This window comes from Hirundo rustica, chromosome 11, assembly GCF_015227805.2.
Source record: "Hirundo rustica isolate bHirRus1 chromosome 11, bHirRus1.pri.v3, whole genome shotgun sequence".
In the NCBI taxonomy this organism is placed as follows: Eukaryota; Metazoa; Chordata; class Aves; order Passeriformes; family Hirundinidae; genus Hirundo; species Hirundo rustica.
The window spans coordinates 3657208-4233923 of record NC_053460.1 but is presented as its reverse complement, the minus strand read 5'-3'; the positions used below and the strand labels follow the sequence as shown (position 1 = coordinate 4233923).

At 41.2% G+C, this 576716-nt stretch overlaps 1 protein-coding gene across 5 annotated transcripts; it reads left to right on the top strand.

The window, feature by feature from the left end:
• The first annotated feature begins 92804 nt into the window (after positions 1-92804).
• On the top strand, positions 92805-544104 carry CDH13 (cadherin 13). Of its 5 annotated transcripts, none has more exons than XM_040075801.2 (14): positions 92805-92864; positions 181444-181555; positions 248396-248604; positions 286653-286769; positions 312928-313080; positions 356790-356934; positions 407769-407947; positions 461557-461697; positions 491519-491701; positions 492714-492967; positions 514269-514411; positions 522845-523078; positions 524331-524546; positions 538877-544104. In XM_040075801.2, exons 3-14 carry the CDS (start codon positions 248554-248556, stop codon positions 538882-538884), a joined length of 1824 nt encoding a protein of 607 aa, XP_039931735.1. In that variant the 5' UTR covers positions 92805-92864; positions 181444-181555; positions 248396-248553; the 3' UTR covers positions 538885-544104. The 5 variants fall into 5 exon arrangements, 4 of the variants coding, with proteins under 4 accessions (XP_039931735.1, XP_039931734.1, XP_039931733.1 ...); XM_040075800.2 differs by lacking the exon at positions 92805-92864 and adding an exon at positions 94923-95162; XM_040075799.2 differs by lacking the exons at positions 92805-92864; positions 538877-544104 and adding an exon at positions 94999-95162 and having other exon boundaries at positions 524331-524584.
• The last annotated feature ends 32612 nt before the right edge of the window (positions 544105-576716 follow it).

The window sequence follows — 576716 nt, the reverse complement described above, 5'->3', positions numbered from 1 at the left end:
ATGCAAGATGTAAGATATTCATTAAAGACCCGGTAGAAGACCATTAATTTACCTTTTAAAACATATTAGGAGACAAATAAGGCAATGAATTCATTAGTATGCGTGCACTGCCTCAGCTGATCAGGTCAGACAAGCTCAGCTGTGCCTCCTAATGCCTGCACTGCAAAACACTGCTGATAGTCTTAACATTTTAATAGTAATTGTAGTCATATTTACTGATAGGCAAAGGCAGGATGTGATTTACTCTAGCAGAAATCTTGGATGGGTTTTCTATCTAGCTTGTTCACAGGTTCACACCACCTCTATGAATAATGCACTTAACTCCTATTGCTGACCGTGGCCGGCAGCAAAACACGTAAAACAACAACAACAACCTCTTTAAAAAACAGCCTGAAAACATCCTAAAAACAACCCAGGGAGCCTGAACAAGTCAATACTGCAAACATCCTGCGCTAACTGGGAGAGCAGCTGAGTAGAGGTGGATAAAAAAAGGAGACAGACTCTTCTGTTGGTACACACAACAAGAAAATAAACTCTATTCCACCCCAGATAAAAATGGGTACACTTGCTGTCATTTCTATTTTGCAGCAACCCTCCCCTAAAGCTTCAGTTCCTTCAGCTGAGGTTCCCCTTGGGACCCTTCCCTTGGCCACAGAGTTGCTGTGTGAGTGAGAAATCACTGCTTTGAAAACTGAATTACTCTGATTTGGGGTCTCCAAACACGGGTGAGATCCTCCTTCACCTGCTGGCTCAATGCAGTGTTAGTGCAAAAGCAAAAACAACTCTTGAGCACTCTTTGATCTGGGTCTTGTCACGCCAGAGCTGGGTCCCATGTCAGAAAATCTGCTGTGGGAAGGGCTGGGTAGTAATTGCCTGAAGTTACTTTCAAGTGAAGTTGCCTGCAGAGATTAAGCAAGAAAATGCAACAATATCTCCATATATTTATTCTGAAAAGCATAATCAGGGAAGGCGAGGAGTTTAAGGAGTGTGATCCCAGTCCACTGAGCCTGAGCACACGGAATGTGAGCTCTCAAAGAAGCTACTTCAAAGGCAAAATGAGAAGGTAGAGACATCAGTGTGCGCCAGATAATACAGGGGAAGCAGGGCTCAGCAGCTAATTCATTAAGTGCATTTTTGCCCTTATTTCTGATGTAGCAGCTCACAACAACACGGGGCAGCCCCTGCAAGGCAGAGGATGGGGTTATCTCCGTGGCTGGCTGCTCCCAGCCTCTCCCTGATCCAGCAGCCACTCTTACACATCATTAAGAGACAAGCTCCCCACGGGGACCACCACTGGCCTCATCAGCATGGAAAGCAGCCCTCTTGCTCTGCATCACTGAAGGCTGGAATATTCCCACACTGCCTCCATCCGAAACACCACAGCTTTTTTAAGGCAGCTCTGGGATTTTCATGAGCGAAATAATACATCCAGAGGGGGTCACCTGAAGGATTTCTGATGTTGAGAGCAGCCTGGGAGCCAAGTGAAAGCACAGCCCGGCCCATCCAGGGTTGGTTCATCGGGGATTTATCATAAATGTTTGTAGGGTGCTCAGAGGGAGCCCGGAAGATAGGAGTTTTAATTGAAAAGGGATTGCAGGGGATATAAACCAACCTAAATGTCAGGGCACTGTTGCTTCCCCTAAAGGTCAGAATGAGCAAACTGAAACCACAAGTGTGAAAATGATACCTCTGACAGTGCTGTTCCAGCCATCCGTGGGTACGGAGCAACACTCATCTATTCCAGCTTGGAAACTGGCAGGGAAGGATGGGAAAATGGCCTCACAGAGGGCTGGGAACTGGGCAGAGCTTTTTGGATGCAGCTGCAATAAAAGAGTCTTCTGATGCCTTCCAAAGGCACAGCCCAAGTTATTGCAAACCCATTAATTTACCATTAGGGCTCGCCGGAATCAGAGGGGAAGATCTTGATTTTCGAAAATGGAGTCAAAGGAAGGAAGGCAAGAGTAAAAAAAAAAAAAAAAAATACATTCAGTCCTTTTAAGGCCTGACCTAAAAAACCTTGCAGTGTAAAATATGCACTAAAAAATTTATGTTGGGTTTCTATGGTTATACCTGTGTAGGGGTGTGATACAGAGCAAGCTCAGCCTTGCTCCTGCCGGCCTTACACGCCATGGAACTCAAAGAGCTCTTCCCAGTGGAAGAGCAAAGCCTGACTGGAGTCAGCAGGGGCAGCTGTGTTGGTTGTGGGGATGAGCTGAACAGCCACAGGTGGCTGCCCTCTGCCCCAGCAAGGCTTTGCTGGCATGGAGGAGGGAGCTCAGGGCGTCTCTCCTGCTCCCCAGCACCTCTGGGGATGGGGGCGTTCCCTGCATTCCCTTCTCCTACAACAGCTCCTGTTCCTGGGGGTCTGTGCTGACCTCGTGAACCTGGTGGTACAGGCTTAACTCCAAAAGGGATTGAGAAACCTCTCAAGTCCCTGTTCCCGACAAAGGCAATCCCATGGACATCCACGAGCAGCTCCTGCCCACAGCAGGTCGAAGTGGAGCAGCATCCCTGTGAAAAGGATGGATTTGTGGGGTGGAGCTCAAACAGAGGCAAGAAACTTTCTTTGCTTTATGCCAGGAGAAAATACCAGCCCCCCACTCCAAGATAAAGGATTCAACTCTCCAGAACAACAAAAAGCTGGTTAAAAATGGAAACAAATGGTCTAATTCAGCTCCCACCCGTGGAAAGAAAAGCCCCAAAACCAACCAGATTGAAGCCCCAATGTTAATGAGTGGATTCACGTATCCAGCAGCGTAACGCAGGAGCCTCGCTCCGAGTGCTCCTCTTGGTTTCTAAGGAGCCAGCTGTTATTTATGCAGCCTGTTTACATGTTCTCTTGGCTCTTCATGCGGAGGAATTATTTTATAGTGTAAGCTCCCTCTCTTTATTTTCCCCTTAACAAGTGCATGCACAACAGAAAGAGAAGGTAGGACAAAGATGTTTGAAAGAACCACATGAAGGTATGTTTTAAAGACAGAAGATATTTCAGGTTGTCAGTATGAAATTGTCAGAGAACATAAATTACTACTGTCTGTGCTTTTCTCCTTCCTAAGAGGATTGTGCTAATTAAACAAGAGATTATCAAACTTTGTCTACAGCTGATAAAATCCAACAAATTAAAATGCATGTTAAAGCTAATCCATCACAAACTGAAAAATTAAGCTAGTGCATTTGTAATGTTTTCAGCATCTTTTGTCCTTCAGACAGTGCCCAAATACTAAAATTCAGTTGAGTTTAATGCTTTGCACTTATATAGAGATTTAGAATTCTACATTCCATGCAGTTCTCTAAATACTCATCTTCTTCGCATGTTTAAGTTTGTGTCAGTAATTTGCATTCCCTTTTACAAATGGAAAAGTAAAAGAGAAGGGAAAATGTAAGCAACTGGATTAAAATAAACTTCAGCCTCCTTCCAGTGCCAATAAGTTTGAAAAAGTTTCCTCTTGTTGTTACATACCTCTGATGAGTCACAGCAGCAGAAATGCCAAAATGCCACCAAAGAAAGGCTTTCCCCTTTTTGTTATTGGAACAAGCAAGAACAAAAAGTTCTAGGAATACAGAGGGAGACACATTCTCCTGGGTCCCAGCCTTGCTGGCATGTATGGGTCTGAGTCACTGTGGCTGTGATTAACCACATCGAAATGAGGGAGTTGGTCCACAGTGGCACACCCAGCACTGCTGAAATTAGAATTTAAACCTTGAGGGTACTAAATCAAAGCACCCAATCTCCAGATACCCATCTGATCCTTGATAACTAAAGGGCATTTTCCTCCTGGATTAAGTCCACTGCAGTCCAGAACAGTGAGTGTGACAACAGCTAAAGGGTGAAGGAATAGATCTGAATAGAAAAGATGACCAAGAGGCTGTAGAGGCTGGAAGAAAAATTACAGCTCTCAGCCACAGGACCTGAGGCCAGTTCCTTGGTTTGCTGCCTGCTGGGACAAGTCATGTTGTGTTTTTCCTTCTAGTTTTTCTCTTGGTCTGATCATTTGACATTTCAGACCCCTTTTGAGAAGGGGCTTTGTTCCACTCAAGTTTGGTGATAACACTTAATGTAGAAGTGACCTTTAGGACTTCTGGAGATCGAAGTGATAACTGTAGAGTGAATAAAAAGAAAAAGATATGTGGTGCCTTTCATCATAACAATCTTGTACCTTTTAAAGTAAATTTAAATTTCTTACTCATTGCTAAGGTATTTATTATGTCAATTTTTTTCTGGATTTGATGGATATCATGACTCTGACAGAGTCAAGATTCTGAAAAGCACAGGCTCCTCCTCCTAAGCAGAACACACACAAAGCAAACTCCCTGCAAAACCCAGCCTTGAGAGAAAAATAGGAGAATGTACGTGAAATCCTTCTGCCCATAAGTCGCCCTATTTATTTTCCAGATAACATTTGAGCACTGCTTTTATATTTGCTCTCCTCTCATCTGCTTGACTGGACATGCACACTGTGGTCAAATCCAGGTGGGAAACCAGCCTGAGAGGTGTCTTCATCCTGCAGCTCCCCTCACCTCTGTCCCCAAGGCCTCAGACACTCCTACAGCTTCCTAAACCACCAGCAGATCCATCCACCCACCAAACCTGCCCGTGCCCTGAGAGCTGGGTCTGCTTTCTCCCGTGCTTACACAGGATCCTTTCTGCACCCCCACTGTCCATCCCACGTCCCAGGGACTGCCTGGATCCCCCTGCAGAGGCAGCCAGCCCCTCCAGCCTCTCCGTGCTGGTTCTGTGCCCTCATGGACCCGTGGTGGCCCAGCACAGCCAAAATATGGAATAGCCCTGGCTGGAGGATGTCTTATCTCAAAAACTCCTCTCTTCTGGTCAGTCGTTGGTTAAGACCTGCTCCAGCCTCTCGTGCCACGTCCCTCCAGGCAGAAATTGAGATCCTGCTTGTCAGGGAGGAGAATCATTGCAGGTCTCTGGCCTTGCTCTAGTTTAAAGTGGAGTTAATTCCTCCTAGTTCAAGGCAATGGAATAACAAATTCCACGTGTCCCTGCAATTGCTTTGGCTTTGCGCTGTGATTTCTGCCGGGGTAAGGTCCACTTCGACTAGAAAACACAAGGGTAGTATTTATTTAACTGATTATGCTGCATCCTTGTCTTATGAATCACCCTCCACAGATGGTACTTATGCCATGTCCTACTTTCTGGTTTGACAAACAACTGCTCTAAGACTCCCTTATATTGGCTCTTGCTCGAATGTAACTGCATTGAATGCAACGGATTTATTTTTTATTTATATTGGTGTCAACAAAGCTGGACACGGGGCCTTTAAAAGTAAAGAAGTGCCCCAAATACCTGTAAAATTCAATATGGCACATTCATTATTTATAAAATGACTGTTTCTGTTGCAGAACATTATTGATATTGTTATTTTGTGAGCTTTCTACGGGTACAACTGATACGTACAACTGTACTTAGTCAATACTGCTTGAGACTAATAAGGCTGGTAGAAGGTTTTTCAATCAATATTTTCACTCCAAAGAATATGCAACTGGGTGTATGGGGAAATTGATTCTGTTTGCATAGAGATGTAAATAAAAACAATTCTTAGAAGCAAAAGGAATTGTGAAAGTGGGAAATGAGAAGGCCATTTGTGATGTAAAGATTAACATACATTTTAAATATGACTTTGTGGCACTTTGGAGACCATTTGGGATTACAGTAATTTTATATTCAGTAAAAAGCAGCTTTCAAATATAGAGCCACAAATTACTTCTAGTGAGGGAAAAAAGGCAAAAAAGCTCTTTTTTTTTCACCCCCCTCCCTATTGCTAAAGGGTTTGTCAGCTTACTCTTGCCAATCCTTACTAAAGAGAGTCTGGTTGCATGAATAGTACCGCCAGAAGTAGAAATCAGCAAGAATGAGCTGTCTAAAGGCTCACGTATGAAAACCAGCCTACGAAGTTCAAGGAATAATTCCTTATTGCAGGAGCCTTTCTATTCTCTGAGGGAGAAAAAAAAGGGAGCAACCACCCTGCAACCCAGGGAGAGATGAGAAGGGCTTTGACCCTTCTGTGGGTTACCCTTGCAGGCTCTGTATGATGAAAGGAGAGTGAATATCTGAGATCTGGTACCTTCCTTCCTTTTTTATATATTTCTTTTTCCTTCCTCGCCTTGGTGATTTGCTTTTCTCATCCTGCTCCTGTTACAGTTCATGGCTTCAGGACTGGCTCTTTGACTAAAGCAAGATCCCCTAACTAAGCCCCAAACAGCTGCTGAGTTCCTCTGTCCCAGCACAGAGGCAAACACGGGCACTGCCTGTGAGGCACTTTTAAAAATTACTACCACTCACCTCTCTCACCTAATCCACCCAGGGAACCTGTTTCCACCCCAGGGGACAGGAGTGGGTTCAAACCCCACACGTGTTCCATGGTTTTAAGGACGTCCTGGCCCCCTCCCTGCAGTCACAGTGTTTTGGGCAGCTTTTGCAAGCAAATAGGTTTGGCTTTATACAGCTTGGAAAAAGGAAGGTATTAAGCAAAACAGAAAGTATTGCTGAGGAATCAAGTTGATTGCACTTGTCCTTGGATGGAGAATGATCCGTGCTGGGGGAGGTGCCATCTCTGGAGGCTCTGTGAGATACTTGTACGGGACACTGAAAGGAATCGACAAGCTCATGACATTTCTGGTTATTATTGCTGTCCTGGCCAAACCACAATTTGGGTAATTCTATCCTGCTCACCTCTGCTGCTGTTATACTTTCAGTCAGATGTAACATTCTTCATATCCTGTCCAAAACTACTGTGTGCTGCAAAAATAGCTACCTCATTTTTGCACAGAAGTGACTGGTTTTCTGCTGTGGTTAGGATTCCTCCAGATGTAAAAAGTAAATAAACAGGTCTTTTGGAGAGAAAAATCCAGTGCAGGCTGTATTCTCTTTTCACATCCACTGTAATGCCTGATCTTCACGCATTAACCCCAGACCTTTTCCGCTGTTTTCTACCCAGTGCACAGAGATGCAGAATCACTCAGGACCTTTCCTGCTTGGCACCGTGTGAATCTGCATTGACAGTCCCAGCTGGGAAGAATTTGCAGCCTGAATACCTAAGACAATTCAGATAAAACATAAGCCCAGCAAAAAGCAGAGAGACTTGGCCAAGGTCACCCACACCTCTGTGGGGACCTCTCCTGCTGGTCAGGTTCCTGATATAACTGAACAAAGTCTCCCTTCAGGGTCTCTTCTGTCCTCTCTCCTTCCCGGTCAGTTTTCTAAGCTGAACTGGGTTTTGCTTTTTAGTGATTTTTAATTCACTCTTTCCTTCCTCAGACAGAAGCATGAAGTCACTGAAGTGCATTTTTTTACCTATTGGATGCATTTTTAGAGCACACATGGCTCGAGTTGGGTGCGCGGAGCAGCTGCTTTTACAGCGCTGCTCTTTAGAGTTGGCTTGCTCCAAATCCTCTCTCTGTCTACAACGAGCCCCTTTGCTAGGGGTTAAGGCTGCAGCTTGTGTAGCAACAACCCAAAAAGCCTTGGAAATCCCTCTGGGGGTGGGATGCCATCTGGAATTTGCGCTGCTCCTTGCTGCGAGCGTGCCTGCTGGGATGGACTCGGGAGGGAGACCAGAGCCCCTGCCCAAGGCGCCTTCAACACAAGGAAACATCACAAACCGGAGGCAGAACGTTCCAAGGTTCCCAGAGCTGATGTGATAGATCTGTCTGCCTTGTCTCCTTTCCTTTTTCTCTCTTTTCCCCCCGCAGTCTGAAGAGGTGGCTTAAAGCTTCCGAGCTTCCCAGCAGCAGAGTGATCCGGCAGGGGTTGTCAGGACGGGGTGGATGGAGAAGGCGCCGAGGTGGTGAGAAGGAAAGGAAAGGAAAATCCTTATAAACAAGAGCCTGAAGATTTGATAAAGCTTCTGCAGAGCTCAGGGAGAGCTTTGTCTGACCCAAGGCTAAACAAGAAACTCAACACCTGGCTCGTTAAGAGTGGTGAACTGTTCAGATTGAGCTTTGGACTCCAATAGTCTTTTGCTCTATGCCTCAGACACCAGCATTCAGCCAAGGATTGGATGGGACAGTGCAGCATGAGCTTCACTTTTAGGGCTGAAAGCTTATGATTATTACTATCAACATCACCATCATCATCACCATCTCATTATTATTATTATTATCATTGTTATAGCTGCTGTTATTATATTTCAGTGGAAATTGTCACAGCTGAATTAATATATATGCTAATGTCTTGCTGAATCAGGACCTGTGAAAACAAAGAAGAGAAACCTGATGGACAGTCAGGGTGAACAATTTACCACTGAACTGGTCCCAGTTAGCAAATGGGAGAGCACAGTTTGCTGTAACTGTTCCAGACAGGAGCAATACTGGGCTGGAGGGAAGGCATCACAGGCCTGAGGATCTCCCCCAGAAACTGTTCTGAGACCATTTTCTGATACAGATGCATTGCAAAAAAACCTGCAGACAACCCCTAGGCAAGCAGACAGGCAAAATTGCCACTCTAAAACCTGCTGGCTGCAGCACAGCCATAGAGCAACCCTAACTCTGCTATAACCATCCTGCAATGACTGGTGTTCAAAATAAATTGTCATCTCCTTTCTCCAGACACTCTTACTATTTCTGGGCATGAAAAGGAAATGGATGTTTTATTTCATGTGCTACTCATGGAAGTGAAATGCTCTTATATGTGCCATACTCCCTGCCTGAAGAGTAATGGTAAAATACAACTTGCATTCTTAAACTTGGTCTATATTTGAATTTTTGCTAGCCCAGCTCTGACATGTAGGAATGTGAAAAAAAAATTAAAAAAAAGAAAATCACACCCTCTAGCTAACACAACAGCAATGTACAAAAATCCTCATCTATCTTTTGCTAAAATCGCTTTGAAATCTGGTTTAATTTATCAGTAAAGATTTTTTTTTTTTTTTTAATTACAATCTATTTCTTGCCAGGGTAGATCACTAGATCAGTGCTGGCTCCATAAATATGGATCTGAACACAAATTTTGAAATAGTCAGTTGCTCTTAGAGCTCTTGGACCCATCACCTGCTAAACGCCAGGCTGTTTTTCACCAGAGGAGCAGAGGGATTGGCTCCTACTTGACCAAAGCAGGTGGGGTGAAGAGGATCCTGTGTGGTCAAACACACCCCTGGATGCTTCTAGTTTTTCTCCTTTTTTCCTCTAGTTTTCATCATTTTGCTGTTGGTCATTGCAGGATCCACATTCCTGGCTTTGCTGCCTCCTCCTTGCTATTGCTTCCTCCAAAATCTCAACTTTCCTGCCCCAGCTGCAGAACCCCAAATGGTGGTTTGCACCTTTCATATCTGGACTTCTGAATACAACCAGAGCCGAGCACACACGGATGGAGGTGCTGTGGCCTGGGTTTTCCCTGCACTGCTGCTGTGGTTTGCTGGGAAAAAAACCCTCAAGTTTCTCCCTCTGGGCTGTGCTGAGAGAAGCATCTTGTCACCCTCTGTCACAGCCCCTGGAGCAGCCTCGTGCCAGTCCCTGGCACCGCTGCTGGGGGAATGCTGGCAAGCACCGAGTCAAAAAACACAATGTAATTGGAAAAATTAGCATGATCACCAGACAGGAGAACATCCCCATATGCTTTCTTCAGAGCGCTCACAGTTTCTTTAGCGCCATGCACGGTCTGCAAGCAGAAAGGAGCTGCTCGCTGCTGCCTGGCTCCAGCTGCAGAGGCTTTGGATGAGCGCAGGGGTTCAGCAGGGACACGTTTGTCTGCGCTCTCCGTGAGAAGGGCTTTCCAAAGCACACAGTCAGCTCGCTGGTGCACCGCTGTGCTGCTGAAAGTTTGTGCTTTCCGGGTAAAACTTCCAAAAATAGCCTCCTCTTTAATATTGAGCTCAGGGCATGGATATTGCTTTTGGCATTTTGTTCGCTGCTGGAGGAGGTCTACCAAGGAAAAGTTTCCCACGGTCTGTTCTTTCAATTCTCTTTACGCGGAACACAACAGTGACACCAGAACAGTCTAAAACAAGAGACAGGAAAACATTTCAATTCTGCAGCTCTTTATTTTTTATTTTTTTTTCTTTCCCCCATTGGTTCTACTGGGCTGAGATACTACACTTCACATGGTGCTGCACGTGAGACAGACCCTTGTTAGAGAGGATGATAACAGCTGCAATGTCTACAGGAAGGAGAAGGGGAAGGTTGCAGTGAAAGGTGCTTCCAGCTGTACTTTAGAGACAGAAGCTAAGTGTTGGAGCTACAAGTAGGTTTTGTCTTGAGTTCTCATCTCAGGCTGGACTGTGTCTAGTGGATATCAATGCCAGACAGTCTCAGATGCAGAAATAACACTTCAAGTAGGACAGCCCAGAAAAAACCTGAAAGAAGCTGCCCTTATTTAAAAAAAAATTCAGCTGTCCAAGGCTTCACCACCTGAAACTTGGATACAACTGGTCATATCCAGCAGGAGCCACCAGTGATGGATGAACCTTATGTGAAGGATGCAGTTGTCCTTCCATATGAGAAGTGAAGCAAACACTCTGAGCCATTCATTTATTGCTGCTGTGATCAAACGGAGCAGGAGGGGGCCATGGATCTGATCTACTCTTGTAGTTTAACCATCCCCAGCCACCCACTGCAGACACTCCACCCCAGAGGAGGAGGCTGCAGTGCAGCAGTTGGATTTTCAAAGGAAGGGTCACAGAGCAGCAAGGCTGGAGGGGACAAGAATTGGTGCCCTCCTCTACTTCACATAGAAGAAAAACAGAAAGAAGCTCACTCCTTTCCATATTTTCACTAAAGTTCAATTTTCTAGGGGGGAAATCTCCTGATCTTTCTTTGTCTCTGGACCAATTATCTTAACAAATAAATTCTCTGGCACAGGTTCATAAAATAGATAAAACAATTTGTTTAGCGAATAGATAAAATCACAAAGTAAGGAAACAACAAAAAGCAAGCCATGCAATAGCAACACAAACATTATCAGGGAGAAAATGATCAAACAAGGTTCCCAAGGGATTTTAAAGGCCATGTTCTGCTTTGAATGCACACTCTTTACCGGCAAAATGTTAACACTTTCCATTTTCACAGCATGAAGAAGCCAAAGGTCTGGTCAAATTTCTACTGAAATATGAATTTTAAAGATAAAGACCTACCCCTGTTAAATACTCACATCAACACACTCACATGCATGCAGACACTGAGGAGTCTCCAGCCTTTCTAGAGTTTTCTATTATTTTTAGAGTAACAAAACACTAATTGAAAACCTGACTCATAACTAGACTCTGATGGGTTTTGGTCCCCTCACCAATAAAATGGTGACATCATATCAGAAGAATTTGTCTCTGCAAATAGTTTCTAGTTCATTATGTAAAAAGGTTGAGCTTATTCAAGCTACTGTCTTTCTCAATGCATTTTATTTAAAGATGTTTTTAAGATCTTGAGAAATTTTCATTCTTGTGGCTGGGGGAATAATTCTTCTGGGGTTGTTGCCTTTTATTTTTATTTTTTTTTTATTTGAGTTGAAGTGATTTAACTTTTCTGCTCACAAAGCAAAACAAATATTAAAATTTTGCTTGGCCTATTTAAGAATACACAACTGCCAGAAAATCGATATGAAATGGGTTCCTGTATTATTAAAAGTGTGTGATTTTTAAGATCACTTGCAGCAAGGTACTAGATATTCCTCCTTGCCAAATTTCCTTTCTACTTTTTCCCTCCAGCATGCATATATAGAAATTAGCTTTTCCCAGTGCTCTGATGAATTATTCCTCTGTCCTACCCAGTGTGTGATCCCATACAGGATGGCACCAGGAAGGACTTTGATTTTGCAGATGTCAGGTTTGTTATTGTTAGCGGCGTTTGCAGGTAGACTGTGATGCACAACACAAAATTACCTTCAAGAGGAAGAGCACAGAGGCAAAACTCGAGCTCTATAACACCCAGGTTTCAGTGTAGTCAACAATAAAATTAAATTTTCCACTTTGGCAAACCCCCTTAGTCCTGCCTTATTTACTGGAAATGTTCTGGGTGGTGATGTGATGTCGCAGGCCCCAGAGGTGCCACAGACGTCGCTGCCATCTCCTCACCCAGAGAGGGGTTTTGGGACCTGGGAAACAGGAAGGACCGGGGTACGAAGACAGTATAAACCCCAGCCAGCCAGGATTTCATTTCTGTATTAAATATTTTCAAATCCAAGGCACTGCACAAGGAACTCGCCGAGGACTGATTCACCACACCTTGCCGCAGGACAGGGCAATGCCACAACTTTCTCTGGAGCGTCTTCTGCTAGCCTGGCTTGGGCCAACCCCTAAACCAGCGACATTGTTCAGTGCTGTTTCCTTCTGCTCATTTTTACATCTGGTCATCCATTTCAAATGAATCAAAATCAAGGCAATTGTATCTTTCCTTGGCTCCAGGTCTGCCAGGCTGTGAGTGTGAGCCCAGGAACCTCATGAAGAATTTCTTGGTGAGGAAAACATCCCCTCCCCTGCTGCCTGGCATTTCCTTGAGGAGAGAGCTGTGGAGCTGAAGGCAGAGGGAGCCTTTGCTACAACAATTAATTAAGGTTTAGTGATTCTCCATTTTTTTTTTTTTTTTAATTTTGGTGTCAAAAATGACTGAACCTCTTGTCTGTCATGGCCTTACAGACTGCTGTGAGTCACACCAAGAAAGTGAGGTAACCTTGGGCATCTGCACACTTGGCTCTGCACAGCTTGGTTGTCTTAAAACCAAGCAAGGGGCTTTAGGAGAAGTGGGATAGACAGAGGAATAGCATCCTCCACCGTGAAACCATCAGTGCTGCTGAAGTGACACCGCATGCACAGGTTGGAGAGGGTCTGTTTGCTTTCATGCATGCTGGAAGACAGCAGTCCTGCAGTGCTGACCCTGCCTGCTTATCCAGAACAGGCCTTAAGAATACACAACTGCCCGAAAATCGATATGAAATGGGTTCCTGTATTATTAAAGATGTGTGATTTTAAGATCACTTGCAGCAAGGTACTAGATATTCCTCCCTGCCAAGTTTCCTTTCTGCCTTTTCCCTCCAGCATGCATATAAAGAAATTAGCTTTTCCCAGTGCTGTGATGAATTATTCCTCTGTGCTGCCTGTTGTGTGATCCCATACAGGATCCCTTGTGAGTGCCTTGATTTGAGTAGTCAGCATTCAGCGGGAATGGATTTGTTGGCTTGGAAAATTAAAAAAAAAAAAAAAAATCAACTGAAAAGTTTTGTAAGAGCATTGCTGGAGGTTCAAAGGTGTGTCCCAAATCCGAGCACATGGAGAAGGTAGGAAACGTTCCTCTGCTGACAGCTGGGAGGTCTGGCCCTGCCTGCAGGGTGACAAGGGACACTTCTGGTGGGGACTGGGCCAGGTTACCCCTGCCTAGAAGCTTCTCTGGAAACCACCACTCATCCTCACCTTCATCCACAGGTTGGAGCAGCTGAAGGGGTGAGGAGAGAAGAGCAGAAAAAAACTGCTGAATGCCAGCTCCTGGTGCCAGTGAGTGTGGGTGGTACCACTCCACACCTCTCCAGCTGCTCAGCTCCCATCCCAGCTCATTCCTGTGTGTGCTTTTGGCTCGGGTTAAGGGTTTACCCAGTCCAGCACACACCCATTGCAGACCCTTCATTTCCAATGCATTTAAGCACTTGGGTTGTCTTTAGTTATAATTTACAGGACACTCATTTCATGGACATTGATGGCAAAGTCCTGCCTGTGTTTTAAAGCCAGCCCAAGTGCTCGGAACAACTTTTTCCCATGGTAAAATACTTGCTCAGTTGGTAATCCATGAGTGTACATCCAATGCAGCAACCACTTAAAAATAATAAAACTGAAAAATAACTCTATCTAAAAAAAGCCACAGCCCTTTAAAAGTATTTTCAATGACACTTATTAAAAATGAAAGGATGTTTCTAATTATATCTGCCTTTATACTTTCTTGGAGATCATAAATAGCAAACCCAGACAAAGCCTAAACAAATAAAACAATTTTTGCTTTCAGATGAGTGAAAAACTCTATGTTCTCCAAAATGATTTTGATCAATCTTTTTGATGGAAAAATGTATATATTTTTCTTATGTAGCATGAACTCTCCTTCCACAGTTTTAGTCTCTTTCCCATTTTCCAGGTGAACCCACACATCAAAATAAGTGAAAAAAAAAAAAAAATAAAATCAATTCTCCAATTTTTTACACTTCTCTAACAAGGACCAGTCTCACCTGATGAAATACCTACAAAGCATAACTGTAAATTTTATTGTCTACCACACACCCTTGGTCGATTGAGTAACAGCCACGAGCCCTCAGAAATCAATCTATATTTATCACATAACCAAACCTTGGTGAAACAGAAAGCGGCACAGGTTTTCCAGGCATTGTACGATCCGGGATTTGAGTGTGTGAGTGTGTGAGTGTGTGTGTGTGTGTGTTGGAGAAGATTTTGACCACAAACTGAGCTGATTATCGATATAATTATGCTGCAATCACACCAGAGGAGAGTATCCAGTAAATCAAATCCAACTGTCCGCCCACTCGCAGAGAGGAGAGACTAAAACCTGTCAAATCAGGGAAGGAGGAACAGGTGGCCTCATTTGCAAAAAAAGAGGCTGCTCCTCGCATGGCCAAGTGCTGAACATCCGTACTCACACACACACACACGTCTATTAAATGCAGAGTGTTTAATAAGCTTTCTGTGCAGCGCATTAAATGTGCTTCTGGTGCCTGCACCGATATAAAATGTGACACGCAGGTCTCCTTGCACACCGAGCAAAATAACCTGGGACTTGCTAAGTGCTGCCATAAGTTTTCACCTTTTTAATGTTTTTAATGGCTGCTGACAGCGGCGTGCAGCCTCTGTGGCAGCTGTGCACAGCCTTCCAGGGGCAGCAGCTCTGTCAGCAGCTCAGAGGAGGCTCCTGCTATGCTGATGTGGGACATCCTCTCTTCCCAACATGGGGAATGACTCCTGTTTTTGGAGACTGCTGCCTAGCTGGGTCTCAGGATATCCTTGGTGTCCTGCACAAGTGGTGATTGCTGTCTCTCCAGATTTTAGAAATCACTTTAAACTGAAGGAGGGCAGGGTTAGATTGGATATTGGGAAGAAATTCTTCAGTGGGAGGATGATGAGGCACAGGTTGCCTGTGGCTGCCCTGTTCCTGGAAGTGTTCAAGGCTATGTTGGACAGGGCTTGGAGCACCCTGGGATAGTGGAAAATGTCCCAGCCATGGCAGGAGGTTGGACAGGTGAGCTTTAAGTTCATTTCCAAACCAAACCATTCCACGATTCCATGAAATTTTGAATTTCCTTCATCTTGACCTTCTGACACGCTGGGCACCAGTGGCCAGACCGAGAGACCCCAAGGCCCTGAGAAAACTCAAATCTCATGAGTGTTACCATATATAATTTCCTCCTGTTGGAAGGTGCAGGCATATAGGGCACATGTCAGTCAATCTATTTTGGCAGGGAGTGGCAGCAGGTACAGGAGGAGCCTGCCGTGCTTTGGGATGTTTTTGGAACGGCTGCCTGCCCCTGCTCACACAAGACTGATCTCTGAGCTGTGGATGTGGTAATGAGCGGGCTATGAATCTTCAAACTCAAGGTTAATTCCTGTTTTCAGTAATGGATGGGATAAGCTGAAAATCCATCAAAACCACAAACAGGAGGAAAATACCTCTGAAAACAAACGCCCTGAGAAAGTGCTCGCTGTGAAATGCAACGCAGGTACAGCAGACTCAGGATTCTGGAGTGCCCTCTTTCCAGAGGTTCCTGGAAGGAAGAGATGAAAAGCAGCTGGATGTTTTAGAAGGAAGGTTGGGGCTGCTGCCCTCTAACAAGAGATACTCAAAGGCTCCAGTCTTTGGGGTGCCTCTATCACATATTATCTAAAGGGAGAAAAAATACAGGATTTAAATGTATGTAAAATACAAGGTTATGTGGGATAAACTGAAATTCCAGTCATGAGCCCAAGTACTAAATAATAAGGCAGGATGATGATCTGTGGAGTCATTAAGTCCTTATTTTCCTAGCTGCAGATGATGTTGCCTCACAACTCCTTTTCCAAGCATAAACCAGCTGTGTTCAAGTCTTGGTTCTGAGATTGCAACCCCAGAGATCCTCTTCTGCATTGTAAGCACATCCTTTATTCCCAGGGCTAAAAGAATACATCTGCAGGTGGAAAACTCAGGAGAAGATGCTCTACAAAGAAGTTTAAGGGCCCATTTGAAGAGGAAAGCAAGCATTTACTTTAACAATGATTAATTTTTAATTGTTTTGTGCGATTTCAATGGACATGAGCTGATGTAGGAGAGAGACCATTTGCAAAGATCTCTTGTAGCAGTGCACGCTCTATGATTTAATCTGTAAACTCCTTCTCATAATACCCTGGAATGGTTTTCTGCTCTCAGTAGCACAGTGAGCAGTTGCCCACGTAAATCCCCCACGGGACTGGTGACCCCACACACAGCAGAGGAGAGAGATTCTGCTCCATCCATAAAAACAATCATTCTTCCCCAATAGTCCACAAATTGCAGCCACCATAAAACCCACCCTGACCATATTCAGCAGGCAGGGGTGTGATTCTGAGCTTGAAGGTTAAAGACCTGCACAGGCCCATCCCCATGGCTGGGCTGCGAGGAGAAGTCAGTAATTCACACACACTACCAGCAAATGGCACTGAGAAACAGGAATCCCCAACAGAGGAGCCAAGGAGCTCCTGGGAGCTGCAGAGTTCTGTGCCACTGGGCTGTGCAGCACTGGGAGATGTTGATGGACTTTGTAGCCAATACACCCGGGAGTAGTAGTGGGAACATTTTCTTTCCACAATAGGCACCAAGGTCTTTAACACAGAATATCATCTTTTCAACCAACTCAATGCCTTGCCACCCTCCTCTCCAAGGCAAGCCACAGTGATGACATCTTCCTTATCATCAATAAAAATGATGTACAGCAGGCTGCGGAGTTATTCAACAAGCAATTTCCAAAGATCACCTTTACTACAGCGTATAAAACAGATCTAGGACTCCCTTTTCAGGATGTCAGAATTTTATGAAGCATCAAGTCTCCACTTGCAGCTCCCCTTTATGAAAAGAACAGCTCTGCACGTCAATATGCAGTGTTTTGCTTGCCTCAGCACATCCCTGTGACCGTGCAAAAAAGGTTGCTTGTGATGACTATCATTACTAAAAGCATCACTGAGGTGATGCAAGAGAAGAAAAACCATTTGCAAAACACACCTAAAAAGAGCTGAGCAGGTGTTGCTGTCTTCCAGCTCATCTTGCCTGAGCCTGTGGACCACCCTCGATGGGGATGGTCCCACCAAGCATCATGAACACAAGAGGAGCTCTGTTATTAATGAAGTTTTTCCTAATTAATGTTGCTGGAGCTGAAGATGTGGCCCCAGGAATCCATTATGCAAATCCCTCGGATGGATGGAAGCTTTTCCCAACAAAACTGAGCATCACAGATGATTATTTCTGCCACCCTGCAGCAGTGAGGGCAAGCTAAGAGCTGAGCACATGCTCAGAGCTAAGCACAGACTGTTACAGGAATTTCTGAGTCAAGGACTCAATCTCTTCTTGAGAATGCAGTGTTGATTCCTGACTGTAGAGATGAGTCATGAGGAGTCAAAAGACAGAGCAGAAACACATCTGTTACTCTGCTGATCTGATGAAGAAATATTTTCTCCACCTCGGTTTTTCACACCCATCCTCACTTTTTCTTACCAGCACCTCCTCTCCCATAGCTGTGTTTTCAAACCCAGGGACATCACCATTATTCAGCAATAGGCCCTCTAGCAAAGATGAAATGAAAGCAATTATTACCAGCTCAGCAGTGACCAAAGAAGTTAAATCCTCCTCTACCAGGACCAAACAATGGTCTTTCAGTGATTTCTGTGTCCTGAGATTTGCATCGTGTTTGGACACAGAAAATAAAAGTAAATTAGACAAAAAGAGTCAATATTAGATTAAAAAGTAAGGTACTGTAACAGTGATCTTCTGCATTTCGGAGTGCAGGTAGTAGAATTTACTGCATGGAAGAAAAGGTGAATGGATTTGCATTTAAGTTTCATCACTTTTAAGGTCCCCAGTAGCCAAGACTCCCCTTAAAAGAGCCCTAGTGGACAATAAACTCTTTTAGAAAATGTACTGCAAAGCAGCAGTGCCCAATAGACATAAAATTAGAGTGCTGTAATATTTCAGTTGTTCACTTCCTTTGATAGAGGCAGCTGGCAGCAAGACACTTGAAAAGATGGGAGAACAAGTATCTTCTAATGGATAAATATATATATTTTTCCATACCATATGTGTTTTAAATATACATAATCGCACACACTCACACATGTGTACTAATAGGATAAATTTACAGGGCAAACAGAAGTGAACAGTCACCAGTATAGATACTCAGCTACCATTAAGCATTTAAAATAATTACAGCTTTTAAACCATGGAAACAAGAACTTTAAAAGAACATTCTTGGTGCATTTTCCTCTAGAGTGAAAATTTCTCAGGCATTTCCTCCTGAGTGAAATCAGAAATCACCAGTGCCATTATATTTTAAAAGCAAAAGCTTTCGGCAGAGGATTTGTCACTAAGATGTCCCCAGATTAACCCCCAAGGAACGGGCAAAGAAAAAGTTCTTTAATAATATTCCAGTACACAATTAGATTTTTAATTTCTTGTTAATTGTAATTAATTATCAGTTATGTGGACGCCTTTGCACAGGTTACTTTCATGTGAAGCCATGGAAAATGTTCTCCTGCAGGAGGAGGGGAAGCAGCTGCTCCCTCTCTGCACCCTCCACTCCTCGTGCAGATCTGTTCTTCCCGGCCTGTTCCCAAAACCTTCCCTCTCTTCAAAGGGAACCCACTGGATGTACAGCTCTTCACAACGACCTCCTCGGCGAGACACACGGGAATCAAAGGACATCCATTCTCCTGGAAAGGCAGTTTCCATTGTAAGCCTTTCACTCAGCAGACCGAGCTGACCTGTCTTTATGCAAAACCGTGCTCAACCTGCAAATTGCTGAAGAATTAAAACACGAAAAAAACCCACAAAAAACCAAAAAAACCCCCCCAAAAAAAACCAAAACAAAAAACCCCTCAAGCATAAAATATATTGAAAAAGAAATCATTGACTTATTTGCATCAAAAGGACCCCCAAGGATTCACCATAAGAATCTGAGAAGCCGTCATGTTTTCTTCCGATCTTCAGCCTCGCTTTCCTCCTCCTCTTCCTCCTCCTCCTCCTCCCTCCAGCCCCGGTGAGCTGCTCAAGAGCCCAAAGTCTGTGCAGCCTGGACCAGCCCATCCCCATCCCCAACATCACTGGGAGCTGAGGATGGGAGAGTTTTTGGGTGGTCTCTGGGAGCCCATCTCCTCTGGGCTTTCCTGCAGAGGCAGAGGAAGGGTTTTTTTCATCTGCTAATCAGCTCTGACGTGCTCTGCTTTCCTTCTGGGCGTTTTGTGTTTGTCTTCGTGAGTGTTTGCAGCACCTTTCCACTTTGCAGCAAGAGGCTTTGTGTGCCAGGCAGAAAAGGCAGTGTTATCAGATACCATATGTGTCAGTCCTTATCTGTAGCTGGCTGCAAACCCATCCCAGAACAACCCAAACAGATAATCTTTCCTAGAAGGAAAAACCCCCAACATTATCTATATTTGGCTTGAAGACACCATTAAATGGTTTTGTGGTTCTTTTTTGCACCTGGATATACAAAATAGGAAAACCCCCTGCTTTCTCACAGCTATGATTTCCTTTCCCCTCTCAAACACTGAATATATTTTAATCTGATTTATGCCTTAAAGGTACAAGTCCTTGAGGTCTTTTCTCTTTTACAGCATGTGTTCAGCTCTTATTTTCACATTTGTGTAATGAAAATTAAAATAAGGAGACAATACGTATTTTCATCTTTGATATAAACAAGTGTATATCCATCAGGAAGGGAAGGCACTGATCAGGTGCTGCTCTCCTGCTGCAAGAAGGGTTTATTCTGATACTTTGATTAACAATCCCTGCCTGGACACTGCCCCTTCCATGGAGATGCTGTGAGGCTGGAAAGGACCCCAGAGGCTTCGAGCAATGGTGATTATTGAGTGAACTGGTCCTGGTTAACAGCTCTGTAACACAATATTGAAATTCCAGGCTGAATTTCCTCATTCTAAGATGATGTTTGCCTCAGTAGCCTTTAATGGTAGGGCAAAGCTAAGGCATGGATGGAATGCACACAAGCACACAAAATGTCTGCAACCCAAGCTATGGTAACGAAAAACCACAAAAGCAACCAGATTACAAAAACAAATGTTCCACAAAAGCCTTTAAATCTTTGCCCACAGATTTTTATATGGAAAGCTATTTCCCTTGCAGTGTTCAGGATCCCGTAGCTTTGTGTCGCAGGGGCTGTGGCTCAGGAGGGCAAAACAGTGAGGGGACCACTCTGCCTTGGAGGAGATCAGCACCTCTGTGGGGCCTCAGGGTGATCTGAGAGAGCAGGAGCAACACAGGGGTGGGAGAGGGCCTGGAGTGACCCCAGCTCCACGGAGAGATCTGGCAGTTCTGGCTTTTTCTTTTCTCCTTGCCAAGGTCAGGATTAATAATACAAGGGAAACATAGGTTTCGAGTTCGGACTTGGATGTTTGCTATTTCTTACCTATTTAGAGACTCATGAGCTCTGAGCTCTAACTAGCAAATTAGAGAAACGAGGTAAAATGGAGAGCTTCTGACTCTTTCCAAGGTTATTTAAGCACTAATCCCCCAATAACGAGGTGACACCTCTATTATTTATACTTTTGACCCAATAATGACCATCCAAGACCCACATTGCAGACCTTTTTCACCCAGTTACAGAAAACCGCCCAAACCCGTGAAGAAGAAGGTAAAGAAGAAGGACTTAGACAACACCCAAAGCCCTCCATCTTGGCTCACGTGTATTGCTATATGCTAAAATCCCCAAATCCAAGTTTCCAGAGTTCCAGCAGAGAGGAGGCTCGAGGACCTTGCAGGTGGAGCTGGGACAGAGCCAGGAGCCCGAGGGCTCTTTCTCATGTCTGGAAAATGTGCAGGGCAGCATTGCTGACTCCTGCAAGCAGCAATGTACATCCCTCACGTGCTGCTGTAATTATTACTGCTCTCTTAATCACGTTATGCAAATGAGCTGAGCGGGGAGGAGGGAGAGGAGGCAGACAGAATAACCGAGGAGGAAAGGGTGATACTTTTGGGTGGTTACAACTTTGCTCCCTGATTAAAATTCCTGGAATTCTCAATTGCTTCTTATCAAAAGGCTTAAAAAGGAGGATTTTTCTTTTAATGAAAATAAACGAAGAAAAATGGATCTCTCATTTCCAAGGGATACAATGGAGATCACCTTGTAGTCTGGCAGCAGAATTGATATGATTTGCATTACCAAGGATGACTAAATGGAGTGTTAAATTATCTCAAAAAAAAAAAAAAAAAAAGAAAGATGTAAATTGATATTCATGACATCAACAAGGTTAGAAAGGAAAAAAAAAAAAAAGATAGTGAGTCTTTACATGTCTTCTTGTACTATACAAGTGTTAATCTTATATTCCATGGGCACTACACTACTCCAAAGACATCTTCTGCTTTTGTGTGACACCTCTAGGAAATGATTTGCAATTATACAAACCAGCACTGGAATGTGATGCTGCAGCAATCAGCACTGGCTATAAAAACACTAATTATTTCTGATAAATTCATTCTGTGGGAGCATTCTGAACACACACAAAAAGTTTAGCGAGCTGCAAATTTGATTTTGGAATAAATGCATTGCATTCTAAAGTTTTCTGTTGGGAAAGAGGTGGGGGGGGAGGGAAAACTGCCTCGTTCATCAGCTTTGGAATCTCTCAAAAATATTTTTGAGCAATATTTAAGCTGTTTCATTGCTTTTAAAATGTTTCATTCTTTGTATGGATTCCATCACTGTTCACATATTTATCTATACACATATGCGCATACATGGGAAATACATTGGAATATGCAAGGAATATACAAGATATGTGCAATTCCATAAATAAGAATCCATATTTGTTCCCCACATGGGTATTATTAACTGGAGCTAATGTTATCTTCTTGCTTGGGGTCATCCTGGCTCATGGCAAACAGAAGTTGTGATCCCACTGCTCCCAAATTCACTTGGAATCACACTTTGAAGGACTTGCTGTTCTAGCCAAAATTTAAAAATTGTTACCTATAACTAGTATTGCCTTGCTTTGCTCAGCTTTTGGAACTTTAGTTTGAGCCTTGCCATAGCTGAAACTTTTCTGTGAAGTCTTGGAGTCGTGGGAGTACAGCTTAATCTTGCTCACTTAGGGTCTTATAACTACAGTGATGTTTAGCAGGTCAGAGAAAACTGTTTAGAGCTAAATTAATTTTAAAATATTAGGTTTAGCTAGTTTCCAAATGCTTAGGATGTTTGATAAAGCATAATTTTTACACGTACAAGTCAGTGTTAAACACTCATCAAATGCTGCAAAGAACCAAATTATGGTATTTAGACACCGATTCGTAGCAAAATAAGAAGTTCTTGCTATAGTGCTGACACAAAATGCCTGTAAAATCATCCTGCATGTGTCATTCACCTCCTAGACCAAGGCACAGCCTTGTCACCACAGCTCCAGTGCCCTGTGGGCTAGGGCAGTAAGGATTTCACCTGGAGAGCATCAACCCCTTTCCAACAGCCCCAATTGTCCCTGTGACAATTATATCCACGGCCCGTGCTCTGCTCCTTCTCTGTCTTTCAGGGTTTTTCAAGCATTTTTTCCTGGTTGAAATTTTCACATTTCCCTATCTGTTCTCAATTTTATCAGCTGTCTGGCAAGAGCACATATCTGACAATTTTTCAGCTGTTTTCTTCTTCACTGTCCAATACTGAGAATAATTCCTTCAGAATGAGGGAAGGATATTGGCATTTGGTTAATACCACAGGAAGGTGAGAAGCAGAGTGAAATGTAACCCTGAAGTGACAAAACCTATTAGTCAAATAACATCGTCTACTTCTTTTTATCCTTTACCAAAAGAGAAGTTGCAGATATTTTCTTGAGCTTTAGATCAGAATCTCAGAGTGCTCAAGGATGACAATCCTGACTCATAGTCAGAAGCCTCCTTCCTCATACCCAAACTTCCTGCATCTCCATTGAAATGCATCAAGCCCTTCAAATCTGTTGCTCATCTCACTGCCAAGACATTGAATTATATGAGCTGATTGAACTTTTTTTTTTTTTTTTAAAATTCAGAATAGCAGTGGAAAGATTTATTTCACCTCTTTATCCTCCAATATTTCTGTATAGGTGTTTATTATAATACTTTATGTGGATACTAACTTTAGATTTGCAGATATGTATTTATGAATAAAATACTGTAGATGAGATCATAGATTAAGGCTAACAAATGCAGTAGAAATTTTTTCATTTGTAGTAACACAATGACCTCTTTTGCATTGCAGATTTCACTCTGTTTGGGTTGGGGTGAGGACATGAAATATGTAATATCAAATAAGGTTCTATAATAAACCAAAAGTAGATATCTGAGGACCAAGACGTCTGAAATTCTCCTTGACTTGGACTGAACAGTTTTTGATGTTTCAGTTCATTCTACCCTGGCTTGGTTCTCAGTGAACCCCAGAATTTACTCTCTGCTGTCTTTAAATCACTTCTGCATTAAGGGTGGGATGGAAGCGCTTCCTGACACGGTTTTACGCCCTTTATCTCATATCGGGAAGAGCATAATTTTCTCCAGAGCCCTTTCATGCTGGTGGACATTAGTGCCAATCAGCCCTGAAAAGTTCCCAGCAGCTCAGGGTGGTTTGCAGTGAGATGTAAAATGCTCTGTTTAACAACGTGTCCATTAGTGGGCCCCAGATGAAAGCTAAATTAAACACCTAGATTCAGCTGTTTCTAAACAATGCTTCCTGCTGTACTGACAAATCATACCTAGCTATTTTCCATGAAGGGTATTATATCTTTAGGGAAATCTGTCAGGGAGAGATCAGATTCTCCATGAGCCATAATAGAGTTATACAAAGCCAGTGCTCTTTGCAGGCTTGGGATTGTCTTTGCACATTCCTGTCCCCAAATGTCACCACTTCACAAAAGAAACTGAGCCTCAGATGTCCTCTAAAACCCTATCACTAGAGGATAACAGGAGAGGTTTTGAGAAGTGCAAACACCCTGAAAGAGACAAGGAAAAATAAAATTACTGCTTTGCATCCGGGATGAGAAGTGTTTGCTGTCAACAAAAATGCATTCTTATTTCTGTCCACAAATATCTATCCAATTAATTGCTATGGCATAACTGAAACCAGGAGAGAAAGAGTGCCCTTAGTGCTACACTCTAATTTCATGTGCTCTGTTCACCGTGTTTTAAAACCTAGCACTTCCTTTTGATGAACAGTCCTTGGCTGCCCTTCATCCTGGCAAAAGGACTTTGCATTTCAACCTTTAATTCTCGTGGTGTTTTTTCACTCCAGATGTTCTCCCTTTGGACATTCCTGATCCACATTTAGCACCTCAGTTTTGGGTGCTGCCCGCAGATAACCGGTGCTAAGGCCATTATCTTGCCAAACATCCGTGCAGCCAACATGTAGTCAATTATTTTAATATTGTCTTTTAAATGAATGGCTCTAATCACCCTGGCTGCCTACCTCTGAGGCCAAATTAACTTGTCAGCCTCTTTTGTGTTCTAAGGGTCAATTTTAGAGAGGTCTCAGCAATGGCCCAAATCTGCTCTCGTTGAAATCAATGGCAAAACTCCCGGGATCCTCACTGGAAGCAGGTTTTGGCAAGCACGGAGAATTTGTCAAAATTCCAGCCTTCAGGACAAAATGTCCTCAATATTTCAAAGGTGCCCTGCTCTGTGGCATTAAAGGGACATCTCCCCATGACACACGCACAGAGCATTAACCCAGGGTGCCCACATTATTCTCATTTCTCTTTCCACACCTGTCTGAAGTCATTGCTGCTTCCTAAACCCCTTTTCCCTCCCCAACTGGTTTCCTACCTCCTAGATTTCTTCTTGTTTTGACTGCACATTTCAACAACCTGAATTTTACCAGTGTTAAACCAGGAAGTTTCTTGTTTCTCCCCTTTTTATTTTTCTTCATTCGTGCCGTTTTTCAAACTGATACAACACTTCATAATTGAAAAATGTTGCATTTATCTGGTGTTTACTCCATCTTTCAGTCTTTATTTCATTAAACAAAACAAGGGGCAATCAATACCCAAAGTACCCCTAATGATCATTTCTCTCCAGGTGGATACACCCCAGTTTGTCCTTCATCCAGGATGGATTCCATGCAATCATGTGCACCACCAGCTTCCTCCACACTTCTTTTCCAAGTAGGACTGTGGAGCTGTTACAAAACGTAGATGGATTATAAGCACTGCCTTTCCTCTAATGCCCGGTTTCATAAATTAATTTTAATAAAGAAACAATAAAGCCAACAGTGGTTTGGCAAATCCCCTCCCTGAGGGATCCAAATTCCAGGCTTGAGTGCCTAAGGCTGGAAGAACAGAACTACACACGGAAAGGAAAGCGCCCATTTCAGCCATCACCTGTTACATATTTCCCAGCAGCGTTAGGATCCCCAAACTGGGATGTTGTACTGTGTTCCAGGACAAAGAAGGGAGATCTTGCCCAATGGTAATTTCGATAAATTGCTTAAAAGTCTAAATTAAATACAGGGATACACAAAACAAAGGCAAGGTCAGGGGTTTTTTTATAAAGGAAAAAGAACTTGGAATGCTTATCACACAATATTGTACAGAAATTCATGTGAAAAGCAGTGCTGGCTTACATGGACAGCAAATTTAGATTTTGGATGGGTGCAAAGTCACAGCAGAAAAACCCTTCTTGAGAAAATCCTCATCTGTGAATGTTCCAAGTTTTGATATCTTTTTTCTAAATTAACTTCTGACTTTCTCAGTTGACTCTGGGAACAGATGAAGTTAAACAAAATGGTGCCCAGAGCAGGACTGGCATGGTTGTCTCTGCTACACGGGGCAAAGGCAGTGGCTGACTCTTCCTTGACCCTGGCAATGGAACAAGGAGCTGCTCCTCCTGCTTCTCCATCAGCTCTCGGTTGTCCTTAAAGCTCTGGAAGGTCTGGTTCTCACCCAGTTAGCACCTTCAGGGTGGTTTTTGATATTCCTGATAAGAAACCACTATTCAACACCTGTGAGCAGCTGCATTCAGCTCCTGGTTGATATCTGAGCCAGGCAATTCCCCTTCCTTTCCTCCAGAGCACGGTGCCTCCTGGTTTCCACTTTCTCCGCGGTGGTTCCATGCATAACTCACCCTCACACTGCTGGAAATTCGAGGAGAACTACGGGGCTGTGCTGCAAAATGCACCTGACAACATTTAAATCAATGTCAAACCAGCCAGGAGCAGTTTGCCTTCACCAAAACCCTGGAACAGCCAGGAAGCTAAGAATAGAAATATCACATCGATTAAAAATAAATAGAAAAAAAAAAATTCCCATAAATGTTAATTTTTGTGATATTTCATGCAGATATGGCAGTCATCCATTTAATACACTTCTCATTACCAAAAGGCCACTCCCTACCTCCACACAGGGAGAAAAGGCAGGCGATTTATTCTTAAACATATTTCTCCTGAACTGACCATGACCTCGCTGGGTGTATATTTCTCTGCACTTGACATTATCACAGAGTGAAAGAGTAGTTTTACCTTGCACGTTAAGACTTAAAAAGAGCCAGTCATTGATCTTGGTTTTCATTTCTGCCACAAAGGAATGCACGGGCATTTTTTTCTTCCACAAATGCGGATTTGGGTAAAAGCCAGCTTTACTTGCCTGGTAATGTACACCACCAGTTTGTGTGTGACTGGCAGCTGATGCTCCTGCCTCTGAAAGAGGAGAGCAGTGGCATTTGTCATGGCATGCCTCTGACATTTTCCACAGCAAGGGCCAGATAATATCAAACTCCTGCTCATCCATTCAACTTCCTGGGGAGAAACAGACTTCAGAATCTAAACCCAAGGAGAAATAGGCTGTTGGACACTTGTCCTAAAGGCTGCAAGAAAAATAAAGTGTTTATAAATGTATCAAACTGCAGGAGCAGGATTTATCTTTGATTTGTCCTTGTTGGTTCTTGTCTGTGCAATTACAGCCCCCCTCTGCCAGGGCAGGGCTTGGCCCCAGGGTCCTGGGGAGCCACAGGAGGTTTGGGTTTACAACAAAACCTGCAACAAAACCCCAAAAAATCTCCATGCTGAGAAGGAGACAGAGTATTTGAGAGCTTAATGCGTCACCTCTTGGTAATGAAAAGAAGCATCAGCAAAAGCAAGGCTGAGCATCGTGTGGGGTCCATCCATTACAGACTCCCCGTGCACCAAATCACCTGGACAAATGGAAGAGCAAGAAGCTTCCCCGTAGCTTTTTCAAACATCCCCAAATCCATGGGGTAGTACGAGTGCCAGCTGTGCTACAGAGACACCTTGCTGGGAGAAGTATCTCAGTTTAATCTGAAGTTTAATTCCTGAAAATACCCCAATTCCCCACAAGGCTGAATGTCTAGTCGGTCTAATACCCCGTATTTGGGACAGTCAGGTGGACAAACATCATTTTGTGTCAAACATTGCAGTGTCAGCCCATTTAACTAAACAGGGGCTGGATTGCAGATTCATCCCAGCTCCTGCTGCTGAGGGAAGAGAGCCAGGGGCCAGGAGTGCCAGTGGCAGTGCTTGTCGTGGCTTGGGTTGAGTCCACCATCACTGCAGGATCTGTCCGGTTCTCTCTTTAGCATCCAAAAATACTCCTTTCCTTTCCAAAAACATGACACTTGACAGGAATTATACAGTACCAATGAGCAATAGAGAAGTTTTTCGTGGCTAAGGCACCATTGTTTTCATTAAATCTCCAACCATTCATCTGCTGATAAAAGTACAGTTTCCTCTGGGTGATTTCCACGAATTTGTGTGCTCACAACATCGCACCAGTTGCAGCCTGAAGCCATAATTCAACCATATAAATCAAAAATGATAAATCCAGAGTCTCTTAATCTTTGCCCTAACACCCTTTGAGTTCAGGATGTGGTTTTTTATTCTCTCATTGTGATCACATCCTTCTTTTATTTAGTGCATTTATGAACACATAAATGTTTATACCACCCATGTTGGAAGATGAAGCCTAAGGTGTACAAAACTAAACTTGTGTGTAGCCTTAGTTTGTAAATTCACTGGCACAGAAGTTAATTTCCTGTGTATTTGGACACTGTGTTGTATAAATTGCTGTTGATGGCTATGAGCAGGTCTTTAAACTGCAAATATACAATTATCAAATAATAATAATCCCACATAATCCATGTGTGTGTGAGGCACGTTCACTGTAGACTATGCAGCACGTGTAATTTAGTTGCAGTTTCTAAAGTGGAGAATCCAAGATTTAAACAGGAAGCTAACAGTACAGATAGGAAGGAAGATGTAGAAAATGACCCTGAGCTGAACCTCGCTGACCTCCCACCCATCAACATAAGTATGAGAAGACTCAATGCCAGAATTTCTGCATAACAAGCACAAGAAAATGCCACAATAATAGGAAAACAGAGTGCTAACCCGAGGTAAATCGAACTAAGCCTTCCCCACTGGAATGTTTTTGCATGGGTGTGTGTTTTGCAGGGAGATACTTCACTTAGCATTACAAATGTAAGTTAGACTATGGTGCATATAAGCACATCCATATTTCATGAGCCTCTATGTAGCTCCATGGTATTATCATATAAGTGGTATAGATTCCTTTCCTGGCTGTAATGGCAGAGTGTTTTCATTTTAATCATCCTTGTTATTATGCAGACTAAAGGAATTCACAAGATCATCCGTACTTAGAAATTTCCAGAGTGTGGTTTGGTTTTTTTTCCCTCGCTGGATGTTCTGTGTGGTGTTGCCTCGATTTTTCACCTGGGGCCACATTCCCCAGCTAAACTCTCACTGAGATAAGGGCCAGCTCCTGTCCCCTTTGTGTGGAGGGATTTGGGTGTGTGTGTGTGTGGGGTGGCCTGGGGTAGAGCACTGGGTTTGGGCCAAGTTATAGCGGGTGGCCTTCAGAGTGAGAGGGGTTTTATTTACCCCACCTGCCTCTCAGACATCTGAACCTTCTGAGGGAGAATAAAAGGAGCCTTGGCTGAATGTAAATGATGTTTTCATATGGTAATATATTACGTGGCTTGGACTGAGCCGTGCAGTGGCACGGAGTGCATTGGGGACATAAAGGAAAACAAAAATCCTTGCGCTGAAGAATTTATAGCCTAAAAGAACGAGCCCTGGATTCTCTCCAAGGTAAAAAAAAAAAAAAAAAAAAATCTCTTGGGAATATATCCCAAAATATATTTGAGAGAAAGACTTTCAGGATATTATGGCTCATAACACTAACATCTAGGAAAATCTCAGGCTCCCATCACATCGGATGTAGGGGGATGCTGCTCCTGGTGCTCACCTTGTGACAGCCCTGCAGATCTGTGTGGGTCAGATCGTGTAGGGGGAAATACACGGCTTTCTGTAAAACACTGCTGAAACTCAGAGTGTTGTACATGGAAGCCAGTGCTGAACGTTTTGGGCTTTCTTATCTACATCATCTGAGTGGGAGATGGGTCAGAGACAGGGAACCTGAAATGTGCCACACATTGGGTCACACTCATTAATCAGTATGGATGCTTAAAGTGCTCCAGAAGGGGAAAAAAAAATCCCACAAACCAACCCAAGCCCCCCAATTTCCTTTATTTCCAGGTCTTCTAAATCAATGCAGCATCTTACTTTTTTACTGTAGTCTCCTGGGTGTAAAACCGGATCTGTTTTTCTGAAGGAATTCATGCTGGGCGTTGGCTTTTCACAAATGCAAAAAGCTTGGAGCTTTTACCATGCTCCAATTTCTCGTGTGGCAGTGCTGGGTGCCTTCAGCAGGGTGGCTGCTACAGGGGTCACACACCTGGGCACGGCCTCGTCTCCATCACCCACCTCTACCTATGGGATCCAGCTGAGTTTGAATATTGGAACCAGGGAAGAAACTGGGACACAATATCTACAGCACGGTGTACAACCTGCATGGAACACTAATCCAGCTCAGTGGAGCATGCATGATTAGCTAATGGCTTATTACATCCCATCCATTGGCTTTTAGCATCTTTTAAGACCACCTGATTAGGCCAAACTCACAGTTTAGGGCGGGATTTACAGAAATGTTCAGCCTGATGCCTCCCCACAAGCAAAATCCCAACCTGCAGGGTTTCAGTGGAAACAGCATTACACAAACATAAGGATTGCTGAAGAGGACAAGCTGTTGAGAGGATGCCCTCTTTATTACCTGCACGTTGAGCGTGTGCTGTCAGGGTTTTATATGTGACTGTATTGGTTTAAACAAACAAGCATGTGGTGTAGAGCAAAAAAGCTGGCAAGAAGAATGATTTAAGATGAATCATCCCTTCAGCAGCCACTTAAGGGCTGGAGGCAGGCAAAGCCTGGGTAATGGGATGGCAGACTCCACCCTGAGGGACCCTGCGGAGCAGCAGGAGTAGCTGTGACCAAGCTCACAGGTGGGGAATTCAAAGACAAAAAAATATCAGCGATAGATCGGTGGCCCTGATGCTAGATGAGCTGGATCTGAACACAAGCGACTTGTCTGAGACACGGAGAAGGTTTTAGGTGAGATGGATCTGTGCAGGCTGTGGGGTGGTTTAAAAGCACTCTAAGCTTTGTTAGAGCTGCAGACTATAGGTGACTCTTTGTTAGGGTTTGATTGCACATCAGCAGTGCCCCATTGAGCTGCCCCTCTCTATCCCCAAGGATGCAAAGGCTGCGATGAGCCAGCCCTGGAATGGTGTGCTCCAGGGGTGTGCACTGTGCTCCCAGCACTAATGAACATTCAGCCAACACGATCAGATTAGAGCCATCCATGAGTAAAATCCCTTAAAATTACTTGTGTCCCCAGCAGTAACTGCAGTTCTGCTCTGCAAACCTGCGCCGTTTCCCAGTGTAAACAAGGAAATTGTTATTATTGTTGCCTTACTATTGTTGCAAGAATCCCTCTGGTATGTCACAGCTGTCCCCAAAATGGGCTTCTCAAGGGAAGGGGCCCACTTGGCCAGCCCCAGGCAGACACAGACACAGGACTGGTGCGTTCAGAGTAGTACAGCCTTAAACAGAGGGGAATGATCAGAGAGGAGACACAAATGTCACCTCTTTAATCCTCTTAGGTGTAGTTCACCCAACAACAGAATTACCCCTGCTTACCTTCCTTCTAAAAAATTCCCTCCCACAAAACCCAGCTCTGTTCAGCAGTGATGGAAACCTCATGGTGGACTCAGCCGTAGCTGCCGGGAGGTTACAAAGCCCTGTGAAGCCCAGGATCTTTTCAGCAGCCTGAAGTTATGTGTCTCCACGCTGACAGTTCCTCGGATTTCACAGTGAGCACGCCCTTCCCAGAGAAACGAACGCATTGTTTGGTCAGCAGTGAAATTGTTTAGTGGAAAGAAACCAGCTCCGATGAACGCCGCCAGCTCTGCCTGCCCTGCAGCACAGAAGCCAAAATAGGTGAAATAATAAAATGTGACTGTATATATCCTGTGAGCATAAGAATGCTGAGAAGGAGGAATGCATAAATAGCAACAAATTATTCTCACTCACTTACTGGTAAGTCTGTTTATTAGATTAAATTACTATTAATGCTGCATTAACTGACTCCGCTATCCAGCATGAACACTCAGGGGAGCATCTCGAAAACAGAAGTAAAATTTCTCTTGAATACCTTGCAGGATATTTTTTCTTGAGTAAAGCTCTCTTAATTAAGCAGTTTAATAAGCAGTTTAATGCCTTTTAATAATAAACCAGAGCCAAAGATGTAGCATTACAGGTGTAGTAGAAACGAAACTCCACTATTGGATACAAGAAGACTCTTAAGAACACCAATAGTTTCTTGATTTGAACTAACATTTTCAGCCACCACCTCCAAATAATAATAATAATAATAAAAATAAACAAAAAAAAGGAGAAAAAAGGAAGAAAAAACCAAACAACTTTTATCTCTATTCATTTTCATCTCCCCTTTATTCTGCTAAGAGCTGAGGCATTAAAAGAGGAATCACTGAGCTGCTCAGGCACCAGGAGTTGACTCCTGCAGGGGCAGGAGCCCAGTGCCCACCTCTGGGACACCTTTCACACCCTATCACAGCCACCTGAGCCCAAAGCAGCACCTGGACCTGTGTCCCAATCCTCTGTAAAGCTTCCCCAAAGCCGCCAGTCATCGGAAGGAGCAACAAATATCAGATGATAAAGCTGCTCACGACACACATACACAGCCCAGTTTAACACAGCACCAGGAAGGTGATATTTGAAGTTTACAGAAGGCAAATTCAAGTAAGCTCTAAGTCAATCAAAAGTGACTGAAAACTACTTTGGTCCAAATATGTGTTCAAAAAGGTCACAGCTGGTGTAATTATCCTTGCTAGGCTTAGCACGTGTTCAGTTTAAGACTGCCAAGAACTGAAGAACACTCCGGAAGCCTAAGTAACTGTCACCTCATTAAAATAAAAAAAATAACTAAAATAATTATAATTCAGTGTTACTGCAAGCTAGCACACAGCAAATAATTTCTTTGGGAAAATACTTGGAAGACTTTTCAAAACCAAACTCTCTCCTTTCTCCACAGGATCTCCTTTCTGCAGCAACAATCCCAGTCAGAAATACAAACCAAGGTTCTCATCGAATGGGATCACATGTGAGTGGCAATATGATGGAAAGGGATTGAGAGACAAAGCCTCAAAAATGTTAATTGTATCGCAAAGGGAGAGTAAAATCAATAAACGCTATTTCTAAAACAACATAGTATCCATCAGCTAAGATAGCTGATATAAATCAGTAAAAGCAGTGTTATGAGAATAGTAATTTTTCCTAGTTATGGGAAAGGCTTCCTCTTATTTATTGCCTCCAGCACGGCCATCTTCACCCATCTCTTTGCAAATAATGCACATTTTGGCGGTGTCCCCCAGCCCCACCCTGTGCCAAGGACAGGCAGCCCCAGCAAAGAGTGCAGGACTCCAAAGGCAAAACCATAAAGGTTTTACTGGCGACCTGCAGCACTCCTAAAGCAGGCAGTAATGAACTCGGAATCTATAGGGGTAGAGATTACTTTGGACAGAGTAAAAGGCAAGGGGAGAGGTTGGCCTGAAATGTCAGAAATATTAGCTACAGAGAAATACAGTAGAGTGAATCAATGAGAACAGAGCTACTGGGTAAAAGGATTAAATGGCTAATAGAAGGGAGACTCCACTGACCTCCAACATGGGAAGGAGTTGATAATGAGATAAGTAAAGCTTACGAAGATAATAACAGTGTAATTATGGCTGAGTTCAAACTACTAAGTGTATATTAGGAAACCCCTGAGATATATATAGATATAAAATTCTGGATAACTAGTAGTAAATGATTACCTTTTAGTCTGAAGTGTAAGAGGCTCAAAAAATGTCTGGATTTGAGTTTAACCTATAACCCAACAGTGGGACTACATAAAACATTTTACACCTCATTTTTAAGGAACACACGAAGAGGCACAGCAATTATGGAGTGATTTACCCACCACAATTTCTGTTGCCACTAGGCTGCACCCAGGTGGGAACTATAAAGGCACAGTGATATCCTTGGCCTGAGGAACACGTGCTCCAAAGACCCAAACACACTGAGGAAGGCAGGGGAATGAGGCAGGGTGAGTTTCTTGCCCAGTTCTTGTCCCAGCACTCATGAACTCGCTCTCATAATTGATATTTACTGTAAGGGAACAGTGTGTAAGAGGCTGTGAAATTACCCCTTTGCTTCTTGCAAACATCTTCTCTGCATCCCCACTGCTTTATGTTTTGTTTCCCCATTTTTTTTAATTTAATTTTTTCGAAGAACATGAAGCAAGGGATACCACCCACTGCTGAAGATGTCAAATCAGACAGATTAGCCAACAATGCGTGACAAATGCTGCCTTTATTGGAAAAGCACAAGTAAGCCTGAAGGATCACATTTTTAGGGGGACTTGCTTCATATCTCAGTCTCCTGCCTCAATCCTGCAATCAACTGACAGTGCGAATAGCAGGATTTGATTTCTTATCATCTAATTTGTGGGTGCAAACAGCAGCGTTACACTGAGAAACTGAGCACTTACAGTTCCCATCGGCTTCGTTTATCCTCGCTATTTGTGCTTACAAATCAGGGCGATGCTTGATCTTTAAGTTCCATAATTTCCTCCTGCAATTTCTTGTACTCACAAAATTGCACCTGCGGTTGATTGCCAGAGCAGATTTAGGGGCTGGTTCTGAAGATGCAGCCCATGATTTTTGAAAAGCTAATGTTGGAAGAAGGCGACAAAACCAGCTCCCACAAACACGGGAATCGGGTTTTAGCTAAAACGACAGGTACATTATTCAGTTTAATAAAAGTGACAGGCATCAGAAGGTCTTAATAGATGCAGTGTACACTCCTTCCTGGAGAATACAAACATAGCTCAGGGAAACACTTTCCTAAATAGCTGTCAATCCGGAAATGGCAATAAAAAAACTAAATAAAAGTGGCTCTCAAACATCTCAACTCTATTTGTCCTACACAGGTCAGAGACAACTTTGTATGACACCACACGTCTGCCACTGTGAATGCTGTGAATGTGTGTACAAATGACTGCTGAAGTGCATAAGTTGTAGTTGTGTCATTTGTGTGCAGTCACCACCATTCCATGATCAAATCAAGGGTATCACCAAGTGCCTGATCCTGCATTTATCCTGCTAAAATATGTCTACCTTTCCATCCTTTGCTGTGGCTGGAAAGCACTGGGACATGCTAGCAAAGGTTAAGAAAGATTTTTTTTTTTTTTTTTTTTTTTTAAATTTTTATTTTTTTTTTCCCCCCCCAGAGGACTTCTTAGGTCACAAAAAAATACAGAAAAAGAGACAGGTAGTAGGAAAATGACTATACAAATGTGAAGTAATTTATTAATACAGTACAAGTGTGTGCTCTAAAAGGGACAGGTGAGACATTACTGGGAACACAGGGCAGTGAATTATTTAAGTCAAGAGCCTTTTAGGGCCATGAAAACAGCAGCTGAAAAAAGGCTATTAGGCCACTTTGTCCATACTCTGCATCTAAGACTTAAAAACCCCTTACTGCTGAGCCAGATAATGAATTTTTAATACCTTATTCACTGTTCTTAGATATTCCAAATGACGGAGCTTTTCCCACTTTGGGAAACAACTTTACTCTCTAATGAAAAACCAAAACAGATATAAATCGCCAACAGAAGGATTTTGAACCAAAATTCTCCTGGCAGCATCCCATGGCTGCTCTTCTATTCCCTTTCAAGTGTCACACTGCAGAGATACTTTCAAAGGGGCAGGGTGAAGAACTACATCAAACTGTAAGAAATCCTTATGTCTAAGAACAATCCTTCAGCTTATCTTCCATGTAACTTACTTTTTCCTAGGTAGTGGCAAATAGATGAGAAATGAAGCCTTGAAGGGAAAAACCTTCAGGGAAGGTGAACTTCAACTTAGTGCAAAACATGAAGGTAGAAGTGACACGCAGGAAACCAACATTAATTCTCTGAAAGCTCAAAAAAGGATGTGTCCCATTTCCAGCTCAAAAGCATCTTTGCCTGACAGATCTGCAGGCTCTACTTTGGATCTGAAGCTCGCATTAATTTTCTCCCATTTTCTCATCTTCCACATTTAGGCACAAATAGTGAAAGAATTTTAAGTCAATTTGGGCTCCCAAATCACCAGTTCACCATTTTTTAGTGCGCTCATTTTAACTCATTTGAGCTTGTGTGTGTCAGTGTGGGCATGCACCTAAAACTGAGGTCCAACATTTGTCCTCTACTTGTGCCTGGTTTCCATCACTGATTGAGCAACAAAGGAAAGAAAACACATTTCCTTGCTGACACTGGAGAACAGAGCCCAGAGCACAAAGAGAGCCTGACCTTTTGCCAAGAGTTTGACTTTTCAGAGGAAGACTGTGACTTAAAGTATCATTAAGAAAAACAAAAATCACCATAAAATGGACTTTAGGGTCAGCAATCAAGAACAGGCTGCACTTCCAAAGGCTTCCTCATGAGAAGCCTTGGGAGATGATGCAGTGGTCCTTTTGTTTTTAGAAATCTAATGAATTGTGTTGGCCCAGATTTTGTCCTCGCGCACCAGACGCTGTCCTATTTCCTCAGTGAGATCCTTTTCCATGGGAATGTGTTTGCCTCTCTCTTCAGATGAATGTGGGACAAATTTTGTAATCTGGGTCCTAACTAAGTTTGGTGAGGAAACTGAGTGCTCTTTTTGGGGAAAAAAAATAAAAAATCTATATCGATCTGTATATCTATATCTATATCTATATCTATATCTATATCTATATCTATATCTATATCTATATCTATATCTATATCTATCTATCTATCTATATCTATATCTATATCTATATCTATATCTATATCTATATATCTCTTTCTCTATCTCTATCTCTATCTCTATCTCTATCTCTATCTCTATATCTATCTTTCTATCTCTCTATCTATCTATTTATCTAATCTATCTATCTATCTATCTATCTATCTATCTATTTATATCTATATCTGTGTAAAAAACAGCTAAACAAAGATGAAAATTATCCCAGAATGTTTTTATATTGGTGATTTTAAGAAATGAACAATTAAAGCTGTCTAGAAGAATTCAGATGGAATCTGTGGGTTAATTTTATTTTCTAAACCAGCTACAATGCTGAGGTAGCTCATCAAAAAACACCAGGGAGAGGAGCTGGGCCAAGACTCTTCTGGGCCTTCCTGCCATTTACACAGCTTACCCTGCTTATTTCAAGAGGGAAGAGAGCCAGAGAGCAAAGCTCTTGACCCTGTGAGCACCAAGCCCCAGGGTTGAGAGCAGAAGGGTCCTTAATCACCTGGTTACCAGCAGCTGGTTCAGTCTGAACTTAGATAGGTTTAAAAACCTATTTTGCTTTATCAATTAACCCCCCACCCCTCCTCCTGAAGTAACAAAACAAAGCAGAGATGTAGATTTTTCATGAGACTTAAAAATGCTGTTCTTAACATCTCCTTATGGGCAGGAAACGAGAAAAAAAGCTCCTCAGCCTTTACTTGCCTCCATACTTTACCTTGCACTTTTGAAGGCTGCACAGCAAATCCCCAGGGCTGAACCTTCTCTGCTCTGCATGATGGATCATCAGACACACAATCTCCATTACTGTTAATGGCAGTTGTGCATCAGATTACTACACGTGGCGTTTGTTAGTCCTCCGAGCTACCTGCTCTCCTCTTGCAGTACAAGCACGTCGGAAATGCACCAGGATATTGCTGCTTTTGGAGGTTGTTGGCTGTGAAAATTTGTCCAATAAAAATTTTGCTGCAAGCTTTCATTATCTTAATAACAACAACAAAAAAAACCTGCACAGAGTTTTCACTTTTTACTGCCGAGCCACCAGTACTTAATACGGTGAAGAAATCTAGAAATAGCCAGGCAACAAAATTTAGTCAATCCATAGGCCATCATCAATGATAATTCTGGAGAACTCTGCTAGGGGTTAACACTAGCATAGGGCACAAACACTATTGAGAAATACTTCATATCATTTTTATCATTTTATTCTAGTCATATCTTCCAAAGACACAGGCTGGACTGAAAGTGCTGAGTAAATGAACAGGGAAGAGTCACAGGGAGGGCAATCACTGTTAGAGGCACCAGTTACCCTTGCCTTTGATGTGGTGGAGACCAAGCGGTCTGTTTGTGTATCGTGAGCAGCAGAGGACAGCTCTTCTCCTCCAGCATCACCTGGAAACGGTGTCTCCAGCAGTGGGACCAGTGCCACCGCCATAGGGAGCACATCCCCGTGCAGGCCACAGGCAGCAGGTGAGGTTTGTTACGAGGCTTTTGGTTACGTCCTTCCCTCTCATTTGAAAAGTGTACAAGAAAATTGCTGTCGGACCCTCGAGATCTCTTTTCCCCCCTTCTTCCTCCACTCTGTACAAAGTTTTAATGCTCTGTGCAATCTCAGTCAATTTACTGACTTACAAAGGAACATTTAAGCAAATGTACGTCTGCTTATAGCCACATTCTGTATTTTGTTTGAAGCATAACCAGGCATGTGTAAGGAAACAGACAGGTTACTGCTCTGAGCTATGAAATATTCATGGGAACACCAGTGTGATGCCTCACCTTTGCTCCTTCAAATAGACAATGGTCTGGCTGCCTCCCCAGAGCCAAGTTTCAGTGTCAGAGAGAGGAGTAAGTAGCTTATTGTGCTGTTAATATATGATTATGTCATCTCTCTTAACACTCTCCCACTAAAGAGGCTGAGACCTCCAGGTCTGCAAATCCCCAACTTGAAATGGAGCTGGGGATTTCTTCCCCTGGCTCTAAAGCAGCTCAGCTCTAATATGAGCTGAATGGAGATTCACAGGGAAAAGGTTCTGTGGCTTTTTTCTTTTCAGGGATCCCATTTTAAAGCCTTCAGAGCAGGAAGTTTTCAGCACATAGTTTAATCTTCATGCAGAAGGATGGAAGAGACCCCATTGACCTGTTGCTGTCCTCTTGGTCTACAGAGGACAGTGGTTTAGACAGAGTTTGTTTCTAAACTTGCTGCTTCCTTCACTGGCAGTTGCACCTGAATGAGCCAGGAAACCTCCCCCACTGCAGCCTCAAAAAGACAAAATTTATGGCCTCTTCCATCTTGAAATGGAGAAGAAACAATCATTTTCCTGTACAACACACTAATTATAAAACCTTTCCAGAATCTGTCTGCTGGTGCCAAGGCAACTCCTGTTACTTCCAAGCCAAATTCTTGGACTACACCAGCTGCAAATCCCCTCCCACCTGGTTGCAGAGCTAGAAATTACAGGTGGTTCTAAGAACCCAGGACAAACCTCAGTGAGCTTTTGAGATCTCTGTGTTGTGAAACAGAACTTGAAAAATCTCCCTGCAGCAATAAGCAGTGGGACACAGAACCTCTGGAGTCTGTAGATCACCCTGGCTTCTGAAGAGGATGCTGACCTCATTGTTCACTGCCCCAAAGTCCTTGGGACTTTATGGGCCTGCATTAAAAATCTAAATCTTGTCATTTGAAGACCTACTTTTCGATGGATGCTGCAAATCAATTTAAAGTAGCACTTTGTCAACCAGAAATCCTGATGAAGATAAATTTAAGAGATGCCTCTTTAAATGCCTCTTCAGTTAATATTTCCATAGTTCCTCCCTGCAACCTGGGGGAAATAAAAGTCAACTGGTGATTATTTTCCTACTTTTCATTGTGTTATGTAGACATTTTATTTTTAATGTTAAGATCCAGGGTAGAAGATATCTGATTTATGAAGCTGGCATATTGATGGCCACTAACCTGAGACCATTTTTCTTTCTTCTTTTACAAAATAGATGTTCTGAAACCTGTCAATTCCTGTTTTAGGAAGAGGCCCAAAAAACCCTTCTAAAAGATTTTTCAGATTTAAGGAACTGTGGATTTGAGGAAGAAAAGAGTGGAGAGGGTTCTATTTCAAAATTTTGGCCTAAAATGGTTCCAACATGAAGCCATCAAGTTTCTGGCTCTCGGGTGCTTCACACAGATTTTTTTTGGATCGATTTTTTTCATAAGAATATCCAACATCAAACTTTATGAAAGCAATGCTGAAATTATTGGCCACTGTTAATCTCCTGTATTTCAGATGAGTCACTTTTGACTTTTATTAGGAGGTGGGAAAATCTCTCTCATCTAATTCCCAGCATCTTCATTCATGCATGACAACTTGTCTCCATTCTCCGCCTCTGCAGTATGTGTGAAACAAGATGTCTCAAAGTCTAATTCTAGAATTCAAGTACTGAACTGAAAAAATTGCTGAAGTTTCTCATATATTTTTGCAGCACAGGCTGGAATTATTAATAGTCATAAAACACAAGGCCCTATGCCCACAGCTGCTCTGCAGGTGGAAAACCAGTGAACTTTACAAGAAATTGGCTTCCAACTATTTTATTTGAAGCACTGGAGGAGAATAAGGGGTCTAATCTTTCAAGGACAGACATAACTTCAGCCTTGTGCCTGCCAGCAGACTTCAATAGGACAAGTTAGGATGATAGATTTAATTGTCTGTTCGGGATGTTGCTGAATCAAGGACTGGACTCCAGGGGCTGATAGATGGTCTAAATCGTGAAACTTCATGGAACTGGCTAAATAGCTCTTCCCAAGTGCAGCTTGACTCCTTTCTGCCTTGTGAGAAGATAATGGCAGTGTCAGTTAACGTCTGTGTGTCCACACAAGGGAATTGGGGAGCGAAAGGAACGCAGGGCTGAGCAGAGAACCAAAGTCACTGAAGTGCAAAGAGGCTGAGGAGATGTTTCCTTGCCAGGAGCATTTCTGATTGCTCAGGTCAACCCAGCACATCTGACTAGGGCTGTCCTTGCAGTCTCCAGGGAGAAAGGGCAGTGCTCAGGGACCAGAGGTGCTTTGGGTGTTGCAGCATGGAGGTCGATCTGTTGCATTCCGTGGTACCTAAATCTGGCTGAGGATTTTTGCTGGAGCACATTTCTGTTCATAAACATTAGTATGCCAGAAAAGAAAATGTGTTTTACTGCAAATTCATCAAAATGATTGTTGGGGAAGGCTTCTAACCTCAAAAATGAAGTATCTTGAGAAAAAGATGCAAACAGCTAATTGGACCATGGTCCTAAAGAGTGGGAAATACACACTCCTGTGATCCTGGAAGCAGGGAGTTGTTCTCCCACATCCCTGAGGCATTTCCCTGCCACTGCCCTGGAGCAGAGCTCCTCCAGTCTCTCTGCTGGGACTATTCCATGTGGAGAGGCAGCTGGGTGAGCACATGGGAGCTCAGCCCAAGCCTGGCTTCAACTCTGATCTCCCACATCCTGGATGAGTGCCCACCGTCACAGAAATGCTCCTTTACAGTCATTTCCTTTCAGCTGTTATTTTGGGGGGAAAGGAATATGCTACAGTAGTTCCATTAACAAATAAAATCCATGAAACCCTTGATGAGCCAGAGAAATTATTTCTCACCATGTCCACTGTGCAAAGAGTATCAGCTGAGCACCTGCCCTTGAACTTATGTTCAACAACTCCTCAGAGGCCATTTTTCCTCTGCAGAGGTCTGCCTGATGCATTCAAATTATGATCTTAAAAGAACTTCCTCTGAGTGCCCGTGCTGCCTGTCTGCCGTGTCACCCTGCTCTTAGTGACCTCCGGCCGCTGCTGGGTCCTCTGTGCTGTCACACCTGCACATGTGCTCAAAAAAAGTGAATATTTGAAAGCTCCTCTTATGGCAGAGAAGGCGAACTGTCACACAGCAAGAGAAAGCCCATCCTCTTTTTTGCTTTCAATTAGTTTTGTTTGAAGATGGACATGCTAAAAGCCTGGCTTAGAGGTGCAGCTGGAAAATGATCAAGCCCAAATTCCTTTTTGTTGTGTCTGATTGCTGGAGCCACACACCAGAAATGAATCTGGTTTCACTTTCTCTCTCTCTCTCTCTCACACACACACACACACACACACACACGTGGTCTTACTGAGAAAATGTGCTTAAGTTCTGGAAAACCTCTGCAGTTTTGGTAAACCCTCAATTTCCCTCCTGAGGGAAGTTTCTGTTGAATGACGTGTCTTTAATCACCTCTGCTAGAGATTCTAAGAATACGATTAATTAGTTTTAGACATCCCACTACCAAGAAGGTTAAGTTCGTCTTCATTAGGAACGACCTCATCTTGTCTCCAATCTCTCACTGCTATCATCTGTAACGACACACCAGAGAGGCATCAGTTGTCCCATGACTGAAAAGGCTGTTGGATGACTTGTTTATGACCAAAGCTTTAATTCATTAAATAATGGGGAAAACAACTTTTTAATGCCAGTTGCTTTACTGCTCTGCAGATTGAGTGCTTGTCTCCGTGCTGCTGTCGCATTTGGGGCTAATTTAATGAATAATTAAATAATTTAGCTTTTAACTAAATTAATCATTTAGTTAATTCATTAATAATTATCCATTGCCCTTCGATGGTGCCTTCCAGGCTAAGATATCAAAGTGTTTCGTGAGCATTATGGAGAAGTTCAGCCTTCCTCCTCCCGCATACAGCCTGAGTAAATGGATTTTATGTGAAAAACCACGTTAGTCAGCTTCAAAGAGAGAAGGAATCCGGCTCTGATTCCGTGGGTGGGGGCAAGGAACGGCTCAAGCCACCAGCTTGCCATTTTCAGCAGACACAGACTCTCTCTCCAAAACACTTTTCCCTGGAGCAGCATGTGACGGGAGGCAGGGTGGCCTAACACTGGGCATGTCATGGTGCAGGTCTCAATCCTTGCTCTGCTAATGACTTTTTGGGTGACCCACAGTCCCCACGTGCCTTGGCTGTCCACCAGCACAATGAGATGGGTGCAAACAGCTCCTCATTTCAGGCAAAAAGCCACCCAAAGCTGTGAAGCTTCGCACCACATTAAAGTAAGCAAGCTGCAAATGTTGCAGCTCAAAGAGGTTAATCATCATCCCCACAAACACAGAATTCTGTGGCTCCTCACCTTGGCACCAGGGAAAACGAGGCAAAGGTCTGCTAAATTGACACAGCAGATTGGTGCGAAGTCCAGCACTTTGTGTGCCCAGCTGATCCATGCTCAACTCACCTTCAAGCCACTTCCCTACTCCAAGACACATTCTGCCTGGGGACTGCTAAATTTACAAGCCACTAGTAATAACCTCCTCATCAATACTCCATAGCTCCTTTTATTTTTCTCCCTTTGGTACCTGAATAGCCGTGAAGGTGGTTTTGATACATGTAATATTATCTTTCCATTTAAAATGATTTTAGTGTCAATCTGGTTCAACAAGGTGCTATTTTAAATACAGAACGGAAATTAATTTTTTGTACGTATGGGAAGAGGCTGATTATGTAGGACATTGTGGCCTCTTGTGCGGGAGCACAATCATGAATCTCTTTACTCATATTTTTATTTATTTTTCAGGCTTAAGCATTGCCAAAAATCCTTAATGACACAACCTAGTGACTACCTATTTAAAGGAAAAAAAAAAAAAAAAAATTAGTATTCAGGAAGAGTAAACTGACAAGAAGCCAAATGGATTTAACTGTAATTTCAAGGAACAGAAATGCTTAAAAGAGCTATCATGTTCTTAAGTGAAGACGTGGTGATGCATTGTTAAATGAGGGAAGAGTGGGGGCTGAGATAATGTGGGAGGGAGGGAAAAATGTGATGCCCTCATAGGCCTTGGGAGAGAGACACAGAACAGACCTATTCCCACTTTGCCGAGCAATGTGATGGTCAAGTACAATATTCGAGATCTCTGAGGGGATCGTGCTGCAGAGCAAAGAAGGACTTTTGCCACCTCCGTGGGAAGAGGGCAAAGGGGTAGAATGCCTCTGAGAAGCAGGCAGTGCTTCTCAGCAGCCACAGAACTTGTGGAGATGAGAGCAGCACAAAACACTTCTGACACCGTGAGAGCAAACTGAGAGCGTTCAAAACCGTCCCAGAGAGGATCTCAGCGACTGCGATTTTCATATGCATGCTGAAAACTCATCTGGGGGTGCTTGAGGGCTGATGGAAGTGCTGTACAGAGAAGTGGAGAAACAAGAAAAATATTCCCAAGTGTCCTGATCATCAGCCTGATTAAGGAGGAAGCAGCTCAGAGGTAGATTGTGCTGATCCAGCAGGAGCCGTCATGTGCTGTGCTGGGACTGGCAAAACTGCTGGTCCTGGAAGCAGGAGCCTTTTTCCTCACATCTGCAAAATCCTCGTGTTCAACTCTAGACCCACATGGGCAGGCACATCTTGGCTGTTTTTCTGAGGAAACCTTGTGGGAAGAACAGGAATGGGAAACATCTTAGGGGGTCTTGAAAAAAGGTTGAAATGGCACCAATCCTGCCTGCAAAGGAAGTGCAGTACAGTTTGTAGCTAAGGAAATATTGGAAAAGAAGAATATTGGCTTGTCTATTTAAAGAGAAGCATCTACTTAATTCAAGCCTTGAAATTTAGGCATTTGCTTAAGTGCTTTGCTGGACAGGAATGTCATTATCCTCGAGGTTTAAGCTGAACATGTGTTGAAGAGATTTTGGTGAGCAGAAGCAGGATTTATAGAAAACTTCAGCCTCAGCAACCGTCCAACCCGCTTACAGAGGAGAAATAAAACATCAGCCCAGGTGTTCCCTGAAGTTAAAGCTGTTGGTCACAGGAGCTCTCTATAAGAAGGGAGATTTTGCAAAGGATGATGATGGAGGTGCACTCACTGCATGCTCAGTCCCTGCAATGGGCAAATCCATTTCTGGTATGAATTTCCATGAGCCAAAGAAATCTATTTCCTGCGCATTCACTTAGAATTCTCACTGCACTCTTGTATTTTTGCTGGCTGTTGCAAATACAGATAATATTTACTAATTTGACAGCTATTGCTATTCAGTGGGTTGAATATTTGACAGCTCCAGTCAGTGGATTGCTCCTTCTTAGATAATAATGCTAGAATAATCAGAAACACAGTGAAAAGAAATTTAAAAGTACCTTTTTGAAGATATGCCACTGCAATGTCTTGTCCAAAAGAAGAGTTTGTCCTTAATTAAGCCAGAGGAAAGAAAAAGCTTCCATGGCATATTAGAATGCTTTTATCACTGCACTCAGAGTAACAAATAATTAACAAAATGAACCTCGTGGAAATATGACTGGTCCTGTGAAACATCCCTTGTTAGTTGTCTCCAACAACGGCCATGAGGGCCTGTCAAATTTGTGTTAATATGTGTATTAATGGATTTTTTAGTAGCACCATTTGCTACTTCAAAGATCTTGTGTGTTGTCTATTTAACCTTGAAAAGCCACTGGCTAAAATATTTGGGAATATCAGGTGGTTTTCTGCCCAATTTGTTCTGTAAGTATCAAATGGAAGACACGTTATAGTAAATTACATTTTCAAATGGCAGTTAGTGTGACTGTCCAGCACAGGACTTTTCTAACAATTTTCTAGACTAATTTATTGTTTAGTTGTCAGCTACCTTATTTGTTGGCCATCCAAACCAGGAATTTAAAATCAATTTAATTCCTTAATTTGAAATACTTTCAGGTTTAATATTACTTCAATAATTTCTGAAACTCTAAGTTTAAAAGGTAAGTGAATGTACAAGCTCATTTAGCTGCTCAATTAATTTTACGCCAGTGTTATCTGAAAAAAAAACCAAACCAAAACCAAAAACTTAACCATGGCCTCCAAATCTTTATGAAAGGCTTGTATTTGCACTATTTACACTTTAATATACATCACTTATTAAATTATTAATCAACTGAAGTTCGTTAGGCTCTTTGAAGATAAAAAACACTCAGAGTGTTAAACACCATTCTTCTCACAATCATGTCTTCCAATTTTCAATGTTTTAGCACACAAAATACGTTTCCCTCAGATCTAGAGGATGCTTAAAATTACCTTGTTTATACATTTTGAGGATGCAGTTAATTTACGTAGGTTAATGATTCCCGTGGCATATTGAGGATGCCGCACAGCGAATAAATAAAAGTTTGCGAGCTGACTCGTGTCAAGGAAATTGAGACTTCAAGGATTCTGTCAGTTCTCAGTGACAGTAAAAAAACTCAGATGAAATGCTGCTCCTGAGGAAAAACTACAGCAAACCTCCCCTGGCATCACGAGCACCAGAATCCCAGCCCTTTCCAGGCTGGACATCCTTGTGTTTCTCGAAGGAACCAGCCCTGCCAAAGCAAAGCTCTCTGACACGGACCCAGGGAGGCAGAGCAATGAGGCCTCCCAACTCCACACCTCCTGTCCCACTCCAACAGGATTAATTGTACCTGGTTAATTACAACTGGATTAATTGCACCTCCCACCCACCCCAGCTTCAGGCTGCTTGGATGAGCTGATGTGAAGAGTGGAGGTGCACAGGGACCCATTTGTTAATTTTTCTGGAGGAGAGAGGGAAAACCAAATCATTGTTAAAAAAAAAGAGTTTACCCTCCTCTTACCCAAAAGTTAAGAGCAAATGGGAAACCCCTCAAAAAAGTGATAAAAAGATACTTGTGGAGACAACAAATTGCCTCAATTCCTGCTGACGGAGAAGAATCAATCCTTGAGCAGATTTATCGGCATCACCACAGATATTCCTATTTGTTCACGCACAAAGGTAAAATCCTCAAGCCTGGAACATGTAAATAAAGATCCTTGAATCAGAGCTCAGTAGAAATATGACCTTTTTGGGTCAGGGCATGGGCAGCCCTGCAGGTGCTGAGAGCAAGGGAGCAGCTGTCCTTTGCCCCAGCCAGCTCAGAGCCTGCTGCTCAGGGAGCTGCCTTTGGAAACATGGGCTGGAACTTCTCCAAGGCTGAGGAAGATACAACAGCGGGTTTTGAATTTCTTTTCTACTGCTCGGGTATTTGGATTACCACCAGCTGGGGTAAATCCATTCTGTTGGTTGGATTTGTAAGGTTGTTGTACATTTGCTGTTATATTTGTGCTAAATAAACAACTCTTTTTCCACATCAGTGAGGTTTTGGTTTAGCTACAGCAGCCCCCACTGCCCAGTTCAGATGCAAATGGATATGAGTGGGGGAAGACTGGTGGGGAAATCTTTCTTTTTTATCAGACCCTTATTTAGATAACTCTGATATGCTGCAGGGTGTTTGATTTTTCACACGTACCATGTTTCTCCTTGAGGCCATAGGAGATAAAATACAGACTTCTCTTTCCCTAGATTTTCACACCTCCACAGTATTTCCTTTAACTTCAGCCATGCATAACGTGCTGACAAACTTAATTAAAAGTACAATTCATTTCCAGTATGCACTCTACACAGCTTAAAATTAAAGCTTGTTTCTCCTTCTCTTTTTGTAGCAACTGAAACCTTTGATTTTCTCACTTTTTTCCCAGCCTTGGCTAACTGAAAGATAAACTTTTGATAACACAACTGTGTGCACATCTGTGATTCCGTACCTTTAAAAGGCACGTTCCTGGCAGCAGGGAAAACAGAACCATGTTGCATGAAGGATGTATGGAGCATTTCAAAAAGTTTTAACCAGCTTAAAGGAAAAAAAAAAAAAAAAGTAGAAATAATCCTTTGAAAGCCATGTTTGGAAAAGAACATGAATACAATTAACCTCTGAAATTCTATGCTTGTTGGTTTGCTTAGTTCAGCGCTTCCCAGGGACCATTTATCTCAACAGAAAAGCATAAATACTGTGTAGCACTGACTTTATCAGTGCAACTTTAACTGACTCTGTCCCCAGAGTCACTTAAGGGTTAATCCTTTGCATCTCATGAAAGGTAATGGATTTTGATTAAAGAGAGCACCTCAGTGGCTTGGGAGCCTGAAGCAGATGCACACATCCCAGCCTTATATTTAATTTAAAACCAGCACCCTCAAAGAGGAGCACAAGCCATTTATACCACCAGCAGCTAAACCAAAAAATGTAATGCAACTGACCTCAGTGAAATGGAAATTACAACCACGGCTTAGCTGTAATAATTATTTGCATAAGGTTTTAGTGCCCAGTGCATTTCAGGGAGTAGTGTACAGATTCTTAATGGAAATGAGCCCAGCTTTTGGGAGAAGAACTCAGGGCACTTTTTCCAGGGGTGTTTCGAGGTGATGGACCCGTCTCAAGAACCAGCAGCTGCTCAGAGTGGTTGGTGCAAGGAGGGGGCAGCCAACCCCCCTTTCCTTGGTGAAGGAGCCACAACCATTTTACTGTCAGCTTTCTCCACAGCTTGGCACTGGGCACTCCAAACTGTAGCCAAATTAGTCTTTACTCAGTAGCTGGTTGGTGGGACAGGTATATTCATTTCCACCACCACATCACAGGAAAGAAATTCAGGTTATTCCCATGCAAGAGCCAGCTCCCAGCACAACACACTGAGACCTCCTGCACCAGCCGTGGTCACTCACAGCTCCACATCAGCCGAAGAGGGATGACCTCGCTGGAACATATCTGCTTTTAGACAGAGCCACAAGCAAGTTCACACTATTTTTCACACCAAGGTGCTCCTGAGGAAATTCATGCGTACAAAATGCTCGCTTATATATGATATCAACTTTTAATGCACTGCTCTGGGGGAAAAAAAAAAAAAAAAGGTGGATTGTCTCGCTGTGGATAGAGAGAATTTCATCCATAGCCCACGTGGCTCCTCCATTTAAATTCTTTCAAGGCTCAGACAAATTTCTGAAGGTTGTCTATTGATGATAGAATCACAGAATCATTAAGGTTGGAAAAGACCTCTAAGATCATGTCTGACCATCATCCCAGCACTGGCAGTTCCACCCATAACCTCTGTTCCTAAGCATCACATCCACTTGTTTTTCGACCACTTCCAGGGACGGCGATTTCACCACTGCCCTGGGCAGCCTGTTCCAATGCCTGACCACCCTTCTAGTGAAGAAATTCTTCCCAATATCCAACCCAAACCCTCCTGATGCAACTCGAGGCCATTTTTTCTCATCCTATCACTTGTTACTGGAAGAAAAGACTGACCACCACATCTCTCCAACCTCCTTTGAGGACATTGTAGAGAGTGACAAGGTCTCCCCTGAGCCTCTTTTCTCCAGCCTAAACAATCCCAGCTCCCTGAGCTTGGGAGTGACACAAAAACTCAAACCCCAACCCCACACTGTCAAGAACAAAAGGAGGAGAAAATATGTGGTCAGCAAGCAAAAGGCCACCCTTGGTTTAGATTTTAATTATGAAAATTTTTCTCTCCTGACATGTGAAATGAATTTAGTCACTCATGCATGGTGTGAAAGTTGAATTGTCTGAAAATTAAATCAAAAATAAAAAATGAAAACTACAACCCAGGCTTTCACTGCTACCAACAAGGGAGCCATCCTTTAGAGGTGACATTTCACAGCAGTCCCCGAGAAATGTGATTGTTCATAGCATTAAGTAAATTATGGTCTCTGAACAGTGTGGAAATAATTGAAAATGTTTGCTGTTTTTAAGTAAATGTTATAAATCCCTGAAGGCTGTTTGAATCTGGAAGTAGAAAAAAATAAAATATTTCAAACAGGAAAGCATATGGGTAAACTGCCTGATGACAGTTGTGAAACTTCACCTCAAATATCCGCTGGAGGAATTTTCCCCTTTCTGCCAGGATCACTTTCAGAAAGTTTTCCTTTCCTCCCTCCTCCCCAGCCAACACAACACTCACACCTGAAATGGCAACACTTAACCAGACGTGTGGCTTTCATAGGAATGGAAATGTCAGTGCCTGAGCCCAAAAGTAACACAAACAAAGGCCGTGCACCCTGGAATGCCAAAATGTGTCTCCCCGGGGCTCCAGGGCCTCTCTCTGTCACTCCAGGAATGGGGACTGGTGAGGTTTCCTGATGATTTGTTTGTAAAGAGCTCACACCTTAGGAAGCAGGATTCTGCTGCTATCCTCAGGCAGCTCTGCTTGTGCACAACCTGCCGCATTTTCTCGCTAATCAGGAGCATCTGATATTCCTCTTGAGATTATTTTTACCCTCATTGTGTTACGTCTGCCATTTCTTCTTCCAAATCCCAGATTGTTGTGAATAAAAAGAATTCGCATTTTTGTTGAAGAGAAGTAAGATTGTTGCCTAGAGTACACTTGTCATTTTGTCTCATCTCAACAGTGTGAGACTCAGCCCCAACACAGATATATTTACTACATCCAGATTGTATTCGTGCAGAGAGGAGTCTCTAACACATCCACCCAGCACTTCTCTCGACACAGCCCTGCACCACCCAGGCTGCCTGGTACAGAACCACCACCCGCTCCCGTCCTGCACTTATCTAATGATCCATCCTTGGAAATCCGGGCTGCAACTCCCGGGTGCCAAGCACAGGTGTGCTCCAGCAGACGTGCAATGCACTTTTGGATTGTTTCCAGGCAGCAGCAAGAGGAGGAGGAGAATTAAGTGGCTTGGCTCGACACCAGCCATGACCCCACCTGCACGGAGCAGCTGCGAGACGCGGCATTAGCTCCTGACAAGTGGATTACTCACAGCAAGGAGACAATTCTATTACTCAGAGGAAGGAACAAAATATGTCACCGAAAGGTTTAAGGACCACGGAGCAAACGTATCAGCATTGTTTAGGAACCTTTTTATGCATAGATGAGCCTAGTGGGATTCACCAAAGCACCTGCATAAGTTAGTCACCTAATTTGTACCAGCCATAAAGGCATTCAGAGCCTAATTGCTTAAGTGGTTTTGAAATTCCTGGTAGGCACAAAAAGACCTTTGTAAATCTGCTCCCCTGTGCAACCCAATTTTTATGGACAGAGACTATAAACACCGACGCACAAATGCCTATTCTTGAAGTCACACGCTTTTGATCAGTAGTTTAAAGATTATTTGCAGTGTTAGGGGTTTATGTGGGTTCAAATGAGTCTGGTCATAAATTTGTTATTAATCTGCATGTAAAATCTGGCTGCACGTTGTAACGATGCACGCACAGTTATGGTTTAAACATAACTTTGCCAGAATACAAATATTCCTCCATCCTTCAACTCCAAACCTGAAGGCATCCACTGAGACAGTGTGACTGCTCCTGTGTACTTGTAGTTGAGTTTTGATTTAAAAAGCAGGCTTTCCCCTTCGCTGGTTACAGCTTTTTATCCCTTACGTGAACTAAATTCCTTTACAAACAACATACATCTTGTACGTGAATCTCTCCTTTTTCATTGCAGAGATTTGTGTGGAGAGCCTGACTCCATTAATTTCAACTGGATTGACTCTACACCATCTGTTTTCTGTGCAGCTGCTTTATTGTGGGAAGAGAGGAAGACAAGAAAGCACCCTTCTAAGCTCTACCGATGACATCCAGAAATAAGAATATAATTGGTGGGAAACCTTCTGAAGTCTGCTGCAATCACAACAGTCAAAGGGATTAGAGTGTGATCTAAAAGAAGAGATGCAGATTAGGTATTTTTCAAAAGGGTTGAAAAACCTCGTCCCTTAGAAGTAAAATAAACATGGCCACTGGCATGAGAAGCAATTAAACTTGAATTTATGCAAACTGGTGTTTCTCACTCTTTTGCAGCATATGGTAGACGGGTAGTAATCCATCAAACAGTGATACCAGTGCAAGGAGCAGCAAGGTTACACACTAACATTTGCCCATGGCAAGCAGAAGGGCAGTGCCTTAATTTTAGAGGAACGATCCTGGTTTTGCGTCATCTTAATCCCAGCTCTTACCCAGTGACGTTGTTGCTATGTCTGCACAGCAGCAAACAGACACAGCTCCATGCAGAACTGAAAGGAAGACAGAACAGAAAGGAATACTCCCAATTTCTAGAGGGTGAATCACTTCTAAGCCAGAGCTGAGAAAACAATCCCCCAAAGTGGCTGCACAACCAAACAAGGGATGTGCTCAACTCATTTCATGCAATATTTCACTACCATGGACACACACCTTGTTTTGGGGTTTTTTTTATACCTGTTTAAATCTGGGGGCACACTGCTTCTGTTAAGCATGCCGAGCACTAATAAAAGGGCCTTGTTCAGGGCTATCCTCAGCATCGCTCATTCCATGATGTACACCCCACTGCATCTTCATCTTAATACTGCCAGTAGCTTCAGTCACATTTGTAAATGTGTTCCTGGTCCCAGGAACAATTCATTTGTGCTTGAAGTCGTTGTGATAAGAGCGCTGCCTTGGCAGGATTAACCAATGCTACCCGTGTATTTATGACTCGGGCAACTTGTTTTTCCAGCTTTAATAAATAATGAAGTCCGGATGGCTTTTTGAGTGGGTTTTCGCCCTCCTGGAGCCACGGCGTGAGCCGGAACAGAGCTCTGATGCCAGTCAGAGGCAGAAGCTCATTCCTCTGCCTAAGTAATTCTCAGCAGAGTGCACCAACCACATAATAGAGTCCTGCTGCTATAAATACAGCCCCAGCCTGGCGAGGAGCGGGGTGGGAGGTGCGGGCGGTGGAGCTCCCAGCACGCCGGGTGTCTCTTGGAAGGCTCCCATCCCCTCTGAAGTGGCGAACTCCCTCTGCTCCTGCCTGCGTCAAACCCTGCTCAGAGGCAAAGTGGGACCCTTGAGGGAAATGGAGCTTGACGTGTAGGTAATACCTTCATAAAGCAGACAGCAGCAATTAGCTGGGGACGCACCCTTCCCATGCAGGGCTGTCGGATCTGCCGCACGCGGCGCAGCTGAGGACGGATTTTGCTGTTGTTAGGGAGCAATGATTGCAATCTTTGTCTACCACACATTCTGAGGGAAGCAGTCCTTTTCTTCCGAGCAGGACGGTCATTGTGGCTTACAGCAACAGATCAATAGAGAGGTGGGAAACATCCTCCAAGAACCTACGTGTTCACAAAGGCTTTTTCCAAAGGTTTTTAATTTTCACTCTTACATTTTCCGTGCTTATTGTCTCCACAACTTTGTGGTCAATAAGCTTACTCCCGTGATGGCCTAACAACCACCCTGCTCCCCCAGGACAGCCATCGGTATGGCGCCGTCGGAGCCCTTTAAACAATTTTGTTTGATTTTCAGCTGCAGAGACTGTTGATGAAAGACTGAAACTCTTTTCTAAGATTTTGTCCCTGAGGTGCACGAAGTCCTGTGTGACCCTGTCGTGCTCCTTCAGCATAAAAGCTCCCTCCTCTCTGCAGACTCCAGCAGCCAGCGATTAGCAGAGCAAAATACACCTCAGCTGACATGGCCCTGCTACCTCCTGTTTCAGGCTTTCACAGTTTCCAGTGCATTTATCTCAACTTCCGTCAGGAATGGAGAAGTTCTCTCGGCTCAGTGGAGGCACACAGAATTAAAGAAGAGTGAAGAATTCAACCTGAGCCTTCCCAAGGCTCTCGCTCACATCACACCCAGACAACGCCCAGTGCAGTGGGGTGGTACAGCACCTGAACTCAGCCCATCTGGGCACGTAAGGCTTCTAGGCAGATTTAAAATGCTGCCTTGGGAGAAGGGAATTTCTACTTCCCTATGTTCATTTATTCAGCCATTTTACACTTAATCTTAATCTACCTGTATAGAAAATAACACATGTTTAGGGGAATGGGACTTCAGCTCTGAGTGCTTTAAAATGCTTATGCCAAAGATATTTACATGTTGTACATGGCAGAGGAATACTATATTTAACTCAAACATCACGAACCCAAAGCGTTTCAGGTACTTAAATATGTGCCCTAAAGCAAGCATTGTAAACACCTCATAAAAGCAAAATTCCCCGGTGCTGGCAAATAAAGAAGCTGCAGGGAGAAAACAAAGAGAGCACAGAGAAGAACCATTGCAAGATAACAGCAAATGAATAAAAACACAGCGGGAATTATACCACAGGAATTCAGTGGCCTCTTTTAATGGGTCGTGTCTTCCTTGCCTGCCTACCCCAGCGGACCAGATTTGGGAACACCTCACAGCTTATAAATGTGGATTAGTGGCATTGAATACTAATAGAAATATTAATATTAATATACACATATACGTGTGTATATAAATATATGCATTTATGTATGTAAACATATACATTAATGCATCATACGCCTATGTAGGCTAATAATTTTTATATATTTTCACTACAGCTTTGATCCAACAGAGCAAACAGGCAGAGAGAGAAAATCACGTAGCCCAGTGTTGTGCGCATTCACATCCTGACAGCGCATTTTAGGCATCTTAAGTTAAAGAAAAACCCCTGCTGCAACATGGAGAGGAACGACACTCCAGAAATGACGTCCCAGGGTCACAAGCTGCCTGTGTCCTATGCAATGCAGCTTTTCCCAGCTCCTGGGAGCTCCTTCAGGAGAGAGGTTTCCATTTGGAATCATCAAAATCTGTTTTATGCCAAACTGACTTGATCCAAAACATTTGCTTGGTAAGTACAACCTTGGTGGCTGTACTGTGCATATTAAAGAGGCCACTTTATTATTACAGTGGCAATAAAAGCAATGAAGAGACTTTATGGGCAAGAAGAAATGCATAAAGGCTAGGTACATCTGGACTTTGAATAATGTATGAAGACCAAATTTTAAGGCCGGCTTGTAAGATAAATGCAGTCCCCAAAAGTAACTGGAACTGTCTGATCATTCAAGGGGTTTAGTGTAAACACTCTGGTCCAAGGCACTGCCTTTCTCCATCAAAGCTGCTCTGAAAGAGTCAACACAGTGAGAATATCACAGGTTACCCAGGCAGCTCTAAATTCTTCCACACAGCTTTCAGAGAGTGAAACACAAGCAGAAGCAAGAAGATACTTTTTGGTCATGCAGCCAAGCGGCAAATCTACGATGCTCTGCCCCTGCTCCAGGCTGCCAGACACCTGTCCCTGCCTCAGAGGTAACTCCTTGTTTCTGCAGATGACACACGAAATGTAGAAATTATTGGGACATATCACCTCCCTTCTCCACCTCGAATCCCGAGAGCCAGTGCGGGAGGAAGATGGATCCCTGTTTTCCAGCAGGATGCTCCAGCTCCAAGTTATTGCTCAGAAAGGAGCAGTTCTGCCTTTCACCCGCTGGTTACTTTTCTAAGGGCAGCAGAGGTCCCTCCTTTTACCCCTTGGCTGTGGGGAGCAGAATGGAGCAATCCTGAGCAAACCATGGCAGAGCTGGAGTCAGGGCTCTGCAAATAGCAGGAGCTTTCTCTTCCTTCACCAGCTGCACTGCTGTGACCACTCTGTTGGGGTTTAAAACCAAATCCTCGCCCTCAGTTCATATCTTTGCGATCTTCGTATTACTGGTGAGTGGCTGGAGGAAGGCAGTGGGGATATGAAGAAGCAAAGAGCTAAATTTCAGTGCTTGGGGTCTCCCCTGCAGCTCCCATTACAAAGGGTGTGATCTGTGCTGGAATTTCACACCGGGCAATGCCAAACCCCCCCAGTCCTGAGCCCTTCCATGCTGCTGCATCTCCTCCGTGTTAGTTTTTGGATCTGTGACTCTACAATTTCCTCACCACCATGCCTGGAGATGATAACAGCAGCGTTTTTCTGGCACGGGTACTAAGGAGCTGCCAAACTTGCATTTTCTGATAGCACTCCTTTGCTGTGGATTGCAGATTTCCTGGGATTAGTCATCCATGCATATCCACTCCTTGGGCTTTCATAAGCCGTGCTCGAAACGCTGAGGTCTACGTCTAGAAATGAAAAATAGCAATTAATGGGAAGAACCTGTAGAACTCTCTTTTGCAGTGCCTAAAGAATAAGGATTATAAATTTACTTTAGAAACAAGTGTTTAACACGGAGACACTTCACAACTGGTAATTGCCGAAAGGAATCTCCTCATCCTCTAACCTGTGCTGCTCACTCAATCAAAGAACTCAGTGATTGCCTCGGTAATGGGCAATCAAGCCACGGTCGGGCACTAAAACCAAACCAGGAATGGACTTTAAACAGTTGGCTGTAAATATAAAAAATCAGAGCCCCGTGGGTTGCCAGGGATGTAAATGGTGTTGATTGTGCTGGAGGGCTTGAACGGCTCCAAGTTTTTGTTTCTGACGAGAGTGCAGGGGGTGTAGTGATGCCGGGCACGTGGGAGACAATGCTGCTTCCCTCCCTTTCTCCAGATGACCTGGATGAAAACAGCCACCATCTCGCCCTCCCTGTCACCAGCTGGAAGGAGAGGGACATCAGAGGGGGTGCAGAGGACCCTCGCAGCGGGGTTTAATTTCTAGGGGTTTCCCAGATGCCATATGTGCTGCCATGGCATCCTCACACGGTGTTTCTAACCGAGGATGCTGACAAGGTGCTGCTCAGCCTGATGCCAACACCTGAATTCTTGGGGAGGAAGAGCTGGAGAGGTGCAGAAGCAGTGAGATTGCTTTATAAATTATTGCCTGGCTTCAGCTGACACATTTCAAGCTTCAAAAGAGGCATAAGCACTACTCGTAGGGTTTAAACTGTAAATCCTTAAAAAAAAAATCCTTGAACACCAAAGAAAGGCAACACCAGGACTAAAACTTCCCTCACTTCATTTATATTTTACAATAGTTCAGCTTGTCAGTAGATATAATTTGTGATTCTTGCTCAGAAGATGCTCAGAACTGCCACAAAACTGCCAAAAGACACCAACTTTTGTTTTATTTTGTCCTTGCCTCTCCATCCCTTTAGAATGGGCCAACAATAAACTATATTTAATGTAAAGTATTAAAAGTGAAGTTCTCCCCAGGCTGATACTCAGTGCATGGACTTTCAGGTCTTCATGGTCATGTTGTAAATCAGCTGTGAATTAAACCTCTGTCAAAACATGGGATAAAACAGCTTTTCTGGTCGCTGCTATTGTTATATATTGTACAACGTAACGTGACCAGTTTCAGAATTGAATTTCCTGCATTGCTAACAAGTGTTTCCCATTTGGGAATGCTGCTCATTAACAGAGATACTTCTTATATAAGAGCTCCCACAAAGAGGTGCTGGGTGTTGAGTTTTCTGTTGTTCAGTTTAATAAATTGACAGATTGCAGGTTCATTAGATCATCGTAGCTGATTTACTCTGTATCACCCATTTAGAGTCACTTTAGAGAATACATTCTTTGTGCTGATGCAAGTGCTCTTTATAAATTTTATGTTCATTACATGTACCAAAAAAGAGAAAAATAAAAAATAAATAAGAAATACGATTGGCTAGGGGCTCAAAAGAAAATATCAGGCCACCATCACAGTTTATCTCTTGCTAAGTGTGAAGATCCTAGACCTTGGGAACACAGTAAGTTGCCAAATGTCTGCACAGACATAAGTCAGATGTGTTTCCTGCCAGCCACTGGTTGCTTAATTTTTTTTTCTGAAATTTCCATTAAAAAAATGCAAAAATCCAAGAGAAAACTTTGAAGAGTGCTGCATGTTGAAAAGAAAATGTCTATTTTAATAACTACTGCTATTTTCTCTCTTCAAACAATATTATCTCTTGCAAGATGGGGATGTAACTTCTATCTAAAAAATATGCATGTGCAGATAAGTACAAACGGATTTGCCTCGACTCAGCCCAGGGCTGTCAGATTTTGGGATCCATGCCTCCTCTGCCAGCCCAGGTTGCTCCCCACAGCCTGGCTGTTCCCTGCTGCCCTGGAACATCAAAAAAACCCCACAGCTTTATGATTTTTCCAAATTAATTTCTCCAGGATTTTCCTTCTGATGAAAATTGTCATATAGTCGTTGGTTTCATTCTGATCTTGAACAGAATTTTTAAAATTACCAGAATGTAAAGAAGAGGATTTTCCAAGCTGACACCAGCTCAGCCTTTGATTTTTAAAATAACTTGTTCACTTCTCTTCCCACTTAGCATGGTCAGTCTTTTGTTTTGCTGTATTGTCATTGTGTGCTTCTCCCCATTGCACCCTGCTTCCAATTATGATTTAAATTGAGCTTAAAACTCTATCCCAAACACAAAGACTCCTCTTGCCCTCCACACTGCTTTCATTTCCCTCCGCCCCCAGGTTTTCTTTTGTTTCTTTAGCTGCAAATAGCCTCACAGATCCAGCCTGCAGCTGAAATTCAATTCTTTTGGATGTGTCTCCTCTTCTGTTCCGGGGACTCTTGGATCCCCTACTTGCCTCTTGCTGCCAGTGTCAAATCTCCAAACTTTTTTTTGCAAGCAGTTATTTCTCATGGAGGGAAAGAAAAGAAAGGCACAGGAACATGTTGTGGAATAGGTAATGACGGCGAAAATAAAAATAAATCTCATAGTTCTGACAGTTACTCATTTTAAAGGGACTGATGCGAGACAGGCATAAAAAACAAAAGCCCAAAAGCAGATTTTGAGCAAGAGGGCAAACAGCCTAGATCTAACAACCTAATAAAGCCTCAGCCAAAACAATTTTAGAGAAGAGGGAGCTCCAGCAGAAGGGAGCATATGTTCGACTCAGCCTGATTAGAAGAAATAAATAGAGGTGCAGCCATCCTGGAAAGGAAAACTTCCTGAGTCAGCAAACACAGACCAACCCAGGGGTGAGACCGTGAAAGATGAGACCAAAACTCTCAGTAACCTTGTAAATGGTGTGTGCTTAATTTGGGCAGTCTTGTTTCAGGGGAAAAAAAAGCAAAAATAAACATAATCCAGAGAAAGACAAAAAACAAACAAACAAAAAAACCAAACAACAACAAAAAAACAAAACACGAAACAAAAAACCAGAAAAACAGAAAAATGAAAATATAAGGGGACCCTCAGTAAAAGGAGGTGATCAAGATTTGTTTGTTTCTTTAAGAGGAGAAGAAAAACAAGAGGGGGTTATGACACCAAATAAAAGATGCTGTAGTGTAGGCTGGTCAGATGATCCTATTCAGCACTGACCACAACCAGATGATACTGAAAATGATGATTCTTTCTCCTCTATGTGCATTAGTCTGTGTAGCATATTGCAACTGGATTTAAGGGGAATTGCACGTTGGGATGGAGGAGCACTGTTACCGGGAGTTACACGCACACACACTGATTTCAATCTTACAAAACGAGCATTTTTTGTACTTTTTCAGGCTTTTTTCCCCCCCTTGTTTTCAAACAAGTCCTGAATGATCATCAGGATATTAATGAATTGCAAAATAAAAGGATTCTTTAGTCCGGAGGCAAGGTTGATAAAATATAACCCCCTGCACATCATCAAACCCAGAGTTTGAAACAGAGCCTCTCAAAGAGCTGAAACGCTGCTGACTGGGGCTGGAGGAAAGATTTCCACTCATGGAGTTTGGATCTGCATTGAGGAGGAAACACAATGGTTGACTGAATGGTGAACACCAACCACCAAGCAGGTGCCAAGTGTGGGAGAGTTTGGGTGAATCTGCCAAGGCCAGTGTGCCCCAGGGCACCCACTCCTCTGCCAGCTGCTCACCACAGCTGGACTTTTCTGCTTTAAAGTGGTGCTTTTGCGTCCATCTCAGGACAAACTGGGGCTGTATCACTGCAAAGATATAAAATATGGATGAGTGGTTTCGCAAAAGAATTTTTTTGTGCGTGTGGGCTTGGGGACACCCACTGATGGCTCTCTGCAGGGTAAAACTGCTTTTCTGCCCCATGAATGTTTTGGGCTCGCCAGCTGTACACACAGAGCAACCCTAATTTCTGCCTTAAATCCATGTAAAACAGAACTGATGGGTGTGAGCGTCAATTTAGACTGATGTAAAATTGATATGAGCAGAAGGGCAGATTATTACTTAACAAATTGGATGGGAGCAGAACTGAAAGATGAGTTCAACACCAGTTCTGTCCCAAGTCTTGTGGAGTTGATCTGAATGGTTTAGATGTGTCTCCAGAGATTATAAAACACATAGATGAACAATTATAAACCATATTCGTCTATTCGTCTCTCATTCTAGAGTGTCAGGGTTTTTTTCTGTTTCTGTTTTTTTTTTATTTATTTTTTTTTTTTTTTTTTTTTTTTGTTTTTTTTTTTTTTTTTGTGTGTGTGTGTGTGTGTGTTGTTTTTTTTTTTTTGCTACTGTTAATTAAAAAGCAATTTTTGGTTGCATATAGCTTTTTCATGTATATATGATATTTTCACAAAGAACAAAAAATCATTCAAAATAAAAATCACCCTAAAAAATATAAAAGGTATATCCCAAGTTTAGAATTTGATAAATAGGGTATCTAAAAACTATAGAAGAACCATTGGCAGCTAATGCACCACCTAAAAATGTAATTCTCTATTCTTTTTAAAGTCAGCTTCAGCTAGCCTTTAAAATTTCTATAAAGCACAATTCAGGGTTTTGCTGAGATGTTAAATTACACATTCAAAATATTTAAGATTCATTTCCTACTAAGTGCCAAACTACGTCTCAGGAAAAAAGATGTAAATTCACAGAGAGTATTTAAGAAATGTATTCTGTGAGAGAAGGACCGAGTGCTACATTTCTTTTATAGTGAGACATTAACCTCCTCATATCTCTATGTTGAAAGGAAAAAAAATCCCTTCACTCAACATGACCAAAAAGCCTTACTTTTGCCCATTACTGTTTGTTTGCATTTTTAAGATTCCTTTAAAGAAGAAAGCTTAATGCATCCGTGGGAGGGGGGATAATTTCCATCCCAGACTTCTGAGGGAAATGGCAAAACAAACTGCAGGTCTGGTAATTCACTGCTCACACCTGGACGAGTCCAGTGGGACTGAAGAAAAAAAAAAGAAAAGAAAAGGAAAAAAAAAAAAAAATTAGGAAAGAGGAGGTGCTTTTATTTAACCCAGGACAGCAAACCATTGGTTGTTCAGTCAGGTTTGGTGTGCAAGGTAATTTGGGTCGCCACCAAGGAGAAAGAATTATGATGCTTATTAAATATGTGTCTTTGTCACAGCAAACCCCGAAGATTCCCCATTACTGGCACAGCCTCTGCGTGAGGTTCTGAGCTAATCAGGGTGGAAAAAAACTATTCTGTTGAGTGGGAAACAGAAAATGCAACTAAGCTTTGCTAAAAATAACCCATGCCAAGCTATCCTGGTATTTTGTTTGAAAACAAATCCCCAAAAGCAATAGATTAAGTAAGGCGAGGAAATGCAGCGGGTCTGATTCATCCCAGTGTCTCTGAAGCAGGAGGGGTAAGGTGTTCCGGGTGCCGGGAAAGTGGGGAGCTTTGAAGTGGTGCTGGTTTGTCTGAATTAAAGCAGACATGAGAGGAGGAGGGAGACTGAAAAATCATGCCTGCCATGGGTCCTGCTGAATTTTCCTATTAATGATACAGACACAAGGAGGGGAAGTGCGTGGATTATATTCCCTAGAGACACACATTGGAAAGTGCTGCCAACACAGAATGTAGGAAGGGGGCTGGAGGACACCAGGGCTGAAGGAGATGGAAAGAAATTCAACCTTCTGCAAGGGCACATACATGGAAATTAATAAAATCTTCAGCTAATAGCTAGAGGCTGCTCTTTTAAGTGCTTCATCCAAAGGCTTTCCCAGACCAGACGAGAGCTTGGTAACGAGAGCACATTTGCCTGCAGCTGCCATGGCCGGCTCCTCTCCACCACCTTCTCCCTCTCGCCCCATGGCCTCTCTCCTCTCATGTGGCCTGAAATAAGTTTTGTTCATGATCAAAGCACAGTTTCCTCTTACCTTTGCACCTGCCGCATTCCTCTCACAGGACAGAGGTGAGTGAAGCACAGAGCTCTGTGTCCTTGCAGACAGCTGGGGCTCCTTGCTTTGCAGCTCTGTGGGGAAGGGATTGTGAGGGTCATTCTGTCTGACACCCCTCACCTGGTGTCCTGTCCCCATCTCCAGCCCCACTGTTATTTGCTGCTCTGTCACTCCAAAAGGAGAAAGGGAAAGTGGTTCCTGAGATTTATGTGTGCCCTTCTGGAAAGGAAAGGATGTGGTTTTGCCTCTCCAAGTCATGAAAGGACCCAGACACGGGTTTTTGCTGCTCTAAAAGTAGACTGTGGTTGCAGCCTCCACTTCCTGCCTCATCTGCCTTCTAACCTTGGCATTAACAGCAAGCAGAAGTCTTTTACTCAAAGTTGACAAATTAATTCTAGAATGGGGTTATGAGCTCTGAATCCCATTTCCACAGCATCTCCTCTCTCATGGATGAGGGTCAGTGCTAAACCGTGGATCTATGGAGGATTTCAAATAGACCCCTCTCTTTAGTATTTCCTAAGGCAGGCTTAAGTGCTCCCTGCCTTACCCACTGCCTGCTTTGAATCTCATTCTGAGGCACTTAATCCTCTCCCTTCACCCCAGAGGGAATTCAGGCATCTCGCTCAACTCTGTGAACTCTGCTCCTGGAACAAAGCCTGCAACCACCAGGCACGCACACTCCAAAATGCTTCTTTCTGTTTATGAGGCCAAGTTCTGGGTTCTAATGGCACCAATCATCTGGGAGGGCATGGCCCAACCACTTGCATGACACAGCTCCAGCATTGTCTTGGAAGCTCGTGTCTGGCTCTTGATGCAAACCTGTGGGGTAAGTACTTTTCTCCACGGAAGCTGCTCATCAAATCATTTAACCCAAGAAATGTTCCTAAAAGGAGCAACATCCTGAGAGGCAGAGGAAGAACAGGAGGGTTTATCTGCGCTAGAAACAGGTTTTATAGCCCTGAAATTATGTGACTTTTTTATTCCCCCCTGATAATTTCAGGTCTGAATACTGTGTAAACAAGGGATGTCTTGTAAATAAATTTAAGGAGTGCGTAGTGATTCTGCAGGTGTCTGGAAGAGAATTGTGCCTAAGCAGGAAAAGGAGGTTATTCCCTGTCACATAATTTGGATCCTAGAATGGTTTCCAAATTCAGGTACTCAAACCACAGCAACATGAAATGCAGCTGGACAGCACAACAATCTTAGCAATACTTAAACTAGTTCCTTCCCCACAGGAAGGCAAGCAGGTACCTTTCAAAGAGTAGAAAATTTAAAGTGGAAACCCATCATCAGCCTTGGATTTGGGTCTCAGATGATCTCACAGCCTCCCCCTGTCCAACTGTACAACACATGTGGATCTCCATAGCCTGAAGGCCACGTTTTCATGTCTGATGTGACCAAGTGCCTGCTGCCCCATCTCCCCCACAGCAGCCTTCCTCTTCACATCCCTTTCACTGCGCTTCTCTTTCCTGAAATTACTCTTTTCTCTTCCGCTATCTTCCGCCTGTCACGAAGGTTTAAGTGCTGAAACTTTTCCAGAGCAGCTGTTCCACAAATGGAGCTTTGCCAAGTGAGAATGGCAGCCCTGCCCTGCCCTGGTGCTCTTCCCACTGCTCTGGCTTTGGGTCTCAGCTGCACACCAGCGGTTTCCTGGCAGTGCACCTGGCTGCATCTGTCATCCCACAAGCCCTAAGAACCATCCCATTTTCCTGGTTTCTGAATGCTGCTGCAATTAGTTCTCCAACTTCCATAATAACACCTTCTTGTCCCTTAGTTAAATGGACTAAATCAAAGTGCCAAGAACCCAGCTGGGTGAATAGAGCAGGGCTGAGACTGAATGGAGAAAATCCTTGGAGTTATCGATCCAGTTGGTTTCCCAATATATTTTACCATAGTCCAGGCTTTTAACACCACCCAGGAACACAAGGCCTGACTAATGGCCACTGAAATTCAGTGCTGGAGTTTCAAAAAGCTTTATTTAAATGAGTTTTCCTTGGCATTTTCTTTACAAGTTATAAAAAGCCTCTTTCTTGCTTCAGTAGTTTTCACTGTGTATATTCTCTTGGACTTTCATACTCATTCTCTCTTTTTTTTGGAAGGCAAACAAATTTATCTCCAGCTTTCATCTACTTCAAAAAGGGTATTTATTTGCTGCTGTTATGTCTGTGATACATATCAAAACCGCACAGGCTTATCAAGTGTTAACAGTGTTTATCTCTAAATTTTGCAGCTGTTTTCAGATACATTGAAATGTGTTTTTCTCATGTTCAGCCATATTTCATTAAGAGAATGTTATGGCTTTTATAATCTTTGAGTGCTAGTTTTAAGATAGATGCATGTGAATATCTGTCACATTTAATTATCTCCTCCATCAAATTCAGTAAGTGGCCTATTAAGAGCGAAATGACTGGTTCATACACTCATTAGAAAAGGGAGATTTCATGGTACAACAAAGAGGAAACAAAATTTTTATTTCTGACTCTACAAGTAAGAAGAGAGAAATCACAATGCTTAGAGAGGAATGGTTAATCTCTTTTATGAGCTAAAAGAATCCAGAAGATTTCCTTTACGCTATTAGTACGAATTACAGATCCTTTTATCACTGTGTGTGGAGAGTGAAAGTTATAATTAAATAAGTAATTGTTGGCCTATATAAATGATTTGTTTTCAGCTTAGTTTTCAATGTACAGGCCAAAAAAATCCACTTGGGCTCACTCCTCACAACACAAACCAGGCATGGTTTTGCACTATGATTACTGATTGGAAACGGCTGAACTCTGTGACAAGGCACCAAAGTAATTTTTCCTTTTGCAGTGTAGTCAAGGACAGCATTATATTCGCTGTCTGGACTTGACCTTGAGCAGCAGGGATGGCTGGCTGGCTTTCTCTCCACTCAGGAGCAGTTCTGTGATGGATTTCTGCCCACCAGAAGCAGCTGACTGATGCCACAGAGGCTCTGGTTATATCACCGTTGATCCTGAAGCCCCTTCTGCTCCCAGATGCTGAACTTTCCTGCCCATGTGGAACTGCCTGCTGGTGGCTGCCCCTGGAGCCCGGGTCAGAGGCTTTGTGGCACCATCCCTTCTTCTCCTCCACCTCTCCTTTCTGGGCTGTTCCTCTGGTTCCACATCTCCTACCTCCTCTGGAATCTAAGGTCTGAACCATGCTGTACTTCAGTGGCTGGATCTTTTTTTTTCCCCCAGCACTTGCTCTGCCTCACCTTGGAATCTGTCCATGATTATGAAAAAAGAGGAGATAATGCCCATTTAATGGATAATGTCCATTTTATAGAAGTCGTAACTGAAGTTATTATTTTCCACTCCAGGTTACCTCAGCTTCATCCCACAGATTCTTATGACTGACCCCAAAGAAGAGCAAGTGGTTTATCACTTTATTATTTTTATAATCTGATATTTTTCCAGGATGCTGAGCTTTCCTATCATTTTCCTGCACTACACTTCCTCTTCTGCTTTCTGTCCCTCTGGCATACAGCAGTTCTGGGTTGGGGGTAGAATAGACAACTTCAGCTTTATTTATGGCAGTGATGCCCCTCCCAAATAGCTTCTTCTTTCCTGTTAAGACCTTGAAAAGTTTAGGTGTAAAACTTCCATTATTATATCCATGCTTTGTGGTTTTGTGAACTACCTGGTGACACCTCCCCCCTATTTATCCCCATGCCATGGGCTGTCACAAAAATACAGCTAAGGATGGCCATTTGCACGCCCATCCTTCTCTCCGACTCCAGTTTTCTTCTCTTCCCCCTCATCTCCGTGGCTCAGTAATCCCCATCTGTCCCTCTGCTCAGTCCCTTGGCATCATCCTGCAGGTTTTTCTGCAGGCAAATAAACTCACTTTACAAATTAGGCATCTGGGCTAACTGGATCAAGCAGCAGTTCTGCTGCTGAAGACAGTGAATACAATTTTTCATCATCATCAACAGCAAAGTGTTTTTTCAAGTACTGGATTTGCTGCTGTGCTTTGGAGTAGTGGATTTATAACCTTAGAAAATCAGGATCTGAGGATGTACATATATTATCTCCAAGGAGAACAGCTATCTGTAGTAATAGGGAGATTTTTCTGCAGATAGCTCTTCATGTGAGACTCATAAAGGTTTCATGTAACAAAGCTTTACATGTAACACAGGGCTTTAAAGCCAGATCTCAATACAATGCCTAATTTGTATTTCACATTTAAATGAATGGCCAGATTTTCAGAAGTGTTAGTGAAAAAGTTTGCTTCTTTCGGGCTCACGGGCCTGGGTCGGAAGTGAGAACTTGAAAGAGCTGCACATTTTCTGGGAAGCAGGGCTTGCTTGCAAGAGCAGAGGGGCTACAACAGGCAAGTACATCCCAACCCCATCCTATCTCCCTTTGCTGCTCCTGAGGATACAAAACCCCCAGTGTTTGGTTGGTGCACAAAAAAACCCCCCAAACCAAAAAACACCAAAACAACAAAACAAAAAAAGCAACAGGTGGAAAGGTTTAAGTTTATTAGAAAACTGTTCTGTCTTTTTTATAATTATTTTTTTAGAAAAACCCCCACCAAACAAAACCAACAAAAAACAAAACAAAAAACCTCATTAAAAAAACCCTACCAAACCCTGTGAAGCTGCCCGACATCTCTATTTTTTTCCCTAAATACAGTTCTGACTGTCCAAAAAAAATCAAACTACTGTGGTTTATATAGAAAATGTACCTGCTGCTTGTCCTGATAAAGCAGTACTTACATGCTTGCAGGTGTTCCAAAATCTGCTTAGAAAATCTGTGAAAGAAGCATCATGTAACATATTTAGCTACTAAGAGGGAGAAATTGCTGCATTATTTCACTTCTTTATCGTTAGATCATTTGATTATTTTGCAAGCCTTTCACCATATGTTGCTAATTGACGTACAACGGATGTGTGCTCTGTTGTCTTCATTAATTTGTAGAAACTAAATATTTTGTTTTTCACTTAAACTCGCTAAGATCCAGTCTGAAAAAATCCATAATTAGGCTCATACTGTTTGTAGAGTGCAGCAAGGGCAACCTGGCACTGTCAGCTGGGGAGGAGGAGGAGAAGGGAGAGAAGAATGAACTGCGTGAGTGAGATCTGGAGGCAAAAGAGATATTGGCACGAGCAATTGCACTTTGCAGCGTCCCTCAGCTGCCTGTGCTTTGGGAAAGGGAAAATCAAATAAACTGTTAATATACCTTTGCTGTAATGGAGATATTGCTGGAGACAAATCAGCCCAGCCTGGAGGAGTGCAAAAAACTGGAGCTTTTGGGAGCGCTGGGATCTGCAGCCTCCATCCCCTTTGGCACTGTCTGGGCCAGGAGGACACACAAAGCTTCACCCCAGCCAGCCAAGCTCTTCTTTCTTCTGTGGGTTAGTTCTGGTGACTGGTGATAATTCCTTCTGTTAGTTCTGGTGGGTGACTGGTGGCAATTTCCAGGGTTAGTTCTGGTGACTGGTGGAAATCCCAGTGTAAGTTTTGGTGACTGTCTGGTGGTAATTCCCAGGGTTAGTTCTGGTCACTGGTGGTAATTCCCAGGGTTAATTCTGATGACTCTCTGGTGGTAATTCCCAGGGTTAGTTCTGGTCACTGGTGGTAATTCCCAGGGTTAATTCTGGTCACTGGTGGAAATCCCAGTGTTAATTCTGGTGGCTGTCCTGCATGGTGCTGCCTGCTCCCCATGTGCTGCAGAGCAGAGATCCTAAACCAGGCAGGACTTCTCAGCCCCTTCAGAAGATGAATTAGGGTGAGGCTGAACAGCCATGGTCTCTCCCCCACTCTTTTCTCCCAGTCCTCAGAGCAGAGGGAGGCTGGAATGCGCAGCATTTTCTTGGAGCCCCAGGGAGCTGCTCTTTTCCTTCCCTTAAATCATGGTCAGGTAATGGCTGGGCTGTCAAACTGTTACCCAAGCTCCACTTTTGCCCTCAGCACTCCGACTTTCTGCCACACATCTCTGGGAATACTGAATCCACCCTCCATAAGAAATCCCATATTGCTATTATGTTACAGGGCCTCGTTAACATGAGTAAAATCCTCTCGTGAAAGGCACCGCAGAGCGACAGAATTTTATCTTTTCACTTTCTAGCAGGGATTACTTTTCCATCCCTGTCATTCAGTGGAATGAGCTTCATATTTATTTAGAACCTGAGAATTTGGATTTACTATGCAAAAAAACTCTGCAGAGTTGGCAGCCCATTTTTTTTTTTTTTTTTTTTTTCTAGGAGACCACCAATGGATGTTTGCAGATTCTCCACCATTTTCTCCAATGCAAGTTCTGGGTCATGTCCAATGTCCTTGTAATTATCAGCATCTTTTAATGCCTTAAAAGCAGGAAGTAATCAGTGGTCTAAAAAAAAAAAAAAAAGGAGAAAATTGACCGCCTATCTCTCTGGCTAGATGTACATCCAGAAAAAGAACTGAACACAGCAAAGCAATAACAGAAGTTGATCAATCTTGTATGCTGTGGCACTCACAGATGTATCCTCCCAAAGATGAATTTTCTGTCACAAGTCCAAACCACTAAAGCATGAGGAATAGCAGTAGCAGATACCGCTGATTGTAAGAAGCAGGAGTCTCTGATAGTTATCTAAATATCTCATAAAAAATGATTATTTTCTGTCTCCAGGCCTGCCTTCCAGGTAGAAATGGAATATTGCCTCTAAATGTTATTAAGGAACAGATGGGTCTGCACTCCAGATCAGCTTTCCCTCCAACAGCAGCAAAGCTCTTCATCATTGAAAGGCTGAACATTTCCTGAAACTCATGAATTGCTACGAAGCAGCTCTGCTCAGGACAGGGCTGTGTCCGTAATCTCCAAGAAATGAAACAAAAAGGACCAAAACAGGCACCCAGACAGACTTTTTGATTTTAGCAGGAAAATACAGTTTGAATTCTGGCTAGTGACTCTAAAGGAGAGTCAAATCAGCCCGAGTTTGTGGCAGCTGAAGGACACTGACTGACCTAGTGGCAACTACATGCAAACAAAAGCAACAACGGTGGTAGCTGGCACTTTTGCAGAAGTTTCAGCTGTGGCTTCGCAGTGTGGCTGGCACGTCTCAGATGTGCTTGTTCTGGCAGAGAAGCCAGAGGCTGGTTTTCCTTGGCATTGCCCACGGCATGGCATGCGGGAGGAGCAGAAGGAAAGGGTTCCTGTTCTCGGGGTCGTGCTGCACGGAGAGCAGTGCTGAGGCTCCCATCAGCTGGGTTACACCATCATCAACCAGCACCAAAATCAGACAAAAGGTGCAGCTTCTCTGAGTCCTCCTCAGTGCTGGTTATGCAAAAAAAAGCCACTTTTGGCTTTGAAAAGAACTAAAGTCTTCACGGTGAAATATGGCAAACAGTGTCCGCTGATAGATGGTTCTGTACCTGTTTTAGAGAGGACTAAACACTCTTAGTTCCTGTTCCAAAGGCTGTGGAGATTAATGGAGAAACTCCAGCTGGAATGAGTAGGGGTCACACCCTTTCCCCAGTGCATGGTACTTCCATTAGCCCCTTCCAAATCTGAAAATTGCGGAATCAGGCTTTTGTCCGTCCACATAACGACTGTAACTCCTCCATCACTAGACATGACTCAGTGCTCACACACTTCTCTCAGAACATGAAGAGAACAGAATTTGGTCTGTTGCAACAATGTGCTGCATCTTTTGATGTTGTCCCCGCCTGCACTGGAATATTTTTTTTTTCCGTTTCATGATAATTTCTGGGGATTTCTTTCCCATTTGCTCCCAATCACCAGGTTTCTTTCTTCTGAGTATTGCATAGTAGAACATATTCAGTTTATGGTTTCTCACTGTCAGCTTTGCACCTCAGTTTTCAGAAGGAAAATGTGTCGTTTGGGGGATGTGTCATTGGAGGGGAGAGCCTTTGGTCTCTCAAGTTATGTATGCACTTAAAAAACCTTCTCTGAAATCAAAAGGGTGCATTGTCCCCCCCATGTCTCCCATTGTCCCCCATGTCTCTGAAATTCAATTTTGAAATCAAAGGGGCGATTGATTTAAACTTCAAATTGGAAGCAAAGTCTTGAAACTGCGCAAAACCCTGGCAGTATGTCACCCCCAGCCACGATGTTTTAAGGGCCTCATTCATCCCATGGACATTTTGTGCTGGACAATCCATTACAATTTTTGCTGTTCTGTTCTGTTCTCCTCATAAAACCATCAGGACTCTCTCCTTCTGTCTGTCTTTAAAAAAAAGGAAAAAGAAAAAAAAAAAATCCAATTTCTCCAGTTAAGTCATTCTTTGGCACTGGGAACACAGGAAGTAATTTCTCACTGTCAGCTGGAAAACCACAAAGTTTGACTGGGTCAAACCTTTACTCCCTCTGCAGCATCACTGGTCACACTGCCAGCATTACAGCGGGGTTGTAGATAGGGACAGGACAGGGGGAATGCTGCTAACACAGCCTTTTCCCCACACAACTGGCCTCAGACACTCTGCTTTCAGCTCTTAGATCCTAGGGCAAGATTAAACCTTTCGGTCCCCAGTACTTGGTATGAAGAGGTTGGGAGAAAAAAAATACCGTTTCCAAGTCCTAAGAGCAAGTGTTATTCACTGAAATACGGTGTCAGGTAAATAAATGAGTTGTGCAGTCTGCAGCATAGACAATTAATGTTGAAAAGCTGTGAAAAAATAAACATTTTGACTTGTAAGGTCCATTTCAGGTCCTGTTATTTCTGTAGTTTCTTCGCCAGTAACTCAGATCCCACCAGCTGAGACTGACAGTGTTTTACACACCACAGATTTTAAATATCAAAATGACAGTTTCTCACATGTTGTTGTCCATCAGAATGAGCCATGATTGCTGTTTGGAGAAGATGTGATTGCCAACCTGTGGCTGGTGTGATTGCTCTTTGCAATCTGCTGTTCCTGAATGATTTTTGGGGGAGTGTGGGGGAGGTAAGCGGCTGGGCTGGAGTGCACTTCCCATATAAATGTTTCTGTCCTCATTCCTCATGGTAGTGCTTATGCAACTACGGCGTGCTCTGATGCATTTTGAGCTATTGCTCTCTTTTAAATATTTTTATCCCCATTCCCTACCCATTGGCTAATCTGATAGCTGTTAAGATCCTGTAAGTTTGCTATAGGTAAACAGGGAGAAGAGATAATTAATATTCCCATTGAGATGAGGGTTACCAGTGGTCAGGAATATTTTCCCTGCGATGTTCAGCTCTTCAGAGAAACAGATATTAAAAACCCTTTTGTACTTGATGAAATAAGTGGTGTTAAAAGGGAATTCATGCAGCAGCTGTGATTTAAGACAGTTACACAGAGCTTCATTGGTTGCACTGTGCACAGACCTATTTGTTTCCAGACATTGTCTTGGATATAGAGTATATATGCAAACTTTGTTCCACCCCTCGACATAACCATATATCTGCAGTGAAAAGCCTGGCTGTAATTGCTGGAAGAACACAGAAGTTATTGGCTCTTTCGTCTGCCTGGTCCAGAGGAAAATGATCCTGGGGAAAATTCCTCTAAACCTTATTAGTGGCAGTTGACTTATGACCTATATCACAGTAATTTTTACTTGATATGAATAAAATCAATTGTGTTTCTCTCTGCAGTGTAACTATCCACTTTCACATTGTTTGCATATCTAATCTAGTTTTGGATTGAATTTAGCTTTTGTCCTCAGCGATATTCCATTTTGGTTAGTGATGCTATGGATCACGTTGTATACTTTCTTTTATTTTGCATCAGCTTTTAATTTGTTGCCTTTCAGGTCAATTGATTGTGACTTCATTAAATGAAATGTCTTCAAATATCAGTAGCAGATGCATTTTTCCTGTCCCCCTGACTTTGTCTCCCTCCGTCCCTTCCGTGGAGTTTCTCCTGCCTCCGTGTTACGTGGTCTGCTCTGTTCCTGTCTCTCCACACTGCTAATCGCTTTTATTGCCACATCTGCACATTGCGTCTTCTCTCAAACAGGGTGGGCCAGTTCATAAAATTGTGCAGGGCAGAGCGGGAAAGGGATGCTGTGGAGCTGACATTAATGGAGAATCTCATAGGCCAGCGGTTCCAATTCAAGCTACAATGTCACAGCTGAAACAATGTCAGGACCCATTTCACAACCTATTACAAAAGAAAAACCACACAACAACAAAAGCTCATAACCCTTTGGATGTTGCCCTGAGACCCATTCACACTGACAGGTTCTGCAGGATATTGGATGTTCTCATCTCACTGAGCAGAAGTCATTTGGTACTCCGCAGGGAGGGTTGGGCTTCTTGGAAGTTGAGCCCCTTTCTGTGCTGTAAAAGCAATTTGAAGAGAAGGTCCCGAGTGTTGAGTAAATGCCAGACAAATAGGATGAAAAAGCAGAAGGAAGTATAAAACTTACTGCATCCAAGAAGTAAATCTGAGCCCATGCCAGGAAAAGAATGTCAATACACGTGTGGAAAGAAATGTAGGATGTGTTTTATAGCATTTTAGAGTAATCCTATAGCAGATGTTTTGGTTTACCACTGAAAAATAATATATATGAATAGCAAAGGCCTTTCTCTTTCAAGAGAGTGGAAAAGAATCCCAACTATATTGAATTTATCACCCTTTTTGTCCATTTGGTGGCAGATCACTTGTCCTAGAAGGTTACAGACAGGGCTGCAGTGCCACCAGTTGCTTTTCTGTGCACATTCACATATTGATTAATGTCCATCTTGATTTATTTTCAGAGGGCATAAGCAATGTCCTGTAACAGACACACACTCGCACTAAGTAACTGCTGATTCGTTTTGGACATATGATCAAAACCATTCAGAGGCTTCAAAGCACTTTCTGTTTCATTTCTACACTTTTTTCCCCCCCCTCTCATTTTGTCCTTGGGGGGAAAAAAAAAAAGCAGCAAAGACATGCAAATGCAATCACACTGGCCTCAGATGATGAATATTAAAACTTCGATAGGTTCAGCTTTCTTCTGCTCAGTGGTGATGCGTGTTTGTTGCCATGGGTATGTGTGGGCAATGTGTAGGTGGCTTTTTAAATGTTTTGCAGCTCATCAGAAAGTTTATTTCTTTGAAGTCAACAATGAGTATTGTGTTTGTCCATGTGATATTTACTCTTATATCTTATGCTCTGCACTAATTAAACTGATGTAAGAGTGAATAAGCTGACACTGTAAAAGTTAATGGCCCACTACTTTAGAAGTCCAGATGGTTTTAGGGTCGTATTTGTAGCATTAATTTTGTATGTCAGACTGTTTGAACCCTGCTGGGTGCACTGTTCAGGCATATATCAAAGCAGCATCTTCCCTGAGAATTTAGTGCTATAATATTTCCCTCTTGCCTACAAAGAAAATCCACCACATAAAGCAGGGTGGGTTAGGACAGAGTTAATTCCTGAGATGCTCCCTATGAGTCTGGTGTCCTGAATTAAAATCAGTATCTGTGCAACGTTAATGCTGCAATTAAATTTCATTAGATTTAAAGCTCAGCCTTTTCATGGTGAGGTAAAGAACATGTGGTTTTACTGATCATTGCAGTAAAAGGCTTGAGAAAGTAGGGCTTGAAGGCAGAGATCCTCAAAAGGATGCTGAGACCCGAAAGGGATTCTGGCAAAATTCAGGTGTTTGAGATCAAGACTGCGTCTCCACACCCTTCTCCCTCCTTATGTGCACAGGGGGAGAGGACACAGAGCTCTTTCTCCCCCTCAGTATGGCCATGACTGTGACCTGGAGTCCCACTCGTGACATCCAATCACACTGACTGCGATCCACCTCCTCAGAAAGAGCCTTGTGTGGCTGGGCTTATGGAATGAGGACCCGGAGTGCCTTTCAGGATCCACCACCAGCTGAGATGCCCAGAAATCCTGGAGCATCAGTGCCAGGATGCACACGGGCCAGCCTGCTCCTGTTCCTGCCAGCCTCTGACCTAACAGAGTGCTGGGTGGATTCCTGAGGGCTCCCCAAAACCCAAAAGGTTTTGTCTTTGTGTTGCAATGCCTGTATCCTGTTGTCTCTCCTGTGCTCAGCTGACCATTTAGTGCCTCACTGAAGCAGGTTTCTGCTGACACCAACTGTCTCACTGGCTATTAGCCTGTCTCTAACCTCTGTGTTTACCGGGAAAATTATTGAGAAAAAGGTAACAAGGCAATCTGGGCATCATCTGACAGGTTCTGATTGCCTCCAGCTCTCTGGGCAAGGCCAGCTCACCCAGGCAGGGAGCAGAGGTGAGGAGCCCGTGCTGATTCAATTATCACCTCTCTGAACTGCCCTCAAAGGCTTGAGGTAGCTTGCAGATCAGAAAGAAAGATGGGCTCGTAACCAGCCAAGTCCAAAGGCTTCCAAAGTCAATAGAAATCTTTTCATGGAATTCACTGGGTTTTGGATCAGGGCCATTAGGAGAGCTCTGACAAAGGGGCAAACAGAGACACTGAAGATTCCCACCCCATCACGTATTTAACAGAGATGGAAGTGGGGAACTTGACACGGAATTATCCCACCTGTGCAGCATGTGCTGTATTTCTACCTAAAGAAACAGGCCTATATTCTGTATATGCTCTTTTGGCCTCATAAACTAAATCCTGCAGCTCTTTGCCATGCACTCTCTAATGGCCTACTGTACTTTGTAGGTGAATTCTCAGAAAAAAAATATTGTACTTGCAATTAATCAATTGTGCTGTGTTGTAATTAAATGACTGTATCAAAGAGGAACAAATTAAAACTGGATCCCTTAAAACAACTACTCAGTGGTATAATTACAGAATACCCTATGAACAAATTAGCTTCTGCCTATGTGATATCTGACAAACTAATAAACACCTTGCTGTGTAAATTGAGACCAGGTATATTTTCAGACTCTTAATCACTGAAGCTTGCCAAAGAGTGAAATGGCAAATCATTATTTGGGTTTTTTTCTCCTTTCTGAGTGAAACACTCCTTCATTGCTAGTCTTAATTCTTCATATATTTTTGGAAAGATTATTCCGGCTATCTTTCTAATGTTGTCTATTCTTTCTTTCTGTCATTATGATATTTGCCATAGAAGGAAATATTTAGTTCATTTATTCAGTGCTTTTTGGTGAGTAGAATGCAGCAACAGAAAAAAGAGCATTTGGGAATGTAACGGCTATGAACCTCCTGGCCCTTAGAATTCCCTTATCATACTGTTTGGAAAAGAAAAGAAAAATATTCTGTGAATGTATGAGAAATCTTGTTGATTAAAAATATGCACAAAGCCAAGAATGTTCAACAGGTAATCTCACAATCTTTTCTTAATATAATCTCAAGGAGCTTAATATACGTGAAACATTCTACTAGAAGAAAAAAAAGTCGATAAAATGATGAAAAGTAATTATGGTAGGAAGTGTAGGCAAAAAGAGAAAATCAGAGTTCAACAGATCATTTTAATTTACTGTCACCAGAGACATAAAGTTAACAAATGAGAAGAAACCCTATTCATGTTGAAGTGTGCAGTAAATATGACAGAGCATCATAAGAAATGTTCTGATATGATTCACTTAAGGCTTGTTCAAATTAATATACTACTTGTTGAAAATGTGTAGGAGCTGTTAAGTTTATTTTAAGGAAATATATTGACTTTAAGGAAGGAACAGTCACTGTGACAGACATTAAAACACTCGAGTGAATTAAAGAACATTATACTGAGTGTATAGCAAATGAAGGCATGATATCTCTGGAAGGGCTTTTACAGTGTGAGAAATCTTTAATGAGGCATTTGAACTGCATGGAAGAACAGCTCTCATAGCCTTTGGAACATGACTACAAAGGAGATATCGATCTGTAGATGTTATCCGATTGTATTCCAGATTAAAGGACGACAAAATCTTCAGGAGGTAACTGAGAAGATTAACCTGTCAAGGAGATACCCCATAATGAGATTATCCCAATGTGAGACTCTTCACAAAGGGGAGGGATTATTAAGAGGGAGAGACAGTGTTTAAAGAGATTTTAGAGTATGCTTGTTTGTGTGTGTGTGCACATGGGTGTGTGCGTTAGGGCTTCAGTCTGACAGCAGGGCAGAAACACACTGAGAGAAAATACTGATCTGTGTTCCAGGACACACAGAGATGAAGCTCTGAGAGCCCTTCTCTTTCTAAGGCTCATTACAAAGCCCACTGTTCACTCTCCCCATGACCCCAGGCTCCACCATCGTTGTATTAAGCAAAATACATTTTACAACCCCAGAGAGCATTTCTGAGAAATAATCAGCTCTGTGCTTCTGTGAGTAGCTGCAGGGGCTACAGGTCAGTAGTCTACAATTACCCCTCGTAGTTGACTACACTTCCAGATTCATAGAAACTACATGGTACTTTTAACACATTCTTAAATATATCTATATAATATATCTATATCCATGCACATGTCAGTCCTTTTCTAGGGGTGACTGGCAAGCCTGTCCCATCGTCTACTGATCTATCAAAATATTTATGTTGTTTGTGGTTTGTATTTACTGCACATGCATATTTTGCAAATTTCTGTGCAGGTGTTTATAGAGATTAACTTTTAGAAATTTTCTGGCTGCTGTTGGAATGGCCTCTACCTTGTTCCAGGCAGGAGCAACTACACCCAGAGAGCTGCATTTTAATGGTTGGCATTAAAATGTTATCAATCACTAAATTCAGACCAAAGGTTGTCTTCTACATAATGGTCTAGCGCCATATCACTTTGTTAATAAAGGCTGATGAACTGATTTAGGTAAGTGCATTTTTCTGGTGTGTTGGAACATTTAGTCATCTTGGACTCACCTCTTTCTGAGCATGAGTTTCTGATGCAAATCCCTCGGCTTTTCTGAGGTCTGTGTGCTGTGGGACCTGTTCAAATGTTTGTTGTTGAAACAGCATGAAGGAGCTAGAGGAAGTCTGTTTTAACAACCAGAGCATGTCAAGGAACTTCCATCAAGGATGAATCAGATCTCTTTGCTGATTTCCTGCACTCTAGTGAAGCAATATAGTGCTGAGTTAACTTTGAAGCTGGAATGATTACAACTCTGTATCTGCCCTCTTGTTCCCCATCATCATTTATACTCTCAAGGCCCAAGTCTATAATTCACACGCTGAATGATCTTGTGCTGCCTGGGGAGTCCTGACTGCTCATAGATGGCAGTGCTTCCAAAGAAACTCCTGCAAAGCTGGACCTGGAGCAAATCCAGGAGACTTTATTAATTGATTCTCTCTTTTAGAAAGATTACTACCTATCTTTGTTCCCCTGTGAAAACTCTCTATTTCTGCTGGAAGAACCTCAGAAGGCCAGACCTGATAGCACCAAAGAATAAAGATGCTCAAGCTTAGTTTTATGGCTGCAAAAAAGGCCTGTCAATCTCAAGAGCTACCTGAGATATTGGATGAGCTCATGAGATATCAGGCCCTTCGAGTGCAGATCTCTTCAGCAGCATGGGAAGGTCAACCTGCTGTGGCACCTTGACAAATGTGCAACGATGAAATTCCTCTCAAATTACCTTTAAAATACTCCATTTGAAAGTCTGCTCAGCTTCGGAGCGCGGTTTGTGTCATGTCTTGTTTTCTTTCATTTAATTCACCGCAGCACTTTTAACCCTCCCGTTCCCTCCCTCTCTGACAGCCAGGGAAAGCAAAACTTACCCTAAATATTTGGCGTTTTTTGGGTTTGCCCTCTCTAGGTGCTGTGCAGGTGGAATTCAGGGCTGCCTCACAGGACAGCCCTGGGGCTGTGCAGCTGGACCCAGCCAGCTCAGCCCCTCTCCCCCCGCGCTCCCGAGAGCGACCCTGCTGAGCACGAGTGCAAATCAGCAGACAGAGATGAAGCAGATGATATAAATTACGGAAATTTAAAAAGCCACACCACGCAGAAGGTTAATCTGCAAAGACAGTGTACCTGGTAAGTGGGGAAAGCTGTTCATTTGGCTCCAGAAAGAGCTGCTGAGTGACGAGGAGTAAGTCACCGGCCGCGTTTCGAAAGCGTGGCTGAGGCAACAGGATTGGACACATCGAGGATGATTTAGCGACTGCTTTTCATATTACATGTGTAAACTTGGCAGCAGGTGTATTTTGAGAAGGGAATGAATTTACTAACGTCAGGGAAGGAGGGCAAGAAATGTGATGGATCAAAGCCAGCAAATTAAAAATAATTTGACAAAATTAATTAGGCTTACGTGCAAGTAAATGGGTGATACACTTTTTAGAAGGAAAGTATGAGGTGATACAGCAGGGGACAGAAAATAATTATAAGGCTGTACTCTTAGGAGACATCAATCATGGTGGGGGCTTAAAGATGATTTTAGATGATAAATAGATACATAAGAGTAGAGAAAGTCCAGCAATAATTTCAAGAGCATATTGACTGAAACACGTGAAATGTAAAAGGTGAAAAGGAAAGTTGGTTGATGCTCATTTATTAATATTGATTTGCATTATAGTAGCAACTTTGTATCCCAGCCAAGATCAGGATCCCATTCTGCTCGGCACTGGATCAACACACAGTAACAGGTATTTTATAATCTAAATAGACTGGAGACAAAAAGAATTATAATCCCAAATGACAGGCAGAGAACTGAGGCAGAGAGATGGTAAAGCTTGAGCTGTTTGGAAAATGTGACCTTTTAATTAAAAATACAGCTGAAAATGAAAAAGATTTAAATTTTGACACAATTCTCCTGGGAAACTTTGAGCTCCAGCTACAAAACTCAGTGTTGTGGGTAACAACAAAAAACAATGAAAATATTCCTGCATGTCTTTTCTTTTTCTGCCCTCGCAAGAAAAGCTTTTTCAAAGGAAGTGGAAGAATGAATTAATTAATATGCACATTAGTTCTCTGCAAACCAAGCTTCCAATTTAAAGAAGCACTAATTTGAAAGGAAATTTTCAACCATTTTATACTGAGAGCTTTGATGTCTACCCACCAGGAGATGCACAGAGTACCTGAACACAACTCTCCTCCACGCTACTATAACCACAAGAAAATCCTGCTTAGAGACAGGGAAGAAGCTGCTTAGGAATACTTCTCTGCTACAGGAGGTAGGAAGCTGTTACGGATTTTTCTCTGCCCTAGTTGCTACTTTCTAAAGCCCTGTGAACATTTAAGTTCACGGTGGCTTACTCCACATTTAATAGTGTAAGAACTCATCCTCTACTCAGTGTGCCCTTAAAATGTCTGTGAGAGGAGTGAGGAGCTGTAAATTCCTCCCTTGCTTTGCTGTGCATTGGTTTCTTGGGGTAGACAAGCCCACAGAACATCACAGTTATTTTAGCATTATGGGGAAATAAGATAGACACCATTAACATTTTATGAACAGTTTTGGTCCTTGAAATAAATGTAAGATAATCAGCAGAGATTGAAGCGGTTAGGGCTGCAGCAACAGCAACAACAAAAAATAAGGGTTCAAAGGTTCATGGGATGTAAGTCAAAAGGAAAGATTAGCTAGTCATAGGGGATTATCTGAGAAAAAGAGGTAGATAAACTCCTGACAAAGGTGACAGATTCATGCCAATAAGTTATCTGTGCTGCTGAATAATTCAGGAGGAAGAGAGCAGGGATTGAAGCTGAGGGAAATGCTCATGCAAAAAGAGTTCCAGAACAGTTTTATATAAAAAACTTCAGCTGCCCAAAGTCATCAGCATGACTGAAAGTTAGAAAAGGATGCTACACAAAGGAAAAAGAGAGATCAAAAATTTTACCTCATAGATTTTATAAGGAATAATTTAAAACCAGCTGAGGATTTCCTCAAAAATCAACTTTCAAATTTTCCTGTTTATATGAGGAAAGGAACCCATAAGTCAGCACTGGGTATTTCAGACAGAACTCAGGCATTACTTCTTCTCTATTGTGTCTTAGGTATTAATTACTGCATATTAATTATTTCATTGCATCCTAATACAATGACCTTTTCCTCCTTGCAAGCTTTTTATCAGCGTGAAAATATTGCAGGAAATATTTTGCTTCCTATTTTCAGATACAGCATTCTATTCTGGAAAAAAATATTCATCAAAAGGATACTTTTTTTATGAGGGGATATATCAAAAAGCAAAATCAGTGGAACTGTTGGCTGAATTATTCCTTGGCCTTTCCAAGATGTTTTAGTAACATCTATCAGTGTCTGTCAAATGTTAATAATACTTCAGAGGAAACAACTTTACATTGCAGCTCCCCTTCAATAAACTTTTGACTTTCAGTGGATAGCTTATAGGCCTGAGAACTCAAAATGTAACAGGATTCTATCTCTGGACACAGGGAAATCCTCATTTTTAAGGATTTTGGGTATGACAAGAGAACTATGCCAAGAATAAACTAATTTCTGCTTCTTCATTTTCCCCCCTCCCTCAAATTTAAATTTCTGGTTTTTTAAAAAAATACTTAGCAAAAATGATTTAAAGTTTGAAGAACTAAAGTGAGCTGGAACATAAGTTATTTGAGGACCCTATTTTTGATTGTAGATGTTAACACCATCCATGAATCATCAGAACAGGGCATTGTCCCCTTCCACTCATAAGCACGGTTCGGATTTCCAAGGACATCAATATGCCACTTAAAAATGACAGGAAATGCATTGAGGTCCACAAGTGGAGGGAACAACACTCTCTTGGGAACAGTATCCAGTGCCTGTTTAAATATTTAAGTATCTAAAGATGCAAGCTGAGTCAAGAGGGGATTTTCAAAACTCTTCTAACAGAAAAAAAATAGACAAAAATGGCAGCAGAAGCAGCCACTGCAGCACTGCCTGTGCTGTACTCAGCATGTGAGGAGCAACCATCTGCTGGCTGTGAGTCCCTGTTCCAACATCCCAGCACTAAGGTGACACTGGGAAGGTGTCTAGGAAGAGGCAGGTGTCTTAGGTTGCAGTGCAAGATGTAACCAGCAGTATGTATTCTATTGCCAGCTGTTAAAACCAGTTGGATAAGTGTTTTCTTTATCTCTTCCATGACCCATCCTCCCTCCAGGTGATATCTGCTGTTAATGGGCCATCGAGGCTGATACATGGCTGATACAATTACATCATCCCATTGCTCCACCCAGGGGAGGAGCCAAACATTCCTACCTGGATAAAACCTGAGATTTGGAACAGCAGGACAGCCTGTGTGCACTGGATTCCCAGAGGAAAACCAGACCCATCTCACCAGCACTGGACCCTTCAGAGGAAAACTTCACCCTCCTACAGGATCATTGCTCCAACAGAACCACATCTGCCACTGCAGGAGAACTTGACTGCACTGCTCCCAGCACCCTGACCAACAGGGTGTCAGGTTGTGTTCTGACTCTGTCAGAGTTTTGTTTGTTTGTTTGATTGTTTGTTTTTGTTGTTGTTGTTTTTTTTTTTTTTTTACTACTACATTTTTATTTTAATTTTCCTAGTAAAGAACTGTTATCCCTATTCCTGTATCTTTACCTGAGAGCCCCTTAATTTCAAAACTTTAATAATTTAGAGGGAGGGGGTTTACATTCTCTGTTTCAAGGGAGTCTCCTGTCTTCCTTAGCAGACACCTCTCTTTCCAAACCAAGACAGCAGGAAGTGAGGGGCTGATGCTTTGTATTGGGAGTTGCTGCGCTTTCTCCTCGAATTGTGCTCCTTCTTACAGAGAACTAAATAATGTCCCTTCCCTCCCTGCACACATTCCCGACAGGAAGATGTGGGAAACACTGCAAATCTTCTGTGTCAGACCTCACTCTCAACTTAACAAAGAAATAATACATATTTACACCCACGTACTCATCCCCCTGTGTATTTAACAGAGGGATGTGAGGGATAGCAGCACACATGGGACCAGACAAAAAATGGGAGCCAGAATATATTCCTCTTCTTGTGCCGATGGTTTTGGTGCAATAAATCATCCTGAAATGGCTCTCTGTAGTCAAAATGATGTTTCATGGATCCCAGACAAGAAGTCAAGAACTCACCAGAGGATGACACTATGGAATAAAAACAAAACACTGTCTCCTTGAAGAAATCTCCTGCATCTGCACAAGCACTTTCTGTCTGCTTTTCCCTGGAAAAGAGCGAACAGGCACAGCCCAAAGGATTTGGATGGCTCAAGCCTTTGGAGGATGTAATGATGTGCAAAGCTTCTTTCACACACACACATATCTATCAGCTGTACAGAGTGCACTAAGCCACAGCCAATCTCTGGAATTCCTATTTCACATGGCAAACAACAGAGAAAAATCTCTGCTGCCCCCAAAAATGGAAAAATCAGTAGGAAAGGCCAACAACAAGTGGGGCATTAGGAGTTCCATAGTGTGCTACAGCCAATTTGTGAAACAGCTTGTTTATTTTTATTATCATACCATTAACCTGGCTACAGCTGACAGGCACAATGAGGATTATTAGTTCTTTATTTTGATTTGGAAAGATGTTTGGCATTCAGTCAATAGTTTCTTATCCCATTCTCTGGATATTTCCAATTTCTTTCCTCAATAAAAAAATATGAATATGAATATACATATAGCAGAGGAGCAGATTGTTCCCTCCTCATGAATAGAGAAAACTAATGCATGTTGTATTACAGTCAAAGTCTGAGCTCCAGCTGGCTGCAGGTCATTGCAATACCAGGTACATATATAATAAATCAAAAGGACAATAATTTATTCTTAGCCACTGAAGACAGCTCAAAAGGGTTTCTTCACAGTTTTGAGACATACCTAAATGAAAAATCTGCAGCAAGATTGTCCCTTCATATGCATCCTTCAACAAAACTGAATATTAAAAAGAGCACCTGAAAAGACTGTTTCAAGCCAATGTAAAATCACGTGGTGCTGTCAGTGAAGAATTCATGGCACAGCACCAGACACACGTCCTAGATGACATGAACAGAGTAATGGAAATCTTTTGGGATCCATGTGCTGCACAAAAATGCATTAAGGGTATCATTTAGACCCTTGAGATGTACAATGACCTTGTAATTACTGGCTTCACTCTCCAGTGACTTCTCATCAGGTCTGGGACTGCTGCTTAAATTCCCAAGCCTTCTCCTTTGGCTTTAACTCTGCAGAAAATCTTACTGTGCTCTACTACTCCAGATTTTTTTTTTTTTTTAAGAAAAAACATAAACACAGCTGTAGTCACAGCAAGTTGAACTTTTTCTTCAATATTTCTCCTGCAATTCGTTTCTAAGTGATAACCAACCACACAACCATGTAAGGAAGCTCCTGGACTTTTCCATGCTTCTCCTGTGCTCTTACAGAAACCTTTCAGTCTTTTCTGTTTCGGGGGACAGATTTACCCAAGCATCAGCTTGTTGCCTGGATGTTGTCTCTAGTCACATCACATTCATAGCAGAAAACTGGGCTGGGTGCTTAGAGAATTCAGCTCAGTGATTGGGAGACGCCAGCAAGGAATAAATGAAGCTAAAGAATTTGGGAACTATTAAATCCTTCAAGGACATCTTCCTTGCTGATGTTCAGAAAGAAAATATTTCTGTAATTATTTCACTGGGATTTATGATTGCAGCATTGTCTCCAAGAGAAGCCCCATAACAACATTCCCAGATGAGCCCCTTCCACCCAGAGGTAGCAAATTCATCTGCAGGACACAATCTTCAGCCCGAACAGGTCACAGTGAAAGCAGAAAAATGATCACATTTGAGTAACACAGGTGTCAAATGTTTTGTTATTAAATACTAACCAAGTATGGTTTTCCTGGGGCTTGGGTTGACTTTTGAATATTTTGTTAAATGCTAGAATTTGCTTGACTAGGAATGGAAAATCACACAGTTGTTAGCTAAAACCAGATTTCCCCAAATCCTCTATGAACCATCTCTTTTTGCTGTTACCACTTCACGCAGTATGAAAATTGCACACATATGGAGATGACTGGCTCTATGAATTAAAACGATTTCTTACTGAATCCTTCTCCTTTTTACAAATATTCTTATTTTCCTTTCTTTTTTTAGTGGATCCTGTCTTTGGTAGTTGGGGCAACAGTGAGATTATTGGGAGTCACCAGATGGTGCTATTGTACATTGTCTGTCTGGTTCAGTTCATCTGGCTATCAAGGGAATTTCCTCAAGACATGCAAAGCATCAGGTGTGGTGCAGTCCCTGCCAAAATCTCCAGCAAACCTTGTCTCTTACCTGAACCTCCCTGATGAAGAATTATGTTCATAGGTACGAAATCTTGGGGACCTTTTAGTTTCTGAGGAAAAAGAAACAAAATATCCTGTGAAGGTTTTCTGCATCTGCATTCCTCACGTGAGTAATGGTCAATGCTATGAACTGGCCAGTTATGAATGCTAAACATTCAGTTATGAATTGCCTAAAGAAAATTCAGAGTAAGAGAACTTAACCTGGAGACAAATGCTCCGGTTCTCTGGTGGGGAATAAAAATATTTTTGCCTGCTAGTCCAGGATGGAGATAAAGATGTGATGTTTGGATGTTTTATAATACTTGGATAGTTCTGTCTACTGAACCAGCTGCGCACATATTGTAAAAGGCCTGAAAAATGTATCAGCCTGAATGTGCTTTCGCGCTGCTTGTTTCACGGCAAAGAGGAAGGAACAAGACAACCTGTCGTCTCTCATGGTGTCTTACTTGCTGACTGAGGTTAATGTATTTCTTGGTGTGGAAGAAATGGTTTGGGATAAATTCCCTACAAACTGGGAGAGCAAGGAGCTAAGCTCAACTGAACTTACTGCTGCTAAAACCCCGTGAGACCACATGAACTCAGGTAAAATCCTGCTCAGCCGTGGGTGTTGGGAGAAGCAGAGTCTCGCCAGGCTCTTGTGTAACCACAGAACCGTAAAACAAGAGGTGTGCCAAGGAAGAAAATCTGGCATAAATATGTGACAGCATTGATTCCTTTAATCAATGCCCTCAGGATGTATTAGTGCTCTGCCTCCTTGCTCCTCCGTGATTAATCAATAGAAACGCAGTTTCCAGTTAGGGCAAGTGTCACCAGCAGGCACAGCCGGACCTCCAGGGCTTTTTCCTCAGTGTACAAACCTTTTTTGTCTGTTCTTGTTATGAGGTTTATGGTCTGCAGGGGTTTTGCATAAAGCAGCAGCAGCGGGCAGTGCAAAGCCAGTTTGTGTGTGCTGCAGGATTGGAGGGTGCTGGGGAGGGATGGCAGCAGGAGATGGTGATTTTGGATACTGTCACATCAGCTCACACTGAGCTGGCAGATTACTCTGCCACTCCACCGGAAAATTGATTCCCCAAACCCCAATATTTTAAATCTGTCCAATATTCTGGCAGTATTAGGTCAGAGCTGAAGGCTTTGGTTGAAGGATTACAATATTACGCTTTGCCTCTCTTCTGTTTTTGCATCATCATCCAAGTAATGACACTGTGCAAAGGAGCTCACAGTGAGACAGAGATTTTAGGGAGAAATATGCTTTATTTTCTTAACCAGTTGGAAAAGGAGGTTATGAAAAGCCAGGATTCAGCTCCATTTTCTATTCCATTTCAGCTGAAAGCTACAAAAACCTGGATTAACTCCTATGTTAGCTGGCTGCATAGCTGTACACAGACACCTACCTAAAGTTGCCTCAAAGTTACTGATCAACAGATCCCTCTCCTTTCACCCTCTTTATTAAGCAGAAAATATTACTGATGTTTTCTTTTTCTGTGCTAGTGATCCAGTATCCTGCCGTGGTAGACTAAGGCTCCTAATTTATGTGCTCACATCTTTGAATAAAGTATAAAGCCGAAATGTTGTCTGCAGCTCTTCTTTGCAACTGTTTTTAAATGTTGAAACAGCATTCTGTCTATGCTGGAATTCCATTTCATTATTTTCTTCCTTAACTTGATTTGCAATTAAACCCATCTCTTCTCAGCTTTCCAGGCTTAAAAGCTGTTTCTTGGGAAGTTCTTCAACAAGGATTGTTTTCTACTTTCAGGCTGATGGCTCCCTGGCAATATTATAACTACAAGCTTTGAAATGGTGTTAGATACATAAATAATGACATTTCCCAGAGAACATACAACCTGACTGCTTCCTTCAGAGACCAGCTTTTATCACTTTCTAGCCAACTTACTTATTTAGTAAACTCCATTAAATTTCCCTATAAGTAGATATCCTGAGGACCTTTTTTTCTGCTGAGTTTACTCGCTCCTTTTGCATCTGTTTTGACTGCTTTGACTTGGATCTAATCATAAGTAAATTTTATTTCTTCCTATTGAAGCTTGATTGTATATGATTATCTCTTAAGACTCTTGGCATGTTTAATAACATTTGATTGCTATTACTTTATATCTCTCGCTTTTGGGGCTCAATAGACTGAAAGAGTTAATTATTAATAATTATTATTAATAATTGCTTCTACTGAACCAGCGTTCTTCTCTCAGGTGCATCCCCTACCCACAAAAAATGGTTAACAAAATTGTCTGCACCCTTCATTTTGTTGTGTCTTACTTAAATACTTAAATTTTAGTCTCCAACTGAGGGCAATCAGGGAAACGCTGATTCCAGTAGCTGAGTCAGCATTCCCAAAATCTCCCTTCCTAAAATAAAGCAGTATTTTAGTTTGTGCATTCTGGTCTGAAGTTTAATTTTAATCCTTCTTTACTTAGCGTGAAGAATTACAAAAAAAAAAAAAAAAAAAAAAAAAAAAAAAAAAAAAAAAAAAAAAGATGAAAAAATCTTAAAAAACCCAATTTTTCCTTTGCCACAGACCAAAAAAGTTCACATCTCTCTGGGTGCCAGGCACAGAGCCAATGCCTTGAGCTGATGTTTTATTATGGATTGTCCTTGCAACACCCTGGATGTGCTGGGCTCCAGGGAAGGGTGGCACAGATGGGACAAACAGCTCAGTCCCATTGCTCCCAGAGCAGCTGGACCTCAGGAATGCTGCTCTCACCTGCCACCCACCCAGGTCATTCCAGGATCTGCACTTGAGATGCTTTCACCAGAGCTTTCTAAGAGCTCTTGTTGCCTTGGTGCTATTGAATATCTTTGAAACCTGCTGGAAAGTGGAAAACTGGCACCTCTCATCATCCTATTACCTTTGCTGCAGCCCCAAAGTGTGATGCTTAGATTTCCCTAGGGCTGCAGCTGGCTGGTGTTGCGACACAGGGTGTGGTACGTGGGCTTTAGGAGCTCACTTTGGCCATTTTTTGGAACCAGACATCATTGTGAGGAGCCTGAGAAAACAGGTTTGGCTTCCCCAGCTTTAAACAGCTCTCCGAAGAAAATGTTTCTTTTATTCTCCAAATGAGGACAAAAATAGCTACTTAGAAAACATCTCTATTTCTACAGAATACTTCTACTCCTACGGAATAACGCTTATTTATTTGGATTTTCCTTTTCCTTGCTGAGCTCTGTTCGGTGCCTAACACGAGAACAGCTGCACTGGCTCCATCCATCCCACCTGCATTGCCTGAGCTCAGAGCATCCTGACAGGAACACAGCTTCCCCTTGGCACTGCCCAGTCCCTGCCCTGCAGCTGCACAGAGCCTCTGCTTTCCCCCTGAGCATCACCCACACTGATGGGAGGGACGCTTGTCCCGAGCAAAAAGAAGGAAAAGGGTAAAATGATGGCCACAAGCAGAGTGAGGTGGGTCAGCCCACACACCTGCTGCTCTGCCACCGGGAGGGACTGCTGCTGATCCCTGAGATTCCAACCTTTGCCCCCATCACTGCTCCTGTACAGGCACCAGTACACCAACAGCCCCCCACCTCCCTTCCTTCTGCTCTGCCCCTTTGCCTTCTCGGGAATTCTTTTGTCATCTTTTAGGAATGCATTTACCCCGGTGTCTGAGAGACCCGCAGCAACAGTGGCCATAAACAGATGCCTAAGGAGGAGCAGGAACAAGCCATTCTCATGATCTTTCCCCTGAGTGCTTTTCCAGTTTCCAACTATTTGCAGCTCAGGGGATTTCCTGGTCTGATGTTGTTAACAGTAGTGTGAGGGGAAAAAAAGGTATTGTGGAGCTGACTGTGGCTTCTTTGATCTACTGGCTTGTCAGCGCTGGCTTCAGCTTAAAGCTGAACATGCCCAAAGCTGCTCTAATAAATGTCAGTGGATTGCAGCTCCCAGGGGACCAAAGATCTGCTGCATGGCAGGCACAGGACTATGCAGCACTAGGCTTTTACCAAGGGTGGCCCTATAGGATTTCTTCCATTTACCTTATTGTGACTTAAAGTAGGGAAAAAAAAATTTGGGAATTTAATGTGTGGATGTAGGTCATTCTCACAGCATTCCATCCCTCCTTCATTCCTGATTAAAAGAGAGCAAATTTCCTGACAAGGGACCGCAGAACGAGGGTGAAGTGATGCCTCAGAACCCCAGAGTTACCCACTAGCCACTTTTTTACCAGCAAAAAAGCAGGTAATGTTATGGTCACAACCTGACCAAGGCAAGGTAATACAAGAATATTTTGTTCTAGTGTTAGAAGGTCCAGTTCAATCAATTCAAAATGAACTGTTTGTTTCACGTTGAGGCTAAGCCTAGTAAAACATCCTAGATTGCCTCTTTCTTGGAGTAGTGCACACATTAAAAGCTAAACCCAAGAGAGAGATTACAGATGAGCACGAGGCAAGGTAACCTTCTAGCATCCCGAGGGAGACAGCAAAAGGAACAGGTTTTTTCCTCATATTTACAAAGGCTTAATGAATTTTACATAAGCAAGATACAAAATTGAAGACAAACAATGAAATACAAAGAGATCTCAAGATACACGATGAACCAAGAATTCATGCATAATATACAGTATTTCAAAGGCATGTAAAGAAGCAGTGTAAGAATCAGATGTTTTTTGGTGTATACAGATTGGTTTATTTGAAAAAGGTTCCTCCTTAAGGAGCCAAAACTTGAAGATGCATCAAGCCCAATGCACCTCCTGGATGCAGGAGGGCAGAAAGGAGCCTCTGATGCAGGTTGAGTGCTACGTTTTATCCAATCTGATTATCCTGATTAAAATTCCATGTTATTTTCAGACCTAAAAAAAACCCCAAACAAAACAGCTTTCTGGTTATTACAGGAACATTCAATTTTCAAATGTTAATTTTTCCACCCCTGTATCACAAGCACATTTTTTTTTCTTAAGTTGTATCTAGATCTGCAGAGACAAATTTCCTCTAAGGCTACATAATAGCAGAGAGCTTTGTCATGAATGGTTTGATAGGTGTAGAAAATTCCATGAGAAAGGGACATCCAGAAAAGTCCCCAGTGCAATTCCTACTTTTCAAGACTGAGAAAATTTACCATTGGAGAGAATATCATTGTTTTGAGTCGGCAAATCTACCGATGATAAGGAGATGTCTCCTAAAATCGATTTTTGAAGCCAAAGATGTAAGACTAATCACTTTATTTCCATGCTTAACAGGTGCTGATACCAGAGGGAAAATACTAAATAGCGTATGACACCCTTGAGAAACATGTAAGATATTTATCTGCCTAAAAGCCATGACTGTTGCATAGAGAAAAGGTTGTGAATGTAAATGGGGAAGAAGGAGTTCAAGGATGGAGGGTGAAATCTCGGATTTGAGTTCAGTGGGACGGGGATATCCCTGAGCTCACCCTTAGCCTGGTCCTGTCGCAGAGCTGGGGCTGCCCAGCCTCTTCTCCACAGTCAGGCTGCAAAATCAGGGAATCTTGGGATGGTTTGGGCTGGAGGGGACACCTTCCCCTAGAGCAGGTTGCTCACATGTGCCTTTTCATTTCCTGAGGGAGGTTTTGCTCAGGTCTCTTCCTCCAGCCTCCTGCTCGGGGCAGCCCTCTGGTACCTGACCCAGTTTCTAACCCAAGACCACGCAGCTGTTGCCTTGCCCAGGGCAAATACAATCACGATTCTGATGGAGGAGCTTTGCAAACATATATTTATGATAATGGCATGTGAAGTACAGAGCTGCATTGGCCAGGGCGGAAAAAAAAAGCAGCTGAAAATGACATGAAAGAAAGCAGTGCCCCGCTCTCTTAACACCTCCAGTGCAAGCAGCTATGCCCAAAGTCAGGAGGTTTAACAGCTCTGGGCTGATGTGTCAGCTCAAGTCCTGTGCACAGAGATATTCAAAGACTGACACTTTCTCCCTCTCTCTATCAGCTATTTTATTCCCCCTAAAATATGCTCATGTATCTGCTGTTCCTCTGTGAAAAGATGAAAGATTAAGCTGGCTTGTGCCTGGGTAAGAATGGTGAGACGTTCTACCCGTGAGTAAGCTGTATATTCGTGGTAGAATATTTCAAATGACCCTTATATCATAAGAAGGGATTTTTAAAACAAATCCAGAACTGTGAGATTTAAGAGCATATCTCTCACATTTGAATTTTCCTAGCTGATATTTTGTTGGGCTTTAGAAACTGTCACACAATAAAGCCATTAAAATTCTGCGGTTAATTTATTCCTGCAGTATTAACTTTCCCATTACTCATGATGAATATCTTGAGTTAGATATGTCTTAGAAGAACTTCTGACAGTGATAACTTGCTTTTTCGCCCATTTCCTGTGGAAATGTTATTTTTTAATGTATAAGAGTAACTTTTCTAATAAACTTGCACAGCGAATTTTAAATAATGACTTTGAGTTAGTATAGTTGCTACCAAAATAGGGAATGATAAGGTCTTTTGTGCATTTGTTTGGTTAATTATTCTGATTTGTATTTCTGGGCCGAATTCAATATTACCGAGCCTTGGAAAATACAGACCCCACTGCCAAAACAAATTTTCTCACTCCTATATCCATTCATGCCCTAGACAATAGGTGAGGTCAGAAGGGAAACAAGGAGTCATTCCCGTAATAATGGCAAACAACTAATGAGCTGCCATGCATCATATTCTCCTTGCACGAAGCTGTAATTGCTTCCAGAACACCTGTATTCAGGCCAGATACAATCGTGTGTAGGAGGGAGGGCAAAGGAGCAGGGGTGTTAAAGCGAGGAGGGAGAGGCACACGGCGGGAATGGGAACAGATAGCCCAGCCAAGGAAGAGATGCTGAGCTGAGCTGTGGTTCAGTTTGGGTCCTGCACAATGACAGAGGAAGGTCCCGGGTCACCCAGGAAGGTCACAGGTTCTTTCCTTACACAAAAGATCCAGTGCCTGAGGCTTTTAGAAATTTACAGCTCTGCCTTTGACTACCTTTGTGGTGTTAATTAGGTCGCTTTGTGTGGTGTGCTTCGGTTTTCCTTCTAAAACACTGCAGGAATGTTTCTCTATACCCCTGTGCATTGGAGACCACACCTATGCTGACGGCCTGTGAGATCACAGAATTAACCAGGTTGGAAAAGATCTTCGAGATCAAGTCCAACCTATCGCCTAAAACCACCTTATCAACTAAACAATGGCACAAAGTGCCACATCCAGTCTTGTTTAAAACACCGCCATTGACAGCGACTTCACACGGGCAGCCCATTCCAAAACCTCTGGATTACTGAAAAGAGGGTAAATAAAAATTCAACAGCCTGCCTGTGGGTAGGGGTGTAGGATTACAAGTGGCTGAATTACTGCAGACCGTCACTAAACCATGGTACTTGGGAGGTTTCGCAGCTGGGGCAAGCTCAAAGGACAGGTTCAATGGCTGTGATTGAGCCGAATAACAGACATGGGATAATACCTGCACTGTTCCAGGAAACTCTGAGATGCTGGGAGTCAGCTGACGAGCAAGAGCTTCTTCTACAAAGGGACCCCAGAGTGAGAAAGGAAATAAAACCAAACCTTTTTCCATAAAGAAGATGCCATGGAGAACCCAACCCACTACATACCTAAGGCTCGTCTCACTTCTTCCCTGTTTTGGTTCAGATGAAGGTTCAACTAAAGAACAATTTGCTTCTGGTTCAGCTAAGGATTCGAAAATTAGCTGTTTGCCGTACCGCAAATTGTTACTCTAGAGTGATTTACAATAGCTCAGTTTTCGAAGTACAAGATAAATTTTGTTTATGTTTAAAGGGCTCAGGGATCCAAAAACACACAAAACCCAAACAATAATAGGTTTTATTCCTTTAAGAACTGAAAAACTGGATCCTGTGTTCACAAGAACTGGGATTTCTTTGATGATGATGATGATTACTATTTGTACAGAAAAGGGTGTGATGGTCTCTTAAGGATTTTTCTTAAATGTTAAATTCCTGTCTGACTAACCATTTTTATTCCTGTTCTGACAATGGAACACACCCTATTTCTTTCCACTGAAGTATTGGTTTGTTTTAGGTGCCTGTGACTTGCCTGTTAGTAAGTATGAAAACAAACCCCTTTTACTATCCGAGAACTTGGGCTGGGGTGTAGGGAAACAGTAGACAAAGCATTCAGAAGTCCCACTGGTTTTAAAGAAAGCTGAACTAATGCCAAACTTTCTGTTGCCAGTAAGTCCTTCATGTAAGAAAGGCTTGTAGGAGTTTGGGGTATTATAGAGGCCCTGGGCTGGGTACTTAATGAAAAGATACGGGCTCAAATTCAAACTGCAATCCCCCCTTTTTCTGGTGTTTTTGTGCATCTTTCCCAAAGAAACCTCAGCTGCACTAAGACTGGAAATCCGTACCCAAACCTATTTTGGTAGAACTGCCAGGCAGAAAACCAGAGTACCTGGAAATGCATTCCTCAGCTCTCACTAAATCAGCTCTGTTACAGACTTCCAAACATCCATCCTCCAGAATAAAACATTACTGCAGCCAGTGGCTTCACTTATTCCTGCTGGAGGACCTCTGGCAGGAAGACGGGATTTCACTCCTCTATGAATTCCTGCTCAGTCCAGGTGCATTTACTACCAGTTCTTGTCCCACTGTCACACCCTCACTTGCTGCCCAGGGCTAAAACCTTCTCCAGGCTTAAAGAAAATGCAACATGGTGAAGCAGCCAGGAGTGTAGATTGCCAGTACTATGGCAGGGGAAATTAGTCCCTCTCTTGCACATCCAGGTTTCTCGTGTGACCCACTTTAATGGGAAATTAAACTTCCCTTGTTCTGATAGATTCATAGCAGCTGATCCTCAGCTTTTACGAAATAAGGCAAATCTCCTGAAGGTCAAAAGGCATTTCTGGCAGCATGCAGTCACTCCCTCATCTGCTAATGGGTCTATCTCTGAAAACTCCTTGTGTGTTGCAGGCAATTACTACTGCTCGCATTAGCCTCAGCTCAGCTTTGGCCCCTGTGGCCAGATAATGTCATGGAGAGGGACTGAGCTGACGTGTCAAGTCGCTCCACATTTTCTAGGCGAAAAAGATGGCATTTTGTGTCTAAAGACTACAGACCATATCACACCCATCTGTTAACATGGTTTTGGGTCAGGAAAGGTCTTGGCAGGAGGTTTCTTTGTCACAAACCAAGACGCTCTCAAGTCACTGCTTACTATGCGTTTTGTGTTGGCAGGGGAAAGAAGCACAGCTCACCATAAAAGGGGAGCTCTGGACCTCTCATTAACTGTGCTTTAAACATGAGGCTGTTATTTCTATTGCTGCTGCTCCATGGCTTTATTTCACTTGTGCAACAAAGTTCCCTCAAGCTGAGGTTTAGAGAGAGACCAGGCTCCATCCCCTGCAGCCTTGCTCCCTGTCCAGCTCCTCAGCAAATTTTGTACAGTTTGAACCTCCTCCCATTACCTAAAGATGAGACAGAGGCACCAACTATTAATTTCTAATTAATTGCCTACCAGCTCTTCATTAATGAGCTAATTAGCAGGGAAGACTCTGATCCTAACCCCAGAAAACAGAGCTGGGCTGGGGGCTCACCTGAAGGGGCCAAACCCTTCTCCTGTCCCTCATTGCAGCAGCTGCCCTCCTCTCTGCTGGGGTCCCCAGTTAAGCCCATGGCAGCAGCCAGGGCTGTGGTGTGCTGGGGTTCTCCTCAGGTGAGCAGTGCCAATGGATGCCCAAAGGCCATTCCCCAGTGTGGCCGGGCTCTGGGTGAGCGCTGCCCGTGGGCACAGCCACCCTCACACCGGGGCACCGTGTCGTGCCAGGGCTTGGCAGCGGCCTGTGGAGGGTTAACCTCTCCGGGAATGGTTAATTAGCCAGGAATGGCTAACTACCCCCCGTAGGAGTGGTTATCACCCATCCGCAAATCAATTGTTGCCCTTTTAGGAGATAAGTAGGGGCAGCAGTGAGTAGGAGCCAAAGCAGGAGGGATGGGCAGGAGGAAGGAAGAAGAAGCAGCTCTCTGAAACTGGAGGTAAAAGGTTAGTGAATTGGGTTTTTTTTAAAAATAATTTTCTCTTTAATTGTTACTAGAGCATCTTGGAGGTAGATTTGTGATATGTGGCTTCTCTTGGCCGGCAGAGCCCCTTGGGGAGGCAGGTCCTGTGCCAGGTTGGGGTGCCTGACCCCCCGGGATGTGGAGGGGTGCCATGGCTGCAGGGATGGCCAAGCTCCTGCAGGACCATTGGGAACACCTCAAACTCCTCGTTCTCCCCTCTGCTCCTGTGCTGGGATGGCCCCACAGCCATGTCATGCCTTGTACAGAAAATAACTGCTCGTGTTGGCTCAAACCTCATGTCGCATTATCCCGCAGTGAATCATCTACCCCATGACTTGAGTTCTATTTTTTTTTTTTTTTTTTTTTTTTTTAAATGAGTCCCTTTCCTGTAAGACAGGATGCAGATATGCCTTTGTTTCTTTCAGCCACCACCTACTTCTGGTTGGTCTGGTAACTCACTCAGCTCTTTGGCCCCTGTTGGTGGGGCTGAGAATGTCCAAATCCCAGTGCCCCCATTCAAGGGCTGTGTTCTGTGGGATATGCCCTATAAACCCCCCCCAGCCTGGCTTGTATATTCTTAGGTGCCCCTCTTGAGGCTGGGAATTATATCTGCTGGCAAACTGGCTCCCTGAAAGACGAATGGGAGGTGGTCCGTCATATTTCTAGACATAAAGAGCTCTGAAGTTTTTCTTTTTTACCCTGCTAAGCTGGCTTTCTGCCTCTGAAAAAAAAGGATAAAAAAGAAAGCAACCTACCTACATTATTTTTTTTTTTTTCTCTTTATATCTAAGTAGTGAACCTTTTGCTGTTATTTAGAGTATTATTATTGCTGCTGGTAGTTCCTGCTGGGTTTTGTTTGGATTCTATTCCAACTCGAGAATTAATTTAAACTCATGTGTAATGAAGGTACTGGAACAGAGTTATTGCTGCCTGTGAGGGTTTAGGCTTGGAAGGACAGTGTTTTCCCTCAGTTTTGGTCCAGTGGGTATGTAAAGGAAGTGTTAAGCCCGAGCAGTAGACTAGCAGTGGTTGCATCAAACAACATTATTCACAGCTGGAAGCTCCTGCTGATGCTGGGGAGCTCAAAGTGGCTGGCAGCTCCTTTATCTGCCTACCTGCCTTTCCCTCCCCACGTTCCTTCTCATCTCCAGCAGCACAGCAGCAACCCGTGGTGGGGCAGAGCAGAAAGTGATGGCAGCTGGTTCTGCTGGATGAGTAAGTGAGGGAAAAACATCACTGATGAGAGCTGAGGGGACTTTTGATCCTTCTAAAAATGGGGGAAGGGTACTGCTTAGCTCCTGGTGACTGCCAGGAGACAACTCAAAAAAGAGCTGGAGTGTTGTGATACTGGGGAGTGGCAGGAGAGGTGGAGTTGGAAATGCAGTCAGAGGAATTCATTCCTAATCTTCGGTCCATCTGCCGGTGTTGCTTGCTGGGCTGCAGCATAACCAATCCAGAGAAAGCAGGTCCTTGAGACATCAGGTCCCCTCTTTCAAACAGCAAAACTTTTTCTAATTGAAGGACACTCATCTTTGAAACTCTGTCCTAGATTCTAGTTTGTTGAATTAAAAGCCAATTCTGCCATTACTCAAGCAGTTAATAAAATCTATTGCCTTATGATGCATCTTTTCTGCAGGCTAGAATGGATGTGTCTTCTTCATGATTTGTGAGATTGAGGGGAAAACACAAAACATAACCTATATTTCTACTGCACTGAAAAATTTCACTGTGTTCTCCTTCTAAGGCTTGGAAGTAACCAAAACTGCAGAGGTCATTTTTTTGAATTATTGAAAATAAGTTTACCTTATTATCATTTTAATAAAGAGAATCTCTTTGCAGTGGTGCTCAGAGTTGCTCTTATTTCTCTGTGTGCAATTCCATTCTCTAAAAGGGAAAATACTGTTGAGATCTATAAGGCATGATGTTAGACTGAAACTAAACACAGAAATACACCAAAGCAAAAGGCTTTCTAAAGGTACTGTGTTTGTAGAGGTGCTTGCCCAATATGTGTGATGCAAAATGGGGATGCTTTGTGAAGAAATCATCCTTGTAAAGCCATTGGTTCTGGTCATCAGACTCTATCCAATGCTTTAGTGATGATGCTGCTGATCTATTTGGGAAGTTGGCTGGCTCTCAAGGCAGAGTCTCTTCTCAAAGGCTGTTTCACAGTGAAAATATGCTCAGTGCAGCCGAGTGCATGAATGAAAAAGCCTCTGGTACCTTCTAGTCTGGCAAAATGCAGCACAAAACTCAACTTACTCTGTCTTTTCTGCTGTCCCAGGTAAGAAATATGTGGTTTTTTTCCTTGCTTTCTTTCATCTTTCTGCTTTTGTGCGTTTGGATTTGAAAGTATTTGTAATTCAGCTCTGATTTCTGAGCAATTATACGTCTCGTGAATTACTGTTTAAAGATGCAGGATCTCTGCTCTAAGCCAGTTGCTAGGAATGTAGGAGCTCATAGTTCCCTGATTTACAATTACAGCCAATTTGCCGTGTGATATATAGCATTTTTTTGTTTCCCTTCAGGAAGGGTGGTGGGGGGAATCTTTCGAGTCTCGGTTGCAGCTGCAGCGGCAATATTTTCTGTCGTATCAAATGCTGCAACTTTGATTTGCCTCTTTCCTCTGTGGCTTGTGCTGGATAGTAGGTTTATAGGCTATTACAGGCAGCTCACGTTATTTATTGCTTTTTTTTTTTTTTTTTAATAAAAGAATTGGAGGGGGGAATATGGAGGAAAAATAAAACCAGACCTTGCAAAAGGCTCCCTTCCCGGTGCACTCCCGATAGATGTGTAATACTCCGTTAGTGACTTGCTATGTAGCCTTTCTCCTATTAAATGTAATAGATCCCCCTCTGCCAGAAAGCAGAGGAAAAAACAGCCAGCCTTAAAAAACCACGGAGCTGCCGGAGCCCCGCTGCTGCTGCCTGTCAAAGCACAGGGGCTCGCTGGGCTTTCCCTTCTCAGCACCTCCCGGTGCCTCTCTTTTCCTCCCGCCGCTCTTTCTGGGCTCACTTTTGGGCAGCTCAGATTGGGAATCCTTTGTTGTTGTCCAGCTTTAAGCGCATTCTCCCCCCTTTTTGTCTCGGGAGCGCTGTGAACTTGCATTCGGTGACGGCGGGCTGAGATAGATCCCCTTGCCCTGAGCAGGGATGGAAGTTAATTCCTTTCTGACTCGCGATCCAGAGGTTTTGTTAACCCTTGGAGGGCTGGTGGGGATTAGTGCCGAGCAGTGCTCGGGACGCTGAGCCGGAACCTCCGTGTCGGTGTAACTGCGGTCTCCAGCAGGGATTTGGGTTCTGCGAACCCCGGACAGGGCATTAAAGAGGAAAACGGTGAGGGATCGCCGCCGGGAGAGCTTTGCTGCTGGGAGCAGCTCCCCGGTGTGCGGGGAGGAGGCAGCGGGGTGATGCACACGCTGCCGAGCAAGGTTAGGGCGCTCAGGTCCTGGTTTCAGCCGCTCAGGAGTCGGTGCAGGGACGTGGGAGGCTGGAGCAGCGGGACAGCGGGAGCCTCGGCGGCTGGGGGTGGGCAGTGAGCAAGCACAAAGGCATTTGGGTGGCTTCGGGATTTGGGATTTGGGTGCGTTCCGGGCAATCCTGCCACGGGCAGTGGAGCGAAGGGAAGCGGCTGCCTTGGGCCGTGGCTTTGGTGCCGAGCAGCGTGTGCTGGTGGCACAAGGAGAGCTCCTGGCAGGGTCGCTCTGCCAGCCCGGGCTGGGGCTCCCTGGGACTCACTCAGGACAGCGGCCAAGCTGCTGCTCAGGGAGGGCTGAGCGCTGTCCCGTGGGCTGGCGAGATCCACGGGGCTGCTGGGGACGAGAAGCTGTCACAGGCGGGCTGAGATCCAGGCGGGGCAGGGGGAGAGGGCACAGGCAGTGCCAAGGCAACCTGTGGATGTACTGAACTGCTGCTCTCTCACCTTGCCTTTGAGATCTCCCATCTGCTTTGCTTGGCTTTGTCTCTGTTTTCAGTCTTTTTTTTTTTTTTTTTTTTTTTTTTTTAGCTTCTCTAACGCACCACCGAATTAATCAGCCTGAGTTTGGATTTTCTTTAGCAGTGGTTTGTAGGAAAGCAGTATGTATGAGATCCAAGAGGACAGACTTCTAGGGCCTGTTAAACGTAGCCGGCATTTTTTTAAGGTTAATGACTACTTAAAATCTGACAAGGTGCAGGCGCTTGATTCTGAACACACCTGTGCACTTTATTGATAACTTTCAGTGATACTTCAGAGTTTCTTCCCAGGCTGGGCTGAGATGAGTTCTGCTGTACTGCAGGGCTGAGCTTGTGGTGCTTAAGTGCTCAAATCACTCTCCACCTTCTTTATCAGCATGTACAGCTCTATCTATCTTGCCATGTCTCTCTCCACCATGTGAGCTGATGCATCTCCAAGTGCACTTTCTAGGTCGTGCCTAAGAGCTAATGAATTGGGGGATGAATCAGGCTGTAACATGGAAGTGTATGTGATTATGGTTTCAGTTCTAGGTTGTTGAGTATCGGCAGGTTAAAGTATGAATTGGAGTGGGTGCCGTGCTAGGGGAAGAAATGGGATTTACTGAAATGCTGTTTGGCTTTTCTCTTTGACACCCCACATGCACAGCTTTCATGTGACAGGAAAAGTAAACAGAAGAATGTGAGAAACAACATATTAAACAAATGCAGCCATCTGCTTGTGTAGTGGTTGTAACACTTTTGGGGATCTTTTTCTGCAAGTTTTCTTTTTTTCTCCCTTAGGAGTAGCAAGAGTGTCTCACATAATGCAATGTTAGTGGAAGCAGAAAGGACCAAGTTTGATAGAATTCTTTCTAAGCAGGAGCAATCTAGTAATCTTTCTGTGGAAGCAGAAGATAGTGGTGACTAAGTTTCAAAGTAATGATAGCAAACTTTACAGTGTAGAGAGAAAAAAAGTTTGAAGAAATTCTTTATGTCAATAGGAACATGAATGTAAAAGGTTTATTTTTAATGAAAAACACTATTTCTAAAATTAGTAATTTGGGTTTTGTGTTTTCTTGGTCTGCCTTAAATTCCACTGCATTTTTAAAGTATAAAAAAATCTGCCTTTTGAGACATTAAAAGGATGAAGATGGAGAATCACTTTTGCATATCAAAGCAGCCCATTAAGTATGTATGCAAAAACTGTGGTAAACAGGTGGGAAATAAATTAATTTTTCCATTTGCAAAGATATAATCTGCGCTACTACCAACTGTTGTTTTCACCAAGAGGAAAACTGAGCAGTAGCTGGAATAACTGAGGGAGATGTTTCAAGTAATCCTTTAATTCAGGCTCACATTTAAAACTCCAAAGAATAACTATAATATACAGCTTTATTGATCTGATGCTGACAATAAAAACTAAATGTACTCTGGTAGCTTATGCAGTTCACTACACAGGCTACAGTATGCATTAAATGCATACTCTGGTCTGATAGACTGAAAAATCTGCATCTTTTACATTTCCCCCAAAGGATATTTTCTAAAACCCGTATACAAAATATTTGTTTTAAGACAAAAGTTGTTCACAGGGTCCCTTTTCTATGTCATGTGTTTCATACAGAGATACGATTCAAAATTTGTAAGGTGAGGAAAAAGACCAATATTTTTGATACTTTTAAGAATAACTTATGTTTCACTGGGTTACAACTAAGTAAATTCGAAAAACGTGTAGATTTTACAAGCTTGTCATTAGAGTGAATAGAGAAAATTAGTCCTCAAACTCTTTCCCCTAATGCAGAGCCCACACTGCTGCATTCTTAAGCTTTTATTTGTTCAAATTTCTCCAGAAGAGGGCTCCATGTACAGCTTGAAAGGCAGCACCCAGGTATTGAAAGCAAAAGAAATTTAACAGCTTCAGGAAAACAGACAAGTCTTGCTCACACAAGTGTGTTGATATAACCTCTCAGATTATGCTCAAATTCAGACCAAGTACCTCCCTGTCCTGTCATGTTGCTGTAGGTCTTTTTATTTGAGAGTCCTAGAGAAGTCCTGTGGTTCTTGTGCTATGTCAGAGTTGTAAAAATGCTTTAAAAATGTTAGAGAAACTCAATTGTCAATTACTCTGTACAGTTATTTCCACTGATGAGCATGCTGTGAGCAGGCTGACACTTGCTCCCCACGGTTCCAGGCCATCATTTTTGTCTGTGCAGCCAAAAAACATCTTCCAGTTGCATATCTCATTCACAAGATGCTCTCTCCCCAAACACAGAGCCATTCCAGCAGTTGTGCTGTCCTGTTTCTCCAATATTACCTTGGAGGGAAGGCTGGTGCTCGTGAATTAGGATGGCTTTTGGCTACAGCTCTAACCTCTAAAAATATCCTCACCCAGGACCTGACCACAGTCCTTACTGCTAAGCAAGAGAGGTTTGTTGTAGTAGGCAAGAGAAAACATGAAAATGCTTTTGCAGCTATGGCAATTAAACCCCACTTTGGGTACCTCCTGAGACTCAGTCCTTCAATCTAAGACGTAGCTTAGGTGATATGTTGGGACCTACTTTCTGCTTCTGAGGATCAAAATTTCCAAAAGGTTTTCTTAGCACGTGTAATATTTGTGCTGTGATCCACTGGGAGTTATTGACTTGGCTTTTAGTGGCTTGGCAGCTAAGAAATTGATACTCCTAAAAGCTGTCTCAATGCAACAGAGATTATGAGAACCACGTGGATGGCAACAGTGGTTCCCCTTCAAGGAGTTGTGAAGTTCTGCCTTCCTTTTCTCCCTGTTTGCTGCAAGATAAGCAGGCTCTTCCCATCCTATTGATATGTAAAAGCAAGCCAGATAACAGAGCTCTCAGTGTTCCACTCTTCCTGCATCACTGCTGGAGTTGCATCTCTAATCTTCAGCTGCTGGGTTGCAGCAGGTTTCAGAGTTCCTATGACAGCGTAAACCTTTCTGGAGGACTGGGGTTCCTTTAGGACTTGGAGCACAAAGGTCAGGTTAGCAGGTTTTTACTGTTCCATGGAGAGTTAGAGGTGCAAAAGTCACTGTTTTGATGAGCATCGCTGCTGTTCCAGCCGGCAGGGACAGCCTGGTCCGGGGCATCACGCTCATCTTTGCCAGCTGGGCAAGGGAGGGATTGTCCTGCTCTGCTCTCCACTGGGGTGGCCTCACCTCGAATGCTGCGTTTTGTTCACCACAATATAACAAAGGTATTAAACTATTGGGCAGTGTCCAAAGCAGGGCAGTGAAGATGTTGTAGAGCCTTGAGAGGAGTTGGTGTCGGGGGTGTCTGAGGACACTTGGCTTGGTCAGCCTGGAGAAGAGGAGACTTGAGGGGAGACCTCACTGCAGTCACAACTTCCTCGTGAGGAGAGGCAGACGCTGATCTCTGCTGTGTGACCCCAGGGAATGGCCTGAAGTTGTGTCACAGGAGGTTTAGGTTTATACTAGGAAAAGTTTTTCACCCAGAGGGTGAAATAGGCACCCTAGGGCAGTGGTTGGGCCACTGACCCTGAGAGAGCCCAGGAAATGTAGCATGTTGTAGAATGCTCTGGGGCACGTGGAGTGGCTCTGAAGGATGTTCCTGTGCTGGGCCAGGAGTTGGACTCGATGGTCCTCGCGTGTCCCTTCCAATTCCGCATATTCTGCGATTCTAACTCAAGTTTCATCTGCGCAGGCAGAAAGACAAATCTACAGATGTCCACTGGGGAGGAGAAACGGAATGAGAGGCATTTATCATCCTCAGGAGACTAAGTGGGCTATTGCCTTTCCCAGTTAACTCTGGATGATATTAGAGGGTTCTTGATCATGGCCATATGGTCGCACTGTGCCCTGCCCTAATCACCAGATGGATGGGACCAGCCCAGATGGGAGGCTGTGTTTTTCTGTCACTTCACGTGTCCTGCAGCTAACACGATGTTATTGTACACAAATCAGGAGGATATTAAATGCCAAAGAGGAGAGAAAAATAAGATTTGCTTTATTAGGCGCTGTTTCAATCTTCAGAGGTCTTGGAAATTTGCCCACTACTGCTTTTTAAAAATTTTTTTGTGTGTGATGTGGACTGTATTCTCTGTCAAATGGAAGAATCCAATTCATCAAAAGTCTTACTGTTTCAAATGAAGGGAACCCATTCTGCTCCTATCTTATCCAATATTCTACTATTTTGCACCATTAATTTTCTTGGCTAGAGGAAAAAGAGAAGGGCTTAAGGTTTGGTTCAATGGAGCTGGTTAAACCAGTCTTATGAACAGACTAAAATAAATATGAGGTATTAGGAGTGGGGTGAATCTTTTCAGCACACAGCAGTTTTCAGTATCTCTAACCACTTGGAAAAGCTGATTAAGGTGTTTAAATAACTTCTGATATCTATGAATGTCCATGTATGGATGTCTAATTTGGTATTTTTATGGCCCTTGTTCTCAGGGAACTGAACATCTACCTTCAGGCTTTTAAAATGTCTCAAAATTGGACACCATACACAGCTCCCTGAAATTAAGATTTTATTACCTAGGATTCCTTAAACTCCATTTGATAAAGGTTCTACTCCCAAAACTATCATTTGAATGAATAAAAATACCCCTAGAAAATCTCTAATAAGAGCTATCTATTTCAGTCTAAATTATTTCATTCTCGCTGTGCACAACTAATGCTTAATTCCTTATTAGTAATGGCAATGTATATATTTCTAAAAGTTAATATTTAATTCCCAAGGACTTTGAAGCCTAGTATGTAATGAAGAGCAAATAATTCTTGTGTATATGTTAACAGCACAGACAGCGAGTGGGTTTCTAAAAGTTTGCAGATGTTTTAGGATTTTGGGTAATCATGGCAAATGGAACTTGTGTTTAGCAAGGACTCAAATATGCTACAGACCTCAGGTTTGAGGTCATTAAGATGTCACAGCACCGTTAATGTGGCAAAGAAATATTTATACGTTCAACTGGGATTTAGGATGGGAGATGCTCACTTGCACGTGTGCGTACCTGTAAGCTCAGGTTACCTCGGCTGTTCCTATCTGTGTGCTGAAGCTGCTGTTGGCTATCGCTGTCCCTCTCCCTTTCCCTGGGCTGGGTGTGGGAGCTCCCTTCCTGCTCCCACAGGCTGACAAACCTGGCTGCACGCACAGCTGAGGGAGTCCTGGTTCTCTGCATCGATGGCTGGCTGCCACACGGGCAGGAGCCCAGCCGTGGCACACCTAGAAAGAGCACGGATAACTGCGTATATTCAATCAATCCATGGAAGTGTTGACGCGCTGAGTTTTGTTCAGGCTGCTGTGGAGCAAGAAAAACCCAAACATGTTACAAAGCGCTTATCATGCTGATAATTGGCTCACCTACTTTATAGACACTCAGTCTCTTTCTTTTCATCTTCTTGGCTTAACTAGGAATTGGGCTTCTGTGGAAGTTGTCGGTAAAGAGTCCTGGGAGTCGAATGCAGGGGATTTTGAACCTGTAAACGTAAAACAAAAGCTGGCAGTTGTCCATGAGGTCACTGCATCAAGGGAGAGATCTCAGCTGCCTGAAATAGGACTATGATCCACAGTTTGTAGAGACAGCCTATAAGAATAGAGGCAGGGCACTATCCTGTAAAGTTTCCCCTTCCTTAGCCTGTTATATTGTTCTTGTGTCTAATTACATTTTCAGCAGCTGGTAACTGCTTGGGAGCAGAGAAAACCCCAGAAATGGTGTCCCCAGGATCTCACATTTTCCCACAGACAAACTTTCCTACTTTGAGTTCGTCTGCTGCCAAATAAGGTGTATTTATACACTCCTCTGGAGACAGCCCTGTGCTGTCCCTGAGGAACCACTTTTTATCAGACAACAAACAGCTATAACAAAATGTGAGAACTGAACATAGCGCTGCTCTGGAGTTGACAAAGCAGGAAATCAAGAGCATCTGGTGCTTTGCTCCCTGAGTGAAAGGAGATGGAATTAGGCATTAGAATTGGACGGGCATTTCCTTCCCCATTTAAAGCCATTGTTTCAGGGCTCTGTCAGAGGAAGCTGAGCAACTCCAACTGCGCTCTGCAGCGAGAGTGGATATCTCAGCTGTGGGTTTGAGTCAGTCTGTGCAGTTAAATAACCAGCCAAATGAAAAGGTGTTCAGCTTGACCTTCTGCCAAGGTAACTGGTCTTGCAAGTGCCAGGAAGTCCTGGGTATTATCCAGGTGAAAGGCAAAATGAAATACCTGTGGGTGAAGATAAATGGGAATTATATTAAAGTAGAACAATAAATAAAAATCTGTTTTGATTTCTGGGCATGTGTATTCGCTTGCTACCTGAAGGTGGTATTTTGTGCCAGGCAAAGTGGATTTATTGCTTTCTAAAATATTTGTTTTCATCATTCATGATCAGATTGAACTAACTGGACTCTGCACTCCATAAATCTTGATTTATGGATATTGATATTCCTGTCAATTTACTGATACACAGCTCTGACCTGAAGGCTAAACTAGTCAGGTGCATATTTGATCATTTTTCCTTAATAATGGATCATAAAATGGTTTGCATTAGAAGGGATCTTAAAGATCATCTCATTCCAACCATCCTGCCATGAGCAGGGACACCTTTCACTCGACCAGGTTGGTCCAAGCCCTTTCTAGCCTGGCCTTGAACACTCTCAATCTATTCTCTGTCTTGTGTTTGGGCTTCTGGACCTGATTCTGTGTGGAATGTGGCATTACCATTGCAGGAGTCATCATTTGGTGAAACAAAGCTGTAGGGATGGCCAGGAAAGCCTGGAGTAATGGGAAGCACACCTTCCTGCACCCACATTCCCTGCTTTTTGGGAATGGATAAGCCTCTGATATCTGGTTTTGAAATAATTGTTTTCTCCTAATGTTTTTAAATAACAAACAAGGATGCAATCTCGAGTGTTACACGTCACCAGTAGTTTTCCCTAATTGTTGATCTCTGCAGTTTAGCTATCAATGCAGAAATGTGGTACTTTGTGTGGTCAGGGTATTGATTATTGTAATCTGGAAAAAGAGCAGCTGATAAGTTCACATGCCACATGTTACCAGGAAGTAAGATAAGGATGCTGGGGACAAATCGTGAAATTTTGCCTCTTGTGGAAATTAATTCTGGTCTTGCACTTCTCTCAACTTCAGTTTTGTGTGTTTGCAGTAGCAAAGCACTGCTGACACACCAACACGGGAGCAAGTCTCCAGTGGATGTGGATTGATTGCATTGCCCCTCCTTTTGTTGTCTGGGTGAAGGGTGGCTGGTGTCAGTGCCACGTGCATTCCTACTGTGCGTGTACCGGGGTGCTTACACGGCTTCTATTGCTGTGGTGTCTGAGCACCCTACCAATGGTAATGAATTTATCCTTGCTTCCCTAAAATAACTGCTCAGTTACGACAGGGACATTATTCTGAAATGGGAGACAGCCTCCAACATCTGCCTGTTCCCATGACTTGGGGTCTGTTATCTTAGGGGAGTAATGATGTCGGCTGCTGTCACTGGGGCTGCTGCTGTTGATTCAGTGGTGACACTTCATTGTACTCCAGAAAGATTAATTCTGATTGGGGGGAGCCCAGAATAAATTCAGTCTTTAGGCCCATCAGAAGGTGGTGTTTTCAGTAGTATTTTAATAATGCAGCTCAACTTCCAAGAATGTAACTAGATATGATTTGCCAAGGAACTGCCTGTCTCTATGCAGTAGTTGCTTGCACAGAGAGGAAACAGAGATAAAATATGATCATAAGTTCTTTAGGCATAAGGAAATGGAGAGTGCTTGCTCATAGCTGGTGTTTGTGATGGCTGCTGGCACAATGATCAGGTGAGCAGAGGAGGAGGATGAGGCTGACAGTTCTATTTAAACTCAAGGCATTTCAGACCACAGCAGGGGTAGAAAAGGGGGAACAGATAATGCACAACAAACTCTGCTTGGGTAGGGCAGAGGTTCTGCATCTTTCCACTGCAACAGGAGACACAGTCTGTGGCAGACTATTTCTCCTACCATCTGCTCACTGACAGAGGTTCCTGCCTTCCTTTCTTCCCTCACTTTGGAGGAGGCAGAGCTGCCAAAATCTTGGGCTGCTCTGGCAGGAGGTGAGCTGCTGGTCATGGCTGTTATCCCCCCAGGTTTAGCTTCTGGAAGTGGGATATTGCTGACCTAAAGTGTCACTGTTAGGGAGCTGCACCCAAATGTTTGAATTCCTGATTGGATTAGGACACATGGATGCACCATTTGTTACACGCCCAAAACGTGACGCTCTGTGGATTTGTATGGACTGTTGAAAGCCAAACTCTGATTTTGTGGAACAGTTGTTTCTCCCTGTGTGTTTGTCTCTCTGGAATGAAGATTCAGTCTTGCACTTACTTGCCAATAATAGAACTTTGAAAGCTTTTTTCTCCTTCGGGAGTCAAAGGCACACGAGCACAGAGCCTGTTTCTTGCTGTGCATGGGAGCTAAACATGGATTATGGGGTGGGTGAAGGAGTTTGTGTAAAACAAACTGACTTGCTTGTCTGCAATAACTCATGTTGAACCTGAACAGAATTGTTTCTCCAGCTTGTTCTTGACTTGATTTCTGCATGCTGTGTGTTTGTGGAGTCTAGCTGGGATATGTAGGAATAAAAAGCCATCGTGCACAGCATGAATGGTTCTCTCTGCCTTACCTCCAGACTGACTGGAAGCATCAGCATTCCTGTAATTTCCTTGCTTAAATTACTTTTTTCCTCTTTGTCCCTCCATCTGTTTAAAATAATTCAGATAGTCTGAGTGCTTTTAGTTCTTGTACTCAGACTTTCCTCCAGAACTCCTAGTGTTGGGGAAAGGGTGAATAATTTTTACTACTGTTGTTTAGCTTAGATGGGTTCAACAGGATCTGCTGGAAAGTCCATCCCTGTTCTTGGTGCTTATAGATATTTTCCTTTTGGTGATAGAAGAGGAGAGGATGGAAGTTTTCTTTCACTATGAAGAGAACTAGACACACTTGAGGGGTTGCTTTCCTTTAACATTTCACATGGGTCATATTTTCACTGGGAAATCTGAAGATTTCTCAGAGTTAGTGCAGTGTTAAGTTCTCACCTTTCGCTAGTCTGGTAGGGAGCTGCAAATGTTGTAATGTCAGTGCTTGTTTCTCTGGCCCAGTCCTTGTGCTTTTCCTGGTATGTTCATATCACCCTATTCCTTTCTTCCTCTGTCCCTTAGAGGAGTCTAGTTCTTTCTGCACATGTGGAAATGAGAATTTCATTTATCATCCCCAATAATGGTGTTAGGCTGGTGATCTCCTGGAGTCAGAAGTGCTGGGGTAGTAATTTGTTAATAAACATGCTGAGATAGCTGCTGAATTTCTTCTCCTTTTCACTGGTTGACTGAGGAGTACAAGAAAGAAGAGCAAACCTTAGAGCATTAAAATGGAAGGGAAAGCAAACCCAAGGGAAAAAGAAAAACAAAATGGTATTCAATGTTCTGTCACTTTTTTGCAGCTGCTAGGATTTGGAAAGCCGCCTTTTATATTTGTGATACAGTCAACAGATGTATGCAGGAGCGGAGCACAGTCTGTTGCCTGCTTTCCACATCTTCATTTACAAATCTTCCCTGAGAGCTTAGGCTGACACTCGTATCCAGAGCTCTTGCTCATATCTGGATCTGAGGTTGTTGGCACCAGGAAATGGTGATGCTGTTTTATGCACATTTGCGTGTATCAGCGTGCTGGTTATGAGAGGCAGGAAATTTAATCTGCTGTAAAACTCTTTATCCACTTCCAGCATTTATTAGCTGCCACAGAACTCTCCTCTCTTTTGCATTTTATATTTTGGTGAGGCTTTATTATAATTTGTTCTGTGTCTTGATGGACAACATTTATCCCTACTGCTTTGTTGTTGTATTCATTAAATCCATTCTACTGATTCTTTGGGAACATTTTTATCACACAGATGAAGTAAATGTAGGACATCCCTTCCTCTAACTGACTAATTGGATGGGGAAGGACTGGGAGTGGAGAGGACAGAAGACAACAGGGTATAAACTGTGAGGCCAGAGCAGCCTCCATTGCAGGACAGCGCTTTGCAATTTCTTTTGGACCTGTTTGTATGTCACTTCTTTAACTCTCTGAAGCTTGTTCGTGTGTATCAGGAAGGTGACTTGCCACATGTCCCCTCTGTGCCACCAGCAGGGTTTTAACTGCCTGCTGATGGAAGTGAGTGTGTCTCAAAGAAAATTGAAATGTAGGAAGGGGTCAGAGAACCTCAGAGGGGAAGTGCAACTCTGTTATGGTTTTCTAGCAACGAATACGAAGCAAGGCAGCTCCCAGGAACAGCTGGGTGATGCCTGCTGAAAAGGGGCAACTGTTAGGAAAGAGAAATGCTCCAAAGTTTTGTCAGCTATGATGTGACTTCCCCTCTCCTACCGCTTCTGTTAATATATAATTTCACAGATTTGTCCCTTTTCTCTTATTTTTCTGACAACTCTTGGAGGCTAGCTAAAGAGCAAGAGATTAAAAGGAAGAGAACCTGGCTTCAGGCACATTTGCAAACTGGCTGCTAGTTTTCTGCAGGTCCTTCTGTGCTTCAAACAGAAACAATCCTCCCCTGATAATTCCTGTACAATGGATTTGCTTCTGACATTGTACTTCTGGGGCGTTTGTATGACTCGTGATTCATCTGGCAGTGCTTGAGTTTAAGCACTGATAAAGGCAACACAGCAGAGTGCAAATACATTTGACCTTTCAAAACATTGAATAGAAAACAAAAATAGAAAAACAGTTACTTTGCAGTTTTTCCTTGTACACATGTGACGGCTGCAAGCAGAGCAGCATTCTGATTTCTGGCTTGGGAGCCTGGCTGGCACAGAGGCCTCCAGGTCTGAGCTCCACTCTTGCTCTTCCTGTTCCACTGTGTGTGATTTAGCCTGGTATTGCTAAATAGAGGTACAGGTCAGCTTTGATTTCCCCAGGTCAGGGATTGCCCTGATGTCAGCTGCATCCAAAAATCTTCACTGTTTGGTATGCTGTGCTGGTATAATTGGCACTCTGGTCTTCACTGGCTCGCCTGCTGGGCAGGTGTCTGTATTCCAAGAGTAAAGCTTCCCTGGAAGTGTCACTTGAAATCATAGCACTGACACAGAACTAAGTCTCAGGCACCTGTGGGAAGTTCCTGCCAAAACCCTCAGCCAGCTGCAGCCACGGCTTGGATGCAGCCACCTTGTCTCACTGCTGTGAGCTGCTTTACCAAGGGAGTGACTCCGTGGGGTCAGGACCCTGTTCAGTCAGGGCTGCAGGGCTCAGCCCCTCTGGATCCCACCCAGGAGGGCAGGGGATGGAAATAGAAGTGTGATTGTGGCACATCAGCCCTGTGGCACTGCCACTCCCCACGGCATCCCTGCTGCTGGGGAGGGTGTGCAGTGCTGAATAACGCTCCAAATATGATGGGAACTGAAGATCCGCCTTTCTTTTCCTCATAAAACTGTGGTTGATTTGTGAGCGCATTCCTTTGCTTTACAAGCAGAGGAGGTACATGCAGTCCATCTCTCCCAGCCTGGATCCCAGAGATGTACAGGCTGTGCAGAATTGTGTGCCAGGTCCTGGGTTAGGGGGAGGTTTTTAAATGAGGTGACCAGGTTAAACTCTCATCTTGAACCTCGTTGGGGAAGGGAGGGAAGATTGCAGCAGCTGGGTAGGGCTCTGATCTGGCATTGTTACAGCAAATTTTTAACATTTCTAAAACTACTTTCCAGTAGCTCCAGTGGAATTTAGATTTTTTTTTTTTTAGATTCTTAATTATAAATGATAGTCCATCTGTGGTTTATCCATACTACCCTGCTGCCTGTCATATGCTGGTCAAGTCTTGTGCAAGAGAGAAACATTTTTCCCTCATCCCACTTTCTTATTCCTTGTTTCATTGTGTAGTTACCTCCTGTGGCAGTGTTTATGTGAATTTCACTAACAGCAAATCTTGAAGAATATGCTTAAGTAATAATCAATTTTTCTTTTAAATTGCCACTTATCCATATTTTTGTGTGAATGGATAAACCATCTGATCAGCTTCCTTAGCACCTGTAATGAAAGCTTGCTCTGGTTTTGTTCAGTGCTACTGGCAAGGCGTCAGGCTGAAACAGGGCTGCTGGACTGGGAGGGCAGTAGAATTTGTGAACTTAAAAAGAGGAGTAGAAAAGAAAGGATAAACTGGTATTCTGTCTTATTTAGTAACTCTGTGCTGTAAAATATGTAACTGGTCACTGGATAAGCAGCACTAGTCTATTGAAATTTGTATTTTCCAGACAAAACTCTTAACTGTTCCCTTCAAAGTTGTTCTCCTTTGTGCATACTTTTGGGACTACACTTCTGGCCTTTTGGCCAAAGCATCGTATTTGTGTAACAGCCCAGCTTTGGCTGGGAAAAAGCAGAGCAGCGAGTTTACTCAGAGATGTGGTTTTGCGTGTCCTTAATTTGAAATAGGTTTTGAGCTTTTGTTTTCCCCTTGCCCAGCAAACTCTGTGTGGACTTGGATATTGTTTCTGTGTTTTAGCTTCTCTTTTCAGGCTGTGCAGCTTCACTAAGAACCTGAACTGTAAGGCAGTGCCTTTTCCCGTCACACCAACCATATGCATCAGGCCGACCTCTGGCTCAAATGCCAAGTTTGGTGTCGACCCCGTACCATTAGCAAATATCACATAAACCACAATGACAGGGTTTCCAGGCAGCTGTGGCTGGGGGAGGTTGGCACTGAGCGTGTCTGAATGACAGAAGGATTTCTGATCTCTGTTAGCACTGAAGGGCAGGCACCAACAGGCCCAGGAGAGCAGAGCTGTTCCTTGCTCCATCCCTGTTGGGGGCTCTTTTGCTGGAGTTTAAATTCCTCGGCATTCAGGTAGTTTTAAAGTCTTTTTTGCCCTCTGCAAAGCTCTGAGCCAAATGCAGGAAAGAGACGGAGTCTTCAAGGTTGCATGCTTTGTGTTTATTGTTTCTTATCTTACAATTTTCTCAGTGTCCAGCAAGATGTTTGCTGCGGCTCGGACATCTGGTGACTCCCCCTGTCCCAGGGCTGTCCTTATCTTTTATACTAACTGCTACGTATTCTTTATTTACTATTTCTTACCAATGTCTATCACTATTACTAAAAAGGTCATCTTTACTCTGACCCAATCCTCACTAACTACTTTGTGCCAACGTCACTGCAGAAATGGAGTGAGGGAACAAGAAGGAAGAAGGAGACAACGCCCCAAATTCTCCATCTTGCCCCATTCACTTCAATGCCAAAAATCCCAAACCCACTGTTTTTTCACCCTGTGATGTACTAAACTACTATTTTTACACTCTTGTGGCTTGCAATGCTTCCCGCAGTGCAGGAAGCCTCTCCCATGGACTGAAATCAAATCCAGTGTCGCTCTGGGCTGGGGTCTCTGGTCCTCGAGGGCAACCAAAGGAATGCCCTGGTCTCCAGCACATCCCTTGCCCCGCTCCATGTGGATGTGGATGCCCTCCCCTGAGCTGTGCCTTGCCTTTGCTGTTCTCGGGTCAGAGCCCACCCCTGGCACCAAGGAGTGGCTGCAGGTCCTGGTGGGGATAACTTCACGTGGAGCTCCCAGCACTTGGAGCCACAATTCTCTCTTAACAACCTCATCCTTGTTGAGCATCTTGATTTCAAGTGTCTGTTGAAGCACTGTAAACAGATTTCCTTCGGCTCTGCAGCACTACATGCTGTGTTGCAATACATTCTGTCTGCTTTAGAGCTGTTAGTGATTCATTAGTTTGCTGTTCCAAGAACCAATTCCAAAGGGATCACTCATCTCCCTGGAGCAGTGAGGGTATTTTCAAGCTGGCTATGCAGCGCTGTGGTGGTTTTTTTGAGACTTGCCTGGTTCAAATCATGTGGTAGTGATACTGCCAATTCTATGGAGGATTGCACACAGATTCCATGGGTGGGAACTTGCAATATTATTAGACACAGCTAATAATAGCTCCTCTTAACTCCTGAAATGTCAGAGTGGAGTGGTCCTGTGGGTAGCTGCACTCTGGAAAGCATTAACTTTATTTTTGCCACCAAGAGTAGTCCCGGACCTGCTCCATGCTGCATTTTGCTTGTAACACAGAAAAGTATATTGGAAATGAAGAATCTTTGTCTGTCTGTCTGTGAATTGACCTGTGTCAAGATCTCAGAATTGCAGCATCAGTCTGGGAACCCAGGACTGTCCCCTCTCTGCGCTTTTCTTGTCCTGAGATTCCTAAGATCTAATGAACATTCCTCTGGAAGGGACTTGGAAACATAACAGTGAGAAATCCCTGGTGTACTATAACAAAAAATGTTTTATAGCATAAAGCAGTAACTCAGTTTTCTTTAAAGGGGTCAGTTGCTGCCTGACAGACTGTCCTGCAGTCAGGTCTCCAGGGTTCCTGGAGTTTCTGAGTATATTTTTGCCCTAGAGCTGGCTTTTCTGGCAGGGAAAAATAACTCTGCTTTTCACAGAACTTCCAAAGTTTTCAATTGTTTTATGAACCAAGAGAAAACAAAACAAAAAAACTCTCAGAGTGCTCCGTGGAACTAAGTTAATACTCTTTCTTACATTAGCCATTTATTTCTTTTTGCTGTCTTAGTGCACCCAGCAAGGTACCAGCAGTACATCTCCAGCTGCAGGATTTACTGTAAGATTTTTATGGACTGCTGGAGACCAGGCAGGGATTTTAATATGTTGGCTGCAGAAGGGCAGAAACTGATACATAAAAAACTATGAAGACTAAATTTTTAGTCAAAAGGTGCCAGCATTTATAAGAGGGAGAAGTTAAGCAGTGACCTTTTTTAGGTTGTAACTGAAATCACAGCTCTGAGCAGGTGAGCTGAGTTTTAGGAGATGTTGGACACTTATCTCCAGGGATTTGGATTAACCGGGGCACTTGCCCCTTGTAAGCACAGAGCTGCACGGGAATTGCATGAAACCATGCAGTGGAGGGCAATGCAAATCTGGGGACACACAGATGGCCTGTGTTCCAAGTGACTCTTCTCAGTCGTGTTTTATAGAAGCTTATTGCAGTTACAAACACCTGGATGTGTCTTTCAAGGCAGAATTGCATCACTGGGGGCCATGATTAACGTGATGTAACCAAGGGACCTCGCTTCCTCTATGCTACTATATCTCTGGTATTATTTTCCTGATTTCTCACAGAGGTTAGATGATGATATCACTTAAGAGCAGAAGAAACTCAACTACTGTGACTGGGATACGCAAAGAAATCACATGAGAGGCAAGAAATTTCGCAGGGCAGAGATCTCCTCCGAAAGCTCAGGGCTGTGCCAAGGCTGAGAGCAAGGCTGAGAGCCCCTCTGCCTGTTTATTCCTTTTTATACATTTGTGGATCTGGCTGTGGATTGGCTTCTGGAGTTATCACCCCTTAGCCGAATGGCCAGACCAGTCGTCAGTTACAACTGCTTTCAGGTTAGAAATATGCAAAGAGAATGAAAAACAAAGGATTTGTTTATGTTACATGTGTGAGAAAAAGGTAGAAACTGCTCCTAATACTGTACAGTAGCTAAAAGGTCTGACTCCATTTTTATGAACAATCAAAAGTCTTTAAAAAACTCAGAAAAACCAGGGTGACAAACCATAAATCAAAGAAGGAGCTTGTGAAAAGTCTTGTAGGAAGTCTTTATCAAGTGGGCTTTGCTTGCAGTCACAGCTCAGGATTCGCAAATCACCCGTCAGTACACGCTGACCCTGGCACTGAGAACCCAGAGCAGCGTGGCTTGTGGGGGATCTTGGAAAGAGTCTTGTACTCAATCTGTTTATTTGAACTAATTACTTTAATTATAGTAATTAATTTGTATCTTAATGAGCAATCCATCCCTCCATTTGTGCAGTACTGCCAGAATTTAGACCACATCTTCAAGCTGAGTTGCAGGCTTCTTGTGCCAATGAAGATGTATTTTCAGTGCACTTGGGGGATTGTGGTGAACAAAATGATTTCACCCCAAGGGGAAGCTTGATTGTTGTCATTTTGTTCTTGTTCAGTAATCTGAAATACATCATCAGCATCGATGCTTTACTTGAAGAAAAATAAGATTAGAATCAATGGGTTTTTAAGAATATTATCCTCTTTCCCCAAGGTTTCTTTCTTTTTCTTCCAGAGGTACTCTGTCATTTCCTTTGCTTGGCAACTTAAATTAACTTGCTTGTGAGCATTTAAAGCAAATTGTGTGCTTACAAATCTGAGAAAAAAAGCAGAACATGTTTGTCTCCCAGTAAGTTTTTTATTCCTCTTGCATTTGTTGTACCTCCTCCCCTCTATCCCCTAAATCATGATAATCAGGCACTGAAAAACATATTTTATATGAGGATCCATGCGAGTCCTGGCGGCTGCTCTCTGCCATGGTGGGATAAACCCCATCTTGCAGAGACTCACAGAAGTCATCAGGCTGTCCTTCATTTCAAGCCCATCCTTTGTCATCCCGATAGGCAGAGGCACTTGGGGAATTAAGACGTGAAATTGTTGGTATTCTTAGAGAAGCAATGTCAAACAACCTGCTGGAACATGTGACAGTTGCTGGATCTGTGTTTCTGTCGTGCATTAAACTCGCTGAAAGAATTGGGTTCCCATTCTCTCTGTGTGCTGTCTGCAGTTTGCTGTGATCAAAGGAAGGAGTGGAGGTGGTCTACTAGGAATGCTCCTCTCCTTCTGCTTGAAAGAACAAATTATTACAGTTTTCCCCTTCACTGGAATAATGTGTTCATCTGCCTACTTCAGAGCAGTCAGCAGCTCTTTGTGAAGTATTAGTGCAGGCACGGGGTGCTCCTCAGATGGCTCCAAGTGCCACATTTGTCACTCTTTGCCAGTGTTTGTGGTTTTAACCTGGGCTAGTCCGAGCAGGGAGGCAGTGAGACTGCCCAAACTTCCCCAAGGTGGTGATTTCCTTTCTACATGTAACATCTGTACAGCCCAAAAGCAAGGTGTGACAGTCCTTTGTGTCCCCAGTGAAGTGCTGGCTAGAAGTCCTAGGTAAAACAGCTGGCAGCTGACTGCTGCAAACGGATTTGTTTTTCCTTTGTATCACAATTCAAACTAGACGTTAAACCTAATGGCTAAGAGTTAGTTTTTTGAATAATAATTGATCAAGTTCCTCTATGTGAAACACTTGGAAAGAAAACAATGATAGCCAGTATGAGTGCTAAGATTTCAATTAAAAAATTGCATTGTGGCACCCACGTGTAAATTAGTTCTATCCTAACACTTTTTTCTTAGACTTGTTTTAGGTGTAATACAGCATTTGACTGACAAGATCTTGAAAAGAAATGCTTGTTTTTCAAAGTTTTTCATCATTTTGATATTATACTTGAGAGAGTAATTGTGATGTTGTTTCTAAAGTCAGAGAGGTTTATCTGTCAAGTGTTAATAACAGAATAAACATTTTGTTTGCTTTCTGCATTTAATATATTGTGGTATTAACAGATGATAGAAAATCTGATTTCTTTCTCTGATGAGTCCTTAAATTCAATTACGCTGGGATGCAGTAAACAACACTATGATTTGAAAAAGGATAAACCTCCCTCAGCTATTAGGGAACTTGGATATGTCTGAATGTCCTTGCTATTATCATAACTTCAATCATTGTAAGCTGCAAGCCCATTCAAAGTATTATCTAAGCCTGACAACACCCTCAGTGTTAGTACAATGTATTTAAAAAAAAAGCCTTTTGTGCAATCTGTCTCAAGGACAAGCCACCTAATTAACAGACCAGCCTGAAACACACACTGTGGTGTTTGTCTTTATTAAGACATAATGAATTGCGGAACTCCAAGTTGTTTTTTTGGATCAGAATGATCTGAGGGAAGCATTTCATGGCAGAGAGTGGAGAAATGCGAAGGCATTAAGTACCACAGTGAGGAGAATGTTAAGGGTACGCATATCCGTGTTGTGTGTATCCATACATATGTGAAAATATGCATGGATAGATGTAGGATCATACACAAAATGTAGAGCAGGAAAAAGCCTGTCTTTTGTTGAGCTACAATGGCTTTTTTTAATTCCTAAAGGTAATACTTGGTTTGTAACTTATTTTTTTTAATCTTGTGTTCATGCCTTAAGACTGAAGCTTCTGAACTTATGGGATTCACCTCAAGTTCCTCTAATTGAGTCTGACATATTCTTACAAAATCCAGTCAGAGCTTAGTCTGGACTCTTGCTCTCAGGTTTTGAACTTGTGTGTTTTTTTGATCAAACTCACATCAGTGGTATGAAAACAAGTGATCAAATAAGCTGTTCTGAAGAACAAGGAATGAGCACCTTTACAGCTTTGAAACAACCCGACCCAGCTGTTCTCTAGACTGGTGGGTTAATGCTTTTGCTAAATCCTTACAGTGGGAGCAGTGATAAAGCAACAGCAGCTGCAGACTGGAAATGTGCATGGAGTAGTTTGAAGAACTGGTCTATGAGAAGCACAAATAGCTCGCCAGGTTTGATAGCTTTTGAAATATCTGGTTGTTATCCTCAAGAGCTTCATTCGGGATGATGTGGATCCTTCCTTCCTGTGTGGTTTTGGCAGGCTTGGTCGGATAGTTTTTAAACACAAGTGCTTCCCTGCCTAAACATGCAGCTTCACAGAAGGATTTCTTTGGACAAGCATAATTCATATGAATTATATGCACAAGGACTTGGACCTCCATCAACCCAATAGGAATTGTCACTTTAAGATTCTGGAAATACCTGCTCACAAGAGAGTTCTGATGTGATATTTAAGAAGAGCCTTGAAGCAAAGTGTCAAAATATGAGCAGACCTTAGAGATACATCAGGTATAACTATATGCAGGGCAACTTAGAGCAAACCACAAAATGGTGGTTTTATTTTCCCCTGTGGTGCGATGTTAGAGCAGAGAATGGTGTGTAAAGCAGAAAATGGAATGTGTTTCCTTTTTTTTCCTCCTGCTTTTAAGTACAGTGACATGTCCTAATTTAGACCTAATTTTCATTCCTGTAACATTGCTTGTAATAACGTCTAAAGTCCTCAGAATTAATTTGACTGGAAAAATTCCAGAAGGAGTTTCAATTTTTCTAATTAAAAACATTATAGATGTCTTAATTAGGCACTGTTATTAATGGTAATATTACTCAATTTAGAACTACACGCTTAAGATGTGGTTACCTCTTGTGTGATTAGTCAGAGAAGCTCTGCTACGCAAGGATGCACACTAGAATTCTGAACAGTTAAATATTTAGAGCCAGATGCTCAGCTGTGTAAATTGTGTGGCGACTGTGGCCTTGGTGCAGCTAGACTAGTATACATTGACTGGGGATTTGCTATCTGAAGTTATAAACAATCATTTCTGGCTCATCTCCTTCACTATTTCTCTTTTTCTTTTCCTTTCTAATGTTTACCTTGTTTTTTCTCTCCTTGGTAGAATAAGCTGATGGAGTAACACACGCACATGTTCCTGCTCCAGGATAAGCTGTTTAACCACTAAAACTTAACTAAAGCCACTCTACACTTGTATTTCTCTTCCCCCCTGTTGTCCCAGGGGGGATTTCCCTGACTTAAGTGAACCTGCTCCTGATTTAGAACACAGTTCAAGGACCTTTTCCCTGTGTCTTCCCCTCTAATGGGCTCTGTTACAGGCTTCAGGTTGTGGCAATTTGCTTTGCTTGCTGAGGACCTGCTCCCCTACATGAGAGGGGAAAATTAGGTGGAATGTTTTATTTGCTTGCCTAGACACAGGTTTACACAAACTTTTAAAGTACTCTGTAGACCAGTTAATGTGTGTATTTTCCTGCTGGAAGATTGAAAGGAGCTATTTATGTTTACTGTATTTGTGCCTGGCTCCGTTAGCACAGAAGAACCCATGACAGTGTTCAGGTCTATAATTACTGGGGCTCCTGTTTGATATTACTCATGTTTATTGTGATTGTGGATGGGAAAGGTTGTTGGCTACGTGGGCTATTGCTGCTCTGTGGCTTCAGCTGGGGAGCTTGTACAAAATAACACCTGTACTTTGATTACCATCAGGTAATAAGATTTTGCTAAAATAGCCACCCCCTACACCCCTTAAAATCACACAGCAAATGTTCCAATTTTTTAAGTTCATTTGTGAAGTGAGGTGTAAATTACATTGAATGTGACACACAGAATCTTTGCATGTTCTGTTGCTCAGCAATCCCAGGGTTTATATTCCAAGTGTTTTCTAGGTGTAAATCGTTACCTAGGCTGTGTAAGAGCTCGTTTGTGCGGCAGAAAAAGCTGCTTTTTGTGTGAGCTGTGTGAAACCCAGATCTGTGTCATCCTGCTGGTACTTTGAGCATGAAATGAACAGTCATCACACGTTCAGGTGGGCAGATGTGCACGGGGCTGTTAAAGGCATCTGGATATATAATCGGTGTATGGGATAGTACTGGAACCTCAAAATGCTACAGACATTTGCATCTGTTCACTGATGTATATAACGACGAGTTATTTGGGGTAGTGGGGTGTGAAGCTTAAGAGGAGCTTAATGATTTTTCCTCTAATAAATCATTTAACTACAGCAGTGTCATCTTTTATTAGCTCGCAATTTTGTAAAAGTTTAGATTGAGCATAATGTTGCATATAATTCTAAAACATCTGGTAGCAATATCTAGTAGCAGCTGTTTAGTACCTGAAATATAAACAAAACATGATTTTATCCATAGCTGTTATAGTTAATTTTCCTGGAAGTACTAGCTTTGGAGTAGATGCACTATGCAATAGATCTGTTTGGGACAAAGAATGAGTGAAAATTAAGATATTGTTCAAAACATGAGCAAATATAACAGGCCTGCATAAAACGTAGACGAGGAAAACAGCTGTGTTTCTAAAAAGATTGTTTTCTATTGAAAAAAAAGAAAAAACTTTAGAAGAAATCCTAAAATGACTGATAGTCCTTAACTACACTGTGTCTGGGTAGTGAAGTGCATCCTGTTAAAAGTTTATGATCTGTTATAATTGTGTTCATATTGTTTTGGGTTTTTTTTTTTTTTTTTTTCAATCCCTATTGCTCGGAGGGAAGTTACCCAGTGCTTTGACTGGGGTGTTATACAAGAACTCTATTACTGGTGCTTGAGCGCTAAAAGGAAAATAACCCACAACCCCTCCAACAAAGCAGAGTGAAAAGAGGTGACAGCAGTTCACTGGCTGCCTTTCCTGCCTGGTTCTACCTCGTCATTCTCAGGAAATGTGGGGGCTGCGCTGTCACAGGGAGCAGAGAGCAGAGCAGCAGAGGCGCCTCTGGGCTGCACCTGTGATACCTCCCCGGGGCCCACTCTGCAGTGTCACATTTCAGAATTTCCCTCTCTGTCCCGGGGCATCCATCACATGGATTTGCTCTTTGGGGGTGAGGAGATAATGCAGCATCAGCTGCACCTGCTGATCGTCCCCTCGACCCTGGGAACTCGGCTTGTTTTTCTAACATGCAGCAATACCCATTTCAGGCACACCCAGTGACGGGAATGTGGTTTATGGGAGAACAGAATGTGCACAATCAAGCAGTATTTCCTGTGCTATGTCTCTATAAACTGTTCCTTTTAAATCTTGCCACTGTAAGAGGAGGAGAGGTTTGCCAAGTAATCTGAGTTTAGGGTTGCTTGTAGCAGATTCTGGTCATTCGGGAGTTGGTGGTGGGATTTATGTAGAAGCAGAATAAGATCTCAGAATATTGCAGAGCATCAAAAGCCACAGGTGTCACTATCATCGTTTCCTTCTCTTTTGATGGTCCTTTCCAGGTTCCTCTGGGATGTGAATTCTATTTCGGGCACCAATATTCTAGCAATCCTTTTATCCAGTTGTATGTAAACTACTTGTACAGAATATTATTAATTTAAGGGTGTAAAAATGTTGATATTTGACACTTGAATAATTTTTTTCACTCTGTATGATGAGGATCCCTGAGGAGTGCAAATGGTTAACTGTGATGCTGGATATGTTTTTCCTTTTCACTTCTCATTTAGGATACAAGAGGACCCTTTAAGAATATGAGCCCAATGAAGTCTATTTCTGTCTTGGGGCATTGAGTTTCTTTTGATGTTTACCTACTTCCAGAAGTGATTGAAAGTCACTCATCCAATGTCTTGATCTGTATCTCAGAACAAGTAGACCTTTGACTGTGTAGGCATGATTTTTGATTCATTCTGTGCATGTGTAGCTAGAAAAATTCCCAATTTTTATTACAGTGAAATGACAATTTTACTGGACAATTCACGTTCTTTACCTATAAGTTGATTTTAAACCTATTACGCAGTATGAATGTTCAAGTGTAAATAATTCATAATCATAGCCTTGTGCTGGAGGGTGTTAAATATCAGTAATTTTGTATTATAACTCATTAAGGATGACATTTGGGTTCCCAGGGGGCTGTTTGTATAACTCCCTTGGTCTCAGTAATGTCAGGATCTCACCATAAGTGTTACCTAAAAAATAAAATTATGACATTTCATTTCCTACTAAATCCAATTAATCTTCATTATTTGCATAATAATTTTGAATGTAATCTTATTTGAAAAGCTTGAGGAAGTGCACCAAAACCCATGACCTAGATCCAGCAGTTTTTAGCTTGTTTATGAAATAGAAGGGGTTTTTAATGCCTGCACAGGGTAGCTGTAGTCATTTCTAAGTTACAGGATCTTGGTTTGGTTGTGTGCACAGGGTATTCCCTTGGAACCAGACCTGAGCTGGTGCTGTCTGGAACATGATGCTCTTTCAAGCAGCAAATGCAACAAATTGTCACCAGGTTACAGCTGGAACAGGGGAGTTTTCATTCTGCATCAACAAATTGGAGTCTGAGAATTGTTTGTTGGAAAAACCTTTAAGGTCAAGTCCAAACCTTTACCCAGCACAGTCAAGTCCAGCCCTAGACCCTGTCCTTAAGTGCATCCCCTTTTTACATGAACTGCTTTGCTGTGATCTGTTGGACTCCTTGGTGCTCCTGGTCCTTGTGTGGATGGAGGGTCTTGGCCGCTGATGCTCCCGGCCCTGTGATCCATGGGCTCCTGAAAGCATTCTCATTTTCTGCACAGTTTCCTCTGGTTTGGGACTCCCCTGTGTGCTCTCCTGGAATGTTCCACTGCAGGCTGTGCTGGCACTGGGCCTGCTCGCTGTGGCAAATGAGGTTGTTCTCCTGAGAAAGGGCAAATTGTGGGTTTGTGTCATCTTTGGACAGAGAACGAAGCGGAGTGTGAGTGAACGCTCTTGGCGTTGGACAAGAAAATAAGAGGCTACAAACCCATTACCTTGTCATCATCCTCTGTCACTTGGAAAGATGGATTGCCTGGATGAGAAGGAGTAGGCCAAAATTAAGTATCTCAAATAGAAGGAACTTTATCCTACATCCTCTTGAGGTGACATAAGCTGTTGCCGTACTGCTTCAGACTGCCCTAGCAGTGGCCAGCTATTGTGCTGTATTTATTTTATTAAACTGTCTTCCCCTGCATGCAGGAGGCCTGATAGAAACGGGCTCTGCCATGTGTTAATGCCCAAATGTGCCAGGGTTTTACTGGGAGCTAGCCCATGAACTTTGCATAGAACCAGTATTTGCACACCATGAGGAATTTTTATTTATGCTCTTTGTGTTTAGTGTGCAGTGGTCCCTGCATAGGAAATAGAGACCATGGGCATCTCTGGGGTTCTTGGAGCTGTGACTCTGAAAGGTAATGGGACCTTTTCAGTCCCTTGTAGCCAATAAGATCATAAAAGGCAGCAGGTGCTTTACCTTAGGTTATTTTATCTCAAACTGGTTAAGACAACAAAGATTTATTTGGTGTAGAGCGCGCATGCCAAAGGTAATCACAGCCAGAACTTTTTAATGGCTGCTTTTCTAATCTATTTTAACCAAAGTAAGAAAAACTGTCCTTTGTAAGATTTTAATTCACTTCCTTTGGGAGATCTTTGGTGAAGATATTGCAGGGCCTCTCTTTTAGAGAGAGGAAGATATTTTGTTAGACTTCAGAACTCAACTGGAGGAGGCCCTGAAGGATGTGGTCTGACTCTGAAGTTTTGAGGAGAAAGTTGGATTAATTGACCTCCAGAGTCCTCTTCCAACCTTGAATATTCTGTGAGTCTGTGGTGATCTTGTTATTTGTAATGTCCTTCTTGCCAAATGTTCTGCTTTCTCCTTATGGACATATTTATGTTACAAACTGAATTGGCTTGTGGACTTATTGTACCCTTTAAAAATGAGAAAAATAAAATCTGTGCATTGCAAGGGAAATAACTCCCTGGCACAACCACAAACCAAAAGTTAAGGGTTTGATACCTTATAAACAGGTGGGAAATTTTCTTATCCTGTGAGTATTTCTCCTTGTCTTTCATTCCCTGTCAGCAATTCATTCTGGCTTTTTGATGGCCAGAAAACGTATCCACTGCAACTTCAATAATTTCCCAAGTGCTGTTGGTAGCCTGTGTCACCATGCATGTTGATGGGCTTTGAATGTGGCTTTCTGTAATAGCAAGGTAATACAGGCTTTCTATTCTGCTGCATCTGTGTCCCAGTAAGAGGGCTGCTACTCTGGAGGGCATTCTACTTGATATTTGCTATATTTACTTTCTGGAAAAAAAAAAAAGTTCTTTCAGTGTCCAAGTGTAACAGAGAAGGAGACCATTTTGATCTCACCATTAAAGCAATTCTAAACCTCATGAATTTGGCTGTAGCAAGTGAGTTAGGCTTGGATTGTGCTTGTGTTCTCAAGAGATTTAATGGCTTTGTTAAATGGAAGTTTCAATGTCACTAAGTCAGGTGTGGAGATATTTATAATCCCAGCGTTTGCTTGTTTCCCTGCATTCCAGCAGAATCTGGTCATTACGTATTGGAGACCCAGTATATTGCTTATCTTTTTTAAGCAGTTCTTGTATTTCTTATTTGGGGGAGAGGCAAGATTTTCATGGGGTCTGGACACTTTTATGCCCCTTTACAATACCTCCTCCTATTTACTGAAATGTCAGCTTTCTCTTTTACCTGTGATGAGAACAGTGGTGCAAATTCTTTCTCCTTTGTTGCCACTGACCCAGGAGGAGCTACCCGCAACCATTTGCTAAACCACCTTATTATCCTCATTTAACTATCCTTGAGAATTCCTCTGTATTGTAAGGAATCAGCAACTTCGCTCTGGAGTCGTTGGCAAGCAACACTAATTGGACTAATTGGAACAACCTTCCACTCCTCTCTGAATTATTTGTTGTGTCCTAGGCTGGATGCTTGAGGCGTGAGATTTTTGCTTGTGGACTGGTCCTGACCTGGGGAATGCTTCCACTGGTGTGCAAATAACAAACACTGATGCAAACCCCAGAGAACTTGTCAAGGCATTAGATCGATCTGAGCAAGCTTAGCATGAAACATTCAAGGTATTGACTCTGCACCTGAATCTCCTGAATGTGCTCGTGACACTTGTATGAATTCACAGGCAGATTTCCTAATGGTGTTTCCTGTTTTGCTCCCTTCTGACACTCACCAATTAGTGAATAAAAGGCAAATATGAGAGCAAGATTGGAGAAGGAAATGTATTCATCCCATCCAAATTTAAGAGCCTAAGTTAGATACCTAGGCTTTCCAATGGTAATTCAGCCTTCAGTAGGCAAATGAAAGCATCTAAATTAGGAATCTGCTTCTTTCTTCTGCCAGTATCATGAAGCTGTGTGCCTGATTTTGACAAGTTCTGTAATGTGAATAATCTAAGCTGCTGTCTCATTTATTTTTCAAGCTCTTGTGAGCATCAGATGGGAAGGCTGGGCTGTAATAGACCTCTAAACTCCTTCACTGGGGACTTTAGAGTGTCCCCATCTGCATGCAAGTCGTGAAGGAGGAGGGATTAGTCTGTAGAGAAAGACCCGAGAGGCTGGTGATGTGCTGGATGGGAATGTTAACAGAACTCTCTGCACTCTTTGTTTTGTTTCCCTTTTTGTGAGAACTGGGCAAATACCTCACTGGAAGGTTTCAGTTAATGAATAGAAAAGAAGTAACAGCTTTGCTAATTGGCTTGCAGGCCTCTGAACTGTATGAGGAGAGACCAAGTGAGCATAATTCAACTTTCCTCTCCTTGTAATCATTACACAAGTGCCCTGTGCATTTTAATGATTTTGCTGGGTAAACCTTTGCAATGCAGTGTTTTTTTGACCCTGTGCCACCTCTTACAGCACAGATAAAAAGAAGAGATTTTGAAATAACGTTTTAAATCTGGTGCAAAAATGGGACCTGTGAGGGTGTTTGTTTTTGTGTTTTGTTTTTTTTTTTTTTTGCTATTTGCATGCTCTACCATGGCACTTAGAGGCATGACACTTTATTCTGTATTATGACACAAGATGAGTCTCTGGCTGATATACTGGAGGCCAAGTTGCTTTAATGCTGTCAGCCTGCATTAACTTACAACTTCAATGAATATGGGCCAAGTGGGACATGGGATGAATAACTCAAGTGGCAAAATGATGTAAAATCCCACAGCTTGTCTTCTACAAGCTGCCAGTTATTTATTAACGATTAGATCCAAATATCTTATTCAGAAGCAACAATAATGCTTTGTGAGCAAGGAAAGTGGAGACAACTGGTCTTTGCTCTTTGCTGGAGTGTTTTGCTTACAAATCAGAATAAAGATAATTCTACAGAAACTCCTATGAAATCTTTGAGTGTTCAGATGGTTCTTCCTTGGGAGGAACTGCTGAAATCCACAAGTGAAATGCAAGTTATGGGCGAGCTTGTAGAGATTTGAATTTTTAGTAGCATATTGTTTGTAATTCAGCTTGGGCCATCGGCTTCAGTGTTTTTTATCAGTGCCATCACCAGCAGCTTCTAGCTCTGAGTTACTGGATCTATGCAGAAAGGAGTTTAAAAAAAAAAAAGATCACCACCATCCATAGGGCAGTTATGCCCCCAACATCCTTTCCTCAGTGAAAGAAGGAAAGCAAACACTGTGTTTTAGAACTTCTCTTATAAAAGGGTCTTGTTTTCTCAGAATGTTCTTAATTCCAGCCAATTAAATGTTGATATTCAAACATTTGTTTCACACCATACAAAATGCATGATTTTCCTATTAGGCCAAAAATCTTCCATCTTCATTCTGTGTTGGTCTGTGTTCCTCTAGGGGAATGTCTGTTCTGGCAGCAGAAAGGGGACAAACCCTGGCACCTGGAAAACAATGGGCTGAGTAAAACCAGGGGACCCTTGGGATGGGGTTGTTGGCAGGTGCCGAGCTTTGGTATTGGATTCAAACTCATATCGGAGGATGCATGCAAACAGGGAAAAAAAGGTATTTAAGGAACAGTGCAATGTGTGATAATTCTCAGTTCATTATGGCAGATGCTCTTGGGGAGAGCATTAGGAGGGTCTTAAGTTGATTCAACAGACCTAAAGGAACACTTAGAAGGATTTGGTGATCTCCTTGTTTTCTCTCTGTTAACTGAGATTTTTTTCTTTTTTCCCCACAAAAGAGAAAGGGTGACTCTGTGACTGTTTTGGTGCAGTGGGAATGCAGCACCATTTAGTGCAGGGGTTAAGCAAACATCACAGGCTGCAATGCAATTTGTTCTTGGAGAGGAAGATGATGATGATAAGAGTATTCAGGAGCACAGTAAAGGTGAGACACAGCCACACACAGCACCTGTAGCTAAGCCAACACTAAAGCTGCCAAGTAAAGAGGTGGTTGTGGTCATCCATGCTTTTCCAGTCACTTCATGCTTCTGAAAACAGCTAATTAGGCCACGTGCTCATGATCTGCAGAAACAAATTAACCTGGACTTCAGATTTCAACAGTGATGGTGGTGCCTCTTCTACTGCACAACCAGCTGCTGGATGAAAAATACCGGTGATTATACAACCTGTATACTGATTTATTGAGCCTTTGGAGTGTTCTGCAGTGCTGGCAGAGCTCTCTGTCACAGCCCTGTTACACACAGGTTTAGATACCTGCCTCTTCAAGTACTCAGGGTGTTGCAGTCTTTCATCTATCTCCTCTTGATTATTTTGTTAGAAGAGGTTCTTGAGGAAAGATGCTGTTCAAAACTTGTCCTGCTACAGAGTGCATCCTCTTCCCCTTGCAATTCCTAGCGCCAAGCCAGAGGTACATTTGAACAAAAGTTGTCTGGATGTTCAGGAACTGGTGCGAAAGAGGTTAGAACACAGCAAAGAGGAGTGGGGAGAGGAGGGCATGTGTTCAATAGAAATACCATTTATACAACAAAAAGGGTCTAATGCTTGAAAGAAAAAAGAACCAGAGGCAGCTCTGGGTCAAGGGTTCGTTCCATTTCTTCCTTACAATCCAGAGATGAATGCCATGCCCTCTCTGCTCTTATATCAGAGGTATACCTGGTAGAAGTGGTGACTGCTATTGCCCAGGACAGGCTCAGGGTGCCTGAGGAACTGGGAATTCTTGTGGTGAGTGCAGGGCACACCCTCAGAACAGAGCCTGGGGCTTGCCTGGCTCTCGTGGTAACAGTGAGGCATCTATTAACAAACACTGAGATTGCAAATCCCTTTACCAGCCTTCTTCTGATGCTCACACCAGGAATACTGGGGTCTGCTGTGCTCTCGCCAGCAAGAATTTTAATGGGCTTTATCCCCTGTCCAATGCTCATTTGACAATTTATCTCAATGGCTTCTTGGCATCTTTTCTCAGTTCTCATGCCAAATCAGCTAATACCTGCTAAAAGTTGGCTTTTGACCTTGCTGCCAGAAATTCAGCATCTGTGAATGACTAATTGAAGGCTGTGTACCAGGTCAGTGAGCGTCAGTGCACGCTGCAGTGAGTCCATGGCAGTCAAGCTGGTGTAATTCTGCTTGTCATGGATGGAGAAGTAGGGGGGGGTGTATGGCACTGGGGAGGAATGGGTTGCTGTTTTCTGTGCTGCTTGCTTGGCTGAGATGGAGCAAGGTGTTGCTGATATAAGCATCACCTGGCTTAAAAACTGAAGTCTGAATTTCAAAAAAAAGTTTCAAATCCAGACAGTGAGTACTGCCAGAGTTTTGAGATGTTTAATTAGCAGTTTCACTAAATGGCTGTTAGAAGTTGATGTAACCCATACAGTGTTTGTCCTAGGAGGTAGGAGTGATTGCCTCTGGTGTTTTTCCAGGTTCTGTTACTTCATATTCCCACATATCAAGATGTGGAAAGTGATACCAAGATCTCTTGTAAATCACATTAAGCTTTAGAAAGGCATGGTTGTATCTCTATACAAGAACATGCTGTTTTTGTTTTGTAACCTTAACTGTAAAAACAAAGCATCTGGGCTGCTGCTGTTACTAGCTTGGGTGGCAGGGTAATAGTGGCTCTCAAATTAGTTAACTTTTTACAGGGTTTTATACTAAAAGGTTTCTACAAACGGAGCATCCTGAAAATATCCAGTTATGGCAATTCTAAATTGGAAAAGTACACCTTCATCAGGTTTGTGGCTTGGATATGAGGCGAGTAGAAATTATTCCAGCCCTCCACATGATTCCAAATGCTCCACTTTGAGTCTAGGAACAGTGTAGGAGAATTATCTTAAATATCCGCTACAATTCCTGGTTTTTACATGAATTTTCATATTGGTTTTAACAGATGTGACCAATGGCAGTCTGCAAGTGCAAAATTAGTCCTTGCTTATTAAATTTTGTAAAGCTTGTCACTGTAACAAGCTTAGTTTCTGTTTCTTCACTGTCTCCGTGCGTGTGACTGACCACTTGCTGCATGTTCTCTGTAGCTTTGTCCCTCTGAGACATGTTTTATATAGCTGAGAATTCTTTTAATGAGAGAAGGGGAGACTTAAGGATAGAGAGGTCAGTGGCCATTCTCAGACTGACGTGACTGTTGAAAGCATTGACAGACACAGCCTTTGATCTGGTTATCTGAGAAGTTTTCTTTTTCAGTGCTGAACCAGGAACAGTCAGACTACCATGTTCAAACAGTTTGTAGTCCATTCCATTATCTAAGAACACTCCTTTAACAACTGAATTCTTTGTAGAAATCATAATTCATTTCATCTTATAACTTCATACACCAATTGCCAAACTTTTCAACAACTTAGGAATGTCTGTCAGGTTTTGTTAACTTTCAGTCTCAAATCTGTGCCATTCAATCGAAGACATTTTTAGATTCCTTCTTGCTGCAATCCTGTGCAGTTCTAAGTTGTAAACCTTTCTCTGCGAATCCATAAATACAAGTGTGCTACGTTAAATCTGGAAATGTAAAATTTAAGTCCGTAGGGAGAGGGAGCAGCAAGAGATGTTGAGCTCCTCTGTCTTTGCAGGGAGCTCTTGGTGCCATCTCCCAGTGGTGAGAGCAGGGAACAGAATGTGAGAGGATCTGAGATCCCTTCTCATCTTGGTGCCTGCTCTGGGAAGGTCAAGAGTTTCCTCTTTGCTGGCTTCCCATATCCTCAGAATGAAATATTGGGCAGATTGTCCCTTCCCTGTCCATGGGGATGCTTATGCTGGCAAGAGGAAGATGGGATAAGAGAGGAAATCTCTTGTCTTTCTTGCTGCTTGTAGAGCTGGTCCCAGCAGCTTAAGGAGGTTTATGCTCTTGTAGAACATGAAAGCTTTCTCTGCTGCTTTCTCTTTTTCTATTTTAATCTTCTGTTTTCAGGGAGGATAAACTTGGTTCTGCCCTTTTTTCTTTCCTTGCTTTGTCTCTTGATGCTGCTGTTTTCAGCCTGCTGTGCTCTGTGCAGGTTACCTGGTTGTACAGGGGAAAAAAAGACTTCTCCTTTAGCATGAAAATGAAATTTCAACTTCTACTGTAAAATGCGAGTATTGTTCCTACCTCTGAATATAATATTAGCATAACTGAAGTGAAAAAGCACTACTGCTATGAAATTATAGGAACTTCTTTAGCTACAATTTACTCGAGCTCTTGAATGTAATTAATCAAAGGAAGTTTCCTTGTTACTCCCCCGTAGAGTATCAGCTATGCAGAGTTGAGGTATGATGAGATAACCATACGGCAGTTTAAAATTAGATATTTTAACATCTTTAAAGAGAACAGAAATACTACGGAATGTGGTTCCTCAGAACCACCAGGGAAATATCCAGTATCTTTCACAGCAGGGACTGACAGACCATGTCAGACCTTGCTCTGTGACTCCTCCTGACTGAGCAATGAAATTGCTCAGCACATACACAGAGTGAGTTAATTTGGTAAAGAGTTGATAAAAAGGCCACTGAAATTGCTGGTACTCTCTCTGTTGTCTTCAGTGTGGTGTGCATAATATTCATGGTGGTTATAAAAGAGTTGAGGCTACACTGAACCAAACCAACTGTGACATTTTGCTGCAGCCTCATAAATCATCAATCATTGTGAACTAACTTCTGATTTTGTTATTCAAAGAAAAGTTTCAATAGGAAAACTTGTCATATATTAACTTGGAAATAATTGAAAGTACCAGAGACTATTCAGAAAGGCTTTTCTGCTCATTTAATTAAAGCTCATCTTCCTCCTGGAAGAACTTATTAAAGCCAGATTGATTTAGCTGAGTATAACTCCTTGGTAATACCACTTACAGCTTTGGGAGTGGCATCACTTGTATCTTGTAATAGGCTGGGCAATAAACTTGTATATATATGCCCAAAACCCGCCAGGATCGGTCATTTTAATAATTCCTTATGGCTGAAATAATTGACTGGTTCCTCTGCTGCTGTGTCAGATGCTTGCAATTGGAATGTTTTGTCTTGTAAGGTGTGACAGATTTCACAGTTTGGAGCAATGGTGTTCCAGCTGTGGGCAAGTCCTATGGATGCTGGTCTGAAGCTCCATGAAGATCAGGTAGAGTTGGAATAAATGAATACTGAGTGGACAACAAGATGAGTAAATCTACAGAATGGTTGGGATGCTAGAGTACAACTCACGCAGCTGAACATCGTGCTTACTGTAGTCTGCAAAAAAAAAAAAGTTTGAGAGATTTGTTATGCAAATAAAATGTCATAAGTGCTGGCACTTCAAAGGCCTGTGCGTGCATTTGCCATATAATTGCCTGGAGAGGAAGGCTGTTTGGATGTTGAGCCTTTATTTGCATTTGGGGGATTAGCAGACTGTTTACTTTACTACCCTTAGATTTTAAGTGCTCTTAAGCTGTTTTTCCAAGAGAGCTGAATTTATTCAGTGTAACTTCTTGATTGACAGAGCAAGAGGAGCACATCAACCAAATGTGCAGGACCTTGCAGCCAGCAGCTCCTATCCTTTGCGACCTTGTAACGTGTAATGGAACCAGTGGGTTTAAATTAATAAATAAATACAGATTATTACTAGCATTACAGATTTCCCAAGGAAAAAAAAAATGTACATAGATGAGGATAAAGATTAGAGCTGACAGAACAACGTTTCTTCCCTGTTAACTTTATCATATCTTAAAGATATTCAGTGCATATAATTTATTTTCATTTTCATTATCTCCCCAGCTTAGGTGACATGCTCAGCTTCCAGAGAAGTTAATGGAAATCTCAGTACTGACTTCAGAGGACTTTAGGTCAGGCTCTAAATGACAAAGAATTAGCCCCAAATATTTATGCATATTTATGTATTGAGTGAATATTTGTTAATGAAATGTTCATACATGCTTCATTCCAGGCTGGCTGTGCATTCATCTCAGAAAGCACCGAAGGGTTTTTCTTTTAGTGTTCCGTTAGACGCTGACCAAAAAGTCAATGAGATTTTGCTGGAATGAGGCTTTTGGGATTTGGGCAGTATTCATGTACACAAATCTTTAATATTTATTGCTAAGGATTGATGCTTATATGATGAACAGCTGCTTTCTGCATGAAGAAAGATGTATAACCTACAGCTTGATCCCAGCCGTGCTCTGCATTCACCGTGTCACGCACCCTGACCTGCCATGACTGCTCAACAGGAGCCCCAAGATGTCCCTATTGCTTCCTACCTGCCAATTTCTCCTGTGAAACTTGAGTAAAAAGAGACACTTGACTCTGTCAGTTTAAGAACAGATTGGCTTATTCAGACTAATTCAAAGCTCTTGCATATGGGAAGGAAGCATGTAGCATCTAGTGGGAAAGCTGAATCCTTTTGCTCTAGGAGGCCACGTCTTCCAGGCTGAGCAGCTACTGTCAGGAGATATCAATCATTGTGCCAAAACACCTTGACAGTGCCTTCCTGACTGTCTTTTTCAGAAGCAAAAATTGGATTAGATATGACAAATGGATCTCCTATGGAAAGACTGGCGTCCCTTAGCCTGTGGAAGTGCAGTTCTTTCTTCTGTGTGATATGTACTCTGTTGCCCATGTATTATGAATTTCCCCCCTTCATCTAACATGGAAACAAATGAGCTCTCTCCCACTCTTGTTCTCTAAAGTTACTCACTGAACACTTAATCAAACTACTTATTATTTGCATCTTTCCACTTTTCTGATTTTGAGGCTCTGTTTCAAAATGTGCCTTGGCAGCAAGACTTGATTTGAGCCTCCTCTCTGGTTTTACAGTGAACACTGTAAAAAGGGATGTATCTGTATTTTAGATACACAGGTAAGAAAACATTTTCATACAAAGCATAATTGGGGCTGACTGGCATGGAGAAGGTCACTACTCAGCCTTGCTGTTGCCTGAGGTAGATTATGTCTAAATTATCAACACCTAGCTGTGGAATTCACTATTGCATTAGCAAATTATTTTTAAAAATAGAGATAAGCATTTGCTCTTGGACACAGGAGCACTGTGTGCACACACGTCATCAAACCTGGACCACGTACTGATGCTGTCCTAATGTGGACCCTCTTTAAGTGACAGGAGATGTGACCTGTGCAGTTTTGCTGAGGATTTGACTGCTGTGGAAAGGCGTAGAGTTATTTTGGCTTCACAGCTGGAGATTCACCTGAGAGTTGGTGACTATTAATTCTTCTCTCTTCAATACAAATTTTTATTACATTAACTTAGTTATTTGGTTGTATATCATTCTTTCCCTAGAGACTTCTCTCTGCCAATCTTCAATTAAAAGCAAGATTTGCACTGTTCCTTTCCACAGACCTGAAGGAAAAGCCCCTTGGATTAGGCTTACGAGACAGAATGGTTCTGTTTGAGCAGCCCTTACTGAAATATGGCCAAAATCCTTCCATTCATAACCTCCTCTGGTGTTTCTTGCATGTGAATGCTATTGACTCACACTTGTAGTTTTGTGCTTTCAGCGTAAGGATTGGCAGAACAGATGACTTCTTATTGCCGTAATTTAATGGGTTCCAGATAGATGAAGCAGCTGCTTGTTTATGCATCAATTCTGTACTTTTACCCGTCATTAAGTGTGCAATTAAGAACATGCTTTTGGAAAGGCTGGTGGTGCCTGTGCCCTTGGTACACCCCGAACACCTCAGAACAGATGTCTATAGTCTAACGGGGTGAATGTTTTTTTTCAATATAAACTGAAGGTGTTGCGAGCGAACAGATTTGAGAAATGAAAAAGGTATCTTTCCCTCTCAAACAAGACTTTTGTTCTCTTGTGATCTAGGAGGAAAGAGCTTGTGAGAAGAGGGACGGGTTTTATAACTTGATATCTTCCCATGTGCTTTTGACTCCCCCAATGCAGCTGGTTTTTAGGCCCAGGCAGTTTTGTGTCCACAGTAATTGCTCTATGGATGCAGGATACTGGTGCTTTAGAGGGTCCGGCCTTCTGGAAATGCCACTGCCATCAAACATAGAGATGGCATGCAAAGCCAGAGGGACTCTGCCAAAAGGGGGTAAAGAGCCATTCCTGTGCTGGTTACAGAATAGACAAAATTCTTTTTTTTTCTAGATTTGGGGAATGAAACTTGAGTTGGTTTCTGCTCAAACCATGAGCATTTCACTTGAATTGAAATGCTGGGGTGCAGCAGCAACTGCACCAGCCTTGTCAACAAATTCTAAACGGGATCCACTTCTCCCTGGGACATGATAGAGTATCCTGATTGCTGTTCCCAATGACTGAATGCAATTACTTTCATATTTTCAACAAGTTAGGAATTACTCTCAATCTGGCCCTTGTCACCCTCCATGCTGTGGTTTGGGCACATTATCGAGCTGCGTATTCAGCGATTGTCGTACCTTGGCCAACTGCATGCAGAGTGAAAGGTTTGCTGCTTTGGTGATCTGCTGAGTCTCTTACAGGTGTAGTCATCCTTGGAAGGTTATCCCTGCCACTTCAACGGGGAAAACGGGACACCAGGGCATGTTCTGTGACATGATTAATGGATATGTGAATAGCCCCCTATGACTTATGATATCATCTCCATTGTCTTGCTTGAAAATTACCTTCCGCTGCTGTGGAAGGGCAATGTTTCCCCGTGTAGTTTATAGCACTCATAAACAACTCCTACCAGCATCTTTGCTGTCGTGTCCTGTCTCTCACCTTCTCCTTGTACCTGTTTGTAATTGGGGACACGAAAACTGCTCCTGTAAAGTCTCGGTAAGCTGTGAAATCCCAGGGCTCTGCAGTGAGAGCATCGATCTTCTGCTGAGTCATCTGTGATGACAGATACTGGAGTTTTACAGACACGCAGAGTCACTTTTGCTGACTTATTCATTTTAATTTAGCTGGGTTTCATTTGTTCTGGTGACTGTTATTCAAGGTGTTAATATTTCTTGAAGGGAAGTAAGAGCAAGAGCAGCTCTCCAGGCTTAGCTTCGGTAAAAATAGCGAAGGTGAACTTCAGAGAAATGTCTCTCTGGCTTGCCTGTGCCTGTACTCAGTTTAGAGCAATCAGGATTCTGCATGCTGATGTTGCTCAGTAATTTAAAATGCAATGCAGTGTGTGAACATATCACTGTGATTCTTCTGAAAAATCAAAACATGCATTGACAATCCTTTCTTTTTGGAGTACGAATAGGTTGGAAGTGCTCAGCTGCTTCTTGAGAACTGTGATATAGCACTGCTTTTTCTCTTTGGTAACATTTTCATTGATACTCATGTTTGTAGTTACTCAACTTATTTCAAAGCTTGTCAAACAGTTGAGTCAGAAAAAGGAGTTGAGGTGATACGTGTTGACGTGAAACTTCTGTTTGCTCTCCTTTTTTGTTGTTGTTATCTGCCTTTGTTCTGCTGATGCATTTGGCGTTGAGAAAGGCTTTGAGTTTTCTTGCTGTCACCTCTGGCTCAAGTTTTCTTTCTGTTCTTCACTTCTGGTCTCCTTGCCTTCCGGATTTAGGGAAGACTTGTGCTGATGTAAGGGGAGTTGGAACATGTGCGTTCCAATAGTGCTATGCTATTTACTCCTATGAATTTCTCGTGCATCAGTGCACTTTTTAGACCTCATCTGTGCATTGTGGTTCCTCTTTAGCTGGGCTGCCCGGTTTCCCTTTTCATGGTTGATGGTTTCTCTGTTCTTTGTACTCTTTCAGCAGTCAAGCAAAACCCTCAAGTTTACTGTGACTGGAAGGGCATATTCTGACAATGGAATTCCTTTTTGTTAAATTTATTTGATCATTTGAAGCTGGCAGTGTGTGCCTTGAAAACACATGGAATGAGACAAAAGATGCTCTAAGCTTTAGGGTGAAGGACAGGAGTACAATAGGCTAATTTTACATTATTGTAAATTTCCCTAGAATTGCAACTGCCTAAAGGCTGTAAATACCTGTATTTGACTTCTTTCTCTGAAATCCTAAGAAAAAATGTTTGGTATTTCTTTTTTCCAGTAAAACATTGTCAAACTGTACGTATTTTTTCCTAAAAGAATTTTTGTGTAATATTCTTTGTCACATATTACCATAGATGCTGTTTTGCCTGCTCTCCTTTTGGCAAGGCTTTCTCCAGTACATCTGAATACCAATTCATGGCTTATTTTTTTGAGCTGCCTTTTACAATACAGGTAACCATGTTCATCGCAGAGAGGTTTCTTCCTACACTATTGCACAAATTAATCTGGGGGACAGACAAATCTCATTTTATAGAGCTACAAAAATTGATGACCATTGCTACTCTATGCTAAAAGATGCATCACTGTGTACAGAAGAATTTCGAGTGAGAAATAAATTTAACGAAAAGGATAACAGAGAACTTTTGCAGGCACTTTGTCGTATTTCGAGCCTTTCTCTGTGGTTCTTCCCAGGTAAGGTGTGACCTTAGGGCCAGGACTGGAGTCACCCTGGAGAATAAGGAGGTGATTTTCTGTAGTGCCTGAGGGCTGGTAGGGGCAAGGAGACTCCACAAAAGTGTGGCTGAGGCAGATGAGAGTAGGGCTCCTGAGCTCTCTCAAGATCTGAGGGCTCTCACAGCTCCACCTCTGAGAAGCAAGGCAGGGATTTGTGCCTTGGCTCCTCATTTCACAGTGAACGATTTCTTCTTCCTTGCTCTGCCCCTCTTTTTTCCCTGCCTGGAGCAGGGTTTGCAACTGCAGCACTGCAGAGCTCCTCTTCAGGTTTGTTACTACACCCTTGGGACGCCAAAGTCCAGATCAACTTACACTGCTCTGAAGGTTTGAAGAAGATCTGTGTGGAACAGAGGGAAAGTGAATATTTCATTCCCAGTTTGTCCTGGTGCCATGCACGCAGAGTTTGCTTTGCTCACTAGGGCATAGTTGAACCAGAAAATGTTCCTGCGATCCTTCATTCTGTCCATTGGGAATTGAAACGTTCTTTCACAAGATCTGTTGTGACAATTTAAAAGTATTTAGTTCTAATGGATTATTAACAAAAGGATTGTTGACTGACTACTAGAATTCCAATGTAAAATTCCAGCTTTGGTATCTAAAATATTAATCTGGAGGAGAGGGTTGATTATTCTAAATTGCATTCTGACTGCAAACTTCACTTTTGCTGTATTTCCTGAATTTGTCTTAAAATTTCTGTAGGTGTTCATGCTATACAATCTTAATGCATCATCCATGCTTGATATAGCAATAAACAGAGCTGGCAGTACAACACATTTTGTAAAACCATAAATATTTTTATCTGTCTGGGAATGGGAACACAGTTATAACTAAGACAGCAATGAAAATTTTATTTACTCAACAGAAGTGATATCAGGCTTAAAACGGAGTCCTGATCTTCAAATTCTGTGTTCCTGATATTTAACCTTAAGGTTTAAATGCAACGAGCATATTTTAAGTTTCTCATAATTGCTAGCAGTGGGAAGTGTAACTTCTCACAAGATTCAGTAAAGAGCATTTGATTGTAAATTTTAGAGCTCAGGTCAAGGTACTTTTAACATGAGTTTTCATAGGAAATCATTTTCTCTGGAAAGGGTTTGAGAATTTATTGGTTTTGCTTTGGCATTCTGTTATGATCCCAAGTCCTAGAAGTGTTTTTTTTTTTTTTTTCTTAAGCAATCAATATAGACCCTCTTGAATAGCCAGCAGGAAAAGAAAATTTGGAGAGCTTTAACTGAACTGCTCTAAATTTTGATCTGTTGGCTGCCCAGAAATTCCCGTTTGCACCATCCTAAGAAGCAGAGCTAAGGAATGTTTTTCTGACAAAACCTTAATCAAATCAGCATATTCCCTCAAAAAGGTTGCATTTTAACAGCTGTAGATCATTCAAAAGGAAATAAAAACCTAATAGCAATTCTAATTGCATGGTATATGATAGATGTGAGTGGTTGCTTAGATGAAGATAGCACAGATGGAGCATCCCCATGACCTTCCCTGTGGGCTCATTCAAAGCCTGCAATCCAAAACATTGCTTCCTTTAATTTAGATATCATAGAAAGATGCTAATATTGCTTGGTTGGCTGAGGAATTGGAGCCAATTTGAGCCAAACTGGTCCATCACTTTTCTCCTTGTGAGCCAATCCCTGTGTCAGTAGGAGCCCTAGCATGCTTTTATTCCAGAAGCCCAGCTAATTATCTCCTGTAGAAGGATTAAAATGCTCGTACCCCAGTAGGTACTTTAACCCTTAGGGTGCTGGCTCTCTCTAGATTTTAGTGTTTTATTGAATATGAGTGCATGAAAATATTATGCCAGTAAATGAGAGAATGAAACATTAAAATGTGTCACAGGAATGGATTAAAACCTACCATAAAATATATTCCAATGCTCAGTGTCCAGTTAATATCAGCGTGATTGCATTAGCACATAATACCTGCTATTAATTCAACTTCAATTTTATCCTAGTGCTCTTCCTATGAGCAGTAGGATGAAATTGTTCCTCATAAGAGAGGAACAGAGTGACAGCCTGTAGTGAAAATCAAGGAGAGAATCTGTTTGAAGAGTTCAACTTTTGTCTTTTTTTTTTTTTTTTAACCTCAGCTTCAAATGGAGACAAAAGCTGCAGGATTGCTTCAACCATTACAAAATCTTAGTCCTGATTCAAAAGACATAGAAATTATTATTGTGTCAAAACTAGTCTTGCTGAAGCTTTCATATCAGTGAATAGGAAACTGCTGGAGTGGAATTTGAATCCAGGTGATGAAGGACTCTCACTGTCATGAAGACTCAGGCCACAGCTGAGAGTACACAACAAGTATTCTGATATTTCTAGATTAAGACCTGTTTGAGGTTTATTGTTTTGTTTGTTCTTGTTACTTTTGTCACAAGGGTGCTCAATCTGATTCACTGCCAAGTTCATTATGTGGGAGAGAAATTTGTGAACAGCTCTTTTTTTTCCTGTGAGCCCAACTTAAGTAGCATGTCCAGGAGAGCAAGGGGGAAAGTTCATTAAAAATTTGAGACTCCCTTTCCATGCTTACTATTTTGAAGCTACAGATTGTATTTTTGGCATATACTACATCTAACTTAAAATAACATGAACAAAGACAAATAATGTAGCACCAGTAGTGAACAATCTTGAACAAGAAACGAAAGTATCTCTTTGTTTCCTGACTTATACTTTATGAAACTTTGATTAATGTGGCTCTGTAGCATCTAAGCAAGTTCCCTGTATTTTACAGAAGGGTGAGGGCGGCTGTGGAAACCAAAGCAATCCATTTTATTCGACAGGAGTTGCTCCAGTTGCCCTTCAAACCTGGGTACATCAAAAGGCACAATGCCCCTCAGAGATCTGAGAAGAATCTCCTTGCTCTGTAGTGAGGAAATCCTCACAGCGAATTCTGTGTGTGATTTGAATGAATTAGAGTGTGATGGTGTCCTCTATGCATCTCATGAAAGAGTGACCTTCATCTGCTCCTGCCCGTGGATCCGTGGAGGAATCACAATCTTAACACTCCTTTGATCTCCTGAGCGTGTGCTGGTGGGAGCAGAGCAGCTGATCGCTGCCCTGTGATAGAATCTGCTCTGCGTGCCAGCGCTTTCAAAGGCCTTTCTGTCATCTCTCTTGTAATAAGATGGTTATGAACATTTCAGAACACGAGTGAGATGCAGTGAAAGCATAGAAAAAGGAGTATTAGGCTCTATGCAGCTTATAATTAAAATCCTAGAGAGCAGTAGCTGTGAAGCGAGTAAAGAAAAGCACAATAAAAGCAAGCAAACAAAAAAACCCCTCCACTTGATCCTGGAAAGCACGAAGGGAGGCTGCTTCGTATGCAAGGCTTTCTATTTCAAGTCACCTTATCACCAAGACAGCTTTCAGTTTAGGATGACAAACAAAAAGCCCAAAGGAATCCTTTGCCCGTTCTGAGGGAGAACGTGCCTGCACGTTTGAGCTCTGTCCCACACCGAGCACTTCTACACTTTTATACCTCACTGCTATTTTATGATACTTCCAAGGGATTAACTTGACAGGGTGAAAACCAGCAAGGTGTGTAATTGAATAGAGATTAAAAATACAACACAGAGCATTCTATTCTCCTGTCAACAATCTCAAGGTGAAAAGACCAACAAGGTATTGAGTAATAAAAACCACTTTGCAGAGGTTAGCATAATGCAACCAAGGAAAAGGGAGAGAATGAGGAAAACAGCAAAGCCTCTTTGGTATGCTTCAAGCATTAGAGCTCTTAGCTGTGGTCTGAAGATCAATAAGGCAGAACATTCTTTTTATTATATATTAATGCAGTGTGAGCAGGGAGCATAGCAACTACTAGGGTCATGTGACTGCATATACGTATTTTTCCACTTTGTCACAATGAGTACAGTTAAAACTTCATTTTGTCAGGTCCAGAGTTGAAACTTTGGAGTAGATGAGATGTACAAACCTTCTTTTCATAGCACCTAGAAAAGAATGGAGGGGCTTGTTGTGATATTCTATTGCCCAAGCCAGCAGCTGAAACACTTTCTAAAGTGGACTGGTGGGACACTGATAGTGAGGTGTAAGATGTGTAAGTAAAGGAGTTTCTGAAAGCAATTGCATTGAGACAAAATTCCAAAATTTAATGACCTTGGGAGTTTCATATTTTTGTCATGATATCAACTTATTTGCTTGTTTGGATTTTTTTTTTTTTTTTTTTTTTAAATAAAGAGGTTGAGCCTTCATTTGGAGAACTCAAGGGGTGAGAGAGAATCCCATGTGTCCATACTTGCACCAGCTGACAAAAACTTGAAAACTCATTGGGATCTATTTTCCTTTAGAATTATTTCGCGCTACAAGGTTGAAGTAGACTAGAGTGTGGTGTAAGTTTGCACACTCCTCCCTTTCAGATATGTTTTTTTTCTGCTTAATGTATGAGTTGAAGCTTTACTCTTCCTGCTATCCATTACCACCAACAAAACCAATTAAGATTCTCATTTCTACTGAAAATGTGTAACTTAAAAAAAAAAAAAAAACCATAAAAATTCATGCTTTAGTGCAGATATTCAAAAGTAATTTAGTAATAATACATCAAAAAGAATATTTTCTGTGGGGCTGCTGAAATCCAGTATTGCAAAGGTATTTTTTCCTAGTCTCCTGACAGCAGTTATGATTGCTGTGCTGGTGAAGTGGGTCACATCTCTAACTTAAATCGTGCGGTTTCTCATCACTAATCGTAGTTGTTTGAATTGCACTTCAAGACCTTGTCTACATCTGTCTGCAGCACTGCTTCTGCTACAAAAACTCGTAAAAGGGAAGTTAAATCATTATCAGTTAAACGTCTGACATAGCCTTTTGCAAATTTGTATTAAAATGATTCTGTGTTTGAAAAAAATCATGGGCTTGACAGGTGCATTAAAGCTAAAATATGTTTGCCAAGGTTAAACAGCAAAAAAGTCACATTATTGCTACTCCTGTTAGAGCTATGAAACTAAGAATTCACCACAAAGCTAAGGAGATCTCTTGCTTTAATGGAGTTCGTTTGAAGCCATACAGTTGTGTGGGTGTTTTTTGAAGCAATAATAAAACTCTAAAGCCATTGACCAAAGAATGACAATTTCTATACAGCGTTTTGTAATAAATTTGAGCAAAGCCTGAGGGTGACATTGCACAAAGGATGTGTCACTGCTCTTCCTTTGCAGCTGTGTGAGCCTATAATAAAGGTCCTAGATGTTTGTGTTGCAGCAGAGTTGGGCTGATAATAAATACAGGACGTAGGCTGAAGTGGGGTGATCTTTTAAACAGCATCCTTTAATATGTTGTAACGCCTTGTGGACTGTCCCAAGCTCTTCCACTGCAACAAACTGGGGTAAGGTAGAGTTCCATTAGCAGCTGATGACTTCTCCAGCACGAGTAGTCAGGACTCTTTCATTCTGTTTCCCCTGTCTCTGCCCAAGCCATCTTTTCGTGCCGTGAGCGATCCAAGAACTGATTAATTCATGTTTGCAATGCGCTTGCAAGCTTATCAAAGGGAAAGCGTGACAGAAGAAACAATTTTATTTTTATTCCAGGCTGCTGGCAGAGCTTGTGAGCTATGGCTGTGCCGGAGCTTCGGTGCTGCTTGTTTTGAGTGCAGCACTTCAGTTGTCATCCCGTGTGTGCTCAGCCCACTGCTCTCACACAGCTCTTCCCTGCAAATGAGATTCATCTGTGCTCCCTTGGAGCAGCAGTGACAGCAGCAAACACCTCATGGCAATGCTGATTTGATTCCTTTGTTTTTCTTTTTTCTGTTGCAAACAAACTAAGAAGTTCAATCAACATTTTTATTTTTCAGTCACAGCCTCAAGGTGTTTCCAGGTGACAATGAACTGGCTCAGCTGGTGACTTCTGTGGTGTCTCTGTAGGTCTGAAATGGGAATTTCTGTCTCAGTCTTGTGACTGAAATGCACCTTATCTTTAAATCTATATCCAATGTCTTTCTAAAGACTGCACTGATGGTCTAGCCAATATATATCTTGGAAAGTTGGAAAGCAACTCACTTAAACTGTGATCCTATTTCAAGTCCAGAATTTCTAGCTTGAAATTCTAGCCTGTAGATCTTGTTAAGATTACAGATTAAGGGTTTGCACCTAAACAAAGAGTTCAGGGGAGTGTTTCTATTGAGTTTGACAGCCATAAAACCAGACCTGCTCAGAACATGACAAATCACCCTTGTAAATCTTTGTAGATCAGTATCATTCATTCCTTATCTCTTGTGAATGTCTACTCATTATTTCCATTGTCAAAACTTGAAGCTTTTCATTTTCAGCCCTCTTCTCTCGAGTTGTGCCTTGATAGAACATATGCAATTTCATTAAATCCATGTCATCTTCCTATTTCAGGCAGTGAAAATAAAACCGGAGGGGAACTGAGTGTTTTGCTACATTCAATGTGTAGTGTCAGGATGAAAGATCCCTGTAAACTCTTGTTTTTTGAACGTTGCACTTCTGTTTATAAGCATAGTAAATTCTCAGTGTGATAGATCTCAACACTTCAGGCTTGTGGGATAAAAGATGCATGTGTTCTGAAGAATGATTTATCTTAAACCCCGAAAGCTGTGGATGATCTGTGAGTGCCACTAACGCATTTGAGAGCCACTATTGCACTGATTATATCTAAAGAGGGTTCTTGTTACTCTCCAGTGACATCTGTTACCTGTTTGGAAGCTGTCACGTGGAAGCATGTGAGTACGCTGGGCACACTTCTGGCAGGTGCTGCTTTTTAGGAGGAAGTGAATGCAAGGAACTGGGAGATGCCAGCTCAGTTTCAGAGCGGTGGCTGCTGTCACCATGGGCTGAGCACGTCCTCGTCTCCAGCTCGTGGTGTTGCTCCCTCGTATTTGTGCTTGCTCTGAGTGTGTTAAGCCAAAGTTATCACCTAGAAATAACAAGACTTCCTCAATTTTATGGGCCAATATCACTTTTTATTGTCCCTCTTCACCTCTTTCAAATTCAGACCTGCTGCTTCATTACTAAATAATTTCCTACTCTCTCCTTATCTCTTGGAAGATGAACAGATCAGCCTAGCACCAAAACTGAGCAGAAGCCTGGCCTCTGGGAGGGCTCCTCATTGTCTCTGGATTTCTGGGTGCTTCCTGGCCAGCTTCTGGTGATCTCCAAATTTCCCTGTTTTATCAGATCACAAAATAAAGACAGTGGATAAAATTAAATTAAAATTAAATACATGCTAATGCCACACTGGTCATCATATTAAAAACTATATGGTAATTTTAGTCCTCAACAATTGCATTCATAATCATTGTACTGTCCAGTCAGCCTGAATGAAGGACAAGGTTAAAATTGAGTCAAAAAACCACGAACGCCTGCCTGTCACCTGGCAGCACGAGAGAGCTCCTCTGGTGTACAGGTTCAACTTTGTAGTGCTCCTGCTGTCCTCAACATGTGGATTTAGTCCAATTTAGAAGCAGCAAATGTGTTATTCCCTGCAAAAACCCCAAAGCCCTGCAGAGGCAATTCATGCTGAAGTAAAATGTTTACTTTGCTGGAGTGGCACTTAGGCATTCAGTAGGACAACACTGGCAAAGTTCACACTGGCTTGGAGCATTGGAATGAGAATACAGAATTATACAATAATTCCACAGTGGTATCCAGTTGTGTTCAACCTTTCTGAGGAGAAAAGCAGTCAGTCTCTCACCTGCAGGGTGGAGCCTGGTTAAAAATCTTGTTTTCTCTCTTGTGTGAATTATTTTTAGACTGCTTTCTGCCTGGCTTGGAGTGAAAATAAATCCATCTATTAATGTGCACCTTAAAATACTTATATGAAATTTTGAGGCTTTGTGAGGTGCTCCTACTGGCATTATAACTAGCTTTTAGTTCTGTCTTTTCTTTCATTGCTGGAAATGAATGCATTGAGATGCTGAAGTGATGGGATGTTCATGAACTGATGCAGAAATGGAAAAAAAAAGTAAAAAGGGGGATTCCTATCCAAGTAGCTTTTGAGAAAGTTCTTTCACTTTTTTTTTTTTTTTTTTTGTGTAAGTTTTCCTTTTGAGACTTTCTTCAAATGCTGAAATAATGTGTGTTTTCTTCTTAAAGTCAGGAGGTCCTCAACAGTGTTGATGAAACTGGTAGACATCTGTTGCTGTTTAGCTCAGAGTAGAAGACACCGGAGATCCTTAACCTAAATATTTCAATATTTCATAGGTTGAACTATTCTAGGTTTCTGGCTAAATGAAGAGAAAAAGTTAACTTCTAACAAAATGGCTTTCAAAAAAGGCAACACTGACAGGTCCTAACCACAGATAAGTCACTCAAAATTTGTGATGTCTCTCAAAACCTGTGATCTTTTGCCTTGTTTCACAGTTTACTCCATTAATTCCTACTGATCTAGTGTAGTGGGCTGAGCCAAATAGATTATTTAAAATTTCAAATCTATCTTTATACTTCCTACTTGGCTTGTTAAAAAGAGGATTTAGAATTACTCATACCCTTCTTCACTGCTTGTTAATAACCCCAGATACCTCTGTGAGCTTAATTCCCTTATTTCAAATACGCAGCCCTGCTTAACCTTAGGCTCTGGTCTCAGTGTTGGGTTTACAGCTGGTGTAAGTTGCTTTAGGTGTCCTAGGGATGCTGTAGCTGTGTTTAATTACATCAGCTTTTCGTTCTGCCTCGCAATTTCCAGTGTTTCAGAATAGAGTTGAAACCAGACAAAAAATAAAGCAACTTGAGCAGGCATCCTCTGAGGTAATTTCTTTTTTGAAGTCAATTTTTAGGAACTTATCTGAGAGGCGGGTGTGGATGGTTCTTGGTTTTAAGGACATTTACAAGAGGATGGAGTGGGAGTTTGGAGGTTGGTTTTGGGGATGAAGGAAGGGATCTACTTGAGCTTCCATTACTCCACACATAAAAATGTGTAGCGCATAGACTCTACCTCTTCAGAAATGCAAAACTAATTACATCTTAATTTGCATATCAAAGCAAATTACAACCTAATGAAACATTTGCCTGCCAAACATTTCTTTATCTTAATGAACAGAAAAAGAATACCTATTATAGCCTGATTAAAATGTCTTTGTACTTGTCCAACAGGTTACACTCTGTATACATAAAAATATTGTTCACCATCTTACTGGCAATGTGAACAAAGCAGATTCTAATTTACAGCATGAATTTTATTGTTTGTATCCATAGATGTAAAAACCTGATAGGGAAAATGTTTTGCATTTTCACTGGAAGCAGGAGAGACAAACAGTACAATTTTGAACAGGCATTAATTACTCCATTTGGAGTCCTACATTATAAAATAATGCTCAGAATCTGAGAAATTTGCACTCTTACTTCATACATTACTAAAAGCATATAACCTGATTACTTTTTCCCCTCAGTGATGTTCATCTTGTGAAACTCCCCTCAGTGAAACTTGAGAGAACTCAGGCAGAAAATGATCTAATACTGAAAGCTAATCCCGTTGGGAAAAATTTCTTTAGCCCATGTTACAAGGAATTTATGGAATATACAAAGGTTGTTACGACTTCGCCTGTAGATACAGTGCCATGAATCTGTTGTACTGCGAGTACATATCTTGGGGTGAATATGTTTTATTTGCTTAATTTAAAATCTACATGCTATAGCTGTTTTGGATTGTTCTCAGTACTCTTTAGTAATTAACCAAAAGCTAAAATAAATTTGCTGAACAGAACTGTTCTTAATACAAATGTTAAATCATTTTCCCCCAGTGTAATTGTACCTGAATAGATGCAACTGTAACATGAGCCATAAAAGGAGATAAAGCAGCAACATAATGTACAATTTCTTAGTGCATAATGGTAACTCTGAATAACACATGCTCTGTGAAGAAAAGTAATTTAAACTGTATTACAACAAATGTCATATTTTAAAATGGAAGCTATCCATCATGTATTGAGAGAAAGAGTTGGTGAACTACAATAAGTCTAAGGGATGTACTTAAAAATTCTTTTAGGAGTCCATTAAAAATAAATTGATGGACTTGCTTTTAGGACATTATAATAAATTGTAAGTGACAGATACATGTATGTTCCCTCCTCGTGGTGTGTAAAGCGATAATCACAAACTTGGTGGACAGCAATAGTACAGAATAATCAGAAGTGATTCCTTTTCTATAGTGGATAAAGACTTTGTTTTAAGAAATGATCGGTGCCTTTATAAATCATTGGTAAAAGTGCCTGATATTTAATTTAGGTTTTTATTCCAGTGGGTGTTAGATTTATAGCAGCACAGTAACTTCTGGCAGTGCCAGCCAAAGCATGGAAACTGGCAGTAGAAGACTCGTGTATCCAGGCTTTGTAGTGTTTCTCTAAAAATAGGACATATGCTTATTAAATCCTTTTAAGCTCATAGATAATTCAACAGTGCATGTGTACATTTTATGGCTTTCAACAAAGACTTCCTGAAGAGTAGAAAAACCACATTTTTTGTAGTTCCCTTTTTAATCCAAAAGTGTGAGATTTCACGGAGGAGGGGAGCCCGGCCTCCTGCTGACCTTAGCTTGGACTGATGCACATCATCAGAGGCGGTGGAGGTTTTGGAAATCTGCAGTGTACACTGGGGGAATATCTTGCTGTGGAGGCCTTAAAAACCAAGGAAATAAAAGGTCTGTCCCCGTCTAAATGTTGCTTCTTGGCTGAAGTGGGTTTTTTTGTTTGTTTCCAAAATTTGGAATAGTTGAAAACGTGCAACGAACTCTGCACACTATGGGATTGGGAAGAATTTACAGGGTTTGCTCTCCCTTCCTCTCTAGATATGATTGAATATAAAAAAGGGGGAAATTCTACATATCAGGTGTCTCACGCCCTCCATGATCCGCTGGGATACGGCAAGTGGGTTTTCAGCAAGCTCCCTTTACTCCTTGTCTGGCAGGATATCTAGAATGTAGCCTATAATTTTGAACCAAGATTTGTACATTTAAAAAAGAAACAGTGTTGAGTCAATCTCTTGGTCGGCTCCCACCAACATTTGGTCCTTAACTTCACCAACTTTGAGTTCTGCTGTTTTTCTGGAAACTGTTCTCTATGTTGTGCTGCTTGAGGTACTTTTAATAGGGCTTTCTTAATGCTGCTTAAGAAACACACTTTTGATGCAGCCGGTTTGAATCCATTCAAACACTTGGAAGAAAGAGGGGGAAATGGTTCTGAAAACTGCTAGCATGTGGAAGGGTGTGTAAAAATTAAAGGATTCCTGCTCTTGTACTCTTATTAACAAAGAGTGTTTGTAAAGCCAGCGTGAAGCACTGCAGAACTTTGCTTTGGTCCAGAGAAGAACATAAGGAGAAAGTATTTGACCTTTAAAGTGTCAGCAATGCTTTGGCAGACAGAATGCAGGCTGTAATATTTCAATGGGGTGTGACATATTTCTTTAATCTCCAATCCATGAAAAGAGAGAAATTGAAATCTACTGCCCCCACAAGTGTGCAGCTCAAAAATAAAACTCCAGGGCCCCGACTTCTGTAAATGCAGACTTTGTTCTTGAGGTAGAAGGTGATGGAAGAGGGTTTTGTGTTTGGGTTTTACCTTTGCCAGGAGGAATTTAACGAGTTTCCTGCTCTGCAGCTCATTTTAATAAAAAAGTGGAGAGCGCAGCTACAACCTTCAGAGATACACACCCAACCCTATTATGGGCTGAAACTTCTTGTATCCTTACTTCCCCTTAGCTTTACCCAACTGCAAAGATAATTTGTTGAGATGGCTGTTAGTAACACTAATGAAATATTTCAATCTGCCATGACTCAGTGGGAAAAAACTTGTATTGGAACAAGGCTAAACAAAATCTGAGAAAATCAAGGGAGAGGAAGAAACCACAATTTGTAAGAGATTATTGTAAGGGTGTGGAATCTCTTTTTAAAATTATTTTTCCTGTGGAAAATTTTGAAGAAAAATTTTTGATTAGAATTGAATGCTGGCTGAATATCCCATATTTTTGGCAGATGACTGCCCGAGCCTGAAACTTTGTTCTTCAACTACCTGTGTGCAATACATAAAGAATAAAGATAGAATTATGTCTTACATGAGAACCAGGCTATGTAGCTCAAAAATGATTATTTTAGAATTCATGTCCTGTGTGATACCTTTGCACACGCTTACCTCTCCCTGTGTATTAATTTCTTGCAGAGCGTACAAAAGTGTAACGTGCTGTTTATGTTCATGGGTAGCAAGGAGCCCAAAGTTTCATCCTCCTTTCCTTAATGTGTTGACAATTGGCATTAGTGGATGTGAAACAGCAATTACAGCTTTCACACACCTGACCTCCCAGGCTCAACAATGAGCATCCATTATCCACCCCTGTGCTCCGGCAGGGACGGAGGGTTTGCTGTTGTAATTGCCCTGGTAAGTGGCTTTAATATGATGGGCATGATTTAGGAGAGCTGTAACCGAGTGAGAGGTGAGACTAGAGGCAGTCCTGGTGTCCTCTGTCACAGACTGAAGAGCTTTTTTAGGGAATGGTCCCTTTTGAGGCTATTGAGTTGTCAGCCTGACTTTATTGGGCTGTTACTTGTGGCAGCAGTGAAATGTGTCACAGCTGCTCCAGACTTCCTCTGTCAGTCTCAGCAGGCCACAGAGATCTGTGTCCCTGTTTTCCTTTCTTCGCTCTCTTCTGAACAAAGTGTCAGACCTTCCTCACAGCTTCAGTGAGAATAAATTCATAAACAGAGAAGCCTTCCAGATTCTGCAGGGATTTAGTCTGTGGAAAAAAGCAAGATGTGAATATATGTTTGTTATTTCGGATATTATTAAGCAACACAGTCCAGAGCCAAATGCACAGGTTGGAATTAAGTTTAGAACGTGACTCTCATTTCTTGCCCGACCTGTAGTGAAAATGTATTTCTCTAAACCTTCACTGTGTACTCCCAAGGCTGAGCATCTTTTTATGCTGATAGCTTTTCTCTGTATTTGTCTCTCAGTGTAAACAGGAAGGTTCACTTTTCTCCAAGCAGGAAGGTTTATTTAATGAAAAAGGAACTGTGACTTTATTGAAGATAGGTTGATGTAATCTCCAGGGTGCCTCTGTCCAGTCATACTTTTGTATTTGAGGAAACACACCTCCTCAGCCTCATCATTCAGCACAGATGAATGCAAGATGAGTTGTGAAGAAAAAATTGGGTAGGTTTGGGGAGAAGTTTAGTTTGTCTTTTTTGTTTTTAAGATTAAATCCTGTCTGGCCACTTCTGTTAAACTGTGCAGGAAACTTTTTTGAATTCCAATGTTTCCTATTCCAGGTACAGTATTTCATAGAGCTGATTTCCTGGCCTTTTCAAAGGTGATCTTAGGGGTGCTGTAACTCATCCAGTCTGCACATCACTGGCGTTCTCCAGGCGCTGATCCCAAATCTTCATCTCTTTCTCTGGAGTTGCAAACTTGCAGAAGTGGGAGATCCATCTCTGCTGGTTTAGTCTCAGAATCACTGAGATCCTTCAAAGCAGAGCAAGGCAGAACAGCTTCACTCCTGTGGAATTTCTGAGTGCTGCTCTGTTATTTGATTTTTAGTGTTTGTTATACTTGGAGTGGGTGAAATTTCATAGGACTACAAAGCAACAAAGATGCTTATTTTGACTATCAATGAAGATCTGGCATCCAGGATGTCACCAAGTGATACATGGTAGAGATTTGCTGCTGCTTTTTGTGCCAACTTATTTACATTGCAGCTCCAGCCACGATCCATTGCTGTTTTCCTTGCTTACGTAAGGTCAGAGAAGCTTCTTCAGTACTAAATTCAGGATACAGCTACGGTTTCAAGTGTCAGCAGAAACGGCCTCAAGTACTCTGACTGATTAGGAAGGACTGAAAGCCAGTGCAAAGTGCTTTGTTTATCAGAGGAGTCTTGTTCTGCTCGTATTTGCATGCACACAACTGTAAAATGTCATAATTCAAGTGGCAATTATGGCAACATGTGCAAACTGGGTGATTCTGCATGCAGCTGGCCAGTTGTGCATGCACAATTACCCAAATTACAAATGCAATCACAGATAAAGCCTATAAATGCTCCTCAGCAGTGTAAAAATTGCCTATTTTCTATCACAGGATGATTTCTGGATAACGCTGTGATACATTTGAAATTGTGATTTTTTTTTTTTTTTTTTTAAAGTCTTTGTGAGCAAGTTACTTGTTAGTGAGGGTCTTGTAAAATTGTAAGCTGCTGGCTCCTTGTGTGTTTTTGAACACAAAAGTCCAAGGCACAGTCATAGATCAGAACTTGACTTTTACAGGCCAGTCTATTTCTTCTTATGTGTTATTTTCACATGCATTACTCCAGCAATATTTTAATAAGATGGATAAGGTGAAGTATGTACTAAAAACATGAGTTTTTTACTGAATTCACTGATTCTGGATAGTTTTGCATGTAATTTTATTTAATTCTAAGGAAGGCCAAACTCTGGGAGCATCTTGTGTGCCTGGATTTGCTGCCTCCAAGTGTTTGAGCTTGAGATGAAAAGCTGGACAAGGCTCTGGAACAGGGCTTTAACAATATTAAAAAATTGGATTTTCTAAGTCAACATAGATTTGGATTTTCTAAGTCAACCTTTTTTTCTTGTTGAAGTAAATGCATCCTCAAGTGTTCCAAGTTCACAATAAAATATAAGAAGGATGGGAAAGGGCCTTTGGGAGGTGAGATGCTCTGTAGGAGAAGTCCTGAAAAGCTGGAGACTCTCCAAGGCAGAAAGGTGTGGCCAAGGGGAACCTTGAAGAGCCAGAGTTTGCAGCAAGAATTGGAACTTGGAGCTCAAGGACACTGTCAGAAAGTATTTGGTGTAGAAGCAGTTCCTCGCTTGGCTTTCCAATGAAAAATGATTGAATTGAGGTTTGTAGTATTGGAAGTTATGCTGCTTCTTGGTAATGAACTGGCCACAATTCATCAATATTCAGTTATGTAGATATGAAATTTATATTAAACTTTAATGTTACAAATGACTCATTTCTGTCCCTGGTTCCCTCGTAGGAACAATGGAAAAATACATTGAACAGCAGCACATAAAACTGAGTGAATAAGAACCATTTCTTTATCCTCCATCAAAACTTAATTTCCTGATTGAAATATTTCATGTGGATAAGTAAAACACAAAACAATGAATGAATTCTAAAATTCTCCTGTGTAAGCAGGCAGATCTTGAGCTGAAAAAACAAATCCTTGTGGGCGCAGGATGGCTGCAGGCTGTTGATAGGAGTGGGAAGGAGAGGAGAGTAGCTGCATTGCAGGGGACCAGCCAGGAGAAAATAATTCAGCTGTGGGTGTAGGGATGGGTGACACAATAATGCCATAATGCCCTAAGACTTTTATCAGTGCTACTGGAAGGGGAGGAAACAAACGAATGGAATTTTCTCTTCGGCACAAGGCTTCTCAGAATAAGTAAACCTCTCCTGGGGGGGTAGCACATCCCAAGTCACAGATGCACAAGTTTAGAAATTATCAGCTTGAGCATCTTAGCTGAAATTAATTAGCTGGAATGATCATTGCAATGTGCACTAACAGGGTCCCCTCTGACTTTGAGTGGAGAGGATCACATGCTAATGAAGGCAGAACAGCTCTGCAGTGGGGAGCCAGCAGGGCACATCCTCCTGAGCTGCTCCTGAGTGCCAAATGCAATCTCCAGGATCTGGGACAGGGGCAGGGTGTCCCTCAAGGATGCAGTACTCCTTTCACTGGACACTTTTATATGTAGGCCACCCCAACACTCAGGAACAGGAAATCAAGCCAGCTCAAGATCTGTTTCTTTTTAGAGTTGTTATAATTGATCTGCATTTAGAGATATTCTCCTTCAGCTCTACCTCAGATGTCAGTTTTGATCCTTCTTCGGTGGCTGGACAGCCTAACTGAAGCCTTCTGCTTCAGAACATTTATAATCCAAATAGTCCTGACTGACTTGAGTAGTAGATCTATGTTTAAATAAATGTGGGAGACCAAGGGATGGGAAGATGGGATGTCTTGGCTTACAGTATGTAAATATCTAAATGTTGTCTATCAACACTTCCCTCTCTCAAATTTCCCTGTTTTTTTAGCAGCCCAGCTGCTTGCACAAACTTCTTTTACAAACATTCAAATTTCAGTTGCCCAAGGACTCTTCTATTTATTTTTCAGACATTTTAAAGCAATTTGGAAAAATATAGCATTCACCCAATCTAGGAAAAAAAAATGACAGGATGACAAAAAGCTTTTGGAAAATGTCCTCATGAGAAAGTCAGAAAGATGAACTTAAAAAATGCATCGAATTCCAGGCAGTGGAAAGAAAGTGGAATGAACATAAATGAAAAAAAAATATTATGTCAGTAGAGATTAGTTTATTTATCATGAGGCTGATTTGAGCCCGTCAGCCTGATGTGTACAAGGACAACCTCGGTCCCAGCCACAGTTCCTCGAGCAGGAGTAGCTCAGGAACATTAGACTGATTGCCTCTAAGTGTTATCTACTCTTCATAAAAGGGAAATTGTTCTTTCTCATTCCTTTTGGCACCAGTTTCAACCTTGTTTCGCCTAAAATATGATTCCTTAATGCATGAAATTTTTAAGTGTTTGGACTATCTATGAAGGCTAAAGAAGTATATTGGTGGTAAATGTGATTATAAAAGGTTCTTTAATAGACTCTAAATGACGCTTTGTGCTGAGCCTGTCTGCAGCTCAGCAGTTTGGGGCTGGGACTGTGCAGCCCTTGCTCCTGCCTCTCCTGCAGTGGTGCTGAGCCCTGATTTGGGAGCTCCTGCAGGAGCTCTGCTGCGTCTGATGGATGCAGAACCTGCCCATGCTCATCTCACCCACCCAGTTAATCCCTTCCAGGCTCTTGCAGTGACGGCAGGGCAGGCAGGGGGCTGGATCCTGGTCAGTCAGTTCACTGGAAATAGCTGATAGCAGAGGAGACCTAGGGCTGCTGATAAAGCAGCCAGGCTGGCTCTTGCTGCTGCGGCCGCTACAGCTCTCCTCTGTCCATTTGTCAGATTAAGCAGCCACAGAGATGTTCTCTGTTTATCACCACAACACAGCTGCTGCTTCAGCTTACAGCAAGCTCCTCTACCACCAGCAAACTGATCTTTCTTCTTCAGCAGGTTCTTCACTTTACAGCAATTTAAATGTGGTCTAAAAAACACCATGACTTCATTTCTTTAGCTGGAACTTTTTTGGCCAGGTCTCAGACCTGATCAGCCCTCTCATTAGAACAGTCGTTTTTCTTAAAAACAAAAACATTTATAGCACAATTGTTTGCCAAATTCTCACCTCTCTGGTAAGACACCACTGACTAATTACACTGATCTGGCTTTGTGCACACCGTTTGTCACCATGCTATGTGAAATATTATGGTTCCTGCAGGGCTGGGAACTTCTCCTTGCTCTGCTGTGCCTCCTGATCCAAGCAGAGGCTGATACTTCTGTGGATGCAAATCCCTGAGAGCTTTAATGGCAAGACAACCTTTGCTGTGTGGTGTAGGTATATATGGCCCAGGCAGAGTGTTGGCTTCACATTTGTAGCTACATTATAATGAAAATTATAGTTGCAGCTAAATATGGGTTGGCTCTGTATTTGTAGCATAGTTATAATGAAATAAAAGGGATACTGAGGTTTGTGGGGAGCTGGTTTCTCACTTCCAAGTGAGAGTCCTATACCCTGAATTAATCAGAAGAGAACATCACCTCCCTGTGCCCCTGCAGAAAATCAAGGTTCCCTCCACACTTTCAGGAAAGAAATGATGTCAGTGAGGCTATTATGTCTCTGTGGCTTTAAGTAACTGTCACGAACACAATTTCAAAGATAATTTCAGATGGCTTATTGGATTTGCTTCTGAAGCAAATTGTGTCATTGCAAAGACAAAACAAAAATCCCCACAACATTAGAGCTGCTTTAATTGCCTCTTAATGCGTGGTGTTGCCAAAATTAGAAACATGATTAGAATGGAGCAGGTTTTTGTAAAATATCTTTTTTCATTAGTGTTTATCGTGTTGCCTGGAATGATTCTTGTATTCAGACAAAAATGTAACTGGCTTTTGATGCAATCTTGTTATGAGCCTGTCAGTTCATATTAGAGCATGTTTGTTCGGTTTGTTTTTTTTTCCCCCTCCCCAATTTAGTTGGCTTTTGAAGGGACCTCAAGTCCACTTAGGTTTGAAATTGCCTTCCAGTCTACAAATTGGAGTATTTTGAGCCAGAAGAATGAGAAATACTTTGGTATAAATGTCTAAATAACATTAATTTTATTAATAGCATGCAAATGAGTTTACACAAAAACCACACAGACAGATGGTTTCTTTTTACCTGTGTCACTGAGCAAGGAAATGTGATATGAAAGAATGATTTGAAATGCTCTTTTGACTGCACCAGCTCTGAAAATAGTTTAGGCAAAATCTGCTGCCACAGGTGTTGGAATGTTGGTGGAATTAATGACCAGTGTGGATCCATGGAGAAGGTGCAGGTGCAAAACAACCTGGTCCTGGTTTTATTTGGAGCTTATTTAAATGACAGCTTTTTGTTTAATTTTTTGTTTTCTTAATACAAAGCCACTTAAGCCTTCTGAGCTTTTAGAGACTTGCAGAGAGCATTGAAGGGGAACAGTTCCTGGCTGTGATTCTGTCATTACCCTGCCCTTGCTCCCTTTGCATCCACATTTCATTGCCTGGGAAGAGTTTGGGGGCAGAATTGAACCTTTTATAAGGATCTGTATAAAGAGAAGTCCAAGCTGTAATTCTGCTTGGTGTTAGAATGGCCTTGAATAAAGGCTCTTTCTTAACTAACTACAGGTATTAATTTTATTGGTCTTTAATTAGCCAGAGCAATGCCAAAGTGCTTATGCAATTTCTTATTCCTGGTATTGCTTCAAAAGTATTCCAGTAACATTTTTAATATCTCCTATTTTGATTAAGAATGTAATCAGACTATTATATAGCTGATTCTCATCTTTACTACTGATAATTAATTATTGAAACGCAAAATGTGTATATTCTGCAGTAAATATCGGGATCCTCATTTTGTATTTTTGTATGTCTATATCACTTTGATTTCTTTCATCACTTCTGCAGTACAGCTACTAATGTGTGATTTTCCATCAAGACAACACATGCTTACACACATTGCTCTGTTGATTAGCAGTTTACCTTTTCCTCATAGAAAATGATTAAATTTCCTTACCAGTAAATTAGTGTTAATGCAGAGTCGAAGGAAAGGTTTGATTATTACTTTTCCTAGCAAAGAAGAATACCAGTTTCCAAAACCATCTCTAAACTGGGAGATAAAGTTTTTCCTATCTCCATTTTCATCTGTTTTCTCCTTAGCTCTGTGCTTTTCAATGTCTTCCACTTCCCTTTTTGTACCGGAGTTTGTTTTGGTAGAAGATGTTCTTTTCCTGAGAAAGAGGAATGACGGCTCTTGATTTAAAATAATTATTTAATTACTCTCTGGTTGCGTCTTAATATTTCCCTGAGACCCCATCACGCTAAATGTGATGCTGAGCAATGAGAACACCTCCTCAGAGGGTTTTCCAAGGTAGCTGCTCATAGGCAGCTGCATTGGGAGTTTTCTCCTGGGGTCTTTTGCAGACACCAGGAGAGCAGGATCTCCACTGATTTTGTTGCTGTTTTAGGGATACAGGTATTTTGGAATTGGGATCCAGCATTTACACATTAAAAGGCTCTCTGAGGATGTCTCTGAAAGGAAACCCTACATGGTACTCTACACTTTTTCCCTCTAACAAGCCCAAAAACTTTCCCAGCCCACCAAACTCTTCTCTTCCCCAAAGACAGAGCTCTGCTGCAAGCTCCCTGTGGCTGGAACCTGCTTTTATCTGGAGAAGGCACCTTCCACCAGCAAAATAATTCTCATGCTCCCCATTAAGCTGCTTGCTTCCCCTTCTCCTCCCAGTTCCAGTGCTCCCTTCGGGCTCACCAGGGATACCTGTTCCCATGTTGAACGGGCCATCTGCAGATTGAAATATCCCAGTGATGTCTGAACTTGAACAACAACGGTTCATTTGTACACACTGTGAATGATAAACAAAAATCTGTCTGGAACCAACCTATTATAAAGTCTGATCAGTTCCTATTTCAAGTGACACTCAGCAAGAGCAATTCTAACTCTGTAATACGTGTGACAGCAATTTCCAGAGTTCCTGCTATTGTGTGGCGTGAAATCGTTTGTCGTGTATGCAGCTTTGACAGACAGAAACTTGATCTGGTAATCAGAGCAGTAAAACTGCATCCTGCCAGCTCCTGACCTGGGAGCTGTGATGTTTAAAGTCACAGGTCACGGTGTCACTGGGTGCAGATATCTACCATGAGTGTCTCGAGAAGAACAGCGGCTTTTAGCCTTTGGCTTTACTGAAAGTATGTGCTATTTATTTTAAGCAAGGCTCCATCCTTTTGACATGAGTCACTGGCATTTCTGCCCAGCCCTGGCACGCTGGGAGAATTAGTTGTATTGTTTCAGAGGCAGGGGAAATATTTTCAGATTTAAAGGATAAATGGCTATGTGCAGCAGTAATCAGTTGTTGCAAACATTACTCTAAATCAGGCTGATTAATGATTGCATTATGATGGGCTCCAAATGGACGCAAATCTGGATGTTATGCTTTTGGCAGTGAGCAAAGATCATGTGTTTTGACTGCTTGGGTTGGTCCAGAAATTGATGTTCCCTTTTGATCAGTTCCTGTAAAGATCTGCTTTTCCTTTCCAAATGCCTGGAAAAAAAGATGCAAAACAACATTATTACTTTATATGGCCCAGCCATAAAAATTGACCAAACCTGAGATTTTGATCTATGGGGAGAGTAGGTGTGTTTAGACATACTGACAGTTTTGCAGGAGGTTGTTAATCTTCGAGATGTTTGTGCTCTGTTACCTGAATATCCTTCTCTTGAATGAGATAATCCAGACACCAGTCAAAAAAATGGCTGGGAGAGCTTGTATTTATATGCAGCCTTGACTTTGCAGTGTGGCTCATTTTCCATACTCATGCAATTCAGGCTGAGTCCCCTGAGGGGTGGGAAGTTGATGAAGCAAAAACGAAATGTAAAACAACTTTCTAAACATCTTTACCTCTAAGCAGGAAAGTTTTGTGTCCTTCTGGTTCATGAGTCAGAATGATGCACGTTTATAAAGCCAGCAGAATGAGGTGGGGGTGTTCTGGGTCTGTTGGGTAGATGCTTATAATCTTTTTTTTTGTCCTTCCCTGTTCCAAAGCTGGTGTCATAGAAAAAGGTTGGCTCTTATTTTTTTGTTTTTATTGTTCTCATTTATTTTTATCTGCTTCAATCTTTTCAATGTTATCTCCTGCATTGCAGCTTAGTACCTTTAGCTGCCAGATGTTTGTCAAAATGCTGTCTCGCCCTTTCTTATTTTTCTCCTTTTATTGACCCAATGAGCATCCAAATGTAAGAAACTGCAGATTATTGTGGGAATGGAAGAGAGATATAAAGACAGATTTAAGAGGTGGTTTGGAGCCATAACATCAGCAACTTCTGCAGAGCCTTTCCAGATGGGAAACTTCATTTGTGTGTGTTAGGCTGGAACTTGTGTTCCGCTCTGGGCATTCAAGTTTGTGTGATTCCATGTGATCTCAGGAGCTTCTTTCTACAGCTGGGTGATTGTGTTTATCCTTGGGCTCTGTACATTTTGGGGGTGTGTTGTAACAGTATTGAGCTTGGGCACATGTGTAGATATTAATTTCTTTGGCTGGAAATATTAGTAATGATGAAATTTTGGAGAACTCTAGTAAATCTCCAATTCAGTGTTTGATACACAGCTCTTGAATCAGACTAATCTGTAAAGCAGAGTAATGCACCTGATGTTCACAGCAGGCATTTGGAACACCAATGGAGACAGGGGTAGGATAAATCACTCTGAGCAAGAGTTTAATTAATTGCACTTTGAATTCCTATAAGAGATACTGTCTTTGTGTGGTGAATACCATCTCCTTAATTTCACATTAAGCTTTAAACTGGGTAATAAACAAACCTCCCATTGCCTGCGGATTGACTTTAAAAAGTTTCAGTCTTATTAGAGAGCATTTGATTATAGACTAATTTGCTGTGCATCTCTTAAAGAATTCAGAATGATTCTGAGGAATGCGGGCAACTTTAATTTTTCTTACTCAACCAAAAGAAAGCTGCATCTCCATGGACTTCAGTTATTAATGAACCCTTTCCATCAGCTATCCAGCAGTGGCTCTGTCTTGACTATGTTGATGTTGGAAAGAAAGCATTTTAGCAACTTCTTGAGTTTCATTATGACTGTTTTCAGTAAATAAAGAAGGATAAAAATATATTCCTTTTAAAAGTAGTTGAAGATAGTTTTGTGACTGTAGTCAGAACTAAGGAATTGGATTTCCCTGAATAAGAGAAGGTGGCTTTTATCAATTACAGGAACAGACTATGTATATTCATATATGTAGAGAGAGAACCAGATTCTCATAAGTGCCCCTTCTTTGGGTGCTTCATTACAATACATCCCATCTTATTTCAGGCTTTGGCTCTATCTGACCTCATTTTCTGGCTATTTTAATAGTCAGTGAAGAAGATTAAGCATTGTTTATTTATACACTTGGTCTTTTCTTTATATACAATCTTAAAATAGGCCTGAATATTCAAATTGAAGAAATATTTCCCTTTCCATGGATCAGAAGGCTAGCACTGGGGAGATCACATTTTGGGATGTTAACTTGTGGATGACTGCTGGATCATGGAATGTGAAATAGATGCTTGTGTTAGGTCAGTGCTGAGGCTCCAAACAGCGGTGCTTTGCAGGAAGGACCCACATGGTTTCACTCTGCATCTCTGCAGGGTTTTACCACAAGGGTTTATCTGTACAGTGCAATCCCTTAACCACTGTGCAAGACTGATCTCTGTTTCAGGAACACAGCTTGAATATCAAAGTTATGCCAAACCAAAGACCTTGACGAAGTTCAGGCTGCATTCCCATGAAAACATTCATTTTTGAAGATAGCAGATTATTATTTCTGTGGAGAATTAGCTCTTGGATGCTGCCACTTAAGTCTCTGCCCATTGGGAATAGGATGCTTATAAATCAGACACGATGAGTTTTCACTGGCAGTTTTTCCTATGTTTTTTAGTCAAGAAACAAACCTTTCTTTCAGTCCCATTTGAAGGAAAAAATTAAATAGTGTAAATAAAAATCTGCTTTGGTTTTCACAGGTGACTGCAGACTATTCTTATCTTGGTACAGTTCTTTCTCAATACATTCTTCTTTAGACATATTGCAATGAGGTTAAATTCTCTAATGAACTATTCAGCTGTGCATGAGAGCACAGCTGTTAATCTAGAAATTTTCAGTAATTAATCAGGACAATTTATGTTATATAAAAGTGACTGTAAGGTGCATGCCTTTACAAACGTGATCTTCATCAACTGTGGGCAAAAACATAGATGTAACTTCCACTCACCTTGTACACAGGATAACTTTCACCTTCATAAAAAATCTCTGAATTGTATTTTTAAACATTTTTTTTCCTCAGAAAATTAGATGGTATGGGTTTGAAACAATCTAGCCCTCCATGTAAGTTAGTTATGCCTACCTGCCCTAGCAAAAGTATTTATTTTTTCTTCTCTTTTTTCCTACCCTCTTCTATTTTTTTCAACATATACCATTATCTACCACACCAGGGAGTAAAATAAGTTAAGTAAAAAGAAATCACAGTTAAAATCACAACTCAAAAATTAGCTTTCACTTTGGGGGGGAAATTATTGAGCACAAAGCAAAATACATTTCAGTGAAGGAAATAATGAGAGACTTACTTATGAAAAATACAATCATTTTAGAAAACCTTGTATACAGTGAGTAATAATCAGTCTCCATAATATTAAAGAAGGAGCACTCTAAATTTTTTTTTTTTGACATCCCTAATCATGGAGCCTGGGGAGCTGTACAGAACATTTGCATTAAATTACTCCTCATTTTCCCAGCCCTATCTGCCCCTTCCTTAGGTTTCGCTGCCAGTATTTGTGAATTTGGCAGAAGCTTACAGATTTCATGGCTAATATTGTTGTCCCCTGCCAGGAATATCAGAGCAAGGTGCACTGGATGCTGCATGGCAATTGGGGGCTGAGGGAAATCACGCTGATTTTCATATCTGGCACCCAGCTGCCGTCGCTTGCATCGCATTACTCCGGTGATATTGCAGAAGGTGCTCCCATGCATCACTTCTGGGTGTCCTGGGCATTCCTGTTAGAGCTGTAATTCTGTTATTTCTGCCAGGTGAGCTCTGGTGGGGAGGAGGTGAGCCTGCAACTTCCAGAGTGCTGTGGCAGAGGGATGGAGCAGCTCCGGTGCCTCTGTGAGCTGTGCGTGCCTGCGCTGTGCTGCTTTTTGCGTGGTTACAGCTCTGCCTGGCGTTTCCTGCTGTGGCCTTGCCATTGTCAGGGCTCCCACCTTAGCACTGTTAAGTGGGATTGTTCACAAGCGGTCATTCCTGGCCCAATTCTTCTTTTAAAAAGCGTTTAATGCTTTTTCCCACAACAGAAGTGGTGCCAGCTCAGGTGTATCAGCAGAGCAGCTCTCTCCTGGGGCTGATCCAGCCATGTAGGGATGCACTCTGCAGGTATTGCCCATGAAAACCAGGCTTTTCTGCATCTTTTTAACCCATGTAATCACATTAAGTCAAAACCAGTGCAGTCAGTATTTGGGGAATAAGCTCTAGCTGTAGAAATGTGTTAGCACAAGGGCAGGTAATGACAGGACAAGGGGGAAGAGACTTGAGCTGAAGGAGGGCAGATGAAGATCAGATTTCAGGAGGAAATTCTGCCCTGTGAGGGTGGGCAGGCCCTGGCACAGGTGCCCAGAGAAGCTGTGGCTGCCCCTGGATCCCTGGCCGTGCCCAAGGCCAGGTTGGACGGGACTTGGAGCACCTTGGGATAGTGGAAGATGTTCCTGTCCACGGCAGGCGGTGGAACTGGAAGAACTTTAAGGTCCTTCCAACCCAAACAATATAGAATCAATGATTCTATATAGGTTTATTAGCATTACTCATTTACAGCTGATTATAAAAAGCAATCCCAGTGTCTTCAGAGAAATGGTGTTATCTGCTTTTGAAAATCAGAAATAAACATGCCCAAGCACCGTGTAACAAACACAAGTGTGCACATGTAGGAAGTTCTCCTGTGGGTTTTAACCAAGGTCTGTTCTGCTGGCCAGGATGCTGCAAGCTGAGCGATCTTCCCCCTCTTGCTGAATTAACAGAGGTGTAATGCATGTTCCTTCCCTGGGCTATAATTATAGATAACACCCTTAGGAAAAAGACGAGTCTAGAGCATCTGGGTTGGGGCTTCTGAGGTGGAGTGAAACAAAATTTCAATTAAGTGCAGTGGATTAGCACTGGCTGGGAAGTGGAATTGATATTCTGAAGGAAAGGGAAAACACTTCAAGGAAACATTTGAATATTTCCCCAATATATATAGTAAAAATTATTATAGACCTCAAGTGCCAAAACAAACAAACAACCCACTGGAATTGTCTAAATGCTGTATTTTCTCACTACTGATCCATTGTGTTTTGATATTAAATATTAAATTCTTTGGCATTATGTAACTCAATATTATGAAGATCATAAGATTAATTCTTTTGGCATCACTGAAATCAGGTTTAAACCTGGTTAAAAAGAAATAGATGCCCTTGAACTGTTTTTTTCTTGGTAAAGCTGCCTTTCCTAATAAAAAGCTCCTGTGAAGAAAAGTAAATGGTCAGCTCTGTGTTTCAGCAAAAATTATCCCATTTGTGTATCTCTGGCTCTCTCCCAAACTCTTTCTGCTACCAGAACTCAATTTCTATTTTCTGATCTGTAGAGAGGGTAAAAGTTTTTGGCATGCGTATCTTCATGCATGCTGTGTAAAATAAATAAATATCTATTAAAAGTTCTTCCCATTATTACTTCCTCTGTTGATGTGACTTAATGTGGTATAGATTAAAATGAAGATTATTCTTGTTAAAATACACAATGCGATTCAGTCATCATCAGGACCCCTTTGGAGTTATTGTGGGCCACCTCCTGAGGCCCCACACCAAGGAAAGCCTCTCTGGGCTGAAGCAGGTAAATCTCATTTCTAGGGAGTGGAAAGGTGTTAATGTTTTAGCAGCTGTTGGGAGGTTCAGTACCCTGTGACACGGGCTCTGCTCCATGTTTAGGCTTTCCACCACATGAGAATTCTGACCTAATACTTTTGCATCCCTTGCTGAAGCAAAGTCCCTAAGTAGGTTATTTCAATGAGATGGAGCATCTCTTGTCCTTGGTGCACAGAGCTAAAGTCGTTGAACTCAAAGGAAGAATTACTGAGGGAAAGTATTTGGCATTTGCTATGTAGTAGTTTGGATTGGGGTGATTGGTGTGCTTCTTTGTGACTTTAAAGTCTATGTCACCTCAAGAACTGTAGAATTCCGGGAAGATTTATAATTGTTTCCCTGGAAATTGTCCCAGGGATAGTATCACTATAATGCTACAAGGGAGCCAAAGCGGTCTCAAAGCCACGAGCTTCATCTGTCATGTAGCACTTGAGTCTGTTGAGGAGAACCTCCTGCACAGAGATTTCGGGGGAGGGAAATTAAAAACGCAGTCTGAAACACTCCAGTGATTTACCACAGAGTTTGCAAAAGCAACAGGACTTCTAAGTCGAACTTCTCTCGCTGTGTCTTTCTCATTTATCACAGCCCTTCAAGGAGTTTCTCTTTAGCAGAACCCAATTCCCTGCTTGCTATTATGTCTCCTCCTTGTGATCATGAATCCAGAGTACAGAGGCGCTGTTGGATGGGATTCTCTTCTGAAAGGCTGGGGAAGCTGCCTCAGGAGTAAAGTTATCGGTCTGATGCATTTTTTCATCCACATTTCCTGGCTTCTTTCACTAAAGACTCAATGGGATTGCTCTTGTGGGACCGAGGCAGCTCTTCCCTGTGACACGTGGCTTTTGCTTGGCATGCAGATGGACTTGGTACAGAAAAGGGCAAAGTGGGAAAGGGGAATCTCCTGCTCTCTGCAAGTGGGCAACAGGAGAAATTGTGGATTGGTGAACCAGCCTGGCTAAAGTGTCCTTGGAGCACTTTTTTACAGGAGTGTGAAAAGGATGGAGCTGCTTGGTGGTTGCTATTTGCTGTGCTCATTCCATGTCAGCTCAGTGCGTGTGCTCTGTGTGGAAAAGAAATCTTTGGGCAGCAGGGTATCTTCCTAATGGGATTGCTGTGTCTGTCCAGGAGATGTTTTTAAGGCAGTGAGGAAAGGAGTAAGAAAGTTATCAAATTATATTGATATACAGAGCATTTTTATAAAACAATCTCAGGCGGACGTAGTACAAAGTTGTATTATTTGAGAAGAAAATATTTAGAGCTGAAGTTTGGTGTCTTTTTTTTTTTTTTTAATGAAGTCTTCTAAATGAAAAAGTCTTGGAAATCTGTTCTTTATAGAAGTGAAAAACGCTGCCTGTGGAGCTGCTGGTGGTTCATTATTCAACTGAGTTTTACAGTACCTTGTTTTAAAGACTGTTCTTGCAAATTATTATTCTCCATTTCTGTCACTCTGTCCTCACACTGTGGGACCCTCACTGAGTCAAGTCATTTAAAAATCAAAAACTCAATAAGCACCTTGTGGGTGTTGTTTTTTTGTTGGATTTTTTTTCCCCGACACTGAATATAGTAGCAAACATATATAATACATATGTGATATTCCTTAATTGCTCTAGATTCTTTTTGGATTGATTATTATCATGGAAATAAATAAAAACTTTCTCTCAAATCCCATTTTTAAGGCTATGAGAGGACTGGGACAGCAGAGAGGTTAGGGAACTTTTGAAAAGGAAACTGCTGGATGTAAATATGCTGGGAAGGAGAAGAATTAGGGTTCTTCCCTGTGACTTGATCTGAGGAGAGACTTCCAGTAGCCATTGGATCAAATCAGATATGGTTTGTGTGGCTTTGACATAAGAAACGTGAAAAAGAAGATAATTCCAAGGACTAAGGTGGCCTGGATCACTGACATGTGTCTCCACTGCTCACATACAACCTGGATATAAAAAGATCAATGGGGGATGATCTAGTTCTCTTGCTTTGCACCCTCCCTCCTGTAAAATTGCACCAAAAACATTAAAATCTGTTCCATGACGCAAAAGGTGTTTTGAAATGTCTTCTGTTGATTTAGGGAGTAGGTAAAAAAGACAGAACTGCAAAGAGGAAAAGGAAGGACACAAACCAATGTCAGTCAATGATCTTTTCAAAACCTCAGAGAAAGAACAAAACGGGTTTTTTTTGCTCTGGGCTTTGACTTGCTGATGTGAAACCTAAAATAGCAAGAAATGTTTTCTATAGAAAAGGAATATTCATATGAGCATTATAAAACATACATGTGGTAGTCTTTTCACCATATCATTTATGACTTATATTAAGATACTCTGCGATTTTCTGCAATTTTTTTTGGTCCTACAATATTTTTTCCTTTCTATCCATTTATTCTTTTCTGCTTCTATGCAGGAGATACCATAAATCCTCCCTTTGATTGTGCATTGATGTAAACCTGAACAGCCCCATGTTAATATGAGCTGCTGTCCCCTGGCAAACCTCGGCAGATGTTTGGATACTGATCACTCTCACTTCATGATCTGAGAAATGTGATCTCTTTCTGTTATAAGGAAATATTTTGTTGCTTATCTGATCCCAACCCCATTATGATTTCTGCTCAGATTTTGATTGATTTCTATAAGTTTTGGAGTGTTTCTTAAGACCTTTCGGTTCAAAAGCAGCTTGTGGCAGTGTAGGAAAAGGAAGATCATAGGGACCTTGGCAGCTTTCTCCCTGGGTATCCTCAGAGTGTCTCTCCCTTCCCAGAGTCAAGTCACAGCCTCCTTTGCTGCTCCTGCCTTCCAGAAGTGCTTTCCTATAGCTCTCTGCCTCATTGATTCTCCATCTGTTTTACTCTGAGCATCTTTCTGGTGACCTGTGTTCGCATCTGGTGTAAATATGCTCCCATTCAGAGTGTTTTTACTCTGTCACTTACCATTTCAGGGGATGATTTATTATAGCATGGGCTGTGTGCTCTGTGCTGGAGAAAGGGAGGAAATCCAGGCACGGCCTCCAGGATTCTTTAGGTCTTGCTTGGCTGGGATTGGGAAGCATGAGGTGGTGTGGTGCCGAGAGCCGTGACTGATAATCTGTCTCCCCAAATTATGGGGTAAATGAAGGTGCTGGGGATCAGACAGGCAGAGAAGGCAGCTGTGTTAGACACATTTCCTGGAAGTTGTGGAGGACCTGAGCCAAACCTCATGGATGTCAATCAGAAGACTGCCAGCCACTCTGAAAGACATTTGGAAACAAGTGCTGGAGGTTTGACTCGCTTTTCTGAGTTAGAGGACAGCGCCTTCATTTCAACCCACTCCTCCTCTCCTTTTGCAGTTAGAAAAAACAATATAATTCATATAGATGGAGCACCACATTACTATCTAATGGCAATTTGTAGTCTAAGGCTGTACAGATTTTTCTCTTATTTCAACTCTAGATTAACGGGGGAAAGAATTACAAAAGAATTGCTGTTGGAAAAGGAATTTGAATACAGACCAGGTGGCTAATTTGCTCCCATTAGTTAGTATGTTTAACAAGGGAGGGTGCAGTCTGCATTAAAGTCTCTGGAAGAACATCTCTATTGCTATTTAGCACTGCTGCACATATTTGAATTTTTGCCTGCTTTCCTTTGCGCTGGAGTATTTTCCCCCCCAAAACACTGGGCAAAGAAAATAGCATATGGATGAGAAGTGGCATGTCTGAACAGCTACATGTGTCTATCACATGAATTGGTACAGAAGAAGAGGATGTATCATCATGCTTTGATAACAAGCAAATCAGGAGCAATTACTTTTTTTTTCTTTCAGAGAAAAGAGGATCACTTACAGTACTTCAAAATAAGACTTTATTTTCCCCCTGGAGAATAATAATCATTCTCTCTGTAAGCTAAAGCACTATCATCTCTTTCAGTCTCGCTGAGTGTGAGCCATGCGTGGTGTCTGAATGCATCTCTGCACTTAGGAAATAGATTGGATAGGCTGTGGTGATGTCACCTCTTAAATATTGCTGTCTCCCAATCCACTTGGATCAGATTTTGATCTTTATAACACATCCTCACTTCTGAAGGAGAAAATGAGTAGAACAGATTGTTTTCCATAGGTTTTGGCAACTAGAAAACATTTGTGAAGTGATAGCGTAGTGATTGCTCATGCCTGAGTATGTAGAATGAAATTCTATAAGGGAAACACTTCATTTCCTAGCAGATGTTCGTTGCAAATAGATGTGGCTTATACACCACAAATCACAGGTGGGGAGAGAACCTATGTTGCTATTGGACCATAAACAGCGTGTTCAAATAATGTAGATTGATATTAAGAACCAAAGACAGGTGCAAATATCAATCTGTTAATACTATCCTTTTTTCCATGCCTGGCTTTTTATTTGCATTTAGTTGCTATTTTCCAAAAGTTCAACAGTTTCATGATGAGGCTTATTTCTTTAATACTTGAAGAGGCCATGTGGAAAAAGCCTGTTCCTCTGATTAAAAACACTGGTACATAATTAATGGAATGAAACCAGTTTATTTGTCAGCCAGTGGTGCAACGTGTGACAGGAAAAGCCGAGGCCTGTTTTTTCAGTTGCATCTTTGTGAGTATTTTCTTTTTCTTTTAGCTTTGTTGCATCGCAGCAGGCAAGAAATATGCTGGAATGGCTTCTGAGGCTGAAGTTAATGGGTGCCCCTCTCCATGTATTTTCCCCAGCCAGCTGCCATATCCAGACTGGCTTGGCTGCTCTGGTCCTTGCCCTGCTCGGTGCCCTGGTGTCCCTGCAGGATTGCCCTGGCTCCAGGCAGAGCAGGCACAGCTCTCCTGTGACACTGCAGTTTGAGCTTTGCGTCCTGGAAGCACAAACAGGACAATTTCTACAATTTCTTCAAACCTTCATTCACGGAATCAGCCTCTTTTTCACCTTTTAAGTTGCTCCTGAGCTATTGAAAAGCTGTTTAAGTTTGCCACCTTGCTCAGTACATTTGCCCTCCCTCTGCTGCTATAATGGCAGAGCCATAGAGGGATAGCATTACACTGGCTCCGACTGTGCCCATCAGAATTACAGGAATCAACAAAGCAGCTGTAAACCCTGTGCTAGGAGCAAGCTAACGATGGAAAAAATACTCATAATACCTGTCTTTTGGTGTCAGTTGTTGTCTGCAAGGCACAATAGAACATCTGGAAGCAAGAGCCCTCCTATTCAGGGAGCTGAAATTGCATTAGCTGCTCTGGCATAAAGGACAGGATTAGAATGACAGACCTCCCCACTGAAATATTTGCTTTTGAATAAACTTGTCAAATGCAACAAGGGGTGTCATGGCAAAACTTTCCTGCTTCTGCTGTGAGAAGAGCTTCTGTTTCTGTGATGACAAGAGAGCTGTGTTTAATTGAGCTGCATTTTGCTGCTGTCTGCTGTAGGCAGATACAATGAAAAGGGACAAAGGCCAAGTTCAATTCATTGCTATCAAGCTTCCTTTCTTCTAGGAGCAGGTAACAGCAAAACAATTACTGCAGTCTTAAAGCAGGTGTGTTGTGGCAAGAATGGGGGAAGCAAGAAACTGCTGCAGTGACTTTGCGTTAATTTATGCTCAGGAGACATTCACCATTCTTTATGGCACAACAGGGGACACAAATATAATGGGGAACACAAACTAAGGAAGATAATGGAGAAGGAAAGCATCTTTCAATGCCTTTAGAGTTCATGAGGTATTCCTGTTTGCCAGAATCCACTTTGGTGAGCATTCACTCTGCGTAACGAAAGCGTAGCTTTGTAGAAACTAGGTCAGGTAAATTTGAGGTGCTGTTATAGCTTTATTCATCTTTAAACTATAGATCAAATGGTTCTAATAAAAAAATCCAAAAAGGTAGGTTTCTCAAAACTTCCATGCCATTCAGGACCTTAAAACTAGACAAAGACCACAGGTCTGGCTTGTAACACTTTAGGAAGTTATGTGGGCAGCTTGTTGATAATTGATACACTCCAGAGCATGGTCCTGACTTAGGAATGCTTGTCTTTGCTCTTGAGATTACTGTTTCTCCCCCAATATTTTTTTCTCTGTTTTACATTACTCTGTAAGAAAAACAATACCGGTTTCACACCTTTTTTGGGTGTGGGTGTGGGCATCTCCATGGCTGGGCAGTGGCTTTGTCTGCCTCACTCAGCGAGTTTGATATTAGACGCAAATCTGTTGCATTTGTGCAGCTTTCTTTGTGGGCTGAAGTTTCATTCTCCTTCCTTACAGAGTTGTCCAGCCTGTCTTCACTCATGTTGTGTCTTGCTATTTGTGCCACCTTGGTGTGTCTACAGAACACTGTGCTGAGCTAGCTCAGGGGTTATTCGCCACTATAATGATGACAAACATTGACAAAGTTAACTAGAAACTCATGCTTCAATGAGCCAGTGACAAGGACCCATAGAGGAACCCAGTGTCCTTTCTGATGTCTTCTAGAGAATTTTACCTCTTCTCCTTCATTTAGAAATCATAAATGTATATTTTAGGTTGTGTCATCTCTAGCGAATACACTTCAGTTTGGAAAGATTAAGCAAGAACTCTCTCTTTGGAGTTTAAAAATGATTTGGGGTGAGGCTTGATGGCCTCAAGCCTCATTCACAGAGCCCATTTTGCTGCAGGGCAGGAACTCATCCAGGGGGGCCACTTAGGTGGAGTTCCTGTCACACACAACAAGAGAGACAAAAATTCCTGGCTCCCAGGTCATTATACAGCAGTTGAAATATAACATTCAGCTAACACGAATGAATTCATATAATTTGGCTCTTAAACAAAAAATGAAGCATGCTGATTTGGGAGACTTAACTGCTCATTTTCTTAAAAAAATGGTAAAACAAAGTGATTCAACACTTCCAGGATGTTTTTTTTTTCCCCACACGCTTCTAAATTTACAAAATGTTTTGTTGTTTTTTATGATTCCACAGTCACTTCCATGAAGCAGTTGATATTGCCCAGGGGAGGGGAAAAAAATCACATTTCAATTCTTTCTTAGAATATTGTTTAAAGTTATGCCCAACAGATGACAACAAATACGATTAATATTAACAGAATGGGATGGTTTTGTTTAATTTATTCTTTGTGAAGTCCTATTCTTCTTCTTGCTTTGGATCCCGGGGGAAAAAACAGTTTAATGTGATTTCTGTTCCCCATTTACTGTTTGCTAATCTCAGATGGTCTTCTGGTTTCCCACTGCAGTGCTTTAACAGTGACCTACCTCAAAGATGTGGACTTTGTTTGTTCCGTGAGCTCTTCACAAGCAGAAAGGTGCACATCAATTACTCAGTAGAAATTTTCTTCCTGACAAAACTTTCCCTTGATATCTTAACACAGCCCTACTCCTATACTGACTTCTTGCATCCTTTCAGCTTAGAAGTCAGTGTCTATTAATGAGTTAACCAAGCTCATAATTTCTAGCTTTTAACGTGCTTTGTGGGCTTCAGCAAGAGTTAACATTGTTGTGGAGGTGAAGGTTATAAAGTGTGTTGGACTGGTCTGGAAGCTGCAGTGCAATTTACAGGGGAAACTGGAATTAAATACGACTGTGTGTTCAAGAGTATGAAAAATTCTCTGAAAATATTACCTGGCACACAGACCACTGCATTTTTAGAGCTGGCACCTGGACATTTGGAGTGAGGTGGATGCTCCTGTCTTGTCAAGGCTGTGGAGGGAATTCAGGGACATGAGCCCCTTTCAGCTGTCCCATAATCCTGGGAGCCTCCGGGATGGGGGATAAGGAAGCAGAAAAGAAATCTAGGACAGAGGGGTAGCGGATGACAAAAAGGAATTTGCTAAGTGAAAAGGCAAGGAGATTAAATAAAAATAAATGGGATGGGATTCTGGCTCTGTCACACATGAGACTTTCCTTAGGGGTTAGGATGGATTTTGCCCTTGTTGGTTGATGGAATTCTCCATCTTCTCTAAGCTGAATACAGCAAGCTATGAAAAAAAGGGCAATTATTTCTTCTTTCTTGCCTGCTTTTAGCAGTTTTTGGTAAGCATGGAAACAATATGAACTGTGTTAGTGAAACAAACTGGGTGCCAAGAAACACTGGTGCCCTCACATAGGATAGGAAAGCACACAGCCCGAGAAGTCTGTGAGCTGCTGGGGGCTGAATGCAGAACCACAGAACACTTTCTGTAACAACTCCTGGGAGCTTTCAGAGCAAGCAGCAAAATTTTTCCATGTCCTCCCCCTCATTTCTCCTGCAGGTGCTCTCTGCTATGGTTCTTCCCCCTCAGGCTAATTGATTTTCACTGAGTTTTCCTCTAGTTTTTTATAGTTAATTACAAAAAAATACAAAAAACCCAGAACCAACCTGTAAGTGCTTTCTTTTCTCACAACATGAGAATAAATTATAGCAGCAAACTCTTGCTTTTTAGGAACTTTTCTACCAGTAGATACTTATTACCCCATCTATAGTGTCTACTTTTCTGGATTTCACAGTTTTTTTTAAACAGAAAGTAAAAAATGAGTGCTTTCCCAGACATTTGATCAAATAATTTCTCATTCTCCATCTGCTGCATATAATATTCGCTCCTCTTGCTATTTGGTATTTATTCCTGTGGCCAAAGAATGCAATAAGGGATTATAATTTAATTGCTGGCAGAAGTTAAGATGATCCTCTCATTTGCACTATGGCTTTGCTTTTCAAAATTTCCTTTGTCTCTTATAAGGCAGAGCTCTACTTTGAATTAGAATGGTAAAATTATCTCCTGTGTGGATTTGAAAGCCAGTGTCACAGCATAAACATCTTTCAAGGGCTTTATTCTTCAATCTTGTGTATTAAACCTGACTTTTTGTTAGTTACTAATGAAGCCTTTGCTGTTGTCGAGGCACTAATGAGTGCAAAAAGGAAAAGAAAACATTCTAGGATATGTGAACTTAGAGAATGAGTTTTAATTGGTGGGTTGTAGTTCACTGTTTGGAAAATGTGAGCCTTCTGGAAGCCACGGGTGGTGTGCTTTGTTCACTGTTGCTTCTTCAGTAATAAAGAACTTTCTATCACTTCTGGACATCACAGAACTGAAAGTTTGTTATAATTTTCTATGGTGCTGAAAACCTGTATGTTTGCCCTAAATATATACCTATGAATTCATCTACTTAGCCTTATTAAAAAAGAAAATAATTTCGAGTCTCAACTTTTTAATTCCTACATTTTGTAGATTTTTCTTTCTTCTGTCCTGTAGAGATAGCGTCTCTTTCTTTAAGTTTGATAAATTTACTGAAGCAAACCACAGAGCCTCCCAGCATTATGTTCAATTACGGATGGGGGGACTTGGGGAGGTTAAATGGTTTGCCTGTGGCGTGGACAGAGTTTGTCTCTTGGCGTGGATTAGAGTTGAGGAAGGGAAATCCTTATCACAGTGACTGGGAGCACTGGAAATAACCATCAGGTCTAGGAGTGAAACCTGGAGCCTGCTTATACCCTCTGCACTGAAATGTCACTACAAATGAGTGAAATGTAGGTGAAAACATTCACACATTAAAATGAGGCTCCAAATGACCCAATTTGCTGTGCCTTCTGGTCTGGTTTTGGCTAAGTTCCTAATCCAGTTTCCCACAAGAGAAACTCCTACTGTGAATAGCTGCTTCTTAATAATAGAATATTACTTTACTGATTAATATTTGTTGGACACTTAGTCTAATTACAGTTTCTCACAGCTACTTTAATTACTATAATATGAGGTTTAACTTAAGCAAAATATTCCAGATGAGTTTAGCGATGCTCCGTAACTTAATTCCGTACATGGGAGTGTGGCAGCTGACTATTGAGAGGAGAATACACTCTTTCCTGAGCCCAGGACACGTGTTTTTGAATGATAAGATGTGTCAGTTTTTTTGTTTCTGAATCAAAAGATGTAATACTGAGGCTTTACAGAATCTGAGAGCTCTGAAACCTCAGCCTGGGGAATAGCTGCAGTGAATGTGATTAACTGGATAAAGGGGAGCGCTGCATAGAGCAGTTGAGGATGTCAGTGTTTACTCACTAATTGAAATTGGAGAGGCAGAATTAAAAGCCTGTGATTAGTAAAGCATGCCAATACCTTTGAGGGCGAGCTCCTATCTTTTCAAACGTGCAGAGGAACACGGGATTGTTTTTCTTGGTGAGAAATGATCCTGTTTCTTCTACGTCATTTGCGTTGAAAAGCGAAAGGTGAAATATGGAGATAAGACTTTGGAAGAAGTTAGTCAGAAAGTTTTTCTTTCCAGGATTTCCCATTTTGAACTGGAGGTGTATTCCACATCCGTGTTTGTTGAGTATCTTGGTGGGAAGTATGAAATACTGGGACTGGATTTTTGTAGTGAATTAAGCACCTTGGCAGAGCATTGACAAAGGATACCAGGCACAAAAAAAGTGGAGGATTCACTAGAATTTTGACCTGGCACCGCTCTCAGCTCTCCATTCGTACATCTCCAGAGCCGTTTGCAAATCTCACACCCCAATTTCCTCTCCTTCTATAGAAAAACGCTTAAAAGCAAAGTATGTTCTTTATTATTGAGAATGATATGTTATCAATTAAAACTCAAAACCCAACAGATTTTTGTGCATCAGTACTGTTAAATCAGGATTTAACCTGAATTTTGACGTACTTAATATTTAACATAAACTTTCAGTAGAAGTTCTTGAACTGCATATTCAAGTAGAGGACTTGAATACTTGATTGATAAAATGCATGATAAGACAAATGCTGTGGGAATAAACCCTTCTCATTTTTTCAGGGACTCAGACTTCATAAAAACTTTGTTCTCCTCCTTTGAAATTGTTTATATCAGTTTAGGGAAGTAGCAATATATGTTGCTTCAGAAATGCTCCTGCTTCATAAGATGTAGGAAGGCATGGGAATTTGATTATGGAAAAAGGGTCTCTTAAAATATTTAAAAAAGAAAAATTAGGTTTCTGGTTTTGCATAATGCTGGTTTATTTTGAAGTGTAATGCTTTAGGATTTCACCCTTGCAAACTGATTCTTATTTAGGAGATGAAAGATTGTGCAAATCAGAATATTCTTGTATAATTTAAACTGCCTGATAATGTGCTACAGCCTCCTAGAATTCAGGCCCAAACATTAGGCATTGATTTAAAAAAGGCATTTAAATAATTTTAAATTGTTCAGTGCTGAGCATGATCAGCACCCCAATCATTTTCAAATAAAAGTACCTATAAAAATTGAAGCAGATGAATAATTTTAAAGTGCTTTATACTGTGCAAGCACAGAACCCCAATCACTTTCAGGCTGAAGCACATATCAAAAAAAAAAAAGATTGAAGTGTTCCAGTAAATTTAAATTGCTATATACAAGGAAAGGGCCTTCAAATTACTGGATACTTGATTTTTTTCTTAATTTTTTTAAATTTTATTTTAATGTACAGCCCAAATAGTTTTACTTTGTCAAAATGAGCCAAACAATCTAATTTTATAAACTTGCAAAGTATTACATTAACCTCAGTTCTATGTAGTGATAGTGGGACATGGCACAATCAAATGTCACATATCCTGCTGTAGGAATTCTCAGTACTGTTATTATTAAAGCAGGATCCAGGGCAGAGATTTACATTTTTCACAGCTTTTCATGTGTTTATTGTTTGTTGTTTGTGTCGGCTGCCTGTTGAATGTCACGTGGAACAGCTGATTTGTTTGGTCAATACAGATAATTATAGAGCAATTAAATGTACTGCAAGTGCCATCCTCAAGGTTTAGTGGGGATGCTGCAGTGGCTTCCTGACCACTGCAGGAGCTGGACTTGATTTAAACACGGGATTCCAAAAGCAAATTATAGTTTATTGTAGAGGCTCCACGGTGGAGTTTGTGGGATACAATGTCTGTACTTGTACCTCAGGACTGGCAGCTGTTCCTCCACCTAAGGAAACCATTTGTTCTCCTGGGTACAGATAATTTTCTATGATTATTGTTTCTACAAAAACCAAAAAAAAAATCCCCTTGAGGTTTTTAGCAATTAACATCCAATGTTTCCCAGAAACACCGTTCCTTGATAGCTGAAAAAAAGTTCTGTAAAGAAATAAGAAATAAGTATTTAGCAGGGTGGTACTGAGGCTTTCTCCAACGCTCCTGAGATCTCATTCTCAATGTGTCAGGGTTTTCTTTGACTACCTAATACATGTGAGGTCAAGAGTTGACTCTTTTGCATAAAAGATTTCATTCAGCTTTTAAATTGCAAGCAATTATAAGAGAGAGGGTTATGGACCAGAGTCTTGGTTTCACATTATTTATGTTCTAATTAACTTACCAGACTGATGTTTTCCCCCCCTCTGCTTTGGCTACTAAGTGTTGATCTTTAGTAGTTATCTGTTCCTAGCATTAATGGGTTTTATTTCTTTGGAAAGGTCATTCTTGATGTAATGTCACTGTTAACACAAGGGAGTCTGTAAGTTTTAGATATTTTGCTAGATTGTGACAAGCTCAAAAATATTGAACTACTTGCTGTTTTTCCCCTGGATGTTGTTTTCACTCAGAAGAGTTTAGTACAAGTTCTTTTTAATTTTTGACTGTGTTTTTGCAATTCATTATAAGTACTCCTCAATGAGCAGCTGACATAACTAAAAAGACTTTTTTTTTTTTTTTTTTAAACTTCTATATTTATTTCTAGATGACTTCATGAGCTTGAGAATTACTATTTGCTGTAGGTAAATACATAAGGTCTGGACTTTTATAAAATGAGCAGTGATGCACAAACTTTGGTCAAAATGAATTAAATCCATGTATGGTTACTACTGTACTGCTGCTGAGGTACAGTTACTGCTCTTTAGGAAAAAGAAGAGAAATCACTCAAAAACCAGCACTGAAGAAGATTTCTAAGCTCAGCTCATAGGATTTTTGTAAAAATGAGGAACAGGTGAAAAGACAGAGAATGTGTTGACCCACTAAAAAAGATTAAGGTGATTTACAGCCCTGTCCTTACTAGGAGTTCACCTCGGAGCTTGGTTTTTAAATAGAAACCCATAAGAAGCCAATCTTCACAACCATTTATTTCAATACTGTCATACTACTATTGCTCTGTAGTATTTGCTGTAAAGCAAAAGTAACCATGTGATATGCAGAGACCTTCATGGAAAAGTTCTCTATAGCTTGTTTTACATAATAGATTGTTCTCCTCCTGTTGATGTCAAATAAAAATCTTGTCAAAACTGGTACAGAGGTTTGTGTTGGGCTCCTCATAGAAATTTTATTACGAGTCTTTAGATGTTAGACTTGTTTTTTTTTCTCCAATAACCTTGCTGGAATCAAGGGATTTTACTTGAAAGTATTAATTTTTAAAAAATCTTGCATTTGTAAGTGTTTAGGAGAAGGTCAGAAAACATTCAACAAATCTTTTTTTGAAGTAGAAAACCAGCTATTTTCACTTGTCCGTATACTTTTATGAGTTCTGGGGGTTGGTTTCTGTTTTTGTAATGGTGATAGGAATGCATTTGTTTTTAAATCCAAGTTATACTTTCAAAGATTGTTTTCAGCAAGCTCATTTTCAGTTTTAGCTTAGCAGTGCCGAAGACAGATGTTCAGTGTTACAGTGAGTTCAGTTTGTGCTGCATTGTTGTGTTTGTCGTATTCCGTGGTGGAATATGAAGAAAATAATAGGTTAAAGGTTGTTTTTTCTTTTTGATAACTATCACACTGCTGGGAAATTAAATGTGTATCATGTTCCTTAGAGTTTCCAGCCCTCCTATCCAAAAACCACTATCTGCTCTAAGAAATAGGATTTTAATTTTTTCTCTAACAGCTTTTGCCACATCAGTGTTTTCCTATGTGGATTAATGACTTTGCCCCATGCAACTCCATGTGAAGGGTTTAAAATAAGTTTAAACAATTTTAAATTTATTTCCTTTTTGAGAAAACCAGAGATCCATATTTTCATTCATCTAAATGCTTCATGAAGTCATTACTGCTGAAAAGAGGATCAACCTGTTTATTTCATGAGGCAATAAATAACTAAAATGTTTGGTATGAGCAGGTCTTCAAAAAGGTTATTGTTGTAAGGCAGTTTAGGTTTCAGCAATTCCACACCTTGCAGCACAACCAGCCCAGAACTCTGACTTTCAATGTTTCTTCTTTATGCCTCTTTCCCTGGTACAGGAGTGTTATTGAATGGCTCATTTGCATTATTCTGTACCCTGTAAAATGAATTTATTATGCAGCTTCTCTAAATAGGCTAACCAGTTGTAATCTCATTCCGGTGGTGTATGGGTTTCAGCAAAACATGATTACTTCTTTCATAATGCCTAAAAATAAACAAAAAATAACCTTGGAGCCCAACCCGTCCTTTTGCTCCAGTCTAGTGTGTTAAATGGTGCTATTAATCATGATGGGTAGTTATTTACTTGTTAAATACCTGAGTAATTTAAAATATTACTTACTTTGTGCACAAGTAACAGGTTTTGGTCTCTGTTATTAATCACCAGAACACTTAATGAAGCGGGATGAGAGCCATTCCCCGGATTACAAAAATCTGAACAGTGTTCAGATGTGTCTGCAAAGCTGGAAGGGGAAGCTGATCCTGCACTCTGAGCCATGAGGGTACAAATCACTCTCAGCTGGGAGCTCTGCTGGATCCATGGGCAGATCCTGAACCTCAGCTAGGAATCTGTACAGAGAGGGAAGGCTGGGGTCGGGTTCTGGGCTGGAAGGTCTCTGCTGACCGTGGGCAGAACTGGTTCCCATGTAAACCATCTGGCCAGAAAGGGCATCGATTTAACCACGCATGAAGGCTTGCGTCTGTGTTTCTATCTCATACAGATTAATCCTGGCTCTGTTTGCAGGAGCTGCTTAACGTTGTCGTAGATAATGGCGGTCATGCCTCCACCAAAGTCAAATTTCTCAGGTCTTTGTGTGCTGGTTAATTTTAGAATGATTGTGAGCCACCAGCATGACAAGACTTCAAAGAGAATTTTAGGAAGCATTAGGCAGCATATTTTGGGCTTAAGGAAATATCCAGACCCTGGAGAACATTTATCTGGATTTCTTTATATATTTTGTACGGGTGGAGCTTAAGCAGGCACAAAGAAATGTTACTGAGATGATCACAGGGATGTTATCCAAATAGAAGATGGAAGGAGTTTGGTTTGTACAGCTGAATAAATTGAAGATTTAGAGGGGACAGAGGTTAATTTAGTTAAGAGACAAGACTTGTACAGGAATAAATGGCTAGAAATTGACCGTGAACAAATTTATTCTGGATGATATGAAATGACCATCAGAATAAGAGCCAGGAATTATGAAATGTTGGAATTATTTCTGATCAGGATGAAGAGAACTGGGCCTGCTTGAGGTGGTTCCTGTGTAAGAGTTTCACAGAATCACAGGATTGTTGGGGTTGGAAGGGACTTCTGGAGATCATCCAAATCAACCTTCCAGTCAAGATAGGTTACCTGGTTCAGGTGACACAGAACATGTCTAGATGGGTTTGGAATGTAGCCAGGGCTTCTCTGGAGTTCCGAACTCACGGGATATCTAAGCTAGCTCAAGTTCTGGGACATGGAAAATATGTCAGTAAGAATTAATTAAAAAGCTTATTTTAGGTTGCAGTTTCATGGCAGCTGCCCCAGGTTGGGGTGCAGACTGTGGAGTTCTCACACCAGGGCCTGTTTTTCCAGCTACATCATCCTGTGGGCACAGGGATTCTCACAGAACTTTGTGGTGACTGGGCTCAGGGAGCAGATGGGACTGGGGGTAGAGGATTGTCCCGACTCTGCCTGGAAATGAGGATGGAAGTGCTCCTGTACTTTGCAGGCACTGCCCATATTAACCTTCCTCACCCCGAACAATTTGGGCTCCGTGGTCACTTTGATCTCTGAAAGGACCCTGGGAGCAATAATAAATGAATAAATCATTTCTGGAGAAAATGAAGGTGCCTCTTGCAGAGCTCCTCAATTTCAGAAGGCGAGTGGCTGCTTGAAAGTACCTGTTCTGACACTACCGCTGGCAAATCGCTCCCTGAATAACTTAACGAGATTGCCGTTGCCAAGAAAGATGCACACCTTTTACTGAATATGCAATAAAATTCATATAATAAACATAGGTATGTAAGGGAAGTGCTCATAAAAAGGAAGTTCCTGTGGTAGATAGTCTCACAAAAGAGTTTGTCACATTTTGTTTCCAGTTAATGGATGCCTACCGCCGTCACACAGCTTCAGTGACAGGAGAACTGAATTCATTTAAGCCAATAAAGTTGTTCTAATTTGCATTTTCATAGCCCGCTCTTCAGTACTCCGAGTGTGACTTTCCCTTTTAGGACAGAGCTGTGCAGTAAATGGATAGGTAGGCCCTTTAAAAGGATATTTATCATCTTTGAGGAATCTTAGTGCCAAATTTTAATAGCATTTCTTACAAAAATGACTGGAATTCTCTATCAGATATAGAGGTAGAGTCGTAGAGATTGGGAACAGTCCTTTTTTAAACTTCTTTCCTGATAAAAGAGCAGTTAAAGCCTGAAACAGTGAAAACTTCCTCCCGAAATGGAAACATTGCGCGAAACTACCCCAAATCAAAGCATTCTAAAAATAAAATAATTCAAAAGAACTATGCGTTTAATCAATTTAGTCACATGCAGAGATATATAATTCAACATACCTTTATGTACAGTTGAAATACCTTTGTTAGTTATGTCAGTCAGAGGATAATTTATTCAGGCTTTTGTGGGTTATTTTTTGCTCCAGTTGATATTAAAAAATACAGAAGGCACAGCGAACTTCATGTCCAGTCTGTGTGTGTGATTTGATGAAATAATTGCCTTAGGACCTGCTGACACTCTAACTGGAGCCTGTGTAATGCAGAATCAAAACCTTACTTAGAGCAGCACTCTCTTTATTTTAAGTATCCCTCTGTTAATTTCATTTGAATAACTCCCTCATTTAAATCTAGAGAGAAGACTTCAAATTTCATCATCTCCCTGTGACTGTGTGCTGTTTATCGCTTGTTTCCTTCTCTGATGGCCTCCTCCCTATCCCTTTTTGTGGGTCTGGTGTTCCAGCACCTGAACATGGAAAAGGTTTTTAGATTCAAAAATCCCAATCTGCATGATAAAAATATTTTGTCATGAGCAATTTAATTCAGTGTTGACAGTTCTCATTATTCTGATTACTTTTTTCTCTCCGTTCTCAGCCCCAAGGATCACCGTATTTCTTATGAAAATCTGAAGTTTTCATATGCAAAAAGCAGATTTCTGTTTCTCATGTTTCCACAGAAAAGCTCAGAAGCATAAATTTTCGATACCCACTTCCAAGTAAATGAGTCAAATAAAAAAGAAACCCCAAAATCATACTTTAAAAGATAAAAAAAAAAACCCTAAACCCTACCAGAAACTTCAAACAAAACAACTTCATATCTCAGGAACTGACTCATAATTTTTGAAATCTTGAAATGATTTCTCTTAGTAAAAACAAGCGTGATTTCAATTTTAGCTCCTCCTTTTTGTCTTCAGTGTTGATTTATTTTCATTTCAGATTACTCTCCTGATCTCAAAGGTAAAATGTGGCCCTACAGAATATTTTCCTCTGAAATGAGATTTGTTTACTCTGTGCAGAATCCCTGTCTGGGCAGATGGCTTTCACAGGTGTCTGCACCATTTACATTTCTAATTAAATAAAGCCTTACACAAGGATGAATTTCACACCACAAGAATGTGTGTGAAATGCAATTAATATTTTGCAGCTTGTGTTTCTGTGCTAGGTGATCTCCTAAAGGTAGGGCTAATGAAGATATGAGGGTGTACACAGCAAAAGGTGAGAAAATTCATTTGCGGAGCGAGCATGTGGCCAAACTGAAAGTGTGCAAGCTGAAAAGAACACAAAAATTCTGAAATCTTTAGAAAGACCTCTTGAGATGACTTTCAGTCACCAGAAGAGGAGGTAGAAGGACCCTGTTTTTTTGAGGTGTCGTGACACCCAAATGTATTTTAGCATCAGGGAGTTTATTCATTTCCTCTGCAGTACAGAATTAAATTGCTCTCCTTTTTTGCTTTCCAACCATATTCTATGTAAGCAGCTTTCAGTGAAAATGTTGAGGTCAGTAAAGGTCACCAGCATGTGTGTGCTGGTTTATTAACTAAAAAAAAGGTGTTTCTTAGGCTTGATATCTCACCAGGAGTACAGTTCTAGCACTGTGACCAAACTAGCACAGGAGTTACCTGAACTATGACATTTCCTTACACTAACTGGCAATAAATTCTGAAAGAAAAATTGTCAGAATATGAAAACTGTGTCTTTGCTCTGCACATTTCTGAAAAGCAGGAGATTATGAAAAACTTTGATTTTGGTTGTTGGTAAACACAGGATCTGTAGGTCTGCATAGTCATGACTCTGCTTTGCTTTTCAGACTTTTAGCTTCTAGATTTTGATTACCAAAAAGCTTGCTGCATAACTGTCATTTTTGTTCAAGAATTTGGCTTTTTTCTTGGTAGCAGGTGAAGGATCCTTTTGCCAGCTCCTGACTTGTTGTGTGAACAATATTTGTATATTTGGAGTTCTACATAAGACATTTAAATATTATTTACAGTGTATTTAGATGAAGCCTTTCTTTAGGCAACTATCAGCCCATAAACCCTTTTATTACATCCAAAAATATGAAATCTACATGGTGTTTAAATACAGAATATATTCTGCTTTGAACAAGTCTCTTGGCCTTAAGCATATATCTGACTGGTTGGTATTTTCAAGATATTTTTGAAAATAACTACTGTCCCCACAGTGAAGAACCTCAAAAGAAATTATTTTAATGAGATAGACATTTTGTTCTCATGAAGTTTCTTCATGAGAAAAATAAAGAATAATTTTCCTTTTAAAAGACAATTAATTAAGAACTGTCCATGTGACGACAGATTTAACATTTTGTCTGACATGTTGAAAAGAAGAAAGTGCCTGGAATTGCACAAGTGGAATAAAATGTTCCATTTCACAGCAAGGCCAAGCTTGAGTCTTGTAATTATTTCAAAGGGAGTAAAGGTCATTTTCTATTTGCTGCATCTCTATTATGTGAGGCTTCTGTACCAGGCTTACAGAAGTTAACTCGTGACCCATTTAGATTGCCCAGATTTCAAAGTCAACTTAGGCTGTCACAAATCTGATAAAGTAGACATATTCCCTTCCCTAAGTACTGCCATAGATGATGTCCAAAGAGGCTTTTTATTTATAGCTCTGTAAGACAAGAGTTCCAGTTTTAAGGCTTGAGTAGCTGATAGATCAGAACATGATTTGCCTCTCACTTGCTGTGTTAATCCTTTAGGGGAAGAGCTGTTTGTTGATAAATTTCAGGATATATGGCTTGCACTGTTTTTCTGGTGGGGACTCATTATATAACTTTGCTTGCATCTTGAGATGGGAAGAGGTTTTCTCCCGCTGTGATTGCATTTTTATGCACATTCATCCAGGAACACTGAGTCAGAAAGACAGGTACTTTAAACCTGCACCTGTGCACGCAGAAGAAGTGTGCAGAAGATGCATGTGTGCCTTTCTTCCTGTGCAATATACCCATTGAAATGCATATAAGGCAGGTTTTATAACAATCAGCAATCAAGACGTGTGCACAATTTTTGGGGCAGGCTCTGAATACCTCAGTTCACATTTGCAGATGTCTGCTGCTGGAAGACTGAAGGGGACACATCCAATTCTCAATCCTCAAATCTCCAAAAAAAAAAAAAAATCAATATATCAACATCGTTTAGAGAATGAAGGATTGGGAGCTGTGGTTTTAAATCTTTTTAAGAATGACAAGAATAGTGTGAAGATACTGAAACCAATAATAGTCGAGTGTATTGCACTTTTCTTGGTGTATTTAAATAGTTCCCTTCTTTCTTGGTTAATCCTTCCAAAGCACCAACGTGGAGCAGGTCAGGATGGAAGGCAATGTGTCCATCTGTTGCGTTTGCCTTCCGCCAGATTAATTGCCATGAGATACTCTGGCTGTTTCTCGCAGTCTGCGGGCACTTCTGGCCAAGCTTTTATAGCAACTGTCAGTGACATGAAACAAATGACCCAGCAGCTGGTTCCCAAAAGAACAACTAATGCAGACCAGGTGGGGCATGGCTGCCTTTGGATTTTGGAAATGGGATCACACAAGACTTTAAATGAGTGGGAAATGCAAGAGGGGAGAGAGCAGATCACGTATCGCTGTGATTTAGCAAATGGACTGTGAGTGGTGGGGAATAAGGAAATGTGCAATGTTAAAATATTGCAGGACATCTCTTTAGGATCAGGATCAGCAGACTTGGATGATAGAGGAGTGGAGGTGGGACGGAGGGATGCTGCTGGTACGCTGGGAGAAGTGAGAGTGCTGTTGTCACCTGGGCTGGTGAAGGAGAAAAGAGCCTTCAGCCTCCACTGGTGTGGTACTGGGGGGAAATTGTCTTCACTTTACCCCTGAAGAACTTCGTTTGCAAAACTGTAATTGTGTGTTGAGGATGTCTTGAGTAAATAGACCTGTTGTGCAGGGGCACTTGAATTTAGGAGCAAATGTCATTCAGAACCCGTGTTTGTTTCCCTCTTGGTTGTCACACGTGCCCTCTCTAGCTGGTTGTGCTTGGGCTGCCTGACAAGCAGCAGATTGCCCATAACAATTTTGAGATCACAGTGGTCAGTGCACCACCTGAAAGTCAGGTTCTGTAAAACACCTTTAGATGTTCTAAAGCAGAAAGGGCTCCTGAAAATGCACTTACACCTATATGGGTTGGAAAATATAATTTGGTGTTTCTACTCTTAACCTTGCCTCCTTTTGCCTCTCTCTTTAACCCTTTAAGCTTTTTAGTAATTTCTTCTTGCTTGCTGCTTCTTCCCTGACTGTTCTTACCTCCATGCTCTCATTTAACAGCTGCCAAGAAAAATGGCCCTTCAGGTTGTTTTCTCTATTCAGGAATAAAGTGCTTGAGAGTCTGAGATTAGAATGGTGCCTATCAAGCTATTTTATTTTGCTTTTAAGCTTTTTCCTTTGATGCTCTTGTGGTGACATGGAACTTGGGTGACCATGTCCTAACAGTGGCACAAACTGTATTCAACTGGAACCTTCAGATCCACCTCCACTATGAGGCACACATTTCTTTTTCAGTCCTCCCTTGGTGTAAGCAAGCTTTTGATTATAGGGCAAATGGACAAACTGTGGCTTAGAGGGAAAGAAAATAAAGAGTTTATACTTGTCACTGAAGAATTTCTTTTATAAATGAAACTTCTGTATGTGGGACTTTACCCTTGAATACAGAATTTCTTCTGCAACTTGATGATCAACCTTGAGACAGATTTGCAGCTCTTAATTTATCAGTTACTCAAATCAACTTGCATGTGTTTAATTTCAGCATATATTTAGGTCCAGCTTTATTTATCTGTATTTATCTAGGCCTAAATAAATGTGATTTTTAGGAGCAAAATTACATCCTATGTTTTTATGGACCAGTAACATTCTTTATTGATATTCTGAACTGGAATTCACCTTGAAAACTACTATTTTGTAATTTCAATGCCAACCCATATATATAAAAGCAAAAACCTTACATAAAAAATTGTTTAGCAAGATTTGAAGGGGAAGTGTGATGTGATGGATATTTTTTTTTATGAATATGGACCCCAATGTTTTGTTTTATGAGCACTGAGCCTAAACCCGCTATGGTTCCCAGAAGCCAACATGATGAATGAAGGCGTGGATGTTAAAAGTCTATTTCTGTTTTTTTTTTTTCCTTTTCCCTCAGGTTCTGCTGCTTGCATGTGCAGAAGATTTAGGATGTGTCCCTGGATTCCAGCAGAAGGTTTTTTATATAGAAAAGCCATTTGAATTCACAGAGGACCAGCTGGTTCTGAACCGTATGTAGTTTTCATATATTACTATTGTGCAAAAATCAGAATTGTTTATGTATTAATTTAATTCCTGCAATTTATCAGAAAGCTCTTTTTGTTTTCTACCTAAAATTTTGGATATTGCCATGATTCAGTCTGAGTTTCCCTGCATTAATCCTATGTCTCTACAGACTTTACTCTGTTTCATGTACTAGAAATGGCAAAATACAATATATAATAATTTAGGGCTATGTGAATATTGTGAAAACCTAGAATCAGCCACTTCTTAAAAATAAAACTTACTCTGATTTTTTTTTTTTTTAATAATCTTACCTATGAGCTTGGAAATCAGGCCCTGCCCATCAACATCTCTAGTAAATTATCTCTGCAACTCAGATTTATAAGTTTGCATTTTGAAAGCATTCACAGCTGATACAAGTCTTTACATGAAATTCAGAGGCTGGAAGAAGTTTGGGATCATCAGTGATAGCAGAGTGTCACACAACTGGAATATTCAGTATATTTCCTTTGAGCAGGTGCCACATTATAAAACCCAACCTGGCACAATATACCTAAAGCATTAAACTGAAGGAGATTTAACAGTTTTTCACTTCTGGTTCATTCCAATACTTCAGGGTTTCAAATGGTTCATTCTGTTCTGGGACTTCAGGATTTCAGCACTGTTAATCAAAAGTGGTGCCTTATCCCGTGGTCGATGTCTTTAAAGGTTTAAAAAAGGATTTAAGTGCTGACATTTTCATAACTTTCAAAAACTCCTGCATTTTTACATGTGATATTTGTTGCTAATGATTTCTTTGTTGTGCTTGGCTGCTGTGCTCAACCAAAAGTTCTTCTGGGTGTCCAGCACTGGGCAGTGGTGCTTGGCTCCTATGTACAATATCTGGATCCTATAATGGGATACATCCCGTAGCTTGGTGGAAACAAGAAATGTAAACCAATATTACTCACCAAAAGCACATGCTTCCCATCTCAGTTCTCTCCAGATATCACTGCTACTTAGTGATGTGTTTTCACTTCAGATGAAGGTGTAATCTGTGCACATTCACTTTAAAATAGCACTAACTTCTCACAACGAAATGTCAGAATTAGTTGCCAAAGTCTGTTGAAATAACTGTCTTAAACTTAAGTCATTCAGCCTTTGGAGGTACTAAAATAAACCTCTAGGATAATATTTTTAGTCTCAGCATTTTGAAATGTTGCTTAGTCTGAGCCTCTTTTTCACAGGAACTTTAGATCATGAGTAGTAATACTAGTCAGAGATGTGAGATTGTTGTTCAGCTTAGTAAAGAGATTTGAAACTTCTTGCTTTGGGAAATTTAGTTTTCTCTGGAGTTCTTATTTTGGAGTTGTCAAACACTGTATTCCTACATGGCTAAAAGTTGAAATTCTTAGAATATTACAGCTTTCAGATTTGAAGACCTATTAAAAGAAGCAATATGGATGAACTAGTGTTAAATTGAATAAAAACAACCTTTGTTGAATACTTTTTTCTGCTACAGAACTTTGAGGCTATAATGTGTCTGGTGAGATCTGCTGATTTGGAGAGGATCACCCCAAGGATGGGTTGGTTCAACCAAACTGACGTCACTGCTCTGTGCTGACCCAGCCATTTGCGGTGGCGCAAAATGCGCACAATAATTAAGATGCCATCATTAGTGAGAGGAGGAGGGAAGAGCAGGAAGAGGCTCAGAAATGCCTGGGAACAATATCTGGAATTAAATTTTTTTAATAAGCAGACACTAAATTGGCCTAATGGGCAGTGTTGGACAGAGGCAGACTGAGGATGCGTGATCCTGGTTAATTCAATCACCCACAAACATGGTGTCCTTCATGCAGCACCATTAAACCTCAGCACAGCTCCTCCATTTCAGCTGTCAACAGAATTGATAATTTTAATTGTCTGTTTGAATACACTTTGCATGCTCTTGCATCTTTTTGTGCCCATTACCAAGAGCAGTGTAATTTAGCAGTTGCATGGCAATGCGAGGCTTACCAGGGCTGTGTAAATTAATAGAGCAAATATGTAAACCAGGCCCACGGCAGTGATTGTTTTTGTAGTCCTCAACAAGCCAAGGAGCTCCTTAATTCTTTTCTGAAGTGCAATAATACAATCCTTCTTTCTTTTTCAATTCAAACAAGGACCTACTGTTATGTTTCATTGCTAGCATCTCCCTCGTAATTAAATATAGGTTGTGTAAATATGGGCTTTTATGTATTTATTACTTCTACATATGGCAGTGTTAATTATATTTTACATTTACTGATGGCAAGAATGAAGAGAAGACCATACTGAGGGTACAGAATTTTCTCTTATTTCTTGTTCTGGTTTTATATCTGGTAGTAATTTTTATTAAAACCTACTTATAAGCTGACCATAACAGGTCCAGCTGTGTGTGCATATTCTCCTTCCTATTAGTTTCACTGGTATCCAGTTACTATTAGTTTTTCTGTCATTGTGCTCAGGCTGAACTGGCTTTTAAATTCTTATTTATTTATTTGCTCTTGCATCTCATTTCGTAGCCACCTCCAGACTTTGACCATTTCTTTGTCTCAGTTTGGTCATTATATTTTTTCCCCTCAGACACCTTCAGATCTCCTTAGAACTTGTGTTTTCTATAACCATAAACAAAACAAGGCTCTTTTACTTTTGGTCTGCCCAATTTTTTTTTCTTCTGTGTGCAGAACCAGACATTCCATTGATGTAGTGGGAAAAGATCCATGGAGTCACTTTCTGGAAATAATAATTATGTCCACATAATTAGTATTCCAACAAGCAATTGTGTCACTCTTTTTTTCTTCATTGTAGCCTTTTTTTTTTTTTTTTTTTTTTTTTTTTTAATTTACCCCACCATCTTTGCAATCCTATAGAGACGATCATCAAGATTTCCACCTTCTTGATGAAGTGCTAATTGACAGCATTTAATTACAGGTTTTTACACCTGTCAGAAGCGCTTGTGGCCATGGAATGCCTCCCCATCAGAAAGCCTGTCCCTGCCAAGGCTGGCGGGTCACTGGCAGTGACAGGGCTCTGTCACGCTGGGCTGAGGGAAGGTTCCTAATCAGACTCAACAAACGTGGGAATGTAATTGTGTTACATTAATCACGTTTATACTTAACACACATCGGGCTTGGCTTTTGGGGGTATTTTTAATTGACAATGAATCAAATAGTGCACTTGAATAATGGAGGCAATTAACATAAAGCACAAGGTGATGCATTGTGCATACTAAACTGGGGTAGGCATTGCCAGTGCTTTAAATGTCAAAACAAAGGAAGTTTTGACCCTTACTTGAAAAGCTTTAATTTGGATGTTAATTAATGGCTGACCTCTCGTGTCTCTTGTGATAGATTGCATGTTCAGAGCCTGGGCTGCTTCAAGATCAAGGTTTTGTCTGTCTGCATTTGGGTACATTTTGTTCTGTGGATTTTAACAAAGAGCTTCCTACTCAACCATATAAAAATCATTATTTACTCATATGATGTGAAATATCTTAGTGTACTTATTAATGCTTAAAAGCAGGCTTTCAATTGCCTGGAAAAGCTGTGGCCTCCAACAAGATTTACTTTGTTCAAACCAACTAAAGCCTGTGGAAAGATCAGAGAAGATCACTCCTCCTCCTCCAGCCTGGTGTTCACAGGGATCACGGCCCTGGTCATGCTCACATCCAAACATTTCCTGTTGATTCTGATGCCGTGTGAGAGCCGTGATTTGTTACGTCCACCATCCCCACTGGTTCCCTCCAGTTGACTGCACAGATGGCCTCTTCCCGTGCCACCAAGAGTGGTGCTGTTCCTCTCATCCTCATCCTGGAGCTATCACACCCACTCCCTTCCTCCCCACACCTTACACAGAGCCAGCATGGCAGCCTCACTCAGCCCCCTGTGATTTGCCCAAGCCTCTGCAGGGTCCTGACACGGGGTTTGGATGACAGTGTAAACTCTTCATGCTGGATATTGCAGGGTTCGGGTAATTGGGATGGCGCGTTGTGGTTGTAGCTTGCAAAAGAATGTGTTCAAGTGAGGTAAGATTTTAAGCTTTGCAATTTCTTGCCGGGAAAACTGTCTGGGCTTCTGGGTAATAGCGAGATAACTGTGGATTTTCCACCTATTCAGTGTGTCCTTGCTGAAACTCTGCTGTGGCTTTTCAAAATGAAGGAGTTTTTAATGCATTTTGAGTTCTACAAACATCCTAAATTTTCTTTCCACTCACATAAATGGCTTGCTGTGTTAAGAATGTGCTTCAGAAGGTGTTGAAAAATGACTTGGTTCCCATTCCTCGGCATGAGGGAGCAGGTTCAATGGAAAGGCATCTCAGTTTTCCTACCCAGATAGGGGAATGTTTGTTAAATCCTAAAATACATATCTTAATAGGATCATACGCATGGGTAAAATTTGAATACTAGAGCTTCGTTCTGACACTTGAGTACATGGTTAAGGCACTCTTATTCCATGTGTTCACAAATATTGGTCAGGATTTGAAGCAACACACCTTAAGCACACTATTCCTATTGATCATAAAAGCCAAACTCATGGAAGTAGAATTCCAGGAAATATCTGGAGGTGTGTGCAAAATGGTTTGAAAGTTGTGGAAGTTTTAAAGTGGGAGGTTGGGAACTTTACTACGTGTTTGTGGAGGCAGGGTGAGGAAGATCCTTTTGCACCTAAATACCTGTTTCATTGCCTTTTAATTGAAGTTTGATGCTGAACTCCTACCTAGAGGGAGAAAGTTATCTGGGAATACATATTATGACTAAATAATAGAGAATGTCTCAAGTGTGCCTCTGAATAGATACATGCAGATTGCTGTTGCAGCACAACGGTATCACATCATCTGTTTAACTGCTTTCACACGTGATTGAAGCAAAACAAAATAGCAGAGAATAGTTGTTGAGTGCCAGGTGGTCAGACAATTCCCTCCCAAACAATGAGTGTCAGCTTCCAGGACCCGAGGGGGAAGGAGTCAAGAGCAGACTGTTTGATTTTTATGCATATACATTTAATTAAACTAGTGTTTGCAAAGGTAGGACATTAGACTGAGCAGGGTGAAAGAACTATTTAGTCTCTGAAAAACATCTTCAGGGCTGAATCAAAACCTCTCCACAAGAGCTGACTGCACCCCTGAATAACAGAGGGAAAGGCATATGTGTTGGTGAAACCCGCTCTTGGTATTTTAATTCCAAGGTGGAGGAAATGAGGATCTAAACCCAAAGTTTCTTGTCTGTTTCATTGAGAAAAGCCACACAACCCTGTTTAAAAAACAAACCAAAACAAATAAACCCACAGGAAAAGTGGGTGAGGATCTTTGCAGTGACAGCGAATGCTCTCTTAGCGGCTCGGTCTGGATTTAGGAAGATAAAAGTAGTAGATTACTTGGTTTGAGATTTAATTTGTTTCTGGAGACTTTCCAAGAGCCATAGTGTTTCACAGCTAATACTTTTTTGAAATACGTGTGGGCTTTGGTTGGCTGAAACCTGCCAGCTGTTCCCCTAATAATCTAAATCAATGGCCAACTGCTCGGTATTCGCAGGTTGGGTCTCTTGCTCAGTGCAGTGCAGACCTTGTATTAATAATGTCCCCAGGTGCTTCAGTGGAAGACTTCTCTGCTCATTTCCAGTTGGCAATTTCCGAACAAAAAGGAAATCAAATTAACTAAGCTATTACTCCTGAGCCAATTACCCACGCAGGCCGCGAGGCAGCTCCTTCTCCGCAGGTGCAGAAATACGTCGGAAGGCCCAAATCTTTTCATTTAGGAAAGTGTAGGTGGCTTAGCTTAGGCCAAACTCCTTGAGCAAATAGTGTGAGGCTGGTTGCTTATGGCTGGGGAGGTTTTAGCAGGGTCATTTTCCTGAGGAAGCGAGAGGTAGGGACGTGGTGTTTCTGAGTGTAGGTTAGAGTGGGGTCGCCCTGGAGAGGATCCAGCACCATCCCAGCTCCGTCAGGAGGAAGCTTTGTCCATATCTGCCAAAGAGATGCAAATCACCCCACACTGAGGCATTAATGCATTTCTGTAGAACATTTCTTGGTGTTTTCACAGACTGCCTTTCTGACAAGACTTTTAATTTGAGGATCTTAGGAAAGCACCATTCAAAAGAATCATGGCTAGCTAACCTTTTCCATTACATTTCAAAGTGCAGTGTGGACGTTTAGCGAGAATTAATGGGAGTATGTGAGGTTAAATCTTCCTTTAAACATAGAATCTCATTTAAGTTAATGATATCTTAAAGCATGCAAGTATTCTTGAAAATAATTGCAGATGTAGTTCACAATTAATTCTGAGCTTTTAGGATTTCTCTCTGTTAATCCAAATCAAATTATAACTTTTCTAATATAATTATGATCATGCTTCAACTTGCAGTTTTTCTTTCCCTTTGCTTATTTAAATCAGTCCTTTTCAGACAGAGCAGTCTGTGCTTTAATGGACACATCTCCTTTTCATACAGCTTCCCCGTGCTATGTGATTCTCAGTCTTGCCTTGAGAATAAGTTCCCCTGGCTGTAAATTCAGGAAGTCTCTCAGAAATTTCTTAGACTGGCTGGAGGCTAATACTCTGATTTTGTTTTATGCCTCTCTTCAGCCTATCCACCTGAACCTTTTCCTCTAGAGAAGGGAAAGAAAAAGTAACTTTTAATGGACTTACTCTGAAAATCTTGTTGGTCTGGAATGACTTTGTGCATATTTGTGTACCTGCTGCTTCTGGGGCAGACAAGTGACCCTGTGGATAGGGGAGTAAGTGCGTGTCATATTCTGTGATGTGAATATTAACTAAAAAGTTTGTCTTGTGTTTTTTTTAAATCCCTGAAAAAATATCAGCGTGGGCAAAGGGTAGGATTTGCTCAAATTAGAACTCCTGCCTGTAAGGGATTATCTTTAACAAAGTTTGAAATTCCTTTACCAAGGAATTCTTTTAAAACGAATTAAAATAAAACTAGGAGCCTTGGGAAGACCTAAAGATTCCTGTAGTGACCTGGGATGTCGCTTTTTAGACAAGAATTCCACTAACAATACTCGCTTTGATTTGTTTACTTTCTTTAAAAAAAGAAAAGCAATAAAAAGCCCGGTGCCTTCGTCTCTCAGCTGTGGAGAGAACTGAAGCAGAACTGAGGGGCCTTTAATAAGGCAGCAAAAGGGAGGCAAAGCTGGAACAGCTTTACAGGTAGTCGATAGCAGAAGAGAAATTCCTCCCTGGAGTTGGAGCCAGCACTGGTAAATCTCTGACACTTTTGAAACACTTGCTGGCAAGTACCAGAACCTAAAAGCAGGTTAGACTGAAGCAAGTGATAATCTCCTTGATGCACAGGACCATTCTGCTGCCAGGGAGTCAGGTTTGTTTTACTGGAGAGCAGATTGTGAATCTTTTCCCCCTTATCAGCAGTGTTGTCAATGCTCTGGCTGGATCTGGCTTTGTGTATAAACTGGATTGTCTTGCCTTGGACTTCTTCTAAAATAGTGTAAAGCAAGGTTGTAGAAAATGGGTGCGCTTTTTATTTTGTTAATATTGCGTTCTATAATTGAATATATTTATATTCTCTACTAATTACACTGATAGGAAACATTGTTTATGTAAATGTATTAAGGCACATGGGTTTTGTTTACCTTCATTGTGCAGCAGTGAAACAGAGGAAACACAAAAATGTGCTCTGGTCTGCTAAAAACCCAAATTGCCTGGTTACAAGTAGCACCCCTGCAGACTTTATTTAGCTGGAATTTTAATTACAGTGCCAGCTCTCAACACCTACAATAAAACAGTAGGGAGACAACTGTAATTTGACCTTTATAAAACATTAACACCAACCTATACAAAAACATAACTTCAGCTTAAAAGGATACAGTGGGAGGCAGAATTGAAGAAATTATGAAAACTGTTCTCAGGATACCGTAACTTTTGGAAAAAGCACAGCAATGTGCTCGTGTGGACAGCAAAGTGGGATGTTGGCTTGTTTGGCTCCCTGAACCACCTCGTGACCCTTGTACAGAAATGCTGCACTGTTGGCAGAGGAACCTTCTCACGGCTTTTTTATGTCCTGGGGAAATCGGTGCTGCTGTGAGGCTTGGGGTAAAGGATGCTGCCCAATCCCCACGGGAAATGCTGATGGATAAAAGCCAGCTTGTTCCTTTCCCCAGAAAAGCCAATTCAGGAAACTTCAGTGCCCATCCCTCCCCTCTGATTCTCTTCTTGATGAAGTGTTTGTGACAGTCCCCTGTGGTGAGCTGCACCCTGGGCAGAATGAGGTGGGGAAGAGGAGGAGTGGAGCAGGACAGTCCGTGCTGTGTTGGATGGGAATGTCAGTGCAACAGCTCTGCTGACCTGTGGAAGGGCCCATAGGACTGGCTCCAAGGTGTAGAAGCACCAGAAATGGTCACAAATCCAAATGCATTTTTGGTTAATTCTGGCTGAGATAGTCCCCGAGTTGTGGTGTAACAGCCCCCACAGTATTTTCTAATTCTGTCATCACGCAAAGATGATGAATAGTGTGCTCCAGGTCTTCTCTTGTTGTTAATTTAATATATAATAAGCATAGTTAATGGATGTTGCCCTTTTTTTTTTTTTAATTAAACAGGCTTGAAGCTGTAAACACAAGGATACTTTAAATGCCCTGTAATAAAAGGAAAATCTAAGATGTCTGAATGCCAAGGTTACAGTTTGCCTTCGTGTGACCTGAAACATTTTTCTTTTGCTGTTTGCTTGACAGGTGAAGCATCAACTGCTATAGTCTCTTCTTCCCCAACTTTTGATGTGATGTTTCACACCACGTCACATTTGTGTTCAAAGGTGATGCTGGATGCAAACAAAGATTACGGGGCTTAGGAAGGCAGGAATTCAATATTGTGGTCAAGAGCTTTCCAAGGATTCAGTTTGGCTGAATGAAAAACCATGAGCTCAGCTGCCTAAGATTTGGTGTTTGGCTGTCCAGTTACTATTGCTCTGGTTTTTTTGGATATTTTTGTTGTTTGTTTTTAATCAAGGCTCTCCTAGCTAGGATTTTTATTCAGCCTGGTTTGTATTTATGGAGGAACCACTCAAGTGTGTCATAAAAAAATATAGGAAATAATGATTTTATAATATTTTTCGAGAGCAATGAAAGCAGTATTGTGGAAGTTATATGGGGTAATTTGCAACAAAAGAGCTCATTTCATTTAAATTTTTAAAAGTTGCATTTGTGATGGAGGAAAGAGTCTAAAATTATCTTTAATAACAGAGCTGATGAGTTCACTCTTCCGATTAATAAGAAAATGCAACTCTCCAAATGTTCTTTAAGATTTGGTGTTCATTCTGAGAAATCAGTCAGATCTCATGCAGGTAGGCAGAAGGTTTTTGGCATAATAAAATAGCAGTTCTGTCAATTTCAGTGAAAATCAAAATAGGAAAATTTATTTGAAATTATATTATTACTTCTGGCACTTTGCTTTTATTCTTTGAAACACTGCCTTTAATGGCTTCTCCAATAAAGTTTGAAGAAACTGAAACACAGAAGCTTTAACACTTCCATAATAAATCTATTAATTGTAATGCTTCTGAAAACATTGGGCATTGACTGCTAGCTGCTGTTTTTATAAGTCAGCATCACTTCCCAGAACTGTCTGATTCTAACTCCAGTTAGCATTGGTAATTAATTGAAATGAAATTACTCAAATGATGAATGAGGGCTGGACACGTTTGACTTAACTCTTTCTGGCACTGTAGCTGTGCTTTAGATCCTGATTTAGAAGGCATTTGAGTGGCACCTTAATTTCAGTTCCTGCCCTACTCTGCAGAACTTTGTTTAGTGTATCAGAGGCACAGATGCTCTCAGCTCCAGCTCCAGTTTTTTCTTGCCCAGGACGTCCTTTGGGAAAGGCTCAGGCTGAGCTCTGAGGAGGCTGTTGCCTATGCACCCATGCAAAAGGAAAGGTAGGAGAGCACTTGAGTTTTCTGTGCTGAAACAGATGATTTGGGCTGATTATGATCAGAACTATAAATACAGCAAGGAGTTCAATTTTCATGGGTAAGTGCTGCTCCTGCTGAAATCAGTTTTTTTTCTGCACAAGCCTGTGCCAAAACTCTCATCCTTCCCATCTGCAAAGGCTTCTGGATTTTAGGTAACTGATCAAACAAGCCTAGACCGGGCTTTTTAATGTTCTCTTAATGACCTCTTAAGTACAACAAATCTCTGGAAAGGGCTGAGCTCTGGAAATAGGTGCAGGGGCCGGTGCAGCACCTGCTGCTGGCAGTGTGTGGGTGAGAGCCTCGGGAGGCTGGGATGCTGAGCATGGCTGGGGGGAACAGCTGGCACTGCCCTCAGGAGAGCTGACAGATTGAACAGTTTTATAAAGAGGCAGATATTTGTTAAATTAGGTTAAAGACTGGGTTTGATGCTGCCGGATTGAAAATGATAGGTTATGGGTAAAGTGATAAAATTGTTCTTGGTCGAGTTTATTTTTCATGCAGATCTCTAAAGCCAGGTTTATAAAAAGTCTTCCTGCTAAAGCTTGGGGTTTAGAGAACCCAGAAGCAGCTTCAGCTTTCAGTTTGTCCTCTGGGAAAGATCCTGGTGAGTTTAACAGAACTTTGCCAGCTTAGGAATGGTGGGAGAGTGCAGGCTTCGCTCAAGATGTGGCGTTCCGTATTTCATCCTGAGTGCTTCTTTCCAGAAATGGTGCCTGCAAAGGTCAGTTGAAGAACCTGTTCAGACCAAAAGGTCTCTGGGGGGTTCCCAGGCATTGCACAGTTCATGGATGCTGTGCACAGCAGTTCTGGGGCTGGGAAGGCGTGGGATGTGCCAGGGGCTGGCACACACTGAGCCAGCACCAGACAGGACTGAACTGTGTGGTTGGGTAGTGCTGGGAGGTGAGGATGGGACCTCCTGCCTTTATGGGTTTTTGAAAAAGAAAAAGGAAAAAAAAAAAAAAAAGGAAAAAAAAAAAAAAAAAAAAACCAACAAAAAAAAACAAAAAAAAACCAAAAAAACCACCACCAAAATCAACCAAGCCCCACCAAAAGAGATATAAACACAGAATAGAGCCCTCAAAAAAACATTCAGGCAAATCAGCAACCTCAGCTTCTCTTCCCGTCCTCTCACCTCTCTGTGACAGTCTGTGAGAGTCTTTGTGGCTGTCCCTGAGATTTAATGGATTTCTTGTTCAGTCTTTCCTGAGGAGCAGAGCTTTTACTTGAACCTACACATGCCATATTCCCAGGAGATTGAAATCTTAGCTGTGCACATAAGCTTGTTTTTTTATCCTTCTTCCTTCTGTTGAAAGAGTTTTACTTTAAATGGATTAATTACATGTGCATTAAATCAGTGACTCCACAGCCTGGTAGTTTGCCCATTTTCACGAGTTAAAGTGGTTGTTTAAATCCCTACTCACCTGAGTGTTTATATTTTTTTATGACTTCAGTCAATCAATGAATAGATAAAACCATGAGAAGCACCAGTGATTTCAAAATAACTATTTTTATAGGTATTTTAATAACTATTGATGGAACTGGAACTTGCTTGTGGAGTGTACACGAGAATATTTGGATGTAATGATTTCAAAGTACGTAGAAGTATTTAAACATTTAGCAGGAAGCAGAGGAAAATGTGCATTTTTTCTGGATTTTCAAGTCATGTGCTAGAGTATCTTTTTTTTTTTTCTTGTGTAAAGAAAAATAATAATAAATAATGAGATGCAGCTGAAATGGTTCCAGGAAAAGGGGGCTGGTGTAGGAGTTTTCTGTAAAGCAGAGAGGACAGTGCATGCTCCAGCAGCTTAGAATGAGCAGTGCAGGTGAACTGGAGCCTTCCAGATCTGGTGGGATTCTGGAGCTCCTGGTTACATGAAGGACATCAGGTCTTCCCCCTCCAGTGTATTGCTTTGTAATTCTGCAACCTTATTTATCGTTCCTATATCTGTTAGAAATTCAACGTTTGTTCGTCAAGAGGAATGCTTGCTCTTGCATTGAACAGGTTTTTACTTTGTTTATATTTTGGTAAGAAAAATGATTTTTTTCTTTGAAATTTGATTCTGGTGGAACTCCTCAACACCTTCTGCTTGGCAGCTGAACCAAAAAAGGAAAAAAAAGAATTTGCACAACCCTAATGGTGTCAGTAAATTGATTTCCCTGGAACACGAGACTGTGTTTCCTCTCTGGGATGCCCTTAAGTGATCGTTATTAGTGATAAACGACAATGGGATTTTTACAGAGCAATTAATAACTGGGATGTTGCTCTGGAATGAGAACAGCAATGTGGATGTCCTTGAAGGATGCTGAACACATCTCCCTTCCTTTTCACATCGACTGCTCCTCACTCATTAACAGATTATGGAAAGGTCATAGAATCACAGAATCACTGGGTTGGAAGAGACCTCCAAGATCATCGAGTCCAACCCAGCCCCAACACCTCAACTAAACCATGGCCACATCCAGTCTGTATTTAAACACATCCAGTGATGGCGGCTCCACCACCTCCCTGGGCAGACAATTCCAGTATTTTATCACTCTTTCCGTGAAAAACTTTTTCCTAATATCTAACCTGTATTTCCCTTGGTGTAGCCTGAGACTGTGTCCTCTCCTTCTGTCAGTGCTGCCTGGACAAAGAGACCAACCCCACCTGATCCAGCCACCTTTCAGGGAGTTGTAGAGTGATGAGGTCACCTCTGAGTCTCCTTTTCTCCAGGATAAACAGCCCCAGCTCCCTCAGCCGTTCTTCTTGTGTTCCAAGTCCTTGGAAACCGCGCTGTGGTTGAATTGCCAGCTGGTTTGCTCCAGGAAGAGCAGGGTTAGCCAAGGCAAAGGTGATGTTACCTGGGCCTGCCCTTCTGTGCAGGAGACAGGAATGCTTGGAATTTCACTGGTTTTTCAGAGCAAAGCTTAAGATCTTAGCTCACTGCTGATGGTTGATTTTCGGGAGGCCTCCGTGGATTTAGTGAGCACGTGCTTCTTCAGGTGTAATTGTTTCGGGAAAAAGTAGAAAAACTTTCCCTTGAAAGAAGGGAATGAAACAAGAGTGAATAAACTATCTCTAAAGAAGAATTTTTGATTAGCAGCAGCATCTAATAAATTATCGTGATCTCAAAACTCTTTTTCCACCGTGCTGAAAACAGCGATGGGTTTTTGCCAGTTCTACTGGCAAACCTGAACTCTGCAAAATCTGATGTAATGAATGCAAATGATGTTCGTGTACTTCCTTTCCAGTTCTGTGCTAAAAAAAACCAAAAATACCTGGTTAGAAGGATTACAGGAACTGAAACAAAATGGGGGGAAATATACATTGATTTTCCTCCCAAAATAATAGAAATATTATTGAAAATTTTGATCTGAAAGTTCCAAGGGTTGAAAACAGTGGAGGTGCAGTCATGAAATCTTACAGGAATTATAAAAAGTGCTGAGCACTGATCTGCAAATGCCATTTGTAGCTGACTTCATGCAGTTCTGTTTTACCTCTGGAAAGTAAAATCAATTTCAGATTAGCTTTGACAGGGAGGTGTTGAGGTGTGTGAGTCAGCACTTAGTCTGGTATTTCTGCCAGCCTGTTGGGAAGACAAAGAATTGTGATGGATATTATCAATAACAGCGCTAGCCTGAAAGGAAAATTGGCAAACTAAGTTAAGAAACGCTTTCCTGCCTTGTCCTGGCACACTTTACAAAAAACTAAATTATAAGTTGTGATTAGTGTGCAAAACTAAAATTTATCTTGAGATTTAGGAACTTTTTTTCCCTGTTCTACCCTCTTTTGTAAAAAAAACCCCGGCTGTTATTGCTTTCACTGCTTTTTTTTTTTTCCACTTTGAAATCTGGAACACTTTTTTTTTTTTTTTTTCCCCTGAAACCGTGTGTTTGGTAGAAATCAGTACAGCACGATTGAAACAATGAGGGATTTTGTTCTTTTTATCCACAGTTGTGGAGCTATATTTAATAACCCTTTATAATAATCTTTCCACTATACTGAATTATGTATTGATTCTTCTTTTGCAGTAGCTTCATTACAGAATTCCAGAAGGAAAATGGGCTTTTAGATGTCAACCTGAAACTCTTCACAATTTTGAATACAGTATTACACACAATTCTGTGAGGACCTAATCACACATCGTTTGATTTCAATGAAACAACTCTCATTGACTTCCCCGAGAGCTGGCTGAGACTCAGCTTGAACTATTGCCGTGTTATTGGAAGTGTAATGAACATTTTGATGCATTTTTCCGTCTCTTTCAAGTCTTACGTGTTCGCTTTGCTGTGCATGTGGTCCTGCTGCACAGAGGGGCGGATTGTTGGGTTGGGAAAACCCCCTGAGATCGAGTCCCACCATCACCTCAGCACTAAATCCGTGTCACCTCCAAGGATGGGGACCCAGCCACTGCCCTGGGAATCCTGTTTCAATGTTTAATAACCCTCTCAGTGAAGAACTGTTTTCCTGATAGCCAATCTAAACCTCCCTTCCTACAATTAGGGGCCATTTACTCTTTTCCCAGCACTTGTTAATTTTGAGATTGACCCTACCTGGCTACAAACTCCTTCCAGGGGTTGGAGAAGACAATAAGGTCTCCCCTGAGCCTTCTTTTCTCCAGGTAAAACATCCTCAGCTTCTCCTGCTCACATTTGGGCTCCAGGCCCTTCCCAGCTCTGCTGTCCCTCACCCACACTCAATGTCTGTCTCGTAGCTCTCTCGTTATGCACTGTGAGGATCTTTCAGGAAGACACTCTTAGAGCAGGCTTCGAAAGTATAAAAATATTTACACTTTTTAAAATGACGAATTTTGTTGATGGAGCTCCTGCAGACGCTGTGTGTGGCAGAGGAGTGTGGAAGCCGGGTGTGTGGCTCTGGGTGCGGGGCTGAAATTCCAGGGGTTAACAGCTCCGCAGCACGCGGGGGTCCCTGGTCATTGATTTTTAGTGGTTGCTGTTACAGAGAGTACGAGCGGCATTTAAGAGAGACAAAGCACCGTATTAAAGTTAATGCCTTTGATTTCCTTCGAATCATCTGTAATCCGTGTGGGCCTGTCATAATTTACACCCGGCTCGGCCACAGCAATGAGTCTGAAAATGTCCTGTAATCTGCATCAACACTCGTGCACAAGAGAAACGGCACGTGCTGCTCACTGCAGTTGGTGTCGAGGTATTTATCTCTCCTCACCCAGAAGGCTGCCCTGAGCTTAATTGGTCTTGCTCGTTATTTATATTGGTAGCAAAAAAATGGGATTAAATACCGGGAGAGGAAGATAACGGAGGTTTCGTTGCTTAAGATAAAAAAAAAAAAAACCCAAAATAATTTCTGTTGGTTTCTAAACATGATAAATGTGACCAGGTTTTTTTGGTCTTCCCCACTGCACCCAAAGTCCTGGGGGTCTCCTGAGGATAATCTTAATAGGATGAAGTGGTCTCTGAAAGGCAATTAACAAGATTCCTATAAACTGGGCCATGCATGGGGCCATGCTCAACCTTCTCCTGATTAATGCTCATCTTAATTCCATTTCTTGGGATTTATTTACTCATTTCACGTATAATGTATTTAGTTCCCTTACCTCTCCTCTGTGGTTTGAAAGCATCCTGGTGCCTTTCAGGCCCCTGTCCAGCTGTACCTGTGAGCAGCCAGCAGCCCCAGAAGGACTGGACAGCAGGGGACAGTCAGCTTAGACCACAGTCCATACGAGGTCTGGTCAGTGCCAATAATTGAAATAATTAATGATGCAGTGGTGCTTATGAAAAGGGGATCAGCCAGGAAGACACTGGACTTTTTAGGGTGAAATTCAGTGCCTTGTGTCAGCTCTCCTGATTTTATTTAGAGGAATCATATTTCTTTGGAGGCGTGCAATTCACAGTGTAATAAAGTTCTGGAGAAAGTTCTTCTCTCTTACCATATGCCTTATGTGCTATACCACTAAACCGATTATTTCCTTATTTTTAAAATTCTTTTCTAAGACATAAATTCAGAAGTTTGTCACTTCTTACCCAGTATCCCCCGTGGCTGCATTTGAAGGATTCCAGGACAAGCCAGGATCTCTTTAAATGTCTTCCAGCAGATACTATTACACGTTTAATTAATATTTCACCTTTGCTCTGCAACTTCTCTGTTCAGGAAGACTCTACCTCCAGGAGGCTTTGGAACTCATTTGATGTGCTTCAACACCTTTCGTGAGCTGTGCTTATTTCTTTTATGTTTATTTCTGGCTTTGGCAATTGGTGCAGTGGGAAAGCGAGGTCCCTGCCACCCACCGGCTTCCTTGAGCTCAAACACTCCAGCACCAGCCCACCTAGAGACCAGAAATAAGCAAACAAACAGCTCTGACCAGAAGGTTTCAGCAATCAGCATGTCCCTCTTGGTCTAAAATTAAATGAGATGCAGAACCTGTCTCAAAACAGCCTGTTTGAGGGGTAATGGAGAGGGGAGGTCCATTATTGAAATGGCATCCTATTTACACCACATGCAGCAGCATCCTCTAGCTGGTAGATGTTCTAACTGCCAGAAGTAATATGACCTCTGAGGCAGGGAATATCTTCCTATCTCTATTTTCAGTCAGTGAGAACCTTAGTAGACCATTGCTGGAAATAAGTGGAGATGATAAGTTTTCCTGGTTTTACAGTGCATCGTAAAATGTTGAAAATATTAAAATAATTCAATATGTTCTTGGAAGATAAACACGAATAGGGCACTGGAGGGTTTGGAGTTTTGGGTAATGACATTTCTCAGGGGTGTTTAGGGGCACTTTGTCCTGTGCACAGACTGTTGCTGCCAAGCTGAGGATGTAATGCTGAAGGGACCTTTTCAGCCAGATGGTCACTTTGAGTTGAGGGTCAGATCTGAACTGGCTGGAATCAGCCAGCACCTGCAGCGATCTTTGCAGTGTTTTCTACCTGGAGCTGCTCCTGTTTTGGCTGGGTGCACTGCGTATTGATCTTGAGCTGTCAGCTAATGCACAGGCAGCACTCACCCAGGGCAGTGAGGAAGCAGGAATTCACCAAGTCCTGTCTGTGGTGCTCACCAGGGCTCTGCAGCCACATCTATTGTGCTGCTAAAGGGAGAGTGCCCAGGACTGCTCCATGGCACCTGAGCCAGCGGGCTCTGAGCTGCCCATGCCCAAACCTGTCCATTCTCTCAGAACCACAGTGGCTGCATGCAGACTGCTCCCTGTGCATGACCCCTGACCCCCCGAGGCAGGGCTGGGAGTGCAGTTAGGCTGCCACAAGGAAGCACAAATGGAAAAGAGAAGGAGCTGCACCAAATGGCATTGAGGGTTTGGGTGCAGCTCTTGGCAGAAGTTACCAGATGGAGCAGCTTTTACCTTGAGCATTCAGTAGGGAGGGAGAATTTAAGAGCTGGAAGAAAGTGCTCAGGACTGTTGGAAATGCGTATGATTAAGGAGTTCAGATCCTAAAAAAAACCACTGCTTTTCCTTGGCCCTGCTTGCTGCACAATGTACATAAGTACTTCTCGTTAAGTCACTGAGGCTGCTGGCAAACTTATGCGAGCACTTATGAGGAAAACACATGCTTGTGTGGAATGCTGACTGGAAGTTTAGCTAATGATCTATTCAGCTCTGGGTGCCACACACAGATCATGAAACATTTGCTTCCAATAATTATCTGTTTTGTACTTTGGGGCTTTTTATTTTTTATTCCTTTTTGTTCTTTTTTAATCCTACTCAGGCATATTGACAAACATGGTTTTTTGCTCTGCTCGTGGAGAAGGTTGCAGCTGCAAAGGTCCCTTGAGTTATGCCAATCACTTGCAGATGTTCTTCTGAAAGCAGAAATTAAATAGAATTTCTTGATGCCAATAAATTAAAGAAAAATATTAGATAGGCTGTTATCTCTAAAAATGTGTGCTCCAGTCAGAGTGCATCAAACACTTCTAATAGAGTGATGACCTTTCAAAGGAAAACACATTATGCTGTAGCTGTCTTTGTATTATACCTGTGGAATGCTGGTATGCAAAAGTCAAGCTACGAAACAGTGGGAGAAGTGGAGTGAAAATAATCTATTTTGCTTTTGTCTGCTGCTGCTGTTCTGATAGGCGCATTCTTCTCTTTTATTCTCCTGTATTCAGTCTCGCTCTTCTTGAAACCATAAAACACAGAGACGGATCAAATACACAATAGCATTTGGGAACGTTATATCCTACTGCATTTTGATGAGTAGGATCAAAAATCCCAATGACCAAAAGCTGTTGTTCAACAGCAAAAATGAGCAGAACCGCAGAGGAAGATAAGCAGGGTCCTTGTCTACCCTCATCATGGTCAGAGAGTCTGGAGACCAGGCGTTTGCTCAGAGCTAAGATTTCCATTTACTCCTCAGAAGCTCAGATTTCATGTGAGCAGTTATTTCAGCAAAGATCCCTGAAAGGTGTTAGAATATTTTTGGTGATCTGTACCCAGATATTGACATCTGTCCATCGCAGAGATGTGGAATCAGACTTCCTCTTTCTTTACTAGTGTGTTCTGGGATTGATTAAACTCACATTTGCAAGTTATTAAATACCTGCCAGTGCTGAGTCAATTCCAGTCATATTCCAGATATTTGCTGGAGAAATAGGATTTAATTTCTAGGTCTGTTTCCCCAGAACCTTTTCTACCAGTTTATCCAATTGGAAAATATGGTTTTTATTTTTTTTCTTTTGTCTGCAGAAAAAAAAAGAAGAAACTTCCTTCTCTTTGGCTGTTTCCTGATAGAATGGGCGCAGACAAACAGGTCTAAAACATTTTTGAGCTTTAAGAGGCTCTGTTTAAGACAAGAAGGCTTAGCTTCTCAGCCTGGAGATGACATAACTGTGAGCTGCTTTACTTTGGTGGGAGGGATATACGATTTCACAAGTTTGATACAGCTGTTCTCCAGTTTCGAGGTTTGATCCCAGCAAAAGTCAGAGCCAGGCTGGACTCCGTGGTGGTTACAACAAGGAGCAGGTGCCCAGGCCTTGGCACTTGTGGAGGCTGGCAGGAATTGCTCATTCCTTGGTGTGAGTGCTGGAATGCCCTGTGCAGAGGAGAACTTGCTTCCTGCCGTGCCGTTTGCGAGGGGCTCTGAGGCGGCACAGGGAACGGGGGATGTGTTGTGTTCGCACAGGGAATTAAACAAACATCTCACACTGTTACAATTTTCTGGTTTTCCTGCTGTACAAACAGCTGCTGGTAGCTTGTCAATCAGCTTCTACGTTGGTGTTGCTAATTACACAGGGAAACATTAAAAAGCGACTAAAAAAAGTTTCAAGGCTGATCGCAGAGAAGTCGAAAGGTTCTCAAACATAGTGTTTGTCTCCTCTTGAGATAAAGGTTTTTCAGAAGGCTCTGGACCTGGAGGATCAAAGGCAGCATTTTGTTTGTAATGAGTACCCATCAGTGCATCCTTTAATTACCATTCTTCTTGGTGTCTATTAACAAAAACCCACCAGGCTCCGCAGGAGAAAACATTAATTTATGAGTAACGGACAGCGTTGTGTTATAAATCATTCAGTGTTTGAAGGCTTAGACCAAAGTCATGTTTAGAATATTCCTCCCTCCAGCCGATGCTAATTAACAGCAGTGCTTTGCTACTGTAGTCAGCAGGAGGTGTTGAATCCCTTCCTTTGAAAATGAGCCCCTTTCTTGGGCTGCTCTCTTCCAAAGGCTCCCAGCCTCTCTTCCAGCTTGGTGTGTCTGGAGAAGAACTCATCTGAAATTTGCCCTCCAGAGCCCCTTTCGTATTTACAGCCCTCAAACCTCCCCTAAGTCCCTAGCAAACTTTTACTTTTAGCATTCAAATGAAGCCTCTCAGCGTTGTTTGATCACCTCGGGGCTGTGGCTCTGTGGATTCCGTGGCAGCTGCTGGTGAGACCAAACTGACCACTTTGAATTAGCAACATTTCAGGTCAAAGCTATTGTTTGTGTGCCTGGCAGTGGATTTGAGCACATATGGCAGTGCCAGCACGTGCCAGGCACGATTCTGGCGGGTTTCTCATGTGAGGATCAGCGATATTGACGCTCTGAGCAGTCAGAGCTGCTGGAGATGAGCAAGGCTGTTGGCTAAATAAGGATATTTAACATGTGAGTAGCCTTGGCCAGCTGAACTCTCCTAGGCTGCAGTATGTGCACAGCAGGCCCTGACCCATGTTTTAATAAGTTTAAAAGCTTGTAGCAATTTTTAAAAGCTGATCTGTATTTGTAAGGTTAAGGCTCCTCAGTCTGAACTAGCTGCAGCATGGAACCAGTGTGGTGAACACAGTGAAACACGGTGTAATTCTGGCTCTGTCAGCAGCTGAGTATGCTGACCACACCTGCTTGAGCAGTCATTACAAGTGGACAAAGTTTCAGTGCCAGAGCCTGTTCTGCACTTCTCATAAGTCAATCTTTTTCCTGCAGGATTCCCTATCGTTACTCTCTATAAATCTGGCAGCATCTGAGCTAGTGTTTAATTTGGGATCCCAGTGAACGGAAGTCATCTTCTGTGTCTGACTGCATTGTTTGTGTCTGAGGGTTCTTTTCAAATTCAGGGTGTACAACTCTTCTGATAATGTGTTCTTAGAAATCTTATACAAGATAAACTGCTTGTGCTGCTTTGACTTTTTTTAATCAAAACCCCCACTCAGTACAGGTTTGCAAGCTGATGAGTGAAATGTTCAGCATTTCTTTTCTTCATTTCCTTTCGAAGCTTAGGAAAACTAACATTTCTTTTCTTCATTTCCTTTCGAAGCTTAGGAAAACTAAGTCAACTTTGAAAGTGTCCATTTGTTTTATGACTTCTGTGAGGTGTTTGCCATCCATGGAAACTCTGGGCATCTCAGAGCAGAGAGATACAGACTCGAGGTCAGCAGAACTGAAGGCGAAGATTTTGTAAGGTTTTTTCTGTCTAAATTGGCACTTTATTTCAAAGCACACGGGGAAGAACTGCTGACACGGAACACGTAACCAAATTTCAAAGCCACCAAGAATGTTTTTATCCATTTTTCTTTTATTTTGAAGAAATGGCAGTAATTATCTGTCAGGATAAAGCTGAGTTCTGTTCTAAAGCATGATGTTGAGAGTGCTGGACATTTGGAGGGAGAAAAATTAGACTTAGTAGAAGCTCAGAGATGCATTTCTAATCCAGAGGGGTTTTTCCGATTGATACAATCTCTTATGCACCAAGTTAATTATTTCATCATTTATCCTCATTAAAAGTTAGTGAGTTACAGAAATTATCATTGTATATTAGGAGATTTTATTTTATGGATACGGCAACCCTTCCAAGAATTACTTCCCTCTCTAGAAGAGTAAATCACTTTCCTCTGTCTTCCTCATGTTCTGGGAGGTTTATTGCACTTACGAGAATGCTAAATTGTACATTTGTAAATTTCAGATCCTGATAAATGTCCCTGCCCCTCTGGAGTTTTTGAATTGCATTAACCTTAAAAAAAAAAAAATCAAAAACAAAACCAACCCAAACCAAACATCAGCATTTAAAGTTTTGCTGAAAAAACAATTCTGTAAAATATTCCTAAATGATTTATGATTAGAGTCTGCAATTATTGAAGTTAATGTACCTTAATGGACTTAATATAGGTGGGGAAAAAAAAAAAAAAAGAAGTATGTACAGTCGAGGTTGCCGAAGCATTTGCAATCAACTTTTTGGTTTTCTTAATCTCTCATATATGAGAGATTTTTCCTCAGTTGTTGGAAACAGCATCAACCAGTTGTTGTCTGTATTTTTATTGAGTTTCAATTTTATTTTATCTTGGAAAAAAAAACCCCTCAACCAAAACAAACAAAGCAGTTTTCAACTCAAAAAGGAAAACAGGTATTTTTATATGCAGCAGGAAGAAGACCCATTTTCTTTCTGTAAAAACAGATCTTGTGCAGCTCGCAGTTCAAGGCGTGTAGGAGGACAGTTGAAATTCAGTAACGCAGAATTACTCATTGTTAGGAAATGTTTTTGTTTGCGTGAAAGCTGGTTTTGATTTGGCAGAGGTAGAGGACTTTGTTTAAATAAATAAAATAGTATATTCTGTGTGTTTGCTTTGTTGGGCAGTGTGAGCAGAGCTTCTTGAGGCTTCAATGCTTTTATAAGATGAAGGCTCAGGCAAAACCACTTTATTACTTTATTTTCTTTGTATGTGACATGATATGTGTCCCAAAAGTGCCTGTTGAGTCCTTCTCTTTCAATAATGTATGATTCTAAAATACAAAATTCTGTATTAAGCTAAGGGCAAATTCCTCCAATGAAAGAGTGAAGTGCCCAAGTTTACATGAAAACTCAGCTTTTTTCCCCTGTAAGAATGTTCTGCAATTGCACATCTCCATCCTATTTGTCAGTTGAACTTTCTTATGTTTTCTTTTGAGAGCTCAGCAGAATTAGCATCCATGAAATTAATTTATATTTTAGAAGTTTTTTAGAAGGTTGCAGGAAAAAAAAAACCTTGCCTCTGTGTTGCTGTAAAATCATTCTAAATAATTGTGCTAAATTGTATTAAGAAGCTCCAGGAGAGAGAACACTGAGCAGAAGGATAAAGGTCCTGTACAATTTTTCCACTGCAGTTCAAGTGAGGCAATCTGACATTGCACAGTCAACTGAAAGGCATCTTTTGCAACCAGATAGTGGGGGGTGAATACCAGAATTTTGGCTGTTTATTCCAAGCCATACTTTGAGGGATAGTTTGTCCAGGGAGCCCATTCCTCTTCTTACTCACCTGGGGTGTGGAGAGGAATGGACTAAAAGGAAACACTGCAATATGTGCTAATCTAAAGGCTTTGTACATCATGAAATTGCTTTTGGAAAAGATGCTTCTGACTGGACCAGCAAGACATCCCCTGCTCTCACACGGTGGCATTTCTTGGCACATCATTTTTCTATTTGTAATTTCTCCAGCACATGTTGAGTTGGTTGTGATGAGTGCTTTGGCCTTTCACCTGGATTGCTGAGGAGGAAGGTGGACACAAAGCAGAGGAGAGATCAGACCCAGCAGGAGAAATGAGCGTGAGACTGTGAGAGCACTGAGAAACCAGGCTGGAATGTGGTGCCTCCAGGAGGAATTTTGGTGATAGAGAATTCCGTGTCAGAAGCACAGAGCGTTCTGCCTGTGTAACACAGAAATCAGCCCAGCACAACCCACTGAAGAGGAGGGATGGGTTGTGCACACAGATAAGACAATGTGTGCTGGCTTATGGACCTTCGAGGGTTTTGGATTACAAGAAAACATAAATTCCAAAAGCAGTGCAACTACTGCTAAACCATGTACTCATCTGACCTGGAAAGGAAGGGGATGCCAACAGCACGATCTTTGTTTTGTTTTCTGAAGGGAAAAGAGGAGATAAGGGACAGTGATGCCTGGAATACCTTGCACATTCAGAATAGCTAGCACGTTCTGGGGTACTGTCTCATAAAACCAGTGATGGTTAAGGGTTATGGAGTAAGTCCAAGCTACAAAGAGACAAATGTGGCAGAGATGTGGGAATCTGGCCTTCATGGTACAGGAGAAATGGGAATGGTGTGAACTTGTCAGGGGTCAGAATCCTAGAAAAGCTGCTGTAATGTGCAGTAACTGAACAAGGGTTCTGCAGGAGGAGGAGGAGGGTGATGATAAATGTTCTGTCATGTCCCAAGCATTCAAATGGCTGTGCATCACAAACAGATGCCAAAATTCAACCAGGCCACGGGATCAAATCCTGATTTGCTGCTGGGACAGCAGGGACAACCCAGCAGCTCTGGAGTGCGGAATTTCTTATGCTTGGGAAATGATCTCTTGAGAACGTGTGGCAAAATCATTCCAAGGCCAGTGCATGGATAAAGTGCAGCTATTAAAAGGCTTGAGCGATTCTCAAGGGTAAGCAAAGCTGGGAAACTGTGAGCCAGAGAAGGGAAGTGTCCTGTATTTCAGAGTAACTTAGGGCAGTAGTCAGCTCTCTGGAAGAAGGAGATCAGCCTGCACTGAGGCATAAAGAACAGGAGGGTTCATTGAGCAGCGTGTGATGCATGCACCCCTCTGCAGATGGGTGTCTATAAAATATTTATGGGTAGAGGCAGGAGAACTAATCTGGAGAAACTGTAAAACTGGGAACCAAGCTCATAAGTTTGTTTGTTGTGTTTTTGTTTTAACATTGATTCCTACCTCATTTTTCTCCTCCTTAATTGCTGTTTCCAACGTATACTTAAGGCAATTATATCCACAGATTTACTTTTTTATTTGCAAAAAGAATTTGAATATACACTGTGCATATTAAACAGTGTTTTTTTGACAAAGCAGATGAGTATGAATGTAGTACAACATGTTTTTCAGCTCAGTTTTGTTGGATTGCTCAGTATATTTTTTCTTTATGTTTAAGTTCATTTTTTAATCCCATTTTCATGGAGTAGATGATTTTCTGTCTTGCAGCTTTTTCTGGTTTCTCTGCCCATCACCTTTGCTGCAGATCTGAACCACAATTTTAATATTTCTGCTTAGACTGACTCTTAATAGTTCAAAGCAGAGCTACATAGTTTAAATTGATCAAGGTTTCTGAAGTAATTACAACAACTTCTTTTGGAGGACAGAGTTGCAGTTTTCATTTTGGTGTTATATGAAAGCGTGTTTCTTCAAAGCTACAAATGTAAGCTAGTAAGAGGCAGCTGGTAATTATTCTCTAATAAACAGAGTAGGAAGTACATGAAAAACCTTAGGGGACACATACACTGCTTGCAGAGCAATTAATAAAAATCTCAGGCCACTTAAAAAGGAAACGCAGCCTGAGAATATGTGTGCATTTGGCTGTGGATTTGAGTCCATTCCAAACTAACAGGTCTGTTGTGATCAAATTTGTTATTTGTTTACTAGCACCCTTTCGCTTGTTATCGTTCAACAGACTTTAGGGGATAATTTTTATTCTTAATCGACTCTTAATTTTATTTATAAAATTTTTTCAGCTTCTAATATCTGCTTTCTCTAAAGCTGAAATAATCAAAGTTTTGATATATTAATTCCCTCTCTAGTTTAACTTGTTTTGCTTGTAAATGTATGAGCATGGGTAAAACTTCACGGATCTCCATTAAATAACCAAACAACTCCAAACAACAGGCAAAATTCCTCTTCTTATGAAGGGTGTGTTTATGCATTGTGCCTCTTGGTTTTTCTGGCATATTATTACCTTTTCTGACTGCATTTTGCTAAGTCAAAGGTGTTTATTGAAAGCTGAAAAGACAGAAGTGTGACCGCGGGAGACCTTGAGAAAAGAGCAGAGAAAGTATTTATTGTACAAAAGCCGTGTTTGTGGTTGCACTCAGGCTGTGAGTGCTTTGTGCTTGTAAGGTTAAGGCCTGGTTCAAAAGAAAACCTGAAACCAAGCTGGGAACTGAGCAGGAGGGAGGAACAGGGAATTAATCTGAGCTAAGGAGTTCCCTTCAAGGATGGCAAAACCCTGACAAGCTGCAAGGTTACCCTGTCAAAGCAGCGCGTTTGGCAGCTCTGTAAGGCAGAGATGGAGTAATTGGGTTGGGTGAAATGTGTTCCAAGAGCAGGAAAAGACAAAGTGAGAGGAGGGAAAACATAACTCAAACTCCCGTAAAATGTAGCCTTTTCTTTGGGTGGAAGAATGGAAAGTTTGCCTTGAAGAGTTTATCTCTGTGACATCAACAAACGTCATCACTTTCTGGGTGGAGAATTGTTATGAGCCCCAAATCATCTGGGCTTGTTACTGCCCAAGGACCAAAGTCTGGAGTACTTGCTTGAAGGAGTGAAAGATGTTAAAAATGCAGAGTGTGTTCAGCCCCTGATAAAAGTGCACGCTGTGGTTTTGCCATTAAAAATGTGTCATTGTGGTTTTGTCACTTAAATCCAACCCATCCATCCTGTAGCTTTGCCATAGCTTTGTGTTAATGCTCTTTTAGGGTCAGCCCCACTGTTTGGGGTAGGCTGCCTTGGCAGAGATTATGCTGCCTTCTTTTGTAAGTTATTATGTCACAGGCACTAAAATAGTGATAAATCAGGAGAGTTAATATTTTTTGGAAAGGTGTTGGATGTCTCCTCATTGAGCTTCCCATCTGCTCCTAATTCTTTCTATGCACCTGACAGTGTGAGACTTTAGCCCTTGGTACCAGGGAAATAAAGAATCTGTAAGAGAAGTGTACAGATTTCTCTAGAATTTATTTGTGATTTCAGATTGAGACGCACCAGAAAAGTCCAAGTGATTGTGATATCAATGGAGAAAATGTAGGCAGCATCAGAGAGTGATTTTAAACTTCCTGAGAGCCACAGCCATCATCTCTGGAGGGACCTTGAGCTGACTGAGTCCCCATTGAAGTGTTTTTTAAGCCAGAATTAAGTGGAAAACTCTGTATTTCTGTCCATTTTGGTTGGGGTTTCTTTGAGTCTCCCTCGGAGGGTGGGTTCTCCCCGTGCTTTAAGCTGATTTTTGTCAGTTTTGTGTAGGTATGAGCACAGCAGTCCTCCTCTGGCTGCATCACTGGCTGGTGGGTGCTTTCTTCTTGGCAAAAGGGAAATGAAGGTTGCTAAACACAGCTGCTAGAGCAGATATAACCTGGTGTGTGCTGGAGCACCGTAAATCGCGCTGCCCCAAGACAGAAAAAACTCTCTGCTGCGGCCTACACCCAGCAATGCTCCGTGGTTTTCCCTTTCTAATGCAGACCACCCCAACACGGACCACTTTGTGGTTCATCGTGCGCTGACGCTCCTGCGCCATGCCAAGCGTGCAATGAAACCCATTGCAGCAGGCACAGCAGCACCTCTGCTGCTCTGATCTCTGTCCTTGCTCCAGGAGCTAGATAACCGCTTGAGGATTGCTGCGCACTCCGCCCGGTTCTCGTGAATTTGTTTTGTTTTCACAAATAACTAATGTTTTAAAAGAAACCGATAAAAAGCCTGCTCTCTGCTGATATGGCAGTGGCATTTGCTGTTGCGCTGGGCGCTAGGTAGGGGAGAGCGTTCTGTTACTAATGGTTTAAGTCATGACTAATGCTGTGTGCCAACAGCAGAGATACAGATTCAAATTTAAATGAACTACCCAGGCAGTGTTTTACAGGATGTGTTTCTTGTTGGCAATTTGTTGTTCCTGACAACCCCGGATCCTGAGGCCGTTGTTACGCCAGCCGCTGGGATTAGAACACACACGGGCTGAGCTTATAAATGTTTCAAAACTGCTGCGATGGAGCAGCAGAATCTTAAAATGTAATCAGATATCCTTTTGAGAGTGGCTAATGCGAAAGAAGCCAGGTTTGGTGGGGTTTGATTTTGGTTTTGAAGCAGTATCTTTTTTAATACTTCAGTACGTTTTTCTGATGCTGCTTCCTGCAATCTGCTGGCTTCTCTTGTCCACTAGAAATGAAAAAGCCAAGGCAAAGCTGGAAAGATACAGGAAGAAAAGTTTTAGGTGCTAGAAGACTCTTCTGCTTCAGATCCATAAAGGAGTAGATTTTTGTGGGATTGATCTCTTTGAGACAGATGTGCTTACAACCCTTCCTCGCAGCATCATTACATTATTGAAGGCTTTCTTCTTGATAATGCTACAGAAGCATTCAGTATTTCTCATTGGACTTCAATGACAAAGAAGCCTGTTTTGAACTTTAGAAAGCTGGGTTTTGTCAGTCTGGCTTTTTATTTAGTCTTTTTTTTTTTTTTTAGTTAGAACAATCCTTTATAATGAGATTAGCACATGGAAAGTGGCTGAGATCTGCTCCACAGGGGCTTTCACCTTTATCACCTCAGTGCTTCAAAAGTTCCCCGACAGCTGCTCACAAACCCCGTTGTGAAGTGCAGCCTATTCCCTTATCTTCCTGTGGAAATGCTTCCCAAGTGTCTGTCCACAGGTATTCAATTCCACATCTCCAAATTAAAAACCGCTCTGAAGGAATACACAGTAGACCCGTGCTCTTTTGTCTCCTGTATCAGCTCCTGAAGTGAGATTAAGGTAAAAGGTATTTTTATACAAAATGAGGTCTCTGTTTCTTATCTCTGTGTTTATCTAAAATGTCAGAGTTAAATGTATCAGACACGAATGCTTTGTGGTTGCAGAACAAACAGTTTATCAATCTGGCTATGATTGGAATAAATCCTTTGATCTTCCCGATGCTGCTGCTTCCTTTTAACACCCAATCTGATTGATACAAAGTCTTTTCATTTAAGAGTCAAATGTTTTATTTGCTGTTTTGGAATAGTAACATGGCATAGGGTTGTGTCATGATCACAGCTTTTGTTTACCTGTGTGTTTCAAACAATATAATTATAGAATTAAGTTAATAGTCCAATGTGTCATGGAGCTAACACGTTATTAGTGTGATGATTGCAAAACCCCCACAAATTTGTGATATTTAGAGTCTTATTCAGTTCTTTTTTTCATGGAGAAGTTGTTCTTTCTTCTGGCAGAAAAAAAAAAAAAGCCCAACCCCCTGATCTTGTTAAGATGGTGTACTTGAAATGTATCACCCTGAAATACAAACTGTTTATAACTACTCCAACCAGTAATTATAAAGTCACACTTTATTATCATTTTCTCTAACACGTTATTCAGAATCATGTTGTTTTTTAAAAATAATTATTAAGAATCATTTCTTCTGTGACTGAAATTCTGGTTTGTGGCTTGCTCTCTCATAATAATTGTGATCAGAAAGTTTTCTTAAAATATCCTCTCTTCTTTATTCTGCCTTTTTATTTCTGCCCATACAAAGGCTCAGGATTGCTTCTTGAATCCTTGTTTCCTTTCTATTGTGGTGAACTCATCTCACACACATCCTCCCCCGGAGAACTCTACCAAAACATATTCTTTGTAGGGAAAATCCCTAACTGTTATAGTGTGGTGCCATTGCCCTGACTGCAAATCTCTCATTTTAGAGATCTTGGATAATTCCTACCCAGGTTTTCATCTGTACTTGTGTTTCTAGGATTCTATTCCTGTTCTCTTGAAAAATATGGGTAAAGCCCAGTTAACTTCTTTGAAGTCAAGGATAAGGTGACTCCTCAGGACTGAGTAATTGGAATTTGCTGGTTGTGTCACGATCCTCTTAACCTGATGTCTTGCTCAGAGTGATCTCTGACAAAACGCACTCGCAAAATGCAAGTTCTTGTTTTCACAGCTATTACTTCAAATTTGATCTGTCCCGCGTCTTGTTCGGGAGGTCGCTAAGCGAAACAAGGTTTTCTGTCAAACAACAAGATTTCCTGTCAGTGTCAGGCTCTGGTGAGAGCTCTGCCCTGTAACTCTGTGCAGGTTACATCCCCCCGTGTGGCCCATCCCGTGAAGCTTGGAATTGGAGCAGCTCCTTGAAAAACACAAATTCCACAGCAGGAAACCAGAACCCCAGTTGTGTTTAGCTCTGCGCCTTCAGGCTGCTGAGGATAGCAAGCCTGGGTGGGAATGCCTGTGGCTCTGGGCTGGTTGTATGAAGTATGATTTATCCCTCAGACCTAGGAGGGAGCAATTCATTACCAAAGCATGATTTCATTCATTACTGTCATTAGAGCAGAGGATGATTTTCTTGTTAGAGCTCTGAGAAGCACTGACAGTGCTCACGTTTTTTTCTCCCAGGACAGGATGAGTGGTGAGCCTGCCCAACACTCTTTATCTGGGTGTGCAGGAGACTCCTGCTGTGGCATGAGAAGAGATCTGCTGGGTAGCTTTCAGTGCTGAACGGAGGATTTCTGTACAACACACCTTTTGAAAGCCCCGTGCTCTCAGGAATTCTGTTTTATCTGGAAAGAGCATGGGCTGTGCAACTCTATGGCCTAACAACAGTAGGATAAGACACACCAAAGTCAGTTCAACCTCCACGTGGATCTACCTGAGACATTAATTGTCTCTGTGCCTCAGTGCAGGGGGGATGTTTTTGTGCGTGCTGAGCCCTAGCTGGAATAGTCACATCAATTAATTGCTCATAACAGAGAAGTACGTTAGTCAATAAACACTTTTTGTGTGTAATTAAATGGCAAACGGAAGGTGAGGGATTTAGTAATCCCTAGGAATATTTGTGAACATACTGCAAATCGTTGTGTTTATCTCCTCCTGGATGGTGAGAAAAAGGGACACTCTGGGTGTGTGTAAAGGTAAATATAATGAGGAAAAAGCTCTTTTTCTGTAGCCTTGGACCGCTTTCTTCTTGCTCAGTTGTTCCACTATAAGAATTGGGTTGATGTCCAAAGGCTTTATACTTAAAAAAAGAAAACAAAGGGTTTCTTCTCCCACCAAAGAAACCAAAATACACTCTCATATCTAGAAAGGGAATAGGAAACTTTGAATTTTTTCAATGTGATATCTTAATGCATTGGGTTTATTCCTAGCAGATATAGCTTAACCTTCAAAATTGCACAACAAAGTACAATTACGTATTTGTAGACTTCAGAGTTAACCAGATATGAATTTATTTGAAGCATTTAAACAAATCCAACAGGCAGGAGTCTGAGAGGAATCTTCCACCAAAGCTGTTTTCCACAAGTTTCAAACTGCTTGTGTTAAAAGCTCTGCTCTAATACCTACATTTAATGCAATATTCAGGAAAAATACCTAATCTGTATCAGGTTACAAAAAGAAAGCCCCACCCTAAACCAACATCACAGCTTTACGGTAATTTATTTTCCTGCAGGTAGCACCTTACTGTTCAGCTGCGTTTCTGAGAAAATTTATGATCTCATGTAAGGGGAAAAAAAAAAGTGTGTTTTTTTTTCCCCATCATTAGACTTTCCTCTAAGAATGCCTTATTATAAGTTTGGCAGCACAGCAGGATTTATAATATTGAATACATTGTGTCAGCTCTCTTGTTTGCGGGAGGATAAAGTTCCATTATTCAGGGCTTTGCTTCAAATCCATCCATTGTAGCGCAATTAAACACAGTACTTTTTTTTTTTTTTTTTTTTTTTTTTTTTTTTTTTTTTTTTTAGGACTAAACCTCATGCTTCAAGAAAATAAGCTTTCAAGATGAAGTGTGTAGGGTTTATGTATTACAGGTAAAAGCCCCAGCTCAATCCGTGGAGCACACCAGGTGTGAGTGCAGCTCACGGCTGAGCAGCTGAGGTTTTGGACATAATCTCTTCTCATTTGGACTCTTTTATTTTGTGCCCTGGCCAAGGACCCTGTTCAGGTTGCAGAAAACATGGTTGACTGCCTGGACTGGAAGGATTTATTTTTTTTTTTTTTTCCTCTTTCTGTATTTAATTATCCCACTAAAACATGAGCTGGGTTTTATGATGTTAATAAGCGTTAGTGAGGTGAATTATGCCAGGGAACTCAAGGTATTTCCTTGGGCCTTGTGGAAATATTAAGGGTAATGTTGAAGGGGATAGAGAGGACTTGTAGGTCTTTGTGTTTTCTATTTTTCTTTACTTTATTGAGGACACAAATAAACATGGTATGTGCCTGTAGGGCTCATGAGTGCACTCGTGCCCCAGGAGGCCTGCAAGGATTTGGGCAGTGTATGAAGGGGATATGGGATTGTTATTTGTGCTCTTTTGAATTGGGATTAGTCACCTCTAAGGAAAATTCTGTATATTCACTGAGGTTTCTGGTTTGGTGTGATTTCTTTTTTTTTTCCTCATCATCAGATTAAACATGGGCATGAACCTCAGCCAGGAGCAGTTCATGTCTCAGCCCAGACCTGGGAAGTTTGGTTTTACTTCTTCTCACTCAACACAAACTAAAACTTCCCAGTTCCATTTTGAGGTTTTTTTGAATATTACTGTCTTTAGGCAGAGGGTGGTTTACATGGATGCTGTTTCCTTGTTGATGTGGAATTTGCGATCTTATGACTTGGTCCTATGACATCAAGAGCACTGAATTTCAAATTCAGGGAATCTGAATTTCTGTAAATATGTCTTTAAAATTCTTCCCCACACCCCCAAGCTAAGAGAGCTACACTTTATTTCCTCTTGTTTGAAAAGAAACAAGTTCTGAAATATTTCAGGAACTAGAAAAAGTGTAAATATTCCATCTGACAAGTCCTTTGCCTAATGTAAGTCCCAGAACTCGGGTCTAAAGCCCATCTGTCACCACACAGTGCTAAAAACAAGGCAGAAATAAGAATATTCACATCATCGTAATGGGGTTTTTGGAGTGCAGTGGGAAAAGAGCCATTTCCTGCATTGTGATTCTGGTGTTATTTACTGTATTAGTATTTTTTACAGTCAGTTCTTATGACCTTTTTCTTTTGCTGTACTTTAAAAGAGATACCTTAGATATTGTATCAAGTGCTATGAATGACTGCTGGAAAATTTAGTTCCTACTGTATTATCTTGCCTTGATTTCATAACCTAAATTCCACTCATAGTTCGAAAATATGAAGAAAGATGTTGGTTTTCTTGAAGAAGGCAATTTGGGGAGTTCTTTGTGTTGATTTTCTTCCACTAGTGTTCTTGCTGCAAGGGAGTTTTCTGAACTGGAGGGTTTACAGATTGCCAGGCCAGTGATAAAACAGATGTTCACATAGATTTCAAACCCTCCCCAAATTAGACTTTCTCCTTAAAACATCCCTAACGTTTCAGCTCTGCTGGGTTGGAGTTCGCAGTTATTTACAGCACAAACTCCACCACGCTTACAGGCTGCCAGCCTAAAGCTTTCTAACAAGTTAAGTCTGTTGTTAACCAGCTTAGTGTATTATTTATAACCAGAACATCAGTTAAGATAAAGACTCCACTGCTCTGTGCCCTGCCTGGAAGGGTTTGCAGCCTAATTACCGAGTCAAGTGGATTTTGCAAACACGGAATAAGCCACAGGACAGCTCTGTGTGTCTCCAATCAGTTCTGGGTCGCTTATTTGTGAGTCACTAGCAAGTTTTCCCCTGAATTCTCAGTGCACAAAACTTCTGTTATTCAAAGACAATCAGATTTGTTTCTGTGAGGAACGAGATGAGGGTGGCACCTCCCCTTTTTCCCCCATTGCTGCTGCTGATTCTTCCATGAAAGACCCTAAATAATTCCTTTCTCTCCTGAAAGCTGCCCTTTTGGTGTGTTTATACACACCAGAGCTCTCAGGTCCCACCTCTTGTTTTCCCTTAGCCCAGCTGGATAGGTCTGGCTCTCTCTGTCATTACCTCAGATCAATATTTCTCACCCTCTGATTATTTGTACTTCCCTCCAGCGCCTCGTCAATGCATTTCTGCAGGGCAGTGCAGTATTCCAGCTGCCATCAGGGCTGTAAAAGGCATCATTGCTGCTCCCTGTGCCAAAGAGGGGCCAGAACACCTCTCCTTGTGCCAGGCTGGGGTCCCTGTGCTCTCCCCCTGTGCTGGCTGAATTTAGGACACTCTCCTGTAACCACAGAGAAGCTTATTATGAGAACATTTTGCTTGCATTTATTCACTGCTACCAGGTGAAGAACCATTCTTGTGAAAACAAAGACCTTGCCTAAATTCTGATTGGAACAGTGGAAAGAATTCCTTTTGACTTCAGAGGCTTCAGGCCCTCGCTGGAACATTTCAGATACAGTTGTCAAGTAATAGTTCTGTTAATCGTTGTCTTTCTCTTGGTAGCAATTGCTCTTTCATCTCAGATTAAGATGCGTATTTTGGGTCTAACGTGTTCAAATTTCAAAAACAACGTACGGAAGTTACATCTCTTCTTGACTTCTGGTTTGTTATTGAATGTAACACAGTCAGAAAAATGAATTTACGCTTTATCCTTGGAGAAGAAGTATTTCCAGACAAGTCATTATTTCAGGGTTCTTCAAAGATCAAAGACAAGGAAAGAGTTGAGGAAGAGTGAAGGCAATATTATTTTTAAATCAAAATGTGGGTTTTGTTTTGAAAGATAAGGGAGAAAAAGAATTTCTCAGTTGTGATTTTAGAATACATAATTAAGAAAAATGTTATTAGTGACTTCCTGACATAGGGTTGGTATAGTTTTGGTTTCTGTCAGGTGTTCACCTGATACAGGACCCAACATTTTTTACCAAAGTGTTTCTTGAAATAATTTGGTGGTCGACCTGATGCTGAAGAAAGCTGGATCTTATATATAGCAGTATATAAAGCTGACCTAGTTAATGTTGTTTATTATCATGAACAGCCGATAAAATCCAGCAGAAAATTGCAAAGTGTGTAGGGTTTGCAATGGAATAAATAAAATGGAGAAATATCTTCATTGTGGAACATCCCATGGCAGAAGCACTGCTTTTTAAATAAGGGAATCCATGCTATGATTTGTAAAGACAAGTAAGGATGACAGGATGTCCAACAAACCAAACTGAGCAGAGACTCACCTCTGTTTGCATAAATGAGTGTCTGTAAGAGAATGAGACAATAAAATTGGAAGGCTGCATACTTGGTTTGGAACGAGTGCTTAATCCATCATTTAATTTACCAGAACACCCAGGCTAACGAGCAGGCTTTTTTAGATCTTATTTAATGTTAAAAATGTGCTCAAGCACCTCACTCACTGTTAAATAGTCACTGCATGGACAGATCCTCTGACTTCAGAAGGATTATTATTAATGAGCTTGTAAAATACAAGGATTTGAGGGTTCTATTAAATTGGGCAAATAATTCTTGGCTGCCTCGGACAGGATCAGGTCCAAATCTGGCACTTCACTTGCTAAAGCAGCACATGATGCTGCAGTGTGTGAGACATCTTCCTCGGTGCTTTGGGGACAAGGTTATTGTCCCAAAAAATATTCCCCCAAACTTTGGATTTAATCAATGTATCTATTTTACTTTATGCTGGGCAATAATTTGGTTAAAACTGTTGATCATTTTTCTCCTGGCTCCATTTATGAGGAATTTTCTAGTGAAAAGGAAGAGGTTTTTATTTTAGAATATATTTGAATTAATATTTTACAGTTATGTTTGGTGAAAAAACACCTGGTTTTTCACCATTTCAGAAAATATTTCTGTTCCCCTGTACAGAAATAAGGGGAAATAGTTTAACTTATACTTGCAGGAATCTCAGAGAGTAAGAAAACTCTGAATAAGTTTCTTATTCTCTCCTCTCTAACACCACCTCCAAACCAGGTGGTTTTTGGTCCTTTTGCTTGACTCTAAAAATTTTGTTAGGCATAGCACAGAATAAATAAAAGAGCCCTTCTGGCTCCCAGCATCATTTTTCGCTCACCATGGTGGAAAGAACATTTCTCGGCTATAATTTATTTTGGTGCTATAATTGTTGTTCTCAATAAATAAAGTAATTTCAGAGCGACTAAGGAGGCATGTCGTGCATCAAATACACCATGAATGCACAGGGGATAATTATCTTAATTGTGTTATCCTTTATTTAGCTGGATGAATGGCGCGGGATCGCGGCTTGAGCGGATGGGTTCGAGAGGAGCAGGATCATTTTCACTGGGCTGTGGGAGCATTTGTGTTTGTGGGGCCAATGCTCAGAGGATCAATACTTGTTGTGTCCATGGCAATAACAGAGACACCAGAGCGCAGCCCACACCTCCTTCCTGCTCCATGGGAGAGGAGAAGCAGCTTTGATCCCTTCCCAGATTAATTCAAATCCAAGTCCCCACTTCATCAATTGCTGAGACTTTTTGTCATTCTGTTGTAAGTGGTGCATGTGGGTAAATGCCCCTGAAAGCAGTGGAGGTGCTGGATTCAGCAAAGTCGTGGTAATAGACTGGCAAAGTCAAATGAAGGAGCAAAACTATGAATGTTGTTAATTGTGTTTTCCTTTTCATTTTTATCTCTCTCTGATTCAGAAGCACAGAAAATCTGTTTTCTCAATAGAGATCTGCATAATCTTTTTGAATCAGAATATAAAAGAAGGAGGGTTTTGCTGCTGATGACTAATTTTAATATAACACTATATTGACTCATTATGTTTAATTAAAATATAGTTTTGTATCTGAGATATGTATTGTAGATAACCTTGTTCAAGGGTGAAATTTAACATTAAAATAAGGACCAGAGATATGAAACCTCCTAATAGTGAATCAATAATCAATCAGTAACACTCTTTAATTAAGTGCCAATCAGTTCTAATCATTGTATCATGTGCTGTAAAACCATTTAGTCTACAGAAGACTTTGCTATCTCTTTCAAACTGTGATTTGTACTATCACAGAATGCACTTTAAAAGTGACTTCAGCCACTGGGACTGTTGAAAAATTTTACTGGAGAAGAAGAAAATCAATCCTAATTTTTTCTAATATAATTAACTTTATATTTGTATTGTACCTTAGCTTAAATATACAGAATTTCTGTTTTAAAGTGAATCATGATGCAAGCCTCGACTAAGAATATTGGTATGATTTGCAAAATACCATCATGGGTTTTTCTACCCATATTAATATCTCCCATTGCACTGTGATGCCAACGCATTTCTGGTTTCAGTAAAGCAATTCCTGCTGTGCCGTGTGCCAGTGCCAGGAGAACATCCATGGTGGGATTTAACTCCAGGCTTTCACACGCAGTCTGCCCACAGCCTGGCTTCTTGTGCAGTCCCATTATTTCCTTTCTGTGCACATGTTATTCTGCACTGAGGCCAAACAGAGGACTTTAACATGCATATATCCTGGTAATAAAGGTTTTCTTAAAGAAGGAGATACAAATTAAGCCTCCCAGCTTATTCCACTTCAGTTAAGTTCTGTTAAAGGTACTTGAGTCATAATATTTTTCGTTGGCAGCAGGTAAAGTTGAAAACCAGGGAGCAGAGCACAGGTTCCTGTGCTGTTCTTATCACAGGCAGACTCATAAACCCACGTCAGATAAAATCAACATGTAAGCACGCAGCCCCAGTGGCAGCTTCATGTAAAGCTTTTGGAAAAGTCGACCTTCACTCGCTGTTAATTTGGTTTAGAAGCAAACTTTCTTCTACAGCGGTGTCTTGCCTGCTGACATCCAAATAATACCACTGATCCTGTTCTCATCCTTCTGGGAAGCAGACAAATGCCTTCCATCAGCTTCCAAAAGCCAGATTTTCAGCTGAAATGAATCAGGATCTGTCTGTAATAATCAGTGTTGTTCTGAGATACATCAGCTGGCCCTAAATACAGCAGGCATGCTGAAGCCTTTTGTTTTCAGCAGAACTTCCCTGTTGAATTAAACAGAGACTTCTGCTTAAAAAAAATCAATACCACAGCATACCTCACTGACATCACTTTAAAACACAAATGATTTTTAGTTCCAGATCTATATATCCAAATAGATTTCCTTTGCATTTTTTTCCCATTTACTCATAAGATTAGGGAGGTTGTATTTCCATAAATGTGTTGGAGTCCAAATTCAATGTGCAAGAGTTAAAGTGGAGAATTTGTAGCAGGTTTTTGTTGTTGCTTAGTAGAAGGATGTGGTAAAAACATGGTCCTGAAAGAATCATTGGAGCCTTTTCAGGTGTGTTGTATTATATTGTACATATTCAAATACAAATTTATGCCAAGTTCTTCTCAGCTGTACTTAGCAAACTCTGGAATAATTATTTATCTACATGCAGTGTGTCCCTCTTTGGAAAAGCACTTGAGATTTCCATTGACGTGGTCAGGGAAATTTCGATGTCCATTTCAATAGGTGTCATTGACAACATCCACACATTCTCTGCTGGTGGAACTGTTTTAAGTCCATTGGATTTCAGCTGAGAACCCGTTACAGGTATTGAATTTATGACCAAGATGAATTAAAGCATTTAGTGAGGGCTTTCACATGCATTGGTTTTGTCAGGTTAATCTAAACAGGATCAACTAATATTATATATATATTTTTTAGGGAAAGAAGAGATAGGATTTCTTCTGAAATCCCATGTAATCCTCCTCATAAGCCAGCCAGGTGAACTGAGTTAAATTCACACTGGTTTATTTCAGCTGGATATGTTCCAGATGTTCTTTCAGGTTTCTCATTGGGAGTTTCTTGTACTTCATACTCTGCAGAAGCACACAAATTTCAAGATTTAGATAGAAAGAAGACCTTGGTGTGCTGGATGATGGATGATTAGCTGGATGTTGTGCTGGATGTTTAGCTGATGAGGTCCTGTAAGATTGAGTTCCTTCCTGGTCAGAGTTTCCACCTGAGTGTACTTTAGGTTTCCATCAAAATCCCGGAGAGGTCTGAGGAAGTACTCAGGCATATGGGAACAACAGAACATGAACAATTTAAATGTTCCTGAAAAGTCTGTCTCTCTAGAGAGCCACATCATCTGTTTGCTCCATCTACTGCAAATCTTAGGTGCTTTTGGCTTTGATTCTTTGAGCTTCTCTTGCTGTGCACATTTTTCTGTAACCAAGGACTGCAGAGCAGAGTCACACCCAGAACCTGCCACTCTCATTTTCATGTTCAGTCAGGTTACACTTCCATGAAATATAGTACACGACATGTTAATGACATCAAATCCCTTACATTCTGGTAATTCGTCTCTTTTGAACAGAAGAGAAATTATATGTAAGAGCAGAAAAGAGCCAGGGCTTTTCAAAAATTGCAGGCCTTTTAAGAGACTTTTAAACAGACAATTCTGTCTAGGAACCTGCTTTTTCACCATTTCAAAATGAGCATGAAAATAATTTAAAGCACAAAAGTTGCATTAAAAAAAAAAAAAACCAAAACCCAAAACCGAATGCATATTTATTTTTGCAAGGATTATACGATCAAAGCCAGTGAGAGAAAAATACTTAAAAGAGGCATAACTTGTACATGACTTTAAGGCTAATTTAATTTCCTCTCCCTGTCAAATGGTGTACATCCAGTGTCATAACAAAATCAGGAAAAATGTCAAATTTTTCAAACTTCTTCCACTTCTTAAAATACTGAAAATGACTTTTTTTTTTTTTTTTTTTTTTTTTTTTTCCTGGTATTGTATAAGCTGAAGAAGACAGTATTGCAGTCACCATTAATTGTGTCTCACACACACACATTTCAGTGCAAAGACAAAATTCCAGACTTTCTATTCGCCATTTGCTGTTCCCACTTTCACTTCCCTAACGCATTGTCTGTATGCCAGAACACATTCTGGAATTAAGTGGGACCAGGGAAATGAGCACAATAGAAATTGCAGGTTATTGCAATTTAAAGATATTTGGTGGTGAATGAAATTTGAAGGTCTGTCATTTAGCTAGTAACAGCAGGAGAGAAAACTTTAAAATGAATTCAGAGAGAGAATTTTGTAGAAAAGGTTTGGGGCTGGGGAAAGAGCCCCTAATGCAGGAGAGAGGAAAAGTGGTAGAGGATGAGAGTGGCTCCAGCTGTGGGGAAACGAGGCTTTGGAACAAACATTTTTGGAGGAGGTCAGAGAGATGTACCAGGAGAAAGCTAGAAAAGAACAAAAGCTGTGTCCATGGGGTGAGACTCACATCTGTTACGGTATGGAGAGGCACAAGGAAAATCTGCACGAATCCCGGGTTTGATGGGATTTGAAGAACATCCCCTCATTATGTCTGAAGGTACTTGTGGAGCTTAAAGACCATTGTGATTTTCACCTCCCTCTGGCTGCTCTGTCATCTGGACAGGATTTGCCAGAGCACAAGAACCAATTAGGAAAATGGGATCAACCACAAAAAAACCCCAAAAAACAGACCAGGAACAGATTTATATATATAGTTTTACTTTTTTTCTTTTCTCCCCTGCTGCAAAGTAAACCAGAACAATACATTGTGCTAGATAATGCCAAGCGAATATTCTCTTTCTGAGCAGAATGTTCTACTACTTTTCTTATGTTAATAGTTATGGGAGACATAGCAAAAAATCTAGTAACAGACTTGGAGATCAACAAGTCAACAGTTTTGTGAACTGAGGTGCATTTTAACACCTACCAAACAGGAGATGATGACTGAGAGCACCTTGCAAGCTGATATTTGCTTTGCTGTTTAATTCTCAAAATCACAAACTAAGAATTCCTAGATGAAGGAGCTTTTTTGGGAAATGTGGCTGGACGGAAAAGCAACAAATGCTGCTTGGAGCTCCATTTGGTAGGGGTGAGCCAGAAAAGGTCACTTTACTTCCAGAAAAATGTGTTAGCTGCAGTGTGGAGAACAAGGCTGGGTTTGGCTGCAATGGCAGGAGATCAATTTGAACATGGCCTCGCTGAAAATACATGTAAAGTTTGCACAGTTTCCTTTAAACCTCCTAGGAAAGACTTTGGGGGCTTCCAACCCTTATATTTGTATTCAGACAACTGCCCAGACTTACAAAGTGGCTCAATAACTGCTGTTATGGCTGCTACAAAATATAGTTTTAGCGGTGCTGACACCTACATTGTGTTCAGTATTCTCTCGTGTGTCTTTGGCTGTATGTTATTTTCATTCTGCTTTAATCATGGAGCCTCAGAGAGGAATTGTTAGTCTAATGAGCTCTCTATCCTTGTATAGCCTGATTAATGCTGCCAGGGCAGCTTGTTTATGTTATAGTAAAGATCTCCCCGCTCTGATCTCAGTTGTGGTGTTTTTAGTGTTCCCTGGCTGGTGATAAAAAGGCCAACTGCTGAACAGCTGCATTCACCGCTGTTCCTCACTGCTGCTGCTCTTCCTTCGGGGGTGCACCACAAGTCCTGGTGGTTTCTCAGCCATGGACAGCCCGTGGTAGACACAGGCTGTGGATGCTGGAGCTTCAGCATCACCACAGGCAACAATTTTCCTAATTTGTTCTTGATTTGCTTAAAGCGGTGGGTTCCTCTTAGGTGTCTCCTGATGTTGTAACCGTTTCCAAGAGTAAAAAAAAAAAAACACAGATTTTTTTTTTTTCCCCCTGTATTTATCTAGACTGGGGAATGCCCTGCCTAGGTGCACAAAGCGTTAAGGGAATGGAAGTTCTTCATGAGATCTGTAATTTGGGCAAATGGGCAGTGTGGAGAAGCCTGGCCCTGCTCCCTGCAGGCTGCCAGAAAGGGTTTCTCTGGAGGAGGCAGTGGCCATTCCACTCACCCCTCCAGCAGCTGTCCTTTATCCTGTGGAGCTCCAAAGAGCAGCCCCACAGGACTCTGCTCCCAGCCTGTGGGTTCCCTCTACCCTCCCGCCTCTGCCAAGGAGCTTTCTGCCTGTGGATAGCACAAGTCCCCATGGAATGGCGCTGAGTAAAATCAGAGCTGCTCCCTGCTGGAAGCTCAGCAAGGACATTCCATGGCTGCCTAGGAAACTGTAACTCCTTTTGCAGGAAGCTCCAGGTAAGGGCCCGTGGTAACATCAAAGGGCTTTGGGCAAATGACCACCAAACAAGGAAAGGCTTTAAAGCCTTTGTGTTTCTTTTGCTCTCTCAAATCTGTGTGCTTAAATGGTGCAGCTGCCATATAAAATTTCGGGAGAAAGATCGTGTCAGGCATCACTGAATCTGCTCTTTGCTGGCTTTTTAAGGAATGCTCTGTCAGCTGCCGCACTTGCATCTCTGTGTGCATCAGGTGTTAGGCTTGACAAAAAAGGGTAAGAAAGTTTCCTGGTGTTTAATATAGACTTTGTCTTTTGATTCCTGTGGGTGTAAAACAATTTCTTCACTGAAAAAGCTTTTAATCCGGGTTTGTACCATGGGTTAGGATAGGTTTGTAGGATGCTCAGGGCAGAACATGTGCTCAGTGGATCTTTTTGTCATCGTCTTGGGGGATGGGAGAGTACAAATTTTCTTGTACCTCTATTTTGCCTTCTGTTTTAAAAAGTCCTCAGGAATGTGGCAAACGTGTAAGCAGTAACCAGGATTTCCAAGATTAACTGCCCCATCCTCTGCCTTTCAGAGGAAATACTCTGCCTCAGCAAGTGCTGCCATTCAGGCATATCTCAACTTGAATTTAAATAGCTCTAAAACACTGAGCTCTACCTCTACTTTGTCTAATACAAATGTAGGAGGCTTTAAAGACTGGCCACTGGAGCAATCTCATTTTAATAAAATACCTTCAATTCTCTTTCTGCTGAGCACTGTCTGTTTCAGGATTGCAGCCCTGGGAATCTACTTAGCAAATACTGAGTGGAATAATGGCTGCATTCAAGCACTGCCACAGCAATGCCAGCTCCTTTTCTGTTTATTTGTTTGTTTGTTTGGGCTTTTTTGAGCAGGATGGGATTCATTAGTGGTTCTCAAGCATTTCAAGTCATTCCTGTGCTAGGTTTTGCAGATTTTCTCCCCTTTTGGGGACTAGGCAGCAGACCTGTTGCAGTAGCTCAATGTGGCCATGCTGCGTCTCTATTATTATGAAACTTACTCCTTTTATTTTTAAATCCTGGCTATTGGAGACATTTCTTCAGAAGCCCAACAGAACTACAGTTCTGCCTAACTTCAGCAGAAGGTGTTGGAAATCTTTAAAAGATGGAGAGTTTAATCAGCTTTTCCCCTTCAAATTACTTGCCTCATTTTCTTTTAATTTGGTTCTACTCTGGAGATTTTACAGACCTGAGTATTGTGTGCTTTCTGCCAGAATCCAAGGGGGTTTAATGAGTTTCTTTGGAATAGCTGTTTGGGAATCCATAATGGAAGTTTAGGTCTCAGAAGTGTCTCAAAACTTTGTCCTTGGCACTATTTAGTAACCAAGAGTAGAAAACCATCCCAAACCCATGTTCAGCTCCTTAAAACACTATTTTTTTGCTCCTTAACACCAAGATGTACTGTAAATTGTGCTTTTTTGATTTTTTTTTTCCTTGTGGGTAAAATGTATTTATGTATTTATAAATCTGCTTTCTAAGTTATTTATATTTCAAGTTGTTCTGGAAATGGGGAAACAAACAAACAAATAGAAAGAAAACCCAAAGTATCTTCAAAAGAATTTGACAGTGGAATGAAACTGAATTTTTTGTAGTAACTTATAGTTTCTTTAATGAGTAAAATTGGAGAGGATATCGCTTCAAAACCAGATCTTTATCTGTTTTTTAATGTAAGCTAGGAATGGCATTGTGTGTTACTGTTATTTTTGTTGTTGATTCCATGAGCAGACCAGCCTTTTAATCATTGCAAATTCCTTACACTGAAAAAATGACCGTTTAAAAATATATATATATTGGGATGTAACATAATTTCAAGGCTTAATGAGAAGGGAAGGTCTGGCTGGATAGAGACAATTTTTCTTGATAAAATGAAGCATTCATGGGGAGAAGCACTGATGGACAACACAGGGGGTTTTTGTTGGGTTTTCCCTTTGTGTTGTTTTTTTTTTTTTTTTTCTTCTTTAACCTCGTAAGTGTGAAGATCTTACATCGATGGAAGATGGTGGGTGGGAAAGTGGGGGTAGTGCAGCTCCTCCAGGTGTTCTCTTGCCATTGCTCCTCTGTCTGCAAGCAGCATCGACACCACTCATCGCTGAGCCAAAACTGATGAGCAGCTTTTCTCTGCTACAAAGTGCAAACCCAGTACATTTGTGATCTTCTCACCACCTCCTCCCTTCATTTGGCAGCATCTTGTGGTCACTTTCCACTTAAATATCTACAGCAAGAATAATAATGTTAATAAAGGGATCTGTTAGTAGTTACTCGTTTATTTATAGACACTTGTGCTACTTTTTGCAGAATGTTGACTTTTATGCTGTTCTGTATGAATATATTTTATGGAATTATTGCTTGGGGCAGGATGAAATTAACAAAATCAAATATTTGATTTTGTTTTGTTGCTCTGCTTCATAATGCACAGTTCCTCAAAGACAGAATTGTTCTTCCTCCAAGATGAAAAAAGTCAGATGGAGGATTTGTGCTAGTCTTTTTCTAAGCAATAGGAAGAGAAGAGCTGGGAATCCCAACCTTCATGTTCTTGATGTCAAGAGAATGATTTACCTTGCAAAGGGCAGGAGGATCTGACCCCAAGGTTATTTCCTTGCTTTACAGAAACAAAATTTGACAGACCATGACAGAAACTGTGTAAGACCCAAAAGTGGCTCTTGCTACTGAGGGAGATATGTGAGCACTCCACCTTGATAACGTGATTCCTTAGGAACTTCTGGTCTATTCCTTTGACTTATTTTCTGTTTCCATAATCGTGAAGTTTCTTTCTGTGTTGCTTAATCTGGCTCCCAAAGTTCTGTTCTCCTGTCTCTTTAAACAGTTATTCAGAACAGAAGGAAAGTTGCAGTGCCTTTTTTGACTTTTTAGAAAACTTTATATGATTTCTTGTTCAGTTGTGATAATACCTAGAAGGAAAAGTGGTCTTGGTGTTACCCAATAATTTCATGTATGTGCGAGCTTGGTCGTAGCAGAATGAGTAAAATAATTCTATAATATGTAAAATGTGTTATTAACACATAAAATATCTTATTTCTGAACTTGTACTTTTCCCCCAGCTTGTGATGAACTCAGGATATATTATTCAGTGCAGTATAAATCTGTGTGTTCCCTGTGCCTCACTGGAAAATGATGATACCTCAAAGGTCTCCTTTGTTTTCCATTCCTTGGTATTTGCCAAACCATTCCCCAATTCCCTTCACATAAAATTTTACCTCACAATAAAACCAAGCGTGGCAGGTAGCAGCTCCCAAGGCAGTGACCCTCCTTTCATGTCTCAGAGGGCTGGAGGAGGGGAAGAGTCCTTTCCACCATTCCTTGAAGGATGGGCAGTGGAGAAGCCCACAGGGCAGGGTGATCTATTTTTGAATGCTGAAGTGCTGCTGTTTCAGTCCCACTGGAGATATCTGATGAGAAATTTCCTTTACCCTCCTCCTCTACAAGGATTTCCCCTTCTTTGGAGGGGGATGCTGTGGGTGCTGACTGATGGAGCAGTTGGAATGTTGTGCTGAATGCTCCATGACAAACAAGCCTTTTACACTTTCCAGCAGAGTTATGTTATTTATTTCCACACCGTGTGTGGTGAGCTGGTTTGGAATTCTGCTGGAATCATCCCCACTGCTGCTGCTGAGACCAAAATCGTGTTTGTTTGGGGGAGGATCTTCTACAGCCCCAGGATTCCATGGCCAGCCTACAGGCACGGGGAACACCTGACAAAGCAAGCACTGCTGATAAAGCCTGGACTATCAGTGAGGAGCAGTCAGCAAGGAGAGAAAGGTGCTGCCTCAAAAGGGGCTATAATGTGCTGCTCACAGTAATGCAGAAAGAGCCTTTATTGAATGCAAGTTCAAGTTAACAATGCTGTGTTGAAAGCAGCTGTCAGGTGTATGGAAAATACTGCCCGGCAGACATCATTTACACTTCCTTAAAGCATAACCTACAGAAAAGCTCACAGGGGAAGAACACAATAACTAATGGATATCTCAGAGGCTGGGATTTTTTGTTTTGCTGCAGTTTTGCAGGATCTGTGATAGAATTTCTCTTAGAAATTAACACAGGGTATTTTGTTATTTAGTTATTTTTAATTAGGCGGATCTGTATGAATCTTTAACATCCGAATTGGGTTTGTGTCTCCGGTTGTAATGACACTTGATGCCCTGTTAAAAGAGTTACATAAACGTAGCGAGCTTGTGTGTTTTTAACTCCCCAAATTAACACCCACAGCTGCAGTGTTGGGAGATAAATATCTTCCAGCCTTATCTGAGGTCCTGGTTCCTTGCATGCAAAGCTGCCATTCAACCAGGACAGAGGAAAGCTCTTTGTTAAAAACAAACAGGCACAGGTTTCGCAGAGCTTCGTGCTCTCTGAAGCGTGTGCAGTTCTCAAAGGTACACAAGTAATTATGGTGGGTAAATACGTGGATGATCCTTTAGGTGTGCAAATACACACCTGTCCCTGCTGCTGAGGAGAGCACCTGCACTACTGCTCCAGCGTTACTGACAGATACCAGGACTTTACAGCAGATCTGATAGCTGGCTCAAGTGTTTCCAGAGGGTGCCAGAGGAGCTGTGTTCTGTGAAAATGCTCAGGCTGCGGGGTGATGGCTGTCACGTTTTGCAGCTGGTAATCAGAGCACGGAACGGGACTCGTTGATGCTCTCGGTGGTGGCTGGGTGACAGCCAGGCAGGCGAGGTGTGACTGCCCGTCTTTCTGACCGCTGATTTGCGGGAACATCGCAAACTCCGCACTCAAAATTCATTAAATATTTGATGAGCACTGGGGAAAAGTTTCAGGTGGATCCTATGTTGGTAATATTTATTATAAAGGAGATAGCTGCATACACATTATGCATTTTGTGGCATCTCTACCAAACATTTTTTTTTTCTGCAAATTTATATGGGATCACATAACTAATGGCAGAATGTAGAATAACCAGTGTAAACTTTGAAAATTGTACATCTGAAAGTCTTGGCAGAAGAGTGATCCAAGCACAGAAAGATGGAAAATTATTTCAGATACTTGCTGTAAATATTGATATTCAGAATGAAGGGGTTTATATATTTTTTTCTAGAAGTGTGCTCCACTATTGGGGGTTCCACCTACAATTCAGAACAAAATTTTAAATAGTTTAGTGTAAAATCATACTTTTTTAATATTCATAAACTCTTTTTTTGCAAAAAGACTAGTCTGGTAAATAAAGGGAACAGCACCCAATATGCACAGCCCATATTAATGGCAGATTCCTCCGGTGTTCTCTGTCTCCAGAGGCTGATGTTGGGCAGGGCCCTGCTGCAATCAAATGCCCAGTGTAGGCATGATGCATTGTCAGCTTGGGATGGCTGCTGACAGTCCTGTGTTTTCATTTTTACATTACAAAATACTTCAAAGCAAACACCAAATGTCATGTGAAGGTGTGTGCACACGTAGAATTGTAAGCACGCATGGCGATGGAAAAATGTGTGTATGGAGGTGGGACTGGAAGTGCTCCAGCAACAGCCTATTGTTTAGAATGAACAAACCTTGGTAATGAGAGAGAAATCCCAGTTTCACAATTCCCTGCGTTCATCCAAGAGAAATCTACCTCTGATGATGCAGTCTGAGCCCCCAATTCTAGCGAGTGACACTGAAATTTGATTGAGACTCTTGACTCTGGGCTCTGCACAAAAGGTCAGGCATTAAACCTGGATCTAACACCTTGGCAGAGGTTTCTGTGGACCTGCTGCAATTTTTGGGATGTTCCCTTGGCCAGTTCAAACGATCTTCTCTCCCTGTGACACTGCAGAAAGGGGCACAGTTTGCATGAAACTGCAAAGCCAAATATGACAAAAAATGATTTTGAGTTTCCCCTGGTTTTATTGCTGAAGATTTCAGTGTCATGTCAAGCACTGAAATGAACACAGCTGCAGTGCCCCTCATGTCTTAGGGAATCCAGTAGCTGTGCCATTTAGTGCCTAAATTTGTTAACAACCAGAAGAATGTACCCATACATCAGCATTAGCAAAATAACCATTTGTTTTCTTTACCTGTCAGCCCAAGTTTTATTACAGAGTTGGCTTTTACATTGCTGTCGTTTCTATTAAGGATGTCAGATTTAAAGGCTAAGAAGCTGCTTCGTCTTGTAACTTTCAGTTTTGTTGCTTTTTCTGCACACATCAATATTTGTTCTTCATATTTTACCCCGCTGTAGCCTTGCAGTGCTCTAAGGGGCATAACACAAACTGAACTTGCTCTTGAAAAAAAATAAAATCTGTGTCCAATAGAAATTTTCAATTTTTTTAAAAAACCCCAGCCAAACAGACAAAATTTAAAAAAACAAACACTTTTTTTTTTTTTTTTTTAATATCTGGACAAAAATTTAAAGCTGTGAAAGAAGAAGGGAGAAATGTAGACGTAGAAACATTACTGTAAAGACAGCAAAGCGTCTTATTGACAAAACACTTGGTTTGCAAATTTACCAGACTCTGAATAACAACAGTAAGTCTATGAAATAAGTTTATAAAATAATAAGTTTATGAAATCTCATTTTAGAGCTCCTAAGAGCTTTTTGACATGAGTTGGAGGGAAGAGGAGAGAAATGAATCTGTGCAATCAATAAAGTGGAAAACAAAACATTCTTTTATTCCACATTTTCAAAGTAAACAAAATATGCTTCTGTGAAATGTTTGTATTCTGAAAAGAAAAGAAAATAACATTCTTTAGTTAGTTTGTTTTTTTTTTTTTTCCTCAGTTGCACTATTGGACTTTTGGTAAGGCAGGTAAGGAAGCATTGCTTTAAGAGTATTATAGAAATGTGAAGATTTCCTTTACCCCATTAAACCCAAGACCTACATGAATTGATGCAGAAAAATCAATTCATTTAGTGAAAAAAAGTATAATTTACTACTAGCTAGATTCTTTGTTTCTGATGGCAACAATTTGTTTTCCCAATAAGTGTCAGGAGCAGTCAGTGTATTTGGAATGGAGTTTATTCAAGGGCTGAAATGAACGGAGCTCTCAAATGAGAGAATTGAGAGGTGGGAGAAAAACAAATCATTTTAATGCCATTCAGAAGGGGCTCTGACTAATCAGATTGTTGTTCATGGCTCCTTGCTGTTTAGAGGACAGAATGGCATAATTTAGTGAAATATTTGCACTACAATACTTGCAAATTTGGGGAAATGGAATTTGGATTAAGCCAGGATTAAGTTTGATCTTATCCCTCTCTGCTTCTTCTATTTTTTTTTATTTTTTTTTTTTAAATTTTTTTTTGGCGAATGTGAGCAGTGCTGATGTACGTGCATAAAGAAAATAGCTTATTTTCTTTGAAGTGTCAATAACATTGTCAGGCATTTATCTAAGTAAACACACAGCAGAATGATTAAGTCAGGGTGAAGCTGAATGCATGAGACACAAATTAATTTTAGCATTGTTTATAATCTGTACACAAAATCCAGAATGCTTAGCACGGGGGAAAAGTAAATGTAAAAGCTATGAGAGAAATGTCAAAATGAGAGAAGGGAAATGAGTTGTTACCTAAGGAGTTTTGGAAAGAACCCCTGGTTTGGATTGGTGAAATCCTTGCCAAAGACATCTCCTAACACCAGGATAATGGGGGCAGTTAGAGGGATGGCATTCCCAGTGCTGATGAATCCGTGTCTCAGTGTGGCCGGGGTGGAGGAAATGTTATCTGCTGTCGGTGTGCCTTGCAGCGGCGCTGAAATATCTCCAGGCGCTCCAGCACTTCTGGGCACTGCCAATAAATATATAATTGTGAAAATGAAGGAAGGTGAGAAGAAAACATATTTTTGTGAGGATTGGTCAGTCATAGAATTGTAGACTCGCAGGCTGGCTTGGGCTGGAAGGGACGGGAAAGCTCTTGTTCCACCCCTGCCACGGGCAGGGACACCTCCCTCACCCCAGGGTGCTCCAAGCCTGTCCAACCTGGCGTGGGACACTTCCAGGGATCCAGGGACAGCCACAGCTTCTCTGGGCACCCTGTCCCAGGGCCTGCCCACCCTCTGAGTGGAGAATGCCTGTAGTTACATCTCAACAACAATATTTCCAGCTGCAGCTTAATCAGAACCTTCTGAGGTCAGTGCAAAGCCCTTTGCCATCAGCATCTGAGCCTGAGCCAGTCCTGTCAGCGGGTACAGACTCAGGGCAAGCAGGAATGAGCACCCCCTTCATGTGAGAAACTAAAAGCAGAAATATTCCAGTGAACAGATGAAGCCAGACAAAGAACTCTGTGTCCCAGATCTCTCTGAAGCTAAAAAAGTAATCATAAAAGCCAGCCTGTGTTTATGGCAGGTTTCCTAGAAAGGACATGAAGAAGCCACCAAATGTCAAACTCTACTTTAAAACCCTCTTACAATGTCAACTCATTAAAAATGAAATAATTTTCTGCTTTATTGAATAACTTATTGAGGTTATATTAAGCTTTGGCACACACTGTATGTTAAAGATCTGAGTTGTGTTTGTACACAGGATGGGTACAGGTATTTTGATACTGCTCATTATTAAAAAAGAAAATCTCTCCATAAAATGCAATGTAGGGATTCAGTTTCATTTTTATGTTTGCACCATTTATTTAAAAACACACAGCAAAAACAATTTGCAAAAATAGAGGAGAAAAGTTAAATCACTTTTTCAAGGAGGCATCATCCTATATTTATAGTTTGGTAAACACAACATTAATCAGCTGGAAAATGTTCAGCAAAATATAAAACCGTTCTGGGCTCTAGCTCAGAGAAATATATGTAGAAAAATATATCTAGCCTCTCTACTTCAAAAGGGAGTGCAAAGCTGCAGAACCTGCGGGAAAATCAATTTTCTGCGGCATAAGTGGCTTGCACAAAATTTTGCAGTGCACCATCTAGATTTTTTTAAAATTTAACTGATTTACTTCTGTTTGTCTAACTAGTATCTGGGCTGCAGAAGCATTCAGGTTACTCCTCCAAGTACTGTTGAAATGGTATTGAAACACTTGAAGGAAAATAAAAATTAAAAACTTGATGCCATTGAAAGAAATTACACAAAATTCACATTTCTTCTTTCAGAGGTCTTGTCTTCAGACGTCTCGGCTCAAGCCTGCTTTCCACCAAAATTTTGGAGCAGAACTTGAGATTCTTCACTTTGGTGGTGGTCCCAGTGAGGTGGCTCACTGGGTAATTCCTGGGTGACACAATCTGGTCCTGACTTTGTGCAGAGAGGTGGCCAGTTCCCAAAGCTGTTGCTCTTTGTACCAAAATGGGATCATCAGATCAAACCTCCACTGGAGGCGACACACAGAACCTTATTCTCTGTGTTTGTTCTGCTGAGAGCAGTGACAAAGTCTGTCCCCAATAGAGTTTTTGTGATTTTTTAAGAACCATCCCTAGAGAATAAGCATGCTACATTCCCTCTTTGATGTGCTGCCCAGGGACTTCAAAGAAAAACTTACACAAAATACATCCTCTTAAAAACGGCTTTGTTTCCAAATCCCAGCTACAATTATTAATGTAATGTAGGTTGACTTTTTAGATTACATTTGATTTAATTTTAGATTGTGTTATTATTTCTTTGACTGCATTTTTTCTGTAGCAATATAGAGGTGCATTTCTTAGGTAAACTTGGCTCCTGAAATGAGCAGGCTGAGTGTCGTACATAATCTATCCTCATTTCACGTGATGAGACTTTCAAATTCGGATCTTTTCGACTGAGTGCCTCCTCCATCACTGCTGGAGCTTACTATTTTGAGGTGAGAGGGATGTATTACAGTAGCTGATGGGCTTTGCTGGCTTGCAAACACTGTTCAACCCTGTGAAGCAAGATCAGGCTCTCTCATGTAAAATGCATTGCTGCTAACACTGGGAAATTCAATTATAACTGTCCTCTTCCAAGATTTATCTTCTGAAAAGTGGTGGGAAGAAGTAAACTGTTGAAAGTTTGAAAGGATGGTGAGTTACCGCTTTGAAACCTGGAGTATTTTCTGTCCCTCTTGATCTGTGTGTAACCTCAGGCCATTTGTCTGTTGTCAGGAGAGTCACGGGGTACAGAGCCAAGTTCTACTAGTTAAGGTGCAAAGGCACATCCCCAGCACAGGTAGCTTTGGAGATTTTGAGATGAAAATGGGATGTTCTGCAGTAATGCTAGCATTGAGGTGAATCACTTTTCACATTGGCTTAGAAACTGAAGAATGAGGACCCCTCAGCCTCATCTGACACTGGGGGAACTCTGGCTTTCTTTCGGTACTGAAGAGTCACAATGTCTCTGTTTCCCACCTCTCATTTTTTGGCAGAGGTTTGTAGGGTGAGCTCCAGGTGAAGGGTGGGGACTCCTGGCTGGAGCAGGCCTGATGGAATGCCAGGATGTTTTAGCTAAAGTGATTAACAGCTCCCTGGCAATATTCTCCCTCCTGGGTGGAAGGAATCAACCAATGATCCAAGGTCTGCCCCTCCTGTTCGGAAGGACTGCTCCTTCCCTTCCTTTCCCTTTCTTTTGGGCTCTTGAGGTGAGATCTGCCGTGTTCCTCCCTTGAGTGCTGGGTACTCACTTTATGGATGGCTTGAGCAGCAAACAGCTGGGATTGTCAGCAAGAGCCCTCCTGACTCAGGCACCTTCATAAACAGCAGAAAACACAGAGGCAGTTAATGTCAAAAACCTCCTCTGTCAGTCTTATGTTTTTTGGTAATGGCTTTGGCACTGAAAATGACTGAAATAATGCTGCTGAAATGTCCATTGAAGCAAGATACAGCTGTGTCTACACTAGAGCTTCCGTCAGTATGGAAATGTCAGAAAACATTATATTCAGAGCACAAATTGCAAGTATAGAACTGACAAAGTAAATTTTGAACTGTGTACTCAAGTGTAATGCTTGAAACATATTCCAAATTGGCAAGTTGCAACCAATCATGGAAGAGAACCAGTGCCCCAAAAACCTGACAGAGCCAATGTTGAAATCTGAATAATTGCAACTCCATTTTCACAGTAATTTAAATGGCAGAAGCATTGGCAGAAATTCATGAATAATTTACATATAAGAATTTAGCAATCTGTGGTGAATAGAAAAATAAATGGCAAATCCAATAAATAAATGATTGTTGTGAATTATTTGCTCTGCTCTGATGTTTGCTAAGAAGTGTCTTTTTTTTTTTGAGCTTTCACAAAGTGCTGGATTTGAACTCCTGCTTCTAAGGTAAATGGAGTTTTAAAGCAATAGCAAAAAAGTTCATATCTGCCGGGGAAAAAATAACAAACCGCAAGGAATACAATAAGAATGTGCAACAGAGGGTGTTTTATGAAGGATACATATAAAAAGGACTTATTTGTAGTGCAGCAGCTGCAATTGCAAAATCTGTAGCCTTAATGAGAAGTGTTAGCTGATATATGTAATGATGAGTTATACACTGCAACAGTTTTTAATTAACTATGTATAAAGTTTAAAGAATTATAGAGGAGGTAAAATCTGAAAAGAGAAATTCCTAATTCCCTTCTGTGCCTGTGGGAACGTGATATTATTTTAATAAACAAGAAATTAATTTACACAGCACCAGTATTTATGTCCACATAGAATGGATATTGGGTCTGTGTAAAAAAAAAAAACAAAAACAAAAACAAAAAAAAAAAATTACAATAGATAGTTAAAATAGAAAAATTATTTATATGGTTTGCTTTGACTTTGCTTGAAACATGATGAACACTAAATACTTTTACTGATTGGAAGGTGGTGTTTTTTTTAATGAGCTCTGTCTATTTTGTAGATCTATTAAATCTTTTTTTCTTTTCCATAATGAAATTCTGCTTCTGACGTAACTCTTGAGCAGTGTTACACATGAGTTTATCAGAATAATGCCTTGTAGTTCACCTTGTGCATGTGTAAGAACAATTGCTTTTTCACCCAGACATTTGTTTAAATTTGGAAATCTGTGGAACTTTTTTTTTTTTATGCTTTTTTCCCCCCTTTCTTAAATTAAAAATATTTTTAAAAATTCTCTTAATATTAACATTTATTTTTTGTTTGACCTAGAATGAAAAGTCGTGGTTGGAATTATTAGTGAAGGCAGAATTAAATAAATCCCAGGTGATCCTTTTGCCAAAGTCTAGCACTGGTGTTCTCTTTCTCCACCAGCTCAGCAATCGGGACACTCATGGGAATGTTGTAGGAAATGTGGTGCCAGCAGGAGAGGGGGTGGAGGCAGGCAGGGGAATCATGGTAGCAGAAACATTTCCCCAGGAGTTGTGCGCCTTCCTGCTGGGTTTGTTTGGGAATGTGCTCCTGAGATGTGAGGCGTGGGGAGCAGCCCAGAGACCGAGTGCACAAACTAGAGAGCCTTGGTCTGCAGAGGCAGGAGCAGATGTGGGGGGATGTAAACTGCAGATGTGTAAAGAGCAGATGTGTAAAGAGCTTATGTTTTATTTCTTGATTGCCTCTCATGGTTGGCCAGGTCATCTACTTGCACTGAGCCAGGGCTGCTGGGCTCCAACTCCTTCTGCTAGGAAATGTTTTCATCTCTTGGAGCTGGGATTTGTCTAAGATAACTGTTCCATGTCTAGGAAATGGATAGAAAGATTATGTTGTTTTTGCCAGTTCAGGATCCATTTCTCTGTCTGTAATTTACTCTTCTGTGAAAGCTTCCCTGGTGAAGAATGCTCCCAATCCAGACTTGTCTCTGGCAGAACTTCAAAGCATTAACGGACATCTTTTAGGGTTGAAATGAAATCTGGTTTTGTTCAGCTTTGGAAGGAAATCTTAATGAAGAGCTTTGCGAAATTAAAAGGCTTGGAGGTGACAATCAGGAATTGCTTTCCAAAAATAATGTGAGATGAACAAAGTAAAATGAAGTATGGTGGCAGCACTGCACCTCTATCATTCTACATTGCAGTACAATAGCAGCCATTGCCTGTGCAATAATGAGTCTCATCAGTTTCCAGACAGCGGGCTTTGTAATAACAGAGTATTTATGTAAAACACCGAGGGGAAAGAGGAGGGAGGGAATGAAAGTTGTCTATCAGGCTGAATACACAAAGCATTTGGTACTTCGAAACTAATTTTATTTTTAGTTAATATTCATTGATGCAAGTTCTAGTCTATTATTAAATGAATTCGGTGAATAATTACATCCATCACTTTGAAATGTTTAAGACAAGTGTGGAGTTGTAAAACCAGTCCTTTGTATTGGAATCATCCCCAAAATTGCGTTGTGGGAGCCATGTTGACACTACAGTTTGATCATGTTCTGAGTCTGAGGGATCTCAGCACGTTCCCATAATTGCTCCCATGCATTGTATTTACAGGCATCAACCAGCCAGGCTCAATTTCTTGGGAGCCATGAGAAAGTGTAGGGTGCCTCTGAATTCTCATTTTCTTGGCTTCTGTCAGCGTTTGAATGTGACCCATCTGTGGTTGAGTGAATGGCAACTGTTTATTCCAGAATAAAGCATGTGCTGAAACGCAAACAAGCAGCCTTCAGAAGCACTGAGAGAAGTTTAATTAGCTGTAGAGTTCATTTCAACTTCAAACTCCCAAGTTAACTGGCTGGGCAGCAGAGTTTATAATGCATTTCTTCCTAGATGCCTGCCAGACAGGCGAGCTGATCATATTGTATTTGTTGCTAGGTGATGAATTCTGATAACCTTTCTGTTCTTGTATTTATAAATGTCTCATGCACTCTCTGCTAAAGCGTAATTACTTATTTACGCCTCAGTTCCTGGGTGGAACTACTACAAAGTTGCTAAGCGGCCGTGTGTATAAATATATAACATTGTGTCACCCGAAAACTTTCAGCAACTCTCAATTACCAGATGAATTCTCTGTTTGTCATGATTGTAGCCATCAGCAAAGTGGAACACAAATGAGGGATATCAGTGTACACAAGGACAGAGTTTTATTTGCCACGAGAGACTAATGCTCTGGGAGCTGGAAAAACGCACAGATTTAATGGCTTGGGGTTTTTTTGCATTCTTTTCTTTATTTAATGGCTTTATAACCAGAAGCAAAGTAAAGATTGACTGATTATTATCTCACCTCTTTAAACTTCATAAGCATTATAATCATTGTAGTTACTCTAATGTGAAGGAAAAGAGACACTTATTCAAACAGATGTGCTGAGGTTTCTGCATTCTAATGCTGCAAAGTGAGGTGAGAGTGTAAGAAATCTGTATGAGTAACTCTCAGTGCAGCCATCAGAGCATTTGTCATTAGTGGGACCTACACCAAGCTAAGGGGAAATGAGGGAAGAAGAGAAATCCAGAGGTTTGGGGTTTTTTTTTTCCCCCTTTATTTGACATTGACACAAACTTTGTTGAGTTGACTGCTATGATGGCAGCTGGAATTCACATAATTTTAGGAATAACTGTAATTTATTAAATCTAAGAGAGTATCTGGCAATAAAATTCTCAGATGGCTTTTCACTGCACCTTTTGTTGACTGTGAAGTTTAACACAAGATACGATTTTATTCACTGGTGACAACTTTCTGTGGAAACTGTCAGTTATGGGCTTGATCCGTGTTCCTGAGGGTGACAAAAAAGGCTTGGAATCAAGTAAAGCCTTGATCTCAATCTTGGCTGGTGGTTTCAGTAAGCTGTTTGTGTTTTCTCTTGATTTTGTTTGTGTTTTTTTGGTGTGTTTTTTTTTTTTTTTTTTTTTTTTTAAATTTTATTTTATTGTTCCTTAGTTATTAAAAGAGGCACAAACTTCAGTAACCTGATATTCTTCCCTTGGTTTATCTATGTAAACAAATTTCAGGTTGCTTATAAATGATCCTGACTGACAGAATATACTTTCCTTCAGGTCAGTTCTTTTGTGGAAGATACCAAAGCCTGTCTTTCTTTAAAGTATAAAAAGCCTGTGTTTGATCTGAATAGAAACTGTTCTGGGAATGACTGTGCAGAGCAAGATTACATGGTGCAATTTTAATTACATTGTTCTCAGCAGTGCACCTTGTCTGATCTTAGTGTAAGAGTCAAAATTAAAACCAGTTATTTGGTTCTGTAACTGTTAGTTAAGCACTGATATTGTTTGAAAGAGCTGACGATAAGTTTAGCAAGTTTAAAATCCAGCACAGTTCTGAGAGGTGGCTTTCCTCGTTATTCTCAGAAATTTTGTATTTTAGCAGGTTGATTTTCACGTGGCTTGTAGAATTATCTCTGTGTTGGAACTGGATGGTTACTTGAGTTAAACAGACGCTTAACTGATAACTCAGTTTGCAAAACTAAAGGCAGTTTAGATTCTGAAGGCTTTCTGATAAGTTATTTATAAACTGTGTCCAAGGGCTTAAATCTATTAACCTGATTTTTAGACTGAGAGCTGAAAAGGAGTGTAGGTCAGTTGTTTGCACATTTATCAGATCAGTCTGGAGAAGTCAGCTTTCTACAGGTGACTTAAAACAAGTCTGGGGGTACTTACTTGAGAGAACTTGGTAAAACTACTAAGAGGAATTGCGGAGAAGATGGAAATAGAGAAGATGAGAAATCAAAGGATTTCCCCTGAAACTGGGAGGACCTTTGTTTCACTTTTCACTGGGAAAGCTGAACAATCTACAGAATAAATGGTTTGAGCAGATTTTCAGGCATGGCATTACTCATTCAGCAGCTGGGAAAACAGGCCAGCAACCTACAGTATCCACTTTGAAAGGAAAATATTGCACAGTGGATTTATTACTCACTCTCATTTCCTTTTATGTATTGTAAATGATGCGTCATCCTCTGTTTCTGAAACAAACTCCTACCTACGGAGTGCTGTTTGGAAATTATTTCACAGGGCACAAGCGGAAAGCTTTATTCCTAGGGATGTCTTTTAAGGAAACATTATCATTGTGCTTTTATCATTTTATAATTATTGTCCCTCCAGAAGAAAGGCAGCTGTATTTTGATGTCCATATATTTGGGTTTTTTTTAATATTCCCTAGCACGTACTGACAAATACTTTGGGTTCTATTGGAGTGCTGCAGTGAGGAAGCAGCGAGCAGAATTACAGATTAGTTGTCACTCCACACAGAAGGTGAAACCAAGACCCAAGACTGAAGAGGTGGAGGCAATATTGCCTCGCACAGCATCTGTGGGTAATGTGCAAAAAAAGCACTTTGTAGTGATGCCTTGTTTAATGAAAAGCTCCTGCCCTTTGACTTCTTGTCTCCAAGTGCTGCCACAGCAGGAGAGATATCTCAAGCAATATTTTTTCTCCCATCTCTGATAAAAGAAAGTGTATAAGGCTGTGAGTTGCTGCCATGGATTTGGTATAGAACAAAAGATATTTTTTACAATAGTAATTTCTTCTTCTAGCCTCAAATCACCAAATTATTTGAGCTTGCCACTGGAGGAGCAGACAAATCTTCCATCCCTCTGGTGAGGCTCCATGTTTTACTTTTATAATTTATTTGCCTTTCTTACTAATGGCCCAACCTCAGGCGAATGGAATTGTGTGTGTAACTCAGTGAATCTTCCGTTCATCCAATAGAACATCGTATTTTTTCTTAGGTTAACCCGCATAGAAAAATAGTTGAGTGTTGACAGAACCTCCCGCCTTTAAAAAATAAAAAACTGAAAAATTTTGACAGAGATCACGTTAAGAAATGGCAGATCACTGTAATTATGACAAACTGACCTTGAAGATAAACAGCGTTAATTGTCAACTTGAGGGAAAATATCCCCATGACCTTTGACTAATTTTCTAGTTAGTGGAAAACCTTTACTAAATAAATTTGTGGCTTTGGAGGCATTTGAAACACATACTGGTGTAAATAAGGTACTTTCTGGGCTGGTTTCGCTGTAGGTGCTTCCTGTGAGTGATTGCTTGTTGTTACTTTTTGACATCTGCTGGCGGTCTTTTATTTACACAGTTAAATCTCCTGGGATACCGTTCTTTTTTTTTTCCTGAATTCAATCTCCATTGTTTAGTTTTGAATAAGCTACATAGATCAAGAAATTTGGGTTTGTTAGCACTTAGGGTGACTGCTCAGAGATCAGACATGTGCCTGTGCAGAAGGCAAGGAAATGCCATGGCCAGCGGTACAGTGCCACCCCAAGCTTCATTCAGGCAGCATTCAAAGGAAATAATCCATCACATCCCACTGGGAATTCTTGTACAAACTCAGACTTCTGTCCCATCTCCCTTCTCTATAGACACGATTGATTTCATATTGACAAACTTCTCCGAGCAATCTGCAGAGTCACGGACACATTGAATGCATCTGGATGTCTTTGATTCTGTCTGCTTGTGTCTCAGACCCAGTCAGGGAAGATACTGTAAGGATCTAAAGTTAATTTCGCCTTACGTTCTCCTGGGGATCTTAACAGAATGTTGTGTAAATCTGCTAAAATGGAAAATTATTGATATTTGCAATGCAATGGGAAATCCTTTCACAGAAACCAACAAAGTTAAAAGTATCCTTTCTACATATCACTGCTGGCTCTGGGGTCATTTGGGCTGTTCAGAATCGATGCAGAGTTAACAGGGAAATGTCACATTCCTCCCCAGACCTGACAGCTCCTGCGAGACTGGAGCTCCACAAAGGCGGTGTCGCTTTGTGTCCTCTGCATTTACAGAGAGAAAAGAGCTCCGGTTAAACCGAGCTCTGTGTTGTGCTCAGAAGATCAATGGCTGTGATAGAACATCAAAAAGGTTTTATTTATTTATTTATTTCCTCCAGACACAGTCCCTGACATAATATTTTTGTTGAAACAGTAATTTTTCTCCAGGGTTTAGAAGAGCAGCGACAGTATTGCCGTGGCTTATAATGCAGCCACTGACCCAGGAGATCAGTCAATAACACCTCTATGTTGTAATGAATAAGTCAAGATAACTTCCAACTGAGAACAACTCATTACAGCTCCTTCCACCTGATTAAATTTTTGCCCTAAATAAGACAATGGGCAGCAAAATGATGTGTGGAGATGTCATGTAATGCGAGCTGGTGTAGTCTGCTGAGGGAGGAGGGAATGCCTTCAGTTTTCATTGTAGTGGTTGTATTTTCATGTAATTTCAAACAGTCACAGACAGCTGATGGAGCCCTGTTGGCAGAATAAATATGTTGAAGAGCACAAGATGCTACTGAGAGATCTTCATTTCTAGAGAAAGGAAAAAGGGAGCAGGGTGGGAAAAGGCAAGAAGTAGCAGTGATATGGAAAATGTCAGGAATCCTTGAGTATGGTGCTGATGGAGCCAACTTACTCACACTTACATCTTGTCCTCCATGCAAGCACTTTTCTGTAATCCCAAAAAGCAACCCCCAGTGCTGCAGGGCAAGGACCTTCTGCTCCAGACCTGATACAATCTGTGAGGCCTCTGTTTTCAGGGCAGGGTTGATCACTTCTAGTTCAGCGTCCCAGATGTGATGCTCAGATCAAGCCAAGTGGTGCTGTGATGAGCCGGGAGAAGAGAGGCAGAGCTCAGTGAGGTGTGAAAAGATGCCAGAGTCCAGTGTTGGGCAGGGTGGAAGGTGAGGAGAGGGGCAGAGCAGAGCACGGCTGGGATGGGGTTTTTGGTGTGGACGGAGTCACTGGCTCTGGAATCACACATCAAACCCATCATCCAAGAGGGAACCTTCAGTCAGGTATCACTTATTGCTCAGGTGATCTGTGCTGCAGAATTCCAGGTTTTTAGCAGTTTTCCAGCTCTGCTACAACTCTAAGTGGTAGAGGATATTCAGGGGAGAGACCAGTGTGGCTCTTTTGTAAGAACATCACACCTTTCCTTGGCTGCAGCTGGCTTCTGGGTGCAATCCCTTGTCTTTCATCATCTATGGAAGCTGATCTCCTATCTGTGATATGTGCCTGCAGTGAATTCTGCCAGCACAGAGAAAGCTGTGGCTATTACTAGGCACCATTTCTCCAGTGGAAGGGGTGCTCTCCAAAGGGCAGGAATGAGCACCCTTGTGCCCAGCAGATGAACTGCTGCCCTAATTTTTGTATCATAGCAGGGCTCTGCACAAATCTAATCATCGCACATAAACCACACAGGGATGTTTGCCAGTTTAGGTAATCAGTTTATTCTCTCAGACTTGAAAAGTGTGCCCAGGGATGAAGTCTGTTGTTTAGTACTTGTTCTTCCAAAGAAGTCGAATATAAATGTGTGTTTGTCTTAAGCAATTCTTGTTATGTTGTGACGAACGTTTCGCTGTGGTTCATGTTCCCTCAATTTCTGACTCTCTGGATGCTAAATAAGTCATCATTGTTATTTACTTCAGGGGCACATAAAGAAATTATACAAATGCAAGAAAATCATAAACATGCAGTGCTAGATAATAACCCACTCTTGCTTGTTGGATTTGTTTTTTTAAAAAAATCATTCTGTAGCAATTCTACTGCAGAGTTAGAATGTAGCGTTAAGCTGTATAAAAACATTGAAAAAGGGTTTTCATAAAACTCATTTTATGCTCATTTCATTAAATGTTCAATAAGTTTTTTTGTGTAAATACTTGAGTCACACTAGTAGGTTTTCTAATCTGTGAAATCATTATTTCTGCAGCACTCTTAGATACGAAATAATGATAATATCATATCTTTAGGAGCATCCTGTCTGACTTAACTGTTGGCAGTGTCTTGTCTGGACATTATTCTGCCCTCAAATTGTCATGGAGCAACATTTTTCTTTCTGCTGCTCAGGTATTTCTGCAGAAAACCAACAAAACACACAGGCTATGGGATCACCGCCAGCACTCGTGTTCCAGAGGTGCTTTTGAAGGCACCTCAAAGGCAGGGAAAGAAGCTGTTTCTCCTCGTGGACTTTTTGTTGGCTTGAAAGGCAGGATTTGTTTTGCTCCCCAGCTCCTGTGCAAGTAGCTGTTGTGACAGCTTCTTTTCTCCTTCTGGGATGGATTCAGGTAGTCCAGATGTGCTGGTTCCAGGTGGGATTTATCCTCCCCACACTGGCAGGATAACTCAGCCCTCGGAGCCTCGTGGCACTCGGTGTTTGTGCAGCTGGAGCTGCGGAGCGCCTGCCCCTCTCCCGCTGCTTTCTCTCGCTGCTCATTGCTAACAGGAGCCTCACCAGGTCACGGTGCTTTATGAATTTTTATACACAACAACAGCACTCAGACGCATTTTCATTTGCCTCAGCCATCGCTTTTCTCTCTTTGTAGTTAATGGAGCTCAGCCTTGCCGGTCTCTGCTGAAATTCCCTGTTTTCCCTGTCGCTGAGCAGGGAGCACTCCTGAGCGGAGCGGGGGATCCCTGCTGGGCTGGGGAGTTAAGTTGCCTTCCTGCGGCTGTAATGTGCTTTTCTTGTGTCTCCAGACCTCTCCCACCTTCTGACTTGTGGCTTCAACATGATCTCAAGTAATTTGCTAGAAAGGACAAGGAAAAAATGCGCAGGATGATATTGCTTTGATGCTGTAATTCCACAGGTTTGAGCAAGGCTAGGGTATAGTTACAAAAAAGCAACGTGCTAATATTCATTGATAGAGTAATTAAGTCTGTATTTTCAATGTGAAATTTCCTCATTCAGGAGCCATTTTGTTTCTTGTTATACAGGAAAATATGAGTACCTGTACATAGAGTATGTTCATATTCACATTACAGAGTTTGTTTTGGTATGCTTATAGATAAATGTGTGTATTTGTTTATTCAGGATGCCTCTGTGGAGATTTAACCAGAGAGAAAATCATGGATTCAGTGTTGCTGTTCAAAACAAATTAAACTTCTGAGAATTAAACTCAGAAAAAAAATTACTTTGGAAGTGGAATATATCGGGCCAGCACATGCTTTTTAATATAAACCTATTTCAACTTGTTTTCTTTTACTTTAGTTTACAGGAAATGCAATTACTAACCTTTCAGTGTTGTAAAATGGTAATCTTTGAAACATCTGTGGGTCATTATCATAAATATCACAGTGGTGCAGGAACCTCACATTTGTGATATATCATAACAGGGAAAATGGAATACACTGAAAGCAGGAATCCCAGGAACATGAGTTTTCTTGCTGAGATCTATAAAGGTTAATATTTCCAGTGACAACTTTTCCCATCATTGCATTAATGGACTTGGGACTCTGCATAAGGTTTTCCAGCAGGTCTTTTGGTGATAATAAGCTCAAAGTCAGTGATTAAAGCCTTTGGATGCGTGCAGGTATTGCTAGCAATGAATATTGCTCGGTGGAGAGAAATATTCTGTACAATTCACACGTGAATTTTACAGAAAGGAGTAAAAGTCTAACACAGGAGGCTGAGAAATGAACAGAGGGCGATGAATGACACTCATGTTTTTCACTGGGAGCTGCTTGGCAGTGTTTCCATTTTGTTTGCATGGAGTTTTGGAGCCTGTCTCATAGCATGTGGCATATTAGGCACAATAAAGATGTTCATTTGGCAGCTGGAGCATGACTAGGAACATCAAAAGAGTCATAGATGTGTCAATAAATGAAGAACTCCACCTTCATATAAATATTAGATCACTGTTTTAATTGCTCATTGAATTCTTGTCAATGAGACATTCACTTGTCATGCCTGGTGCAGCATTACCAATGTTTTATTTTAGAACTAGAGCTGAACTGTTGCTATTATTCATTTCTTGCACTTCTGTAGCACCCTGAGCACCAAACATGAATCATTTTGTTGCCAAGTGCTGTACAGACAGAGTGAACACGTGGCCTTTGCTCTGAGGAGTTTAAAATCCAGCTAAACTCCTTAAGCTCTAATACAGAGTGAGTGTGCAGGAGAACATGGGGAGTTTTGGGGTTTGTGGCCCCTCTCATCAGGCTGCCACTTGCCCAACCTGTTATAATGCACGTGGGTAGTGGGAATAATGTCAATTATCCATCTCAGTGCTTTCCTCACACCTCATCTCCGTGACAAATGCACGAACATCACAAACATCATCACACAGACCATATGTTGTCAGGGCTGCCAAGAAGAAAGGTGTTGGATATTCAGAGAGCACCTTTGCAGCTCAGGCTGACACTTCCCATGGCTGATACCCACAACTTCTGTCTCATTTCTTCTTACACTTGTTGGTACCTGGGGGACTAAAGGAGTAATTTATTATTCACTCTTTATAGTTCTTACATAGAGATTTCTACACTGGCTTTATGTACAAGGCAAGATTTTTTTCACCAGAGAATAAGAACTAAAAATCCTATTTCCCTTGTATTTAACAGGCATTAATAATGTACAGGTTTGGTTAAGAGATAGCTGTAATGCCATGGATGGGAAATGTAATGCTGTGGATGAGGAGGCTCCTCAGAGCTCTCCTGAGTGCCTGGCAGGGAAGGTCAGTGTGGTCAGTGCCAGGCCCAGCTCCTTGGGCTGTGTAGCTGCTCCTGGAACTTGCTACAGTCAGCTCAAGTCTGGTAAATTTTGGGTATTTGCACCGGCTCTTCCCCAGAAGCCACATGAGTTAAAGGAAGCAAAAATTCCCAGTGAGGAGCATGGTGAGGATGGCTGGGAATGCAATTCAGTTCCCTGGTCAGCCCAGTCCAGGAGACAGCATCATCCTGATGAGGTCCACATTTGATCCCGAGCTCAGACTAGGGATTTTATCTAAGGCTCCAGTTCCCTTCAACTCTCTCAAGAATTGGTTTCAGTTCCATTCCTGTTGGCCCTTAGGCCAAATAATCTTCAATGTTCTCTATCCTTATGCTCACTTCATCTCCTCCCACTTCTAACTGCTCTCCTACATATCAGTACTTCTCAGAGCCTTTTCATTTTCTCTCCTTCTCCTTGCTATTAACCTCAACAAATACTCTTGTTTCTATGGTAGGACTGGGAATTGAAAACATCAGTGCTTTCAGATGAGATATGGTAAAAAAACCCTAACATAAAACAAAGTGTTTCCCATTTTCAAACAGCTCCGCCTCCTGTTTTTTTTGGAAAAAGTTGCAGGGTTTCATAAAGCAAGATGAATAGACAGCAAAATATAAAAGGTTTAAAAGTGTCAAATACATGCTTTCAAGGGAATATAGAATAGATCTCCTGATTTCATGTGCCAAATCTGCATGAGGTCTTTGAATTTCCCCAGAGCATGCAGATGGCAGCGATGCAGGAATCCCAGGGTTTGTGAGCGCTGAGCAGAGGTGGGGGCAGTGCACTCCCAGCCAGGTCCTCTGCTTTGGAAATGCAACACAGTCTGTCCTTTTCTTGAAAGGGACCTGCAGTGTTTGGCTGGGTGATGCTGCAGCTCTGAACCACGGCATTTGCTTTTGGGATTACTTTATTATAGTTTTCTTTGGCTTTAAATTTTTTTTTTAACCTTTTATTCCTGATATTTCTCTGAGGTCAATGCCATTTTTTTTTAATAGTTGTAAGCTATTAATAGTTAATCAGCAGCAGTTTTTGATTGTGAAAAGCACATATCTATTCAGAGAATCAAAGACTGGCTTGGACTGGGAGTGGCCCTAAGGGACATGCAGTTCCAAACCCTCTGTACTTGGATGGGATGCCACCAATGCAACAAGTTCCTAAACATTGTTTGTTTTTTTTTATTATTATTATTATTATTATTATTATTATTATTACTTAGTTGGGATTTGTGGTTTTTTTCGGGGATTAAAAAATAAGAGACTTGTAATTCACAAAGGCTGCAACCTAAGCAGAATTTCAACTTCCCACTTTTGTAGAGAAAGGAAAATCTTGCGTTTTTGTTGGTTGAGCGATGTGAATCTGTTAGAACACCTCTCTCACGGGTTAGCCAACACTAACTGCAAAGGGTGGTTTTTCACCAGGGAGGCTTTGCCCAGGGAGCCTCCCATCAAAACCCTGCTGTGGGCACCAGACCCTCCCTGGAAGCAATTCCCAGCCTTGGAGTGTGGGCACCAGAGCACTCTCAGCACTCTGAAATTGCTTTAAGCTGTTGCTGCTCCCAAATTCAGTGGTTTTCCCTCCTGGTTCTACTTCAGTACAAGACTCTGAGGGCAGGATCTGCCACATGACAGCCTGAGATAGGTTTGTCTGGAGAGACTGCAGTGTCTGAGACTGAGACTTCTTTTTTATTTATAATCCCTCTTGCTTTCAGCAAAATTCGATGAAAGAGCAAATGAGCTGATGAAATTCTGGTGTTCTGTCCCACTGTGAATCCAAGGATAGTTCTCTTGCCCTAAAGTAAAGTGAAGGAAATGGGAGCAGCTTTTAGTTAAAAACATGTAATTGAGCTTAAACCTTGTGCAGCAGCAGATCCTTCAGCTGCTGGGGGAGGTTTTTTGCCAGAGATTGTGGAGTCTGTCAGAGTGTTTGGACACTCCTTGGGGAGAGGATTGTCTGCTGTGAATTCGCAGGGTCACGGCTTCGTGGGATGGTTTTAATTTGGTCTTGTTCTCAGCATCCACGTCTATTTTAATTGGCAATTAAATTAATTTTCACCGAGTCATTTCTGTTTGGCCAGTGATGGTAATTAGTAAGTGACCTCCCTGTCTTTATCTTTTCCATCTTTCTCCCCAGCTCTGCTGAGGAGGGGGAGTGAGAGGGTGGCTGGGTGGGAGGCTGGGAGCAGCCCAAGGCCAACCCTCCACTCTTGCTTTGGTAAATAGTACCCCACGTCTCTTTTTGTGCCTTATTCTGTTAGAATGCTTGAGATTTCGGCATAGTTCAATTTTTAATCTAACCCTTCTCATCAATGTTCATCATAAAATGAAGTTGTAAATGCTGGGATGAACCAGAAATGGTTCTTTTTCCCGTGTGGTGTTCTGCTTTGGGATTGGATCCCGGTGAACGCCCAGAAAGGAAGGATCTCCACAAGGAGATGTCTTCGTGTTGGTCTGCCTGGAGAGATGCAAAGTTTGGTAAAGAGCATTTCTGTGTAACTTCCCAGGACTGCTGAGTGGCCACCCACTATGAGACTATTTCTGTTCTTTAGGGCCAGTTACAGGGATTACACAGTCAGGAAGAGTTTAGGGATGGACCATGAGAGACTCTGGGATTGTTTCTCTTCCTTTAAAAACAATTACCCAATACAAGAAGTCCATATAGTGAATTTAAACAATTATGCCAGTTGTTTTATTTTGTAGTAAAACTCCATTGTTGTTGATTTTATGTGGCTGGTACCACTGTCTGTAGTTTTTTTTTTTTTTTTTTTTTTTTTTTTTTCTGAAATAGTAATGCAGTTTTTAAAGATCCAGTGGAAGTGAAATGTAAAATAAAAATAGTGAGAGCGTACAGGTAAGTGAAAAGTCTGCAGCAGCAGCAACTCTAGGAGAAGGTAGGGAATACAGAGCAGGCTGTCTGCAGAAAAACCTTTCACATGCAAATACATTGTTCAGAGATGTCAAAACTGAAAAGTTCATTTAGCAATTGCAACTTTGTGGTGAAGATCCCTTACTCATATAGCTGGTAGTTAAATCACTAATATTTTATCCTGTATTTTGGGCAAAATGACTCAGAGAAGAAATTTGAGACAGTCTCAAATCTTTCTCCTTCAGGGACATTTTCCTCTTTATGCCAGCTTTCCTAAATATTTTAAACTTTCCATGTAAAGTGAAACAGGCTTATTGACAGCTACAGTTCAATTAAAAGCTCTCACAATCCTTAGATACAGTGCAGTTCATGAACTGTGTGACAATCCTGGCAGTCAGAAATGTTGTAGTTAATTTTTTCAGTTTTATAGAACTGTTGCAGTAGCCTGGGGCTGAATATTCTGTAAACAACCAGTGCTGAGCCTAAAGATATTCTGAATATCTAAAACCACTTTGCCACACAAGAGCCTTTAGAGATTCTGGGCTGTGATGAGTAGCACAACAAGGTCTCTATTGCCACTGCTCAGTTTGTGGAGCTGGGTGTGCTTTAGATTGGAGAGATCACAAAAGTCTCATGTCCAAGGTGTTTTGTTTTCCTGCTACCCAGTTAGACTGGTCAAAGCCTCTTAATCATTCTGAAAGTACTTATTCATAGATTTGTTTATGAAGAAGAGTCAGAAATATGTAGAATTTCTTTGAAAGTTTGGTTTTTATTTTCCTTAGAGAGACATTTCTTCCCCAATCTGTAGACAACAGCTAATGACATCCGAAGCTTGTGTTCCGGTGGATACTCATAATGTGGTTTTTCCTTTTTTATTTCACCCCGCAGTGAAATTCGATGACTGCAAGGGGAACAACAAATTGAACTTTGAAGTTTCTAACCCAGACTTTACAGTGGAGCTTGATGGGAACTTGGTTGCGCTCAAGAATGTATCAGAAGCTGGCAGAGCCTTGTTCGTCCACGCGCGGTCGGAGCACGCCGAGGATATGGCAGAAATCTTTATTCTTGAAGCAAATGAAAAACGCGGTGCGTTAAAGGTAAGAGAAATACCAAAGATTAAAAAAAAAAAAAGGGGGGGGGGATGGCACGAAGGAGATGCTGCTGCTAAATATTTACGTGTGTCACCTAGGATTGCAGGCAATTTTAATCTGTTAGCAGAGATCAAAATCAGCCTTCAGTGCAGATATTGCTGTAACGTTTTAGCAGTCGGTTTAATTTGTGATGCAGATTTCCTGGGATTTGGAAGATCTATTACATCTTCAGGTGTGGATGCTAGACATCCATAAAGACTTTATTCAAATGAAAGAGCCCAAGTATTAAAATTGGCTGCTTCTTCCAGTGTATGTTATGCTAGGTAATCGCAATTTGGCCACAACTAAAAATGGGAAATCATACTTTAAATGTCTGATTTAGAATTTACAGAACCTTCACGTTTTACTCCAAGTCTTAGTACGTGGGGATGAATTCTGTGTAATCTCAATTTTCATGTCGGTCTGCTTATCTGACATTTTTATGTGGTAAACTGCTAAAACATCTCCACACAAACGGTGGCATGCATTTACACTCTGTCTCTGTGCCCTGGTGATTTTTGTTCTGCTCTGCCCACTGAATGTTTTGTCCTTTCTTTCCCTCTCCTGAATTTCAGTGTAAAACAAACCTCATCATTTGGGGGATAAAGCACTTCAGAAATTGAGTTATTTACTTCACACCCCTGCAAGTAACCAAAGGAGATGTGAGATAGCCTTCACTTCTGTGTCCTGACATTTAGGAGAGAGACAGGCAAGGTAGTGCCTCACTAGACAATTAAGCCTGGTACCTTTACAGACCTATAATTTCACAGAAGTATGAAAAAGCTTTGATAAAAATGACTGATCTACTGTCTCAATTTGGTATTTAGACATTCAATTGCCAGCATTCTCATTATATACCCAACAACGTATTAGTATAACTTGAGTCTCCCATTATAAAAACAAATTATCCTCAGCAGAAAGGCTGAACAAACTTCTGAAAGTCCATGGCTGTGGAAAGGTTTTGCTCTGCACTTTAAGCAGCACACCATGTGAATATGGATTGCCAGCGGGAGAGAAGGAACCAGAATGTGTAACTGCAGAAAGCTGATCAGAACACTGAAATGGAATTTAATTTTATTTAAATATGCCGTTTCTTCACAAAATTAAATTTTAACACAGTCATACTTGAGGGAGTCTCTTACGTGGAGGAGCTGTGAGTTTAGGACCAAAGACTGCCAAATTCAGAGTAGGAAAGCTGCACTTGCAGGAGCAAGCTGGGCACTTGGCTGTCCTGTGCCTCACACTACCAAGCCTTGCTCCTTCTGGTGCATTCACAGGAAGGTTCAAATGGTTTTATTTTGAAATCTTAGGAGCAGTTTCAAAGTGAGGATCATAATTCTCTGGTTAGAAGTTACTAAAACCACTGAAGAGTTTGAGGTGTCTCTGACAGGAGGTCTGGAGTTAAACTTCGAGGGATTGGTTTATGTGTGAAGATCTGAGAATCACATTCTGAAGATTTATTCTGGTTTACTTAGAGAAGCAGCCCTTCAATATCTGTGAGGGGAGATATTCAGTGGAAGTGACCATCTAGGGAAAATCTTGTCAGATATTCCATGGAAGTGACCATCTAGGGGAAATCTTGTCTCATGAGTAGGAGTTACAGAATGTGTATTTGCACAGACTATGACAAGCTCTGCCAGCGACCTTTTCTCTTTATGTCGTGTTTGAGTTCTGGAGAGTCTCCCTTCAGAATGTTCCAGCAATATTAATTGATGCCTAGTGTTGAAATTTCTCTCCAGACTACGTTTGAAAGCCAGGGCTGATCTGGCCCCACTCCTAGATTCTGTTCCAACCACTTTGTGCTGCTTTAGAGAGAGAAAACCAGTCTAAATCAGGCATATTCTGCCATTTGCCAGTCTTTCCTCACAGGTGACAATATCACAACGCCATCTCAACCTGCATTCATCACCTCTTTCTGGATTTTAGTATTCAGCCCATAACCAGATGATGACCCATTTAATGTGGGATTTAGTGTCTGCAATGCCATTGTGAGTCAGATGATGCCTTAATGTGTCCTGGGAAATCCATCTAGTGAGAATCACCCCCTCTCCACGGGAATATAAAAATCTCTGGGGCTGGCTGTCCTGCTCTGGCTCATCCAGTCCTCTGTCGCTGCTAAACCAGTATTTCTTCCCAACCTTTCCATCTATTTGCCTATTTTAAACACCACACACAGCCAGTGTTGTCTTTCTGTTTGCCATACTTGAGAAGGATATAAAGACCACAGCATCCTATCTAAAGTGATTTTATGATAAATTTGAACTTAATCCTGTACTTTTGCAGTCTAAATGTGTCAGCACGGAAACAGCAGAACTGCTCCATCTGTTTATGCAAGGAGCCTTGGCTAAGAAACGCTCAGATGGAACCTTGGTAATTCAGCATAATTCTGTGGGGTTAAGATGAGCACATGCTGGAGCAGTGCTCAGCATTCAGTACTCAGAGAACAGTGCCTTGTCTAATTAGGGGATAAGTAGTTCTTAAGTATTTCCCCACTGCCAGCAACTGCCATTTCTTCTCTGAAAGCATGTAACCTACATCTGTGAAATCCCATTGTTAATGTTGCTAATTGCAGATTCCCAACATGTTTGGGAATGGCTCTCAACAATGATCTCTGATGTGCTGACTGGCAGTCAGAGCCTAGGAACAGAGTGTAGCTCCTAAAACTTTCTGATTGCGACCAGCCATACTTTGGATGAATATGGAAATTATTTAGAGGTGCAATCTGGAGTGTGCAAGAAAAGCTTTTGGTATTCTGCTGGTGGAGGGGTGCAGTTTTTCCTGCTAAAGATAGGGGATGATTCCAGCTGGCCTCACCGATCCATCCTATGTGATTAACTAAATTAACTTCATGGCCAAAGTAGAATCAGTGTCTGTCGAAATATCACTTACTATTGAACTGTTATTTGCATTTGAAGGGCTTGTTTGCCTCCTCTTCTGCCAGAGGCATAATAAATCTGCAGAGCCCACAGCTTTCCATCCAGGGGTGGCCGTGGCTGTAACGTGGGCAGGGGTGGCTCCTCAACCTCGAGACAGCTTGGCCATGGCTGTCTGATCACACAGTCTCCTGCAGGAGCAGATGCTGCATTGCTGCTTTTCCCGATGTCTGTATGTCTAACGTACCCCAAACCCCTGGAATCTCTGCCTGCAGATATTCATACATGCAGAATATCTGTCCATCCGATTCCACATGACACTCCAGAGCAGACTCCAGCTGGAACTGCTCTCTGCAGCCCGCTGGATGTGCCTCCTCCCTCCTATGATTTTTGGATAGTTGTACTGGTCTCTGTCTTGACAGAGGGGAATATTCCCCAAAATCTTCTGTCATTTCTGAGAGGCTTTTGAGTGTGAGTGCACAGAAGAGCCTGTCGAGGGAGTTATTAGTTAACTCTTTAAAAGTCATGTGCCTGTACACACTTGGAGCCTGATTCAATCAGTGCTCAGTGAAAAACGGGAATTCCACATGCATTCCCCATGGAGCAGTGCCGGTGAGCAGTGGAACATTCCCCACGGAGCAGCGTTGGGATGTGCCCTGCTCTTCCTGTGCCCTGCTCTGCCCAGCTTTGCTTGACGCCCTCTCATACAGCCAGTGTGGAGTGCTTGGGGATACTGAGAAAAAAAAGAGACGCGGAAAAGTTTTCACCCAGGATTCCTCAAATGAACTTCGTATTCGTTCTGAATAATTCAGACAGTTGCTAAGCCTCAAATCCCTAATGGAAAAATAAATCACTCATAAACCCTGGTTGGAGAGAAAATGGCCGAGCCAATGACTGGCAGCATTCTCTTTTTTATTTAAACTTGTGTTCTGTCCAATGCTTGATCCCTGCTTTGTTTTATGGAGAAAGTAGGACAACTGAAAGTTGGAAATTCCATCTCATCTGAGCACTTGTCCAGACATTAGTGGATTTATGTATTTATTGAAAGAGTCAGGTTTTGCAGAAGGCAGAAAGCGCAGCCAGGCTTTTGTAGAGCCTCATAATAAATGGTGAGCTGCAAAAGGTGGCAAGCTGGGACTTGAACTGTGTCCCCCAAGGCTAAATAAAATGGTGTCTGCTGGTCCTGCTCCCCCTCTGAAATCTAATGCTGGTTTTAATGAACATACTCTCTGTGTACTGGGAGCTAAAAGGAAACCTTGGGACACAATCTGTCTCTGCCTCTCTGTGTTGCTGGCAGCCTTTATTTTTTTTTTTTTCTTCCCCACAGCAAGGGGAGTTATTTAGAACTTTTATTTGTTACACCACTACAGACACAGGGTGAGGGGTGGAGGGGAGTGAGATATCAAGAGTCTGGCACCAAAGCAGATAAGAGGGCAGGCAGATATTCAGAAATTCCAGGCTGGTAGTAACTTCACTGCATGGTGCTCAGCAGTCTTCCATACAGAAGGATGAAATGATTAAATAGAAACTGTCAAAGCCTCAGGACACATTTCAGGCACTAGACAGAAAAAGAGCAGGAGAAAGAAAAGAAGAGATAAGAGTGAGGAGCACACCCTGAGACAGCATGTTGTAGGCAAAGTTTAAAGCCATCTCCAGCAGCAGCTCGGACTGAAGGAAATGAAGTTGCCCCAGTCCCGCTGCTTTGTCCAGAGCACTTTGTACCAGCCAGGGGCTGGGCAGAAGCTGCTGCTTTTTTCCCCTTTGTCAAACCACTGATTTTCCCAACACCAGCACTCGGCTGTGCTTGTTACAGCAAGGACAGAGCCTCAGCAGCCTGGCTGAAAACTTCCTTGCAGACCCGAATTCTGATTCCTGCCTGCACGGATACCTTTTGTGCAAGTTGCTTTCTGCCTGTGCATGTTTCCTAAAGTATCAAACAGAAATAATGAAACTAAGCTCCTTGGATTTAAACCTTAGCATTTCTTGTTTGTGTCTTGCTCTCTGCTTATCCCCACAGGATAGAGATTGCAAATATTATGGATATGAGATAAAAAGTGCCGACAGCCTTAAATCCTACATGTATGGCTTTCTGCCTTGGAACAGATGATAACGGATCAATAATCTTATTATGAATCAGGATTCTCTCACAGCAGAAAATATTCAGGCAAGGAAGTGTGAATGGTTGAGTTTAGTCATCTGGCAATTCAATAAGTTATTTGGAAAATAAGATCAAGAACCAGTCCTTCTGATACAGCAGGCAATCGTTCTCATTAACGTATATTAGCATTTTTCTGTTTAGAATGGAATTCCAAATAGGCTGAAAATGACAGTGCAGAGGTATGGAGATGGACTCTCGTATGAGATATTGACAAACAGGCTCAAAGAGTTCCATGTTATTAGATTTTGCATATAGCAGTTGCTGCAGAAAGGGATGCACTGCATAAATAAACCACCACATTTTGCGTTTAATTTTAAGGCACAAAATAGAATAAGTCACAGGGGGTGCATCAATACCCAGGATGCGTTTGAGTTATTATACTGATCAAAACTGTGTATAGAATACCATTTCCAGAAAAGCTGGGGAGATCCCTTGCCTTCAGATACGAAAGTGTCCTTCAGGCATATAAAGAAGGATTTTCTTTAAGATCAAACAACAATAAAAAAGCAATTTTCTCACTGTTGTGTTCAGTTTGGCAGAAAGTTTAACATATTAACATTCTCCCAGCTATTAAGTTATTAAGTTGTTATCACTCCTGTTACTTTTGTTATCGCACTGCAAGCACATATTGACTTGGAATTCATGCATAAAGAGCTGAGGTAAGAGTGATCTTAGAATTTAATACTTGTGTACAGGTGGCATTTTCGTAAGTGACTTTTCCCTGCTATAATCACCACTGAATAGATGTTATTTTATTTTTTTCTTTCAAAGTCCGCAATGCTACATTTAGGATTTCACCGAATACATCTCAATTAATGTCAATGAAAGCAAGAGCTTGTTCTCATCAGTGGGTCATTCTGTAGTGTCATTTAGCTGCTTTTTAAACTATATTTTCATAAAAATCCTCTGTGCAGACCGCTTGCTGTCGCAGAAACAACAAAGAGCTCCTTTTATATCAGAAATCTCCTTAACCTCTCTTTTCCATAGAAACTCCGGTCACCTATTTTCCCTTTTTCTCCCCGGGGACCCGCTGAAATGATCAGATTCCAGAGGGTTTTGGCTCAAGCCCTGGGAGCAGGAGCTGTGCCTGGCAGGGCTGTGTGGCTGTGGCTCCCCTGCCCCTTTGCTGGGCAGTTTTGGGGTGTCCCTGCAGTCCCACCCAGAGCAGCTCTGAGCTGATGCACACCCACACTTCCCTTTAGCTCAGCTCTGCCAGGCTTGTGCCTCCTCAGGCCTGCCCTGAATTTCCCCTCCCCAGCACCAAGGAAATGCAGGTTTCATCTACGCTGGCTTTGGAGTTTGCTCTGACAAAGATCCATTTATCTGAGAATTATTATGGTGCCAAGAGATGTGGCAGTTGCCATAGCAACAATTACATATTGTGTTGAATATCAGAGTAAATGCTGTAAAGAACAGGAGCCACTGGTGGTTTTCATTAATTTAATGTTCCTTTTTTGGACAAAGTGTGACTCGTAAGTTTATTCACTGTGTGTGTAAGTGCTTAGATCAAATGTGTGGGCTCGCTTTCCTGCTCTTTCCCTCAGTGTGCAACTTCAGCATGTAAATGAGAAGTACTTGGTTATTTAAGGAGAGGAAAATGGTCTTAGAGACTGGAAACATGAATAATTGCCTGTGAAACAAGAAGGTGTTAACTTCCGTGAGTGTTCAGTGCCTTTCTCTGTGAGTAATCTACATTCAGATTCCATGTGAGCTGGGGATGCACTAATCCAGGAAAAGGGACCTTGTGCTCTTCAGCAGCAAGCACAGCTAAGAACTGAATGTGTTTAGCAGTGATTCAGAGGTGAAATTAGATTATTTTTGAGACAAATACAGACCTTGTTAACGATTTCAAATTACTTATGAACAAATGTGAAATGACAGGCAAAATTCTTTGTAATGAATGCATTTTATTAAAAAGCAGTTACAAACAGAATTCCTTTCTGCCCTGAGCTGCTTTTGGGCTGCTCAGTTGCTTCTCCCAGCTGCAACAGGTACCATTTCACTGTGGCTTGATGTGCTTCTGGTGGAAACTTCAGTCCTTTGTGGAAACTCAGAACCAGGTGCAGTTCTGGAATGCACCTCTTCTACTCTATCTTCTCTTAAAACACCCTGAGGTCTTATCCTACATCCATAAGAGCTCATGGCAAAGCTTCCAGAAACCTCGATGAGACCAGTTACTCAAGGATTGCTAAAGTCTTGTATTTGAACTAAAATTCATTCTGGCACATAGAGTAATGAAAATACCTATTTATTTCTTGGTGCTGAAGCATTTTATGAGAGTTTGAATGGGGAATTGGTTATCTGGAGATATTTTGGATTTAATTAACTTCTCTTTGTGATCTACTACATAAATTGCCCCTTATCCATAGAAAGAAAGAATCCACTAAATATTGTGGATGAGTGATAAACCATCATTCATTGGCATATTTTTTCAAGCATTTATTGTCCTGATTCCAGCCTGGACGTTTTCTGGAATAGATAAAACTGTGCCAATCCTGTGCCTTAATCTTCAGAGATTGATGGACTTCTGTGGAAATTCATGCCAGAGGTGTGGGGACATTTAAAAAACCCTTTGTGAAAGGTTTAAATTTAAAATTCATGCAGCAAATGAGGATATAAGTAAGAAAGCAAGAGGCTAAGCATGATTTAGTAGAACATTAGGTGAGATCATAAAGGATAAGTAGATGTCTCTTAGGATATGTAATATCTTTCATTTATAAAGTGGTTTTATCCTGTAAGATCCTCAAAGTGCAACTATTAAGTACACGGGGACAGAATGTGTGTGTGCCTGTCTTAATACAAACATCTCTAAAAAGAAGCATTTGCATAGATATCTTTATTTTTCATACTTATTTCATAATACTTTTTCACATCAGGATAAGAACAGAGTCTTAAACAGGGGATTAGGGAAATGGAGTTGGTGATTTTGATAGGATAGAATTGCCACAATAGCCTTAATGTCCTCAAATCCATCATGAAAAAGACATGTTACAGAAACCAGAAGAAGGTGTGAGACTTAGGGAGGAGAAGAAAAATTGTGCATTTATTCCATGGGTATTCTTTCATCTGGCACCAAGAATGATGCAGTCAGTGCACCACAACTACCCCTGATCCACCCAAGAACTCTCAGAACCCTTTTTTTGTGTGTGTGTCAGAAACACAAAATATTGCTGGTGTTTTCCCACTCAGCTTCTCCCTCAGCTTCCAGAAGCAGCATGGATTTGAGAGAGCCATGATAGGAGAAATTATTCACATGAAAATATGATTCCCTGAGTAAGAGTTTAGTAATTTCTCTCCATTGGACTCATCACTAATAATCCCTAATGATCGCCCCAATGTTTCCATGCTGATTTTCACAATCCTGAAGGAACATTTGTCATGGTTATTACAGTAACAACCATCACAGCACACACCTTTAACGTTTAGTGGAGCATCTCAGGATAAAAATCTTAATTTGTCCTCCCCCAAGAATTGATTCTGCCGTTGCAAGGAGAAATGGCTCCTTTTGGACCTAAAATTCCTTATTTGTTGGTCATTACAATTTTGACGTTTTTATGATTATTTCTTTGCATCTTATTTTGCAGCTAGTTTGGTGTTGTTTTTTTTTTTTTTTTTTTTTTTTTAAGTAGTTAAAATAACATAGGAACTTGAAGAATAACAGAGTTAAAGCTTAGAGCAATTTGTTGTCTTCATAATAAACAACTCTGCTAATGCTTGCAGTCATCTTGGAGTTATTAATCATCCATCCCCTCACTAAGTTGGCCACCAAATCAAACTGAATAACCTTTGCATTAAGCAGCTGATCTGTCTGAGAAAAAAAATTATTTTTACCACTTGTTTTGTGCAGTTTCTCACTGAGAGGGCACCTGGGGTTGTGATTACACGGGAAGAAAGTGCAAATGCTTAACTCCATTTGGAGTCTCTCTTGTGGTACCAATGGTACTGCAGAACTACCAAATATTTGATGTGGCCAGGTAATGTCAGGGCAGTGTGGAGGGGCTGGTTTGGTTTGTTTCATCTCAAAAAGGGTCAAACGTGTGACATGAGCTGTGTATTTAGAAATGGAAACTTGCAGTCTTATTTTTGCGTGGGTGTGGATTTCAGATCAGACATATCTTCTATGAGTATAAGTGTATAAATGACCAGATTTTATGGAGATTTAAAGACTCTGCTAATAAGGAACATAACAGACTTCAGCATTTTCATTCTCTCCTGATGGATAATATCTTTTCAGGACATGACCATAAAAATCCAACTTATCTTTCTTTAATTATTCTAGAACCCATCTGATGCTGTGTGTTAAATTACTGAATGTTTGCTGGGCTTTTATTACAGCGTTGAACAGTGTTGCACTGTATAAAGATTTATCCTCTAATCACCAGGGAGAAGGTGATAGAACAAAGGTTTTTTTAAAATCTGGAAGACCCAAACCAAGCTTTCATTCTCAGATATTGGCACAAAATTTGTTTTGTCCAGGGATTTCAAGGGTGTGATCCCATGAAGAACTGGGAGATGATGAAGGCTTTATACCTGCACTGATATCAGGGTGCATTGGTATTATCTGAATTTTTGACCAACCCAGAAAAGGATACTAGCAAGAAATCAGTTTGTGTTTGTGCTGCTAATGCAGCTTAAAAGGCTGTATCGAAATGCAGAGGGTTCCCTCCAAAGCCAGCAGTGTTGTGATAAGGCAACGTGTCACCTCTCTGGAACAGGGACCTCAAGTGCTCTCCAGAGCCAGATCATTTTGATATGGATATTGTTGAACTCATGCACAAAAAACCCTCCAATAAACACAAAATTCCTGATTGGCTGACAAATGCTATGCATTGCAGTTTCTTCTTTGCACAGAGAGAATATTCTCATACCTGCGATTTTTTCCTTTTCCCTGAAAATGGAATAAAATTCAACTACTTCTGCTTGATAAGAAACTCATGACTGCTGAAAGACTGTGCCAGTGACAAAAATCTTGGTGGGAGGGCCCAGGTTACTCAGGAATGTGCTCCAGCCCGGCAGCATCTGCAACAAGAATACTCACGCTAAATCTGTTCTTATTGCTGCTCTTGCTGCAAACTCTCAACTCTTGCTGCAGACTAAGATGATTATTGCACTAATATTCTGTGTTGGCCCTGGCATGCATTAATCCTGCCAGTCCTTCGCAGAACGGCCATCTAGAAGTAAAAAACTCAGATTGAATTTCTGGTTTAGGAGATGGGAATTTCATGATTTTTTTTGGTGCTACCTCAGCCAACAGTGATGGACAATTCAGTCCTGTCATTGATTATATCAAAGCCTGAACCTCCCAACTGGGGCGTTCATTGGAACTGCTCATGTGTATTTTATTTCCAGCTATGTCTGTGGAAACATTACTGATATATCAGAGTGGAATATCTTGCAGGAGAGACTTTAACACACGTTCTGTTCTGTGCTAACATTATAGTTTTGTGCTGAGAAACATAATAGAGATATAGTAATGTACATATGTGTAGGTTGGGACAAAAAAGAGGAACAGTATTTGACAATATTTCAACACATTCATGTTCCTGCACTTAAACCTTAAAATTGATACAGTTGGTTCTTCTATCCACTCTGTTTTCATAACTACTGCAATTGGGTACTAAAAATTTTTGTTTGTTCCCCTTTCGGTTTTCAATGGAGGTGAATTGTTTCAGCAAAAGGTCAAGGGCAAAACTGGCAGTTCTTCTGTGGACAGGTCCCACTCTGTGTCCTTATCCCTCACGTGGTTGTGCAGGACCTTTCTGAACTTGTTTGCAGACAACTTCACTTCCTCTGTACTGCTGTATTGTGTTGTCCTACCATGGTTCTCTCTCCACCCCTCCCCTCCCTACCACCATCCTTTTGAAGCTGGTTTGGTGATAAAAACCAGAACTGACCCTCAAAATTGACCCTCAAACCAAGAATTCAGGCAGAGGTAAGGGGAGTGGGATGTTAAAACTTCAGTTTAAAGATTAAAAGTCAAAGCTGGGGAAGATCTGGCTCTGAATTGGGCTCACATCTGTAACACTCAAACTCATCACTGACAAAGCTACATGAGTGTGTGAGCAAGGCTGGGAGCTTTACGTTACAGGGTTGATTTTAGGCCTGATTATTCACAAAACCGTGTAATTAATCTGTCATAGGAAAACACAGCAAGCGGTGCACCAAGTGCATTCCCCATTAAGTCAACAGGAGTCATTCCACCGACATTAATGAGCTTTGAATCCACTCATAAATCTGCTGTGAATAGTGTCCAAATCAAAATTTATCTGGGGGTGACCTTGATGTTAATTGTTAGTGCTTCCATGTTGTTTAATTGCCAGGAAAGCTGAATGCATTAGTGGGACTATCATATGGTATGGTCCTTTCTATTGGATACTATTAGCATCAAGTTGATATATGTAATATTAATTGTGCATAGTGTTAGTGGGTAGTCACAGTCTGCCAGTTATATTTTGTGTGTGTGAAACAGGAAAAAAACCAACCTCTTCAGTTATTTTTAATGTGGCTTCTGCCTTCAGCTGAATCTCTGCAAAATTAATGTTTTTTTGATCAAGCTACTCTTCAGAGGATCTCAGAAGTTTCACATTTATTCAGTGGCTTTTAATCCCAGATTATGTGTACTGACTGTAATTACTTTAAAATTATAACTCAAAATTGTAAATAACATAAAGGAGATTCTGTTCAGTCCTATGATGTTTATTACATTTAACATCTGCCAGAAAATTTCAATCCTCTGTATCCCAAATGGAAATGTTTCCTTCTTTAACGTGTCATATTTAATTCAATTAGAGGAAAAACACAGGGAATATATTAGAAGTACGAGAGAGAACGGGTTCCTTTAATTTTTGTCTACTAAACAGAAAAGTAGATGGTTTACTTGAGGGGCATAATTACTGTAGCTTCTAGTGGTATAAAAATATGGGAGAGTTGTAGTTGGAGGGCTGGCGGGGGGAGAAATTATTTGTTTTGTTTAACGGCATTCCAAATTCCTTGTCAGTTCTGGTAATTATTGTGTCTTTTCTTTTTGTTGGCACTCAATGCATTAGGCTGCACTTAGGACCATTTTATTAATGGAAAATATGTTTCTTAACAATTGTGAATTAGATAAGTGGTTGATTAAAACCCATTCTTTAAAACTATAAAATGAGAAAATAAGGCAAATTAACCTTGAGTCTAGACAGTGGGAAGATAAGACTCTGGTTTCCAGCGAGGGTGTGTGCTTAGGAGAATGAAGGGAGAGTAAAAACCTCCCTGCACTGGCATTTCTCCTTCATTTCATTGCAGTGTTGAAGCACTGGGAAAGATTGGGGCTTTAGGAAATTCTTGCAGGAAATAGAGCAAAGCGCTTCCAGAAGAAAACCCAAGCTGGGCAAAAGGAAAAAGTGTTTCTAATGACAATCTTCACTTTGATCCCTCCCTGTGTCCGATCCCTGCAGAAAATGGAGTTATTCAGTAAGCACATTAAAGGTGGGGGGTTTGGGTGCTGGGTGATGAGAACCTTTTACCTTTGCTGCTGGAGACTCAGCAGTTCAGACATTGGAGCTGTTGCACTGGTTTAACTTCATTCCATCTGCTTGGTGGGTGCCATGTGAGCTCAGCTCCAGGGGCTCGTTCAGCGGCACCCTGGAGGTCGGGATGTGCCCCGCAGTTCTCCGGGTGCAGCTCCCTGACACGGCTTCTCCCGAGGAAAGAAGGTAATAAGGAATTCAACTCACACCAGGATACCCAAGCAGGTCTTTGCCTTTACCTTGTGCTCATCTCCAACAAATTTCCTCTGATCTTTGGCACCCCGTTAGCACCATTATTATCTAGTCCAAGGAGACTAATTTGTAATCTTCTGATAGCAGATTTATATGTGCGAAGTTTGTTTCTCAAAAATATCTGTGGAATTGTGATGGAACGCTGAGTTCTGTGGGACTCATTTAGAGCAGATGTCTATCTCTCTCTAGATATATGCGAATGTGCTACATGGATTTTGTCTCAGCTAATAAGCGTGAATTATACATTCTTAAATGCTTCTTCCATTTATCAACTTAATGTTGTTTAAAAAAAATCTGTAAACCAGCAAACAAAAACTTTAGAAGATTTTCTTTAACTTTCCCCATGCTGTAACTTTTACCACAGGATGAAAAGTATCTTAATTCACTGTAATAATTGTCTTATAAAAATGGCACACTAAACATGTTTTTCCACCAGAAATTTTCATTTTGATTCTTAATATTTCATATCTGACACTGCACTAAATGAGAACATGGCTTAACAGTTGATATTGATTTGCACGTCATTTTTTCATTTGGCTTTCCTATTCAAAAGGAATCAGTGCTGACAAGTTAATGAACTCCAGCTACAAATGCAGAGATAAGCCACAGGATAGGTTTAGTACCTGCCTTGTTCTAATTACGAAAGGTTCTCTTTAGGTGGCTGTTTCATGTCCACTACAGGGAAACTGGAATAAAGTGACTGTCAACGAAGCAGACACCTGGAAAAGTGAAATAATAGAGGGCTGTTTACAGAACCTTTAAGCAAGTATGCATCAATTTATCCCAGTATTTTAAAGTCTTTAATATTTACAGGTGGAATACAATTAAAATGAAAGTACACTGAGTCCTAGGGTTCTATGTTGGATAGAGATTCATAAAACTATGCTACGTTGTATCACCTGTTTTTAAATTAACTTTTTGTGTAAATTAATGGCTTTGGACAGTGACAGTAGAGATCAGTGCTGTAGAATCATCTCTCAGAGCATTTTTTACCTGAACTTCTTTATACACCTTTTGACCCTTTACTTTCAATTAGTATATCTGGTATCTAAGAAGTTGTTCCATGTTCTGTTTTGGTGTTGTTTTACATGACTAAATTAGTGGATGTGGTTGAATTGGTATTTGGGCTGGTATGTCGTGCTGCTGGGAGATATGAGCTGGTCAAATCTCCTTCAGAAATAAAATGCTATTTTGTAGCCTTAAGGGTAGGTTTCTTTTGTCCATACAACTGGAAACCGCTTCCAGAAGTACTATAAAATTGAGTTTTACATGGAAACCAGACTGTAGTGTGAACAACTCTGAAGAACCTTTGGTGCTTTGGAGCAGGAGCAGGCTGTGGTACTGCTCTGTGGTGTAAATTTACCAGAAGGTAATCCTCCACCACCTGGGAATTTTCTATCAGACACTTCCTGCGCTGCCAGCAGTGACAGAGATAATTAATCTGACCAGGGAATTTGGCCACTGAAGTCACTTGTGGACTTTTGGAATTAAAGACTCTCTAAGTGTTTGCATGACTAACAAGCCAGGCAGAAATGGAGTGATGGAAGAGAGAGAAGCCCTGTAATTCACTGGCTTGGGCAGCAAATGTCTGTGGTGACCGTAAAAGGCAGGGAACAGGACGTTCCACACTTCCCGCCACGGGCTCTCCTTTCAGAAGGGCAGGGTGGGGAAGGCCGTGGCGTTCTGCCCTGGATTCCAGCTGCCCAGTGTTGCTCTGGCAATGGGAATAAACTGTTGTCTCTGGGGAACACACTGATGGTACTTGGCCAGCCAGAGCAGCGGCATAAGCACAAGTTTGAACCCGGATTTACAGGGCTGTGCCCGCACTGGTTGAGACACCAGCTCTGCCTCGCTGTCGTGCTGATGGCCACAGAATATCCAGAAATGGAAGGGACCCACTGGGGTCATCAGTCCAGCTCCTGGCCCTGCACAGGACACCCCAACAATGCCCCCTGTGCCTGGGAGCGTTGTCCAACAATTCTCCAACTCTGAGCATGATGCTGATGGGCAAAGACAAGAAGCAGTGGTTTCTTGGCTTCTCAGGGCTCTGATTTTGCAGGAAGAGGGAAATAGATGTGCAGGAGAAAAAGTACATTTTCCTCTCTTCTACCCCAAACACAGCTCAAAACACAGCTAAGGAGGCTCAGCAGCAGTAACGTCATTTATTAAAGATGAGAGGATGAGAGGTTGAAATGGGTATGTTTCAGATCTTTCCCCAAAATTACTATTCAGCTCTGGCATGGGGATAAGTCTGATGAAGGATTCATTTCTTTGTCGTTTTAGTATCATTCGTGTTTTCCTAACGGGAGAGAAATGTGAAATAACAAAAAGATTGTTCTTTATTCCAAGATTAAAGTTTCAAAAGCTTAAGATTTGAACTTTACTTAAATCTTTTGAAGAGGCTTGAAAAGCTATTACGTAATCATATCTTTAATTTCAGCTACAGTTGGAAACAATACTATCAACATAGCATAAAAACACTGGTTTTATCTTGTTTCTGTTTGTATTGCAAGGGTAAATACCTCAAAGGACTTCCAACCAGGATTTGCAGGCTCAAGAATTTTGTGATTATTCAGGATAAGCTTCAGACAAGCCTATGAAATCCCAGCTAGTTGTTTGGTGCAAATGCAGATTTCCTCACTGAAGTGCAGCCATGCTTGACACGAGCAGAGAGTTCACTTAAAGTCTTTGTTGTTTCTAAAGGTAATGAGAGTTTCAGTGTATTTCTTGCATTTTTAAAGAAAGTTTAAATATCACCTCAAGGAGCTGAAGATGGGCACAGAGCTGTCAGAATTAAAAATGAATGAAGAGAAGAAATTTTGTTTGCATAAATTTTCTAGAAGAGAAATTGGGACGACAGGTAAGGGACAGAGCAGAAGAGAAGTGTAGGATCATAATGAGATAAAAGTTGTGGCAGACAGAAGGGGTCATGAAGAGCCCTAAAATTAAAAATAAAAGAAGGAGGGAGGAGAGGAGGGCAGAAGTAGCTGGATGGAAAATCAGAGCTCCGGAAAAAAAGAAAGAAAATATTGTATAAAAAGTCTATTCTTGCATGTCTCCTCAAACTGTGTGTGCCCCCTCCCTCTGTTTTATTTTCCCTTTGCAGCCTGTAGCATGGGTCTCATAAAACTTCACTAAGATTATAATGCAATACCTTGGCACCAATCTCTCTTGTTTATGTGTCCATTAGTTCAAAGCCACAGACAGGCAATTTATTGGGTATGAAAAATGTCACCTGTGGCACCCTCATTTGCATCTGAAAATTGATTTTTGTCACACTGGGATTTTAGGACAACCTTTTTTGGCAGCCAACATTGCCACAAAGCATAATAAAAATAATTATGTGACCACAAAAGCAGGTGAGGTTCACTGTAAGTTTTAAGTCTCTAGGGAATTGCAGCTGGCAAGGCATTATTGATGAGCTTGTGATCCTTCTTGGTGATTAAATATTGACGCCTAAACTTAAAATATTACTTGAGATTGCCAGCAAAGTGGATAACAACATAATGGCACTTGATAATGTTTACTCAAACATTTCAGGGTGATAGCAGATACTAGTGATGTCACTTGAACAACTGAACTATTAATTATGATTTCTTAAAATTGGTAATTACTGAGCTATGGAATGATTTTTAAGGAAGTATTGGTAATCACCTTTCGAGGCTTAGTTAAAACATGTCACCAGCTTGGCATTTTTGTATCTTCTAAGTCAATTCATTAATTAATTTTCTACTTTCTGATGTGTTTGTCTCTCGGAGTTTGCCAAGGTTTTGTCCCTCATTGATGTGATGGTTAACGTACATGGGAAGGTGTCATTTTCCATTGTGATACTGAAAAATCCCATTAATTATCAGTGTTAAGTTGTTCAAACACTTTCATTAGTTATTTTGGTAAAACAATTCCCCAGGGTGAGATATATTTATATAACAAATTCTTCTAAAGCTGAATCAACCATAAATGGATTATGCAAACTTGTTTCCTTTCTTGTAGATAAATTATTTTACAGCAACGTTCATTGTGAGTAAGTCCTTTGCCCACTGTAGCACTTAATCAGCACAGAATAATCTACAGCTTCAGTTTCAATAGTAAAAGGCACCATTCTTTAATATGAATCCAGCTTTTAATCTTAGCCCAGGATGCTGGTTCTTTTATTTTTATTTTTTTGAGCCTGATTTAAAGCACAGGCAAAGGGGGGTGATTTATAAGCTCATACTCCTTAAAGAAAGTTTCTGTATGCAATTATGAAGGGAACAACATGCTGTTGAAAATGGATGAGCATGATCAGACTGAGATGTGCCTCGGAGAAGGGACGGAGAGAAAAATGTGCTCCTTTGGCATTTAAGAAATGTGTGACTTTTTATACAAACACAGCACGCAGTGGAGAGATTTGGGATTGTTGGAAGCACTTGCTTTTGTTAAAATCCAAATTGATACCTTTGTTTTCTGAACAAGTTTATATGTAGTGTTTGAACAGTTCATTAATAATCCCTTGGCATCTGACTGCACTCTGAGAGGGGCCCAGGGTGTGACTCCACTCCTGGCTGGTTCCTTTGCTGGGATTTATGAGACAGAGCATTAAAGAGTAACCCAGGACTGCACACCCATATTTCACACAGACTCAGGGCTGTCTCTGCCAGCAGAAGGATTTGACCTTAAGCATGGGTTACTCACAGTCCACTCAAAACTAAGCCTGCCTTAAATCACGGGTGGCACAAATATTTTGCTCTGAAGTCAGGCTGCAGCTGCCAGGCACTCACTGGCTGCCATTTGAGACCCACTGGCATTTGTTCCTAGCAAAGGTGCCAGCCTGAAAAGTACCAGGGAAAGCCTGGGAGTACCAGGAAAGTTAGTCAGAGACTTTACCTGATTAGCAGTGGGGTATGTCTCTGTCAGCTATCACAAGTGTCACTAAAAGCCAGACTCAACACTTTTATATTTGCTTGTGGCACTAGAATTCAGAAAAACCTCAGAGATATTCTCTTCTTTGCAAATTATTTTACTGCCCTTGCACTCTGGGTTTAAATTTTTATTGGGGGAGAAAAAAACCCACCCTGTTATTTTTTAATTTTTTCTTCACTGTTTCAGCACTATTTCCTCCTTCAGGGTTTGTTAGATTCAGTCTTCTGGGCTCTGGCTATGTTTTGAATGTGGGATTTATAGTTGGTTGAAGTAGCCTGGATCACAGTCTGGGTGTGCTCAGTAACATTGTTTGACCATATTTGGTTCTCTTCAACTGAAAGGACCAGTCTCTGCTGGTAAAATTCTATATTTAGTTTCAAACCAATGATTTCACTTTTGTAAATTGTTGCATCCAATAGAGAGGAAAAATCATTACTATCCGTGCAGAAACACTTAGGCAAATACAAGTGGTTCTTTTACAAAGTTAAAAGCGAAAATGTGTGAGTTTCCAATTCCCTCATACTGATAGAATCAGCTGAAAAATGGTTCTGTGGTACTTTATATAATGTACAGTGAAATACCAATGAATACTTTTTTCAACCTCATTGAATGATACCGGGCTGTTAACATCAATATGAACACTTGCTCAACTGCTTCTATTTCTTTGCTTGCTCAAAACTCTAAAGTAAGAAAAATAATAGCTTACTTGAGCTCCCATGAATTTTCTGACCTACCCATCTATGTTTTAATCTGGAAAAGTACTATTCCCTGGAAAGTACTAATCAACAGAAGTATTTCCATTGCATGGGTTCATTCTCCACAGCACCACTGTTCCAAACCTCATTCCTTTTTTTTTTTTTTTTTTTTTTTTTTTTTTTTTTTTTTTTGTAATTTATGCCATTACTCCTCCAAGTGGCAAGGGCATCACTTCCCGTCAAGTCATTCAGATCACAGAGATAACCTTTTTGTTTTCATCTTGTGCTCTAAATGTAATAAATCAAATCCTTGCCAAAAGCAAGTTCTGAATTTTATATCATGAAATTTGCATTTCATGCTCTGTTGCTTATTCACAGAAGCCATCCAATCTGAAAAGACAAATAATGCCACATGACTTGTGTAACTAATACAGACAAATGTTTCCAAGCAACTGCTTGAGCAATCTGAAGATCAAAAATTACTCATCTGAAAAACTTGCGTATAATAGTAGATAATGTATTTGTTCACAGATTTCAGGGTCTGCTAATGGACAGTTCGTAAACTGAAACAGGACCAAAAATGTAGCAAATTAGGAATGCAGCAATTTATTAACTTGTCTCTATTAGGTGGCTCCAGCAAAATAAAGCTGTTTTAGGCTAAGAATGTCATACTGCACTTCACCGCTCCGTGCAATGATCAGGCAGGAGCAGCCAGACCCTCAAGCACAGTGCTGAAGGTTTGATTTTGGAGCTGGGATACTGAAGGTGTGGAGAAAGTTGAATAATACAGAGTTTAATTCATTTTCTTACGTTCCTTGGAAATTGTGCACTTTATTGTAGCAGCATGCTGTGCCTGTTCTGACACACGCAAGGGTCTTTGGTCACGTTTGGAGGCAGGACATTCACACTTGGCATGTGCAGTGAGAACTGAAGAATCCGTCTTACACATTCATAGAGACATTTAAATACGGTCCCCTCGAGGCTCTTCTGGGGCTGGCTGCATGGTGGATAATTATGAGGGGTAGGGAAATATTGCTGCTTTATCTCAAGCTGTGAGAACCCAGGTTTTCAGCTCTAGAATTGTCCTGTTTAAATTCCAGTGTGTCAGTAGGGGCAGCAGAAATCACAGGTCTGGCTTTAATGACTTCAGTTGCTTTGGGAGCAAGAAAATGCATATAGATAAAAATAGAACTTATCTGACAGAACTGAGCAATTATGAAATATGAGCAAAAAGGTAAAGGGGAAATAAAGGGGTGTATAATCTCTTTTGGTCAGAGCCCAGGCTTTTGAATTCATTTGAATGTATCATTTGAATGTATCATTTCTTCCCCAGAAACATACTGGATTAAAAATCGAGACCTGAGCAGGGTTTTCAGATCTGTGGAGTGCTAAAATAACAGCATTCACTGGAAGGTCTATGGAAGCAATTACTGGAACAATACAGAACCTGTGTCTCCTCTGTCCCCTGTGAATGCTGTGGCTGCTGGGCTGGCTGTCCCTGCCCAGTCACTGCATTGGAGTGAACAAGGAGCACTGGAGTGCTCCAGCCCTGCTCTGACAACTTTGAGAGCAGCAAATCCTTTTAATAATCTTGGAATCTGCTTCCCACTGCTCAGAAACACGGAGTGGGAAGCCCATGGTCAATGCCACAAAAACAAGCAGCACTGGAGTTGCCAGGCAAATGACACGCAGGGAGCAAATCTGGCTCTGTCTTCTCTTGGCCAGGAAACTTTAATAAAACCTGTTTACTTGGTGCTCGTGTAGGTGGGGACTGTTCTCATACCACAGAGATGCTCAGTTAAAGGTCAGCAGGTGTGAACTAAGGAATATAAATATTTCTGTGCTCCTCTGGCTGCAGGTTGTTAGGGCAAGATGCTCAGATTCAAACACACGAATTGGAATGATTCACGGTTGGGAGCTCTCATGTCACATTTCATGTATTGCAGAGTGTACTTGGCTTTAGTTTCAGCAGTTATAATCCAGAAAAAACATCTTCAAACCATTGTAAACTATGACTCCTGCCATTTTAGGCTCTTCTCCCTGAAGTATGTGGCAATTAATATTGTTAGCAGCTTGATGTTACAGCTCATGAATCATTGATCTGTTCCAGTACAGCAATTAATTTGCCTCTGATTCCTGACAGGTACATTCTTTGAATTTCCTGAAGCAGACTTAATTGCCAGCATGTGATTAAGGAGAAATCTGAGAATCCACAAAGATGTCCAAATCTGTGTCTGGGTCTCCATCTTGCGTGTTTCACTTTTCTTTTGGAAATCTTCTGCGAAAAAAAAAAAAAAAAAAGCTGTGCTTTGATCTCCCATCCTGAATCAGATACAGCAAAACCAAAACTATGTTTCTAGCCAGCATATTTTAAAATTTCTACAGAAATCAAATTTGAGGTGAATGACTGTGTTTTTTTTGTTTTTGTTTTTGTTTTTTTTAATGTGTCTTGGAACTAATACTTTTTAGAACTTGGTTTATTGTGTGTGAAGTTTTAGACACGTTTCATCTAAGTCAGAACTTCAACTAGGCGCTCTCTCCTTTAGTCATACTATGTGGGTCTTTGAGACTGTCCAGACTAATGAAAGGTTTAGAACTGAGGCATTGTCCTGTGAATTTAATTGGGTCACTGTGGTGGGAACAAATAAGACAGGGCATGTTTAGGTCTTGCGTTCTCACCTTTGAAAAACGCAGCCAAAGTGCAGCACGAAGCCCAGCAGCGCTCAGGTGATAATGAAAAGCTCTCCACAAGGCACCGCAGCACTGTCTCTTTATTGTGCCACACAACAGAGTTAAGCTGCTGCTGTCGGGCAGTTACTGCCTGTTAATTTGTGTTGAAGGGTAAAACTACAGCCCAAATTGTGAAGTGGATGAACACACTGCGATTTCAGCTTTTTGGACTCAGTTAATGCCCGTCAATTAATTTGTTCCGAGCGTAGCTGGCCCAAGCATTGAAGTGGATTAATGCACTAACATTTCTTCTTTCAACCGAGTTTGAAATCAGCCTGGTGACTGAGGAGCTTTGCTGCAGCCTGGATCTAAGTGGGCATTTTGTCTTCATCACAGACCACGGCTTCATTTGTCAGCCTGGCAGCTCCTGCATGGAAAGCTCAGGAATGCAGCTCTGGAGAGCACCCTGAATGCGTAGTCAGAACTAATAGAATATCCCAGACTTTTTTTATTGTGATTTAAACATAATGCAGCCCTGCTCTGCAGTCTTGGGCAAAATCATATTTTTTTCCTAGGAGTTGGCAAAGCAGGAAAGAAGGGAGGAAGTCGTGCAGGCAAATGGCTACAATATTATACATGCAAGAGAGTAGCAGTTCAAATGGAAATTATTGAAAGTCCCTCCCAGTTAAACTCGCCTTGATTGCTCCAACTAGAAACAGACTTCTCACACTCTTTATAAATATGGTCATTTTTTGTTTTTTTCAGCATAAGATAAATGGAAATTTATCCGTAACTGGGTCTTCCCTCTGTGATTGTTGCTGTGCAAAGAGCAGGATTCATCTGGAGGTTCCCAGCTGATGCACCTGCACAGGTCGGGTGACCAAAATGTGCCGGGGAAGAGATGTGGCGTATGTGTCCATTCAGACAGGGGCCTGGGACTGCAGCTGCTCCATCACTGAGCAGCACACAGGGCTTTAACACACACCATTTTTGCTGTAGGGTATCATGGAACAGCTTTTGTGCAGCACTGTTATGATGCAGCGAATTCCAGAGCGCTTAAGCTCAGAATAAGGGTGTAAAATGTGTTAGCTTTCTTCACACACAGCTGGCTGCCCTGCAGCAAGACATAGAAAACCAGTTTTCCAAGGTAGAGCAACTTCTGCTATGAATAATATTTATTTTACATAAAAAATAAACTTTCTTTATTAGAAATTGTCTTTATATCCCAGGAGGGAAATGTGGAACTGCTTGTTCATGGTTGCTTGTGCTATTCCACATTTGGAGGTGTCATTTGTGTGCTACTGATCTGCAGATTTTGTGGCTTCAAGTAGGTTGTTGCCCCACCAAAAATTCTTCTTTAACCCATTTATCATGCCCCAGAACTGAGATTTGTGTCCTGTGTGTTCTTTCTCCTTTTTGAGTGTTAGAAGGACCCTTGAATTTTGAGTTCCCCCAGTATAAGCAGGGAAATGAGTCCACTCAGTGGCATATTGAGAGCAGGAATATTGAGAGTAAGAAGTTAAGGCCTTGTATCTGTACTGTTCGATGCATTTTCCATGTGGCTTTGGTTAAGTCTCAAAAGACTCAGATTTTTGAAAGGTTTTAATTGCTTCAGATCTCCACCATGTTTCTATTTTCAGCAGCAATTTGATATCTCACCCAAAAGCGGATGATTTCATTAAATGAAAGAAAAACCAAACAAACCCCCCCCAATTTAAATGTAAATTTTTATTACAGAACCCTTTTCTTAAGGCTTTAACACCTAGGCAATGGCATCAAAAAATGCTTTCCTTATTTCAGTTACATTTATTTTGAGGTGCTGAAGGTTCTGGGACATCTTTAGGAATTTTTCATTTCTCCTGGCATGCTGTAAAAGCAGTCTGGTTTTGTTTGCTTTGCTACAAGTGTAAACACAGCAGGGATGGAGAAAAGAGTATTTTTACCCATGATAAGTGATGTGTTGCTAATCTATCCTGGTCAAAACAGAGGCATAAGGTCAGCCATTGTCTTTCTCCTCAAGCCTGCATTTCAGTTGTGTTTGACAGATGAGGCAGTCAGAGCATATTTGGTTGTTTGTGTATAAGGGACACCTCATTATATTTAATGAGCAGCGTTGAACTAATATGAGATTTCCAGTAAGAGGGGGTGATTCACATATGCTTCAAAGTGAGAACAACATTCTCTAAATGTTGACCAAAAAAAGCCTGAAATGTTAATTTAAATGAGGAGTGTATTATTCTCAGTACAGGTAACTCCCATGGCTAAAGCAAAGTTAATGGTACTTTGCTTGTTTTCATCTCAGAAAAACTTTTCCCTGTCACAGAATGAGGCAGGTGTGTAGATAAATGAAACTTGTATTTCAGCAGAAACAGGACTTTGCCATCACAAAAGAAACCACAGGAGTTCAGGGCAGTAATTGAATTAATTATTTCACAAAGTAAAAATGCAGATGTGTCTCCACCATAGTTTTCTCACCTATGTATCAAAACCACTGTAAAATATATCAGCATTAAAATGGTTCTCATTTACACATGACCAAATGGTTTCCACAAGTAAATAACTTTTTTCACTTATGTTCTTGACTCCTCTAAAGATAACAGGAGCCTCCATCCTATAAAAATACCTCTGGCCCAGGCAGATGGAGGGCCCAGGAGCAAAGCTGAGTCTGAGTAAGAACACCCAGCATAATTAAATCAAGTTTCACCAGCAATTTTCATTAGGCAGATGTTGTATCTGACCATGCATCACCAGCTAGGAAGGTTTTTTTTTCTCTGAAATACCCAATTCCCCTTACACAGCTGCATTTTAGCTTGGTTTGTTCTTCCCAAGTACACAAAGTGATTTTTAGGGTGACATTTATGGGCATTGAGGGCAGACCAATTTTGAGCAGATGTTTGTGTGAATGCCATTGACCTTTACATTTCTTAAATTTATTCCTTGAGTTCATTATTTATTTAAAGTGTTGTTCATTAACTTAGAGTGAAGTTCCACCACATTTCTTAGATTTTTTTATATTACTACTAACATGAGAAAATATTTTTCTGGTTTGCACATATATTTTAGAAATTATTAACTTCAATACTGCTGATGATAACAATAGGCTGATGATAGAAATAACATACATAAAGAAATTAAGTATTACAACGTGATTTAAAATTTCAACTGAGAATTATATAAAAATTATTTCTTAAGTTCACCTGCAAAGGGTTCTAGTTTTCCAGCACTTTTTGTGATGTCATTTTGTAAGAAGACCAATATACCTCAGATTACCACACCTCATTCCCTATTTCAGATGAACTTTGCTTGCAACAAGCATCTGATTAATTTTATTTTTTGTATTTAGGGCTGACCCCATTTTATACCCTCAACCTTAGTGTAAAAGGCCAACTAAATGACAAGAAATTCAAGCACTTTTCTGGTCACCACAGTGCATTACAGATTGCCACTCCAGTGGTGTTTCCAACCCTTATTGTGACAAATTGGAACAAAGATTCAGCCACCCTATTCCCATGACAAGTTCTAATGAAATTTTCTTTGCCAAGATCAATTGTTTGTGCTGCTGGAGAGTGACTGGGCCATTCATTCAAATATTCAGGCACTGCAAGAATGTCTGGTATAAAGAAAGAAACGCAAAACAAAGAAAAGATGCAGGGAAATTACAACTTGCATGGTGTTGTAGTTTGGCAGACTGGCATCTCTCAGTTCAAGTTTAGCCAAAATGCTGGAAAATCGAGGAGGTCGTATTTGGTCCTTTTTTATTGGGAACAGGAAATCAAATTTTATTGCCAGTGAATCAGCTAAACTATGGCTGAGCTGATTCCATGTCTAGAAAGGGAAATTAAGGAAGTCAAAAAGAGGGCGTAAAAGTCAGTTATGAAATGGTGGCAGTGAAATAATTGTTGGGTTCTGATCATAATCCACTGACCATGAAAAGTATATTTCACTGACCATGTGAAACACAATGGTCACAGATACGAAATTGTAGTTGTGATAAATGTGCTAAAGTTAATTCGTGTTATCAAATTATACAAGGTAAATGTTGAACTGTATAAAATATGAATGTTAGAAATGTGTTCAAATGTACATAAAGTAAAGGTAAAATGTAGAAACTAAAAATTAGAAATTTCCTGGCTTGGGAAGCACAGGAGGGACACGAGGAAAGTATGATTGGAATTACCAGAGAGGGGGCCTTGAAACTATTGCTGCCGGGAATCCCTGAAAGGAAACAAAGAACCACGGAAGAAGAAGATACAAGTCCGGAGACCAAGATAATCACTTCAGATGGATATCTCTACTCGTCTCCGCTGAAATTAACATATACACGACACACCCGGGCCCGATCATCAACAGCATTGTTCCACCCTACCGGTCTATTCAGACCTCCGATACCAGGACTTGAATAATTAATGAAGACGCCTCGGAGAGGATAACGTCAGAATTTCGGACTTCACTCCGCGATCTTGTGTATAAAAAGGGACAGCCGGAGACCAGAAATTGTGAACTTGGGGGGGATACCAGGCTGACAGAGCTTGTTATCCGCGTTCACCCGGCACCGATCCCGGGCTCGGCGCTGTCCTTTTAAATTGTGGCTTTCCGAGACTGATATTTTGTCTCAAAATAAAATTCTAAATTTTGATACTTTGAATTTGGTCGATCTTATTTATAACAATTCTGGTGACCCCGACGTGATTGGAGTGATACCGGGACCCCCGAGGGACCCCCGTCTCTGACCAGGAGGCGCACCGCTGAATTCAGCGGCCTGGCGGAACTGGGGTATCCGGGAGGAACCGATCAACCACACGACGAACAAAACAGCGAAAGCCACATTTAAAAGGGAGATAGGCGAGGTCAGAGCTCTCGGGGAACTCGGGGAGGTTTTTCTTTGGAAGCAGAACCTCCGGAGCCGCGGTGAAGAAATCTACTCATAAAAATCTACGTGCACGAAGAATCCACGCAGGAAAAGGATCGTAAGTATTGCGTGGTTGAGTGGGGAGTGACCGAGCGTGTGAGTGAGACGTGATTTTATCACGAAGCGAGTGGGACCCCAAAATCGCAGTTCCATAGTCCCGCGAGGGGCGTGGTCGGTTGCGGGGGAAGCGAAAGTTTCGGGGGTAAAACGCACCTCACACGTTAAGCCCTGAAAACTCGGGGAGTTTTCGGAAAGGGGGGTCGGTCACAGGAAGGCTGGGAGGGAAGGTTACGTCCTTACAAGAGTTCCGGGGACTGGTAAACCTTCCAGCCTTGGACCAGGGACGGTCCGGGAAGGAAGTAAGGAGAAGAGAGCTCGCATACACCAGAGGAAACCCGGGGGGGGAGCGATCACCCACAAAGGGCTAGTATCTGGTAAACTCACACCATGGGACAGACAAAAAGCAAAGCTAGCAAAAGGAATCTTAGGAAACCAAAGCGGGGAACCGGTAAAGGAATCCCTGAAATCCCAGTTGAGAGCCCGCTGGGATGGATGTTAGAACATTGGGAAGAATGCCCCATAAGGGAGGGAAAATCCAAGAAACGGATGGTGCATTTTTGCATAGAAGTATGGGGTGGGGTAGAAATACGGGATCACGTAATTTGGCCCGTGTTTGGAACATTTGAAGAATGGATATGTAAGGCACTGGTACGTTATGTCGGAGAAAAGGGAACTGTGGAAGAACGGGAATATGCGGGGGTCTGGGGTAGAATTGATGCAAAATTACTACCCATAAGGATAAAGGACCCTGCCGATGTTTCCGGGGATAAGTGGGAGCCTTTAGACAACTTGCCTCCACCTTACATAGTACCCTCACCCCCTCCCCTCCCTGAGCAGAACAATCCACAGAACCCGGGGAGATTGGGACCCCCTCTGGGACGGAGGATTCCTATATCCCCGTCTCTCCCCTCTGCCCCTCCGTTGGAGTCACGAACAGTGGCCCCGGTCCCACCGGTCGGGCTCCCTCCCCCGCTAGAACCTGTACAAGCCACTCAGTCACTGGGAAGAGGTACACAAAGTACAGACACCCCTGAGCCAGCCCGAGATGACCTGTTGCCTGATCTAGATCTGGCGGCTTTCTTTAATTCTCCTGAAAACACACAGCAGGGTTGGGCAGAAGCAAAACACTCACCTCCCGCTAGGAGGACTAGGAGACAACTAAAGAGGATGAATGAGACGGAGAGTGAAGGGGAGGGTGAAAGAGCAAATCTTTTCCCCTTAAGGGAAATTCCCACTGCTCCAGGAATTATCGGGTACGTAAACGTCCCGATTAATACCAGTGATGTGAGAGCCTTTAAGAAGGAGATGGGAAAACTTATGGATGACCCTTTAGGGGTCTCCGAAAGACTAGATGAATTCTTAGGAACTAGCATCTATTCGTATGAAGATCTTACAGTTATTCTCAGATCTTTGTTCAATACGGAGGAAAGGGAAATGATCAGACAAGCGGGGATACGGGAATGGGAACGGAGGAACCCTCAGAGCACTCCTGGAGATCAGAAATGGCCAAGCCAAGATCCCCGATGGAATGCTCAAACTGAGGAGGGTAGGAGAAGCATGATTGATATGAGGAACATCATCATACAGGGAATAAGGGAAGCCGTGCCCCGGGGACAAAATCTGAGCAAGGTCTTTGGGGAATGTCAAGGGAAAGATGAGACCCCCACAGAATGGTTGGAAAGGTTGAGAAAAAGCCTCCAGATATACTCTGGGACAGACCCTGATTCTCCCGTGGGGGAGGTACTTTTAAAAACCCAATTTGTAGCAAAATCATGGGAGGACATCAGGAAAAAGCTGGAAAAGATTGAGGGGTGGCAGGAGAAGGGATTGCAGGAATTACTGCGGGAAGCCCAGAAAGTCTACATGAGAAGGGACGAGGAAAAACAGAAAATACAGGCTAGGGTGTTAGTAGCTGCAGTAAGGGAAGCCCAGAAACAGGAACGCCCACAAGCTTCGGAGAAACCCTTAAGGAAAGCACCTCCGAGGGGAGCCACACGCCCGCAAAAGGGGACTTCAGGAAAATGGATAGAGGGAATGGAATGTTTCTATTGTAAAAAGAAGGGACATATGAAAAAAGATTGTCCAAAGAAGATGAGAGATGAGAAGATGTTCCGGGAGGACTAGGGAAGTCAGGGGCTCTATCTTTTGGGGTCCATAACATCAGGAGAGCCCTTGATAACATTGAAAATAGGACCCCAGGGAACAAAAATGGATTTTTTGGTAGATTCAGGGGCTGAGAAAAGTACATTCAAGCAGCTGCCCCCGGGATGCCGAGTAAGTAAAGATTCTATGGTAGTTATAGGAGCTAAAGGGGAGCCATTCAAGGTACCGATAGTTAAGAATGTGGAAATAGAATCAGAGAATAAAATTTGTTTGGGAGATATGTTGCTAGTAGAAGAGGCTGATTACAACCTGCTGGGTAGGGATTTGATGGTTGCACTGGGGATCAACCTCATCATAAGGAATTCACAGATTACGGTTAGTATATATAAACTAACCTGTGAAGATGAGGACAAAATTAATCCCAAGGTATGGCACACAGGGAAGGAAGCGGGGAAATTGGCTATGGAACCTATATCAATTGAGATTGAAAAGCCTGAGGATCCCATAAGGATCAGGCAGTACCCAATCCCTCTAGAAGGGAGGCGGGGGCTGAAACCTATAATAGAGGATTTGATCAAAAAGGGCATATTGGAGCCGTGTATGTCCAGACACAATACCCCAATACTGGCTGTTAAAAAGGGAGATGGGAATTATAGGTTAGTGCAAGATTTAAGAGCCATAAATGAAAGAACAAGAACTCGGTTCCCTGTAGTGGCTAACCCCTACACCCTTCTGAATAGGATCTCCCCGAGAGATACTTGGTACAGTGTTATAGACCTAAAGGATGCATTTTGGACCTGCCCTTTAGCTGAAGGCAGCAGGGATTTTTTTGCATTCCAATGGGAGGATCCAGACACTAACCGGAAACAACAGTTAAGGTGGGCCTCACTTCCCCAAGGATTCGTGGACTCCCCAAATTTATTTGGACAAGCATTGGAAAAGTTGCTAAGTCAGTTCTCCCCTAGGAAAGGGACCAAGATTTTACAATATGTAGATGATCTACTGGTGGCTGGTGAAACAGAGGAAGGTGTAAGAGAATGCACTATTGATTTGTTAAACTTTTTAGGGGAAAAGGGATTAAAGGTAGCAAAACAAAAGTTACAGTTCACAGAATCTGGGGTGAAATACTTAGGGCATTGGTTAGTAAAAGGGAAAAAGAAATTGGACCCTGCAAGGGTAGCTGGAATCATAGAACTGCCCCCCCCTAAAACCAAAAGACAAGTACGTCAGCTATTGGGGCTGTTAGGTTATTGTAGGCAGTGGATAGAAGGATATAGTGAAAAAGCAAAATTTTTGTATGAAAAATTAACTGCAGAGAGGATAAAATGGACAGAACAGGATGATAAGGAATTAGAGCGATTAAAGGGTGCTTTGGTGACTGCCCCAGTATTGAACCTCCCAGATATCAATAAGAAATTCCAATTATTTGTGAATGTAGAAAACCACACAGCACATGGGGTATTGACACAAGAATGGGCTGGGGATAGGAAGCCTGTAGGTTACCTTTCAAAATTGCTGGACCCTGTAAGCAGGGGGTGGCCTACATGTTTACAGGCGATAGTAGCAGTTGCCTTATTGATAGAAGAAGCCAAAAAGATTACTTTTGGGGCTCCCATCACAGTTTATACTCCACATAATGTAAGAACTATTTTACAACAAAAAGCTGAAAAATGGCTCACAGATGCCAGATTGTTGAAGTATGAGGCCATTCTCCTTCATGCTCCAGAATTAGAATTAAGGACAACACAAGCAAGTAATCCTGCTGGGTTCCTGTTTGGGGAAGCTTCATCAGAGCCTATACACAACTGTATAGACCTAGTAGAATTACAAACAAAAATTAGGGAAGATCTGGAGGACGAGGAGCTCGAAGAAGGGGAAAAATGGTTTGTAGATGGGTCAGCCAGGGTTATAGAAGGGAAAAGAAAATCAGGATATGCAATTATAGATGGGAAAACTGGGGGAGTGATAAAGTCAGGCCCCTTGGGCACTTCATGGTCAGCTCAGGCATGTGAATTGTATGCTGTGTTGCAAGCACTCAAAGGACTTAAAGGAAAAATAGGAACTATTTTCACTGACTCAAAGTATGCGTTTGGGGTAGTGCATACCTTTGGGAAAATCTGGGAGGAAAGAGGACTGGTGAACACTAGAGGAAAAGGGTTAATACATGAGGATCTAATAAGGCAAATTCTCAAGGCAGTAAGGGAACCAAAAGCTATTGCAGTGGTATATGTAAAGAGTCACCAGGCTGGACTACAGTTCAGAATACGTGGGAATAATTTGGCTGATCAGGAAGCCAGGAAAGCAGCTCTCCTAACCCTGGATACCCTGGAAAGCAGGACAGAAAATTTTGGAGAAGGTTCTCCTCATCCCACAGAAAAGGAGATTGAGGATTTCAAGAAAATGGGGGGAAATTTAATAGATGGGAAATGGAAATTGACTGACGGTCGAGAATTGATCCCAAAGGCTTATGCAAGGATCATATTAAAAAGATTGCATGCACAAACTCATTGGGGAACTCAAGCTTTAGCAGAACAATTTTTGAAATTTTTTGGATGTAAGGGTATCTTCGAGTTAGCCAAGCAGGAGGTTCAGAGTTGCTTGGTCTGCCAGAAAATTAATAAATCAAAGGTCAAACACAATGCATTAGGGGGACGTCCTTTAGCATATCGCCCCTTTGGGAGAATACAAGTGGATTTTACAGAGTTACCAAAAATAGGTAGATATAGATATCTGCTAGTGATAGTAGACCAATTAACACATTGGGTGGAGGCATTCCCTAGCCCTAGGGCTACAGCTCAAACAGTAGCACGGAGATTATTGGAGGAAGTAATTCCCAGATATGGAATCCCTGATTCCATTGATTCAGATCAGGGAACTCATTTTACATCCAAGGTCATAAAAAGCTTAGCAGAGGCTCTGGGAATCAGATGGGAATATCATACCCCATGGCATCCTCAGAGCTCAGGTCAAGTAGAGAGAATGAATCAAACTCTGAAGGCACAATTGTCAAAACTTATGCTAGAAACTAGAATGACTTGGATAAAATGCCTCCCTCTAGCCCTCCTAAACATCAGAACACAACCTCATTCCGGTTCGGGATTATCTCCATTCGAGATGTTGTACGGAATGCCTTATGAGCATGGAATGCCAGTTGGACATCCCCGGGTGGAGGATTGTCAGATCCAGTCTTATATCATTGTGATTAACAAAAATTTGCAGGAACTCCGGAAGCGTGGGTTAATAGCACAAAGCACCCCGCTGGGGTTTGCTATCCACAAGATCCAGCCGGGTGATCAAGTATTGATCAGAGCGTGGAAAGAAGCACCGCTGTCATCGCATTGGGAGGGACCTTTCCTCGTCCTCCTCACAACAGATACTGCCGTGAGAACAGCAGAGAAAGGCTGGACCCATTGCTCCCGAGTAAAAAAGGTGGAACAACACAGCAGCTCTCCGCAGTGGAAAATCACCTCTGCACCTGGGGATTTAAAGCTGAGAATTCACCGAGACACCCAATGACCAGCGCTTATCGGATAAGTTGCACTCAGGCAGGATGTCCCTGCTATCCTTTTGTTCATTTTAAGTGCGGGTATTGTGAACAAGTTTGGGTAACTCATTGTGTCCGGGGGGCTAGACCTTGGAATTTGTGTGTACCTTGTTACGAGGAGGAGGTCAGGCTTACCAATCTATTCCTATACGTTGCCACAGAATCGGGATTGTTCGAATTGGATTCTCCTGAGTGGTTCCACTATTACACTAAAGGGTTAAGGGGAGGATTGAATAAAAGGGCGGATCCACTCGTAATTGAGTGCAGGAGAACGTTGAAAGTACCCTGTAGAGGAGATCAAATAAGGAGAACGAGGTGGGAGCAGTACAAGAGGCGATATGCTCAGAGAAGCACCGGCAGGGACCCGGAAGAATATCCCTGCTGCCAAGAAGATGGATTACCCCGCCGCTGGTGGCAACCCAACGGGCGAAGGGTGGAGCAGAGGGATAGGCCTATGGGTAACCCTGGTGATCCTGAGTCAAGCCATGTGCCCCACGAATGGCCTCCACGAACCCCAAGAGGGGATGGGGATGGAAACTAATCTCCCCACGGTCCCTCCAAACCTTACCCGGAACAGAGTTTTGGAATCCAGGGTACGAGTAGACTGGTTTACACAAAAAAGGGGGGAGAATCGTCAGTGGAATGAAGGGGTTAAATTGAACAAATCCAATCACCCGATGGCAACGGCTAGGAAAAGGAGGGAGGTAAGCAGTCTTCCTTTGATCACAACATGCAAAGAATGTAACAAAACTGTGTGGATTGGAGGGAAAAAGGAGAGTACCTTTGTGGGATATCTCCAAGTTAACCCTTTATGTTATGATAAGAGGAAACTGAAGATGTGTGCCTTGAACGGGAAAACATATTGGGTGGGACAAAATGAGAAATTGCAAACAGCTACTTTAGCGAATGGACCTATATTACTCGATATGTTAGGGGAAAACGATGAAAGGGTTTGTTTAAGAATGGATAAAGTTTTTTGCTTTTCCAAGGACGAGGAAGGGTTAGACCCTGAGAACAAGATACAAAAGGTAGCCCTGGAATTTAAACGACAAGAATTGGCAGCTAAGAAAAAGAGAATGGAGCAGGAAAGAATGAGGACATTAAGTGAACAATATGATCAATTGGAAAAACAGTCTAATGATTGGAGTCTGGCTACTTCCAGCAAAAATCTTTTCCTGGATTTGGTACAGGAGATTGCTACCGAGTTAGGGCTAACTAATTGTTGGATCTGCGGAGGATTAAAATCCGCCGAAAGATGGCCATGGAAAGGTGAGAGTTTAACTCCTGAGCAGTTACTAAAATGGGATAATAAAATCTTAAACACTTTAACCCGGCCAGGAGGGTGGACACTGGATGAACGAGTAATAGGGACAATCTGTATTAGTAGGGAAGGAAATGTGTACAGTGATGTAGTGGGATACACCCCTTGTCTATCCACTCTGGCTGTAAATTCCAACAACAGATCCAAAATGTGGCAACCAGAAACCCCAAATGGGTACTGGGGAAAAGAGAAGCAAGGAAAGTGTAATTGGGTAGAGGAAATTGAACTCTGTTGGCATGAACTCACTAACGCTAACCCATATTACTCCTTAACTGAACTGGTGGAATTTTGGGACAAACCGGAAAATATAGACATTAAATGGAAAGCTCCCAGCGGGATTTATTGGATCTGTGGGAAAAGAGCTTACAGTGAATTGCCCCGGAAATGGAAAGGGTCCTGTACCCTAGGTATGATTAGACCCTCTTTCTTTACACTCCCCAGAACTGGTAGCAATTTGCTAGGGGCCCCTTTGTATGAAACCCTCAGCAGGAGAAAGCGAGAGGTAAAGAAAGGACTCCCACAAGTGGGAGGGAATCAGAAATGGGGAGAGGAAGAATGGCCTGCAGAGCGCATCATAGAATACTATGGTCCAGCCACCTGGGCACAGGATGGAAGTTGGGGTTACAGGACCCCAGTATACTTATTGAACCGGCTAATCAGGTTACAGGCTGTAGTAGAAATAGTGTCTAACCACACTTCAGACGCCCTGGAATTGTTAGCCAAACAACACTCACAAATGAGAGCTTTCGTATACCAAAATCGAATAGCTCTGGACTATTTACTAGCAGAGGAAGGGGGTGTGTGCGGGAAATTTAATGACTCAGAATGCTGTATCGAAATCAATGACTATGGAGAAACTATTAGAGATTTGGCTGCAGAAATTAAAAAAGTGGCACACGTCCCAGTGCAGAAATGGAATTCGATCCTAAAAGCATCATGGTGGGATCAAATATTTGGAACGGGAGATTGGTGGAAGAAGGTGGGGTTCTTTATCCTGTGCTCAGTGGCTGGGTTAGTGTTCTTGCCTTGTTTAATACCTTGCCTAATAAGACTAATTCACACTGTGGTCCAGGGAATGCAAATAGCAGCCCTTCCTATGGATCCGGAATTAGCTTCAGGAGGATTAGCCAAAGAAAAAGCCACCTCAAAAATTATGAATTTAACCGAGGAAAGAAGTACTGCGGCTCAGGTGTTAGAAAAATTTGAAGCCCAGATACAGGGAGGAAACATAGAGAGAACATACTGGAACAAAACGACAGGGGAAAGGTTAACAGAATAATGGTTAAGAGGCTTTTTTATCTTGACAGAGAAAAAAGACTATAACCAGAACACGAATTAAATTGGTGAATTTGGAAGAGGGGGGATTGTGATAAATGTGCTAAAGTTAATTCGTGTTATCAAATTATACAAGGTAAATGTTGAACTGTATAAAATATGAATGTTAGAAATGTGTTCAAATGTACATAAAGTAAAGGTAAAATGTAGAAACTAAAAATTAGAAATTTCCTGGCTTGGGAAGCACAGGAGGGACACGAGGAAAGTATGATTGGAATTACCAGAGAGGGGGCCTTGAAACTATTGCTGCCGGGAATCCCTGAAAGGAAACAAAGAACCACGGAAGAAGAAGATACAAGTCCGGAGACCAAGATAATCACTTCAGATGGATATCTCTACTCGTCTCCGCTGAAATTAACATATACACGACACACCCGGGCCCGATCATCAACAGCATTGTTCCACCCTACCGGTCTATTCAGACCTCCGATACCAGGACTTGAATAATTAATGAAGACGCCTCGGAGAGGATAACGTCAGAATTTCGGACTTCACTCCGCGATCTTGTGTATAAAAAGGGACAGCCGGAGACCAGAAATTGTGAACTTGGGGGGGATACCAGGCTGACAGAGCTTGTTATCCGCGTTCACCCGGCACCGATCCCGGGCTCGGCGCTGTCCTTTTAAATTGTGGCTTTCCGAGACTGATATTTTGTCTCAAAATAAAATTCTAAATTTTGATACTTTGAATTTGGTCGATCTTATTTATAACAGTAGTGAAGCAGTAAAAATAACATACTTGACAGGATTTCTCACATACCACTTTTGTTTAAAAAAAACCCACCAAAAACAATCAAAAAGATTGACTTTTTTGCCAGCTCTATCTGGATTAATTTTACATCCCTTATGAGTTGCTTCTCCAAGAAATTAAGTAGGTGAATCCAGTAAAAATCATTATATACACAATATACCCCTCCATGAATGAGAGTTACCAGTGCCGTGGCCATTGAGTCAGGTTAAATGCACACATAAAGTCAGATTCCTTGGCTTCTGCTTTTACACAGACTGAAGATCAAACTTGCAGCTGCTTGGCACTAAGCAAAATGCTTTTCCTTTTTCTTAATTCTTTACAAATGTGGAAATCATGATAAACACAAAGAGCAGTGAATTATTCAATGTGATGGTGAAGTACTCTTGACCTTTCCTTCTCCTCTGCTTACCTGCATTCCCTAGTGGTGCTTTTGGCCACTCATTTAATCAGCCATTGCTCTTAGACACCAGGGGATGATAAGAAAGAAATCATCACAAAGAAATCACTATTTAGAAAAACACAGTGAGATTTGAAGAACATGAAACACATTCAGAGAAGTACTTAGATTTCTGTGCCTAATCTGCAGAACTTCCTTCTCTATGTAACAGAATAATTGTATTAGAAACAAAAGACAATAATTCTATTTTTTTTTTTTTGTGGTTTGTTTGTTTGTTTGGTTGGTTGTTGTTGTTGTTGTTATGAAGTTCTACTTAGAAATCTGGACTTAAAGGCCTTAAGTCTTACCTACTGCTTTCCTTTAGAATTCACTTTTTATATTAATGACTCACTGGATATAATTCGGGTTTTTCTTCTACTTGAGAACCTTTGGGAAAGTGTAAGGATAAGCAGTTATGGGAAAGTGATGAGCTAATTGCTTATGGTCTGTGGCTACCAAAATTGTGAGACCTAGATGTTGAACAATCTGGAAATGGCTTTTCCGTTTCAAACTAGCACAGAAATAAATGTGACAGTTCAAGGTCGTGTTGGATGGAACTCTGAGAAAAGTGATCTGGTGGAAGATGTCCCTGCTTATTGCAGGTGGGACCAGATGGTCTTTAGAGGTCCCCTTCAAACCTTTCCAACAAAGATAAGCAAATCTGAATGTCTTGTTCACTGAAAGGTGTGATCAGGTTAATGTTGCCGCTGCTGAGCTAAAGATCTGGAGTTTCCTTGTGGACATCCTGGGAGTCACTGCTGCTCCTCAGGATCATCTCAGGCACGTGTCAGCCCATCTGTGTTTACAGTGTAAGTGATTTTGAAAGCTTTACCACTCTGTGCAGTTTGCCTTTGGACAGGATTCCGCTTTTTTTCATTTGACACTTCAACTGTTTTTATCTTGAACTTTCTCATGAATTTTTATTAAGGAAAACTCTCTTGGGAGAGGAGTTGAAAGACAAAATCGGGGACCCGAGTGGCCTCCAGACTGAAAGATTAGAGAGAAATGGCAAAGCCTTTGGGAGAGCTGGGAGCTCTACCAGAGGGAGCCTCAAAAAGTTATGAAAACTGACAACATTGTGAGAAGGGATTCTCTGCAAGGTTCCCACTGCTCTTATCATGACTAAAGCAAGCTGGTGAAAACTTGAGTTTCCCTTGCTCCTGTTTGTTGTGAAATTTGAGAAATGATGCTAAAGACAGTAGAAGCAGAGCAGAGTTTTGTGGTGAGAGGCTCAGATGGGAGGCATTGCCACAGAGGGAGGCAGGAGCAGGCTGTGGAGAGCTTGGCTGGTGGATCCAGGTTGTGCCACCAAGAAAACTCATTCAGCTGCTTTGGAGTTTTATAAAAATGCAGCCTTGGGCTGGAGATTTCATTGTGCAATGAAGAATCAGTTATTAAAACAACAGCATGGATTCCAGAGCTGACTGAAAACTCAGGGGTTTGGGGTTTCTGAATTAAGAGATCAAAGCGTTATCTTGTAGGATATAACTGCCTTATTGGAATGAGACATTTAATTCAGCCCGTGATTTTTTTTTATAAAACTGCCACAACAACCTCAACGAAAAGTAGTGATTGAAATATTTTTTCAGTTCCACGGTTCCTAATTCACGACAAATCTGGACTTTTTTTTTTTTTTTTTTTTTTTAATTGTTTTTTTTTTTTTTTTTATTTCATTTGTTTGTTTTGTGGAGGTTTTTGTTTTGTTTTTTTTTCTCTTCCAAAAAAGGACTTGGATCAAGGGAGAGCTTTGGGAGATGGGGAGAGGCTGTTTTTGACCTTGCTAGTAACTGTGCTTGGAGAAGAGAGCTGCAGAGGCTGTAGGACGAGGCAAAGGAAGGAGAGTGGTCTCTGGGAAGCCGCAGCTCCTGCAGGGAGAGCGCTGAGCGGATCAGAGATCAGAAGGGAAGAGAAAGCAAAGGTGTAGTGGGCAGAGTTTTCCAGGGGCCAGAGGCCACTGTGGAGAGTTCACTGTAGCTCACAATGTGCTGAACTGCCTGAAGCTCAGAAAGAAATGCTCCAGAAAATGCAGCAGAAAAAGAAATCTGGCGTATAAACCACTTCTATTTTTTTTCTTTCTGAGATCATAGCTTGAAACTTTCTCTAAGAGAAAGCAAACCCCAACACAAAACATCCAACTCCAACAACCAACGAGTTAATATTTTAAGTTACACCTGGACTATGGTGTCTAATTTGAAGTCACAAGCTCTTGGTGTTTATTGAGAGTTCATTACCCGAGGACTGTGTTTGCAAATTCACTCTGTTCTGTCTGATTGAAGGCCTGGACTGAGAAGTGACTGAGTACAGATGATGTCTATCACCATCTATTTCTTCAGAAATATCATTATATATCTTTAGAGAATATTCTCTAAAGACATTTGAAGTGTAGTTTTTTACTGGTCTTGTGCAAGTATTCGAGGTAAGCCAGATCTTGCTAAAAGGTCTGGAAAGGGAATAACTACTGAATATCTGAAAGTTTTTCTAACTGTTTTTTTTCTTTTTTAGGAAATCTTGAAGTTAGAAGGCAACCTTGGAATTCCAAGACAAAAAAGGGCTATTTTGGCCACTCCAATATTAATTCCTGAAAATCAAAGACCTCCATTCCCCAGATTAGTCGGCAAGGTAAGTCAACAAATCTGGATCAAATGTTGATATTAAGTAATTGATCTATCACTCTTATAGATTTTCAGCACCTATCACACTGGCAGCAAGTTTCCAGATTTCTTCCTACCTTCTTCCATCCCTTCTGCTTGTGAACACTGAATTTTTGGATCTCAGGCAGCCAGAGTCTCTCTGCAGAATTTCCTTCATTAAGAATTTTTTTATGGGGAGTTAAGGGTGGGAATTCTGGTCGCTGAGGCTCCTCGGGCGCAAGGAGACAAACCAGGCCCTGCTTGTACTGCAATTCTTTCCTGGCATCTTGTCACCCTGATTTGTTCCTGTTCCTGGAGTGCTGCTTGGGGATCACAGGCGCTTTAGAGGATGCACAAAGACAGAAATGTGAGGACATCTGGCAGGCTGTTTTTCAAAGGCCCTGAGAAGCTTGTCCTCAACTAATATTTAAATTATAGGAACTGCAAATGATCAGCACTTTTAAATACTCATAGCTGTCATAATTTTTACAATCTTTTATGATTATTTTTTTTTTTCAGCAGAGTTCCAATTTAGGTATCCAGATGATTAATTTGGCTGGAGTATATTGCAAACAGAAAGAGAGATTATGCATGTGTCAGGGGAGACAAAAAATTTTAGAGGTATTTAAAATAATAGAATGAGATATTCTAGGTCAGCTGTGGTAATTTGCAACTGAATACTGAACAAAGCATAAATAAAGAGGTTTGGAGTCTCAGACGTACTGATTGTAGAGAAGAAATTCAGTCAAGATCGATGCTGAAAATGAAGCAGTTATTTCAGGTCTTTTTGACTTGTCACAGATCTTCATAAGATAGGCTGTGAGGTCTTGCTAACTACAAGGAATGCATGTACTAACTCAGAGTATTGGTTCCTGTACCTGTTTCAGACCCTGCACAAAAATTGTTCATCTCCCTCCCTTAAATTTATATGTTTATTGCCATATCTTCATGAATTTTAAAAAATTCTCTTAGTTCTCACTTCTGTAAGGTGTGAGGAACGTGTTTATGTCCTCTTCCAAAATATCCTGGGGCTCATCCTCAGAAGCTTCGCTGGGGGCCACGTGGTCTGATGGATCACAGCTCCTGCTGGGCGTTGGTTTCTCCTGAACCTCAGCTTTGCCATCTCTGCTGTGTTGTGATCCCTGCAGAGGGACATTGCAGATTCGCTGTGGTTTCTATGGTGCTTTGGGAAAGAGGCAAAACATGCAGAGAATCAGTAATTTGCATGTTGTGACAGAATTCCAGGCACGAGGAGGAACGTGAAGCTTTCCTGGCTGCACGAGAGGGACGATCGCGGTAATTTCAGATGTGACTTGTTCTGTGTGGTGCCACCACGTGATCCTGTCTGGATGTTCACGTGCGAGTCAGGTTTCCAGTGTGTTATTTTCCCTCTCTTTCTTCCTTTCCCCCACTACAGTGAATTACCAGTGTGGTTTATTAACCTGTCCTGGCTTTCCTCTTGCTTTCCACCCCATGCTGTGTGTTGGCTGGAATTGCACAAGGTTGTTTGGAAGTGATTGCAGCAGCCAACAGGTGAAATGCTGATTAGCACTTAGTGGGGAGCAGTGCAGATGTGTGGAAAGAGGAGAGCAGGGGGAGAACAATTAATTGAGTTTCATTTTACAGTTAGGAAACAATACCACAAAGAGAAAAAAAAATAGAAATTATAGAGGATTTCCTTCATGAAGTTTTGTTATATGTATATCAGGAAGGAGATACTGCACTGGGCAAATGAAAACAGCGTTTTGTCCAAATTAATTCCAAAAATTCCAATTAGTATTTAGCTTAACAAGGAAGTACATGTGTCGAGCCCGTTCCCTGTGCTGTTACTGGCTTTCCAGAATCCCCACTCAGGAATTGGATTATTGCCTTGCCATTTCCACACCCTTCACTAGGGTAGCTCTTAATTAAATAACTATCCTAGACCTGCTGTGTTTGTAGGTGGAGAAGTCTCACCTTTTAGCAGGATTTAAGATTTTGTGTACCATGCTTCGTGCCTGAGGGAGAGCACTGAGATGAAAACATTTTAACACAACCTTGGTAATGTGGGCCTTCGTGACCAGATGGCCCAGGCTACAACCCTTGACTGTTATTGATGTGTTTTGTTTAGCTCTTGCTGATAGAGCACTGGGATGTGATATTCAATTTTTAGTCTCTCTCCATATGTTACTTTTCCGGTTTATTTGTCCACATGAAGTCAAATGAAGCACAGAACAGTGGGATGCAGGATTACTTTGTACTTCCACTGGCAGGTTATTCTCCACTGCACCATGGAAATGTTTTCTAAGACTAACTTTAAATGGTGTTCTGTGCATCTACAAAACAATCTTTTGACCCCCTTTAACTGATGATGGTGCTTTCTGAAGTTTAATCCTCACACTAATGCAGACCCCAAGGGGCACGAAGGGAATTGTGGAGATGCTCAAAAAGTCCCAGCTCTTTTTCCACACACCAGAAGAGAAGGACACCCGCAACGTGGGACTGTGCTTTTCCAGGCTCAGGGGATTTGCTCTTCATGTTATTGATGGACAAATGGTGAATCAAGGATTCTATTCTTCAGTTTAAAGGAATTGTTCTGCGTAAGAATGAGTATTCCAATTGTTGGCATGTAAAATCTGGAAGGCGGCAGTGGCCTGGTGGAAATTGGCAGGACATTTTATGCTCAGTGAAGGACAGAACACAGGGAGAGGTGCACAGGAGACTTTGCAGGAAATTACTGAATAAATCAAAACCAAAACTTTATTTTTTTCCCCCAGAAGATTTTTTTTTGTTGTAGTTATTTGTCTGTTTCGTCTTCTGGAAGGAGGGTGAGAGTGGATCAGGTGTTTTGGATCAGAGCTTTTTTTATACTTCCTGCCTCTGATCTGGCTGTTAGCTGCAGTTACATGGCAGGACTGAGCATGAGGCTGGAAGTGGTCCAGGCTTGCAAACAGGATAAAAATCTTTAAGATGTATGAGGAAGTGTCTTATTTTTTCCTCCTCTGAGATGTGAATTTAAGGCAAAGAGCAAACGCATCTTGTCTGTTAAAGCAGCAGTAGAAAAACACTCGAAGAGGGGAGGAAGCTGAAGAAAACTGGAAGTAAAAAGCTGCTGGAAGCTGCTAGTTTTGAGTGGCTGTCTTAGTGCAACTATTTATGTACGATAAATTACATGCTTCACAGAAGAGAATTGTCGTGGATTAAAGAAGCAGCTGTAAAAAATGTCAAACTGAAGAGTCAAAAGAGATGATCGTGATCTCTTAGTCTGGGAAGAGAACCTAGAGAGAAAGTTTATAGGTTAGAGGAAGTCATGAGAAACACAAGAGAGGAGCAACAGTGAAATAAAAGCTGAATTAAGAAGTTTTTTAGTACCACTGGAAAATTAAGCAGAAAATGAGAGGGAGTCTAAAGAGAAGTGGAGGAGGAAAGGACCTGGCAAGGGTGGGTGTCCAAGCCTGGAAGATAATGGTGCTTGCTCATAGAGAAGAGAATTATTTGCAGAAACCTCGGAACCTTTCCAACACCACGAGAGAGATCTGTGTGAATGCTTATCAGCTGCTTAGTTGGGAAAGGTCTGGATCCCAATTATTGGCCTGAATCTTTGTTTCAGTTACTACAAATGGTGTGGAAGCAAAAGAACATATTTCTCGTGATGGAACTAGACATGGGGTCTACAGGAACAACCTACTGGATTTTTAAAAATTAATTTTTTAGTATCCAATTGCTCATTTTTAAATCATCACCATGTCAAAAGCAACGACTGTGCTGTGCCAGAATATGGTCAGAAAAGAGGAAATGGTCATCAGGAAGAATTTTGACTCGTCTAGAAGACAATGTTTTGGTGACAGCTGAAGAAGTGGGTGAGGAACTTTTTCAGAGAGAAGATGGAATTACAGAGACACAAGGAATTCTGATTCCTTGAATAAGTTTGATGGCATATAAGGAGAGTATTCTGCTAAAGTATGTCTGTGATTCCATGAGGGAAAGGCAAAACCACAGATGAGGACAGCAAAACAAGAAGAAAACAAGGTAGAAAAGTGTACAGATGGAAAAGGGTGCTATTTATGAATAGCACTTAGGCAATAAATAAAGCTCTTTGAAATCCATCAAGAAACAAAGATTGGGTTTAGAGAAAAAAATCAAGTTATGGTCCAGGTACGGTAAGATTGGGCAGAAATATATATGAGCTCAATTTGCTCGGCCTAGCAAAAGCATTTTCTGTAAATCCCAATGATTTAAGTGAAAGGAATACACTGATGTAGTAGCTAATGGGTATAAAATTTGGCGTAAGATTAAAAGAAAAACTTCTGGTACCTGGAGAAGAGGAATTAATTTCCAACAGCAGTACTGAGGAGGGAACACAAAATTTGATAAATATATGATCACAGTTGCATACTACAGCTGCTTCTGATCCTGACAGAACAGACACCTCGAGTCTCCCTGCTACCCTGGTGCTCCTGAAAATGTGCAAAACCCTGCTGAGCTGGGCCTGGATGAGTGGCTGGAGGTGTCAGAGTTTAACATCTGATTAAATTCGTGGCTTGCATGGAGGAATGGCACACTCCTGACCTTCAGGAGAAAATACCAACCTACCTCAGCAATGAAAGAAATGAAAGGAGCAGCACTCCATTAAATTAAAGGGCTTTCATTGCAAGTACATGAATTATTAAGCTACAGCGTTTTAATTCTCATTAACGGATATGCATTTGATGTCCTAACAAACTATTAAGTGAAAACAGGACTTCAGATTTTTCTCTTTTACTGAGAGGTGTCTCTTCAACCCTCCCTTTTTAAAGGACACTGACATTCACATAATGCCAACAGAACACATTTGTTTTCTTTCAGCTAATGGAATTTAATTGGAAAAATTTGTTAAAATGCACCTGTTTACTTAAGACTTTCAGAAGAATCGCCCATGAGTTGCAAATGCCTTGGAAAACTGGAAAACAATAATTTACCATTATTTTTCAGTGTTTGGTGTGGCTAATAAGAAGAAAAGTATTTTTAAACATTTGGGGAATATTTTCTAATCTAGTTACTATGGTTACAAGATTGTTGGAGATAAAGCAGTTATATGGCAATGATGGAATCGAATTTTCTGAACAATATTGATATATCCAGTACCTAATTTCCTGCTTCATAATAAATCATGTTAATGACCTGAAGGAAAGCAGCAAACAGAAGAGATTTTCTGCTCTGAAGCTGTTCAGCAAAGTGTGCCGCAGTTTAACTGCCACACTCCTTGTGTTAACTTTGATTTCAGAAGCTGATAATTTTAAACTGTGTTGCAAATTAAGGTAGGGGTGAGAAAGAAGTCTGTCCCTGCCAGTAAATTGCCTATGCAAAGTAACTAAGATGAAATAAAACCCCGGCAAGTAATTTTTCATTGGTGCACTGACTTAATTGCAGGCTCAAGTTTAAAATGTTTGGATTATCTTTGGACATAACATCTATTTCACTTAATGAATAGGGATGGAGAATAAGAATTGCCATTCCCTAACTCCATTCCTTGTGGTTTTCATGAAACCAGACTGTTTTCTTTTTGTTAAAATTCATCTTTATAGTCTGCCAAAATGATCCTATAACCTGAGCTGGCTGATGGGAAGTTTTGTTGACCACCTTCACTTTTTGTCTTGTTTTAATTCAGTTTTTTGGAATACCCACTCAATCTAACCAGTTTCTAGAATCTATTTTCTTGTTGAATGTATATTTTTGAGCAAAAACTTGCATTCTTAGTGGGGCCAAATTTTAAACTTAACAAGATGTAGAGCCTAATTCTGCAATCTTGGATTTGTAAAAGAGTATATTTGGATCCAGGATTTCTGTTTGCTTAGTCCCTGTAATTTGTAAAGTTTCTTCCTACAAATCTACTCAGAGTAACACTTCATCTTAAGTGGGATGAGAGATGCAACAGACTTATCCAGCTTTATTTAGCAGAGTGCTGTGTTAATATGTTACCAGTAAAAACATAAAAACTGCCTAATATCAAAGTCAGGGGAGAGAACACAACACAGAGCTTCCTTTAAATCAATTAAGATATTTATTTGATAGCTGTGAACTGATTCATACTGCTTCAAACATGATTGTTTTCCTGTTCCATTCCAAATAATTCCTCAGGTTTCTTGTTATACAGTCAATTGTTAGCAAGTTTATAATACAATACAAAGCAATATCCTAAAATGAATGACATTTTAGGAACAAAATTAACTTATCCCTGCCAATTTACAAACCAGATACTGTCATACTGTCAACCTTGGTGCTTTCATTAATGAAAGACTTTAATAAAGGCATTTTGCAGACTGGTCTGGCGACAAATTTGATATTACCAGCTGTGGCTTGTTAAAATGGTATTAAGTAAAGATGGTTGGCAGAGCATTTCCAGAAGGAAAAATTATATGTATTATATATGGCTCATCTGTAAGGTGGAGTAAATAGCTGTCACTCAGGGAACAACAGTAATTTTCTTCCTTCTCTCTAACAGCTGATTCTCTTCGATGATTAATTGAAGAGAATTTTAACCTTTTTGTGTTTTGCCCTTGCTTTTATCATACATAGATTTTTTTTTTTTTTTTTTCCCTTGCACTTTAGGGTAATGCACAGCAACAGATCAATGGGGTGAATGAAGGAGTATGAGGCTATTATCCATAATGACAGCTGTGTTTTAATTCAGGAAACATTTTCCCTTCTCATTTCTAAAACATCTGGTGCTGTTTTCCAGCTGCCCTCTAAAGGCACCTTTTCTTAACCTTTCTGGTTGATCATCTTTATCACTTGCTGTGCAACCCTGTTGGCTGAATTCAGAAATTGAATCAGTAAGGTATGGTCTACAGGGCAGAATCATGGAATGTTGAGGCTGGAAAAGATTTCTGGAATACCTAATTTTGAAGTTAATGTCATTCTTCTCTATTGACCTATTTTTCTTTCTGTGTCAAATGTATAAAAATGTAAATTATGTCATTGTAATCAATGTCCCACTGTTGACCTAAAATTCTCAATCACAAAATTCCCACATATTAAGCAATTTCCTTTTGCTTGTGTTTGGAAGAGTTTTGTTTGACCACTCTACTTTGTCTAGAATGACTCACAAAGAGAAAAATCACTTTCTGCCTGAAAACTTTGCTTAAACAAAGGCAAATTAAGAATTCAGAGTACTGTACTTTTGGATCAGCCTGCTTTCCAAAGTTCTGTATTTAACTTTGCCAGAGGGTTGGTTTTTTGGTTTGGCTACGAGGTTCCTTAAATTTTCTCAGGCTGTTTATGAAGTCATGGTGATTATTTGAACTTACGTGTTTGGGGTTTAAACACAGGACTCATACCCTCTGCACTACATTTATAAATACATAATATATATATGTATACGGACACATTCCACAGCAATAAATTACTATAGGCTCGTACAGCATATCCAGACCTTCACAAACTCTTTTTTTGGTCAGTGCTGTTGACTTTGTAGGTGTTTTTCTCCCATTTTAATCTATAAACTGCTGCCGTGAGTTCTTCCAGTTGTCATTGGAAAGTCTGCTTTTCTGCCCACAAACGTCCGTTGCATTGCTGCTCTTCCATACTTTATTTCCCTGCCATGTTTCCATTTGCGTCATACTCCTGAAGAAGAGGTGGACACCATGGGATAAACACCACAATAAATATTTATATTTATTAATATTTATACAAATTCTGTGTAATAATTGAAGTGACTGCTAAAATATTTGCACATTTTTGCTGGGGCGTTATTTTAGTAATATTCTTTAGCTTGAGCTGCAGTTTAAGCCGAGTCTTTGTAGGCTTGTGTTCGTCCCCCAGCACCACCGTGGAGTCTCGTAAGCACACGCTGAAGTATTTCACTTTCCCGTGTCACTGCCTGACCCTAAACACACTGAAGACAGAAATTCTCCCATCGAAGTGGGAAAAGAATTTCGATAAGGCTCAACCCTCCTGGGGGATTGCAGTGGGGAAAAAGGATCCTTGAAGGAAGTGTGAGTAAAGCTGATCAAGTACATATCAAGTTATACTTTATTCAATCAGTTTTTAGGGAAAAATTTTAAAGTGCACTTGGAAAATAGGATTTTCATCAAGGTTCAAATAGCTTCAGAAGTTTTTCTTTTCATTTCTACAAAGCATGGACGAAACTATTAAGCTTACATTTCCAATTGAGCTTGAGAATGGATTTGATAATAGGAATCTGTTCAACAATGAAGTCCAGAAATTGAAAGTAGTAGTGATCCCTATAATCCAATAACATGTGTCTTAATATACTTTTTACTTATTAGAGTAAAAAAAAAAAGCAGTGTAGATGTAGCTGAGCTTGGCTACAACTTGAATTCAGGGGCTTTATTAATTTAACAGAATTCATGTTCAAGCCTGATTTACAATATATTACACATATGTCATGATAATAGAAGTGATGAAAGCTGGCTTCCTACAAATAATAGTTCCCTGCAACAAACCCAGATGCTCTTATCCATGACAGCACTTCACAATGACCCTAAATAATCCCCACAGCACCACAGGGGTTATTTTCTGCCTCCTGATATTTCAAACTGGGATAAGAGGGAGCAAATCCTGGAGCTGGAGCTGACCTGATCAGGCTGTGAATATACATGTGAAAAATGGAAATTCTTCCTTTCTTTTTGTCTCAGCAGGTGCCAATAGATGTTTTCACTCTGCATTGCTCCAGTTTTCGTGGAACTTCTAGGAACTTTGTACGTCAGGTGTTTTTTAATCAAAATTGGTCAAAACTAGCCAAAAGGCTTAAGATGGATCAGTTAAGTCTTATCTTTTTCAGGAGATCAGACTAAAGGATCAGACGTTTAGCAAAACATCCTTTGCTCAGCAGATCCTTTTCTACTTGACGAAGAAGTCCTTAAATGTTCCTGAAGAAGGTGTTGTAGGGTTGGAATAAATCCGACACATGGAAAGAACAATGTCTGCAGTGGGCAACTTGCTAATTGTATAATAGAAAAACTGCAAGGATCTTATGAATTTTATACAACAAAATTGACAATGCAGAGCATTGTGAAAGTGTGTAAATAGCAAACCAGAATGAATCAACTTCATCCAGCTGTGCCGTTGGGCAAACCTGAATTTGCTAAGGGTCACTGGAACATGAAAATTAACTTGAATTAATAGAATTTATTATACATGGATTATTTTTTTTCCAACTCCTATACTATCATTACTGCATTAAGTAATTTTCTTATGAGAATCCTAATTGTTAATAAATCATATTCTTTTTTCTTAAAAAAACAATCCAACACAGTAATGATACAATAAGGCTTTTGGGGGAAAAAAAAAATTAAAAAGTAATTATCTGCTAATGAGAAATAATAAAACCCACGTATTGTTTCCTTTGGGGCATGACCGATGAAGGATGTTCTTCGTAAATACTAGAAAGTTACTTCTTGTAAAGAGTAGAAAATTGATTGTATTTATTTCCCCAAGATTCCACGAAGGTTGGTGATTCCAAACTCTCCATCTGAGGAGATACAGATGTGGTTCAGAGTCACCTGCTATGAGCCCAGGACATGCTGCTGCTGTTTGTACCCACCAGCTCTTTTTCTCGTGTACTAGAAAACAAGATTTGACCACATTTTTCCTGTTGAAAACTCCCATCCTGAGCAGCCTTTTAATTCTGGGAACAAATGAAACTCATGTTCCCTGATGATAACTTATGTGTATGCATAGGTGCTTATAATTTATAGCAGGTGGAGAGAGGTGAAATCCAGTCCAGTGCAGCAGAGCCAAGAACAAAAACTAAATTCTTCTTCACATGCTTTTCAAAAGAACTACTTTCTAAAATTCTTATTGGACATCAGAGTTAATTAGATTTTTAGAATTAGGCAGAAATTTTTCCATTAGCTTTTTAAATCAAACACTAGAGGCAAAATACAACTCAGCTGTCATTTTTTGTCCTTGATTCTCTCAAGGAGGGACTCCCTGTTGCTTGTGTAATGAACCATGGGGACCCTTATGCAGTAGCTTTCAAAGTAAGAAATTATTATGTTGAAGAGAGAGAGAAATTATCTCGCTGCACATAATTTAGGAACAGGGTCTGCCACTGGTTTCAGACATGAATTTACAGTCAGGAGATTTTGAGTTTCATAGATCTGGGTGACAATCAAATACCTGGCAAATCATTCATACAAACAGTTTTACTTCTGTTAGAGGTTCAAATATACTGTAGGAGGAGTCTTCAAAATCCCCAACTTCCCTTAAAAAAGTGAAAGTCCGGTCAAAGTGGAAGAGGAAACGATAAATATTTCAGTTATTTTAGAAAGAAGGGAGGATGTGCCACACTGCAGATGTTCTCAGTGGAGGAAGGGGACAGGAGTATGAAGATGCATCTTGAAGGGTCAAAAGAAATGGATCCAGGGCAAAAGGGGAAAAAAAATATAATATTATAAAATAGGAAAGAGCAAGCTTGTAGAGAATTCAAACTGGGCACAAAATTACTCCTCCACCTTGGCTTCACATGCTCTGAAATGTGGGGTCACATCCCTCCCATTCTTTTAAAAAGCTCCCTAAGAAGCCTTGGAACCCATTGGGAAATACAGCCCACGGCATCCCATCCCTGCACAGGCAATCAGTCAGAGTCGAGGTGCAGCAGTCACTGGAATAGATAAATTTGGAACAACCATGAAGTGAACAGTCAACATGGATCTTTTTAAGGCAAATCGTATTTCCTAAATGTACTAAGATCTGTGGAGAAGCTGAAGGTGTAGATAAATCTGATCAATAAACCATACTTGGGTTTCTCTACTGAGAGGAAATGTTTCCTTCAGCTAAAAGTGATTGAAACATCAGTGTGGAAACAGATTTCCATAGGGAAGGTTTTACCAATAGATATTTTCAAGGATTTATGCAGTGATTTGTGCTGTTTAATACAACAGAAATTATCTGGAAAAGGAGATGTTGCAGTGACAGGGTTTGCAGATCATCCGAAATGAGTCATGAGACTGACAAGCAATGGCAAGATTAGAGCGTTGCAGAGCGATTTAGCAGTACTGAAGGTTAGAACTGGTTGATCATTTTTGTCAGGCATCGTGATACTCTGTGCATTGTCACAAGATGCAGAGGCCAAAAGGAAAGGATGTCCTTGCTGTTGTGCCTGAGGGTTTCTGATGCTGGCATAGGATGACTTCGATCATTGCTGCAGGGAGGATCCAGGGGCAGATGTATCCAGAAATGACCCCCAGCCATTCCCATGTGATTTCTGGTTCATCTTTGAATTATTTGTACTGCTCTTTGTAGAGAAATCACACTGCAGAAACATTTCTGGGTGGCTGCACAAATAGTTACTTCCCAGTTCTGTAGTTCCACAAACCGTGCCTAGTTTAAGCTCTTGTTCTTCTAAACACAATTTCTATCATTCAAACATGTCTGGAAAGCAGACAGAAGGGGTGAGGAATGCCTGACTCATTATTTGTCTTAAAATATTGCTTTATTATTTATAGAGTTGTTCTGCATTTCAAAAACATGTAGACAATGGTAGAAACAAAAACTGTTTCTGAAAGCAGTGAGATTCACATTACCGAGGTCCACATTTTCAGGGCAATTCAGATGTCTTGATCCCTTCATCAGGGGATGGTGTGTGTAATCTACAGTTAAAATGGAATTCTTCTGATATTTCTGATAAGTTGTGCACTTCCAGTTCTCCTATAATGTAAAAGGAGATATTAAAATATCTACTACTGGGCTGGGAACACAAAACCTGTGAGGAATGGCTGAGGGAGCTGGGGTTGTTTATCCTGGAGGAAAGGAGACTCAGAGGTGACCTCATCACTCTACAACTCCCTGAAAGGTGGCTGGATCAGGTGGGGTTGGTCTCTTTCTTCAGGCAGCACTGACAGGAGGAGAGGACACAGTCTCAGGCTGCACCAAGGGAAATACAGGTTGGATATTAGGAAAAAGTTTTTTACAGAAAGAGTGATAAAGTCCTGGAATTGTCTGCCCGGGGAGGTGGTGGAGTCACCATCCCTGGATGTGTTTAAATACAGACTGGATGTGGCACTCGGTGCCGTGGTTTAGTTGAGGTGTTGGGGCTGGGTTGGACTCGATGATCTTGGAAGTCTCTTCCAACCCAGTGATTGTGTGATTTATTTTGGTTCCTTGCTGCTGTCCCCCCTGGGATGCTGGGCTGACGCATCCCTTGTTTGTCCTGGGCTGTTCAATGTGCAGGAGTTGTCCTGGAGTTTGGGGTCCTTTGAATTTGAGGTTTTGAATTGGGGGGTTTCAGGCTTCCTCTCCAAGATACTGCAGAAGGGCCAGATAAAGCCACTAAATTTTCTAATATAAATTTCTCCAATATTTATTTTTCTGTAGGTTTAGTTTAATGCTGATATACTGTGCTGCCAATTGAAAATTCCCAAGATAGGTCAAAGTGATAGATGTAGAGAAGCAGTCCTAATTGATGAGAGAACTGTTTTCTTGCCCATTGATTTCTGTGGCTGAAATTGAAATGGATGATTTGCAGTCAAAATGACTTGACTATTCTTTCTAAAGATCAATTTCAAAGCCGTCTCTGCTCTTTGTATTAGCTGGGAAATCCTGGGACTGTTTTAAGATCTTTCTGTATTCTAAACTCACTAAGTGTAACCATAGAAACATACATATTAAGGTGATTTTAATTATTAATAAACTTGGTCGACATTGCTAAATTATTTTTGTACCTCCACAATGGGTTGTTGACTAATTTACATTTTAAAAAAGTTACTAATACCATTAAATATTTTTTTAACTTCTATTTGAGAATTGTAATCATATGCCTGCAGACTTAACTTCTGGTAAAAATTAAACAACAATAGCTGATCCTGGGGAAACTAACTTGCTTCATTAATCTAAAGGCTTTTTTTGTCTTATTAATTATTGCTGCAGTTTTACCTGCATTTCCCTAAATTATAAGAGAAAAATACATTTTTTAAAGTTTATTGCTAAATTCTTTGTGAGGATGGGTGCACTCTTGTGCTTTCATCTTTATAGATGTCAGCTTATTATTTGGATGACCTCCATAGATTTTTTATTTTCGTATGAGACTCGCTAATATTTCAGAGAAGTCTAGCCCTTTCTACCTGAAAATATGTACTCAATTTGTAGCAAAACAGGTTCAGTAGTATAGGTAATACAATATTTGTTATCTTTGGATGTTTTAGTCATAATATTACTGCAGGTGGATATAGGGAGACAGCAATTAATTACATCAAAACCAGCTGTTAATGCTATCATTTGTTCTGAATAATGGAACTGCAATAATGATCAGAGCCTGTGTGAACAGGTGAGAATGGATGGAGCTGTTTGTTAGCACTGAGCTGAAGCAAGGTCTATGAAAACCAGGGGTATTTTGGATTCACACCGACGTAATTGAAGTCAAATATGGCCATGGGTGATTATGGATTATCACTTAATAATGCCACTATCACTAAGGTGTGCTTAGCATGAAGTGTAAACAGCCATGGAATGAAATCCTCTTTTGTATTTTTGGGTGTGCCTTCTCTTTTCCCTTCACTAGCAGTGTGTCAGAGCCTTGTCAGGGCTGGAAATCCAAGGCCCCAGTCGTGGCTGGGTGCTGCTCCAGAGCTAAAGCCAAGGCCCAGAACAGCTGTGGCTGCAATATTGGTGCACAATCCAGCTGGATCCTCTCTCTGCACACCAAAGCGTGTCGTTGTAGGACACGAAAGAAAGATGAGAGACTCCAAATATTTCAGAAGGCAAAGAGCATAGAAAAAAGGCTTTATTGTTTAATTCTTACTACTTTTTATAAGGTGTACCGGTACAGGCTTAACACAGTTGGTGAATAGGAACGACACGTCTCTAATCCCATTGGTTAAACTAGAGAAACGTCAAAACACTACCTGGATATTTACATTTTTCCAGTTAAAATGGCACTGGAGACCTGTGTTTCTGTTGGACTCCTGTTTTAATTCTATCATTATAGGATAGATGAGATGTTTGTTAAGCACCACGGGATAAAGGCCTGAGAACACTGAATTAAGGGAAGCACCAAGGAGACACCATTCCAAGGGTGCTGTGGCATCAGGATCACTCCTGGAGTGAATCCACCTCCCTGACCCTGTTCCAGAGCACAGATCAAAGGGTCTTTTTCTCTTGGAATCCAATATGTCCTTCAGAACAGCAGGACTAGATTGTGTCAAATTCATTCCCATTAAACAGCATTAAACTGTTCTTTTTTCAGTCAGGTTAAAATTGCTTAAGCTTGTTCTGGTAGATGGAACAGAACCTCCTCGACTCCTCAGCTCATTTAAATCAAAATCTCATTGTTACAAAAGAGGGAATTTCTTTCTAACATTTGGAATACTTTATAAAAATAACCCCCTCTTTATTTTGTGCTCTGGTTTATTCAGTGTGAATTTTACTTCTTGAATGTCTTTCTCTCCTTTATTTTCTTCAATCTCAGCTGAAGTATTAAAATGATTTTTTTCCACACTATTAGCTACATTTACATTCTGCAAGATAAAGAATGCCATAGCCATTATCCACCAATCCTATGTATGTAACACTTTAGTAATTTAACAGCTCCAACTTTCACAAAATCTTACTATTAGCTTTAAATAGTATTTTTTGACTTTGAACAGTGTTATGGCAAAGCAATTGTATGCAACTGGAAAGCATCTAATTTTGTTAAGAGTTAGAAGAGAAAAAGCTGCTAGAAGTAGTGGAAAAATATCTTATATTTAGCCACAGGTAGATTAAAAAGCTCAGGATTTTTTTTATTTAATTGTATAATAACTGTGATTAAGATTTAAGTAATGATAAATGATAAATTTAGAGGCTGATACAAACATGTAAGTTTATGAAATGCAATGTTAAAAAAAAAAAAATCCTTTCTTTTTATTGCCTACATTTTTTTCTTGGCCTCAGGTCACCATTGGACAAAATGAAACCTTTTATTATAGAACCTTGCGTGTATTTACCCTCTGGTTCCTTCCCTTAAAAAGTAAATTTTATTTAGTTAATTCAAGAACAGAATTTATGTTCTTTGTGTATTATATGGGTTCTTGAATATTAATATTTGAATTGTTAATAGTTGGTGATGGAAGCCAAATGATACTCTTGTTACACTCATAGATTGCAACAAGGAATATTTATTCCTGCAGTCTTAGATGTCATGAAATATTGTTTTTTAAGGTATATTGTTTATGAAAAGTCGTAAGTTAGACATTGATGGATTGGGTTTCACAGAACATTGAAAAACACAGCTTCATATGGGATAAAAACAGAGATACATGACCAAGGTGGATTATTTAAAAGCTGCATTTTAAAATTTCATTTGTTTATTTATTTATTTGCTTGTTTGTTTGTTTTTCTGGTGATGTGTATGATAGCAGTACCACATTTTAGGCAGTTTAGAAAGTAATTTTCTAAAAAGAATGCAGTACAGATTGTTATGTTAATCATTTCAGTCTAGAGCGTCCAGTAAAGGTCATCTTAGACCTTGGAAATATTTCATATTCTAAAAGACCATTTCTATTTTAAGCCCATATTTAATAATTATTGGTTAAAACATCCAAAGGTTGTCATGTGTAATCTTTTCAGAACCTATTTACTGAAGCTTTAACTAAGTTTACATTTCTGTCTTTAATTTTTTATGTTGGAATCTTTCACAAAAGTGGTCAATGTTGAGAATCATTGGTCCACGTTATTACATTGTAGTTTTATTTGTTGCCCAGTGAAAGTTGAGTCAAAGATCTTTATTTATCAATGTACTTTGAAAACTGGGAAAATATTTTGAAGAATATTTTCACGTTGCCTGGCTTGAAGGCATTTTTTTCTTACGACGGTCAACGAGACGCTGGTTTGGCTGAATTCTGAAATCAGGCTTCTTAAAAGAGATTACTTCAAACTTTAACTACAATGCAATTGATCACTCAACATTCTGTGGATTATTTGTTATTTATTCTCAGAGATACCAGTAAATCTTACTTATACTCTTAAAATAATCTGTTTGAGCTCAAAGCGAGCAGCTGTGCAGTTCTTTCCAATAGCCTTGTAATCCCCTCAATGTTTCAGATTATTTCTGTAGGAGATTTTTGGCTTTATGTGAAGTTTTTTATTCTAACTGAGTAGTTAGATTAAATCAGGTTGACATTTGTTTGCCAGCAGAGAAAATCGGTGGCAACTGGTTTACTCAAGATAATGCTTGCTAAGGACTGTCATTGTGGGAGCTCTCACTATGGGGAAAGGGTAGTTAAAGTATTTCCCGTTCCAAATTTGCCCTTTTTCCACAGTTTCTCCAGGTATAGATGCCAAACTTTGCACACAAATGCAAATGTTTATGCAGAAATGTGGATACAAATATCTGTGTCAACAGGAGACGAGACTAAAACAAAGCCACCCTCACTTGGAACAGCGACAACTTTTGACTTGCTGAGTCAGAAAATGTAGATGCTCTCTGCATTTAAATTTTATGGCTCAGCTTCCAGTTTTTTGAGGAAGGAAACAATGAAATTTACATGAATTATCACACTAACCTAGAGCAGTTATTTTCTGCATAAATTCAGGTTGGGTAATTGGTGTTGTTGTAAAATTGAATTAAATAGTTTTGCAAATCCAGAATTAAGTATGTGGTGTTAACTTGATGTGAGTAAACAGGAATAGTTTCTTATTGTCTCCAATTTTATTGGAGAGAGCCCTCATAAAGGCCCCACGCAGGGGCAGACCTGTTTACAGTGGATAGATAAATCCTTGATGTGCAGCAGTGACAAGAACCAGCCCGATCTCACGGTACCTACCAGTACTCTGTGACTGCACTTGATCCATTTCTGGATTTTTAGAAATGTATTTTAAAAGTTCACTCCAAAGCCCTCATGAATTTTTGTCGAGTGCCTGGGAAGGAACAGTTATTTTGTGTTTTGGGTCTCTCCAAACCCCTCGAGTTACTGCACGTTTAGCGTGTTGTGTCTTGGGCCACAGTCCACTCAAATTCAAATTACCATTTTGAAATAAGGCTGCCATAGAATAAATGGCAAAACCTGCAGTGAAAACATCAGGATCAAAGATCCACCCTTCATCTTCTTCTGACTGCTCAAGTAATGTTTCCAATTTATGAAGTGAGTACTTGGCTTTACTAAAACCAAGCAGAAGTCACTCTGGTAGATATTTCATTTGTTGTATTTTAAATCTCTTTTCAGCATTAGCAAGATTAGGATTCTTACTAATACTAATACTAATATTAGTAAGAATATATAGTAGATTAATAAATTATTATTAAAATTATCTGCTTATAGATTAAAAAATACTAATGCTAACATTTAGTAACTATAGACTGTTCTTGTTTCAAATTACAAGCAGTCAAATTTATCAAGGTGTAGTTAAAACTTTCTTTTGAGTAACGTTATCAGAGTTTTCTGCCATGTAGTCCATGTTGCATCATCAAACAGTCACATATGGAATTGCTAACAAAAGGTTTTTCAAGCGTGTAGGTAAAATTTTTTATTAGATTTGTGATGACATTGATAATCTAAGGCCCAGTATGAAGAAAACACAAATAGTATTCATAACTTTAAGTTATGTTTCTGCCTGTAATTTTTAAGGAGTTGTGACTACTCTCAGCTGTTTTGAACTGACCTCTGGTAGCCTTAGATGAAAAGTGAGGTGGATCCACTGGTAAAAATTCAAACGAGTGTAGAGAACCAAAATTGAAATCTTAAGTAATTTTTTTTTAAAAGCACAGAGTTACTAACAGAATTATTCAGTGCTTCATCATACTGAAATGTTTAAAAGTTTTAAATATCCCAGATAACTGTCGAACTCGGCTGCCATCCGCCCTTGGCAGAAGCACCAGCATCTGCTGAGATGCAGACCTGTGACCTCTAGATAAGTTTCTATCCACAGAAAAATATTTATCTTCCTCCTATGACCTTCCATGAACAAGACATGAGCCGTGGATTTGTTTCCTAGGGAACAAGTGACTGAGGAAAATCTATAATTAGATCTGTGGGTTGTTTGCTACAAGTGGGAATTGGGTGCTAAGCAGGTTCTTAAAGTATCCAGAAGTATTAGACAGACTTCATGTAATTGAACCAAATTTAGAAAAATATACCCTTCATCATGATATTTCTTTTTTAATATCTTCAATTATAAAAATTAAGTACTTTTGATAGGGTACTTATTCCTCTAAGTTCATTTTAATTGCAAAATATTTTCCCATTCAAGACTCATCAGGTTGCTAGCTAAAGCAAAAATAAAATTAGTAAAAATCTTCGAAGAAATTTCTTCAGCTTCAACTGAGTCTTAATTTTCGAGAGCATTTTAGGTGAATCACTCTCATCAGCCCCATTTTCTCACTTTACTACTCCTTTTCAGTTCCTCAGGTCGACTCTGCAACTTCAGTGTCTTATTCTGCAATTCCAATTACTCTGCCCAGCTGGAGGGTCCCGCTTAATCCAGATCTCGGTTCCCTTCCTCGCTGTGTGCGTGGATCTAAAGATAACATTTGTAACTGAGTCCCAGGGGCAGCAAATGTGGCTGCAGGGAGAGGAAGCAGCCAGGTTTTTGTGTTCCCCAGCCTGCCCAGGGCAGAGCTCTCCAGATCTCATCAGCAGAATATTCCAGCTCAAACGCTGCCCTGGAGCTCCCAGCACCTTGTGCTTGTCTGGATGCTGCACAAGAGCCCCTCAGTAATAAATTAAGACTTTGATCTTATTCAGAATAAATAGCACCCGTGAAATAAACACCTGGGAAGAGGTGCTGTAAGTAGGGTCTGTTCTCCTCCTTTCTCCCATTTTTTCCAGATTTAGCTACATTCGTGGTGATTACACATTGTGTTTTCTGCACTAAGTCCTGAATTGCTGCAATTCCAAATCATCAAATGTGGCAACGTTGCCTCTTAATTTCTGCCTTTTTAGTTCTGTGAAAAGCTTTCAGTAAAGCTCCTCTATAAATCCACATTATCCCTCGGTTTGTTTGTTTTTAAGGGGATCTTTCGAGTTCTTCTTTTAATATTGTCAATCACAGTCAGGTTTTTTCCTCTCAGACCACAGCTTTGGAGCTACTCCGTCTGGCTGTCACTCAGCAGAGAGTGGTGCTCCAATTCCTCCGAGTGACAGGGTTTGGAAGTCACTTCAGTAGCAAATAAAATATGGTGCTTAAATGTCTCCTGAAAGGCCAGCCCAGATAGTGAAGCAGCCAGGGCCCCTGTGACAAGGAACACTTGGAAGTCCTTTCCCTGTGGGATCACAAAACCCTGTGTTTGTGAATTCTGTGCTCTCACTAGAGAGATGTTGTGTACGGAATCCTGAGTCTGCAGATATATTTGTGAAATAGACTGCTAGGAACAGGGAAAGGCAAAATTATTTGTAATGAATCTTCTTGCTCTTTATAAATTAGGAGTAAAAGGAGGCTGAGGAATTACCTGCTACAAAAGCTAATGCACATCTTGATGTGTTTATTGAATTACTTTGCTTCGATCTCTGAGCAAATGCTCACTGTTAGCTATTTATATTGGTTAAATTCTCAAATTTAAATCCCTGCAACTGCTAGAAAGGGTTCTTCAGGGAGAATTCCTGCATCTGTGTGCAACTACAATAATGAACCTGGGGCTGAAGGGCTCCACCAGCTCCACCAGTGCCCAGGGCTCCCACATGCATGAATTCATTCTGCTTCACTTCCACGCCTGTGGATCCCACTACAATGTTGATTTGAATTTTGTAAACATTTATGCTTAATTATGATAAAAAGCCATTATGTTGAGAAGATATTTTTTGGTTAAATATCAAATATCCTATTTGTTTTGATTATTCTAAAAAAATCTGGAAAATAGAGCTCTGGTGGTGAAACAACTTCACTGGTTTTTAATATATTGTGTCGTTTTCATACACTGCAATATTTTGTTGAAATATTTGCCTATGGGATTTATGGAACATGTCAAATTTGAGATTTGAGGTTGTTTCTACTTAGTAAAACCTTGCATTTGTACTGATGTAACAAAAGAAGAGTTGGTACCGTGTGTTTTGTAGGAAGTAGAGCCCTGGTCCAAAAAAACCCATCAATGTTTCCCCCTCCTTTTGAGCAGTGCAAGTTCTATTTCCTTCCTATGTACATGAAGTTCTCAATGTGGTGCTTGATCAGAGCATTCACAGTTTTGTCTGAATGCCCTGAGGCGAGGAACATTGGTACCATTTGCAGCCCCTAATCAGTCTTGCAAAAATGCATCAAAATATGCTAAACCCATGTGCTTTAATTCTCCCCACCTTGTTCCTAAATCTGACACTTTCTGAAATGTTTTGCATGAAAAAGCTCAGAGTTCAGATGCTGAAAAGGACCCTCTTGAGAATGTTAGTGTATGTTTTTTCATTTTCATAATTGATTTAACTTCAATGCCTGATTTTTTTAATTCCCGTGTTCCTTTTCTGAGAGCTGGTGTAAAAGTTTTCATTTTCAGGGTATTAGTATACCCAGTACTGAATATTTCAGAAATTTTATTCAGATATTAAAACACTTCAGTTTGCAGATGCACTATTGTAATAATACTTGTTCTTTTTTTTTTTTTTTCCTGTAGTTCATAAAAGTCTTAAGAGAACAAGTGCAAAAGAATGTGACTAAGAAATAATTGCTACTCAAAATAAGAGTTTTGCCCAGTGCCAATGAGGTTTAAATGTATATGAATACACAGGAATAAATAACAAATAATCCACAGAAGTAAACACAGAACCAAACTTTGTTAAAGGATTGATTACCTTGTATTTAAAGTTGTAAGTAATCTCTTTGATTGAGAAGCATTGTGCAATAATTCAGCCAAATCTGTATCTTAAAGTGCAAAATTCAGAACTTTTATAGTAATGCGTTTCACCCAGGATCTGAAATAGAAAATAGGTCCTCAAAGTTTAAAATAACTGAATTATTACTTAACCCAGCTTTCTTTTCTGGGTTAAATCCAGTCTGTTGTCTATGTGCATCTCTTTTTTTCTGGGAGATCTGTAGATATACATTGTTATTTAGACTGTCAAAGCAAAATGTTAGGAGCTGATGGCACAGGAAGAATGTCTGCGGTATTAAATGTAGTTTCTCCCAGCTCTGCTTCCCCCAGAACCCAAACTCTTCACCTCAACTTTGTGTTCCTTTGCCTTGGCTGTTGGGTGTGCGTTGTGCAGTCCCATTCCTGGTGACATTTCCTTTTCCAGCCTGTCCCTGTGGTTTCTAGAGGGCCCCTCCAGTTGCAAGCACTGATATCAGGACTTTGGGGATGTTTTTTTGGCCTGGTTTCAGCTTTGCAGCTGTGAAAACCTTGCCTCTTCCATAGACTGGAGATGGAAAATGGTCTGGAAGTGGTTTGAAGTTTAGGACTGTGATATCGCCTGTCTCGGTGATTTCCATAAACATCTGTAATCGCTGAAATTTTGTTTTTCTGTTTACTTGAACTTCACAAGTATTGTTCATTCTTGTCTCCAGTAACTTGTTTTGGATGCTTTGGGTAACATCCTGAGAGGACATCTGCCCAGATGTGCTTTGATGGATAATAGATTAAGCTAATAGCCCATTATGTGAACAAGAAAAAAGTGGTGCCTGGGAAATATCCTGTGCTGGGTTTATCCCTGATGATCACCAATAAAGGACACAGTCACTTAGGGAGGCTTTATAATTCCTGTTACCGTCATGAGAATGAATCCCCTGGGTTTCCTTGCCTGTCATCTGCACGTGGAGTGATTCTGGTGAAAGTTCCAATCAGAGGGAAAGCCAAGGTCAGGTTTGGCCAATATCTGCCTTCATCAAAGAGCACAGTCTGGCTCTCACGCTCGCCCACTTTACCTGACGCTCATTAAATAAGCTAGAGGTATTAATTTTTACATGATAAATTATTAAACTCAGCAAACTATATAAATTCCTTTCTAGGCACGGGTTTTGGATGTTTAGCTTACAGTAATGAAGGAGTTTCTGTTGGTTAACGCTTTTGAATAATGATGGGAATATTTTGCATTTGTTTTGGTTGAAAGAGTCTTTGAGTCAGGGGGAGCAGATGGAGCCTCTGACTGTAAAGAGTAATTTTCAGTATGGCAGGACAGGAAGTGTCTGATAATTTATACAATATCTAAACAATGGGCCTAAGCCACTGTTTTGTGGAGCACAGTGATTTGAGGGGGAAAAAAAAAAATACTTCACCTTTAAATATTCCGTGAATAAATTTGCTTCCTAAGAGGCTAGAGGAAACACCAGAACCAAACAAACTTACAAAAAAATGAAATTAAAATAAAAACCTGAAAACACAAGGGGGACACTGTAATGCTCTGGAATGAAAAGAACTGGGGCATGAACCAAATATCTCTGTCTGGGAGTGGGATTAGTTTTCTAATTAAAAATTGAAACTATTGTGATGCATCTATAATTCACCTGGCATCAAGAACTCAGAAATTATGGGAGGGGTTGAGGCAAACACTTCTTAAGGAATAAAACTGGTAACTGAGGATGGTGCTGTTTAGGACAGATTTGCTGGCACTGCAGAACTGCGAATTGTCTCTCTCGGGGCAGTGTGGGGTTTTTGTACTTCTATTTCTCTCCTTCTCCTGAGAACACTCTGATTTATTTTTGCGATAAACCCGTAACAACAGGGGGATCCCATTGCTGAAATGAGTTTGGCTGCGAGGGATACGCCATGTCAGCGGAGAAACAGCGCTGGGGAAATACGGTTTGGGCATGGTTCAGCAGAAAGCGTGATGCTCTCTTTGCTCAGAAATGTCTCTCAGCTGAGCAGGATCACAGAGCCTTTTGCTGGGCTCTCGTGGGTGCTGTGCCTGTGGGATGGGATCGCTTCAATTGGCAATTATTCTCTGGAGTACCCTCGAGATGGGAAAGTGAGCGATGTCTGAGGGTCCACCCTGTGCTGTCCTTGTGTCCTGGGTGAGGGAACAGCCTCCCACAGTCCATGTGGTTGTGGGCTGCTCAGCTGGTGTCTATTCTGAGCCGTCTGCCCACAGAAAGTCCCCTCTGACCTGTGAGATCAGAGCAAGGGAGAATGAAATAGGTAGAAATTGAGATGCTGGATAAAATATCCCTGTCTCATCTGTATTCTCAGTGGGTGGGTGGTGGGGTCCTGAGCTGCCTTAACAACCATTTCCTAAGAATACAGAGCCTTTATGTGCAACACGTAGCCACTGCCACACGCTGCAGACATTTTCAGTATTAGAACCTGCACCGAAGTTCCTGAAGCAGTGAAAAAAATTATGGAAATATCTGTTTTTGCCTGGGCTTGAGGTAGCGGTGGCTGTGGGATTTCATTTATGTGTTTTAGAAAAGTAAAAGCAAAGTCCCAAAGTAAACGTTGCCGTAGAAATAGTCTGGCCTTGTTTTATCTCCACCAGGATATTGGGAAAACATTGTTCTGCAAATGCGTTGAGAGCTAGGAAATCTTCCTGTGAGCAATGCTGTGTTTATGCCAGCGCTCCGAATCTCAGCCTTGCCAGAGGAGATGTCAGACAATCCTCCTGTTTTCTTCCTCGCCTCTTGCTGGAGCACCAAACCATATGGCAAATTAAGCCCGATTTTTATTAAACTTTTCATTCTACTGAGCTCCGTGTGAACTGGGAAACGCACTTTCTTCGAACTATGCAGCCATTATATAAGCGTCTTAATTAGGAGATGGTAATGTTCTCCGTGACATTCCTGGGAGTCCGCGGCTCCCTCTTGTGGCTAATTAAGCGGTTTTTTTAACGAACCTCCCGAAAATCACTTTTTGTGAGCTGCCCCCAGCTCCTGTGCAAGCGCTGCCTCGGTGCCCCGAGCAGCCCAGAGCTGGGCTGTGTGTCACGATATCAGGATGAAGGTGCTGTGCAGGACCCGGAGGCGTGGGCAGCCGGATTGATGAAAGGAAAAGGTCTGCAAAGGGCTGCACCGTGGATGTGACGGCTCCCTGAAGTCTTCAGAAGGCTGAGTGAGCTCATCCAGACACTTAGAAAAGCTCTGGTAACTCTGGTCCCCCCACACGTTAGATGGTGATGAAGGGTTTGGAGAAGCTGGAGTGGGGATGGGATACGGGATGTGTCAGCTCCTAGGAGCACAGACCTTTTAGGCACCGCATTGGGATGTCTCACCATCGAGGTCAAGGTGAAGATCTTCTCCAGATTTGACATTGAGAAGAAATTTTCCCAGGGGTTGGGTTAGCAGGGACCACTATCACTACTACTAACGCCACTACTACTAATAGTATTAGTATTTATTAGTATTAGCATTAGTATTAGTATTACGTTCTTGCTTTTTCTATCTGGTGTGGAGAAAAATTTCCATATGAATATCTGGATTTTTTTTTTTTTTTTTTTTTCCCCCCCAGAATCCCTTTCAAATCCCAGTATTACTTTTTCATTCTTATTGTGGACTGTTACAACTGGGGCGTTGTGTTTATGCTGTCTCTTAAATTCATCATAAAGAGTTAGGTAATGCTTGGTGGTTCTGGTGAAAATGGCTGTAGTATAAACAGCTCTGAGTTAGACTTTTGTGCTGGCCTGGGGCCGATTTCAGGCCTTTCAAACCACTGTTCTTATATGGGAAGGTGCACTTGCCTCATATTAAGTCTCAGACCTCAGGGCAGAAAAGGATCAATTCATCTTTTCCCTGCAAAAGTGAGAAATGGCCATGACATTGCAATATCTCAAGCATAGCTTTATGTTAAGAAAAACTTGTATTTTTAGGCTTGATGTAAAAATACCAGAAATTGGTCAAAAAATGACCTGAACAGCAGGTAACTTTTCAGTAGGAGCCATTAAAATCGAGTTTCATCGCCAAACCAGAAAGTGGCTCTGCAGCATTGTCTGCCCCTGTGTTTTGGCATGTACTTTGTTACTCAAAAATACACAGGAGAGAAACTTCAACCATTAGTGCTTCTGGGTGTTGGAAGGAGGGAGACAAACAGAGGTGAAACAGGTTTGTACTTTGAAATGTCTCCCTTCCCCAAAGGGTTTGGAAAGCAAAACTTTATCTCTGAAAATGCTGATTTCCTATTTCATAACTCGTGGCAATTTTTTCTCAATTAAAATAAAGGAATACTGATTATGGAGTTAAGTCAAAATCTCACTGCCCAGTAATCTGCAAACCAGCATTTCTCAACCCACAGCAATAGGGCAGCAAACATTTATTTCCTCAGGGACATTATTAAACACCCTGCATATTTATTATCTCAAAATTGGAGAAGGTCCAGATTTCTAAGACCACTTTCTCCCTTCCTCTTCCTGAGCTGTAATTCAGACCAGAATATAAATTTTTGACTTAATGTTTCTGCGGAAATCAGCGATATGAAATTGCTAGAAACAAAAGAACACCAAACAGCAGAGGGAAGAAATGGCTTAGCAAGATTGCCAGCCTTAAAGGGCAAGATTAATTTATAATCCCTCGGATTCTGGTGTGCAAATGCAAATTTGCAAAGCGTATCGCTTATAACTGACATTGTGTGGCTCTGCAGGTTGGTAAATGTTACTGTCGCTGATGGGAGGCTGCCATGAAATCGGAATTTTGGGGATTTTGTTCTCATGGGAAAATAAGGTGATAGTAACCAGGGATTGCCATACACTCATGGGTGCGTGTATATACATAAATAGATATTTGGGAAGTGGGTTAATTCCAGCTGTGTGACTCAGGAGTATTCTGGGCAGGATATTCTGATATTTCCATGTAGAGATTTTTCCCCTGATTTGAAATCCTGGGAAAGGAAGAGTTTGAAAGAGAATTGGGGGAAAAAAAGCCAACCTGAAAGTAGTGCGTAATGACTTCACAATGACTAATAAAATGTTATGTGATGGCTCTCTGGTATGGTAAGGGCTGTTGTGAAATAAGAGTGCCTCTTGGAAATCAATTGAATATTCTTTTTTTTTTTTTTTTTTTGTAAGTTTGTAGCTGTTCTATCAGTTTAACTAAAAAGAAGAAATAGCATTAAATGAAATGTCAAATTTTAGACATGGAGTGAATTCAGTGATGGAATAACAGAAACTTTAAGTAGTAAAATTGAAGAGACTAAAGTTAAGACAGGAACTGGCCAAGAACATGAGTAGCTTTTCCAGGGTTTAACACAAAAATTGCACAGTGTCTTGTGAATGATTGAAATCATATTTTATAGTTACATTTTATTGGCAGGGAGCATAGCTCAGCATTTGTTAAAAGACTGAAATGACTTACATGGTTTTAGGATGAGTCTTAAAAGGTTTTACAATGTGCCCCATCACTTGTTTCCTGCCATGCAGGTCATCAGAAGTGAAGGGACAGAGGGAGTAAAGTTTCGGCTCTCTGGAAAAGGAGTGGATCAAGACCCAAAAGGAATTTTTAGAATCAATGAGATGAACGGGGACGTCTCTGTGACCCGAACTCTTGATCGAGAAGCAATTGCCAATTACGAGGTGAGTGCTCAGAGCCATAACATCTCTTCCTCCGTCTTGATAGCGTGCATTTTCTGAATGTGTATTTGCTCCTGAAAGATCTGCAGTTAAATTGAAGATTCAATTGCAGCCACTGTCCTATGAAATTGCAAGGAGAACCGTTGGAAATGGTAAATGTGTTTGTTTTTCACGCAGTTGAATCTTGTCTGCTTTCTGCATGGGATTTCTGTCATTTATCTTGAGTGGAAATGCTGTCTGAACATTGTGTATGCGTTTGATTTCTGAATGCAGAATTTTGTTTGGACAAAGGATGATCTTTTGGGGAAGTTGGCAATATGGTACTACAGAATTATACATTTTTATTGTCAAATGGGCAATGAAAAGTACTATTGAATTCCATTTTTAGTAATGGGTGTCTTTAATAGAGATAAGATTCTGATGATATGAAAAAGTTACATACGAAATGTATGTACATCGCCTACAAAGGTCTTACTAGAGATTCTTTTCCTTGTCAATAAAAATGTATCTCTCCATTGAATACCCTACAAATGATCTCTGAAACCTGCAAAACAACTGCCCCACCTTGTCCCAAAATGCATAAAATAAATAAGAGCACCTGTCAGTTCACGTTTTCAATCCAGCTCTGGGCATGTGTGCTCACATAACTTGTCCCTGGCCACACTGATCCAGAGGAGCAGCAGAATTCCAAGTGCTCAGTGGTCGGTGAATGTTGCTTTTTGTATTCCACCACAGGGATTATCTCCCAGCCTCTGGCAGAGGGAGCACATGGTGCTCTGTCCCTGTGGGACATGGGCTCTGAGGACAGTCCTGGATGCCATCCCTGACCCTTCAGTTTCATATCCTGCAGGGTAATAACCAACACTTGTACCTCCAGTGCTGTTTCCTCCCTCCTCTGGGAGAGTTTCCCAGTTTGGTGATGGGTCCTACTGCTCAAACAGCCCTGCTAAAATTTGCCATATGCTGGTTTTCAACACTTGAACATCTCCTTCGTAGCTGGGTCTGCAGTGAGATGTATGTTAAGCACTCGCACAGGATTTATGGGAGTTGCTGACGTCCTTCTTGCAAGAAAAACATTGCAGTTTCTCTTTTTAACGCTGTTCCTTGTCTTCATTTGCCAGCTGTTTCTTATTTTATCAGTGGCTTTCCACCTTAACGCGTTGACTATAAACCTTGAATATTTTTTGTCCTGGAAAATCATAGTAGATTTTCAACTTCATGCAGCAAACCACAAACGACCCTCGTATCTGATCTGGCAAAAGATATGCTTAAATTAAGACAAACCTGTTTCCCTAGAGGAAGCTTTTGGAAGCCATGTAAGTTATGCACAAGAAAAGTCACGCAGCAGGTGATCCAGAGCAATGTGAATGCACAGCCTGGGAGGCTGTGGGGCCTCCTGAGCTGTTATCAGCACTCTGCTCAGCAGCTGACCCCCATCCTGCAGCAAAAAATGGGGTTGGAATGTTCTGAAGGAGAGTCCTCAAATTGATTACTCTATCTCAAAATCCAGCCCATTATTTTCCAATAAAGATGTGTTTTGGTGTCAGGAAGGAAACAGGATTTTCTCCCTGATCTCCTTGGTACACTAATAGGTGAATAACCTGAAATATCCTTGAATTTCTCTCAAAAAAGTGTTTTCTGGTTTTGTTTGAGCCTCCCCCTGCCCAGCATTGTGGTTTTGTAAGGAAAAATTCAAAGCAAAATATTTTGAAAGAGATCATTGGGAAAACACAAGTTCTTTGCAAACCATCAGAACATCAAGTGTGTAATCAGGGATGGGGGAAGGATGAAAAGAGTTAAAATCTGTTTGAGTTCTTCAGCTCCATCCGGGGATGCTCTGCCTGAACACTGATTTATTCACTGCGCTTAATGCGTACGTGTTCAAGGGGTAAGAATTAAAAAAAATGTCAATAGCGCACAAAACAAAGCTTCGGTGATCACAGTATTTCATAGAACTTTGCAGGTTTTACCACCTCAGAATATTTTAAATTAGCTAAGAATATTTAATCTGGTGGATTGTTGTGTTTTTTTTGGTTTTTTTTTTTTTTTTCACGGAACATTTGAAAGTCTGGGTTTTGCTGCCCTCTTTCTCCTGGAGGAATACTGAAAAACTTGTGTGAGTTCTTCTCTGGAATCATACCAAGAGAACAAGACCAAATCAGAGAGTAAAAAAGCTCTACCCAGAGAGCTTTGTTCATTGTTTGTGTTAATCCCTTCTTTCTACTGTTTGTTTTCAAATATTTTATTTTTCGTAAAAGTTAGAAAATATTTTAAAATAGAGTGAAAACATCTGCCTGAGGGTCAGGGCCTGCCAGTCTTTTCAGGAGCCCGTTTGTGTGGAAGTTGTTTTTTCAGATGAGTTTAAAATTTGGTTTTTAGCAGAGGAACTCAAACTGGCAAGAGGAATATAAGGCAGCTCGTATTAATGACACCACCCTCACTCTCTGAAATAAACTTATTAATGCACTCGGTTTATGAGTTTATTTCCTATGAAACTTTCTTCTTTGTGTTACTAAAATCCAAGGAATACCACTCAGCTTCAGTTTGAAGTGAAAGCTGCTTGTGAGGAAGAGCAGGAGGATTCAGGGATGGCGATCAAACCCCAGCAGAGACAGACTGTGTTAGAAAATTGTGCAGAAACTCCTTTTACCCCCTCAAGATGTTTGTTAAAGAGCATCCTGACAGGAATTCTGCAGGCCAGAGCACGCCGGTGGATGTACACGGAATGGTTTTACTTTAGGCTGGCTGGAGCTCGTTGACAAAACTGCTAAATGATGCTCTGAAGAGGGGGCTTAAGCAGGCTCTGGGCACGTTATGGAATTGCTGCTGGGCTGCTGAGATAAGAGGTAGCCTAGAGCCCCGATTTAGCGGGAGCAAAAGGCGTTGCATCGTACAAATACGCTCTCGAGAATACTCGGTTTTCTCTCGAGATTTGAATAAATCAGACTAAGTGAGGAATTTCAGACAAATGGCAAATAGTTTATTTATTTGCTATTGGAAAGTGCAGGTGAGGAAAAACAGGTGATGGAGATTGGTGGGGAGATTTAAGAAGGGTTTTCTAGCCCAAATCAGGGAGGCGCATGCCGTCCAAAACTCTGCCCATAATTTATGCAGTTTAGAGTCTCCTTCAGACCCATAGCCTTTTCTGATTCCAGCAGACCAGAAATATTAGTGACTTTTCACTTCTTTCCTTGAAAAAAATTAAAAAAAAAAAGGTCAAGTGCTTCTGTAAAGAGATGTGATAACAGAGCAAAAGGATTCCAGTGAAGCTGGAAGGCTACTTGTGTTCAGCATTGATAAAACCCCAAAGAATTGGGAAACAAAGGGTCAGATAGAGAGCCAGTGAAAATAGAAGTCTGAAAACCGGTGATTATGAGGCAATCTGTTATTTAAAACCCCTGGGCTCATTTTCAAAACCTCATATTTACCTGGATAATGTATTTGTAGGCAGAATGCAAGGAAAAGCAGGAGGAGTTGCAGAGGTTGATTGCTTTTGCCAAGACAACAAAAAGTTTCTAAGTTATGAGAACTCTGTTGTGTTCTTTACTCCAAGTTAGGTGGGTCCAGGAGAATTGTCAAAAATATTCCATTATTTTTTTACTGTTGATGCATGAGATTTGGGGTTAGGCATTCTTTGGGTACAGGACAAAGCCTCCAGTTGCAGAAGCCCATTTGCCATGGAACCCCTGCAGCAGTGAAATCCAGTCCTGCAGCCCCTAAAGCATCAGTGGCAAAGCTTTGGGGTGTTCCAGCTGGGATTCCAGCTTTGAAAGGACATTGCCATCGTTGAAAGGCAACAAATGTGTGTGGAAGAGAAATACTCAAGAAGAGATCCTCTGCAAGCATGAAATGAAGCAGCTTGATAAAACTGTGTGTGCAAATTAGAGCTGTGACCAAATTTACCTAGGCAATTTGAACTGCTAATGAAGAGTTAGTTTTAATTATTTTTTAAGTAAAGAGCTTTATTTGTTTTAAAAAAAAAAAAAAAAAAATGCTTAACAAGCAGAGGTGTGAAATCAGCCCTCAGCTTTTTTTGTAATGGCAGATCACACTTCCGCAAAAGGATGCCTTGCAACTGGCGGTGACAGACTGAGATATTTAGAAAACTTATGTTAACAGGACAGAAAAGCAAACTGGGAGTGTGTAGTTCTGTGAAGAATTGTTTCTATTTGTTGGCTAGCAAGTTGGTTGAGAGGAGGGCAAAGATTTCAGACCCATCGACAGCTCTCTGCTCTGCACTGCCTCACTTTAGGTACGTGTGACTGAGCCAAACAGTGAGGGTGAGGCTACAGCCCTAATGGGCTCAATTTCCCTGTTTAATAAGGAGCAGACAATGGAAATGCTTCACAATGATGAGGAAAACTAGCCTGGTCAGGTGCCGAGGAGCATTTTGTGGGAAAGATTTGTACGTGCTTTAATGCATTTTTGCAGATAAGGGAAGTGTTGCTGTAGCAAAACCCTGGAAGTGAATGGCTGCAATTTATTGTGTGCAGGAGAAGGAATTTGTCGTCTGTGTAAATCCATTTTACTGCAGCCACATCCTTTTTAGAATGATTTATCATCCCCTGATGCTGAGTCTCTGCTGATGCTGGCTGGAGATCTATGGACAGCACACCGGAACATGCTGCTCCCTCAAAATAAAATCACGGGTTTGCTTCCAACTTCAAGAATGGTCTAAAATGTATTTTAATCCTGGTTATCTGCACTGGCAGATTTGTCTGGAGTGTTACTGATCTGCTCTGTTTTGAGCTGAAAACAGTTGATGGGGAATGCCAGACCCCAGTCATCTCCTACTAATATCCCAAATAAAGAAGGCACTCAGTCTTTCATGGCAAGAGGTTTGGTCCTGTAGAGATGTAAATTGCAGTAAAATGTGCTTGATTTAATTAAAGAATCATTAATATACAGAGTAAGTCTGTTCAAATACTGGTGACTTCAAATTGCATCTGTTACACCAAAAAATCATGGAGTAATGGCAGAGTTCAAAGTTTCAGGGAGGAATACTGACTATTTACAAAGGGGAAATGAAAGAAAATTTTACTGTTAAAATAGAGAGTTCTTAAGCATTCTTGTGGAAGTATAAAATATAATTATTAATCAGATAGAGAATTATTTATATACACAAGCTGCAGTCAGATCAACTGAAATACAGCTGAAAATTCTTACAGGGAAAATGATCTGTAGCTTTTGTTGAATATTATATGTAGGTGTTGCAGGAGATATTTTTTCCCTTTATATTACTGAGTTTGCATATATATTAATAATATTAATAACATTAATATGGTTTTATTAACTATTTATTAATAAAACCATATTAATATACATATATATATTCATTAATGTGCTCACATGGGGCTCCAGGTAAATTCTAAGAGCACTGCTCAAAACAAAAATACCTGGAGGCAGAAACAAACCCAGCAGAAGCAAAGTCCTGGATCTTTCAATGAGATCCATATGGGCAAACTCCTCAATTCAAGGGAGACTTTCTGGCATTGATTGCTGAGCAAGATCAAAGCCAAGGTGATCACCATAACTGCGGGCATAAATCAAATATTTGAGCATATAAATTTTAAGTGGAGTCACAATTCTTAAGACTATGATTTAAAGAATTGCTTTTCCAGTAGCTGGAAATGGGATTTCCAGCTACTGGAAATAGTTCTCTCCCAAAGTTGGTTTATGGACAAAGAGATAATTGGTTGGAAAAAGAGAAAATCTGACAAGAAGCGAAGCTAAAATTCATATCATTGTTATGTGTTTTGTCTCGGGGGAACAAAATATTCTATATGAGCTCTCTAATTTACCACATCTTGATCGTTTTTACTGGCAATAATCTGTTCAATAAATACTGTATGTAAATCAATACCTCCTAATGTTATGAGCAATCATCAGGGAACTGTGATTCCTTTCAGAAGGCAGCAACATCCTCATTTTATTTCTGGGGAAAGCCTGCAAAAGTCAACAGTTGGTTTTGTTGGAGGGCATTTACTTTATTCTGAGCTCTGGCTGCTGCCTTGGCTTTGCCCTCCCTGCTGTCAACAGCACTGGCGCGTCATTTGTAACAGGAATAGAGAGAAATTTTGTAAAAAGGAGAAAGGAGCGAAGCTTTGTTTATAACCTACAACTGTCAAGGCACAGAGCTTGATCTCCATCCTAAAAATAAAACACTCTCCAGGAAAAATGAGTATTTTCTTATTGAGGAGAGGGAGAATGGGAATGCAGAGCAGTAGGAACTATGGGAAAATGTGATTATTGAGACAGTAACAAGTGATATAAAATTTGTTTGCATGGTGGTTTAGTTTTGTAGGTTTTTGGTCTGTTGTTTTGTTGTTTTTTTTTTTTAATTGTTTTCTAATAAAACACTCCCGGAAAGAATAATGATGTGTTCAGTAAAACACAAGGAGATTAATAACATTTTTTTTGCCATATTATGCTAATTAGCTATGAAACCACTTTTGTTATTATATATTAATTGCATTTTAAGCATTTAAAAGTCATCATGATGCTTTTTTGCTGTTTAGCATCATTGGTCTATTTGTTTATTTTCCCTGTTTGTATTTTAATAACCTGGGTGTAACAACAATACCCAGGAAGGCACTTTTCCCTTTCCTCAGAACTTGTGTTTTCCTGCAGGAAAGGAAGGAATCTTGGGAGTTCAGGGGAAAGATGGGAACATCTCTTTTTTTTTCTTGTAGGTGGGAGTCAAACTAGTTGGGTAGGAAATCTTTATCTGCTCATAAACCTTTCTTGGACCAGCCTGACACACAACCAACCACAGGTTAAATAGAAAATATTATTGTCTTTATGAATGGCAAGGAGGAGCTTTTTTCATCTCCTGTTAGGTGTAAAGTTGTGTTGGTTTGCTTTTCTGGAAAACTGCACGAGTCCTTAGTTTCCTGATCCTTTGCTAGAGAGTGCAGAAGTGTTGCCAGTGGGAATTTTGACACAGAATACCTGCCCTGCGGCTCAAGACAAAACCTTGAAGGTCTGGCCTTACTTGCTAATTTAATAATGAGCTTTTTGTCATCCATCAGTAACCTTCAGAACGTAACACGGACATTTTTGAAGTTTGGCTGCTCAAAACTCCGCATTTCTTGTTCCTCACAACACAGAAAGAATTCTGTCTTGTTTAGATATTTATTCAAAATCCAGAATCTTAATGTTCTACTTGCTGCAAAGACCTTGGTTTCTGTGTCTATGTCCTGAAATGTGGGTCCATGACTAGCTATAGCTTCTGTTTCTAAACAAGACAGCTGTGGTCTGTAATACATTTCTTTTTATTTTTTGAAGAACCGACTCAATGAATTAATTATATTTTTGTCAATAATTCCCTGTCTGCAGCAAGAGGAGCTGCTGCCTCCTTTCTGACCCCTTGTTCTTCATGGATCTGAAGAAAGCCATATTACCTGTCTTATTCTTTCCTGCCACCTTCTTTTCATTTTCCACCTTCTCGCTCTTTTTCCCTTGCACTTTTAGCTTCATTCCACAACATTTTACTCCCCCTGTCTTTCTTGATGTTTTATGTCATTTGCTTCCACTTTTCCTACACTCTGCATTTCTTTGTTCAGACACTGACCTGCTTCCTGCTCTTTATAAATCATGTTGCAAGGGGAGGACACAACCATCATCTGAGCATGAATTTGTTTGGTTATTGTGTAGAACCTTTCCACTGTCTTGGAAAAACCAAGCTGCGTTGCCTTATCCATTCTGATCAGCAGTGTCCATAAATAAATCCCTTTAGAAGTCTGTGTTCTGGAAACCTTTGACTTTGCATTTCTTACTATGGGAGACTCAGGCATCTCTGTGATTTTTGTGAGATAGCCCAGGCTGTAAATATCTGATGCTAAGAAAATTTCAGGGGAAAACTGAACTTTGTTCCCATGTCCATATACCTCCTCCATCAACTTATGAACTTATCAACTAATTGAAGGACAGTATGATTATCTGGAAATTTCTTAACATTCAGTTTATTCAAATAGTTCTAATACCTAATTCTGTCAGCCCTGATTTTGTGGTCTGCTCAAATGTGAACATAGGACACCTGATATAATAATTAGTTCTGTGGCTTCAGAACTGTGAACTTAACTCTTGATCTCTGTAAAATTATTGTAGGATAATGGGTCATAATTTTAAAGCTGTATCTGCAGGTGTTTGGGGCAAAAGCACTAAACAGGTTTTTAATTTTAATGCAGAGATAAATTTTAATTAGTGTACTTTTGCACAGTTTGTGAAAAGGGTCTGTATAAAATTAAGAAATAGGGATGCTTCAAGCATTCAGTTTGCAGACTCAGCGATTTACTGTGACATCATTAGAGGGGATTAGGCTACGCATGATAACATTTAAATATATTTGCCCAGTTGAAGGTGCAGTTATCATCAAAATCCAGTCTTTTGGTATCTGTTTTCTTAGGAGTCCAATCTGTAGGAGTCATTATGTAATGCAGCACTTTCACAGGACTCCAAACACTCCCTGCTCATTGTTACATATTTTTAACACCAAACACTCCCTGCTCATTGTTACATATTTTTAACATGTCCTTAAGACATTTTGAGGAAAAATGACACTATGGACCATGGGATCTCCTTTATTGAAATGATTGAGAAATTACTGTGTGCCAGGAAAAAAAAAAAAAAAAAAAAAAAAAAAAAGAAAAGAGGACAGAAGCTTGGAGTCTAGGATCCAACTGACCAAGTGACCCTCAAAGATTTTGACTGCTATATTTTATAAATCCATGGCAGGGAGTCTTCTGTATCCCAGCCCACAGGTGAGGCAGATGACCGGGTGATAGCCACATTTTCTATTTCGGTCTGGTGAAATGAAATGAGAGCCCTTTGTGGGGTGTCTCTTCCAGGATTTATCAGCTGTCTGTTACCACTGCAGCTCGGTGCCTTGGGGCACCACTGGGCCCGGCAGCTGCAGCTGAGCTCACAGACTCTTCAGGAGCAGAAATGAAACCCATTTTGCTCTGGCATCACAGGTGAACAGGTGTTTGCAAGAAATAAAGTGATTTCTTAATGTAGTTCTGACTGATGCATTTACCCAGCGAGCAGTAAGAGATTAACTTACACACTTGTCCATTTTAAGAAGATGTGTCTGCACATCACTGTGCTGCACATGTCTGCGTTCAGACTGGGTTTTTTTTGCTATTCTTTGTCTAAATACATCCAAATATGCCCCAAATATATGTCACTGCACAAACACAAATGTATGATTTCATAAACCCTATGTGTATCCTTTTAACCTGGTTTCTGGAAAGGGTGGGTTTGATCCACAACATCTGAACTCTGGAATTCTTCTTGGCGGCTAAATATTTTGTTCTTTAAAATGAAAATAGGACAGGACTCGATAGGTGGAAGCTCAGAAAAACCACTAACTGTGATGAAACTCATAAAATGTAAGTTTGCAACACTGCACGCTGCAAGCAGAGCAGTGAGAATTCCCCTTTTTTCCTTTATTAGTTGTTTTTGATGGAAACATTAATGGAAACAGGTGATGCTTCTGTGTTCACACTTTTCTTTCTTTAGATCTGTTTCACTGCACAAGAGCAAATGAGAGAGAGAGGTTGAAGGAACTAAAGTTATAAATATTTAGAGAACATTGCATGAAGAGACTTCTAATATTATGGAAATTTTACTTTGGCGTGATTTTACCAGCATGTAAATGATAAAAATCTTGCTCTACTTATCCTGGTTTACTCAGGTCATAACTAATTATTTCTTAATTAGACAAATTCCCTAAAATGAAGCTACATTTATGTGAGTGTCTTGGTTTATTTTTCCTCTTCTTATAGCTCATTAAGAGGAGACGTGACTTTAGTTCATGAATTTCCAAGGGATAATTTGCTGATATGAGTTCATGTAAAACACCATATGTTTAGACTCATCTGATGGTTCTTTTTGTTTTGAGGGGTTTTGCACTTTTTCTGTGGAGAGTAGAACAGTTCCCAGTAGCTGTTTGCAAAGCCTCTTGTGCAGGTGTGACCCTGGGAGCTGCAGGACAGCCCCTGGAATCCTGACCCTTTGAGGTTACCCCCATAGGGACAGTTTTTCCCTCTGATTTTTGTGATCTTCAAAACATTTTGTCCAAACTAGTTTGTCTGCCGGGGCTGGGAAATGCTCTCTAAAACTCTTCTAAAGTACAACACTAAAATAACATCCAACAGTCCAGTTGGGACTGAAGGCTTCTGAGCAGGAAAGTGGGGGAAATATTGGAGAAGGTAGTGTGGAGCCAGAAAACCTCCATGTGAAACAGTTCTGTGCATGGAAAGCCTGGAAAAATGCATATTATTTCTTCTATTTTTGTCACTAGCAAGTGTGATGTGCTGTACCCTGCTCTGCAGCTGCATTTGCAGTCTAAATTTGCAAAGCAGAGACGGTCCATCTTCTCAGAAATCTTCACAAACTCTGCTCTTGACATTATTCTTAATATTTATTTTACACACTGGCAATTCAGATATCTGAATGCAATGAATTGAAAATACCTATTATCTATTTAAAGCTCTGTTATTATATATATTTCTTAAGTGTATTATGTATCCATAAAACACAGGTGATCTGCATTCATATACAGAGTACAGATTTTATTTGTGGATGGGAACAAATAAAGCAATGTACTACAGTTACATTTCTGTTAGATTCAGAAGATTTAATAGAGTAATAATATAAAATAGCAGGATTATGATTTACTATTTAGAAATTACTAGGAGGGAGGAAAATCATGACAGTTTTAAAATACCAATTTTTCTTCTTGTCTAAAACAACCTGTAAAAGATTCCCATTTTTTTCCTTGCTGCTGAGGAAACATAGTGGAGAGGACAAAAAAGAGGCAAAGAAATTGTTCTACAACTACCATATATTGCCCAAATGCTGAGAAACTTTATTCTGTTTCATATTTTCTACTCTAATGAGGACATTTGCTGTGACAGAATGCCTTGCCCTCTTTCCCAGTTTTCATGAACTTCTAGTTTCTCTGTGATCAGTGTGATATTCTCTCCCTCAGGCAGGGCCTGATTTTCCTCAGGGGTTCTCAGGTGTGAAGGCTTTATTCCCAGAAACTGGAGCTTTTCCCCTCAGAAAAAGTTGCAGTCTTTGTCCAGCCAAAAATCTAGAGCTCCCAACAGAAGCTTGGAGAAAAAGCAGCGATTTTGGTACTTGTTGGGCCTGAAGTGTTCCTACATTGGTATCTTGGGGTGCTCACACCTGTGCTGAACGTCCCGTGACAGTGACCTGCAGGAATCGTGGGTGTGCTGTGCACAAACCCAGCAAATGAAAGCACAGCCTGGGGTGGTTCTGGCCTTAGAGGACCTGGCTCTCTGGAGGTGTCACTCCTTTGTCCCCCAGGTTGGGTCCTGGCCTTAGAGGACCTGGTTCCCTGGAGGTGTCACTCCCTTGTCCCTCAGTTTGGATTTTGGTTTTAGAGGACCTGGTATTCCAGTTGTGTCACTCCCTTGTCCCCCAGTTTAGGTTTTGGTTTTAGAGGACCTGGTATTCCAGTTGTGTCACTCCCTTGTCCCTCAGTTTGGGTTTTGGTTTTAGAGAACCTGGTATTCCAGCTGTGTCACTCCCTTGTCCCCCAGTTTGAGTTTTGGTTTTAGAGGACCTGGTATTCCAGTTGTGTCACTCCCTTGTCCCCCAGGTTGGGTTTTGGTTTTAGAGGACCTGGTATTCCAGTTGTGTCACTCCCTTGTCCCCCAGCTTTGGCGGGACACAGAGGTTGCCCTGCACATCTGGGAGGCTCTAACTCATTTGTGGCCTTCAGCATCTCAACAGTGCCTCAATTTGGAACACGCCCCGCATTCTGCCAGGTTCCAAATTGCAAAATTAACATTTGCTATTAATTGCCAGGTACTGAGCCATCCAACGACGCGGATCTCCAGCTCCCATCCATTCTGTTTGCAATGGATATGCGCAATGTATTTATTAGGGGGTTTGCTTTAAAGGAATGCAGGTGTTTGAGGATGTGCATTTAATTTCATTTCTTCCCTGGGAGCTTTGATCAATGCTGTGCTCACTGCCTCTGCCATGTGCTTTGAACTTGTAGATGTAGAGTATAAATAATTTCCCATGTCAATTCCTGGCTCATCTGCCCAGGCTGATACACGGAAGGCAAGTTGCCTCCTAAATTCTTGTCAGTGGGATTAGTGAATTGATTAGTTGAATTCTGAATTAAAATTACAATTAAAGGCAAAGTTGTATCTCTTAGGCTTCAAGTAATTTGCTCAAAGTGTAGTAGTAAGATTACAGGCTTTTGACCAGGTTTGTATTATGAATAAAACCTGTTTTCAATAACATTTTCCTTTTTTTTTTTTTTCTGTTTGTAAATCAATATCTTAGATTATTAGCAATTACTAAACAAAAAGGATGTCAGATTTTTTTTTTTTTTTTTCAGTTTTTCAGTTAAACAGGAAATTCCATTGATTTTTGAAAATACTGAAGACGTGATTCAGGGAATATAATTACCTACAAATACCATCGGTAGCATATAATGATTTTTTTCCCAATAGATTCAGCTCAAAGTACTTAAAATGGCAATATGGGCATTGTATATAAAATTGCAGTTAATATTTACAGGTTATTGATATATTTTGCTGTAACAGACTCAGGATGTACTTCAGGCACGAACCTTTGCATTTGGGTCTGAGTCAGAAGCTTCCCTGGTGACAGGGAAAAATTCCTTCCTTCCTTCCTTCCTTCCTTCCTTCCTTCCTTCCTTCCTTCCTTCCTTCCTTCCTCCCTCCCTCTTGGTGGAAAAGGTTTTTTCTGAACATATTTACATAACTTATTCTATCTCCATCATCCAACCTTCTCGATGAGGCTGTGAGATTGTCCCGTGTTATTGGAAATGGCCACAGAACAGGACTTTTAAACCTCAGCAGACCTTGCAAAACTCCTGTATTTTGCTCCCCTCACCCCTTGTCCATGTAGAACACAATCTGATCCCCACAGAAGTAATTTCAGTGATTTAATAGCTGCTGCTCCTCACACAGCATCAGCGGTGACTCGAACTGCAGCTCAGCTGAAGGATCCTTTGCTCCTGCTGATATTATCATTTTGGTTAAGTGAGAAGCAAATGTGCTGCTAGGAGCTGCTTGGGTTTAATTTTTGCCATTCAGCACCGTAAATTACAGTATTTTATGGTCACTGTAAAAGGTGTGATTTGAACAAATTATGCATTCTGCTCTAAATCCCCAAACTTTGGAGAAGCATGTAATTATGGAAAGTAATTTCCACCGGGTCAATTCTCTTTTATCTGTTCACAGAGAACACCAGGACACTTGTATGAAGTTTATAAGCATAATTTTAAACTAGACTTATTAAAGCTGCTTATTAATGAGAATGTTTTCTTTTTCAGAGCTCAAAACTTACTGTGTGTGAGCACTGTAGAGAATTTACCAGCTTCTGCAAAGCTCTTTACTTTATTCTGAACGGGGATGAAATGGAGGTGTTAGGACAGAAAGAAAGGAAGCAGAGATTTGATAGAATTTAGAGATAAAATGTATAATTTTCAAAAACACCCACAAACAACCACCTCAGCATTTATGTGACTCCACTGCCCATTGGTTTCAGTGTTAGATATTTAGGATCTCTTGGAAGAAGATTTAGCTCCTTAAAAGATGTGCTAGATTGTCACCCAAATTTCTGTATTTTCCTAGGACTTTGTGTAATTTTCTTTTCCTACAGATATTTTAGGGTTAAATATGCAGGGAGCTAAATGCTCATTTTCCCTTGTGAAGCCAGTGTTTGCAGTGTTTGCATTTTACCTGTCCGTTGGGTCAGATTTGGTTGTAACTTTTTTCCTAACAGTTAAGGAATCCAGAGGATTTAAATAACCATTTTCCTAAAGGTGCTGGGATCAGGTTTCTTTCTTTGCTTGTTTTGTCACCCTCAGTCTCACAGATTTGCTGCTTGAGGCAGGGCAGCACTGCACTTAGCAGCAGTAAATGCTGATTTGCTCTACGACTAATGAAAAGTGGTGTCACACACGTGGCTCAGCAGTGGCGAGGTGGCAGTGAACTGATGGGTGGCGGTGTCTTAATTTCTGTCTTTGGAGCTGCATAATTACATCAGCATCCAAAAATAAACTAATTCTAGGTGTTGTCTTACTGCTTCCCGTGGAGACTGTAACGGCTTAGACCAAACCTTAATCATTTCAGGGTTGTTCATGAGCCACGATTGAACTTCTGACATGTAAAATGACAGAAAAAATAGATGGTTCAAACTGAACTCTGCTAAAAAGCAACGGTTTACTCCATTAAACAAGGTACTGGCTAATAGATGTGATTTTTTTTTTCTACAAATGTGATGGCATTTTTAACTAATAATTTTTGTTGTTGAAAAGCAGCTGAAGGGAAAACTGAATTTAACTTTTGGGATTAAACAAAACCAAAAACAAACAAAAAAAGAAACAACCCAGGACACACAATTTTTAAGAGCTTTTCTATATGGGAATGATTACAGAATGTACAGTGCAGTAAAGAATTTGGCTGGTTGCATTTGGAATGCGTGTAGCTGTGACAAGCACAGTAAGCAAAGATCTGGGGTTATGTCTGAGGTGCACACAACACACGAGGTGCCGGGTCCAATTAACAGTCTGATGGTGGCAAATCCATTATCCTTGGAAAGAGAGGCCACCACCAGGAGACATTAATTCAATGTGACACCAACTGGGGTGTTTATATACAGCTAATTGCAGTGTCAGACATTCTGCTCTAATTGAGTTTAATTGTGGCAAAATTGGAGTTAATTAAAAGTTAATGGTATAGAGCGCATCACGTTATTATAAAGTATGGGTGCATGTTTCATATCCTTATTATTGTTGTTTAAATGGTGCTTTCAATTACTGAGCTTGTACTGGCACTTTGGAAATGGGCTGTAGTTGTTTTGACACCACTGAAAGTTGTTCTGAGGAGGCCTCAAGAAATGTGTTTGATTTATGAGGTTTAGGTTGGTTTGTTATATCACAACATAAATGTCACGTGATGTTTCTACCCACCTTGCTAAGGAAAGGTGGAGGGTGCTGGGAGAACAGGAGAAGTAATTTCCAGCTCAGCTCAAGAGAATCATGGTATTTTTGTCATTGTCCACCATAATTTGGATAAGCAAACATCAATATCCTCATATTTTGTGAATCCACCTTTTTCTAATTGTGTCCAATCTCTGGCTGTTCTGTGAGCATCTCTGGTGAATCTCCTGTCTGTGGGATTTCCCCTGGGTTCCCTTCGCTTTCATCTTTCTCTGCACCCTTTGTTTGCTCCTGTTATACATTATATTACATATATTCCAATTATTTATTCACTGGCGGCTCCATCTCTATCCCAACCTCTCTCTTGATGAAGTTTTATATCAAAAGCTTGCTGCTTGACATGTCCTCCTGGGTGTCTTGCTGCCAGTTCAGAAATAGTCATTGCATTTTCCAAGTTTTCGGTCAATTTAAGCAGCCCAACCGTCCTCCTGTCCACCAGCCCAACACCAGGTTGATTTTCTTGGTTTCCTCTTGTAGTTTTCCCCCAAGTGCTTATAAGCTGTCCAAATATATATAACAAAATACAATGATGTGAAGTGCTTCTTTCTGAGTGCTGTGACTCCATGTACAACCCTGGTTCACACAAGACAGGTAAAATGTGTTCTAAATGTATTGATGAACAAAAAATGCTGTGTTTGAAACGGCTCCTTGTGTGGGGAAAGTGATGCAGTAAAATTACTGATTTTCTCCTGTGGGCCAGCAGTTTCCTCAGCCCTTTCTTCTGTAAAGCTCCATAGGCTGGAAAAGGCAGAATGTTTCAGTAACAGCAGGGTCACTTTATTCCAGAAAGAGGAAATTTGGCTCTGGAGCTGCCTAACAGAATTTTTTCTTCTGAAATATTCTTTATTAATCTTTTTGCTAAAGTAAACTTCTACTATCCCTATGGAAAATAATTAGTGCTTTATTACAAACTGTCATTTTCAGAAAACATCAGTGAGATACACTCCTGTTTCATTGGACACTACCACACAGGAGGGCAATAATCCTGAATAAGCAACGAGAGAAAACAAAAAGAACAAACCCAAACCAAATATATTTGCCAATTTTCCTAAAGATGAAAAGTCCTTTTGTTGCTTAACCTTAAAAACTGACCCAAAGAAGTGAGTAAAGGCTCAGGTGAAAACACTGTCGTAGTTCAAAAAGCACAGTGAGCTTCTTCCTGAGGACTAAAACTGGACAGAGTGGGTGGGGAGTAGATTTGTATTCAAACCTTTTTGTTTAATTTATCACAACTAACAGGTCTGGGTTTCTTTATTTAAGGAAAGATGTTTTACTAGGTCATAGCTGCATCTAATACAAGGAATTTCTGTCAGTGGCAGTAAAATTAATGCTGCGAATACCTTGCATCAGGAGCATGGAACACAGCAGAAAGTCCTGAAATGAAGCTTGTGAGAGACCTAAGGAAAATGAGAGCGCTGATTTCTGTAATCTGGTGGTGCTTTAAAATCTGCAGATTCGAACTGATACTGAGGTGGATTATACTGCACAACCTCATCCAGTTTTTCAGGGAAAAAATAATTATTAATGTTTTTGTTTGTACCGTGGTAGGGGGTATATACCTAAAATGTCAGAGGCACAAAGGGCTGATCCAATTCCGTGCTAAGGCAGTGTGATGTACGCTCTAGGCTTTCTTTCCCTACTCCAAAATTTACTTCAACTTTGACTTAAATACTAAGTCATTACACAAAAATATGCCTTTAACAAGCCATTTTCTAGAAAATATCAAGGAGTTTGAATGGGAAGAAAGGCATTCAGAGCTTTTGAGTGCTGTTGGAAATAGAATATCTCTTGTTAGAGAAAGGAAAATGCTTGATACTTTAATGTTCATTACAACACTGGAGAATATTAACATGACTCTGTACATTGTGAATGGAAGTAGCTGTCAAAAAGATGGAATAATGGACCACCAAAAAATATAACACTGTGAACTAAGCCATTGTGCTTTTATTGATGAAGAAGTGGAAATACTTGATAATACTTGCAGTGGAATTCTACTCTATTACCAGGTAGTTATTTTTCCTCTTTTCTTCTCCTTGTACCCTCAAAACTTCTTGAAAATTGTATTTTTCATGGTTGTGGGGAAAAAAAAAATCTAAAATAATTTTTCTCAGAAAAAAATTTGAGTGTCATTCTCTTTTGCAGTGAAATAGATATGAACATGCTCCTCATTTCTGTATTTTTCAGAATATTCATTTATTGAATTTTTCTGGCTTTAATTTCTGTGTGATTGTTACCAGAATAGCTCCTTGTGAGGAGGAAACAAGAATGAAAGCAGATGGGATGTGAAATATACTTAACTGCTACGGGCTCAGGAAAAAAAAAAAACAACAAAAAAAAACAAACCAAAAACTTTAAAAAGTTTCATAAATTAAATCCCCAGCTCTTTGATGTTAAGATTAAACCAGGTGGTTTACAACAAGCTCGCAGTAATATCCAAGCTGCCAATAAATCCCGTATGGGAAGATCTCCAGCGAACTTCAAGAGAACGAGGCAATTTCTTGGCTCCCATCTGATGGAGCAGGGTGCTAGAAGAGGAGGTTGCTAAGAAGTTCCCATGTTTTGCCATCTGCTTCTGCCAGGCACTGAAAGTTTCCATTTTGCCACATTTTGGGACTCTATGGAGTCCTGAGGCTTTTCAGCTCCACTGGCTCTACCTTCCTTTTTCAGAGAACGTAACACAAAAAAAAAAAAAAAAAAAGGACAGGTTTAACTTGGAATTTGATTTGGGTTTGTTTCTCTGATTCAGTAATTTGGATTTTAATTGGGTGGGGAGGCGATGAGTTCTCTTGTGGATCATTTATGTCTCAGACTGTGAGAGAGAGCAATGGTCTCAGTAGCAGAGTGGTTCCTGCTGTGCCAACCACCCAGCGGGACACCATGGCTTGGGAAATTGTTCTTTTGCTCTTATTTGGTGGTTTTTGCAATTCGCATTTTGTTGTAGCCAGAACTACAGCGATCCTCTCCTTTCAATCTTGCATATTATTCTTACTCACTCAGAAGAAAGGTACAGCAGCATGAAAACAAAATTGTCTTTATGAAATGGATTTGGATTGTTTTCTTTTTTGGTCCAAGTCCTTTTTAAGATATTAGTAATACAAATATTAATCCCTGAACTGAACTTGCTTTTTTTTTCTGTCTGTGTTTCTCAAAGGAAAAGCAGTTAAAAGATAAAAGAATTTTCTAGAGTATACATTATGTTGGTTTTGCATAGCCATGCCAAACGGGGCATTGGTTTTCTTCTGAACTGTACTCTCTTCTACTTCTGTGTGTTCAAATTTACTAAAAAAACCAAACCAAAACAAAAAAAAACCCACAAAACCCCTCTCTGGAATCAAGGAGCCTTAGTTTTGATCCAAACAGGTTAAGATAAATTGTCCTCAGGGAGTTGTGAGGTAGGAATAAGCAGTAAATTACCAGAACAGCCTTTTCTGGTTTTGGTTAAATATTTACAAAAATTGAAAAGAAAAGCCAACCCTCTACCCTGCCCATCCTCTCCCGCAAAACCCCCTCAAAACAACAAAAGAAAAGCCCCAAAAAACAAAAAACTCCAGCTTTTCTAAGGGCCTGGTTTTTCAACCTTGGGGAACTGAATTTCAATGTCATTTATAGATGGAAGTGCATTTCCCTCTTCAAAGGAAGATTCTGCAGTGTTTTTCTGAGTGTCCTGACCTTCAATTTAATCTGAATTAACACCATAATATCATTAATAGAAGATGTCCAGGGAAATTGACCTGGGACTTTTGTCCCACAGACAGAGCTCATCTGTGGCAGGAAATTGATGTCAGTGCGGCAGGATTGTCTGCAGAACATCAAATGTTCTTAAAAGAAAATATATTCTTTGACCAGAGAAGATGCATTGGTGCCTTCTTAGTGACAAGCTTAAAGGAGAACCCAGATTTTTAAAATTCAGTGTCTAAAAAACAATTCTGTCCAGGAAATCCATAAGGTTGTTTAAATTAATTTCAGTCCATTTGATATATTGGAGACAAGGATCAAAACTGTGAAGATCCATTCCAGCTCGTTCTTAAATTTTTTTAAAAAAATTCCTTCTTTATTGTGTCCCAAAGCAATCTAAGTAATTTGTCTTCGTTATCTTTCATAGAATTGAAATTCTGCTTTGGCTTTAATCTGTCAAAAAAAAAAGTTTCAAAATTCCCAAATCTTCTACAGAAGAGAGCTTCTCTCTCTTCACCATTTTGCTTTTTTACCATCTACAACATCAAATGTACATTTTACCTTTGGAGTGGAATTCTGCAATGGCAGATCTCAAACCAAGGCATCGCATTTTTGTTTTGCCTGCAGCCTGTGAGTCAGTTGGAGACCAACATCCCAAAGTTCCGACCACTGCCGAAATCCCAGGTTATAAACTTTGCAGCTTGTAAGAGCACAGACTTTGACAGTAATCAGCTTATTCTTTCAGCTCGGGGATTTTTTATTTTTTTGTTTGTTGTGCCCTTGTTTGGAAGCTCTCTTCCTGTCTTAATCAATCAATCTATCTATCTATCTATTTATCTATCTATCTATCTATCTATCTTTTTTTTTTTTTTTTTTGTCTTGAGAATAAACCATACTGTGATGTTGAATCACTTGATTTGTGCATGTGCTAAGATCTGTCTCAGCCAAGCTGATCTTTTGGACCAAAGCTAGCGGTTCTAAGCTCATTAAGTAACCTCATTGTACACTGGGCATCTTTCACTGGAAGGTGAATTTGGTTCAAAAAAATGTAAATAAAGAGTGACTTAAGACATTGCCACACTTTTTGGAAGGGTGGTTGTACCTTAGAAGATGTGAAGTTTAAGGTGTGGTTTAAGTCACTGACATAAAAAACCTGTGTGTTCTGACAAATGGATAGAGATAAGAAGTTGAAGCAAGTAATTTATTCTTAGAAAAACATGTTCAAATTTTCTCCAGTGGAAAATGATAAAAGCTGTATTTACAGGATCTGGACTCAATTATTTTATTAGGATTCTCTTTATGTCCCAATATTGTCTTTGTATTTTTAAGCAGAAAACAATGTGGGAATTTCCTAGTGGGGAAATTTGGGAGTTCTGTTTTTTCAATTTTTGTAAACTTATCAACTAAGTTGAAAGGATTTGAAGTTTGGTACTTTGAGTGATTTTTGCTTCATTTTCTTTTGAATAGAAAGAAACTTCTATTTTGTTGCTGAGCACTACTACGTACTGGCATTAAATTAAAAAAAAAAATGACATACACATGTATATAGTTGTATAAACATATTCATATTTTAAAATGGAAATTAAATAAGAAATTGCAATTTTTTTTTTTTTTGGTCTTGTATCACATCGGCAAGGATTTCAGTATACACCATAACTTTAAATAAAACCCCTGCATTTGACGGGGTTAAAGTTAAGGATTCCTAATGTCAGTCTTAATTATGTTCATGATTGCTTCAATTTCACTTCTTATCTCAAATCTGCTTTAGAGGGTCACCAATGTAAGACAGAATCAGAACCAAAGTTTCATGAGATAAGACTCAGGAATGACTCTGCATCAAAAATTTGTTTATTTCTCTTAAATTTTCCTCTTGTCAGCCCATTCTCGGTCAATTTTCCTGCCATTATAATCATTCCTCAGATGATTAATTTGTTCAGACTCCCATTACTTGAAGTCAGGGGATGACAGGAGATGTTGTATCCTACAGTGCCAGTGGGTGTTTCTGATTTTAACAACTAACTGTGTGCAGCTCTCCCACAGACCTTATTGGGATCTCCAGTGATATCCTCCGAATTACCAAATCATCACTGGCTTGTGAAGGCAGCAATTCAACCCTAATTAATTAGAGGTAACGAGCTGAATAACTTTCCATTGGAAAAGGCTTTTATAAATGCTGTTGCCTCAGGAGCAACCATGGTATGGTAAATTGTGGTTGCTGAACTCCTAAATTTTGTCATAAAAGGGACAAGAGATTTAATAATCTGTAAGAGGATGAATACCCTTGTAAAAATTTTAGAGGGATTGAATGGAACTGAAGAGATGGCAGTCTTAATTCTCAATTGTTTTTCGTAATTTAGTGCATTGTTAAAAAGACATTCATTTTATGTGTCTTTTTAAGATTAATTGTATCTTCCTAATTTTTGTTGATAATGACTACGGTTAATGTGCTGGCAAATAATAATCTTATCAAAGCAGGAAGTGCAAAACAGCCTTAAAATCATAGGTCAGGAGAAGCACTTTCCTGTTCTGGATTTTAGCATTAAATTATTTACTAATATATACTTAGGAGAAAAAAAATCATCTTTTAACAAACTTTGTTTTAACTCCTTTTCCTCTAACTGTCATCTAAGGCTATTTTGTTTGGGTTTTTTCCTGATAAAGGGTAAAAGCTGAAGGGAGAGGAAGGTGTGAAGCTTTAAATTCTTTGTCTTTAGGAGCAACATCACGCTCCTGTTGAAATAATTTTCTCCAGTGAGGAAGGTATCACGAGGATGTGTCTGGTCACACACAGACACAGAAATGAGATGCACACACATATTTATGTCATGGGTGTGTAACAACTCCATGTTCCGTCAGATAACAAGGACTCCAAGTTGCAGGTTCTAGCTCAATGGGAATAAATACCTTTTCCAATACAGGCTGAATTTAATTTGTACAATGCACTTCTGAGCTGTTTTAGCACAATGCCAGCAGCCAAAAGGGCGTTTCACAGTTTAAAATGTTTTAACCAAGGCACACGCTGGTATTGTGGAACATTGAAAGAAACAACACATCCCTCAGCCTGTTTCCCTGGCTGTCAATCTAGCAACATATTTATTACACAAAGAAAAGCAGCACCTTTTCATAATATATATTTCAAATATAACTGAGTGCCGTATCTTAGCAACAGGAGCTCAGGAGCTGGTGATCCTGAGATGAGCCACAACACGTATGGGCTCATGAACCACAGTGCTGCCATTAGCAGGGAGCTCGCAGAGGAAACAAAGGCTTTCTGATGGCTAATTTCTTCAATAATTCTTCCTTCTTTCACTTGGGAGAGTGAAGGACCACTTGTCCCACCCCTGAAAAATACTGGCAAAAAAAAAACCCAAAAAAACCCCAACAAAGCCAACAAAACTTTTCCCTCTCGTTGAATAGACTAAATCAACTTGAAGTGCACACAAAATCATGTGGGATAAATGTGACCTGACTATAAAATAGATGTGTTTTATGAATAGAACCTTGAGAAGTAATTACTCGCAGCTTGTTTTAGAGAGACTTACTTTTTTCACTCTGAAAGGAAAATGTGCTTATGTGTCATGTTGGAACAATAGCTTTGAGTGCTGCTGATACGGAAGAAATTTAAAAGAAGTCGAGCACCTTCTGACAGGGTTTTTTTCATCAACTCCTCTTTTTGCTCTGTGGCTAATTAGGGAAAAGCAGCGTTGGGGAAAAAAAGCACTGAAAAAGAGAAACTAGCCCAGTCTTGTGGCTCTCCCCTTGCAGAAATTTCCATCCTGGATTCAGATTTCACTGGGTTTTTTTTCCCCTTTTTCAAGTGTTCCTTTCTGCTTGAATCATCAGTGGTGTTCATTTCATATCAATATATACCAAACCTATATAAAGGGCTCCAGGAAATTAACTAAAAGTCATGTAAAGTGTCCTTCCACTGGGGTTTTTTGCAGAACAGAAGGATACATGAAATAATGTAAAATATCTGTTTAGATCAATTGACTTTTGCGTGTCCAAAATGCCATGGGACAGGTGACAATGATCTCAAATTTATACCTAGAGAACCCTGCCTGGTTCCTGTTACTGCTTGTTCCTGTGGCAAGACTATACAAGTAAAACATGTCCCTAGGCATATTCCTGTGTTTTCATGGAGTTTAGATTAGCAAACAGTTTAGAAAAAGGGATACAGAAGGAATAAGGGAGACTTCTTGGCTTTTCTGATTTTTGGGTTATAGTCCAAACATGTGACTCTTAACTGAGAGATGGTTAATATTTGGGGATATGAATGGGGTTGTTAATTTTGAGTTTCATTCCCTCAATTCATGTCAAAACTTTTAAAATACAATTTTTGACCAGAAAATTGGGCGAAGTTACCAGAATCAGGAAGTGATTTGCTCCTTTACTGTCCAATTACTCCTGACTGTTTGGACAGACCTTCCTCTTTGCTTGAGCTGAGTTTGCTGAGCATAAATATATGCTTTAAATATTCAACCAGTTCATCTTAAATACTATCTATTAATATTTTGTAAATAATGGCTCCTCATTAATCAGACAATAACACTGGATATGGTGGTTAATACAAGATAACAGGATCCATTTGTAATTAAATAACCCCAGTGAAGTGAGAGCGCTAAACAATCAAAGGGTCAGCTACCGAATGTTAACAAGTAGTTCATTGCACATTATAGTTATTACAGCAGTAATTACCATCCAGTGATACATTTATAAGGTTTAAAATGTATTCACCAAAGGCATTCTTTATTGAAAACTCATGGAATTAATGGAGACAAGAATGTCTGTTGTATATTCTCTTCTATATAAAGAAAAAACAAAAATCATAATTTTCTACTCCTCTGTTCCGTGCACTAAACTTGTGCTAAATGTTCCCCCCGATGTATTTCACTGCAAGATGCAAAGTGCTGTCTAAAGTGTGTTTTGTTTACTTGTGCAAAGCCTGTGACTGCGAAGGGCAGTGCCATGAAATATTAAGAGCCTCGCCATCTGTTTGTGAGAAGATGTGAGGTGTGGCTGTAGTCAAGGCTGAGTGCTCTGGAGTAGGAGGGAAGTTTTTATATTTACATCCCATATGGTAGAAGGAAAATATGGCAAACAGAGCATTTTTAGATGGCACCCACAAGGTAAAATCCTGGCTGTCCTGCAGGCCAAGCCAGATTCTTCACTGCTTTCAGGGAGTGCAATTGTCAGCTTGGTGTCTCAGCTGTTAATTTCTCTCAGTTTTGGAAATGCGACATTTGCATGTCAGCTACAATTATCGTCTTTAGCAAATTCTCTGAATTTTCAAAATCCCATCATTTGGTCAGAAATTCACCAAGATTGTCAGAGGAAAGAAAGAGCAGGACTGACAAGAGCAAAGACTCAGAAACTTTCGCTGGACACAGTGGCCAGAATATGATGAAAGTTTGTTGGTTTATTTCTTCACATGCAACATGAATGAAACCACACCATTTTTATGAATGAACTGGAGAAGAATGTCGCTTTGTGTTTTGCTGTTTCAACACCTCTCTGCCAAAGGGAAGAGAAAGTACAGAAAGAATGAGGACACCACCAGAATGATCACAACTTAGGGAAGGATCTGAGTGGGGCCTTCTTGTGCTGCTGTCTTCCCATCCTTTAATTATTGCTTTGCTTCCATGGTGCCAAACCAACAAATCCCACAGGCTTTTTCTAGGTGATCATGAGATTTTGAATGTTTAGCTAACTTTGACTCTGAAGATGTGGTAGAGTGATGTGACCTCCAAGTTCTCTTCAGCTCTCTCAGTAACTGATGGCCTCTAAGGCTGCTTCCCTTATTGCCTTCAGAGCTTCCTGCAGGGATGAGGAAACACCTTAGAAGATCTATCAAGATCTAGGAAAACCTATCCATGAGTTTTTCACAAGCCTTAATTGACAGAATGAAAACTTTATCATTCACTCTTCCCGGAAAATAGAAATTATAAGAGCAATAAGGTGAAATAATGTGAAAATAGGGAGCAGAGGTTTTAGTCAGCAGTCTTTAAAAATAATGTCCACGTTTTTAAATTCCATGCTGACAGTTGACTGAAGGAATGAGGGCAATTTACATTTCAAAGTTTAGTTTATAAAATTAGTTTTGTTCATTGGAAACTTATGGTTGGGATTTACAAATTTGTCCCTTCTCCCTGCCTGTTCCTCCCTCTGTACTATTAATTTTTAATCTCTGCACATGTTCATGGCATTCCTGTGCCAGTAGTAGAGAAAACTGCTCTTAAATTCTTCATTATATCGATATCTTGACACAGTCTTATCCTGCAACCTGTGGAAGAGATTTCACTGATTTTAGAATTATGTCAGTGTCCATTACCAAGCAACTTACAGGACTGCAGCTGCAGACAAATGAAATTTATACCCACTTCTTTTTCCAGCAGCATAATTGAGATTTCCATTTAATCTCTGTATATCTGGCGCTGACTTTTACATCTCCCTGAAGCTTCCATTCTCATCAAAGATTTACATGGTGTGTTACCTGCTTTTCCTCTCACTTCTTTTTTTTTTTTTTTTTTGGTCAGCTAATTGCTATTCATAATGCATATTTTATATGAAAAATTGTTCTCTCCACATAACGGCCTATTTTCAACTCAGGTTTCATCTCCATGAAGGACAAACAGCTTCATGTGCAAGGTTTCCTGCAAAGCTGCTGTTCAGACAGGATGCAAACTTTTCATACCACAGGCTCATCTCATCCTAAGAGGAGGCAAGGTCAGCAACAGGCACCACCCAGACTGAAGGGATTTTGGAGGCGCAGCTGGTGATGAGCTGCACGAGACTTTGAGGGGCACGGGCTGCAGGCTGGCTGGGCAGGTGGGACAGTGGATTTCACCTGAGGTGCCTCCTCTTCAGCTCTCGGTTTAGATTAGGAGGGAGCTTTAGAAGTGAATTCTGCGGCTGCCTCCTCTGAGGGTGGTTTGGTTCAGATTGGGCAGTATGGGAGAGTTCAGAGCGGGAGGTGATGAGCCGAACTCATTTGAATGACAGCAAACTGCGAGGCATGCTCAGGAGCTCACCTTTCATCCTCGAGCTCGTCATGAGAGCGGAGCACGAGCAGAGTGCAGGTGTCAGGTCCCCATCACTGGCTTTGGCTCCGGGCATCTCCCGTTGGCCCTTCTGCCTCTCTCTGCTCCTGCTGCTTGAATCCTGGCACCACGGATCACACCACTGGGAGCAATTGTTTGTTCTCTTATTAAAGATGCATACTAGCTGGCAAGCATGGATTCCTTTCCCATTATTGAAGGGGTCCATAAAATGCATTTAAATTCCCTTAGGTCTGCAAAACTGTGCGTGAAGTTTTTCTACAATTATGCGAGAACTGCTAAGGTGATGACCATCTGTGCAGTAATTCAGCCTTTTCAAAAGTATTAAATAGGGCATTCATCTCTTCAGAGTTTCAAAAGCAGCCTGTTTTCAAGAGAGATATTTTTCTTCTGGTATTAAAAGGGTCATACTTTATCCAAGGCAGAAAGTAAACACTTAATGTATTGCTGTTTATGGTTTTTTTATGTGTATGTGCGAATATTTGTGTTGCTCTCCCTAATAGGAAGTCAAGAAAGTTGTTCGGGCATATAGGTTTCCTGTCAAATATACAAGACAAGTGATCATCAGAAAATAAGGCAAAACAGAGTATAAAAATGAACTAGCAGTAAAATATGGGGGTTTGTTAGTCAGAAACCTTGCAATGCTTGAAAATTATTTCACTGCATGTCCGAGTCCTCCTTTCTTTCTACCTTCCCATTTTTCATTTTTTTGCTAGATTGATCTACAGTAACTTGGGTGATGGTACTGGATGGAAGTTATGGACTAAGAGGTTATAAAAGAAAGCTTTCAGGTTTTATTTTATTTGACAACATGATGGGCTTCTGCACTTGCTGTTGAAAACAATGTGTAACAGTTGGGATTCTCCAGCTGTCACAGCTCTTTCAGCAGTAGGATTGTTTCTGATTACAGTGTGGTTTGCCAGTCCTGGAATGAGGCTGATGGAGCATAAAACACATCCCAGATCACCTCTGCCCTTTGCTGCTGCCTTCCACACTGGGACAGAGCAAAACGCTCCTTCTGTCTGTACAGAGTTCTTTGACACTTGCAAGTCTCCAGAATAATTTAAAATTCAGACCCTCCAATGAAATGCAAATGTTCAGCTGGCAGAAATCAGATGCCACTGAATTCTAGGAAGCAAAAGCTAACTTTGTTACCAAATTTGCAGTCTGGTGTGATTTCTCTGCCTTCTAACAGCTACATGTGAGGGTCCATATCCTTTCTTGAGGTATGTGCACTAACATCTCTCATAGCCATAAGAAATCATCGTTTTCAAAGCTTAGAATGTTAAAAATTAGGAAACTGAGTGAAGAGACAGGCTTTTTTTTTTTTTTTTTTTTTTGTTTTTTTGTTTTTTGCAGTTGGTTTTTACTGTATTGTTAAAAATAAAGATGGAGTTTTAGATCTGAGTTTTTAACACTGGGTTTACACATGGGCTGTAGGAAGCGGTGAAGTGGTTCCATAGAATGATCAATTGTTTAGGCAGCTTGAATTTCAACAGCACTTAAAACTTGTACTCACATGATTGACACTAATGATTCTGAAAGAGACACTGTATTCTGTCGAGTGAGTAATTTGGTTTTTTTAAAGAATTGCTTGAGTACCTGTTTACTCTGTAGACCAACAGTGGGGGTGACATTATGGCAATACAGCTGATAAATAGGATGGTTTTGTGGTTTTTTTAAAGTATCTGAAATACTTGCCAACAAAATCTGTCACGCTGGCTGTGAGAAAATGGATATTCATGTACCTGAGAAACTTTGTAAAGTCAAAGCTGTGGTTTTGGTCTAGCTGCCTCTAGCTTTTAATGATCAGAGTTGCTGGTACCTTAAATATTGCAGTAGGATAAGCTTCAGTGAACAAGAGATCAGAGTATTATTGCCTATATCTTCTACAATATTTGCTTCATTTCATAAAAAGTGACTTCTTAATGAACTATTGGACAGACCCGAGTGCATTTGGAACTTGTGGGTGTTTAAGCAAGGGAGCGTTGGCCAATTTGGTTGGAACATTTTGGTCTTGGATATGTTACTCTTCTCTGGAACCAGATTAAATAACACAGACAGGTCATTACTGGGGAAACAGTCCCATGTGGAGTAATGTGAGGGAACAGAGTGATCCTGACTTCCCATTCCTGATGCACAGGGGCTTTCCATGGCAGAAAACATCAGCACTGTGTGGTGGATTCCCATGGTATTTGTTCCCCCACTGTATTTGTTCCCCCACCTGGTTCCTGAGGGTGGAATGCAGTCACTCTGCCCAGCCTCTGCCGTCTCCAAATTCCCAATTCCCTTTCCTTTCCCCTGGGGGCCCTCTGTGAGCCTGGTGTGAACTCAGTGACTGCAAACTCTGGATGATGTCCCTCTGTCCTGCATGGTTAATCTTGCAAGGCTGTAAAATCTCTGCTGCTGGCAAGAGCTTTCCATCCTGTGGGACTGGCAGGATTTTACGTTGCTGCAGAACATTATCAGCAGAAATCCACTGCAAGCAGGAGGCAAAGATAACTGAGGCTGCCAGAGGTTGTGGGGTAATGCAGAAGTGTTGACCAGCTGTCTCAGAGCTCTCGCTGTAAGGCTCTGCTCTCTGCACAGACACCTTTCAGAAGGTCTCTTCATCCTGTGGGCACAAAAGAGGTAGAACAGGGGTGAGGACCACCTCAGCTTTTCCTCTGCATCTCACACACAGCCCGCAGGATTTCTGTTCCAGCTCACGCCCTTGATGAGGACTCTGCAGGCTCATCAGGGAAAGCTTGTGCCCTCGGGAGTTTTTAAGGGAGGAGCTGCATTTCCCCTGTGTTCCATGAAGTGCAAATGGCACTCTAAGGGCACAAGTGGCTCTTTACACAGTTCCCTTGCTGCTCACTGTTCCCATAATTTAATTAATGAAAGGAATAAAAAGGGAGAACTTACTTAAGCCCCTTACTTGGGATTAGGAATGTTGAGTGCTTCCTTCTCAGACATAAACTGCAGGGTCTTCTCAAGATATGGTACATCAGAGAAACAGATCTGATAAGATTACAGCAACTTCAAGCATCAGCTCCTGGTTGAAGTTTTTCAATTTCTGAGTAGTAATCTTTTGTTTAATGTTCTTCGTGTATTAAATCTCCTTAATTCCAGGAACCTTTAATCTGTGTATGTAATAAGACATTGCTGTTGAAGTGCCAAATGCTTTGCACGTTTTTAAGTTTCAGGAATCTGTTAAGATACCAGAATGTACTTTGTAGAAGATTATTTAGATCATAGGCTCTATTGACTGGTGAAATTGTGTTTATTTTCACAATGAGAAGAAACAGAGTTCTAAAGGAGAATAAAGAAAACCACTGAGAAGGAGTATCCTTCCAGTCCAATCTCATTTGTTGAAAGAAAATGTATATTAATTAAAAATTTAGACACTCCATTTCTGTTGCAAGGCTCCTTGCAAAAGACGAATTATTTTATACATCTAGTATGTGTTGGAACTGACAGATGAGATTAATATGCTTCTTAAATTACCATTACCAAGGGTCAATTAATAAGTGAACTAACCTTGTGAAAGTCATTCTGAAAGACTAGTTACAGATCTGTAATAGTCCCTGTCAAATTGCATGGATTTGAGAAAATGAGAAATCTGTCAAATAAATACGATACCTTCTAATTGCATTCTTCATAAGGTAAATGAGCTTTGGTTGTTGTTGGTGGAAGGAACAAGAAATAAGGTGAAGAAATGTTGCCATTATTAATACACAAATTTGGAGTAAAATTTACTTCAGGGGACAAGAATGCATGGAAACCTCCCTTGGTAACAGAAAAGTGAAGTTTCTTGGAAGGCAAAAACTGGGGCTATGAAGGTTGAATGATCTTTAGAGAAATATTTCTTAGGCTATTACATAGTTTATTACCTTGCTAATTACAGAGTTTACCTCTTTTTTCATTCTTTGATGCAATTTTTAGTTGTCCTCTGGATCTTTAGAGGTTAACTTATACAGATTAAGGTTTCATTATGACAGGAATTAAACCAACTATATTTGTGATGGCAAAAAAAAAAAGAACCCTGATTCCAAGTTTCTCTCTATGGGAAGGACTTCAAAAAATACCCAGCTGCAAATCTGCAGGCTGACCAAGCATCATGTTAGTCGCACACCTTATTTCCTGTGATCGGGTTATAAAACTGCAACAGGTATAAAAGCAAGACCATGGAAAACCAGTCTGCATTCTTCCAGGAAACACTGCAGGTTTAAGATGTTTCCATCAATAAAATCAGTCACTCTTGGGTTAAATTTGGGTGCTCACAGCTATTGGCAACAGCAAATACGAATTTGCTCTGTAGGTTTCAATGTGAGCCCATCTCTAGGTTCTGTCTGTAAAATCATCCAGCTACATCTGTTAATGAATAAATATTTTATTGAAATATTAAATACCATAAAAAAGCACAAATTATCAGTATGATGTGAACCTTGATAATGCAGCAAGTCAAACCTGTGGTTGCTGCAATGGCAGAAGTGGCTGTTTGTGCTGTTTTTAATGGTATGAGTTTAAGAAATTTTGATATTTAGAGAATTAAAAAGCAATCGTGCTATTGGATAGGATAAGCACAACAACATGAGCTGGAAATTCCATATTCCAGCCCTAGAAATGTTTCTAAGGCAGGTCAGGGAGTACCAGCAATGCCACGTGACTGAAGGGATCAGTCAGCACAGCCACTCAATGCTGGCTCGAAAGCTAAAGGCTGAAAAGTGCTCAACTGTAGCCTTTGATGGGTAGTTCTAAAAGATAAATGTGCTTCTGAGAAGGAACCTGTTCAGAGGAAAAGGTTAAAAAAAAAAAATAGGATGTTTCCATGTATTTATTCAGTTCTGCTCCTGCTCTCCGTGATCTTCTGCTGGGTAAAGCAGAACATGAAGCAGGAAAATATACTTAATGTCACTTTTCTTCTCTGTTGTTTCATTAGTGATAGTGTATTTTTATAACATTGAAAATCCTGAATAGATCATAGTTTTTTAATGAACAACTTCATTTTAGTTAAACTCTTACATGATATAATTTACCTGCTGTCAAACCCAGTTAAGTTACATAGTTTGGTGCTATCATATTCCAGAGGATGTCAGGATTTGATGAGCTCTGAATGTTGTGTTCAGTGCTATACATTTTTAAAAGGTATTTCCCCCAGCATTCTACTGAACACTCACTGAATCCTTCTCTGAGTCTCTTTTTTTTTCTGCAGGAAAATGTTCCTGTTATACAATTTTGGTTCCTTGCTGAAGAGACAAGCCATATTCATGCTTTATTTTTCGACCTCTTAGTGAGAGATGAAGGTCTGATCACTTAAGATACATTTCTTACAGGCATATTTTTCTGTGGTTGAGACTTCCAGTTTCTCTGAATTGTTCAATATAAAGCTCATTTATCTTCTGATATGAAACAATCCTTTCTAAGTGATGCCTGTAGTAAAATCAAGGCGGTTGAGTAAACCCAGAGCAATTTCTGTCTGTCGGCTGCTCCATGTGGTGATGGTGTGTGAGAGGCTCTTGCAGGAGAACACAGAGTGCCATCTATTGAACACTCATGTGAGCCAGCAGCTCTGCCTTGGCAAGGAGGGGAGACACAACCACGTGAGCAAAGCATTTAACCTCCAGAAAAATGTGCCCACTTAAGTTTTTACTGCCTTTCCTTTCGCCCCCGTTTCCTTCTTTGGCGTAAAATGAAGGAAGTGCAGAAGATCTAAAATAATTCTTCTTGGCCTTCTTTAGGTTTGAGAAAAGATTTTGAGATCTTTCTGCCTTCCTAAGTAGAACTAATAATTTTAAGTTGGTTTCTTTTTGCAAGAAAGAGAAGGAGACTTGGTTCTCTCTGTGGTTTTGCTTTCCTTTTAGAATCATAGAATCACCCATGTCCAAACATGGGTTTAGGAGCCTTTTGTTATTCCCATGTCAGGGGATTTACTTGCTGCCATAATAACAAACCTTTAGTTCTACAAAAGGCCTCAGTTCAAACCAGAATAATTTACTCTTTTTGATAGGCTCCATGGGGCTGATGGATTGCTGCTGATTTCAGCTCCAAAATCAAACCCTTGGGGTCGATTGGACTGAGTTTCTCTGTGTGTTCTGCATTGACCCAGCAAGTTACTTAATGGTGACAGGTTTATAAATGGGTTGCTCCAAATAAAAGAAATTATCTTGTGCTTGAACCAGCAATATATTGATGAGAAGTCACCTTGCCAGGCCAAAGGAGAAGAACCTGTTTTGGGGATGGAGCCGAACTGAGTGAGGAACTCTTGTGCAAATTGCCACTAATTGTTGTTTTATTGAATAGTAAAGTCCAGTCATTATGTTTGCTGTGTCTGTCAACACAAAAATAAGAAGGTGACAAGAACAATGGAATAGAGACAGGACTATGCCTTGTCACAGAGCAGAATTTGATGAATAAATCTTGTTTTCCTCTTTTCAAACACTGTCCAAAGTGTCTAAATAAGATACTCTCTGTACTCAAAGGGACTGTTTCAATTACATTGGCAGAAATAATGACACTTCAAGCTATAATTAAATGCATTTAAAGCAAATCATGGTGTACTGTTAAAATAGCTCCCTACTCCTTTCAAAAAGTTCCGATTTTAACTCACACCTATTATTTTTAGAAAAGATCTGTACTGGGATGTTAAGCCCCTTAATTGACATAGGGGAGTGCACTCCTCCAGGGGAGTGTAATGGAGTAAAATAGCACAGGATGATTTTCCATCACCTTGTGACTTCAATGCCACTTTGAGAATAAATGCACCAAGGTTGAAGGTTCTGGTCTGTGCAAGAAGTCCCTGTGTTGCTTTGGAGCATCAGCTTCAAAAGCCTCTTCAAGGACTTCCTCTTCTAGGACATTTTGAATTTTAAATACTGCACCCCAGTAGATTTTAACAGCTCAAAATGCTGCAAGACTTCTCCTCCTTTGCCTATTTGTTTCTACTGTCTGTTTAAATCTCCAGTCTTGCTACAGCAAACCACTTTGTTTGAAATTAATTGCCTTCATTTATTTCCTCTGACTTTGTACTAGGACATAATTTTATTTCTGGGGTGCCTTTAATTGACCCCTGGGACTCTGTTAGTGATTACCTTTGTGGGTCCCAAAGATCCCTTCCTTGGGTTTTTGAGTTACAGATAAGAGAAGCAAATGTTCCTGCAACTTTCGCTGGGATGGGTTCTGGAGTTTACTCCTTTTATGATCATTTGGTTTGGGGGTGCATGAAAAGGGGTCTTGCTGATTGCTGTAATTCAAAAAGATTTTTTTTCACTTACAATTTTTGGTGCTACGAACATTTAATTAATTTTTTGACTGAGTATATCCCGGCTTTACTTTTTGCTGGTATAACTGTCTTTCCAATTCTTACTCTGCCAAATGCAATATTCCACACAGGATTTTTTTTCCAATTGACACAACTGATGCAGCTTGATGCAAGTAGTGAAAAAATAGGCGTCTAAAATGTAATCCTTGTAAACACCAGTTTTGATTTCTTTTTTGGACTCAAAATCATGCCTGTTAGTGTTTGTGTGTAGTAAAAGGGTTTGAAAATGGTAAAAAAAAAAAGAAAAAAATGACATTGTGGGTCTTGGAATTAAGAAAACTGTTCAAATAAGGTCATCATAAATTGGAATTCAGGAGAAGTATGAAGGAGAGAAAAAGAGAAATCTTTATCTCCAGAAACAAAATAGGTGTGGAAAAGTGGCATGGATAAAGTCCTGAAAGTTAGTGATAAAACAGTGAGTCAGGAATGTGTGGTTTTGGTTTGAGATCTGATGTTATGAAAGTGCAGCACAGGACTTGTTGTGTGTTGTAAAACCTCTTGTAAGATCTCAGAACTAAGGGAAAGAGGTGGTGGAGCATAAAATTTACTGAGGAAGTGCCTTCCTAACACGTTAAATGAAGTAAATTATGGTTGACTGAGATATTTAAAAATAAATAAATAAATCCAGTGAGGCATGCTAGAACTGCAAATTACACCTTAAGATTAATAGTTCTAACAGGTAATGTTGTCATGAGAGCTGAAGACCAGCGAAGCATTTCAGAAAGTTCCTGGGTGAAGTGTAAGCAAGGAAAAGAAAAGGATCTGAAATAAATTCTGTCTTTCGATGTGTCACTACACAGCAGATGCTTGTTGATCCTTCAGGAATTACATTAGAGCTGTTTGACTACTCAGAAAAGACTTCTACTGCGTTAATTCTCCTAATTTGAGACTCATTGACTAAATCTTCCTTTATTCACAGTTAATGGGGAGAGATGGTCCAGCATGTTAACAGTGACAAAGACTCAGTTGAGAGAGAGAAAAGAGGTAAATTGAAATGAAACATTTTATTTTGGATCAGGCTACCCTTGGAATAACTTTCCACTACATCCATGTCTGCAAACTTCTTTTCTGTAGTAATAATCTGGAAACAGTTCAGATAATTTCTTTTTTCTATGAATGAAATATAGATCTATTGGAAAACAAACAAACAAACAAACAAAAAACAAAAAGACAAAAAAACCAACAAAACCACTGCACTGCTGGACTGAAACAGAGAAGCTGCTCAGTGTGTGTGATCTGGGGTGTGCTCATCTGTTTAGCTGTCCTTATCAGGAAGATCAGTTGTCTGAATTATAAAAATATCTGCCTCAAATTAAAAAAAAAAAAAAAAAAAGGGCATAATGTGAAATTCAGTCAAGCTGACTGTACACAAAATCAGCAAAATCTTTAATTTGGAAAGACAGGGCAGGATTTTGTTTTGTTACCTCCGGTGCTTGCGCATCATCACAGCTGCTGAGGGCGTGGAGGGCAGCAGGGCAAGGAAAGCTGAGCACTAACTCTGAATATTCTGGGCTATATTTGATATATTTACCCACACTCATGTCAAAATTCTTCACGTCACGGCTTCCAAGCCCTGATGCTATCGAGGGAGATCGATAAACTCACTTTTACTGACGAGTGTAACCAAACACGCAGCAGGGAGCGAGTTGTGGAGATGATGCTTCCCACACCTTTTATCATCAGCATGGAAATGTGTCAGCTTTGGCTCAGCAAACAGGCAGCAAAGTGCCAAATGTTTACTAGACAGCGATGTGAGGAGGAAGGAGAGGGGAGTTCCATGGCAGGAACGTGGTCAGACACGCGGGTTCTGGTTGGTAAAGTGGGTGCACTGAGTAAAGGAGAGGCTGCCAGGGCTTGGGAAAGGAGGTAGGAAGAGATTTAGCGGCAGGATAAATAATAAACAAATAAACAATCCTAAATAATTAAATAAAGAAGTGAGAAAGGGAGTGTGTAGATGCACAAACAAAACACTCAAGAGTTTATCATGGCAGAAAATGGACCACAGTCCAGTCCTTCACAGCAGCCTTCTCTGGTGGGAGCTTTGCAGCTCGGAAATTTTCATGGGCTTTGTAACACATGGCCCTTAGGGTTTGGAGCATGGTCATCTCCATGCTGAAAGCAGAGAATAATAAATCTCCTCCAGTTCTCTTTTCCTGCCTTCTGGAAAGGTGAAGTTCCTTCTAAAGGTGAAGTTTAGGAATGCTATAGAATTGCATCTTGCAAGGCTGTGACAAAAGGAGTGTGTGAAATATGGTGATATCAAATTTTGAATAGCAGAACAATTTTATTTACAGGAAAAGCAAAATTTTCAGGAACTCCACCAGGAAAACACTTGTCTTCAAATTGTTTCCTTCACTGACACTTGGATCCCAAGCACTCTTCTTTTGCTTTTGGAGGGGCTTTGAAGCTGTCCACTGGAACACTGACAGGGTAAAGAGGATTTTTCACCTCAGGAATGCTGGCAGGGCTGGAAACTCTGCTGGAAACGGCAGCAGTGACCTGCAGGCCCTCCAGTGCAGCCTGTAAAGTCTACTGAACAAAGGATTTTGTAATTGCTTGTTTTCTTACTTAAAAACAGGGAGACCTGATCTGCTACCTCTGTTCCAGCTTGGTGTCAGCCTGAGTGATCCTTGACTCCAAAGACCTTTTCCTCATTTGCAGGAGCAGATATTTTAAGCAATAATAACAAAGCCAAATATATAGATGGGTGATATACCCCTGTTATTTGCTCTAACCTTTATTTCTTATGCCTAAAGAAGACAGTTTTCTCATCACTGATGCATTTGAGATCTTGCATTTTAGTTCTTGGTCTGATTGACTGTGGGATCTCTCTGACCCTGCTGCTTCTTGCATCCCTCCACAAGTCGAAATCTGTTAAACTCTTTCCACTTCCTCCACTTTTGGAGTCATTTTTGAGCAGCCAGAATGGTGAGAAGTGTCAAATAATGCCAGGAGCTATTTAAAATTGCAAAGCTATTTTTTTTTTTTTCCAGTTTTTCTTTTGTAAGTGTCTTTGTTGCTTTTGTGGTGCAGCACAGAATCTAAAAATTCTGGCGCAGCTTATGTCTTAATCCTTTATTTCAGACCTATTTTGTCTCTTTTTGATTTCTTGAATATTTTTGTGATGATTAGACTTGATTGCTTTGGTGAATCCTGATAACTCCTCTCTCTCCCCCACCCCCGCTCCCTTTTTTGAGGGGATCAACATGTGCCCTCCTGTGATATGAGATTTTAATTAGTATTTACATGATCACTCTTGATACTTTTGGTCTGTGTGAAGTACACGTGGCTCCTTGAAGAGCTGTGTTTGCTCCACAGATTTGAGGGATGTTCTCATTTGTTCACCGAGGTTATTTTTGGAGTGGGCATTCTCATTTCAACTCCGAGATAATGCTTAACAGGATGCTTGCTTCAGAAGTTATTTTAATTTGATTTTTGTAGCCATATGAAAGAGTCTTTGAGGCTTTCTGTTGTAAGGATGTATAAAATTATTTTCACTCATGTTTTTATGTCTTGACAAATGTAGAATAGCGTGTAACGGGGTGGGGGGAAATAATATACTGAGAGGACAACTGAGTTTTCAAAGATCTTTCAAAGGTGTTTTGATTTTAATAGGATATATTATCCAGTCTCATAAGGCACTTTGAAAAAACATACTGTGCACATGCTGGTAGCTTAATAATCTTTGTAAATCTAATTTTGCATTACTTGCTCAGCAAGAGATGGAATGTCGCTATCAGTCTTGTGTGCAGAGATCAAAAACGCAGATTCAAGCTTGATTTAAATTTTGTCTGGTCTGTGGCTTTGGTGAAGTCATTTCATCTCTGTCTCCCACCCTTTGCCTCTCTTATTTCTCTGACAGGCTCTCATTTGAAACATTCTCTGCCTGTTGGTCCCATCAGTTCTCTCCTAATTAACAGGGGTGGTTCCAGTTTGAGCACCTCACACCCGCTTTATGTCCATCCTAAAATGGGGATTTTGTGGGGTTTGGAAGCTCTGTGAGGGTGGCAGGACCCTGGAGCAGCTCCTGCCCATCCCTGCTGCCCACAGAAGAGAGAATTTCGGGATGATGTCAGAGGCTTCTCTGCTCCCAGTTCCTTTGTTCCCTGTGACTTTTTGCATAATTCACCAGTTAAACTCAGTTTTCTCTCATGCAGCCTGGCTGTGTCCTAGAAAGTGACATTTCTCAGAGAGTCTGGAATTTACAGGGACACATCTGGGGCAAAAGATGGATGGAAGCTTTAGAGAATTGCTGGTTACTAGTGCCTGATATTAAATAAAACCTTAAATATTCTGTGAATAGCAAAAGGAATCTTTGCAAGGAAATGATTTTTTAAAAAATCTAAACATTAAAAATAAGAAATCTTAAAATGATAGTCACAAGAACTCACAAGTAAATCTTGGCTGCTACAAAGTGACTTTGAAAAACCCTGAAAATACAAGTTACTACTTGCTGACACTTTTGTTTTCATATCTTAAAACCAACCTCAGGAAATAGGTGGTAAAAAATGTGAGACTAAGTTATCCATTTTTGTGGTTTTATTTTTTCAGTTGACATACAAAAAGCTGCTACAAAATCCCAAACAACTTTATATTTTAATAAGACAAAAGCATCAGAATAATTTTGCAAACTGGGTTTAGTGTGCAGAAAAGGCAGACTTCATTTTGGCATAAGATTTTTATGAGTATGTAATTAATGTGTTTTTTCTGCAGTTTATGTCATCGTTCTCTGCAATTTGGGGGCTTTCTTTGTTCCTCCTCTGTGATCTTTTTTCATGGGAAAGGGGACATTTTATGCTTAGAACAGAGAAAAATTTTCAGGCTTTAAGCCGTACGAGAAAACAGCACTTTTTTAAACAACACTGTGATTCAGAGACACAGCTGAGGAAGAAAATGCATTTCCTGTGACACTAATGGTGGCACAGTGTATACATTCCATTAGATAATGAATTCATAATTGCTTGGTTTCGAGCTGTGGAGCAGTTTAATATATTAAAAACAAAACAAAACAAAACAAAACAAAAAAAAAAAAAAAAAAAAAAAAAAAACCACAAAAACCAACAACAACCAAAAAATTAAGCGTGCAGCATTGCAGCTTCATTTTGCAGCAAGGAGCATGTTCCACTGATGGCATTTTCTAGGAATATTGTGGCTTTCCTGGATTGCCTGTGCCAAATTTTCCTGTGAAAAAAGAGTTTTTGATGTTATCTCAAGGCAACAGGAGCTGCAGGTACGAAAGTAGCCAAGAAAATGTTCATGTGCTTCGTCCTTCAAGGGAAGGGTGAACAATAGAGAGGTTTACTGCACAAAAAATAATGTGGAAAATGCACAGAAAGTTGTTACTTAATTAAATTTAATTAAGGCTCTAAGAGCTTTTTTGACTTGGGCTGGTTTTGTTTAAAGAAAAAAACAGTTGAAATAACATGGGAATTTTGATTTGTCAGTCACATACAGATAAATCTCCTTGTTGACAGGTTCGGATGCAACTTTAGTTTTGGAAAAGTAAAAGGTAAATTTTAGTGAAAAGTGTATAAACTTGGCAGAAATTGCTATGTTATGCTTCACAAATTAAAATATGATGTAGGCCCTGAACTTTGAGTCTACTGATGTGTTTAATTATTAAAATATTAATCCCACTGCCTTAAAAGCCAGAGATAAAAACACATATTTGACTGTTTATAATATTCAATTCCTATTTCTCTCCTTAAAATTTCCATTAATGTGTCTTCAAACCTTTGTGTCTGAAGTGATCAGAGAAGATGAAGTGACTCTTACTGAAGTATTCATTCCCTGTCACTTTGGCGAGATAGAAGTCTCGGACTTTTTTTTTTTTAATTTAGTTTAATGCACACAGTTCAGAGATAGTTGTGCTAAGAAAATAGGTATTGTAATGTAATAATTATTTTTTGAGATGGATGTAGTAGCAAGATAAAGCCTGTGGAAGGTACTCCTGGAATACTTACATGGCTAATTAATCCCATTCCACCTCTAACTCCTGGTGCCAGGTAAAATTCTCCCATTGCAGGTGATGCTGCTGCTTTTTGCCATCATCCGTACAGTTGTGCTGTGCTGGTTGATAGAATTACGTTTACCTCCAAGAAACTGAGTATTTTTGTTTTGCATCCTCTCCCTCCATCTCTTATGGAGCAATAGAACTATTAGCTCATGTTTTATTCATGCTCTTAAATCAGGAACATTTACTTGTAATTAGTTTCTCTTTGTCTGAATTATTGTCTTCTCTGAATTGTGTTAGGTAATTGCATAAAATTTTTACTACAACCTTTCACTATAAAGAGAATTTCTTTACTACATTTTATGACATAAAGGCGGCCAAATTTTCTTTTTTTATAAGGAAATTGCCTGAATGAAAGATCCATAAGTCCATTGCCTTTCCTTACTGCCAATCCACACATAGAAACTGATGATAAATAGACCTAACAGGTATCCTCAATAATTAATCTGATCAATAAATAAATCCAGCAGCGATTAGAATAACTGAGGTGGGGCAGGTGGATGGTGCAGTGCTCCCATGAAGCTGGGGATGAGGAACAAGTAGAAAAAACCCTCTGTTGAAACAAATGGAACAATTCCATGGGAAACATTCCTGTGGGCAACAAATTGGAAATTAAAATTAGATGGCAGGTAACGACTAAATAGCCCGTCTTAGGCTTTGAAGATAATTAAGCACTAAAAGATATTCCAGATTTACTTATGAAAATCTCCAAATTTATGATGTAATTTTATGTGGGCCATTGGCTGGCTGGCTGCAAAGTGAAAATAGACATTTATATGCAGAGAAGGAAGGTGGCTCTCCAGAACTGTTTCACCAAAAGCAGTAAATGAATGAAAACAACCCTTCTGTGAAGAGAAACCTTTGAAATTACTTGAAGTAATGCTAAGAACGAGACTGGTTATCTTTTCATGTAAATGTTATTGCTGACTGCAGAGTAGAAAGGATTCAAGACTGTTTAAAGCAGAAAGCTTAAAGTGAGCAACTTTGAGTAAGCTTAACTTCTGATGAGATAGTTATATTTGGGGTGATGAATGATCCTTACTTTGCATATGCTGAGGGAAATTGGATGGGAAGTCTAGAAATAATCCATTTTGAGAATGGAGAGAGTTCAGTAGGAGTTTGCCAGATAGGATAGAATCTCTTCCTGCCTGCAGTTTGGGGGTTTATGTTGCTTTTTTCCCCGTTCCATTGCTGAGCCTAATTTGATCAGTGTTTCTGAGCTGTATCAGAGGCACCAGCCAAAGTCTGCTTTGTATCTCATCATGGGGTTTTGTGCTGTGAGGTGTAAAATTTCTCCTAAAGCCCTGATTATCCCTTGTGGTTTGTGTGTACGCTTGTGTCGAAAATGAAATTAGGATTTAGCCTCAAAGAGCTCCTGAAAATCACAGGTTAAATGATGATGAATGTAACTTCATCATTATCATCGAGTCATGGAATGGTTTGGGTTGGCAGAGACCATTTAGTTTCCACCCCCATGAACATAATTCCATCAGTTTTTCACAAAATAAACAGCTATGGAACTCTGCAAGTTAGTTTGTTGGTTTTTTTTCAGCTAGTTCAAATCTGCATTGCTATAGTCAGGGAGGAACTTAAACCCATTCTGAATGCGCCATTACAATTTCCTGTCACCATAAGAATTAATTCAGTATCTTTCACACAACAGTCAAGTTTTACATTAAAACCAGATAGGCTTTCTTGAGTTCTGCATTGATAGGCTGAAATCTCACAGTTCTGTTAGGACAACCTAATTTTCCACCTGGTTTTATTTACAGCCTGTTCAAAGTGCCAGTATTGTCTTTTACTTGAATGTTTTCTCACTTCCATGTGCTGGGTTTTTGGAAATAACAACAAACTTCTGTTGTTATTTTGTGAGCAGATTTTTATGGACTTTTTTGTTCGTTTTAATTTGGGATGTTTTTGTTGCTTTTTTTCATGGGAAAGCTAGATAAGATATCAGACAGCTTCTTTTACAAACTGGTCATATAAACTATGATGGCCATAACTTCAGTGCTGCAGGCATTTATTTTGAAAACATTGTAGAATGGATTTAAAAGGACCTGGTGAGCTAACTCAGGACAGGCTTGAAAACTATTGGACAAAGATTAATAAAATAAAATCCTCTCTGATCTTAATAAAATGAAGAAGATATCATGTAACTGCTCCTACAGACCTGTCATGCCAAATTTAATGGACAGCTGCTTTCAGATGCAGTGGACTTGGTAAAGATAAAGTAAGTCTATTTCAGTCGTTAATAAGAATCTCATTCTTTTCCTCAATCTGTGCAAGTCTGAGAAGAATGCCCAAAAACTAGTGTTAGATCAGCCTTTGTTTTAAATGACTTACAATTTTGATAAAGCAGCTGAAGTAGTTTTTTTAAATTTAGCAAAGTCTTTGTTCTTTCCAATGAACAGCACAGTCACTTGATACTGAGAGATAGATTAAGAGCAAATTATCTTGAATTTGAAAATTAATTTGCTGGAATTTCACAGAGAAATATTGCTATTCTTTCACGTCCCAAAGCAATTAACGTAGTTTTGATGAGTCAGTTTTACTGTGATGAAGTGTCCAGCTCTGGAGCCTTCAGCACAGGAACGACATGGATATGTGGGTCCAGAGGAGGCCACAAAAATGAGCAGAGGGCTGGAACACTTCTCCTATAAGGACGAGCCCAGAGAGTTGGGGTGTTCAGCACAGAGAAGAAAAAGCTCCAGGAAGACCTTAGAGCCCCTTTCAGGGGGATTACAAAAAGGTTGGAAACAGACATTTAGCAGGGCCTGTTTGATAGGACAAAGAGTGATGGTTTTGAACAAAAAGAGAAGAGGTTTAAACGAGATATAAAGAGGGGGAAATCACATTAATGGTGGTAAAACACTGTTATGGGTTGCCCAGAGATGTGGTGGATGTCCCATCCCTGGAAAACCTCCAAGGCCCAGTTGGGTGGGACTTGGAGCTACCTGGTCCAGTGGAAGGTTTTCCTCCCCATGACAGAGGATGGAAATAGATGAACTTTGAAGTCTCTTCCAAGAAAAATTACTTTATGATTCCTTTTGCCAGCAGTTTCCAACTCTAGCTAAAACTGTACTTGACTTTAACATAGTTCAGGAACGAGATCACTTTTCCCTTCCCAGTCCCCATCACATCCCACGGCAAAAAATTCCAGCACTGACTTTGGAGTTTGGAGTTGAACAAGCCCAAATGTTAAAGCTCCCAGAAATCTTCAGCTGTTTCAGAGCTACAGGAATCTTTCCAATCAGAGTATTTGTCTGCCTTTAGGCTGTTAAGCCGTATAATAAAAATTAAGATTTGGGAAAGACTTGCAAGAACAATTCCTAGACAAGTGAGGACAAGCAGTGAGTAGATGTTAAAATGGACTGTGACATTATTTACAAACAGTGCCTGTGAGTAGGTGTTTCACTCATAACAAATACTCCTACTCACACCCAACACATTGAATTAAAAAAGTGGAAGGTATTTATAAGCATAACAAAAAAGAGAGAAAGGTGATAATAAGCCATCCATTTTAATAAGGAATTAGGATTCTGACCTATTTCTTTCCCAGTAGGATTTATCGCTAAGTTATAAATAACTTACAGGTATAAGACAAGGCAATGAAGAATAAATTAACAGGATAAACAAAATGCTCAGAGACTTTCAGCCCCTGCTGGCACCATTTTCTCAGGGAAAGACTGGGACAGAGTGATATTAACGTCTGAGCTCAGGTTCATTTTCTGGCTGGCTTAACTCCATTAAAGACTTGAGTCTGGGGATGGGGAGGGCAGGTGAGAATGATAGTGGTGTCTCAGACATGTTTATTGCTGTATTTTATTGATTTCTTGTGAGGGGAGAAAACTGCAGGTATAGCACACCGTTGCAATCTAAATTGATTTCTCTGTTGTTTAAGAAGTTTTGGCGTGGTTTGCCCTGGTGACTCGTTGGGACTTTGCACTGCACATGGTTTGGAGGCTTGAGATGTACAGTAGGATCTTTCAGTCCAGTTTCTGGAAGTAAAGAAAGTCCAAACAAATCTTCAGCTTGTGAATATACACACTTGATTGAGGCAGCAGATGTTCTTTCATTCTTCCACACCTGATTAGAAAACCCAGAGAACTCTGAAAATGGCCTCACAAACACTTCATGCCGTCACCATTGAGAAAATGTCTAAATGCATTCCTGCTTTTTTTTTGTTTGTTTTTCCTGGTTTTGTTTTCTGTTTGTTTTTAAAAAGGCTTTTGCTTGATCTTTAATGTCAATTCTACCATGATAATTTTACAGGTGTCCATTGGAGCTTGATAAAAGCAGAGAAAACAATTCTAACCAGGTCTTCACATGAGTAGGATCAATTTTACAAGGGGTCTTGTGTTTAGTTTTTTTTTTTGTTTTGTTGTTGTTGTTGTTTTAAGCTCTACTCTATTAATTCTTTGGGCAATATGGCATTTTCAAGCTGCCAGGGGGTATCTCAGTTTGAATGCACATCTGTCTCTCTTTCTTAGAGGAGAAATCTGCTCCGAGCCTGGTCCAAAAGGATGGCCTGCACATGGTGTCTTCGGCAGGCTACACCAACGCTCATCAGAACTCCTTTTTTCTTTCCTCTCTCCTCACTGTGACAGCGAGCTCATGACTTCATTCCTTTTTCTGTTCACACAGCTGGAAGTTGAGGTCGTGGATATGAACGGGAAAACCATTGACGGCCCAGTCCGCCTGGACATCTCTGTCATCGACCAGAACGACAACAGGCCCATGTTCAAAGAGGGACCCTACGTTGGTCATGTCATGGAGGGATCTGCCACAGGTGAGCCCGTGCCAGCCACAGTTCAGTAAATGGTGCCTGAACCAATTCTCTTTTGATAAATGCGTTATTATCACGTTGCACGAGTTTTTGCGCCGATTGTGCGGCTCACTGGAGTCTGCCTCCGCAAAAAAAGAAGTGGGAGCAGCACGGCTTTAGAACAACAGGTAACGATTTTTGAAAAACAAGCCTCTGCAGTTAAAAAAAAAAAAAAAAAAAAAGAAGGAAAAGGAAAAAAACCACAGAAATTAGTTGGAAATAGGAGCTTTGATTTAGGTTCATATTTTTTATTCATCCCTGGAATCAACGAAGACAACCCCTAGGATATGATTAGGATTCAAACCAAATACCACAAGCAATTTCTGTGCAGAGTGGGAATTTCGCTTTTTTTTTCAGTAAGTTAGTTACTGGAAGAATTATTTTTGTTTGTTTATGTAGCATGAGTCTAGTAAATAACACAAATAAATGGAAAACACATTATGAATAAACTAATGTTGTAGGGCAGATTGAAATACTGAACAATGCTGATAAACAGATGTTATAAATGCAGATACAACAATGGCAACAAAACAAAAACACATTGATAATTAAAGTTAGTAAGGAAAATGTTCTGATTAAATTTCCTGTTGATTTTGTATGACAAGGAAATTCTACAGGAGTAAGATATTTTTCCAAGTTTTAATGTGGGTACAGCCATCCAAGTTAAACTCTTCCCTTATGTTATGTGTGCTTTCTGTTGGATTTTGCATTTTCACATAGAGTTCTTCATATCTAAAAACCCATGGGTATGAAATGCAAGAAAAGCTGCTCCTTTAACAGATTAAAATTTTAAGTTAATGTTTATTTACCTCACTTGTGACAAGCATGTAATAAAGATATTGATGATCTTTTCAGCCAAACAAGAAATGTTTCATATTTGAGAGTATGACTGCCAGAGGAACACACTATTCTGTTGTAGGTCTCTAGTATATTTTTTAAGTGGCAATTCTCTATTTTTATTGTCCATAAACTCTCCTTGCTTTTCCTTTTTTCCCCACTCCTTATATTGAAGTTTATACTCCTGATTCAGTAGAGATTTTTCTCAGCCCAGCTTCCAGTGAATTCTTTTGTAACAATTTCATCCATTTTCTCTTATTGCAGCTTTGTACTGACGCAGGCATCATTTAGAATTTTGGTTGTCTTTCCCGTTAGCCAAAGTTTGAATAATTTCTTCTCAACTTTCCTTCCCTTACCCTCCCTCCCTTCCCTCCAGGTATTCATCACATTAAACTTCATAACCTCGCTTGCCTGGTGTCAAGAGCACCAATGCTTGCACAATTATTTTGTGCAGAATTGAACCTGTGGAATCAGGGCTGGCTGGAATCAGCCACAGCTCTCTATGCACATGGCACCCACTCAGCCAGGATTTCCTGGTGTTTACCGCTGTTTCCCGTAGTTCTTCACAACTTATGGAATACTCAAACTATTCATCAGGTTCTGCTATTTTATCACAGAGGCTATCAGAGAATTTTCCAAGCTGGAAGGGGCCCACTAGTTGTCGTGCTGCTCCAAATCAAAGTTTACACTGCACACTTTGATAGAAATCCTGATGTGCTTGCATGTGACATTCTTGAGCTCTTCCCTTTGGAATCCATTAAATCCATCCAAATCTATTTCATTTTCGAAGCTGTAAAAGGAGGGCTTTGCGTTGGAAGCAAACCTTACTTCTTATCTGCAGCTTTGTTCAAGCTCTGAATCCAACCCACTCACTGAAATTCCGCTAAAAATAATAATAAAAAAACCATGTTCAAGTAGGTATATTGGACTTGATGTTTTCTGGACCAAAGTGTAAATGTTCATGATACCAAGAATTCCATGAGAGATGAACAATTATGTAGAGAAAGATGCAAATATGGAGTGAAACCCATCTGAAGGGTTTGGGGCCTTTTTAAACCATTCAGATGATATAATTATATCTAGTTTAAATTATCCAATACAGGGTTCCTGTGTGTTTACCTCTTAGGCCAAAATTTTATCAGTCACAAAACCAATGGAATTATTTAGAAACTTTTCACTTATTTATTGGCTCTGCAATTGAACTTTGGCATTGTCTATTCCTCAGGAATATCAGAAAATTACTGATAAATAAATCTTGGAGAGAGCATAAAAAACTTATACATGTAAATCTTAATTTTAAAAATCGAGTGAATATTCATATTAGACTTCCCTGCTGTTGCTGTAAGACATATTTTCCAGCTTTTTGTGGTTTTACAAAGTGACTTTCTTTCCTTAATGATTTGAAAGTTAATTCCTTAATTAGAGAACAACACAGAAATTACAGTAAAAAGTTTTGCCAAGCCCCTTTTAAGGATCTTTTCTATTTGTGATTGATATAAATCCACCAAAACCGAAGAAAACATAGAAAAATGTGCGGTTTTTGTATTTATTTAATCTGTCTATGAATAATTAAAGAGCTTTTTGAGCACAGTCCCAGCGAGGATGGTTTACACGGTGTTTAAATAGTTTTTTTAATGTCGCTAAGGCCATTCACATTTTTGTGTGTGTGATTTTTAAACTCACAGCAAACACCACTGGTTATTTGGACACCTACAATTTATGTGCCATCACATTTCTGGAGAGGCAAATACCTGCCTATAATTACTGAGAATATAAACTGCATTACAATGAGAATTCATCTGAATTTCAAGCTAGGGCTTGCCAGATCTTATAATTAATGATAAAAATATATGACTGCTAGGTGATATTGCTACAGATTTATTTCTTGATATATCATTCCTAGGGAAATTTAATAATATAGTTAGTTACAGTAAATTAGCTCTTTTCAGGGAAAATTGTCATGGTTCTGAAAATAGTCCAGAGTTAAATCCTAACCAAGTACACTCAAATGTGTGCTTAAAGTGACCACAGATGGGCTGAGATTTCTATTAGGTCTTTTCCCGGAGGAACTGCAAACTTGGAGGCCCTTTATCATAAATCAATGAACTGGAAGACCAGTAGAAACTGTTTGAAGACAGAAGAACAAGTCTGATTTGTTGTTTTTTTATTTATACGAGCTCCCATTTCGGTATGAGGTTGCAGTCAGCATATATGTACCAGGAAAAAGATGGCTGAGCCTGATTCAGTGACACCGATGGCAGTTTTTGGACTGACTGTAATGGGTTTTGTGGACTGACTGTAATGGGTTTTGTGTTCGCTGTACTGCTGATTTCTCATGTTTTTGTTTTCTGAGTCATGACCCAGTTTATTTCCTGCAGATCTCTGATTTTTCCAGCTGCCAGCTCAAGGGTTGTGGTTCTGCGTCTTGCAGCAGCCTCACATTAATGAGGGTGACTCCAATCCCTGGATTCCACAGGCAGGCAGAAACATTTGGATATCTCACTTTTAGAGGTTGGGAAGTGGAGGAGGGTTAAATGAACTTGGCAGCCACCTCATTTCTCTCGCTGGAGGCACGTAACAGAAATTATTTTAAACACATCTGACATGATGTGACTTACAACAATATGCTGCAAAACCCAGTGGGGTAAAATCTTAACTGCAGTGGTTTAGCAAAATTGCTTGAGAATTGCATTTATAGAAAGTAACTTGTTTTCTGGGCTGCACAATAGCCTGGATCCATTGCATTCCAGCCAAGGAGCCTGGACTGACAAATGTCTATAAATAATTGCTGGAAATAAAGGGACACTTGGAGACATTTAGAGAGGAAACAGAAGGAATTAAGAAGAACAGCCTGGAGGGTTCTGCAGTATCATAAAACAGTAATTTGTAGAGATGGATAAAGCATGAGGAAGGGGCTGAGTATCATTGGTAGCTCTGCATTGGAAAATGGTGCAGTGGTTCAGGTAAGTGAAAACTCCTGCTGAAATGGTGCCTGTTTATTTAGAACAACCTGCCAGGATGGTTGGTTTGTCGGATTTTATTTCATACTTAACAATAAGTTTAATACATAAATTAATACAAATGGGATTGTATATGATAGATGGAGTCAAAAGAGTCCATGAAAGGGAAACAAAAGGCTGGCTGGCCTAGAAAAGTGGCAAAAATAAATTTGGCATCATTGACTTTTATACACCTGCTGCCAGCTTTGATACATTTCAAATATTCTGGTACTGTTTTCCAGACTCTTTTTCTGTGCCTTGCAATCCTTGCTGGCCTGTGGCAAAAGAAGGTTGCCAAAGCTGTAAAATGAATTAAATTGCATCAAATTTGGGGAAGTCTCAAAGTCCTCTTCTTCCTTTTGACCTATAAATCCCAGGGGACAGAGGGAAATCAAAGGTTGTGTTTACAAGTTGTCTTTTTGCTGAAAAATTATTAAAAAAAAAAAAAAAAAAAAGAAAAAAAGGTCACAGAGAACCATTAGAAAAGAATAATAAAGGATATAATATATTTTTATTTAAATAAAAGTAGAATCTGGAGTTTTCCAGTCTTCTGATTCTGCCTGCACCAGGGTTAGGGTGACATTTGAGTCTTTTTGTCACAGGAGTTGCAGTGTTGTGCATAAATGTTTATTTATTTGTTGCTATTTTGTTGAGTTGGGGCTTTGCAGCATAAACTTAGAAGTATCTACAGATCTGACCTGCAAAGCAGAAATATCTCAGAAAATTCACCTCAAAGCTATCTCAAAATTAAATGTTTGAACCTGAAGTTCTTTGATTCATAGCACCATCACTCGCAGCAATACTTAGATTTAGAGGAGATTTGAAATGTCAAATGTTACATATTTAATTAGGAAACTTACTGCTATGAGCTCTTGAGGAAAACTAAATAATAAATTGGAATGAAACTGTGGATGAGGAAGCCTCTGAGTCAAGGGAAGCTAAAGAATACACAAAACTCCTTTATTTGTTAAACCCAGTCTGTTTCACAGCTTTTCCCCAGTCCTTCCTACTGGAGATGGAATTCTCAGCTCTGGGTATAATTTTGCCGAGCAGTTTCTAAGTTCCTTTTCTTCCAAATGTGTTGAGTTCTGGGCAAACTTGAAAACTTGCTGATGGCAAACTTTCAACCATCCTTTCTTGGGATTAATCATCTTCATTTCAGCAGAACGCCACTCTCAGCCTCAAAATCCTTTGTAATCTGGCCTGTAAATGTAACGGATGTGAGCTAGGTAGAAACATCTGTAATGTCAATATTTAAATTTCCAAGCAGAAGCCAAGCAGCAGCCAGGCTAATTATGCACAGCTGCTTTGTATGTCCCAGTAGGAAATTTTCCACAGATCTGTGTGGAATAAAATACAGCTGTATATGAATATGGTTATTGTGTGTATGTATAGATAGATATATTTATTATGTATTATGTGCATATGTTGCAGAGAGATGAGCACCTATAGACACAAATATCTGATCTTTTATTAGGGATTCTGTTATATTTTAGTTACTGTGTATGTGTACATGATGGAAAGAAAGGTATTTACTAAGAATTTGTTGTATTATGGCAGACAAAGCTGTATATCCTCGGTAATCTGCCAGTTGGAAATTGAGAGGAATAACCCATTAAAGCACCACCAAGTAATTAACAGGTTCCCAGGTATGCAAGTGTGTTAAACCAGTGCATATGGAGGAAATGAAAATAATCTCATGTGTAGCAATTAGCAGTTCACTCCGGCTGGGTCTGTGATGGGAGTGTCTGGGAGCAGGGCACTCCAGGGCTCAATTAGTCCTGATTTCCAGCAGAAAGAGGTTAAACCCAGCACAGGCTCCAGAGCAGCTCAGGTGCACAGGTAGAATTACTGGCCGGCTTGGGAGGGCTGGAAACGAGCCACCTTCTCCAGTCCCAGACAGAAAATTCCCTCTGCCTTTCTGCACAAGTGATTTGTGTGCTCACTGCCCTTCCTGCTACAGACAGCTTTCTTTTGCTTTTCCATAGCTACACACAAGATATGCCAAAATTCAGCCTGATGGCCAGATCAGCATTAATGCCTGATGTTAAAGGCTGTTTTTAAAAACATCATGGTCCGTGTGCCTTGGACAATTCATGTGCTGAAGTGTTCACACTTGTCTGCGCAGAGCAGTGGTGGCTGGAGTTTTGGCTCCTTTTGCACTATAGCTCAGGTTCATGAAATAAAAATGAGTATGTTTCTTAATTAAAGAACAAATGATTTTTTAAAAAAAATGCTGGAGTCCTTGCTGGGTACTGGAACACAAGGACTCAAATGAATTTGTGCAATTTGGGATGCAGTAGTTTGCAAAAGGAAATTTGTGCACTAATTTACTTACCAGTGGCTTTTGCACCTGGGCTTTTGTACGCGCTTTCTGCATCTCCTTCTGCTCTCTCAGGAACGAGAGGGATGCATTTTAAAGCTCCAAGCACTTTGGACACATGAGATATACTTATCCATGTAATCAATAAATTGAAAGATCCTGCAGACCCAGGAAAGCATTATCCAAAAAAAACCCTCATGTTGGCCTGCAGAGAGGGAGCATGCTGCAGCCTCCTGGGCAGGCTTTATTAGTGGTATAAACCCTCAGTCTGTGTTTATACACTTCTAAATCACCCTTTGTGGATATTACCTGGCCATCCCCTGCGTGCAGCCCTGCAGGCTCTGCAGGAGTCAGGAGCCTGGCAGCATCCACACCCCCTTATTTCATCCAGACCCTTTAAAAGTGCATGAAGGGGGTGATAAATCCCCAGAACCTGCAACCATGTGCCATAAATTGATGCTGTGGTTTGAGGCTGGTGGCAGGGACGCTGCAGTTGAAGCCCCATCCCTCTTCAAACCAGGGGTGGTGACAGGGACATCATCCCCTCCGACAGCAGGGCAGTGCTCTGGCCGCTGCCCCAAGTGCCAAAGCTAAAAAGACGATAAATAAATTGTCAGTGCAGGCAGGATTTGCCTCGCTGTGCATTGCCAACAGACAGATCCATCCTACTTCTATTGCTGAAGGGAGACGCAGCTGAATGGGAAACTCACCACTGCACCATGGCAGGATTATTTATCCCCTTGCAGGTTAACCTGATTAGTTTTCCCAATTTTATTTGAAAGGTATTATCAGATAGATAATGCCTTAAAAAAAAAAGCAACAACAAAAAAAAAGGAGAGAAAAAATTGTGATTTTTTAACTGTAGGTTCACATTTTTCTTTATCTTTTTTTCTCATTTCTCCCTTTATTTCATGCCCTCACAGCTCTTCTCCTTTCCCTGCCATTAAATATAGAGCTTGGGGTTTAAATTGCAGTCTGTAATCCCATGAAGTCAAAAAAGAGTTGCACACTCCCCTTGGAAAGCAATTGCAATAGGAAAGGAAACCCCAGTGAGAATGACCCCACAGTAATCTATTTTGGCAGTATGAGGAGTTTATGGTATTTTATGGAAATATTCAAAATAGTTCACTTGCCTTTCAGATACTGAACACAACTTCTAGAAAAAGGCACTCTTTGACTTCTTCATTCAGATCACATCTGTTAAATACAGAAAACGCCTCCTTTGCACACCACTATTGATTTCCACACACAGTTGCACTATTTCTCTATAGCAGTTTTCCATGGCTGCCCACCAAAAAGAGGTGAGAAATTACATTTATTTTTAGAGGTGGAGCCCTCCTGGCGAGCACCACTAATGTGCTCAAAAGTAAGCAGCAGAAGCTTTTATAAGATGACACATTTGTACCTGAAGAACTTTCTGGAAACGTTGAAAAGTTTATTATTGGCTTTCTCGTGGAGGGAAAGGGGGAAAGGTGCTGTCAGCTGGCGCTGAGCTAGAGTCACACTTAGGCAATGTGATAGACAGGTTGAAGGTGAGAGCTCACAGTTCTTGCTCTCAATCCATCTCCTGCTGGTACACGTTGGAAACTCCAGCGGAAATGTCTTTTAAGTGTGGTTTGAAGAAAATATTAACAGATACGTACTCAAAGCAGAGATTTTTGAAAAGACAAATGTAGCTCATCATTGCTCTGATTTAAGCACAGAGCAGTAAAATATTTTGAATATCCTTTCGATGGAGAATACATGACTTCAGTTCCATGTTTCAATTGTACAAGTCAAAGTTAGGAAGGAAAAAAAAAAAATATATTGATTCCAAGTAAAAGGAGAAAATAACCTAGAATTTTAAACGGATTTTTCTTCAATCCTTACTTATTATACTTAAAAACCACTTGTAGTTTGAAAATGGAAATGACTATGTGCTAAGAATTATGTTGGTGACAATGGTGGATGTTTTCTCGGACAGCTCTGTCCCAGCTTCAAATCTGTGTTTAAACAGTGTGCTTATACAGAATGGTCTATTCTAAAATAAGTGTGGGTAAAACTTGGTTTTAAGAGTACTAGAAGAATTTAATAATTGTTTTAAGAGACAGGAATATTGTAAAAAAATGTGATTATATGTAAAATAGCAATATTTGCCATGCAAGCTTTATGGCAGCACATATAACACCTCCAAGAAAGAAGATGCACATTATTGGATGAAAATGTTTCCATTTCCTCAGTGGAATCTCTGAGAGAAAAACAAAATATGATTCCCATTATAAAGGTAAAGAGCACAGTCTACTTTTAATGTAATTTCATTTTAATCATCAAAAGCACTGTCAGGAAACTTGACAGGGAAATTTATTTTTAACATGGTTTTGAAATTGAGAGACACACCTCAAGACAAAGTTACTTTAATTAATGAAATAATTGCCAAGACACTGCAGGTCTTATTCATGGAGTCATATGATTACTCATTCAATTAATATATTATGAATTTTCTTCCAGTCTACCTGAGGGTGTAATTTTATTAAGCACACATGGAAAGTGTATTTCTTGGCCTTGCTGCTTTATGCTCTAAAAGGGCAGAGTTTAGTTGATCTCACAGAGGGAGGTAAGAAAGATTTATTTCCCCAATTGACTGGGGGCAAAAAAAAACTCAAACCAAAGTGTAAAAAAAAAAAAAAAAAAGGCAACCAAAACCCCCCAGCTCTGTGCATTTATTGCATCTAGCTCTTTTTATTTCTCTCAGATGAAGATGTGTTATTTGTTGCTCCAAACAGAAATCTCTCATCTACAGTGACAACCCTTGGACTTTGAAAATATTGCCAGTCTCAGTATGTTTTTACAATCTGAATTTCATGATGTTTGATTAAAAAGGAATCTCTTGAACAGTCACTCTCTTTTACCATTAGAGGTTATAAATACAGTACCTTTCTTTAAAGGAGCTTTAAATTTTTAAAGAGGTGTTATTTAAATGTTTTTTATCTGTCATTTCTTTGCCATCAGCCCTGTGCTGCTGCGGCGTATCTGAGAAGTTTGTAAGGCGTGTAAACACCGAAGTTACAGAGAGAGTCTGTGAAAGATCTTTGTGGTTTGCTCTTAAATGCCAATCCCTTGTGTCAGCTGGGATTGGCATATTGTGAAATCAGGAGGAATGGCAGTGAAATTCATGCAGGCTCACTGTTGCTAAAAGCCCATGTACTACAGACCTGGGTCTTTGGAGATGAAATTGGCAACCATCCCTGTTCAGCACAGCAAAACCCATCCCTGCTACACCACCAGCGCTTTGTGACCACAATATAGGCCTGGATTCCTCAGAATACACAAAATTTCAGAAGGTTGTCAGCGTCTCAGCTCGAATCTGTATGGGACTTTGTTTTCAGGATTTAATTCGTTACCTTAATTTTCTTTTATATTTTGTTGCATGAACCGTTAATTAACGTCATTGATCTGGCAGTTTGAATTCTTCAGCACCTGCAGCACCTTTGCTGGAAAGCTTCATGCTTAAGTACTGCTACCCAAAGCACTCTGTAAATTCTCTGAGTCAGCACCTGGGTAGCATTTTTTACTCTTCAAAAAGTTCTCCTCTGGGGCAGAGCACCAATTATAAAAGTGCAATCACAGCAGTTGCATGATATTAAAATAAAACTTATGCAGTAGCACATAATAGCAAATCAAACTATTAAACACTATAGAGTTTCCTCCTCTATGCAAGAATAGATTTTTCCTCCAACAGGCTGTGGAAGTGCCACAGTCAGAGGAATTTTAACCTTTGCAGGGTTGGGCTGCAGTGAGCCCTGGAGTCACAGAATCATGGAATGGTTTGAGTTGAAAGGGACCTTAAAGCTCATCCCACCCCACCCCTGCCATGGGCAAGGACAAATTCCACTGTCCCAGGTTGCTCCAAGCCCCATTCAACCTGGCCTTGGGCACTTCCAGGGATCCAGGGGCAGCCACAGCTTTTCTGGGCACCTGTGCCAGGGCTTGCCCATCCTCACAAGGAAGAATTTCTCCTCAATATGCCATCTAAACCTTCCCTTCTTCAGTTTAAAACCGTGCCCCTGTCCTGTCACCAGCTGCCTTATAAAAATCCCTATCCCTCCTTTTTACAAGGATGAAGCCAGGATGAATGTAAAAGGAGTGAGCACCCTACTGATGTATTTAATTGAACTTACTTTGAGTTCTTCCACCAACAGCAGTTCGTTGTCTTAAGGAAGAAAAATGTTATTTGGGTGCTTGGGATCTGGGATTTGCATTCCACTGAGACACAGTGATCCCAGCGCCAGCAGCAGCTATGTAAAAGTGGCTTAAGGTTTTGGTCTGACAAATTCTGTAAAGGTATGAACAAGTTGAAGGACTGCTCAGAGAAATCGTGTTGGAGAGAAAGCTCACACCCTAAAACCGCTCTGAGGGTTTGCAGTAAATGGTGGCCAGAATGAACATTCATATAAACAGAAAAATTAGAAATAACACTAAAACAGTGTAATTCTGCTAATGGAGGGACCCGAAATACTGAAATGTCTCTAGAGTGGCTGTGAGAAGATGGATTTTACACTGCTACCTGCACAAGGTTACCAGAACAGATGCAGGTTTGGCAAGCAAAGTGAGCAATACATTTACTCAGCGTTCCATGGGCAGTACCGCTCCGGTGATGTCAACGTTTAGTGCAGATGGGATGAGCACCCCCCAAATGTGATTGGGCAAAATTTGACACAGGAGCTGGGTTCCCAGCTGTGGCAGAGAACAGCCTGGCAAACAGAAGCAGAGCAGAAACATCAGCATGTTTTAACAGACAGGGTAATGGATCATGAAATTGCAGACGTTACTGTTCGGGCACAACGGCGAGCATTGTTTTGCAAACTTCTTGGGTTTTTTTTATTAATTTAAACAGTTTTGCCTTCTTGATTTTAAGCTGAACTCTATCATAGCTTCTGTTAGAAAAACCTACAGTACTCAAAATAATTATAAGACCAGAAAGATCGACGTGCCTCTTGGGCCTGTTGTAATCTTGCTTATTTGGCAGTTTCACTGGGGAGGTTACACTTTCAGCAGGCTTGGTGTGTGCTGCAGGCTTACTAGGAGAGAAGTAAAGAATTGAAAATTTGATCGTATTTTCTTAGCCAGGGAAAAAAAAGAAGTTAATAATATAGCTTTTCTTTTCCAATTTCATTTTTTGAAGGCTTGCCTTTGCTAGTTAAGATAATATAGTTTATCCATCCTTTGGGCTCTTATTTTCTCATTGCTACAGCTGTATCCCAGAAAGCTGAAATTATCAGCTTCAGGCTTCATTGCTATTGAATAAAGTTTTAACTCATTTTTCTTTTCTCTTTTTTTAATTTTTTTTTTTTATTCTTCAGGCTGAGGAATGCTTTTGGAAGCAAGCAGGCAGGCAAGCCTTCTGTTTCTCCCCTCTCCTTGCTTTGCAGATTACAACTTGTCTGTCGGTTCCTTTGCAAGCAGCTACTCCAACTGGAAAGTGTAGGGGAAGGACAGCGGAATTGCGAGTGTTTTCCTGGATCAGTCTGTAGATTAAAGCAGCAGTTACAGCAACATTAACATTCTCTTCAATGCAGAGTGAGCAGAGGAGTCCGTGCAGTGCTCGGAGCAGCCCCAGCACAGGCACATCCCCAGCTGCTGATTGTGCCACCTCCTGCCAGGCGCCACAATTTGGAAACCATTTCTCAAAGAACCTTTGTTCAGAGTGTTTTGCTGCTGAATGGAGACGTCTCTCTCCTAAATGAAACTAAATCAAATTTCCTGATAAAGGCAGAGATTGTTTTCTCAGACCTCATCCAGGGAGAGACGCTCTCCCTCCCAGGCTGTAGCAGGGAGTTTGTTCATGCCCACCATGGCTCTATATTAAATATATTGTTCCATAAAAAGTGTTGTGATATTTACTCAGTGCTGGTACATCTTTCTATTACTTTGGTGTGCCCTGAGGGGTTTAAACACTGTGTGCTGGAGTAGAGGAAAAAAAATCTTCCTTAGTTTGTGGATTTTAGCCTTTTCATGAGCTGTGAGTGTGGGTAGTGGTGATGCTGCTTAAATACTTCTAAATTTGCTTGGGCTACAGCAGGCAAAAGAGTGAAAACATTAGGGAAAAAAAGAAAAAAACAAAGAAAAAACTGTTAATTAAGAGAAACCGAAAGAAGCAAAGGTTTCTTTTTTTATTGTGGATTTTCTCTTGCCAATCTGGTATACTTTAGCTGCAGGCTAGTCTCTCATAGGCCCAGGAATTACAACCTGTTGAATGCTAAATGGGTGGTGTGGACCAATACTAATGAGGATCTGTGGAGCAGCCTCCTTACTCCTGCCACCCGAAGGGAGAAAAGAAGGGTATTTCATGGTTTGCTCCTCTGCCTAGGGACACCGAATTTACATACAGCCTAAAACTGCTGATCAGAGCTAATCTCCCTGATCATTATAGCTTGAAGAAAGGTTTAATATTCAGATGTTATGAAGGTTTGTTTTGGGTTTGTTTTTTTTTTTTTCCTAAACAAAAATAGGCTGCATGAAAAGTGGGCCATTGGCAAGCCAGGACTGTGCGCTGCTGCCAGGAATTTTAATGGCCTGATGCTAAGCACTGAGGACTTGTGCTCCAGTGAAACTTTTTGTAGTTTTTCTCACAGATACTTGTTCGGTTTATTCTGTTGCACTAAAGCACACTTTTCCCCCAGACTGATCTGAGGGGACTTCAGAGATCAAGAGACAGTGAGATGTGTCTGGCTCAGAGAGCTTTGGCAGCAGACGTGGCTGTTGGGATTGCCTATGGGAAGTCCTTAAATCCTCCTCTCCTTGACAGTTTTCCTAGTGGGATGTGTCAGTTGGCAGCTGAGGCTGTTTCTTCCTTCCTGGCAGTGCATGGAGAGGAGGGACACAAAGCTTTTAGGGCTGGGGAATCCTCATTTCTCCTCACTTTTGTTTTAAAGGTGTGCAAATTAATTGTCAGCTTTTGTCTTTTGTTCTTTATCATCCAGGCCCAGGACAACTGGCAGCTGAGGGGGATGTACCAACTGAGGATGGTGCTTGCTTCCTCACTCTCCCAAAATTCTAATTTTGGTCAGATTTCTGAGAAAACCAGAACCAGCCAGTTTAATTCCAAATGACTTCCTGCAAGTGGCAGGATTTACTCTGTGAATCCATTTAGACTTCATCCATAGATGTATTTATAGATTCTCCTGCAGCCTTGGTACAACTTCCACCATTAAGCAGCATTTGCTTTTATCCAGTAGCTAAAAAATGAACACCTTTCATCTTTGCTTTGCAGCGCAAAGAGGGGAATACGCTCAAGAAATTAAAGTCCTGGTCAAAAATTGCAACTGCAATCTTTTCTTCCCACTGAAAACAGAGAGGGAAAAATGTGTTGTTTTTTCTGTTTTTTTCTCGGGTTTGTTTTCTTTTCTTCCTGGGGCAGTAAAAAGCAAAACAAAACAAAACAAAATCAACACTCCACTGTGTCGTCCACTGAGCAGAGGTGTGGAGAGAGAAACACTGAATTTTGGGGCTGCTGGCGGTGAGGAGGAGCTGGTGGTGTCTCTGTTTGTGTTTGCACCGTTGCCCCCACGCTGGGTTCCGCGGCTGCTCTCTGATCTCGGTGTGGAATCTTTCCCTTCCCCGCGGCTGTGGCCGATCTGGGGTGCCTCACACCTCCCGCACAGTCATGTTTCCTCACCTCCCCGACCCTGCCCTGCTTCTGCCTCGGCTCGTGTTGAGGAACGGTCTCAGAGCGCTCGGGAGCTGCGAGGGCACAGGCTCAGAGTGGGTAAGGCGGGAGTTGAAATAATTTTGCCTTGCAGCACTGTTGACCTCTCCTGCATCGCATATGCTGCGTGTGCTCTCGTGTGTTAAATTGCAAACTCCAGAAGATGCGTTTTGTAACTTTATCTTTCTTTAACTTATTTCTTGAAGGGTACTGATTTGGGGATCCTTTTTTTGTTTTTTTTCTTTAAATGTGTAAGAAATATTTTCAGGCGAGCATCTTGGATATTTGAAGTGGCTTTGGTAGTCTCAGCTTTGATGTGATTTGTGACCTTGTGATCTGTGACACAGTAAGAACTTTTATGGCCCATAAGCTGCCAGGAAATGTACATTTCTGTGTGTTGGTAGATGGCACTTTTTGAAATATATTCTTGCTTGTGTAAATACATATTCAGTGTCTTTTGCTGCAAATCACTGTTGGGTTGGGTCCCATGAAAGCTGCTCTGAGATACTGATTCCTAATTTTTCCTTAAGTTTGCTGAGCACTTATATCTTCATATGTTTACCTTTAAACAAATCCCTTGGAATTCTCAGGCCAGTTTTGGAGAACACTGACACACGATACAGCAGTTTTTACTCCTGCTTTTGACTTTTTGAGTTAATTGTCAAGAACATAAACCCTTGCTTGCCAATTAATTTTTTTGTGTGGTTGGGAATGGCTGCCACAGTTGGCAACTGCAAGTTGCTATGGAGATGTTTTCAGTTGGCTTGAAAAGGTGAATGATGAGGTTTGAATGTGCTCATCACGTACTTGGAGTGCATAGATGTATATTCACATCTTAATTCATAAATTTCCGCCCTGTGGTTGAGATTTAATGTTTATTATAGTCAAGTAAACTGGCTTGTATTGCCAATTCTGAAGGTTCCTTTCCGAGCTGGACAAATAACTCTGCATTATCTGTGTCAAGTTTTAAAATGACTAAAAACATGAGAATTACCTCTTGTAGATGAAACAAATCCATTTATCGTTTGGGATGTTGACAGAGATGGTTGACAAAAAGTGCATCGGGCGTGTGTAGGTCTGATAGAAAGCAGAGAGAGAAACTTGGCCTCACTGGAGGTTGGAGTAGATTTGTTGCAGAGAAATTATTGACTCCTTTGTGTGTAGATTATATATGTATATATGTAGATTTTTACGTAGAATATGTATTATTACCTTTCCTATTTGTGTCTTAAAAAAACAGTGCTCAGCATAGAGGGGGGGGAAAAAATGAAATCAGTGTTTCTTGCTATCAGTTATGTTACCCTGTGAAGATAATCATAAACCCTTGGGATTTATCAACCAAAACACATTTGGGAGGGTTCCAATGAAGAGTAGTCCTGAATCCTTCAGCAGTGAAAATAAAAATCTATAGAAAAGAGATGATTAAGAGATTCTCAGGCAGTTCTGGAAGAACATCCTGAGTTTTGGAAAGTTCATGTTCTATTTTGTTGCTTTAACACACAATATGAACCCTCCCAAGGATCTCCCAAGTGTCCTGCAGGAAGAAACTCCCTGCAATATTAGAGGTAATGAAATGCAAAATGTTCAGAATTCCTCAGTCCCACAGTGCTCAAGGCTGCATTAATATTTATATTATGTAAATTAATTGTTAAATGCTGAATAATGCGGAACCCAGTGTTATCTTTATAACATTTATTATAATAGAGCGTGTGGAATTTTGTAAAGATATACAGGGAATTAATAATTCCCTGTAATTACTGGAGGAAGATGGAATACTTTAAATGTGATATTTTACAAGATGCTAATGTTTTTTAAAATGGCTTTTGAAACCCAAATGGTCATATTGGCACAGATTATCGTTATAATAGAGACAATATTGAGACATAAAGTCTGCTAGGAGAAGTTTGGGGGTGATTGTATTCTTTTGAAATGTTGTTCACTCCAAAGTGAAATACAGCTTCTGGGGAATAGATTTGGAGCTTTGCTGTCAAACTCAAGCCTTAAAAATATTGTTTATAGTACAGTGTCCAATTTCCAAGTATAATCAATATCAAAAAAAAAAAAAGAAAAAAAAAGGAAAGCCAGAATTTAAAATGTGGTAGATGCTGTGTCGTGCATCAACAGACCTCTGCAACAACCTTCCCAAAGAGGCAGTAAAACAGACAGAGCTGTAGAGTGGGAGGATTTATGTGATGCACGAGATGTGGATCACAGCTCGGTGCTCTACTTCCCTCTAGAGTCAGTGGGAGGAAATCGGGGACTCCAAAAGGTGAATCCTCCTCAAGTGAACCCGTTGGAACTGTGAAATGCTCACTCACCACCAAACAATGTCACCCAGGATAAGTGAGTGTCTTTCAGCTGGGTGTCTTCAGCTTCAAGGCAACTTTCAAAGACAAATCAGCGTTTGTCATCAAATTGGTTTTGATGTCTGGCATATATTTATTTAGGAACGGTAGACATTTGGTTGGTTGGTTCCTCAGACTTTTAAATCATGTGGATACCTAATTCTTATAATGATCGTGTTGAGCTACAGAGGAGTGAAATGAAGGGATGGGATTTCAAAGTTCAAATTCCCTCTACTTTCTCTTGATTCATGCTTGGTTTGCTCATTTATTTACTTGTTTTATTGTATTGGAAGCTCTGCTCAGTCATGGCCTGTGTACACAATAGCCAGGATCTCAAATCTGCAGTTTTGTCTCCCTGAAACTTTTCACAGTTTTTATCAAATTTGAGGAATATTTTTAACTTAAAACAGGGAAAAATGGGAACCAGATATTTTCCATTCTGTTTTGAATAGCAGCTTTGTGAAGTTATGAAATATATATTTTTTTTAATTTAAAAGGGAACATTTCTTTGCACCTATTTATTTCTTTTAATTCTTATATTTCATTAAGATAATCAATCTTATGGTTTTGAATACTCCTTTTTAATTTCACCAGTGAAAAAAATATTCTGTAGCTGTATCCACTGAACAAGCTATGCCTCACTTTAAGAAGATTAGATTTGGTTTTGACTTTGATTTTCTTTTCACTTTACTTTTGTATGCTTTTAATTTGCTTTTTTTTTAGCAAATATGCTTTTACTTTAAGCACAAATCTCGGTAAAAAGCATGAATGTTTATACCAGAAAAATCACCCAGTTCTGAGGTGAAAAGATAAAAGTCAAGATGAAGGTGTTTTCTTCCATAAAAATGCCTTTATATAATATCCCAACATGTCAAATGTTGCTAAGTTTACTCCATTTATTTTTTTATATGGTTTTTGACATTATGCCCACCTGTTGTGTAGGGTAAAGGAAGGTGAAATAAAATAAAGAAAAATGGTAAACAGGAAGGAAAGTGGAATATGTAACTCAGTGTAGAGATTCAGTTTCCATATGAGCATGAAAAACTGCATTTTCCTAATCTGAGTGACGTAACATTCACTGTGTCTGCCTCTATAAATATTTCAGAATTACTAAACCTCTTGTAGGTCTTGAATGTCTCCCTATGAGATAATCATCTGTGTTACTTCTGTTTTATACACCATGAAATTAGAAAGGTTAGAGCCTGTTCAGGTTTTTTACCTTCTGTTAATTGATCTCACAAAGCCTTCCTGAATGGTTTTTGTGATCACAGCTCAAAAGAAAGGCCAGAAAACGCCACAGTGAGGTTCACTGGGCAGTGTTGGCTGTGTCCATTCCGTGAGTGTGTGGCTCCATTTTTTGCTGTTCTGGTGGTTGTGTCCTGTAAGGAAGCGCCTCATTTATTGCAGAGGGCAGGGGATGGGAAGGGAAAGAGGTGGAGTGAGTAAACCAGGCACTGAGAGTAGAATTGAAAAGAAAAAAGCCAACAAACCAGCTTTTATTTTACTGACAAACCTTAATTAAGTTTACTGCTTACTATTAACAGCTCTTGCCCCAGTAACACCACTGGCACAAGTTATATATTTGCTTTTGGTTCAGCACACGGTTTTGCTTTTTACACGTCTCTTCCTATGTTATTTACCACAGATGAGTTAATGGCAGGCTGGAAATGTACCAGGCACTGACTCAAGCTGTCTCCTCTATCTGCAACATCTTTATATAAAACCCATCCTTTAGTGGTCTCACAATAAAAACACTCGATAAGGACCAAGTTGATGGTACAATTAATTTATATTGGGTAACAGGCTTCTCCTTGTAAACTTGGTTATTTGGGAGTTCTGTGGACTACAAGGCAAACGACTCTATAAAATTAACTGTAAAATGATCTGTCCCCATTTCCTCCAACAAGAAAGCTCAAATAACCTTTAATGTGATACATTTTAAACAGTTCGTTTTCATCCAGAACTGTAACCCAGAATATTGAGAGCAGTGCAGTGTAACAGCTTCTGACAGTGTCACTTGTAGGTCCATGATTCCCCAAACAATTTCCATTTTTTTCTAGAGATAAACAGCGATCTAAAGATATACTCTTTATTGTATTGTATTGTATTGTATAATTCTACAGAGATAAGCAAAGATCTAAAGCTGGGAGAGGGCTGAAGGAGCCAGACTCTGGATTTGCTGGATACTGGGTGTTTGGGGATGGTTCAGTAGGAATTGGAAAGAAGATAGATGTAAAGCGGCATGGATTTGCATGTGCTGCTTGCTGCTCTACTATCTTAGAATAAAGATCATTTTCTTTAGGGTTGGTGGTTATCTAGCTTCAATTCAGAAGTCTTTTGATAAATTTGCACTATCTCTGCCAGAGTGAACATATTTTAATCGGTTATCTGCAGGCAGATTGGCACTTCTTCTGGATATTTTCTTCTTTCAAAATTATGTTGCTAATGCTATCCTTTACACTCATATGAAATTCAAGCTGAGGTTCTTAAAGTTCTCCGACTTAACAGTTGTCGCTTAATCAGCTCTGCATGTCCTCTTAAATCTGCTTTCCAAAGGTTGCTCTTCTTCAGATTCTGCAAAGTCTAGGTCTGGAATAGAGGAGGGGTAGCTGTGGTTGGATAAGATATCAAATTTTCAAGAAAGAAGAACAAGAAAACCTCAACCCCCCAGAGAAGTCATAGAGGATGGAAGAAATCTTGTGGAAATCTTGTGATCTTGTGGACAGGAGACATGAGATTGCCCTGGCAAAGCAATGGTTCTGCCTCTCTGCAGAGTCCTCTGGTGACACTGGGCCAGGGGATTTCATTTTTCAAGAGGAGAAGATGGAATTTTTCTCCAGAAGGATGTTTCATCTGGATTCTCCAGACAAAAAGACTGCCAGATCCAAGGTGCTTTAAAAGATGCAGGTTTTCTTTATTAAAATTTTCCATATTTACCAGTTTTGGAGGGAGTTTTGGCAGTCTTTAATGCCACTGAACAATGGGGAAAGGACTGAAAAGGAACTCAAGGAACATTCCTTCCTTGAAGAGCCCTCACTATGACTTTTTCTGCATGAGGTTGCAATTTTAGTCTCAAATGCAATTTTAAACATGGTTTTGCAATGCTTGTAAGATTTGAGAGTCTAATTCTGATTCTTGTTCCCAGAGCATTTATTACTCTGTCAGCAGAAGTTTGTAGGTGAAAACTGCATAGTCTGAGCAGAATAATTTTATTTTCTGTTTTTATCCTTCATTACTGGAGAGTGTAGGAATTGTGTTTTGTGTTGTCACAGGTTCTGTTGTGATTTCTGTTCTGTCCTACCATGAAGAGGATGGGTCATCTCCCCAGCCTTGTGGCATGGAACTGTGACAGTGCAGCTGGAAATGTGGGTTTTTTGTCTTTGATGAAATTGCTCAGCTTTCAGTTAATTAGTGAATTTAAGAGCAGATAATGGCAAATCTTCCTCCACGTCCACTGCACAGTGATATCGTTTTGTCAATCCTGCTGTAATTTTCCATCCATCACTCCCAAAGAGGAGCCAAAGAGCAAAGGTGCACCCAAATTTGCACCCAGATTTACCAGCAGTGCTGGCTGCTGAGCTGACAGCAGCCATCAGACACGTGTTCCTTCTCAGGAGAGGGACAAAATATGGTTTATGGGCTGTGGGTTTGTTTCGAGAGAGTGTGAGTGAGGAAAGCAGTCCTTTGCCAGCCCCGCTGGTAAATCTGCTTTGTGACAAAGTTACCATGGACTAATTTGAATATCGAGTTAAAGGAGGAGCACTGCTGTGTGTCTCTATACAGTAGCTGCCGTATCAATCATAACTAACAAGTACTTAGCTTTCTCTTAGAGGTAATTGCAGATATGTTTACATTTTGCACAAAAAGAAATGGCCAATCTAATCTCAAAATCCACAAGTGCTGGAATGAATCAGCCTCCCAGCCTGTCTCCCTTGTTAATCTTCTCTGCAGACAGGCAGCTTGGCAGAGCAAGCCAGCAAATGTACCGCTGTACTTGATTCAAACTAAAGCTGAAATGTTTAATAGGATGACTATTTGAATTTAATTATACTTTATACCATGGAAATAACATTGCAGGCATCTATTAAGAAAGGAAACCTGGTCCTTCATTTGGCCTATAAATTCTGAATAAATGATGAATGCTGGGACAGGAGTATAAGCCAATATATTTCCTCAGCTGCCTCCCTAAACATTAAAGTGACATAAAATGCCCAATGATCTGGAACTCCTTTGCCTTGAGACCTCTGTTAACAAGATTTTCAGCTGTGGCATTGGAGGACAGGAATTATTGGGACCTCTCCTTTATGGAGTGGAATTAACAAATGACTGATTATAACTGAATGTTCTTATTTCTTGGTTTTAATATGCTAATCCATCCTGGAATTATTTTCAAAATCTAAGTGTCAGGTGTCCAGGTTCTTTCACTGTGGTGTGGAAAAAGCTGAATTCAAAGCTCATGCTACTAAATAGCAGCAGGGATTGATTTTGTCTTCAATGTAAATTAGGGGACCATGTACAGAGAAAACTAAGTTAAGGTTGCCTCGTACACCTTCCCAAATAAGAATTTTATTTATACATAATTGTATATATGTATGTATGTACGTATTCTGAAAAACTACATTCCAGCAGCCTGTCTGTAAAACGTTGAGAGTTTTAAAGGAATTTCACGTAAATGAGTTTTTAGGAGTGAAAAAAACCCACTTCTACAAAGGGAATTTTTTTCTCTTTGGTTTCTCATTGCTTTGAAGTGCTAATTTCTGTTAAGAATAGTTGAGGAATAATTAAAGAATCTCGGAAATAGACCTCACGAGAGGCACCTACTATTCAAGAACTGCTGAAGGTGACATCATTCCACTGTATTAAATTTACTGAAAAACCATAGTGCTAAAACTTTATACGTTTCTTAATGCCTCACTTAAGCCATAAGTGAGAAATGAAAAGAGTAAGAAAAAAGACATACGTTTTCACACTTATAGTTATGGGGTTGCCTTATACAAGCATTGCTCTTTTTTAATTTCTGCCTCATTTAACCTTTTTTCTTCGTAGCAGCAGGTGAACTGCAGACGACTTGGATTTTCTGTAAGTTTTTAGCTGTAATTTTTTTTTTTTTTTTTTTTTTTTTTTTTGGTGATTTTTTTCTTCATTAATTTCTTAACTTTTTAACATTGCACTTCAACCATAGAAATTACAAAGGAAATCTCTGGCTAAATGTATCCAACAAATCCCCTGCTTCACTTACAAATGACCATCCTTTGTAAAAAAAATATGTTGCACAGCTTGTAGCTAATAGAACCCCCAAAGATAATGAGTTCTCTATTGCAGAACAGATGTATACTGCTCCTTTTATCATAAGGAATAGATTTACAGGAGAAAAAAATTGTGGTAACCCTTGAAAATTCACAGCTTTGCTGGCAGTCCTTGCTGTCTGTTATTACATGAAAAAGGGCACGGTGGCAACTGAAAGTCAAAAGCAATTAAATAAAAGCTAAAACAAAGTGTACCAGGTTGAACATCTAACAAAGACAACGAATTGTTGGAGAATAGGGGGAAAAATGGAAAAGGACTAAGAGGAGAAGCTATTAAATGAAATATTGGCTGGTAGTTCCCTGCAAACTCATTAATTGGGAAGTAATTCAAACAAGTAGGCAATTGCCAAAAGCTACGGTAGCGAATGTACAGAAAAAATTATGATCACAGCAAGCTGTTGCTTTCTCTTTTTCCCAAAGCAACATCATTCACTCTACAGCTACAGTACCACAGGGCCCTGGAAAACACAGGATCACATTCCCTCCAGGAGAGCCAGTGGAGTGCTCCAAGTCCGTGCTTTGAGGCCACATGGTCTCCAAAGTCAGAGCAGGTCCATTGCTTTTCCACATGGTCTCCAAAGTCAGAGCAGATCCATTGCTTTTCCACGTGGTCTCCAAAGTCAGAGCAGGTCCATCGCTTTTCCATGTGGTCTCCAAAGTCAGAGCAGATCCATCGCTTTTCCATGTGGTCTCCAAAGTCAGAGCAGGTCCATCGCTTTTCCATGTGGTCTCCGAAGTCAGAGCAGATCCATCGCTTTTCCACGTGGTCTCCAAAGTCAGAGCAGATCCATCGCTTTTCCACGTGGTCTCCAAAGTCAGAGCAGATCCATCGCTTTTCCATTTTAGATAGATAAGAGATAGAGAAATGGCCCATTCCCCATTCTGGAATGTTCTCCCAGTTCAACCCTCCTTTCCCAAATGCCATCAGCAGCCCAGCCACGGAGCCCTTCCTCCTGCACCGGGCATTTGTCCTGCCAGCTGTGGGACCTCCTTGCCAAGGGCAGTGCACAGATGTTGTCTGGAAAGGGAAAAATGACTCCTAAAATATTTTGTCCTGACAGTCCCAGAGAAATATTCTTTGCAAGCGAAAACAGTGAATCATTTGTGGAGCTCTGTCACAGCATTGCACTGCACTTCCCTTCCAGGACTCTGTAAATCAAGATACAACCACAGCACAGGGCCCAGCACTCTAATGTGCCATTTTGGTGCTAAATTAGCAGTTATCTGAAGGACAGAGAAATTCAGAAGCAGTAGGGTGTAATAATTTCTTAATTGCTTGGCATTTTGGCATGAAATTGTAGGTTGAACTTGGAACTACATTAGGAAAATAAAGATAAATCACAAAATCATCTAGACTCAGGAGAAACACCTTTAATAACAAGTAACGTCAACGCTTTTAACAGCTTTTAAGATTTAAGGATATTCTTTCTGGCTGTATGTTTATTTTGAAAGCTGTATTTCATCCATAGCACTCAAGCCGTTTTGGACCATGTTTTATTTTTAATTGTACAATGATAATTTTCCATGGTCTGCTTGGGATGCGTGATTTGAGATGCTGAAATTACTGCTAAATTATTTCAGTTCTACCGTGACAGCGTTCTATCCAAGTCATGCATTTAAGATACCTTAAATTAGAGGGGCCAAATTAAAAAAAAAAAAAAAAAAAGTATGTTTTTTGTGCCGGTTGGCAAGAGAAAAAACTCATCCCCTATGACAGTGATGTTTCAGTTCTCATTTGAAGTATGGTTAAATCCTTTCCCTGTGGATTTCAGTGGCCTTTAGTGTGGTCTAAGCCATGTTCTGTCCAGGTGGCATCAGCAGATGCTTGTAACTCTGTCAATTTTTGGACAATATGAATGAATTGAAGCAGAGACCTTCTCCAACCAACTCTTGTGTGTTATTTGGGGAATATGGTTGGATTTGAACCCCCAGTGTACAACAGGAGTTATTTTACTCTGCAAGTTTAATGCAGGCCCTCCTGTAGGGCTGCAACTCCCCTGCTGAAGTAGAACTTTGGGGAACAAATCCATATTTAAGTCAAGTTACAAGAATAGTAGCAGATATCATTTAGGGACATTGAGAATGGGAGTTAAAAACTTCCATCAATCATGGCAGATAATTGTGCACATATCAGCTTTTGGAGTTGAAGATGCACATATAACTTTATAGAATATATAAAGATAAAATGTAAGTGCAGAATGACTGTTTATACATAAAAGAGTAATTGCTTTTCTGTCTCCCTTCCATTAATCTTCACTTCTGGTCCTTTTTTTTTTTCCACCCAGAGTAACACAAGCCAAACACTGAATCTCACTTTCATTATTTGAATAGAGACCAAGTGTAGTTTCATTTCTTTACCTCAGTTCCTGTAGAGCCCAGAGCTGGCTGGTTTTGCTACAGTTTTGGCAATCTCTCTCATGATGTGTTTCTTTCTACACGTACTGGAGGTTTGTGTGGCTTTTGGACATCACTTTCCTGACTGCCTGTACAGATGTTTTTTTCCTGTTTTTGGCACAGCCTCTGCTGCCTTTCTAAGTAATTCTGATAGATCAAAACAATAAGACAGAGCTGAAGGATCCTTCAGGGGCAGGAAGAGAACTTTTTATTCTATTTAGGAGATCTATGATCCATAGCTTCATTAAGACATGGCTTCATTAACAAATCACTCCTGTGGTGCTCTGTGAGCAGTCTGATTTCTGGGTTTAAATCTTGTTCATGACTCCAGGGATTTTGACCTTAAGTTTGGGGAGTGTATCTTTTTTTTTTTTTTTTTTTTTTTTTTTTTTTTGTATATTTGGTTGGTATTTTTCCTCAAAATAAACCTCAAGCTGCTGGATTGCTAATGGAATTTAGTGTCTGTTTCTCTCGGGATTTGTAAACAGACAAAGTTCACCGATACCTAAATTATCAGCCAGGTCCAAAGCCTTGTCCTGCTGTTGAGTGACATCTTTTCATTGCTTTTGAAAGGAAGCTTTATAACCTCAAATCCCAACAATTTATTTTCCCGCAATTTTCTCATTTTCCCTGGAAGGCTCAGATCCCTCAGGGTGCTGAAGTGCCTCCATTTCATTCAGTGGTAGGAAAAGAGCTCGGCTTTTTGCTGAGGTTGCCTTGCACCTCACAAGATTGACTTCATTGTTGAGTGCAACAGAGACGGAGGTGATCCAGCAAGGGATTAGAGGGAATCAGGGTGGCTGGTCCAGACATGGGAACCAAATTATGTGAGTGGTGTGGAGGTCAGGCTTGCCTGGCATTTGGGTGGTGACCCAGGTCAGAATGACGACAATAATGTGCCAAAACTCCAGCCAAAATAAAAATTAGTTGTTATCTACTCTTAAGGATCATTCATCTCAAAGCATTTAGGGCAATGGATGAACCATGCTAGCAAAGGGACTGGTGTTCTCCTTCTTCAGCAGCGTGGGGTGTTATCACATTGTTTAGTTTGGCCATTTGATTAGATGAATTCAGTTCTTACTAAACTGGGATGTAGTCACTGTGCAAAACTATCACAAAATCAGAATATCCAGAGCTGGGAGAGAGCCCTCAGGATCATCCAGTCCCACTCCTGGCCCTGCACAGGACACCCCAAGAATCCCACCCTGTGCCTGAGAACGTTGTCCAGGGTGGTTTTTTTGGTGTTTTTTTTTTTTTTTTTTTTTTTTTTTTTTTTTTTTTTTTTTGTGTGTGTGTGTGTGTGTTTTGTTTTTTTGTTTTTTTTTTTTAATTTCAGGGCGGTTTAGAGCCATGACCATTCCTTGGGGAGCCTGTTCAGTGCCCAAAGACCCTCTGGGGGAAAACTAGAGATGAGTTTCACAAAAAAGGGGTAAAATATACTGAGAACTCTGCTCCTATAGCACTGCCATGGCAGGACTCTGTGGGTGTGCCCATATTTGGGGGCTCACACCTCGTTATTTAGGTCCCTCTCTGAGTCTGCAGCTGTTATCCAATGCAGTACAGAATCAGCACTGATATACAGAGTTCACTGGGAAAAAAAAAATCATTGTCTTCACACTGATATTTCCCTTCCTGTTTTCCTAGAGCTCCCTTAGTGTCATTTCAACAACAATTTTAAGATTGGATAAATGATTTAGGGCAGAATGTGATTGCTGCCTCTAGTCCTTTGGTGGGGGAAAAAAAAAAATAATTCTCTGGTATTGGATCTATTTTTTATTATTATTTTTAACAATATAATTTTAGGTTGAAATTTTGACAGCCGAATTGCGGAAAGAATGAATAAATTACAGCCATTCACACCTGCCATTTAGTAAATTTCTTTTTTAATGACATATACCCAGTTGATATGCCAGTATCATAAATGATTAGATGCATGCAAAGCGTTCAAGAACAAATCCTTCCTCCCATTTAGCCAGCTGACAATCACATGGGGTATATAAAGAGTGACAGGGAAATGTCATTTTGACACTATTGTGCTAATTGCTGGTGGCAAGAAGCCATGCATGATGATGATGATGATGATGATGATGATGATGATGGCGGCAAAGGGGGAATTTTGGCTGTGTTGACCAATTGATGAGTGTTTTAAAGAGGACACAGGAGGGCCTGTTAGAGCAGAGTGAAAGGCTGCAGAAAGGCAATGAGGGCTGCTAGGATTTGAACAGGCAGTGGTGGAGTCACCATCCCTGGCAGTGCCCAAACACGCCTGGAGGTGACACCTGAGGTTGGGCTTTGGTGGTGAACAAGGGGATGGAGCTGGCTGGTGATTGGACTTCACAATCACAAAGAGCTTTTCTGAGTATTGATTCTATGATTCAAACTACTCAGCCATTCATTCCTTGACCAACAGCCTTGAACTCTGGGGTGGGTTTCACAGCAAAAACTTGCAGCCTTTGAGATGAAAACACAGATAGTACACACTGGGAAGGAAAAAAAAGCTTTTCTTCCCATTTTTTGGACAAATGAAGCAGCATTTCCTCATGTTGTGACCTTCTGCAACAACCAGTAGAGCAAAAGAACCAAGCAGGTTTCACTCCCAGCTGCAGGTTGTGTCTAGCAGTGGAAGATCTGCAGTCAACTCCAAATTCAGCACTTACCCCAAGGAAACTTGTATGGAATGCTGGAAAAGCTGCCACCAAATGTTTGCTCCTATAGAAATACAAGAAACACAAAGCTCTGTGTTCAAGTGTCAGTCAGTGTGTGACAGGGTGTGAACTGCTAAAAACAAAGCATGAATTCAACACGTTCCATTGCCAGCCTTGCTGTACAAATTTCCAACTGGAATCTCCTAGCAGCAAGGAGATTTTCTGCACCTCTCACAGGGTTAGCTTGCAGCATTTGCAGGAAGTTTGAGCAGTTAGGAAGTTATAACAGGTGAATTTTTTGGCTATACAGTTATAGTGTGTTTGCCGAAGATTTTATTATGAGGAAATTATTTTTTCTCATTACTTTATATTTTAAAAAGCTTTTTCAGCATCTCTGTAGTTCTTTGGTAAATATGTAAGGCAGAAAGATACTCGAGTCAATTCTAAATAATTGGGACTTTATATTGTAATTCCATTTGTTTCTGCAAATATTTTAAAATTATGATTCACTGGGGATAAATTTTTACTAACCTGTTTTTTATTATCTCATTTTACACTACACCTTTTTAATATATTTTTAATGTGCTGTTAGTCATTGCAATAACCCCTTCTCATTTTTCCCCATTGGCTTCTCAAGCTGCTGTAATACAAAATGATTTTCCTTTTTGTGGGTTCTTTTTTGGGGGGGATAATCTTGAGGGATTTGTGCCTGGGAGGAGAGCACCAGAAGCAAAGCACTCACTATGCAGGTTTAAAGGTAACAGATCACCCTGAGTGATGGTTCTGCTGTAGCTGTCCCTAATTAAAACTGAGAAAAATATGGACTTTCCACTAGTGTTGGGTTCACTTGGCTGTTCTCGGCCAGGTGAGAGACACGAGGTGGGAGAGGTGAATGGAAACAAACGGTTTTGCAGAGAGATCCTGAAGTCTTCATTCTGTGTTTTATGTATTGATTGATGTAATTATTCATGGCTTTGCTGATCAGAGACAGGTGTTCTATAGGAAACTTGCCAAAATCACTCAGGAAAGAGTGGCTGGAATCCCTGAAACACTTGAATTTAACTTTGATGTTGGAAGCTTTGCTGATCACAACCCTCTTCTTCCACCACATTACCTGACTGCCCTTCCAGTCAAACTAAGCCTGCCAAAAGAGGGGGTTTCCCACATTTGGAGGCTTCTAATTTAGAAAAAGTAATGTACCATGATCACTGTAATGGCGATTGCATGTTAAATGCATTTTTTTCCTGTCCCTGCCCATGGCAGGGGTGGGACTGGATAATTTTTAAGGTCCTTTCCAATACAAACTGTTCCTTAAATCTGTGATTTTTATGTACTAATTTTTAGTGCTATTTCAAAACACCTCTTGGAGATGTCTAAGCTGTTGTCCTGATCATCTCAATATTTTATCAAGAATGAAGTGTTTAGTGTTTTGATTTTTTTTTTTTGTTTGGTGGGTTTTTTTTGTTTTTTTTTTTTTTTTTTTTTTTTTTTGTTAAGAAAGAGTATTCTTAAAGAAAATGTATTTTTATTGAAGTGCAAATGAGAAAATGAAGTTCAAATCCAACTATGGTTTTTTCACTTAAAATTCATCATTACCTTGATCTCTCAAGTCTCCAGCTGATCAGTAAATCTTTTTGAAACCTTCATGGTTCCTTTCAGCTTAATGGAAAGTTATGATACCCTTCACATGTACTTGTGCAGGGCTGGTATTTCTTCTGCTTTAGCTGAAGGAGTGGAGATAAGAAATACTCTGTGATCTTTAAAATGCGTGTACACTTATTTTATTTTGGTCTTGGGTTCTTTTGGTATCGTAAATGCTGGAGTTTTCTCATACTTATACATAAATTATTTATGCTTTCAGTGTGTTTATTTACCTTTTCCGTGGACTATTTAAAGTATTTTAAATAAATAATTTCGTTATCTACGTGTTGATTTACAGCCCGCAATCGCTACTCTCTTCCTATGGGTTGAGCATATTTTATAGACTAGGGACCATACAAAAATGAAAAATATTATTAAGTGGTTTAGGGCTTTTTTTTTTAGGTCACAATGGGTGTTTAGCGGAGTTGCAAAGATTCCTCTGTTCCCATTTCGAAGTTATATTTAGTTCAAAACTGTCTTTTTTGCTTCTGTTCTGTCTTCATTTGTCAGATAAGAGCTGCTCTGATCACACTCACTATGAAGGGAAGTTTACAGGATTTTACCTTTATGGAGAAAAAAAATATTTGCCAAAGTATCTTTAGACATTGTGCTGTCTGTTCTTAAAACTGAAATCCTTCTTTTCTTTAGCTTGTCCCCTTAGGCAGGAAACAGACTGCTGTGATAAATATTGTATGGCTTTTAGTGCTAATCATTGTTGATTCATGGCAGAGACAAGCACGTTGTAAAAGGATATCCGGGATGATAATAAACAAAAAGTATTAAAAAGCATAATAAACAAATAAATACTTAAGCAGCTGCTTTTCAGTGCTCCATTAAAGCTGTTATAAATTAGGAATGTGCTTGTGTGTTTTGCCAAATTCCCACTGCATTCACAGAAAATAACTTATATTGAAAGACATTCTTGCATGGAGAGACCCAGTAAGCCCATTCCTCATTCTGGATCTGCCTGATTCCTGTCATAGATCAAAAGCAGAATTCGGGATACTTCAGGAGACTGATCAATTATTTGGCATTTCCCTTTTGCGTTGAATTTTATTTTCAGTTGTGGTTTAGCCAGCGCCTTTTCAAGGTACCTTCAAAAGACCTTAAAGGTCTTTCATTATATTTCTGTTCCCAAGGGAGTAAAGGCAGGAGTGCCCTGCTCTGACATCAATATCTTTGCCTGCATCACCTGGTTATTTGGTTCTTCATGTGTACTGCTCCAAAGCAGTGCAGAAAACAGACTGCTCCAAGAGATTATGATCTTGCCAGGAGAAAAATCCACTTTTTACATATTTTGGGCCTGTTATTTTCCTTTCTAGTGGAATGTTTAAGGGAAAAAATATTTAGGGGCCATCCATATGGTTTCAGTGTCAGAGGGTTTCCCATGCAGATTTTGAGATGGAGGAAACCTCTCTACTTATATTTGTTCACTGTTTCAGTTTTTTCACACAGCCTACTTGAGCTGGATTCTTAGTCTTCAACGTTACTGCAATTTCTTTGAAAACAATGGAGCTGAACTGGTCCAAGGCTTAGAGAATGTGTGACTACATTATCCCTGCTGATGCTGGTATTTAATGATCTCCAGGGTCCCTTTTTTCTGTGGCTTTAGTGGAATTTAGAAGATGCCATTGCAAGAATTTAATTGCACAGAGTCCTCTTGATGGAACTCTTCTTTTGCGATATTTATTTCAGCCTGTTTTCCAAAAGATGCTCTTGTTTGACAACCTCTGTTCTTTTTGACAGAATGATTTCACCTTATTTCAAGTACAATTTATTACATGGCATGAAATTATAGTTCTTAAGTTTTTTTAGAAACTCACTTGTTGCAGACTTCCAAGTTTGTACAGTTTCTTTATCCCGTATGGTACTGGGGATAAAATATTAGCTTTTTTACATGAGAGGCAAAGTGAAATTCTCTCTGACAGTGGTAATAAATTCTAGAGAAAGCCCAGGACAAAGTTTGTGACACTTAAATTGAGGCATAACTTTCCTTTACAGTTTTTCTGGGTGAATACACCTCCCTCACCAGGTACTGGTAAATATTAATTGTATCAGTGTTGTATCATGCAAAGGGTTATTGCTGTGAGAGGGAGGCACAATTCCTAACCTATTTTATTGTTTTCCTCATGAAGAGCTGCTTAGGGCAGCTGAATTCCTCCCAATGAAAATCTGTTTGGCCCTAAGAGAAAAACCAATGTCTGGCACTTTGATGTGAAGAAGAGAATTAAAAATGCACTTTTTAGCAGTTTAGAGGGAAGCCAAGAGTGGGATTATCAGTCATGAGTAGAGCTCTTGTTTGTAAGGGTGTGCATACAGTGCCTCCTACAAGTAAAACCTTCCTATTCCTCTCCAGTTCCTTGCTCACTTTGCTTTTTCCTCCTCACTCTATTGATCTGATGCACTTTTGTCTAAATTGATCCCTGAGGTTGTATATCAGCCCTTTAAAAAAACCTCCTTGATAAATGGGGAAACTGGGGATATCCTTTGCAGCAAGTATTTGGTGAATTTGTTGACTTACAGCCTGTGCAAAGGAGGCACAGAGGTAGAATCAGAATATGATTTTCAAAACATCTCATTGCACCAGGACAGTAGAGCATCTGCTCCCCTGGTGCTGGGTAACCCAGAGAGCAAGACAGAGAATTTGTCTTTTTACCCAGAATTGAACTTTTCAAAGCTTCCTGGACTGAATATTGATCATAGAACAGTGTATTAATTAGAGAAACCACTGATGTTCTCTCAGGATTAGAAGATTCTTAAAGGTTGTTTTTCTGTCTTTTCTTCTTCCAAACACAGAGTTAAGTTAGACATTTACAAAAAAGTACTTCACAAGAAAGATAATCTAAAAAAAAAAAAATCTTTAGTGCTACTCAAGTGCTATTGGCACATTCATAAGGATTTTCTCTGCGTTTTTCCTTAAATCCTGGTTATTTAATGTATATTTTAGATGAAGCCTTTGTACCTGCCAGAGATCCATTCCTATTATCAAGCTGGCGTTACACTTGAAATATCTTTCTGTCTTCAATTGGCCTTTTAATAAATGTATGGATTCATTCACAAACAAGGATTGCTGTGATTCATCAGCTTATCTCACTAATGAATGTTTATTTCATTTAACTTCCTGGTGCCACAGAGGCTGCCTAGGTCGGAGTGATTTGTGCCCCAGACTTTCATCCTGTTGGCAAAGTGAGCTGTGTTCTAGCCACAGGCAATTTCTTCCTTCCAAACTGTACATAAATAAAATATTTGCTCACGCTTCTGTTTGAGCGGAGCAGAGAGGAAAGTCTTTACTCACTTACGCAGAAAGCGATACCTGCTGCAGAGAGCAAATCCTCATTTTCATATTTAATGAAGCCATAATCAATGGTAATGGCTGAAGATTGCATTAAAGAAATCTTAATGTTCCTCTCAAGGGAAAGTAATTTTACTGGAAACAAGCTAGTTAATCAGCCTCAGAAAAACTCTGTGTGTTTTATTATACAGGCAGGTTTTCCAAGGACGAAGAAGGAAACACAACAAAAGCAGGGATCGATTTTTATCTTCAGAAATCTCTCACACTGGGCACTGTGTAGACTTGCTCTCTCAAACACCCAGCGCTGGTCCTCTTTTTAAGTTTACAAACAAAAAAAAAGGCTGAAATTTGTAAAATATTCATTTCTGCCCTATACTCTGTATAATTTTGGTGCAGATGCAGTTAAATTTCCCTGTTAAATGAGTCTTGGTAAAACAGCTAAACTGACAGACTACCAGGAGAAGCAGCCAGACAAATATCTCTCTCAGCACGTGTTATACATCGACACCAAACTTTAACATCAGTGGGGATGCCCACAGACAGGTCCGTGCATCCCCAAACCTTCACGGTGAGGGGGAAATGAAGCCCAAGAACTTGGCACAAGCTCCTGGCTGGCGGAGCGGGAGCTGCTCCCCTCTCAGCACTGCGTGGCCGGAGGGTTCCTGTCGAAAGAATTGCCTGGATCACTGGGTAGGGAGAGCCTTGCACTCAAACCCTGTCTCTGTCTGGGTTTGGGCTGCCAGGCCCATCCTCCCTGCGGCACAAACACGCAGACGTGAACCAGAAGCGTGCAGGAATCGCTTTGCCGCCGAGATCCCACCGCAGGAATGATGGAACACACAGGTTGCTTTGTGCCTGGCTTAGAGCTGAAGGGCAGGACAGGTCTGCCTCAAGGTTTCGGTACAAACCCCACTGTACACCAGCGTCTGTGATTGCGATGGCCTATGATTGTGAATAACTTCTGTAAAAATGACGGTTTTTACTTGTACAACAGAAGTGGAAGCAGGAGACTCCCTTTGGAGCACCAAGCCCTTTCGAAAGGTGCCCTTGAAGTAAGAGGTGTTGTGCCCAAAAACTTTTCTCTTTTCGCAAAGTTATATTTTTCAGTCAGTTAAAATCGGTGCTGGTTTTCCGCAGAGAATATTGGTTTGTTTGCTTTGGAATTCAATGGGAATTTCAGTTCCTGCATGTACTATGGAGACCTCTTAAGGTACAGAGGTTACCTGGTGTTGGGTTCAGAGTTGTTCAGTGAACGGGACCTCTCTGAAATGGGCAGCACTGTTACTGTCAGAGCAAGGGATGATCCAGTGGAATCAGCAGGCAACAGAAAGTGTGGAACGCCACAAAAGCAATGGGAAACCTGGATGTTGCTCTTGACAGGCTTTGCTTGATCCTTCCTCTGTGGAAATGCAGACACATTGCACCTTCATCTCTTTGCTCATTCCTGAAAGACCTGTACTCTTACTTTGACAGAGCTGAGAATTAAGTCCATCTCTTGTGCTTTCAGCCTTTTCTGTTGATATGTTCAGAACGAGCCTCGTTTCTTATGCACTCATTTCTTATACACGTTTCTTGGAGCATTTTGTGTTATTTATACATAAGGAGAATAGGTTGTGTTACAGTTTGGTAATTAAAATGCAGCTGAAAATCATTGATCTGAAAAAAAATACCCAAAAAAAAACCTTCAGAGAAAAAGAAGCATTGCTCTCTGGTTTCAAGTGGAAGCTGAGAATAAATCACAATCTGTTGGATGCTGTGGGACTGCCACATTTCTAGCTAGTTTCAGGCTATTTATAAATGCATTTATAAATGTTTTAATGGTCACTGCTGCATTCTGTAGAGAGGTGGAAGGAAAATATGGACTTAATGTTAGAAAAAAAGGTTGTTGGAATTGCCTTTAAAAGGAACATTAATGTTCCTACATTTATACATCTGGAGAACAAGAAAGTAGAGGAATAATGATGGAGACTTGGTCTAATTGGTTTTCTGATGCTCTCATTTTGGTGATTCATTTTAAGAAGCCTTTCAAGCTTGTGTAGTTATGAAATAAATGGAACAAATTGGAAATGTGGAAACTAAATAAATAATGATCTGCCCATCATGTTACTACTAGTGCTGTCAGTAGTAGGAACATTTATTTAACAATTCTTCTGCATTAATAGAAATGTATGCATAATAAAATGTGTAATAAAATCTAGCCCATCTTTCAAAGAACTTGGTGCCATGTCAGAATGTCTGTTAAGTCATCCTCCATTCCGAGAATGACTTGTAAACTTCAGGAGAAGTGTCACTACCCTGGAAATATTCATGGGCAGTACCTGGGGACCAGTTTGCTCATGAATGTGGATCTAAATTTAGGGCCTTAAATTTCCATGGTTACTTAATATTTGAAGAAGGTTGAAATCTGCCAAAGCAATATCCATTCAGTATATTCAAGGACGGGGAAGATGATGACAGTTTCATTTTATGTTGTTCTTGTGCTGATTTATTTTGATGTCTGTATTTCCTTCTGAAACCTCTGCCTACCCTCTCTGCATGAGCTGTAAACAGCAAAATTAGCATTTTTCATTGTAGGCACCTCTGCAGCAGTACGAGGAGGTGCCATTAACCAGCTGTGCAGAACATCAGAGTGAGGTGGTTCATAAAGCTGTGACCATGCATGGCCCTTCCACTGACCACCAAGAGCTTTTGCATTTGCTCCTTTTCCCTGTGAGGAAATACCCTCTGAAAATCATGCAAAAAAACAACAACAAAAAATCATTTTGATTTCAGAATCACCAGTAATAATGTTCCTAAAGTGAGAAAGTTTCCTTGTTCATATTTCCATTTAATTTCACCTGGCTGGAGCACGTTTCTGTGGTACCTCTTGTCTCCACCGGAGCAGAGCTTGGGCACGAGCAGGAGAGCTCTCCTCACTGCCTGGGGCTGCCTCTGCCCCTTCAGCTCTGTTTATTTTGGGTGATGCTGCAACTGGCAGAGCAGTGAACCTCAGTGGCTTTTTTGTCTGCATCTTTTCCTGTGGTGCTGCCATCCCAAGGGTTCTTGATGGATCAGGGATCACTCACCTCACCCCGACCTCAGGTTCTGGAAAGAGCCCCTTTCCACACCTCTCCCTGCACTGCCAGCAGTCAGTGATGCGAGTGTGGGTGAGGGAAGGATAAAGGATCAAGCAAATCTTTTAGCACATTCCTTTTTTGTTTTTGTTGGGGTTTTTGTTTTTTGGTTTTTTTTCCCCAAATTTGTTCTGGAATTGGCCAAATGAAAAGCACTAAATTTTTTTGTTTGCATTCAACTCCGCAAAATTGAATCTCTTTTGACTTCTCTCAAAAATTCTCTTCTACATTCCTCCTTAAGAAAAGAAAGACAGGGGATATTTTCTTCTTTGTGACCCACTGCAACTAAAAATTCAAATTTAGAATTTGAGATTCTGAATCATAACACGATATACATCACACTTGTGCCAACAGAGCTCTATGATACCAACGAATCCCACACTTCTTACACTGACACAAAACCCAAGGTTCACAGTTCTTGCACGTGGGACAAAAGATGTTTGCCATCAGCTACAGCCTCTGGTTCACGTCTGAGTGCTCGAGTCCTTGTTCTTGGAGCTGTCAGCGTGTTTCTGTCTGGAGTTTATGCCTGGAGTCATTTCCAGTAGGAGGGAAGCTGTGCCTTTGGGAATAACCCAGACCTGGAGCTCACAACACTGAGCAGGAGCCGGGTAAGAAAGAGTTTTGGGAAGCAGGACAATTAGGGCAGGAGTTTCTGGGATTTAGGAAGCAGGACAATTAGGGCAGGAGTTTCTGGGATTTAGGAAGCAGGACAATTAGGGCAGGAGTTTCTGGGATTTAGGAAGCAGGACAATTAGGGCAGGAGTTTCTGGGATTTAGGAAGCGGGACAATTAGGGCAGGAGTTTCTGGGATTTAGGAAGCGGGACAATTAGGGCAGGAGTTTCTGGGATTTAGGAAGCAGGACCATTAGGGCAGGAGTTTCTGGGATTTGGGAAGCAGGACCATTAGGGCAGGAGTTCCCAGGGTGGAATGTGCTTCTCACCCTCACTGATGTTCAGGTTGGAACTAATTTGTTGCCCACACCTTGGGGTGTTTTTTTTTTTTTTTTTTTGATTCCCATTCAAATTCCTCCTGCCTCCACCAAGGACAGAGATTTCCAAAGAATCACAGCTTCAGCTGCTCTAAACAACAATTTAAGGTGGTTTGTCATAAACATGTGTATCTCCCTCACAGGGAAGCTCTCCTTTGCTGTATTCCAGAGGCATAAATCTGTTACTGATTATATGGATTCTGTTTAAAGGAAGGAATTAAATAGTTTTTTCTTGCGGCAGGATGCCAGGGATATTTGTACTGCAAATCCTCATTTTGTGATTTTAAAAAAGTGCTTCATTACTGAGTGGAGAACTTTTTATACAGCCCTAGGGAATTCACTGATCAGGAAAACATTCCAAAATATCATAAAGGAAAATTAGACTTGTAGGAGATTATGCAAATGAAGCTGTTTTCCTACAGAAGGAGAGGAATCTTTAAATTTTCTTTTGTTTAGGTTTTGTATGTTTGCCTACATGAAACAAATGGGGGAAATCAGATTTTTTTTGTCTCTAAATTCTAGTGCTAGTTAGTTTTCTGTGCTTACTTCTCTGGTACTATATTTGAGAACTGAAACATTAAATGAAAATTTTGCTTACGATATTTTCTGAACATAAAAATCAATAGCTTACATGTTGTAAATATTTACAGTTTTTTTACCTCACACATTTGTATATTTCTCAAATACTCTAATTGAATAAGCCTTGGAAAGAATCGATACAAGCAGTTTTGTACATTGGAGCTGCACAAATACAACTTCTTTGAGTAACAGGTGTATTTATTGTAGTATCACTTTTCAGTTTCCAGGGATTTTTTAAGAAACTACTTTCAGAGCAGGAACAGAAACGATGGGTTTTTTCCTCCTCTGTAATAATTGCGGTGTAGTTGCCAACGCATGTAACTTTTTATCAACACTAATTACTTTTGATTCATGCAGGAAAACATGAACAATGTAAATGTTATATCTCCATTAATTACTTTTAAAAGCGTGTATATATTTAATTACTAGGGATGGCTGATCAGGCAGGAGATCAGATTTATGGGAAGGGTATTGGCTACAGCAGCTAAGAGATGACTCTGAGCTTCTAATTCCACAAGGGGCTCTCCCAGAATTATCTGAGTGGAACCAATTCAATGTGGAAAATTCAGTGAGTGAATGTGTCAATGAAAAGACACCAAATTTGAAACACACTTGCACTGATATAAATTAAAAACAACTTCATTTAAATCTACGTATTTATTAATATTTTCTGTATCTATACATTTGTTGTCTGTTATACCAAGTATATGTGTATATAATACGGAAATTAACTCCATTACACGAATGCAAACTGAAATCATATCAAAGAGAAATACTCATAATTATACGTATATTAAAATACTTCTTTTTGCTTCAGAGCAGCACCTTTCAACAGATTTCAGGTTTAAGGATGTACTGCCAGCTCTTAGAGCATTCATCTGCTTTTATGAGCCTGTAATGCTCCTGTGCTATTTTTCATGGAGTCGTCCCAGAGCCACGAACTCCAAACTTGTCAGAAATTATTTCCAGTACTGCACATGCAGGACAGAAGATGAAATGAAAGCGCTTTATAAAGTTTGCCCAGAAAACTCATCATTTATACTCTGTTTCCACGTAAGTGCCTTATAAATGGTTAACTACTTTTTGAATAAATCTGTCATAAATGTTTAATTGAGGGCCACTGGGTTGATTTTAATTATGGCTTATAAACATCTGTAGCATGGGTAATTTATAATGCAATTTGTGGATTTGCACATAGATCTCACTGCTTTAGGAACAGGCAGAAAAACAGAGAATGAAAAATTTTTTCAACTGGTTTTTTTTGTCAATTTCCTTCCAATTCCTGGACACTGGGGCCACTTTGCAAGATTTCCAGTCAAATCCTGTTGTCTCACACAGACATTTTTATCCACTGCCCAGCCCTTGGCAGATCAGTGAGCAAAGCATTAATTTAAAAAGAAGATTTTTGGAAGCCAGCTGTAGCAGCCCATTCAATTACATTGCATTATTCAGGATATAATGAATATATCCTTTATAGAATATATTATACATCCTATATAATGCTTTTTCCTGAGCATGGTAATGTTACTGTTTGGAAGCAGCAGGAAATGTCTATTTAAATACAAAAATTATATGGAACAGTAGAGATTTTTAAATCATAGATTTTTGGATCTGAATGCATTTAGAAGTTTCAAGAAAACTTAATTTTAATCCATGATCACTTCAAGGACAGAAAATAGCCCTGCTATTCAATAGAGAGATATAATTACTTCTCTATAAAGTCTTAGTATGTATTATTAAATATATTCTCTTTGGGGTTAATATTTATGTATATTTTAATACATATAAAAAGTTATTAACTAGGGAAAGCTGAAAAATTCAGAAAATATATAGAGAAAAAAATCACACGACTGGCATCTTTAGAGATTAATTTCTTTAAAAACACCCTACTCCTACCTCAGTTTTTTTTTCTTTTCACGGTGCTCCTGGCACCTGTATTTCTGTGCTTTTAGCAACATAACCAACTTGCCACGAGTTTTATCGTTAAATAGTTTTATAGTTAAAGGTCAATGCTTGCATGGATATACACAGCTGGATTTTTTCTTATTTTTAAGCTATACTGGTATTCTGCGTGAATGGGAAACTTGTAAAAATGGGCCATCTTTTATTTCCTTTAGCAAATTACCCGTTTGGTTTAATTTGTAGTTGTTCTGTGTCAACAGATATATTCAGTGCAAAGAAGATCTCTGTCAGATCTGGCTGTTCAGGCACAGAAAACACAATGTGAGAGAGTCTCAAGAGAAATCTGCTGGGATTGGTATCCATGGGTCACTTCTTAGGTGTAGTGGGAGTGGCTGAAATCACAAACTTTTCTCTCTTTAAAGCAGGACATTTGGATAAAAAGTTAAGCAAGCTCTCAGAAGAAGTTTGCAGTTATTTAATGCATCTTTCTGGTAATGCTATAAAAAATACAGAATCATTTCACTTGAGGTTGGTACCTGTCCCTGGAATGCCTCTTTCCTCTTAGGCTTCCCAGATCTGCCATGGGTCTGTGATTTAAGCTACAATATTTCCAGTTTGACACGTAATCCATAAGTACAAATCATTGTGGCTCATTTATAGCTGTCATAGGGGGTTTGCTGTAGATAAACAGGCATAAAATAATTATAATGTAAAGATATCAAATTTGATACTTTTGGGGAATTTTTTTAATTGGATTTTTTTCTTTCTTTCTTTAATATATAAATATATATAAAGTTTTGGATAGGGTTTGGAAGTCACTGGTCTTGTCAAAAGTCAAGGAATTTATAATATAGCTGTAGTGGGAAATCTGTGATCCTCAACCCTTTGTTTATATAACTATCATGTGTAACAATTTATTGATGATCTCACCTACTGATGAAGTGTGTGGCAGGGGCAGGGACGGACGTTAGCACGCACCTCAGAGACAAAAACTCTGACTCGATCGCTGACCTTGTTGACTGTTGGGGAGATTTACAGCTCACATCCCTAGAAAGTAGAATTTCATATAAATTGATTGTTTAGCTGAAGTTTTGCATGGAAGAAATCCACTCAAGCTCTCGGGGGTTGCAGCCTGAATGTTGATATAGTTTGGAGTTTTCATTCTTCCATACATGGAATAAGGACTCCACTCAAAATCATAAAAGAACTGAGGTTGGAGGGAAACTCTATGAGTGGGTTTGACAAAAAGGTGTTTACAGATTGCCTTTGAACTCTGCTTTATATCGGCACGGACATTTTCAACACTGGAAATTGTGAAGACAAATGCCAAAAGGGAACCCAAGGCAGAACCTGTGTCTGCTCCTGAGCCCTGTTTGCCTTCCAATTTACTTAAAACAGGGAAAGGGGATGGGTGGAATGGACCAACCAGCCATGGCTCCACCCAGGGAATCCATCACATTGGCCAGACACACCTTCTCCCCAAGAGACAAGATTTCATTGAAGCCCTGAGCCTAAAACTTGAATTTTGAGAGTGTTCAGGCTGAGGGCTGTGGAAAAGTACCCAGTGAAAAGCAGAAGTTTGAAAATTGGAAATCTCTTTCTGGGTCTCCTTTCTTAGGATGATTTGTCACTGACTGATGCTTGTTTTCCTTTTGCCCAAGAAGGAATTTGAGCATTTATAAAGTATAAATGTACTTGAGCAAGCCTCTGACTTAATGACAACATATTTGCACACAGCTCCACAAATTTTTATGACCTCTAAGTACGCAATTGCTGGCAGTGATCTATCGTGACCTGTTCTGTGCTTAATTATTAATTTTACATTAAGGAGCTCCACAGTCAATATTTAGATGTTTTATGACATACAGAAGCTTTTCCACACTCATATTTTCTTTGCAGGGACATAATGTAGCCCTTTCAGTACTAAATCAATTACACACAGAGTTAAAATATCTTGATTTGTTGTTTAAGGTCTCTTCCCAACATGCTGCATCAATTCTAAGGGAATAAAACCAGGGATATCTTGGCCTGCTTTTAGTCCTTGCAGGGCTCCACTCAGCAGGGCTCAGGCTGTAAAGCTGGGCAACACAAAGATCCCTCCAGCCCCAAGCAGTCATGAGAAGGGGAGAGAAAGGGTTCTGGAGTCTGTGGTGCCAGAACAAAAGTACAGAGGAAGCATTTTATTCTAACCCTACTTTCCACACCTGTATTGATGGACAGAATTAATAGATAACTGAAAACACATCCTGTAAGTGCCCTGGAGTTCGGTGTCTTCTCAGATTTCACCCAGAACGAACTACTTCTAAAATTGCTTTATCTCACCTTTCCTAAATTTTTATGCTAGAATGGGATAAACTGCATCCAAAATTGTCAGTCCCTCTCCAGTGACTATAAAAACCCCTAAAAGACTGGATATCTGACCCTAAAATGGTTGTAACTTTGTGAAATTACTTTGTGCTTAATTATTGGCTTAATTCAGGAAGGAGTACCAGGATCCCCACTGAAAATATATATCACACACCCCAAATTGTATTCTTGTTACAAATACAGGTAGTTTTGAAAACCTATGTTTATACAAGATAGTTTCAAAGACCTGTTTTGAAATCACGGAGCACGCTCTTGCAGCATCTGAAAAATTTCTTAAAATGGGCTATCAGCGGCTTTAAAATATAATTTAATCAAAAAAGATAATTTGGAGAAGGGCTGCAAAGATTTCTGCGTGCAGACGCTTCAGTCTCAAGATGGGGAAAAAGGTGGAAAACAATTCCATCTTCTGTTATTCCTGATTGCTCTCAGGGAATGAGCTGCGTGGACGTGATTGAAAGGCTGACACATTTGAAGTGCAGGTTCCCAAAATAACTGATGGTGTTTTATCCTTCCTCCTGTGGGCTCCTTTACAGTGGGAAGCTGTTGAACTGGGTTCAGGAGAATGCATGGGAGAAGAATGAATCCTTTCTAAGGATATCTTTCCAAGACATGGCTTATGGTCCTCACTAAGGCTTTGCTCCATGCTTACTTTGAGACCTTAAAATCAAATATTCCACTGCTGTTTGTAATTTTAATAGGAATGACTGCATCTGTGATATGATTTATCCAGAGAAGTGCAATGGGCTTAATGCAATTCCCTGAATGAAGAACAGGGAGTAGTTCCCCAGTTTATTTATTGGATCCAGCAGTGAAGTCCATTATGAAATGTTGCTCAGGCAGGGTGAATTTAAATAAGTTCAACAGGGCAGACGCTTTGAGACCAACCAAATAATTTATCCAGGAGTTCAGCTGCAGAAGCGGGGGAAGAAAAACAAAACTCACCTGAAAAGATTCTGTATTATGATGGAAACACTTATCCCCCAGATAAAAACTCTCAGATGTTTAATAGATCAAATGGCTGGGACTTGACGATGAAATCAATACACAGATGAAATAATCCATCAGAATTAAGTGTGTACCCTGGTTCCTGCAGAGGAAGATAGAAGCCATGCGAGATGATTTGCCTCCTCATTAGGACATCTGATTCCTCTTTCATTAGCGCTGCTTTTGTAATATTGAAGCACCCTCGGCTTATCTGGGTTAATTTTGGATTGATGTAGCGCTGAGAGTCCCAGCACAGACTCAGGGGTAACAGGGCTGGGTGTTTCGATTCTATTCCCACTTTGCAATTTGAGATTAAAGCACAACCAGTTCATATCAGTTAACAGGCAAAGAGTAAAGATGAGAACTTGCCAGGTGCAGCAATTGCTGAAGTCTGTGGGGCTGTATGTTCATAACCCTACATCCATGTGAAAAAATAGATACCTGTGTAAATTGTTGGCAGCAAGAAGGGAAAGGGTCCAGCGGAAAAGAGGCACAAAAAAACCCAAAAAGAGGCACAGGTCATCCTTTTGTTTTCTCTTTCATTTCACGTATATTGAAGTGAGAAATTAGGGAGGTAAAAAGGGAATAAAGGCAGTGTAATGCTGTGTATACCTAATACAGACCTTCAAGGTCAATCCTTGTATTGCACAGCCTCACCTCAGATAAATCTTTACTTTAGTAGTGCTGGGCTGAATTAGATCTAGAGAAATTCTGGCCCACTGTCTCAAAAAACATTTCCAACCAGGGAGGATTGGCCTTGCACTAAGAGATCTTTTTAAAATGTAATATTATTACTTTTTAATCAGGAAGGATGCCAGGGTACCTTACTTGGACATAGAAGAACAGTGCAAAGTGATTTCTGTAAAGTAATGACGTGTTTTTGATTAAAGCCCACTGAGACAGAGGAGGGTAATTGCTGCCTGTCTTATATTTGTAAGAAGTCAGTCAATTCCTTTACAAAAATAGGTAATTTATGGAAAGAGATCTTCCATCTTTGAGTGTGACCCTGATCAAAAGATTACTGAAATCTGTGAAAATGTTCCCTTCTTAGAAAAATCTCCCCGTTGTTTTTCTGGAACAAATGCAGAATATACACACAGGGTGTAGCCTGGGCTTCTTAATAACCAGTTCTCTCTGACTGTAATTTTTAGTGTTTTAAAAAAAATAGGCACTTAGTGTCCATACATTACGGTGTTCTATTTTGAGGTTTGTTTTTTTGGTTTTTTGGGGTTTTTTTTCCAATTTGGAATAATTTGCTGTTGGGATGAGAGGAAAAATATTTTTCTCATTTTCATTATCAAGCATTGTTCTATTTTAATATACTCCTGATTTAAAGCACACTGCTGTTCCCTCCCTGCAGAGCCCTGAGTTTCCTTTCCAAAGGACACTGGTGCTTTAAAGGGTTGTGGGACAAGACATACCCAGGCTGTTCACCAAGGTCTGGGAAGTGAATTTGGTCTCCAAATCCAGAGATTTTCCTGGCTTGATGGATGTGAGCTGGGTTCCCGATGATCAGCAGTATTTTGTTTAACAAGGGCTGAGAGAAGGGTCTGTATTTGGTTCTGTTGCCATTCCTGTAAATACTCAGAATTCTAATTCTGCTTGGCAGGCCTGGATGGAGACAAGAGGAAGGTGGCTTTGAAGTGAAAGATGGTCAGTTCTCTCCCAGAAGTTCAGCATGCAAATAATTGTCAATCATTTTTTACTAACCTAAGTCAAGTCTCTGAAACCTCTATTTTCTTTTTCTACATTTATCTTGATTAAGAATGCCACCCTGCTTAGAGGTTGGGAGGAACTGGATATTAGCTTCTTTTTCTGGGGAGAAAGTTAAATGATTAATCTAATTTATTTTCCTGGTTTATTTTTTGTCATGAAGTTTAGGGGAAGCTTTCTACCACATTCAAGGGATAATTTCTCATGAGTATTTCTGGATATGGAATTTACGTCAGGCCTTGTTTATTTGTACTTTAAAAATTGCTGTCTCTTAATGATCTGAATTGCTCTGGCCAGAACTCTACCACCCAGATAAAGAGAGAAGGGGAAAGAATGGGAAACTGCTAAGGAAAAGGTAAAGAAAAGCTAGAAGAAAACACTTAGATCATAAAATAGAAATAAGTGCAGAATATATATTTTTAGTAAGCTCTCTGCTTGCCCTTGACTATAAAGTTTGCATCTGCATTTAAACAGCTGGCATATGCCTGAAATCAAATTTGAATGATTGCAGGCAATTCCAATTTTCCGTGGGACCCGGGAGCACAGCACAGTGCATCGTGTGGGCTGTAAGCATCTCTGCCAAAGAGCTCCAGCCGTCAGGCAGCTCGGATCGAAGGGCTCGGTGTCTGAGCAGGGCACTTTGGGCAGGAGGTGCCCAGTCGTGGCCTTTTCATCTCTGGTAGTTTTATGAAGGTGGAGGGAAGAGCTCAGCACCCTCCACCTCCCCTGGTGCAGCTGGGGTTCAGCTGGCATCGACCAAACCCCTCTCGGCATTTGGGCTGCACTGTTGGCCAAATGCACTCGTGGGGATAAGTTCCACAGGCGTTCTGGAAATTTCTGCATCTACCGTTGCAGCAGAGAAGCCAATATGCTTGTGTGTCTTTTTTTGAGAACGGTCCTGCCTTGTTTTTAGGGGGCTGATTTTAACGCTGTTGAAATGTCTCAGCCATTTGTTGTGATTTTCCTGATTGATTTCTAGTGCTAGTCAAACTCCAGAGAGAGTGTGGGCCCTTTGTATTTTTCATGCCTGGGGCTGAATCCTGCTCTTTGTATGTGGAATAGATATTCTTTCACTCATAAATCACTGCTCTGTCATGTTCGCCTGCTGCGAGATGTTCAATGCATATCATCATTTACATTAAACCATTTACTTCAAGGGAATGTGTTATATTGCTTTATGAATTATGTGATCTGACATATAAGATTATATTATGAATTGGCACTTAGAATATTAGAACAGTGGGACATTTTATAGCTTGTGGTCATGAGCCAAGAAGTAATTCATGCCTTTTCTTAATAAACTTAGCTGATCAAAAGGGAAACAGACATGGGAGTGTGACATTTTTACTTAGGGAGAATCCTGTTTAAGAAAAAATCTTTGGTGATTTGCTTAAATTTGCAGCCTGCTTATATCTGAAGGAAGAATTGTGGGTTTTTTCAGCTGCATCACCGTTGTTCTTAGTCCTCTTTTACTAAACTTGCAGTTCCCAGTCTATCTGGAGAGACTTTAAATGAGCAAGTGTGAAGGATTCCCCTTGCCTGGGCAAGGGAGGATGATTTGCTGAAGGGGGAAGAGTGATGTGTAAAACTGTTGAGGGGAAGGCAGAGCTATGGTGGGTCTGATTTTGTGATCCCTCTAAAAGACATCCCCCTTATCTATTCAGGGGTTGATCTTCTGGGCAGTGCCAGACAGGAAATTAGACTTCACTGATTTTACTCCTCATACAAATACCAGTTTCATGCTATCTGTAGTCTGTAAGACAAAATTCTTCATGCATTTGTTTTGAATTGTTTTTTCCTCTGTGTGTGGGATGATGCGCAGAGTCTAAAACGTGGGTTGTCTTGTGTGGGTTATGAGTTTTGTACAATGCAAAGTCTGTGAAGGGGACCTCAGTGTGCTGAAAAAATGAATTACATTCTTTACAACTTCTTGTATCTGCACAAAATAGAGATAAATTTCAGTATGAATATGCTACCACAAAATGTCATAACCTGGTGTGTACAGACAACAAACACAATCTTGGTGGGGCTAAAAATTTTCCACGTTTTCACCACACAGTTTTACCCTAAAGAAGGAAACATCCACAGCACTGCAGACAAAATACAACACACCAAAGATCTACATCACATAACTCCAGCTAATGCAAATTGCCTTGCTGACATTTCATAGATCGATGTCTGGCCTGGAGCAGAGGACACCTGAAAGCTCTTCACATTGTTCTCACAGTGTGACAGTGGCTGCAGTGTGGCTGGGGACAGGGCTGTGTGTAAGTCATGTTCCAAACATCCCAGGAGTGAATAATTCGTTCTGCCAAAACAACTGTGCCGCTCATGGGAAAAAAAAAGGTTAAATACCAGTATAGCTAAAGGTTGACCTGCCCATACATCTTCTCTGTTCTGTCATAACAGTCAGCTGGGAATGCCCCATTATTTCTTACTCAATTTATATGCTTCTGACTGCATTAACTCTCCATAGATAGTAACAGCTCCTGACAGTTCTTCATCTCTGTTTAACGTTACTGAAGTTTCTTTTGTGTACTGGGAGAAGTTTGTTTGTTATTCATGCCACAGCTGACAGTTCACCAGTTCACCCTTCCAGTCCTGCTGGCTGCAGTACAGTGGCACTCCCAGAGTACTGCTCAGAGAGGCCACCTAATCCAGAGCTTCAAAGAACCTGCAAAGAATCTAAATAGAGAGTGTGAGCAAGCCTTAAAGGCTAGAAAATTATTGCCCTATACAAATGTAAGATGTGCTCAAAGCCTGAACTCAGTAATTCTTACTAAATGTCTTTATTGAACAAGGCATTCAGGTTTTTAATGATACACATAATTGCAATTGAAATGCCCTTGATTGGAACCATAATAGGCCTTTCTTCTCATATTTATTTTGCTCCCCTGGGGCTTTTTGTCTTAAAGTACAAAATTATAATCAAACATGTAGTTAGTTATGATGAGAACATAGTCAGGAGGGCTTCCTGCTTTGTTCCAGTTCCTGAGAGTTGGGCTCTGGAAATACAGGTAACCCTCTTGATTTCTTCCTTCTTCATCGCATTCTTCACGCTTTGTCCTCATTTTTGGGTTAAAATAGCTGTACCTTTGGAAAATCCACCATTGTGCAACTGACTGTTATTGTGTATGGAGACACAGCCGAGCTTGTGGAGAAGATGGAAACACAACTAGTCAGTGCAATTATGTTAATTAAGAGACTAAGTCCTTCCCTTTCTGTAACACATGTAGGAAACATTTGTGATCCCTCTAAAACTGAACGTACAGTGGAGAACCACAGAAAATCGGCTGAGAAAACTCCATGGTGAGGGGTTTTGGCTCTGTAGCTCCCATAAATTTAAAAATTTTCAAACCTTACATATATATATGGTTAATATTTCATTATTGGTCTTCAAATTCAGTCTTCTCTCAAGGCTGTAGGCTTGAGACATTTGTTCACATTTCATCAGGCCAGAGATAGACCTCACTTCCACTCCTGTCCAGTCCTTGTTTTAAACCCAGCAGCTCTGTATAGTAAATAAATAAAAGTTCAGCAGTGATGTTCTCTTGAGGAAAGGAAAGGAAAGGAAAGGAAAGGAAAGGAAAGGAAAGGAAAGGAAAGGAAAGGAAAGGAAAGGAAAGGAAAGGAAAGGAAAGGAAAGGAAAGGAAGGAAAGGAAAGGAAAGGAAAGGAAAGGAAAGGAAAGGAAAGGAAAGGAAAGGAAAGGAAAGGAAAGGAAAGGAAAGGAAAGGAAAGGAAAGGAAAGGAAAGGAAAAGAAAGGAAAGGAAAGGAAAGGAAAGGAAAGGAAAGGAGAGACAAGTTATTAAGAGGTTATTAACAAAATGCCGAGGAGATTTTCCCAAGAAATCCTCTGTTCCAATCACCCCAAAACTGTGCATGTGTTATGTTTTACCTCTTGGTGCCTAAGGGGAGATTTTGCCAATATTTTCAAATAATCAGCACGGATAGCTGCAGCCTCTGGAGCAATGGCCTGGGAGCGGGATCCGTCTGACCAACGAGGAACTCTGAGAGGTGCAATGGGGGGTTCTGACTGATTCTGGGAATTCTGAGGGATTCTGCCCAGAAAATGTGACAAATAAACCCTGAATACTGAGACACACCAAGACACAACTGCAGCTTTCTGCAGGGAGAGTTTCCTCCATGGATCTCTGTGCGTCATCGGCACTACGAAGAAGTTGCTGATTTTGCAGACATTCCTTCCCCAGCCTGATAAGTTTATATATATTGTTTAACATGATAATGCAGCAAGCTGTTGTTTTGTGGTTTGAAAGCCAGCTGCATTTGATTGATGCCAGGAATGGAAGTATTTGTAAAACGACACCGAATTAGATGTAGTCAGTTTATGGGCCTGGGGAAATGAATCTTTTATGAAGAATAAAAGTTTATGATGAAGGAGAAATACTGAAGATGTGTACATCTTGAATGAAGTTCTTTTGGACAGGATGCCTGTTTCAGAGCCTTCAAAACATACATTTGGGTTACTATATTTTTAAGAAGGAGATCTCTATATAAACGTTATGCTTTGTGGTGGTCCAACCCATTTCTCATTTGTGTTCTTTTTGTGGACACCTGAATTAGGATAGGAAATTTCTTCCTTGGAAATGTAGCTATTGGACTTCTCCAAAGGGTTCCAGGTGTATATTTTAACTGCTGGATTAAAGCTTTTGTGATTTTTGAGGCGTCAGCCACAAATATGAAGCACATAGATGTGTAGTTTTCCGTATTGATTCCCAAAGAAAAAGCAGACACAACCTGTACTAATACATAACAACATCTAAAGACAACTCCACATTTTATGTGCATTTTTACATGTAACGGGAACTTGTGAGAATAGAATAACTTCAGAATTACATTTAAACACTGCTTTGATGGTAGCCAGAAACAAAACCACAAAACTTTTGAGAAAAAAATCATAAAAAAAATAATGTATCAAATTCTCTCCAGCTTTCCTCTTGGAGCTGACATCTCTATGCAAAATGAATGAAAAATTCTGCTCATCTGAGTAGCTGGAATTCTTATCTGTATGCACCAAAGGAATGATTGCAGGGAACAAGATAATGTCTAGTGAGTTGAAAGGTTAAAGAACTGCAGCTGGCAAATCAGAATCAGATTCAGCCATTGTGTTAAGCCAGTTCTATGCCAGAGTAACAAGAGATTAGGGGATTTAAATCAGATCTTAAAATTTGCATGTGCCTTTCACTATTTTATCATCAGAAATATTTCAGTAGGACAACTGTATAAATAGGATTTCTACTGTAATATGTATTGTAATAACTTTCTAAGTCTCTGTTGAGCATCAACTCATCTAATAGATTAATAATAACAACATCTGTGAATTCATTCAAAATGTTGTCTATGGTACTTGAGTATGGCACCTTATTAAAGTGCATTCTTCAGGAAACCATTGTGTGCTGAAACCTATTTAGTTTCACATGAACTTGGGCACTCTTTAAGATCCCTTGGAGATTTGCCTTAGTCCTTATTTATTTCATTGAAACCTTGTGATTGGGAGGCCCTTGTGAAGCATGTTAGCTAACCCTGATGTAAAAAAAAATCTTCTCAAAAATGTGACAAATTTCTAAAAACAGCGCATTGTGTTGTACTTGTGAAAAGAGGGTGAATCTTAATTCATCAAAAAATAAAGTAGTTCTTTTCTCCCTTTTCTTTTGAACCACTCTCACACAAAGTAGGTGAAAATATCAGGGCTGGGATCATCTTGTAACATCGGAAAACATGGCACAGTATCCAGTGGTAAGCTTCTTTTTGAGCTCTCTGACCTTTAATCACTGCTGAATAAAACCAACATGCTGTCAGGTCTCTGTTATTTTTCTCAAGGGGGTAACTCTGCCCAAAGTAGCAATGAAATAAAACCTTTGAGAGCTTATATTCAAGGTCACTACAAGAAGAGGCAACACTTTATACTCTGGCAACTACAACAAAAGAGGAAAAAAAAAAAAAAAAGATATGTATCTAAACAAGCCAGCTGAGTTTGTTTAACAGTGAACAGGCAGTTGTTGTATCAGTCTATACATGAGACAGAGTTTGTTTTTATTTTTACCACAATATTTCATTTTTATTTGATTTTTTAAATCCAAGACCTTCAGAAAGAAAACAAACTCACTGTACATGAGTGATACATATTTGTGTTATTGAGGCTCTTGCAACCTAATATCTCGTCTGTATCAGGTTTTTAATCTCTTCATTTCGCCACAGAAGTCTCTGTGAGAACTGAAAACAGATCCTATGGTCTTACAGATCTGTAAGAAGAACAGATCTGTCTTCAGATCTGTCTGAAGAAAGGAAGATACTGTCTTTTTGTTGATCATGGTAGTTTGAAATAATACTTTCCCAGTCTGTGGGGAAAAGAAAGGATGAGTTCCCACAGAGGAATTAATCTGTAATGAAGAATTGTGGCTCACTCTGGCACACACATGAGATAATGGTGTCAGTGCAAAGTTCCTTCAATGGAAATGGTGTAGATCATGGAATCTGATAAATTGCTTCAGCTGGGATTTTTAGTCCAAAAATTGGATTCCTTCCTAGATTCCTTGCTCTATATTTTGCTAATATCTCACACTGATCTGTTACTTAACATTACCTATTGAAATGAATTTCTTGATTTGATCATGGCTTTTTAGTTATTTGGTAGAATCTCATTCTCTCTTGAGCTCAGTATTACCAGAAACATTTAATCCTGCTGTGACCATATATTATTTAGTTAGATTGCTTTTCAAACTGATGCTTACCTTTACAATTACAGATGAACTGATGAAGAATTCATCAGGTCTCGGGGTGAGGATGTCACAGTTCAGCCCAGGTGTCTCATTACACCCTTTTTTGTTTCTCAGTGTACTGTACAAAGCTGATAAAATGCTGACAGAATTTTGCAGGCTGTCTCAGCCTCTGGGCTGCATGTCTCAGAGAGAGGAAAATCCTTCACCCAGGGAGGCAGAATGCGCTCACCTTGCTAAGCACAGGACTGTCAGCAGCTTACTCCTCTCTCTATTGACTGTGGTGAAGAAGCAGAGGGAGGTTTTTCCTCTGCACAGCTTTTAGGAATCTGTGCAGGGAACTGCATTTCCCTTATTGCACTCAGCAGCAGAACTGTGAGCTCAGGGAATTTCCTGTCAGAGAAACCTTGAGCCCCACTGGAAGGGCAGTGGGGCAATAGAGATGGGGGGGCATATTGTTGTCCATAAAATGAGCTCATAAATTTGTACAAATTGAAATTAGAACAATGTAGGCTTTAATAATTACAACATTTCCTATTGACAGAAATGACATCAAACACATTTTGAACTGCAACACTTTACCATGCAAATAGAGATCTTCCTGCTATTTCAGTGTTGTTGTTTTCATTGTAGCCATCTGTGGACTTTCTGCCTGCAGAATTTAAAGTGGAAGAGATACACCTGTAGTTCATGTAGTGAAATGCAATTACTATGGATGGCTTCAAAGCAGAGAGAGATAGGGAATTTGTGTTAGACCACAGGAGTCTTCTGTTGGCTGAGTAACGAGTAAAGATAATACGAACACAAGTACAACCTAAATATCAGGTGGAGCTACTTGGTGGTGTTGATGAAATATTTGCAGATTGAACCCCCCTGGCTGTCCAGGCAGCCCAGTTTGCTCAGCTCTCTTTGCTCAGTGCCTGCTGTGTGTGCCCCTCTCCCCAGGAACCACCGTGATGCGCATGGCAGCGTTCGACGCCGACGACGCCAGCACGGACAACGCCCTCCTGCGCTACAACATCCTCAGACAGACGCCCACCAAACCCTCCCCAAACATGTTCTACATCGACCCAGAGAAGGGAGACATTGTCACCGTGGTGTCCCCGGCACTGCTGGACCGCGAGGTAAGGGAGCGCTTTCCTGTCTCCAGTCTCGTGGTTTGATGGTCGTGCCTCTAATCTTCTTCTGCGGTGTGAGAAGAGGTTCTGAGCGTTGCTGTGTGGGGATCCAGATGCTCGTTTTTGGGGAGTCTTTTAAGGGTTTTGGTTTTTTTCTCACTTAGTTCTAAGAAGTCCTAAGCTCTGATCAGTGTGTATAAATCCAGTAGTTCGTCATTTCTGTGCAAGACGATGGGAAACGGGTTTGCAGAGAATTCTCAAAGCCTGGCAGAAGGCTCACACAGTCTCATGCAGCTGTATGCAAACTCTGAGATAAAGTGTGTTGACTTAAAAGCACCATGGAATAGGACAGGCGTTGTTGAGAGAGAAACTGAACCGGAAACAAGTCTCAAATATGACCTTGCAAATAGACCAGAAACTTTGGAGAAATAGAACTGTGGAAGATATATTGTAGTAGGACCCATGAGGGGTATTTTTAGATTATTGGCTTAAAGGCATTAACAGCATTGTGTGGCAAAAGCTGATAGGCTAAGAAACACTTATAACATTTATAATTATAATGCCTATAATTACAATTAATTAGGAAATAGTTTGACTTCTGATTGTGATGGCGTGAATTGTAACCTCTGTACTGTCTCACCCTTCTAATGAGACTGAAAATAGAATAAAAGTCTTTGAAACACCTCTCAGGAGCCCCTTCTCTGGGTCAGAAAAGCGGTTTATCCAGCACAAGACATTGAATGTTGTGTGGTGAGAGAGATCTCAGGATTAAGTGGAATTCAACTTAGAGTTAGTAATTGACACCCAGAGCTAATTGTGCATACAGCTCACTCTGAGATTATTAGTTTAGTCTCCATATCTTTCCTAGAGTACTTCTATGAGTGGACTTAATGAACTAATTAACTTGGTACGCCATAGCCAAAAAAAAAAAGAAAATACAAAAAGGTGTTGGAAAGGAACAGGTAATCCTCGTGTGGCTTTAAGGTGAATTGCCATAGCACCGAAATCTATGCTTATAGCAGATCATTAACATTAAGAGAGCATAAATTGATGGCAAAGAAAGCTTGGGTATGATCATTTAATGTTCAGGAGATAATAAAGTGGAGGCAATCTGTTAATCCAAAGGTTTAGATACCAGAATATATAAAACCTTGGCACCAAAAAGAGTTACTCTAAATCACAATTTCCTTTGATGAAGTAGCCTTGAGTGCTCTTAGATTCCTGGAGACACCCAAATTCTGTTCTTGCAGGATGTTTCAGGGATGTGCTGAGTCACTGGGCTTGTCTTCTGAGTCGATTAGACTCAGGACTGTCCAAAGTTCTCAACATTCAGCACATTATTTTTCATTTTACCAGATGAAAATGCTGCTCATACCCTTCCCTTTCTAGGTGGGTAGATTTTTTTTTTTCTACAGGCTTTTCCAACAGCAAGAATTCCATGGGTAAATCAGGCCAGGCACACAGTGCAGTAAAACTAAGGGTGAAACTAAGGTCTGGGCCTGTAGGTCTGTGTTTTCAAGTTTAAAGAGATTCTAATTTTATTCTTATTTGGGTGGCTCGCCACAGAATGGTGCCTAAGTTAAAGTTTATAAAGTCACTACCTTTTGTCCCCTCAAGTTTCCCTTCCAAATTAATTGTTTCAGTTCAAAAGCTTTTTACTGTGTTCTAAAGACAGTTTCATGAATTTTTTTATTCCTCATAGATAACCATTCCCCAGATTAAACCAATTTACTCAAAATTAGAAAATCAATGGAAAGGAATGACCATGGCTGCTTTTCTCAGTGCCTTCCACAGGTCACTGGTGATTCATGAAATAATGATGATGTGTCCATGCAAGAAACCTGGCCTCAGTCGAATGGCTGTTATGGCTGGGTAGTATATCCTGAGAGCAGAATTCCTCATGATTTTTAACAATAATCAGTTCCGTACCTTTACTTTGAAGGTGACATGACAAGCTGTGATCTGTTGAAATTCCAGAGGGATTTTTGTTGTTCCAAATCTGAGTGGTTTACAAGCCAAATCCTAGGACTGTGTACAATTTGAACACTAAAATTAAGGATTGTCTGTGGTTAAAATCCAGTCTCACCATGTCTTGTCAGAGGAAAGGCTTGGGGAAAAGGATATTTCCTGTTTTTTCTCAGGAGGCTTTTTGCTGTCTGTCATCTTTGTGGGTTCAGCCTCTTCCCCTTCCTGCCCATATGTCTTGAGTAGAAACTGGTAGTCAGGCCTCCTTTTTCAGACCTGCAGAGATGCCATCCATGGCTAAAGATGTGCAACTTCTATTTTTAACCATAATTGCAGCTTTTATAGCCAAGCCGCCTAATGATGTTCTTCTGGGAAAAAAAAAAAAAAAAAATCTGGGTACTAATTTAATATTGATGTTATTTATATAACCTTTATGTATTTCTGTGTGGCTCATGGAATTGAATTATTATAAAAAATTGTTCTTGTAGGGTGGGGACAGAGGGGAGTAAGTCGTGGAGGAGGAAATGTCTGAGTAGTTCAGGAGGAAGAAATGTCTGCCTGTATTCCTGCTTGGGGAATAAGGCGTCGACACATCACCAGGATGGAATGAGTGGTTTTCTGGAAAGGTGCTGGGCTGGAGGGGGTTCCATGTGCCATTCCTCTGCAGGATAGCTGCTGGTGTGATTGCTTGATTTTTGGGAACCTCTGTAAACCTTAAATGCTTTGGCTCCTTGTCACAATCCTGGATGAAATGAGTTGTAGAAACATGGGAGGGGGAAGTGTTCTCTCCCCTGAAAGCCCTGCTGGAAACACCAGAGGACACAAACTGGAGACTGGGGACAAAATCTTCACGAAGGAGAATTTGTGAGACAGGAATGGTTTAATCTCAGCAATTCTTGCTTTTCATGGTGTCTCAGAGGACAATGAGCTATAGTAGACACACAGAGGAAGTAGCAAACACTTCCAGCGGGTTTGCCACTGCTTGGAAAAGAGAATGGATGGGGAGAGCAGCCCAGCTGATCCTCTTTGGTGCCTGGGATTTGAGTCAGCAGCAATTGCAGGTGTAGCTCCTGAAGACACACACAATCTGTATAAGGAGTGAGGGGAAAAAGAGATTGTTCTGGGGAATTCCGCTGCAAAAACTGGTCCTGGTGAACCTGATTATCCATGATTTCCAGTCCAAACCTGCAGCTTCTCCTAGGTGTTATTTAAACGTTTAATTTGGTCAACAACTGCCTGTGATTGTAGGTGTAATCTTTAAAACTGTAGCAGTCTTAGACACCTATTTTCCATCTCTCTGTAATATTTACCACTGCTTGGTCCTTGATGCTTTTGGGAAACTCTCTGCTGCATTTAAGACAAAATAGCTGAATATATAAATTGTTTGAGGGGTGGTCTTAGTCTTTTATTTTTTTTTTTTAATTTTTTTTTTTTTTTTTTTTTTTTTTTTTTTTTTTTTTTTTTTGGTACTTTTTTTTTTCAAATTTGTGCAGCAGAGGGAACAGGACCCTGGAGGTTTTTCTCAGTGGGAGACACTGAGACGTGGGCACAGAAAACTTCTGTCAGGTTTTGCCCATACTGCATAGTCCATATTGTCTCTCCAAGCTTCAGCATTTCCAGAAAAGGAGCTATGGCATAGCCTAGAAATTCTTGTTCCAGGGCAAAGAATCAAAATACAGGTATTTACACTAAAAATAAATAAAGTTTGGGCATCTAAAGAGCTTTTAAATTCAATGATATATGTAGGAGAATCTCAGTATGTATTTGTAAACATCTATGTTAATTATACTAAGAGATGAAAACGAAAGAATACTTTTATTTCTAAAGAATAAATAGGAAGCAAAGTTGTTTCTAAGTAGACACTTTTAAAACAAAACAAAATTTAAGAGGAGAAAGGAAAGAATTAACTTTTTTTCTAGTCAACTCCATCTATGCATCTTTGCTATGCAGGATCAGCATCAGATTTTTATTTTATTTTTTTTTTTTTTTTAATTCCTAAAAGCCTTCAAAATTTCTTTATCTGTGGCTCTCATTTCTTAAGTCTGTTGCTAAATGTGGATTTTGGAGACGAGGATGCTCCGTGTTAGGAATTGCCTGGGTGTTTTATGGAGCAGAGATGGAAGGTGGAGCTGCTTTGGAGCTGTTTCCATACTGGAGGATCCCCTACACCAAGTCCTTCTGTCCTGTGTGCACAAAAAGGGTGTGAGGAACCCCCAGGCTCCCCCCGGCTGAGGGAATGCACAGCGAGGGGTTTGTATTTACACACCGGCAGAATTTTTCATTTATAAATTTTTTAGGTCCAAAATTGTTTCCAAAAGTGCATGATCCTGGGGGGTTAAAGCAAAACTCAGGTAATTTCTCAAAGAACATCCATTTTCATTTTCAGAAGGCAGGTAAGGACACATTTTTGAAGATTAATGTGGGTTGTTTTTGGTTTGGGTTTTTTTTTTCTTGTGGGAGTCAGGCATCCTTGGATGTGTCAGTAATAAAGATTGAAGAGTGTTAGGGGGCAAATTATACCTCCAGGTATCGGTTGGAGAATACATTTTGATTCATAAATTCAGAGGAGAAGGATGCCCTCCATCAAAGTATATGGTCTAAATGACACAAAATAGAGCACAACAGGGAAAGAGAGCAAAAAAGCAAGAAAAACAGGGGGAGGGGAAGAAGTTGGAAAGAAACCTTGAGAAAATGTCCTAAATTTCAGGGATGGAGACTCCAGTTGAAAGTGACACTTCCCTGCAGTGAGAGGAAAATAATGTTCCTCGCGTGCATAACTGAAGAAAACACTCGTGGTCCTGTCGAATCAGCTCTGAAATTTCCTTTATGAGTCAGGAAATGGATTTTCTGCTTGCCCACAATGCTGTTTTGCCAGTGTTACAGACCCTTCTGCTCTATAGGAATGTAACTGTGGTTTGGATAAGCTTCATGACTAAAGCACTAAAAGAAAGCTGTCACCACAGTTGCTTAAGGGAAATATTTACTTCTCACAGTTTGAGAAGTAACCTGCTTTTGATAGGAACTGCTGTGCCTAATTTGAGTTAAAGCTAACAAATGGTTTGAGCTGTCTGCTGCACACTGATGTGTGTGCTGGCACACGTTTTTTAAACACCTCAAGGAAACCAGTTCAAGTGCTCTGTGGTTGTGAGAGGCCCTGGGCTAGACTGGGGTGAGTGGAATGTGTGTTCTGCCCTGGGCTCACACTGATGGGCTTCCACAAGCTCAGGAAGCAGCTGTGGTGTTCTGTCACCATTTGAACCAATCTTGGTGCATCATTCTGCTGCGGTTTGAATCATAAACACCTTTTCCTTTCTTTATGACTTGGGAAAATGGAGCTGAAAGCCTTTTTCCATAATCTGTGAGAAACCTGGGGTTACATCAGCCCACAGTGCCTGTGTTGGTGTGAGCTGTTCAAGTAACAGCGAGGGTTTGTGGTCTGGAGCATCTTCTGATGAGGGGATCTGGGCCTGGCTGCTCTGGAGAAGGGAAGGCTGAGAGGGGCTCCCATCGATCCTTAGAAATATCCCTAAGGTGGGTACCAAGAGAATGGTCCCAGACTCTTTTCAGTGCAGCTGCAGTACAAGGAACAATGGCCGTAAACTAAACCACAAGTTCCACCTCAACATGAGGAGGAACCTGGAGGGAGCAGAGCCCTGGGACAGGGAGAGTGTGGAGACATCCCAACCCCACCTGGACACTTTTCTTGCTGAATGGAACAGCATTCCTGCCTCGGCACAGCCTTGGACTGGACAATGTCCCGAGGTCCCAACCCTATTTTATGACCCTGCAACGGTCAGCTGAACCTCCCTCTTAACCAAAGGCTCTGTGATTTAAACCACAACTGGAGCAAAAATCAGATTATAACACCCAGCCAGGGCCTCTCCTGGCTGTGAGTGATGCATGGCTCCACAGTGGGTGGCAATTTTTCCAGTCAGCAGCAGCCCCCAATCCATATTCAGCAGCACACCGCCGGCGTGGAGCAGGGACAGAAATGTTCTTTACAGCATGAACCAGCTCTGCTGGCATGAATAAATCGCAGCACTCAGGTTCAGAGGGCTTAACTTCTCTGAATGGGGTAGCGGTGGGAAATAGAAAAATCTCGTCCGCTTCTGCATACGGACACCACCCTTTTTATTCATATTTTCCGTTTTGGAGATAGGTGTCTTAAGCAGTCAATATACTTATTACCTACTCGATCTAAATGCAAATGCTGAACCAACAGTGCACTCTCATTTTTAATGAAAAGATATTAATCTTTTCAGCAAATGCATTCCACATTTGATCTTCGTATTAACCTCTAAAATATTCATATTTACAGCAATTGTGGGAAAACATATACCTTGGAGCATATCAGCTCTGAGTTGGAATAATTGTATCATTTTGTCTTGTCTTCTCTGACAGAATTCCTGCTTGCACACCTTTAACTTGTTTTGCAGCAGGGTAAATTCTGGAGCTGAACCTCAGTTTCTATGGTTTAAGGGGTTTTAGTAACCGATATAGCAATATTTCATATTTCTTTCTGCTTAAAATACAAGATAAACAAAGTATGCACCATTTCCCCTTGGTTAATGCATTTCTTACATTCTGATTCTGATGCCTGTAAACATAAGCAGGAGAGGGTCTTGAGTCAGAAGAAAACTGAAGGGCCTTTGGTCTCTTTTCAGAGAATAGTCCATCGCCCATCATATCTGAAATATTAGAAATGGGGAGGAAAAAAATCTTCCAATTATAATGTTACTTAATGAAAAAAGGACAGAGAGATTGAAAGTGCTTCTTAGTGAGATGCAAAATCATATTTAAAGTTAATTTTATGAAGTATTTTTCAGTATTTGGGCTTAAATGTCTGCAGTGAGGAAAAAATAAAAATCTTAGTTTACCAGTAATTCTTAGCTTGATTCTTATTACGTTTTTGATGAGGAAGCTCATTAACCTGTTCTTGAATCCTGAAAGAAGCTGTGCAAAGGAGAAATAAAAGTAAAAATTATATGTCAAAATATGAGTAGTATGATTCAGATTACAAACAGACAGGAAAAGCTTCTATTGAGAGAACATGAGAGAATATGTATGTTCATTTTAAAAAGTCTGATCTGTTTGGAGCTCTAGTGGCAGAATCTTTCCTCACAGTGTTAGATAATTTCTGCTTTCATTTAACTCAACACATGGCTTGATAGTCTGATTTTAAAAAATAAATAAATAATGCAAAACCACAAAGAACCAAAGAAAGGAAGAAAATTATCTGACAGTAATAGGACCAGAGTTTCTTTTCTGTAAAAATCTGTGAGGGATGAAGGTATCACACCAGGGGCTCACATGGAGCCATCCCAACACGATGTTCCTGTCTCCCCCTGGGTGGGGAATGCAACACCCAGACCCCAGATAAATCACTGGATGGCTTTTCTTCCCAACACGGAGCACATGTGAGAACCCCACCTCTGGAAAAAAGGCAGCCCTGGGATGGGCAAACACTGGGATGTCTTTGTGCATGAACAGCTCCCTGCAGAAGCTGCTGCTCGTACTCTGTGTTCTGCATTTACCTTTCCCACCAGAACAAACCCAGAGCCAAACCCTCTGGAGATGCCCTCAAACCCCACCTGGGCCCCTCTGTGTCTGCTGCAGCGCTGAGCTCTGGTTTGTTGGAAACATCTTTGCAGGTGGAATCCTCTGGCCACCACAGCCCCCGGGGCATCCTCCTGCAGCTCTGCTGGCCAACGCCCACCTGCAGGTGCTCCTTTATGGTTTCATCCAACACAATCTGGGATAATCTCTGGATGTCCTTGTCACATTTTTAACCTGGAGCTTGCAAGGGGGATAAATTAACACTTAGAGGCAGTGCTGCAGGGATATTTCCTTCCTCTCCAAGGAATCCCAAGATATCTCACAAAGGAAACTTCTTGCTTTGTCTGTGTTTCCCCTGACAAGAAGGGAAGAAGGACCACTCCTGATTCTTCATTAGGGTCTTGGATTTATTTCTTAGGTGGGCTACTGGCTCTTCATTCCCCAAGGGTGTTATGCACTTGTGATTCTGAGCTATTGAGGGCTCCAACCATCATTTTAACTCTCATAGTTTGCTTCCTGGAAAACCTCCACATTTCCCACAAGGTGATGTGAACATGACTTTTCAAACCTGCAGCTCTCTGTAGCTGCACTGAGAAATATTTATACTCTCCCTCTGATGTTTTGGGTTGGGAGTTTTGGTATCACTACCTCCTGTGGCAGATAGCTTCTGATCCTCTAGAAATGTCACTCATCCAAACATCCTGAATTTCTCTGACACTGATGTATTGCAGAGAGATTTTATAAAATATCATTTTCAAGGCACTCACAAAGAGTGACACAAAACATGATATCAGCTGCCCACAAATTTTGAATGGAGGCTGATAATGGAAATGTCTTTTTTTGGTGAGAGTTTCCTTATTTAAAATAAGGGAGAAATGTTAGCTTTATGGATGTTGAGATGTGAAAATCCCACTGTGACAAATGTGTGTCTAAGAAGGGAAAAGAAGTGGTGGACTTCGAATAAAAAAAACCAAAAAAAACAACTCAAGTTGCAGATTTTGCAGAGGAGCTGGTTAATTGCTGGATAGTTAATTGCTGAATGGTTGATTGCTGAATGCTAGCACCATTCTGCTAGAACTAATAGCATGACGCTCTTCAAAGGTCACCTGTGACTGAAGATAGTAAATCCTAGAAATTCAAGATTGGGGACGCACCACACATTTTGTAGGTGTTTGGGGCAGGGGTTTCAGTTCAGGGAGAGAGGTGGGTGAGTACATAAACAGAAAATTAAACTAAAAATTAATGTTTTCCGTTTAGACTAAGAGGTGCCAAAAGGTGAGAAAAATCTGAAAGGTTCTCACTGGCAATGTTTGTCAGCCCTTGCTTGGGGCTAAGGAATACAGCTCCAAAAGGCAGAAGTGTGTCATTATTGATTAATCCAAATTTTTCCTGAAAGTTTCCCATTTCCAAGCTGGTTTTGGTGGGTGGACAAGATGAACTTCCTCCTGTAGTAGAGTGGAGGTAGCACAGTTAATGCTTGGAAGCAAAACTTTTGAATATTTTATCCCCGAAGTCTGACTTCTTAACACAAGTATCAATATTTTCAGAAGGTTCAGTGCTGAAGAGAGCAGGAAGGAAAACATCTGAAAGTGGTCAGTATACAACCAGCATGAATCAAGTAGAGTTAGCACTGAAAATAAATGGAATTATTTCAAAGTCACTACAGGAATAATTGCTTAGTTTGGTGGAGTTGCAGCTTGGAGTACTTGGGACTCAACAAGAGTTATCCCAGAGGTGCTTCATCTGATTTTTTTTTTTTTTTTTTTTAACATGAAAAAGGTATTTTCAAATATGTTGGTGGTTACTTTTAGTTCTGCTAGGATAATTCCAATTTCCTAGTGTATCCTTTTGGGATAATTCCTCTAGGACCAATGGGATTCTATTTTTGATTCCCCAGAAGTCATCAGACAACAGACACATCTTTCTCATTTTATTTTCACTTTCTTTTATCTTTCCCGTTTTCTTATGACTTTCTATTTTTAGAGTGCATGTAGCAAAAAATCATTTAAAATATGCTGGTTTGTAGGAGATTGTATCTTAATGCCATCAATTGGGAAATTTCTTTCTCTCTAAATTCTACCCAAATTTAACTTTCTTTTGTGCTGGAGTATCTAATTACAATAACATTAATTAAATGTGTGTGTGTGTGTGTTCAACTTTTAGTTTTCAGTCTGCACTGTAGTGTTTTACAAAACTCTGTTCAAGGTTAAACCCTTCTTTGTCTACATAGATAACATTAATTTTTAGGTTTTTGTTTCTGTACTGAGTGCATCAATTAAAAGGTAATTTGAGAAGGCAGAATGTGAATAAATACTAGTCATGTTAATCAAATTCTCCTCTGCCTCACTTATGGACTGGAGGATCCACTGATGCTCCACTTGTAAAACATTCACAGAATTTTTTGCCTGATTGTTTTTAATTTTTGTATATTAAACAAATCTCAAAAATTGAAATCTTAATTAAAATACATCAGGAACATCCTAGTGAGACAGTGGCTGCCTCTGAGTCTGTTTTTGCTTGTAAATTACACCCATATTATGTACATTTAAACCCTTCAGAAGCTCCAAATCTGAGCCATAAATGAAGTCATTCAATTTTGTGGTGGATTAGAGTAGACACAAAGTTCCCTTCAGCACAGAGGGCCCAGCCTGGTTCTTTCTGCCCATTCTGTCCTTGTTGGATGCAGCTGAGAGTTTCCCAGGTGATGAATTTCCCCTTGCTGGAGGATCCCTGCATCCCCTGTCAACAATCACAGAGCTGCTGTTTGTGCCCCTAACTCAGTTCTGCTGATTATTTTTTACAGTTTGCTTGTGACATCTTTAACTTGATCTGTCTTGTGCTATGGCTTTTATTTTCTTTTTTCTTTTTTTTTCTTTTTCCTTTTTTTCTTTTCTTTTTTTTTTTTTTTATTTTTTTACCCCAAAGCAAACTTTATTTCCTTGAGAGGAAATCCATAAAGCATCATTCTCCCCGCAGAACAAGGATGAGCTGACTCCTTGGAGACCAGAGATAAATCACTTTTAAGGGAAGATATTGCTCACTCTGAAAAGTAATTTGTAAACACTTTAAGTTTGTGCCATATTATCCCACCATCCCCAAAGAGATACCTGCATCTAAAGTACTGAAATATGAATTCTCCCTTGTAGGCTGATGGTACAGGGAGCAGTATTTATGAATGGTGACTTTGGCAAACAGCATCTGATATCTTCAGAATATTTTGCCTGACCCTGCTCATTTAAGGACTTTAAGAATCCTGAGATGTGTGGTGGTGCCATGGCAGGGCGACTTCCAGCCTTTGAAATAGGAAATAATTCCATTAACAGTCATGCAAATATCCCAGCTTTAAGGAACTGCAACAGAGAAAAGGCCCCAAATCCAGCCTTTGCTTCCACAGCAAAGAGAAATAGTGAATTTTATTCCAAGTGTATTTCAACTTAATAAACATCTGTCTTGTGTATTTAAAACTGCCATTTCAGGATTGTAATTATATCATCTGAAAATAAGTCCTCCTCAAAAGAGAATTGAAGTGACAGGCTGAAGAAAATGAAACATGACGTTGCTCGTTCTCCTTTTGTCCTAGAGCTAAAATTTAAATTAATTTTCTTCTTCTTGTCAGAAAGTATTTTAATTGGAAATTACTTTTGATTGCAGTTTTCAGAGAGGAATGGGATCCTTCCCATTGTGTTGTTCAGTGTCTTCATAATATTTTACTAAATTAATCTTTGCTGATATTTTAAATAGTTGATAGCTGTGCTGGTAATTCTAAAGAAGGTAAAAATAACCCTGAGATAAATGTAAAGATTTTCACTTTTTTTTTGTTTCTTGCCACCTTTTCGTACTGATATGGTGTGTTTGTTGCCATAGTTACCTGCTTGTTGGGAGAAATGAATATTTGATAGTAGCAGTAACTAGACTGTAAAAATTAGATATGCTGCTTCAGTTCAATTTAGGTTTATCACACTTTTTTTTTTGCAGCTGAATTTTCATTATAAATGTTGAAGGGAAGTTGTAGACTCATATTCCTCTGGGAGCTACAAAGTCTCTGTAGCCCTGTAAGTTCATTCACACTCATTCCACAGCCCTCTGATGAACTAAAAGGTCCTAATTAAATTTTCTTCCAACATGCTTCAATTTTCAGTTTTCAGACCTCTTCTAATGGGCGCTTCTTCTACTAATATCTTCATCTCGATATCACAGAGGAGAACAGTTGCCATTCCATGGCCACCACAGGTGGTGGCTTTCTGTGCTGACACAGTGACCCAGCCTGGGAGGGACCAAACATGGGGATTTGGCCTAATCCCTCACTTCTGGATAACTTCTGCTTTGCCAAAATCCTTTTTTGACGCCAGGCAGTGGAGCTCCACACAGCTCAGGAATGCAGCTTTAAATGGCTATGCAGGCAGAAATTCAGGAGGAGCTGCTGAATGTTAGAGAGGGAGAAGATCTTCAGAACAATAAAGAAGAAAATGTGGTTTAATTAGAAAAATTCCAGGAATAAAGCAGTTTCTACTCTGACATTTAGCTCAGCACTGGCACCTCGCTGCCTGCAAGAAGATCTTTGGCAGGAAGGGTGACTTAAGGAGAAATGATGCCCTGAGTCACGCTGTCATGCAGGGCTGTGTCAGACAGAAGTGACAGAAATCCTGTTGGCTGCATTATCTTCCCTTGCTCTAATTTCTCTTGTCTCAGAAACTGAGACCCAGAGACAAACTCTGAATTGTCTCTGTGTGCTTTAATGGAGTCTGGATAAAATACATAACTCGTGGGAGAGACAAACTGGAGGGAGACCACGGTTTACCCAAGGGAGTTCTGCCTTTCCAGTGAGCCATTAGAGAGGTGGGAAGTGCTGAAATGCGGGAGGGAAGTGCTGAAATGAGGGAGAATTTTCAGGAGAATTTGTCAAAAATGCACTTCTCATATCTGGAAGCTCAGAGATTTCCACTAATGTGATTAACAGCTTGAGAAAACGAGGGAAAGGCTGTAAAATCTGTGCTGGTTGTAATAATGGTCTGATTTAGGCTTTCCTGAGGTAACTAATGAGAAATTCCTGAGGTGACAACTAGAAGGTCGTTGCCATTGATTTTTGCCTCGGAAGTTGCAGCAGGTCCAAGGCATCTGGGGGGGGTGGATTTGGAGAGAACAGGGCTTTTTGCTGGACTCTTGACTTCTCACCATGGCCTAATTATAACATTAAGGCATCATGTTCCTGCCTTGAAAGAGAAATAATCACCAGTTTCTGCAGACTGCTGCCTGTCAGGCTCGAGGGTGGCACTCTGGGACAGCAACGGGTAAAAGCTTTGCTTTTAGCAGCGTGGAGAGTGAAGAGATGGTTCTGAGAGCCTCCCAGGAGAAAACAGTGGGCATCACTTAGGAAAGTCCGGCACTTTAATACAAATTGGGCTTCTTTGATGTCTGTTGTGGGGTTTGTTTGTTTGTTTGTTTGTTTGTTTTTTCTTTTTTTTTTTTCTATGAGGAGTAGGAAGGTCTAGGTTTGATCAGAAAGTTTCAGAAGGTGTTCTGAGCCTGGCTCTGGCTGCACTGGGATGGAGCCGTGGGGCTGAGCAGAGCATGTGAAATATTATTTGCAGCAGTGGGGAGCCCTTCCCTACCCCATCAGCTCAGGATAATCCCCTTCCCAGCTCCCAACTTCCTCTCATTTACAGAGTTTGATCAATACAAATTTCTCCTTTTTCCGAGCATATGTAATGCCTGGCAGCTTATTTATTATCCTAATTTAAAGTTTGCATTAAACAACATTGCACCAACATTTCCAATGCACCCCCTACCCCAAAAAAAACCCGATAAAAACCCCAAATCACCAGCCAAGCAAACAGAACAAGGCTTCAGGAGTTGGACTCCATTCCATCCCGCAGCAGGCAAAAGCTGGCACCGTGCCGCCACTCTGCATTCTCTGTGCCCAGCTGTGACCCTGCAGAGTGCACTGATTTCCCCCTGAGTGCAGAACGACACAGCTGAAGGCACTTTCACCCCGTAAAAAATGTCCTCAGTACTGTCAAGGCTCTTCTTCCCCGGCCAGCCTGGGAAGGAATTTGTTTCCTACACAGAAAATTCCTTGAGCAATATCCTCGAGCTTTCAGGGGATTTGCCATCTTGCCTGATTTGTTAAGGGCTGCCTGAGTTTTTCAGAAGTGTCTTCAGGTAAGGGGAGTTCTTCAAAACTTCAGTTCTTTGAATGAACCAGATATAGGGAGGACTTGAAATTTATTGCCTGAAAGGGATCTTTTGAAGCATTGTGAACATATAGGTTTACATATATGTAAATCTATGTACGTATATCTGGTTGGTTCTCTGTTTTCTTGGTGATTTTTTTGGATTGAGAGTCCTTTGAAAGATATTTTATAGCTGGCTTGCCTTTAATTGGAAAATGGGGCATGGAATTTCATATGGTTTTGCTGGGAATATCATATCTCAGCATAAAAGCTCAATCCCATCACATGGAAAGGTGTAGGTGGAATTAAACCAGACTTCTACTAAAGCAGCTGCCTGTGGATTCTCTCAGCTTGGTTTGAGGAAGGAAGCACTATTAAAAAAAAAAAAAAATAAAAAAAAATCATGATTTGCATTGTGTAAATGAGCAGAATTTCTTTTCAGTTTTAAAGCAGGTCTTTGTCTCCTTTTGGGTGGGAGGAGCAGAATATTGAGTATTTGAGCTCAAAAAGTTTTAAAAGAAACTCCTGCCTTGTTAGGTGCTTTCCAGGAGGACCAGTGTATCAGCTTGTTATTTGTCCCCTGAAGTTTATATATCTAGTTTATCAGTTTATCTCCACGCGAGGCAAACAGGATTTGATTGCGTGATTTGGCATGTCAGTGTTATTTTTGGGAGGCACAGGGGAGTTTGATTTGATCTCAGTGACCTGCTAAGTTACTCCTACTTGAAGAAATGGGTTTAAATTAAACTGAGGATGTTCATTTCCAATAGATAAAGCAAGATAAGGTTTTCTTTTTTCATCCCAGAAATGATAGAAAGCAGTATGTAATTTTTGTTTTATGAAGACGGAAGACTGAAAACTGACGGAGATTTTGGAATATAAATTAAGAATTTAGATGGCATTTTGAGGAAATGGATAAGGAGAAGATGCTGTGTGCTTTAGTTTGAGTAAAATCTGTCCTTTTCCATCCTACCCAGGGAAGAAAAGTTTTGTAGTGTAATTCAGATTATTACTGATAAGTGTAATGGATCAAACAGAACATTCTAAGTTTCAATGAACAGGAGTGAGAAAGGTAACTTCCTCAACACTTTCCTATTCTCTGTGCAGCCCATCTCAGAAAATACTAGACTGTATCTTTAAAACAAATCATGCAATGCACCGCACAAAACATTCTGGAATATTTGATATCATTCAAGACATATTTTCCACTCGGTTATAAATATTGGAGGACACTGAGAAAGTGTTATAGCATTTTTGCATATAAATATATTTCCTATTTGTACATGGGCCTGCCAGTAACCACTCAAAGTTGCAACAGCTGATTTAAGACTTGCAGGCAAAAAGGAATCTCCTGCAAGTGGAAAGTGAAGGCTAAGAAATGAAATTTTTGTTAGAATTCTGGGAGAAAGTAATGAGTGAGGAAGAAAATGATAGCAAATAAGAATTGCTCAAGAATTGGTGAAAGGATTGAGAGTACTTAATTTAGATTTTTTAGCAAGATGTGTACTTGTACACTGAACGAGAAAAGCTGTGTTTGGCTCTGAAGTTCCACAAATGCCATGGATCTGTGACAGGCCAGACTGTGCTTAAAAACTTTCCATGGTGTGAAAACTTTCCTTCTCCTTGAAGAGGGATGACTGTGTTCACGAGGGATGACTGCATTCATCAACTACTGCAAAAAAAAAAAGGCAGCACAGGAAGGGTTGGAACTAAAAAGAGCCCAGGACAAATTTGGTTTTGCATGGTCATTTCCTCTCTCTGCAATGCTGCTGTGTGGATTTCAGCTATTGTGCAAACATCTGGAGAGGTACAATTATGTGTATTCAAAATCTCAGTTACTTGGATTCCGTTGGAAATAATTGTAGAAAATTTTGTGTTTTGGCTTTGACCTCATTGAGCACCCAAAAACCTCAGGAACTTATTTCTGTGGTCAGTGGATTTTGTTATCTAATAATCTCTGTCAGAGCAGAAAAGGACAACAATATCCATAGAAGATTAAAGATGAGGTTTCATCTGCAAAGAGACTCAACCAGTAACAGAACCCCCGGCTTTGGGTTTTGTCCCCTTGTAAAAAACTCATGGATTCTTCTCCTGCTGCTGTGAGCATCCATGGGTGTTAAATAAAATGTGCGTTAGGGAGAGCACATCCAGCTGCTGTTCCTGTTCCCTGTTTTGTTGTTGAACACTCTTACCAGGGTGCCAGGCTAACGCAGAACCACCCATTTGTCCTTTCCCCAAAATCCTGATTTTGGCAGAGGCTGACCAAGGAAAGCACCACTAAGATTTGTCTCTTTGTTCAGTCCTTTCCTGCGGTAGGGGAAACCTCAAATGGCCTCTGCACACGTCCATCTTTTCCTGGGTAATCCAGCTCTGGAGCAACCCTTCCTGTGGATCAGGAATTGTCTCCTCGGGAGGAGCAGAGACTGCTGTGCTGCTGGAACACTGATTTACTCCTCTGCTAACCCTTGTGTGCTTGATAACAAAGCACTGGGCAGCCAGAATGTCGGGAATTTATGTCTTGGGGTAATAACTGGATGGATGATGACAGGAAAAAAGAAAGATTATTTTTACTTAAAGCTGGTTTCTCATCTGCTTCTGTTTTCCCTTTTCTTCCAAAGTCCACGTCTGATGAGTAATACCTTTTCAGTGGCTCTGACCTTCTTGATGAATTTTTCTTTTCTAAAGAAACAACCTATATTTAAGTAAATTATGTATTTTTAAAATGTGTAAACTTTTTAACATCAGAAAGGTTAAAGAAAGAAGATAAACACTGAGGGGCTATGAATGCATTACTGAAATAATAAAACATACTTCAACTTTTCACTCTGGAATGCATTGGAGCCAAAGTGGGAAAAATAGAGAATAAGGATAGGGAAATTTTTAAAAGACTGTGAAGCACAAATTTATAATCCTTTAAATTGGAATTTTGGCTAATTCATTTGTGGAAATTGCATTTATGGATAACACGAATGGAACTGGGTGAAGGAAAATATCCAGGAACCTTTTCTTGCAAAGGTTAAACTATGAAATTCCTGTCTAAGAGAATGTTCATGGATATATTTTGGAGGAGAACAGAAAAAGCGCCAACAACTTCAATATATGTGCTTGAACAAAAAAAAAACCCCAAAACTACACAAAAAGCCATTTATGAACAGTATCCCAGTTAGGAAAAAAAAAAAAATAATTGGGTTTTAAAATCTTTTATTTCCTACATTTAGAGGTTTTTCAAGGCCAGGTTGGTCAGGGGTTTTTTTGTCTGTGGCTGTGATGGGAAAGGAAACAGGTGAAAAGCACCCCTGATATTTCTGAAGATCCCTGATGACTTTTGTGAGGAGCGGTTCCCTTCTGAAGATCCAGCTGTTTGGATAATAAGGTGCTATTTAAAGTCAGCACAAACTTCCCTCTATCTCTCTAGATAGCATCAGACTCTTGAAGTCTTTTAAAAGATATAAATTGAGCACTTCAGAAAAAAAAATGCAAATCAACAGATATAGCAGGGCAAAAGAATAGAAACAAGAAAGGGTTTGAAATGTGGTTTTAGCCACATTGTTTTAGAGTTATGAGTCATCTGAGCTTCTTCTCTGCCGTGGAAAATTGCTTCAGAAATTACTCCAGGCAGTTAACTCAAAAATCTCATTTGCAGATTTGTTCGTAGACTCACAACTCTTGATCGCATCTGCTCATTCAAAATGGACACTTAAAAAGTTCTTTGGGTTCAGTTCCAGCCTTTGAACTCAATCAAAGTGCAAGGTTTTTCTGAAGTATAGGCACAAATTGTAATGAAAATACTTATGAGGCTTGTATTAAGGACTACTTCCTGGCCCTCCTTTTGTGACCGTCAAACCAGTGGAAAAAAATAGATGGTGATGTCACTGAAAAGTAAAAATCTGGTAAAACCAGTGCCTGAAATCAGGATTTGCTTGACTCACGTAAAGAAAACCAGCAGATAAATAATATTTCAAGCTTCTAAAACCCTGTGGTGCACCATGAGAGATTCAGTGGAGACAGAAACCTTCTGGCATGTGCTTTGCTGCATGATGACCCCGTCCAGTGCTGCGGAGAATATTGCTGGGGTTATTGTTGAGGGTTATTTCTTTCTCCTCTTCTGGTTCCAAGCCACCCTGCAAAGATTTGCTTTGCTATTTGCAGTTAAAGATTTAAGAGAAGATTAGTCTGGAGGAAAATCCCTGAATTTTGTGGAATTCTTCTTTTTTTTTTTTTTTTGGTGGTGTTAAAAGTGCTGAATTTATTAATTTGCACCGAATATTGCTTTCTTTGGTTTGGTTTTTGGTGTTGTAAGCATGGGCTGGTGGTTTGATGGCCCACAGAGATGTGTCCAAGCCTGCCAGGAAGCCAAAAGCTCCTTTCCAGAAGCTCCACAAATCTCTGGCCCACTAAAAGCCCTTGGTAGTAGTTGTTTTTCCAGCAAAGATGAAATTTACCCAACCCAAGTGAAAACTGATGGATATGGTGAATATTTACCCGACCTGGGTGAGATCAGGGGACAATAGAATGCGGAGCATTAGAGACTGGAGGCAAAATTTCCAATCCAGATGGGTAAAATTGGGTGGTTTTGTCCATTTTTAATCACTTAAATAAACAGAGTGAGGGATTCGAAAGTACTGACTTTGCTGAGAGGTGGGGCTGCTCAACACCTTTGAAATGAGGCTGTTTTCCACAGTCTTGGTGGGAGGAAGATGTGGGAATCTCATTTCGGGCAGCCGGAACATCAGCTCCAATTGCATTGGCCTAATCTCCGCTGCCCCGCGGAAAGGAAATGGCAACGGAATGATGGTATCAATATTCCACGGAGGGGGAGCAACGCTTTTAGAATATAATTTATATGAAAACGTTTCGCAGAGACGGGCGCTGCAAATACGAAGGATATGAAGGATTTCAAATGAGCTAAGAGACAGAGGAAGACAGCGATACCCCTCATTACATCCCCTTTAATCACGGGGAAATCTATCTCCAGCTAATCAGCTGCTGCTGATATGCGGAATGAGAGGTTCTCACGAGTTCAAATAGGTGTTTCATCCGGAGCTGCCCCACTCCCCAGCCTGCCGTTCATTCAACCTGCTCCTTTCACCAGTGTTAGCTGATAAGGAAATAGAAAAGATCTGAAAAAGGTTTACCTGGAGAAAAAATACAGAACATAGATCGCAGCTTTAAAGACAGGTTTCGTGAGTAAAATGTGTTTAATTTACCACCAGCTAAAGGCTTTCAAAACTTTACTTTGTCAAGAAAGTGGAAGTTTGTTGAGGAGAAAATAATATTAAATCAAATGGATCAAGGTCCTGGGAGAACAGAGCTTTTTCTCTTGCTATTTCTTTATTTACGATTTCTTTGTAAACAATGTATACGAAGGCCAAGACTGCATTGTGCTTCAGTCTTAAACACACAGATAAGAACACTCTCACTCTGGGATCCCACCTCTCCAGTGCTACAAGTCCCTCACGTTAATAAGCAATTCTGTGTCCTCAGTCATTGTGAAGAGCTGCTTGAGTGGATGAAGGTGTTCTTAGACAGGAGGCAGTAATGCCATTTTCTTTAGAACATGCACAGAAGGTCTGCTCTGCACATGGAAATTCTTATTTTGGGCTGCAGTCTTGGACTCTGAATCTTAGCTTGAGATGCAACTTGGTTGTCAAAATGGGTTACTTTTTTTTTCTTTTTTCCTGGACTCAGGGTTAATATTTTTTACAGAATTGAGTCATTGTGGGTGAGAGACCTTAAATTAAAACACTGTATACACAATACTGGTGATCCCTATTATGTAATATCCTATTTTCTATAACTGTGCAGCCGTATGAGGTTTATTTCTGCTATACATGTATTCTGCTCACCGTCCTTGCTGCTTTGGTTCAAAAAGTCATGTTACTTACAAAACGAATCGTTTTGGTTGTTGTAAATGTGGGTTTGAGCATTGAAAATACTGGAAATCAGGTGTGCTCATACAGCAGTTACATGACAGCTTCAGAGAATTTCCTTCAAATTTACCAAATCTTCAGAGTTCATTAATATGTAAAACACCTCAGAGTGGCTTAAGGTAAAACATATTTCAAGTCAACTCACCCTGAAGCCAATTATACTGAAAGTTTTGCCAAAGTTTGAGATTTGAACATTTCTAAAGGTGGTTGATAAGTTTGTTTTCACACCCCTGACCTAGGCAAAAAACCACAAAATCCTTGTTATAAGTAAAATTTTGCCCCATTTGTACAAAATAATTAAAATGAGACAGAACTAAACATTCCACCCTGTGGAAAATGCTGCTCTTCCGATTGCACTCTGTTAATTAGGGTGTCAGAAATGCCCATTCCCCGGACTGGAGTGGGGGAAACAGTTCCCATTTCATTAAAATACTCTGCTACTATTTTGAATCCCTTCCTTTTGCCATCTCAGTCTCTGCCCTGTATTTAGAGTACTTTTTTCTTTTAAAACATTAAAAAAAGAGGCAATTGGAGGAGAAATACTTTACAAGCTTGTAAATTCTCATGCGGCTTTTCATATAAACCTTCTCCTTAGAAAATGTTCTCGTTGAAGGTATTTTACTCAACTGTGGGAACAGAGGGAATTCTTTGTCTGTCCCAGATACTTCTTTACCTTTCAACAACTTCCCTGCATGGCCTGATTTTAAGTGGGCCATATGATTTCTTGTCAGCTTTGGTCTGCACAACAAACAAAACGCAGACAAAATCATTTTCAGAAGTCATTCTGAGCATGGGAAATTCAGTTAAAGGGTGAAGCATCATTAATTTTTATCAAGCCATATAAATGAAAGGAAATATAAGTCTAAATAATAGAAAGGTCAAAATCATGGGTATATATAGTTATTAGCAGAGCTTTATGGGGCATTCAGAATTGATATTCTCTAGTGACTCCTAAATCTAATTTTATAATTTACAAATAAATATAATTTCTTGCCTCACAGCAATGATTATTTTTTTTCCCTGTAGATATAAGTGTTACAGACATGGAAAATTTATATTTTGTCCTCAGAATTTTGAAAGGTTGTTATTGAAAGAGATACCTGGGTCTCTGAACCTTCATTCATCTTGGACTTTTGATGTTGTAAAAGAGCCTTTGGGATATCACACATCACACTCCCTGGTAGCTGTACTTGGCTCTACAGGGCTAAAAACATATATTAAAAAAAAAAAAAAAAAAAAAAAAAAAATTGGTGATTGGTGTGGAGCTTATTTTAATGAAAGATTGCAGATGTGTTGACCAGGAAGGATCTGTGTGGCATTTTCAACACAGGAATGTCCTCATGGTTTTTTGGAGTGACCGACACTGAACATGACCAATCGTGTGCTGAAGGACTGTAAAATGAGTGTAAAATTAGTGTAAAATGAGTGTAAAATGAATACCCTTCATCAAAATTTGGTTATGAAGTCCTTGTAAAGCTGCGTGTGGCAGCGCAGCTGATGCCTGTGCACACGCACGGCCCTTGCCAACCTGCTCCATCTAGGGGATGCTTTACACAATTCCTGTTTTCACATGCACTTCTAAAGCCTTTGGAGTCTTTTAACACCATTTAAATTGGATTTACAGTAGTGTAATGAAATCAAAATCTAACCTGTGAACAGCAAATATTTACTGCTTCAACAGCATGATCATAACACTTCTTTTGCTTCCTGGTACCTGTTTTACTTCCTGGTACTTATTTTACTTCCTGGTGCTTGTTTTTGTGTAAAACCAGCTGATCTGAGGGTCTGACTTTCTATGCCACTTCAACAGAACCTCAATTTAAACTGTTCAGTAAAATATTTACAAAATCTCTGTCTGTCCCGTGTAGGGGCTTTACAGACCGTCTTTTACAGGTCATCTTTCACCTGTTGTTAAATTAATCCAGTTTGGTAAAATTTTTAATACAAGAATGAACTCTGAAACGTGTCCCAGTGTATGAAAATCAAGGCAGATTTTATGCTGGATGTACAACTATCCCAGTTTTTTACTCTCCAGTGCAGCAGTCTAGAAATTGTATTGATGCATTTGGAACAACTTACATGACCTGAAACCACAAATGTTGCAACCGCGACCTCCTGGCTTGACCATTCCCTGTGCTGGCCCATCATGAAATTATTTCAAGTGAAAGGCAGTCAGTCATTAATAAGAAGCACACATTTCTTCATATTAAGCGATGTTAATTTGCTTTAAACTAATCCCTGTGTCTGAATCTGGACATTTGAGTTTTACCTAGGAACTTATTTCTTATTCATTGATACTGATTTTAAATTATTAGCATTGTAAAGTTATTTTAATTGAGCTCATGTTGTGCATATTGCTTTCACTAGTAATATTTGTGTCTTCAGCTGTACATTTCAAAAGGTATTTAGTTCCAACAGGCAAAGTTTTATGCACTATTAGAGTAACTGTGACATCATTAATTACAACCACACTATAAAATTTGGGTTGTGAAGTAGCTCATTCCTGAGTGTGAGTTCAACAAAAAGCATAGCTTCTCTTTGCTACTGGTTTTAAAGGTTTTTAACCGCAAAAACTGAGGTTAACAATGAGGAGAGCAGAGTGGGTGACAGCAGAAATGAGCCTGGGCTGCTGTTCTTGAGCCGAAATGTGAAAAATAACACATTTGCAGGTATTTGGCCGTGAATAGGGGTAGAAGGAGCAGAGGAGAACAAAAAAAACCCTCTAAACAGGGACCACATAGCATCCTGGATGATATAAATATATCACATCCACATAAATCCAGTATTGTTGAGGATGATAATTCTAAAAAGATACAGTTTCTGGAAGGAGGTCTCAGTTCCATTCGCAATCCATCTGATTTTTCCACAAAGCCCGGTGGTGCTCCCATCACCTTGGTGTTCCGAGCAGTGCCTGTCCTGGTGGGTTTGTGCATTCCTGGTATCGCTGGATCACCCAGGGGTGCCAGGCAGACTGAGCTGATGGGGATGTGACAGCTGACACAAAATCTGACCCTGCCCAGGTTAGAATGTTAAAAATTCTGGTTGGGAAGTGTGGGGTCTGACTGAGGAAGGAAACCGGACATTTTGGTTACCGTGAGCAGGACAGTGACGCTCTCACCGACCCCGGGGGTTCTGCAGCAGCATTTAATTCAGGATCTATTCTCAGTGGCTTCTGCTGCTTAGGCCTTCTCTGGGGACTGTCCCAGCCATGCCAGCCTTGGATGTCAGACACTGTCCCCTCTGCCCCAGCCGTGACCTCCCCGGTGCCCCAGCCCTGGAATGGCACAGCCTGCAGTCACGTTTCCCCTGCCCTCACCCTCAGCAGGCTCTGAACTTTGCTGCCTGTCTCTGTTTGACTGAGTGAGCTCCTTGCAGCCTTGGCATTTCCCTTTAACCTTCCCTGGGATTCGCTCATGGCTCTGCTCTCCCTGCAATATTCTCTGTTCGACCCCAAAAATATAACTCGTGTTGTCTTGCAATGGAAACAGCAAATTACTCTTATTACTCATTTCTAGTCCTTTGCTGCAGCAATCCATTAGGAGAGAAATAACCACTAAAAGTAACAGCAAAGGACAAAAGAGCAGCCAGGCTGAAAGCACAACTGCCTCTCAGCAATGGTGGTGGCTGCCAAATCATTCTGCTGTTCATTCAGCATTTTCCAGGTGTGAGGATCCCTTCCAGTGTTTCTGAGACCAAAATGAATTCTTATTGCACCATGCATGGGGGAAATGAAGGATGAAGCATGGATAAGTTGAATGTCTAGGCCAAACTCAGCTAAGAAATTTGAATTGATAAAATTGACTTGAAACACTATTAAAATACGAGTAAAATATGCAAGTAAAGAATGAATATGCTGAACATGAATATACTTACACAGTTTTCTAAATTAGACCCTGTGAGTGTTCATTTTCTGTTCTTAAATGCCTTGCAGATATTCATATTAATGTTGTAATTAATATAGAAAGAAATTAGTGACTTTTTGCATTATTTTATACTTTTACAGTTCAGCTTTTTACTTAGGCAATGTAATAAGTCAACTGCAATGAGGAGCTCAATTCTTTGAGTATATTTTCAATTTTTCAGACAGTAAAAGTTGCCCTTTCACAAGTCAGGCCACCATTTTGAAAGTCAGTTTTCATAAATGGAAAATTGGGCTAGAAAGCCCCCAAGAGAAAGCTTTTTTCGGCAATTTTAGACAGCTTCTGCTTTAACTTGGTTAGAAATGCCACACAGATAATCCCTTTTGCAGCAGAAATCAGCAGTTGTGGTTGCTTTAAATGTGGGTCAGGAGGGGTAATAAATATTAAACCTAATCTTCTTTATCACCGATAGAATCTTAGGATAAGTTGTCTGCATAAACGGACGAGAGCGTTGCTGCAAAACCCAGGCAATAAGTTTCAGTGTGTGTGGCACAAGGCATTTGATTCCAGGCATAGCTACATGTTTTACTGACTTTATTTAGGAATCAAAAGTGGAAAGCCTGAGTACATGCCTGTGTGTCTCAAATATTTATTTGTCATCCCAGCTACGGCTCAGTCGGAACATTTGGAGCCTCTGTCTCTGATCCCACGAGACGTCCCATAAAAAGGGTTTTGCCTGTGGGTATCGATATCTACATGCAACACAGCGGTTAGGCTCGGCAGCGTGATGGATGCAGCTTTTATGAACATAATGAAACGGAATTTTTAAATGCAGTAAAAAGAGACATAAGACGGCGCATCAAACGGAATCGAGCCCGTCTGCGCTCTCCCTTTCTGGAGCCCTGCACGCTCCCATTGCTTTCGGAAACAAGAGCAGCTCAGGAGATCTCACAGCCTCCCTTCAGCCCGCCGGAGCAGGGGCTGCTCTGCTCTGCACAAATCAGATCAGGCTGATTGCACATTAACCACAGCCCCCGGAGCGGCTCCTGCCACTCCGAGAGGGCATCGCTCCCCTCCTCGCGCAGAACGTGCTGTCACAATCGGTTTGTGTTAGGTGTTAGAAACATCTTGTGACTGAATGACCTGTAACTAATAAGCAGCAATGCTCAAATGAGATGAGGGTCCTTGTCTTCCAAGCACTCCACAAATGGGTTCCATCTGGCAGCAGAGTGACTTCGTGTGTGATTTATGTCGGACTCTCGTGTGCTACCGGGTGGGAGAGTTAAAGAACCTCATCAGAATGCAGGGAATCCTATGACAGCTTTTAAGTTTTTTGAACCTTGCTTCGAAGCTTTAAAGACAGAAGTTTAATTAGGGGGGAAAAAAAATAAAGAAGAAAAGGAATTTTTAAATTAGAAATTTTAGAAGTTTTGTTAGCCTAGGACAGAGCACATATTTCGTCTGCTTAGCTTTCAGTGATGAAGTGGAGATGGTTAAAAAATGAAAGGCAGCAGTGACATGGTCAAAATGTCCACCTGGACAAACTTCACTGTGTTTTCTCTATAAGAACTTGAACCACAGTCTGTTTTTAACAGACCACATTGATGCTGAAAATTTTTAACAATAATTATTTAATTTTCATTGAAACTGGTTCTTCCAAATTAAAAATTATAGTTCTCAAAGATCCTGATTAAAAAGTTTTTTTAAGACTCATAGAGTCATTAAGTTGGAAAAGACCTCCAAGGTCATGGAGTCCAACCACCAACCCAGCACTACCAAAGCCACCACTAATGTCCTCAAGTGCCACATCCACACGTTTTTTGGATATTTTCAAGGTTGGTGAACTCTTCCAGGACATTTCCCTGGCAGCCTGTCACAATGCTTGACCACCCTTCCAGTGAAGAAACTCTTCCTAATATCCAAACTAAACCTTCCTTGGCACAACTTGAGACCTTTTCTAACTGGAGAACAAAGATCATGTCTTGTGCTGGACCTCCTTTTCCATAGTAAAAGTGTAAAAAATATTTAATGAAGTGAATAAACCTGATTAGCACATCGCATTGTATGTGGCCAGGATTCAGAGAGGTCACTGGCGGCTTCTCAGCTGCTGATCAGCGGTCACGTGCTTTTCTTTTCACCCCAGTGCTGATTATTTCCTTTTTTCTCTCATTCTTAGTTCCTTGTTCTGGTACTTTTAAGGTTCTTCATAGCAGCTCCTTGGGACAGGAGATGTTTCTGCAGCACTTGCTCACTTTTGGGTGGGCAGAATACGATTTGTCGCCACAGCGGGCTGGCAGCTAAAGGGATGGTGATTGTCTTGTCTTGTTTCCTGCAGGAGGAAGAGATCAGTGACAGGAGGGGTTTTCTCCCTCCGGGGAGAGCAGCAGGGTGTGTAAAGGTGGGAACAGAGTTAGCAGGAGTGCAGGCACAGGAGGAAGCCAGCAAGCTGAGCCTCGCCTGCAGGAAGCAGCAGGACACACAAAAAGGGCAGGGAGCAGATCTCCAGCCAAGCCTGAGTGATTATGGAGAGAAAGGGAATTCCTGGGAGGTCTGAACCAGTTTGTTACAGATTGAGAAGGCAGTGAAAGTCGCTGGAGGGAGAGCAAAATTGATCCCTACAGAGAGTGCACTGTGTTCAGGGGGTGAATGTTGGGTTGTTTTTGTTTTGTTTTGTTTTTATTTCACCAAAGCTTTTTATAAATCCATTTCACCCTCTAAAGCTTGATTTCCACCTTAAGAAAATGCAAAATCTTGAAGTACCCACCCAGCACACCATCCAAACCTTGCTCCAGCCACTACAGTTTCTATTCTGAGGTGATGCAGTTCAGAGATTGGCGATTTTATCTCAAAGCCTGGTTGACTTGGGAGCCTCTCACACCCCTGAGCGTTGATGGTGTGCAAACAGCACCTCTGAACCACAGCCATCCCCTATCCAAATTCACTGTGATGGGTTCAGTTTGTTTTCCAGAGCAGTCTCCTGGATTTCGTTGGTGGTTTTCCCCTTTAGGGTCCAGTAGAAATTTTCGGAAATGACACACAAATTATCTTTTTTTTTCTTTTTTTTTTTTTTTTTTTGCTCCCCATCTATGGAGTCTTGGCGTTTTAATCCTATCCTTAAAAGAGAGTGGAGGAACTGGGACTAGGATTTTCAAAGAAACGTTGAAACAGCCTTATTTTCTTAGGCTCTTCCCATCCCTGACCTATAAAAAGTAGAATGCTGTATTTGTTCATTCTTTCCTGCTCACCATCTGCCTCTCTATTCTCTTTTGTATAAAACTTGTACATTAAAAGCCTGGTTTTATAACAGTCTGCTGAAAATATAGCATCCTCCTGACCTCACTGTTATCATGTCTACAACTGTGAGAGTTCTTTGTGTGTCCTCCTATGTCTTTACTGAGAAATGGGTGTCTTACCCTTTTGGGTGATGTGCGGGAATAGCTTTGATTACATAAAAGATCCATGCAGTTTCTTTTTATTGTGCTACCATAACATTTCAGGCAAGACAAAAAAGCAGTCTAGCGCTTCTGTGATGAGGCTTTTATATATATTAAAAAAAAAAAAAAATACAAATTAAATAAGAGCAACGTGAGATTTAAAGCATCTCAGTTCTGTGTGTGAGGTTCATTATCGTTACACTCAGAAAGCTTTGCAGACACCCTGCTGCAGGGGGCTTGGCTGCTCCATCCCAGTCAGACGTGCAGGATTCAAATGTGTGCTCTGAACAGCTCAAAGCCAGCAGCAGAGCTTCTTTATCTGAGCTAATGAGTCCAGCTGAGCCGTGGGAGACTCCTTCAGAAGGCTTTCCCTCCTAACTGATGACTACCAACAATCATCCTGCGCACTTTAAATCTCCATCATGGCAGAGAGGCAAATCTGGAGGTGCTTTTGTTGCAGCTGTTGTTGCCACATCTCACCTGGACCTTGTTACAGGGGATTTCTCCCCATCTGGGACATTTTTATTCCAAGTAAGAGTTTCAGTCTTGGGCCAGGACCCCGGTATATCGCACCTGTATGAGCACGAGATAAAAACTTCTTAATCCTCCTTGTAAGAAGTTATTTTGAGCATAGGAAAAGCAAAGCCATTGGGAAATACAGGTAGAGGTGAAACCCTGGGCTTTCTCAGCAGGCTGCACAGTAGTTGCAGCGCTCTGGAAGACCAGGCTCTAGGGGAAACTGAAGAGGATGCTGAAAGGGAATGCCGAAACACCTTCCCTGATACTCTGAGTTTTACCTCCTGTGGCTGGGGCTGCAGCGTAGAGAGAGCTTGCTGTTTAAAATGAATGAGAGTTAATAAATTGGGTCAGAATGGGCAGTAGTATGTCCTGACACAGAACTTTCTGCTTGTTTCTTAAACAGTTACCTCATATTCCCTAATTTCCCAGCTCAGCTTTAACAAGGGTGTTCACCTTTGTGCCAAACCGAACTCTGCTCCATCCTTTGGATACCAAGATCCTCATTTCAGACTCAGAAAGTGCTTTGTGAGCCTCTATACCCTCCACACATTTTCAGGATTTCTCCACAGGAATACAACTGTTTTTTCCTGGAGGCATTTTATCATCTATGTCATCCTGGAGTAATCACTGCTTTTCTACTTTTTTTTACTCCTTTGAAACAGACGCCACCTTCTTTCTGTGGTGGTGGCCACCACCTCTTGCTGAGAGATTCTTCCTGTCGTAGGGATGACCCTGAAGCTTTTTCAGTTGTTCCAGGAGAATGGCTGTAGCTACCAGGACTACATTCTGAAACCCAAGGAAAATAGCCCAGTGTAATTCTCCTTCCCTGGAGGCCTGTTTTTATAATAGATTCCCACTCACCCACCTGCCTTCTGTGCATAGCAGGGGATGTGCTTTGTATGATTTGAAGTGATAATTAGAAGCGATGGTGGGTGGCCACGGGAGGGACGGCGGATCCAAAGCAATAACTGTGTCTCCACAGAGTGACACATCACCTCCTCATCAGGTACTCTAATACTACAATTCCTTTGGAATTAAACCTGGGAGTTCCTAATCAAAGGCCTTAGATGTAAAATTGTGGAGTGCGTGGAAATGTATTTAAGTCATGACTGATAGCAAATGGCGGGATCAAAAGTGCATCTTCCAAGAGAGCATGAATACTGTTGTGAGAATAGAAATTAGCTTTAGAGATAGCTCAGATTTTCTGTTTCTTTGTTTTAATTTGTGTTGTTTTGTTTTCCAGTTTCTGCCATAAAATGTATTTTAGGAAGAGGTCATTGTCGCTACCCCACAAATATTTAAAGGGATCCAATTTAAGCCGAGGCTGTAGTTTGTGCTGCTTTTTATTTGGTGATGCAGCTATTCCTTAATAGCCCATGGAGGAAATTCCTTCACTGTGTAATTTGCAAAGCCTCCTGAGATGTAATGCAGGCAGACTGAAGCCTTTTGCAGCAGCAGAACAGTGCAGGGCTTGTTTGCATCTCCTTGGGTGAACGTGGAACACCTCTCTGCCTTTAATATTGCAGGATATTAGTCCAAGGTGGAACAAATGTGATTTGGATGTCACCTGTTTGAGCACTGCCTCAGCTGTAATTTAATTTTCCTTCCCAAATTAGCATGTTTCATTACTGTCCTTTTCCCAGTGATAAACAAGATAATTCATTTTGGGTTTTCCTGCACGGCGGAAACATAAAAATTTGTCAACTGTAAATTGCTGTAGGTGCCATTAAAATTCTCCCTAACCAACCTAACATGTTCCAGGGAGTTTTTTCAAGACACTTGCAGCTATTTTTAAACCACCTGCTGTGTCTATACATATTCAGACTGTAATGGGGAGACACTGCTGAGCAATTCAATAGGAAATCATTTAAGTAGAGAGGGACATAAGAGTAAGCGATAGGAAGTTCAGGAAGTTAATGCACTAGTTTGAAGTCTTTGTCCCCCCTGTGATCTCCCCCACACACTCTTTTTCTGCATGACAACCTTCAGATTTAGATTGTTTCCCACTAAAATAATTTATTTGTGATTGCTTTCAGTCTCTCAGAATCATCTAGGTTGGGAAGTCGATTCCTGGTAGCACCGGGGGGATGTTGCTGGTTGGTCCTCAGAGGGGTGTTGGGGATGATGTGCAGAGCAGCTGCTTGTAAGGATGGAAATAGAGCAGTTAAACTGCACAGAGGGTTTGTCTCCTGCTTTTGGTGACTGGAAGAACTCTCTGGTATATTTGCACAATTGCTCAAACCCCTCTGCAATATCTGTTTATCTTTTAATTTTTTTTTTTTTTGTCTTCTGTCTTTTTTTGCCACATTTTTAAGAGTCCCCTCTTTCCACTTAATTGTAACCTCTTTTCTCTAAAGAGAACTCATAGACAACAAAGAATTAGGTTTTATTAACTTCTTACTAACAGGAAGAGAAACAAGAATGAGAGAAAAGGCACCTTTTGCTTCAACCATTCTTCTCTTCCTGGAGATGTTAAAATTTGTCATAAGTTCTGGATGCCCTGGGCATTCAATCAGTCTCACCCTTGTAGCAACAAATGTTTCCATTCATACTTTATATTCAAGGGATTTCCACACACAACCATTTAAAAGAATAATAAATAATAATCCAGAACAGAAGCTAATCTGACCACAGTATCTGCTGGTAAAGTGGGCAGATATCAACTTATAAAAAACGTCTTCATTTTTCCACTTATATTCCTTTTCCGGATAAAATTTTTTCATGTTGCAGCAGATTACTTTTACCAGTATATTCTAAACCCACAAGGCCATAAGGGAGTGACTGACAGTCCCTGGCAGGGGAGAGTGCCCAGAGCAGCTGCAGCTGGTGTGCTTGGTGACACCAAGCCGCCAGGGATGGCGAGTGGCACCTCCTGCCTGAGTCACAGGTACCCAGCAGGGGCAGAGTGGGAGTTGTGTTGGATAAATGATGGCAATTGTAACCTGAAGTTTACTTTTGCTGGCAAGTTTAATGAGTCAGGACAGCCTGGGAAGAGTCTGCATTATCCAACAGACCTGGGAGAGGAGCCCTGGGGTTGTAGAGGGGGTGGAGAAGTTTTTTGCTGCGCTGTTTTGATTTTTCTTGAGCACATTTTTGTCCATTTAAAAACAATGTGTTCAGTTTACCTGTCATAAAGCCTCATGACTCAAATGTATCTAGAAAGACAAGACAGAGAATAAATTTAAAAAACAAATCAAAGCAAAACAAAACAAAAAAAAAAAAAGAGAGCAGAATTTTTGTGGGTGGATGACAACATTCTGGCCAAAAAGCCAGCTGAGGAGGAGTGAGGATTGAGCTGCAGCATCGTTCAGCAGGTTGCTGCTGGGACTGGAATCAGTGAGGCTGCCTCAGCACGTGGGTGAGGTGGCATTAATTATCTGTGCTGACAGTCCAGCAGGGCCCTGGCCATGACAGGACCCCAACCAACGTCCCTCCCCCTGCTCCCTCTTCCACTCTGCCATCACTGGTCGTGCTGGGTTTGCTGCTGCTGGATGTGCCTTGGGGTGTGTTGGGGAATCAGAGCCATCAGTGGATCCTCGAGCAGAAAAACACTTCTTTCCAAAAATAGCAACAGCAGAGACAGGAGCAATATTCAGCCCAGGATCAATAATCAGGGTGAGGCTCTGCCTTGGAGGCTGCACAAGCCAAAGCAGTTCAGGGGCAGTTTGATGTTCAGTTCCTCTGCAAAGTGTTCATAACATAGGTAGTACATAAAAAATTAATCATTCTGGATGCTTGCACTGTGCTGTCAACCGAGATGTTTCCCCTGTGTGCAGATGTTACTGAAATTGAACTTATCCCTTTGCCCTTAATGATAAATATAATATGGACCCATCTGACGAGTGCAGCTTCAGACCTGTGTTTGCAGAGTGAGGAGGGCATGGCTATATGTAATGTTTAAGGAATTCCTGACAGCACAGATCATAAAATATTTAATTTATTTCTTGCTTAACTTAAATGAAATGACAGACCAAGTGATCTAAATGAGGCAGGCTTTATATTTATTTAGTCTTAGCTTTAACTCCTAACAAGAGCTTTATCATATTTAAACAGTCTCACATCATTAGGTTAATAATAGACTGCAGTTTGCACTGCTGGTGACTGGAGTTTTCATTATCCTTAGTTTTGGTCTTTCAATTGCCATTATTGTTTATTGTGCCCTTTTAAAAAGTGAATAAATTAAGAGAAATTAAATCAGAGGGTTTTGTTATCAGAGGAGACAGTGACAGATATTACTTTGGGTAGAAGGCAAGAAAATAGGAGAAGGGCATTGAAATGAGGTAGCAGGGTTTTGAAATTCAGGCACACCAATCAGAAAGGGAATACCATTTTCAAAACCTAAGTCTGATATTTTCACCTATATCTCAGCATATTTTGTGAACCTATTTAATTCTTAATTCTTGACTTTTCTACAAATGTGGGATTTTTTTTTTTCCTCCCAAGAGGAAGGGAGGAAAAACTTCTTTATTGCCCATAGAAACTGTGGAAGTGTTCAATGCCAGGATGTTGGAGCAGCCTGGTCTAGTGGAAAGTTCCTTGCCCACAGCAGAGGAGTTGGAGATTGATGATCTTTAGGATCCCTTCCAGCCCAAACCATTCCGTGAAATCAGGGTGCCTGTTACTCATTATTTAGTGGTGGCTGACACAATCAAAGAGTAAGAACTTTAAAACCAGTTGCAATCCAAAGCACTCAGCTCTGCACGGACTGGGGAACAGCATCTGACCTGCCACAAAAGTCAGCACAGACCTTTCCATCAGTTTCAGTCAGAAATTGCTCATTATTGGGAACTGCCTGCTCATTTATGGCCAGTGCCAAGGGATGAGATCACTGTTCCTTATCCACGCCAAACAGCCTCTCATTGCACAAGGCCTTTGAAAGAGGAATAAAAAGCAAACCCAAAAAAGGTTTTGCTCTACCTTGATGGCAGTGGCTGGCCCTGCCCAGGTGTGTGAGGTGAGCTGCACAAGCAGCCCGTGGGCAGGGCAGTCCTCTTTGGTTTATTAACTTGTGTCATTGTTATAAAGTCACAGACACGTGCCAACAGGTTTTCAGCCTTGCCATCCATCTGTGCATGAGCCAGTGCTGCCCTCTGGGTCCTGCCTGTGCCCTGTGCTGCCCTCTGGGTCCTGCCTGTGCCCTGTGCTGCCCTCTGAGTCCTGTCTGTTCTTCCCACTGGGTCCTGCCTGTGCTCTGTGCTCTCCTCTGGGTCCTGCCTGTGCCCTGTGCTGCCCTCTGAGTCCTGTCAGTTCTGCCCTCTGAGTCCCGCCTGTTCTACCCTCTGAGTCCTGCCTCTTCTGCCCTCTGAGTCCTGCCTGTTCTGCCCACTGGGTCCTGCCAGTTCTGCCCTCTGAGTCCTGCCTGTTCTGCCCACTGAGTCCTGTCTGTTCTTCCCACTGGGTCCTGCCTGTGCTGCCGGGGTTTGCAGCTCTGTGTTCCCAAGCACAAAGTTCAGCAGCAGCTGAAAAGGTGCCCGTGGCTGAAAGGGATTTCAGGTCGGTGTTTGGGCTCTGTGGTCACTGAGTAAATGCATGACATTTGTTTAAAAATCTCTTTCCCTTCTCATTCTCCTATTCCCAAACAGAAATCTGTTTGTGCATCAGTTTATTCCCTGCACAGGGCAGGGCAAAGGACTGAATGTCTTTGCTAAATCAAAAGCTGTTTTGTATTAGGCATCAGATACTGTTCCAAGATGCACAGATTTGCAATTACAGCTTTGTCTTGGGAGTGAGGATTCTAGAATCATTTGCTGACACAAATTTGCTCTGTGACCTGGGGAAACATCTAAATACTCCGTGCTTCATTTTTCTCCTGCTGCTACATAAATTTTTCAGTGTTGTGTCTTGTACCATCTGATTTGTGTTTCCTGTTTAATCAAGTAAAATGAAATTTTAGCCTTTTAGCCATACAATGCAACTGAATGACTTTGCAATTGATATATCAGATACTGGCCAGAAATTTTTATTTTTTTTAATTAATTTCCATCTTGTCATGACTTGCCTGTTGTTTTAGAACGAATTGAAGCAGTTGGTAAACACTGTTCCAATACTAATTTGTATTCTGGGTGTTACTCCATGCTGGAATTAGTGACATGCAGTTGTCTTGATGCAGGTGAATCAAAGTTTTCGGTGTCAAGTCCAATTCTGCTTCTGTTTAAGATGATAATAAATCACCCCCTGAGCTCTGCTGTGCACATTGGGGTCTATCCTCGGTGCTCTTACAACTTGTTTAAATTTCTAATGAAGACACAGAATAATGTATGCTCATATTACGGCTTCATTATGCAATGTAAAATGTCTGCAGGAAAACACATCCCCAGTCAATCATGGCTTGGAGAAGTTTTCCCTTCTCCTGACTAATACTCCATCACTTTGATACCTTCCAGGCAGGTTTTGCATTCACCTCATGTCCTCAGAGTCTACAAAACAGCACAGAAAAATAAGCCAGTGCCCAATACCATTACTGTGGATGCTGTGAGAGCCCATATGGTGTTAGTTCCTCAAAAATAAATCACACTGAGAACTGTTGGATGCATACAGGGACCTTTTCCAGTCCCTCTTGGAGGAAATGCTACACAAAAAAAAAAAAAAAAAAAAAAAATTCAGAAGAGCAGCAATGCATTGCTTTATAAGAATTATCGAAAAGAAATGAACCTGGGATGGATTAATATTCACAACATTAATAAAAATTAGGTTTTAATTACTGTTTAGTAAACCACATATTATAATTTAATAGCTAATTTAGAATCAAAATTGCAGCACTTAGAGCAAGTTTCTAGACCAGGAAATTATATCTTCTACATAGTCAGCACATTCATGTTAATGCCCTAATGCATGTGTTAGATAAACCCTGCTGACACCTCCTTTGCACTTCTGCATGCATTATATAGACAATTTTCTAGTAAACAAATTTTTCTTTCTTTTTTTTTTGGCAAAAGAGACTGTACCTGCAGCTCTACAAAAACAAGTGCAAGTTCAATACCTCAGCAGGCTTGGATTCCATCAGCTCTTCCCCTGGGCACACCAGGATGATCCAGGCAGTTGGGAGGCAGAACTCTTCCTAAAAAGTGCCAGTTCTTTCCCAAAGTGAAAGCAAGGTATCTTTTCCCCTGGCAAATAAAACAATATTCTCCTCAAAGTAGCAAATCAGTTCTCTGGGAAATGTTTGCCGTCTCCTGGGGCCTGATGTACATAAGGACATTGGTTATTCCTGCAGTCCATGGCATCCCTCTCTTCACTTATAGCTTTATCTACAGCATCTATATTTGCATATTGGAATTATTTACGTCTCAGTGTTTGGTGTTTCCTTTTAACATTGCAAACCCCCTCCCAAATTAATTACCAAGTAGGAAAATGAAAGGGCACAGGTGAGACAAGCAGTTTGTTGTCGTGTCACCTTTGAACTTCGGTGCGAAGGGTTTTCACTATTATAAATCTCAACAGGATTCTTCAAAGAGATCCTTTGTTGTTAAAGCCCTTGCTAGGATAGACTAAAAAGAAACTGCTGGAAAAGGAAAAAAATAAGAACAAAAAGCAGCTTCCTCAAGATGAGAAGGTGATTTCCCAGCTGGACAGGAACAGCTTTGTTTTGTGATCTCGTGTTTTTACAGGGTCATTTGAAAAGTCAGTGGTTTGTTCTGCGGCATTAGAACAAAAGATGACTAAACTAAAACAAGAGAAATATTCCATATGATATCAAATCTATCTGCATTTCAGAACCTGTCAAAGTGAAAAATGAAACCACAAGCTTGGCCTTTAAAAATATTAATTCACTTTGGAGATGAAATGTAAAAGTGCTGGGAAAGAAGTCACCTTATCTTCAGGAAGAAGCAAGCAAGACGAAATCCCTATCGCTCTTCCTGGATCTCAGATGGCACTTTCATGCCACCCTTAAATCTAAAAAAGGATTTAATCATCAGTTCTTGCCACCATAAATCCCTGAAGCATTTTTGCTCTGTTATTAATGAGACAGTCATCAAATGCACTAACCAGGGCTTAAGGAATTCCAGTTTCTGCACAGTAATTTACCAGTTTTACTGAGTGATGTGGATTTAGTTCAGTGTGGACCTGCAGCAGGATTTTGGGATTACAGAAACGGCTTATTGACAGCAGAAACACTGGCCATTAGCATGTCAAAAAAGGTAATTAGTGAATATTCAGCTAATAAATTGTCAATATCCAGTGGTATCCAGTGTACACTTTTCACACGCATTCATTTAAAGCCTATATTTACCTTCCCAGCTAAGCATAATTGAAAGCTTTTAGGGATCATTCTGCCTGCTTGATGTTATTGATTCCACACAGCAAACTATAATCAACTGATAAATCTCTGATCTTTAGTCACAATAAAATAATAGAAGTGAATATTTCTGTACCATTTTGAGATGACATTTTGATATTAGCTTGGTCAAAATATATTGCAGAAGTTTCTCAAAAAATTATCTGCCACAATCTATAATAACTGAAGAAGAAATTATAGGTAAATTTTCACTTCAGTAGGCCTCAGCCAAAACCTTTGTTCCGCTAATACCTTTTTCTGAGATTACTCTTTAGTCAGTCTGGCTTGGATTTCCTAATCATTAAGACCTTCAAATTTGACAACACGAAGGATTCTTCTTGACATTCTGAATATGACAATGAATTATTTATTTATTTATTTTAAAATTCTTTCCAGTCATTTGGTGTCTTGGTTGTTGTTGCTGTTTTTTTTCTTTGTCATCTCACCTCCCACATGGGCCCAGTTCCTGTTCTTAGGCTGCCACCTAGTAATAGAAGAGAACAAAAACCTGTTAGATAGACGGAGTAAGCCCAGAGCAGAGAGCTCTTACAGTATGACCACAGCAGACCAAGAGGAATACAGCTGTTAGTTTGTCTCTCACGTTCATAAATAAACCTGCCATTTTTTTTTTCCCTGAGGTTTAATTTTCCTTGCAACTTGTTTTAATGCTTCAGCCAAGTGGAAGTTCAATACAAGCGAGCATTGTAATGAATATTTCCCATTGTTTTATTTCCAAGCACCATAACCAATGAGGCAAATAATCCATGGCCATTAAGCTTTCTGTATGAAGAATTGGAAGGTACACAGAGCTTACAACAGCATGAATAACAGAGGTCTTTCCTCAGGCCTTCAAAGGTTGAAACACACAGAATATTTTCTGAGTGTGTGTGATGATCTCTTTAACATCAGAATATTTTTATTCCCTCTCTGGGGAATAGCTGTGTATCACTTGGTCATTGAGAAATTTAGGGCAAGTTGATCATAAATTTTTGGTTTTATTTTTCTTACTGCTTTCCCAAGCGAAGCTCAGCTGTTGTCCTCCAGGTAAAAACTGCATCTGAAGGGTTACGTCTCAGCCTTTGTGTAAGCATCAGAGAACCCTGTTGCACCAAAAACAAAATAGCAATTAAATGGTAGAAACAAACTTCCTAGAGGCTTAGAGGGCTTTTAAAGTTAGTGTCAGGAAAATAAACATGTGAATGCTGTTCCCTCAGAAGCCCCAATAAGCAAAGATGTGCCTAACCCAAACTAGAAATGCAAATATCTTATTATAAAGCTTATTGTCTTTAAAATTGTCAGGCAAATGTTCCAGTTAGAGTCCCTTCAGTGACAAAGCTGACCTCATCTGAAACCCTGCCACCCCTGCTGCCTCCCGAGGTAATTAAACTCTTGATTTTACTGAAACACTCAGGGAAGATGGAAATATTCCAACAGGAAAACCACTGAAACACAGAAGCCACTCCAGCAGAAAGGAGCAGGACACATGCTGTTTTCTTTGCCTGTGACGTTGGATTTATGGGAAACACGACCTTGCAGGCTGCAGGTTGTGAGGCAGCCAGGCAGAGTGGGGACTGGGAGAGGAGCACGAGGGACACGTGCATCAGCCAGCAAGGGAATTGTGCAGTTTGTTATAAAAGCAGGAAGGGAGCCTTGATCTTGTCATTTATAACTAAAAGGGAGGAAGTTCTTGGAGCTCCAGATGAGGAGCTGGAAGGCTCTTGATCTGCTTGCAGATGCAGTGATTTTCAGCACGATCTGGAGCGCTGCCATCCATCGCTGTATCAATTAACCTGCCCGTGGGGTGGTGCTGCATCCAGCCCGTGGGTGTTTGTGGCACTCATCAGGTTCTGCATGTAAGGACACATTTCATTACTTCTGGGTGTCCTGCTGCACACGATGCTGATGGCTTGCACAGCAAGAGAAACACTGTCGGATTTAAATGGTGTGTCCTTTGATAGCTGGAGCCTCTCTGTTGTGCAAGGCTTGGGGAAAGAAGCCTTGATAAAACAGGCACTTGTGAGGATGAAAGCCTTGATTGTTTTGTCTTTTTTTCAAGTTACTTAACCTAAACTGTTGTTTCCTAAAGATGTTCATTGACATGAATTTATACAGCTGCTGACGTGGGAGTTATTGCAGTACCCTTCACTGTAAGTGTGGATTTCTGTGTAGCTTTGCTCCCCTTTTCCACCTGTAACCAAGAGGTCTCATTTTATAATCAAATTGCATTTTCTGGTAGCTTATCTGTGTGGGGAAAAGAGTGAATATGGTGCCTTGAGAGGGCTGACCTGAAACAGAGACTGGACAGAGCCAGGGAATAAAGCAGATATTTATAGAAAAGTCTTAGGATACACCTTGGGCAGGACAAGAGCCTGGCCAGGGCTACACCCAAGGTGGACCCAAGATGGACACAAAATGAACAAATGGTCATGAGGTCTCACACTTTGATCAGTTTTGGTCCATTTGCATTTTGGGGTTTAATTGTCCAGTTCCAGCTCCAGCCTGTGAGGTCTCATCCTTCTTGTTCCTCCCTTTAGCCACTGTTGGTGTCTTGTTGTCCTTGGTGTCCAGCAGGAAAAGGATTTGTTTTGTGTCCTTGCTCTGTGCAGAGAGCTGAGTGACACTGAATGTGAACTCAGAACTTCACCCCTGGGCAGCACAGAATATGAAATACATGAAAGATAAAACTTAAGGCAACAAATGGAAGAGCAGCATGTGAATTCCCAAGTCACTGGATGCCAACAGCACGTACAAAGTGGGCACCTGCTGGATTTATCCGTGCAAGTGGAGCTGAAGCCCTCCTGGCCCAGTCTCCTCTGCACATTCCATCAGGTCCTTTTGAGGACAGAATTATATTCAGAGATGCCTTTATTATTAGCCAGTTGTTTTGGGGATTGTTGGGAAAAGTTCCAGCAGTTCCATGCCAGCCAAAGATCCCATAATATTTCCTTTGATCCCTGCAGGGCCAGGTTCTGGAGCTGTCAGGAACAAGTATGTTGACCTTTGGTAAGCAGAGCATCTGCAAACGAACTTTAAGGGCAGGATGTGATGTTTTTTTAAATGTAGGGCTGGTTTTGAAGATGTTATATTCCATCCAACAGAGGGATCAATTGTCTGGGCTCAATACTGATGGAGGAATATCTCATTTTTTGTAAAATTTTGCTTAAAAGCCTTGGGTTCTGTGGAACCATGTCTCAAAAACATTGATTAAATTCAACATAATCCTTCAATCTGCAAGATATGATCAAAAAATGCTTTGTAATTTGCCACTGTTTGGAGGCACTTTAAAAGCTGCATATTTTCCTTTCCCGGTGCTGTGGCATTTTCCTTTAAAGTGCTCCTTTTCCTAAGTGTGCTGTAAGGGGAAATTTCCATAATGGCCCAAATAACGAGGTGTTGGATATCTCTGTGTCGGGAGGGCTCAGTGGAATACTCAAGATGATGAACGATCTGAATGACCTCTCAAATGGGTGCTGCTTGATGCTGTTCTTCACCCCCTGGAATTGGAATCACTTGGGAAAAAATAATGTGTCTAATAAATTCCATGGATATCATAAATCCATTTTACCTACCCTGGCCTAGACCCAAGTCAAAACCTCAGGTCCAGAGAAATCAGTGGAGTCCAAATTTGTCACATTTTGACAGTCCTTTGTAGGTCCTCCTTCACGAGAAAAAACCCACATTTTTAGGCAAATAATATTTTTGAAACAAGGGTAGACGCAGAGAAGGCAAAGCTTGGGGAGGGGGAGAACACTGGAAGAAAGTGAGATAAGTGAATTCTTCCTTGATTATCTGTTGCCAGCCTTCAAATCCCAGAGAAGAAACCTAGGTGCTGATTTCTTATTATTCTGCTTTACTTTCAGTTGTGTACTGCAGTCCTGCTCTAAAATATTGTTCATCTAATAATATCAATTTTATTTCACATTTTCACCAGCAATTGCATTCCTGCTTTGATAAACAGCATCTCACCAGGCTTAGGATGCTGAACATTTGACAAAGGCAGTAATTTTAGAAACATCTTCTCCATCTGCTTATTAAGCTAATTGTTTCACTTGTAGCCTCCCTTCCAATTTGTTGTAGTGTTAACTCAGCATTTCCTGCCCCTGGAAATCTGTTTAACTTAAAGTGACTTTTAAGATAGGCTTTTAAGAGAATTCAATTTTCTAGTTTTATTGTGAAATCGAAATTTTTTTCTTCTTTCTCTTTCTCTCTCAATAAAGTTTGTGGAAATAATATTAAAATTTATAATGAGACTAATATTTGTTAATCTCCGTTCAAACAGTGGATTTGTATTGAAACATAGTTTCAAACCCTTCTGTTGAGAGTGAGAAAGTGTATTGCTTTAAATTCATTCATTACTGCGCCGCTCTTGTTAAGCTTGAATTGTCATTATGATTACACACCATAATTTTTAGTATTCAATATTAATTCTATTTAAATCCCATTAGATCTATGGTTGCTGGGCCTGCTTTGATTCCCATTTTGCAGAAGTGTTTTGGAGTAGTTCCAGCACATGAACCTGATCCTGCAGCTCAGTGTTGGTTTCAGCAAGAGATTTGTGCGTATAAATTAATTATGTGAATAAAAGTTTCTTGGGCTCAGTAAATGTAGGAGGGCATTCCAGAATGTCACACGATCTGTGGCCTGCAGAAATGGCAGGAATTAGATCTTAAGCTGGTTGAGGTCAGTATCAAGTGTCCTGTTGGACCAAGGGGTGTTGGAGGACACCCGGAAATACAAATTTCATCTTTCACCGTGCACATTCCAGACACAGGGAATGCCAATCTGCAAAGAATTGAAAAGGCACCTTGGTCATTTATTTGGTCTAATTGCAGATCTTCAGCAGTTGTCAGCAACACAAAATTCCATTTGTCTACGTTTGTCTGAGGGGATGGATTTTGACCCGATTTCTTTCGCGCTTTCCAGAGCTCTTGCCCTGCTTGTGGCCAAGTTTGCTCACCCAAACACTCTGGCTGTGGGTGGAATTTGTGTGTGCTGCAGTTCTGTGTGTGTCACGTGAGCCACACTCAAAGGCCACACTGGGAATTCAGGGATGTGTGGATCCCTTCAGGCACTCAGCACGAGCAGGGACTGCACACTTCTCTCTCCAGAACAGCTGGACGTGGATTTGGCAGAGCTGAGGCGCCCAGACTGCAGCTATAGATTTCAAATGGTTGTCAGGTAGATGATGAAGTAGTGTTAAAATGGAAAATAACTTGCACTGATGCTGGTCGTATGTGGGTTTCTGTCTTCTAGAGGATACATATGAAGTAATGAATAATATTTTTGATAATATAGTACCATTTTTTTAACTTTTCAGTACACAGATTTTAAAAGACACTCATGATAGCTCAATAGTGATTTTCAATAAGCAAGTAAATTAATGCAAGTCAAGAATGTAAAGAACTTGTATTTTCTCTTGTCTTTTACCTTATCTTCTTAATGGAGCATTAAAAGAGCATTCCACATCCCAGCAAAATCCAAATCCTCCACTTTCCGGGCAAGGAAGGAGAGGAGCAGGACAGGGCTGTGGTTCTGGAAGCTGCCCCTCAGGCACAGGGCTTCCAGGATGGGCTGGGTATGGAAGCGCTGCTCAGATCCACTGCTCAGCTCTTCCTGGCTTTGAAAAGTTCTTTTAATAATGTTGTGGACGTCTCTTCCCAGTCCTTCAAAGGGCTCAGCTATTCTTTCCTCCCACTTCTCCTGCTACCAGTGCCTCCCATACCGTTCTCCCCTTTGTTGGCTTTGCTGCTTTTAGTCTACAAGAACTGCCTGGAAGTGGGGCTTGGAGTTTGCAAAACTCTTTCTGAGCTCTCTCCATTGTCCTTCCCTGACCTCTGCTCACCCCCTCTCGTGTCCCACCTCCTGCATTCACCTCCCCTCTGCCTCGTGGTGCTACATGTTTTTCACTTAATTGCAGTTTGTCCTCCTTTAATACAAAACCAGTGGATTTCTCCCAGTCATTAACTCTTATCTTCATTGCTTTCTTAATTCTGCACATTAGCAAGAATTTGTTTTGCTTTCCTTGCGTGCCTTGGGAGTTCTCCTAAAGGAAAGTTGTGTATAAAACTACTTTATAGAGCACCAGGCCCCCAGAAATTTCTGACAGTGAGTAGCATGAGCGCAGCAGGGAAGCCGAGTTTATACTGCAGTATTATTTCTTCTTTTTTGAGCAACCTGTCCTATATTTTCTGTCATGTAAATTATTGTTTCACAGCAGCAACTGTACTGCGGTGCAAAATCTGCATGAGGCATTGACAGGCTAAGTCTGAAAGTGAGAATAGCCTACAAATGTTGGTTTGGCTGCAAGAAGACAAAGCCTGCCCTAAGGATGATGGTGGGGAGCTCTTTGGTTGGCAGATGCTCTTAGAAAACAAAAGTAGGGTTGTGAAAGTCTAGCAAAAAGAGAACTTTTTAACTGAAGCAGAAAATGCAGGGCTTCCAAAAAAGGCATTTTATTATTTTTTTTTTATCTTGAAAAAGAAGTGATAAAAAGATGCGTAGGAGTAAGAAAGAAAAGAATGAAATTGACTGGAGAAATTTTAAATGTAAAATTCCATTGTCACATCTTTCATCAGAGCACGAATCTTATGGAGGGGTTGATTTTTCACCCCATAGTGTGATAAGCTTTTTGGTAAAACAGAAATAGTGTAATTGAAATCCATTTTGCATCATTTTCCCTTGGATGATTTAGAATTAGGCCGCTTTATATTCTGCAGGTAGCACCCAATGAGAATGTAAATGCAGCCACCAGAATTGTTTTTGTCCACAAGCAAAGCTGGTATCATTTACTGATTCATTACACTCTCAGCAGGGTCCTCTCTTTCAAAAGCTACCTGGAATTATTGCCGGCAATAGAACACTAAACTCTAAAATAAGATTTGCATAAAAAATGAAAGTTCAAGGAAAAATTATAATAGTGATTAAAAGTAACATTTGATGACTATTTTGATTAGAATACCACGTTGAAATGTGGTATTCAAACAGACACAGAGGGTTTTTTTCGCCTCCAGCTCCAACTGACAACGCACCTATTTAACTAGACTATTATGTTCCTGATAATTTGCCTGAAATAATAGACAGTGCTGCCATTAATATTTAACAATATAAACATCAAGCAAAGGCTGTACATCTGGAATCACAGGATATGCTTTTTGCATTAGGGTACTAATTTTAGAAATAACCTCTGTCTGCCGGGGCCTGCTGATGTACGGTTGTCGTAACAAGTCGGTAATTGAGTTTTCAGGGGATTTTGACCACTGATACAAATTTGCAAAGCAGATTACACAGCAGAAACACAATTTCCATCCTGACCTTTACCACCTTGCTTTCTGGTGGGGGAATTGGAATGTTTAGGGCGGGAAATATCCCCTAAGTGAGCCTAATTGGTGAGAATGTGACTTCTGATGTTAACCCAGTAAGCCGCATTTTGATTCATCCAGTAACACATCATCTAAAAATTTGGCACGAGGCTGGCATCACAAAACTTATTATCCTTTATTGCCTAGGCAGAAAATACCAGGTTAGATGTTTATAAATAGTAACTCATGGGAAACTTTTATCTTACAGCTGCTGTGCAAAGATCCTGTCGCAGCCTGGTTTGTTTTAGCAAACAGAGAGCCTGGCTCACATCCTCCAGTGTCAGCAGGGCGCAGGAAGGATGCTCAGCTGTTGTGGGTGTAGAGGTGCTGGTTGTGGTTGAGGGTGCAGAACCTCCTTGAGAAGCCTCTGCGAGAGGTTCTTTCAGATGGTTCATCCTGGTCTTGTGAGTGTCACACTCTTGTGGTGTCACAGCCTCCAGGACTGTGAGAAATAGGTGGGGCCCAGAGCATACCCTCCAGCTGAATTTCAGCTGGAAGAAATTCGACTGCCACCCTCTCAGTGATGCAAAGTGGAGTGAAGAGTGTAGGCAGTAGGAAGGTTCAGTTCCAGAGGTGTGTCCTGAGAGGCAGAGAAGCAGCAGCGCACACAAACTCTGCCTGGGCACGTGGTCAAGCAGCTTCCCTGGCATTGCTCTCGTCAGCTGGATGCATGTCAATGCTCTTGACTCAGCTGAACATCCAACAGGATTTGCTGTTTGATGAAAAGGTGAAGGAAAGCTCTGTGTGGGTCTGAGATGTCTCGGAATGGTGAGGTAGGTTGGAGCGAGGGTTGCGTTGGAATCCAGGAAGATCTCAGAGGGAGAAACTTGGTCAATCTAAATTCAGCTCTGGTGAGATGATGGATTTCTTGGTGGCAGAGGATCATAAAAGGATCACTGGGTTTCACTCAGGTTCCTGCAATGCATTCCTTCAGAACTGTGTGCTAGGAAGTGCTGGGAGCACAGGGGTCTGTGCTGTCAGGGTTTAAGCTGTGCCCAGGTTGGCTGCTTGGTTCAGAGCTGGGTTTACAAGGCAAGAAAAATATGCAAAATAACCTTAAGTTGAAGTACCCCAAGTTTACATAGAATCATAAATGTTTTGGGTTAGAAGAGACCTTAAAGCTCATTGTATTCTGCCGTGGGCAGGGGCACCTTCTGCTATTCCAGGGTGCCCCAAGCCCCGTCCAGCCTGGCCTTGGACACTTCCAGGGATTCAGAGGCAGCCACAGCTTCTCTGGGTACCCAGTGCCAGAGCCTCCCTACCCTCACAGGGGAGAATTTGTTCCTCACATCTGATATAAATCTGCCCTCCTTCAGCATAAACCCAGTACCTCTGCCTTGTTCCAATCTGCCTCTCAGCACCTTAAGGAGATAAAACTTCAGGGCCATTCGATATCCTTCTCCAAAGCCTGCAGGAAACACTTCAAGGCTTCCTGACCCTCAGTCAGACTCAAGCAGGAGCAATCTCAAGCATGGGGAGTGCTGCTCGAATCTCAGCCTTTTGTTTCTTTGCTCAGTGAAGGGTTGTCCTGGCCTGGGGCTGCAGCTCCAATGTGTTCATCAGTGGGGTCACTGAGAAGCGCCATCGGCTCCCGGCCACAGCATTTGGGAAAGCAATTTGTCCCCAGTAAACAAGGGCAGCGCTGCTCAGTTCCTTCTGTACGAAACGTTTACAGCCTGGGGTGATCCCCTCGCCTGTGGGTCCGTGCCCTGGGCTTGTCCCCGGTGCCCGGGGGCTGCGGTGCACAAACACAGGCACCCTCTTGTGGGTACTGCACCCTGATTTTTATGTGATTGTACAAAGCAGGAAGAATCACCTTCACCCTCCTCTTTTGGGGGATTTGGGGACTTTTTCCCAAAGTGTGTGTTCTGGGACCTTTGGTTCCCATGTTTTTGGTGCAGTGATGTTTTGGAAGCAGCCTCTCACCGTGGGTTCTGGTTTGTGGGAACCTGCCGGTTTTTCATTCACAAAGTGGGCAAGTTAAAGCTTAATCAAAGTGTAGATAAACCTGGGAAGTCCACTTGAAGTTGGTGGAGCTGTGCTGATTTATTCCAGCCTGAGAATCTTTTCAGGCTTGAACGCTTTTTGGTTTGCCCCTGATTTCTCTTCTCAGCGTTCCAGCAGAACTCCGTCGCTCATCTCTGTCCTGATCCATTTCATCTGACCTTTACACCTTCCACATGCTCAGGGAATTCTCTTGGCACTGGGATTTTTGCATAGAGATATTTGAAAGGCTGTCTCTACCAAAAGCCATTTGAGGTTACTGTGTAGGAGAAACTTGTCTCTACTTTCATACTTCTAGATTTAAATAAACTCATTCCTACCTATGGCGGGGACTAGGAATGATTCAATAATTTGCAACTAATAATTTATTAGAACAACTTTGCCTTCTTTTCTCCTCACAAATTGTCTGCAAACAGATTGTACATCTCTAATATGTTAATAGCTGAAAATTATTTGACCTTTTTTTTCAGCAAATACCTTTTGGCCTGTGGATTATTTGAATTGCAAATTACGACTGTTAAAATGAAATATATAATTAACAGAGCAAATAGAGCTGATTGGGTGTTGCAGGAGACCAGTTTTTGGGGAAATATATTGATTTGTTGAAGTGAACATTTGTTACAGCAACACAGTGATTTGGGGGGGAAAAAAGAGCGTTTTGTTGAAGTAAATATTTGTAACACAGAAAGGAATTCTTATCTTGAGTGCTCCTGACAGCTCACTTGAGATTTTGCTGGTGGAGACACCCAGATTGAAAGTCCTGGTGAAAAAGTTGAACTGCTTCTTACCTTCCCTCATCCAGCCAGGTGTCCTGATGCAGACATTTATTTATTCTGAGACACGGCTCTTTTCATGTGCTCTGTCCAAATTGTTACCTTTGTAAATATAATTAGGCATAACTTGGCAGATTGTGTAGTAGTAGTGAGATTTTTTTTTTTTTTTTTAGAAGTGTAATAATCAGGACAGGCAAGAATGGTGCCTCCTACACTTGTCAGTCAGACTCTGAATGTCTCCAACCATACATTCTGATTTTAATGGAAAAGCCTTTGGAAACGTTTTGGCTTTCTAACATTGTTGCAGAGTTCTGTATGAAGCTTTGGAAAATGTTAAGCACCGGGGAAATGATGCAGCCTAGTCCATCCCTGGGGGGTTTTTTGGGGTACGGTTCATTAACGTGGGTGACATACAGTGTTTTCTAACAGCCCCAAAAATGGGAGTATAAACAGAGGTAGGTTTAGAGTCTGTAAGGATTAGGAGTAGTGCCAGGCACCATTTAGAGCACCAGAATACTCAGTGCTGCATGTGCAGGGAGGGCTGGAGGCTCCCTTTGGTGCAGGCTCTGAGAAAGCGGGATTCTGATGCAGCACACGGGAAGTGGTGCCGTGATTTCCATGGTTCCTCTTCCAAAAGAATCCTGTGGCTGCAGGAAGGGCAGGGGAGCAAGCAAGCTGGATTGTCATGGATCCTGAGCTATGGGATTGCCATTAATTGTGACCTCTGGAATTGCCGTTAATTGCTAGAGCTGGATTGTCGTGAATCCTGAGCTCTGGAGCTGCCATGGATTCTGAGATCCGGAATTGCCATTAATTGTGAGCTCTGGAATTGCCATGAATTGTGAACTCTGGGTTGTCATGAGTTCTGAACACTGAAATTGTCCTGAATTTTGAGCTCTGAAATTACTGTTTATACTGAGCTCTGAAATTGTCATGGATTCAGAGCTCTGGAATTGCCCTGAATGGTGAATTCTGGAATTGCCATGAGTTCTGAGCTCCGGGTGGTCCTGAATTGTGAGCTCTGGAATTGTTGTGAATTCTGAGCTCTGGAATTGCCATAAATGGTGAAGTCTGGAATTGCCATGAGTTCTGAGCTCCGGGTGGTCCTGAATTGTGAGCTCTGGAATTGTGAATTGTGAGCTCTGGAATTGTTGTGAATTCTGAGCTCTGGAATTGCCATAAATTGTGAATTCTGGAATTGCCATGGAATCTGAGCTCTGGAATTGCCATAAATTGTGAACTCTGGAATTGCCACGGGTTCTGAGCCCAGAGGAACTCTGTCCCAGCAGGGATGGCTGTGTGTGCTCTTCACAGCCCCTGCAAGGGACAGTCAGTGACCCCACAAATGGAATGTTTGCACGCAGCAGGGTCTGTAGCTGTTCACAGACCACACTGGAGTTGTCTTTTCTCCAACCAAACCAATTCCTGGGGAGCAGACCCTCACTCCAGACATTGTCTGCTGCTGACAGAGGGTTTGGGTGGGAGGAACGTTGTCTTTGTACTCCTGGCACCTCTGAGTGTGGAATAATGAGGGTGATTAGGTGGTCTGAAATCAGCACACGAACTTACATAGTAATTGATGCTTTCACACTGGAGAGAAAAATTTCTGCAGCACTGTTTAATTATGAGGAACTACTGAATTTTTTGGAAAAAAAGAAAAAGAAATTACATACATTGGTCTAAGAGGGAAGCTGAGACGTAGCTTGTGTTTTAAAAAGAAAAGGGTGATTTCAGTATATTTGACAGCAAGTATTTTCCTTGGAACATTGTGATTCTTACTCCCCAAAGCTATTAAAAATTATTATAGCACTTTATACTTCTAGCAGAGCTGCCATGGAAAATGATCCTTTTCCCAAACCACGAACATCTAGTGAGTAGCTGTTGCAAATCAACATCCCTCTGTTATGCAGGGAAATATCTTTAGTAAAAAACAGTGTGGAGGCACCAAATTCAGTGGTGTTGCGTCTTTTATAACAATGAAAGTTTTTATTTAGAATACTGAATATTTGCTCTCTTCCCTGGGCTCATTTTTGTAGTAGCCTAACTAACAGTAGTGATTTAAGGGGAAATATCTCAGACTAAACCCAAGCTTCAGCCATTGTTCTGTCCTAAAGGTTGGTGATCTCTCCTTGAGGAGAAATTCTTAGGAATATCATCATACATGTAAGGAAACTCCCTTAAGTGGTGTTAATATTTTTATTTATACTAATAACAGCCAAGATGCAAATGTGTACAGCCTTCTAAAAAGCAATATTAATTCAATATCCAAATCCTGATTTTTACACCAGTCAAACTTATAATTTTACACAGACTGTTGAAAATATGCCCATAAAATTCCCGTATTTTCATGTAAAATGTAACAAACTCATCCATGTACATGAGTCCTATGGTTAGGCCAGCATTATGAAGAATTAAATGTGCAAATTTATATGTAATTTAAAATAAATGGGTAAGTTTTGAGGGATTAAAGTCTTGGTCCTATACACCTTATATATTAAAGAGTCATGGATTTCTTCATGATGGAAAACAAGTAACTCTGGCCAGGAAACCAATTTGGTTCAACACTTTGGAGTAATTTCTTTCCTTTTTTTTTTAATGCTTACTGTTGGAGGAGAAAATTCAGTCTTCCTTTTGCTTCCCGATAATGCCTATGGACTCCACATCTCCCACGGGTAGTAAATAGATATTGATTTTCTTCATAACAGAAGTACATTATTACAGTGATTAAACTGTAGACCTTCCTTTATGATATGAAAAAATTGGAAATTGGTGAGCTAAAGAGGATTTATGTTACAAAATAGTTTGGGTTTTTCTGTTCATCAAACTGTAATTCAAGCTCTAAATGCAAAGCCTCTGTGTATCTCGCCCTATTTAAGCAGCAGCAACTGGCATTTAAAATAAATGCTGATATTATAATTATCAAAGCATTATGTCTGTTAGAGCTGCTAATAGTCACTTTGCTTCACTTTTTTTAATTTTACATTTGTCATAATTCTGACAAGCGTACTCTGGGATAATGTTAGATTCAATGTTGATATTGTTACTCAACAAGAACATTGATTATGTCTTAATAAGACATATTCAGCATGTATTATATGCAATTATCATCTTAAATGAACACAAGCATTTATTTAGCACCAACTGAAATTATTTGAATCCGAAGAATTTTTCTTTCTGGTTAGCATTATATTATAAAGTCATTAGTACCAAATACGATATGGCAGCACACTCCTGATACAATATTATGCATGAATACATAGTTCATAAACAAAATTATAAACAGAAGAGTAGAGGCAGTGTTGTGTCATTACAGAAATACAAATACCCATGGAATAGTCAGAGAACTCTCTATTGATAATTAGTATTGAAAGGATCCTCAAAACCCTTGCAAGGATTTTGAAGGTTCTGTGTATTATTTGCTTCCCAGACACAATTTGTTTTGATTTCAGCAACTTTCTGGGAATCTGGGGAATTTCTATTCTCCCCAGTGTGTGTGGGTATATATATAAAATATTTATTTATTTATCTATTTATTTATTTATTTATTTATTTATTTATTTATTTATTTTTCTTGATGAGGACTGAAGAACTAAAGGAAGTTTTGGTGTTCTGGTACTGAGCGTGCCCTGTCCAAAATATGCAATCTGTGGATGTCTTGCAGGGGGGCACTGGAGGAATACTGGGGTGGGGGCTTCCTGGGGAAAGTGACTGCAGTCCTTCTGCTGCAGGAAATCCCAGCCTCAAGGGCTCTAAAGCTTCCCTGTAATCACCCAAGCAGTTCCACTGGTTCCCACCTTACATCTTCAGTTCCACTGCACTGGTGGTGCTGCCAAGACCAGCTGAATTTGGATGCCCTACAGCCCAGACCAAGGCTTGGGCTGTTCCTGCTGCTGCTGTGAAATACAGCCAGCCAGGGCTTGCTTCTCTTCACTCGTGATAACCTTCTATTGTATCTGTAATACTGAAAGATCAAAACCCAGCGGAAGCCCGTCACCATCTGGTTTCATCCGGCATCACCCAAGAGCTCTCCCTTGGTTCATTCCATCTGTGAGTGCCTGCACTGCACTGTTTATTTCCCTGGGTTGTGATCAGCTGCTCCTGGCTTTGTCAGGAAGCTGAATGCTGAAAAAGTGCCTTTGCTGGGCTCTCCCTGCTCTGTGGTGCCGAGCCAGCTCTGCCAGGGCAGCAGGACGCTCAGAGGTGACCTCATCACTCTACAACTCCCTGAAAGGTGGCTGGATCAGGTGGGGTTGGTCTCTTTCTCCAGGCAGCACTGACAGAAGGAGAGGACACAGTCTCAGGCTGCACCAAGGGAAATACAGGTTGGATATTAGGAAAAGGTTTTTTACAGAAAGAGTGATAAAGTCCTGGATTGGTCTGCCCAGGGAGGTGGTGGAGTCACCTCCCTGGATGTGTTTAAATACAGACTGGATGTGGCACTCGGTGCCGTGGTTTAGTTGAGGTGTTGGGGCTGGGTTGGACTCGATGATCTTGGAGGTCTCTTCCAACCTGGTGATTCTGTGATTCTGATTCTGTGATTCAGGGGAGTGGGATCTGATGGGAATGTAAACTCTGGTGATGATGGCAGGGAGGGGACCTTTGAAGGAAAGCACTCAGGACACAGCTCACCTCCTTGGCAATCCACACAAGTTGGCAGTGTCACCCCCGCCGTGGCGGAGTTACTAAAGGGAAAATTTATGGGGAAAGGAATGGTTCTCCTGCTGGAATTGTACAAACCCTCTCAACACTGTCACACTCCACAAAGTCACAGTTGATAAATAATAAGCCACACCAGCAGTGACTCGATGTTCATTTATTAAAATAATCCATTATCCTTCGGAGCTGCAGATCCCACTTGTGGAGAGCTGGGGTTTATTTCTGTCGCTAATATCTCACTGTCCAAGTGGTATTGATTGGGTTGCTTTTGCAAGGCTGTGGCTGGGTCACTTAGGAGCAGGTCTGGGTTTAGTGACAATTAGTGACTTGGTGGGACATGTCTGAGTCTCTGTGGTGTCAGAAATTATACAAATTTTGGGACCCCATCAAAAATTTTGGGTGCTGCGTTTATTGCTCGCCTGCAGCTGGGCAGGGATGGAGATGGGGAAGGAAGGCTGTTCTCCTCCGCTGCCACCTCCCAACAGCACTTTTTCCTCACAAGATGGGAGGAAAAGGAGGTAGAGGCCACAGGGGGTCAAAGATCTGAGCCCTGAGAAGAGGGAAATGCTGAGGAGGCGCCACGAGGTCTTCTAGAACAGCCCTGACCTCCAGCACAGCCCCTCTGAAGAACCATCCCCATGGAATGGAGCTGCTGGGAGCACAGACATCCCTGCTCTGTCTGCAGAAATCCCTTTTTCTGGTAAATCACTCTGCTCCATACGACCCCTGCTGCTGCCTGGCTCAGCTGGGCTGGAAGCAGGAGAATTCTGAAAGGTTCTTTACAAGCGAGTGTAAAGAGAGCTTCTGATGGGAACAAGCCTCTGCTCAGGGTTTGCATCTGTTAGCAGCTGCTCCCTCTAACAAAGCAAATATTTGGTGTCAGAACGAGTTGTAGGAAGTGCTGCATAGCAGGGAAGTGTGAAGTATTCATAATTATATGAAATACTACTCAAAATTCAATGTTTTTCACATTTTGTGCGAGCTTAAACATTGGACTCCTGTCACAGGCATTTCTGCTGCAGTAGATACAATTTCCAGCATAAAAGGGCTTGCTTTCAATAGAAAATGGGACGGCTTTCAAAGGAAAAAAAGGCTAATTTGAGAGTAAAAATGGGCTTCTTTCTGAGCAAAGAGGGTTATAAACATGAAGTGATAAATGGCTTTGCAAGTTTTCCATACAATAATCATGACTTTCTAATCAAAATAATGAAAAAGTTGCAGCAAGGGGAGGGGAGAGAAGTCTCATTCAGGTTTCAATGCACTTTAGAAAACAAATGTATGAAAACTGTAAATTTAGTTCCCCTCCGTGGCGTGACTTTGTGTTGCAGACCTGTCAGTAATACTTCTTCACGTATAGTTTTATGATGCTATAAATCAAATTCCTGTTCTTGGTTTGCTGCCTTCTGAGATGAATTTCATGGAATAATGTTGTAAGATTTCAGGAAATACATTTCTTAGGATCCCCTTTGAGGCAGTGGTATCTGATTTCCTAGCAGTCCGTATGTTTTTAGAACAAAATTTGTCTTCTGGCTTGACTTGTTGACTTTCCATGCAAATACATTGTTTCATAATAGCTGATCTGATGAGCAGCTGAGGTGGTTGCATCTCTCTTGGCCTAAAAAATTCTTCAAAATCTACGTACTGAGGAGATGGAATCTCCTTCTCACGTGTTCTCCACAAAAAAAAAAGAGAGATGGTGGGATGTGCCCAGGAAAACATACAATGCAAAATTCACTCTTTGGGAAAAGCTCCCAAATGCCATGGCTACAGAGCAGATTGGGTGACCCAAGGGGTTGCTTTGCTGGGCTCTGTCCTTGCTGCTCATTCCCTGGAAAAGTGTTGGATAAAGGACATGGATGAGGGATGTTAAAGCCAGGGCACTTGCACAGTTCCAAAAGGTTCTGAAAGGTTCCAAAAGTTCCGAAAGGTTCCAAAAATTCCAAAAAGTTCCAAAAGTTCCAAGAGGTTCCAAAGGCAATGGCTTGGTTGCAGTTTTCCCCGTGGGATCCAGGTTTATTTTCCAGGAGGGTTTGGATAAGCTCTCCTGGGCAATGAAATGTTCTCACCGAGCAGTTTCAGAGGTGACTGCAGCACTGCCCCTTCTGTGCCCCCTGTGCTGGTGCCGCTCTCGTGGGATTTGGGCGGATGGTTCCGTTCCAGGCAGACACACAAAACTCATCCTAACGTCCCTAACTGCCCAGGGAAATCCGTGTCAGAATTCCCCACGAGTTCCACGGGTGCAGGTTCTGATGGTGAGGACATCTCCCTTTGGCAGAGCTGCTTCCAAACTCTTCTGCTGCCATCCCTGATGGGACAGACGAGAATTCCAAAGGCTGGCCCATTCCCATTGCAGAACTGACGACAAATGGAGTTTTTTTCCAGATTAAGCCCGTGTTTTATGAGAGTAAATTAAGCTGGATTTTGCTATGGGCCTGTGCTGTCTGGTTCTGCAGTAGGTGGGCAGACAGATAAGTACCCATGAGGTGGCAATCAGATATCAGCGATATAAATCAATAATATCACTCTGCACATTTGCTTTGGGCAATAAATCTCTACCCTGTAAATCTCTGCCCATTTTGGAATCAGGTTTTTTGTTTCTAGCAGTGGAGCAAACTTAGATTACCCGTCTAAATGCTAATACCCAGAATGAATGGGATTTAATAAAGTAAATTTATATGTAGATTGTGACATTAGTATTTAATTATGTACCCATCATAACACTGATGAAGCAAGCTGCTAAATATTGGTGCACTGAAGGTAGAGCTTACTCTTAAAGAGCAAGTATATTTTAATTTCTTACCTCTTTCCTAATCTTCCTAAATAACAGGATAAATTATGTGTTGTTTACCAATATTCACCTTCATGCTGGATTGCAAATGAGGTTTCCAGGGTAGCAGCTGATCTCACAGAAAGCTGTGCTTGTGTTTCCGTAAAACTGTCATAACCGACCTGTTCCTCTGCTATGTTTTATTAGGCCAAATAAAGTTTGGGGTTTTAAAAAAAATTATTATTTTAATATTAATTAAAAATTTTATGTTATCTCTGTGGAGTTTTTTTCCTTAACCTTTCCTTTTATTTATTGTTTTGTTTTGTTTTTTTTAAATTTAATTTTCAGACCATGGAAAGCCCAAAGTATGAGCTGGTTATAGAAGCCAAGGACATGGGTGGGATGGATGTGGGACTGACAGGCACAGCCACTGCCACCATCCTTATCGACGACAAAAATGACCACGCACCAGAATTCACCAAGAAGGAGGTAAGAACTGGCCATCTGTTCCCTACAAAACGGTGCAAGAAATCGTAATTAGCTCGTTTCTAAATATAAAGATGTTCCTTAAGGAAAGAAGGCACGTGCATGCAGAACGTTTTTAGCTCGGTGTGACGGACTTTCCCTGAGCTGCTCTTTTCTTTTTTTCACGTCAATAAACGTGTGTGCATCAGTTCCAAACCACACTGCAACCACAATGTAGAAAAAATACGGAATTTAGAGACTGGATAGAGGCGTGCAAACCTGCAAAATAAATTTGCTGGTGGTAACATTCTCCTTTTGCTCCTGTGGGGGGGAAATAGCAAAACTAGCTTAAGGCTTTGGATGCTCAGGACTGTGGATGAAAACAACATTTTCTTCCTGTCTACAGCACTTCCCCTGTGAGCCAGCCAGAGTCTGGGGTTCTGCAATTAAAGCCCCAGTCCTAAAAGCTTCAGTTTTAACCTACAGGTGGAATTTGCAAGGAATTGTTTTGGGTTTTTTTCTCCTATAAATTGAATTCAGCTGAAGGGTGCTGGAAAGTTCAGATATACCCCAAACCCAAGGCCAGGGAATTCCCTGCCTGCATCCACCAGACCTCCTGCCCTGCTCACAATGTTCTCTTCCAACTCCTACATTTACTGTGAGTCTGATTCTTTTGGTATCTGCAGAGAATGAGAGAGTTTTAAAAGTTTCACCTAATGGCAGCCAGGCTGGATTTTGCTATAAAAGTTTCCTGGGTCTCTGCAAACTTTTAAGGAAAAATTCCCAAAATATGATAAGTAAACCTGAGCAATGCTGATTTTAAGATAATTGTGGAAGAAGAAAAAGGAAGCCTGTTGCCGTAGAAGTTTTTTTAGTCAACCTGAAGTATATCTTTACATTTTTAAATTTTCTTTCCTGGCCTAATATCAGAGATTCAAAAATGGACTATATTGGAACAAATTGCTGTTATTTTACTTGAGTAATTATTTCTTTTATAATAGGGAATGTCTAACAATACATCAGTTAGATGCTTTGGCAGTGGTGTTTCAGTCACCTGAAAGTTTTCATTAAGAGCCTGATCCAAACCTTTCAAGTACCTAGGTGACAATTAAGTGACTGTGATCAAACTATTAATTCCCTTAGAATTACCTTTTAGATCAAGCTTTTAATGCTCTGAAAGCTGTTTCCTGACAGCCAATACTTAAAATTTCTTTGAAATGCTGTATTTTTTTTAACCCTATGGAAAATAACAATGTACAAGGACAGCTCGGTGTATTTAGAAATAAGAATTTATTGGATTAATCAATATTGATAGCAATTCATGTCAGTCAGTGTCCTACCTACTTGAATTTCCAAAGTTGGAGAATTCTTCTCTGGAAGAAATATTTCTAGATTGAATTACTTGGAAGAAGTCTTTCTATAATTATAGTCCTATTTGAGTTAATAATTTGGTAATTTGGACACAAAGATTCATGTGCCTGCTTAGCCACAAATGTACTGTCAGTATCAATTTCTGTGGAAATTCAGAATGCTCTTAAATTCAGTCATGTCAGTGACAGTAGAAGATACTTGATACCCTGGAAAGTTTGGAGGTTTTAACATGGAAATTAAATAGGTGTAAAGAGGCAGCATTATTTTGTTTTCTATGAAAAGTCTGCTCATATATATATATATATATATTTTTATTATTTATCCCCCCCCCCCATAGTGGCATCTCTGCTTCTTTTTAACGATTTGATGTGAGTTTGGACCTTTCACTATTTAGAGATGCTAATGACCTCAGAAATCTTCCCTCTGCCTTGCTGAGTGATATTCATGTTCCATGGAGAGGGCAGGAAAAATCAGCCTTTAATGTATTGTGCCAGCCCCCTTTAGGAGCAACTTCTCTGTTTCAAATAAGTGGTGTGAGAGGAGGGAGGTGTCTATCAGTTGATTTAATGCCACTTTATTTGATTTTCTGCTGAAGGTGCTTAGTTATTACATTTTAATACCAGTTGCATACCACAGGCTGCAATATTATTGATTCAAATTAGAGCTGAAAGAAACAGGCAATATTTCTCAATGTAACTTCTGAAGGAGAAAGCTGAAATTCAGTAACTCTGAAGCTCTGACTCCAGAGTGCAGCTCCTTTTATTTATTTTATTACCTGGCCTTGGACACTGCCAGGGATGGGGCAGCCACAGCTTCTCTGGGCAACACCACCCTCGCAGGGAAGAATTTCTTTCAAATATCCAATTCAAATCCACACTTCTTCAGCTAAAGGCCATTCCCACTAGTCCTATCCCTACGTGATCTTGTGCAAAGTCCCTCTCCTGGAGGAGGGAGTGCTTGTCCAGGGATTCTGTTCTTCCACCTGCCTGCATCCCGCTCCTGGGCCAGGCTGGGGCGGGAGAAGTTCATCCACGGAATGTCAGGGTGCAGCCCCAGGAGAGGCTGAGCGTCCTGGCTGTGATCCAGCAGAGCAATTCCATTTCCTGCAGAACAAGAGCTGAAGCCCTCAGGGTTTTGAGTGTGCTTTGGCGGCTCCATAAATGAGACATTGCTTGGTGGGATTCAGCCCAGCTCGTTATTTGCTTACTGCCTCATCACTCCACACTCTTCCAAAATATCTGTCCTGTTCTGTCTCACATCTGCACTTCCTGCTGATAACAGGCTCTGAGCAGTGTAAAAATCCATTCAGTTGTGCAAACAGCACCCTGTTCCCTCCATGGCTTTTAATAATTTCATCTTTAGTGCCAAATAGAGCAATATTTTAAGAGTTCCTCCAAAAATCCCAGGTGTGGTAGCAAGGCCTACCTTTTAAAAGGTCATAGTGGCTGGGATAGTGTGCCAGATTTAAATTACAGAGACTAAATATAGAGATACTTGTAAAGTGAGAGGCCTCTTTGTAAAATTTACAGCCTTATTTCTGTAATGGGAAAAAGTTTTAAAATTAATTTAGTGAATTATTATTTTGTGTCACAAAGAATTCTGAAGTTTCCTTTCCAGCAGGGAAAGGCCTTAGGCTTAAATTTTGTTCAGCAGCAAGGGATTGCTTATGTGAAAATAAGGAGTGAGGCAAAGCAAGGAGCAGGCACAGACTGTTCTGGAAAATCTGATACCTGGTTTGCATCCTGCAGGATGTTCTGAGTGTGTGGGAATGAGCCGGACTGAGTGAACATTAATGGTGCTGAGTATGGTTTTTATACCTAGAACATTAGCAAAAATGAGAATTCCGTTCTTATGTCACTGTAAGATTGGCTGACAGGTCACTGCAGTGCTGTATCCTGCAAAAAAGGGGATTTTGGTCCAGAGTTAATGTCACTGTGGCTGTGGTGTGATGAAAAATTAACAATGTGGCATCTGCTGAAAGACACGAGCTGGCAAATTCTCCTCTTGTGTCTGTTCCTGGAGGCCTGGCTCTGCCCAGATGCTGCCTATGACCTAGGGGAAGAAAAAAGAAAATTAACACAAGGAAGATATGGAGTTGACCCCTTTCTGTCTTTTCTTCCTCCTCCAAAAGAATAGTCCAATGAATCCTACTTATTCCATTCCTGCCTGCTCAAAAATGAGACTCCTCTGACTCTGTTTGCCTTCATCTTTTGCCCTGAATTTTTGAAACTTCCATTACTGCTCTTTAATGAGTTATTTTCCCTTAATATCAGATATATTGTTTCTCCTTGGTAAATCCTGTCAGGCACTTGAGGGAGGAATGCAGTGGTGTGGCTGAAGGGGATGATTTGTCCTCAGTGCCCCCAGTTCCCACATTTCTCCTCCACCACAGATTTGGGATTGCAGTCCATCCCTGGCCAAACCTGGAAAAGTGGGATTTGTCACAGTGCTCTCACTGGCGCACAACAAACAGAGACTTCCTCTGGCCAAGGAACAACCATTCCTCACACAATTCCTCTTTCTGCCACTTCCAGCCTCGCCTTCAATTCCGTCCTTTTCTGGGACAAAGAAATGGAACACAGAAATAATTCTGTTAGACCAGGGAGAACAAGATTAGGGAAAATATTTCTCGTGGCATAATTTTTTTTTTTTTTTTTTTTTTTTTTTAATATATATGTTCTTAGAAAAGAATTTCCCAGTAAAATAAAGATGTTGCCTCCTGTGAACAGAATAAAATTTGTGTAATTTGACAAAACACCGCCATGGTGAGATCTGAGATACACTAGTGCTGGGAAACTTAAGTGAAAAATATGATTTGCTCACATTTTGAATACCAGCTGATAGATGGTTTATAAAAGAGGAATGAATGACTAATGGGAGCTTTAATAAATGATTCATCAGTTCCTGTAGAGACCTGTAAGTGGCTAGGTTGCTTGTCACCATGATTTATGATGACTTGCAGCGCTGTCTCCTGGCTCAGTCATGTTACCCACTGGGTAAAGCAGCCCCTGGAGGACAATCTGCACCTCCGTCTGCTCGTGGCTCACAGAGGATATGAGACTTTCGCTGCACCATCTGGAGAGATTTATTTTGCAGCTCAGACTGTTGAGAAACGGGGCTTGGAGCTTTTGAGAGTCCCTGTCTTGATTCTTGGTGTTGGCTAAACCGTATGGAGGAACAAATATGGAGCTAAAAACAATTTTAAAGTTCCTCCTGTGTTGGGATTTTAAGAGAGAGAGAGGACTACCGAGGGATGTTTAAAACATGATTTGTTGCCTCAGTCTCTAGCAGTGAGAACGTCCTCACCGCAAGAACCAGGAGTTCATGGTCATCAGTCATCAACAGTCATCAGTGGTCAGTGGTCACAAGATCACAGGTTACAAGGTCTTTTAAAGGTTTATTAGCCAATAAACTACTGCCACAAAGAATATTTCTACTTTCACACCAATCTTTAGTTAATTTGTCTTATACGTCTCTGCTGCAGTGAGGAATCTCTTGACCATTCATCTAATGACACACAAATTTACAGTGCTATGTTTTAAAACTTCTTATTACCTTTATAAATACTTCTATATCTTAAACTTTAAACTCTTTCCACTACCTAGCTTAATATGTCTCTGCTTAAGCTACAAATTCACATTCTTACTTATCTAAGTCTCTAAATTCGGAAGCCTTTTCCAAGGTCTCAGTTCGAACCCTGTATTTGGGTCTTCATGCAGGAGGTTTTGAGAATTTTCTGTGCCTTGATTTCCCACACTCCTGGATCACTTTTGCATACTTATTTTACAAAAATATCTCTCTTTCAGACATGATACTTTTATTTTCTGTGGTAAACAGACCGTGTCAACACAGACCAGATCTGCCCATTGACTTTGCATGTTTAAGGACAACCAATCTCACCTCTCCTTCTGTGGACTCCTTACTTTTCTTTGCAGGGAAAATTTTGCCCTTTGGGACTTTTAATTAATTTAGTTCCTTCCTGTGCTGGACTCCCAGTGAGCTGGACCACACCTTTAGAAACAATCACGTTAAGGGTAGATGATTCCCCTTCCAACCCCCTCCCACAGACCTTTACGTGTGACTGGGAGAGATTTCTAGTGAGAACCACAACTGTGTGGAACACAGAGCCAAAGAGGCACTGTCCTCTGACTAAAACCCAGCTGGGGAGCAAGGCCAGTCCCTGTTGGGATGGAAATCACAGTGCAAACCAGGCTGAACAGAGACAAAACCAGCAGGAGCTGCCAGGGCTGGGGAGAAAGAACCAGTTTGGATTCTTCCCACATCACCAACTGCTCTCTCCTGCTGCATGTTGGACGGGCTGAGGTGCTTGAGCAGCATCAGCAGATCTGAGCAGATGACAAGCCACTGCCAGGCTGATAGTTAAGAATCAGAGTTTCATTATGGCCTGAAAAGTGATGGGAGCCAATCTAAAATTCCAGCAGCCTGTTCAAATTGGATCAGACTCCCCCCGCGCCGATTTGTCAGGAGAAATAGTTTTGTGGGATGGATAAAACCATTACAGCAAAATCACATGAACAGAATGCATATTGGAATTTCCATGTGGCTCCTGTTTTTGGGCTGTGAGGCAATTCACATGCAGAGAAATCAGAATTCATACAGAAACTCAATAGAGCAGGGCAAAGCCTCTCCAGCTGTCAGTAAACTTTGGCACCAAGAACAGCTTCAGGATGGCTGGGGATCACCAGAGAGGAGCTCTTTGGCCACCCTTGTTTTTTCTAGAGCTGTAAATACAGCTAGAAAGGCTCCTGGAGCATATCTTAACCTTCAGTAACCTCTACACCAGATAAATATTTGCACTGACCTTTTCACTCAGCTTTATTTCCACTTCATCCTCTTGCAGCAGCTCCCTAACACACTTGACATACCTCCAAGTGCCCAAAAGTCTCCTTGAAAGCAAATGAAAGATGTTACCTGGTACATTTTTCATATGTGAGAGGCAGAATTTAAGAAAGGAAACAAACATCTAAATAGCAGCAAATATTTTATTTTCTAAATGAAGACCGTGAGCATTCTGTTGTCACTGCAAAAATGAAATTTTCAGTGACTGTACCATTTTCTTCAGGGTTGGTCACTGGCCTCACCCACAGTACAGTTCAAGGCATCCAGAGTTTCCTGATAGATCATGGCTTACAAAAGAGATTTCAAAATCACATAAGAGGTTTTGGAACCTAAAAATCTAAATAGCAGGCATGTAGACACCACCCCCCCCCCCCCCCCCCCCATTTTTTTTTTTCCTTTAAATAATTTTAGATGTCAAAAATATTTTAAAAAACATTATCAGACTTAATAAAGTAGCTGTAAAGACATCTAGTGCTCACTGGAGTTCAAAAACCTGGGTGTAGGAGCATAGATTGCTTTGACTCTCAGTGCAATTAGGATTCCAAATGTCTGTCTCTCTTCTAAACACTTTGAAATAACCTGGAAAAATGCCCATGATCAAGAAGAAGGTTTATTAGTATTTCTGAGTTGTGTTGTGGTGCTGCCAAACTAAGGACATCTGGAAGACCTATTAAAACAGTCTGGCTATCTGGATAATGAAATTACTGTTTTTCTTAATTTTTTTACTTCCTGAATGCTGTGTGTCAGTTTTTATCAGAATTAACTGGCTTGAGGATTCTCAATGTGATGAGAAATGTGATGAGAAATGCTCAGCACCACTCAGGATTGAATTACCAACAACCTTAACAACAAACACTCTGCTGTAGCATTTCAAGAGGAGAATAATCTCAGAGAAAGGAAAACAAATGCGATTATTTTGTGCACAGGCTGAAACAGAGAACTCCAGCAAAAAAACCAAAACAGTGAAATAATATTGTTTGGAAGACCAGTGGTTCCTGTACTCATCCAGATTCACACTGTGTGCGTAATAATCTGTATTCATGTGGCTTTCAGCAAGCTATCTGCATAACCAGTGTAGGCACTTTGTTCGAGAACTTCTGCAAAATATGTTTAACACGGAGTCCATCCACTTATCACATAATTAGGGCTGGATACGCTGCATGGCAGTCGGCAGCAGACTCCTACATTTATCTTTGCTCGTGAGGGGTGAGTTCATTGCTTTGTTTCTCTCCACCAAGGTCAGGAAATACATGAAGTTGTCTATTTAATCTCCAGATAAACACGTTTCAGTGGTGCATAAAACAACGGAGTGCCTGCTTTATAACCCGGGAGCAGCTGAGAAACATTTGTTCAGCACAGGAAAGGGTCTGCGAGGAGAAATGATCATTCAAACAGTGGGAATTTGGGGAGGAACACAAAGGCACTGCGCTGCTCCTTCAGATCTGATTTTCCTCCCAGCACTCTTGCTCTCAGAGTAGACTCACACCGTAAATTTGCATTTTTGCCAGTCTTTTTCTTTTTTCCCCTCCCTTTTGCCGCTGTTCCTCTCCTGCCCTTTGTCTAGTTGCCCTGATGTGTTGCCGTCAGCTGGTCTGAGCCACCCTGATGCAAACTCCTGTGCGAGCCCTTGCCTTTTGCAAGCCTTTGGTTGTGCTTGGAAGGTCAGCAGCAGCTCCGTGGTAATAACAGCAATTCCCACTGCAGCTGGCAAATTCTCACCACAAACCCGACTTATCCTCCGAAGGCTTCTTCCATCTGCTTCTGCAGACAGCAAATATCCAAACACTGCGAGCAGCAGAAAAGCCATAAACCCGCAATTTATCGTTTTCTTCTCCAAGAAGTGAAGGTTAATATGCTTCCTCAGCGTGGTCTGTGAAGTGTGAACTTTACGACAGATATTAAGGTCGGGATTACAAAGTAAACAGTAGCAGTGAGAGTTTGGAGTAGCTCTAGTACAAACACATTTGGGTGAGGAGCTGGGGAGTGGAAATTAGAAAGGAAGGAAGGCTCAGAAAAAGGCTCTTGAGGGAAGCACAAGCTAAACAAAGATAATGTAATGTCTCTAGACCTAGTCTTGGACCACTTATTCAGGGAAGCTGTATAAACATAATTATTAGCAATCATTGCCAGGAATGGCTATGTGATTCTCCAATTAAACAAAAACCCCACCCCGCCAGCTGGAATGTTGCAGTTGCCTTCAAATCAAATTAGGACTGTTTTCTACAGATTTCAATTGTAATGGACATTTAAAACTTTGAGTATTTTCCCTGATAATTTTTCCCCTAAATGTAGTGGTAAAGAAGTCCATGGAAATGTCCTTTGATTTCACGCTTCTCCAAGAGTGCCCATAGCATCTTGTACTTCAGTGGCTGTCCAAGGAATTCCAGCTGCGACACTGAGTGCTGGCAGGTGACAAAGAGACTTCCAAGAAACTTCATACAGATGCTTTCAGATCAAGATACAAATGATGCAAAAATTTCTTCTCTGAAATTAACTTTGGGGGTCTCTGTTGGGAGACCTTGTTTGACTGTGTGACGCCCAGCTGACAAAAATCCTTAGTGTGGAAACAGTGATTTCTACATGTGGTATTCATTGCAGAGTGACTCCTTACTGTGACTAATCATCATTACCTTGTTCATAGAATCCCAGAACGATTTGGGTTGTAAGGGACCTTAAGACCATCTCATTCCATGTACCGTGGACACCTTCCACTGTCCCAGGGCTCTCCAAGCCCCATCCAGCCTGGACTTGGACACTTCCAGGGATCCAGGGACAGCCACAGCTTCTCTGGGCCTCCCCACCCTCACAGGGAAGAATTTCTCCCTAATATCCAATCTAATCTTCCCTCCTTGTGTTTAAAGCAATTCAGAATGTAAATTGGTGGTCAGGCAGTGAGGAAGAGATGACCAGATATCACCTTTTTGGTCTCGAAGGACCTTTTTCTCCATGTATAAATTATTGCAGTTCCTCACCTGTGGAATTGCGGAATTTTAGCAGAAATACCAAGAATTCTAAATCTCTTTGTCTGGCACAGCGCAGCTGATTTGAGGAATAACAAATAGAGGAATTGTTAGATGTGTTGCAAAGCATCGCAGTAATCCCACGCGTTCAGAAACCCACACTGCTAATACGCCTTCAGCATCTGTGGGAGTTCTGTTTTAAAAGCAGGATTAAACATGATAACACACTATAGATCTTAACATATTCAATTTGCAGCAGACAAAACCCTATTTAATACCAATTACACAATATGTGTGAGCTGGTATCATAGCTGCAGTTTATATGAGCGAAGGGAATTTGTAAAGCTGAAGTCTATTCATTCAAAAATAATAGTTTATGTGACTGCTTGGGTCATTCCGCTAGAGCGGAATGAGTTTTGTGATCAGTTTATCAATTCCTTCTCTGACAAGAGAGATTTTAAGATTTTTCTCGGCAACACTAAAACTGATTTGGCTACTCCAAAATTTGCTAACCATCTGTGCACACGCATCAAAATGTCAGGATTATTTAGACAAAACATCTTTTTTCCTTCTGCTCTGAAGCATTATAATAGACAATGGATAAAACTCACCATGCGAAAAGGAGCTGTAGGTTTATTCAAGTAAAATTTTTGGCAAATGCCTGTGAAAGATATTAATTTTGGAAAAAAATAAAATTATATAGGCCTGATTGTGTCTTGAACTTAGTGGAATGAAAATGGTGTTGTTACATGTAAGGAAAAAGCAGATTAGGGGGTTCATACAGAACTCCTTGTAGTTACAGTCTCTTTTGAGGAAAATGGTTCAGAAGTGGAATTTATCCATATCCTTGTAGTTCCTGCTTTGGCTTGTTTCCAGGACTTGTTTGCCTTAGAGTTCCAGATGCTTCTTTGCTTAAAGGGTAGCCCTTTCTCCAGCCGTCTGTCTAACAGTCACTTAATATTTATTTGTTTTTACGAATGTGTTCCCCTGTGTTCTCAGTCCATATGTCACAAAAAACGTGCAAGCCCAGCTCTACATGGAGTGTTGATGTTATCCTTCCTTTCCCATCCTAGACTTTGATCCGATTAGGAAAAATCTCCTCACCCAATATTTCCCTCCAACACTTTGCTCTACATCCAGTCCTTTGGAGGCTATATTCTTACTCCTGTTCTCCTCTTGATGAAGCTTTTATAGAGATTTTTTCTCCCCACTTCCCTGTGCTAATCACGTGTGTCCTCTCCTTGATATTTAATTTTTCCAGTGCTGAAATTTATCCTTCAAAGTTCCTTCTGCCTGTTGCATTGTTCTCTATTTCTTAAGACAAAACAAACTTCCTCATTCCAACTAACCAAAGAGCAAATTCTTGGGTTTTGCCCATTCCAAGCCTGTTCTTTAGTCAGAAGCCTTCTCTGAATGTCAGTAATTAGCTTTAAATTTTCCTTCTTCTCCAAACTCCTGGACTCTGTCCTTTGACTCTCCCAGCCTGATCAACTCAGATTCCTTACACCTCTCTGCTCCTGTTTCCAGCTCCTGCCTCAGAACTCCCAAGACACTCCAGGGATGGATCCCCTGACTGCTTTTTTGCTGAGTGACCCCCCTTATCTTCATCCCTTCTCCCCTGTCTTCCTACGTGGAAAACTTTATTTTTACTCTATCACCAAAATCTGTTTCTGACCTTTGTCCTCTCATGATCCTCGTTCTGTCCCCATGATTTTTCCCCTTTTTTATAGTTTCTGGAAGACCTTCCTTTTCCCATTCCCCAATGAACTGCTCCTCATGCCCTCATCACCTGCTTCCCTTGGGAGCCGCCTTTTTGTTTTCGGTGCCTTACACTGGCTGTTTGCTCAGGGCTCACACAAGTCTGGGCACACCCTTTGCCTGCCTTCTATAAATCCAGCCCCGTCGCTGTTGGCTTCTACACATCCCCTCATCTGTTCCTTTTAGACTTTATTTCCTCCTCCCCAGCTCATTTGTTTCGCCCATCTCCAGCCACCGAGGCTGGCAGTGCCCATACATTAACTGGTACTGTCAGATCCTCTTAGATCAATGATTTTTTTTCATTTGGAAGACTGATGGTGAGGAGAGCGCTGCTGTCCTCAAGAAGTTGAAAGGGCTGAAAGCAATCTTTTAGCTAAAAAAAAAAAAAAAAAAAAAAAAAAGTTTGAAAAATCAAAGGAGTTATGTGAGGAAGTTTTGAAAGAAACATAAGGAAAATCAATCCTGTTAAATAAGCTGAAATCTAAACCAACAGTTGTCTGAAATAATATGGGGGAAGAAGATTTATCTGTAGCACTGATATTCTTAACTGCCTGCATCCAAGCTGTGGCTCCCATCCAAATGGAGATGGGAGTGCAGTTTTAGACTGGGAAGTAAATCTGGATTTTGATACATATATATATATAAACACAGGTCTGCAGGTGTCTGCCTACCTAAACCGAAGAACCTGATGTTTCGTTTTCCCAAAGTTTCATTTTCTAACATGGGTTAAAGCAAAAATGAAACCTGGATTTACTTGTCTGTCTCACAGAGCCACAGAATCATTTCGGCTGGAAAAGAGCTCTAAGATCAACAAGTCCATTTGGAAATAAATATCACAATATATTTCCATATTTAGAAATAACACAACTGGCATTTGAAAACAAAGAACATTGCTTCTGATTAATTGATTCAGTGCTGAACGAAGCTTAGTAACTTGTGTAGGTTTGGACACAAATGAAAGGCAGGCTTTCTTGATTTAGCAGTTCTGACCTTTTCAAATTTTCCGTCTTAAATAATAATTGAAGCCGTAAGTAAATAAATTCAACTTTGCCTGCGGATGTTGAACCCTTTAATGTCCTTTTCCTGTGACACAGGCACCGCCTGATATTCCTGGCACAAACAGGTTTAGCGTGCCCCGTGCTAGGGCTGGCTGACAGTCCCTGGGAGCTCTTTTCTTTCCTCCAAGAAAATGATTAAAATAAAGTTCCAATCAATAAATCCGGGAGGGCTCCGTAGCTGGGAAATGTTCACCCAGGGGACCTCTGCGTCCCAGGGGTGTTTCTTTTCTTCAGTCCCCCTGTGTTGACGAGAGAACCAAATGACAAAGAGTCTTGTTTACCTGGGCTGCCCATTGAGGTTGTTTTTGGCTGCCTGCTGGAGCTGGAGGGAGCAGCAGGGAGCACGGGGCCACTCTCACGTGCTGCTGGATAAATCAGGGATGTCAGCACTGAGGAGCTTCTGCCAGCAGTGCTGGCTCCCAGCAGCGCCTCTGGGAAATCTCTGCTTTGGGAAAATCCAATAGCTCGGCGTGAACTCCTCTGGTGGCAGCAGGAACAGTGTTGGGGCGTTATGAAAAGGTCTTGGGTTCTGAGATCCAATTTTAGGTGAATTCCTGCACTTCTCAAGGATGTCAGACTTGCCTGTTTCCCTTTCCTGGAGTGAGGGTTATCCTAGTTGATCAAAGAACACTAATCAGTTTTAGAGGCTCCTTACTCCAGCAGCAATTGCTCTAATGCAATCAATTAAAAGGAAATTTTAATGATCTTAATAATTATGCTTTTAAAGGGAACACGGCAGTTATTATTGAACTCGTAATTTATTATTTCCCACGGAGATCAGTTTGGAAAATCAAAACAAAGCTTTTAAAACACACCATCCCCTGCAGTCTCACTGGTTTATTTCTTAAATCTGAGTGTTGGCTTTGTAAATAGTGGCAGCATAGAAACGATGAAGCAATGGAGCTTTTTCCATTTCTAATTTCTGTATCGTGGGAGATGCATGGGAAAGGTCCTATTCCTGCCTGAATTCAGCAGAAGGTAGGACACAACTCCATGCATCCACACAGCCAGGAAAAGCATCTCGTTGGTTTCTTTAATGGATTACTTTCAAGGAAAACGCTCCACTTCAGCTGCCTGTAAACGCAGCCTGGGCTTCTAGTCAGCAGAAATTCAGCTACATGTTGCACATCTGAATTATTCATCCAGAAATAATAAGAGTGCTTTATCAACACACACTGAGAGGATTATCTGTGTTGCATGGGAAAGCCATTGTAGAGCCTTTCCTGAACTAATTTGGGAGTATTCAGGAAGCACCTTATTCACTTTTTAATGCCTGGAGTCCAGACTATAGGTTGAAGCTCACTTATCCCATAAATGTATTTTTCTTAAATTCCTAAAGTATGGGCAGCATTAAAAATGTTAATGCTACTATTATAGGATCATCATTTAAAAATACCAGCGTTCTCCAAAGGCTCCAGCAGCGTGTCATTTCCCTGCTTTATTAAAATGAATGAACAGATGTACAATTTATTTCTGCTGAACTATCATCTAAATTCATAAGCTATTTCTCATGTGCCTGAAATCCCTGTTGGTTTCCCATTTCCTTCACCTTAGAAAAAAAAAATTAAAAAAAATATATTCCACTCTCACATTTATCACTCTGGGGATATGAACGAGACGTATACTCTCCACTTCATTCACTTTAGACTAATACCCTCAATACAATTTAAATCCCATCTCTTCAAGGCTATTCTCAAAACCCAGGCACTGGGACACCGAGGATCTGGGTGGAAAAGTCCCTTGCTCTCTGTGCAGGTGGCTTCCAAGGACATTGTCCCCCACAGGACAAGGTGGCACGGAGCAGCTGTGTTTAATCTTTTACAGTGCCAGCGGAGGAGACGCAATTTCTCAGCTGGATGTTGGAGGAAACCCAGGAAGGGACAAATAATGGCTGGGAAGTGGGAGAGGTGAGAAGGTTGGGTGTGATTGGAGTGAAATTTATGGCTGAGGAACAAGTGTCAGCTGGCCCCAGACACTCCAAATGTGTCTTGCAGCAGAGTGGAGACGTGGCAGGTGCTCCCTGGAAGGGATGAAGCAAACAAGACAATGCAGAGATTGGAGGGAATGAAACCATGGACGAGAGACAGAGATGTTGCCATGGAAAAAAATGAGCATAAAAACCCCAGACAGTGCTCTCAGCCTGTCGCAATCCTTGTTTGTTGGCAGGGTTTGTGGGCAATGCAAGGGTGGCATTTTGCTTTAATTCTATGTGAGGAACGAGTGGATGTCACTTTCTAGGGGTTCTGGCAGCATTTCTTCTGTAAACCCTATTTCTAAGGGTTTATATTGTAAGCAAATTAAAAAAAAAGAAAAGAAAATCAGTGGTTTGATGTTGAAAACTGGATTCTCATGCTCAGATTGTGGGGTTTAAGTCTTTTTAATTTTTAGGGTTTTTTTATAAAAATCACTTTGGCAAAGAGAAGATTGGAACAGAATGCAAATCAATCTGCTTTCTTCATATCATAGCTGCTCCAGAATTTAAATGCAGGCCTTTAAATTCCTTTTTGCCAGACAATTCAGGAAAATAATGAAGTAATGGTTGAGATTTGTTAAAAGCATGATTTTCTTCAGAAATCATTTCTGTTTGGCAGGAGCAGTTCATTCCTGCAAGGGAAAATGTTTTAATTCATTAATAAAAATGGAGGAGTTCTAAGTGGAGCAGGAATTTTGCTACAGTGGCCACGTTGTAGCCTCAAAACAACTAAATTTCTATATCTAGTGCTGCCACTCTTGTCCCCTTTGGATCCTTCCCCAGGCTGAGATCAGAGCTGTTCTCCTCTCCCTTTTTCTGCAGTAAGGAGGACAAGTGTTATTTTGCAGTTCCACCATGTATCTCCAGCTGTCAGCGCCAAACCCAGCATGATGAGGAGTCTGGGGTGATGGGGAGTTTCAGACTGGAATCTCAGTCAGGAAATTCTTTCCGACCACTTCGTTTTGGCACAGGGAAAAAAAAAAAAAAAGAAAAAAAAAAAAATCCTGCCAATCCAGTGAATTTCCTGGGTGCTCATGGGCATCATGAACCCTGAAGTTGTTAGAAAATCAGACATATGTGTTTTGTTCTGTGTAGATTCTTGTGTCAAGTCCTGAAGGTTGACCAGAAACTTCCCAGAAATGGCTTGAGAATAATTAAGGATCTGATAGAGTGTGCTTTCAGGAAACAAGAAGGTTTTAACTAAAAGAGAGAATAAGAAACTGTGCAAAACAAAAGCACAAAAAAGCCATGAACAGTGTGGAGAAGCCTCCTGCACCTGCTAAGGCACATCGAGAAGCACCGAGCAACTCTGAGCTCGTTTTTAAGTACACAATGATCAGGGACAGGTTTTTTTCCCAATAGAAACAGTTACAGATTTTGAGAAACATTTCAAAAATCCAGCAGGTGCCTTTGTCTTGGCACTGGGCCAGTTACAATGAGAGAAACGCAGAAGGTTCCGGTGCTTCTCCCTTAAAAATCCTGAGGTGAAATCAAAACCCTTTTCCCTGTATGGAAACATTTGCTTGGGTGTGGGGATGCAGCGCAGCACGACTCCTTCCACTTCTCAACAGAGTTTTGCTGTTTGCACGACATCAAATCGCCTTTATTGTCCACAGTTCTTTTTCCAGCACAGAGTAAGTGACAAAACCAACATCTGCTGGCTGTGGTTTCTTCTCCTTTCATCCTCAGCACACGAGGAGGAGGACGTATAGATTTTGAGGGCTTTGATGTGATGGGATTTTGCTGCTGTTTGTTTTATTCTCTACCTGCGGTTCTGTGTTTGACGCAGAGAATTGATTAAGTCATTTGGGTGTTGTCTTTTTATTTGTTTTGGATTTTGTAGTAGAGCAGGCTGAGAATATTTCACACACAGAGGAGAGCCTGCAGGCGCCGTGCAGGGATCTGCAGGCACCGTCTATAGGTTCCCAGCTTTATGTCCCATTTAAGACACTGTGATCTTCCCTAATACACCAAACTTCTGTCCTGCAGTTCCTGAAGCTTCTCTCAAGGTAAGGAATGCTGGCAGCTGTGCCAGGGTTTGTCCTGTGGGCAAATGTGCCCAGGGGTTCAGGAGGAAACTCATCAATTCCAGGGATAGTTGAGCGTGAGCTTCATTAAGAGAATGTTTTATAACCATATAGCGTTTTTCATTCCAAAGTACCCCAAAGGAAGACACAGAAAATGGATCTTCTCTGTGGGCAAGCAGAAAATTAAATTGCAACTTTCTCCTACTTGCAGAGAAAACAGAGGTCTAAGACTTCATTTCCTTTATTAAAGAATTCTACTCAGGAAAGATGCTTTCATTTCTGAGGAAGCATTGCAGGTAATGGCTAACCCTGATGTTGTATTTTTACATTCAAAATCTCTTTGTTTGGGAAGCCTACCATATCTATAAAGCCAATAATTTAATGTTAATAAAATTGAAAACTAATCCGAATTCACCCTAATCTAAGAATTGTTATAAATTTTGATTGGACTACTGAAACAAACAAATATTTTTCAACTTAGAGAAATTTTAAATAGTGATAATAGGAGAGATGCAAGAGTGTTGTACACGCCTTTCTTAGCTCCTGCCCCTTTTCCTGCTGTGTCTCTCACCGTTTCCTTGCTCCTCTGGGCCATAAAGTTGGTTTCACTCCAGTGTTTGTGGTCAGGGTGTTGTGGGGAGCTGTGACACCTTTGCCAGGACAATGGGGTGTTCACGCTGATCACTTCCCTCTCCTGCCCTTGGGATCATCTGGGGTCGTGTTCATGTCTTTGAGAACCCTTTTTTGTGCGTTGCTCCCTCTTCCTTGGCCTGAAGCTCCACGTTAGGTCCGAATTTGCCATCTCTGGTGTCCCTCACATTTGTCAGATCCTCTGCTGCCCCTTTTGAGCAGGATCTCCCCCTCATCAGTGCCTGGAGCTGTGAAAATCACCCAGCCCGGGGCAGAAGGCAGAGCCTGGCTATGGCAGCAGCCTCAGGAAGCACAGTACGGAATATTTGTGTTATCAGCAGGCTCAGGACCCTTATGTAGGACACAAACCTCACTAGCAGGGGTTGAACCGAGCTGCTGAACGTGAAATGCCTCGAGGTTTTCAGGGAACAGAAAGAGGAGCGTCTTGTGTTTCATCCCAGACACAGCACTTGGTGCTCCGGGTGGCTGAGGAGCACAGAGGTGTCTTTAATGAGCTCCCCAACTCCTCTGAGCACCCACGAGGGCGCTGGGCTGTCTGAAATCACCACTGTGCTCTGTCACAGGTGATCAAAGTCTCTCTGCCTACAAGAAAAATGAAGTGGCTCTCAGCTAAACAACAGTAAAAATCCACCAGAAGTGAAAGTAAGACCAAAAATCTGGCAGTGGCAAAAGGGACACGGGTTGAGAACCTGGAGGAGTTTGTGAGCTCCTGGTAGAGAGGGGAAGCAGGAAAGCCACAGCTGAGCTGTGCCATCGTGAGTGTGGCTGTCACAAAGGTTATTATTCTGCTTTATGCAGGCAACTTCTCTCCCTCTGGTTTTCCTTCCTCCCTCCAAGTTCAGCGCCCTTGACTTCGAGTGAAAATATCACGAGTAATTGAAGTTGCAAACCCCAGCAGAATACTAAATTAGAAATTAAGCAAAAATGCTCATCACTTGGAGCACAGAAGTCCTGGGCAATTTTTCTAATGCTATATTACAGCAATTGGAATATCTTTTTTTTTTTTCCCCCCTTACTGCTTCACTCACTGAATTGATTGAATTAAATGTGTTCTGTGGTGCCAGCGAACCTCTGACCTCAGTTACTCAGGATAATCAGGGGGTAATCAGCCTGCTGTGATCCGAGCTCCAAAGGAGCAAGAATATTGTAAGGTTCAGGGAGCCTGAGCTGGCATTAATCAGATGTCGCCAGGGTTTGATTATAAATCCTAAAGACCACCAAATTGATACAACATGGTTTAATCCACTAAAAATTAGGTATCTACATATTAATCACCAAGTTGAATGTCTGCGAGTGATTGCTTTTCTGGTAAGTGAAGTCAGGTGTCAATGCTTTGGAATGTCCCACAGTTAGTCATAAACGTAATGATCAGCATCAGCACAAAAGCAGCATTAGCCAGATTAAAAAAAAGATTTTGTTCTAACCTCAAATAGATTTTGTTGTTGTTGTTGTTCCTCCTGTTGGAGTTTTACAGCTCCATTGAAATTGTTCCTCGTGTTTCTGCTCTAATTACGAGCTTACTCAGAGGCAAGAAATAGGAGATGTTTCCGAGGTACCTGCAAGCACAGCGTTTTTCTGCCTTCCAGGGGGAGGGAGGGTGGCTGCTTACAGTATATCACACTGCTGTGTGCAGAAATAAAGTGGTATTTATTGTCCCTTAAAATGATTTCCCCTAGAACTGGCAAGCTCAGGTGGAAAGTCTGTATCTAGAAATGTGTGTCAGGATCCAATTAATCCCTCCTGCACTGGCTGTCCTTGGGAAGAGCTCAGGGTGGGAATAGTGATGCAGGTGTTTGAGCACATTACGTGGAGGGTTCTGTAGGAGGAGAGCCAGGGTTAAAAGATAGCACAGTCTCTTAATGAACTCGTGCTCTTCATACATGTCCTGATTTAATAAACATTAAACCCTGAGGAAAAGCTCTTTGATATAAACTGAGGACAACACCAAATTCTTATTTATATTATTGGTGCCACCTGCATTTCCTCGGAATTTCCTTTATTTGCATGAGACATTTGGTGTGCTAGGAATCAGAGGACCTAAGCTGCTGCTGAAGGATTTCCAGAGTGTTATCTGGGATCGGGATGAGGGGATTACACAAAATCTGGGCATCCCAGCAAGGGTCAGCTCCAGTGGGCAGTGGCTGTGTAGGTGCCTTGTGCTGCCTGCTCTCCCCCAGCCCCACCATGGGGCACATCTGCGCTCGGGGTGATGCTTCTCCTTCCAGGAACCCCTTCCAGGGATGGCCCTGACAGGAACCACAACCAGTGTGTGCCCCGGGGAAAGCCCCTTCGCTGTTCATGGAAACGAGAAATCATAAAATCATAGAATCAATCATAAAATCACAGAATGGTTTGGCTTGAAGGGACCTCAAAACTCATCTTGCTTCACCTCCTGCCATGAGCAGGGAAAGCTTTCACTATCCCAGACTGCTCCAAGCCCCAATATCCAGCCTGGCTTTGGGCACTGCCAGGGATCCAGGGGCAGCCACAGCTTCTCTGGGCACCTGTGCCAGGGTTTCAGCACCCTCACAGGGAAGAATTTCTCCCCGATATTGCATCCAACCCTGCCCTCCTTCACCATCAATCCATTGCCCTTGTCCTATCACTCCACCCCCACGCAAGAAGTCCCCTCTAGGTGTTGGAGGGGGCTCTCAGGCACCACGCTCAGGTGGCCCTGCAGCCCACACAAGGCAGCTCTGGCAGGTGGATTCCCTGCCCTCGGGTGTGCACCACTTCCCTCTGTGCACAAGTGGCCTGCTTTGACCGCCCTGCTAATTCTCAGTGCTCAGACACATCAGCTGGGGAGTCCTGCTGATCATTCCCAGTCTAATTCAAACTGAATTCAGTATCAGGCGATAAAAAGACCCTTAGCTCATTTTTTACCTTCCTTATTAATTAAAAGGAGCAAAGGACGAGTAACCATTTGCACAAAACATACCCAGCTGAGGCTGCAGCGGTGTTTGTGTTCCACAAGGATGTGTGTACAGAGAATTTTTGGGCAGGAAAACATAAATTACCGGTGAGAAAATGAAAGGGCCCTGAATGTTCCCTCTGTGACATTCTAGACAAGAAATAAACACACAATGGGCCCTTACCAGAGGAACGTTTCATTTTCCTTTACACAAATATTTTTCTTTCAAGGAGGGATGAAATGAGTGCAGGCAAAAGGAGCTGGGTGGTGGGAGATGGAGGCCATCAGTAGCCTTAAAGCAGGAAGCAATAAATCCATTTAACATAGCTGAGAATTTTTTCCCCTGACCTTTTCACAGCTGTGCAGTGCCAAGCCACACATCTGCTGCTGCAATATATGCTTAAATCTCAGGGTTTCCAAAGCAGGCTCACCCCAGCTGCCAGTGAACCTGACCCTGCCTTTGGGATGCTCCTCACGGTGCTGCATGGGCGGGCTCACATCACCCGCGGTCATTAGTCAAATACACTGCATTTATATCTATTATTCTTTACTCTTGACCTCAGGAGCAGAATTTTTCTGTGCTAACAGGGTTAGAAACCCCAGGTCTTTGTTGTTCCCATCCTGGGTAATGAGAACTCGCTGCTCACCTGGATGTTCAGGATATAATAAAGCTTTTTCTGCTACGAGAGGAAAACAGAAAAGGAAAGGGATCATTAATCATGAAAGTTCACTTGTGTCTCTGGTCTCTAAATGATTATTCTTGTATCATAGCTTTTTGATAGAGCAGTAATGTTTTGCTCAATGAATGTTGAGCCAACTGGATGTAGACTGGATAATTTGAGAGAAAAAAAAAAGATCTTGTATATCCAGTAGAAGAAACTATGTGCAGTAGACTTCATTCATCACTTTGTCAGCAGACTTGGAAGACTTATTGTGTTCAGATGGATTGAAATATGGAGTGTTCAGCCCAAATTCTCCTTTCCCCACTCAGCTTTTCACAGAAAACAAAATGCTGGCTCGAGATTTCATTTTTAAAATTCAGACAGATTCTGTATCACTGCAGATTATGCTGCCTGTAAACTTCCATCTGTACCTCCTGCTTCCACTGGAACAGTGTGAAACCTTGCAGAGTTCTTATCTCCTTCCAAAATAGAGTTTTCAAACTGGGATAACTTCAGACAGCTCTCAGCTGGAGGGGCTTGTAAATCTAGGGCATCTCATCCCCATCACCTGGCACAACCTAAAATGCCAGAAGTTAGGGGAATTGACGAAATTTGTAGCTGAAATATTCTGGAGATACAAGTTGCTTTGAATGCTTGGAGTGGGGCTGCTCAGCCCTTCCCACCAAAGAGCCCATGAAGAACTTTAACCACTGTCAGAACATCTGCTGTTGGCAGCTGGGGCCTCGATCAGCTGTAAACTGGCACGAAGAATACCTCCTTCCTTTGGCATCAGTGCCCTCCCGGGGCAGCAAAGGCAGGATTTCTCATCTGGCTGCAGATGCTGCCTGTTCTCAGCCAGGCCAAAGATTCTGACACAGAGAAAATCTCATTTCCATTGCAACTTCTGCCTCTCTGCAGAGACCAGGAGTCTTAAACTGGTGAGGTTGCGGTTCTCTTTTGAAATATCAAGGTACCAAAATAGATGAACAAGGTGCCTCTAGACTTTTATCTAGAAAAGTTTTGTTCTTTCACCTGTTTAGAATGAAGCATTCCTTTCTTTTTGTGTTGCTGTTTGTTTTGGTTTGGTTTTTTTTGTTTTTTTTTAACTACTATTATTTTAATGTCTTTGTAGACCACTAAAACACAGTCTTCATACCTAGTCTACTTCCTAGAGGTAAATATGATAACAATTCAAAAACCATCAATAGGTTTTCTCTGCTGAGGGTCTTATTCCTGCCCAGCTCTCTGCCCAGCAGTACTGAGGCCACATTGCACTTATTTATACCTGGAAGCAGACTAAAGCCCTTAGAGAAATTTCTCCTTCACTTCCCTCAATCTCCCAAAATTTCTGGCTAACTAATAGGTCTCTCCACATGTTAAGGCTAATTTTAAGGGGAAAAAAAAAAAGATCATGTATTGTCATAAAATTCTCCTTTTTCTATCAGTTTGATATTCAGAGAGGAGTAAATTCATCTGTCCTGTTGCTCAGGGTCCTCCGTGGCTCAGGTAACAACTGCAAGAGTGAAAGAGGATGTGTTTTCTGAACACATTCTGTGTCCAGGCCCCAAAAATGTGACTTTCGGGGAAGCAGTAGGAGGAATTTGATGCTTAAAGGTCCTTGGAGCAAATTAATTCTCCCCTCTAACTGGGGCTGGGAGGAATTCCTTGTAAAACGAGTCGTAGGTGAGTTCCAGTTTTTCCTTAGTAGGGCAGCATCAGTTCAGATGTTCATCTTCAGCACCAGGAAAGTTGGTTTGGGTATGAAAAAGTCTCTGCTAAAAATGAAAAAGGACCATTTTACAAGGCCTCCTTCCCTTATTTTGTCACCATCATCAGGACAAGTGGGGGAAAAAGATCCTGGTGAACTTTGTGCTCCTCAAATCCGGTGGATGAAAAAAGAAAGAAAAATCCAGTGAGGTGTATTCTATTTAAGGTTCATTCCATTTAAAGAAGACATCCAGCATCTCAGAAAGAATACAGGCTTAACACTGCCCTTGATGGAAGAAATGAGAGGAGCTGGGCTGGCAGAATTCAGCACAAGGAGCCTCATAAATGTGAAAGGCAGAGCTCTCCCTGCTCCCTGGGCAGGAGAAGCCGTGTAGTCTGCTCAGATCATCATTTTCTCTCGTGCTGTTGTTTTAAACATAAGGTTTGTTCTACCTGCAGTGAAGGAATGTTTTATAGCTCAGAAAATAACATCATTATTTGAGGTTTTCTCAAAAGATCCTAAAATGTAGTAAATACGGTGACCTTTCACTGTGCTCTGTCCACCTGGAGAAGGAGTGTTTGTTTTTCTCTGATACAGTCATCATTCTGGAGGTGTCCAATTATTTGTGGGTGCTTGATTTATTCTAGAATCTGCTGGATGCACCTTGCATCATTTACAGGTGGGAAAGTGAAAAAGAATGAATCATTTCTAAATTATTTATCTATTCAGGGGAAGGAAAAAAAAAAAAAAAAAAAAAAAGAGAGAGAGCATCTTGTCTTCCTTCTGTATCTTCAGACATTTGATGTATACCTGGAGGTAACAAGCTTTGAAGCAGGCATTCAACATATGATTAAAACGTGTTACAATTATCTTTTTGCCTTTGCTCAGAGTCAGAATCTTGTGTAAACAAAATCTACAAAATAATTCAAAAAAACTGTCTGTTTTTCAAGTAACCTTCGCCATCACTTATTTATAGTCCCCAAATGGCTTTTTAGTCTTCTGCAAGCACATAAATGAGGAGATTGAAACCAGCACCAGCTCTGAACGGGTTTTCAGTACTGCTGTGGGGAAGAAACAGGGGGAAAGTTCTGTAAATTAATTTATGGCTCTTGTGAGGATCTTATTCTGTAGATCTTCCAAAGTTTTCAGAGATTTATGGTGTCTGCAAGTGGGAGATGAGGACCCTTCACATTGGCAACCTTACAGACTCTTCTTGCACCACCCAGCCTTCCTTCCTTCCTTCCTTCCTTCCTTCCTTCCTTCCTTCCTTCCTTCCTTCCTTCCTTCCTTCCTTCCTTCCTTCCTTCCTTCCTTCCTTCCTTCCTTCCTTCCTTCCTTCCTTCCTTCCTTCCTCCTTCCTTCCTTCCTTCCTTCCTTCCTTCCTTCCTTCCTTCCTTCCTTCCTTCCTTCCTTCCTTCCTTCCTTCCTTCCTTCCTTCCTTCCTTCCTTCCTTCCTTCCTTCCTTCCTTCCTCCTTCCTTCCTTCCTTCCTTCCTTCCTTCCTTCCTTCCTTCCTTCCTTCCTTCCTTCCTTCCTTCCTTCCCTCCTTCCCTCCTTCCCTCCCTCCCTCCCTCCTTCTCTCCCTCCTACTTCCATCCATTTTATCCCATTATTTTTTCATTCTAACCCACTACAACCCAATCATGAATTTCAATACCTGAAGAGTTCTTGAAGTGGTCTCAGTCCCAGAAATAGTTTGGCTTTAACCTGGTGGAAGACCAGGGGGTTTTCCCAGAGGAACTTTGACCTGGAGCCTAATTAAGGAGTTCTTGTTTCTTTGAGTACTTTTCCAAGTAGACTGATGAGCAGCATAACAAAATGAAACCACAATGAAACTTTTTTTTTTTTTTGGCTCATTTATGGTGAATATCCCTGGTTTTAAACATCTTTGTGTTTTTCTACAAAAAGGCATATTCAGTTCCTGCAAACGTCGTAGCCATGATCCAGAGAGCAGAATTGAATCCTTACCCTTCCATTTACCTAATTGATCTTTCAGATTGGTTGCTCTGGTTGCAGACTCGCAGACAAAGATTTTGCAGACAAAAAATATTCATTCAGTCCTTCATTACCGAGCCTTACTTTTACTTTGTGAAGCAACCGGTGTGTGCCTTGAAAGATCACACAGCATTTACAATGCAGAGGCTGTGAAAAATCATCCAAAAGCAAAAACTGAAAATGCATCCTAAATTATTATGGTCAATTTCATATATTTGAAAAGTTGGTGGTTGTTTTTTTTTTTCCTAAGCTACGTTTGAATTCTTTTTGTAATTTCACCAGGGAGGTGGAATAATATTATGTGTTCAGGAAAGAGAAAAAAAAAAAATAAAATAAGCTGAAAGAAACAGTTTCAGCTAAGAAATAATGCAGTGCCTACAAGCCAGCATTATGGCAGTAAGACAATGACAATTATAAAGCCTGTTTAGGTGACTCACAGCTATAATTTCTGCTTTGCATCTCATTTACACCATCAAATCCTTGTCATACCATGATAATGCTTTATATTTATGTGGTGTCTTTCATCTAAATGGCTTTCCAAGTGTTTCATGTGTTGCTTGGTGTGCAGCTTACATCAACTCAATCCATCACTTTAATACAGATATTTTTGTAGTGAAATAGAGCTGCTGTTTGTGTCCACGTAGCAAAGGCTGGGCACAGTCTTAGGAAGACAAATGCCTTTAAAATCTGGAGAAGAGATTAGGGAGATGTAGCACCAAGTTGCAATTCACCTTGACCACACCATTTTCCATTAAATTTCTCCAATGGAGTGTTTGGTATAAACTGATTTTGCTCAGGTGCAGTTTTTCCAGCCCTCCAGGGGCCCAGGGCAGCACCTGGGTCCCTTGGGATGGAGGAAGTGTGGCTGCAGGATCAGCAGCACCACATTGGTCAATGCACAAATCCTATTTTCTCCTTGTGCTCCCCCTGCTTCAAGCTCCAATCACTTATTTCATCCTTCTCTGGCAAACTGGGCTTCGTGTCCCACTGAATTCCACCTGAGATGCTCATTTCTGACATTTGTGAGACTCTCATTCCTGATGGATCCAGAATGCATACCTTTGTGACCACTCTGAAAATTCATTTGTGCTCGGAGATGTTCCAGGTACAGAGCATCGTTTCCTTGGCAAATAAATCCTGAGAGCTCAGGTGCATTTGTACTGACTGACAACATGCAAAAGAAAAGGCAGAAAAAGCAGGCAGGTTGCAAGAGATTCTATAACCTGTCATCACGTTCGCAAGAAATTAGACAGACAAAATATGGTCACAAAGGCAGTGGGCTTCAGTGGAGGGAGATAATTGCAATAATACAATTTCTCTCTGGATTTTCTAACACAGACATCTGAATTAATACATCCCATTATTTTCCATCTTTTATGATATATAGAAGAGGAGACAAACTCGTGAGAGCAGCGCAGAATACCTTCCCCTGGAATATCACCCTGACAAATGCAAACTGACATAGGGTTTTAATTTGTTTGTTCCTGATTGGGAATCACGGCGTGCAGAATCTTAATGAGCCGTTGGGTAGCGATCACCGACCCCAGGCACGTTTATCTTGCTTTGTGTTTGCTGCTTGTGGCAGCTCTTTAATTTGGGTGTCAGTGCCCAACTCTGAGACGGTTTTTTAGTGGCTTCATAAAGGTGCTGTTCGTGCCTGCTCACGCTGCTGCTGGACAGGAGACATCCAGGTGATCCTGATGCACTGGAGTTCATCTCTTCATCTGCTCTGAGAAGTCAGTAAGCAGAATCTCATTCACTGCAGAAGTTGTAAATGAGGCTGCGAGATAAAAATCTGATTTTCGTATGGCCTGGGTACCGTTTCCAGCTCTGTCTGAGGCTGAGGTGGGGTCAGTGCCTGGGTTCTCAGGTGATAACGTTTTGCACAGTGAGCTTTTCATGTACCCACCCTGTGATGGGAATCTGACCAGACTGACTTGTCCTGAGACCATGCAGAGGAGCGTTCTGTCAGTAAGAGCTGCCAGTGCACTGCCCCCAGTTCATCACAGGGCTCAGTGGGGAGGAGGATTTGGCTCGGTGTTACCTTCTGGCTCCAGCAGGAAACAACCACTAAATTAAGCTCCCAAGATCCAGGAGAGGTAGGAGCAGCCTGTTGGACTGAGGCTCTCTCCTCTGCTCAGGCTGTGTTTGAGCACAGCTGTTTTGAACTTTTCTGTCATCCCTGCGCTGTAAGAAGCAGAAGCTGCTCGTTGTCACCCTCCAGGACCTCTGTGCCCCGTGGGAGCACGCTGGGGATCCCTCACAAGAATTCCAGTGTCCTCAGCTCTTCCCATCAGTCCGTCATGGTGGCAAACATTGCTGAATTGTTACATTTTCAAGCCTATTTATGCACCCTCACGAGCCTCACTCTCCTCATCTGCATCCATCACGGTGTTTCCTCAAAATCTTTCAGTTCGCCATTATCTGCTGTTCACTCGCTGTTTCCTTCCAAGTTTGTATCGGTCCATTTTCTGTGTGTTTTGCCCCAAGATTTTGGATACAGGAAAAGAAGAACTGCGTCTTTTTCTCTCCCCTATATTTCTAAAACTTAAACAATGACAGAATTGCTAAAATCTCTGGGCTGTATGCATGATAAACACAATAAATGACAGCATGGCACGTCGCAGAGCAGGTTAACCTCACATTTCCAATACTCAGAAGCAGTAAATGCACACAGCCCATTCCAGAAAACCCAAACAAAAAAAAAAAAAAAAAAAAAAAAAACAAAGAAAAAAAAAAAACCAAACCTCTGGCCCAGGGTATTCTCCTTCTAAGTTATTAGTGTTAAAATGGGTCCAAATGATCGCAGTTTAAATAAAGTACTGAACTCATCTGCTTTATTCTTAATTTATAGTGGTGCTTAGGGGATGTGCAGATATTTAAAATGAGTAAAATCAATTAACTTGTGATCCAATTATTTGTGTTAGCCACTGTGGGGTTTTATTTCAGAACACTGGTTCAGACTTTCCCAGTTAAGCACCATGCTTTGAGAGTGTAAACCTTTCACTGTGAAATATGAGGAACCTGTTGTTATTTTTTCCTCTGTTTCCAAATCTAATTCCCATTTTTGCCCTTTCATAGTTTTTAAATTTTCTTTTTTACTTTTTTTTTTTCTTTTTTGAAAGAGACTTGGAATAAGTGTAACAGATTTTTCTAAATGTTGGGGGGTTTATTCCTATAGAAGAAGGTGACTAAACAGGCCAAAGAGTTCACCTTCTAGATAAAATGCACCGTATTTTTCTGGGCTACATGGCTTCATGATGGTACCGTGTCTTTTGCAATCACAAATCTGTGATTTATTACCCTTTTCACATTATAAATTTAGAGTAGACCTCTGCAACAACTTCTGTGGTCTGATCATTCTGCTTTTCCATCCATCTTGGCCAGATTCTAGCCTAACGCTCCAGACAGCTCCAAATATCCATGCTTATGTGGTTGTTTCCAAGCTCTGAAGGATGCTATGGATGAGGGCACCACTGTACCTGGAATTATTTGGCCTGGCACAGCCTTTCCCAGTGGATGCTGGCATTTCCTCGACCTGCAGGAGTCAGCAGCTCAGCAGTGCTGTGCCCCCAGCAGGTCCAGGTGCCCTTTCTCCCTGCAACTGAAGATACTGAGAGCTCTCCCTAAACAAGGAGAAAATAGGGATGCAGAGCAAAGCCAACCCTAGCTGAGATATCCTTGGTTTAGATATCCTTAGCCTGACATTCCATGTTTTTTGAACTAGCTGGCACACCCCAGCAACCTTCTCCATCAGTCTGGCACTGGGGGCTAAAAATAATAAATTTCTCACACAGGCTTCACATTAATGTGAAAAAAAAACCCCAGCCATATCTTTTAATATTTTACCCTAACAGCTCTTACAGTCCCCAAGGTGAGCCAGGGAGTACTGAACACTTAATTGAATCAGACTGAAGGATTAAAGAAAAGATTTTTCTGAAAGATCAATATGAATTAGGAGCAGATGCCTGATCAAATCTAAGGGTTAGGTTCTTTAGTATTAGGCTCCTTGAAGTCTGGTCACCTTTTTATGCAGCTGAATGGAAATTGTTGGGTACTGAACACTTGTGGGAAAAATTCTGACCCTTATGGTTGTGATGTCTCATATTATGCACATTCAAGTTGGGACAATATGAAATAATATGAAAATATCAATCAGGCTAATTGGTTATTTTCAATCAGAGTAAGAGGTATCCAAGTCTGTTTGACAACATTTGGCTGAGCTGGAAGGAACACAGTCTTGGTAATCATTCTTCTGTAATTTCCAAGATTCTTAATAGAGTTTTCCTTTTAATTTGTTTCAAAGCAAGTGAAAATATTGTTGTATTATCATGTAGAGTTAATTAAACTGTAAATGAGCTTAATGAACTGTCTGAAACAAAGCTCAATCACAACCTGTTGCATATGAGCTATCAAAATCAAAAGAAACTTTAAATTCTTTGTTAGATACACCAAGGATGTTGGAAATAGCCAGATATTAATGTCATCCTTTCATGAAATCAGGTTTGAGGCTGGAAAGCTTGAACTGAATGCATGCACTCAAATTACACAGAAAAAGTGAAAAAGGGTTTGGGAAGGTAAATCTATTGGAAAAAGAAGAAAAACAAAGATAACTGAACACAGGGGAAGACATAGTCATCTTTTCTTTATTTTCATTTGAGGAAATCCACTTTACCTCTTATTTGTCCAAATTGGGAAATCGATATATTAATAAACCACCATTTTCTGGACTCGGCATTTTCACAAACTCTTCTGCAGTGTTATGACTTCTTGTGTTCTCTAAGACACAGGAAAAGACATTTAGTTTATTCAGTTCTTGAAGCCACTTGGGTGGATTTTGCCCTTGAGTGATGCATTGCCACCAACGATGCAGTTTTCAAGGAGCGCACATACAGCAAAACCTATTTGTGTCATTAAAGTTTGTAATTTTGGACTTCTGAAGGCTTAATCCCCCGAAATGCTAAGATTTCCTAATGATCTATAATGGCAGTGCTGATGTTCAGCACTTCTCAGGATTAGGTCTGTTATCAGCCTGCTTTATCCACCTCCAAAGCAGGTATTATCTTATCACTCTTATATACAGTGCTTTTAGCACGTCAGCCTCAAGTACTTGAAAGGTGAGGAGTGTTATTAAATCTGACCCTTACAAGCTTTTCCAATGGTTTGCTTAATGCTTTTTTCCTGCATAAATAAGAATGATGGAGAATAAACTAGAATTTTCTTACAGGGCTTGGCTGGTTGAATTGTCCAGCAACGCATTTCACAAGGTCATAAAAAAATTCTTCCACTGCAAAAAAAAGAAAGCAGCGCTGACTTTTAGTTATGCAGACAAAGTGGTAGCATGAGGTCCAATTATTTTTGAGTGTCTTAGAGGAAGCCCTCAAAAAAATGCTCTGGGAATGGTTTTTGTGAGGCCTGTTTGGTGTCTTGATAACGGTGCAGTGAAAAATGAGTGCAGGTGGAATAATTCATGCAAAAAAAAAAAAAAAGAAATGCAAAACTGGATTTATTTGTAAATAAAAGTAGATCTGTCTGGAGAAGGCAGGTTCCTCTTCTCTCAGTTCCCTTTCTGGGAATACATGCAGCTCTGCAGCACTTGCAGGTATTTTCATGCTTCACTTTCCAGCCATATGAGCTGAACTGTCTTCTTGTGATCAGAACCTTCCCGAGCTCCACTCCCATCACATCGCTGCTTATCTGCCATCTCTTTAGTGGAGGGCAGCTGAAACGTGCTACCTCATATTTCATAAGTGAGAATGCATTATTTAAAGCCCACAACGTTCAGCTTCGGTCAAGGATCCCATCTTCCTGCTGCTGGGGTAAATAATTAATGCTGCCTTGGATGTTTCTTGTGTGTGGCGGGGGGGGTCATTAAGTGGAAATAGTAATGGTTTTCTCTGTGTTTTTTCCTAGTTCCAGGCCACAGTGAAGGAGGGGGTCACGGGTGTAATAGTGAATTTGACCGTGGGTGACCGGGACGACCCCGCCACCGGGGCTTGGAGAGCTGTCTACTCCATCATCAACGGGAACCCAGGGCAGAGCTTTGAGATCCACACCAACCCCCAGACTAACGAGGGAATGCTCTCTGTTGTCAAGGTAAGAGCGATCCCCTGCTGCCCTGTATTTCTGCTGTCAGGTTCATCCCCCGGGTTCACGGCATAAAACAAGGTGCAGCAGGGATGGGTTATTTGAAGATACAAAGCTGGCAGCCAGCCCTTGTCCAAACTTTGTGAATAACCCCTTCTTCTGTCACAGTAACCTCATTTTTTTAGTCACAAGGACTGCCTGTTCCTAACTGTATTGCCGTTGTGCTTGAATAACACGCAGATTTGCAGTAATCATCACAATTAGAAGTGAGATCTGACAACTAAGTTTTGTTTGTTGCTGGAGGTACAATTAGAACTCAAGGGCCCCATTTTCTTCTCACTTAGAGAACACATGCAAGTACAGGGAAGAAAAGAACATGGATTCAGACGCAATCCACATTTCTAAATTGGATTGGTCCCACATCTTTAAAATCTCATAGGAAAATTTATTGCCTGTCTTTTTATGAAGACAATTCTATGTCTCAAACTTAACAAATAATAATAAATTTAAAAATAATAATAATAATAATAATAAAAACCCCTGTTTTCTGCCTGAACCAGAATGCTTTATTTTTGGCTTCAGAAGAGGCATTGTCAATTCTAAGACAAATGAACGTATTCCAAAGGCAGTGCCTTTGATTTCAGGACAGGAGTTGAGAAAGCAGCTTGTGTTATTGCCATGAGTAGCTCCTGAGTGTGACTCATTTGTTTGTTAAATACATGCTACATATAAATAAACACCTATATATGAGCATTGAATCGTGTCTGTGAGGTATGGCAATAAAATGAAAGCTCTTGGACAGAGGGATGTCTCCATGGGTTTTTAAGCCCATTGTGTTTATTATCTTCATTGCCCTTTACAATGGTGTGTGTCTAATCCTAAGCTCTCACCGAGTTCCAGGTGCAGGGAATCTTCTTGTCCCTTTCTGGCTAATTCTGCTGTCTGTAACTTTGCCACGAGCTAAAGGAAAAAGTGCTAAGCCTTGTCTTCGAACTTTGCCCTCTGCTCTTCTGCTTTGCAGCCTTTAGACTACGAGATTTCAGCCTTCCACACGCTGCTGATCAAAGTGGAGAACGAAGACCCGCTGATCCCAGACATCGCCTACGGGCCCAGCTCCACAGCCACCGTGCAGATCACCGTGGAGGACGTCAACGAGGGCCCCGTGTTCCACCCAAACCCCATGACAGTGACCAAGCAAGAGAACATCCCCGTTGGCAGCGTGGTGCTCACGGTGAACGCCACCGACCCCGACACTTTGCAGCACCAGACCATCAGGTGAGAGCCGTGCCCTCTCATTTCCATCCCTCACTAACAGGGGATGTTTTTTGTGCTCAATAATTTCCCTGCCAGAGCAGAACTATGTTTAACTTGTTTTGGCTCGACACAGTCAGGAGTTGCAATTTTTTTTTTTTTTTTTTTCCTGCAGTTAGGGATTCAGTTTGTTGAAAACACGAGACTGTATTAGACAGGAAGTAATAATTTTCCACACCGTGAGATTCCTACAGAAGAACAATCAAATGCCACACGGCTTGCTTTGCGTAGTTTCAAAACTACTTTTAACCTGCTTGTTTATTCCTCTTCCTTCATGAGTACCAGGGAAGATATATAAAAGTTAAAAATGTCTACAGAAATTTTGCATCTGTTTTACATAGGGTTTAAATCAGTTTATGATAATTTATAATGTCCCTCAGTAAAATTATGACCATCCATTTACTTTCAAGAGCTGAGAAAATATTTCCCAGTGAAAGACTGAAGCTAAAGGAAGCTAAGACTTGGCCTTGTCCAGATAAATGAAAATAAATTACTATTTCTGTGCTATAATAGTATAATCCCACACTGTGCCATGTCACAAGGAGCAAACATGAGTATTACGTGGTATCATCATCTTGTATTTTGATCCAGCTGGTTTGGCCTTTTGGCTTTTGATTCTGTAAAAATGAAAAACCAACCACTTTGTTCTCCAAATCTAAACTGGCTTTCCAGGTAGATTTTTGCAGCATTTGAGAATTACGTGTTAGGCACTACCACTAAAACTTACAGCTGTGCTTAATTTTTCATTTCTCCTTATAAGTATCATTTCCCCCAGGTCTCAGTGTACATAAAAGGGGATAAATACCTTGTGAGAATGACTTCAAAGCTGCAGCTGAACAATGGCTTTGTCAATCCAGACCATAGGCAGAGATATCTCTGCTGTCACAGGGTTATTTAGCAGTGATTGTGCAATCCTGGAAGAAGGTTTGACACATGTACTGTTCCACAATAAAGCAAGCTGCTGATCTTGAAGGTGTTCGCTGTCAGTGGCAAGCCTTGGTGCAAAGGTCATTGCAAAGGTCTTGGATTTGAATGATGAGGAGGTGAATTTAAGCAGGCAAGTGTTTTCATATCCAAGGAAGAAGGAAAAAAAAAAGGCAGATATTTAAAAGTTTTAATTCTCTGCATCACCTCAAAGACAATGTTGTTAATAACAATAATAGTTTGGTTTTTCTCCTTTGATTTCTACCATAGAAATACCAGTTTATCTGGAAGATGATTCTTAGCACATCATTTCCCTTGTTTTCTAAATGGATTTATTTATAGAATATTTTCTTATTCTTAAGTTTAGCTTTTGCTCCAAAGACCCCTTATTTCATACACAAAATTTTCATCTATGGATAGAATTTCTGTTACTTGTCAGAGAGGGCATTGTGACCCTCAGCAACTTTGTTCAGAACCTGGCTCGTGCAGGAAACAGATATTTATTTCCTTTAGGTTTTGGACTGAGTTTAAGAAATAAATTTATTGGTGTTCTCCATAATTTATGTGTTTTCATGGGAGATGGGAAAACTAACATAAATTAATGTAACAGCTGATTTTGTGATGGCAAAAGAGAAAAGCTATGAAAATATAAGGATTTCATTCATCAAAGGCAAAAATCTGGACCTATTACCTGAAATTTTCCCCTTGACCTACTGATTTTGCTGAATTTCTCCATGCTGTATTGACCTTGAATTTAAAGGACACCCAGTGAGTCACTGAATGCCCTTCAATTAGCTTTAAGGGGTGTGTGTAAACCGTGAAGTAACACAAACATGTTCTGCAGTTCACCACACCTCACAACTGGCTGCCAAGGAACCACCAAATCTTGACTAACTCATAAGATAAACAGAATTTTCCCAGAAGTTTTACTATATCTGCATCACCAAGCATGGAAGGCTTATAGCCAAAAGCAAGATTTTTTTTTTTTTTTCCCCTTTTATGTGCAGAAAAGAGCAGAATTAAGCTAGACTGGGCTGTGAATGAGGAATGATCCTATAAAGAAACTATGGAAATGGAAGTGGTTGTGTAAGTTAGAGGAAAATAACGCAAATGTAATGGAAATCTGGGAAATGGCAGAATGCATCAGGAAAAGGCTAATTTTCACTACCTGTCAGTCCTATCGCTAAAATAATGGGAAAGCATAAAACAGCGTTTTTAAAAGATGTTTTAATGCGGGCAGGTGTTGAAACACCTGGGTACCAGCAGTGAAAAAGGCAGACTGTGATATGAGAACAGATCTGCAATTAAGGACAGGGTCAAATGCAAGTATAAAAGCCAAAACCTCTCGCTGGATGGGGTCTGGCTGAAGTATTTAGCTCAGATTCCCACAGGTAGGCAGGAGCACTGATACCAAATTTGTGGTTCTCAGACCATAACTGTGCCATCAGTCCTTGCTATGACTGTGTGGTAAAATAAAGAGTGAGCAGGGGCAGCACAAGCTCCTAAACGAGTCTGTGGATTAATTGAATATTAACGACCATGAGTGAGCAATGTTTTGTCTGCAAGAGGCAATGAATGTCAGATTTGTGCTGTGTGAACAGTGTACATCACGCCCAACAATGTATAAATCTCTTCCAAATGGGCAGACCAGCAGAGAATTAGTAATGTTGGTGGGGTTTGGGTTCTTTTTTTCAGCCTGTTACAACTGGAATATGTCTAACTGCGGGGATATTTTTAGTAAATTTGCTGTATAGAACTTGTAGAAGGAGCAGCTGATTATTTGTAATCAGGAAATTTAGTTACTCTACTAGATATAACATGATAAATGCATTTCAAGACCAACAAAAAACAGTAGAGAAACCATTTCTGCCATTGTCTGCAACAAGATTGAATTTATTCTTTGAACAATACAGATCTGAATCAGAATCAAATTACTTATCTCTGAAAAACGTGGCTTACTTTGTAAAATTTCCTGAAGACAGCTGTACTTTTGAAGCAATTTTCCTTCTTATTCTTCAGCTTCAAGTGTTTTTGCAGGCTGAGGAAGAATTTCATTTCAAAGCTCAAACAAGCTGGCAAAAAATGTGTTTCAGTGAAAGAAATGAGACTCCAAATCACAGAGCTCGGGCTGTGGCCGTTTGTCTGCACAGGAGTGGCAGAACTCACACAGTGTCAGCTCTTCCCTGTTCCATTGATGCTAAAATTCCAGAGGGAGGTAGAGGTGGGAGCATCATCCTGGAAATAAGAAGTGGAAGACAGTGTTTGTTCCACTCCCATTGCTCCCAGAAGGAAAAAGAACCTCTTTGAGCTGGGTCACATTTCTCAGATTCATTAACCTTTCTTTTTTTTCTTTTCTATTTTTTTTTTTTTTTTTTAAGCATTTAAATCTCTCTACAGTCTCCATCTTTCCTAGAATTAAAAAATGAAAGCAATCCAGCAGGCCCCATTTTAATCACAACCCAACAATTTATTAATAGAACAGTAATGAAGTTTCTGAAATTTGATTTCTTAATCAGGGACCATTGTTATTTTTGTGCCAGATTTGAGAGTTTAATTTTGGGTACTTCTTCCCAACCTCTGAAATTTTAATCAGAAGTTTGAAGTGTACATGTCAATGAGAAGTTAAAGGCCAAATTTAATAACATTTTCTACCTTGGGAAATTAAAAGAAGAAACTCACTCTGAAATCCATTATTAACAGTAGATCTTAATTAAACACAGTTATGGTTCTCAATATTTGACTGTATGAAGAGATTGGTTTCAGTATTTTTCCCTTTTATGGGATTCAACAAGTCCAGAATATTCAACCGTTAGACTTTTAACTACGTGTAAATAAGTTGTTTACTGCAGTGTATTTGTAATTTTTAATTAGAGCGGTGTTGTTTTCTGGTTTCGTGGCTTATCGTGGCAATATATTTTTATTACCTACTGTGCTCTTGGATTTTAAATTATTTATGTAAACATATTGTTTCAGTGTTTATTCTCAGTAAGCAATGTGACTCGGTGCTTCAGAAATATCTTCATAAGAAAAGTTTATTGCAGCTCTAAAGCGTATCTAATTCATTAAGCAGAATTAAAATGCAGCATTTGAAGCTGGAGAACTTAGAACCAAAAACTGCACCGAGTTTCATGGGAACATGAAAGGCTGCAGAGATATCTGAAGCTCTGTATGTAAATAAGGTACATATTTATGTATAATATTTATATCAAGCTGCCCCACGTAGTGCAGGTGGCTCCTGGAAGCACAGGGACACTGTCTCCAAGCCCTGCTAGTCTGGAAATAGGAGCAAACTCATTTATTACTGTCACCATTTCCAAATAGCAGCTACTGCTCTGTTTGGAAGGGGATAAACTCTGTTTCTCTCGATATAAATTACATTTCTCTGTGCTGCAAACTGAGTGTTAATGAGGCTTCATGCTGGAGCGTGAGAGCAGGGGAAGGAGGAGGCTGAGCCCAAGTGAATTAGAAGTGGTTGTGTTTGTTTGCTGCCTTGAAGGATGTTGTAGTGGGTCTTGTTAGGAAAATTAATCCACGAACACCAGAGGTTTATGTCTGAAAAGGAGACAGAGGAGTCCTTTTACTTTATTCAAATAAAGGGAGAGGCCATGGGGCATTTCCCCTGGGGTCTCTCAGTTTTTCAGAGGATGCAGCTTCCTTTTTATCCCAATTTCCCTGCCGCATTTCCCTTTCTCTTTCCCCATTGGCTGAGGTACTTCAGAGGTACAGACTTCCCAAAATGCCTAAGATTCCCCTTTTAATATATAACCCCCCTAATTTTTAATTTTCATGGGATTTATGGGTTTTTCCCCATTGGTGCTTTCATCTTTCGATATTCAATTTCATTTACAAACAAACTTACAGTTTGTTTGTAAAGGCAAGTATCTTCTTTTCCATTCATCAATCAGTAGAATTCTTCCCATTGTCTCTCTTATCTCTCAGTGCTAGTTTTATCTACCAGCAGACCCAGTGCTTGTTTGTAAAGACAAATCTCATTCCTTTCAGTCTCTTTTACCAAGCCTCTAGTGAAGGGATGAGAGGAAATGGCCTTCAGTTTCCCAGAGGAGGTTCAGATTAGGCACTGGAAAAAAAATTCACCACAAGAGTGGTCAGGAGTGGTCACTAGAGGACATGAAAAGGATGAAACTCACAGTCAAGTGGTCAGAGGAAAAAGAAGGGAAGTTTATTTTTGACCTCGATTTATATAGATCCTGGACAATGACCAGGGATTGGAGAATGAGGCTGACACCTCTCTGACCCCACTGGTCAAACTAGCAGTCCATCAATTGTCCCTCCTCCAAGGAGGAATGCAAAAACCATGTTTATGTTTATGTTACTATCCGTGAGAGACTCCACTGCAAAAATACAAACAATCGGAAGGCTAAAATCCCAGGGCAACAAGGAATTAGAATAATCTGCTCAGAGAGGCAGTGGAGACACAGATCTGGAAGTGTCAAGAGCATGTGGCACTTGGGGATGTAGTTTAGGAGCTGAATCTTGAAGATCTCTTGCAGCTTTGATGATTCTGTGCATGATTTGTCTTTTCAGCAAGAGCCACTGGTCAATGTCTTCGGGAACAGGAATTTTTGCTTCTGGGACATGTTTTGCTTTCGATTAGATCATCCTGAGTTTGGGGTTGGTGCCTATGGAGTTGGTGGAAATCAGTGGAAGTGTTCCAGCCTCTAATACATAGCAGCCATGATCTTTGTCCAAAAAAAAGGAATTCAATGGCTGATTAAAAATTCTATAAAATCATCCTGAAACTACACCAAGGTGGGATTCATAGCTCAGTGAGTTTGTCCCATATCTCAAATGGTTGAGAAAGCTAAGGAGAATTCTCTGGGAAAAGCGAGCCTTATTTCTCTTCCTTTCCTTGGCTGCCAATCCCCACCCTTCCACACAGCAAATGCATAAGCCATGAATCACAAAGACGATTCAAAAAGCCTTTTTCATGTCTCTTGCCTGGATTTTTTTCCGAGATCCTGAACCCCCTGCGAACAAGGATGAGGCTTCACATCACGTTGCTCACAACCACTTAAGGGATCAATTTTGCATACTTTGTTGCACATCAAGCCTTTTTAAAGCACTTTTGTTGCCGGTGGAGGTCAATAAACTCGCTTTTTTGGGATACACTCCAATCACTTCCAGAAGTACTACATAATGAGCGAGGGATAGGAAGACTTAAAAGAGTGAATGCTTAGGAAGCACCACACTTAGTCATGGTTAAATATGTCTCCTAGAGTCTGAAGGACTCGTCTTTGATTCCTAACCACGGGAGATTTGTTTTCCTTGTGCAGACAGAAGAATAGCTCCATTGTTACAAATGAATGGCTGAGCCACGCTCTCAGCATGCAGCACCAGAGTTTCTCACTGTAAGTTATACCCAGGAGCATCTCAAGTTGGCTCTGCAGTTTTATTGATGGCCTGCCTGAACCCAGCCACTGGGAATTTGTAGTGCATCTCTGGATCTGAAGTTGCTGTGTATTGAGCAGTGTACATTGTTTTTCTCTTCCTTCCTCTTTTTTAAGTTGGATGGAAAGGCAGGGAGAGACGGAATCTGCTTGAAGCAAAGAAAAGTTTGGGGTTTTTTTTCACTTCTGTCTTTGTAAACTCTGAAACACAGAAACACCGACTCCGGAGAGCTGCGGGTATTGGGGCATCCAGCAAACAATGCCAGAAAAGAGGAGATTTAATCAGCTCTGAAAGAATGGACTTGGGCATTTCCCTCCTGCTACACCACCACCACCTGTAATTGCAGGTTCCCAGAGGTCAACCACTGCCTCAAGAGTATTTTGCACAGCAGCCTTTTACTGACACTGTTCCTTGAAGGTGTTTCTGAGTGGGTAGCTGTTGTGATGTTTGTATTTTACTATCATAAGACTAATATCTGAAGGGAAAAATAGTCAAAAAAATTCCTTTTTTTTTTTTTTTTTTTTTTCCTTTTTTTTTTTTTTGGGGGGTGTGTGTGTGTGTGTGTGTGTGTGTGTGTTTGACCAAACTGACTTCCACTTTCCATTTGATGAGCAAAGTAAATGACCCCTCTCTCCCCATACAGCAAATTCTTTAGGCCTGCAGCAATAAGGGAAAGAATTGTTTCTGGAGTGGTGGCGTGTCTCCTTTATTCTCCTGTCGTACCCAGAACCACACTGATATAACTCTGGAGGGGTGAAAAGATCAATCCCTCTCTCCTTGATTGGTCTCCAAAACAGCAGAAGTGTCTGAATTAAATTATTAAATGCTACCTAAAGCAGGGGGCCCAGGAATTCTCAATCCATGATTCATGGTTTTGCTCAGAACCCAGCCACCTGAAGCTAGACTTCATCACTCCTGACAATGCTTGTCAGAAGATCCTGTTCTTAAAATTTTCCACTGCTCTACTCTGTTGGCATAAATCACACTTAATATGTTGATACCAAAGCTGTGGGATGATAGCATTGAAAATCTGTGTTTCCATGAAATCAAATAAGACACAGTCACCTGCTTCAACTTGCCTTGATACTACCTTTAGAATCCTGAATTCTTGATTAATAAGGATGAATGTAGCAGTTAAGGGGAGTTTAATTAGACCCTCTGTCTTTACCCTGCATAACAATATTATGCCACATTATGATTTCAACCGTGTCAGCACTCAGAATGAATGGCTGTGAACTGTGAAATTATAGGGCACATTTTTCATGTCACTGACTAAACAATATTGCAGATCTTCTTGAGAAATATAACAATAGGATCCATCAGTCACAAGTTATGCTTGCAGTGGAAGGCAGATCTAGACAATAACTCACTTTGTCATTACTGTTCCCTTCCAGTCTCAGAAAAGGCAGGATTTTGTCTCTGGAAGAAGTAAAGAGTATCTTGATTATAATAAGTTAGCTATCAAGTTTGAGGACACAGTGTGAGGAGTGGTGTTGAGGGGAAGAGGCTGGTTGGAACTTCTGATATTTTAAAGCTGTTGAATTCTGGAGTCTCACTCAGGCGGGTTTGATTGTTTGTGAACGTCTGTGTGTAGCTACAGCTTTCAGTGGTGCTTTGATAGAAATTTATTTGGGCTCGTTATGTGTATGATTGGAGCTGCTGGGACCAGTGGTGCTTTGCATGATGGCAAAAGCTGCAAAACCAAGCACTGAAGCCAAAGTTTTCCAGGAAGCTTGGTGCTGCACCCGGGCCTGAATCCTGCCGTGAAGGGAAAGCGTCTGATTAAGCAATTCAACACTGGTGTCTCTAAAGCAGGTACAGATCTTGGCTGGCACTGAGCAGAGGTTGTCTGGCACCTTATGGCCATATTTCATTAATTTGCCACCTCCAGACTAAGCATAGAATAAATCATGGACACCCCAAATTCAGTGGCGAAATTCCTACTGCATCTGGGAGCAGGTTTTCATCTGGGAGCAGGTTTTCATCTGGGAGCAGGAGCTTTCCCAAATGCACAGAATTTCTGTCCTGTGTTTATAGCTGCTGCTTGGTGGCAAGGCAGCCCCAGCCTGGGCATTTCCCGGTACAAAGGCTCCATCTCCTTTCAGGCTCGCTGATGGTTATCCTCGGAGTGGAATTGAAGTTCAGTGAAGAGATTGTCAGAAGGTTTAAGCACTCATTTTTACTAAATGGAGCTCTGCAATGTTACTTTAATAGGAAAAACGCCTTGTAGAGTTCAGCTGGATTTTTTCTATTAACTTTGTAATAAGGATGCCAATTTCTGCAAAATAGTTTCTGAGTAAGAGTGAAATTATGCACTTTGTTAAGCAGCAGTAAGCCTGCAGATTCATTCTCGGTTCAGATGTGAATTACTAGGGACTGACTCCTTCCTAATTTTATGACCATTATACTCTAGGTAAATATGCCTACAGAGACACGCACGCCTGCTCTACATAGAGCCAGATAATTATTATCCATGGGATCCCTTGGGCAGCTCCTCTGGGTAGTGCTCATCCCCACATCACCTCGGAGACAGCAACCCTTCTCACCCAGATTTCGCTGAATGCTCCTAACCCTGGAGAATTGTCACACAATTACCTGTTTTAATGGGTCTGGCAGAGTGTTGTTTCCTCTTTCACAAGGGAAATTTCCACAAGAATTCTCACAGCCTAAGGCCCAGGCTCTCTGGAGATGCAGCCCTTGGTCGTTGGTAGCATTTTACAAAATGCAGCCCCAGCCTTCATCTGGCAACTGCTTCGGGACTAAAATAAGGAATTTTTCTATTAGTAGGGAGCAAGGTGTGCAGATTCTGGCTCTGGAATCTTCTACGTGATTAACCAGTGTTTAAAAAGCATTTTAGCACAGAATGAAAACAACACTGTCTCAGTTTTGCACATGGCCATGTCAAGGGTTAAGTCAATTGACTCATGGAAGCTGCTGCAGAATTTAGGTTTTGAATTGCAAGGAAGCAGAAAAAGAAGGGAAAACCCCTAATGGCTTTAATCTTTGTGCAACTGTCCTTTTGAACAAGTCCTGCTTTGTGCAGCCAGGTGAGTCTTTTCAGTACAGCTTCAGTCATTTCAGGAAGGGGGAAAAAAAACCAGATTCTTTTGTTTTACGGGTTTTGAAGCTTCCATTTTTTTTGTCAGTCAAATTGAAACACTAAAATTCACCTCACAGTGATGGTCTGGACCTTCATTGAAAGTGGCTGGCAAAACACTCAGATCCCAAAAGACAAGGGAAAAGAGTGTGAGAAGTTTAACTCCTGGGCATCCAACCCAGGGTTAAAGAGCATGAAGTAACTAGGACAAAATAGAATTTTAGGAGATTAAATCCTTTCAATTCACAGAGCACTGTATTTGTGTGCACTGAGTGCAATGGATATCAAGCAGAAAATAAAGCTGTATATGGCCAAATAGTGGAACACTTTGGGTAAAATATTTACCTCGTTGGTACCACCCTGCAGTCGAGGCCTGGATAAAAAGTTTATCAGCACTATCAGGGTGGTAAATTAAGGTTAAACAAGCAACTTCAAATCTTTCATTTCCTGGGGTTTTTTGTTCGTTTGTTTGTTTGTTTTTGGTTTGGTTTCATTTTTTTTGGTTTTTTGGTTTTTTGTTTTTTTTTTTTTTTTTTTTTTTTTTTCCCAGTGTATTTAATGAAAGGCCTTTTTGTGTCATAAATGAATATTTCTTAGGAGCTTTCCCCTCTAACCTCTTCACATTTTCCATCACTGGCCAGCAGATTTCCTGAATGACACACATTTGTCATGTTGTTTAATGTATGGCTGAAGGGGGCTTGGTTATTATGATGATGACACGATATAAAAATTTTGCTGTGCACGGTGGATTTGTTGTAGGCAGCACATCAGAGCAAGCCCCCAGATGCACACAGGATGTGTACCCTGGCAAGAAAGAAGCTTTTTCACCTGCAAGGGGAAATTATTGACTTCTTCTGCAAGAGCTCACCTTTTAGTATATAAAAAATAATTTTTCTGTAAAGAATATGCCTAAATTTTTATTTCCTTGAAAAAAACATGGGGGGTTTAATACATTGCATATTATATATTGAAATATACCTTGTGACTTTTTTTTTCGGAATATCTGGCAGGATTTCATTTTGGCCATCCTCTATTAATATTTACTTGTGCAAGGAGAGTTTTGTTTTGCAGCAACGTCACTCAGACAAGGGATGTCACAATGAATAAAAGAGTGGAATCTGAGTTTTAATGGTTTTGTTCAACAAGTGGAAAGCAGTGTTTTGTTTCCTAACATCCCTTGGATGCTGGATGTTAGAGATTGCTACGGGCAGAAAGGTGGAGAGAGGGGAAAATCAGCACAGCAACCTCCAACGAATGGAACAGCCTGGACTTGCCGACTTTAGAAAATAAAACACCAAAGACGTGGTTATGCACAACCTTGAAACACGCTAAGGGCCAGGTGGGTCAGAGACATCCATGGCTTTAAACTGACTTTGGACAGCTGGAATGCCTGAGAGTCTGATTCACTGAGGTTGGAAAAGGTGGATCACACTGCCCTGTTCATTTCTCACGGCCATTAAAGGTAGGGAGTTAGGCAAACAAAAGAAACGGTCTGAAAGTAAAGGAAAAGATGTGGCACGATATCACATCTTGCTCCAGTGTTCAGGACAGAAGGAGGTCACGTATTTCCTGTATACTTAATAGTAATCGGTCAAATAAAACTCTAATAGGTGATCGTCCATCATTCCCAAAAGAATGAAAGAGAATTAATTAAGTTTCTTCTGTAAGAACTACGCCCATTGAAATCAGCTGGAAAAAACCAAAACAAAACAAAACAAAACAATCTTAATTTAAAAGATATTATTAACTGGGAATAAATGGGCTTTCTCTTCTCATTATCAGGTGGTAATGTAACTTTTCTTTGGATATTATGTACTCACATTATTCAGCCTGTTACTGAATTTCTCATCTGGCCTTTCCTTTTCTTGTTATTGGTGCTACAATGTTGGAAAGTGTTTTTTCTCTATGGGTTTTAATTCCTCTAGGTTACATAGCTGTACAAATCGCCAGGAGAGCCTATTTTCCTCCTATGAATTCAGTTCTTTCTAAACAAAGATAAGCAAGGGAACTGAAAGGAAAAACACATCAATTTTTGCATTACTAATCCCAGAGTGACATTTTATTTTATTTTATTTTATTTTATTTTATTTTATTTTATTTTATTTTATTTTATTTTATTTTATTTTATTTTATACCATCTCCAGCTCTATCACTGTCCTGTAGAGAGTTCAACTTTCATAACAGATGCATGGAGTTTAACTGGGCAATGAGGAATTAACTCCTAACTAACAACTCCTAATTAACTCCTCGATTGCCATCGAACTGTGACCAAAGTCATTCTGATTGGATTCTGTGCCATCATGGAGTGGTTTAGTCTGGAACTCCACATCTCTTCCCCAAAGGAAATCTTTATCAAGGCTGGAGCCAGGAGAAGCCCTTCACTCCCAGTGTCACACCAGGAGTCAGAACAGGCTGGGGGTGAGTCCCCATCCCTGGAAGTGCCCAAAGCTCCGTGGATGTGGCACTTGGGGACACGAGTTAGTGGTGGCCTTGGCAGTGCTGGGTTAATGGCTGGACTTGATCTTAAATATCTTGGGCAATCTTAATAATTCCATGATTCCATGACTCTGCGCCAGCAGGAACCCGAATTTCCAGCCCAGGGCTCTGCCTCTGTCCAGCTGATGCCTCAAGTTTTATCTTTCATGTGTTTCAGGTTCTGTGCTGCCCAGGTTGCAGCTCTGAGCTCACATTCGGTGTCACTCAGCTCTCTGCACACAGCAGGGACACAAAACAAATCCTGTTCCTGCTGCACACCAAGGACAACTTTCAGCCCCAAAAGCACAAACAAGGGTGGCTGGAGGGAGGAACAAGAAGGATGGGAGCTCACAGCCTGGAGCTGGAATTGGACAATTAAACCCCAAAATGCAAATGGACCAAAACTTATAAAAGTGTGAGACCTCGTGACTGTTTGTCCATTTTGTGCCCATTTTGGGTCCACCTTGGGTGTGTCCCTGGCCAGGCTTTTGTCCTGCCCAAGGTGTATCCTAAGACTTTTCTATAAATATCTGCTTTATTCCCTGGCTCTGCCCAGTCTCTGTTCCAGGTCAGCCTTCCCAAGGCATCACAGCTCTCTCCTTCAGGGACCCAGCAGGGGACAGAGGCACAAGCAGTGGTGGCATTTGGTTGGTTCAGAGCTGGCATCCGTGCCATGGTGGCTGCAGAGGTGTTGTGGAACCTCCCAGCCTCGCTGGCAAAGCTCTGCCAGCAGGAGCAGAGATGATGGGAATTGTGTCCCTGTGTGCCTGGAGTGTGTCACCAGGAGCTGGTGGCACCCAGAGGCTGTGACAGCAGGAGCAGCAGTGGCCCTGCAGAGGCTGAGGGTGCTGCTGCAGCCCCCTGAGTGCTCACACAGCTCTGCACATCCCCTCTGTGAGACGTCAACTCTTCATTGTTGTGAGCTGCAAACACGAAATATCCTCCTGGGGCTCAGCTCCACGCTCAGCAAAGACCACAATAATGGCTCAGGCAGTGCTCTAATGTGAGGAAAAAACCCCAAGACTTAAGCCAGGTTTTGCCTGGATCAGGTTCAGCTCAGCTCCCAGGATCAGTGTTTCCCTTTTCCTTGAGCGAAATCTGCATTCCAACGTGGATCTTTGCCACTCAAGATTATGCCTGTCAAATACATGAAAACACACTTTTAATCAGCGGATTAGCAGCCAGTATCTCACCAAAATGAGTGTCTGGAGGGAACCCTGCAGCAGCAGCAGCAGCAGCAGCAGCAGCAGCAGCAGCACATTTGATGCTGGCTGTCCCATCCACGTTTCAGCAGAGTTGAGGGACAGAGCTGTGTGCTCACAGGGACAGCAGAGGGAAGGAGCAGGGCTGCTTTTCCTCCTCTGGCTGCAGCGTGCCGAGAAACTCGGAGCCTTTCCTAAGTCAGCAGAACGTTATTTCTCTCCCATCATCTCCCTGTTATGCCTTGGGAATAGCTGAGTCTCAGAAACGAGCCCTGTGCAAGCTCAGCCAGCTCGGGAATGCCCCAGCTCTGTCAGCACAGGAAAATACTGCATTGCTTTTCTGGCACTATCAGCTCCTTCACAGATTTTCCTTCGGAATTGCCACTTCTTGCACAGAAGTGCCAATTTATTGTGTGCTAAATTTTGCCCTTTCTTAGACTACCACATCCCCCCCCTTTTTTTTTTTCTTTTTCTTTTTCTTTTCTTTTCTTTTCTTTTCTTTTCTTTTCTTTTCTTTTCTTTTCTTTTCTTTTCTTTTCTTTTCTTTTCTTTTCTTTTCTTTTCTTTTCTTTTCTTTTCTTTTCTTTTCTCTTCTCTTCTCTTCTCTTCTCTTCTCTTCTCTTCTCTTCTCTTCTCTTCTTCCTTTTCTTTGTTGCTAAGCTAAGGAAATGCAAGTGAAAATATTTGTGCTGGTTTAACCTTTTCAACCCAAACTGTTCTAGGATTTCCTCCAGCACTGTAGAAGTGAAACATTATTATGTGTAGTAAGGGATAGGATGGAGAAAAATCTTTCTTTCAATAATTCCGAGTGCCTTGGGAGCAGCCAGGGATCCCATGTGTGCATGTTCAGACTGAGACACTGTTTGTGTCTCTTCTGTTTGTGTCATTTGTGAACATTCTTTTCCTTCCCAAAGATCTGCCATTAACAGGAAATTTTGTTAATGTTTAGTACCAAAGGAAGAAATTCTGCTAAATCTGCAGGATTTCCTTCCCACAATGTCCCCCTTGATATTTCCTGGTCCTGGGAGAAAGGCCTGTGATAGCTCTAGTCTTTATTATTAATTATTTTCCCAGTGACAAGGTGTTGTTCCCCATCACTGGGACATCCAGTGTCCTCCAGATTTTTATTGGACTGGATCTTTGACAAGCACTGATGAGAAAAGGCAACAAAAGAGGCAAGAGAGTGTGCAAGAGGTGTCCAGGGGTGTGTGCTGCTCTCACTCTGCTCTGAGGCACAAACTGTGCTGAAATGATTATTATTTTGTTTTCCTCCTCCTCTTGGAAATTCATTTGCAGAAACAGATCCCCTTCCTCCTTGAAGGGATGAGCTCCAGAGCCAAGGGTGGCCAGGGCTGGGAATATGTTTGGATGCACAGGCTGAGGATGTGAGCTCTTCTGGTGTCCCCTGCCCTGCCCTACCCTTTTGGGGGTGTTTGGATGTTTTTTGATGCCCAGGCGCAGGCTGTGAGCTCTGCTGGTGTCCCCTGCCCTTTTGGGGGTGTTTGGATGTGTTTGGATATTTTTGGATGCATAGGCTCAGGCTGTGAGCTCTGCTGGTGTCCCCTGCCCTGCCCTGCCCTTTTGGGGGTGTTTGTTTCCTGTGGTACTTTGGTATCAGCCACAGCTGGAGCTCCCTGGCAGCTGCCAGAGCAGTCCCTGGGCTGGGAGCAGCCCAGCAGGAGCTGGATTGATCCAGAGAGATTAAAACTTCTCGGTCTGACCCACTTCCAGCTCCTTTCTGTCCATCCCTTAGGAATAAAAAAAGAACTAGAGAAGCTGTAAAATGTGCTATTTCCCAGCTGTGCTCAATACTGACATTTCAATGGTGAATCTGCAGGGCTCTTATAAAAATTTCCCAGTTTTTCAAGAGATACCAGGGCAATTCTTGGACAGTGAGAGCAGCAAACGGATTTGCAGCGGGAGCAGCTGCCTCTGCTGCACAAAGAACAAGGATGTGCAGAAACTTTGATGGAGTTTTGCTGCCAAAATCCTTCTCTGGGTAGTTTGTAAAAGACCCTGAAGCTCATCTGATGCTGATTAGCTTTTGAGGCGCAATTGCTACAATGAGAAAACTTTTACTGATTTGCATGTGTTGACAATTATTCTAACAGTAACAACCTGATTATAGCAGTGTGTTAGTCCCAGATACGGTGTATTATTCCCTAGCTTTAGGAATAATTCTGATAGTTATGGCCTCTGGTTTCATTTAACCACAGCCCTAATCACTTCTGATTAAAACACACATAAATGAGTTGTGGATTTTTAATTTTTTTTTTTTTTTTTACACCTCAGCTTCTAGTTTTTTTGGTTGTTTTTTTTTTTTTTCCCCAAAGGAAAGAAAAAGAGAAAATTAGGTTTCAGCACAATGAAATGTTTGAAAGACTGTACAAAAATAAAGAAACATATTTTTGTTTCCAGAACATTTTATTTAACCACCTCATTAATACAGTTTTATTGTTTTGATTTGATTAATTGCTGTAGGTTTTGAGTTTGGATTTATTTTATTATTCGAGTTGCAATGACTCTCCTGTTACTTTCTTCATGTTTACCAAGGGCTTCACACCATTATTTCCCCACACAAATAACTAATTAGTCAACCACTTTCTCGTTTGACACTTCTCAGCGGCGGGGGACTGAAAACTGAATTTCATCCAATATTTCATTCTGGTTTGATGGAATCATTGGAGGTAGGGAATTGTGATGAAAGCCAGCCTGTTAAATCCCTGATGTGATGAGCAAAACAAGGCTGAGAGGAGGAATCTTGTAGCTCAGGTGAGGAGATGGGGTGCATGGTTTTCACAGTGCTCTGCAGATGCCAACAGGAGAAATCCCTGCCTGCAAACCCTTCCTCGGGCACGGGAACCGCTTCCAGGGCTAAAATCTGAGACCACCGGCACCGGAGCTGTGATGTCTGCTTAGACAGGATTAACACAAAACATCTGCAAGGTGAAATCTGGGCAAAAACTCCCAGGAATTGGAGGGACACTCTGAGATCACCCAGGAAGAAGCTGCTGCAGGGAGTTCCTACAAAAGCTCCGCTGCAGGGCTGATGGACTCACCCTGGAACGTGTCAGAGTCATCAGTGAAAGCTGCATTTCTGGGGGCCAAAAATGCACAGAGTCACTTGTGGCACAACATTGATGTGGGGTTCTAATTTATTTTTTTTACTTTGTACTCTAAGTTGACTTTTCCAGCCTGTGAAAGTACTGCAAGGCCATAAATCCATTCCATGAGGCTGAAAAATGGCCCTTTCATAAATCCTCGATCTTCAGTGGGTTTAAAATTGCATCTGACTTAACACCTTCCTCAACAGCGTTGCCAGAACATGTGATTTATTTGAGGTTTTAGATTTTGTTAATGACATGTTTATTCCGATTAATAATAATAGTATTTCAGATTAAATTAGGTTTTTTTTTTTTTTTTTTTTAAGAATTTAGCCAAAGTAACTTGAATCTCTGCAGGAGAGCACTGCAGGAGCACTGCTGCTCATGTAGCATAGAGCCACACTTTTAATGCAATTAAATCCAAATTCAAATCCCTTCATTTCATATGAACTAATGGTAAAGATGCCTGCCTAGGCTTAGCTTGGTAGCTGGAGTGTGTAAATCAAAGATGGGAAGCACAAGCAGAGTTTAGATTTTGCTTTCCTTTCTGACTTTTCAGCATCTTCTGGGTTAACTTTGTGTTAATAGAGCATAACCACGCACTGTAACCACAAGGAGCGTGTTTAGGCCAAGGTTTAGGCCAGACACAGTGAGGTTTAAGATTTACAAAAGGTCTTGTGTTTAGGGGCTGCAGCAGCAGATTTTAGCCAGTGGCTTTATATCTGAGTAAAAAATGGAATCCAAACCTCGGTATTCACCCGCACCTCGTAATTAATACATTTAATCAATCCACATTGTGTTTCAGTGTCTGAACAAAGAATCACAGATTAATAGAATGATTTGGGTTGGAAGAGCCCTTAAATGTCATCTCATTCCAACCTCCCTGCCGTGGGCAGGGATGTCACCCACTAGACCAGGATGCTCCAGGCTCCATCCAGCCTGGCCATGGAAAATGGAACAACATTCTTCCAACGGCTTTGGTGCCACAAACTTTTTAAAACTAAAACCAAAACAAGACAAACCACCACAATCATGGAAAAAATTTTTACAAGATCAAATGTTGGTAGAGCGACAGAACATTACTATGATACACATTAGAGTATTGTTCTTGTTTTCATTTCGCTTGGGATAGGAGTTAGAGACCCAGCTGGGCAAGGCTGGGAATGTATAGATAAATAGATAGATATAGAGATATAGATATATAAATAGAGATAAAGAGAGAGAGAGAGAGAGAGATCTATCACTGATATATCTATAAATATATAGATACATAGATATAGATATAGATAGATGATAGAGATACAGATGATGTAGATATAGATACATATTGATATAGATATAAATGATATAAATATAGATAGATTAGATATAGATATAGATATAGATATAGATATAGATATAGATATAGATATAGATATAGATTAGATATAGATATAGATATAGACATAGATATAGATATAGATATAAATATAGATAGATAGATACAGATATAGATGTAGATAGATATAGATTAGATATAGATTATATAGATATAGATATAGATATAGATATAGATATAGATATAGATATAGATATAGATATAGATGTAGATATAGATATAGATATAGATACAGATGATATAGATATAGATATAGATATAGATATAGATATAGATATAGATATAGATATAGATATAGATATAGATATAGATATAGATATAGATATAGATATAGATAGATATAGATATAGATAGATATAGATAGACAGTTTTTGCCCTCCCCAAAGCTTATCTCTCAGCCCAGCCTGGGAGCAGGAACTCCTTTGTTATCTCATGGCCAAAAAGCCGAATAAGGGCCGTGTGTGCTCAGCAATGAGCGTGGAGTGTGGTTCAGCTGGAGGATTGCTGTGCTGCAATAAGGTTCCCTTTCTGCTCTTCCTGGTGCCATATGCTGCCGTAATTAGTGCAGGCAAAAGGTAATGAGAGCACAGTGGAGAAGAGGGAGCGCCGTGGGAAGCAGGTTGATCTCTAAAACTCAGCATTATGTCATCCCTGCATAGAGCACAATACGGTTTTATTCCAGGTTTTTAATGGTGCGCTTATATTGTGGGAAGTTTGGTTTTTTTTATCTTTCTCTGAGAAGCACCACTGCTTCCCCAGCAGTGGATATTTGTGCTGCAATTGCTGCACCAGTCTCTCCCAAACACCTGTGAACCTTTTCCCAGGGGCAGTGGCTCATCATTTTTCAACCAGCCTTGATGTAATGTGGTTTATAAAATCGAAATTATTTCCATCTATCTGCTACTCTATTTTAGTTCTGCACCAAGTGCGTATTTTGATTTGTGTTCTGCTCTGCATCCATAACCTCTCTGTGTCTCTTTGGAGGTCTGTGCTTAAGGTGTGCACTCAAACACCACAGCAGACAATTTCCAGTCTGAGGGAGCTGTTTTTTGCCGCTCTCTTTGCATTACCTGGCTCAGACAATGCCAGGACATGAACTCAGTGCAAAGAGGTCACAGACAGAATATCTTACACCCACTTTCCCTTCCCTCTTGTCACACAGGCCCTTGGGAACTGTGACCACAGTTTAAAATTTTAAAAAACCCACCCAAAATGAAATAAACTCCACGAGCAGCACTAAATTGCACTGCTGCAAAGCAGAATAAGAAGAGTAATTGGCAGACGAGGGAGCACAGTTCTGTGTACATCTGATACGTCACTGTGCTCATGGCTGAAGATACAGGAGGTACATCCAGAGCAGCTCATGTTTAAACACCCCCCAAAACGGTCTGATTTGAAAAGCTGCTGTGCAATCGACAGATCCCACTGAAGTCAAAAGTGGGGAGTGAATCTTGGCATTCAAAACTTCTATTTTTATCACGGTTTTTATGATGGGTCTATTCTAAACCTTTGCCAGCAGAGCCCTGAAATGATGGAACAAAGAACAATTATCTTAACTGTGCTGCAATATGCTCTTACAATAAGTAAAAAGTGTGGTGGGAAAGACAAAGTACTACTCTTACAATATCCTGTGCCAAATCACAGGTTATACAATCCAGGTTTTTATTTGCACAGCCAATAGTGCTTTGTAGAGCAATCAGGGAAGATAATACAATCCATTTTACATTCTCATTACTTTAGAAGTGTTGAATCTTCTGAAATGGTTTCAGGGTTAATTGAGAATTTGCAGTTTTACAATAGACTCGGAATTGTTTAGGCTGCCTTTGTTTCATATTTTTGTGCATACCTTTGTTGCAAAGTGATAAAAACAACAATAAAAGAAGAAACAAAGAAGTGAAATGAAATACTGATCGGCATTGTTGCCGTTCCAGGCACTCATTTTTGTGGGAGATAAAGCTGAGCTATTGATTAATGTTTAAATGGCTATTAAGAGGAAGGACCTGTTGGGTTGATGGAAGATCTCACTGTGGACTAATGCTTTCCTTTGATTCTTCTCCACATATTCCCTAAGGGATAATTTCTGCTCCTGGGGAAGCCAGTGGTGAAACTCTTGAGTTACTTTTCCGCCAGCATAAATAAACCAACTGTTTTCCCTATTCATCTCTTTTTCTGCATAAATTCCAAAACTTTCTGGTTTCCAAATCTGCTCTTTAACTTATTTTAACATCATAAAAGCCCACAAAGGTGTGCCATTTCTCCTGGCTGTAAATGCTGCCGTTTTGATGCTCACTCTGGCTGCCTGAGCACAGAATGTTCCTGTACACCACAGCCAAGCTCAGCAGCCCCCAGGAAGTTTCATTTTTCAAGCCTGAAGGAAAGCTGTGGTAAAAGCAGCAGGATGGGCAGGGCAGTCTGTCAGCACTTTGTTAGAGGCTGGCATTTCCTTTCATTTTACCTTTTTTTTTTTTTTTTTTTGGCAACATTATGACACAGGACTTTCAGGTGAATCCACTTTCAGGTGAATGCCACTGTGAGGCACTGCCTTGGCACAGACTCATTAAATAATAACAGGTTCCATGTCAATTACTGGTCACTTAAAATGCCTGTAAAAAGTTGGTTGGTGGTCTATGACCTCTAACAATTCACTACAGAAAAGATAAACAGGTTATTATCCCAGGTATTGATTATATGATTGGAGCCTTGGTTTAAAATGCTAACACATTTAATTGGAGAGGGAATTGGTATCAGTTAATTCAGCTCTGGGTTGTTCTATTACTTAATATATTTAACTGAGTATAGAATTGGGCCCTAATCATGAACATTCTGACATTTATTGCTTCAGTCAAGCAGGGAAGTTCCTGGAGTGTAAACTCCACAATCTCTCTAAACATTTCCAGTTTTGGGGGCTCACTATTTGTGCTGAATAAAGGGGACAAAAGCCCACCAGGGAATTTCATATTGTTGGGAGATCTTGGAGACAACATTTCCAAACTCTGATTGACACAAGGTGGATGTGGTTGGATTTAATCAGCAGAAGGAAGAAGCTCCAGATCCCAGAGCGCAGAACAAGCGTGTGCAAACAGGGCTGGGTGTAACCACTTCCCCACAGACCTGCTGGATTCATTGTCTGACCCTCTTTTTGCTGCCATTCCCCACAATTGAGTAATTTTCCAGCTCACCCGAAGTAAGTAATGGTAAGAAAACAACAACAAAACAAAAATCAAAACAAAACAAAACAAAAAAGAGTGAAACACTTAAAAAGTGAGTTAAAAATACAACCTGCAGTCCAACTGGAATTTTGAGTCTGGAGAAAGGAGGGCTGCGATAGGATTCAGGATGTCAGTGTGGATGCAGAGGTGCATTGGAAGTGTTTTGGCTGTGTAGCACAGGTCCTGTATAATATCCTAAATATTGATTTCTCTGCTGAACTTTGGGACAAATATATATATATATATCCAAAGGAATTGACTCAAACCTCTCTCTATATCTCCCCGTGCCAGCTAAGCCTAACACTGAACTGTCTCTAAGGGAGGGCACGAGCTCAAATTGTGTTTCTGAAACCTTAAGAGATCCGCTGGCGGGAGCCGGCGAGCGCGCAGACAAATTCCCTTGCAGCAGCGGGGTTGTTTTCTGCTCAGATCTATAACTCTGTAACAACTTCTGCACTTCTGTTCAGGTACTCAGTGCACAAGGACCCAGCAGGGTGGCTGGAAATCAACCCCACCAACGGCACCGTTGGCACCACGGCGGTGCTGGACAGGGAATCTCCCTTCGTGCACAACAACGTCTACACCGCGCTCTTCCTGGCCATCGACAGCGGTGAGTCCCCAGCAGAGGGGAAACCCTCTGGTTTCCTGCTTGGAACGCTCTGGTCTGAAAGCTGCACGTGTAAAGTTGACCATTTTACAGCACCTCTCTGCCTGAAATGGATCAGAGGTCGTTCTGGAAAACAAAAAGAGAGTGGAATTAACTGAAAACTTCATAACAGGTTTAATTCAGGTTTATACCTCACTCGTTTATTCCTGCACTGATGTCTTAATGCTAGGTGCAATTGGTGTAGAAGCATTCTTGGAAATGTAATAAATCTTCCCAATCTGAGTTAATTTCTTCACAGTATTTCAGCAGTCGGCGTGCCTGAGGCACTTAAATACGGATAGCAGCCCCTCCTTGATATGCTGGATTATAATCCATTCAATACAATGACAGTGACAGTAAAAACATAACTAAACCCCTTGTTAAAATGCAGCGATCTTTGCATATCGTGTGTACTAAAGTTCCCCCTGTCAAATAGAATCCCAATTAAGCTGTTGAAGGAAAATGCAGCGAGTGACTTTGGAGCAGAGGACGAAAGAGAAAATCCTGGACGTTCCAAATCTCCTGAGCTAAAAGCACAAAATAAATAAAAGTTTTGACTGTAATATAACAGCTAATGTGCTAACACTTTTTCACAGCTGCAGCTGGTTCGGCTCTGGTGATGAATTGTAAAGTGCTCTTTTTAGGAGAGTAATTCTACATTTTTGTAAGCACATGACTCAGGGAGCATTTGCAGGGCCTGACAGGAGAAAGAAAATAGCACCTTAAGTATAACAGAAAAAAAAAAAAAAAAAAAAATCTGCTGAGGCGATGATTTACTTATACATTAATATACGTATTTTCCTTAGGAAATTTCTGGAAGGGAATGTAGCACTAAGCATATTCCTGTCTTTTGCTTGCTGCTGGATTTTTATTTTTTTTTTAAATGCATCTTAAAATCAGGTGCGCTGGGAAATGTCATCTCACAATGGAAGTAAAAATTTGGGATATTACTGAGGGGTTACCCAAAGGACAAAGATGTGTTTTAAAGGTGAAGTCAGATATTGTCAAAGAGAATAGATGGAAAAAAATAAATGAGTGTTTTTGACTGTGAGAACCAGCCTGAGAAATGTGGATTTTGGGGGACATCTTTATGCTGGAATTTAAGCCTTGCTCGTTTATTCTAAGCCCAGAACTTCATTGCTTTTAATTCTCAGATTTTTTTTTTTTTCTTTTTTTTTTTTTTCCCCCATTCTGGATAAATGAGAGAAGGGGAAGCTGTGAGAGAAAAGGAATCCTGCTCACTTGGGGTTCTGAGCCAGCACTGATCCCAGCCCCTGGAATTGTGTTTATTTGTGGTTGTGCAGCTCTGTCTGTGCAGGAGTTCATCCTCTCTGGCATTGTTGACTCCTGTGACTGCAATGATTGCAAACCACACGTGTGCACTTAGGGATGTCTTGCTAAGGTGTTAATAATGATCATTTCTGAGCACTGCACCCCTGCCATGTGCATGGGAGTGGGAATAAACAGCACAACTTAATTAGCTGATATTAACCCCGTGCCCTGCATCACCTCTGGATTAATTACCAGGCAGCTTGGGGAGCACATTAAACTTAGAGATGGGCTGGGAAATGGGAAAATTTTCTGCTGGCTTGAATGAATTACTCTGTGGCTAAAACAACCAAGGAAGTTTTAGAGGTGGTCTCAGCAGGTTGGGGTTCTGCCTTGTCCCCTGCAGGGACAACTGGGACTGGCAGGATTCCTGGGAAGTGTTCCCAAACTTGTCTCCAGGCCACTGACAATGTGAACTAGCACAGCTGGGAGAGCGACTTTATCCCTCCAACCATCACAGCTAACATCCAGCTTGAAATATTGCGTTAGATGAGAAGCCAGGTTGTGGGAGAATGATATGAAATGAATACAGAATTATTTCAGGACTCTAAAAGCAGGTTATGTTAACTTAAAAAGGGGAAAAAATCAGATTGAGCATAACTGTCTGCGTCTCTTTAGAGCAGCATTGTCCACAGACTGCAGACCTCTCTCTTCAGGTTAATAAGTGGAGCCTGTCTAATACCAGTGAATATGCCTGGGACTTCTCAGTGAGAGGGCAGCCAAAGGCAGGATTAAGAATTGTCAAATGAAATAGGGTAATAAAGTGAGAATTTAGAGGCATTTCCAATAGAGCGAGTCATTTGCTTGGGCTAACAGACTTGTGGTGAAAAGGGAGGAGAGGAAAAAAATAAATACTTGAGCAGAAATTCATTTTTTGAAAGTTCAGTGGAGGTTTTTATTTCCTTTGGCCTCTCAGCTTATCTCTGAGTCAAATCTGGGATGTGCTTGCACAGCACTGAGGAAGTCTGAGCTGCCACAGGCTTTCCTTCCCTTTCCTTTCCTGGAAATGCAGAGAGCTCAGGCAATGCCCAGGGCAGAGCCCAACAGTGGGAATTGGAGCCCAGAGCAGCTCCCAGCAGAGCAGGCACTGCAAGATCTGTGACAGTCTTCAACAGAATTTATAGTGAATCACTCTAAAATCACACAAGGCCCTGTACCTTAGACACCTGCTAAAGCATAAATGCAAATATTACTCAGTGTTCACAGCACTGGAGTTTACCTGCTTACAGAAGAGTTCTGCTGTCCTATTGTGCTCCACGCTCAGCTCTTTATAAAATGACCTCACATTCGAGTGCTGTCCTGGGTGAGGAGCAGAGACAGCTGAAAACAAACTCCACAGTGATCCTTTTTCCATCTCCTTTTGCTGATGTCAGTGGAGAATCTGTCACCAGCCCCAGCAGGCACCGACTCCTTATTATTACACTTCAGTGCAGGGAGCAAGTGCCAGGGCATTTCATTTTTTTATCTGTAAAGTGTTGGATATTTCTGTCACAAGCAAAACCTGGAGCTTTGTGCTCGGTAGTTCTTTGTGTAAATCCATCACATCTTTATCTTTTTTTGGGATATCACAAAACTGTTCTTTACCAGTAGGACAGGAACAACGAAAGGGGCACGGAAAATAGAGTCACTCCACTGCAGGAAATAAGTCAGCTCTTTATGAGATTCTTTATTTTTATGACCTTTATGATATTATTTCTCAGCATTACCGAATTAACTGCAGCTCAAGGTGGTAAAGTATGAATTATGTTATCCCCGATCCAAACAGTTCCTGTATCTTCCCAAACACACTTGAAACAATGTGTAACAGCAAATTTGATGGAAACAGTGTTAATTTGTAGATAATAAAATTTTGACCTTTTATGGGGGCACATTTCACTTTAAAGAGGACTACTTGGAAGAAATATCCTAATTTTCTCAGTACATTTGATTTCAGTAAAAGGTCAATGCAGTGTCTTTAGAATTAGAAAACTTTTTATTAAAGACCTGTGTGAACATAGAGTCTCTGGCCTATTAAAGAAGAAATTAAACACTGGTTGGAAATACCATGCAGCAGAGTTAACACATTAAAGTGTCATCAACTGTGTTTAATCTGAGAATGAGCTGATAATGGGGCAAAGTCAGGTTTATGCAAACTTGGGAAGCGTCAGAGGTTTCATCCAATTAACAAAAGAGCCAACAACGGTGATAATTTTATTCCCTGGGTTTAGCTCTCTAATCGCTGAACCCAGTGTGGTGTCACAGCATTATTGGGAGCTTTTCTGCCAAGCACACCTGGGTGAAACACAGAGGAGAAATCATCTGGGTTTGAGAAACCTGTGTGGGAATTTCGAATGTGCTCTGTGGTCTCATCCTGCAGGTTCCATTACTCACTGGAAATTTGGGATGGGGATCACAGAGCAGAACACCTGGATGTTTTTCTCACTCAGCCATGCTAGGAACTCTTTTTTCCCCCCCCGTATTCTGAGACTTTAAGTCACAATCTAGAAAAAGTAAGAGAAGAGGAAAGCATGGTTGGATGTGAAGCTAAAAAATAGCTGGAAAATGTGTGAAATCTTTTAAAAGATAAAATTAGTTTCTCCATTTCCTTTTAGAGGCATGATAATAGTAATAATTTATCCCCAGATCTACCTTACTTATGCAATAATCACCCTTTTTTTTTTTTGGTGGAAATAATTTCCTATTGTGTCACCATTTTCTATCTTTAAAACCAGAATCTTTGGTTATTTTTGGTTGCTCAGCTCATGGAAAATCCACCTGTGCTGTCCAAGGCTGTCACCTGGTGACGGATGATGGCACACTAACCTTGCTGGTGGGGTTAAATGCAAGCTGAAGTTGGATTCCACCATTCTCATGCCCCCCCAGTGGGGTCCCAGCTAAAGGCAGGGAGAAACCTTCTCCCAGCGAGAGGGTCTGATCAGTGTGAGCATCCACCTTCCCTCCCTGCCGTTCCTGTCAGCAGGGAGCTCCTGAGACAAAAATCGGGAATACAAGAGCTTCTGCTGCATTAAGCAAAGAGAAGGAACGTCAGTAAAAGTCGTTTTAGTTGTGAGGTTTGGGTTTGCCTTGAGCTACATTGGCCAGTTTAAGAAAAAACAACTTGGACTCTGTTTCTCTGACTGGGGTCTCTTGCACTTGTGAGCTGTGGCTCTGTTTCAGTTTTCCCGAGCAAAATGAAGGATTAGTGAATCAGGTTTTTGCTTTTCTCCTCTGTTTCCAAGGAGCAGCTGAACCTAAGCAATCCTGGATGCCATTTATTGTGCAGGTCTTGGCACTGCTAATCATTAGAAATAAAAGTTATTATTCTGTACACTGATGAGCAGGAGCACACAACACCCAGAAGAAGCTGGAGTAACAAAGAGATGTGTGGCAGTTTGCAATTAGGACTTTTCCTTACATGTATCTAACCTGTCTTCTCACTCCATGATGTATCTAATTAAATTACCATAGATTGATTCCACCTAAAACACGCTATTTTTTGAAGAAATCAGGCAATTAGTTACCATGGCAACCCAATTAAGCCAGTTTTATACCCCTTATCTTAATTGCTGTATTAATTGAGAAGAGAAAATAAATTGAAGACTCATCCTTTTCTTGCCATTTGAAATTTCAGTAAAATATGAATTGCACACAAAATATTGTTTTAATTTGTCATCATGGACTCATGATTAGAAAAAGAAATTAGAATGCTGAAAACAGTATTTAAGACGGATGGCATATGTCAGTAGCAATTTGATATGCTGAAAGAGCTGTGCTCTTTTGAAATGTAATTACTCAAAAACAGGAGCTGCATATATTATCTGAGGGGATGAATGAAGGGTTGTAACTTTGGGAGATTTTTTATTTTACGTATTTCACAAGGCACCTATACGTTTAATATGTGTGGGGAACGCAAGGGAAATTTGGATTCATGGGGAATTCGGGACAAAAATGTCAGCATATGGCTTGGAGGAGAGCAGTTCTGTGAGCAGCACACCCAGGTTTTGGTGTCTCCCCCCTCTGCTGGTTCCATTTGCTTTGGCTGATCCATTGATGGAGTTCATCCTGAGCGTGGAATGTGGTGGAACAGAGCTGCCTGCACGGGATCCCTGCCTGCAGGGAGGGCGCTGCTGCCAGAGCAGCACACACAGATTTTCTGAGCAGAAAAACAGCATATGGAGGGGAAAAAAAAAATACAAAAACCCAGTGCGAGGGATGAGAAAGAGCTATGTGTTTAGATTCTCAGAGCAGCATCATTAGAAAGCATGAAAAGCACTGTTCTCAGAGTCCTTGTTTGAAGAGCAGTGTGTAAGTTGTGTGACTTTACACTAATAATTCTGATATTATTCTGTGCAGCTTTTCATTAAGGTTCAAGCATTAGAAGTACACAAAGTATCTTTTTCTGTAACAATTCCTTTCAAACTAGTTTTTTTCGACTGTAGGTAGCAAAATGGTCATTTATGCTGATAGCACTAAAATCCAATTTAAAATCCACATTTCCTGGTAACAGCCCCTTACATTGGAGACTCAGATCACCACTGAGTTTTCACTTTATTTCAGAATGGAATTATCCATCCTTCAGCCTCTGTTTCAGCAGCTTCTACACAAACCAATGATGCTGTTTCACTCCTATGGTTGCCATGATATATTCCACTTCTGGGAGTTTGGAATTCTCTCTGTCCCCAATGGCTCTAAGGGCACCAAATATTGAAAGTGTTCATCCTCAGTGGGGATGGTCAGTGCTGGTCAGTGCCAAATGGAATCAGAGCTCTTTGGAAAAGCTGCTCCTGAGGGTGGTTGGGGCTCTTTAGGTCTTGCTTTGCTGATTAATTCTGCTTTCAGCCATAAGGTTTGCCAATGCAAATTAAAAGCTTTACTTCTGAATTAAAATATTCTATGGGTAGCATTCCTTTCAAAATCAAAGGCATCTGGAGATCCTGGGATTTGGAATTATTTCAATAGCATAATACCATCAAATTTATGAAAGTCATACATTCCCAATGGATGAGTTGTGACCATTTTTCCTTGATTCATTTCTTGTTACATTTTTATGACGTGTGTTAACAAGCTCCAGTTTATGACCCTGACATTTGCTTTTTTCTCTTTTGGAGGTGTTCATAAATCAACAAAAGATTTTTTTTGTTTAAATCATTATAAGTAAACCAAGCAAAGAATAAGTCATTGGAATGGACAGAAGCAATTTCCTTCCTCTCTTTTATTTTGTGTGTAATATTTGCTCAGCCCCTGAACCATACAAAGAGTGAAACATTTGCATGGCAGGGAAAACGCAGCCGTATCTGCGTGTGACAAAATAGCAGGACATCCATAATGCTGTTGGCTTCTTCATTTCAAAAGGCAGATTTTAATATTACTGACTTCAGAGAAAGATAAGAAGGGCAGCGCATAAGACATTATCAGTCCAGTGTGGAAATAATGCATTCAAAATTAAAGACAGCAGTTTAATTAAGTGCATGAAAGGCTGGCTTTTATGATCATATTTCAAACACTAGAATGTCTTTTCATCCATTCTGCCATATGACTTTACTTAATAATATATCAAGAACAAAAAACGTGTTGGAGTCTTTCTGTAAATTCAATTAGTCCAATAAAAAGTGAAAAATAGTTTCTTTTTCATTAAAAAGAACTCAGCCCTAACCCTTCCGATGACAAAGTGCGAGATGAGAAGGGAGGGCGAGGCTGGAGAAGGATGAACATTCTGCCTTTGTGATGCATTTCTGCGCAGGGAACAGATGAAGTGTCACCATTAGTAACATTTGTTATTGAAAGGACTAATTGCATTCTGCTGCAGGCAGCAGTTTATCAGATCCACACCACTAGGTGTTTGCTTCTGCCTTGGGATGCTCCCCCAGCACGGCAATAACTCGGTTTATTCAATTATGCTGCGGATAACTTCCCTTTCAAAGCCCGGGTTATTGGGCTGCTGTGAGCAGGGTGATCCTGCTGAAGGGAACCTCTGAGCTGTGAATGCTCTGGCACCTTGCCCTGGTGCTGCACAGGTTAAGTGCAGCCTCTTGAATCCATTCTGAGAGGGTTTATGCTCAGGGAAGTGCAGGGATCGCAGCTCCCTGTGCTCAGCCAGGAAAAAAGCGCGATAAACAACCCAGGAGCGCAGCGTTTCGGATGAGACCTCGTTAATGCCGGCCACAATAAAGGACAAAACGCGCATTCAGAAAACTTTGAGGGGATTTTAACGGGAGGCCAGAGGGAGCTGACAGGAGCTGTTGTGCTTTAGGCTGGAGGCAGCGGGTGGCTGGCTCAGCCACGGCACACGTCTGCAGTGACCGGGAGTTATTACCACTTGTCAGCTCCTGGGTGACCCCTGTGAAATGAGGTGCTGAAATGAGGCAAACTCTGCCTTCCCTGCTCCCCCAGTGCCACCGGGGCTGGTTTGTCACTCACAGCCCCGGCACAGGGCCTTGTAGCGGTGAATAAACAACACCCTCACCTCTGCAGCTGGCTCTGGGGTCAGGGCTGAGGCAGGCTGGCAAATCACTGAGAAGGTTTGAGAGCGCTGCCAGCGCGGGGTGAAGAACCCATCTCATCTCCCCGAGCTGCCTCCGACAGGTTTCGCTTCTGCTGACACAACTGCACGCGGCCCTCGGGGTCGATAGCAATGGTCTGGTCCCGTCCTGCTTCTGGGCACCCGCCACACAACCTGATTCCTCTCTGCTGGCGCTTTTCCTCGTACTTGTCTCATTCTTGATTCTTTTAATACCGCGCTATCTGTCCAGGGGATGGTTCCCAGTGTGCTTCTCTCAGTATGTGCTGATGAACAGATTCTGTTCCAGATATCTATTCATGTCCTACCCTCATTTTGACTTCAAAATATTCCTCTCCCAGAGGTTTCCTTCAGAATAATTTTCCGTACTGTAGAGAATCAGACAGGCCTCATTCTGAAAATCAGCAATGAATTTACAGGAGTGACTCATCAGGTATTTTAAGCAATAATTTCCATATAAAAGGGGTAAGAACAATAAAAATTATTTCCCTTTGCAAGCCTGCAGGTGCAAATAGAAGCAAGAGTTTATGGAAATGAGATCTAATAAACAGATGTTTGTTTTTTTCCTGTAGGTAACCCTCCTGCTACGGGTACGGGGACTTTGCACATCACCTTGGAGGATGTCAACGACAACGTCCCATCCCTTTATCCAACGCTGGCAAAAGTTTGTGACGACGCAAAAGATCTCAGGGTAGTGGTTCTAGGAGCATCAGACAAAGACCTTCATCCCAACACAGACCCATTCAAATTTGAACTCAGCAAGCAATCCGGCCCAGAAAAGTTGTGGAGAATCAACAGGCTTAACAGTAAGGCTGTAACTCCGATTATTGTTTTTATTGTATTTATTGTATTTATTTCTCCCGCTCCTCCATCCCAGGGGACTCTCCCTGAGGCAATGGGGGAATTTAGGAGGGATTTTGCCTGAAAGGTTTGTAAGATGGACCCACTGCTGCTGCTTTACCCTGTGCTGGGTCTGCCTGTGGGGCACCCCAGCTCTGAAACCTGGAACTTCTTCTTTTGTGTCTGCTGAACTTTCTTCTTTCAGTTTTGTGTTAATGAGGGGCAGCTAATGACTGCTAATTTTGTGAAGATTACTGTGTCTCATGGCACACAATTAGTTTGCACAAGGTGCACGAGGCTTTGCTGTAGCACAGCATGAAAATTTTGCACGGGTTTTAGTGATGTAATTGAAAAACATCCTAATTATAAGTATTTAACTCTTCACAAATAAAATACCCCAATGCACAGGGACCTCACACAATTGGTAAGAGGATCATCAGATTGCAGAAGGTTTGTGTGTCGAATTGTGGGCACAAAGTACAGCCCTTCTTCTTAATGTGGATTATTACTATTTCTTTTCTGAAATGTGTTATTTTTCTCTGCCACGTGAATCTTTTAATTCACGTCATAGTCTTAGAAAAAACAAGAGGTGGATGTGATGGCTGCACCTGCCTGCAGGACAAAGGGGAGGAGCTGTTTTCTTGGCTATTCTCCAAGCATCAAACCACCCCTCTGTTACACCCTAAAAGAATTATCACACCCCCCTGGGTGCCAAGTGCTGCTGTGGCCCTCGGTTCCCCAGCTGGAGCAGATCTGTGGATTTGCAAGGGGCTTTACTTCCCTTCCCTGCCTTCTCAGGGAATTTATGGAAGTGGTTCAGCAGCTTTGCCTGTACTTCCCGGCAAGAGGGGTTTATTTCTTCCTTTGGCAAGTAAATTTATCATCTCTTCTTGTCATTTTGGGGGTGACATGCCCTAACATTTCAGTAGTATATTAGTTTTCACAGGCAACTTCTGACCAAGTAATGTATTTTAAAAAAAAAAGGCTCTTAAAAGTCTTTTGGTGGGGTTTGGAATAAGTTTGTATGTAGATTTCAGCCCATGAAAGCATTTCAGTACTGCCTCTTCTCTCCAATTCAATTATTTTGGTTTTTTTCTTAGTGTATTCTCATTTTCTTCCTGATTTCCATGACTAACTCACGTGTCTGATGTTGCTTGCAGATTCCTTCACCCTTCCAAGCAACCAGCCCTTGGTTAATTCTCCCCTCATCCTTTGCAGATACCCATGCCCAGGTCATCCTGCTTCAGAACCTGAAAAAGGCCAATTACAACATCCCCATCTCAGTGACAGATTCTGGAAAACCTCCCCTGACCAACACCACAGAACTGAGATTACAAGTGTGTACCTGCAAGAAATCCAAAATGGACTGCAGTGCAACGGATGCTCTCCACATCAGCCTGACCCTAATCCTCCTTTCACTCCTCAGTTTATTTTGTAAGTCTTTTGCTGAGCTGTAAGTAGTGGAGTGTTGTTCATCTGCTCATTTGTGCTCTGCATCAGAAAACCCTCCAAGGAAGAAGTTCCATTCATACATTGATATCACAATGCTGTAATTTTGAGTTCTTTTTCCATGAGGGAATAGCTGTGAGAAAGGTGGGGGGAGGGTTTTTTTCACAGTCAAAAAAAAAAAAAAAGAAATTAGCAATGAATGCCTGATTGTCAAATTAAGAAATAGAAGCAATAATTTTCGAGGAATCAAAGGGAATCAGAGCTAACATATGATAAACTGAGAAGAACCAGCTGTAGTAGCAGATTTGTGCAACGCTTGCTTTCATCTCTCCCCACTTGAATTCAGTTCAAACCCAGAGAGAGGAGATTAAAGGTGTTCATGTAATAATGGCTGTTCTGGGTCACCAGGAAAACGAGGACTGTCTGCTCCAATCTATTCCTCCACATAAAATGTGCAAGTGACTGGAACATGGGGAACTTATTTGAGATTCTGGGCTTAGAACCACCCAGAGCTGATAATCAAATGGCCAGTCTGGGTTGGAGGGCAGAGAGAGCTGACAGGTAAAAGAAATTTCTGCTGTTTCTGAGAAACAAAATTTGTAAATCTCATTTGGAAAACTAACTTGAATTGGAAGAGGGGAAAAAAAAAAAAAAAAAAAAATCCCAGAATGGCTCAAAAGTAGGAATTCAAAGCCATGGAATCCACGAGTTAAACTGGGTGTGTTGCCAGCAAAACTTTTGATGCAGTGTTGGTTTTGAATTTCTATCTGTTTCAAAGGAATAGCTGTATCCTACAACTCTGATCACAAATCTGTTATTTAAGGACAGTTACCTTCATCTTATATTAACAGAATACATTGTATGGTAACTTAAAACCTGAGCCACGGTGAAAGGCCTTGTCTTCTCCAGGAGAGAAAATCCGCTACGAGGCAGGGGAGAGGTCAAGGAACAGATCCTTTACACATCTGAGGCTTGGTGTGTGCTTGATTACACATCCTGTCCATGTTTTCCTCTCCTTCTGTCCCAAAGGGTTGGCATGAAAGTCGTTGTGAGCGAGCTGGTACCAGCTAATGTTTGTGATGCTCTTTGAAGATGAAAAGGACTATATAAATGCAAAGTGCAAATTCCTGTTCTTAGTCTCAATCAGTGGCATCTAAAGTGTCTGCTTTGGCTTTGCTTCAGCTGGTCTGGGTTCAGCCTCCTGGAACCAAATGCAAACTTCAGCTGTTAGGAGTAATAAGTTTAAAATATTTGACAGGGTGTGACACTATTGCAGCAGTGATATAAATATGCAGCCCATTGATTCAAATATATTCTTGCTGCCACTTCATAAATGTTGCTGCTGCTACACTAGGCGTGACTTTCACCACTGGAATTACTTTCTTATCTGACGTGATTTGCACTTGAACTTTATTTACATTAATGCATCTGCTCAGAATACAGTGAGGTAGAGAAAAGCTTTTTACTTTGGAAAGTTTTTATTTTCATGGTGGTTCTCTACAGACCCCAACAAGAAGTCTGGTCATTTTCCTTACGATGGATTATAAAGTTTTAAGTATTGAAAAATGTTTTTTGAGTTACTCTTCTTGGCTACAGGTCTTGTCCAGCTCAGCCGTGGGTGGAATACACCCCAAGGGCATCCCAAGGGTATTCCATGGCTGTCATTCCATCTCTGGTGATGCCTGGGGAGGGCTGACCTGGAACAGAGACTGGACAGAGCCAGAGAATAAAGTGGATATTTATTGAAAGGCCTTTAGGGTACACCTTGGGCAGGACAGAGCCTGGCCAGGGCTACACCCAAGGTGGACCCAAAATGGTCACAAAAATGGGCGACCGGTCACGAGGTCTCACACTTTGATAAGTTTTGGTCCATTTGCACATTGGGGTTTAATTGTCCATTTAGAGCTTCAGGTTGTGAGGTCCCATCCTTCTTGTTTTCTCTCTTCAGTCCACCGTTGTTTGTGTTTTTGGGCCTGAAAACTTGTACCAGTTGTCCTTGGTGTGCAGCAGGAACAGGATTTGTTTTGTGTCCCTGCTGTGTGCAGAGAGCTGAGTGACCCTGAGTGTGAGCTCAGAGCTGCACCCTGGGCAGCACAGAACATGAAACACATGAAAGATAAAACTTAAGGCATCTCTGGAACTGTTACCCAGCCATGTCCATGCAAAGCCAGCAAGCACCACAACTCCCCTGAGCATTTTCCTCAGGTGTGAATGACTGCATGGAAACAGAGGAGAACGAGGCTGGGAGCCAGTTAAAATAATGTGGTTCTGTGTTTGAACTCCTCTGAAATGTGCTGCTATCATCCCGTTCCCAATCCATTTCCACACACAGATTTTTTTTATAACTGTGATTAGCTCCATTGCAATGTTTTGTATAGTCCAAATATTTATCAGAGTAATCAAAGATTATGATGCCATAAAAGCGAAGAGAACTTTAGTGCTTATTGAGCAGATGAAACGTCCCATTTCTAGTAGCAAGTTATGGGTTTAATTTTAGCAAAAGCCCTTACGTGGCTCACTTTGCTCCCAGTGTTTGTGTTTTATGAGGCTCTTGTTCCTGGGAGGTAAATCCTTCTGTCAAACGAACTTTGTCACTCATGCCAAAGTATTCCTTTCTGTATTTGACATCTGGCGTGAGGATAGATAGCCCTCTGAAAGAGCTGCTCATGGTAAAAGAGCCCTGCATGAATATCTTTCCTATAGAAAACATCTTGGTATTATCATTTAAATGGTGCAATTATTATCTATACTTGGAATATGTTCCTCTTTCGTAAATCACGGCAGAAGTCAGATGTGGCAGATTTCTGAAGTGTCTGAGCACACAAGTGAGGAGCCTGATTAAAACTGAAATGGATGCAAAACCCAGCAGTTCCTCCCGTTCTGGAGATATCCTACTGTGCTCACTGCATTGAGGGATAATGGGATACAGACTGCAGAGTTGCCCAGAAGCCCCTGGGAAGGGAGATAGAGCTGGAACGAGAAAAAATTAGGAGTTCCCAGCAGCCAGAAATAGAAAATATAAAATGCTCAAAATATATGGGCAGATTTGCACAACAAAACAATGAGGTGGAATTAAAAGATGATGATTGGAAAAAGGAGCATCTTTGTATATTTGTATTTAACCTAATTACCACTGGGATTTACCAAGGTCAGGCTGGGGTGATGGAGATGGGACAGGCAGAGGAGCTTCCAAAGTTACAATAGTTAATGGTGACAAATGTTGGACAGAATATTGTCACTTGTCATCAAAGCAGACCCCGTGTTTAAGATGAGACTTCGTGTGGTGACATGTTGTCCTCTGTCAGCTCTTCCTCGCCATTACTGCAGATGAGACAGGACAAATGTTCATATATAATTCAGAATTTAGTCATTCAGACTGAGGGGGAAATAAAGAAAAACTAAATCTGGGTTCCTGGTCAGGGAGGGGAACCACAGCAATCAGTTCTTTGAGGAAGAGAGTGAGTGGGGGAAAGGGAAAATCTGTCAGGAGCATGTCTGGTGCTGGTCTGAGATTGTCCGTGGTGCCCCTGAGTGCTGCATTGCCCCAGTCACCTCGTGTTTAGGAGTGACACAGCTAAACCAGCTCTGGTCAGAGGTCATGTAAAGAAGGGATGCCACAACTCCACCAGAATTATAGACAGGTTCCCTCTGGAAGGCTCCTCAATATTTTCAGTGAGAGAACAGCTACCGCATTCCACAAGGATGAGGGATGGAGATAGAGGCAAAGCCAAACAAGCAAAAAACAAATTTGTGCATATTGCCATAACAGAGTCAGCAACAAAATCTCCCCCAGGCCCTATGGGAGACTGAGAAAGAACCACTCTGGCTGGCAGAAATTAGCTTTAGATCTATTACAAATTATTTATATTATTATTAGTATTTAAAGGAGTATTTGAATTCTGGGCTTTTCATTTTATAATAACTATTTCGCTTAATTGCATAATCATAGAAGGGTAATTGCATTTCATATCTTCTTTTATATTCTACCAGCATAAAAGACCACGCTAGATTCAAATGTGTGGAATGAAGGGAATAAAAGAGCAACCAAAGGCACAATAGTCATGTCACAATAGTCACATATTTTACTTAAATTTCCTTGCTATAAAAAGACTGGGGTTTGAACACTTCATGTTGAAAAAACCCAATTTTTATCTTTTTTGACTATCAACCATGGATAAGAAGATATTTTTGTTCACCTGGCCAGTGGACTACAAAGCTATAGGTTGACTTGAGCTGAAAAAAAGTAAAGTGTTCCATTATTCTGAACCGAAAGGGAGGTGCCAGACGAGGGGGGAAATGATGCCTTAAAGAAATTAAGCTGGAGGTCTCTACATTGCAATTAATTTGCTAAAGTCAGGGTGAAAGGCCTCAGGTGTGTTTGAAAAACAGCAACTCGCACAGATGCCTGTGCTGCAATTGCAAAGAAGCCTTAAAGTTTCCCATGAATTTAATTTCCTAGTAATTTCCATAAACGTTTCCTATTTAGTGCTGTCTGTGCCTCACTATTCTGGGGTTTTTTTCTGATTTGAGGAACACAGCTACAGGGCCAATAGAGAAAATACAGGTGGCTTTTTTTTTTTTCCCGTTGAAAAAAAAAATTAAAACAAAAACCAACCAACCAACCAAACAAACAAAAAACAAAAACAAACCAAAACCAAAACAAACAAACCAAAAAACAAACAAACAAACAATTCTATTTAATTGATGGGTTTGAATTTCCATGGAGCTGGACAGACAGAGTTAATCCTGCGGTGTTATCTCTCACCCATGTCATTTTTCAAAGCAAAAGCAGTCCTGAATCTCTTCTTTAGTTTTTGTGCAGGAGCATCAAATGGCCGAGAAGCAAAAAACCACATTCCTGAAAGGCACCAGAACAAGACAAATCCGAGCAGGCTCCAAATGGAACAGACCTTTAGGGTCACTGCTCTTTCCATCACCTGTGCAGATTTGTTACCTGCACATTCCCACCCTCCAGCCTTTATTTTGAGTTACTGGTTATTTAGTTTTAAAACAGTCAGGTTGCTTTTTCGCTCCAGGGCTCAGCAATTCAGTTTTTACAGTAGGATTTTTGAGTTTTCCCAGGGAAAAAAAAAAAGCAAGTTCATCCCTGTTCCGTACAAATCCAAGGAGGAACCATCAGAGGGAGAGTTCCCAATAGGTGAATTTGCTAAAATCAGTACTTCTTGTTTGAGTCTTTGTTTTGTTGGTTGGGTTTGGTGGTTTTATTCTGACATTTTAGGTTGTCTTAGCACCTTTTAATCTTCTACAGCAATTCTCTACTTTTCAGAGCAATTATTAAAAAATAAATTTAAAAAAAAAAGGTCAGTTTAGTTAAAAAGGCTAAGGAAGTCTGCAAGATACACTTTCCTATTTCTGAGAAGTGAAATATCCCTATTTTGGCTAGAATTGCAAAAACTATCAAAATTGGAGAGTTTTGCTGTGAAGTGTTTTATTGAGATGATTTATTTGGGGTTTTTTTGAGGTATTTTTTGCACTGCTCTAATTTGAGTTGCATTCTTGTGCCCAACCATGTAGGTATGTAAAATATCACCTAAACTTTGCTCTCCAGGTAATTGGAGATTGCTGATATTTAGTGTGCTCCGGTGATGTAAATCTCACCTCCTAAGCCAAATACCAGCAGCAATATCCACTATCACTGCCTTTTTCACAGGTGCTTTGGTCCACACAAATATTATTATTTTTGCAGCTAAATATCACCGCAATAGGTGCTTTCTCAAATGCCTGTACAAGAAAAACACCATTTTTATTTGTGCCCTTAAAGATTTTGGTTGATTATTAAGGAAAGCGTGGTTTAGGGGTTAAGGGGCTGCTTCAATTTGAGCCAGCCTTGATTTGAATCTCACTTTTAACACAGAGCTATGCCCAGTCTGATTTTTCTGCGGGTTTTTTCCAGTCCTGCAACATATTGTGCAGTTTGGGAGCCCACCTAAAGTTAATGGGGCTTGGAATGGCCCAGGAATCCATATGGATGTCCGTAATTGAGGACAGGATGTTTGTACACCAGGCAAGACAAATGGAAATGCCCCCAAATCACACATCGGCATATTTAAATGTGCTTAATAACATTACATTTTATCGAGTCAGTTAGGTGGGAAATGACACTTTACACCCATTTGAAACCGTCCAAACACGTTCCGGAAGTGCAGAGGTGAAAAAGCAGGGCAGTTTAGAAGATGTGTGTTTGGAATGCAAAAAAAGGGAGCGACGTTAGCAGCAAATGCAGCTCCTTCCCTGAGAGCTGCAATATTATTGCTGCTGGTCATTCTGGAGGCATGAAATGGACATTTAAAGAGATTGGTTTAAAAGCCCGTTTAGTGCTGTGAATTCAAGTGGATGCTTTTATGTTTTCATTTTCTCAACGGTGCTTCACAGTAATTGTTGATTCGTAATATTTTGTATCTCTTTCCTGAACAAACTTCTTAAAGCCACATAAATGCCGAATTTCAGATAGTTGTCATCAGGGTTGCTCTGGAGTGGCCTATGATTAAAAACTAACACTGAATAAATGACCAGCTGAAGGATTTTTTCCTGCCATAAATGGTCACTATACACAGTGGGATGTTTGTTTCTTTTCACCGTGTCTGTCCTTGGATATTTTCCTAATCTTTGACATCCAAATAACTGAAAGTTTTCTATTCAGATTTGGGCAGGATATTAGAGATTAGGAGGAGATTTGTGGTGCCTAAAGCTTTTATGATGTTGCCTTTGTTTCTGTAATACCTGGTGGACCCTTGCAAAGCCCTTTTAAAGGGCCATTAATGTTTGGAGTATCTTGGACTACATCTCAAAGCCTTACATTTTCCATATAATTAATTGGGATAGGTCACTGGTTGGCACTTAGGTAAGTGCCACGTTTAGGAGCAGTTCTTCAAAAAATCTGAAGTGAGCAGGTTGACGCCAACACAGCCAAACCTGGCAATTTTCTTGGGGTTTTTTTGTTGGTTTTTTTTTTTCTTTTCTGTGGCTTCTAAGCATAATCCTTCACTCTAGTTTTTATTCTTGCTCAACAAGGATTTCTTCAGATGATTAATTTAAGATTTCAAGCTGGGTTTAGTCTGTACCTACAGATCTGAATGTGTCTGGATTGTTCATGTTCTGCTTATTTAAAAGTGATGGTAACCTGTGCTGCGCTGCTGTGGGAGATGAGATCTGACTGCCTGAGCAGCTTCCAGTCCTTTAAAAGGTTGGCTCCCTGCTACAGTTGATGCATTTCATTTTCAGCAACCCTATGAAAAAATCAGCAGACTTGTTCAGTGCTGCTATTTCAAAACTGTACTTATTTCTTTCACTTGTTGAATATTTTCGACCATTCCATTCAATTTATCAGATTAGAGCACGAGAAAATATCCGTGCAGGCTGCAGGCAGCCACCTCTGCAATTGTTTCATTTTGACAGAACTGGAAAATGAAGGAAACATTTATTCCCTATTGCTTAAATGAAGGCAGTGCTGCTTTGGCAAAGTATCTAACTGAAATTCACATCAATTTTAAAAAATAATAACGGAGTACATTGGCTGTTCTACCCAAAAACTCCCCCTCTCCCAGTGAGATTCTTCACATCCCCGGAGAACAGGAATTATGCTAGAAGGTGTTTTATTTGATAAACCTAGGGGAGCACTGGCCTGGGTAGCACTTGGCTCTGAATTTCTAAGCAAGGACAGTTGGAATTTTACATCATCTGGGCAACTTTTCTTACAGGAAATGTTTCTTTTCTGCACGTCTTAGGAGCAGCTCACTACACAGGGAGTGTGTGTGAGTACCTGACAGGGAAGAGGGGAGGCACGAGCAAGGATTCAGCCGTGCCCTTGCAGGGTCAGAGGAGCACTTTGACTTCCACCAGCCCTGCTTTGGATCTGCCACTGCATTCTTGTAGTAATAAGTACAATAAATCATAATGATAAATGATTATAATAAATATCATTATAATAAATTAGCAGTGTGAGAGCCACTCTGGGAAATGTCCTCCGCCGGTGTCCCACAGGTGGAATGACCTCAGCAGCGGGACTGCGTTGTCCTGCGTGAGTTGGTGAGCTGGGACTGGCACATTTCCCCCTGCCCTGCCAATCTGGGCTGATCTCAGAGAACAAGGCAGAGTTCCAGCTCCTGAAGTGAAACACTGACACTGATTTACGGGAGCCCACCGAGGCTCTGGGTGCAATTATGAGGCTCTCGTTTCACACGCGCAGCCCGAATGCGCACGGTGCTCTTCCCATCCTTAGCAGCTCTCAAATCATTTCTCACGTAAATGAGAAACAAATGGTGTGTGTGATGCTATGAGCTGCAAATTTTCAGGGTGAACTAATTTACTTTTGGAGCCTTTATAGACTTTTCCCCAAGGTGTTGCGTCCAGTGAGATCACCAGTTTGCTCTGGCTCACATTAACCCCAAATTTCCTAACTGCAGGAATGAAAACATGTCTGGGAACAGTCCTACAAATTCAGTGAGATTTAGGGGGAAATTTATAATAATTTATAGACACAAACACTGTGAAACTTCTGGGGTTGAAAGCTACCCGTGACAAATCAACCAGTGATGCACAAGAAAATAATTTCTATTTTTCAAAGTTCGAATAACTATGCCTCTAATTAATGACCTTTCCTAGATGGTAAATCCAGGAAAGAAGTACCTGGATGTTGATTAGCTGCCTAATCAGAAGCACGGTGCTGATCTCTTCTATCATTTTTTGTTACCTCTTTAGCATTACTGAGGTTTCAATAAAGTCCATGATGTAATGTAGAGTTTTAATTATGCCAGATTAATGTAATATTTCTGATGAAAGGGTAATTGAAAGAAATGGAGCATGCATGAGCTGAACTCCAAACTCCAGCTGCGTTAACTCTCTTATTTTAATGGGAATTAAAGGATGAATTCATTTTGGGTAAAGCTCATTCCTGTACAGAGGGTCAGCAGGAAACTTAAATGCCTTTAATTTTTATGAGGTTTTAACTGCAATGTAGAAGCAGAGTCTGTGTAACAGAGGATGAGCTTGGTCTCATAAGGAGCACGTCGTTCAAGGGCTTTTAATTACTCAATTTAGACCTGTTTCTTTGAAATAGACAGGAAACTGAGTCACTAAGTATGTAAATATGTTCAGAGAAAGCTCTGGCTGCAGCGGGGAAAGCTGGGAAATACCAAAGCAATGTTCTGAGAGCAGAAGTTCTGCAAACACCACTGCTAGCTGCCTGAAGGGAAGGGTTCTGCTGGAATTATGAGCTCTTGGCAGCCTGAATGTCAGTACATCCCACAGGGAATGCATTGATGTCCTACCAGTTGCTTTTTCCCCTGGAATGCAGATTATGAAATCTTTGTCTTAAATTATGTGCATTTTTTGTCCCCCTCCATTTTCTTCTGTTGTGTGGATGAACATGATGAGTAAAACTTGAGTTAATGTGGAAGAGGCAGGGAGCTGTCTCTGTAGTCATTGAAGGAGCCAATATTAGGAACACTTGGGCTGAATTAGGTGGATTGCAGCTTTTCAAACCAATTCAGCTCTTGAAACCCTAATTCAGGGCTTTCCTGTGGAGTTGGCCACCATCATCAGCTCCAAATACAGTCAGTAGCCTTTGGTTGACTAAAAAGAGAGGTTTATTCCGTCCAATTTTCCATGTCATGAGTCTCCCTACGCTGAGAGGGTACCCTGGGTACTTAGACCTATATCCCCACAGTACAATTATTTTTAATAACGCTATTAGTACATTAGATCCAGACAAACTCTCACAAAGTTTGTCAGTTTTCCTGACCAACAGAAGCAAACCTCCTCTTCCAAAGCCCTGATGCCAACAGCCACCACCCTGATGCCAACAGCCACCAGTTGCTTGTGGGAACGTTCTGTGCTTTCATACGTGAGCCCATTGACCAGAAATGTAATAATTCAGGAACACGTGGCAGTAACCCTGCCTTCTGCACTGCTATCTCACTGCTATCTCGGAAGGAATGAGGCTGAATGTGTCTCTTGGGCATCAAAGAGGTAGAGGAGCAGAGGAGAACTGTGGGATGAAATTGGTGAAGATCACGTTAGAGACAGAAATGAGAGAGATTTCTGGAGAAATAATTTCTCTATAGCTGTGCTCACTTAGAGCTGCTGTGCATCCCTGGATATCCAAAGGGAAAGGTGGAAGAGACAAAATAAGAGTGAAAGATTCCCACCCCACCTTTGTGGCTTGAGTGCCTTGGGCAGCAAATCACTCATTGCAGGTAATTTCTGTCAAATCGCATCTAAAACAACACACGGTGTGTAATAATTCTTGAGCGCTGAGGCCAGATATGGAGACAGAGCTGATAAAAAGAAAATAAAATAATTACTAGGCGTAATTATCGTTAGTGTGCAGATCTAAACCTGCCAGGCACAGGCTTACCAGGGAATTAAGTTCTTAAAAGAAATAGTTCTCATTGATCAGCAAATGTGCTGCCTGCACACATTATTTGCACGTTTCATGCTCACTGTATTCCTTAAATACTGAAATATTCTATGAGCTATTGCCAGCTGCAAACTTTAAATCATTTGTGCTATAAAATGCATAAGGATGGGTAAAAAAAAAAAAAAAAAAACAAAAAAAACAAAAAAAACAAAAAAACCCCACAAAACAAACAAACAAAAAAAAAAACCAATGCAACCCCATCAAAATGAGTGGCAAAGTCACCAGGTGAGCTGGTTAGAGCCAGGGCTCAAATAAGAAGTAGACTGAAATTTGTCTCTGTGTGAGCATTTCTGGAACTTTCATTTGTTCCTTCTTTATGGGGACAATGAAGAAAAAGAAAAGCCAAAAAGAAAACTACAATTCCTATACAGGAAACTATAATGAACACTGGAAATCCAGCTGGGAGAACAGAGAGATTTTAGACATGGAGCAGAGGCTCAGAGCTCCCCTGAGTTTGTAACAGAGCAATTGTGCTGGTTTCAGTGAATTTCCTCACATTCAAAGTTGAGTTTTCCAGGAAATACTTTGGTTATCCTTGATTCCTGTAGATTTTGTGGTAAGGGAGTTACTGGCCACAATGTTTGGCCAATTAACACCTTATATGATCTTATCAGACTTTTTGTAGAAAGGAAATTTGTAACTGACACTCTGTTACTAACCACAGAAACTAAAAACTGACGCTCTCTAGGACGGAAGCAATTTCCAAGCAATTTTGCGTGCAATAAAAAGAACCAAGATAGATTTGATCGTGTACGTTCTCTACTTACCAAAGATGGTTGAAACTTTACAGACCATAATTTTGAGTGTTGAACCTGATTTCCAGAGGCAAAAACTCAATACTCCTTGAATAATCCACCTGTGCAAGAGGGATCATCCCCATTAATGGCTTCCAGGCAGCAAACACAGGCAGTGTTTGGAATAACTCTTTTAACACAACCTCGGTCAAGGCTTAGCTGGACTCACAGTAGTCTTGGCACCCTCTGCAAGTGTCAGCAGATGTTGGAAGAAGCTTCCCGTGGAAGGTGCCCAGGTTTCTTTGGAAACACGTCAGGGGAAGTTGTCACCACGGGCTGTGAATGAGAGGAAGAACAGGGAAAATCCAGGAATGAGCAGAGGAAAAAGACAGTGGAGGAGCCACAGCTACAGAGGTTTTGTCAAAGGGGCAGAGCAGGAAAATGCTCTGTACAGCGTTTTGTACAGGATGTACGGCAGCTCAGTTTGTCAAGGGCTCAGAAAAGATGCTGCAAACCTGCAGAGTGAGAGCCTAGGTAGGAGATTTAGCTGTTTGAATGGCTACAAAAAGCCCTTTGGGACAACATGTGAGAGGCAATCCTCTAGATTGACATAACCTAAATACACAGACCTAGAAAGGAGAGTTCATGACAAAACCCTCCTCTGGTTTGTTTGTGCTCTCAGGCTTGAACAAGAGGCAGGATGATGGCTGTCCTGAGCAATCATAGAAGGGAGTGCTTCAGGGGGAAGATTTAAGAGTTGTAGCTGTGCAGAGCTGTCAGGAAAACATCCAAAAGTTATCAGAGCTAGAGGCTGACATTTTAGACTAAATGGAAAAGTGGGAAAAGAGAGTAAGAGCTCTGAACTGTCAGCACCGATGTGATTGCTGAGCGGGGATGGATGGTGACACTGAGAAGGGGAAGGAACCAAAGTGGGGGGAAAAAGGGTTTCCAAAAAAAAAATTAAGTGGAGGAATGACACCAAAGAACAGGCTGGAAAAGTGATTAGAGAAATCACAGTAAATTTGTAGCAGGAGATAGTCCCAGGAGCCAAGGGAACATCAGAATTTCAGGCATGTGATTAAATGGATCAAAGGCAAGAAAGGATGATGCTCAGAAGTAATTTCACTGAAAGAAAATCTAGGCAGGGATTGTAGAGCTTTGAGGGGAAAGGAGTAAGGGATAGGGTGGTGCTTGCAGAGACAGGTGGAGTAACAGGGAGGATCAAGAGTTTGTTGTGAGAGACAAACTGGCCTTCCATAGATACAAAAATGGCAAAGGAAAGAGATTCGTAATTAAAGCGGAACTAACAACTTTTTATACATCATTTACTCAGGAAAGACAACGTGTATGAAAGGTAGCAACATTCATTGTGCCCATCAATATAATGTAAAACATACAAGCTTTTCTTCAGGTGTGCACATAAATCACCAAATCCCTCCCCTTATTTACGGGCTGCTGGTGAAGCAGCTCACTGGCGGCTGGAATTGGTGGGGTGTTTATAAATTTTGTGCTGACAGATTTCTCTGGTGACGTTTCAGCCTGTGGACTGCACGGAAACTCGGCGCCACAGCTGCTGTTCATTCATCATGTACAAGTGCCTGTCCTTAGCAGGAAAACCTGCGAGCATCTCCTAAGGATTCAGAGCAGCTTCATCAATCCCAGAGCCAGTGTCAGTTCCTTTGAGCCAGGATTAAACAAATGCCCTTTAATGACACTAAGCTTCATTGGGATCTGGAAATGCTATTTTTCAGGTTGTCTGTGAGATCAGAGTCTCAAATTCTTTCTTTTCACTAGCCAGGAGATCAGGTTGTTTATGAGAATTTAGTTCTAGCTGGAATCCTTAATCCAAATACATCCAGAGTTTAGCAGTCATGACTGTAAATCTCCTAAATGTGGGTTTGGATCCTGATTTTGTGGCCAGATCTTCTCTTTAAGCAGCAAGCCAAAAATCCATATGCCAAGTAATTCCAGATTTTGTCCTATTTGGAAATCTCAGTTAAACTTCTCACTTCAGTGAGCCCCATCCATCAGCACCTCTATGGATTTCGCACACTTAATTTGCTTTATTTACCTTTGTTTACCAGAACTGAAGTGCTGCAGGGAAGGGGCCAGGCAGGTGTTGGCATCCAGGCGCCTGCATTGCTGCAGAATTCAATATCGACATCAATTCAAATGATAACAGAAAAGAAACAGACAAAACAAAACAGACTTATCAATAATTATATTAAATTTGATTAGACCTAAAAGGCAAACAGATAATTAAAAAATTTTTAAAGGGCACAAACCACCATCTAGCATTGACCATTACACTTATGTGGTGGTGATGAAACTATCAATATTGAAATATTACCATTTTTAAGTGTACGGGTACAATAAATATTTGACAAACATTTGCTGAGCGAGTTTTGATGTGTCTTTCCCCTGGTTTTATAGGCTGAGTGTGAGCTGCAGCTAATACTAAATTTATTCCTAAGCTCTCCTTTCTGAATTTCTTTACTGCCTTGGTATTATCAGTGTCCATCTAAACCAGAATTCAAGTGTCACATTCACTTTCTTAAAAAAATAAAATAAAATAAAATAAAATAAAATAAAATAAAATAAAATAAAATAATAATAATAATAATAATAATAACTAAAAAAACCCTTATATTTCTGTAGCAATATTAATATGATAGACCAGGCCTTTTATTCCCTGGTATATTCACAAACTATAAGGCTCTGTTAATGAGTTGTTTTTCAAAAGATATTGTTTGTTTGCCCTTTGCTTGTCAGGACGTGCAGGGGACGGGCTGGGACTTCCTTGTGCTCCTGCGAAATGTAACTGATGGAGGTGTCCAAGGGGGGAAACCAGGATTTATCCTCTCACCACATTCCAAGGGGAATCCTGGCTCAGGATTTATCCTCTCACCGCATCTTCCGGACCAGACAAAGGTCTTTGACTGCCCCACATGACATTTTGGGGTTTCCCCTTGGAGATTTCTGCACTCACAAATTATTGCTTCTTGAGCCAGATAATTGATATTTAACTACTGTGCAGTGTTCGTGCACTCAAGCATCGATTTGACTGGGGAGAAAAGAAAACCCAAACATTTAAAAGATCCTGTGATTTGCATAGCAATACTCACCCCCATCTCGTCCTTTAGGTCTGTAAGAATTCCTGCCATCAGAAGCTGTCCTACCGAGTTGCCATGGCAACAAGAAGAAAGGAAAAAAAACCCGTCAGATCTGAAGATTGCAGTTTACAATTACTGTTCTTCACTCCTCGGCCTCAGTTGCTCCAGTTTAGTTTGCAATCTCACTCAATCTGTCCGACTGTACCTTGGTGTTCGACAGCCTCCACCCCTCTGCCCTTTGTCCCTGGATTCCCCCTGCAGGACACAAGGTTTACTCAAAATTTTCTCTGAATGTTAAAAGACCGTGACATCCAAACCCGACCTTGGGGGAGCAGAATAAAAAAAAGAAAAAAAGAAAAAAAAAAAAAAAAGAAAGAAAAAGAAAAAGAAAAAACCAACAAAACAAAACAGACTGACTCAATTTTTTTTCTATCTGTTGACTTGTTGCTATTCAGCTGTTCAGAAAATATTTTGTCTGTGGGTTAGTATTTGTATATGTATGAGTGTATGTATATATATATATTTATATAGAGAGAAGAGTTATACCACAGGTTTAGCTTTTATAAAATGTTCATCTGGAGCCTGAGAAGGGAGGGAGCACAACAACACAGCCACAGGTGAATTGTAGCTGCTCCAGCGCAGCTAAACCTGCAGCGCCTGCTGCTCAGAGCGCGGCCAGCAGCAGCCTGTGGCTCTGGCTTGGCCCTTCCCGCACCTCAGGTTCAGCAAACAAGAAATGCCAGTCCCCAGGGCTTGCTCCTGACCTGAACTGCTCTGCCTGGGCCCCAGAGGGAGTTGAGGATGCAGCAGGAGCAGCCAAGTGTGACCTGTGCTCAGCTCAGCCTGATTTGAGGGGCTAAAGGGCTGAAACAGTGGCTGGGGCAGGGGATGAAATGTTTTTTATCGTGAGTCCGAGAGCAACGCTCAGCGTTTGCCAGAGCACTGATCCCTCTCCCAGCCTCTGTGCCAGGAGCAGCACAGGTGCCCTGTGCTACGAACGCCCTCACAAACACACCAGCCCATCCTTCTGGATATATATATATACATACATACACACGTACACACAGTTTCCCGTTAAGAGTGACAAGAGCATTTCTTCGTGTGTGTAAACTCTACCACACCTCTTTGCAGACATGGGGGAAAAAAAAAAAAAAATAAAAAAAAAAGGGTGTTTGTTCTCTATGAATATGGATCCTTTTTTATTCTGTGAGCATGTAAGGTCAAAAAAAAAAAAAAATCCTTCTAACTGTATGAAAATGGTCATCTTGTTAATAAACTGTAAATGATCCATAAGAGCTCACACCAAATTTTTATAAAATTAACACAAAAAGTATACTAGTGACAGACTGTGGCTTTTATTAGAGCTTGCCAGTAACTAGGGTAAGGTAAGTGTCTTAGAATATTTTAATAAACTTGCTTATTTAAAGTTTAAACAAGAAAGCTTCCTTATGCAATAGAACTTTGCAGCTGCATTCTTTAGTTAGCATTCTTACAGTACTTATGGGTCATACTCGATGGCATCCTGACTGCAGTGAGATTATATCTTCCACACCACCTATATGTTTCAATAGTAAAGGTTCTTTGGAAACATTAAAAATAAGTCCAGACGTATATTTAGTTTCCCATAATGCTACACTAGATATTAAATGTGTGTTGGTGGTTAAAATTTGCTGTACAATAGCTTTTCTCCGACTTCCTGTATTGTACCAAATATGAAACAGGTTATTTTTTTTCCTTTCTTCCTTTTTTTTTTTTTTTTTTTTTAATCAAAAGGAGTAATAACAACAGCAACAGAGGAAAAATGAGTTTGTGTTGTGAGCTCTCCTAACCTTGTAGATTTCCTGATAAGATATGAGCTGCCTTCAGACCAGTTTTTCTCTTCCAGCTTAACTCCTGCCGTCCTGACCAAGCGAAATCTCCTCCTGGCCCCTGCAGGAGCCTCTGTGTCACCAAAGTGGCACTCCAGGGTCCGTGGGAGCTGGTCAAGGACTCCAGGAGTGGCTTTGGCAGCTTCAGGCACCCCAGCAGGGAAGTGCCTGATCCCAAAAACATCAACATGGGCACGTTTCCCGTCCTCTCTCCCTGCCCATGCCTTTGTGTTGACCCCGTGCTGCTGCTTTGCCATCAACAATCAAGCCTTTTTTATTAATAGATATATATATATTATTTTCAAGCAAATTTTTTTCCAAAAGGAACGATTTAACTACTGTATGGCACCTCTGGAGCTCCAATGTGTATGTTCAATGAATGCACCCAAAGATATTCTGCACCCTGTGCTTTGAGCTACAAAACCTCTATCTCAAATAAAAGAAATTATATTACCCTCCCCCACAAATACTCTTTTCTATTTGCTTTTTTCCTCTCTCCACCCAGCCAAACCCACCTCTGGAAAGAACCCCCCTTGACTTTGGTGTCATTTCTGTCAAATGCCAGAAAAATCTGCCCTTCCCTGCTTTAAACCAAGGGTCACAGAGCATTTGGTGAATCATTCCAAGGGCAGCCAAAACGAGGAACAAAGAGAAAACTCTTCTGCCTGGAGCTACACTAACAAGGGGAAGACTCTTCCTACCACCCTGTGCCCAAGGATAAGACCTTTCTTCTTGGATCCACTGCAAAATTTTGATGTGCAGAGAGGTCAGGGTCTGGCTGAAGCTCTGACCCGTGGCGCATCCAAGCCTCCATTCCCATTTTCCCTTTATTTCTGCTCCCACATTAAAGCCTCCCAGCCTTTCCCACGTGTACCCAGGCATGCCAGGAGAAGATGGAGCTGCCATGTTAATGTTTCTCCCCATTTAACACAGACTGGCACGTTCAGAGGTGTCACCTCTGGCTCAGAAAACACAATGTCCATTTCCTGAAACAAAGGAGCGACAATGATTTATCCATTTTTCGACAGTGGGATGAGAAAGTGGAAAATTTACAAAATTGGTTGTATTATTTTCTAATAGCTGATCGTGTTTGAGATTCGTTCAGCCAAGTTTGCCGTTTTTATAACATACCCCTTATTCCTACCCAGCTATTTCAGTCCCACCAAGGTTTATTTCAGTCTGTGTTTGCAGATATATAAATGCTGTCTAGAGTCAGAAGGGCAGTGAACTTGTTCATTCTTGCTCTGTAACATGCACAAAACTTTTTATTTGTGAAAGTCACTTCACTCGAAAAGGCTACGTGCTGTGGAAACAGAAACTGGGAATAACAATCAGTGAGAGGGGTTTATTAGCTAGAGAAAGGTCTCATTTTTGGTGTGCTTGCTAATTGAACCCTGCTCTGTGCTCCTTGTGTGTGCTTTTCCAATATGCTTGTGTGCATTTATTAATGTCCATTTTGTTCAGTAGCTGTAGGTCTGAAGAGTAAAAAAAAAAAAAAAAACAAAAAAAAAAAAACAAAAAAAAGGGAAATGAGCTGAATTTTCTGCTGGGTGTGGAGGAAAATTAGGTAAGGGTGGAACACTGGTAACACACTCCCTGAGCCCTCTTCTCATCGTGGTTACTCTGCTGGAAATCAAACAGCAGCTCCATCACCACAACTGAGAATCAGTTATTCACGTCTAGGTGAAATTTCACCTCCCCACATTTTGCTTTTTGCTGGTTGGCTGTGAACAGTAAAGCTGCAGCGTTTGTCACAGGACTGCTGAGTGCTTACACATCACCAGAAGTCTGGGGTTTGTGACATCCAGCCACCCACAGGTGACCCGTGCCCTTCACTGACCCTCTGAAGGTGTCTCTAAGGCTCCCACAATAATTTGGTTTAACCTTTATTTGCAATAATTTGGTTTAACCTTTATTTGAAATGGATGGGGTCAAATAATTTGTCCTGTTCTCTTACGCAGTCGTTTTTTGAATCACTATAATGCAAACCTCATTTATTAAATTATGGACTTACAAGCAGTTTGTAGGGCCCTATCTTAAATGCCTTATCACTACTAAAAGACATCTATTATATTGGCAACTTTTGTCTTTCCTTTGCAAAGGCCTCTTGTCTGAAATACTGAGAAAGCTGCCAATTTTCTTCTCAAATGTTATTAATTCACTTGGAGCAGAATTCTGTACACAAATAATTATACATCACTTGGTCTAAAGGCTAAGTTGCTTTCAGAATAGGTTGAAAAACGTCATATTTAATTTTAAAAAAGAAATTAATTATATTAAAGTCACGCTGGCTGGAGAACACCAAGTCTAAAGCAACACTCTGCTCCTGTCTTGCCTTTATTGCGTCTCTAGAAACTCTGTTGTCTGAGAGATCCAGTCCAATGCTAACACAAAAATAAAATAACAATTATTTTCTTTCGGTTAACTCCGCGCTCTCTAATCTTTAGAAGCAGCATGCAGTGCAGAGCAGTAATTACCATTACAACTAGACAGAGCTGAGTCTTTCCCACTCAAAGCACATAACCCACTGCCTGCCCTGCTCCCTGGCCTCATGCCAGGACACACGAGCTGGCTGGGGTTGGTCCCAGCGGGATGGATGCACTCCCCCACTCTCAGTGCAAAGTTTCGAGTTGCACAACTGCTATGTGTGTATATATGTAGATATATAGAGATATACACATATAAATATATATATTATATATATGCAGGTGGAAGGAGATTGTTACAGCGAGGGGACTTGGAATAAGCAGTTTAATTCCCTCAGTTAGGGATGAATTTGTGAGATAAGGGGCAGTATGGGCTACATGTATGGAACCAGTCTGATTTAAAGCAAATACAAAAGGTGAAAAGCCCGCACACTAAACCCCAGGCTTATCTCAACTCTCCTGTTGTATTTCTGCTACCTTGAGCTGTCCCCTCGTACCACAATTATATCATTTGAAGATATGCATCGTTGTTTGTTGACTCATTTTTAGTTGTCTGTGGATCAGCAGGTCACCAGTAGTGGAAAGGGAAGGGTTTAGAGCCAGAATTCCTCATTCCTGAGCTTTCAGTGGGACAGCTTTTTGGGAAAGTTTCATCCGGCCTCGAACATTACACCCCTCCTCCGCATCAGCAAGTGGCTGCACTCTAATTTGAGGTGAAATGAATGCAGTCTAGGGCCAGGCTGGGTGTTTGGATGTGCACACAGCCCCTGCCTGGGGCTGAGGAATAAATCCGTGTCTGGGAGCCTGTGATGGGGAACTCAGCACAAACGAGTTGTGTTGTTACTGCCATTTCAGCCAGGACCCTCCTGTGAAACCACATCTACCCCAAAACAACCTCTGTCCCTTCAAGTTACCATCAAGTTTATTTTTATTTTTTTTTAAATAGTCCAAGCAAGGAGGAAAACATTTTGTTTGATTTTCAAGATGCTTAATTCAGCTACTTTTCCAGTTAATCATTCCTTTGGGCCCTAGTTGCTGAATCGCTTGCTGTTTCTGAGGTGTAAATAAACGTTTTGATTTATGACGTGGTTGCAAAGAAACTTGTAATTTATTTGTGAAATGCTCAAATAAAGGATGTATGGGCTTTTACCTTCTGTCTGCACGTAGACCTCGCCGCAGGAACGGAGGGCCACAAAACAACCTCCAGACTGGCAAAGGAGTGGAACAACCTGTGCTGACTGGCAAAGGAGTGGAACAACCTGTGCTAAACACCCGAAACCCCAGGATGCTCTTAGGGAAGGAGATAAATTGCAGCCTCCACCTCACCATGATGTGGTTTGAGAATGAGAATCGGGAGTTTAAGGAGGCAAGTAGAATCACAGGGAATGGTTTGGGTTGGGAGGGACCTCAAAAATCATATTTTGAATGATCTAAAGATCAGGGACACCTTCCAGCAGACCAGGTTGCTCAGGGCCCCATCCAGCCTGGCCTTGGGCACTCCAGGGGTGGTTTGACCACACAAGAAAAAGGCTTGATCGCACAAGAAAGCAGCAGCTGAATACTCAGGTAACAACAATAATTTGCTGTCCAAAGCCCCATTTCCATTAAAGAGGTTGCCTTGAGCCAAACCCAAACCAGATGTCCCCAGGCTGGACTGCAGCCAGGAGCTCTCATGGATTCCTGTGCATTTCCTGCCTCACCTGTCAACTTCCCCACCCACCACCATCAGCTCAGCTTAGAGAGAGCAGCCAGACACAAGAGCTGAATAAACAACCCAGAAAACACCAGAACAAACGCCTCTTTACCAGGGAATTCTTGTTCCAGCAGAAAGCTGAAGCTCGCTGGCTTTCTGAAATTCATGCAGGTTGTATTTTAGATCTTCTAGGAAGTTATCTAAAGTGACAGAGCCACATAAAGGTAGAGTATCTCTGAAAATAGCCTTTTAATACCTGTGAGAATAGAGGAAGCTGGGGAGGAGGGCAGCAGTTGAGGGAAACATTTAAGTACAAGCCCCAGCATCTTTCTGCCCCCGGGACCCACCTTCAGCTCCTGCCTGTTGCTGATGCTTTATCAGGCTTTGAATATAAAGGGGTTTTTTCATGTGGTCAGTGATAAGTAGGGGATGAAAGAGCCTGCACGGAGCTTGCGGTGTAATTGAGCAAAAGGTCATTCATTACCTGAAAGCCACGGCAAACATGTGTCACCTGCTTTGGTCTCAGCCGAGATCGTTGTCCTAAGCTAAAGCTGTGCCTTTTGTACCTTGAGAGAAGGTTTGAAACAGCACAAAGCTAAATCATAAGCAATGAAGCATTAACAGAGAGAGAAAATGCTGAATGGTTTTCAGCTGGGGGAGGTTTTGTGCTGCCCTTTCGACCTTCCCGTGTCTCATCTCACACCTCCCGTTCCGGACGGCAGGCTGCTGTTAGTCGGTAACTTTGCACAGTTCAGCCCAGTTCTGGCTTTTCTCCAGCAACAGTAAATCAGAACAATCCCTCTGCCTTCAGTGCAACCCTCTTACCTGCAGAAACAAAGCAAGGGTCACTGCTCCTGCTGCAAAGCTTTCGGGAGGCTCAACCTCCTCGCCTCTGGCCGGACTCCGCTCATCCTCCTGCCAGTGCCTGCTGACCTTCTGCTGCTCCCGTGGTTACTGCAGGGAGTGACTCCAGCGCAGCCCAGCTCACTCCTCTGACTCATTTCCCAACTTGCTGTTCCATCTCCAGCGGTGGGATATCGCCACCAGCGCTGTGGCTGGATGCACTTTTTCCAAGACAGGCTGCCCAAAGCAAGGAAAACCTTTAGACGCCTTGATTCCTGCCAGGCATGCTGAAAACTCAGAAAGCAAAGCACGGCTGGACAGTTGTAATTAAACGTGTCATATAATTAAAGCCAGTGATTACAACCTGCCTTGGGGTTGCAGTGTGCAGTATTGGCTCGGCTGGCACCAAGGGAAATAGCCTTTGGTGGGATTTATGCACCTGGTTCCCACTGGAACCCTTAAAACCCTAAAAGCCTGAGAGCTGAACGACCCCTCCCCCAGCTGATAAAATAATTATATAACTATAAAGTGTTTCCTTCGGTTTGAAGTCATCATGAGCTAATACAGGCACTATTTTTTATTTTTTTTTCCTACATTTCCAAGGTAACTTAATTGGCATCATGTTTCATACCAAGCAAAACCAGCAAAACCTCCCGAGAACAGGGGCCCCAATTAACAGATTCCCAGCCTTTCATATCCTTGATTGCTGAAAAGAAAAAGAACAACGTGGGGGATGTGTAATTCATGTGGGGATCACAGAGAATGTGACAGAGTCCAGAGACAAAGCACAGTAGACACCATATATTGCAGTAATTAGAAAACCCATTGTTAGAAGACAGTGTCTAAAGGGAAGATTTGGACTTTCTGTGCCATTAAACTCATGTGTACAGGCTGTGACCATTAACTGCATCATGTTAGGTCTACCCCAGGGCTGGAGAGTCACAGAGCCTGGAAAGTTCTGCCATTGTTACTAATGCCAGACACTGCATTAATCCATGTGGAAACGTTTGTTCTTGGATCCTGCACGGAGCAATCAAAGCAGAAACGGCCCTAGAGAGGAATTCTCTGTGCTGAGCAAGCCCTCTGTGCCCTCTGTGCCCTAGAGAGGAATTCTCTGTGCTGAGCAAGCCCTCTGTGCCCTCAGCCCTGCTCGAACCACCCTGGTAATGGAACCAGGCGGAGATTCACCCTCCTGCCAGGGCAGCCACAGAGGTGTGACAGCCCAAGAACCACTGACACCTCGCCCCAGAACCTCTGCCAGGCTCTGGGCAGAGCTGGAGCCTTCCCAGAGACCCACATCGTGCTGGGCTGCCAGGCAGCATTGCTCCAGGGTGATCAGACACCCCGGAAATGAAACAGCAGCTGTTTGTGGAAGGTTTTTTCTCTTTCCTGGACTTTCCCCCCCAGTTTCTCACCCCTGGTTTCTGTGCACTGATGTCCTGCCATCACTCCTGCCTGGTGCTCTGGCTTGGCACCTCATGGAAGGTCCAGCAGGGCTCTCTCTTCCATCAGTTCTGTAATAAACTCGCTTTTAATTGTGGTTGTCTGTCTTCAGTGGCACCTGGGGAGCTCAGCCCTTCCTCACACTCCTAATTCCCTTTTTCTGGCACCGGGTTCTTTGTTCTTTAGCAAATGAGCTCCCAGCACCTCAAGCAAAAGTAAATAAGTAAATGAGTGCTGCACTCACTTCTCCTCTGGGCTTGAGTGGATGCAATCCAACGCTTGTTTTCTTCAGCTCTTCCTTCAATTTTAGTCAAAGTCCTCTTACCACTGCAGCTCTTCTTCCTGCTTAAGCTAAATAAATGAGGGAGGCATTATGAGCAGTTAAGCACCAGCATTTAGTGAAGGTATAGCTCATTTAAAACAGAGCTAAATAATTAGGTGTGCTAGATTTATTCTTCAAATCAAAGTAATAAAATATGTATACGTATAAATATAAGCTGTTAAGGTGATGAGCTTCATTATCACACACACACAAAATAATAGGCTATTTTTAATTGCTTATTAAACAGCGAATGCTCATTAAAACCTCGGTTCATTGGCAAAAAAAAAATAACATGCAATTAAATTATAGTACAGACTAATTAATATGGGAATTGGGGCGATTCTAATACCTTTAAAGAGGTGGAAGTGGGGACAGTTGGCAGCATGGATCTGTCCCAGTCATCTTGACTGGCCTGGCAGATGGATTTCCTTCCACTTGAGGGTGTCGAGAAGATTCTATTTATTGGTTTCAGTTCCAAAGTAAATAGAGGGGAGCAAAATGGGATTTATTTATTTTTTTTTTCTGTGGGTCTTCACACAGTCTGGATAAATGGTAAAAGATAATAGATTCATCTGCTTACCCCGTAAAACACCTCTGCCTTTTTTCCTGTACAGACCCTCCCTTGGCACTCTGCATCTTTCCTTTAAACAAATAAATTTAAATGATCTCAGATTTGATGACAGAATTCTCAGCCTGCTCAGCTCCTCAGCCATGGAACATTTTCCCTTTAAGAGATCCCTGTAAGCTTGTTCTTCCCAAAGGCTTCTGTGCCACGAGCCGCTGTTAGAAGCTGCCCGATTCCCTGTGAGCCAGAAGACATTCACCAGGTATAAACCAGGCTTTCAGGGAAAGGATTTTGCTGCATTTCTCATCACTGAAATGAAAGAAGGATGCTATATTTCTAAGGAAATACCACTGGAGGAACCTGCAAGACTCTTTTTTTTTTTTTTTTTAACTCCTCAATCCAACAGTTTTCCTGTTTACAAGCAGGATGTCCCAGGAGTCAAGAGAGCAAAAATTTGCCCCTCATTTTTGGTAGCATGAGCATCACTCAGAGAGGTAAACAACAGGGATTTACTAAGAACAGTTGTTTGCACCCAGAGCCAGGATGGGTTTCAGACCAAAAGCCAAGCTCAAGTTTGATGCTGCTGCATTCCCCTGGAAGTCTGAGCCTTGTGCAATTTGTTGGGAACTCCACGAAGCAGCCAGCTCTGATTTCTGCCCTGTGGAGGTCAGCCTTTCATTACACAACACAACTTTAATATTTGCTGCTCCCACCAGAACTGAAGATGCTCTCAGCACCCGAAGCCGGACTGGCCTGTGGTTTTGGGAATGCATTTGTGTCTTACTTTACACCTGAGCACATTTAGACAGCTGGAGCATTTACACCAAAGCACGAGGTTGTAAAATCAGCTCGGCTTAGATGCTAGAATTTTTCTCCCAGTTCGCAGAGCTGTAAATTACTCTGCAGAGTGGCACGCTCTGTTCTGCTGTGGGAACAGTGTGGTTTTCAGCTGCCGTGAGGAGCAAAACCCATTCACAGGCACTCATTCGAGAGAGGTGTCACTGTCCTAACGCTGTGGCTTCTTCCAGTCTCTCCTTTGCATTTCATTCTGTTATTCCTCCCTTAATAAATAAATAAAATCCCCGTTGGTTTAGGGCTGTGAGAGATGAAAGAATTCTTTTTTTTTCCACGTCAACACTGTGCAGTGCTGATGGAGCCTGGCAGCAGCCGGATCCTGGCTCAGGCTCCTGCTCTGTTTTCCTTATTAACGTTTTGCTTGGCTGGCCCTGCCGGAGTGCCCTGGACATCTCTGAACTCTGGGAATTGTTGCAAATATTGCAACGTCCAAGTGTGAAATGAGCTGCAAGGAACCCCCCGGGACCTGTTAACAGTGAGTTACCAATAACCTCGGGTTCCCAGCAAACAACGGGCGCCTGCTGGATGGGAAACACCTCCTTAAACGGACACCCAATTATCGCCGCATATTTTAGCAAAATTTTTGCACCTTATCTAGGACCCACCACGAGCCTTGAAAGCCTGTTTATTAATTTAAAGGCGGACGCCAAGACAAAAATGAGAATACAAAGATCTGGAGTACACAAATCCTTGCAATTCTGATTTAGTTGGATGTGAGTTGAGATAACAATTTGTAGAAGCCAAGTGCTTAATCTTAATAATTACCTCTAAGGTACCATAAGCATCAAAAAAAGATTTCCTAAACCAATTAAAACAAAAACAAAAGAAGCCCAAAACAAAAAAAAACCACCAAACAAACAAAAAACAAACAAGCAAAAAACCAAAACCAAACAAAAACCCCCAACAAAATAGGAACAAAAATCTCCCAACCTCCCACAAAAAAAGAAATTAAGTTGAAAAAAAGAAAACAGTAAATAGTGCGCCAGAAGCATTCCTTGTAACCATGGAATACCTTAAATATTTAAAAACTATAGTGAACATTTTTAGACTGGGAAGTTAAAAGTTAATGTCTAAAATAATTTTTAAAGTATCACATGCTTTCAACCATTACCTGCATTATAAATAAATTTGTATTTTCAATAGCCTGCTATAAAAATAAAAGACATCTCTATTCATCTGTGGCCCAGGAATGAGTGCAGCCCTAAAAACCAAAATAATCCAGCTCTTAACCATACCTGCAATATAGGGAATTGGAAGGGAGGTGATTTCAAACTCAGCTGACGTTTCCAGAGTTAATTTATACATTTATTTAATTTATATAATTCCTGCAGCATGATGCAAACTATCTCTGGATGATGTCTAATGATTAATGTCCTTTAACAGTGGTTTTCTCCCTGGATACTGAACTCCTTGGACTGGATGGGGTGTTTGGATTTTGTGTTCCTGCCAGACAAATTTAACTTCCCAGCTGAACCCAGGAGCCCCCAGAGTGACTATTTTAGCCACAAAATCTGTACCTAACCTTAAATCCTGCTCTTCACATCCTTCATGAACTGAGACAAGGAATTTTTCCAAGGAACGAGCTTTTCTGAGGATGGGGAGGGGACAGAAAAATTCACCACGGCAGCGTGAGGAATACTGAACCACTGACAGCTGAATTATTGTCTCCTGTGCACCACAGGACCATCTGTGTCTGAAAACACCTTCCACTCATAGGGGCTGCAGAGCTGTGCACCCACACACATCAGATAAAGGTATGTACTCCACGCATGGCTGCCTTGCTCCACGTTAAGCTCCTCAGAAACAAGCAGAAAAGACAGATAATGGAGCCAGGTAATTCGCCTCAAGCAGGCAGGTGAAACCACAAATATCTATTATTCTTTATCATGTCCCAAAATGTTATTGAAAATAATACCTGAGCTGTTACTCAGAATGTTTTCTCCTATTCCAGCAGGAAAATATACCTTTGTATTAACAATGGGAAAAAAAAAAAAAAAAAATAGGACTGCATTAAATAAAATTTTTATGCCTTCACAGCTGGGAACAGATTTTAGCAGGGAGCTGTTCTGGCTACCAAACTTCAGGATAACCCGGAGGAGTTCTCTGCTGCTGTGGCCTTGGCTGTGGCAGTTGCGTGTGACGACACAAATTGCACCCTGGAAGAGCTGTAAGGGGCTGCAATTTGCTTTGGAGTGCAATTGGTCTGACAACGTGTCTCTTGGAACCTACAGGTTAAACATATACGTAATTGTATCCATAAAGGGATTTTATTGTGATAGGCAAAGGAAAGATCTAGAAACATGAGCCAGGAGACTTCATGCTTTTCCTGATATCCTTCTTTTTGATTTTTATTCCTCTTCTTGGACTTCCCCTCTCTCTCTAAAAGTGATGTCCTTGATAGTCCGTTCCTGTTTTCTCGTTAGCACTTCAGATCCATGCTCCCCCCTCGACATCTGAAGTCAGACAAGTCCCACTGACACCAACACCAGATTTTTAAGGGGAAAAATGTGTTCGCTTAACTGCTAATTACCATTAGCTGCCATTGTTTGCCATGTTAAATAACTTGCATTATCTTCCCTGCCTTGCTGCACGCTTGTTCTCTTACCTCTATTACTCATCCTCTGTTAACTTCTCTCTCCACCTCATTTCTGGGTTATGTCTTTGATGGACCAAGTGATTATTTTTCAGCCAATGATCCAATTTACGCGTAAAAATAAAGTGTCCCCAAAATGACTCACGTTTTCCTCTGTTTCAAACAGCTTAATCTGTCACTTCCAAATGGTGTTTTCTAATGGAGCATCTCATTTTCTCCTTTTTCCCTCCCTTCTCCGCAGCCACAACCAGTTGCAGTCTAACAATGAACGAGATGGATTGATTAAATGGATGAGTTCCGCATGAGACAGTTCCAACTGGAAAAACATTTAATGGTGGTTAAATATTATACACTTGTACACACCGCCTGAAAAATGAGCATGACTAACACAGCACTCAGAGCCCTTTGAAAATGCCTTTCTGGGCAGAATTGGGCACGTTTACCGACATAAATTTTGTCATGCCAGCTCTAATTAAGCCTGTCTAATTACTTCTCTTACAAGGCTTTCAGGTTGAGCATATAAATTCCTGAGGCCATTATCTGCTGTAGGTGTATAAATGTCCTGCAGAATAGCAGGGAGGAGAGGTCTGGAGGGAAAGTGAACACTTTTCATCAGACAACATGACATAACTGGGGGAGCAGACAAGGTTTTGGACACAAGAGATCTCTGCTAAATATCAGTGAGGAATGATTTCACCACGAGTCCCAAAGAATGTCCCCCTTTTTTTTTTTTTTTCCCTTCACTCTCTCTCAGCTGGTCACATAAAATTAATGGAAAAGTTTTCTGCCTCGTATTTTTTCAAGTCTGAAACCACTGCTATATATAAAACATATCCAGGTGAGGAAAGGCAGCTTTTAGATGAACAGACTTTTCTTTGGTCGGGTCTGCTTGCAGCAAACGAGAAAGGAACTGAAGGAAATTAAATGGCTCCTACTCACACATCATCTTGCCCTGGGAAACCTATAACTCTTGTCTGCAGGATGGAACAGCTCCAACAAGAAATGTCACCCCCAAAATTGCCATGGATTGATGAGGAGGAAAGAGGAAGGAAGGAAGGAAGGAAGGAAGGAAGGAAGGAAGGAAGGAAGGAAGGAAGGAAGGAAGGAAGGAAGGAAGGAAGGAAGGAAGGAAGGAAGGAAGGAAGGAAGGAAGGAAGGAAGGAAGGAAGGAAGGAAGGAAGGAAGGAAGGAAGGAAGGAAGGAAGGAAGGAAGGAAGGAAGGAAGGAAGGAAGGAAGGAAGGAAGGAAGGAAGGAAGGAAGGAAGGAAGGAAGGAAGGAAGGAAGGAAGGAAGGAAGGAAGGAAGGAATTCTCATTCTCAAACCACTGGATCAAAGGAATTGCACTCTTTGATCTACAGGTAGGTTATGAGGTCACCTGAAATTCAGCTCTTGCCAAGAATGAGGTCTTAAAAAAAAAAAAAAAGAACAAAATAAAAACCAAACTAAACAAACAGAAAAACACCCCCAAACCAAGAACTGCCAGCGCTTGAGGTGACAGAGGTGGCAGCAGTGGGGAAAGAATTTGCCCCGACTGCAGGTCCATAACAGCCATGAAAACGTGGCATCAATTTCCATGAATCCACACAGGATTATGCAGAATTATTCTCCATGAAATCCACTCTTAAGTGCAAGTGGTGTTGAGTTTGAGGCAGGAATTACAAGAAGCAGTTTCTTATCTTTTCCCTGCTGTTGCTCACAGAAATGCTGCCACCACAGCTCCCTGCACAGTTCACCCAGCCCTAGAATTTTGATTTCCATGTGTTTGACCGGTTGAAGAGGCCAACCAGGTCTGAAAGCACAGTACTTAAAAAAAGAAATACAGGGAAGAGGAAGCAGGGCCCAAATTAATTCCACTTTGCAAATTCATGTGCTAATTTAAATTGGGGGGTAAAAAAAAGCCATAAACTTATTCTCTCAAGTTCCATTGGGAACGAGGTTGGGCTGCAGGGAAAACTTAATTACCACATGGCTTTAAACAGCTATTGCTTGGAGGGTTGGTGCCAGAATCACAGTTAGTTCCTATTTTATGGTATAAAAAAATAAAGAAAAAACACCATCATCAACTCCCAAAAAAACCCCACCAATAACACAATCCCCCACTAAACCCCCCACACAAAGGACTAATTAATGTCTGTAAAGTGCACACATTTAATAGCAAAAGGCTTTTATTGTACACATTTACTATAATTTAGTCTGTGTCATTACTTGAATGTTGCCATTGTCGCTGTTTTACTGTGGCCTTGGCTTTTCTAATTTAAATACCTTTGTTGGAATTTAATTCGCTGGGGAAAAGCAGAATACTTGCAACGTACACGGCACTCTGATCAAACTGATAGTGAAGCCAAAGCCTTCCAAGTTCCAATCACATTCAGCATTTTTGTGGTTTTGTTTTAAGTGTAGAAACATAATGAAATAATTCCATACCATAAAGCTTGATGAAAGTGGCAATTAAAAAGGAATTGATCTGATACATCCTGCTCTCCACATTACCACGCTCTGTAAAATGTAAATCACCATCTCCAGCACTAAAGCTTTCCTTTCCCGTCCTGATTAGGCAAATATTGAAAACAATAATCATTTTTCACAAAAGCGAGCCTTTAATATGGAGCAGAAAGGGAATGCTCTGGATGTTCCATTTTCCACAGCAGACTGGCTCCCACATTAGTGGCTATCAGCAGATTCCGTGTCTCTCCATCATACTGTCTTTCACTCAAACCCTACATTTGCTGGAGCAGATGGAAAGTTAGTTTAAATTAATTGAAAGCATGCTGTGCACAGCTTGTGGCACCAAGAACACACAAAGAAAGGAGGAAGATGCATCAATTTCCTTTCTAAGATACCTATAACTGCGAGGAGAGATCTCTCAAGAAATCTTCAAGATATTATGCTGCCTTTTTTTTTTTTTTTCTTTTTTTTTTTTTTTTTTCCTTTCCTAAGCAAGCTTTGATTTTTACAAGAGGGGGATGCAGTAAAATTGGCAGTGTGAAAAATAAATCTTTCTGGGGCGATTCACAATGCAACGACACAGAGAAACCTGGTACTGGCTGGGTTGCCTACAGTTCTTGGAAATACTGACAAGTCTGGAGGTTAATTACCTCCTTATCTATTTTTGTTAATGCTGCCTTCTTAGGTTTGGGTCCTCAGCTCTTCTTCTGTCATCACTGAGAAAATCCAGTCAGCTTCTCTCTGCTCTGAACCAACAGACAAAGATGTCATCACCTGTGCACCTGAAACTGAGATTCCTCTGCTGATCAGCTTGTGGCCTCTCCTCAGCACCCTCACAGCTCCAAAACCACCACAGAATCAATCATCATTTCACTTTTACAGCTTTCTGATGGAGCAATGATAGGAAGGTTTACCAACTTATTAATTTAGCCCCTTTTCTTTTAACAAAATATTCCAAGTGGGTTTTTATTCGCAGTGGTATGAAATGAGAGAGTGGGGGAAATGCTCCTAAGGTGGGTGGCGCCTGCTTGGTTTGTGTGCTCTGCTCTGCTCAAAACCAGCATTGGAGGAGGCAGGAGAAAAGGTTTGGATTTACATCCCTGTGGCCCAGACCAAGGTGGGACCCTGTGGCCTGAGCAGGAGCTGTAACACAACTACAAGTGCAGAAATCAATAAGGAAAAACAGGTTCTGGGGTACCAGGAGGGGAAAAACAAGGAGTGTGCAGCACAAGCCTTGAGGATTTGAGGAGGAGCAGATGCAGGTGAGCTCTACAAGGGATGGAAAGGAAACAGCCCCGTGTTCCAGCAGGACTGGAACTTGCTGCAAACAAAGAATGCCCTGAAATTTTTTGGACTGAGAAAGGCCCAAGGATGCTGCATGAAAATGGTGAGAGAGCTGTCATTGTAATCCGTCTTGCTGAGTTTTCTGTGTATCAAATATTGCTCTGTTCAGATAAAAGCTGACTTTTGAGGCTTAGCTCCCTCTTGTTCACCTTGATGCCTCCTCCTTCTGCAGCTCCTCTCTTTGGTGCCTCCACACGAGACTTTGCTTTTCCTCTCTGAAAAGGTCAAAAGGCAAGGAGAAGGTGGGAAAATATTTTTTGCATTTGCTCTTTTAGCCTTTCAGTCTTGAACTCCTCCAAGGCTGATGGGGAACGAAACTAAAACAATACCTCCTGGGTTTAGAACAGTAACAATTCCTCAGTAAAAACTCAAAGAAAAAAAAAACCACAACCCACACTTTTTCCCCAAATTAGTGAGGTTATTCTATGCCCTCCCCACTCTGAGTGTAAGTTTTGAGCCTGTGCTGTTGGGGCCTTATTTCTCCTGATCACTGATGTATTTTATCACCTCTGCTCCTGGCAAATCAAACACAACTCCAGCAACTGCACATGAAGAAGATAAAATAGAGCAAACCTTTCCCAGTCCTATCTGTGTGACCTCATCTTGCATCTTTCTAGAGAGGCTTCACACCTTGCAGCTGAGCCTATCTTCCTTTTTCTGAGATCTGATGACATCACTTATGTTTTCTTGTCTTAAACATCCCCAAAATTCAATTATACTCTCATAAGATTTTACAGAATTCTTGCAGCCTGCATTTCTTTTTCCACAGCTATCTTCCACAGATATCTCCTTGCTTTCCCCAAGTCTTTTATTTAAATTCTTTCCTTACTATTTTTATGCACTTTCAGCTTTGTCCTCTAAACCGTGGTTCCTGCAGAATTTTCACTTTATCTTTACATTGTACAGATCTTTTATGGGCATCCAAGCCAACATTTTCTTCTGTTTTTCAACCTGCATCATAAGTTTTTCCTTTTCCTGTTCAATTCACAGCAAAATCCTGCTCATTCCTCCATGCCAAACTCCTCGACTCATAAACAAGATGCAGCAGCAGAATAAAAGGGAAAATTTGGCTCGGAGTTCACAACTTCTCTCGAGCACATGACAGCTGTGTTAACTCACATTAAGGAAGCTCTCTGGAAATTCAGAGGGTTGTACAGGTAATCACTGTTTGATTAATAATTTACAACACCAACAGGACAGAAATGAAAATTGGGGAATGACGACCTCCAAGCAGCTGTGGACCTGTCAAAAATGGTAATTTTTTACCCTTTTTCCTGTGCTCGGGCACTGCTTAACCCCATGCTGAGCTGCCCTTCTAGAACACAACCCCTACAACTCTCAGGAATAATTAGATAATCAGAAAGGAACCAGGAATGCGTGAGAATTAACTCCCCACCTCCTAGTGTCACTTGAAGATTAATTTACCTAAAAACTAATTACCTGACAAAACACAAGCACAGAAACCCCGATGAAATGAAGCAAAGAAAAAAAGGAAAAGAAATCTCAGAACTTAACCAGAACTTTCCACCTCTCAGTCTACACACAAGAAATTTCAGTTCTTCTGGGAGAAGCCACGGGATGAAATCCCCAGAGTCTGTGTTTACTGAGGAGCAAATGGAGCCATGAGGCAGCAGGAATGAAATCCCTCAGCCCTTTCCCTGACACCTGCCAGGAAAGGAAAGGAAATGTCACTACAAGGAATTTCTTTCTGAAGATAAAAGTATAATCTACTCTCAAGATTACAGGGTTTGGCACGTGGAGCCCTTTCATTGAGTTTGCTACCTAATGGCAGACTTGGACTTCCCAGAGCGGGGCTCTGGGGTGAGAAAAAGCTCCTCAGGTACCTCCCAAAGGTGATGCCTTAAATTTTAGGTTTCCTGTTTTTCAGATTCTGTGCTGCCCAGGGTGCAGTTCTGATTTCACATTCAGGGTCACTCAGCTCTCTGCACACAGCAGGGACACAAAACAAATCCTGTTCCTGATGGACACCAAGGACAACTTTCAGCCCCAAAAGCACAAACAAGGGTGACTGAAGGGAGGAACAAGAAGGATGGGAGCTCACAGCCTGGAGCTGCAATTGGACAATTAAGCCCCAATGTGCAAATGGACCAAAACTTATAAAAGTGTGAGACCTCGTGACTCTTTGTCCACCTTGAGTCCATTTTGCGTCCATTTTTGTGACCATTTTGTGTCCACCTTGGGTGTAGCCCTGGCCAGGCTCTTGTCCTGTCCAAGGTGTACCCTAAAGGCCTTTCAATAAATCTCTACTTTATTCTCTGGCTTTGCCCAGTCTCTGTTCCAGGTCAGCCCTCCAAGGCATTCAAAGGGTTTCCTCATTCCTCTGCCAGGCTGGCCCAAAGTTCATCCCAGTGGGGCACTGCACTCTCAGGCCACACTGATGGCTCTCACAGAGAAAATTCTGCCCCACTTCACATTTCTTTTGATCTCTGCACAGTTCTGATGGGAAAACATCCTCTTTCTGTTAAGCATTTGTGCACATTTATAAATGTATGTTTTTCGAAAGGTAACAGCTTTGGTCTGTGCTTACTGCCTAGAAAACCTCAAGACAACATTCTCTGCTCCTTCTCTCTGCCTATGGAACTGGAGATGCCCAGCAAAATATCCCCACCTGTTACCCTGGTTTTTCTGGGTTTTTCTGAGCCTTTTGATTTTCTTAAATGGAGTCAGATCATTTTAGTTATTGTACAATATTAAGAGCAGTTTTCTACCTTTCTCACAGATGTAACATAAACAAATCCTTTGTTTTTCATTCTCTGTCCTTTGTTTGCATATTTCTAACCTGAAAACAATTGTAACTGACAGTTGGTTTAGCCACTTGGCTGAGGGGTGAAAAACCCCAGAAGCCAATCTTCTGCTAGACCCAGAAATGTATAAAAAGTAAAAAAATAAACAAAAGGGTCTCTTCTTCTCTCAGCTCTCTCAGCTGTGAGCTGGGATTGGAAGGACCTCTGCAAAAATCTCTTGTCTGTGTGTGACTGCTTTGTGTGTCTCGGTGACACCCACCTGCTTCAAAGCCTTGGTTTGTGTCTCAGCACCTCCATCAGCAGCAGATGTTTCCCCATTTCCTCAGAACTTGCCACTACTTTGTTCTTGGAGGGTTCCAGACCTGGGAACAGATATCTTAATTTTAGCCATCTCCAGCCGTGAGTGCTTTTGCTCCTCTCTGTGTAACATGATGCAGCCGTTAATTACCTTTTAAACCCCAGCCATGTTTCTTTGAATCCTCCTGCAGAAGCAGTATTTTCTGCACTTTAATTCCGGTTGCTTTATGGGATAGTTGTTATGCATGACTGATTAATAGGCCCCAAGCTACACTCAACCTGCTACCCACAGTAAATTGTTCTTTCTGTTGCTGTTGTCATTTCCTTTAAAATATCAAGCTGTTTCATAATTAAAGAGTCCCTCTCAGGTCTTGTTTCAATAAACAATCGTTCCTCCCACCGTGTGAAGTTCTCGTGCTAATAAACAATTAAACAGCACAGATTATTTCTCTTGTCTCAAGAATCAAACCTTTTATTGAGGACCCACCGAGGCAAAACACGAGATGTGATGCCAGCTCCGCGTTCAAAAACGCAATTTCGGCACGTGCTGCCTATCTCAGGACTGGATCTGCTCTTAATCTGCACGAGGTGTGAGTTACAGAAGATTAATTGCTCACAGGAGTGTTTAGACGCTTTCACATGTCACCCAGAAGATGGCTGAAGAGTTACTTATCTCCAGCAGCTTTATCCTTAATTACCTTGCTCGCTGATAATTCCGAATTTGGGATTCAACGCACAGCGAAAATCTCCTGTATTAATTAGAGATTGTAACTTTGTTATACAATGTGTTTTCTATGATAAACGACTTTTCCTCCGACACTGGATATTTTGTGGGAAAGGCAACAGCACTAAAAGTTTTGCAATGTTGTCAGAAAGTTTTTTTCCCGGAGTTTTAACGTTGCTGAACGCAGTACAGGGATGCTGGGGCTTATGCATGAGTGTACATGTATTTTTTCAGTCACTCATAACATTGAAAATAATTTCATTCTACTGGGAAAAAAAATTAATGTGAGCTTTTTAATTTTTTAAAACAATTTAATAGAAGTGTTGCTTTAAAGTGATAAAAGATAACAAAAATTTGCCCAAAATTAGGAAATCACGTAATTTTGTGGTTTTACAACCTCACCTAAGCAACAGGTTTTTAATCACTGTTTGAATAAGTTACGCTTTGGCAACAAGTTTAAATTTCTAAATATTTGATCGTAACAGCTCTTTGCTTTGCGTGTGTTTGTGCTGCAGGATGTCTTATTTTTTCCTTTCAGGTGCTGCTTCCAGTGCAATTTTAGATAGATTTCTCAGCTGATAGAGGATGTCATCATTTTTCTGAAACTCTGGAGGTACAGCAATCTGTGTTAGATATGAATTTGCCCCAAAGACATCCATTTTTCACATTTAAGAGCTTTCTCTAAGACAAAATAGATCAGACACTGCAATCCCCACATCAGTATTTTTTTCAAATTACTCTGGATGCTCACCTGCCCTCACCTCTAAATGCCACACAGCCCCTATTTCCCACTGGTGAATGCACTCTGCTGATGGAATTCCTCGTTAGAGAATTCTGCCCTTGCTCCATTTTCACTCTCTCCCACATTAAGTAATCTACAAATCTGTGGCCTGCACCACTACAAACACACACATGACAGGTTGTTGAGTTACAGGGACCTTTGCTGTCCAGAAGCAGCAAAGAAATAAAGAAATAGAACCGTGCTTAAAATACCCAGTATTAAAAATATCCTTCAAGGACCACACGTGAACTCTTCATCACCTGAAAAATGATTTTTCTTGTTTCATTCCCCTCTGCTTTTTCCAGCAGGCTTTTCACGTGTCCAACATCCTTCAGTTTGGTGTGGTTAGACAGGGCAGTGCTGGTTTTAAACTGCCCACTCCACTTCAGGGCTGCCTTGTAGCAATCTCTGTGGAGCATCCTCGTTCCTCCTGTTGGGATTCACCACCTGAGAGAGTCCTGCCACCCCTGGCTCAAGCCCTAACAAAGAAAAACTGCTTTCACAAACAGCCTGAGGGCTTTTTGCAGGGTCTTTGAGATGAGAATTCAGGCAGTGATGGGAATTCCCTTGCCCAAAGCCCAGGATAATGTTGCTGAGTGACACAGGTGCTGCTCAGAGGTAGCCCTGGAGCAGGACCCCCCATCCCTTGCTACTCCTCTCCCTGCTCCAGATTTTGGTTCCTTTATTCCCCCCTCTTTTCGACCTCCCTGCACAGATATGGCAATAATTTGCCTCCCATTTCCTCAAAAGCTTGCCCACTCACTTTGCTGTCATTTTATGTTATAGATTCCTTTCTGTTGATGGTGGAGCAGCCCTTTCATAGACTCCCTGATGTGTTCCAGCCAGCACCTGAAAGCACCCGCAGTACTTTGATAAACCCAGCTCTGATCAGCTGGTACATACTTTAGCAGCTGCTAAACACACCCAAGAGGATAATGGAGTTTTGTTTCTTCCCTCCCAGGAGCTGCATAGCAGTATTCCTGCTCTCAGTGCCTACAGTGACGCCCAGCTCTCACTGCATTCACGGGTAATGGCAAAGATTCATCATTTTTTAACCCAGATCAAATTACAATTTTTATCCATTTTCTGTCTCCACCCAGGAGGCACTACAACACTTCTCCCAAAGGTAAGAGTTCCTCCAGCTACATGAAAATCTTTGGCACTACCCCATTATTCAATTCCAGACCTTGTACCTTCAGGTGTTTTTGTCTTCATGATCATAAACTTTTCATCCATGTCTGTGCCCACGCTGCGAGATTCTGTCATTAATCCTTTTCATTTCCCTTCTTGATTCTCAAGATGTTTCCCTGCCTCATTTCTGGCCTGCGGGATTTTGGCAGAATGTCCAAAGCAGAGCACCCAGGGCAGCACCAAGCAGCTCAGCAAGGAAGGGCAGAGTCAGCAACACAGGACAGGTGACAGAGGTACACAGAGGTGGAGATAGCCCAGGAAATTTGAATGGAAAGCTCTTTCTGGGAGCCAGGAAGGAGAAGGAACCCAGAGGAAACCTTGGCAGAGCTCCCAGTGCTGGGGAAGGGACATCCCTGAGCAGGCAGAGCACAGCATGGATCAGACTCAGCCCTCCAGCTCTTTGTCTGGCCTTTCCACCTCTGCATTCTCCACTTTCCTGGCACGACATCTTCCCTCCCTGTGATTCCCTCTCCTCAGATTAGCTGCCTTTCCCAAACCCCGTCCTAACCACTCCTGATTGTTGAATTGCACTCTTTTTTGTTGTTTTTTTTAGAGGGATGGGACAACTGAGAGGCATTTTAAAAACTTTTATTCTATTTTTAGTTCCATGTGAAGGGTCAGACAGTACAGATGTTACAATTTATGCTATCACAATCAGAAGCTAAGCCATTTTTTAATCATAATACATCATAAGAGGTTTTGGGCCTATCAGTTTTGCTACACAATGTTGTTAATGCTTTAAAGATAATTATCTAAAATTACTCTTCGTGGGTCTTACTACAATGCATCTTTCATAGTTTTATTTCTCTAAAGAATCTGGTCTGTTTACAAGGCCATCCTTTGAATTTTGTTTCTTGTTCTCTTTCTCTCTTAATAATGTTTGTCTTATTTTATGGCATTTCTAAGCCAGCATTTTTTATCTTAAAGTTTGCATACAAATGTGAACTTTCTCTCAAGCTTTAAAAATTCTCCACAAATCCATTTCCCACAGTGATCTTTCAGTGGGGTTCAGCCCTGCCAACCAGGAAAGGGCACGTCCTGAGCACGACAAAAATGCCTCTGCAGATGAGCCAGGAGTGTCCTGCAAACCCCAGAGCAGAGCATCCAGGTCTCCAAAGCTGAGTATCTCTTGTTAGAAGGCATGTGAGGCATATTTCAAAAGTAAATCTGTCAGTGTGCCCTTAGATGTCCCTTTGTACTTCTTCCAGCGAAGTCACATGTGATGTCACGAAGGAGAAAAAATGAAACATTTGGCATAATTGAATTAACCCCATTCAAACAAAAATCAGTAGGAGTCTGCAGATGAGGGATTGAGTTGATGATTTTTTAACGTTACTCTCTTCTTTCAACACCCATCTGAAAATGGATTTTTTTATTTTAGCGGGGGGAAGAGTTTGGAGGTGTATAGCATATTCCCTGTAGACCATCAAGAAAAGTGCCCTTCAACTGCTAAATGCAGTGTACTGTAAGTGGAAAAGAAAGAGTGAGGAAAAGGGTTTAGAATTCTTAACTATTATTGGAGAACAAAGAAACACTTCTATATTTTAGAAGAATGAGTCCATCTACCGCACATCCATGAAACATCAACTATTTGCTTGTCTAGAAAATGAGTCACCAAGCCGAAAAATAAAAACCAAACCAAAATCCCTCCAAATGAGCAGTTTGTCGTTCTTAGTGTAAGAACAAAGCAGAATTTCAGTGGTGAGCTCACTGGAACTGTTTGGGTTACAAATAGAGCAGTTAGAGAACAATTTTCCTTTGAAGCACAGAGAGCCAAATGAGTATCACAGACAGAAAAATCACATCAGAGATGAGGACTTCAACCCCTAGTTTTGGTCTCTGGGCTGATGCTGAGCATGTTGGCAGAAATCTTCCAATCAGAATATTAGAGGAGATGTGTAATAACATCTTGCCAGGGAAGGGTTGGACCAGCTGTCCTGTGCCGAGCTCTCATGAATTTTTCTTTCAGGGACCAAGTGACAATTCAGGGCCTCTGGGATCTCAAGTGCCATGAGCTACGGTCAGGATTTCAAGTCAAAGATATTTCTACCTAGATTTGAACTATCACTGGCAGCCATCATTTCTGCTGAGTGAGGATGTATAGGTATGTATTTATTTGTTTATAAAATACACATATTTACTGGCATATGCACAGTGCTTTGATGGTCTGGCAAAGGGAAATCCCAGTGGCAGTATTTCTTAGCCACCTGATGCTGTAAAACTTCCTTTTTCTGTTCTAGACAAAAAAGAAATAAAAGGGAGAAACAGCAAGACCTTAAACTAAAAATTACCTAAAAGCATATCAGTGATTTAAATCAAGAGATTCACTTCTTGCTACTCTGTGACACTTTAAGTCTTTTATTTTTCTTTCCTTTCTCACCCCTCCCTTTTATTTTTCACTTTTGTTGTCAATTTCTTTATTCCCTTTAATTATAATCCCGCTAAGCCCGGACATCTCTCTCTCTTCTGCTCCAGTCATTCCTTGCATACCAACTAGGAGAAGAGGGCGAGGAGTTCCTCCTGCCTGCTCTCAAATGCTAATGTCAGAGAAGTGCTGAATCAAACACCAGCCACGGCAGAGCTCCGAGCCAGGAGGGGATGATCAGCTCAGCTCTCACCAGCAGCCTGGCTTTCAAAGCAGAGGGGAGGACCCAGAAGAATGAGAAGGGCAAATATCACACCCAGCCCCACGAAGGAGTGAAAAGGAAGACACAGACAGCTGGAGAGGAGCTAATTTAACTTCAGTGCCCAGAAAAAAATCTGGAAAAAAAAATATTAGGGAATTAATGCTTCAGCACCAGGGGAATAAATAACTGACAAGAAATGCTGATATTTTTCAGGAATCCATCATGTCAAAATTGGTTTCTGTCTCTGGCAAGGTACTCTGAGCAGGAGATGCCATCCATTTTAAGTTCAGTAGGACTAAGTGAGATTAATAATTCCTGTTCAGCAGCAAATTCCTGGAGGATTTATGCTGTAGAGGCTGCTTGATGTGCAGCAGGACATGGCAGTGTGTGCCAGCCAGGTGCCCCACAAGCAGAGCTCCTCAGGGAATTCCAGACTGGTTTAGGTTGAAGGGACCTCAAAGCCCATCCAGTGCCACCCCTGCCGTGACCAGGGACACCTTCCACTGTCCCAGGGTGCTCCAAGCCCTGTCCAACCTGGCCTTGGACACTGCCAGGGATTCTCTGGGCATACACTGTAAAAATGATGCAAATTCATCAGGTCAATAAATACTTCTGGGATAAAAAGGGTTACCCATTGAACTAATAAAATTAGAGAAATACAACGAAGCTTATCAAATTTGTTAAAAAGACAAGCATTGAGAGCTTAATTTTGGAAGGAGAATTCAAAGAGTCAGATTACAGCAGGAGTAGAAGTTGTGTAGGACAGGAGAAATTCTGGAAAGGAAAACAGAGAAGGCCACAAAAAACAAATCCAAATTGTGGTGTAATTTACAGTTCTCAGGTCAAAGCTCTGATCTTTTAATTATGGATCATCTACTGATGAAAATGTAATGAGTAGCTCCCAGTATACAATTAAGGTGAATAGCAATTTTGAGAATCTGGAGTATTGGACTTTCTCTTCCACAGGAGCAGCCCTGGGATTTTGCCACCTTATCCCTCAGTTCCTCCTATTGAATGAAACATTCTCCCGTAATCTCAGGAAAAAGGGTTTTCCCTTTTGCAATAATTGAAAAGTCTGTGAGAGAGGCTTTGGGGAAATTGATTCAAAATTAACAAATAGATTAATGGGTTTGCTTAGTTAGGTGTACTACATTGAATATTATGCCATAATACAATTTCAGTACTGTATCCAGAAGTTTCTAGAGTTCTTTTATCAGATTATAAATTACTTGAGGCAGGACCCAGCTCATGATCCTTTGTCACTCTGTCAATCCCTATCCACCAGCACGTTAAGCTGCTACTCCAATACAAACAATAAGAATTTGTCTCTCAAAAAGCTCTCAGGGTGCATTAAAGGGAAGAGCTGATCCAACAGAACCCTGATGGAACCCAGCAAGGCAGTTTTTTAATCACCTTGGTTCTGTAACACTTCCAGATTAAGCTTGGTACTGTGATGTTTAATTCCCAGCACTGAAAGGGAAATTAAACCCCAAAATATTGCTGCCACTGTGTTTTAGGTTGCAATGCAAGACGCGACCAAAAGTATGTACTCTATTGGAGCTGTTAAACCGGGTGGGGCGGTGTTCTTTATCTCTTCCATGATCCATCCTCCCTCCAGGGGATATCTGCTGTTAATGGGCCATCGAGGCTGATACATGGCTGATACAATTACATCATCCGATTGGGAGATGCTCCACCCAGGGGAGGAGCCCAGCATTCTTACCCGGATAAAACCTGAGATTTGGAACACTGGGACAGCCTGTGTGCACTGGATTCCCAGAGGAACACTGGACTCCTCTCACCACCCCTGGACCCTTCAGAGGAAAACTTCACCCTCTTACAGGACCATTGCTCCAACAGAACCACATCTGTCACTGCAGAAGAATTTGACTGCACTGCTCCCAGCACCCTGACCAACGGGGTGTCAGGTTGTGTTCTGACTCTGTCAGAGTTTTCTTTTTGTTTGGTTGTATTTTGGACTACTACATTTTTATTTTAATTTTCCTAGTAAAGAACTGTTATTCCTATTCCCATATCTTTGCCTGAGAACCCCTTAATTTCAAAATGATAACAATTTGGAGGGGGGGGTGGGGTTTACATTCTCCATTTCAAGGGAGGCTCCAGCCTTCCCTGGCAGACACCTGTCTTTCAAACCAAGACATATCGTAACAAAACAAATCACTCCATCAAGCTCGTTAAAGTTCCTCCAACTGCTCCCAAAGTTAAGCTGAGCACGGCTGTTGTGCTGAGAGAGGAGTTTGACCCGCGGCAGGCTGTGATGCCAGCAGATTTCTGCATTCATTTCCAGGGTGCAGAAGGTTTTGTTGTCTGTAAGCTTTTTATTCGCTCTAAAGACACAACTTAATGTGCCTCTGTGATGCTTCTCACTTAACTTAAACCGAGAGAGCTCCGAGTGCATCAAAAATGTTACATAATCATCTCTAAGTTCTGATTCTATTCCACCCCATCCCCCCCCCTCCTGGCCTTCCCCTTGGCATTTAACAAATGGTATTTTTGTTCATGTAAGGCACGTTCTTCCCAGCCACGGAGCCTTTTCACAAAAAATCAAATTAATCTTACACAAAAATCAGATTCTTAGTGTGAATATGCCCAATTTCATTGAATTTTTTTTTTTTTATCGCTTTCTGCTCATGGGGCAAGGCAGTGAAATATAACTGAAATGTCAAATTAAATGTATGGCAAAACCATTAGGAAGAAACTTTTAGCATTTGTTACAGATTAATATGTTAATTACGGCACGTATTGTGGAGAGAGATTAAGTATCACCAAAGCAAATTTATTTTTAACCAACTTTATTCCTCACACTTCATAAATTAACCAGCGGAATACGTAATGGGGAAGAATTCCAGCACTGAGATTGCTGGAAATTATGCAAAACTCCAAAGCATACAGGGTTGCAATACAGATAATGTCTGTGCTTTAAAATAAGCACTTCATCAAAGGGAATTAAGCCTCCTCTGCAGCACACCTATTTCCTCAGGCTGCTTGCAGGCAGCTCTAACTCTGCCACAAAGACAATGCCAAAAAAACCACTGATCAATATTTTAAACCCTAGTTTTGGTTTGTATTTTATTTAAACTAAATGTTGATTCTAAGCCTAACAATGCAAGCGCCCACCTGACGTTAAAAAATTGCTGAGAGAAGCAGCAGCACTTGTAAAACTAGTGAAGAACTACAAGGGGATGCAACCCTGAATCCTTGAACAGCAGGAGGATTCAACAACAGGCCAGGAGATACTGGTGGCTGCATCAGCTTCTCATTCATTCTGGGATTTGTTCTATATGGAAGCTGGACAAATCTTCAAAAGCAGAATCCAAAACAGCACCCCTAATGAAGAGGTTTAGGGGTTTTGCCATGGATTTCAGAAGAAGAAGGGGCTTGAGCCACTTTCAGAGAGTTCTATATATTCAATGGCCATTAAATCAACACAAGTTTTTCCTTTGGTTTCAGCAGATTTGGAGATTGGCTCACACAGACCCTGGGATGGGACCCAAAGTCTGGTCCTCTCCCAAAGCATAGCTTTTGTGTATCTCCTATAACTTATCTGCTGCATCATCAAATCCCAACCCTTGTGCTCAGGTGCTCCAGAGGACAAACCAGTGCAGAAATGGGAAATACAACACTGTGTGATTTATAGAGCAGCCAATGCAATTTACAGTACAACTCACGTTGGATGGTGTTTGGTTAACTCTTGTTCTGGGCAGCTTTCTGAATGTTTTGACACTTTGAGTATGACAAATAATTTCCTCGTGTTAAAAAGTATTATTTTTATAACAAGAAAAAGAAACTGCTATGCCAAATCACAGGTCCATCTGTCAAGAGTAATCCCAACAAAATAACAGCAAATTTCAAACTTGTTAATCCTGTAGCTGGTAACTGCTCCAGTAAAGAATGATGTCCTTATCCTTTTGAGGGTTTAGAAGACTAATTGTAGCCTTTTTTGGAAAGTCCCTCATTATACTCCCCTAAAATATTATTTTTACTTTATTTTGGAGACAAACTAACCTAAATTTAAAAGTTGGATATCTGGAAGCACACTAAGGTGATGAGACAAGGCAGGAACAGCATCTCACTGCTATCTGGGGATCTGCCTCCCAGCAAAGCACTGGAGCAATCAAAACCCTGAATTCTGAGTTACTCAGGCACCCCTCTCTTTCAGCAAGTCCTCCCCTGTGTGCAGGGATATGTGTTCTGTTGCTAATTTTGTTAATTGTGTTTAGTGGCTGTTAAATCCCTGGACTGAACCAGGAGCCCTTCTGCTCCTGGTGCTCCTTCAGCACATATAACAGCACATCACAAACCCCAACAAAAACATTTTTTTCCCCATTTACAAAATACGGAGAACAGAAAGCCCATGAAAAGTTCTGCCTGCCCTCGGACATTCCTGTGAGTGATGCAGAAAAAGAGAGGCTTTGTGGATAACGCTCTTGTAATCACAATTCGAGATGTGAAATTACAACTCATCGAAACATTGTCAGGCCATCACGAAGGATAGGGGATGTCTGGTCTAGCAGCCATCACATTAAAAGGAAAGAGCCTGAAAAACCTCAAAAAACTTGGGTTCAGGCTGGCAGAAGTCCTGCCAATGACACTCGCTCTGCTGCACCTTGTCCTAATTGCTTTTCTTCTCTTTGAATAACCCATGTGGAGCACTCTGCTCCCACAAATGATCGATGTCCTCCCTGGGACACTGCAAGGCTGACAATCAAATCTGTTCCTGGCCACTTCAGCTGTGGCCTCTGGAGTTTCAAACTGCTGAATAACTGCAAACATATCTGAAAAAACCATTGAGGACCCCTTGGACTCTTGCAGGCATGTCAGGGGTTATTCATCCTCAAAGCCCACAAACCTGACAGCTTCCTCGGCCACACAGCCTGGCTCCACTGTGCCTGCAGGAACTGAGACTGGTGCTGGTCATTCTCACAGCTGGCCCTTCCATAAAGGATGATGAGAAAATTCAGAAATTCCGTGTGGAGCGGAGGTGAGGCCAGGAAAGTTGTGAAAATCTTGGGCTGCCAAAGGCAGTTGGAAGTGAGATCGTTATACCTTCATTAAAACCTATTTTCACCTTCCACTTCCAACCCAGCCATGTGTTTAAGGAGCCTCTCACCAACTCTCCCTTCCATGGAAAAGCAGGCAAAACTCACAAACAACTTCCATTAAGTTCTTTACACCCTCATAGATTTTTAATTGAAATTCAACTCCCACAACACCTCATTAGTTCATTGAATGCTGTATTAGTGTAATCTACTGAAGGGTTGGGGGTTTTTTTTGCACCTGCCTCACGCATTTACCCCATTAAGCATGTGCAGATTATCAGGTAACTGCTCAATTAAACTAAACGATTGTTCTAATTGAATATTTCATTAGAGTAACAAGGTAAAAAAGCTCCTTGGCATGTATTAGCAAACATGGCTTGTGCCTCACTGAAACGTTTCAGATTAAACTCATGATAAACTCAGATGAAACCATCACGTGTTTCAGATTAAACTGTGCCACTTGGACACTTCAGCCTGTACATGTCAGTGGAAAAAACTCCAAGCAACTCCAGTGGCCTTTGGACAAACTTCTAAATTTAAGATCACTTCAAATCATTTATCTGAGGGAAGCTAATTAAAGATGGGAATCAAATTAATTTGGTATTTTTTTTGCCTGATTTCCTGTACCCAAACCTCTACACATGCAACCAAAATTCAAAGTCGAACTCATCAAAACTCAAGAGTTTTGCTTTGTTTCATTTCCTGGGTTTTTGTTTGAAACTCAGCACTGCTTTGTAGACTTTAATGAAAATTCTGGTTCAAAGGCAGACTCAGGCTGGCTCACACATTACATGCTCCAGCTGGAATATCTCAGAGCACACTCCTCATGGTTACAAGGGACGCTCATTTTCCTGCGGAAAAGTGGGAAAGTTGTAGGTAGCACAATTTAAATTGTGCTGGATTTTTGTAATTCTCTGATGGTTCAGTTCTGTCATCCTCATTCACTCTGAACAGCGGCTTAATTTGAATTTAACCAAGTGACTCGATGGGGAAGCATTTGCAAGGGAAATGTTATTTCATACAATATCACAGCAAGGTCAGGAGAGTTCACCATACACAGCTGAGGAAGCCTCAGCACAAACAGCTTCTGGAGAGCTCTTAAAAACACAAAAGCTGAACAAAGAGATCAGAGGGGTGAGCAGAGCCATTGCACAGAACAGAACCTTGCTCTGCTCCTCTCCCATTCCAAAGCCAACGGGGCCACCGCAGACAGAACCCAAATGGACATCAGGGAAGGGTCCTACAGCACCACCAGAGCAATCTTAGAGCCGAGTCAGAGCAAAAGCAGCCAGTGCTGCTGGGGAGATGTCTCAGCTGCCTTTCCACGGACACCAGCAGCAAATCTGCGCTGCTGAGCATTGTTTCCTCACTCCTGGCTGGGCTGCACGACTGGATTGTGTTTAATCACCAAGAGCACACCCCAAACCTTGAGCCTGCATTGCTCTCTCACTTCAGATGACACGTTTGATCTTGCTGTAAAAGGCACTGCTTTTAATTTCCAGATACTTTTACTTGATCCAGCTCAAAAATGTGGGAACAGAGAGATGGAATAATGGAATGGGTTGGGTTGGGAGGGACCTGAAAGCTCATATTTCCAAATCCCTGCCATGGGTTGCCACTAGATCTGGTTGGTCAGAGCCTGGCTAATGAGTCTGCTTTAAAATAAAATTTAAAGAAATATTAAAATAAAAAGAGAGAGAAAAGGAAAAATAAGAAGAAAGAAGGAAAAGAAAAGAAGAAGAAAGGAGGAAGAATGGAGAAAGAAAGGAGGAACCGTGGAGGAAGAACAGAAGAACAGAAGAGAGGAAGAAAAAACATTCTGGTTTGATAAAGTAGACAAAAAACCCCAGTATCTCAAATATTTTGCCAAATCTGAAAAGACATATATATATATATATTAAAATATATATTCATGTAAATCTTTCCTGTATCCTCATGCACCAAACCCACTTGGTTCTCAGGGAGAGCAGAAAGAGAATCTGCAGCCAGTGGTGCAGAGCTCTCTGTCCCTCTGTTTGCTCTCCTCTGTGCTGTCAGATTTCAGATCCCCTTGATTCAACAGCTTTGCTGGATTGTTGGGAATTAATTACTGGAATTACTGTGGAAATTAAGCACATCAAACCAGAAGTTTGCCAGTGAATTGAAAGAGAACCTGTAATGTCTTGTACTTAACTAAATGGAGTGAGGTCTGCAGAACAGAGACTATCTTTCTCTCAGTGAAACAAAACAACTTCCAGATTATTATCAGCCAAAATTGTCTCATTAGAGATAAGGAGGCTATCAGCACAGACAAAATTAGCAGGATTTGTCTCCCCAGCACAGGCTGATTAAAGACCTTCCCCTGCAGGGGCAGCAGAGGGATTTTATCTGCCTTGGGGGCAGAGCATGGCTGGGCACAGCTGATGGAATTGGACGTGGCTACAAGAACAAAACCCACAAACCCTTCTGCACTCAAACACGACCAGAGCCAGCTCCTGGCTGAGCCCTGGAGCAGTCCCAGCCCTGCTCTTGTCACACCTGCAGCAGCCCCAGTGCCCTGGGCTTACAAACACACCCAGGGACTGTCCCCAAGGCAGCGCTCAACCTCTGTGGCTGAATGCACATGTTCAATGTGCTGCCAGCCCTAAATTATTATACAATCACTGCAGGTTCCCTGAGCCCATGATGATCCATGAGTATACCTGAAGGCAGGTAATTAAGAATCAAAATTAGAATTTTTATTTCTGGCCGTTAATTTCAGTCCGAGTTGACGGAGGATGTGTTGCAGAGGTAAAAGCAAAAATAAAAACAAACAGTCCTTGTCAGTGAGCCAGCAGAAAACTCCTAGATGGATTTTTTTTTGTTTTAACTTCAACAGAAATCCCTGTTGACACTGCTAAAAAAAAATAAGAACAACAAGGAAAAAAGTCAGATTTAGTATTAGCAATGCTAAAAAATGTAATTGTTGAGTTTGCATCTGTTCATGTTACCATTCTACACCTCAGCCTTCCTCTCTATTAATCAACATTCTTCTTATCATTTCTACACTGCAAATCCTCCAAGTCACTCGTGTGTTGGTCCAGAAAACAGGACCAGATCTGTGTCATCTTCCAGCAACACAAAGCAGACGCCAGCAATATTGAGGAATGTAATTCCCACAGGAGAGGCCGCAGTGCCCAGGGAGAGACAGCACCACATCCCTGTGCTCAGGAGCTCCCCAGGGATGCCACGAGACCCACTGACCCGAGTTATTGCTGCAGGTGTTCTTGGTATGTAAAGAGAATAACAGCGAGGTTTTCCCTTGCCATTCAAATAAAGATGAGGCTTTTTCCCTGATAATATTAAGAATTAATTCAGCCACAGCTCTGAAGCAGGAGTATAACTTCTTTAAAAAATTATCTTTTTCTTACAGATGGAAGATATTATTGCAGATCGCCAAAGAGAATAATACATTTAACCCGTACACCCAAAATATATTCAAATCACAGTAGAGAATATTCATGTTAAATCCTTCTACTTGAGTCATTATTTTATTTATTTATTTTTTTTAACTTAGAAATGGCACTTTTTCTTTGAATCCTGACTACTCCCTCTGACTTAATCAGTGGCTCTTGTGGGAAACAAAGAATGAAGCTGTGGTCAAGGGTTCTTCAGGCTGAGGAAGAATAGAATTTATAATCTGAAAATCTAAGATGCTTGACACTCTCACGGTCTTTTCTTTGCAAAAAGTAACAGCAAATTTTAAACTGATGGCAAAAAATCAGAGCTTTTAAAGTGCCCCTCCTTGCTGAAGTTCTGCTGCACCAGTAAAATAGAGGATATAGGAAACTAGAGAAGATTCTTCACCCCAAAGAAAGAGGAACCCTGACTTTGCTGCACAACCTGGGCACGAATGTGAAAACAGCTCCTGGAGTAAGGATTGATCCAATGGAAATACGAGAATAACAATAATACACAGCTTTTGTTGCAAACTGGGAGTTTATCCATTGAGCGATTCCCTCCGAATTCCCTCACACACCTGCTGTACTGCTCTGTGGTCTGACAACGATTATGCTTCAGGAATTTGGGTCTCAAAATGCATTTTTCAGCCTACAGTGCAAAGATTCCTCTGGAATCGACTCCCTGACGAGCAAGGCTAGAGAAATTTCTGAGTGCAAAACCATCCCAGCCTTGTACTTCCACGTCAGTTAACCTCTTCCTCAGCTCTAAGCTTGTCTGAAGTTCGTGTAATATGGTGTTATATGGCCTGGGAACTGCTGATTAGTCCTTTTTAACCTCTTTTTAAAGCAAAATCTTAGCTTTAACATAAAAGTTTTACTTTTAATGGATCCTGATTTTTTTTTTTTTTTTTTTTTTTCCCAAACCATTTAAGAAAGCTGTTCTACAGGTTTGGGGATGTCAATATCCCAAAATTGTCATTTATAAGCATTTATTTGAAAAGAATGCCCTCACCACCTGGGGACCTGCAACTCGGAACTTGTGCACGTTTCAGAAATGCGAACAAGAACAGGCATAAGCTCAGCTCCTACAGACAAACACTGCACAAGGCTCAGAATCTCCACAGTTAGGATATTTTGTGCACCTTCTCCAAAGGATGTTATTTTCAAAAACTCAGACTTGTCCTACCTTGTCAGTTCCTCTTGGTGCTTCCCTGGAAAAGGAAAGGCAAATAGGAAAAAAAGCAGGATCAACACAAACCCAATGCAGCTACATGGGAACAGGGGCCTTACAAATAGCACCAGAATGTGAAGGAAGAGAGAGCAGCTAAGTGAACACCAAATCTGTATTTTGTCAGGATGTTAGCCAGAATCTGTGCTTCATCCCACCTAAAATTATAGAGATGGCAGGAGGAGCTCCCACCCTGTCCTGGTCTGCATGAGATGTACAAAAAGTGAAACTTTTCAAAAATGAGTTGGAAATCGGCCCCAAAATGGAAATCCTTGCAACCAGAAGAGTGGGAATTTTATTATTGCTGCTGGGATCTAAAAGGAAATGGCTGTTCCTCCTTTCCACACGCTTTTCTATCAGCCCTGCCCAGCTGGAATTGGAAAACAAAGCGCCACACTCCTTGGAACACCAGCACTTCTGTCCATTTGAATTCTTTCTAGTTGTGCCACTCATCTCCACCACTGGGACCCTTCCAGAGCTGCATCTGCCTCAAAGCAGGTAGCAGCAAAAAAAAAAAAAAAAAACAAAACAAAAAATCATAAGAAACCTGGGAGCTTCTGACAAGTTTCGCAGCCCAGTCTGGCAGATGTAAAAGTTCCTGATAATCATCAAAACAGTTGGATCCCTTCTGAAGCTTATCTTAGCCAAACAGAGCCTCGGGCCCTTCTGAGGTTTGTCCTGCTCTGGTTTGAATGGGCTTCAGACAGTCATTGTATTTGGAAAGCAATTTCCTTTGTTGTGCTGGGAGCAGCAGCCAGCAGAGTGAGGAGCTTGCTCTCCTGTGCCACATCGCCCAGGCTCCTGTGTTTGCTTTTGCAGCCTCTGCTGTTTGATCCTCTGCAGTGGATTCTGTGCAGATACAAAAAATTACCAGTGACACCGGGGAATTTGTACAAACGAAACGGAGGCTACGGGAAAAAATTATTAAAAAAGGGTACCCGGGATGGGATTTCTCTGCTAAAGGCTAAATAATGTTAATTTCCTAGAAACTGATCCAACCTTTCTACTAGGTGGCTCAGCACTGCAGGCAGCACATCTGTTTGTCCTGGGCTTGGGAAGGACTTGGCATCCTTCCTCCCGTGGTCAGCAGGGTGTCCAGAAACTGATGCTCCGCTTGATGTGGCAAGCTACAGGGTTCCCAGGATAATGATGGCTGAAACATTATCCAGGGAATAAACAATTTATTTTTTTTTTTTTTGCCTTTTTTCCTCCTTGTGATAAGGCCTATCTTGTGTATTTTAGGGCTGCTCTTTTATAATTTATAGATATTAGCTTGGTATCTTATCAGGGAATAAGATGCACGAATGAGTGCACAGCTTGTCTCTCTTTCATTAATCAGCTTTTCAGCCTGTCCATCAGGTTTCAATCAAATTTGAGGGGGAAAAGTTTAAAAGATACAGAATACCTGCAAGCTTTATGAGAAGCAGCAGAAAGAGAGAGAGGTTGTGAAGGTTATCCACTGAGAAAAAGGCTGCACCCGGACCCAGACCTTTCCTGGACTCCAGGTCATCAGCTCTTAAACCTTCTCCCACCTCCAATGGACCATCTAAAGCACCCCAAGAATTTGCTCCAAGCGGACTCTGATGTTAGATCAGGGCTGTGACCACGATGAAACATTGAAAATAAAAAAAGAAAGCCACCTAGAATGATGAACCATAGACCCAAACACGCAGGAAGGCAGATTTCCTTATGCCCTGTACCCACACAGGTCTCCGTTGGAGTTTTTTGACCAAGATTTTGCACAGAGCATTTTGAGCACCTGTGGAGGGCTGGCTCTCAGCCTCTGCCAGCACATCCCTTCCCAGAGCTTCTCTTTTACTGAGAGCAGTGCTGAGAGGACTCGCTGCAGAAAGTGGCACAAAGTCCAGCCCTCGCTCCAGCCCAGCTAAAATCTGGATTATCAGTGTAAAGGGCAGGGTCTGTGCATCCTGAGAAAGAGAGCAGATCTCTGTTAATGCAAGTGAGCACAGGGCCCGAGGAGCTCTGACAGCACCCAGCCACTGCCATCCGCATTCCAGAGCTACATCAGAGCACGGGGAAGGAGTGGAGACTGAAAGCCTGAGGTGGGATGTGCTGGGAGAGGGGCAATTCCCTGGAGCAGTGTCAGTGCGCAGCACATTTCGGATGTGCGCTGACACCCCGCACCTCCCAGGGCTCCAAGGACAGCGATGATCCCGCCTGTGAAAGGCACAGCCAGGGCTGTAATTCCTCCTCATGGCAGGTATCAAGCAGCCAGCAGGCAACTGTTTGATTGTGGTCACTATTTACCTGAGAAACGTCTGAAGTGGAGGCTGGGATGTAACCGGCTTTCCTGTTCACTCTCCATTCCCGAAGCCCAGCCAACGGAAAACAATTTCATTTTTACACTGCCCTGACATCCAGCTGCCCAGCATGGGACACGCATTCCTCTGGCAAGAAGCTGATAAGAAATTTGTACATCGGTGCATGAAATGAAAACTAAACAAGGCTGAAATTCACCCAGCAGAACAGGAGCCGGCTCAGGGGCTCGCTGCATCCGTGTGAGGATAGATTTGGTGCTTGGACTCACAGAAAAGCACAGATCACACGTAATTAAAATCCATACAAGGGGGTTTGTGCCTGTCAGACCAAAGTTAACACCAGTGATGCCTTGGGAAGGCTGACCTGGAACAGAGACTGGACAGAGCAAGAGAATAAAGTGGATATTTATTGAAAGGCCTTTAGGATACACCTTGGGCAGGACAAAAGCCTGGCCAGGGCTACACCCAAGGTGGGCCCAAAATGGTCACAAAAATGGATGCAAGATGGACAAAGGGTCACGAGGTCTCACACTTTTATAAGTTTTGGTCCATTTGCACATTGGGGTTTAATTGTCCAATTGCAGCTCCAGGCTGTGAGCTCCCATCCTTCTCGTTCCTCCCTCCAGCCACCGCCGTTTGTGCTTTTGGGGCTGAAAGTTGTCCTTGGTGTGCAGCAGGAACAGGATTTGTTTTGTGTCCCTGCTGTGTGCAGAGAGCTGAGTGACCCTGACTGTGAGCACAGGGCTGCACCCTGGGCAGCACAGAACTTGAAATACATGAAAGATAAAACTTGAGGCATCACCATCAGAAGACTCTGCACTTCTTCGAAGAGAACAAAAGCCTCCCTTTGACCTCAGCCTAACGGGAGCAGCTGTTGTTGTGGAAGCTTGCGGCTGCTGTGAAGCACATGGTTGCTTTAGAAGTGTGAACTCTTTCTGGAGACAGTCAAAACTCACCCCTAATGTGCCTCTTTGGTGATAATTACAATTGTCACTGAGAACACTGAGTCTGGAGATGATGAGTGGATGGAGAGGAAGCTCTAAAGACTTGGCAGCAGCTTTTGAAACCCTGTGAGGACTTGCTGGGTAACTGCTGCTGGCT

Bases quoted from the DNA above. Each gene is read 5' to 3' on its own strand.
- CDH13 (XM_040075799.2), top strand. From the start codon at position 95,118: ATGCAGCACAAAACTCAACTTACTCTGTCTTTTCTGCTGTCCCAG. The intron at 95,163-181,443 runs GTAAGAAATATG...CTTTTCCCTCAG, and splicing joins TGTCTTTTCTGCTGTCCCAG to GTTCTGCTGCTTGCATGTGC. The intron at 313,081-356,789 runs GTGAGTGCTCAG...CTGTTCACACAG, and splicing joins AAGCAATTGCCAATTACGAG to CTGGAAGTTGAGGTCGTGGA.